Raw genomic sequence first — 576716 nt, 5'->3', positions numbered from 1 at the left:
TTAAAGGGCCTCTTTTATGCACTATTAAGAAGCAGAAAAAGGGGTAAGTGATCTTATACATGATTTGTCTGGGAATCCAGCAAGCCAGCAGCAGAGCAAGGATTAGAACCTAGGATTCTAGGTCTGTGTCCAAAGCTCTCAAACTAAACTGAATGAAAGTTACATTTCAAAAGTTCAAAAGCAGAGCTAGGGTTGCTCAGTTTTTTCTGGCTTCATCTGCCTTCTTCAGGGGGAAACAAAAACAAAGTTTTGTCTTGAACCAGTCCACAGGTTTTCATTCAGTTGTTTTAAACCTGTACTAAAAGTTGATAAGATGGAAAAGCTATACTATAGTGAAAAGCACAAAAATCAAATGGAATGTATGTTGAAAACTAAAATCTACAAATGACTTTTGCTATCTGATAAGTCTGAACATGCAGGTGTGAGCAGCCTAGGGCCTGGTTTGCCAAAGCTTTAAATTGCTTATGAGTGTGCACTGAAGCTTGTCTTTTCTACTTTTTGTGATGTCAGGCATTTCCTTATGTGGTGCGACCAATAAGAGTTTTCTTCTTAGAGAAATCAGACTGAAAGGTAAAACACCATTGTTGGGCAGAAAATCTGCCAAAGTTCATTAAATTACACCTGCAGGAATCTAGCAGCAGCAGCACAACTCTGTATAAATGAAAGTAAGACAGAAAGGTGAGTTTAAAACATTTTGTTCTGACTTTTAATCTTCAGTTGGCCACATATTTGTCTAAAAAACAAATGTGAAAGGAACTGATCATGTGAACAAAATACTGTACTCTTTTAGAGGAAAGGACAGTTTAAAGATCAATTAGTATCTCCGTCTTTATAATTATGAAATTACTTGCTACCATGGCCTCAGCAGTGACTTTTTATTACTTCATACGTTTAGTTCAATCTCTTCATAAATTAAAATGCTGATCAATTTCATAATCCATAGGAAAAGGCTTGTAACTTAATTGCAGTGTAACAGTGTTTCTTCCTAACTGATTTTAAAATACTCTTCTGGTTGGAAAGGATAGTATCAGCCTTAATCCACAAAATCTCTGTTTGCTAGTTGTGTTTTGTTTTGTATTTGTACATTTCTAAGTAAACTTTCATCTGTGGTAAAGTATGTTAACATCAAAATGATATCCCTTCAGATCAGAATGTTGAACTACCTTTGAAAAGATAAATTATTTAATTCAATTTGTGTTGGTTTGCTTTTGGCACATACAGTCTTCCACTGACTAACTTAATCTCACAGTCAAGTTTTAACTTAAAGCAACTAAAGTTTTTAATGATATAGCTGCAGACTGTGACCTGAATCCTTTACATAGTTACACTTGTGAATAATTTATGCATATATTAGCAGTCCCATTAACTTTTATAGGTCTTTTGACCTCTGCAAAAGTTCACAGGACTGGACCCTGTATTGGCACATACCTGCTAATGCCTCAATTTCAGCAAAGTATTTAAGCATGTATCTACATCCATCCCATTCCTGCAAAGTACTTCCAGAGATTTAGTCAAAGGGAGTTATCAGGTGCCTGGAGTGTTTTGCTGGGTTGGGAGGATGGACTGCTGAATTGAGGTCTTAGATGCATAGCTATCTCAGAAATATCATAGAGTATTCAGAACACAGCTGCAGTAATTCATGCTTTCCATTTATTGGCAAACATATTGGTAACAAATTGTTCTCCCAGCAATAAAAAGAGCAAGACTGACCTTAAAAGTTCTCACTGGGGAGCTACATCAGTTGATTGTTATTTTATTTTATTTTATTTTATTTTATTTTACACAGAACTGCGCTGTGGAATCCTATGTAAAGATTGAGGATCCGGTTTTTCCCTTGAATCTATTTGTATTTGCTCAGTCAAATTCCTACAGTACAACACCAATAGCTTGGCAGTTGTCCCAGTGAAATAAAACCTGTGCTTTATATTATCATCTATTGTTAAAACAAAAAATCACTGATCTATAAAATGGAAGGCTAGGATTCACCACTGGGTTATATAAGGCATTTGAAAGGATGCTTTCTTTGAGAAGTTCTACACTAAATGCTCTAATCTGCTTTTTTCCTGAGATAATATTGGAAAATTCTTCTCAAGGAAGTAATCTGTTAATAATTTATTATCATATACTCTTTCACCCCAAAACTCTGATTGTATATTTTCCAAAAATATAAATTGAAACAAGCTGTCTGTTAGCCTTCTCTTGCCACCTGAAAATATTCCTGCCTCCACTGTCAATTCCTTTCACTCACTTGGGACTCATCTTGTTCTCGGTTCCACAAACATTAGTGCTATTTAGAGGTTTGTTCTTTGCTTGTGCGTTTGGGCGTTAACTGCTGCAGTGCTTTATCGTAGCACTGCATTAGAAAAAGAGAAGGCCCTTGACTCAATATCGTGCTTATTTATCAGAGCTGAAAATTTAAATTTCCTGTGTGAGCATTCTGAAGAGTATCCAGTATCTCTCCTAGGATAACATTTTTGTACAAAATGCCAATAAAGTACGCTCACAGGATGAGATGGTAGATAAGCTTCATTGCATTGTAGAACATTGAATTACTTTGTTGAATGTAAGACTATCCAATAGCTCAACGTTTTTTTCAAGCAGGAAGACAAAGGGACAAATTCCAAAATGCAATATTTCAATATTACAGGCCCTCTACGGGAAGTGAGGGTGAGGGGTAAATAGGTCAGTTGCTCTGGGGCCTGGGGCTCAGTGACAGCAACCAGAGCCCCATGTCCTTTAAATCACTGCTGGAGCACCGTGCATGCACTCCAAGCAGCTCTAAGGGCTGGGAATGGCCAGCATGGTGTGCTCTGGGTGGCAGTCAGAGTCTTTAGTCAGTACAGGCAGTCCCCGAGTTACGCGGATCCGACTTACGTCGGATCCGCAGTTACGAACAGGGCACTTCCTCTCCCTGGTCTCGAGCAGACCAGGGAGAGGAAGCAAAGCGGCGGCGGAACGCGCGGCCAGCTGTTAGCTGGCCGCGCGCACCGCTCTGCTTCCCCCCCCTTCCTTCCGCCGCTCTGCTGTGCTCCACTCTGCTCCCCCTCCCCCTGATCTGCAGGGGGGGGCAGAGCAGAGCGGAGCACGCGGCCAGCTGACAGCCCAGATGCGTCTGGGCTGTCAGCTGGCCGCGCGTTCTGCCGCTCTGCTCTGCTCCGCTCTGCTCCCCCTCCCCCTGGTCTGCAAACCATGGGGGGGGGGGGAAGCAGAGCGGAGCACGCGGCCAGCTGACAGCCCAGACGCGTCTGGGCTGTCGTTCCGCCGCTCTGCTCTACTCTGCTCCCCCTCCCCCTGGTCTGCAGACCTGGGGGACGGGGAGCAGAGCAGAGCAAAGCCACGGAGCCCGAGGGCAGCAGGATAGCCACAGCGCGTCTGGGCTGTCCTGCTGCCCCCGTGCTCCGCGGCTTTGCTCCGGACGCCTGTGGTACAGCAGCTGGGGCGCTGCCGGTTGGTCCCGTAGCGCCGCTCTGGGTGCCACTGGACCAACCCAGCAGCACCCCAGCTGCTCTGCCCCAGGTGTCCCCTAGTCAGCAGCTGCTGAAAATGACCAGTGGCTGACTACAGGAAGCCCCTGCCCCGGGCTTCCTGGAATCAGCCGCTGATCAGTTTCAGCAGCAGCTGACTTGGGGATGCCTGGGGTTCTTAAGTTGAATCTGTATGTAAGTCAGAACTGGTGTCCAGATTCAGCCACTGTTGAAACTGATCAGTTTCAGCAGCGGCTGAATCTGGACGCCAGTTCCGACTTACATACAGATTCAACTTAAGAACAAACCTACAGTCCCTATCTTGTACATAACCCGGGGACTGCCTGTAGCCTGCTGAACATAGGGGCTTAGAATGGAAACATGTATGCAAAACTTACTCATTGCTTGCACTCCCACTATGACACTTGATGATTTTACAGGCAAAATGGGCAGTGTGCACTGTTACTGTGTTTTACAGCTGAGATAAACTGAACAAGAAAAAGTGTGTTGTGTGTCCAAGGTCCTGTAGGTATTAGAGGCGGTATTAGAACTGGAACCATGTTATTTGTGCCAATAGGCCTCACTTTTGTGTCTCACTTTATTCCCTTCTTTTAAGTTACATTTTACTTTGAACACAGCAGCATTAGGCCTGCCAGCAAGGTTCAGTTTTTAGAAATATATCCAAAGTTTCAGATGCTCATTAAAACTTTTTAAGCCATGCTTCCTCAAATCACCTGAAAGCAAAGTTGAGTGCAGACTGCTGCTTCTGTATAGTTCCTCCATGGGAATTATTTGCTGGTGGGAAATGAACTATCCATCTGTCCTCTGAAAATCCAAGTGTGGGGATGAGAAATAGACAAGCCAATCCCTTCCTGAAGTAGCAAGAGGTTTAAGCAGGAAACCACTCAGCCTTTTTCTACCACACTCACAGGAAATGGTTCATATGGAAAGGGGAACTCTTATGTAGGAATGTATACTGCACTCCTCACTTCAGTGTGTGAGCATTAGAACCTGTCAAGAGGAGGAGGATGTACCTGGGGAAAGGGCAGGGAGATGTTTAGGATTGGGAAAATGACCAGACATCCCTGCTCCCTCTCTGGAGGGAGATTGGGAGATGGGGTTACTCTGAGGAAATTTTGATTTCCTCCAGCTGGAAACAAGAAATGAAGAACTTCTACCCAAACATTTCAGAATCTCGTAAATTTCAGTTGACATTTTAAGAATTTGCCCATCACAACCTTTGTTAGATGCACCTGACTGCAATTTTGTTAGCTGCCCTCATAAATTCTTTCCTTGCACAAACAATCACTTATATGACCACCTCCTAATACTGAATTCAGCCAACCAGCCTTCAGCCTAACCACTGAAAACTTGTGTCCACTTTAAGTTGCATGAATAAAATCATTCTCTCCTTATTCAGTACCAACTCTGTCCAGTGTTGAGCAGCTAATGCAGTATACTTGAGAGACAATCCCTGTACTTGGTCTGGGAACAGAATAATAGCCTGATCAGCAGAATCAGAACTGCTCTCCAAGTAGTGTTCTTGGTCCCATTGAATTCATTCAGTTCTTCCATTGACATGAGTGGGGCCAAGATTTCACCCAAAATGCTTTCTCCTCAGTTCTGTCCCTGACGGCTAAGAATGAATTGTGGGTTGCTGGAATTCAGATAACCTCCCTGCAGCTCACCTGCGCAGTTTATGAAATTGGCATTAAAAAACCTAAAATCACATTGGGTGTTGTGAGAATGGATTAAATTGTATGTAAAGCATTTAAAAGTCTATAAAGGAAAGGAGTTATGTAAGTTAACAGTCCAATTAATGTAGCATACTCACTGTTACAGTATTAATGCAGCCACCAATTACATGTGCTCTGTTTTATAGTTAAGTCATTATTATAATGTGATGGGCATGCCATGGTACTATTAAACATCCTATTCGTTGTAACAAACATAATAATAGCTGACACAGGTGGTGTCTGTGAACATTTTACCCTTGAGCTCAGTCTCCTTTACAGAAGGGATGTGGACACCTCAGGGCCTGCATCCTTCAATGCATTTCAAGAATCTTAACTGTGCCTGTGTCGTTTTTTTAAAAAGAGAAACTTGAGGTTCCCCAGACACTTCAAATGTTATGCCGACTTGAAACAGCAGTTTCGAAAAAGTTGTACAGGGAGAATGGACGGGAACAGTATCCTTTAGAACCCTGAATAAGAGCCATAGGCTGAGCAGCCTTCGGTGGACAAGCTCATTCCAGGATGTAAATCTAATAAGAACATAAGAATGGCCGTACTGGGTCAGACCAAAGGTCCATCTAGCCCAGTATCCTGTCTGCTGACAGTGGCCAGCACCAGGTGCCCCAGAGAGGGTGGACCGAAGACAATGATCAAGCGATTTGTCTCCTGCCATCCCTCTCCAGCCTCTGACAAAGAGAGGCCAAGGACACCATTTTATAATACTGCCCAATATGGTCTGCTAACAAAGTTGGAGGCCCAAAAAGGGAATGTAAAGAGAGATTAAGACTGTTGGGTAAATCTGTATTAAGATTAAGATTTTCAAATTACCATACATTTTCATTTTTTTAAAATTTATTATTGCTTTCTAGTACATGGTTACAGTAAGTAGAGAATGGGAACACAGTTGTATAGTGCATATACAAAATACACAGCGATTGGGGAAATATTCCAGTGATGGCACCCATGGTTATTAGTGTTAGTGCTTTGTATGGCATGTGAATGTACAGTAAACCCTGGCTACCTGGGTTCCACTAACTGAACCTCTATTATCAGAAGGTCGGTTGTATATTCTGGGTGTTGCTGCAGTTTCCACAGCATTCGGGTTCCAGGAATCTGGAGCACAGTCAGAAGGAAGCCAGCTGGCTTCCCTATGGCCAATCAAATGAGGACCAAAGCAGAGCAAAGCTATCCACCCACCAGCTTCCTCTAGGCTTGCCAGCTGAATTTATTAAAACTTTCACTTATCCAAAGGTTTTAACATGTATACGTTTCTATAAAAAGGGACTACAATCCATATAAATATTAACATGTAGATATTCTTCATATTTTAGAATTATGTGATGGATATGTTGATTGATAAGTTATATCTATTGTAGTGTCACTCAGTCATCTGTAGCATTTTGTCTATATAGAGTATATATTTAGTAGAGCAGTGTTATTATTGGGACAACTTTGAGTTGGTGACATAACCCCCAAGTCACAAAACCATGAGTCAGGCAGGCATGCCATTCTAAACCAGTGCCAATACAAATATACTGTACAAACACAGAATACAGTTGTACCACATTTTGGAGTAAAGCTACTTAGATGTTTTTAGAGGATTATTTTGTTGCCTTTTCAGCTTTATTAATTCTTAGTGTTTCATGAATTGGACAGTCTGGTTACCTGAGTTACCCAGTAGCCTAGCTAAGGCTACCATAAGCTTCAGAGGGAATGAACAGAACAAAACAATTATAGAGTGTTCCCTCCTTTGTCATCTATTTCCAGCATCTGGATGTCAGAAGTTCAGATGCCAAGAATACGTGGTTGCATCCCAGGGCATCCTGATGAATAGCCATTGATGGACGTATCTTCCATACATATATCTAATTCATTTTTCAACCCAGTTATAGTGTTGGCCTTCACGTACCATGGCAATGAATTCCACAAGTTGGCTGTACATTGTGTAAAGAAGTACTTCCTTTCCTTTCCTTTAAACCTATGGCCTAATAAGACCTCAGGTTCTTGTGTTGTCTGAAGGAGTAAATACATTTTTTATGTACTTTGTCCACACCAGTCACAACTGTATAGAAGCTGAAAAATCCCCGTCTTATTAATCTCTTCTCGTATGGAAGCTGAGGAGATACCCATAATTATTTTTGTTGCCCTTTTATGTTCCTTTTGCAAATCCAGTTCATCTTTCTGAGATGGGGTGACCAGAATGTCACACAGTACTTGAGTGTGGGAATACTATGGATTTTATATAGTGGCATGATGATATTTCCTGTTTGATTATCTATTTCTTTCTAAATGATTCCTAACATTGTTAGCTTTTATTTTTAAAACTTCTGCTGCACATCAAGCAGATGTTTCCAGAGAGCTATCTACAGTGACGCCAAGATTTTTTTGACTGGTAACAGCTAATTTAGACCTCATCACTTTCTATGCAGTTTTGTTTTCCAGCGTGCATTACTTTGCATTTATCTACATTGACTTTCATCTGTAATTTTGTGACCCAAACACCCAGTTTCTCATGTAATTCCTTTATAACTTTTTACAGTAAGTTTTGGACTTAACTGTTGTAGTCTGCAAATGTTGTCACTTCACTGTTTGCCTCTTTTTTTCAAATCATTTATGAATTTATTGAACAACATCATTTCCAATACAGACACTATCTAGGGAGACCCAGCTATTTACCTCTATACACTGTGAAAACATTTTTTTTTAATAATTTATGAATGTTGAACAACTGTTATGTTGAACAGTGCCATTTCCAGTAGAGACACTATCTAGGGCGGGGTGGGGAACCTCAGGCCTGATGTGGCCCCCAGCATGCCTGGAACTGGTCCTTGAGGTTCAGGGTCCCCCACCAGCATTGGGGAACCCACGCTGGTGCTCCAAGACCCCCGCTGCTCCAGCGCTGGAGCCTACAAAATCTACTAGGCTGGCTCCCCCTATCCTCTGGTATGGAGGGTACACGTGTGCAGTGTCTTTCTCCTTCTCAGTTGGGGGCCATGTCAGTGAGGGGTTTTTGTTTGTTTAATTTTGTTTTGCTTCTCACTTGTGTGCTGCCCCCAACTGATTTTTCTGTGGGTCAGTGGCCCCCAACCCAAAAAAGGTTCCCCACCGCTGATCCAGGCGACCCAGCTATTTACATCTGTACACTCTGAAAACTGGCTATTTATTCCTATCCTTTGTTTCCTGTCTTTTAACCAGTTATCAGTCCAGGAGAGGACCTTTTCTCTCTCTCTTATTCCATGACAGCTTACTTTATTTAAGAGCTTTTGATGAGGGACCTTGTCAAAGGTTTTTTGAAAGTCCAAGCACATATCCATTGGATCACCCTTGTCCATGTTTGTTGACCCCTCAAAGAATTCTTATAATTTGGTGAGGTATGATTTCCTCTTGGAAAATATATCCCCACTATACAGTGTTCATCTGTGTGTCTGATTATTCTTTTCTTTACTATTGTTTCAACTAAGGATGTTAAGTTGTGGGTAATTCATTAATCGTGTAGTTGATAACATTTTTATCAACTACACCATTAGTTGATAAGGGAAGGATTGCTCAGTCCTGGCTCATGCTGGGTCCGGGAGCTAATCCTGCTGAGGCTCTACAGTTTAAATGTATCAAGAGCCGGAGATGCAAGCAGCCTGGCTCTTACTACATTTAAAATGCAGAGCCTCAGCAGGGGCAGCTCCTGGACCCGGTATAAGCCAGGACTGCGTCGGGCTTGCTCAATCCTGGCTCCTGCTGGCTCCAGCAGTTCCTGTCTGTGGGGGATCCCAGTAGGGAGCTGGGACCCTCTACAGACAGGAGCTGCTTCTGGAGCAGCTTCTGCCTGTGATGAGCCTGGGTCTGCTTTGCAACAGCCTCTCTTGTCCCATTTCCTGGGCTGCTGCTTCTAAGAAACAGCATCATGGGAGTGGGGAAGGTGGCACCACAGACTCGGTGCTGGGGGGAACAGGCTTTTAAGCTGGCTCCCCTCAGCACCGATTCCTGCTCGCCCCCTTGCTGCCTCTGATACAGAGGCAGCAAAGGGGTGGGGAAGCAAGTAATCAAGTAGTTGAATCAACTACTTAGTAGGTCTAGGCTTATTGGATAGTCGACTACTCACTTAAATCCCTAGTTTCAACTAGTTTGCCTGGTACTGAAATTAGTCATACTGGCCTCTAATTGCCAGCATTGCCTCTGGAGCCTTTTTTTAAAAATCAGCATTACATTAACTATTCTCCAGTCAGCCAGTACAGAGGCTGATTAAAATGATAGGTTACATACTACAGTTAGGAGTGCTGCAGTTTCATATTAGAGTTTCTTCAGAATTCTTGAATGAATACCATCTGGTCTTGGTGATTTATTACTATTGTCAGTTTGTTCCAAAACTTCCTCTAATGACAGTTCCTCAGATTTGTCACCTGCAAAGAATGGCTCAGGTGTGAAGAATCTCCCTTTCGTCCTCTGCAGTGAAGGCTGTGGGATGCAAAAATAGTTTAGTTAGAGCAAGCAAAACGTTTTCTAAATCAAAATGGGGTTAAGAACCTTCTGCTAGCTCTTTCCAATACCATTCTAGCTATATTTTTCCTCTTCCATCCCAGCTGCCTCTTTAATTTCATTCCCCTCACTCAGGGTATGTCTACACTACCACCCTAGTTCGAACTAGGGTGGTTAATGTAGTCAATAGAAGTTGCAAATGAAGCCCGGGATTTAAATATCCGGGCTTCATTTGCATCTTGCCGGGTGCCGCCATTTTTAAATCCCCGGTAGTTCGGACTCCGTGCCCCCGGCTACACGTGGCATGGAGTAGGTACAGTAAAACTCCATTAGTCCGGCATCCAATGCTCCGGGACTCCTGATGGTCCGGCACCATCAGGAACCCGAAAGTGCTGGGGCAGCCAGACAGACTTCCCCCATTCAGCTGCTGCTGAAACTGACCAGCAGCTGAATCGGGGAAGCCGGGAGCAGAGCAGCTGGAGTGCAACTGGGTTGGTCTCGTAGCGCTGCCCCTCGGCACTGTGGGACCAACCCGGCAGCACCCCAGCTGCTCTGCCCCAGGGGTCCCTGATTCAGCCGCTACTGAAACAGATCAGCGGCTGATTCCAGGAAACCCCGGGCAGAGCAGCTCTGCCCCGGGCTTCCTGGAATCAGCTGCTGATCTGTTTCAGCAGCGGCTGAATCGGGGACCCCTGGGGCAGAGCAGCTGGGGTCCTGCCGGTTTGGTCCCGCAGCGCCGTCCTTTGGCACTGCGGGACCAACCCGGCAGCACTCCAGCTGCTCTGCCCCAGGCGTCCCCAAGTGAAGCTGGAGTGCTGCTGGGTTGGTGCCGTAGCGCCACCCCTCGGCGCTGCGGGACCAACCCGGCAGCACCCCAGCTGCTCTATTGCAGGCATCCCCGATTCAGCTGCTGCTGAAACTGACCAGCAGCAGCTGAATCAGGGATGCCTGGGGCAGAGCCGGACTATCGTAAGGGGGGGCTATGAGGGGTCTGGGGTGGCATCCCCTCCCACCCCACTCCAGACCCCTCATAGCCCCCCCTTCTGATAGTCCGGCATATCTGATAATCCGGCACCCCCTGGGTCCTAAAGGTGCTGGATTATCGGAAGTTTACTGTAGTTTGAATTAGGCTTTCTAATTCAAACTACCGTTACTCCTCGTGGAACGAGGTGGTAGTGTAGACATACCTTCAGTCTCTTACTCCCCTCCCCCACCCCCATATAGCCACTGAAGGCAGTCTGGGAATATCCTATTTGACATGGAGGAGTGAGGGAGAAAATGGTAGAGCTCCTCTTTGCAACTAGATGAAAGGAGCAGAGAAGCAGCTTGAGGACCTGCTCTCCAGTGTGCAACCTGTTTCTTTGAAGAAGGACAGGGAACAGGACATTGAAATATAGAGCAAAGTAGATTTCATTCCTAATCATTGCTCGGAGTGGTGGCTGAGGAACAAATCCCTGCTCTAATGGGTTACTCATCAGGAAATATGGATATTTACCATAGATGGCCAGGTGGGGCAGGAAACAACATTGACTTTTAGAGTTGAAGTCCTGGGTGTAAAAATGCTCGAATCAAGCAGTCCCCATGACGATTAGTGAGATGAGTACATGTGAGAAATCCAGAGGTGTAAAAACAAATTCAGTTTATTCCAATCTTTTCATTTTGTATCTGCTAAAATACAGGCGTTTCTTTGATGGGTTCTTTTTACCACACACTGGGTATCCAAGGCAGCTAGCTATCAGTACTTTGTCAAGCCAAAATAACCATGGCTCTAAATCAGTGGGAGTTGGGTAAGACCATTGAGTCATACTGTCAAACCAACCAGTCTACCAGCAAAAGAAAAACATTGTTATTTGGTCATATGGTTTTAGATATGGTCATATTACTGAAGACGTTACTTCTTTGGGAAAAGTATGTTAGGGGTATTAGTAAAAGTATTTTAGGGGTATCATCCAAACTACACTGTAATGCAATTTCTATTACATAAAGCTTAATACTATTTATAAAGTGCAATTTAGTACATGAAATGTTGATGGCAGTTATTATGCAATTAGGTGGAGTACATATTTAGGAAGCTGTTCAGGAGCTAATCATCATTGCTCACATGATCTGACCTGAACCACATGATGGATTTCCTCCGTATAGGTAGAAGCATATGTTTGTGAAGCAGTTAGCCTCTGTCTCTTGGTTTTGCCACAACTCGTCCTCGTACTTGTAACCTTAGCTTGTGGTTTAGTCATGGGACTGTTTGTCAAATATTAATGTATTGAACCATACAAGAAATTGGAACTTTGAATTATTTCCTATAACAGAAGTGGAATATTTTCAAATTATTGACCATTTGAACTATGCAAGCAACAAAACTAAATCTCATCAGAAGTATTATGTATTGCCAAGGTAAGTCCATTTATACTGATATTCATTATAGTACAAGCAACAGCTATAGTTAAAGATGAACCGCAACTACTATTTTGTGTGCTTTGTGTTACTCTTTCCTCTGTACCCCTTCCTCCTTTTCCCCTCCCTCATCCTACATCTCTTGTTCAGTTGGTCCTAATGCTCTTAAAAAAATATTTTGGGGCTGAAATTTAGTATTTTTGAAAGTGTCCGTTAAAATCAGTACAGGCATGTTGAGAGGGGCATGTACACGCATGAAAGAGAGAGTATTTCAGTATATTCTGATCAGAAATTTTGTGTACAAAACTCAATGAGCCTCAGTTTCTCCAAGTTTGTTTGTTTTGTACATTTGTGGATATCACAGAGTAAGCCATGTTTCAAGGAAATTTTTTCTATACTTTTAAAATTACTCACAGGAGCTGTATGGATTTTGTCAGTTTCATAGCTTGATCAAAAGCATAATAACTTGCATGCATTAACTTACATTACAGCTCTATTAGATTTTTTGCTCAGTCTAAAGTAGCTTAAGACATCCATGTTTATTGATCTTCATGTTTGATTCCTGATGTAGAGTAAAAACAGAATTTCAAAATTCTCAGAGAAAAGGAAAATAACACTGGCTCCGGGTAGTACACCTGGTGGGTTGCCCTTTAGTCACAAACCCGGGAGCCCCTGGTGTCCCTAATTCAGAGGTAATCCAACAAGCAGGCAGCCAAGGAGCCTGTCAGGCAAGGTAGCAGAAAGCCAGGCAGGTTTCTGATTAATATCAAAGTTTCTTTGGATTCCAGCCAAGGGCCCATCAGAAAGTTGTCAAAATCCAACAGTCTTTACTGAATGCTTTCATTTTGATAAATGGGCAAAACTGACCAAAAAAATGATTGGAATTTTGCTGACCAGCCCTAGGATTCATAGTAGGAGTTGTGCTTTGAAGATCTGAAGGAGAGAATATCTTAGTGGTCTAAACATCAAGATTGAAATGCTTTGTAACCCTGGCAGCTAAGGTTCAGATGAGGGGTGTTAGCGTGTAGCCATTTACATGATTAACCAATAAACCTGTGCTCATTGGTTAATCCTAATGGTTACATGCACCCTCCCTTGCTGCCTCTGTATCACAGGCAGCAAGGGGACGGAGGCAGCCACGTAGGGGAGCAGACAAGAGCCTGTGCTGGGGGGAAGCCTGCAGAGCTGCCTCCCTCCCCCAGCCCCCATGATGCTGCCTCTGATAGATTCTGAATTAGGATGGCCAGGAAGCTGCTTAATTAGATAATGAATAATGTTTAATTAGGCCAATATTAGAATCAATAACTGGTGGCAGACAGCTATTCTGGTTTTCAACCAGATGTCCACCAAGTGTGAAATTTTTAGTTGTGGTGTTTTTATACATAAGTTACAAAATAATAATTAAATAATATGTTTCCTTGTGTATTTTTATCCCTGACCCTGTTTGAACTAATAGTGGGGTTTGAAACCTGGAACTTGAATGAAAAATGCATGAGTCATATACTTTGAGCTAAATGAGTAACTCTTCATTATTTCAAGTATCAGGGGGGTAGCCGTGTTAGTCATACATGCATCTGACGAAGTGGGTATTTGCCCACGAAAGCTTATGCTCCAATACATCTGTTAGCCTATAAGGTACTACATGTCTCCTCGTTGCTTCTTCTTTATTTGACATCTGTAATAAACTTGCACCTTATTATGGGGTCAGCCAGTAGGTGGGGACAAAGAACTACATTCCTTATTTTTATACTTGCTTAGTAAAGGGCAGCTGGGTTCAGGAGCCATTAAACCAACAGATTCTGAATTATAACATTTACAAACTCAAGTAGCTATTTATTACCTTCTTTTTGCCTTCATTTAATAAATCAAACATACAAAATACCAAATGACAACTACAAAAACAAGTTAAATCCAATCTAAAAAACCAGCCCAGTATTAGGAACATCTGAAATGACTGTTTTCATTCAGTGTTTTACAAAGAGCATTTTACAACTGTTTTAACTTACTGTGGCTGTTTCAACTTTAAAGCTCAGTGTGGCATAAAATTATATAAAACTTTAAAAACAGAAAAAAAAAACCTCTCCTTCTGCAAACATATCTAGTTTTAATCACCTGGATGATACTGTCCATTCTTCGTCTGCTGTTTGTCATTCTCCTCAGTGTCACTGATATGTAGTTACTGCTTACTTGTGTATTATTTTTTATATTGTTTATTATTTATCTCAGCCTATCAGGGGTTCTGTTGTGCTAGGCATTGTGCAGACACACTAAAGGGCAATCCATGACCTAAAAAGCTTATATGGGGAATGACTAGGCTTGATAGTCTGACTGCAGTCCAAGCCACAATACATACACAGCTATTTTTTACTATGCTTAAACCCCATTAGTGCAAATATGCCCGGGCTAGATGGTTCTCTTCCTGCTAGACTATAGATGCGCCCTATACAAACTTAGTTCTGCAAATGCTTTATCACATAACTAGTGCCAATCAATAGTTTTGGGAATAAGATCAGGCCATTAGTGGCCAGCTTCACTCCCATGAAGAAGACAATGTCAAAATTCCTTGAGGGGGGATCATAGCCCCATTGAAGTCAACAGGAGTTTCCCAGGAGTTTGTTCCTTGAGGAAGAAATCTTGGGCCTGATTATACTTGCATAAATGAGATCAGAATGACACTTTTAGCATGATTGTGAAGTACCATCTACATGTACAGTCCTTCTTCATTATGTATTGTTTACTAATTGTAAACAGGTAGGGTATGTCTAGACTACAGGGTTTTGTTGACAGAAGTTTTGTCGACAGATACTGTCGACAAAGCTTCTGTCGACAAAGAGCGTCTAGACTACATCCAGTTCTGTCGACAAAGCAAGCCACTTTGTCGACATAACAGTGTGGATGCAAAGGACAGTGTATATGCAATAATGCTTTCTATCGACAGAACTCTGTCAACAAAAGGTGTTATTCCTCGTAGAATGAGGTTTACATACGTTGACAAAACTGCTGAGTTTTGTCTACATTATGTCGACATAACTCAAAGGCAGTGTGGACGCAGGATTAGTTTTGTCGACAAAAGTCCACCCTGTAGTCTAGACACACCCGTACAGTCCTTCTTAATCATGTATTGCTTATTAATTGAACGTAATGGAAAATCACTCCATATGTGAGTCAGTTTCATAATTTCAAATGACTTTTTTTTTTAAAAAAAAGGTTAATTTTTACACACAAAGAGATCAGTGACACTAGTTTAACATCATGCCAGTAAAAAAAAGACATGACATGAATTATGGAGGTTGTTATGACAACACAGTAATATAAATTCTGTTGTAAACAGTACAGAATAATCCCTTTCTTTTAGAGAAGTATTTTCTATACTTTAAATACAAAATAGGTGTTAATGTAATCTTTTATTACAGGCCAAACTGTGATTGTTTTATTACATGGGCTGACACAATGATTTAACAAGATTGCTTGTGTATAAAAAGTGATCACAGTTACGCTGTAAAAGTTTGATTTAGTATTCTGATTTTTTGTATAACAGTAAGTACTTTACTTTTGACATTCAGGTATAATATCCACACACACACAATACTAACTGTAAATCAGATGAAGGAGTGTACTGCATAACCATAGATAATACATATGATGAGCCAAGTGGAATCTAGGGATGTGCAAGGTATAAATTAAAATAGGTTTTTAATTTTTTTGTTTTTGTTTTTTTACCATTTCTATGTTACCCATGCCACTATCTAATATCAAGAGATCAAGTCATTCTAGTCAGTACAAAATTGTGTACTGAATCTGCTTACACTAGAGAAATGCAGCCAATAGCATTTCCCCTACATTTGACATAGGCCATGTGATTTCCATGGCATACTGCTGCCTATAGTCTCTCCCACAAGAGTCTGCTTTCTAGACCCTGTCAGTGCATCTAACATGCTGCCACTCTAGAGGGCTGTGCCAAGTTATCAACTAGACTTGTTTGCAGTGGATCCCATTGATCTTTCTTACTGCACCAGGGTGTGATCTTAGGACAGGCCTGGATAAAATACGGCCTGCGGGCTGGATCCGGCCTGCCAAACCACCATATCTGGCCCATGGAGGCAGCAGGGAGCCCCAGGGAGGCTCCCCTGCTTGCCCTGCAGCTCCGTGCACCAGGCAGAAACACGGCTGCCAGGCTTCCTTTCTGTTTCAAAACTGGAAGAGGGGGGGAATTTCAGGAGCCATCTCACCTCGCAGCACAATCCCATTGGCTGGTTTCTAGTCAGAAACTAGCCAATGGGAGCTGCTTGTTTGAATAACAAGCAGCCAAGGAGAACCACACTCCCTCTCCTCGACTCAGTTCTTCACGCAAGCACATGATGGGAGAGGTAGGCTGGCTGGCTGGGAAATGTTTTAAGCTGTGCAAGCCTTAGCTCTACAGGGAGGCAGACTGGTTTGGCTGCTGGCTGGTAAATCTCCTGGTCACAGCCTGCCTCTGGCACCCCAGTTTCTCCCTGCCCCAATCCTCTCCCCCCCACCACCACACTCAACATACCCAAACCCTCTGTCCCCCTCTTACAACCATACCCCCTCCCAGACCTGGCCACCCCAGTTTCCTGCCCCAGATCACAATCCCTGCTATCTTAGGCCACATCCCAAACTCTTGCACTCCTGTCCCCTACTCCAGGTCACAACCACCTGCTTCATCCTGACTCCCTCCTGCACACTAAACCCTTACCCCAAGGTCCCCTCTGCACCCAGCCTCCATCCCAGACCCCACATCTCCTCCATTAATATCATGGAAGAGCACAGCCCTGAATCATTTTCTAAATTTTTGGAGTGGCCTCCGTCAAAAATTATTGCCCACCCCTGCCTCAGGGAAACAATGTCTTTCTCTCTCTATTGTCACTGTGAAAATATTGTCACCTAATAGGAAATGGGTAACTGTTTTGCACTGGAGAGAAAGGGAGCATGTTTTGCTCACTAGGGTGCTAAATACTGTTTCTTACACTTAACTTGCCGTGTGACTATCAAAAGGAGTGCTGGGGAAGTCACGGTGTAAAGCAGGGAGCTATGCAGCCAGTTCCCCACCCCACTCACAAGGGAATGGGACAATGGGCCTGCCCAGAGATAGGGTGATGGCTGGAGGAGGCCTGACTGGACACTCCTGTGGTGGAACGTGCAGGTGCAGTTATCCTGAAACAGTCAGCACTTCTGAAAATAGAGCCTGTTTTCTGAGGGACCTGCATATGAATTTTCATGCTGAAATTGAGGCACTCAAGTTTGAAAATCTTCCTCTCTGCACTCCCTTGGTCCTTGGATGTTGATTAAGTAAACTTCATGTATTCAGTTCTTTTAATCTTTCCTCATAGCCAATCCCTTCAGTTCCTAAATTCCCTCAAATATGTCTAATCTTTTTGGTAAAACAGTGTTCAGAAATAAGGCCCCTAGTCAGCACAGCACTTAAGCATGTTGATTTCAGTGGGACTTAAAAGCATACCCCTGAGCAGTGTTCCCTCTAAGATTTTCCAACCATGAGCGGAGGGAGTTTTGGCTTGTACAGCAATATTGAGGTCTTGTGCACTGGTTTGGATATGTGCCACCATGGCACCCACTAGTTATTAACGCATACGTTCCCAGCCACCATGCAGCAGGTCCCGTTCCTGGCTGCCAGAGCGGACACTCCCCCCACCCCTACCATGCAGCAGGTCCCATTCCTGGCCCAAGTGTCCAGAACAGACCCTGACCCCCACAGCCATGTGGAAACCTGCCCCGCCCACACGTGGCCACAGCAGGTTCCAGTCCCCTACCCCAGTGGCTCCCTCATCACACCATCTCATTCAGCCCCACCCACTGGAGCAGCCACCTGCCATGTGGCTCTCTAGAGAAGGTGGGAGAGGGAAAAAAATTTTGCGTGCAGCCATGCAGGCGTGCACCATAGTGGGAACTATGCCCATGGGTTGTTCTTAATAGGGGCCTATAGACTGTAGGCCATGGGAAAGTCTTACCAAAGTCTTAGACTGTTACCTCTGAGCTCCATGATATGATACATTAGAACCGTGGTCACCAACAGGTGTGGGCGCTGTGGGCGGGGGGAGAGTCGGGCCCAGAGGAGGCACGTGCTGGCTTCCCTCTGGGGAGAGGGGGGAATCCTGGGAGGAGGCAGATGCAGGGGACTATCTGCCTCCACTGGCACCCTGCCCCCAGACCCCACTCCTCAGCCACAGAACTGTGTCCCCACTCCCATCCCCACTGGCACTCTGTCCCCTGCTACAGAACCCTGTCCTCTGCCCTCCCAGCATCCTGTTCCCTCTCCCCTGCCCCCAGCCGCAGAACTCTGTCCCCACAAAATGTATAATTATAAATGCTTCATTTTAGATTTAAATAGCATGAATAAAAAACAGACCATTTATTTCATAACTATAAACACCTGATTTTAATTTTATATATTGCATAATTTAAAAATAAACTGTTTATCAGAGTGTGTAAGTAAGGGCTGGGGATAGCAAGTGATGGACAGGAGGAGACTAGAGAGTGCTGGGCTTCAGGAAGTGGTAGGGCTTCAATGAAGGGGCGGGGCAGTAGATCTTCACCTTTCTGAGATTTAAAAAGTGATCTTGGGTGTAAAAAGGTTGGAGACCACTGCATTAGAATATGGAACTAAAACAGCTTTGACTCTTTTGGAGGGATGATCAGAGGTGAAAGTAAGCAGGTGAGCCCTGGGGCACAGCTCTGGCAAGAGTTGGCTAAGCAGCAGCAAAAGCCAGCAAGGAACTATTTAAAGTGCTGCCAGGTACCCAGGTTGCAATAGGACAGTGCCTGTAAGGAATTTTAAGTTACTTTCACTGCTGGAGATGATTGATGGTGGGATGGAGGAATTCAAAAATGAAAACACAAAATTAAAAGTTACATTTAGGTTTCTGCTTAATCTGTCTTGCTGTAGCTAGCCAATGCAGCATTTAGGATAGATAAAACATACTTTTGTGTAGAGAGAAGTTATATATAATATATATATAATTAGAGAAGTTAAAGATTTAGTTTCACATTTGTTGGTTTTGATAAACAAGTAAAACCCCAATAGTGCTTGGCTGTAACATATTTATATGTGTGTTTCTCTGTAGCAGTGGTTCTCAAACTTTTTAGTCTGTGGACCACCTGGCTCAATTGTAAACCTTTCTGCAAATCACCAATTGCTCACCGTTAATTACATAATTATGCCTGAGCCATTTTGCTAGTGCTGCAGCTAGGGAGAATGGTTTAATTTAAATTATTAAACAGATTAAGCATTTTAACTTTCTCATGTTAGTTTATCAAACTTCGTTTTAAATAAAGTAAAATATTAATTTGTTTCCAACACAAAAAGTTTCAATGTTTTCTTTATTTATGGGAGGGGACCCACAGAAAATCAGTTGAGGACCACACAAGTGAGAAGCAAAAAAACTTCCCCCAAAACCTCCAATCTTCACTGATGTGGCCCCCAACTAAGACACCTCGGCTACATCTAGACTGGTATGATTTTCTGCAAATGCTTTTAACAGAAAAGTTTTCTGTTAAAAGCATTTGTGAAAAAGAGCGTCTAGATTGGCATGGATGCTTTTCCGCAAAAGCACTTTTTGCGGAAAAGCGTCCGTGCCAATCTAGACGCGGTTGTGCGCAAGAAAGCCCCGATCGCCATTTTCCCAATCGGGGCTTTTTTGCGCAAAACAATACCAAAAAGCAATACCAAAAATACAAAAGCATTTGCGCAAGAGGGCTTTTGACCGAATGGGAGCAGCATAGCATTTCCGCAAGAAGCACTGATTTCAGACAGTAGGAAGACAGTGTTCTTGTGGAAATTCAAGTGGTCAGTGTAGACAGCTGGCAAGTTTTTCCGCAAAAGCAGCTGCTTTTGCGGAAAAACTTGCCAGTCTAGATGCAGCCCTCACTTCTCTGGTGCTCCAGCCCCAGAAGGCAAAGAGAAGGGGCAGGGAAGACTGAGGTTCAGGGCTTTCCATAGGCCAGATTTACTTTTTTGGGGTTCTGGAGTTAGTGTATTTTATGGACCCCCTTAGGCTCTCAGGTAGGGACAAAAATGAGGGGTTCAGTGTACAAGACAGGGTTGCCAACTAGTGGAATAGGGATGGTAGTGCAGGATCTGGGAGGGAGGTGGGGTGCAGAAGAGGGAGAGGTTGCAAGGCCTGGGTGGGAGGTAGGGTGCAGAAACAGGCTGGGAGTAGGGTGTCTGGCCAGGGGAGGGTGCAGGAGCAAGGGAGTGTGTCAGAGCAAGCTGGGGGTGCAGGGTCTTGGCAAGGGGAGAGGAGTGAGGGGGACTGGGGTGTGGGGATCTGGGCATGAAGGGGGGCACTTACCTGGTTTCACACCCCCCTTGCAGTGAGGAAAGCTTCCAGACAGTGTGTCATTGCGCTGCCGTTCCCCCAGTAGTGTGGGGACAGAGGAGCTCAGTTCCTCCCCACGCACACACACGCAGCAGGGAACCTACACACTTGTGAGGCTGCAACACCAGCTCCTGGTTTCCAATGTGGGGTGGGGGCGATGAAGAAAGTCCTGACCTTCCCTGCCAGACCTAGCTCATGGAGAGGGGCAGAGCAAGTGGCTCCGGAGCATGTGGAGCCACTTGCTCTGCCTCTCTGCAAGCCAGGTCTGGAAGGGAAAGTTGGGGCTTTCCTCACCTCCTCCACACACCCTCCAAGTGGGAATCTGGGTCTGGCGCGGCAACCTCATGGCTGCAAGGCAACCACAAGGCTCAAGTGGCAGTGCTGGCTCCCCGCTGCATGGGGAGGAAATGGGGGCTGAACTTGAGCCGTGAACCACCTGGCAGGCAGCTGTGAATGACTAGTAGTCCACAGACTGCACTTTGAGAATCACTGCTCTATAGTATATAGTGTGATGGATGCTTCCCTCTGGACTAATATGATGTTTTGCATGTTTGTACAAGTAAATGTATAGTTTGTGAAAAAGCCTTAAGTACTGAAGACTGAAATTGTCTGGTTTGTTCACAAAACAGATGTAGTATGGGTGGTGGTGGCAGCATGCAGCCCGTCCTCAAACCACTTCAGCAATGTGCCTGAGTCAATGACGATTTAAAGGCTTAATTTCTAGGGGTTGGAGGGAACTTAATTCTTCATATGTATTTAATCACTATTGCTTCTGGGACTGCCTATAGGGTTCCAGATTTTAGTTATGACAAGTTTCCACTAGAAACTAGACTAGCTGCTATTAAATACAAATATATAGGCCCTGTTCTCATCTCACACTAGTATAGATCAGAAGTAATTCTTCTGAAGACAGTGGAAGAACACACAGGTTTTAAATCTAGTGAAAGCAAATCATAATTAATCCATACTAATATTTCCTCTCCCAAAAATCCAGCCTTATCCATCCTTCAGATCTCTATGCTCACTGGTTGTTTGAAGGATAATAGTATGTTTTATGGTTATTGTTCTTTTCTTCCACAGTTGAGGCAACATTTAGAAGAAAGGTCTTAAAAGTTTATTAGCGGCGAAAAGTGCAGCATGGGACATGGACATAGCACTAATTTAAAACATAACTCTTTGCCTTTACATCTACTTTACAAGTGGCTTCTCATTCTGTGCTGAACTGGTGGCATAGGAGGCAATCATTATTCTTAATGGTATTTCTACATGAAGTGTCATGCCACTTTCACCTTTACATGGTGCTGCTTTGTGACTGCAAAGTTTTCCTGTAGGGAAAAAATAATCAGCTGACTTGCATGCTTTAAACTCAGATCTCTTCTCCTCCTTCTCCCTCCCTTCAGAAATGCCCGGGGGGGGGGGGGGGGGGGGGGGGGGGGAGCAGAGAGGAACAGCAAGAAAAAAACATAAGTTATATGGTTAACTCATTTTCCTGCCCTAATGATGCATTCTTTCTGTAAAATTCACTGAGGCATTTTCTTACAGGACACAGCACAACCAGATAAACCATAAATTATGTTTAAAAACAACCATCCCAAAATGTAATTATTTGGTTTTTTTTCCCTACAGGTTTGTGGTCACAGTGAATTTGCTGATATTCTCCCAAATAGAGAGCAGTTTTATTTGCTCTGTTTTGTATCATATCATATCTCATCATGAGTCAAAGAGATTTGTCAGTAGAAGTTGAGGACAATCGTCATCCCTTATGTATCACCTGTGGCCAATCACACTTACCAGAAGAGAACCACCTGTACAGCTACACGGAAGAAATGGATGATGATCTAATATGCCACATCTGCCTGCAAGCTTTGATCCAGCCACTGGACACTCCCTGTGGTCATACCTACTGCACAGTCTGCCTTACAAACTTTCTAGTGGAAAAAGACTTCTGCCCTGTGGATCGCAAAATGGTGATTCTACAGTCTTGCAGAAAGTCCAGCATACTAGTAAACAAACTCCTGGATAAGCTAATGGTTAGCTGCCCCTTCACAGACCACTGCTCAGAGGTTTTGCAACGTTGTGACCTTGAACAGCATTTCCAAACTGGGTAAGTCTCACCTTTCTGTTTTTTGCTTGCTTGCTTATTTGTCTATCTGAGAAGGGATTGAAACCATCAATAACTGGACTGGAGTTGAATACACTCTGCTTGTTATGGACAGTTAATGTTAACACAGATTTTTCAAATTCAGCCCTGATTTAAATTCATTGTATTCAAAGAAGTTAAGGCTAAATTTTTACCATTCATTTGAATATATCTTATTCTCTTCTCTACAACAAACTCACTCAGCTATATCAGGTTCTCCTGGGCAGTATCCTAGGGCTGTGATCAGAGAGGATATCTCTATGGTAAATTACACACTTTAACTGTACAATTTCAGAATCCAAAGTGAGCTTAGAGATTTTTGGGACCTGGGATATCTTAAATATGTTGTAGTTGCTATCAGGGGTATAAATGGCTCTCTCTCTTCACAGAAACAGACACACACGAAAATGTATCAGATACAATTTTGAAAAGAACTGCAGGCCCAGTTTCAAAAGTGGCTTAATTATTTTGAAGCCTAAATCCCATTGAAAGTCAGTAGCACTGGCATTTTCGAAAATGCCAAAGTTATTTTTGAAAAAATGTCCCTTTTTCTGTGAAATGCAAATATGCTAATCTGCTCTATGTCACCCATGGATCTGGTCAATGTAGTATGATCAAAACTGAAAGACATCTTAAAACTTAGGCCCAGATTTTGAAAAATGTAGGCCCCCAACTTACAAGTGGTTGTTCCTTGTAGAGGCATAAAATCCTGGTTAAAAAGTTAACTGGTTAAGCAAAATGTTTAACATTCCAGTTAACCGATTAACTGGGATCCTGCGGGTAGAGGGTCTGGTCAGGCTGGAGCAGCTCCCCACCCAGAGGGCAGTGGACCTGGCTGGAGAAACCCCCCACCTGTGGCAGAGTCAGCGGGCTGCTCTAGCTTGGCCAGGTCCGCCACACCACAAGCTGCTTTGGCCAGGCTGGCCCCAGCCCACCACACTGCAGACAGAGGCTACTCCAGCTGAATTTCCTTGCCCCTACACCAGAATGACCTACCCTGGGAGTTCCAACCCTGTATTTATGTTTAAATACAAGCATTTGGTAATTATCACTACCATTTTTATGCTTTTGACGACTTCAGCCCCGAAACCCCACTTGCAGTCTGAATTCCAATTCATAATAGTACAGGAGACAAGAAGGGCTGCATGTTCTTCAAGTTAGGAATTTGTCCTGTCTAAGCACAATGCAGTTTGAAACGACTGTGTTCTGTTTAATACAAGCAAAACAATAGGGAAGGAGAAGGCATGTGACTCTGTTAATAAAATAGTCTGATGCTCCTGGAGGGAGCAGCTCAACTCAGGCTGAAATCTCAGCTAAATGTGACTAGTTCTCAGTGAATAAATCAAAGTGGATTCTATTAGAGTCATTGGTGTACCCGGCAACTGCTACATTCTTTCATAAATCAGTCTCCAGCCCCTTCTTTTTCTCTAGGAGAAAATGAAAGCTCCCCATTTACAGAGATGAGCTCACTGACGGGACAAGATGAATATCCTGTATATTTATGCTTGTGCTAAGAGAAATTTAATTGCTTATACCTGGAATTGGCACAAGCATGCACTGGAAACACTCTCACTTAAAATTAGTCATTTGCATTACTTCTAAAAGAGAGCAATATATCCTGGGTTCACATTTAAATCACCTTTGCACAAAAGCATCTAGCTGAATACTGAGCAATTAGACTGAACTGGAATCAATAGCCAATCAGATAAGCTTCTTTGTGGTGTTTTACTTTTAAAAGATGTAGTCATCCTCCATTGCATGCTTTGGCACTGCGGGAGTTGGGGGAGGGAGGGGGCTTCATTTGCCATGTTGAGCCTACTACACTCTTCTGTGATGCAGTTTAGTTCATAACCCATCTGCTTCTGGCCAGTGATGTAAATGTACCAGCTGCTTCTGAAGAGCCACTCTGGATACTGCAGGAGGCAGGTCTCTTTCCTGTGCATCAGCCTGCTATGCAGCATAAGTCACTGTCTTGCCAACCATGCTGTGCTGTCCCTAAACCCTCACATCTACCCATCTGAGAATCAGCTCAAGTAATCCTCTTACAGGTCAATGATTTTTCAGCATAGCTTCGTTTAAGGGATTTAAATTTGATTCATAACGTGCTACCAATTGCACTGAAATGGAAAGGCTTGCTTAGAAAGGGTTTGGCTGACATAAAAGCTCCAAGTTCTGTGTCCCATCAGCAGGCAGAGGAAAAAGTGGGAAGGAGGAAACCTAGCAGCAGTGCCAGCAGTGCCAGCTGAAAATGAAGGCTCTTCTGTTATTGGTCCTACCTTGGCTAAGTCCTGCAAACTACATAGACAATGTGGGCAATCTGCACTTCCTGTACTCAGAGCTGTGAGTACTCACAGTCATGCTGTTGTTGTGGTCTCTGTGTGTGTCTGTGTATTGTCTTTTTAATGGGGAATTCTCGGAATGCAATACCTGTATGTGTGTGTAAGCTACAAAGCATCTTGCCAATGTTTAAAACAGTTCCACATGCAGCCTGCATCTGATCGGAAGGACTAATAATAGCGAGACTTCTCTAATTCATTCCACTTCTGAAATGTGGAAGCAGCTGAGCAAAGCTGTCTTGGTGTCTCCCTGTCAATTTTGCCTTTCTGGGTTGGTGATTCTGATGGAAGTTTTTTTTTTTTTTTCATCCTTTTATATCTCCTTTTCTGTCCATAGACTCAGAGAATGAGAATAGAGCATGGGATCACAGATACACACCCTTTGTAGATCACCTTTTGTGTGTGCACATGTGTTCTCTTTGTAAATCTGCACACCTTTCGTGAGAACACTTTTACTATATATTCACTTTTGAGATGAAAAAATTCTCATGTTTGTGGGGGGGGTTGCCTATAGCAGAATATTATTTTTCTATAATACTGTCTATTTTAAATGTAGTGATTCATATTTACATCCTCTGGAGCATTAAAAATATAACTGACTTTTCCAAAGCTTACGATAAATACTCTGTCACTTCATGTATGGTCAGTAAATGATGCTAGTTGAATTAACACTTAGATGCAATGGTAATAGGTGCTTTAAAGTTTCAAATAAATACAGGAACATTATGAAATATGATCCAAAATAAAACAGGTTTTATTAATTTCAACATGTTGCTTGAGATGAATGAATGGAGTGGCTTTATTTTGCTCAGGAATTATAAGATTACCTTTTGAAGAGGAGAAGATCAGAACAGTTTTAATTCACAGGGTGTGTTTGTGTTGTATCGTCTCTGCTCTCATGCCAAACTAGTAGCATTTGAGATAACAAAAAGCCCCTTTTGAAATTCGTATTTGATGTGCACAGCAGCTATTAATAATTCAGTAATTATTTATAGTGCTACTCGGGATTACTATAGGCCACACAGGTTTTTTTAAATATGAAAGAGAATCTGGCTTAGAAGAAGATGATTCCCTGACTTTAATTTAGCATTTTGGCTAAGAACGTTCATTAAAAAAATAAATCACTTAAGCAAAACAAGCAGAAAATCAAGCAGAAACCAGAGCAGATGAACACATTTTTTATAATGGCAACAACGACATCTGGGCCATCCAGTTTCCAGGAAAGCAAATTGATGAGATTAATCAGAGCTTGTGCACGCGCGCACACACACATACCCCCCCCCCCCTCCACACACACACTCACATCCCTATTGCTTTGTTTTGAGGAATTCTGGTTCATTTGTTTTACAGGAATAAAAAGCTACTACATGCAGTAGTTATTCATCTCCAATTTACTTGAACCTTTTGTCCTCCCAAAATATTAGTCACTTTATATAGTTGTTCTTGTAAAGATGCACATTCCTTGCCCAGTGACTCTGGAGTTGGACGTGCATCTCCATCTGTGAGTAATGGGAGGTGCACATCTATTCTTTTGAGAACTTTAGTGAAACACAACCCAGCCACAAAAGAGTAATTTAAAGCACCGAGGACAGGATATGGATTGTATGACTGGAGACTGGCTTTTTTTATAATGTACAGGAGCATTAGTCAGTTATCTTCTCTTTCACGTAATTCAAAAGAACATTAGGCAGTTTATACTTGTTTAAGAATTGGCTTCTGTAATTCTTCTTTGTTTTTTCTGTGTTGGCTACTCATGGATACTGCACAGTCAGAGACATACTCTGTTAGCATATGGGTTGGATTCAAGGCCCTCCCTCTCTAATGGCAGCAGTTGAAAGAGAGGAATTCTGTTTTCAGTCTTGTTTAGTCACATTGCATAATTTTTTTAGTCTGACAGTTGCTTTTCGGGTTACTTGCACACATTGTCCAGTGCATGTTTGTGTATATTCTTAAAGATTTGTCTGTCTGACAAATACAGTATCAGTATCCTAAACAGTCTACAAGCTGTGTAGGCAAGTTTTTAACCCCTTATCCTTTAGTGAGTAGGGTAGGGACAGGTGTCATTTTTTTAATCCCTGAACCACACAGCAGAAAGTGTTAGTGCATCACTGCATGCAACAGATCGACTTGTGGGTGTCACAGGAAATTCGGTTGCAATAAGTTACACTTTTGGCTGGAGGCCAATATAAATACAGAACTTGGTTGGACCTCACTTTATTGACAGTCCTCAAAAAGACATCAACTCAGAGGACAGGACAGGAATGCTGCCAAGGGAAAAGACTGGTATATTCTGATCATGAGTTGCTATTGGTGTAAAACTAAATGAAGGTCCTGCAATGAACAATAGAATGAAGCAATCAGGAGATTCCCTATATCACCCTGTAATACCATAATTTACTAGGGACTAAGATGCAAGCAAGCCAGGAAAGGGGCATTGAAAGTAGGAATGCCAGGGTTTGTTCTACACAACAGCAGAATGTATGATATTTTGGGTGAGGACCATGATATAGCCCCAAATCTCTTCTAGCCGCTAGAGAAACATTTTCTTAAGCTATGGAGAAGTCATTGGTTGCCCCTTTCACCAGAGCAGAGGAAGAGTAAAGAGGGGGAGACAGCTGTTGTAGAGCACAGAAGCCTTCCTTTCTGTGACAGTAGAGGCATTAGTGGGAGGAGTATCAAAAGGGGTCAGGGCTCTCTATCTGGGACCAGGCAGGTGGGAATATAACGGTACGGGCATTGGGCAGTTCCATGAAGCCCAGGAGCAGCAACTTTAGGATTTCCCTGAGAAAGCGTGGGTGGGTGTGGAGTCGTTTTTAGCTTTCTACTTTTTTTTGCCATTTGTTCAAATTAGGGAAAAATATTTGATACTTACAAGTACTCTGTGAGCAAATGTCAATCTCTTGTTTGAGTTACCACTATTGAAACCACTTCCCCCACCTTTCTGCAGGGCGGCTGTTCCCTCCCCTTGGGGCACATAATGCATATTACTCTCATTTTTGTCCTGAATATTAGACAGTTGTTTATTATTATTTGACTAGATTGCTCCATCATGCAGAGAAACCCTTGGGATTGTGCTAAAATTTCCTTTGCCAAGCCTCTTTTCCATTGTTCAGTGGAGGGGAGTCCATTCCAGCAGTATGGGTAAGGTATTGAGAGACAAACCTAAACAGCCTCTGAGATCCAGATGTGGGGGTGCTATAGGAGACCTGGGCCAGGTGCATTATGCCTCAAACTCATTCCCCCTGGCAAAGCCACTCCAATGGATAATTTTTTGCGCTTCCATAAAACCTAGATAAATGGGCCAAGAAGCTCTTCGGAATGGGAATAGAGTTCTTATGAATTTGAAAATCAAACATGAAAATCAAAAATCAAATATGTAAATCGCAATGTTAGCATGAAACAATTTTTCAAGAACATTCCTTAAGCAGAAGGCAGAAAGTACTGGTGGAGTCAACGTAAAGGCATCAAAAAAATCAGGCACTAACTAAGCATACTAGAAATACAATGGTGAAGGAAAGGATGCTAGTCCAGCTAGTGGATGTTACAGTACTTGACTTCTACCTTTGAGAAAAAAGGCTTCAGCCATGCAAAGATTGTATCTATTGGTTTTAATCTAGGTGCACCCTTCACTGGTGTGACAATTCCCATTCAGTTGTGAAGGTTTGGCAGTTTGGGTGTTTAGTGGCAATCCAAGATTGAAATAACTGTTGCCAGGATTGAGTGCTGGGTAGTAAAGCATATACAGTGCCTAGGTATAGTCAGTGCCATTAACTGACCAACTTCAGAGCACCAGTAATTTGAACCCAAATTTTTTAAATCTGTATCTGAAGTCATGTTTTTAATCTGTTTCTTGTGTAGTGCAGAGAATTAATTTGCAGTCTTTTTTGCATTTGCATTAGTCAAGAATAGCCACACCAATTTAGCTGGATTGGGTTTCCCATTTAATTTGTATTGGATAATTCTCTTAAAACAATAGTCTGAACTTCATAGGTTCTCCAATAATAATTAGTCTGCAGAAGTTTCTCTTTCATGAAATTAAAAAACAAACACAGCTGTCTTCTAGTTTCCTTGGCTATATTTCAAGTACCATAAGCAAAGTTTGGGTCAAACTACTAGGAGGAGGACTTCCTTACACAATGAGAGATGGGGGTTACAATTCATTGCACAATTTGAATGATTGGTTTCAAGACAAATATGCCCAAAAGTCCACTTTTTCAATAAAAATCCCTTATTTGTGTATACACAACTTGCCAATGCAATGGTGTCCCTAGCCTCTGTTTCTCTGAAGGTGGGTGACAGGGGAGGGATCACATCAGGTGATCCCTCTGGGGCATCTGGTATTGGCCATCGTCAGCAAACAGGATACTGGGTTAGATGGTCCTTTGGTCTGACCCAGTATGGCCGTTCTTATGGATAGGCTCTGATTCTACAAAACTGTACATATGTGGATAACTGCATGTATGTGTAATTCCACAGTAAGTGAAGTTACTCCTCATCCTAAAGGCTTGTAGGTTTGAAGCCTGATTATTGCAGTGGTTAATTTCTACATTGTATATTTTCAACGTATTTGTAGGATTGTCATTTTGGGGCTCAGTTCTGCAAGATGCTGAGTACTCTGCCCCCAGTTCAGCATAGTACTTAAGCCACCCATTTAACCTTCAGAATGAGTAGTCCTGTCAAGCTGAGATTACTCACATGTTTAATTTTAAGTGCACGTGTGTTGTGCTTTGGATAGGGTTAAGGTGAGCCCATAGTGCATTTGTTATCATTTGACAGAATTTATAAACACGGGTCCCATATGCATGTAGGTGCTAGTGCATACCATTGATTGTGCACTTGGAAATGGCCTGCTTCAGGAAAATGTATCCCAAAAATTAAGATTTTTGGTTTTATAAGGAACTAAAACATTGTGCAGGTCCATTGTCAAGTGAAAGAAATTATTGTTCTTGAGCAGAAACCACTGAGGATATTTAAGTTAAATTGGTAGCACAAAACTAATCCTCTTTCCAGTGTACTAGAATTGGATGGGTCACAAGAAAAACAAAACTGAGGAGCAATAAAAGGAAATAGCTAATTTTTGACTGTTAGCCTCAGACCTACTTTACAGCATTACAAAAGAAACTGTGCAAAAAACACCACCTTCCATAAAAAGCTCGCCAGTCTGGGGTTCTGTAGCCTCTCTGCCCCTGATATCTCTTTGGGCCTCCCCTGATCTGGATATTATCTTCTGGTTCAAAGCCCTTCATTTAGTGTGAGCAGCTACTGCAGGATGGATGAGTAATAGGCACTGGAATTTTTCACCCTCCCTTTTTATTTCTCCCCAACCTCGTTCACTACAGCAGCAGATCCCCTCCCCCAAATAGTTACTGTTCCAAACTGCTGGGATTGATTACAGTTTCTAGCAGCTATTGTTGACACTTTCCTCAGCTTGAAGGTAATGACCCGTATCTGGTGTCTGGCCCTACTTTCACTCTCCCTTTCGTTCTCTGTGGTGTGACTTTCTGGTTTTGACCTCTGCTTAGTATCTGCTCCGGAACCTTCACTTGATTTACCCACTCCTTCCATCTCTATCACTTCCACTCAGTTGCTTTTCCTTTTTTTCGGTCTTGTTCCTTTCCTCTCATCAGTAGCTCTCTCCTGCTGTGAGTGGGGACCAGCAAGGCAAACGCAAAAGAAGAGCTGGACTGTGCATCCCTCACACACATTAGTAAGTGTTTGCTTACACAAGGAGGCCCACTGAAAGCGCTGGTACCACTTGCGTGAATAAAATGCTCACTAGCCTGAATAAAGTTTCTAAAAATCTATCCTGAAAGTTACATTCAAAATGTTGTAATCTGTTTAATTGGACTTAAATTAAAATTAAATTAACCAGGGGAGGCTCCAACTCACTCCACCAGTGTCCCAGAAGCCAAGTCGAGGCAGGAGGCAGCAGCCAGGCACTCTTCCAGGCAGCACCAGTGAGTGGCTCTGGGGCCTAGCTGCTAGGGAAAGCAGATAAACATGCTGTGAGGAGCTAGTGCAGCTGTAGGACAGAACTTCCCCCACCACCAGTAACATGGAGTGAGGAGGGTACCAGCTCATATTGCTGGTGCCATTTTCTGCATTTACACAACTGTGCCCTTTAAACATGTGATTATACAATGCTTTGAAAATACTGGGCTCTATGTAATGGCTCAGTATTGCTAGTAACACAGGCAGGGCCGGACTAAGGGGTGGGCAAGCCGGGCAGCTGCCCGGGGAGCTAACCGATGGGGGGGTGCCTGATGGCAGCTGTAAGGGGTGTGCGGCGCCCCTTATAACTGCAATCAGGCGCCACGCGCCCAGCTCCCACAGCGCCGGCCCCCTCCATCCCCACAGCACCGGCCAGCAACGCCCTGCCCCCCCCCCCCCCATAGCCATGGGGCCCTGCATGACCAGATGCGGCGGCCGGGCCGGGCAGTACATGGGCCGTGCCCGCACATGTGCCGTGCCCCCTAGAGGGGTGGGCCCGCACATGTGCCGTGTGCCCGGGCCCAGGGCGCCAAAATGGCTCGGACCGGCCTGAACACAGGGAAGGGCCATTTAAAAAAAAAACAGTGTATTGGGCCACATTGTCTATAGGAGATAGACCCATAGTCTCCTATAGACAACCACCTAACCTCAGGATGATTCTCACCAACAACCACAGGATATACCGCTCGAATACCAAACCTGGAACTTTCCCTTGCAACAAACCCCGTTGCCAGATTTGTCCACATATTTACTCTGCTGACATCATCATTGGACCTAACCAAGATCAAGAACACACATTCCTGTTCATCCAGAAATATAATTTATGCCATCGTGTGCCAACAGTGTCCGTCTATGTATATTAGACAAATGTCTCAGACACTTTGCCAAAGAATCAATGCACACATCAGACAGTTTCACAAAAAAGTTTCTTGTCATTTCAACCAGACTGGGCATTGTTTCAATGACCTAATGACATGTATCCTGCTTCAAAGACACTTTAACACCAGACTATGAAGGGAAACCTCAGAACTGTCATTCATGCTTAAATTTGACACTTTATGAATGGGCCTTAACAGAGATGCTAACTATCTTACCCATTACAAAGATAGCTTCCCCAATTATCATCCCTAATATCATTATCTCATAGACACTAACCTCCCCCCCTCACCCCTCCTCTGTTCTAAAATCTGATTTGTCAGTTTTATGTGTTCACTTTTTTTGATTGTATCCCTTTGGTATATATGGTCATGCCAGTTTTCTTCCACAATTTGATCTAAGGAAGTGGGTCTGGCCCATGAAAGCTCATCACCTAATAAACCATCTTGTTAGTCTTTAAAGTGCTAAATAGTCCTGTCTTTTGTTTCTTTTTTTTCTAGGGTTACACTAGGGCCAACAACACTTATTCTTTATAGATTCCTGTCGATCTCTACCAGGGAATTTTGCATAGGAGGCAGACTGGTGGATTGAGTAGTTTAAAATAAAATGATCAAACCACATTCTACCATCTGGGTCCTGTGTGAAACTCCTTATCTCATTGGTAGCTAGATGCATACTCCCCTCTGGAGGCAGAATCTGATCTGTAGTGATGCTGTGTATCTCCTCTCTAACAGTTTTAAGACAGGCTGATGTGAAGTAGTGTACTGTCAGCTGGTACACTCCTTTGCATCAGGGTGTGATACTGCGAGGGCCTCTTGTCTCTGGCAGCTCCTGAAGACTTGTGCCTCTCACAAGGTCTTCTGTATCTCAGTCCTCTGGCCAAATCACATCAAGATCCCCACCCCACCCCCCAAAAAGTAAAAAGAGGGTTTAAAGTGAAAGTTCACAAAATATCACAACATTAAAGAACTAGGGCTGTCAACTGATGTGCGTTAATGCCTGCGCTTAACTCAGGGCAGGATTAACACATTAATTTTTGTAACATGTTAATTGCAGGCATTAATGCTGTGCTGCCCCTTTGAAGTGCCACTCTGGCACCTCAAAGGGGCAGCGAATTAGGAGCCAGGTAAAAGCTGGAGTTCCCAACTGATCCTGGGCTCCCACAGTGCTGCTCCTTGGAATTGCCACCGCTGCATTTCAAAGGGGCAGTGCTAGCAGAGCCTGGGATCAGCTGAGGACTCCAGCTGATCCCGGGCTCCTGTGGTGCTGCCCCTTTGAAACACTGCTGCAGTGTTTCAAAGGGGCAGTGTGCGCAATTCATCATGATTATGGTTTTTTTTAATCATGCAATTAATCACAATTAATTTAAATCACTTGACAGCCCTAAAAAAAAAAACCTCTCAGCCTCCTCTAAGGTGATTCCTTTGCCTGCCCTTTGGGGTCAGTCTCAGCCCCATCCTGAGCTCAAAATTCTTTACATTGGGCTTGTACACCCCTTTCTTCAGGACTGGTAGAAAAATTTTGGCCCACTCTCCACTCTTGGCTCCAGTCCAGGGGCCCTGCATTAAGCATCTAGGTCAGCTTCTTCAGGTGTGTTGCTGTTTCCCAATCCCAAATTCCGTAGTGCTGCTTCCCTGCAGTCTGTTCTGAACGCAACTTCCCTTTGGTTGTCAGACTTCTGCCTTCACCCTAGATCTTCCCAGCCTCTCCTTTTTCTGCTGAACCCACCTTGCTTGGGTTTAGCTGCTCTCTATGGAACTCTCTCCTCAGGAGAGAACAGTTTCCCTGCTACTGAGGTCCCTCAACTTCCTTATAAATCCCAGATACCTAATGATTCTTAGCTCACCCTCAGCCTTACCCTACTCAGGCTAGGAGGCAATCAATCAGTCACAGGTGCACTGATTGGCTCTTAACCTCTGAAAAACAAACCCCTGTCTAGGCAACATCAATTAGGGTCAATACTTCTATACCCAAAAAGCCAAACCTGTGCTAGTTGCAAAAATTAAACCTCACCAAGCTGGAAAGGTAATCCCATAATTGCAGTTGGCAAAAAGCGCTCTTTTCATGAACTAGTTATGCCTCAATTATGTTGGATTTTTGTATGAGTTTCCTGAACCACACTGGATGCCTTTCTTACATAACCTGTTCCCAAACACAGCACAAGAACTGCCCCTCAGAGGCTAATTTGCAACAGGAGATGATGGGAGGGGCCTGGAGAAAGAGGTTGAGCATTGAAATGGGGCAGGAAATGAAGGGGAGAAGGTGCAGGCTGGGTATTACGATGCACCAGAGACAGATTCATAACCAGGGCTGCCCTAGGCACTTTGACAGAAAAAAGAAAAAGCTGCACAGCCCAACAAGCCAACCCCTACAGCTGGCCCTGTTCATTCCCAAAGCCTTCCTGCCGTTAATTTGTATTGCTACCATACGTAGGCAGGCCTAACTTGTGCTTCCTCACTTTACTACAATTAACCCAGTTTATCACTAAACTTGGCAGCATGCCGAGGATGATATTTTACCTTGAGCGCTTTTTCTGATGGATCAGGCAGAACTCTGCTTTCTTGCAACACCAGGGATCAACATTCTTCTCTCCCTCTCCTCCCCCCGTATTTCTGTGCTCAATATAAAGTAAATCCTACTCAATAAATATATAAGGTCCCTTACAGGAATGTCCTGCTTAAAATAGGGAAGCAGAGTGAGGAGGGATGGACTGCGTGTGTGTTGGGACACCCGTGACCTTTTTGTAGAATCTGCCTTCAAGCTTGTAGCATAGCAGAGCAGCTGGTTGTGTTTAGTGACCTTCTCTATAAGTAGTTGTATCTTTTAGGGCTTAGCATTGATTTTTGCATCTTGACATGTGACTGAGTATCCAAACTGTTCCCCTTGAGCTATAGACTGTATGTGCAAAGACACTTACAGCACCAGATACAGAGGCAGAGACTTATAGCAGCACAAGTAGTAACACTAGCATAATAAAGTAGAATGTATGGCTAAATGTTTAGGGTTTGGTTAGGGATTCACTTTTGTAAATGAAGGCATAATGCGGCCCCTTTTGCTGAATCAGCACAACAATGGAAATAGTCTCTCTAGACTTGGCAGAATTCAATTTTTAATTTTTACAATGTTGATGGATATCATATCATTGCTGTTTAAGTATTTTTAAAAGCTTCAGAGGGGTAGCTGAATTAATCTGTAACTGGAAATAATTAAACAATGAACAGTCTAGCAGTACCTTAAAAACTAACAAAACATGTAGATGATATCATGAGCCTTTGTGGGCACAACCCACTTCTTCAGATGAATGGAGTATCTAAAAAAGTGGGTTGTGGCCACAAAAGCTCATGATATCATCTACATGTTTTGTTAGTCTTTAAGGTGCTGCTAGGCTATTCGGAAGGGGAGGGAGTGTTTAAGTATTTTTAGATTTTTATCGATTTAAATTTTCACAGTTGTACAAAATTATGGTATTTAACCGTTTTCTTTATTTTGTATTGATTTAAACATTCACTGTTTAGAGAAATTATGGGACAATCAATATCATGTCAATATACAAAGTAAATATCCTTAAATCAAAATCTGAGTGTTCAAACAGTATTTTTTTACTTTGCTTATCTGTAAATTTCTATTATTGATGGAAATATTTTTCCAGTGGCTTGTTTATGTATGATGAAATTGATATTTATTGGAAAAAAAATCCTTCCACGCCTACATATTAATAAAGAAGGTGTACAGGCAGTCCCCGGGTTACGCGGATCCGACTTATGTCGGATCCGTACTTACGAACAGGGCTTTTCTCGCCCCGGAGGACGCGGGCGGCAGGACCGCCCAGACCCGCCGCCCGCGTCCCCCGGGGCGAGAAAAGCTGCTCCGCGTCTCCCTGGTCTGCTGGGGGGGGGCCCCCCAGCAGACCAGGGAAACGCGGAGCAAAGCCACGGAGGACGCGGGCGGCAGGACTGCGGCGCGTCTCGGTCCCGCCGCCCGTGTCTCCAGCGGCTGACTACAGGAAGCCCGAGGCGGAGTTGCTCTGCCCCGGGCTTCCTGTAGTCAGCCGCTGGTCAGTTTCAGCAGCGGCTGAATCTGGACACCAGTTCCGACTTACGTACAAATTCAACTTAAGAACAAACCTACAATCCCTATCTTGTACGTAACCTGGGGACTGCCTGTACTATGGTTAATCATGTATTTTAATCACAAAGGGATTTGAGTGCTGTAGCTACATTTTGTTGAATCCAGATGATAAATCAGAGAATGTGAAATCAGGTTTTTTGAATCACCGAGGAAAATTCATCCTTGGCATTACTTCAAGGATGAATTTGACTTTTCATAGAATTTACTTTGCACAGAATCATGGAAATGTAGGGTTAGAAGGGACCTCGGTAGGTCATCTAGCCCAGCCCCCTGCTGTGAGATTGTCTAGAAGCTGGCTTTTAAGCTGGCTCCCCACGCCTATCAGGAGCTTATGTGTAACCATGAAGGCTAACCGATGAGCCCAGGCTCCTCAATTAACCGTGTACATGATTACACTTTCACATCTCTAGGCAGGACAGTCTTGCTCTGCTGTGAAAGGAAAGCAGGATGTGTGCCCCTTAGTGCATGCAGTAAATTAGAGGAAAATAGCCCTGCTAGTGACCTAACTCTATCTAAACCAAACCACACATTTCGTAGATTATCTTCTGATTTACTGTATAGAACAGCTGAAAGCCCATGATTTTGGTAAGAGTGCAGAATCCAGTGGGGATTTAACCTGGTGAGACTGGGAACGAAAAGATCTCTCCTGACCCATGCTTGTAACTGATTCTATTGTTTCACATTATTTTAACCACTTAGTTAATGTCCGATGGGGAGCACTGGAGGCTCTCTCACTTGGAACTTTTTAAACTAGATTATGCAAATGCTAGAAACTATCATATTGAACAATCTTGTATGGAAAGGAGATGGCCTGGATGGTCCAATAGATCTTTTTAATTTGACTTCTGTGATTCACAAGCAGCCACCTGAAGGCAATGAGTACACTGGGAGTCTAGAGTAGGTGCTGGTAAATGTTTAGATTGAAATTTCTGAGTAAGAAGTAAGATTGTTCCTCTTATTATTCTTAATAGATTCTGGAGCTTGTAGTGATACATTAAATTACATGCAGAAAAGCATACAAACTGTGTGCAGCACGTGTTGTAATACAACAATTCACAGAACTGGTTCAGCAGTAGCGTTCTGTGAAACCAGAATCTCGAGGTAATTGTTACTTGTATTATCCAACACCCAGGAAAAATCACCAATAATTTTGGTTTAAACTTTTGGTAAGTATCTCATTGGTATATTAATATCCAATTAATAGTCACAATAACTGTCACTAAGGACATGTCTAGATTACATCCCTCTTTTGAAAGAGGAATGTAAATTAGACAGATTGAAATTGCAAATGAACCCGGGATTTGAATTTTCTGTGCTTCATTTGCATAATGTTGACTGCGTGCTCTTTCGAAAAAGTGCTTTTCAAAAGTGAAACCGCCATCTAGACGTGGTTCTTTTGGGGGAAGGGGGAACCTTTTTTGAAAGATCCTGTATTCCTCAGAACTCTTGTGCAAAAAGGAGTTATTCCTCATGAGGAGAGGAATAATTCTACAGCAAAAGCCCTCTGTCCTGTTGATTTACTGTATTTTTTTTTTTTTGGCGCAAAAACGCGCTTAGATGTGGATTTTTGTGCAAAAACTCTGTAATGGAGACATAGCCCTAGAGTCTTCATTGGGGGGGGGGAGAATAGAATTATTTTCCCCATCTGTGGTATGAATGTAGTCTTAATTGTCTTGCTATTGGTGCTACTGTGCTTATTTTGCCATGGTAATCCATTTGGGGAAGCAGGCAGATGAAACATGCTACCCACTTTATATTGTTTGCATAAATGCATGAGAGGTGACTATAATATTCATAGCAGATTCAAATGAGGAGAGGCAATTCTGGGTGCCTCAGGATTGCTGGTACACAGTAACATTCTGTCTATACTCTCTTCATGAAGGGCTATAGGAGATGGCCCTTCTCAATCTGGTGATCCCACTACACTAAGTAGTCTCCTGTTCTAGTTTTTCCGCCACTATACAGTGTTGTGAGCCAAGGATCTTTTTCTAGGAATGTATAAGTATTTTTTTTCATGCATTGTTTTAATTGTCTGCATCCCCCATTTGATGTACTTTGTACATTTTACTTATCTTGGTCATTTCCAGGGGCCTGAATGCACATAGTTGCTAAGTGATATTTTCTGCTTCCAATTTCTCCTCCTAGAAGAGATTGCATTCCAGTGCATTCTTATTTTATCCTTCCAAGGCATGAGTATAATGAGAGCGGACAGTAATGGTTGTTGCATTTCACATTTTTGTGCTGTGTCCCAATGGTCTAAGCATTTGTAGGTTTGAAGGCACTTATAGTCACAGTCTTTGAATTCAGAATAAATTAGATGAGAACAGAGCTAAACAGGACAGAACATTTAATAAGATAAATAGCGCCTATCTAAACATGCATTTAATACATAGAGCTGACAGAGCAAATAAACGTAACGCTTCACGGGTCTGTCTTTTTCAGATTTTAAGGTTGACTAATAGTAATGTGACCTGAATGAAGAAAAGAAGTTTGTAAAGGGAGATTTAGACCAAATGACCCTTTTGTACAGATGATGAACCATAATCCATACTACACACTTTTGGAGAGCTTCACTTACCCCACAATATGCTGTCTGTCAGCTGACACTGAGTTTCAGCCCTTGTGATAATTTACATCAGTATTATGGAGTGTTTATTCTTAAGCAGCTATTTAAAAAGGCTTTTTAAAGATTGGCGATAGTATCTTTGCTTGTTGTTAAAGTCAACTAATAGTTATGCAAATTTTGTTCTGTACTTGATGTCTCTTCAGTTATATCAATTTCTCAATAAATATGTCTTGACAAGCAGTTAATAAAATCCTAGCCTGATCTGGGCCTTTTGTGTTTTCAAGCCCCAGGATAGCTGGTAGTTAACAGACCAAACATTGCTGCTTTACTGATAAAGCCTGATTTGTAGTCATGCTGTTTAAGGACAACAAGGTTAAACAAATAATATTTAGCACTTTAATTAGGCCTCTATGTCTTCAAAATATGTTATAAACATTAACTAATCCTCTCAATCCCACTCTTAGGTAGGTAACTTTATCTAAATCTGGTATACATCTGTAGCAGCTTATACTTTATAGATATTGAGAGTTATGGAGAGCAACACACATGAAACAGAGAAATACTTCTTTTTGGTGTCCTAGGGTATGCCTTGTAATTTCCACTCCTTGTCCATTCCACAATCCGGTCTTGCCTTGATAACTTTAACCACGATCTGTCTGGCTCTCACTCCTTATCCTATCTGTCCAAAATGCTTCTGCCAAAATCTTCCTCTTGTTCTTGCTTCAATTCAGTTTGTGTCTCCTTGAAATCCTCATTTGTGTCCCTGTCTCTTATCTCACAGGGCTGCGAACAGAAATGCTGGGCCCCTGGAAAAGGGGATTTGGAAGGGGGAAAGTCTGGCTCTGGGCCCTCCCAGAAGAGGTGGGGCTTTGAGTGGAAGGAGTGGGCTGGAGGCTAGCCTCTCCCCGCCAGTGCTTTTTGCCTAGTGATTTAAAAGGGCCCCAGAGTTCAGGTTGCTACTGTGGATGTGGCGGTGGTGGGAACTGGGAGCCCTGAGCCCATTTAAATGGGCAGGTGCTGGGACAGCTGCTCTCTTTGCCTCCCTTGTCCCCCTCCCATGAGCAGCCCTGTTACTTCATCACATTCAATCTCCTTGCCCTTTCCTACAAAACTGCCAGTGACGGGTTTCCAAGCTGCTCACTACTAGTGGTAGGGTAGCTCATATTTCATGGGGAATTGCCCCAAAAGAGCATATGATACTTTGGCCATGTGATGGAAGAGAGAGATAAAGGGACCATGGACAAATAATAGGACTCTCTTAAAAATAAAAGACCAAATTCTGCTTTCACTGATGCTGGTGTAAATCTGGAATAATTCATTGTGGTCAGTACCAAAATCAGGAGTCAGGTGAGAATTTGGCCCTTGATTATATAGTAATTTATTTAGTATGATAGTTGATGATGGGTGAACTTGAAAGTTATGAGTTCAGAAGTCTGTCTTTGATGGGTTTGAGTTGGTTTCCCTTAGAAGAGACTATTTTTTAAAATGTGTATGTGGGGGAAGGAAATTGGAGCAGGGAGGGGAAGAAAGGCACATCAGTGGTCCTGATTCTTCTCTCACTTCTGCAGTATTGTACTGGTGTTACTTCAATTATTTTGGTGGGATTATCCTTGATTTACACCAGAGTAAATCAAAGGAGAACAGGCTTTGTAAATGTGGATACGTGTACATGTATTTACACACACACTCTCTCTCTCCCTCTACAGGGGAATGCAAGCTTTTTCTAAGAGCCTGGTTCTTCTGTTTCCCTTTCAGTTAGAACACAAAAGCAACTTTTAAAACACTCAATCTCCCTTGGAGGGGCAGGAATGAATGAGTTTAAATTACATAAATAATGTTTTATGAACTTCTATTTCTGCAAATCCTGAGACCCCAAAAATAATAGTTTGTTAGCTTCGTAGACCTTGTACTCATGAGCTTTTCCTTTTCCTCGGACAATGGCAGGATTTGAAGCCAGATTCTAAATAGCTGTGAGTTCTTGCATATTTCTGTTGATATTTATCTTCCAATGGTGGTGGAAACAAATGCCATATTTGTCTTCCTTCAAACAATTATCACACTTAAATAAAGTCCCTTTTAAGTGTAATATTCCTGATAAAACAGCACAGCTATTTTATGAGGCTTTCCAACACAGGGCCAAATTCTAAGCATCAGTTGAGAAGTACTCAGCACAGTGCAAGAAGAAGATGCTGCCTTCCAAGTTGTGCTTTTTTTAATTGGATTAGCTCCACACATACTTAAAGAAGTTTGAAAGTGGGTTAGATCAAGCTGCTCCTGTCTGTGCAAGTTGCACTAATGAAAGGTGAGTGTTGCTGAGGCCCAGGGTCAGGGCCAGGGCCAGCCCACAACATTTTGGCACCTGAGGCGGGGAGCTCAAATGACGCCCCGTTGTCACCTTTTCACCTGCCTACCTGTTATGTCTCTTGTACCCTCCTTCCTCCAGCACAGCACTCCACCATCTCTGTGCAGCTAGAACAGAGAGAATACATATGCACCAGCAGGAGACACAATTTTCTACACTCTGAGTCCTAGTGGCGCCCCCCCACAGTTTGGCACCTGAGGCAACTGCCTCAGTTCTCCTCATGGTAAGGCCAGCCCTGTTCTGGTCAACAAAGTAAATCTGGTCCTAATTGATTTGAGGACGAATGTTTCTAACTTACCATTGGAATCAGATTTGTTTTTATAACTCCCTTTCTTACGCATAAAGGTTGTCATAACCAAACCATCTTGAGATGCATTATAAAGGAAAGAATCTGAATATATAAAGCATCACCTTGAAAACATCTAGTGTGCTGACTGCTAATGACCTTCCATTGCAATTTATTTTTCTTTTAATGGTTCCAGAAAGAACAGCTGTTGCATCCAGTGTCTCTTGTGCCAGGGAAGCTCTTGTTCTCATCCTTGTCTCCTCTGGCACCATTCATGAAGAATACTATTTCCAGGCCTTTTAAAATATTCATATTGGAGAAAAATTATTATTTAATGTTTAACAGAACTTTCAAGCCAATGACACTGTTAATATTTTCAATGAGCAAATAAGTTTGGATGAGCAATAATCCTGAAATGGAATCCCAGATCAAGGGACCTTTAAATTTTGGTAACATTTGGATGTAGATCCAGATAACAGTTCAGGTCCCAGTTTCATGTAGCTTTCAAGTAAAATAAATAAACCAAAGCCTTGAACTAATTAAAAATAAAATCCAAGCCTTTTTGAATTACTAATCCCTTCTGTTGTTCCTGGTACAATGCTCAAATATCGTTAAATATGCTCTCTATATAGTTAAGTGAATGGGAGGGTCTTTTCCTAACTGTTAATATTTGTACTAGTGTAGTACATAAAACCCCCCATCCAGATCAGTGCAAGTCACTGTACAAACACATAGTAAGAAATAGTTTATGCCTCAAAGAGCTTTCTGTCATAACAGATCCTAAGGGGCTGCACCCTCTGCTCTCTACGCTTGCCCACCCTCCTGTCTCTGGCTGCTTTTGCCACACGGAGAGAACCTGTTGATGCTGATGATGTGATTCTGTCATCCATCAGGAAAATCTTTTTTGTGTATTAAGAGAGAAAATAGATGGGGTGAGGACAGAAAGCCACAGCTAGGTGAAATGACTTTCCCAAAGTAACACAGCGTGTGAGTGGAAGAGCCAGCAACATAATCTGTGTCTGCTGAGTTTGACACCATCTATTCATTGGACCAAACTACTTCTCTTGGGCCAAATTCTGTGTCTGGCTCTCTTGCTTGAGTGCAACCTTACACGTAAGGCATCGGATATTAGTTTCTGATCTTTTAACCATCTATCAATGGATTTAATGTCACATACACATGTAGTGCTATTAGTTTCAACAGGACTACTTGTGTACATACAGTTAAGCAGGTATTTGAGTGTTAGAAGGTTCAGAACTTGAGGCCAGTTCTGAAAAACAGAACCCCTTTTTCCTGAATCCCAATGCCTTGCTCTAACTGGGAGCCGAGATAGCCTGCTCATTGACATTGAATCACAGCTACAGTGGTGACTGGATTTATCTTTTGTTTAGGCTGTTAACTCACAGAAGTGTCTTGGGATTTTTTTTCCAAATCAAAGCACCTATGTTAGTGATATTTCTCAAGATTAATCAACTCAAGAGAAGATTGCCAAGGAAAGAAAGAATAACCTCAAATTGCCCCCTCAATATCAGAATGAGCTTCTGGTCATTGTATTGTGTTACTGGCATCCTGTTCATACTCAAATATACCTAAGCCTGGATAGGCCAGAGTAAGGGGCTAAGTACTTTCATTGCTTGTGATCTTTTATTTTTTAATCAAAGTTTTGAAAAGTTTCTGGTTTGAGATCATTGTGTTTAGGATCTTTCCTATGTGATGGAATGGAAACCAACAAGTCTGACATTTAAAAAAGCACATATTGGAGAAGACATTCTGATTCTTGCACAAAAGTAGGTCTCGGTCCAGATATGACAACTCGGGGGGGGAGGGGGGCCCAAGCCAATAGTAGGTTCTGCATTCAAAAGAATGTGTCCTATCCTCCATCTGGAACACTAGATACTCTTGCATTGAAGTCAATGCACTTAAGTTGGGGAGTATAATTTGGGGAGACTATGCCTTGGTGGGGTGTCTCAGTGTGTGAAACCATCTCAGTCAGTGGCATTCTCAGGGGGAGCTAGGGAGGACAGAGTAACCCACGTTTTTGTAGATGTATGGTCCCACCCAGCCTTACCCTATTGTGGGAATTTGTGGCTGCAGAACCTGGAACAGTAGCTGTGGAAGAGTCTAAGGAAGACTCCAAACCATCTTTCCTATGAAGATGTCCCCAGTTCCCTGTCAGTCTTGTGAGGGGTGGAACAATTTCCCCCTAACTGAGGCCTTGTTCCCACAGGGAAGTGATGCTGGAGTAAAGTAGAGTGTGAATTTAAAATGATGGTCACTAGTCTGGAAGAACAGTGCCTTTTTCTGGTTTAATTTAATCTACTCTGAGTAAGGTAAACTGAAGACAGATGCACTCTTATTTCCAGAGCAAGTGTATCCACACAGAGAGCTATTCTGGAACAGTTGTTGGAGAATATCTTATTCTGTAATAGAGAGAGAGTATAATTTACTGAACCTCTTGATGAAAGGGACACTTTTGAGCTACACAGAGCTCTTCTTCAGGACAGTGGAGCTCAACAGTGAGTCTCTTTCACCAATGAAAATTGGTCCAGTAAAAGATACTGCCTCATTGACCTTGTTTCTCTTCTCTCCTGGACCAACAAGACCACAACAACTCTACCAACAACAATGGAAATTATTCCATAACAGCTATTCTGGTCAGATTCCCCCTGTAGATGAGCCCTTAGTAAATAGTTCCATCTACTGAAAGTGGTCAACTGGAGTGGCAATTTGGTAGGACTCTTAGAGTTCCTTTTTGGAAGCTCTCCTGTAACACAAAAATCTAAGAATGCAGCTGTCATTAGGGATGGTGTTGTAACATATCCAGTAAACTTGTTTAAAAACAGAGCAGAAAATAGTTTGCCATGAGTCTTTGTTCTGTTTATCGCCAGTAAGATGTTAGGCATTTCTTCCCTTTTCTTCCTCCTACTTTGTATATCCGCCCTTGTAAACAAAAAGTGATGACTGCTGAAAATCCTCTCTCTGCCTTCCAGGAAGAGAATGCCTTCCATTAGAAATATAATGCTGCCAAACCACAAAAGGTACAATCAGGTAAAACTACGTAAAACAAGGACCAAATGTACAGGACATTGCAAACAGTCACAAAGTTAAAATCTGATGGCCAAGTCATTAATATAAATATTTGAATGCATCACCAGATTTGTTTAGTCTTTCTTTCCTGGTGAAAACCTTTCATGCACAGTATTCATATCCGGGATCTTTTTAATTGAAGAAAATTTTCAATATTATAGCTCTAAGAGTATTACATCCTGAAAAGCTGGTCAGTTTGGATGGATTAGCCATCTGCCTTGACTAGCTGTTATAGTAATATTTACCAAAAACAAACAACATTTGTTTCCAATATGTCTGGATTCAGTTTGTCAGCCCATCCAATACTCACCATGTGTTGCAGTCTGGTGTGTGTGCGTGTCCCCCTGGAGCTCTTAGAGGTTGCTGCTATTAGTGGCTTTGAGTCACCTTGTATTGACCTTACATGATATTGCTAGTTCCTCTAGTGTGTAAGTTTTAGCAGGAGGTGAGCCATGCAGTGAATATGCTGCAAGGATTTGTTTTCTGAGCTGCTTACTCACTTCTGAAGGAGTCAGGTCATCACAGTTTTAGGGAGGTAGAATGTCATTGCTCACCTTTGAGTCAGTACTGAGCCAGCAACATTTCCTACATCACCTTGGTTTCCTTGAGGGTCTGCCATTGCTGTTCACTAGATCCAAACCCGTTTAACTTGTGATGCTAATGAAATCACAGCCCTGATGTGTTGTGGCTGCCAGCTGAGTGACTGACAGACTCACCATGATGTCAGAACCTGTCAGAAACAATGTATATTTGGCATAATTTCAAATGTCTCACTGTTTTGGTTTTTTTTAATAACCCAGATCCATTTTATAGCAGCAACAAGGAAAAGCAGAGTATGTATTGGTAGGGAGTGTGACTATGAGGGACCAATGTACATCCAGAGTCTAATTTTGAAGCATTGATCTCTACATTTGGGTACCTAGTTCTGCCACTGGATATTTTGTTGCCCAATTACCCATTTTAATTTCATGTTTGAGTTTCCAGATTTGGAACAAAGAACCCAAAACAGGTACAAAAAACTAGACTCCCAATTTGGGCATATTGCTATATTTAAGAAAAACCTTAGAGAATATTTCCCTCTTCCAATTTTTGCTTTTTGATACACTGTATATTAATTGGAGGGAAAGTAAATGAGCTAATACTTTTTGTATTAGCTGATATGGTGTCAGTTTCTCACCTTGGTATCTTTGTTGGATATAATTTTTAAAAAAGATTGTAGTGAAAAAAGGGTTTTATTTTGATGATTGTTATTTATAATCGTACTTCAAGAGGCCAATTGTGTGAAGGACCTGAAATGACTGAAGCAAAGAGGTGTGAGAGAGACGTTCCCCGAAAATCCTGAGTATATGGAGATGAAGAGTGATTTCCAGGAATAACTTTGATAAAAGTACTTTAAAGACTAACAAAACATGTAGGTGGAGGAATGAGCTCTCATGGGCAAAACCCACTTCTTGCCCATGAAAGCTCATGATACCATCTACATGTTTTGTTAGTCTTTAAAGTGCTACTAGGCTATTTGTCTTTTAAGCTTTTCCTGTTAAGGTATGTCTACACTACAGTGTTATTTCAAAATATCTAATTTCGAAATAGTTATTTCAAAATAACGCGTCTACACACAAAATGCATTTCGAAATAGCACATCCACACTGATTGGATGCTGAATTGCGTTTAAGGCCAGCCGGAACTGGTTCCAGCAGGGCAGCAGACCAGATGATATCTTGTGGCCAGGGCAGCCTGCAGGGCACCTTGGGAAGGGTACACAGCACTTATTTTGCAATAGTAATTTCGAAATTGGTGTTATTCCTCGTGGAATGAGGTTTACCAATTTCAAAATAAGCCCTCCGTTATTTTGAATTAATTTCAAAATAGCAGTTGGCTTGTGTAGACACTAGGAAAATTTTTTCGAAATAACTTTTCTGTGTAGATATACCTTTACACGCTAACTCGGCTACCCCTCTGAAGCTTTTGATAAAAGTGTAATTGACATGGTGTTAAAGTTTTTTGTTTTTTGTTGTTGTTTTTTTAAATGATTGCTGTATAATATTTATATAACATCAGCACCAAGTGATCAGATCAGAAACTAGGCCCAGTTGCGGTTGGTGCTGTACAAAAGACAGTTCTAAAGAATATGTTTTTTATCCAGCTCTTAATTTACAATTTAACAGTAACTTTCACTCCAGAAGCATGCAAGAAAACATGCATTAGCAGCATTAGGTATATAAAGGGAATCTATGTGGGCAAGTTAGGCCCAAAATATAAAAATGTTGCAAAACCAAATGCTATGAAGCCTAATTTCAATAGAAATGTTCCCATGACTTTTTAATTTCAATAGTGAGAGATTTTTTGGGGGGGTTAAATTTTACTAGTGTGGTGCAGTGTGTTGGGAACTGGACTAGAAATCAGGAGACCTAGATTTTATTCCCAGTTCTGACCAGGGCCGGCCCGAAGTATTCTGGGGGCACGGGCACGCGGCGCCGCCCCCCAGGTGCACAGCGCCAACCCCGGGTGCACGGCGCATGCTTGGCCCGGCTACAGCTGCTGGCGCGCAGCCCAGGGCCCGCCCCCAGGGCGCACGGCGTATGTGCAGCCCGGCTATTGCTGCTGGCACACAGCTCGTGGCCCACCCCTATGGCGCATGGCGCAAGCGCAGCCCAGTCTAGCTTGGTTGTTGCTGCTGGTGCGCGTGCCAGGCCATGTAGGACCCCGCAGCAATGGGGGGAAGGACGCTGCTGGCGCGCAGCTGGGAGCCGGGCGCGCAGCGCCTGATGGCAGCTGTAAGGGATGCCACGCGCCCCTTACAGCTGCCATCAGGTGCCCTCCATCGGTTGGCGCCCTGGGCAGCTGCCTGGCACACCCATGCCTCTGTCCAGCCCTGGTTCTGACACAACTCTGTGACTCTAGAGAAAGTCAATTCATTGTCACATGCCTCAGTTTTCCCATCTATAAAAAAGGGATAATGATATCTACTATTCACTCTAAAGTACTTTATTCTATAGGTAAAAAGTAGGGCTGTCAAGCGTTAAAATATAATCTCAATTAATCGTGCAATTAAAAAATTTAATTGCGTGATTAATCATGTGCGCCTCCCCTTTGAAACGCCACGGCGGCGTTTCAATGGGGCAGTATTGCATGGAGCCCGGGATCAGCTGGAGTCTCCAACTGACCCCAGGCTCCATGGAGCGCTGCCCCTAGGAAGTGCTGTGGCTGCGTTTCCAAGGGGCAACGCATTAGGAGCCTGGGATCAGTTTGGGACTCCAGCTGATCCCTGGATCCTCTTGCACTGCCCCTTTGAAATGCCAGAGCTGCACTTCAAAGGGGCAGTGCAGCATTATCACCTGCGATTAATGCATTAAAAAAATTAACATGTTAATCCTGCCCTGCATTAATTGCAGGCGTTAACGCAGGTCAATTGACAGCCCTAGTAAAAAGTCAGACTTATGAGCTAAATCATCTCTGCTGTGATATTTCCCTCTGTTATGTATCTCATGCCCTCCCTTATGGCCTGATCTTAATTAAAATCAATGGCAATTTGATAGGATTATGCTTTGACTTCTTAGGTAAATAAATACTTTGTATTATCAACAATTCTGTTTGCATGAAAAAATGAGGAAGTGCATTTTGTAATTTTTACAAAGTTATCAGTGTTACATACTATGTAAACTTTCTCTGGAGTATAATCATGTACCTGTGATATTTGTACTATGGCTGACCAAAGACATCTCAAACCTTTGTATTTGATTTTGGCTTGTATGTATTTTAATAGTTTACCAGAGTACCTCCTCAAAATTCCAGGCAATTTCTTTGTTGTTGTTATCATCAGTTATTGTTTGTTTTAAGAATATTCCAGGGAATGTTTTTAATCCCATCAACCATAGAGATTTTGTCTACCCAACTGGCATGGGGAAAAAAGGAAAATTCTAATTAGTTCACAATTTCTCACTTAACCAAATCTCCTTCCAGTGATAATCATAGCAAGAGCATGGGGCAGTAGGTAGACTGGAAACCAGACTGGTGCTTTTCTACAGTTAGATGAGCAAGGTATGTTGTTCAGTATGTTACTTCCAAAGAGCCTCCAGTGAAATCAATCTAATCCACAATGTGACTTAAATGAGCATTGCCACTGGAATAAAAAGTAGATTATTTTGAACATCCTGAAACTGAAACTATAATAAACCAGGAAATGTTCCATTCCCTTTTACAAGGAGCCCCTGCTCAATCAGGGTTTTGTGCAAAATACTCTGATTCATTCATGTTTTGAACTGGTTTTTGCTCCTCATTAGAGGTCAGAACATGAAGATAATAGGTCAGGAAAATCACTTTTTAAAGTAAAAAAAATTATTTTAGCATTCTGTGATGCTCCTGTCCCTACCCCTTCCTGCACAACATTTACATGGACACTTGATTTACATCTTCATTTTTACTACCATTTTAGCACTGGCCATTTTCTGACCTTTGTTGGCATGAAGCAGATCCTCTTTCAGAATTCAGTCTCTACCAAGATATGCCCACAGTGGAAATCTGGATATTTATGTTGACCTAAAGGGGGCCTTGAGGGAATCTACAGATCCTTAAGGTCAGAGGCAAGTGTCATTAAATCCAGATTTCAAGGCAGCTATTGCACCTTTTTATGTGATGGAACATAGTGTTAAGACAGTGTTCATTGTTTGTCATAATATGCCTGGGGATGCTGTCAAAAATCTCCAAATACTTCAGGCAGCAGGTTAGTAAAAATAAGATCCTGATTGGAAGCTCCCTGAAATTGAATGGGATTCTTTTAAACTGGTTTAGATTTCAAATCTTGCCTTTTATAATCTTGTGGGGCTTGGGGGTTTGTTTTGTTTTTTATTTTTTCAACGGTAGGTTAAAACCAGATATTTTGAGCTCATGTAAGTTGGCGTGTTTAGTCTTGGTGGGTAGTCTTGGTGGGTATTTTACTTAGCTATAGCCAAGAAAATTGTATGTAGTGTGTTCATACTTAATGTTATAAAACAACAAATATTAATACAAAGGGTCAGAATAAAACTATTTTTGAGAGCTCCATTTCTGTCCTGCCTTTTCCCCCTCCCCCGCCCGACAATAACCATTGTCACAAAACTAAACATCAATATTCGTAAAGCAAAAATATTTCACTCCTCACTAATCTTCTTTAATATGAGATGTGTATTTTGTATGATTTAAAGACTTTGATTTTATAATCAAATGACACACAAATCCACAACTCATTAAAAAGACTCCTCCTAATTTATTATTTGGTAGGTTTATGAGTTGCATTAGTACTGGCAGTTCAGATATTGCTTTCTGCTGGTTATGCAATTGCCTTAGAGAACCAAAATCCCTTTCTCCCTCTTTTAGGCTTGTTCTGTATGTGGCACTAAAACACTTTTGAAGTTCAGTGGGAAGGGAAGATCATGCTGAGATACTCTTGAGCTTTCTGGGTAACTAGTTATACTTGTTTGAATGTAATCAGAGGATCAAACACTGAACAACAAACATGAAAAATACATCAAGCAATTAACAGATTTGTGGCTGCATTTTACCATTGTAGTTCAGAATGAAGAATCACAGTGTCACTGTAGCACATTGTATTAGTTATGAGGCACATAACTGCAGTATTATGGAAATTTCACTCTGTTTTCACTTCCTGTTTTTGCATCAAACAACTTGACTGAGCCACTATAAAAAAAAATAGCCATTATATAAAAGTACTGATTTAGATTAGGCCCTTTAGCAAGGAAAATGTTAAACTCTGAAAGCACTAGGTCTGCAGTCTCACTAAGTATGGTGTTCTTTTGCTATTGAAAGGATTATGTTTATTGTTTTCTTACTATATATTTTAGAAATGTGGTCTGTCTGCAAGTCTCTTCACAAACTCCTTCAAAACAGTAAGACCTAAGACCACCAAATTTGGTATGCAGCTTCCTCTTATAAACCTAAAGCAAGGTTAGGGTTGTGCCAGAATAATGGGACGCACGTAGAATTCAATTGTTTCTGATAAAATGGAAAGGGAGGGGAGTGACAGGAGAGAGTTATACTGCAGAATGAACACAGGATGTGGGGGGAGGGACAGCGAGGGGCCAGAGTTAGGTACTGGAACAGCTGTAACCCGACTGGGCCAGCAGTGAAGAAAGGGACAGCTCTCTACTATCCGTTTCAGAGAGTTTATCTGTGTGTGTCTGTTCCCCCAGCTAGGGGACATGCACCATGAACATGTAGCTGCAGTGGTCAGGTGCAGGTCTTTCTCATGTGGCCCCAACTTGCTGTGGTGAGAGAAAACTAGAGTAGTTCTCTCTCCCCCAGGTTAGCCTACATATTGAACCCTCATTCCCAGCCCACTCAAAGTAGTGATTTAAACAAAGGGAAAAAAACTTACTTTAGTCTGTTTAGTTTACTTTACCTGAGCAATGCTGGGTAAATCTTCTAGTATTATTGTAAAGCAAACCTAGTCCAGATTTCCTGCTATTCTTGTTCTCCAGAGGCTCTTGGAAGGATTCAGAAACCAGATGTGAAGTTGATAATCGGAATATTTAAGCACATGGAACAGTCCAAGTGAGATACTAACACCTTGTGGAGATGTACACATAGCTAATCTACCGTTCATAACTTCTATATTTAATCATTGATGGGATGAGAATGTTCTAGTATTGTGGGACCACTTACTTAATGAACAACATGGGCTTTCTACCATTGTCTTTTCAGGGTCAGATGTTTTAAATTAACATTTTCAGGCCTCCTTCTTGAAGGGGAGTATTCATCAGAAAAATCCTAGCTGAAAGCTAAAATGTGTCTTGTAGTAAATGGCCCAGTCCTGCGAGGTAAGTAGGGATATTAAATTGAGGTTATTTTAGTAATCAAGTAGTCAATAGAATTTCTATCGACTGCTCGATAGAGAAAGGCAGTCCAGCTCAGTCCCACAGCTAGCACCAGACCCAGACCCTGCTGTGGCTCTGCAATTTAAAAGGTAATAGGAGCTGGGCAGCCTGCTCCGCCCTCACCCTCACTTCCCCAGCTCCTACTGCATTTTAAATTGTAGAGCCACAGTGCCAGGTCCCCAACATGGTGCGAGCAGCAATTGAGCTGGGCTGCCTGCTCACACGGCTTCTAAATTTAATAGGACCCAGGCAGGCAGTCCAGCTCAGTCCCTGCTTGCATCAGGGTCCAGGACCAAACCCTGCTGTGGCATGTAAAATGTCCAGTATTTTCTGTTTCTCTCAGATGGAAGTCCAGCAGGGACGTTCTTCCTCTGCTGCATCTGGTAAGGGCGGGGGAAGTAAGGAGCGGGGGGATGTTTAAAATCGCAGACACACCTTTCTGGTCTTGGTCTCTCTTTTTTTTTTGCTCAACCAATTTTTTTTCCTGCCATGGGATTTTTTGTGATAGCATACTTTTAAGATTGGTGGGATAAAACAGTTTAAAGCCTGAATATATGAATAGCTACGTGCCCTCTAATCCTATTGACCATCAGTAGCAGATAAAGGCTCTCTACACCCCAAAGGTTTGAGCCCCCAGTACTGTATTTTTCTGTGACTTGTTCTGAATATCTGTCTGCCAACCTACATGCATGTGACACCCCTCATCGCATTAGTATTTGAGCTTCTCTCAAAAGTAAAAAAGTAATATCAAATCTCTGACTCTCTCCATCTTCCTTACCTGGGGTTTGAATAGATTGAATGTGAGTGTGTTTAAAATTGTTAGGTTTCTCTTAAAGCTATTAATTCCTCACTGCAAATGTTTACAGAAATAGTAGCTACCAGTTGTTGATGTTACAAGATCATCCTGATTATATACTTAAAGCCAATGATTTTCCTGTGATGAATAAAATCAATATCTAGCATTCTTAGTGCATATGATTATTAGTCTGGTTTCTAGTCTTCAACTCATTTTGCATCCTCATTTTTGTTGCTTCTATTCTACATCCATACAAGTACTATATTAAGAGTGATGTGTCTGAGGGAAGTAAAACAATTGCTGTGTTCTTAAGCTGAATTCTGAAATGTGCAATAAGAAAGGGTCATTAATACCATGCTGTGTCTCAAAGTATTAATGATTTGAGGAAAAAACAGAAGGTGAATCCATAAACTGAATTCTAAGCACTAGCTTTTCAAAGAAGTAACTCTGTTAGGCAAGTTAAATAAAGCAGTTCTGCTGTGCTCATCCATAAGAGAAGCTGACATTTTGCACCTAAGTTTTGACACATCCAACTAAGCAGTAGCTAGAAATTGAAAACTCCCCTTGCAGACTGATAATACAACCACAATCAATTTTTGTTTCCTTTAAACTCAGATGATAGGCCTAAAGAAAGCCATGTATGACTGTACCCTCAAAATCATCCCAGTAGAGATAAGATGACAGGGAAGTAGAGTTGGAGAAGAAATCCTCAAGAATAATGATTCTCTCTTATCTGTGTGTTATCTATGTTTGTACAGTATGCAACAATCCTATTACAGATTGAGGCCTTTAGGACATTCCATTTGTGAATGTTATATAATAAGAAAAAGCTAGTGATAAAATACCATATTTCATTTAACTATAGTTTAACTATAGTAAAGAGTCACATACTATATATTTTTTTAAATGTAGTTTATTCAAGTGTAGAATTTCAACCTTTGACCAAATTTTTGAATTCTCATGAAAGTGCTCTGAAAATTTTAGGTTTCATTCCATCTCCCATTAAAATCTGTAACACAAAAAAGAAGTGGATTGTACCCATGAAAGCTCATGGTACCATCTACATTTTTGTTAGTCTCTAAGGTGCTGCAGAACTATTTGTTGTGTTTTACTTTTTTTCCAAGTCTCCCAGTGTATCAGTGACCAAGCTGGGGATTAGACAAGTTCATATTTTCCAGTGGTGCATGCAGTACAACAGACCATGCCTCTTCTGGAGAACTGGAAAGTTTAGCAGTTTAGCTTGATCTCTCTGCGGCTCACCTTTTGGTTATATTGTGCCATGCTCACTAGTGGAATAGACAGTTATATTGGGGATGTAGGCATTCTGAGAGGGTAGGTGCCTGGAAATTGTGATGTGCATGTGCTAATGAAAGTGTTTTAAGTCTCTCTGATCACTGGCAGTGTAGCAAATGCAAATAGTTGCTTCACGTTTTATTGAGGTTTCTCCACTACCACAGCCATAATATAACTTGTTGGTTACTGCTTAAGACCTTGAATAGAGCCTGATTTCTCTTTGATAAGTGAATGCTATGGTGCTACTAGCAGAGCAAATACAATCTGCCAGCCCTTCAGATCTGCACATTCATTTAGTCTAGTACCAGAGAGCTGAATTGATTTTCTGAATCATCAACATGTGCTTCAAGGCTACACTATGTGCACATCATTGTCCAGGAAGAAAAACAAATAGCCCTGTGTTGGTGATGTTTCACAGAATTATATGTAACCCATAAAAAGCTACTTTTTAGGACAAAGTAGGGAAACACAGCCTGACTGTGCCAGGACATCTGATCAAACCCAGGTTGAGACAGCTCACAAGAGAAGGCTAATGGTAGTTGATTTATCATCTGTCCTTGCAGCTGGCCCTCATCCTCTGTAAATGACTGCCTACCTTGCCACAGGCTCAGTTCCCTGTGGGCTAATCCAGCACCTATCTGCCCACGTACTAGCCAACAGAATGGGAGGTAGAGAGAATAATCTGCATTCCTGAAAGTGAAGTTTTAGATTGTGAGATTTTGCTTCCTCCAGCATAGCCGAGGAAGGGGTGGGAGGCACATCTTCTAAAGCTTCCCTAGGATGTTGTGTCTTCACACTCCCCTTTCTATGGGTTATAGGTAAAGGGCACAATCTAGCCATAAGTTAGCACTTCAGTGCAGGGGAAATCCTAACTCCTGGCTCTGGACTTTCATTATAAAAGAGGCGGCAAGTATTAGAAGCCAGGTTTTGAAATTCCTGTATGCGCCTTCTGACACTGATTTAACGGTACTAATTCAATGATGCACAGTTTTGTAAAAGGACAGTTTGCGTTATCTTCTTTTTGTGGCTTTCTGTGTCCTGTCACAGCAAAGAACACAAATCCACAATTTACCTTGGCCATTGGTCAGTGTTCCAGAGCTAATCAGGGGTTCTACTTTCCTTTCCATCCTTCTTTTTCATCCATAAATCAGGGCGCTGCATATTAGTCGCAACAAGAGAGGAAATTAGTACCGGCATGTAGCTATTTCATTGTTCTCTTTCTGTTTGGAGACCCAAACATGGCCATACAGAAAGAAAAGAAACCATACAAATATGATTCCACTTAAGCAGTTGCCTCCATTCATGGCTAGAGAAACATATTTGCTTAGATCTGCTTTCTGTTATCTCATGTGTTATTTTAAGTGAAAAGAGGATATTTGAAAGTGAAGAGATGCAATTGCAAGATTGAGGTTTTTCCTTCTTCTAGGATGTTAATCTGAAATGTGATTGCTGAAGTCTTGATGATTTATGCCTGCCACAGTTATGTGGGGTAGAGATTTGGTGTTCATACTCAGATTCAAGGCTGTCTTTTAACTTCTTCTGGTAGAATTAGAAGAAGATGTTTTTCACCTTAGAACACAGCACCAGTCAGCCACATCTTAAACTTTGCTGTCCATCTATATGTTAGAATAAATTATTCTCTAAAATAAACCAGTTGGCTGCACCCTGCTGTCCATCTGTAACAGAATAAACATCAGTGATTTGGGATGCCCAGGGAATGTGAGATGTAGTTGAAGTAAAAGAAGCACTTTGTGAACCAGCAATTGGTGGGCCTATGGGCTTGTGCAGAGTCTCATTTTCTCCAATGGGGCGTCCTGCAAATGTAAGGCTCTAACTGTGCAGATCTATTTGCAGGACTGGGGCCTAGGCATGTAATTAACTGAACACTGGTCACAGTAAAAATACTCAGATTTCTAGTTTAGGGTTAGTCTGGTCTGTCGTTGCTCCTTGCTGTGAATCCCTTACATCATTAACTACCTAACATTGGTTTTAAAGTGTGAAGTCTGTAACCATTTGTGACTCTTCGCATCCCAGTGTTCACTCCCTACTTGCAATAATGTTGATGTAAAACATGCCTTCTGAGGTATCATTTGAAAACTGATTGTCAATATCAATGTAAAAGGCATGTATTAACATTAGTATGAAGTTATAAATGTCCCTTGTAGGATGTTACCAGAACATGTTTAAGACCCAACAGCCTAGGCTAGGAAAAGGTGATCAATAGGTCTGTCTAGACAAAGGATTTTGGGTTTACCTTAATTTACATATTAGCAATAAACAAAATCATTGAGCTGAAATGGCCAGTGTTATCCTGAGCCTGAACTTGAGAGAGACAGAAAATTAACATAGCTCATCCCAGAGAGACACAGGAGACTGAATCCCCAAGAGGCCTTCCTGACTTGTAAGACAGAAACATCCCTTTGAGCATATAAGGAACAAAGAGTGAGTCTATCGTTATCCATAGGAGACAAGGAAACCAAGTGATGTGATCTCTGTGATGGGATCCTGTCCAGTAAAAGCTGGAAAGAAGACTGGGGGTGCGAGAAACAGTCTTGAACAAAGACTGTATCTTGATAGTTTACATTTAGTCTTTTAGATGCTTATAACCATATCTACCTTTATCTCTTTTACTTAGTATCCCTTATCTACATCTATTTGTTAACAAACTTGCTTTATTTATACTATAAACCAACTCCAGGTTGTGTTTGAAAGGAAGGATGTATCTTTCCCAGTCAAGTTATTAAACTGTAGTGCACTTACAGTGAACTTAATATGTTTGGTGACTATACAGTGATACGGGCTGAGAGTTGCAGAGAAACATCTCTGAGAAGCTCAGGTGCCGGAGTCCACTGACTCTTTCTTACCAGGCCAGTTTGAGGCAGAGAGAGCTTGGTGGAGTTGACTGCTGAGGAAGACAGATGATGGTGGCAGGGATCTGATGCATAATCTGCTCTCCAGCAAAGCTCACTCTGTAATAATAAATACTTACATAGGAGCCTCTGATACTAATCCTGAATCCTTGCAACACGTCCATGAGGTAGGAAGATTGTAATCAGAGATGAGCAACTAACTCAGAATAAACATTTTGTTTTTGTTTGTTTGTGCAATGTTCACTGGGCAACTGCAGCATTTTGAAATTGGTTATTCCAGATTCTGCAGCTACGTTTTATTCCCTGCACAAATAAGTTGTGACTGGTTTGTGGGTGTGAGTGGAGTTGGTTTGGAATTTTTCATTGGAAATCTTTTCTGGCCAAAAAAATTCCTTGTCTACAAAATCAAAAATGTCATTAAAAAATTTGGTTTTGGGGAAAAGGAGAAGAATTCATTGGGATAAAATTGATGTGATCGCTCCCTAGCTTCTGACTGGAACACTCTTCTAAATGTCTGTCTGGCCAAAAATGAAATAGATGGTTGCTTTTCAGAAGAGCAGTTGACTGAGTGCTCTGACTGGCTCTCAGCCTGCTGTCTACTCCCAGGCCAGAGAGACAACGGTCCACTTAGTATGTGACATTTTCTTGGAGGAAAGGATTTCCATTCTCCAGCCAGCTATACTTGTGACACAAACCCTTCAGGACCCAAAAGGGTCCTGGTTTCATGGTCCTTGTTCTCCATTCATAGTTTCCCCTAACTAAAGAAGGCAACATTTGGGTGATGGGAAGCAAGAGCACAGGGGACTTCAATCAGAACCAGTAGGGCATAAAGCAGGATAGCGACAGCTTCCAGCACCTATAGGAAAAGGCCAGTCTGATAGAAGGAGCTGCTTTAGTGAGGAAAGCTCTCCACTCCCCCAGTGAGTCCTTACAAGCTTAGTTACTTTTTATTTTGCCAGTTTTGTTGTGAGCCTGGTTTTAAAATAAGCAGCAGATCAGAGGACCTTAGTGTGGACGCTTTTACTTTTTGCTGTCTCTTTATAATTCTTCACCAAGCCTTTGTCCCAGAGGAGTTTCCTTCTCCTACTGTTTGAAAGAGAGCTCTGGATACTGCCCCAGGCATCCAAACACTGAAATGTAGACATGCTAGTTAAATACTAAGTCATATGATATTGTGGGTTTTTTTCCCCCAACTGGAAGCCTTATGTCTCTAGCCAGCACCAAATATATTTCTAATATTACAATCAAATGTACAGCTTGCCTGAAATGTGTTTCTGGTGACTAGTCAAGAATTAAGACTTGCTTCTCTAGCATATTTATATTAGGACAGCTCGACCACTTGACAGTTCACAGCAAGCAAACAGTAACAGGTCACAAATACAGTCAAAAGGAAAATTGCTTGTCAATTCAAATAACTATTCACCAAAAAAAGTTGTCATTTGTTGCTAAGCTCTCATAAATATTTAAAAATGAATAAGCTGAGCCAGCTTTCTGCCCAAGAGGGAATTGATGTCAGAACCAGTATCACGAGAATGAAGATAAAACATGATTTAGTATTATAGGAGTTATTTTTAATTCTTCTCTTAAAAATACCACTGCTCTAATTAACAGTAAGCTGATTTAAAATACAGTTCTGAAATGTTCTGTGACTTGTCTGCCTCCCATCTACACCTCTCCTACATCCCTAAAAATACCCCCATAAGCCATTTTTATTTCATAGGCCTCTGATCCATGTATTACTGTTTTCCTGATGCATATTCCACCAGCATCATGTACTGTATGTATTATGCATTCCTCTATGCATGGGCCACATATTACAAAAGGCTTTGTGTCCCTAAGGGCTTCCGCAGCTATTTCTGTGATTTCATCCTACAGGGCATTTATATGAAAGTCATCAGTTAACCTTAGCCACAAGGAAGATACAATAGTAACAGTAAATAGGGCAAGTTCATTAGGAAATGATTAAAAGACAGAATTCATTACAATGAACATGTTTGTGATGGCTGAAGTGGTGGGGTAGAAATGACACTGGAGAGAGGTGACAAGCGCTGTTCCCTTGAACCCCCATGGTTTTGTGGTTATTGTGTGACTGATTAAATATGGACTCACTAGAAGCACAGAACCCTTCTTTCTTCAGGCAGACCTAGGAGTTTTAAAAGCAACTATGTGTGTGTGGTCTCTCTTCTGTCATACAGGATCAATCACGCGCAGGCTCCAAAAATAAGTATATTTAAAATTAGAAGATTTGTGTTTTTATCTCCTATGATGCCATATCTGTAGCCTTCCTACATGTTTTAAGAAGAAATGTGTCTGTTAACTGCCAATGGACTGACTTGGATTTGGTTGCTGCCAAGATTAAGATACAGGGTTTGCATTTTTATTTGTGAAACAGCTGGATCCCAGATCCAGCATTTAATCCCAAACAGTAGTATCCATTGACAGTGGCAGCCCGTCAATACAGGCGAATTAGGCGGTCGCCTAGGGCACCAAGATAAATGGCCATTGAGGGCTTTGGAGGCGGGGAGCAACGATTGCGCGCCGATCCCGCGTTTCGCCTGGGGCGCCAGTTGCCAGCAGCTCATCTAAGGCCGCTCCTGTCCATTGAACAGCTATTGCCAGCCTCTCCTGGGCCCTTGCTCACCACTGCTGTATTCCGGATGGACCCACAAACTTCCATCCTCTCCAGGGCTCAGATTCTTATGACAATGGTGGTAGATCACTCCCTATTGTCTCTTGGGCCTTCTTAGACTCAGGGAGCGAGGGAGGGGGAGATGAACTTTACAAATGATTTAGCCCAAGGGAGGTGGCCTAAATCATCTGAAAACCCCACACAAACACCACTGCAGATACCATTTAAATGAGTTTGATTTTTTTTTTAATCTAAAGGTGTTAACAGTGCCTGTGTTATCAGGAATGAGGTGTTCCGTCAAGCTAAGCAAGCTGGGTCTGAATCTGACATTACACTCTTGACTACACCCATATTCAGGGTTATTCATATCCAAAGTTGTGGCTCATTGATACTGTTAGCTCATTGATACTCAAAGTAGGTGCTGTCAAGGAAGAGGTTTTTTAAAAAGCGGGAAGGGGAGAGATCTTCTGCCAACACAGGGATGCTGCTATGCTAACAGAGAATATTTGTTATGGTGAGGCCTTCACAAAGGTACTGTGTATGTAGCTTTTTCTTTCACAAATGTAAGCTGACACAAACAAGCTTTCAAGCCTCACACTGGCCTCTTTCATTAACTGCAGACAAAGGACAGATTATAGATTCTGGTCTTTGATTTGATCAGTCACTTGCTATGCCTGTGTCTCCCATTTGCACCCAGTAGAATTACTGCTACAAACAGACTGAATCTCTCTAATTGTCTCTTGAAGTAGATTGCTCAAGTAAAATTATAATTTAGCTAATTATTCAGTGGTGTTTATTCTGTGAAACCTGGAGAGGGCAGGCTTTTTCCCACATTGCTTGGTCAAGAAGATTTAATTGCAATTGTTACCCTTGGTATTGTTAGTCATTTGTCAGTGCCAGACCCTTGTAAACATGTAATGTTTTAAATGCAACTTTTACTAATGTATCCTTTTCCTTCACTTTGCCTTAGATGTAAAGGAGCATCCCATTATGGCCTTACCAAGGAACGAAAGAGACGTTCACAAGATGACTCTCCGGATTGTAGTGCCACTTTAACTGTAGCAGCTCTTGGCCCAGAGCTGTCTGCAGCTGCAGCAATAGCCTTAATGACAGATGAACCAGGCCTAGTTAACCCAGCCTTCAGCTCTGCTTCAGAAGACAGCCAGTCAGGAAGCAGTTCTGGGGATCCCAGTAGAAGTAACCGAAACAGAAGTAAGAGCTAACTAGCATGATCTCCGAGGCTAGGGTGCCTCTTCTGAAAGTTTTACAAATGTCAGAGAGCAGAGAAACCTGTCTGCTTTCTGTAATAACCATTTTTAATTTGTCTTGTCAGCGTGTGCTCCCAGTAAAGCAATATATTCATTCAGCAATGTCTTGAAATGAACCAGTGTTTTGTGGGTATAACATTTTCCCAGGGAAACGAACCCATGACCTTGGGTGAGTGTTTGCCAACATTCCAAGATGATGAAGCTGAGAGGAACTGACATTGCAAAAATGAACCACAGTAATGAGCTAGCCACACCAATAAATCTTTCCCTATTTCTTCTTCTCCTATCCTGCCAAGCCCTACTGAGTGTAGCATATTGGAAAAATGCAGTGGGGCCAGAGGTAGCCATCAGTAAGTGAAAAGAAGAGTATAGTAGAGTTAGAACTATTATCTGCGGAGGTAAGGGAGCCAAACTGAGTTTATCTTGGGAGGATGGATGCAAGAAAAGCTTTGAAATGAGTTGAATCGGGAACCAAGACCAAAGCCATGGTCATTGAGAATCTGTGGTGGGAGGGCAGATGGAAAGGTGGATGGAAGCACCAGAATCAACGTCCTTCATCACAGAAGTGAACCCTTCTGTTTTGGGGGAGCTGTGAGATTTAAAACGTAATTATGAGAAGTTTTGTACCACTGGAGGACAGGACACTTATTGTACTGAAAGATACGGAATGATAAGTGTCATGCACTATCTTTGACCCTGTAGCAATCAGAAGAGTCTTGTTTAAATCATGCATTTGTACTGTCTTGCCAGGTCGGTTTGGCTCTTTTTGCCTCTCATTATTTTTGCTCCATTTTAGAAACCTTTTCACAGAATTTTTGTCTGCTTTGAAACTAGGGCCCCTTTTGATTTCTCACCTTCCTTATTATAGTTCCTAATCAAGCAGGTGGGCTGCCATATGGCTAGGCATTCCTGACAATTCTCAATGTAGCTATTAAAATATTAGGCACTCTTGGGGTAGGGCTGGAGAGGCCGTCCTGGTGGCTTTGTGGCATGAATATGTACTGCTTCCATAGCCGACCTAGCAGCAACAGCCTCCAATTTCTCTTCTGCAGGCTGCTGGAACATACTCTGCTCATTTGTTGAACTAGCCATTGCCCTTATAGGCATTTTCCACTAGCCAATCTATGGGATGGGTTTGGCTTTGAATAGTGTTGTTGACAGGCACTGCCCTTGGAAATCGATGCTAAGTTCGTTGCTGGCTAAACACATGCATGGCTGTGTCTAGACTGGAAAGTTTTTCCGCAAAAGCAGCTGCTTTTGTGGAAAATCTTGCCAGCTGTCTACACTGGCCACTTGAATTTCTGCAAGAACACTGACTTCCTACTGTCTGAAATCAGTGCTACTTGCGGAAATGCTATGCTGCTCCCGTTCAGGCAAAAGCCCGCTTGCGCAAATGCTTTTGCGCAAGAGGGCCAGTGTAGACAACCTGGAATTGTTTTGCGCAAAAAAGCCCTGATCGCGAAAATGGCAATAGGGGCTTTCTTGCGCAAAACCGCATCTAGATTGGCACGGACGCTTTTCCACAAAAAGTGCTTTTGCGGAAAAGCATCCATGCCAATCTAGACGCTCTTTTCCGCAAATGCTTTTAACAGAAAAGTTTTCCGTTAAAAGCATTTGCGGAAAATCATGCCAGTCTAGACATAGCCATGAAATTTAGAGCTCCTGGGATGTGGGGCAAAGGCAGGGTAGCAATTCTTAGAATTAAGGGTAAGAAATTCTCAGGCTGGCAACTCCTTTTGGGGATAGGTACAAGGTAAGGGAAGCCATATGCAGTAGGGAGAGGAGGTAGACACTACAGCAGCCTCTGCCTCCCCAATGCATAGCTGAGGTTACAGAAGTGACATGGTTCTGTAGGTTGTAGAGCCCAAAGCTGCTGCAGTCTACTTATTTTCTCTTGTCTGTTGCAGGTCGGCCCTTTGAACGTTCCACTATAAGAAGCAGATCTTTTAAAAAAATCAACCGTGCTTTCAGTGTCCTTCGAAGGACAAAAAGTGGCAGTGCTGTATCCAGCCAGGCTAACCGGGAAAGGGAGAGTGTTGAAAACTGTTTTGTCTCTGAGGAAGGTAACACTTTGTTCAGCGTATGTATTTTTCTATTTACTGTGAGAGGGTAGGAACCCCATTCACATGACTATTCAACACCCAAGACTTACAGTACTTGTCATATTTATATATTGTGTGACCATAATGTTTAGGAGCGCTGGTCATAGACTAGTTTGTGTTTTTAAAATGCTTCATTGTTTTATTCCCATGTTTGTGTGTAACCATGTTTGTGTGTGTCTACGAAAACAACAAGGAGTCCTTTGCCACCTTAGAGATTAACAGATGTTTAGGACATAAACTTTTGTAGGTAAAACCCACTTCATTACCCAATGAAAGCTTATCCCTAATAAATCTGTTGGTTTCTGCAGTGCCACAGGACTCCTCATTGTTGTTTTGTTGTTTTATTTTTTTTAAATGTACCAGCCCTCAAGGAGAGGGAGAACTTAGAGGCATTTGAGACCTAATTAAAACTATTCTGGAAACAGAAGACATGCTACAGAGACAGCGGAGGCCTAGTGTTTAAAACACAGATTGAAATTCAGAACACCTACATTCTGTTATTGGCTCTGCCCTGACACACTCTGATTTTGGACAAATTACTTATCCAGAGTGTCAGTTTCCCCCCTATAAACTTGTGCATTATCTACTATACATCTCAGGGGATGTGAGGGTTCATGAATGAGTTTAAGCATATGGAAATCTGCAGGTGGAAGGCATTATACAAATCATCCATGTCATCAGAGTTCTGGCACCTGTGTTTGATACTGGGTGGCAGATGCATGCTAACGTGGCTGGGCAGGTGACACTGCAAGAGAATTGTGCTCTGTCATAGGGAAATGAGACAGGTGTCAATGTCATGTGTCAATAATAAGAGAGAGGTGGAAACTAATACCTAGCACCTGATGTACTCACAGCACTACATAACTAATTGCTCTGAATCATATGCCAACACGGCAGCCATCAGCATGGAGAGAAGTGGCAGTATCTTTACCTAAATCAAGCTCTAAACTTTAGCCATAGGAATATGGCATAGAATCTCTTATCCCCAAATCAGATATCCATTTGCATCTTGCTCAGGTTGGTGTTTCCAGAAGACAAAGGGTCCAGTTGCCCCATTGCATTGCGATCATTAGCACCTTGTGAGGGGGCCAACTCACCACCGCAGCACCACCAGCCATCTGTCCTTGGAATTAGCTCTTTCTTGCTAGCTGGTTGCCTTCCCTCAGGTGGTGTCCCCTCTTTCTCCCGGTCATGGCGTCCTCTTCAGGACACTGCCCTCCGGCAGTGCCCACATCAGTCTCTGAGCCCCCCTTCCGGGGGTGGTTGTTTACTCAGCGTGCCATGTCTCAGGCCCTGCAGCCTGGGAGCTTACTCGGCCAGAGCTCCCCTAGCCCTGCCTTGCTTCCCCAGTACTGCTTTAGCTCCAGGGAGCCTCCTGCTTCCCTGGCAGCCAGGTCCTTACTGCTGTAGGTCCAGAGCAGTAACCCAACCTCCTCCTCCCTCCAGGAGTCCTTCCTTATATAGCTCCCAGCTGGGCCCTAATCAGTGAGGCCTGCCTCAGCTGGGGCTTTACTCCCAACCCTTGCTCAGGGCTGGGGTTTGCCCTTAAAGGGCCAGTGCAGGGCAAGCGCCCTGTCACACACCTGAATACAGCAAGGCTGTGTCTGCATTGGCACCCTTTTCCGGAATGACGTAGGGAAGGGTAGGAGAGATGTCCTGGAGGCCAAATTTAGGCTGCTAGGAAAGAGACTGAAATCCAGGACCTCTATAGTGGCATTCTCGGAAATGCTTCCAGTTCCACGCGCAGGGCCAGGTAGGCAGGCGGAGCTTCAGAGTCTCAATGAGTGGATGAGACAATGGTGTAGGGAAGAGGGGTTTAGATTTATTAGGAACTGGGGACACTTTTGGGAGAGGGGGAGCCTATACAGGAAGGATGGGCTCCACCTAAACCAGGGTGGAACCAGACTGCTGGCACTAAACATTAAAAAGGCCGTAGAGCAGTTTTTAAACTAAGAGATGGGGGAAAGCCGATTGGTGCGGAGATGCACATAAATCGGAGGGAGACTTCTCTTAGAGGCGAATCCATTGATAGAGATTCTCTAAGCTGTAGTCAGAAAGAGAAGAGGGGAGAGGGCAAACCATGGGCCAGAGCAGACACACAACCGCATACAAAGGAATCCAATGCACCAGGGAAGGGCAGACAAATAAGCAGTGGCAAATTTTTAAAGTGCTTCTACACAAATGCTAGGAGTCTGACTAATAAGATGGGTGAACTAGAGTACCTAGTATTAAATGAGGAGATTGACATAATAGGCATCACTGAAACCTGGTGAAATGAGGAAAATCTGTGGGACACAATCATACCGGGATATAAAATATATAGAAAGGATAGAGCAGGCCGGGTGGGTGGCGGAGTGGCACTGTACGTGAAAGATAATGTAGAATCAAACAAAATAAAAATAATAAGTGAATCAACATGTTCAATAGAATTGCTATGGATAGTAATTCCATGCTCCAATAATAAGAAATTAGCAGTAGGGATATATTACCGACCACCTGACCAGGACAACGATACTGACATTGAAATGCTAAGGGAGATTAGAGAGGCTACCAAAATAAAGAACTCTATAATAATGGGGGATTTTAATTACCCCCATATTGACTGGATACATGTCACCTAAGGAAGAGAAGCGGAGATAAAATTTCTCAATGGCTTAAATGACTGCTTCTTGGAGCAGCTGGTGCAGGAACCCACAAGGGGAGTGGCAATTCTCGATTTAGACCTGAGTGGAGCACAGGATCGGGTTCAGGAGGTAACTATTACAGGACCGCTTGGGAATAGTGACCATAATATAATAACATTCAACATTCCTGTGGTGGGAAGAACACCTCAGCAGTCCAGCACCCTGGCATTTAATTTCAAAAAGGGGAATTACACAAAAATGAGGAGGTTAGTTAAATAGAAATTAAAAGTCATAGTGACTAGAGCCAAATCCCTGAAAGCGGCATGGAAACTTTTTAAAGACACTATAATAGAGGCCCAACTTAAATGTATACCCCAAATTAAAAAACATAGCAAGAGACCTAAAAAAGAGTCACTGTGGCTTAACCACCATGTAAAAGAAGCAGTGAGGGACAAAAAGGTATCTTTTAAGAAGTGGAAGTCCAATCCTAGTGAGATAAATAGAAAGGAACATAAATACTGTCAAATCAAGTGTAAAAATGTAATAAGAAAAGCAAAAAAAGATTTTGAGGAACAGCTAGCCAAAAACTCAAAAAGAAATAACAAAATGTTTTTTAAGTACATTAGAAGCAGGAAGCCTGCTAAAAAACCTGTGGGTCCCCTAGATGATCGAGCTATAAAAGGAGCAATCAACGACGATAAAGCCATTGCGGAGAAACTAAATGATTTCTTTGCTTCAGTCTTCACGGCTGAGGACGTTGGGGAGATTCCTGAATCTGCACCGTCCTTTGTGGGTGATGATTCTGAGGAACTGTCCCGGATTGAAGTGTCATTAGAGGAGGTTTTGGAACAAATAGAAAAACTTAATGTTAACAAATCTCCGGGACCGGATGGCATTCATCCAAGGGTTCTAAAAGAACTCAAATGGGAAATTGCTGAGCTATTATCTGTGGTTTGTAACCTATCTTTTAAATCGGCTTCCGTACCTAATGACTGGAAGGTAGCCAACATGACACCAATATTTAAAAAGGGCTCTAGAGGCGATCCTGGCAATTACAGACTGGTAAGTCTAACTTCAGTACCGGGCAAATTAGTCGAAACAATAGTAAAGAATAAAATTGTGAAGCATGTAGAGGAACATAATTTGTTGGACAAAAGTCAACATGGTTTCTGTAAAGGGAAATCATGCCTTACTAATCTGTTAGAGTTCTTTGAAGGGGTTAACAAACATGCGGACAAGGGGGATCCAGTAGATATAGTATACTTGGATTTTCAGAAAGCCTTTGACAAGGTCCCTCACCAAAGGCTCTTGTGTAAATTACATGGCCACGGGATAAGAGGGAAGGTCCTTTCTTGGACTGAGAAATGGTTAAAAGACAGAAAACAAAGGGTAGGAATAAATGGTAAATTTTCAGATTGGAGAGGGGTAACTAGTGGTGTCCCCCAAGGGTCAGTCCTGGGACCAATCCTTTTCAACTTATTCATAAATGATCTGGAGAAAGGGGTAAGCAGTGAGGTAGTAAAGTTTGCAGATGATACAAAACTGTTTAGGATAGTCAAGACAGAAGCAGACTGTGAGGGACTCCAAGAAGATCTCACCAAACTGAGTGATTGGGCAACAAAATGGCAAATGAAATTTAATGTGGATAAATGTAAAGTAATGCACATCGGGAAAAATAACCCCAACTACACGTACAGTATGATGGGGGCAAATTTGGCTACGACAAATCAGGAAAGAGATCTTGGAGTTATCGTGGACAGTTCTCTGAAAACTTCCACACAGTGTGCAGCGGCAGTCAAAAAGGCAAATAGGAATTATTAGGAAAGGGATAGAAAACAAGACCCAGAATATCTTACTGCCTCTGTATAAAACTATGGTACGCCCACATCTTGAATACTGTGTACAGATGTGGTCTCTTCACCTCAAAAAAGATATTTTGGTCGTGGAAAGGGTTCAGAAAAGGGCAACTAAAATGATTAGGGGTTTGGAACGGGTCCCATATGAGGAGAGGTTAAAGCGACTGGGACTTTTCAGTTTAGAAAAGAGGAGACTGAGGGGGGATATGATAGAGGTCTATAAAATCATGAGTGGTGTGGAGAGGGCTGATAAAGAAAAGTTATGTATTAGTTCCCTAAATAGAAGAACTAGAGGACACCAAATGAAATTAATGGGTAGCAGGTTTAAAACTAATAAAAGAAAGTTCTTCACACAGCATGTAGTCAACCTGTGGAACTCCTTGCCAGAGGAGGCTGTGAAGGCTAGGACTATAATAGAGTTTAAAGAGAAGCTAGATCATTTCATGGAAGTTAGGTCCATAAAAGGCTATTAGCCAGGGGATAAAATGGTGTCCTTGGCCTCTGTCTGTCAGAGGCTGGAGAGGGATGGCAGGAGACAAATCGCTTGATCATTGTCTTCGGTCCACCCTCTCTGGGGCACCTGGTGCTGGCCACTGTCGGTAGACAGGATACAGGGCTAGATGGACCTTTGGTCTGACCGAGTACAGCTGTTCTTATGTTCTAATGAGACAAGTCAGAATTGCAAATGCTGCGGGGGATTTAAATGTCCGCCGTGGCATTTGCATAAACATGGCTGCCACTTTTTTCCGGCTCGGGGCTTTGCCGGAGAAAAGCGCCAGTCTAGACGGGATCTTTCGGAAAATAAAGCCTTTTCCGGAAGATCCCTTATTCCTCTTAAATTCAAATTCAAATTCAAAAAAAGGTAAGTAGTTCTTGGATGACAGTTCTGGGAATCTCTTTAAGTGCCCTCTCCATTTTGTAAACAAACATGTAAACAAATAACCTGCAAGAATTCAAATACACCCTTAATATGAATCTGTTATTTTGATACTTGACAGTTTTTTCTACAAGTGCTTTGTGTAGTAGAAACTCAAAGGTTCTTGCTCATCTCTTTTCTCTTGCCTGAGGAGAAACTGAATACAGTTCTTCCTGAACCAACTGTAATCAGCTTGACAGGCAGCAGAACGCTAATTATGTGGGTGGGTATAGGGGCTCCTTCAGTTCTACTCCATAGGCTACAATCTGACTTTGGTTAATTGTGTTGTCACTGGGTCACACTCTGGAAATGGCTGGTGTCTGCTAACCAAATAGGTGACTACTCTGCAAGCTGGATTTCAGCTTGCTACAGATTCATCTTGCTTTGCTGAATCTCTTATTCATTTTGGGGAGATGTTCCCTCTTGGAGAGTGTGGCACTGTGTTGGATGTGATGCCCTTCTTCCCTTAGTGGTCCACTAGCTTCCACGCATTGCCTTGTGCCTTCCAGGATCATCCTGACTGGTCAATATTCAGATGAATTGAATCCTGGTAGGAGTAAAAATCTGGCTGGTTTTACCAATAGAGCTTGAAATTCCCTTAACTGGGATTCTCTGATCCGGCAACATCCATGGTCCAGTACAGATGTTGCAGGACCACAATCCTGGTGGAGGGCCAGTGGCAAGGGTCCCTGTGGGACCGGTAGGGCAATGGGCTGCCCACAGCAAGCTGATGGCAGGGCCAGTCAATGTGTAGCAGCAGGGTTGTCCGGTGGGGCGGGGAGTCCTTGCATGCATGTGCCCAGAGGGACTGGAAGCTGCGGTAGCTCGGTGGAACAGGGAGCTGCAGCACACAGCTGCCCGTTGGGTCCTGGAGCGCCGGTGAATCGTGTGCAGCTGTCCTGGGGGGTCCCTGAGCCCTAGCGATGGCTGCCCAGCAGGGTCGGCAGGGCAGAGGGGCCAGCAGGAGGTGAAGAGCTGGCTGGGAGGTCAGCGACTGGGCCAGGGAGAGCTGGGGCGAGGGTCCAAAAATTACCTTTCCTGGGCTGTCAAAATCCCACATCCGGGGCGATTCAGGTCGTGAGGGTACCGGACCAGGGAGGTGCAACCTATATTAGACTTTATACCTCATGTTTTCATAAAGGGCAGCAGCAGTTTGGACAGTTTAGCTGCCACTATTATTTTAATGTTTTCTGTAGTTGTCAACTCTACTTCAAAGTATTTCTAGGCATATGTCCTGTGCCACTCAATGTCCAGTCAAAATGGGATTCAAAAGCCAGATATTGCCTTGTGCTGAGCAGTTCCCAGTGCAGGAGAGACCAGGACCATCAGAAAGCCAGTTATGTATGTTCCTTGATTCTCAAGATGCCCAGGCCTCAGCCCAAGTTAGAACAGCTTGGGGGCTTATGTGATTTATGACAGCTTGCCCTGGTTCCCAAGGTGCCATACACCTCTTGTGACTTGGTGTAGCAGAGCTGCCTTCTGCCCTGCCATCTCCCTGTTCCTTCCTGCCTGTGAAATGCCCTCTGTCTCCTACCACATGTCCCTTATGCCAGGATGGTTGATGCTGATGTCAAGGTGTCAGAGCTGATCTGCCAACTTTACGTTATCCCATACATCTCCCAAATTGCCCATCTTTCCCTTCCTACATTTCCACCCATACAACTGCACTGACAGCAGCAGAGAGATAACTGGTGTATGCCAGTGTGAGGGTAGAATCGGGTCCAAGTATTCATGTGTTTTCTTACCATAGCATCTGAATAGCAGAAATCAGGTTGCTATAAACATTTTTGATAGTGCTGTATTACTAATTAAAGGCAGACCTTTCTGTGAGGAGCTGCTATCCGGTTTACAAAAGCCCAGCTGAGCCTGAGTTATTAATGTCTGTTGTGATTGGTCTGCTGGTATGTCCAAATTCCCTCCCCTTGCCTGGGTTAGGGATCTATGACTGTTTTGTGTTTATCTCTACCTGAGGCACAAGATCTCCATAAATAAGGGGCAAGTAAGAAGATGCTTGCACTTCCTAGTGCTGCACAGCATGAACAGAATTTAGAATTACCTCCCTGCCATAGTCCATGTAGTTGGTATACTCCCCTTTATATAATTGGTCTGATATCATCGCTGTGGTACTGCTCTGATAATGTGAAACCAATAGACTAGCTGCTGTGTGCCTGAGGTGATGATCTATACTCCTCTTTGTCATGCTTTTTGTTAAGTTAAAAAGATCCACATCGAAGCAGTCTTACCCCTATTTAGCTTGTGGTCTTTATGGAATTGTCCTTGCGGAGTTCTTTCATTCACCATGGAGAGTGATACATTTGATAAATATTAAAAAATGCTGATTGTATTTTTCTACCCTACTAGCTATCTTTAGACTTTAGTGATCAGGTATAGATGAAGCTGGTAGTTCATTGTGCAAGATGAAGGAAATGCTTTAAAAAACACTAAACCATAAATACTGAGAAGTAAACTGAATTTTTAAGAAGTATTTCATTTTTAAGAATTTTAAATATTTTCTGGCAGTATGGCCAAGGAACTGTTTGTGTACAATATGGCATCCAAGTTGACAGCATTTAGATGGGAATGGTCTAACATGTAGCATTATAGGGTTTAAAAAATATAATTACCACTTCATCCCTGCAATGCTGAGAATCTAAAAATAAATGGCTTTTCATTTTGAGAAGTGAAACAAGGTGGTGAGCTATTGAAGTAGCTTCTCTGACTGTGTTGCATTTTAAATGTAATTTCTCATGACTAAATCTGTCATTGTGAGTTACTTCAAAAGTTGACGTAAATGATCAAGTACCTAGGAGCAACTTAGTAACAACTATAGCATACCACTTATGTAAGCATTCTCTGAGTTTCACGTCACCTACTCTGTCCAACAGAGGAAGATATACTCCTCACTGAACCCAGTCTCCAGTATTAATTTTAAATCACCTAGACTAAAGCCAAGTGTGGGAACAACATTTGCATCTTTCCCTGTAACAGGTATCCATGCTAATGGTTTTCAGTAATGTCCATTAATTCTTTTAGGATTCTATATCACTCTAAAATGAATGGAGATTGTGATGTTACTTGCTATTTTAGATGGAATGCGTTCTACAATGCATTATTTGAGTAATTATAGCATTATAATTATTTTATTCGTAGTATTGTGGTAGGCCCTAAGAACTGGGACTCCATTGTGGTAGGTGCTATACAAACATAGGGCAAATACATCCATACAGCAAATGTATTTTGTGGTCTTATTGTTGGCCCTTTAGAGGCCTCATGATGCTATCCCACTGAGGCAAAGCACATTAAAGGGAAACTGCAGAGTTCTATAAAAAGAAGGTGAGTGCATAGTGAGCAGTCAGACAAGAAGGTGCCATCTTGAAAATCTCACAAGGCAAATTTAGGCCTAAAACAATTCAGGTCTCATTGGAAACCACTAGAACTCAGACAACTTCAAAGCTATTTACAAGGAAAGATTAAATTGGAAAATGTAATTGTCAAACATCTTTTTTTAAACGGGCTATATGTTAAAATAAAATTTAAAATATCTGCTTATCTGAATTTTTCTCATGCCCATATGTCTCATGAGGCCTGGCTGCTTCCTTGGGACTGCAGTGGCATCAGTGGCATCCTGTAGTGAGGGCTGCAGCTTAACCCTTTCCTTCTCTGCTGAAGAGGGACGTAGAGCTGGTTTAGACACTGCTAGGATGTCTGCATCCTTGTACACCATAGAGTTCCTTTATGAGGTGGGGGGTCACTCTAAGTGAGTTGGTGGCAAGACTGTGGGCTGGCTGGGCTATACATGTTATAGGAGAGGAGCTCCTGTGCTCCATTACTCTCCAACCCTCACCTCGTGAAGAGCTTTTGCAGAGTCAGGGCTGCAAGAATGGCTGCTGAAGATTTTTTTCCTTCCCGTCCCTATGCTAAGCCTACTACTTGGGTTTTGTGGAAGAGACAGGAATTGATCCTGAGAAGATGAGAGTCCTATATACTGAATGGAGATACTGAAAAGATGAAAATAGGTATGACCTTATAGAATTAGCATCCCCTTTTCAGCTATGTGCTTGTGACCTTCTGGTAGAAAAGAGAGGGAAATGGTTTATATAGGCCAAAGAAAGAACACCAAAAATCAAATTGATTCCAGAGATGGCCCAAATCCCGACTGTGAAGTCTAACTCGCTTTCAGCTATTTTGTTTTTCCAATTTAAATCTACCACAGCACATTGGAATTTTTGGTTCTGTTTTTGCCACTTTCAGTTGCAACCAAAATCTCACGAAAGAGTTGGTGGAGATTTCATAAGCACTCCAATTCCATGGTGGTACACAAGGCATAAACACATAGGGAAAAAAAGTAATCCTCCAGGGTTCCCCCATTAGAGTAAATTCCTGTTTTAGCCTGTCTGTACCAGGCAAGAAAGGACTATAAAAGAGCAATGTGATTACTGATGAAATAAACCAAATGCAATTTTAGTGTGATACTATAGGATTTTAAACCATCACATCATCAGTCCTACCAACCCTCTTTGAGAAGATTGGTATACCACTGGAGGAAAATACAGAAGCAATAAGATGTTAAAAAGATGAAATCCCCAAAGTATAGATTACTTCACTGGAAAATGTAGGTAGGTAGATCATGTCTCCAAAGTGACTGAAAATCATTATGAAAGTCAAGTATTAAATCAGGTTGCAAAGGACAATATGCAAGGCTCTCGTATCCTGCATAGCCTTACTTAGGGGAGTAGTCCTTAGTCATGCAAATAAACCCATTAACTTCAGTGAGATACTCATGTGAATCAGGCCAACTAGCATGAATATAGATTTGCAGCACGGAGTGCAAATTGCATTAATTACTGAGTCTAATCAAGATGGACTAAAACCTAATAGCAGACCATTATCAGTACTCCTCGCGTCTGATGTCAGAAGTTAAGTAACAGGATATTTCACTAGCAGCATTATCAGTAGGTGAATAATAAGCATATGAGTTTGTTAAACTTGAGTATTGAACTTATGCTTACATTAAGTAACATATATTTGAGGGACATAAAGTCTCATATAAAAATCCTGTAGCTAAAGTGTTAATGTATCTGAGATCTTTTCAAGCAAACATTACCATCTTAAACAAGAATGGCCATTCTCTCCTGGGTTATTTAAAACTATACTGTTATACAGAAAGTTTACTGCTTCTAGATTCTGCCATTCAATGATATGTAAAGACTGGAACTGTAAATGGGGAAAAGAAAAGTATGAAATACTTAATGGCTTTGCTACTCTAGAAAACCTGCTAAAAGAAGATGGCGGGGGGTAACTAAGAATAATTGGACTCAATGGGGGGCACTCCGATTAAGGCTCAGACCCTACACTAGTGTATTGTGTGGTGTGCGACTCGCACCGTGCAGAGCTTTATTGAGATCAATAACCTAAAAGTACCTACTTTATCAAAATAGCAACCAGTTTTTAATCTGGTACAATTTAGACAAACGTATACCTGAAAACCCTGGCTCAAAGTAGAAATCGATAAACCATACAGAAGAACATCAAAGAAACCAGCAAAAATAAAATTAATCCAATTATTTCACCTGCTTGACCTTTATGGGCAGAAATGTATACTTTTTATATAGAACATACTATATTGTATAGGATGTTCTTTACAGGCATCAAATGCTCACAGTTGTATGTAAGAGGAAAACCTTTGTAATCATTGACTGGCAAGACAAAATTCTTGTGGAGATTTCTTTGTAGATTACATGTTTGTTTAGAGTTAAAAGCAAATTAGATATTAAAATTCTTCTTGGTATATCTACAACTAAGACTCTCTAAAAGTTTGTAGTGGACAGGAGCATGCCATTACAAGACTTAATAGGTTACAACCTAGTTAAAAGCATCATCTATACATGAATCAAGGAACCAAAGCTAAAACAATTGTTCCTGATTCACCATATTGACTGTTACTCCACTTTTGTGCTGACTGGAATAAAACTGGGATAACACAGTAGTGTATCAGGCCCACAATCAAGAGACTATCAGTACAATTCATTAGAAAAGGTTCTGAGAATAAGATGTAGAGACTGAAACTGATCAAATCAAATGGTACATTTTGTAGAAGCCATAAATAGTCACCATGGAATGTGAAATGCAATCAGTTTTTTGATTGGTTACATTGGTAAGACTACAAAGATTCCATTTGCACCTAGATAATACAGTAATGAGGGCTTGAAAAATGCCTAGGACAGACAGACAAGATGATTTACTGTGGTGTTTAGGTATAATAAATAATACTGGGATTCTGATTCTCATTTACACAATATCCCCCTTACAATCTCTCTTATATTTTCTGTCAGTTGTACATCCACTTATGCAAAATGAGAATAGGCCCTAAAAGTGTGGGTCCTTTATAAAAAATATTTAGGGCCAAATTCAGTGATGACTTAAAGTTGTTGAGTATCTTAGAAACTGGGCAAAATCTGGTTCCAGAAAAATTGGATGTACATGGCAAAGTAACATGACTTCTATCTATTTGGCATTTAGTGAGTGTGCAGAACAAACAGGAGTTGATATTGTAGCAGAAACAACTAAAAGGAGGGTGTAGGATAAATGGCACTCAGATGCTGCAGTGATGAGGCTGTATAATTACCTAGATCAGTAATAAACTATCTACTATATGTAAAAAACAAAGACCAAGTCCATGCCGCTGGTAGGTCCTTTTTACTGATGTGAAGGAGAGTTTCCTGTTCTGAAGAGTTTACTGTCAAAGGAATGATAAGGGATGCAACACCATGCTACTTTTCTTTTCAGCTTCTCTCCCACTCTTTCTCTGTCTCTGCTGTTTGACAAACTTACGCTTAGGAAATACTGTGCTCTCTGAAAATGTTCTGCGGTAACCCTAGTTAAGTGTTGGCTTTTTTTTAATAGAAACTTCTGCTCTTTGATGTAAAAATAGCTAATTACAGGTCTTTGAGAAGAATGATGACACATTATTTTTCTACCTGTGGCTTATTCATGGGAACTTGCTGTTACAATCAAAAGATCCCTTGTACCAAAAAATTCAAAATTTTGGTACAAGGGTAAAGCCTTCTGTCATGTGTGAAGGCTTTACCTCTGTAATAGATGGTTTGGGGCAGAGGAATACATTGAAAAATACTAAGGCATGTGTAAAATAATATTAAACCACATACCTCCTTAGTGTAAATCAATTGATTTTTATTTGGATTTAGACCAGGGATTAATCTGGACCAAAAGTTTTAATACTCCTGAAAGAGAATAAAATTACAGTAACATGCTGTATAGAGAATTACTGTGCCTTCTATAGTAAATTATAGTTTAAAAAGATAATACACCTACTCTCAGATCTTCTGGTACAGCAGAGCTCCACACAATGCAGCTGGGAGGACACCATAGTTCTGTGCCACCAAGGGAGAGGTAGGAGATTCTTTAGTGAGATGAAAAATATTCCAGCATTGAGGGGAAATAAGGTAATTGTTCCCATCAAGTACATTTCCTGTTATTAAAATCCAAACCTACTTAGTCTCTGTATAGAATAGCGCTGCCACAGCAAGGTACTAGTATATGCCACACTTTAAGAACATGAGCAATCCCCTGGTTTCAGTGGCCCTACTATGTGCTTAAAGTTCAGCATGTTCTTAAGTTCCTGGCTGAATGGGGGTCTTTTCCCCTGAATTTGGATTTTAGGAAATTTTCTGGACATGAGCATTTGAGGAAATACTTTTTCAGGTTTTGTAAGCCAAGCATCCCTTGGAATTTTCTGGTCTGGTGCTGATCCTGCGCTACTAAATTTATACTTGGCCATGTGTGGGGAGGGGGAAGACAGAGGCATCCACAACCAACCAACCAACCAGTTAAAAATGTCGATGACATCTCATATCTGAGTTCTTGCTGCTGCTCTGCAGGCTGTTGGCTTATCTGGTAGTTACACACGTCCCTTTGATATAATCCTTGGGCCAGTAAAGAGCTGCCTTAGTAGGGAGCGTATTTGAAAAGAAAAGTGTTTATTTAGCTCTTCTAAGATACTAGAACAAACACTGCAGATTTCCTTTAAATGTGTTTCACCTCCCTGGATCACTCTGAAGTCCCAGCTGTGTTCTATAGAATTGTACTTATGAGCAGGGAAGTCACAGTCCATCTAGGTATTGGCTTTCAGAGAAGAACTGATTTCAGAAAACATTAAACCTTGAACTGACTAATTAAAAACAATCTCGGGCAGGGGGTGGAGGAGGTAAAGAATACAGATCGTCCTCTCCTCATATCAGCTGCTAAAACCTGGTTGAGTCTGCTGCAGAGATCTGAAGTTATGTTAATTTTGCTTTTATTAAGAAAACCATCATATCAGATTTTTTTTATGTGCATTTCAGTCCTCCCCAGATTATATCACCTGATTCCAGATGGAGAAATTACGAGTATTAAGATCCATCGTACTAATCCCAAAGAAAGTCTTGCCATTAGAGTTGTGGGAGGTAGCGAGACGCCTTTGGGTCACATCATTATACAACATATCTATCGAGATGGAGTGATTGCCAGAGATGGAAGATTACTGCCAGGAGACATGATACTAAAGGTATGGTACTTGGAAATGCCAGGTAAAGGGTTATCATCTTAACAAAGAACAAGTCAATGTAAATACATAATGCAAGACAGGGAGGTAAGACTTACCTGTTGGTATATATGGAAGCATAATGCAAGACAAGATGTGTGATAAAACTGCAGACCCAACTGCTTAATATGGTTCCTTCTGTCTAGGCCTGTATTAAGTGCTGTCATGTCAAGACACGCTTTCCCAAACTGTGGCCTCAGTGAATAAGGATGGATGAACTGTGTTGCACAAATAAGAACTGATCATAACCATTGCTCAAAACCTGAACCAAACCGATTTTGAAGATTACTGATGGGTTTGCTCCTTTTCCCCGATGTTTCAGGTCAGGCCCCTCAGCTTTTGGGCCTGAGGTGGAAGGACCAAAATGCAATACAAGAAAGTACTCCTGTGCCATTTCTGACCCAGCCAGAATCAGGAAGTACTGTTCAACCTGTTCTATTGACATTTTGAGCCCCACTCTGGATGGAAGGGGCTTAAATTCTCCATTGTTCTGCTCCTTGTTTACTGAATGACTCTATTGCAAAGGGTGTGAAATACACCATTCTGGCTTGATATTTTTCTCAGCTGATAAACTTTAATAGAATTCCACCAGTAGAGAATTTGGCCCTGAAATGCCTGAGGGCCCAGACTAGTGGGTGGGTCGTGCCTTCAGTTCCCAGCAATACTGAGAGATTTCAGCACCTGGCAGGATGAGTCCCTAGTTCTGTCGGTGCTATTTGGTAAGCAGCTCCATCTGTAAACTTGAATAATTAGGTGACATTGGCTGTCAGCTGCTACTTCCACTCCTGTTTCCACAGAAATGGATGACAGGTGGGCAAAAAAAGAGGCCACCTACTCGGAAATAATCCGGTTTGTATATTTCATCTATGGCTTCAGAACAAAGGCTGCAAGTATCATTCCTCACATTGTGCCTGTGAGCTCAGAGGCCTCAGTGGCTAGTGAAATCAATGGCATTTCAGCTCTTAGAAGAGAAGAGTAATAGCACCTAGCAAAGACACTACCTTCTTCCATGGCCTAGAGGTGTGGTGTTGGTGGAGGCCCTGTATATTTATGCTACAGGAGTCCCACAAATCTAGAACTTCTGACAGCCATGCTAGTGCCTCCTTTTGCTATGTTGGGGCATGAAAAGCCAATAGTTAAGCTAATTTAACCCCCCCTAGACAGTGCTAGAACAATGGAAGAATTCTTCTGTCAACCTAGCTGTTGCCTTCGGTGACAGGAGAACCCCTCCTGCTGCTATAGTGAGTGTCTAGACTGAAGCACAATGGTAATGCAGTTGCAGCTGTGCTGCTGGAATGGTTTAAGTGTAGACATAGCCAAAGTCTATTTTTGTTTTGTTCTGGTCCCCAGCTCAGAGTAGTAGATTCGTCGCATCGATAACAGGTTAGCAGAGTCTGTATAAGTGGCCATGGAATTGGTTTACAAAGCCAAACCAAGCTGAGTTGTATTTGCCTTGGTTGGGATCTTTTTTGTTGCAGTACAGAAACATTTTGAACTACAGGCAGTCCCCGACTTACGTCGGATCCGCACTTACGAACGGGGCTTTCTCGCCCCGGAGCTCGCAGGCAGCGATCCGCCACCTCGACCTCCAGGGCGAGAAAAGCTGCTCCTGGTGTCCCTGGTCTGCTGGAGACCGTCCCCAGCAGACCAGAGACACCAGGAGCAAAGCCGTAGCAGCGGCGGGTTCCCGCGCTTCTGAGGCTTTGCTCGGGCAAAGCCTCAGAGGCGCGGGACCGCGCCGCGGCTGCGGCTTCGCTCCCAGTGTCTATGGTCTGCTGGGGACCGTCTCTAGCAGACCAGGGACACCGGGAGCAAAGCCGCAGGCACGGCACCCCGCTGCCGCTGCGGCTTTGCTCCCCGTGTCCCTGGTCTGCTGGGGGGGGGGGGCACAGCTAGTGTGGCCCCCCCCCCAGCAGACCAGGCTTTTGTTGTGGACCCTGGGGCAGAGCAGCTGGGGCGCTGCCGGTTGGTCCTGCAGCGCCGCTCTGGGCACTACTGGACCAACCCGGCAGCACCCCAGCTGCTCTGCCCCAGGCGTCCTGATTCAGCCGCTGCTGGTCAGTTTCAGCAGCGGCTGAATCAGGACGCCTGGGGCAGAGCAACTGGGGTGCTGCTGGGTTGGTCCAGTAGTGCTGAGAAGCGGTGCTACTGGAGCAACCCAGCAGCACCCCAGCTGCTCTGCCCCAGGCGTCCCCAAGTCAGCCGCTGCTGAAACTGACCAGCGCTGACTACAGGAAGCCCGAGGCAGAGTTGCTCTGCCCCAGGCTTCCTGGAATCCGCACTGATCAGTTTCAGCAGCAGCTGACTTGGGGACGCTTGGGGTTCTTAAGTTGAATCTGTATGTAAGTCAGAACTGGCGGTCAGTTTCAGCAGCGGCTGAATCTGGACGCCAGTTCTGACTTACATACAGATTCAACTTAAGAACAAACCTACAGTCCCTATCTTGTACGTAACCCGGGGACTGTCTGTATTTAAATGGCTTGGCTATTATAATGTAAAATACATAGAGGTTGTTGTCTAGTTTGGTTTTTTCCTCCAACAATTTAAAAACCTGCAAATATTTTTTTCATTTAGCAAGGGTAAAGTTCAATAGCCATTCAGTTTTACAAAACAAAAATTACACAGTTGAATTAAAGTTCTTTGTCTGAAGTCATTTGAAAGAAATATGAATGATTCTACCTAGGAAAAATAGGGAACTATGAAAGATTAATTCCTTGGCTGATGTAAATCAGCATTGTTTTAAGCTGAGATTCTGGACCACAGCGAACTAAAACTACTCAGGACTTTCTCCTCCCCATTTTAATTAGAAGTTTTTTTTTGTGAGGTAGGAAATTGGGGATACAGACTGTCTACTGTCTAACCACAATGGTAATGAAGTAATGAACAAGGACACTGCAGAAAAGGAGTGGGAGTAGGAGGAAGGGTAGCTGGGAAGATGGTTTGAAATCTGAAACCAGTGAAATAAATACACAAAAGGATCTTGGGGCTTGAGGGGGAGGGGCAATAATAAACTGAAAAATAACAGTTATGTCTGGAGACAATTAGAGAGAAGGGGGGAAAGACAGTAAGTGTCTGTATGCTGTGTCCTCTCCTTGGGGGAAGCATACTTAATAATAAAAGCTTGGCTCTTGTGTGACACCATTTCAAATACTGCACGTCAGTTAACATGGAAACATCTGTATAAATAGATCAGCTGTCTACAGTGCCAGTTCAGATTATCTGCTTCTTTACGTTGCTGATTTATGGTTCTCTTTTCCAGGTGAATGGCATGGACATCAATAATGTTCCTCACAACTATGCCCTGTCAGTTCTGAAGCAGCCGTGTCAGGTACTCCGACTGACTGTACTCAGAGAGCAGAGGTACCGATCCCGAAACAACGGACTTTCTCCTGATGCTCACTACAGCAGGGATGACAGTTTTCACGTGGTTCTAAACAAAGGTAGCCCAGATGAGTATCTGGGAATAAAACTGGTCCGCAAGGCAGATGAACCTGGGGTATTTATTTTCAACTTGCTGGAAGGAGGTGTGGCTGCCCGCGGTGGACAGCTTCAAGAAAATGACCGAGTGTTAGCTATTAATGGGCATGATCTTCGGTACGGCAGTCCAGAAAATGCAGCCCAGCTGATACAGGTTTGTCATGATGACTTGACCCCCATTTCTGAACTCCATTAACTAGAATGAAAAAGCCCAATTTCTCCATCCAATGCTATGACACTCTGAGCCATATCAAGTTATAGGGTAACTCCATGGGCCAGATTCTGCTGTCACTTAAACCTGTGCAACCCCACTGCCTTTAGGAAGGGTACATGGGTGAAAATGAAAGCAGAATTTTGCTCACATTGGTGAAGAACTCCATGAAAATAGCAGACATCATCCATGTATACAAGATTATTCAAGAGACCTAGTTATATTTTAAACTAGATTTAATCTCTTTGCGTATTCTGCATGTCAGCAATAGGATTGTTAACTCGTTGGATGCCAGACATGCTGATGTGCTCAGTACTACAACTCTTTGGACAGATAAGGGGCGATGGAAGCACTTAAGGGAAGATTTGTTTAGATTAGATCAATTGTTTACATACCGACTAAGAATTAAAAGAGGCATCTATCCAAGGAACTAGGCGCCCCATCAAAATTACCAAACCAAATAGACTTTCAGTTGCCTAAACTCATCTCCCCACTACCAACCTGATTTCTTTCCAAATCCTCTAGACCTTCCACACAGCCATTTGGATTGGTCTTTCTTTGAGACCCAGTCCTTTCCTTTTTCTTTTTGCAGTGTTACCAGCAAAACAACCGAGAGCGATTTACTGTTAAATCTTGCATTTATGATAGAAGCTTCAGAGGGGTAGCCGAGTTAGTCTGTAACAGGAAAAACTTAACAAACAACGAATAGTCTAGTAGCACTTTAAAGACTAACACCACATGTAGATGGTATCATGAGCTTTTCCTCCTTCCTTCCATTTTTTTCCTTCTTTAACCCCCCTCCACTCCCGGCCTTATTTATTATTGGATCTGAACTTCCAACACTCTGGTCATCGTTTATGATAGAGTCGCTGTGCTTATTCTGTGTGATGTGGTATAGCATATATGTAAATGGAAGCATTTTACATGTAGAAAGACAAAGACAACAGATCAGGCCAGATTCTCCCCTTTTTCCTTTGCATAAGCCTACTGACTTCAGTAAGGTAACATGGGCTTGGCTGAGAAAAGACTTCAGCTCTGCATATTGTGCATATTATTTTTAACAGGCTTATTTTTAGCATAGATTTATGGGGTCCAGTGATCAGTGTGTATTGAAAATCTCTAGCCGAGCTGGAAAATGTTCATTTACTCAGCTGTTTCTCACTGGATTCCATAGTCAGCCTTCTCTAAGTAGAGTACATTCTAGCTGGGGAATGAGATTCTACACCATCTTGCCTACTGTGAGTTGTTGGAATCCTGACTGAGTCATGCTCTGGTTTTCCTTGTGTAACTCACTAATACAAAAGGGGGGGGGGAGTGCTCTCTGGAGAAAGCAACGAATGAAATGGAACCCTCATGAAAATGTGGTGGTGTTGGAACATTTCTTTATGCTTAAAAAACAAAGCAACAATGCTTCATACGCAGAAAACACACACTGCATTTTGGAAAGAGATGGAAAAAATTACTAATGAGACCATTCATGCTAACGTTTAAAAACACAACTAAAGTGCCTACTAGTGCCACGGAATGGGTGTTATTTATATAAATACTTGAAACGTACAGCAGCCTCTGGAGATTTAAGCAACATGCCTATCAAAGACTTTGACTCATGTTTCCAAACAGGCCAGGATTACATTGCATTGATGTGAGCTCCATGAATCATGGTTGCCTAACACTGAATTCCCAGACTGTGTGTCCTTTTTGTCATGTTTTTCATAAATCTCCTTGCTTGTTTCCACATTATTTCAGAGGAGAACGATTATAGAGGCCACAAATGTTTTGCATCTGCTTTTTACACAGCACAATACTTCATCTGCTTTCTCAACCATGCTCCACCTGCCAAGACTCAAATGTAGGACATTTGTTAGATAAGGAACCAAAAAAAAAAAAATAGCACAGGAAGTTCAAAATATGGGATTAATTTTAAAATATAAATAACCTTAATTAACATTTGTAAAGAATTATATATCACAAGTGATGGGTGGTGATGATTATCCTTTTATTATCTTGTCCTATATCTTTACTTTCCTGACTCATTGCACTGAATAAAACTGAGAGAAAATCAGGTTTCTGTAGAGCCTGATTAGATTTGGCTCCTAAATGATGGATAATTGAGAGAGATCTGACTCATCAGCCCTAGCAGTTAGATATTAGCACATATTAAGTACTTGTTAATCAGTAGATTGGGTGTCTGGCTGTTATAAACTCATCAGTCACAAAAGCTGGAATGGAGAAAACAAGAAGGAAGTAATTAGGGATGTGCATGAATTACAGAACTTGGATTTAGGACTTTGCACATTTTCCCCAACACCCTATGATCAGGATGGATCATCTAGAGGCCTGCAGAAGGAGGATGTGGAGGTGGGAAGAGTAATTGCTCAAGGGCGTGGCAATACAAAAGGGCCCTGAGCTCCTAGCTGCTGCCACTACTGTAACAACTGTGGCAGCTGGAACCCCGGACCCTTTAAATTGCTGCCAGGGCACCCAATGTAGCCTCATCTCAACTGAGGCATCTAGGGGTGGAATATAAAAATAATAAGTTTGACTATTGCAGAGCAGTGCAGTGTAATTAGAGCAGCCCTTTGGCTCCTCTAGTGCAGTGCAGGAGGGAATACACTGTGCAAAGCAGGCCCAGAACGAGGCTAGTGTAACAGTGTTAAGACACCTTGATCCCTGTGTGTGTGTGTGTGTGTGTGTGTGTGTGCGCGCACATGTGCGTGCAGACATGCACCTTGGTTTGTCATTAGAAAGGATCTGACCGTAGTAGTTTCTTTATGCTACAGTTTATGCTCAATACAGAAACAAAGCTAAAAGTAAAATGCATGTATCTTTACATCTTGTCTGGTCGTGAATGGCTGTGGAGGAGCTGGGGAAAAACAAGTAACAGAGAGAGCTCAATTGAAACAACAATTTACATACTAATTGTGATAATTTTGTCTTAAATTAGGAAAAAGCACTTGTATACAAGGGTCCTACAAAATCTAATAGCCCAGGCCCATAGGAGAATTAGAATCATAGAATACTAGGACTGGAAGGGACCTTGAGAGGTCATCGAGTCCAGTCCTCTGCCCTCGTGGCAGGACCCAGTACTTTCTAGACCATCCATGATAGACGTGTATCTAACCTACTCTTAAATATCTCCAGAGATGGAGATTCCACAACCTCCCTGGGCAATTCTTTCTGTGGGAAATTGTGGGGCTTTAGTTCCTAGTGAACAAATGTCCACATCACAAAAAACAACCATGCCATTCATTTTCAGCCTTGTTAATGAGGCCAAGACTACACACACACACATCTGTTTGTCTTCTCCATGTTAAGGTTGGGATACTGGTGAAGCAACATGCACCACTGCCACATGCAGTGTACCCATTCCAACTGATCTATCTAGACTCTACACAGCATATGGGCATTGTGAATTAATCTTTCCCTGTCTGGTTCTCAGTTCTGTGTTTGGTCCATGCTGCCTCCTCATTACCCTAATCTGTTAAGATTATATTGTTCAAAATAGTAGCATGGCCCCTTTTCTAAGTAAAACTACATGAATGATGTTCGCCATACTACTGAATGAAATCCTGCCACTGGCCCCCTCAGATGAGCATTCCATCATAAGCAGCATTGCCTCCACAGTCTCCATTGACCAGTAATAGGCCTAGTTTTATACCTGTGAGGTAACCACGAGACACTACTTAGCTGTGCTAATGTACACCAGTGAATAGAATAAATGTCTAAAAGCAAGAACTGTGCAGGATTATCGTGTGGTCAGATTGTTAATTCAAGGGAAATTCTAAATGCATGAAAATAGTCTTTAGGGCATGTTTACACTAGGAAATTATTTTGAAATGAAATAACTCCCAAAATTACTATTTCAAAATAGTGTGTCCACACTAGACAGAAGCCTTGAAATTAGTCCAAGGCAGGTTCCCTTAATGTGTCAATTTAGAGCCCCAGGAAGCACTGGAGAGTAATTCCTTTGACTCTGGGGAGGAGTTATTTCAAAATAGCAGCAGTACAGTGTCTGTACTAACACTATTTTGATATAACTATTTCAAAATAAGTGTTGTTCCTCATGCAAAACAGGAGTTGTTATTCCGACATAACCAGTCCCTTATTTTGAAATAACAGGCTTGGTAGTGTGGACATTCCGCTTTGTTATTTCAAAATAAGGGCGGTTATTTCAAAATAACTCCTTAGTGTAGGCCAGGGCTTAGAGGATTAACTTAAATTGTGCACTCTTTGTTGTACTGAGTTGAACTTAAATTACTGTTTTCTCTTGTGACAAGCTGATAAGAAGGGTGGAGGCACAGGAAAGATTTGCCCTTCAATTCACCAAAATACCACAAAAGAAAATGAAAATAACAGCGAGCTTACCTAAGACCTGGACTTTGTGAATTTCTAGCACTGAAAAGATTGGCTTTGTAGCTGCCGAACAGCAGGATTTACATCTGTGTCTTGTCATATAGGCCAGTGAGAGGCGGGTTCACTTTATTGTGTCACGGCAGGCCAGACGGCAGACCCCTGACATCTTACAGGAGGCTGGGTGGAATTACAGCAGCAGCCATCAGCAGTGCCCATCGGAAAGAAACTATTCTGACAAGGTAAGGCCTAGATCTATTCTTATATTTACTGTTCTGTGGGAAAGAGAAGGTTGGCTAGCATTTTGTTGTCTCTAGACCCTGCCACCAGAAGAAGCACATCTTATTTTGCGGTATAAATGTGAAAATAGAGATCGTCTTTATTTAAAGCCTCATAAGTGCTTCTATCTTGACTCCATTTGGAAGGATGGGGAGAGAGAGAGGAAACTGTAGGATAATAATGAGATAAACGTTTTATACATGCACACTGTACCCTAGACAAACCTGCCTCCAGCCCTGAGCCAACAAAATATAATACATTCTAAAAAAGATAGGTTTATCTGCACTTACTGCATCTGGAACAAAGCATGAAGGCAAGAAGCATGCATAGACTGGCTGAGATATTCCCATCAGCTGGGTGTTGATTACTATTACTGGTACTCTATCATTTATTTTTTAGGATAGGTGTTGTTATGATTGGACCTTCAGTATTTTTGCCAAATTCAGAGCCAGCTTGCAAGCTTTACATGTTCATTGATAGCAGTAGATTTATTTCTCCACATCCTTGTGCCTTGGCATCATTTACAGCCAGGCCCACCAATGAGCCGGAGCCCTGGACACTTTAAATCACCTCTGGAGTGCTGTGCGCTCTGAAGAGGGCTGAGGGCTGCCTGGGGGGGATGACATGGCACACGCCAGGCTGGCTGCCCCAAGTCAGAACCACACCCCACCCCCGCGCACGCGCACACACACACTTTGCGTGGAGGAGATTGATGCCACCCGTTTACAGCTGCAGAAAGTAGCTGTATGATGCTACCGTTCCAATCTGGTATCATGTTGCATAAATACAAATTAGAGAGCAGAAAGGGCAGGCCATGAAATACCTGACCAAACGGGGCCTGCACAGTCTGTATGGCTGCACAGAATTTGGCCCTGATTCCTTTTATGATGTTGTTTACCCAGCACTCTTCCATCTTCCTCTTGTACCAGGGGGCTTGCCTCGTACACGACTCACAATGTAATAACAGTAAATGAGTGCAGTTAAACCCCCCTCCCTCAATATAATTCAAAAGCAATAAATAGAACCAATCTCAGAACTAGAAACAACAACAAAAATGTTTTAAAAAGCAAAAGGGAAAAGGAACTGAAAGCAGGATGAGAGTGGGGGGGAGGAGGAGAGGGGAGGAAGAATGGGTCTGCATATGATCCCAGCTAGGGTCACTGTACAAACAGCAATCAACCCAAACAGAGCCTTGTAAAAAGAGAATATTTTCAGGTATTATTAACATGAAACTGTTCGGTGCATACAGTGCACAGTATGCAATTCACGGCAGATGAGTTTATTTTAGATGAGATTCTGCTCACATTGTACTTGAGAAGGACTGGCTCAGCAGTTAGTGCACTGGGGCGGGATTCAGTAGATCTGGGTTCTAGTTTTGTTGCTGCTTTTGTATGGTGTAGGGAAAATCTATGCTTCTGCTTCACTGTCTTTAGAATCATTGCTTGGACTGTTGTAAGCCATTTGACTTGGGATAATATTTTGATTAACAAACTAGAACAGTATACATGAACATGACCCATTAAGTATACTAAAAACTGGCTAACTGATAGGTCACAGAATGTAATTGTAAATGGGAAATCCTCATCAAATGGGTGTGTTTCAATAGGGTCCCACAGGGATAGGTTCTTGGCCCTTTGCTATTTACATTTTTATTGGTGTCTTGGAAGAAGAAAACCATCACTGTTAAAGTTTGCAGATGCAGAAGTTGGGAGAGTGATAAAGTCTCTGATACAGGGTAATCTGCATTGCTTGGTAAACTGGGTTCAAGCAAGCAATATGCACTTCAAATATAAAAATATACACCTGGGAAATGTAAGACTGTGAGGCACACTTAAAGGATGGGGGACTCTATCTATCATGACTGCTCAGTCTCTTTCAGAGTCACTGCTTCCCAGAATAATCAGCCAAACACGAACTGCCAATGCAACAGCGTGCCCAAAAGAGCTATGTGATCCTGGGATGCATAAGCAGGAGAATATTGAGCAGGAATAGAGAGGTTATTTTACCTCTGTAATTGGTACTGGTGCAACCGCTGCTGGAATAGTGTGTCGGGTTCTGATGCCCAAAATTCAAGAAGGGTGTTGATTGGCAAGGATTCAGGAAGAGCCACAAAAATGAACAAACTATTAGAAATGTTGCCTTTTAGTGGTAGACTAAAAAACTCAATCTACTTAGCGTAACTAAGAGTAGGTTTAGGGTTGATTTGATCACAGTCTATAAGTATCTATGTGGACAACAAATCATTAATAATGGGCTCTTCAGTCTAGCAGATAAAGGTGTAATGCCATCCAATGTCAGGAAGATGAAGCCAGGGGGCAGACTGGCCCAGTGGGACGCCGGGAATTTCCTGGTGGGCTGTTCTCCGAAGGGCCGGCTGAAGGGCCGGCTGGAGGCTGCTAGAGGAGGAGGGGGATTGTGATAGGGCACCGCAGCCCTGCACTTTAAATTCCCCGGTGCCGCGCGCCAGCCATATACAGTGCCCGGTGGGGACGAGGGAGCGAATGCGCAGTGTGCTCAAATGCCACGCAACAGGTGAGAGTGGAGACGCCTACGCGTGGTGTGACGTCACGGCCCGGGACTTTAAAAGTGCTCGGCCCAGAGTTGCACTGTGCGGCCCAGCATGTGGTCTGGAGCCCCGGAAGCATCTGGGGCCTGATCACAGATTCTAGCCCCGCAAACTAGAAGGCAGAAGGTAGGTGGGTGGGGGGTGGGAGTGGAATAGGAGGAAGGGGTGGGAAAGGAAGAGGCTTGTGCTGAGTGGAAGGGGGCAGGACAGGAGAAGAAAGGGGAAGGCACCAAGGGACAGGGTGGAGGAGAGACAAATGCCAGGGGGCCAAGTGCAGACAATGAGGAAAAGGGCAGGAAGGGAGGTGTCAGTGGAACGGGGAACAGGGTGATGCTGGGAGAGGAGAGGGGAAGGGCATTGGGGAGGTACTGGGATAAGGCTTGAAAGAAGGGGTGGGCATGAGGAAGGCCAGGATGGAGCAAGTTGTGTGAGGGCACGGGGGTATAAGGGGAACTGGGAACAAAGAGTGGTGAGGGGGTGGGCATCAGGGAAAAAGAAGGCAAAGGGGGCGGGGCAATGAGGGAAGGAGGAGGCACTAGGAGGGTGCAGGGGTAAGGGAAGGTGCAGGTGCCAGGGGATTCCGGGGTGAAGCAGAAGGGCAGACACCTGCAGGGGAGGGATCAGGACCAGAGGAGAGAGGCAGGGAAGATGTGTAGAGGAAGGTGTTAGGAGAGAGGATGAGGCATAGCTCACATGATCAGAATGAGGCTACTGGAGGAGTGGGCACGGGGGGGAGAGAAGGGCTAGTAGAGGGGGGCATGTCTCAGGAGGACTGAGGGCAGTGAGAAGGGCAGGAGTCCAAGTCAGGACAGCAGAGGAGGGTGAGGAGTTGGGGGGGGCAGCAGGCACCAGGGAAGCAGATGGAGCAAGGGGAGGAGACATGGCAGCAGAGGAAAAGGATAGAGGTTTATAAGATATTTATTAATAACTTGGATGCCACAGTGGCACATCCAAACAAGCCACATGAACTCAGTACTGGTGCACAACACAAAATTCATTCTGCTCATGGGAGGAAACTCTTGGAGGGAACACTTCCCCCAGCCTCTCCACTCCCGAGTTAAAGTCACACACGTTGGGTTAATGCAATTGCAGGATAATTGCAGGAGGTGGGTTTGGTGGGGGCCAAACTAGTCCCTATTGGTATGAGGATAGTGGGAAAAATCCTTAGAGGGGTCACATGACACCTTTTACTTCTGGTCATGTGTTCATCTTGCCCCGAAAGTGTTACCTCCAGAGGCCTGGCTAATGGGGGTGTGGCTAATGGGGGTCAGGGGCATGGTTAATAGGGGTCAGGGTTGCGGCTAATGGGGGTCAAAGAGTAAAATTTAAAAAAAAATTTGATGTGAAAAAGTGGGCTGTTCTCAACCCATTTCCAGGGCCTATTTTGATTGCCAGTCCGCCCCTGGATGAAAGTAGACAAAGTCAGATTGGAAATAAGGCGTAAACATTTGTATGAGTACTTAACCATTGGAACAATTTACCAAGATCAGTGGTGGAGTCTCTATCATTGACAATTTTCCAGCCTGGCTGTGTTTCTAAAAGAGCTGCCCTAGGAATTATTGTGGGGAAGTTCTGTGACCTGTGTTATACAAGATGTCAGACTAGCTTTAGAGTCTAAGAATGTGTGAAAATGAGGCTAATGATCTCCTGCTGTGGGATCTATGTAGGAAAATGACAAAAGAACAAGCATACAGTTTCCATGAAGGGGACAGTAGTGTGTGCATTATTCAGCATATCCTCCACCTGGAAGCCAGGCAGACAGAATACTTCATTTTGAAAGTGCAGTACAGAGAAAGCAGAGTCCCATATACTGTACATACACCACTCAAATTAGGTGTGGGAAGACATGGGGAAAAGCAGATATCAAAGGAGAGCATGTTCCACAATCTGGGGTCCTCCACAGCCAAGGTGCAATTCCCTGCCAAACAACAGTGAACTGTATAGAATCACAGAGCTGGAAGAGACCTCAAGAGGTCATCAAACTGCCAGGCATGGCATTGTTCCTGGGCTGCCCCTAGGACAGGGCTCTGCGGCTGCCCTGCTGCTGCTGCTCTGGGACTAGGTCTGCGGGGACAGGGCTTTCCGGTCCCACTGCTGCCCCATTTGGCCGGGGCTCTCTGGTTTCCTGGCTGGCTCATACTCCCAGGTGCTGGAGCTCTCTGATCGTGAAACATCTGTGGTCCTGCCAGACCACGGATGTTGCCAGAACAGAGTTCTGGATTTAAGAGGCTCAGCCTGTTCAAGTTGATTTTGGGGAGCTACATTGACTTGCGAGATTTAGGGAGTTGTGTTTGCATTGTGTCTATTGCACGGAGCTGGCTATTTTGTTGCACAGGCTGTGGAGATAAGGGAATTCCTGATCCACTTTAGGAATCCCCAACAAGGTGTCTGGAGCATCCACAGAAAAAAAATCAGTAGGTACACCAGCAGCCATACTCCCACAATTCCTTCAGCTCCTCTTGCCCCGTGGTGGCCTCACTCATCAATTCCACCCCCACACTTCTGCAGCATGCAGAGGCATATGGTGCACATTAATTGATCATGCCAGACCCTGCTTGTGTGTACTTTAACATAGTACTGAAACAGGCACTGAGGCCACTGACAAGGAAGAGTGAAGTCTGCTCTACAGCCTTACCAGAGAGCCTCTGGGATGGATTTTGCAGTGGTGTACTCTGTCTTTAACTCGCTGTTGTATTGTTGTTTGACTTTTGTCAGGCACATGCGAGTGTTGTTCTGGATTTGTCTCAGTATTTGCCAGATACTTCTCACTAAATACCTTCTTTTTTTTCACTGTACTCTTTCATAGTTCACTCTCTTTCAAATTAGACTATGCAGACCATGCAGCCTTAGTTTTCTTTAAACCAGACCTTAATGCAGGGATTAAGCTTGCTAGCCCAGTGTTAGTGTAGTCTTGTAGTACAGTATGTACTCTTGCTAAGATCTAATGAACATCATCTTGGCCATCTTTCCAAGTGAAAGCAATTTCCTCTGGGTGTGTAGCTGAGTGAATCTTATATCTGGCTTCGTCAGTGAGATTGTTAAATTAAATATGGCTAATAGAGAAACTGCTAATTAACATAACCTGGTGTTATTAATTTGAAGTTTATGGAATAGATAATTCATCCTTGGGAAAAGTGGAATTTTTTAATATCACTGGTACCCTTTTTTAATTTTCTGAGAGAACCAATTCTGATTCTATAACATGGATGTAAATGTGTGCTGGAATTTGCTTTTGAGTTTCCAGTGTATTCAGTGCCAAGCATAAACTCCAGACTGCAGTTATTTGTTATTGTATAATGAGTCAGGAATCTCTTTTGGCCATGTCACTGCCCTCATGACATCCTGCCTCCATCTGGAAAGAGCAGAAAAGAGGTTTTCTTTCAAGCAGATGCCAATAGTAAACAGTACAGCCAGCGGAGCAGTGAAGAAGTAGCAAGACAATCTGTACTGAATACATCCTCTGTAGTGGTGGCGGGAGTGCATTTTACATGCAGTGTGGTGTACAATTGGTCATAGGCAAGGTTCTTAGTAAGCTATCCTTCCATGTATGAGGAACAAAGAAATGTAAAACAGGAGTTGCTGCTGCGGCTGAGACTTGAATAGAAAAGATGTCAGAAACACTCTCCTGAACTACAGAGGAATCTGTTGAACAGGATTTGTATTTATATAAATAGAGCCAGATCCTGCTCCTTTGAAGTCATTGGGAGTTTTGCCATTAACATCAATGGAGATGCAGTTCTAGGCACTAAAATAGCACTTGATAATTATTGCAACTATTTCTTCTACCTGTATTGATTGTTTATAACAAGTCGTCCAGTCCTTAGACTGACCCCATTGACCTTGATGCTCAGGCACATAATGTTGTGTAGCTGTATGAGTGGGTTAGCCTGTAGGTAATATATATTTTCCAAGCAGCTGCAGCTGTGTCCCTTGCCTCTGAGACACGCGTCATGACTTTGAGGTTGTGATAATTTGCTGTAAATATTTATTTTACAGTAAACTTTAAAAAAGGAACAAGCTATATGTTTTCCTGGTCATGGCCCACAAGGTCATCTCAAAGTGATGGAGAAGGGTAGTTGTTTAGAAAAGAATGTATTGAAATGCATTTGCTAATAAACATTGCCTTTTAACTGGTTTACTCATCAGCAATACCTCCAAGAGAGCACTCCATGTATTTATTAAAAAGGCTTTAATTTCCTTTTATCACTATCCTCCCCTCATTTGAGAATTCACAATTCCCATCCATCTATATGATCATTTTAAAAACAAGATGTTACAAGGAATCTTCAAAGGGAAGCTGATTGTTGGATTGTGCGTGCGCGCGTGTGTGCACATGCTCAGAAAAGCAGTGCTTCTGTCATTTTTCATTGAAAAGTAACATGATTTTTTGTTCCTGAGCATAACTATTAAATGCTGATAGTGTCTGCACGGTTTCCTCAGAAATATGGCTTAAACAGCCTACTTTTATCAGTAACATTCTTGATGTCTGAGACAGAACGGGCAACGAATAGCTAACAAGCATGCTCTGAATCAGAGGGTATAATTTTAAGTGGTTTTCATATTTTGTTACAAAATAAAAACTGCCCTTGAAAAGGGCTATCTCATTTAAATCAATCTGTTCTCAAGGTGGAAAAGGCCATTTTTTAATATGTAAATTGGTAAAACAAAGAAAAATTAGGTTTATTTTTTGAGTAAAGGTCGGATTACAACAATTTGACGCATTTGTGTAAAAATATTAATTTTGAAACAATAGACATTATTTTGCAGGAATGAAACTGCTTAAAACAGAATAATGACTATTTTTTGTGAAAAACCATATAGAAAAAATGTTGATTTCATGTAGTTGTGCTGTAGGATCTTTGGAAGTCTTCAGCTGTTCTCAAATGACAATAGCTAGTCTTCTTATAGCGGTTCTGACTCTGTGTTCTATCTCAGGTCAGCAGTTATGTGGTATGCTACCTTTGCAATTCATGACATAAGAAGGAACCCATTTAGATGGTGTTAATAACTTTATTCACTGAAGTGTTATGGAATGTCAGGATTTTGATATTTTCTGCTTATTTTCTACAATATCCAGAAGTCTTTTGCTGAACAGTGCCATTGTTCCCTCTTCTTACTTTCCCGCTTCTTTTTCCTTGAAGTTTACTGTAGCCATTGCCTGATTAGCCATACTTTTGAGTGTTCTTCTCACTGTGCTATTGAGCTAGAACTTGAAATGGGATTTCTTGGTTGAATCCTGGATTTCTAGGTTGGAATTAACACAGCCCCGAATGAGACTGATAGATTTTTTTTTTTTTTTTTTGCATATCTATCTCAGATGTGATACGACACTCATGAATGATGAGATCTTTTTTTCACGTTATAAAAAGCAGTTAACCTTGAAGCACATGTATTGTATTTTTATATTAAAACTTAACTGTTGTGTGTCAGTTCTGCTCCAGAAGCTGGAACCTTTAGAAAGTAATTGCATAACATAACATGAATTCTTTAGGGAAGTTAAGTTAAAAGTAAGGTTTAAATCCAGATTCATTTGGAGAAAAATCCATGTCCATGTTATAAGCACAAATTTTTAGCAGGGACTAAAGTACTTTGAACTATTCCCACGTTCAGATTACACACTGAGGAGAGAAATTCTATTGGACTACTAGAACGGCTTCTCCTGCCTGTATTACATTTTAGAACCTATATTACCTTTTGATCCTTCAGCATCTGTTGGTGTGTGTTGATTTGTCTGACCTTTATTCATAAATAGGGTGACAGTCCCTTATTTAAGACCTCCTCCCAGTGTCCTTTTTAAAAAAAGGCACATTATCCTGTATTTCTCCTGCAGCAGGGTTGGGAGTGGGGCATGGAGAGGAACCGCCAGTGCTCAGGGCTTCAGCTGCTGAAGCCCCAAGCACCAGCAGTTCCTTTTACTGTTGCAGGGCTGAAGCCCTGAGTGCCAGCCCTTCTCATCCCCACCCTGAATTTCAGCCCTGCAGAGGGGCAGGGTGGGTGGGGAGCTGCCGGCACTCAGAGCTTCAGCCACTGGAGCTCCCAGTGCTAGCGGCTCCTCTCTCGCTTCCCTCCCAATGTGGGTATGAAGCCCCGAGCACTAGCAGATTTCCCCCCTCACCCCCCTTTGGACTGAAGCCCTGAGCACAGGCAGGCCTCCCCCCTCCCCCCTCCCCCCCCCCCCCGCTTGGTATCCCATATTTGGCATAGGGAAATATGGTCATGCTATTCATAAAGTACAAACAAACTAACTACATTATTCGTGAAGGAAGTTCAGCTTTTCTTCTTTGTTAAATGTGTGTGACAGTTTTCAAATTTGGATGCCTGAAGTTAGGCACTCAAATCTAAATTGAGACATCTGAATAAGGGGCCTGATTTTCAGAGGTGCTGAACACCCAACATTTTTAGTAGTGTCTAATCCCTGGTTGCTTTCTAAATTAAAAATTAGGCCACTTATTTAGCTGTCTGAGTGCCCTGTTTCGGCTCCCATTAAGGTAAATGACACAGCCATCACTGACTTTAATGGGAGCAGTACTGGATTCCAAATATGGATTGTGTGACAGTCTTTACTCATCCAAGTTGAAGTGCTTTGCGGTAGTTGTTGTGACCATGCAGAAACCCATGTGGTAGAAGAATTATATTTACTATCCATACAAGTGTTGTGAGGCTCAGGGATTGTAAACTGCTTTGAGATCCTCTCCATGTTCATCCTACAACTGCATATTGATACCAATGCAATAACTTCAAGTGATGAAGTTATCAGAAGACTGGCTGTGTACCTGGCATTTATTCTTGCTATTTGGCTTCCACAGAACTCCCTCCATTCTGTCACCTGTCATGAGAAGGTGGTGGCTGTCCGAAAAGATCACACAGAGTCACTGGGAATGACGGTGGCAGGTGGAACGTGTCACAGGGAATGGGATTTACCCATTTATGTGATAAGTGTTGAGCCTGGAGGAGTCATCAGCAGAGATGGCAGAATGAAAACAGGTAAAGCTAAAGGGGTTTGGAGGCCTGCTTGAATTGAAAGCTCCCTTTTGACAAACTGAAAGATCACAAAAAGGGTGTCACCCTCTGCATGTTTCTGAGGTGAGAGAAACACTTACCTGGAAGAGGGTTTAAAAGAAGGCAAACTCCTTAGCTGAGATCTATGGCTGGAGGGACCCAGCTTCTCTCAGCTACTTCTGTAGCTCCATCCCTCTACCCTCCTCTCAGAGCCTGTGGTTGCTCTCTGTGGGGCCTGCCAGTGCACTGAGGCAATAGACGTGGGGAGCGCGGGGCTGAGTAGTAATATAATGTAAATCATTCCACCACCCCCACAGAGCTGCTGAAGTCAATACAAAAAATAGTGCAGCCTGAGGGTGTATAGTATAGCATAGCTCTTCTACTGAGCTTCCATTCCCAAAGTCCACGGGGAGAGACTCTTTCCTCAACCAGATGATGTGAGGGGACCTCAGCAAAGGGATCCTTGCAGAGATTTCCTATTTAGTATCAATTCCTAGGGCTTTTACCACGAGGGGAGGCTGACTGGACCTAAATTATTTATTACATACAAAAATATGTTTTATGAACATTAAGGTTGTAAAGTCAAGCACTCAGGACAACATTCAGATAGCTCATACCCACTTTATTTGGCCCCCTCGTCTGTATATATATTGTGACAGTCTTCAGTTACATGATCACATACTATTTTCCCACAGGACCCATTCAATGCACAGGATGGACAGTGCTCGCTTAATAAACAGCTTTTCAATATTTTGTTTTATCCTCATTTTCCAATCTGCAGCTCCCAGCCTTATTTATTCAAACCTTTCCTCAAAGGCTTTTCAGTTATGCTCTTCACAATAGTATTAATGTCAAAATTGTCCACTAATATTAAATGCCCAGTTGGTGACACCTAGGACCTGGCTTTTTCATGTTATCTAGCATTATATAGCATATCCTGTGTTCCAATCACAGACCTCATTCATTACATGCAATACTCAGTCCTGCCTCATTCATGACACACCTCCTGTCATCTGCAACAAGTGAGGCTTACATATATTATTAGCCTCCTTTACTGTACAATCTTCATTTATTTCCAGTGTACCAGCCATTCTATGCACTGAATGAGACGGGGGTCCTGTGGGAAAAAAGTATGTGATCCTGTAATTAAAGATTTCATCATAATAAATACATGCAAGGCAGACAAATTAAGAACACATGGGCAACCTTAATTCTGGCATTTCCCAACTTTTGAGTGCTTGACTTTGCAACTTTAACTTCCTTCTAGAGTTTTTGTATGTAACTTCCTAGATTTTCAAAAAAGAAAATTAGAAAAAAAAATTTTTTATAATGCAGACCCATTTACTCCATATGATTCATCTGCAGGGTTAAAACCTTTAGAGCCCCAGCGCTGCTTGGCTTTTGAGCAAATAGAGTAAGTAATAGCAGGTGTTGATTTTCATCCTCTATGTTGGCCAACCACTAAAGGGAGATGAGAGATTTTGCCTAGTGGGTTTGACAGCAGACAAATATTGAGACTATGGATTCTGTTCCAGGTTCTAAGTAAAATGTGTTGTAGTGATTACAGATCCATTTCCCTCAGCTCCCATCTTATCTTTGTCCTAATCCCAGACTTCATCTTGCTTCAGTCTCTCATTCTAGCACCCGTCTCTGCCTCCACACAGCTCCAAATCCCAGTGCTCCTCACCTGTTTTCATTTCAGTCTGGCTGCTTCCTTTTTTACTTTTTACTGTCTGGGTGCCAGTAGGAGGAGCACAGAGAGCCTGCTTTCTTCCTGGCAACAAAGGCATCCTCAGTCCCTGAAGCTATGGATTAGATCATGCACCATACAGACAGAATTTTAGGTATCCTTGTTACAATGTGTGGAGCTACTGGAGTTTCTCTGAAAAACAGATTAAGAATTGTATTATCTATTTTTATGCATTAAAACAACCTGTGTTTCCCTACCTTCATTCTGAGACATGGCTGAGTCATCTTAGCTTAAATTTTCCAAGTATTCAGCCCTTGACAGATGTTTCGCAAGGGAAATTTCAGCCCAAAGTGCTTAAAATTTGGCAAAGTTATAAATAACTGTAACCACAATTTTATAATGGAAAATGTTGGCCAACCTGAGCTATAGACATCACTACTTTGCCACTTAGAATTAAATGCTGATCAGGTGCTTAGCACTGCTCAGGGTGCCTGTCCATATAGTCCGTACCACAAGAAGTTTATGGTGTAAGGGTATGGATGTGCTGTAGCTATAGTAGTGTAGATATTTCCTACATCAGTGCAAGAGGTTTTTGGATGTAGTTAATCCATCTCTCCCAGAGATGATTGCTAAGTAGATGAAAGAGTTGTTCCGTCAACTTGGCTACATCTAAAGTGGGGGTTAAGTTGGCTTAAGTATGTTGTTCAGGGCCCAACATTTTTCACAGCCTTGAATGGAATAGCTAAGTCAAGCTATATTTAGGAGTAGACCCAGAATAAGAGACAGACACAGATAAGATAAAATGCACAGGAGGCAACCCAGGAAGCTTTTAGCTTGGAATTTGTTCCAAGTTGTAAGGTAGCAATTCCCATTCTGGTACTTGTGCTCTCGCTGATCATTATGGGATCATTTTTATTTTACAACTGTTATTTTTCATTTGTTGTATTGCATGAGGCAACCAGAGGCACTAGGCATATTTAAATACACATTAAATCTGCATTGGTACCAATTTCATAGAAAACCTGCTAAATTTGCTCTCCTCAGTTTAGGACAAGTAATAGCATCCGGGGAGAAATAAAAACAAAAACCCTTTCTCCCCCATATTTTAAATTGTTTGAAAACAAACCCTTGAATGTAAACAATAGCATTTGAAGTTCATTTCACAGACCTTAATTATCTCAGTGCCATGTACGAATATTATTCCTATAGTTTCTCTAGCTATACTGAGGCAGAAACATGGTGACCAGTCATGGGGGAAATCAACATTCCAGATGGGATTCAAATTTTAGAATTCAAATCCATGCTCTTTAGCCCTACTTTGTCCCATTTTTATTTCTGCATCATTTTAGAAAGGATATAAACTGCCCTACATGGTTAGCTGATGATTGCAACCATGTAAGGGACTTGTGATATTCCCTTCCAGTTCCTCACCTGCTGTACATAGTGTGCTGGGGTGAGGGAGGACATCAGTGGTCCCAATTTGCTGGAGAATCTCACCCAACATACCTTCCTTTTTACACCAGTTCTTTTTAGAGTAGCTCTGTTGTGATAATTGAGCCTGCAAATTTACCCTAATTTACTCTCAACAGTAAAAAATGAGTGAAAGGCTGTAAGATATTGCAACAACCTTTAATAACAAATGTTGAGAAAAGATGCAAAAGCAAGACTGAAAAGTTTGAATGTGCTCCCCACCCCCAAAAAAGGGCTGCTGATGTAACTGAAGGACTTTGAGAAGATCATGCTTGGTAAAACAGAAATCAGTAAAGCAAAAATTGGGGTGTCAACGTAGACCTAACTGGTGGATAAAATAATTACATGGGCTGTTTTGCCTGTTGTTGCCTTTTGGAACCCTTAGAGAAACTTTGGGAGGCACATTCAAAAAAGGAGGGAAATTGGCTACTGAACTTTACCACCATGATTGCCAACCCTAGCATCTTCTGGGATGCCAAAGAAGATCCAAAGAGAGAGCAGGGCAAAATTTTCACCTCTACTAGCTGAAATCCCACCTCTACCTAGGATAAGAAGCTTCCTGTCTCCTCTCCCTTTCTGGCACTCCCTGTGTCCTTTTCCTTCCCTGCCTTATTTTTCTGCTTTTCTTTTGCTCCTTTTGTTTAATAAGAGTCTAGCTTAGCCAGTCAAGACTGTGCATTGTAATGTAAGCCTGTGGCTAGAACGAGGCATCTAAAAGCAATGTCCTATACAGCCTTATTCTGACATGAGTCTGTCAGGTTCCCGAATGGCTGATAAGAAATCTTCCGCAAAAAGTTCTTGCGCAAGAGAGCATCCACTCTGCCATGGATGCTCTTACACAAGAAAGCTCTGATGGCCATTTGCAGAATGGCCATCAGAGCACCTGTGCTTTTTCCCATAGGGGTTTCTTGTGCAAGAAACCTGTTGCCCGTCTACACATACCTTTTTGCGCAAGAGCTTGTGTGCAAAAAGGTTTATTCCTTGTAGAAAGAGGAATAACTCTTGTGCAAAAAGCCCTGTGTTGTTACGATCTACTGTACTTTTACTTGCACAAAAACGCGTTTGTAGTATGGACTCTCCGAGTCTTTCCGCAAAACCAGCCATTTTTGCACCAAAACTCTGCAGTGTAGACATAGCCTCAGTGTCTATTTCATGTTTGTTTCATATGAAAATATTAACAAACACTTTTGATAGGCAACAAGTTTCCAGCCCTGGCCTATGCCTGAAATGCTTTTTGTTTGAAAGAAAAAAATTAAAGCCTTAAAACATTTTCTCCTTTTAAGATGGTTCTGCTTATTGTCCTTCAGGTGATATTTTACTGAACGTGAATGGAATTGACCTGACTGGTGTCAGCCGTAGTGAGGCAGTAGCCCTTTTGAAAAACACCACCTCGTCTGTAGTACTCAAAGCCTTGGAAATGAAAGAATGTAAGGCCCAGGAGGACATGAGCCATGTATCACTCCCTGACACCAATCAGAAGACATCTGATAACAGTGAATGGTCACCTTCCTGGGTTATGTGGCTTGAGCTGCCACGGTAAGTCCAAAAATTACATCCTTGTGTTGAAGGGGAGTGGGAGGAAAGATTTATGTTTCTTGAATGGCTCTTGCTTTTGGCCTGATTGATTACACTGACATCTTAATTAAATCCAGGCTCTGTCAAAAATCTTTATTGTAAATACCTCTTTGTAACTGTATATACATATATGGAAAATAGACAGGGCTGCTTTTAAGGGAGGAAAGAGAGATCCTGAACAGCCCTATAGTCAAAAATATGCTAGAGAATGAAGGGAAAAGTCTGAATGGATGCAGGAGCTCAGAGAACAGGGATCTGAGCCCTTTGGACCACCCTGCAAAGTCCACAACTACCCCTGCAGCACTCAAGCTTCACAGACTACTGTGTTAAATGCAGCTGAATTGTTTGACTTTACCCAGATGTTAAAACGTGCACATAGTTGGTGCATTTCTCAGAATTGCCTTCCCTGACTCCACCACCTGCCTGAGAGAAGTTCATTTGTAAGATACAGGAAGCAGCTGGTTTGTAGTTTTAGTAAAAATAAGCAGCCACATAGTATATAGTTTAATTGTCACACAACGTTCATCTTGCAATGCTTGTTTGAACCTGAGCTTTTAATGAACACTTGGCCTGCTTCAGGGAGTCCACTGAACTAATGCCACAGTGTGTGACATTCTAATGCTTAAATGGAACAAAACTGTCATTGGGGTTTCAAGGACAGTGGAATTTGACTGAACAGTTTATATAGGCTTTACTTCTTCACCTGAACTGTCAGAGATGCAGAGAATCAATAAGCAATAGCATACCGTTAAGATCAAGCAGTCAGATATCTTTGGCTTTCTGTGCTGGAAGGGACTTTACCCTTTTGAACAGCATCTGAGTTTGAGCCTCTCTGCTCCAGAAAATACACAAGTACAACCCTCACCCTTTTAACTAAAGGAAAATTACCACCATGTCAGCAGGTCTGAAAACAGGAAATTCATTGTAATCATATCCCCAGCTGCAACTCAACTCACAGAAAAGGGTCTCAGTGAGGATGAAGACTAGGGGAATTACTATGCTGAACTAGTACACTGGTCTTCTTAAATTTAAATGAAAGGAGGAAAAAAGATTATTAGAATTGACAGTAACAGAGGTGCACTTCACCCTTATTAGTACTTGCTTATTGGGTAGGCCCCAAACATTAGACCTGGATTTATTCTCTTCACAATAATGTTATCAGATACTTCAATCTCACCTAGTGCTAATACTAGTTACCCTTCTGTTCTCTCTACACATCTGGAAGTCCTTCAAGTTCTGTCACCAGGACATGTATCATTAATACACATTAACTCATTTCCCACCAGTCTGAGAATTTAACCTTTCACTATTAGACTTCCAGTATATTGTTGGCAAGAGCCACTCCCCACTGGCTTTAAAGGTTATTTTCAAAAGCCTTGCTACGCAGTCCCAGCTTGTCTTGGGGAAAAGATGATTCAATTCAAATACAGTTCTGCTTAGTCAGTGTTCATCTTGATTGCTTAATATGCAAGTGTGGTGCAATGGGAAGAAGTCTCAATGAACAAGAGCATGGTACATTTAGATACTATAATTAAAGTTCAACAGCAAGAGACAATGCCCCTGAGGAAGAGGAATGCAAGGAACAAGCAGGTCAGGTCATGCAGGATAGGAAGCTGGAGAAGGAAAAGCAGGCAGAAAGAGAAAGGAAAGAAAACGGAGGAGAACTATAGAACATGATATAGTTCTATATATGCCCTAAAGCAGGGCTACTCAACACGTGGCCTGTTTGCAGCCCATGGTGTGGTTTGGGTTTACACCGGGCTCAATATGGGGCCTGCGGGGGAGGGGATCCTTTGAATATGGCCTCTGCTGGGAACACATTCCACAACAGCAAGGTGTCTCCTGGGTGGGGTGAGCATTGAAAGATGCAAGTGGACAGGCTGGATGGAACAGATGGGTACAGGGTGTCCAGAGTTTCTAGCCCCCACGGAGGAGAGGCCGGGAATGCTGGGGTATTATGGAAAGTGCTTTGTATTCATGCCCGTCAGTGTGAGAAGCTATTTGCATATATATTTGCATGTATGTATGCAACCAGAGTTAAGTTGCAGCCCTCGGCATGTGCAGAGAGTATCACTGTGGCCCCCAGAGCTTCCAAAGTTGAGTAGACCTGTCCTACAAGCATAGGAAAAGGTAGGGCAAGAAGGAAGAAAAGACACTGGCCTAAGCAACATCTTGGAGTAAGTTTTGTTTCCTCTTAAATCATACATCTACAATCACGAATTAAGACTAGTGTTTCTCTGGGCATGCCTTTATGCTGATGCAAATCCTGTAAATGAGCAATATGTTCCCCTAATATAGCTCACCTCTCTTCCAAGGACTATATTGTGTGTGTGTGTATATATATATATATATATATATTACAAAGGCTGGCCCAGATGAGGAAATAAACCCTGAGGATTAGATAATTACTCAAGGGCCCACAGCAGTCAGTGGCGGAGTCAGAAATAGAAGCCAAATCTGACTGGTCAGACCCTGTGTCTCAGCACCAGATATCACTGCACCTTCCTACATTCTTCAGGTGTGTAAACACTTGCAGAACTCATAAGAAATGAGCAGAAATTTAATTTCCAATTATATTTTAAAACTGATCTTTGGTGAGTCATTTTTAGATGACTTGCTAGCATATAAATAACTACCCTCTGTTCACTCTGTAGTATGATGCACAGTGTGCTTCCAACAACTGTCTGAGCCAGATACCATGTATCACATGAGTGTGGAGTATATGGTTGTTGGTTATCACGGATCTATTGAAGTAAAAACTTATCCCTATCCAGCATAGATACTGCTTAAGATTTGCCTCTCTTTTTCCTCCCACTTCTCCCCTTTTTCTGCTTTATAATCAAACTCTATACCTCTTGCTCCATATTTGTCATCTGAAGAAGTGGGTTGTGCCCAGGAAAGCTCATGATACTATTTATATATTTTGGTTAGTCTCTAAGGTGCTATAGGACCATTGTTCTTTAATCTGTAATTTAAGGTCTTTTTAAACATGGCTACTCTTCTGAGACTGCTTCAGATTTGTTTTTCTACTCAGTTTGCTGTTGAATAATAATATAGGTCATTTATTGTTCAAGGAAAATTATACTCCCTAACATGAAATTACTGTACAGCAGCCGGATCAAAGATACTCCAGTGCTACCGTAATTTTTCTATCCTTGCTAATCTTGCCCTCCTTCCTTCGCTAGCCTCACATTTTCCCCCCAATGCTTCTATTAAAAATACATTATAAATCAACATATCGTAACTTATAAATACTTCCTATACTGTAAACAGCAGTGTCTTCACCCAGCTGTGAAGCGCAGAGACAGGTTATGAATTAGCCAAGGTCAAACACAGATGCAGTGGCTGAACCCGGTAGAAACAAGAAATTGGACAAGCACTGCCCTTTAATCATTAGATGCAGAATATGGTCATGATGTAAAAACTTTCAAACATAGCTCTAAGCTGTATGAAGTAGGGATATTAGATATCATGTAACTGTGTTAGAGGCAGCAGCATGGGGTAGCAGGTGGGAGCTGGTCTGCAAGGGGAGCCTGCCACCCCATGCTGCTGCCTCTGATATGGAGGCAGCAGCGCGGGGTGGCAGCAGCCCCCGTCTGCTGGGGGACCAAGCTCCCTACAGACAGAGACTACTATGCCTCTGACAGAAGTGCAAGGGAAGGGGGCAGATAGTACTGCAGAGCTAGTGCTTGTGGGAACCAGCTGCCCCCAGCACTGGCTCCTGCCTGCACACATCCACTACTTGTGTAGGAGGCAGCAAGTGGAGGCTGGGGAAGGGGAGAGAAGGCAGGTCTTCAAGAGCCAATATGTGCGGGGAGCTGGCTCCCCGTGCTTATTGACTCCAGACTGCCCTGACCCTCCACGAAGCTGCCTATTAGAGACAGCAGTGTAGGGGTGGGGAGCTGCCTCTTATACAGAAGCAGCAAGGGGGGAGGGAGGAATGTGTGTAGTCAACAAGATTAACTGATAAGCCCAGGCTTATCAATCAATCATGTAGTCTACACGAGCACATACCTAATATGAAGTACACAAGCTAACATCAGTTTTATAGACCCATTAGATTGAAAATTGTACTTATTCTATAACTTTATTAAAACAAGGACAAAACAGATGAAATTTGGTATGATAGGAAAATCAGTTTTGTCTGCTAACAATGGTTGCCATTTTGAAGTCTGAATGACAAACAGTTAAAAAAAATCTTTCAGTATTCATTATTGCAGAGACAAAGATGAAGCAACCAGGAGGGCATTATATATTTTACTATTTGAATCTAAGACTTAAAAGTAAAGAGAACTCAGTCAAATTGTATTTTAATCTTCTAATGTATGAGTGAAAGCTTTGTACTGGAGTAGTTTACCAATGTGTATCTACAGCTGTGGTCTGACAGGGTAGTATAGAAGTTACTTTATGTCAATTACATGGGCTATGTCTAGACTCCAGGATTTTTTTGAAAAAAAACTTCACCTGTGTCTAGACTGCCACCTGCATTCTTTTGAAATTAAATCGAAAGAACGCAGTGCTTTTTTCGACAGCAGTTAACCTCATTTTATGAGGAAGAACGCCTTTTTTTTTTTTCAAAAGAGCTCTTTCGAAAAAAGGTGTTCTTGACCATAAACGGTGCTTTTTTGAAAAAAGTTGTGGCTGTCTAGACCTTCTCTTTCGAAAGCTTTTTCTAAAGCTTCTTTTGAAAGAAGTATGTAGTCTAGACGTACCCATGATGAGTGTATGTATGCAGGGAGAACTCTCATAGGCATAAAAAAATACTTATCACTATCTTCTGTAGGGTGTTAATCTGTCAATTACTATGGTTCAAAGTAGGCATTGTCCCTTTTACTGAAGCAGTTTCAAAGGAACCATTGTGGTCCAAATAGATCAATACTCTACAGATTTAGAGTTTTTGGCTTGTTTTTGTTTTTATAAACCAAGAACCCCCCTACTCTACAAAATAAATACAGAGATGCAAATGTACCATTTTATTTTCTCTTGGTGATCCTATTAAGCCAATCTTTACTACTACAAGACTCAAAACTACCCCATTCTTATTCTTAAACTCTCCATTTGTAACCTCCATTACGTCTGGCAGTGCAGAGTAGGCTTTTCATTTCTTATATGCTGAAATATCCAGGCAAATGCATTACAGCCTTACTTGCTTCTGTGCAGATTTCAGGCCCTTAGCAGTCATTGCAATGTATTAATATATAGGTGGGGTGCACTATTGTAACTTATTGCCATGACTTTGGTAAAGTAATGACAAAATGTAACTGCATTTGCATGAATACGAATTCACCTATTGGTGTACTTCACTTTTAGTCTCCAAATTTGAACATTTTTAGCCTTGACTCCTTGTATTTCTGGCCAACCAATTAATTAAAGTGGCTATTAGAAAGTTAGACATTTGTATTTTTTTCTTCTTGAAGATGTTTGGGGTTTTTTTTGGGGGGGGGGGGGATTCTATTTTTTTGTAACACTGGGCAATTCCTTTTGGCCAGTGCCAAGATACTGCCACAGTTGGTTCAGACTTTCCAATCCAACCTGAAGATGTCACATTTTCTACTCTTCACCTACATGCACAGTTCTCAAAGACTGGATGTGCTCCTTCAGCTATCAATACCCAAAGCTAAGCATTTAACAGCAAGTGAACCACCAGATAGGAACAAGAGCAGTTCAGGCAAAATTTGTTCCTCTGAGGGTATTCACCATTGCTGTCTGATTAGTCTAGAGGGGCTGCCAAACAGCACTAGCTTCCTACTAGAGCTCAAATTGCTGTTCACTATGGCAGCAGCATCTTCAAAGTTTATGACTCTAGGGTTCTCTCAGATATTCTCTAGTTCATGAAAAATGCTTGATGTGCATTACTTTTTGTGGCACTCATGGTATTCCATGCACTTACAGAAAGGGACAATACTTGGCTCATGAAGCTCACTGTTTAAGAATATCTGAGTTTTAGCCAAAGTGTTGAAAGGAAAGGGACATGTAATTCATGCAGTATCCCAGTTACCCCATCACCTACTCTAGGCTCTGTCCAGAACTCTGCTTCTTCTCTCCATTGGGGGAGCCTGGCCATCAGGTTGAGCCTAAAGACTCCATCCCAGACCTTGTACCCCATCCTACACATGTCCCCCAGGTTAGAAGCCCAGTATCTACACCCCATCACAACACCTTCTCAAATCCCTTACCCAATGCGCCCAGCCTCCAACCTAGACCCTGCATCCCCTCCACAGAAAAGTGTGGCCCTTCACCACTTACCAAAACCTTGGAGTAGCCCCCCACCAAAAATTATTGCCCACCCATATGCTAGGCCCGTGGTCACCAACTGGTCGATCACAATCGACTGGTCGATTGCGAGGCCTTGACCAGTCGATCGCAAGGCGTCCTGTCTGCCCCGCCCCCATTTCTCTCCCACCCCCGAGAAGCCCCACTACCTACCTCCAGTGAAAATGGAGGTAGTATAGGCTTCCCGTGGATGGACAGAAGTCCTGCAGCTTAGCGCTACTTCTGGCAATTCCAGAAGTAGCACTAGCTGCTCTGCCAGGTGTACTGCAGGAGGGAGCATCAGCTCCCTGCACCGCACAGGAGGGGTGAGTCAGCCCCGGGGGAGGCATGCGGGGTCAGCCCTCAGGGCAGGCACGCGCGGGGTCTTCCTGCGGCAGGGGGTCAGCCCCCAAGGCAGGCGCGCACACCAGGGGGATTCCCTGTGCTGCAGGTGGGTCAGCCCCGGGGCAGGCATGCATTGGTTTCCCTCTGGGGGCGGGGGAATCCTGGGAGGAGGCAGATACAGGGGACTCTCTGCCTCCACTGGCACCCACTCCCCAGCTACAGAACTCTGTCCCTATTCCTGTCCCCACTGGCACACTGTCCCCTGCTGCAGAACCCTGTCCTCTGCCCTCCCAGCACCCTGGTCCCTCTCCCCTGCCCCCAGCCGCAGAACTCTGTCCCCACAAAATGTATAATTATAAATGCTTCATTTTAGATTTAAATAGCATGAATAAAAAAGACCATTTATTTCATAACTATAAACATCTGATTTTAATTTTATACATCGCATAATTTAAAAATAAACTGTTTATCAGAGTGTGTAAGTAAGGGCTGGGGATAGCAAATGATGGACAGGAGGAGAATAGAGAGGGCGGAGGCTTCAAGAAAGGGGCATGGCAGTAGATCTTTGTCTGTTCGGAAATTTAAAAAGTGATCTTGGGTCTAAAAAGGTTGGAGACCACTGTGCTAGGCCAATAGGGATACCAGATGGGTTTAAAAAATACTGGACACAGGTGATCTCAGAACAGCAGGGCTGACCCAGGTACATGCTGCACAGCCCAGGGATTCCATCCTGCCCCGACCCCCTCCTTTCTACTGCATAGTTGCATACTGCCTGGCTGACAGACACTCTCACGCAGTGTACATACTGATAGTCATGATGACAATAAAACTAACAATTAGAAAATACCAGACATGTATATCCCAATTTATTTCCCAGACAGAAAGCTCAAAAACCGGACTGTCCGGTTCAAAACTGGACACCGGGCAACTCTGTAGGCGAAGTATAAGAGCAGACTCACTTGAAAAAAAATCATAAAATGTTCACTATAAAATTGCCCTTATTCAAGGATCAAAAACTTCCTCCTTAAGGAAAAGTAATGTCCAAATACAGCAAGTTTACCCATTCTTCATATCAGTCACAAAAAAGGCTGAATTAATACTGATGACTACATTTTGGCAACACTTGGTCATGACCTTATTACCAAATCCTGTGAGCTTAGGGTGGCTGGGTTTTTTTCTCTCTCCATTTTCTTTAAAGTGATTTTGCATGCTCAAAACCTCACAGATGGGAAAGTAATAGAGCCTGCCTTTTGGGGAAAACTAAGAGTCACCTGCTTTTCCCATTAGCAGCCCATGAACGGTTGTGCAAATACTATACCTAACATCCTGGCAGCAGGTGAATATTTGTAGATCCTAGGGGACTAATCTAGTAATATTGTAAAATCCTGCTCTAAATTTTGCAAACACATTATTTTTACAAAAAACTCTTTTTCTGTAAAGGTACAATTTTTCCTTTTTCAGCAGAAGGGTCCACTCTCAATGAGAATTTTAAAATGTCAATACAGATTAAATTCAACTGTAATGGATTGTTTTAGAACATGTGCAGACTAAATGTCACAATACCAAATTTCAAACTTGGAATAACAAAGGGATTTCAGCTTTTTCTGACATCCTTAAGCTAGAAGGTAAGGTAGTCGGGGGCAAAATTTTGTATTACTACATCTCTAATGAAGATGCCAACATTATTTTCTCATTTCTAGCAAATATTTGACTGGCGCACTGAAATTTTAGGATGTTAGTTTCACAATCAACCCACAAATTAACAACAAACAGCCATTTAAACTAATGCAAGATTGAGATATTATAACAGAATACCACAAAATACAAGCTTAAAAATACAACTTAACACTCCCCACCCTTTTTTTCTTTGAATCAAGTAACAGTTCTGTCTAGTTGGGCAGTATACCTTATATTTTCAGGTAATATAACCAATGTATTATAACAAAGTAAACCAAACCAAAAGACAGACAGGGTTTTAAAATCATTCTTTACTATGTTAAAAAACCCAAAAAACGTGCACCAGTCTTGGACCCATAACAAGGTACTGTCTCTCTAACAGCATAGTTACTCTGTAACACTTCACCACTGGAGTTATGAAAGTATAATACTCCTCCTCACAATTCCCACTCATCACTTACCATGTTATATACCAAACAAAGTTATAAATCTCTTCCCTGTGATGCTATTTTTCCTAGTGTGATATCTTTGATTTTTGTGGTACAGTTTGTTTATGGACATCTGAATTATTCCGTCCTGTACCAGTCCAAGAGGCATAGCCATGTCAGTTTGTATCTGCAAAAACAATGAGGAATCCTGTGGCACCTTAGATTAGGGCATAAGCTTTTGTGGATAAAACCCACTTCATTAGATGAATAGGAGTAGAAATTACAGAAGCAGGGATATAAATACACTATTATAACAAAAGAAAGATGTTTCTTATCAAAGTGTAGGACCAGTGTTAAGAAGGCCAACTAAGTCAGGGTGGATGTGGCCCATTCAACTCTGTAGTGCACCAGAATTCATATCCAGTCTTGTTCTGAAAGCTTTGGGGTGTGTTTGTTTTTTAAAGCATGTCTATTACTGATGTAATAGATGATCAGATGTTGTTAACAAGGCTCTTCAGACCTGCAGGCAGCATCAGTGATGTTTTTAAATTTTGACTTACATGAAGTTTAACCTCATCTGAAATATTTCTTTCAATGGAACTTTGTTGCTTTTTAGCAGTCTCAAGAGTGTGTTACCAGTACCTAGAAAGGCAGATGCATTGACAAATAAACTTAACTTAGTCCTGAGACATTAATTAAACTGATTTGTTTCAGGTATTTGTACAGCTGCAAAGAAATTGTATTACGAAGAAATACAGCAGGAAGTCTTGGGTTTAGCATCGTGGGCGGTTATGAAGAACACAATGGGAACAAACCGTTTTTTATCAAATCCATTGTTGGGGGGACACCAGCATACAATGATGGAAGAATTAGGTAAAGATGACAACTAATGAAAATTTCAATAATACTCTTCATTCAAGGAACTCAAAAGGACTGTATAATTAAATATTAAATATGGGGAGACTGATCCAAATAGACCAAGTGTTACAAAGAGGGCTTAGTTGCATACCAGTTCAATGAAAACTTGCATTACATCCAGTCAAGTGTAAACCTTTGACAGAGCTGGAAATATAACCCGAAACAGAATCCTGTGCTTTAAACATGTGATAATATTCTGCCAGGAAAGCAAGTTTATATCTATCAACATTACAACTTCACAGATGTCTTTTATGCTATTTACAAAGTAACAGATTAGAACAATTCTATGTATTTCCACACTGACAGCTAAAACGTTCATTAAAATCCAATGTTGGGGGTGTGTGGGTGAGAAAATATAGGTGACTGAAGGACCTGTCAGTTCTTACACTGTTTTACCATATAGATCTGATTTGTAAAGAAATGCAAGGAAAAAACAAATACACATGAAGTAAAAACACAAGGATTCTTTTACCAGCTTACCTTCAGCGTCCTCAGTTTTTTCACCCGTCTCTTTGGGTCCTGCTTAGTAGCTGTCATCCTTCTGGCAAATGGTGACACAAGGTTATAGAAGCAGTGAAAGCAAGAAAGGTTTCTGAGGTCAGGCTCGCATCTTGGTTAAGGGAGTTTAATTAATCTTATCTACACTTTTATTTTTCCAGATGCGGTGATATCCTCCTTGCTGTCAATGGCAGGAATACATCGGGAATGATGCATTCCTGTTTGGCAAGGATGCTCAAAGAACTGAAAGGAAAAATTACTCTCACTCTTGTGTCCTGGCCTGGCACTTATTTATAAAACAAGTATTTATGGGAAAATGACAGATCATTTGATACAGAAAACAAATGGAGATGAGTTTTCCTACACTTTTTTTGGTCAACTGTATATTTGTAAAAAAAAACTTTGTGAAAATGTAAGTTTGTATGTCAAGATTGTTTTAAGAAATATGGCACCTGTCAGAAAACGTGCACTTCAGAAAGAAGCAAATCTACTGAAATTACAGATCAGGGTACAAGTCTGATTCATTATTATGGTCAAAGTTAAACATAAAATATAAAAATACAAAGACCATTAAGAAGCAGCAGTAATTCTGTTCATCACCACCTTCAATTTATAAAAAAAAAGTTATAGAAAAATACAATGATAAACTTGAAATATTTTTCTACTGACTGTTTCTATTGGTCAGTATGATGCTGATATTTTCAAGACTTTCAAATATTTTGTCTCTTAGAATGTAATACTGTGAATGAGATTTTATTTCAAAAATTATTAAAAATAAATGTAACTATTAAAAATGTATTTTATTTTAGATTTCTTGAAGAAAACAAATATAATTCGTCCCAAAATTTGACTAACTGCAGATAATCTAGAAAGATTAGGATTTCATATTTAACTTTTTTAAAATTCATGGATAAATTATTAAATGTATTTCCAGATTGACTGCTGATATTTAACTTTTTTAAAATTCATGGATAAATTATTAGATGTATTTCCAGATTGACTGCTGATTATCTATTTGGATAGTGGTAGTACATGTTTTACTAGACTCAAACCTTTTCTGAAGATAATATGTTCAAAAGAGTGTCTTTTCCGCTCCCCTCAAACAATTATAGGTGCTCTTCATTGAAATTACTAATATTTTGAAGTCAGAGCTTTCCATTAACTTTTTTTTAAAAGGTATTCTGGACAGTTGTCTCTAGAAAATATGCCAAGTCCAACTTTATTTTACAAGGGCCAGAGAAGCAGGACTAAAGGATAACTACTTTTGGTTTCCATTAAACTGGTTATCCAATCTTTAATCATTTTAACTATTTAAGTCATCCTCCTGCACTAATTTGTATATTTTAAAATGGTGTTAAACATTTTATATGTAATATAAATACTCTCCAATCACACAAATAATAAGGTGAATATTTTACGTTTTTCTAATATTTCTGCCATACCTTCCAGTATAAGTTTCTCAAACACCTCTCACTTCTCCTATGGCACAGAAAAGGATGAATTTATTTATGTAATGAATTAAAATGGCAAAGCTACACTTCAAAGATCCATTAGCACTGTTTTAGATGTATTGGCAGGTGTTAATATGCAGTAACATGAAAGCAATCCAACCTCAATACAGGAGAATAAACTTCCCCAGCTTCTACTGACTTTAGGAACAAGAGAAAGTTTTGGGGTAAGTTGGGTGTAAGTTTCCTACAATACTGCAGTAACATCACCCTTTAGTCCTTAGAGCCAGTGCTGCACTTTCCTTTAAATATCTTAAAAAGAAGATGAAGTCAATCCATGAATCTTAACTTAACATGAAAAATTCACTCTTTTATTTTCAAAAAACAAATTAACCTTATATTTTGTACTAACAGAACAAGATTAAGAGTAAATTTCTTTAATACCCAGAAAAATAACAAGATTTATAGTAATCTATTTCTGGCACTAATATATATGCAAGTAGGCAAATATCACTCATGACTATTCCACAGGCGCAGCTTCAGTATTTTCCTGTTCAGGGGCAGGTTCACCACTAGCTTCTTTTCCTTCTTTGCTTCTTTTGGACTTTTTGTGTTTGTGCCTCCTGTGGCTGTCCCCTTCTTCACTGTCGTGACGACGCCTGCTGTTACTAAGAGAAAAAAGAAAACGCTCAGTCACACAAACAAGCACTCTTCTATTATACACTTTTTGAGGGCCTACTTGAGAAATCTGCATCTTGCACATGCAACTTTCATGCCATGTGCAGTACTTGAAAATGTGGACAAATAAGATTAAGAAGCGATCAGAACAAAATGTGCATCACAATCAAGCTTCATATTTAATAAATAGCTTTTATGCATCCACACCATACTTTGAACCAAGAGTGACACATTCTGTCTCTAAAAGCGACGAGGAGTCCTGTGGCACCTTATAGACTAACTGAAGTGTAGGAGCATAAGGTTTCGTGGGCAAAGACCCACTTCGTCAGATGCATGTCCCTGACGAAGACATGCTCCTACACTTCAGTTAGTCTATAAGGTGCCACATGACTCCTCGTCGCTTTTGCAGATTCAGACTAACACGGCTACCCCTCTGATACTTGACATTCTGTCTCTAAATGTATCTCCTATTCTAACTGCAAAGTTTCATCCTTACAGCTTTAGAATGCCCCTACAGGTAATTCCTTTAATGTTTTTGTTATTCCCCAGCACTTATACTCCTTATACAAATTATATCATTAAGGTCCAAACAAAGGATTTTACACATTGCCTCAGGTAAAGCCAATGGAGACATTACACAGTAACCCTGGACCAATACCTCTTTTCAGCTACATATCTTTTATGTGACAGTTTTGCTGCAGGCAGCACATGGGAATCTTTGCAACCTTTCCATGATACACCAACTTTTTTTTAAATATCCAATTAAAGATCATACCTTCGAGATGATTTGTGTCTAGTCTCTTCTTTTTCTCTATGTCTCCTTTCTCTGTGTCGTTCCTCTTTCTCTCTGCTTGTTCTGTGACGTTCATAGCCTCTTTCCGCATATTCTCTATACCTATATCGCTCTTCATCACTTATGGGAAGAAAGAAAAAAATCTTTCAGCGAGCTAATGAAATGTTCAAGTGGCTGGGGACACACATTCTAACATTTACACAACAAATTGCACAACAGACTCAACATATGTCAGGATTCATAAATACCATCTACTGCATATGTTAAAAAGCTAACATTGTTTGGCTTAAGAGCTAGACCAAGGGTCAGCCACCTTTCAGAAGTGGCATGCCCCAGTGTACTCTTCTGCCCAGAAGGTGCTCTCTCCACACTGCACCCAGCTTGGTCTCCCTGCCCTGGACTCCCAGGCATGGGGAGGCAGCGCATCTCCCACATCCCGGGAACACGTGCTTTCCTGCAAGCTGGGTCTGGTGTGGAGCCTCGGGGCTCCCCCCCCCCCAGGAAGCTGGTTCCAATCTTGGGGTGTGTGTGTGCATGATACTGGATTGAGGATACTGGGGAGGAGCAAGGGGGAGCCTGTTCATTGCATGTGACACTGAAAATCATCTTGCATGCCACTTAAAGCATGCATGCCATACATTGCCAACCCCTGGGCTAGACTAAGTACTCGGAGTCTTGATATTTTGACCTAAGAAAGTACTGGGGCGAGGAAAAATAAATTAGCAGCATCTTATTAAATAAACACACAGCTTATTATGCAATAATTCAAATTTTGTAAGAAACTCACATGAAAATGTATTATATTTTAGTTTTTGAAAGAACACACTAGCTATTTCTTCTCAGTATCTCAAAGGTGTTAAAAAACATGCAGTAACATCCATGATGGAAAAATCTAGGCATATAGGAGGCCTTAAACTGTAAAAAGATACTGTAAAATATATAAGATCCTGTAAAATATTGTAGCTTAGGTATGACTCCATAACATCTCAGTTTAAATGTATACTGTAACATGTCCTGTCCTGCTAAAACACATGTCAACAAAGAGTTCCATAAAGTAAGAAGCTGACAGTAAATGCTTATTTGAATTTACCCGAACAGAAAACACAATAGATTTTAACATTTTTTTTTCTTATTCACCCCTGCGAACAACATGTATCCAATGTACTTTTGTTTTGAAACCTGTTTATGAAAATTGCTGTGTCAGAGTTGGGTATTATTTACGACTTGGTTAAAAAACAGATGCAGTGTCATAGGTAACATTTGACACCTATGCTGCTCAATGAAGATGAGTTGATAGAATAGTAACATTTAACAAATTCTTAGTTTCCATAGCTTCAAAAAAAAAAAAAAAAAAAAAAAAGGGATATCTCTGCAAGTTAAGAACCTGAAAGTTAAGTGCAGGCTAATGTGATCACACTATGAGTTAGTGACTAGCTAAAAGGAATAAGAACTTACTGGCTTCCAAGTTATAGCAAGAACTAAAGCTCCACATTTTCAGTGTAAGCCAACATTCAATATATCACTGTCTTTTCCTTCAAAGAACTGGGGACCTTGTGTGCAGAAGAATCCTTGTGGTTCCACTAATCAGGAGGAATTTGGGGAGGCTGTGCAAGATATACCTTCTACATGAATTAGAGCCAGGCTCCACAGAGATTCCCACACGTCAATGAAATGGAAATTTGGATGAGAGAAAATTGATCTGCCACTATATGGCGCCAGTGGCCATTTCTTAAGGGTATGTCTACACAGCAGTGTTTTTTCGCAATAACTGACATTACTCCTAAAAAACACAGTGTGTCTACACTACAAGCAGTTATTTTGACATAATGTCAAAATAATGTCAAGTTGGAGGACTTCTTACTCTGACTCCTGTAACTCTCCGTTTACAAGGAATAAGGGAAGTCAGAGGAAGAGTGCTCTTAGACTTCCTGCTGTGTAGATCGTGCCAAAAGCCGAAATAAGCTAGTTTGACTTAAGCTACCCAATTGATGTAACTCAAGTTACGTAGTTTATTTTGGCTTTAGCCCTGCTGTGTAGACATGCCCTAACAGAACTACTGCATTTCTGACTACTCCATGCCTGAGCATAAAACTTGCAATGGGGGTGAAGAAAAGGAAATAAACACCTGAATGAGTACAATCAAGTTTCACAACGGGTTTCTATATGTTGCTTTGAATGATTTTACTGTTGTGGACCAGTAAAATTAGGGACTGCTATGGCAGCTAAATCTTGGGTACATAATTGAAAAATTTCCTTGAAAATTACAGAATGCTAATTCCAAAAAAATTACACGGCACTTCAGCAAATGGATTAATGATAAAGGAAGCCAATGAATGTTATTTGTTTCTCCATAATATGTTAAAATATTTCATCCATTAAAATATGGGACAACAGCCACCACTGGTTAGCTCACAGTAATGATTCATTGCTAAGTAATACAACTGGATTGACTAATCCTGACTCCTGAACCCCTGACAGTTCCAGCTTCCTGCCCTCAGCCCCCTACATCTCCAAGCTCCTGCCCTGACTCCTGCACCCCCACAGACCTCAGGGACATAAGCAATGATGGGTAAAAAAAAAACCACACACACACAAGATGCTGTACTGGACCCACAATACACTCCTATTGTATTCTTCTTAGGTATCCAACACCAGAATACATAGTTCAAAACAAGTTGAAGTAGTTTCACTAGAAAAGGACACTTTACTGAATTCCAACTGTAGTAAGAGTAGGGCTGTCAATCAGTTAACTCAAAAAGTTAATCATGATTAATTGCACCAACTGAAGTATATTAAATATTTGAGAGTATTCTTCTACATTTTCAATATTAATTTCAATTGCAAAACAGAATACAAGCTTCAGAGGGGTAGCCAAGTTAGTCTTGAAAGTGCTGTTAGACTATTTGTTGTTTAAGTTTTTCCTGTTACAGACTAACAAAACATGTCATCTGAAAAAGTGAGTTGTACCCACGAAAGCTCATGATACCATCTACATGTTTTGAGAGTCTTTAAGGTACAGAATACAAGATGCACAGTGCCTCGCTTTATATTATTATTACAAATAATAATGTAAAATGATAAAAGAAATAGAATTTTTCAGTTCACCTCATACAAGTACTGAAGTGTAGTCTCTCAACTCTGAAAATGTAACTTACAAATGTAGATTTTTTTTGATTACCTAACTACACTCTCAAACAAAACAAACTTTAGAGCCCACAAATCTACCCAGTCCTACTGCTTGTTTTGCCAATCACTAAGACAAACAAATTTGTTTATCTTGATGAGAGATTCTGCTGCCTGCTTCTTATTTATGTCTCCAGAAAGAGAGACCAGATGGTCACATGGCACTTTTGTAGTCAGTTTTGCAAGATATTCACTGCCAGATATGTTAAACATTCATATGCCTCTTCATGCTTCGGGTCACCATTCCAGAGAGCATGCTTCCATACTGATGATGCTCTCTAGAAAAATAATGCATTAATTAAATTTGTGACTGAACTTATGCTGGTGCCATCTGACTCAGATGAGATGAAAATAAACATTCATCAGTCTGGATCATTATCTAGAAAAACCCATCATCAGTATAGATTAATGTACCCCTAGGATGGTGGTTGAAGCAAGAAAGGACATCTGAATCTTTAGTGAATCTGGCACATAAATATCTTACAACGCTCATTACAACAGTGCCAAATGAACCCCTGTTCTCACTTTCAAGTGATATTGAAAAGAAGAAGCAGGCCGCATTATCTCCAGTAAGTAGTAACTAAATTTGTCTGTCTGAGGCCAGGTCTACATTAAACCCAGACGGTCAGCTTAAGGTATGCAACTTCAGCTATGTAGACTATATAGCCGGAGTCGGCTTACCTTCTTCAGCTGAGCTTGGCACTATCCCCAGAGGTAGAAGCTGACAGGAGCAAATGCTCCCATTTACTTCTCTTACTCAAGAGCAGGAGTATGGGCCGCCAGTGGGGGGGCCCTGTGAGTTCAATTTTCTAAATCGAACTCTAGAAGATCAATCATGGCAGCGTCAATCTTCTGCAGAGTGAAGACAAGGCCTGAGTGTTTGGCTGAACAAGAAGTAGGACTTGTAATCAATTGTTTTATTTTTGAATGCAGAAGTTTTTGGTACAAAATTCTATATTTGTAAGTTCAACTTTCATGATAAAGAGACTGCACCAGAGTACTTGTATGGGATTCAATTAAAAATACAATTTTTGTTCACATTTTTGTGCAAATGTGCAATTTTTGTTCAAATGTTTTGTGCAAATATCTGTTGTAATTAAAACTAAATATAAAGTGAACACTGTACACTTTTGCATTCTGTGTTGTAATTGAAATCAATATATTTGAAACATAGAAAACCAAATATTTAAAATAAAATAAAACTCTAGGACAAATCTAAGAAACCATTTGTGTAAAGGGTCTATAGAAATATGGAAATATGCATCTTGGAGATCAAGGTCTGAGCCAGTCCTCCTATTGCAGAGCTCGGATTATAAATTATTAACACGACCACCCTGAAGCACTGCAGTTTGACAAATCAAGAACAGGTCTCCATCTGCTGTTCTTCTTTTGCATTATGAAGTAATTAGAATAATTTTTTTTCCCTCGGTGTTGGAATGCAACTGATTCTCTGGCTCCCAGTTGAAGAAGGTGGCTCATTTTCTCATAATTAAAAGGGTCCCTGAAAGTGGGGAAGGAGGAGGGAAAAGACAGTTACCTGTTTCTGTAACTGATGTTCTTTGAAATGTATTGCGCATGTTCATTCAACATAGGTGTGTATGCTTGCCACATGTACTGGTGCCGGAAGATTTTCTCTCAGCAGTATCTGTATTTACTATGAGGTAATTAGGGGTACAATAGGAAAATAAAAAACCTGTATTTTTTTGCAGGGTATGACAAGTGGCGATTGTATTCACTCTGTCATGTTGTGATTTCTACTGACTTGTGCTGCACTGTTGTAACAGTGTGTGTGTGCGCCTCAGTTTCCCTGGGCACTGCACCTAGCTGGGGATGGAAGCTTTGGGTGTGACTCACTGAGGGGGAGGCTGTCTGCAGGGCTGGACTGGTTGCTGAGGGTGGGAGTTGGTTTCAGTTGGCTTAGGATGCGGGGGGGGGGGGACTGAGGGTCCTGCTCGGGGCCCTCTTATACTCACGATGGATTGTATTGACTACTCCTGGTTCCTGTACTAACAAGTCTGTGTTATGCTGTATTCCTGTGAACCAATAAATCTTCTGAAGGGGGTGCAGGGCCTGGTTGCCCCCCCCCCCCCCCATCTCCGTGACACAGGGACATAAAAGTTTTTGTTTATCCACTTTCAGATTAATGATATGGACACATGGGTCTGCCAGATTACTTTTAGTTGGTTTAATAAGACTCACTCACAAGTGTGAGTCTTGCCAACGTGGAGGCTTGTATGATTAACAACGTATGTTGTTGTTCACAGACTTCTTCTAGAGGGATCTGTAGAGCGTCCACTACTCTACTAAAGAGTTCTTGGATGTGTCTTAGGTCATCTGCAACAATGGGAAGCAGTGCATGATTGCATCATCTGGAAAGGATGAGATGTTAGCCAGTGGTCTGCCTTCTTCCTCTACTTCCTCTTCCTGATTCCTCCAGAAATTCTAACTCTAGCTTTGGTGGCATGGAAACCAAGAAGATGGAGAGAGGCTATGTCTGTAAAGCCCTTCTGTGAGAGGATGGTTGAGGAAAGGATGCCTATACTCTGCCCATGGATCCCAATATGCCTACTTTGAGGGAATAAGCATATTAGGTGGCCTCCATGGGTGATCATACAAAAGACTTCATTCAGTTGTGCACTGGGTTGGCGTGCGTTTGATGCTGAGCCATGTTCTGTTATGATGGAAGATTGCACAGTGCAGCAGTGCCTTTTCTGCCTTTTCTTCTTCTCCATTAGAGAAGGGAGGCCAGTTCTAGGAGGTGAGGGAGAATGTTGGTGTGGGGAAGAGACATGGATTGTAGCAGATCAGTACAGAAGAGAGTCAACTCCAGGGTGTTAGAAACTGCCAGGTTCTTTCAGGAACCTAAACTCCTGAGATACTAGCATATGCATCCTTAGCCTCAAATGTTGAGATGTCATACAATGAGACATCAGTGAAAAGCTCGTTGGTACCATGTGGTACAACAGTCAAAATGTAGCATGCTGAATGGCCACCAAATGGCTATGCCAATAGAGAGGTCTTTTGGTGATTTTGCCGCTGCCGAGGCACTTGAGAGTCGTATGTTTCAGGATAGAGGGCAGAGCCAATTTGGAGCTTCTCTCATTACCTTTTCTTTTTTTCCCCCCCTACTCAAGCTCATCTGAAGAAGTAGGTTTTGACCACAAAAGCTTGTGATTCTATACATATTTTTATTGGTCTCTACGGTGCCATAGGACTACTCATTTTTAAAGTTACAGACTAACCTGGTTACCCCTCAGTCTCATTACCTTTGTCAGTCTCACACGGTGGAATCTTCTCATGAGATTTTACACTCTTAGGGTGTGTCTAGACTACTAAATTTTTCCAAAAAAGTGGCTTTTTGAGAAAAAAAAATTTCACCTGCATCTAGACTGCTGTCGTGCTCTTTCAACATTAAATCGAAAAAAATGCAGCAGTTTTTTCGATATTGGTAAACCTACTTTTAGCAGGAAGAATGCCTTTTTTCAAAAGAGCTCTTTTGAAAATAGGCGTTCCTGAACACAAACAGGGCTTTTTCAAAAGAGAGCATTCAGATTGCCTGGGTGTTCTCTTTCAGAAAAGCTGATTGCTTTTTCAAAACCCCTGGGGCTGTCTAGACAATCTCTTTCGAAAAAGCCTCTTTCAAAAAGAGCTCTTTCGAAAAAGCCTCTTTCGAAAGAGGCTTGTAGTCTAGATGTACCCTTAGGGTCTTTGGACCTGCCAAAGCATCAGTACAACAGGTAAGCAGACTGTCAGAACAGCTACATCTCAATGAAAACAACATGACAACCACAACTTTGCTGTGATGGTCTTTTTGGGGGGTGGCTTCTTGGAGGGTGAGGCCAGGATTTTCATCTTTTGGAAAGAAAACAGCAAACTTTCACTTCCCAGTGTACAAGGAGCGGCGTCAACATCGATGACGCCGAGGAGGATCAGTGCTGTGGAAGAGAGGTCTCAGGATCTGTATGTGGTCCATTATAATTAACTTGAGTTTGAGGCCAGTCTTTTCTGGTCTGTGCCTTTCAACTAAGGAAATAGGAGTCACCAGCGCCCCAGGCCACCAGAGCCTTGGGCAGCGCACTTTGGACAATGTTGGAGGAGTTATCTGGGCAGAAATGAGGGCTAGCTGCCCCACCCCATCAGCTTGAGGACTTATCCCTTTCGTGAGTGCTGAGCTGTGCTTCCCGCCCCACACACCTTGCCTAGGGGTCTGGAGAGACTGTTGGCTCGCCTGGGAGTGACTATCACTCATGGGAATACTCTCACAGTAAAAAAAGCACATCTTAAAGCTAGAGCTTCTGGGCACAAATGAGGAGAGAACATCCCAACCGGGAAGGACTGTGGAATCTCTGCTAGGAAATAATATAGAGGAGAGAGTGGAATTTTTTTTTTCAGGTAAAAATATGAGAGGGAGAAACAAGTATCTAAAGCAGAAACGTAATGAAGTGGTTTCCAACGTTTTTCATACCACGGACTGGCAAACACATTCACAAACGTTTGGTGGACTGGTAACATTTTATTTGCACGTTTTCATATTCATTACATAAATAATGAATATGCAAATAAAATATTACCGGACCGCCAAAAGCCCTGGCCCTCAGAGCTGCCACAAACAACTGGCTTCAGCTCTAGGAGTTGCCATGTGGTGAGCGGCTGCCATAACTGAAGCCAGCTGTTTTCAGCAGCTCTGGGGGCTGGAGTGTACCCTGGCCCCCTGAGCCCCACAGTGCCAGATCTAACCCCTAGAACTCCCCCGCCACTACCCTCCCAGTGTCAGCCAGTGACCCCAGAGTCACCTGCACCCAATCCCCCCATGTCTGCCTCCCGCCCTCAGAGCCTCCCAGTGCCAGCTCCCCACCCCTTAGAACCCCCACCAGACACTCAGTGCTAGCCTCGTGTTTCCAGAGTCCCACTGCACCCAATCCCCCCAGAGTCCTCCCAATATTAGCCTCACCCCCAGGTGCAGCCCTGCCCCTGTAGTCCCTCACTACTAGCCCCACCCCCAGAGCTCCCCAGTGGCAGCTCCCTGCCACAGATGCCCCAGTGCCAACCCCCACCTCTTAGAGCTCCCCAGCATTAGCCCTGCTCCCAGAGCCCCCCAGTATTAGCTTCGCTCCCAGAACCCTCTACCCCCAAATCATCCCAGCACTAGCCCTGCCCCCGGATCCTTCAGTGCCTGCCCCATCTCCCTCGCCTAGCTCTGCACTGCTTCCCAGGTCACAGCTGTTCTAAAGCTGCCGCGCCGGGGTCTGTACGGACCTCCCGCCACAAAACACTCTTCTTTGTTTGGGAGTAGATCCTACCCTGCAACAGCTGTGGCGGAAGGGGAGGTGCTGGGCAATGTACCCCAGCCCTAGCCCCCAGAGCCGCCACGGCCCAGCAGCCAACAGTTTGCAACCCAGCACTGGTCCATGAACCGGCGGTTGGAAACCGCTGACTTAATGCACCTAAAGCCAGGACAGTGAAAGAGAGAGAGAGAGAGAGAGAGAGAGAGAGAGAAAAAGGGAGTCAGTCTGTTAGAGGCCCAGTCCCAGAGTGGTTGAGAAAATACTGAGGGTGACTGGATAACTCAGTATATAAACACTGCTTAAAGTGCATGATGGGGTGAGCATAGGAGAAGCATGGCTACCGAAGACCTCCGATCCTAGTCATAGGTACGCCATCACACAAAGCGAAGAACCTCTAGGGACAACACTCAACGAAGAATCTAATATTTCATCAGTGCCCTTTCTGACAGAGAAATCCAAGTGGGATAGAATCCAGGAAAGCCTCCTTTCACTACCTCTTCTTAGAAGGTTGAAATTTACCTCCTCAAGACGGCATTTAAAAAATGAACTGTCACATACCCTTTCCAATCATTTAAAGCTGACTTTTTTGTCCTGCAGAGCTGAATAATATTGGCTTCCAATCCAATTACTGGTGCAGGACTGAACAAATATAGCCAAGTCTTGGGCAATGGCTCAAGTGAGTTTTCAGAGCAGAAATAGAGATTCTATGACTTTGGACAGAAGGAAACAACATTTCTCTGCCTGGCAGGTAGCTTAAAGTAATAATCTATGGGTATTTGAAGCAGCTCAGGTTCCGAATGTCAGAAATATTCTCAATGAGAGAAATAAAAATTTATCACGACTACAATATTTTACCATATAGATAGCACGTGCACACAATAATTGAACATATACACACAATCAATGTTTGTGTACACTCTACCACGTGCAAACATTTTATGCCCACAATTTTCAAACATGGGTGCTTAAAGGTCAATATCTGACTCCATATTTAGGCATCAAATCAGAAATTAGCACAATTTTAGAGGTTCTGAGAAAACTGCTGTTCACTTCAGTGATGGCCAAGAGTGTTCAGCATATTTGAAAATGCCACTCCCAACAAAGCATCCATATTTGAAAATTTTATCAGATATTTTACTAAAACCCTTCAAATTGATTTAAACAGCAAAATTCATTCTTTACAAGGTATCCTGCTGAAACTAAGGGTGGAAGTCAACCAAGTATTTGTATTTTAAGGTGTTCGTAATAACTAGCTTGAAAATTGTACCTTAGCACAAAGACTTGGTTCTTGCCCTGAAGAGACTACAAACCAAGAAAGAAAGCACCATTTTGAACAGCAGGGAGTGGGATTAAGCAAAATATGTATAAAATATGCACAATTTTCATATACAGAGAGAGGTAGTATGGGGAAGATGTAAAGATGGCTGTGGGATCATATTAAAACCACATTAACTTGCATATTTGCAGTAACATTCACTCTGGTTATCTTCCATTAGTAAAAAATGCAATAGAGCAGACACAGATTTTTTCATTTGTAGGACCACAACAGAAGTGCATATATAGCTTCATTTTACTTTTTCCTGCACAAAACATGATGTCTACTTTAAACCTCATGGAAACATTATTTCTGGGCATCTTAAACTGAGAGAAACAAAAAACACAGAGATAGTAAGTATTCGCTCCCTAAAATTTAATGTTCTTTGTTATGTGTAAAATTCCCATTCTCTTTTTCCTCCTCACAGTGTTTTTATTTTTGAAAAGCGAACTAAACCGTAAAAAAGCTTAAAAAACATTACCATATATGAATTATCTGTCCTTTTAAATCTTCTCCCACTTTCTTTGTTACTCCCAAATCTACTTTTTACTAGTTAAGGGCCTCTTGCTTCCTTACATAGCCATGTGGCAACAGCTTTGCTGCAGATGGTGGATAATTTAGACACATTTAAAAAAAAAAAAAAAAAAAAAAAGCTGAGGCCTCCTCTTCCCCCTCCTTTACTGATATCTCTGGCAGCAACACAGAGACTTCCCTGGGCCTGGAAGTCATTAAGGCACCCCTGAATGACCAGCCTTTTTTCTGGCCTTCAATCAACCTGCCTGAGAAACAGATGTTTAAATTGGACTTAAGTTTTTAAACACTAACCCTGTAATTTGCAACACAAAACTCTGACACAGTACAGGACCACATCACCACTATGTCTGTGTCTGCACAAAATAAGAACTAAGTTTTCTTGCACCTAATTTAGGTCTTTAACAATTCTTTCATGCCTTCAATGGTTGATAAAGATGACAAAAAAACCTCTTCTCTCTTACAAAGATAATACTAATTCTTGGCGTTCTGTTCACATTCTGTAACACAAAACAATTAAGGTGACAATCCCAAAATCAATGTAACAGCTAATGTGTATATAAAAAAGAAACAGATCAAAACAATTAACTGAAGAGTCAAGGCATTAATCCCAAAATATTTTGCAGACATTAGAAAAGCATGAAATAAACTCTGAGCAAAGTAATTTTCATCCCTCAACTCACTTATGTCACATCCAATTCAATATTAAATTCTCTGTTCTTGTGCACAAAAACATACTGAAGATAGCAGTAGTGTCTACATTTAATCACATAAAATTACTGAAGATGTGAAATGTCAATAAAGGAGTTATCTGTTTGAAAACAAAAAGTTATTGACCTTTGAATGAAACCTGCAGTTCATAAATGAATAGCTTGGACAGAACCTTATTCATTCCCCAACTACTCACAAAATCCATTAAACTAACCAACCATTTTGAGCCAGCAGGAATACCACTGTTTCAAATAAGAGACAACCATAGGTGGACACTGCTCTTGGAAAAAATGCAGAAAATCCAACTGTAAAATAATAAAGAGAACCCACAGATTCCACAGTTGTTTTTTGAATTAATGAGGTCAAAGAGCTGCTTCTTTCCCTCATAAACAAAGTTTAAATCATACTCTTAATGCCTGGAGCCCTATAAGCAGTATCTAAAACATATTTTACACTTCTGTTTTACATTGGGAAATTTTTGCTATAGTTTCCAAGAAAAAAAAAAGTGGAGAAGGACACCCACACCCTCTTGTCCCCAGAGAACATACAGCTGCGCACTACAAGTTTTAAGTGTTGAAACACACTACCTAACACGGACACTGCATTTAAATACAGCATTATAGTTAACTATTTTATTACTAACCTGTTGAAAACACTTGGAGTTGGGCTGTGATCACGTTCCCTCTCTCTCTCTCTGGTCCGTTCTCGTTCCCTATCACGATCTCGATCCCGATCCCTCTCTCGATCTCTATCTCTCTCTCGTTCTCTATCTTTCTCTCTTCGTGAATAATAATCCCATTGTTTGCTTGTGTCCACAAGACTAGGCCATGAAGGAGCAGAACCTGCAAGGTGCGGAAAAGTGACTAAAGAAAAAAATGCTGGTATTAGCAAGAAAAAAAAGATAGCAAAATGTAACATGATTCACTCTAGAAATTAGAGTTTTGTACATGCAATTTTTCCTTAATAAGTCTACATATTATTTAAAACTAGGTAAAGCATTTTACTATGATGGTAATCCAAGGTCTCCTCTGTTTCATTTTAATTCCAAAGATATATGGTTACTAGTGTACATGTTGTTTCTTCAGACACATATCATGCAGAATGCCTGAATTCTAGGTCACTACAAATAAAACAGTCATGTAAACACTTCTTAAGAAGTGTCAGACTTTTTATGTGAGTAACTTAGAGTAATTTTGTAAAACGAGAAAATAGGAAATAAAGAAGCCAGAACAAGCATAGATCCTTTTAAATGTTGTAGCTCTGAAAGTATAGTTAAAAGAGAGGTAGAAAAATGGTTTCCTACGCTGATCAGTTTAATTATTTTGAAGAAAAACATTATGGAAGTAAAAATATGCACAAAATAAAAACAGTTGCACCTAAATATACAATTTTTGACAGTTACGTTCCATACATTCTCTCAAGCGTTCATCTTCTACACTATATATTTTTAAAAAATATTTCCAATTATAGAACACAAACGAGTAATTATGGAAGTCTCTTCTGTAAGTTAGCCTTAGGAAAGCTGCTATAACTATCCAAAGGAATATTGTTTATTTTACACAAATATACCATTCTAATAAATGATCACCAGAATCATCGTTACTACTAAAACATTCATTTTCTCAAAATGTAGGGGTTTTTTTTTTTTGTAAAATACAATATACAGGTTGGATCTTCTTTGTCTGGCACCCTCAGGATCTGACTGGTCCCGAACAAGGGGATTTACTGAACAAGGGAAGGTCCCTCCTAACATGCTACCCCCAGCTAGGACTCCAGCTGAGCCCCCGTGCTGCCTGCCCAACCCTGGCTCCCCAGGCTGGAGCTCCGCAGCATTTAGTGCTCCCAGGGCTCTGTGGTGGCCACAGCTTCTGGGGCTGCAGGGACTTTGCAGCCATTGCCAGCCCCCTTGCCCAGCAGCAGGGGCCAGAACTCCCTGCTGCACCCTTCTCCCTCAACACTGGGCTCCTGGCTGAGTAGCACCGCCCTCCCGCCCACTCCTGCCCTGCAGCCCGACCTCCTTATACCTGGACTTTGTGGTCCAAAAACATCCGTGGTCCTGCCGGACTGTGGATGTTGCCAGACCAGAGAGTCCTGGTTAAGGGAGATACAACCTGTATTTGTTTAGAAGAGAAGAATTATAATTCTTTATATGTAATATAAATTATAAAGCAGGTTTAAAACAAAAGGAAGTTTTTCTTCACTCAGCACACAGTCAACCTGTGGAACTCCTTGCCAGAGGATTCGGTGAAGGCTAGAACTTTAACGGGGTTCAAAAAAGAGCAAGCTAGATTCATGGAGGTTAGGTCCATCAATGGCTACTAGCCAGGATGGGTAGGAATGGTGTCCCTAAATGCTGTTTCTCTGGAGGTTGGTGACAGGGGCGAGATCACGTGAGGATTACATTTATTGTTCCCTCCCTCTGGGATATCTGGTATTGGCCACTGTCGGCAGACAGGATCCTGGGGTGGATGGACCGTTGGTCTGACCCAGAATGGCTGTTCTTTTGTTCTTAATTAGACTTCCTGATAAGCAAACTGCCTCTGGCAATCAAGATTTTTTTTGCAACCAGCAGTGGGATAAGGAGACTCTCCAGTGCATTCTGTCACCAGGAAGAAATCAAAATGTCTTCGTATCTGGCTTAGTGACCAAAAGATAATGCTCAATGGGACAACTCGAATGCCTCATTCTGCCCAACAGTGATGTCTTTATTTTACTGAGACACAGCATTCTCTGCTGGACTTTGGGTCCCAAAGTCAGGAATTCCTGAGGGCTTTTGCAACCAACTCACTGTGTGGCCTTAAGTAAATCAATTTAACTGCAGTGAGTTACGAGTTTTCACCATCTGTAAAAGAGTAAAACACTTATCTAAATTGTGTTATGAAGGCAAGTTAACGAATGTACAGAGCTTTCAAAAATAAAGCATAAAGTGTATATTTTAAGTGCATAAAAAGCAGCACTAATGGGTTCGGATGAGAATCATGTTCACTTTTCTTTGTCTAAGATGCCTGTATGTGTCTGCAGCAGCGCGCTTGAGCAGAAGTGTAAAGCACCAGGTGGCAAAGGGCTCCATGAAATAATACAAATAATTCTTTGGGAGAAAGGGGGGGGACTATAATTAAAATACTATTGTCAATGACAACCCATATAATGTATGAGAGCAGGAGTTACACAATGCTTTACATCCACAAAATCCTGAATAAACATTACTTGATGTATGAATTAAGGAAAATGAGGAGTTAACAACAACAACAAAAATCCTAAAACAACAGTGTTTTATTTATTATGCTGCCAAAACTGAAATTCTTCTAAGGACAGCAGCCAGAAATAGCAAAAAACAAAAACGAAAAACAAAACAAAAAACATCTGGACTTAAGACTGCTAATTTCCTTAACTTGTCATGATTTCAACAAGGCACATATGGTTTTCAAGGGTTGAATAAAATGGATGATAGAAACTATTCTAATTTAAAAATATGTTATTCTATTTTCTAAACTCTACTGATTACATTAAATGTAAATTGCAAAACAGAAAATGTAATGATTTTTACTTATTATGGAATCTACATCCATGCTGATTTGGTCTGCTCCCTCCTATGCATTAACTACAGGTTGAACCTCTGAAAACCAGTACTCTCCAGTCTAGCAACATCTGTTGTCTGGCAGGATCACAAATGCTCCCGGACAAGAGAGCCCAGGAGTCTAACGAGAGGAGGGCCAGCAGTCCAGCTGAGGGCAGAGGGACCAGAGCCCCACAAAGTGCTGAAGACAGGCTGGAGAACCTCAGCAACCAGTGGCAGTATGGGGGACAGAGGAAGCATAAGCTTGCCCACCCACGGCAGCATGGAGATGGAGAACTCTGACAGCCAGCAGCAACACAGAGCTGGGGAAATCTAGCCTCTTATGGTAGCATGGGGACAGGGAAACGCAGCAGCTGAAGTCAAGGGCTTGAGAATCCCAGCAGCCCGTGGCAGCATGAGGCAGTGTAGAATCCCGTGGCAGGGTGGAGCTGGGGAAACCTGGCTGACTACAGCAGCACAGGGCCAGGGAACCATGGCAGTGTGGGGTCGGAGAACCCCAGATGACCATAAGGGCCTGAGTACGGGGGGCCAGCAGCAGCATGGCAGGAGAAAGGGGGGAGGGAGAAAGTGGGGGACAGAGGCAAAGGGCTGTCTGGCTTGGGGCTGGTGGCAGGGGACACCTCCCCTGGCTCAGAATCATCTCTTGTTCAGGACTATTCAGGTCCCAATGTTGCTGGACCAGGGACATCCAACCTGCACAGTAATCTCCATATCCTGCCAGTCAGATACACCAGAAAATTCATTTGACATAACCAAAGTATGTCATTTGTGTTGCAATGAACTAATGTGACCCTGTACTCTGGCTTTATACATCTCCAATTACAGCTACTGGGATTTTATCTATAGATGTTCTCAACATACAAGTTAAAAAATAGAATTGCTTTCTAACATAATCAAGGTTAATATTTTGTGTGTTCTACTGAACAAATTTCAGTATTTTGTTATTTCTTGATGGATTTATACTAAACTTCACACCAAAACAGCACCTAGAACAGAAAGAGTACCACCAAGTAATTTAGAGATTGTGATTTCCAGTACAGGAAACTTTTAGTTTATTCAATATATCTAAAGACATTAACTCTGCTCTAAAGAGCAGTTTCTTATAAATAAAACTATACTATGGACGTAAAACAGCAAAACATTAGCTGATCTTAGTTATGTTAAAGAAAAGGGGAGTCTTTTTCATGCATAGGGAATAGAACAGGAGAAAGCTGATTAAGTCCATATAGGGCAAGTAGACAACTAGGAAATTAAAAATTCTGATCATGACTACCTAATTTTTCTTTGAAGAATCTATGGACAACTAAAGAAATGATTCAGAAGGGTAGCCGTCTTAGTCTGTAATAGAAGAAACTTAAAAAACAATTAATGGTCCAGCAGCACCTTAGAGACTAATAAAAAATGTAAATGGTGGTATGAGCTTTCATGAGCACAACCCACTTTTTCAGATGAAATGATACCAATCTAGCAGAGAAATTTAAGAGATTCTAAACTGTTTAAACTGTTGTTAATACTTACAGAACTGCACCTTAAGAGAAGAGAAGTGTGTGTGTTAAGGATTCAAACTACTCTAGTTTTTTCAGTTAAAAATTGAACCCATATCTCAGGTTTCTAGTAATGTCTGAGGTGGTTAGACATTTGTGATAGTCTCAGATAAAACACCAGCAGGAAAACACCCCCCCCCCCCTCCTCCCAAGCCCTTTTGTAAAATTCATTTATAAAAGAACTAAGCAAGCATTTTATATATATTATGAAGGAAAAAAATAGACAAGTCGATGGTTTTCCTCTTTGAAGGTTACATTTAAATGTCTTCCTTTAAAATCTCCTTCATAAAATTCTAGCTAAAAAGTAGCACACTCAAGCCACATTAATGAAGTTGATTATAATAGGCCAACTTCTGCCATGCATTCACAAAAATGTTCTTAAGGAGTAAAAATGAATTGTTAGTAACTAAATATCTACGATAATCACCCTTCAAAACTATCAGAAAAGGCAAAATGCAGTAGGGGTCATGGTGAGAGAAGTCTGTTGATTTGCAGTGTGAGAAATGTGCAAAACAATGTAAAAACAAGAGGGCTCCTACTTTGTCAAATGTATACCACACAAAAGATAGCATTTTATATCCCTAATATATACTCAATGTAGTTGGAACTACTATGTAATCAAGAAAGCAAATATGCAAATATAATTACAGGCAGTCCCCGGGTTACGTACAAGATAGGGACTGTAGGTTTGTTCTTAAGTTGAATTTGTATGTAAGTCGGAACTGGTACATATTGTAGGGGAAACTCTAGCCAAACATTTCTCCAGAGCTCAGTTTTATTCTCCCACACCTCACTTCCCTCAGTCCTTTATTCTCAAGCTGAGGTGTCTGCTGAGAAAAGCCGCTCCGCGTCTCCCTGGTCTGCTGGGGGGGGGGGGGGGTGCTAGCTTCACGTCTCCCTGGTCTGCTGGGGGGAAGCAGCTAGTGCGGGGTTGCCTCACCCCGTTTGTAAGTAGGGATCCGATGTAAGTCGGATCCATGTAACCCGGGGACTACCTGTATATCAATTAACATATACTATATATTTGAGAGTCTGTTTGTGTGTTTGTTCAAGAACTCCTCCCAAACAGTAAGAGCTAGGACCATCAAATTCAGTATACAGCTTCTTATTATAACTTCATGCAACATAAGGGTTTGGTTGTGCCAGGAAAATGGGATGTGCCTGGAATGGGAATGCTTCACAGAAAACTACACAGAAGAGACTGAGAATCACCAGGCAGGTGAAATGGGATGGTTGGGGCCCCAAAAGCCCTGAGTCTCCCACTTCCTAGGCGTCCGTTAGGCAAGGCAGAGAGGAGGGGGCTGAAGCTCCCCCTTATTCATATGTGAACATTGCTGGCTATCCCCCTTTGTCAGGAAGCAAGGGGAAAGTAAAGTTGGCTGCATTCCTCACTCTTGCTGGGCAGTGCAGGCGGCAAACGAATATGGACCTGCTTCAGCCAGGGGACATGCACCCCTTCTCCAGCTGTGCCCACTGGACTTTCAGCAACCATGGAGAGGCACGTCTCACCTGGCCCCAAGCTGCTGTGGTGAGAGACAGCTGGGGCAGTCCTCCCTATCTGGGGCAGCCTGCATACTGAACCCTCATCCCCAACCCCACCCCAAAGCAATTATTCAAATGAAACACATACATTTTCATTTTATTTTCCAAAATCTAAAAACTGAGTTAAGGACCTGAGCAATGCTGAGTAAATCTTCTAGTTCTCCATAAAACATTTTACAAAGGATATGTCTATACATTATTTAAAATATGTAGGATATAGTAAAAATACATATTTTTTCTCATAAAGGGTTTTATATATTGGACATACTACTATGTTAAAATATTGTTCATGTTTTCAAAAGTATCTTTATAATATGCTTCCTCCTTGTGGGTCACTGAGCATGCCTGTCAATGTTAGGGCCTTTTCTCTATCAGGAGTAACAAAATGCATTAATATTTTTGTCCAAATTAATACTGAAGATGTCTGTATTCAACTGAGGGTTTCTTCTTATTGTTATTTTGTTTTTTCTCAAAGCATGGACAGGTTCTGTCTGGTTTCCTTTAATTCTGACCTTTGAAAAAGCAACTGGCATTCAGCATTACTGATGTTTCCATTCATCCGTCTATCAGCAACCTCAAACAATGTCTTGTGATTTTTTCTTCTTCCAGACAGTATCAGGTGAGCACCCTGATTAAGATGAGTGAGAAAATGAGTCCACACCTTCACCCTATGATCCATGAATGCATATCACACTAAATTTTGGGCTGGATTGGATAAGAGAATCTCTTTGGCAGTGTGCAGCCTCTCAAAGTCACTAATCTTTCTTTGGCTCCATCCAAAGAACTTTTAACCCAAGCCTTTGGAAATTATTTTTGATAAGGCCCAGTTAAAAGACAACCCTTTCTAATTAAGACTTTGCATCAGGCTTCAGAATCAAATGAGGATTAACAGCTCGCGCCTCAGAAGAATTTTTTAAAGAAGGTCTCCCAGTGTCATGCCACCAGAGCTTTTCACAGAAGTTAGTAAGGAATCGGTGTTAGTCATTCTAGAAGACTCTGAGATCCTCCATTGGTCCTGAAGTATTTTGGCACTTATATCAATACTGGGAATGCAGATACCATTTCAAATAACTGAAGTGACTGTAACACAGCTCTTCAAAACACAGCATGATTTCTGGCCTGCTGAGTGATGGCATAGTGAGATGTGTGGACTGATGACCACTTCACAGCTCTACAGATGCCTTGAATTGAACGTCCCAAGAAGATCACCAAGGATGCCTATGTCCTGGTCAAATGAGCCTGGACAATCGGTGGAGGTGGGACTGTTGCCAACTTGTAGCAGTTCCTTATAAAAGAGGCAATCCAGTTGGAAATCTTCTATGATGAAACTGGGAGGTCCTTTACCCTATCAACCATAGCAACAAAGAGTCGAGTCGACTTGTGAAAGGGATTAGTATGTTCCAGGTAAAAGGCTACAGTTCTCCAGAAGTCAAAGGTGAATAGATATCCCTTTTTTGCAGTCTTGTGGGGCTTGGAGCAGAACACAGGCAGAAATAAGTTCTGGTTCATATATAAGGAAGAAACCCCACTGCACTGCTGACCAGGAGCCACTCCAGGCAAGTACTCCCCAACCCCAGCCCCAATCCGTACGAAGCTAGAGCCATGCCCCAGAGCTTTCATCTTCAGCCCACTCCAGAGCCCACACCCTAGTCAAATTCTATTGGCAGAAATGACGGGTGAGTCTGCAGCTGCACCTCGTCTTTGTAGAAGACTGTGTAAGGTCAGAGCCTTGATCTCCAAGACTTGTCTCGCCAACATCATTGCCACTGAGAACACAACCTTTCAGGACAAGTAGGAAAGGGAGCAGGATCTCAGCAGCTCAAAGGGTGACCCAGTGAGTCTGTAGAAGACCAGGTTCAGGTACCACTGTGGGACCAGGTTTTGTACCTGGAGGTAACACCACTCAAGACCATTTAGGAATCAAGGCTCTTTAGGAATCATCATGTCATAGAAGAACAAGGTCTGCCCCGGACCAGTTTATAGAATGTGGAGATGACTGCAAGATGCACTCTGATGGAAGAATGTGACAGACCTTAGTTTCTGAGTTGTAGCAGGTAGTCCAGAATGGACTGCAACTGAGAGCTCGAGGGGGTAGATACCGTGATCTGATGCCCAACGGGGAGACCTCATCCACTTGGCCAGGTAAGTCAGGCTCATGGAAGGTTTCCTACTTCCCAGAAGGACCTGCTGGATCTCCTCTGAATAGATAGGTTCTTCCTGGGTCAATCATGGACCATCCATGCTGAGAGGAGCAGGGACTCAAAGTTGGGGTTCAGAAGCCAACTGTGGGCCTGAGACAGCAGGTGCAGTTGGGTTGGGAAGGGCACAGTGCCATGAGAAGGGCCAGGGAGGGCACAGGGCCATCGTCACAAGTATGCTGAAACAGTGCTAGGGAGGCCACATTGTGGTGATCATAACAATCCAAGATTTCTCTCTCAATCTTTACTAGTACCCAGCTGATGCGAGGGATCAGCAGAAACGTGTACATCAGACTCTTGGACCATGACAGGAGGAAGGCATTGGAGAAGGAGACCCCTATCCATCTGGGAGCAAACCAACAGCACTTTCTGTTGCGTCTGGTGGGAAACAGGCCCACGAGTGGAAAACCCCAATCCTGAATGATCACACAGGCCACCTACGGATGGATTACATCCGGTGAGAGGAGCACTGCTGAGATGTCATGGGATTTTTGGCTACAGTGAAGTGACCCACTTCCAGATGCCATGTTGTGACTGATGCAGAAGCCCAGACACTGAGGGTGTCTTGGCATAGAACTGAAAAGTATGCCTCACCTTGTCCTCTGATGTAGAACGTCGAGGCTGTGCTGTCTTTGAGGACTTGCACCAATATGCCTGACAGGAGGACACCCTGCAGGCCAACCAGACCACTCTGAATTCCTTGACATTTATGTGTAATGTTGCACGGGGTCCACATCCCTTGGGCGTGGTGATCTCTTGAGATGTGTCTCCCCAATCAAGGCTTCTGGCACCAGCTCGAGAGGGGGAGTGGGAATGATGAATCGGAGTACTTCTAGAATGTTCTCTGGATTGATTCATCACAACAGGAAAGTAAATACTGCCAGGGAGATGGGCACATTTTTATCCAGATTATCAAGAACGTACATACCGCCACATACCCCAATAAGAACAGGCAGACCCTGCTCATGATCAGAGGAAACACTGACATCTCTGTGTTGAGGCTCATCGGGGCCTGGAACTTGTTTATGAGCAAGAATGCTCTCATACAAGTTGAATAAAGCACCACTCTGAGCTTCCGCAGGTACCTAGTCAGGTCTTGCAGGTCCAGGATGAGTCAAAGACCTCCCTTGGCCTTTGTAATTCAGAAATAGAGCCTCCTGCTCCAATACTTGGGTGGAAGGTCCTCTAGCACCCTCAGCCACAACAGCTCCTGGACCTCCTGAATGAGGAAACTCTTGTGAGAAGGGTCCCTGAAAAGAGGGATGGGGAAGGTAGTGTAGGAGGAGTTTGTGGAAAGGAATTGGAGTTTGTGGAAAGGTATAATCCTTTAAGACTGTGCACCCTCAAAATGATTCTGAGTTTCTTGTTTGGAGTGAGGTGAGCCCAACTGGGCCAAGGATGTTGGTTGACTCTGCCAGGATTTGTAGCCCTGTTTTTCTTGGTAGGTTGCTCCTGACATAATTGGATACCCTGATACAGAGGGTGTTGAGGATGGAAACTTTTCTGGGCCAGGCTGGGGACATATAGCCGCAGGGTCTTTGGAAGAGTGGGGGGTCCTTAAGCCTGTGAAATTTGGTATCCGTTTGCTCAGCAAAGTGACTCCATCAAAATGAAGACCCTGCATCGATTACTCAGCCTGCGCTGATAGGTCAGAGAGAAGCAACCAGGATGCCCAATACATAGGATGTCGTCTGATTCCATCGTGTTACGTCACAGAGTCCGCTGTGTCTGAGGCCGCTTGGAAGGTTGCCTAGAAACCACTATGTCCTTCTCCAGGATCCTTCTCCAGGATCAACCTTAAACTCCTGCCTGGAGCCTTCAGGAAGGGATTCCTCAAAATTGGTTATGATCCGCCACATATTAAAATTGTAAAAAACAATGAGGGCTTGGTGATTCACCAGCTGAACTAGAGGCTGGAGGACAAATATATTTTTCACTAAAACAAATCTAGTCTTTTGGAGTCTTCATTCTTTGGCATCACCCCTGGTTGTCCCTACCTCTTCTGGTTGACTGCTTCTACCACCAACGACTCTGGGGTTGAGTGTATAGGAATTCTGAGCACGAGGGTGCAGTATACTTGGAAGAGGAGGAGGAGCCAGGAGTTGAGCACTGGAAAGGTGGCACCTATAGCTGCAGCCCCGGAGTTATTAACTTCAGAAGAGCTTCAGGTGGCTCCTGAGCCTCAGGCTGGCCACCCCTGAAATAGGGCCTCTGCTAGGTCCTTGAGCTTTTCCACATGCAGCTCCAGGTTAGATGAGACCCTTTTGAGGACCTTTTTGAGGATTTTCTGGTGCACCTTTGCATGGTCTTGTGGCACTGAGAGACAGGAACTTGTGATGGCCTCATCCAGGGTAGGGATATGAATATTAACCTTACTGGGTGATGAACAGCTCCTAACCAGCTGCAAGGCAGGTGCACTCCAGCCTGCCCCCATTTAACTGGTTAAGCGTAGTGTTTAACTGGCTAACAGATTTACTGAGATTTTACATCCCTAGTCTGGGGAGGATAATGATGCTGGTGCCCCACCCCTTCCTGCAGAGTGACCTGTTGAAGTGCTAGAACCTCCCGGGTCTGAGGGTTTTCCTCAGGAGCTTGAACCTGACTTGGGGGCTGGGACACTGAGGCCAATGGTCTCACACTTCCCTGAAACTCACCGGAAACCTGAAACAGTTGAGTAATCACCATGCGTTCCAGGGGTACCAGCTACTGTCCCTTCAATGATGTGGGGAGTTGCAGTAAGGGCCCTACCACTGACGTCAGTGCCTGACTTGGTGGAAGGGAACCCTACGCTGTGCCAACTTCTGAGTCTGCATGCTCACTGCCTGGAGACCAGGAGTGTCTCTTACCATCTTCCACATGATGGTGAGTATTGTGGTCCTGAGAGGATCTCTCTGACCAGGACAAACCTCTGCCATGGACTCCAGAGACTATTGAGGATATGCAGATTGGTGACAGGAGCCAGGCGACAGATGCTTCTCATCGCTTGCTTGGCATTAGCAACCTGATTGGGCCTGGGAGCTAGAGCAAGTCTGGTGGCCTGAGGACCATCAAGACCATGAAGATCTGTATGGGGGGGACCAACAATGCTGTTTTCCTTAATGGTCCTGGGAGTGGTGCCATAGTCTCAGAGATACAGGGGTCTTGTACCAGTGGCCATGCTGGGATCCACATACCTTGACTGGTCTACCTAATAGTTTCCATGACTGTTGCCCTCCGAGTCCTGCTTTTGGCACTCAGATACAGAAGGTCTAATGGGTGTTTTTTAAGCCAGTATCCTAATGTGAGGAAGAGTGCTGGTGGTATGATCCCTTAGACAGGGAATGGGCCTGCTGGGAAGATGATCAAAAAGAGCCCAATACGGTCTTGCCCTGGGATCTTGACACTGCTGGTGTCGGTGCCACTGGCACCGATAAGGACAATATATCCTGCACCACCCACAAGGCCTCCAGGGTCAATGGTACCTCTAGGTGCCAGAGGCATTCATTGCTTCCCAGCATAATTGGCCTGAGATGGGAAGGACTGAACTGTTCTACTTGAGCTGGAGCCCAACTCTCAGACACAGGTGACAAGCCACTCAACACGAGTCTTAGCTCTCTTCCAACTTCTCCTTTCCCTTACAGGATATCAGAGATCATTCCCTTGCTGATGCCTTCAGTTTCTTGTCCGGATCAGGGAATGGTGCTGGCTTTAAGATTGGGATGCTGCACACTGACACCATGGTTCTCAAGGCAAACTCTGACTTCTGCACTGGTGCCAGAGCTAGCACAGACTCCAGTAGGAGAGCCTAAGGTCACTAATGGTGCATCTACATAGCAGGGCTTTACTCGAAATAAGTTACGCAAATTGAGCTATGACAACAACATAGCTTATTTTGAAATAGGGAGTATCTACACAGCACTTATTTTGAAATAGAGCACTCTTCCTTCTAATTCCCTTACTCCTTGTACAATGAGGGTTACAGGAGTAGGAGTAAGAAATCCTCCAGCTTGACAGTATTTCAACATTATTTCGAAATAACTGCCTGCTGTGTAGATGTGGAGTAAGTAATTTCGAAATAACACTAGTTATTTCAAAATAATGTTGCTGCATAGACGTACCCTAATAGGCATAGGATTAAGGATGTTAAGAAGCGGGTTACTGACTAATCATATCAACTACATGATTAGTCAATAAGGGAAGGCTGCTTGAGCAGCCTCTGCCCGCAATGAGCCTAGGGCCTACCGCGGGCAGAGGGTCTGATAGAGGCAGCAGCGTGGGGGAGAGGGGCAGGTGGCACTGCCGAGATGGTGCTAGAGGGAACCAGCTTTTAAGCTGACTCCCCTCAGCACCAGCTCCCGTTCTCCCTCCTTTGCTGCCTCTGATACAGAGCCAATAATAAGGGGGAAGGGAGTGGAGAACTGAATAGATGACTAGTCAACTCAGCTACCCAATAAGCTCAACTTATCAGGATGCTTGCACTCTTCAAAAAGGCTTGAAGCCTCGGATTGAGGCATTCTGCATCCCTAAGGCTAAATCCTGTCTCGGACAACTACAGACTATTACAAAAAGAGAGTTATATCACTTTGTGCAGTAACGTCTGTTCTTCGAGATGTGTCCCCCCCAATGGGTGCTCCACTCAAGGTGTCAAGCTCGTCCTGATGCCACAATCCGGAGAATCTTCATTAGCAGTAGCCCCGCCAGACCGTACATGCGTGCCTGCTGTCTCACACAGTTTGCGCCTTTCTGCTGAGCACGGTCTGGCCCCATCAGTTCCTCCCATCCGGAAGCATCTGAAAAAGAGAAAACAGTAGCTCCGAAGCAGGGAGAAGGGAGGGACATGGAGCACCCATGGACACACATCTCGAAGAACAGACGTTACTGCACAAAGTGAGTAACTCTCTCCTTCATCGAGTAGTGTCCCCGGGGGCGCTCCGTTCAAGGTGAGTACATAGCAGTGGTCCAATGCTATACGTGTGCTTCGGACTTATGTTCTCGGCGCCGTGGACAGAACTGCTTGGGACATTGCAGAATCGCTCTTCAATATTTTCATGAAGGCATAATGTCTGGCAAAGGTAAGAGCAGATGACCAGGTTGTTGCACAGCATATGTCCTGTAATGATACACTCTTAAGATAAGCTGTTGATGTGGCCATGCCTCTGGTGGAGTGGGCATAAGGTTGCTTTGGTAAAGATTTATTACGAAAGGCGTAACATCAGGTGATGCAAGAAACTATCAAGTTAGAAAAGCGTTCTGCGGAGAGTTGCTGGCCTTTTGAACACTCGGCTGTAGATAGGAAAAGGCGCTGAGACTTCCTGAAACCACGTGTTCTCTCAAGGTAAAAGACTAGCGCTCTTCTGATGTCCAGCGTATGTAACCATGATTCTTCCACTGCGTAATGCGGTTTTGGATAGAATGTCAGCAGACTTATGGGATCATTTATATGAAAAAAGGAATACACCTTCAGTAGAAAGGGAGGATGACACGAAGCACTACTCCATGCTCAGTGAACAATGTGTATGGTGGATCGGTGGAGAGAGCCGCTAATTCGCTCACTCGCCACGCCGAAGTTATGGCAAGCAGGAACACCACCTTTATCGTGAGCATTTGGAGGTCGCACATCACAAGAGGTTCGAAGGGGGGGATGAGTCAGGGTGTCCAAGACTAGAGCCAGGTCTCACAGCTCTGGTGGAATTCTGTGAGCAGGATACAGATTCTTGAGCCCTTTTAAGAATCTTTTGGTTAGTGAGTGTGCGAACACCGAATGGTCGTCGATGGGAGGACAGAAGGCCAAGATTGCCACCAGGTGAACCCTGAGGGAAGAAATCGACAAGCCTGTTGTCTTTAGGTGCAGGATGTAATCGAGTACTTGCTGGATAGGTAAGGAAAGAGGATCAAAAGCTCTTGCTGAGCACCAGGACTGGAACTGGTACCATTTATGGAGGTAAGTCTTGCAAGTAGCGTGGCATCTGCTGTTTATAAGCACATGCTTCATAGCCTGAGAACAGCTCATTTCCAGCCCTTGGAGCCAACTAGGAACCACGCCGTGAGATGCAAGCGATCGACGTGAGGGTGAATCATAGTACTGTGTTGCTGAGATAGTAAGTTGTACAGCTTTGGTAGTCACTGTGGCTATGCCACCGACATTCGCAACAATTGCGTTAGCCACGTCTGTCAGGGCCAAAAGGGTGCTATCAAAATCACTGTTGCGCCATCCAATGCTATTTTCTCTAGTACCTTCAGAATGAGTGGGAGGGGGGGAAAGGCACAGAGCAAGTGGTGATGACTCTAGTCGAGCAGGAAGGCATCCCCTAAGGAAGCTGCACCAATGCCCGCTCATAAGCAATAATGATGGCACTTTCTGTTGTGGTGAGTGGCAAAGAGGTCTATACTGGGGAACCCCCAGCGTTGTAAAAGATTGCGGAGAACTTCGTTGTGCAACTCCCATTCATGCTGAGGAAGGAATTGTCTGCTGAGGGTATCAGCGAAGACGTTGTCCTTGCCTGGAAGGTATGATGCACTAAGGGTGATACTGTGCTGAATGGCCCAATTCCATAATCGTATGGCCTCCACGCAGAGGGGGCGTGAGTGTTCACCGCCTTGCCAATTAATATAATAAACCGTGCTTATGTTGTTGGTGAGGATCTGGACTGTAAAACCTCAGATCATGCAAAGGAAATGCTTGCAGGTGTTGAATACTGCTCATAACTCGAGGAAGTTTATGTGCTGCAGAGATTCTTGGGGTGTCCAGAGACCCTGAGACCAATGGCCCTGTAAACGGGCACCCCACCCGAGTAAGGACGGATCTGTTGTGATCTGTACTGTGGGTTTCTGCCTGTCAAAGGGGACACCTATTAACATGTTCTTGGGACTGTCCCACCACGCTAGTGAGCCCCTAACGTCTTTTGGAATGGAGACTGTACTGTGTGCGCTATGGACAGTTGGTGTGTATATCGTGAATAGCCAATGTTGAAGGCTTCACAGATGAAGTCTTGCGTGCGGCACCACATATGTGGTGGGAGCCATGTGCCATAACAGCCGTAGGCAGGTAAGAAGATGAGATTTGGGAGAAATTGATACAGTCTGAACTAAGTCCTGGATAATGTGAAACCTCTCTATGGATAAGTATGGTCTTGTGGTCGATGAATCGAGCCTTGCACCAATGAATTCTAGGCAGTGACTCAGCATTAGGAAAGACTTCGAGATTGATTATGAGCCCTAGAGCCTTGAACACTGTCGTGGTAGTGGTGATTGCCTGCGTAGCTTCGTCCAGGGTGAAAGCCTTCAATAGACAATCGTCTAAATACGGAAAGATCATGATATGGAGACGTCGAAGGTAGGCAGCCACTACCGCCAGAGTGTTGGAAAAAACTCCTGGCGCTGCTGAAAGTCCAAAAGGTAACATTCTGTATTGGTAGTGGTCCATGCCCTCTACGAACTGGAGAAATCGCCTGTGGGCCGGGTGTATTGTTACATGAAAATGGGCATCCTGTAAATCAAGGGACGTGAACCAATCCCCTTTGTCGAGAGCTAGGATGATAGAGGCTAACGTGACCATCTTGAATTTTTGTTTTCACAGGTGACGGTTGAGCTGGTGTAGGTCCAAAATAGGTCTCCAGCCCCCTGACTTCTTCTGAGTGAGGAAGTACCGGGAATAAAAACCCTTCCCACGAAACTGAGCTGGTACCCTCTCCACTGCTCCTATGGTAAGTAGGTGGGAGAACTTTTGCTGTAGAAGAGGCTCGTGAGAGGGGTCTGTGAAAAGGGATGGGGAAGGTGGGTGGGAGGAGGGATTGAGTTGAAAGGGATGACGTATCCTGAAGTGACTATGCCCTGGACCCAACAGTCAGTGGTTATGAAAGACCAACGCTGTTGATAAGGTCTCAACCCGTGATGAAATAATTTTTGTACCTCATGCAGAGCCTCTGTCAAAGGCGTGGTGCACAGTCCCTTGATCAACACGTCTAACTTGCTGCCAACCCTGCTGGCACCGTTTTTGCAGGCATTGTCTTGGCCATAGTATGGCCTAACACAGGGTGCAGCATAAGAGAAAGGCCTCTGTTTGTTTTAGGGCATATATCTTTTACATCTATGCGGAGGCATGTACATCCTCAAAGTGGTGCAGGAGTCTTTGCCTGAATGGAATACCTGATCTGTATTTTGAGCAAAGAGCAATTGGCGATCAAAAGATAAGTCTTCAACCTTGGCTTGTAGGTTTTTCAGGACGGCCGCCAGATGCAACCAAGATGCACAACGCATAACCACGGCTGTAGCTGTGGTTCATGCCGCCGCGTTGGCTATGTCAAGGGCGATCTGCAGTGCTCTTTGGGCCACTGTGTAGCCTTCCTGGATTACTGCCTTCAGAATTTGTCATTTGGAGTCCAGTAAGGGCTCCAAAAGAGGGACTAACTTTGAAAAGTTGTCAAAATCGTGATTTGTGAAAAGAGCCATGTAATTGGACATTCTTAAGGTTGAGGTGGCAGAATAATATACTTTTCTGCCTAAGATGTCCAGATGCTTAGCCTCGTCGTTAGCGGTGGTTTTGACCTCTGTTGTGCAGCATCCATGACGAGGGAATTGGGCTGGGGGTGTGTAAACAAAAATTCCATACCTTTCTGGGATACAAAATACTTCTTATCCGATCATCTGTTGGTTGGTAAAGTGGGTGCTGGAGTCTGCCAGATGTCATTGGCAATCTCCAATATGGCCTTGTCAAAAGGGAGCACTAAGCTTTGATTTTTGCAAGTTTTTTAGCAAACAATGTTGTTTTTGCTGCACATCTGTAGCTTGGACCTCCTGAGATTGGGCAGCTCTCTTAAAGAGCCCCTGAAATTGTTTATGGTCCTTTGTTGGAGAAGATTCCCCTGGGAAAACTGTGTTGTCAGGTGGTGATGATGACTGTCCGGTAGGGGAATCCAAGTGCTGTTGCTCCTGATGCAGAGTGTGGTTGTCACTCTGCTCCTCATGACTAGAGACTGAGATTGTGTCCTCCGTAGGAGTTGGCAGAGCTGCACAAAGAGCGGATCTTGAGGTGGTGAAGCCAGGGGCCTGCAACGCAGAGATCGTGATCGCGGGTATCATCTACTGAGCGAGCTTGGGCGGTCGTGATAATAACAGTCATAGCATCACCCATGATGGTATGAGCCCGGTGAACATCATGGAGAACACCTCCTTGTTGCCCCATAGTGGAGTGAGTAACCCAAGGGTCTTGAGGATCTTGGTGACATAGACCCCAAAGTGTAATGAGATGGGGAGTGGGAATAGTGAACTCGGTAATACCGTTGTGGAGGGGAGTCACGAGGTGAACTGTAAAAGTACTTTTCTGGTGGAGATATAATGTGAAGCGCACTGATGACTGCCAGAACAGGATGAGGCAGATGAAAGAGGTCTAGGAGGAAAAAATAGCCCAGTCCAGAGTAAGGGATGGCGTCCAAATGTGTCCTGACTTCCGCCATGCCTTAGTAGGCACCAAGGAGATGCATGGGGAAGACAGTGCCGTGTGCAGCAGACTGGCCAGCGCGGAAGCAGCATCATTGAAGTGGCTGCTGTTCTTTATGTACACTGGTGCCGCAGGCGCTATCAGCTGTATCGGCACCAGGAGAAGCAATGGCAGCGATGAGGGCTGTGTGGCGCTTGACTCTGCCTGCACCGCCGGTGCCACCGTGGATAGCGGGGCTGATGTTGCCATCACCACAAAGGTGCCGGTACCAGGTCCTTTGATAGGGCAGGGCGTGGAGCTGAAGTGCTACGGCCCTTGCCCATCTTTTCGGTGGGGTGCCTTGGCAGAATGCCTGAGGTGCCCGGTCTAACACCCACACTCACTCGTCCGGTGGGTTTTGAAGTCCTGCGGTTAGGCTCATTGGAGATCGGGTGAGCTTCATGCGTCCCTGAGATGCCTGAGGACGGCTCGTCCGCACCGGGCATTTGGATTTATTAAACAAAAGCATCCTCAGCCTCATTTCCCTATCGCACACACGCGGTCAGTTTAGTGCAATGTGCGCACTTTTGCGGAATGTACCCGTCTCCTGGATGGGCATAGCAACTCGGCACTGCGAACAATTTTTGAAGCCGGGTGACCCCAGCATAATGATCTTGCTTATTTAACTGTCTTAATCTTTTCTTCTTATTCTTTTTTTTTTTTGGGGGGGGGGGGGGCGGCGCTACTCAAACCAAATGTATAACTAGGACAGAAAGTTTTTAGTTTTTTTTTTTAAACTGTAGTATATACTATAATGGAGTAACAAAAAATAACAACAACTAACGAACAAGGAACTAACTATGATTCTATAACTAATTTCCTGTTTTCCTCAGATCAGAGGGGGAGCGCGTACTAACTCAGTCTGCAGCCACAGACGGTTGGAAAGGAACTGATGGGGCCGGACCATGCTCAGCAGAAAGGCGTGAACAGCACGAGACAGCAGGTGCGCATGCACGGTCCGGCAGGGCTACTGCTAATGAAGATTCTCCGGATTGCGGCATCGGGACAAGCCCGACACTTTGAGTGGTGCACCCATAGGGACACTACTCAACGAAGAACTATAACAATAAGGTAGAACTATATACAACAAAGGTACTACGTTTACAAGAATGAATGGCAAATAAGACTAGCTGATGCTATAGCAATTCTATTACACCTCTCTGGCAGCAAGAAGGAAGTGAAGGTTTGGGGAGCTTGCGGAACTCTTTATGCTATACCATCCCAAAGGTCACCAGAGCCATTCCTCTACAGATAGTGCTCAGGGAAAAAATTCTGGCACTGGTGCACATGACAAGTAAACACACCTAACGTGGAAGGGACATATGCAATCACTCAAAGAAGAAACTTGTTTTCCACATTTGCCTAACAAAATCCAAATCAACTGACCTTCAAATAATCATGTAAAAGCCATCTATTATCAAAATTTCATCTGAGAGAATTGGCTAATGAAATATATACTGTATCCAAGGCAAATATATTCATTATGAAAACAGCTTATTTTCTGAATATTGGATATCCCCAATGAAAAGTGAGAGTACATTTTAGCAATTTAATAAATAAAAAGTCATGTATACTAAAACCAACTACACCTAAAAAAATTAAAATGGACATGTGGAAAATAGCTTAATACATTATAAATGAATAGATAACCTTGAGTGCCTTTACTAAATGTGATCAAGAACGAAGATCCTCATTTTCTTCTGCATTACAGCTATTCTGACAGACAGAAATACAGAGAAGCCACTTATACAGACTGTTAAGTTGGCATTTAAAACTTGTATTGTATGTGACACACTATGTCAGCAGTGATGGCAACTGGAGCCCTTTGGAATCACTGGGCCCCAGGGCAGCTGTTCCCTTTGCTTCTTCCCTCCCCGTCGGCAGCCCTTTTTTCAGTTTTTCAGTGAGTTTGCATGAAGTTTGCAAGAAGTAAATCATCTGCTCAGGTTTACAAAATCTAGTAAATATTTGTTTTCCATTATTGAAGTGTTGAATTAATTAATAAACTTGCATTGCTCATCTTGAGAAGAACAATACTATTCCTGAGATGCAGTACTAGGAGCTGGGGGAATTTGGCTGGTGTCTTTGTGTGATTCATGAATGGCTTGGAGCTTTTGTGCAATCTAGCTGGGCTCTTCACATGGTTGGGCTAGGTGATAACAGTGCCTGGAAGTGTTTGCTACTTGTCACTAGCAAAGCATTGACACACACAACCCAGGCTGGCGAGGTATGGGGGCACACCTCTCAGTCTCAGGCTGCACCCTGAGGATCTTGTCATATTGTATTTTGACAACTGTAAAGTTTTTTTTTTATAAATGAATTTGAGAGGCTTGAAAAATCATGTTCTAGATTTGCATGTTTTAAGGAGTCAATACAGTACTAGTCTCTGAAATAAAGAGTGATGCTCCAAAGTCAGAGTTTCAAACTTGCTGCCTGCACCTGGAACCAGCTATATGTTCAGAGGGCGACAGGGAGACGAAGCACCACATGTTCCTCTCTAGTTAACTTATCCAACTGACCTAAAGAGCCCATTGATAAATTTGAAGAGGGGGCCATTTCCAGCTTGTCTTCATTGGAGAGAGATTCACCACAATGGATAATGTTAAAGAGAAGAAAAGAAGAGGGGCGGCGGGAATCTAGATAATATTTATTTAACTTATAAAAGGCAGTTTAAAAATAAATGCTTGCATACAGGTATTAATCAGATCACATCTGTCTTCTATTACAGAAGACAATTTGACCAACATCTGTGATGAGTTACCTGAAATAAAATCCTGCCCATTCACAACTAAATGTCCCTCTGACTTTCCATCCCCCACCCCCATTTGCTGCTTGGTCCTCACAACCACCTATACTTACCATTACTGCTTTTATATTGCCCGTCAGACAGGGAAATATTCATTGCAAGAATGATCACCCCATGTGAGCTTTTTTTTGGGTAGTCAATCTCAGTGTGATATTACTATAAACACCAAAGGGCAATCACAGTCTTCTAACGTAGAAGATGCTGTGTGGGTTCTGCCACTATCTACAGCAGCAATAAAACAGAGCTGGAAACAGCTTACCCTTTATAATCAAATAATTCTCAAAGTGAAATAAAGACTTCAATTGGGAGTACAACAAAAGATCAAACTATCGTGGGTGGGTGTTTTTAGTTTTGTTTGTTGTTATAGATAGCTTAGACTGTAAGGTAGGTGCTGCATGCCCCCTGCAGGGTGAGATCTGGGGGAGGGAGGGAAAGGCAGTATTAGGGGAAGAGGAAGACTTCATGTGCTCCCCCACTCCCAGGCCAATCAGATGGGGGAGCACGGGAAGTGTCCTGATCCTGTCACTTTCTCCCAAGGACATTCTGGGATGGTCCAGGGCCACTTCAAAAATTTGTGAAGTGGCCCCCCTTCTAAAATTATTGCCAACTCTTGCTCTAGTGGTTAGCCCACAACACATGACAACCTACTATTTTTGTCATTTACTCTTAGCTCAAGTGGAAGATGCTGTGCATCTCAAGTTTTTAATCCTGAAGATAAATCATTTGGGTATCAGTATGATTATACAGGATGGAATTGGTGGTTTTTCAGGTCACTTTTTTAAAAAGCTAGGAAATATAAAACCACAAACAAAAATGTCTGAAAAATGTCATTTGCAAACTCAAGCACTCCATAATTAGGAATGACAGAATTAAGGCTATCCATATAACATTAACAAGATTTAAATTCATTATTTGCAGGAGATAAAAGTATATTTTTAATTTAGTATATTAATTTAATTAAATATAGTTATTTTAAAATAATTTACTTTAAATTTAAACTTCAAATTGACAACTTATGTTGAGGCCTAACCTTATGATAATCACTTCAATAAGCATCAGAGTCTGCTGAAGGCTAGATCAGCTTTTGACAGCAGGTTTATCATGTTAAAAAAAAACTAATTTCATTTTATTTAATTAATTCAGTTAAATTACTCATTCATTCAAAGTTATTAAACCAATTCAAAGTTTAAAAAGTAAGAGAGCTTGTTTTCCTCTTCCAATCTGTGATTAAACATTAAGTCTGAGAATGTGAGATTTACTACAGAGTGGACTACCATGATCTGGTGCCCTTGGGCCCTGATCGGTCCCAAACCAGGGAGCTTGCTAATCAGGGGAGGTGCATACTCCCCGATGGCTGCCCTACTTCTATGCTCCTCTCCTTGGGGACCCCAAAGCTGGGGCTCCCACCCCGCTGCCCGCTCGCTGCCACCAGAGTTCCCTGGGGTTCTGACTGGCCTAGTCACTGGGGATTGCCTGGGGTTCCCCTGCCAAGCTGCCTGGCCATTGACAGTCCCACTCAGACACTACTGGCCCCGCTGCGGTTGCGGGTTCTCTAGGGTTCCCTGGCTAAGGATCCCCTGCTACAGCCTAGACCCACTATCGCTGGGGATTCCCTGATGGGGTTACCCAAACAGCTTGGTTTGGGGCTACCCGGCCGCTGCCACTGGGAGTTCCCCAGTGTTACTGGCTCCACTGCTGTCAGGGTTAGTCCTGCTCCTGGCAAGGGGTCCCCCAGCTGCCACCTGGCCCCACTGATGCCAGGGGTTCCCTAGTTGGGGTGGGGGCTCCCAGTTCACTGCCTGGCCCCAATGACGCTGGGAGTTTCCCCAGCCGCTGCTGGTCCAGCCAGAGCTCCCCAGCCCTGCATTATTCTGGCTGGCTCCCACCCCAGGCCTCTGGGACAATTTGGTCCAGCAACATTCATGGCCCAGCCGGACTACAGATGGTGCTGGACTAGATAGTCCTGGATTTGGGAAGTTCAACTGTAGTTCTAAAACCTTGAGGGACATGGGGCTGAAGAAACAAACTCTTAATTGTAGACAATAGTTCCTTTGTTTTATTAAAATCATTTAGCTATAAAAGCAAAATATTGTGATACATTTGATAATTTTTTTTGTTTCAGCACTTGCAGTAGTTTTATTTAATAAAGAATGTGCTTTTATTCTTTTTAATTGAATTTAAATTACCATCCAAACAGACTGACACAAATCACAAGTAAAAAATTAATCCTCATCTTATAAATAAGAAATGCATTATTCACAATTATTTAATGTGTAAAGAACTTAATAAATGTAAAGTAAGTTATATAAATGGCGTAAGTAAATGCGTAGCACTACAGTGTATACTACTTGTTAGCAAAAAGAATACCAAACTTAGTATTAAAGCTGTACTGAGTTTCAAGTCAACATGTTTCAATAGTTGCGAGACAATAAAAATCAACTTTTCTTTAGGAAAAGAATGAAAGTAAAAATGCAAAACAATTAAAACACATGACTCCTGCTTGCTGATTTAAAACATGGTTACAATCATCCACTTTCCTTTTTTTTTTAAAATAGTAAAATAAAAAAAATTCTCTAGAAAGTGAATGCATGCGCACGCACGCACACACACACACAGAGAATGTTGGAATGAAGAGGTTTCTCACCTTGCTGTAACTGATGTTCTTCGAGATGAGCGTCCCTGGGGATGCTCCACAGTAAGCGTAGGTGCATCCCAGCGTTGCAGAACAGATTCTTGATAGCAATGCATGGGGGGTTATGCATGCATGGCGCGCTGGTCCTCCAGCACCATCCAGCATGCGCAGCCACCCTCCTTTCAGGTACTTCTCTGTCCGAAACCCACCACAGGAGAAAGCCTTTTTTTTTTGCCCCCCCCCCCCCCCCGAAGTAGAGGGGAGAAAGGGAGGATAGTGGAGCACCCCCAGGGACACTCATCTTGAAAAGCGTCAGTTACAACAAGGTAACCTCCTCTTCGAGAGAGACAGACAGCTCCTTGGGGGTGCTCCACAGTAGGTAACTGCAAAGCAATTTGTGTTATGGAGGTAGGGACGTTGGATCTGGCAGGTAAGCTGTCTGCAGTACAGCCTTTGCTACTCTTGTGTAATGGAGAGGCCAGGAGGAAAGTGCATTGTGCTTAACAAATGTTTGTTCTGATGCCCATGTAGCAACAGAACATGTCAACGATGGGAACCTTCCTCAGATAAGTGACTGAGGTGGCGACTGCTCTAGTAGTGCGTGCCCAGATTGAGGTAGGTGGTGGTAGATGATTGAGCAAGTAGCACATGGTGATGCTGTCAGAATTCCAATGAGATATCCTCCCAAAGATTATGTGGCTCCCCTTCTTGCATTCTGCAATGGAGACGAAGAGTCATGGAGACAATCTGAAGGATTTTGTTCTGTGGGTGTAAAAGGAGAGTGCCCTTCAGACATGGAGGGTATGCATCTGTGCCTTGCAGGTGCTGGCGTGAGGCTTTGGGAAGAATGTAGGTAAGTATCATTTGGTTGAGGTGAAAGAGGGACCACACCTTTGGTAAAAACTTGGGGTACATCTGTAAAGAGACTTTGTCCTTAAGAAGGATGGTGAACAGTAAGTCCTCCATTAGGGTGTCCCTGTAACTTACTTTATTGCGACTAGAAATGCCGTTTTTTGGGTTAGCTGAAGAAGGGGACCACAGGGTTGCAAGACATCATGTGACCCAAAAGTTGTAGACAGTCGTGAACTGTGACAAGTGGCATTACACAGAGCGAATGAGCTAACTGGATGAACCTGAGGACCCTGTTGGGAGGTAGGGAGGCAACGGCTGTGGTGGAGTCGAGACGGGCTCCGATAAATTGGATGGACTGAGTGTGTGTGGGCACTGATTTGCTCTTGTTTATCATAAGTCCTAATGATTGGAAACACAATTGTACCAGATGGGTACAGTGGTAGGAATCGTGCCTGGTTCTTGCCTTGATGAGGCAATTGTTGAGATATGGATAAACGGGGACACCATGTTTCCTGAGATGGGCTGTGACCTCTGCTAACACCTGGAAGAAAACCCTTGGTGCTGTGGAGAGTCTGAAGGGTAGGACAATATATTGGTAATGTTGCAAACCTAGGGTAAAACCAAGAAAATGTCTATGAGCAGATTATATAGACACGTGAAAATATGCATCTTGTAGGACGAGAGATGAAAACCAGTCGCCAAGCTCCAGAGTAGGGATAACAATGGCTAGTGTTACCATTTTGAAAATTTTTGTCTAAACAAATTTGTTTAGGGCTCTCAAATCAAGAATTTGGCACCAGCCACCGTTTGTTTTCTGGATGAGGAAGTAATGGGAGTAAAAAAACAGTCCTCAAACTCCAGGGGAACGGGTTCTACGGCTCCAAATTATAGCAGGTGATCCACCTCTTGTTGCAATATAGTCTCGTGAAAGGGGTCCCTAAAGAGGGACGGGATGGGCGGGTGAGGTGGAAGAAGAGAGAGAAAGGGAAATGGTGTATCCGAAGGTAATTGTCTGTATCACCCATTTATTGGATGTGATGTTGCACCGTCAAGAAATGGCAAAAGATGGTAAGTGAAAAGTTTACTAGTATTTGGGAGCTCTGGAGGAGATAAGATTTTTTTTTAAATCTCTCAAAGGATGGCTCAAATTTGCTTATTAGGTTGGGGTGGATGGTTGGAAGTATTAGTCTGGGGCCACCGATGCTGTTGATTATCATGGCCATGTTGTAAGTATGGCAGGTGGTCTTGCCTTTGGTAATGACATGTGGGTATCTTGGCTTCTAGTACGGCTGTATCTGTATTGTCAATGCTGAGAGAGCAGAAGGTTGCCCTGGAGTCTTTCACTGAGTGGAGGACCTCATTGATTTTCAATGAGAAGAGTTTCTCTCCCTCAAATGGCAGGTCTTCCACTGATGACTGGATTTCTCGAGGGAAGGTTGACCAATTAAACCATAAGGCATGTCTCATGACAACTGCTCTGGCTGCTGTTCTCGTAGCCGTGTCAGCTGCATCTAAGGCAGCCTAAAGGCCTCTTTGTGATATTGCCTGACCCTCTGCGATGATTGCTCTAAATTGCACCTTTTTATTTTCTGATATATCACCTAAAGCTCTTCATAATTATTGAAATCATATTTACTGAGGAATGCGGCGTAGTTGGCCACTGATTTGCAGTGTGGCTGATGTGTATACTTTCTTACCAAGTATGTCAAGTCTCATTATGCTTGCCAGACAGTGCGGAGCAGTTTCGTTGTTTACTTCTTTGCTGAGCCACGTCCACTACTAGTGAGTTTGGTGGTGGATGAGTGAACAGAAATTTTGACCTCTTAGGTGGGACATAATACCTGCGGTCTGCCTTTTTACAGGTGGGAGGGACTGAGGCGGGGGTTTGCCACAGAGTTTTGGCTGGTTCAAGCATGGCTGAGTTAATTGCCAAGGCAATTTTTGAAGATGGCATCGCCTGAAGGATATTTGTGAGTTCGTGCTGTGTGTCCTGCACGGCAACGTTCAAATAGTTTGCAACTCGCTTAAGCAGATCCTGGAAAAAGGAGAAGTCCTCGATGGTTACTGAGGGCGGTGGCATGATAACCTCATCTATCACAGTTGCAGAGCTTAAGTCAAGTAATGCCTCTGGACCCGAGTTCAGAGAATAGTATTCGTCAATTTCATGTTGTGCTCGCCACACTGGAGGTGATTTGAGTTAGGGGAGAAAGTGCTTTCGCTGTATGCTTCATTTTATATGGTCTCTTCCTGTGGTGTTCAGGCCACAGCCTCCAAAATTGCCATTGGGGTGGGTAAGGCATTGGCGGTGGCATCCATGGATATGGGGTCCAAGGGGCCATGGCTGCTCCGCTGTAGTTGGGAGCATCAGAATGAAACTAGTGTCCCGATGCCTCTTTGCAGGGGATACTTGTGGTGAGAAAACCCTTGGGTTCTCATCGTCATCAACTGATAAAATGGTAGGCGATGATGTATAGTTAGACTGTGGTGAATAAGATGGTTTGTCATTACATAAAAATGGGAAGTTAAAGGTTGAGGAGACTGCAAGGTCTCTGTGATTCCGATAGGTAATGGTAGGAGTGTGAGGTGCCGAAGATGTCATTGTCATAAGAGGTGCTGGCGCCTACAGTACTGTCGAAGCAGAGCATGCAGCGTGAGGAGTTGTTACGGGCAGCGAAGGGGGGGGCGCTGAAGCTGGGGATGGTATGAAGGAACTGAAGGGAGGGTAGCTGCACATGCGCGGCCCCCAATGCACTGCTATCAAGAATCCGCACTGTGACACTGGGACACACCTACACCTACTGTGGAGCACCCTCAGGCATATATCTCAAAGAACTAGATTATCCTGTGCCTCAAAGTATACATTGATACCGAGAAAACACTGACCAACTCAGCCACTTTCTTTCTATTGCCATCTGCTACAAATTTACAGCATCCTGCAGAGAAAATAGATGCTTAAAAGTTTGCATCTTTCCAACCAGTTACAGATTTTGAAGGTACATGAAAGAAAATTATGTCTGTCCACCTGCTATTGATACACACTGAATTCTACAGATGTGCGTTTTTTGTTTTTTAAAAATCATGCAAACATTTGCACTGAAGACAAAAAAATTCATCATAGAAATTTTAATTTAGAGGACAGAAAAATAAATGACCAGGTAAAGCAGGTGCTGTTAACATGAAGTGCTAGGTATCCGGTAATGATAAAACTCACTTTGACCTTCTGCATCATCTTATTTTGATTAGTGAACAAATTCTTGCTTATATTTTACCTGAAACAATGTTGCTATAGCTATTCTAAACAATTTTTAACAAAGCTTAAGTAAAATCCCCAAAGCAGATAACCATACTCACACGGAAATGCACGAGCAGAGCGGCTGTCATAGCCAGAGGAATGTCCACTGTTGAAAGGTAAATATACAAGTCAGGTTCCTGCCCACACCTGCATGGATTTATATATATATCACCTGATTTTACTTTTCACCAGTGGTGGGCAACCTGAGACCCATCAGGGATCTGTGTGTGGCACATGAGATATTTTGTTTACCATTACCTATCAGCAGTGTTGCCAGATTTCACTGATTTCCATCGACGTATGCCTTTTTTCCTACCAGTATTACTAAAATGACACACATGTAAAGCAAAGGCACATGAAGTGAGATGCATATTGATTACACACAACTTTGACTGCCATGTGCTCCCCATGCATCCAATCAAAGCACTGCGATGATTCAATCAACACACCCCACAAATTCTATGTACGTAAATGCAGTTAGCAAAAATATCCTAATCTGGGAGACTGTCTTGTTTACAACAACCTTGCTGCCCACAGAGATGAATGAGGCCACTCATAAAATTGCCCACTTACTAGCCTAGGTTGCCCATCACTCTTCACAATTCTTAGAAGTTTGTGACTAAAACAGTGTTTTTAAAAGGATATATTTAAATAACATGCCTGCCATCATAACCATTCCTACTATAAAAAGCAATCTAATGATTAACTGAATTGAATACATACAGACATCTAATACTAATATATACATATTTTTATTTTAATACTAATGTAGACAGAAGAATTTGTATTCTTCGTTAACATTCTTAAATTTTTAAACATTTATTCCCAAAACTGTCTTAATATATTTCATAGTACATTTAAACTATTCTGTTTTGTTCTCACTGGATTTTCTATTTCAATATATTACTTATATCTGAGAAACAGTTGCAAATATTGGCAGAGAAAACATACTCCATGCCCAGTTGCTTCGCAAGAAGCAAATTTGTGAATGAAAGCTTCCTCATATCCTTTCTTTAAATAACTAGGTATAGAAGTGAATCCAATTTTTTCAAACACATATGTATATAAAACAGGTGTGCTTCAAATAGATTATTCTATAAATATTCTTCTAAATCAACTTCATATTTTCTAGAGCTACTTCTTTCAATGGTAGCCAACTTAAATAGGTAAAATATAGAGGTTGAAAAGGATGATATGCACACAGGGCTTAAATTCAATTTTCTATAACCTTTGATAAATTTTATCACTTCCTAGATAGCTTGAATTAATCTTCTATACTTTATTTAACACATTTACTTGAGTGCTACTTTTGTTCTTGAAGACAGCCTCACAGTATAAAAGGGCTTTTGGATCAGTATGGTTTTAAAAATAGAATAATGAAAGCCTTATGGAATGTTTCAACATGTCAGAACTAGAGATGCAAGTTTTAATATAAACTAGATAAAGAAGTTTACAAAGTTATACTATACTGAGAAACCTATTGAAATTATTCTCATAATTAATAAAAAAGAGCCATAAAACATAATGACCCAAAGAAACAAAGCCAAGCGTATACTTCAGTTTTCTGTATTGGCTATGACTTCTTTACTGGAAAAATCTTAAGAAAAGGAATTGGTATCTATTTTATTTCCTTCAGCAAGTTTTAATATTCTGCTCAGTGGGAATGTAAATCTTTTCATGGTACATGAGCTATGTTAAAAAAAAAATCTTTCAGCTTTTTCACTGAGAAGCATTATCACCTGCATATTGTGGTGCAAGGATTTGAAATCTGGGAAAGAGGCTACCCTGATGTCAAAAATGTACCTTTTACCTTCTCTGAAATTCCACTCAAATTTGGCCAAAATATAAATCAATGAAAATCTGTTTGCACGTGTCAAGAAGGCTTGTTAGAGGCTGAGAGTGGAAAATAGGCTACTGATGCTACCAGTTATCCCATAAATTCAAATGGAAAATGTCTGCATTATGAATCTAAAGATTCTGATAGTGCTGCTGACTGTGAAGATTAAATTGGTTCTGTATAATAGAATTTGTGGAAGTTTTACACCTTTTTTAAGAAAAATTTAGGATACTACATATAAAGACAACCATATTACTAGAATGTTAAGGTTACAAGTCATTCACTAAAAGGCAGGAAACACCAGAAATAAGGTTGTCTGTGCAACTTTAATTTGGCCCCATGAGCATATACATTATCAAATCAATAGGAGTTAGGTGCCTATGCACTTTTGAGAATCCCACCAAGTTCATCCCTGCATCTAGATAGCTTTAACTATCTGGCCCATAGTCTTTAATAACAATTATGTACTATTTTTTAATATTCCTTTGCCCTAGCTGCTGTACATTTTTCAACCCTACAAGCACCTGACCTATCTTAAGTGTAGACCAGGTTTGAAGTAGTGTATGTTCTGATTTAGGATGTTGCATGCAGGGTCTGATATTTTGAAAACCAGGAAGGTGTGTAGTAAATAAGGCTGGGAATTGGAGGAAAGGAAGAAATGATCTTCTGGTTTGGACAGTGGACAGGCCTCCCCAGACACCCTGATTCTATTCCTTTCTCTCCCACAAAGTTCCTGTGTGACAAAGGAAAGCAATTTAAACCAACTTTTTAGAAGTGGCCATTGTGAATGTTTTATTATCTAGGGACCCATCCTGAGACATCTGGGACCTGATTTCCAGAAGTGATAAATACAACTGCAACTAGAGTCGAATGGGGCCTGAGCTTTGAACAGTAATTGCTATAAAAATGTGAAGTATTTACAGAAATCAGACCCTAGGCATCTCAATTTAGGCTCCCAATACTCGTGGACATAATCTCTGTGTATCAGATCTTCATCTATAAACATGGGAATAATTTTGCATCTTACCTTATAAGGATGTTATGAACATTTCTGATTCTACACGGTTGAGTGTCAACAGTTGCACAGAAAACCTAATTTCTAGCATTTCCTAGTCTCTGAATGCTTGACTTGGCAACTTTAACTTTTTGGCATGTAACATGGATGCTGTTCCAGAGAAACGTGCTAATATTATGTTAGATAATCAACTGGATAACCTGAGAATCTCTGAATAATCAGCCCTAGGGATGTAAACGACTAGTCGGGTAGTCTAATCACTATTCAACTAGTCTCTTCTCTCCCCACTCCTTGGAAGGGGGGAAAAGAAGGAGCCAATACTGCGGGGAGCCAGCTTAAAAGCTTATTCCCCACAGCACCATCTCCGCGGGAGGACAGAGGAGACAGATCTGGGACCAGATGCTGTGGCTCTGCCTTTTTAAATGTAGTAAGAACATGGTGGCTCTTACTACTTTTAAAAAGCAGAGGTGCAGCGCCTGGGACCCGGAGCAAGCTGGGGACTCAGCTATCTTGGCTCATGCCCAGACCTCTATGCTCTACCTTTGAAAAGCATAGCTGCAGCAAACCCCCTTATCAACTAGTCAAGTAACGGATGGAAATTCCATCAACTACTCAATCAGCTTACTAACCGTTATTTAACATCCCTAATCAGGAGCCTAACAGAATAGCTCCTCTGTTCTTAAATCTTGCATCAGTATAATGGTATAGAGCTACATAATGACAAATAGCACAATGCTTTATAAACAAACATTGCTATCTGAATTAAAGCCTTCTGAAATTTTAGATCACAGTAACTGAGGAAAAACCAAAACAAAATGACAAAAGCAGAATTTTTTTTCTATAAAAGGAAAGTATTCTTTATGTAAGATTTTTTTTTTTTTTTTAAAAAAAAGCCCCGTGTTGCAAGGGATGAAAATGAATGATTTTGAACAAAGTTTACCTTTCTATTGTTGGTATAAGAGAAGGTGGTGGACCTCCAGGTGGGGGAGGAAAACCTGAAATATTTAATTGGAAAACATAAAAAATTGGGTTAGATTTACAATGGCATACTAATTTCAGAGAAGCTGAGCTGACAAAGAATAACCCAACTACACAGTTAGTGATTACGTAAAACTGGACAACACATAACTACTTAATGAAAGAGCAGGGTCAAGTCCTAAATATATACATGCTTTCAGTGTCTCAATTTCATTTGCCATCAGTCTTTAAAACATAAGTATTTTCTATTGTACTGAACTTTCAAGAAGTTATCAAGAATGCTTTGCACCAGCAGTTCAACAAGACTCTGAGGAGAGGGAGAAGTGTAGTTCTCAGGGAAGTGGCACATTGGTCCCACAATTAGGAACATGAAAATGGTTTCATCTCTACCTTTCTATGATAACGAGGCCTAGTTTTATGTTCATGACCTTTTATCTAGATATGAACAAGCAGATGTAGAAAACTGCATGTTGCACCTTCAAATTTAAGTTCCACATTACTTAACAACACTTCAGAAAATATATAAATAAGTTACCTGGTGGTGGCACTGTTATTGGTATACCTAAGAAATAAAAATATATGATGTATACTAAGTCAATTTTAGCAATAACTTGTGTTCATTATTAGCAGAGCTAATTAAAATTATGTCATCAAAACAAAGAACGAAAATATCTAAATTTTCCTGGTTTTAGAGTAAGAATCATGGCATACTCAGTGATACCAATTTGTCATTTTTCTCATTATATTTAGGGTCTAATTTAAAATTTCAGCTCCTGAGAATCGTTTTCAATTAATACAACAAAAAACAACCCTGGAAGTTCTAGGTTTCAAAGTTGCAAATAATACCTTGAAAATGTGAACCAAGCACACCCAAAACATTTAAAAAACAGAAGGCAAATAAAATATACCCAAGGCTGTTTTATTGTTGCTCTGTTATTGTTTTGTTTGGTTGCTTTTTAATGTGTCAAAAAAGGATCTGTAACCTTTTGGGAGCAAAATTAAATTACATAATTTATACCCCTCCTTAAAACTACAAACTAGCCTCACGTACAATTTGGTTTAATATACTAGGTATCATGATACTTCACCAAGAACACATGCCTACTTTAGGCTTTGATCCAAAGACCAAGGAAGTCAATGAAAAAGACTGATCAATCCTGCAAACATTTAGTTGCATCTCTAAAATCCAGGATTTTCTGGTTTGGCAACATCCGTGGTCCAGTATGACCATGGATATTTCAGGATCAGAGTCCTGACGCACTGCAGGCGGCTGGAGCCTGGGAGCAGGCACACGGCTCAGTTGGGCTGCGAAGGGGGAGCCAGAAGCTGGCACGTGGCTCTGCTGGGCTGCGAGGGGAGAGCCAGGAGCTGGCACGTGGCTCAGCTGGGCTATGAGGGGGGAGTCAAGAAGCCCGGGGGAGGGGAGACGGGGGCATACCAGGGGGCCTGAAATGACCTTCCCTAGTCTGGAAAAATCCCTCATATGGGACCAGTCAGATCTTGAGGGTGCTGGGCCTTCGAGGTCCAATCAGTATAACAAGAGTAATCCCACTGAGTTTTAAAAGACAAGTTTTTGCAGGATCAGTGGTTAAAGTATTAAGACCAAAATTTGCAAACTTGGGTGCCTAAAGATCAACACCTAAATGAGAGCACATACCCACTAATTAATTTCAATGCAAATCTTTTCACTAATTTGAATTGGAGTTATGGATACTCAGCACATCTCAGAGTAAAGATACTTTCCTTATACATCTAAATATGGATTTAAGTGTCTTACATTTTGGCATCCAAATTTGAAAACTTTTGCTTGAGGATCTGTGCAGATTGTATTTCTTTCTCAGTTCTATACACAGGTAAAAATATGTTTAAGGTTTTGTTTAAAATCAAAATTTCCTGTCTAAAATTGTAACTACAAATAATGTAACATTTTCTGTTTGAATGGTAACAATTTGTTAATTTACAGAAAGTTCCTTGAAAAGTTCAGCTCCAATAAGAAAGCATAACTAATAAATTATTTTTCACAAGACTCCAGGTATGCATTTTCTAGAACACTGTAATGGACATTTTTTAAATATAAAAACCTAAAGAAATTGTGGATAATTTGAAGAATGTTCCATTTAGACATATTTTAGTAACTACATCCAGAAATTATTTAAATAAGTCTAAAAGGGCATTCATGTTAATGCCAAAACAGGTCATGTGGGCAGGTGTGGCAGTCTTAACAAGCAATGTAAGGATCGTTATATACAACAGTGCTTCCACTAGGAAAATGAGCATCTGTACAATCTGATAAGACTCACATCTTTCCTTCATGTTATTAAAAAGAACGGCTGGAAAGGTGTGTTCATCAGCTTTTTTAGGACTATTTTAATATGCACACTGAAAAAAAGCACAATCACATTCATTGGCTCCATCCTCAGAATCTCTCTCGTAATAAAAAAAATTATACTACACTTCTCTAGGTAAGATACCTTCACCTTGCAGAAGCCAGCATTAAAGTTTATCTTTGGGCAAGACTGACAGACGCTAGATGCATGATGAGTGGTTCTATTCTAGAATTGAAAATGAATCTATTGTGGAGTTTGAGCATATTATGGCATAAAATGGAAGTATAGCTGTGTCAGCCATTCTGCTGGCACTACTGTTTTACCAAATTTCCCAATGACTTATGCATGAAAGCAGAGTGCTTAAGTATACAAGCTGAGATAGAGTACTGGATAAGACCCACTTTAACTGGTGATGTGCTTGGTTTTCAATGACTGAACGGACATATAAGTTTAATAACCTTAATTTAAGGCAATTAAATTGTTTATGTTATAAAATTGTTTGTTGTTCTATACCAAGAATTTTAAAGCTAATTTTACACCTGAAATAGGAATTAGGAAATGACACCATCCAAAAAAGTGGGTGGCTTTGCAGCCATAGGTAACTTCTGAATTCAAGTAAAATTCCTCAACAGTTAGACTAAGGGGATTACAGAACCCTGGCAATTCCAGGAATACTTACATGGTGTCTGCTACCTAGAACTAAAGTATTGCCCTGCATGGATACAAAATTTTTATCTGTATCTGCAAAAATGAGAGGTGGGTATCTGTATCCACAACTGCAAATGCGGATACCCGCAGATATAAAGCGGGTAACTATATTTGCAGGGTTCTAGATACAAAATTTGTATCTGCATCTGTATCCACAAATATAAGCTGTGGATATCCGCATCCACGGATGCAGATATCCATGGATATAAAGCTGATATTTGTGTATTGGAGGGGTCTAAAGATTTAGACATAATTATTAACTAAGTGCCAAAAAATGTGTAACATAATATCAGCAGAATCAGGTAATTAGCATGAGGGACACTCTAGTCCCTCATTTCTGATTAACACAGTGTTAAAAAAAGATACTCTTTGGACAAAATAGTTAGCCAATAATTTCTTTTGAGAGAGGACAGCACTGAAGTACAGATTCATTCTTGGCAATATCTGACTTGACCTGAAGACTAACCTGAAAAGACACGCTAATATAGTTCCAACACTTTATTTTGGGATCTTGCCGTTAGCCACCACACACTGTCCAAGTGTGTAAAGTCTTCACAAAATGTTACAGCTTCCACTAAAGGGGAGCAGGGCCACAATATGCTGTCACTAGGATTCAGTAACACCCATAAAATTACAAATGGTCTGGTAGCACTTTATAGACTAACAAAACATGTAGATGGTATCATGAGCTTTCGTGGGCACAGCCCACTTCTTCAGATAGTGGGCAGTGCCCATGAAAGCTCATGATACCAGCTACATGTTTTGTTAGTCTATAAAGTGCTACTAGACTATTTTTTTTTTCCTGTACAGACTAACTCGGCTTCTGTAGCTTGAAGCTTCTCAACCCGTAAAATTATGTGGCATGTTTGAATGCGTCTATAACGATGTAAAGCGGGGGGTGTACAATAATTTTTGTAAGGGGGGCACTTCACTAATGTTCGTAGTGGTCGGGGTTCCTGGCTGCAGTATTGGTCCCCCAACCCTGCAGTGGTCCCAGCCGTGCTGCCAGACCTCCCCGCCCTTGGGTCCTTTGGCCCAGGACCATCCTTGTCGGACACAGATGTTGCTGGACCAAGGAGACACGGTTTAGGGAGGTACAACCTGTACTTTTTTTCCTCAAAAAGCATTTGCATTGCAAGAGAATAAGTGAACACAGTACAGGAGACAGAACTTCAAAGCAGGATCCTTTTTCAAAGGGGCTTTTACAGGATGTTTTATATTTGGAGTACTTAAATTTTCTGGGAAGTAGTCCCAGTTAATATTAGGTAACAAGAGTGGATTTTTTTCCACTGAACCTAGGAGAGATGGCAGAGTCTATTTTAGTAACAGCTTTGAAGATAAAGAGCTGGCAGCAGCACTATTAATGCATGGGACTGGAGGCTGGAGGAGTCAAAGCCACAGGTCTTAATAGTTATTTTCAAATTACTTGAAACACAGAAGGATGTTGAGGGAGACTTTCTGAACAAGTGCATGTCATAAACCTGTCTGTAAAACATTAGACTAAAGCCAAACTGGTTTGACAGATCTGCAACATGTGTTTATTTCATTAAATGCCTATTCTTGACATGTGAAAGGTTTTATAAAAACACAGTACACCTACATATCATCATCTCACTTAGTAGTGGAAAAATGGGAGATCAGCCTAACTTTTATAGTTTGCAATTCTGATCCTTTCCACTATTATAAAGAAGATAATTATTTTCAAACCATTCCAATGAGTTGTACACATTGATTTAATGAAAAGTTTTCTTTAAAGTTGAAAGTCTGATTAACTCTGTTTTTAACAATAATATAACTTTTACAAAGCCTCCAGAGCAGCAAATTTGTATTTCTACATCTTATTTTTACCCATAATTTCTCTCTCACACACACACATACACACACAAAACACAGCTGAAGGATTACATTTTAAACTTCTCTCCCCCTCCCCCTCATCTGCCTTAGAATGTACCATTTCCTAGATGCAGGCCATTGAGAACGATTCTGTTTTCCAGGGATCGGGAACTGACAATTCTAAAGGTTGCAGCAGCAGCTGCAGAGAATTTTGCCTCCTCTTCCATGAGCAAGATCTAAAGCAGTGGTTCTCAAACTTTTTGGCCCATGCCCCACCTGGTTCAATGCAAACCTTTCCGTGGACCACCAGTTGCTAATGGAAACTCGCCATTAAGCAAAAAAAACCCCAAAATACAAAAACAAAACACACACACACACACACACACACACACCCTCCTCACTGATGTGGCCCCCAACTGAGACACTTCACTCCTCTGGCACTCCAGCCCTACTGGGGGAGTGGGAGGGACAAGTAGAACTCTGGTTCAGGACTTCCCATAGGCCAGATTAACTGTTCTGGGGTTCCAGGTTTAGTGGATTTTGTGGACCTCCCAGGCTCTGGGTTGGGACAAAAATGAGGGGCTCAGGGTGCAGGACAGGGCTGCCAGCAAGAGGAATGGGAGTGCGGGATCTGGGCAGGAGTGCAGGCGCAGGATGGAGTAAAGGTGCAAGGCCTGGATGGGAGGTAGGATGCAGGAGCAGGTGGGGAGTAGGGGTGTTTTGCCAGGATGAGAGGACAAGAGAAAGGGAAGGTGCAGTGTGTGGCCAAGAGGGAGGGTGCAGGAGCGGGCAGGGGTAGGGTTTCTGGCCAGAAAGGTGGGGGGCAGGAGCAGACTGGGGGTAGGTGTCCAACAGTGGGGAAGCCTCAGAAGTGGACTAGAGGGTTAGGGTCTGTGGCTAGGGGGAGGGGGCAGGAGAAGACTGGGAGTGCAGGGGTCTCAGCATGGGAGGGGGGATGCGTGATGGGGCTGTGAGTGTGAGGGTCTGGGCATGGATGGAGGGAGAGTGAATTTACTTGCCTTTGTGTCCCACACCTGTCCCAGGCACCTTCCCCCGCTGCTCCCATTGGCCAGATTCTGGCCTAGGGACGCAGCAGGAAAAGCTTCCAAGCAGCATGCCTACGCACTGCTGTTCCCCCAGCTGAGGGAGCAGGCAGCGAGGCTTGAGGCTTTCTCCCTCCCTCCTCTAGCAGGAAGCCAATGCCGGCATTCCAAATGCATGAGGGAGGGAAGGCGGGCGAGGCTGGAGTGTCAGCGTGGGCTTCCTGCTGCAGGTTGATGGGGGAGGTCCTGGGCTTGAGCTGCAGACCACCTGGGAGGCGGCCGCAGTTTGAGAATCACTGATCTACACCATGAAAGGCCATAAAAAAAAACCCACCGCAGAGAGGAATGGAGCTACCTCGATAGCAGGTATCCCCATCCAATTCATGTGCAGAGAAGATTAGAAGGGAGGATTCTAAAAGAGCATCAGACAGCAGAGGAAATGTTAGGCATAAGGAGAGGCTGAGAAGGATTTCTGCAAGGCCAAGGAAGGGAAGGAAAACTGCTCAGCCGGGGGACAGTGGAGTAAGTAAACAGAGCAATGGGGAAGCTAAGAAAGGAGGAGTGTGTTTCTCTAGCTCTACCTTGAACAAGTCTCTCTTCCTATGAATAGCATAACTCTTAATGAGCTCCCACACATCTGCTCCACTGTTCAAGAACCTCCTCACCAAGCCCCACTGCACTTTTAGTATTATCCCCTCCAATTCTTTTGCCATCCATAGCTCCTTTTTAAATGATAACACTGAAATATTAACAATAGCAAAATATTCCTAAGAAAAGCATTAGGCTGAAAAAAGCCCTTTCAAGGACGGTAGACTCAAAATTGTAGCTATTAGTATCTATATCTGTAGATTGTCAGTAGTGAGGATGTAAAAACAGACTTCACACTCAACCTTCTCAGTTTAATTCTGAATGGGAAAGAGGGGAGGCAGGAATGTTCTGAATAATTGATTTTAGGATTTCAAATATAAGCAATTTGGGTATATCTAAACTACATGGCACTGTTGACGGAGCCATGTAAAGTAGTTTACCCGACATAGTCAATTAAACGGGGATTTAAATAAACCCCGCTTCATTAAAATAAAAATGGCCGCTGCACTGTGCTGACAATCAGCTGATCCAACATAGCGCGGCAGTCTACACGTGGATCGGTCGACAAGGGAAGCCTTTGTCAACCGCTCCTCTAAACCTCGTTTCATGAGGCATAAGGGAGCGGTCGACAAAGGCGGGAGTGGTTGACAAAGGCTTCCCTTGTCGACCGATCTGCGTCTAGACTGCTGCGCTGTGCCGGATCAGCTGATTGTCGGCACAGTGCGGCGGCCATTTTTATGTCAATGAAGAGGGGTTTATTTAAATCCCTCTTTAGAACCCTTTAGGTTCTATTTTTTTTTTAAACCAAGCATTTCAAATATCACGTTCCTGTTTCAATGTTATACATCTGAGCAAGTTTTTTCTGTCTGTGCATGTGTCTTTTTGTTCAAGAATGCCTACTAAATGGTAAGATCTAGGACTACCAAATTCGATATGCATCTTTCTCTTATAACAACTTAAACCAAGGTAAGGGATTGATTGTGCCAGGAATGGGATTGCTTCTCATAAACCCATACAAAAAAGAGACAGAATCACCAGGCAGATAAAAGGGGATAGCTGGGGGTGCCTCCTCCCATCTCCAGGCTCCCTTTAGGATGGGCAGGGTTTGCTTCCTCACCCCCATTCATATGGGAACACTGTTGGCTGTTCCCATTTGTCAATGGGCAAGGGGAAAGTGCACTGTTTGCTGAATTCCTCACTCTGGCTGGGAAGCACAGGGGAAGACATGGGAGACATGCACCCCTTCCACTGCTGTGCCTGCTGGAGCTGCAGCAGCCATGGAGAGGCTCTTCTGACCTGGCTCCAAGCTGCTGCAGTGAAAGGGGGCTGTGTTAGTCCTCTCTCCTCAGGGCAGCCTTTATACTGTCCCCCTCATCCTCAACCCCACCCCAGAGCACTGATTTCAATGAGAAACAAAAATGGAGTTAAGGACCCGGGCAATGCGCGGCAGTCTACACGTGGATCGGTAACCTTCTAGTAATTCTATAAGACATACAGTATTTACCTGGTGGGGGAATTAGAGGAGGAGCAGTACTGACAGTTGGAGGGGGTGGAAGGAAAGGAGGCGGTGGCAGGTGGGTGGGCGGAGCTCCTGGAGGGAAAAATGGAGGTGGCTTGGTAAAACTGTCTACGTCAGCACTGGCTCTTTCTGAAAGAACCTGTAAGACATGAAATGTAGAGATACAGTTGTTACGTAGAGATAGACTAGAAAATATAGCTTTCTTCTCTTTCTAGTTCTTTCCTCAATATCTATGTAAGGAATATATATTTGCTTTCTATGAACCAAATGAAAAATTCAAAAGGATTCTTGTTTGTTTTTTTAATTTCTAGATAAAGTACATGACGCTGGAGTTAGGATTGACACTACATATCAGTAATTTATGAGTAAAAGCCATTACAAGAAAATTGCTATTATTACATTCAGAATAAAGGTTAAATTTAACGGAAATCCTAATATGTGAAAACATAAAAATATAGCTAGAACTCTCAAAACCTTAATTTTGACACACAGTGATGCTATGAGGGGGAAAATTAAGAATAAAAATCCTGATTACTTTAAAAAAATCAATTTAATTTAATCAGGGTCCACAAATGCTAAAATATCTTGTTACATAATGTGAGATAGGGGAATAAAGACCCAGAATTAAAATATCTCCCTTCATTACAAAACCATTTATTCTGTTAAGTGAGTTGTTTGGTTTTTTAAAAATTTGTAGTTCTTAAATTGTATATTAAGAAAATTTCCTCATTTCTTTTTAACCTCAGTGTCATTTATGGGGAGAAGAGATATACACAGCAGATAACTATTTTCAATATAATATCCTCCCTTGCTGTAAAATTGATGTTTATATTTATAATGTATGCACACTCAACCGTACAGGCCTGATGAAATCAATGCATCAGTTTGGAGTGCAAATCAGAAAAGAAGTTCGACAACTTCTCTCTCTTTTTCTCGCTCGCTCGCTCTCTCTATTTATTTATTTATTTCCCTGTGGTATGACAAAATGACATAATCACTTCACTCTTCATCCCGCCTTCCCCTCTGCCCTTACCCACTTTCCCTCCTCCCTCCCGCCTCTGGTGCAGCAGGGCGGGAGCCACACGCCCTCCCCGCTCCCGGGGGGTGGGAGCCATACAGACTCACACCCCTCCCTCCCAAGGGGGCTGGTGACCCAAGGCCTCCCACCTTTGCCAGGTGTTACGTGACTGCATGCCCTCCCCCCCCCCCGGGGGAGGCGGCCTGGGAGCCACACGCCAGCCCCCCCCTTGCACCCATAGCCCCTTTGGCTGAGATGCTGCACCTGCAGCCCACTCACTCGCCACCCTGCTGAGACCTCATACCCCCAAACCGTTTTACTCCCCACCCTGCTGAGAATGTGCGTCCCCAGCCTCCTCACTCACGCTTTCCACCGACCCTGCCTTCCCCTGCTCTTGCACCCTTCCCACCACCGCCAGACACCAACCACCAGAGAGAGGGGAGCTGGCGATCGTAGCAAGCAATGGGCTCAGCCCCCTAGTTTTAAGAACAAATTTTATTTTATTTTTCTTTTGAACTACATCTATTTAGATTTCACAGAGAAATATGCATTGGCATTAAATGCAACGTGCTAATTTTAAATGATATTTGTTCTTTTCCTTGGTTTTTCATATTACTATGGACAGGTGGCATATGTGTGCATTCGGTGCAAGGAGCTCCGGGCCCTCGGAGAGCACATAAAGGCTTTGGAGACCAGGGTGACTGAATTGATGGAGCTATCGGAGGCAGAGATACACGTAGAGGAGGCTTTCCGGGACACTGTATAACAGTCACACCTCCAGTTAGACAGCTCCTGTGCTGTTAAGGAGAGTGAAAGGCTCAGGGAAGGAGAACATTCAATTGGAGCAGAGGGAAACCATCCCATAGTTGGGACCCTCCTTCAAGAGGATGTTGTGGTATCCTCTTGCACTGAGGATATCTCTCTGGGAGAGGGAACTCCAGTCATTAGGAAAAGGCAGGTGTTAGTAATAGGGGGATTCAATTATTAGAAATACAGACAATCTGGGTTTGTGATGACTAGGAGAACCATATGGTGACATGCCTGCCTGGTGTGCAGGTTGCAAATCTCTCAAGACATCTAGACAGACTTATGTGTAGTGCTGGGAAGGAGCTGGTGGTCATGGTACATGTAGGTACCAATGATATAGGCAAAGGTAGGAGAGATTGAGGCCAAATTTAGGCTGCTAGGAAAGAGACTGAAATCCAGGACCTCTATGGTAGCATTCTCTGAAATTCTTCAAGTTCCACACGCAGGGCCAGGTAGGCAGGCAGAACTTCAGAGTGTCAATGCATGGATGAGACAATGGTGTAGAGAGGAGAGGTTTTAGATTTATTAGGAACTGAGGGAATTTTGGGAAAAGGTAGCCTATATAGGAAGGATGGGCTCCGCATAAACCAAAATGGAACCAGATTGCTGGCACTTAACATTAAAAGGGTCATAGAGCAGTTTTTACACTAAGGACTGAGAGAAAGCTGATGGGTGTGGAGGAGCACATGGATCAGACAGAAACATCTCTGAGGGGAGGGTCTCAGAGAGATTCTCTATGTTCAAGTCCGGAAGAGAGGATGGAAGATGATAAAGTATGGGTAAGATCAAATGAGAAATAGTCAAATATAAAAAGAGTCTAATACATCAAGAAATGACAGACAGATTAACAGAGACTAATTTTTCAAGTGCTTATACACAAACACTAGAAGTTTAAATAATAAGATAGGTGAACTAGAGTGCCTCATATTAAAGTAAAATATTGATATAATAAGCATCACAGAAACTTGGTGGAATGAGCAAAATCAATAGGACACAGTCATACTAGGGTACAAAATACATCGGAAGGACAGAGCAGGTTGTGCTGGTGGGCGAATGGCACTATACGTGAAAGAAAATGAACAATCAAATGAAGTAAAAATCTTAAATGAATCAAAATGTTCCATAGACTATCTATGGGTAGAAATTCCATGCTCTAGTAATAATAGATCAGTAGTGATATATTATCAACCACCTGATCAGGACAGTGATAGTGACTATGAAATGTTCAGGGAGATTCGAGAGGCTATCAAAATAAACTCAACAACAGTGGGGGATTTGAACTATCCCCATATTGACGGGGTACCCATCACCTCAGGATGGGATGCAGAAAATAAAATTACTTGATACCTTAAATGACAGCTTCTTGGAGCAGCTAGTTCTGGAATCCACAAGGGGAGAGGCAATTCTTGATTTAGTCCTAAGTGGAGCACAAGATCTGGTCCAAGGGATAAATATAACTGGATTGCTTGGAAACAGTGACCATAATGGAATACAATTTAACTTCCCTGTGGTGGGAAAAAAATCTCAGCAGCCCAACGCTGTGGCATTTAATTCCAGAAAGGAGGAGGTTATTAAACAGAAATCGAAAGGCACAGTGACAAAAGTAAAATCCCTGCAAGCTACATGGAAACTTTTCAAAGATGCCATAATAGAGGCCTAACTTGAAAAACACAGTAAGAAATCCAATAAGTGCCACTGTGGCTTAACAACCAAGGAAAAGAAGCAGTGATAGCTAAAAAAGCATCGTTTAAAAAGTGGAAGTTAAATTCTAGTGAGGAAAATATAAAGGAACATAAATTCTGTGAAATTAAGTGTAAAAATATAATAAGAAAAGCCAAAAAGAAGTTTGAAGAACAGCTAGCCAAAAACTAAAAAAGTAATAGCAAACTATTTTTAAGTGCATCAGAAGCAGGAAGCCTGCTGAACAACCAGTGGGGTCCTTGGACAATGGAGATGCCAAAAGAGCTCTCAAAGACGATAAGGTCATTCATTACACACAAACACTAGAAGAACACAAAATAAATTCTTTGCTTTGGTCTTCACAGCAGATGATGTTAGGGAGATTCCCAAACCTGAACCATTTTTTTAGGTAACAAATCTGAGGAACTGTCCCAGACTGAGGTGTCATTACAGGAGGTTTTGGAACAAACTGATAAACTTAACAGTAATAAGTCACCGGGACTAGATGGCATTCACCCAAGAATTCTGAAAGAACTCAGATATGAAATTGCGGAACTATTAACTGTGGCTTGTTACCTATCCTTTAAATCAGGGTCTGTACTTAATGACTGGAAGATATCTAATGAGACACCAATATTTTAAAAGGGTTCTAGAGGTGATCATGGCAATTACAGACGGGTTAGCCTAGCATCAGTACCGGGCAAATTAAATGAAACCATAGTAAAGAATAATATTGTCAGACACATAGATGAATTTGTTGGGGAGAAAGTCAATATGGTTTCTGTAAAGGGAAATCGTGCCGTACTAATCTAATAGAGTTTTTTGAGGGGGTCAACAAACATGCGGACAAAGGGGATCCAGTAGATATAGTGTACTTAGATTTCCAGAACAACTTTGACAAAGCCCCTTATCAAAGCCTGTTAAGTAAAGTAAGTAATCATGGGATAAAACGGAAGGTCCTCTCATAGACTGATAACTGGTTAAAAGACAGAAAACAAAGGGTAGAAATAAATGGTAAGTTTTCAGAGAGGAGAGAGGTAACTAGTGGGGTCCCCCAAGGGTCCATACTGGGACCAATCCTATTCAATGTATTTATAAATGATCTGAAGAAAGGGATAAATAGTGAGGTGGCAAAATTTGCAGATGATGCCAAACTGCTCTAGATAGTTAAGACCAAAGCAGACTACGAAGAGCTTCAAAAAGATCTCACCAAAATAAGTGGCAAATGAAATAAAGTAATGCACACTGGAAAAAATAATCCCAACTATATATACAATATGATGGGGACTAATTTAGCAATAACTATGCAAGAGAGATCTTAGAGTCACTGTGGATAGTTCTCTGAAAACATCCATTCAATGTGCAGCAGCAGTCTAAAAAGCAAACAATGTTAGGAATCATGAAAAAAGGGACAGAGAACATCTTATTAATAAGACAGAGAACATTTTATTGCTTCTATAGAAAACCATGGTATATCTACATCTTGAATACTGCATACAGATGTGGTTTTGCCTCATTTGAAAGAAGATATATTGGCATTGGAAAAGGTTCAGAAAACGGCAACTAAATTGATTAGTGGTTAGGAAAGGGTCCCATATGAAAAGAGATAAAAAAAGACGGGACTTTTCAGCTTAGAAAAGAGGAGACTAAGGGGGGGATATGATAGAGGTCTATTAAATCATGACCAGCGTGGAAAAAGTCAATAAGGAAAAGTTATTTACTTGTTCCCATAACATAAGAACTAGGGGTCACCAAATGAACTTAATGGGTAGCAAGCTTAACACAAACAAAAGGAAGTTTTTCTTCACAGAGTGCACAGTCGGCTTGTGAAACTCCTTGCCAAAGAAGGTTGCGAAGATCAGGACTTTATCAGGTTTGAAGAAAGAACTACAGAAATTCATGGAGGCTAGGACCACCAATGGCTATTTGCCAGGATGGGTTGGAATGGTGTCCCTAGTCTCTGTCAGAGGCTGGGAATAGGTGATGGGAGGGAGACTGCTTGATGAGTCCCTGTTCTGTTCACTCCCTCTGGGGCATCTGGTGTTGGCTGATGTCAGAGGACTGGATGCTGGGCTAGATGGACCTTTTGTCTGACCCAGTATGGCTGTTCTTATGCACTACTGCAGTGGTCCCCAACAATTTGGGGCTGCTGGGCGCAGCCACCCATACGCTGCGTGCCCAGTGCCGGTGCCACCCATACGCTGCACTACCGGGGCCGGCACTGCTCCTGTGCCGCACGCCCAGGAGCCGGCATCACCCACGCGCTGCGTGCCTGGGGCCAGCGCCGCTCCTGCGCTGCATGCCCAGGGGCGGGGATGCCCATACGCCATGTGCCCGGGGCTGGCACAGCTCATGCGTCACGCGCCTGAGGCCGCCCATGTGCTGCGCACCCGGGGCTGGCGCCGTCTCTGTGCCGCGTACCTGGTGCCGGCGCCGTGCACCCAGGGACCGGCACCATGCCTGTGCCACGCACCCGGGGGCAGGCATCACCCATATGCCGCGTGCCCGGTGCCGGCACAACTCTTGCTCTGTGCACCCGGGGACAGGGCCGCCCAAACGCTGCGCGCACAAGGGCTGGGACAGCCTATACGCCACATGCCCAGGGGCCGGGGCTGCCCATACGTCTTGTGCTCGGTGCCAGAGCCACCCATGGGGTGCGGCACGCCCAGGAGCCAGCAGCCCATGCTGCCCAGGGGTGGAGACGCTCATACGCCACGCGCCCGGGGCTGGCACAGACCATGTATCGTGCGCCCAGAGGCCGGCACAGCCCTTGCGCCGTGCACCCAGGGGCAGGGCCACCCATACGCTGCGCACCCAGGGGCCGGCACCGCCCATGCACCACGTGCCTGGGGCTGACCCCGATCACTCGGCGGGCGCACAGAAATGGCGTGGAGGGAGGAGCCATGGCGCCCACGGGTACCATGTTGGGGACCACTGCACTATTGTTTATCCATGCAGTTTAGAATTTATTCATTTGGATAAGGTGAAAACAAAAAAAGCCCCTCTTCAGTCATTGATAGAACATGTGTAAATCTGCAATACAAAACCTGTATGTTGCTATTTTCATTGGCACGCCGCCTTCCTTCCACTCTGCTGATAGTTATGGTCTGCCCAATCACATCTATTGTGCCAGACAATCTCCTGTAACACAGGACAAAATGGAATAACCAAAAAGTACTACTCAAGGACTTTTCCAAAACTTAGAGCAAGTCAATTAAACAGGCAAGGCAAATAATATGAATCAATTTAAGACTATAAGCTCCTTCTGCTGTACCACAGCAATGTACAAGACGTGTAAGGTTTCTGCAGAATCCTAGGTGTTAAAAAACACACTTTTTTTTCTTTACTGAATCTTACAACCTTAGCTTTTTTGTTTTTTTTAGAATTAAGGAAAGGAGCAGTATAGCATTCCCAAGATTCAAGAGTGAATGTTTCCACACTCAACTCCCACCTCCCTCAGTAAACTGCTATATGTTTCTGTAACTAGTAAAAGAAAGATCAGCAATATTGCAGTGAAAGAATACTAGTACCATGTAACAAGAAAAGAGCATTCTAAAAGAAATTCTACAAAACTTATCAAAAGCAATAAAATAAAACACAGAAATGATAGCTGTAACGGTCCATGGAAAGTGGAGAGAAAGACAAGGTAAATAATGAGGCACTGATAAAAACTGTTAGCCAGACCTACTGTGCATATTGTAGGTATTGCAGCACATATTACATTAAATCACCTATTAGCCTTGGGCTTCTGCAACATCTAGACCAGTGTTTCTTAAAGTGTGTTCCGCAGCACAGTCGGAGGTGTGTCGCAGAGAGAACAGAATTCAAAATGGCCATCCTTAAAGGGACAAGGCTCCCCCCTCCCCTTTTTCTTTGGTTCAACAACTGTTCCCTGGGGGCTTCCCCCCCCAACAAAAAAATCGTCAGTGTTCCCCATAAAAAAAAATTATCGTTTGGTGTTCCTCGGTCTTAAAATGTTTAAGAAACACTTATCTACACACAGCAACATGCCATCTACTGGGTATTGTCAAATGCAAAAGGGTACAAGAAGCCATGAGTCCTTGATTCTGTTCTTGGGAATGATTGGCTTCTGAGTTTCAGGCAGACCTCTTAGACAAGCCACTTCTCCTTTGGTACCCCAGTTTCCCAAAAAGTAGAAATGTGAAGAGCTGCCTTTCCCTAACTACTCTAAAAACAAAGTAGAGGCAAACACGTAGCTCCTTCCTGAGTTTGCCTTTATTAACAAAGTAATTAATAGTAGGATAAAGTTCAACTCAAGCCTGTCTCCAAACTTTAATTTTTGTGTTTGGTAGAAATAACAACAGTGTTTCTCAACCTTTTTCTCATCCACTATCCAAAATCCATTTGTAGTTTACTGCCCAAATGACAAACCTTTATTATTCAAAGGACTTATTCAGATCATAGATCCATAACTGGTTTTGTCTACAAGTGGTGGAAGAACAAGTGTAAGTACTGCTGAAAGGAAGACAAAGGTGTGGAATGGAATGGCAGTTTCCATAGAAAGAGTAGTTGGAGGAAACAGGAACAGTGTTTTTCCTACCATCAACTTCATTTACTCCTGATGGAGCCTAGTATCCAAGGGACTCTGCTTTTTCCACCCATTTCAATCTCAAAAGGTACGACCTAGTGGTCACCTCATAATCCACCAGCAGGTCTTAAACCACAAGTTCAGAAGTTCTATTCTACATATACTCGGGATAATTAAAGATTTTCTGATTATTTTTTTTGTCACTTCGTTACTGAAGACCTCTCACCCTACCACAATCATCCTCCTCCTTATTATGGAGGAATGGATCACAATCAGATATTTAAGTACAGACAAGGCAATAAATTTCAGAATGCCACTGACAAATTTTCTATGCGTATTAGATATCAGCACAAAGGTCATGTATAAATAAGTTTGAAAAACCATACTTTTTTTAAACGCAATGTAACAGGAAAAAAGAAGTGTTTGTTAAAGAATTTGTGGCATTTTTATTAGCGCAGGCGTTATTAAATCTTGGTACCCTAAGCAAATTCTAGCTCTAGTACTGCATCCTGACTACCTAACTCCTCCTGAAATTTCACTTGGCTTCACTTCCAGTTCTAAGCTGTCACGTGCTATTGTTCTGTGCCAGTAACAGTTTTCCCATGTCACTACAAAGGCTGCCATACTTCAAGTGTCCTACATATGTTCCCCAACTACTTAAAATACTTATAAAGATTCAGTCTTTATAATATTCTTTGATATCCTCACATGAAACTCAACCTATACATACAAATTATTAATAAAACATGCAAGTTGTGCCAGCAAAGACTTTTCTTCATCGTCTCATGAAGATAACTCATCAGTCTTCGGCAATGAACTAATACTCACCTCCCTTTGAACTCCTTCCTCAGATATATTTCACTATACTCTTTCAAATTTGAGACATTTAAAAATGTTCTCAAGTTATACTGCCCAGATAACATAGGAGAGGGGTAATGGCCCTCATGAAACTTGGACTACTCATTTTCATTAAGCTTCAAGTAATTCCCAAAGGTCTGCATTTTTGAGAGAACGTCTAAAACTAAAGGATACTAGTCCTGAGGTAGGAGAAAGACAAGATTTTCCATTAACACATTTAAAAGAGGTAAACTAACAGAACATAGCAATTCCAGTCCGTTGAAATGCTGACATTTTTTCATCTTAGAAGCAGGAGTCCAAAGGGTCTGGGTACCCATTTTTCTTCTCTTCCCTACTGTAGCAAGTGTCTTAGTCTCTCTCTCTCTCTCTCTTCCACTTCATGAAAGTGTGTAGAACAGCTTGATTCTTTTGTCTTCCAATATGTTTCTCTTATTTTACTCCAAACAAAATGTGCATGTATTCTATGAACTGGAAACAACAAGTAGATGAGGCGGTCTCTTTTCTCTGGTTTCTCATCTTTTGGTATTAAAATCTTTGATGACAGTAATAAGGGGAAAAAGCGTATCATAAGGAATCAAATCATGGAAATCAAATCTAAGTGTATACTACTGGACGCACCTCTAAAATCCAGGATTCTCTGGTCCGTCAAGACCACAGATGTTCCAGGATCAGAGAGTTCTGGCGCACTGCAAGAGGGAGAGGGGGCCCAGGAGCCGACACATGGCACAGCTGGGCTGCAGGGGGGGAGGGGAACGAGGGAAGGAGGGGCAGGGAGAAGGGGTGCAGAGAGAGTGTATGGAGCCAGCACGTGGCTCATCTGGCCTGCAGGGGGAGCCAGAAAGCACGAGAAGAGGGCAGCAGAGGGGGTCAGCAGAAGGAGGCCTGAAATGACCTGGGCCGGAAAAGTCCCTTATCTGAGACCAGTCAGGTCTTGAGGGTGCTGGATCAGGGAGGTCCAACCTGTATATGTAGACAATTCTCTGTAACTAGTTAAGGATCCAGCTACTAATAAAGTAGGGATGTTAGATATTGATTGAGTAAATCATGAAACCACATCAGAACTTTGTGGTTACACAATTATTCAATAGTCTCCCAGCCCCACCTCGCCAACCTGAGCAGCAGTATCTGATACAGAGGCAGCAGCGCAGGGCAGCAATAGCTGCTGTCCATGGCAGGTTGAAGCTCACTGCAGACAAAAACTACTCCATGGTGCCGCTGCTCAGGGGGAAGATGGCCCCCTCCTCATTGTCTCTGTGGGCTGCTGCAAGGGGAAGGGCAGGCCACTCTGCTGAGCCAGCTCTCCACACATATTGTCTTCCCCTCCTGGGAGAAGCAGCTCTGCATGAGACAATACACATGGGGAGCTGGCTTGAAAGGCAGCTTCCTGCACGTACTGACTTCTGAGTGTCCCCCTCCCCATATCATCCAGAGGCAGCAGCACAATGGTGGGGAAGCGGGCAGTTCCGCAGAGCTGGTGCTGGGGGGAACCAGCTTTTAAGCCAACTCCCCCCAGCACTGGCTACTGTTCCCCCCACCCTGCTGCCTCTGACACACAGGCAGTGAGGAGGAAGGGAATGCAAGTAGTTGAGAAGGTTAACTGATAAGTCTAGGCTTATTGGTTAATTGTCTACTTGACTACTCATTCACATCCCTACTCTTAAGGCCTATTAAGAAAAATGACTATTACTAAGATCTCAGCTTCACAGTTTGGGGATAAAGTTATTAACTATTACAGGATGGACCTCCTTGGTCCAGCACCCTCGGGACCTGACCAGCCCCTGGTTGGACCAATGGAGGTCATATCTGGCCCCCCTGCTACTGGCCACGCCCCAGTCCTGAAGCAGCTGCCAGCCAGCTCTCCCCACCCCCACCGTGCTGCAGGTGCCACCCCCCTGCCAATCCTTGCTCGCACCCATGCCTGCCCTGCTGTGGTGCTCCAGTATCCCGGAGCCACTGGGAGCACGAGGCTCCAGGTCCCAACCAGCAGCCTCGCTGGGCAACCTCGTTAAGGTGCGCCAGGCCCCGGATCCTGCCCGCAGTTTGCTGCCGGCAGCCTTCAGCCCTGCAAGCCCTTTATAGTCCTAAAACTTCCGTGCTCTTGCCGGACCATGGATGTTCCCAGATCAGGGAGTACCAGTTTACAGAGGTTCAACCTGTATTCCTTCTAGCCATCCCCAAAATTAACTTTTGGAACTAAGTAATTTGTTAAATTTTATATGGCAGAAAAATCACAGACTGAAAGAGGAAATTACATGCATTTACCAAAAGCTAAGCTTTTCATCTTACATAAATTAAATCAAATGGATGAGAACATACCATCATAGGTGAAAATCAAGCATTACATACATACAGCACACTGCAAGGTATGTCACAAAGCTACCAAACTACATAATAAAACATATCAACAGGATATGAATATTTTTAGTGACATTGGTCAAAGCAGGTACAGGAGATTGCAACAAAGGTAGTGTGAAAAGAATGGAGGACCTGGCTATTCAGGTCTGAAAATGCAGTCAACAGAGAAACTTCACGTCACATACAGAAGTTATCTGCTGATTTTCTAAGGCAAAAGAACAAATAATATATCACTTCAGTGTTACACACACAATTCCTAAAAAGGGGTAAAGAGCAAAATACAAATGGTGAATGCTGTATGAATATAAAGTATAGCTTACATATTGTGCCTAAACAAAAGCAGAGATCTATTTGTGCACTATGTACATGTGCACATAAGGAAAAAAGGAGGCGATCAAGAGAGAGACAGTAATATCTACCAGTATTCACAATTAAACTAGATAATCTGATGAAAGGTCTTGGACTACACCAATCCTTAAATCCAAAGAATGAAAATATGGATTAACAGCTAAAAACATTCAGAGGTTCTGACTATTTAAAGTATGCTCCTAGATTTTACAATTAAATCACCTATATGTTAAAAGCAAATTTGGGAAGCAGAGTTTGGAAGCAGATTGGCCCAATTAGTAGTCAATTGGCATACAGACACTATGCTGAAACTCACACAATTAAAATCTTTACATGTTATTCAAGACCCAGTAGTGAAAGGACAAAACAAGTCCATGATATAGCAGTTTACAATGAACATCTGGCAAGATTAGTGCTGGCAAATAATGCCACATTCTAGTAATGTTAATGCACAGGGTGTTTCTGGGACAGCGTCCTGACAAAAATAAATTAACCAGAGAGTGGATCTGCAGATCACCTCCTTTACACAGACAAACACAGTCTAAGTAATCTACTATAGACTCCCAGATACTGAAAGAGTGATATGAAGGTTCATGCACTTTGTTTACTTTCTATGCCTCTTCTCCATTGAGTTAACTTTGTCTGTTTTCTGTAGGAGTGAGGTGTAACTAATATAAAGGAAGCTGCAAGAAGTATTACTTGACAGAATTCTTTAATACAAATTGAACCGTTCAAAATCCTTCCTTTCTGAAACATTTTATTGTTTACTTCCTGAAAAACAAGCAGAGAATAGCTCTCTACCAATTACTTACTTTACAGTAACTGGAATTCTTTGAGATATATTATCTACATGAATTCCTTTTCTGGAAAGCATATTTCCTATGCATATAAAATTGGTTTATTGTACGCCAGCAGTGTGGAGGAGTGGGTGGTGCAGCAGCTAGCTCTGGTCCCTGCGGCTAGGTGGTAGTGAGGACCCAGCAGCAGCTGCCACGGAGCTCCGGGACCTCAGCCACTGCCGCAGAGCTCCAGTACAGTAGCGGCTGCCACGGAGCTCCGACAGTGGCAGCCAGAGCCACAGCCACAACCAGGCAGAAAGTAGCAGGGCTAAGCTGGAGCTCTAGCTGAGGGCAGCAGGAAAGCATGAGCCATGATGGGAAGGATCTTCCCTGGTCCAACAAATCCCCTCGTTTGGGACCAGTCAGGTCCCGAGGGTGCCAGACTACTAACTAGCTCAACAAGATCACACTATAATCAGATGCTCCATCTTGCTTCCATGGGCAGTAAGATAGAATTGAGGGACAGTTGTGCTTGCTGCACACTTTATGCTCCAAAGTCAATTAGGGCGTAGGCATTGCCCAAAAGGACTCTGGATGCCAAGAAGTATCTATTCTTGCGGACATGGGCACATGCACACCAGAAGTATTATCTACATGAACTTGAAAAAGAATGATGATCCAGAAATAATAAATGGCTTCATTTGAAGCACAGAAAGGTTATTTATAAACTATTCAAATCACACTATCACTTTTCTTCAAGGAAAACTAGTTCAAAGAGTCTCATGACACACTGAATTTGTTTAGTTTTATAAAAAGGAAGAAAAATATAAATGGAACTATTAAGAAATTCATAGCTGTTATAAACTGCTTCATAACTTCATCAGACATAAGACTACAAACAATGCAATGCGTTTTAACAGAAACTTAACTTTTTCCAAATGTATAAGCTCATAAAATCTGAAAGATACCAATTATTGACTAAGCTACTCAGTACTAACTTTACATTTATGTTTTGCTCTTCATCTTCAAAGTGTTTTAGAAACTATTAACTAATAAAGTAATACTTTCATTTGTCTCTTTTTATACAATCTCTATATATACGTTGTATCTCTTTACGAGGACTGGGGATTTGTTGAGTTTTATTTGCTATTAATTGTTGAGCAAAAGTAAGCAAACAAATGTAACCAAGTAATCCAGGTTCAATTCTGTACATTTACTGAACAGACATACTTCAGTATAATTAACTCTAGTTGATAATTCACTCGTTAATCTTGCTGATTCAGCGAGTTTGTGCTTTTTAACTTTTTATCTATGAACGATCACAGACTAATATTTTATAGTACTTCATTGCTTTTTTTCTTTAAACCACATGGAACTGAGAACATGAATGTCAAAGAAAGAAGTCATTTTTCTCCTTATTGAAATACCCATTAGAAACATAAAACAGTAAAATTTACAAAGCAGACAAGGGAAACAATATAAAAATACTACTAATAAAGTTACGGAGAGTTAGTTATACTATATATTGCTAAAAATGTGTTCTACCATTTGCTATTTAGATGCAAGAAATGTTGCACATCACTGTTCATGTTCACACCTAGCGTGTTTGAAAAATACCATTTTTATAAATGTATCATTATGATCTTAGAACAGAATAGTCTACTAAGACCTAAAGTTTTTGTGATCAGACTGTTAAGCTAGTCTGAAATAAACTTAATAAATGTTCAATCTGTTCACAATCTAACTACTAATATGTTCAAAGAGGGTCTTTCACATTGTTGTAAGTCTATATGAAAATAATTAGTGTGGAAAAACTGGGAAAATATAGGAAATGCAGAAAAATGGGAAATGTTTTTATTAATATAAGTAAAATAGTTTCCCCATTCAATTTTATATTGGTGCCCGACTGACTGCAGAAAGCTAAATCAAATGAGCCCGTAAAGCGGCTTCTACAGTACTGAGCAGGAAAAGTAAAACAATGTCAGATATAATTTAACTTCAGGTATACGCCTTCAAAGCAGCTAAGTGCACTGTGGCTGGGCTATCAATTGAGGGAGCACTTACTTAGCTGGCACCATCCAGACTAGAATGTTTCACTTTCTATCACTGAGATCAAGAGACTGACTTGAACTGGTTTTTGGGATGAACTAGCCTTGGGTGCTGAGAGTGGAAAAAAAATGCTAATAGGAGAATGTACTCAGAGACAAAGGAATAAGGCTATGAGCAGTGTAGGCTAGTTCTCCCAACTAAGAGATGGGAAATAAGCCAGGCCCACTTGAGCTATAGATAGAGATAAAACTTCTGCAAGAGAATATGTATTTAAGGTCTCTTATTTTATATCTACTAATCTAAACACTGTGTACACTTTGGACAAAATAAATCATGTTTTGTTTTGAAGAAGCTGATTCTTTGTCATTGCGATCATATGTTGTCACAGGTTCTAAAGAGAAACTCTTGAGGGATCATAGCTCATTAATTATGGTTGATACCCAAGGGATTGAAACTCAGGTCCTGGTGTGACAGTGGACAAACCGCAGAATTCCACCACAGGAATGGTAAAGACAAAGGCCTGACATCTCTGGTGTGGGACAATAATGCAGCCAGGCCAGTGACAGAAAGAGACTCACCCTATAATTATTTGTTTCTGTTAACATGTTCAAAGTTCTAAGTAAATGTTATTAATTAGACATTTACTAGATCAGTGGTCCCCAACGTTTTGGGGCTGTCGGGCACCTGGTGACGGGGCCGCTCACGCGCTGCGCGTACGGGGGCGGGGCCGCTCACAGGCCACGTGACTGGGGGCGGGGCCAAGCATGTGCCGCACGCCCGAGGTTGGCACCGGCATGTGCTGCTATACTGGGCAGGGGCTGCCCAGGTTCTGCGCGGCCGGGGCCGGTGCAGGCACGCGCGGCGCTCCCGGGGCTGGGGCCGGGGGTCAGGGTCGGCACCGGCACGTGCGGCGCCCCCGGGGGTGGGGCCAGGGCCGGCAAGGGCACGCGCGGCGCACCCGCGGGCGGGGGTCAGGGTCGGCACCGGTACGTGCGGCGCACCCAGGGCCGGGGCTGGCCATGCGCCCGGGGCTGGCATCTGCTGCACGCCCATGGGTGGAGCCAGCCCAGATTGCTCCGCGGGCGCACGTAAAAGGCCCAGCAGGCGTCATGGCGCCCGCGGACACCGGGTTGGGGACCACGGTACTAGATGATCTCTACTGATTTGTAGTTCTTTCAGCATTACATATCACTAGATTATTAAATAAAGTTTAATTTCTTTCATAATTATATTTATACTACAGTTTCTAAATAGAGCTAAGAACTGAGCTATAAATAGATGAGCTATTAGGGATGTAAGCAAGTAGTTGACTAACCAATAAGCCTAGGCTTAAAAGCCAGTTGCTCCCAGTGCCATCTCCGCTGTGCCACCTGCCCTCCCCCCCACGCCGTTGCCTCTTCTACTACATTTTAAATTGTAGAGCCGCAGCAGGATTTGATCCCAGACCTGGCATGAGCTGGACTACATTCCTCTATTGACTCAGAGTAGTCGATAAAAATTCTATCAACTACTCGATTAGTAAATTAACCGCATTTTAACACCCCTATGAGCTATCACTAAAGATAGGCGATCAAATGGAACTCTTCCATTATACAGCTTCCATGTTCATGGCTGCTGATGATTACTGATATATACACCAGAGGAAAAGCTATTTAGATATTAGAGTTTTCCAACTGATAAGTCGTTAAATGGAAGCAATTAATAGGCTCTAAATTCAAAAATTAGAGGAAAAATATTTTTAAAATAAAATGCTTTTCAATATTTGCTTCTCACACATATAATGTAGTAAAACCACCACCTGTTCTCAGATTCCCAAATAAGGGAAAATATGTGCTGCAATATCTAGGCATAAAAGTATATCCAGTAAACCAAATAACAGCCAAGACTAGATTTCCAAAAAACTGTCAAAGTGGGACAATGTCCCACCAATGACAAAAAATGGGGAGAATGGGGAAGAGAGCAATTAAAATGATTGTGCCCTAATTTTTTTTTCTTACCTTAGTTTAGGTGATTCGACCCTCCCATAGCGCTCCTGCCACTTCCCGATGCCTGAACTAGCTTTTCTGGAAGCAGTGCTTGTCTGTGACTGAGAAGAGGCGCTGTTTCTGGTGAGATAAATTTTCTAGGTCTTTCTTTTCTTGTGTCTCTATCTTCTCTGTTCTTTGAGCCCCTCTTCTTTTCCCTATTCCCATCTTCCCCCACCCCACATATCATCTACAGATAAAAGGTAGCAGGAATTATTATATAAGTTAAGAAGCTTAACTAGAAAATTTAACAACAACACTACTGCTAGAGCCTCATACTACATTGGGAATTTTTACCAAGTGACATCAAATTGGGATTGCAGTGCAATCCTACTACATGAAATGATCCATACCTAGCTAAAATTCTCTTATTCTAAGGTATAATAGCATTTAAAATAGTTAAAAAAAAACCTTTGGAAAAACTAATATACTAACTTGAAGTTAAAAAACCCCAACAATCAGAGTAACCTTCCTATGTAACAAGGCACAGGCAAGGGTGATGGTGCTGAGATATGTTCCACTGCTACTGCATTCTACCAAAAATGTTTTAAGGAGAAACATGCAAGTGATCCAAAACTAAGTAGTTTATAGTAATTTATAAAAAAAAAGTTGCTTTCAAAGTCTCATCTGACTAGTTATAAGAAATGGTGTTTCTGGCATGGCAATTTATGATTCAGTGTACCCTTAAACAGTAGACATCAAATACTAAAAAGTCAGCCTTGCCATTGGCAGGACATGCAACACAATGATTTAAGCAGTCTACATATAAACACAGACATACACAATGTATACACCTATTCTAAACATGTACTGCTGGGGAAATATAAATGTTGGCATGATGATTTGTGTTGCCATGCAAGAGAACCAGGTTTCATTTCTAGTCTCTACTCGGAAAGCTATCAAAAGTGGAAGACCTAGAAAGAGAGTAAACTCAACTCTTTTAAGAGGAGTGCACCTTCAATTGCTCAAGAATAACCTTCTCTAATAAATAAAAAAATGTTTACTGACTTTAGTACTAGTTAAAAAAAAATCAGACTATGGTAACTGCAAGCTGAAACTCAAAGATAAGGGATGTGAGGGGAAATGGAAGGAGGCAAAGGAATACCAGGAAAGGTAAGAGGCTTGGCATGATTTTTCCCCCCTATCTGCAGCATGCCACAGAGATTTTCCTTACAAAATAACAAATTAAATCTCAACACACACACACTCAGTGACACACACACACACACACACACACACACCGTGTTTAATAAACTAAAACTGCACACTCATATCAAACACATGCATAGAATATGCCATCCAATGTTTTTCACATATTTAAAGCTGAATGGATATTATTTAAAACCCTAATTTCATAGCAGTTCATTAGTTCTATTTAAAGTATTTAAAATACCAATGCAATAGTAGGCTGTGTTACACAAAGGTGTCATGGAACAACAATGGCACTCTACAGAGTACCAAAGCAATCACACATGAAATACTACGTTCCGTATGGAAATTTCATTACTAAAAGACAAACAAGAGGTAATTCAGGAGAGAAATAACATTTATCAGGGACTGGAAGGATATAAAAATGAGGGAAGTTTAAAAATTATACTGTTTTGTAGTACAAGTAAAGCAAGGGTAGGGAACTGGCCCCGGGTTCGTCTGGATTCAGACCCTGAGGGGGCTCCCCTCTCAGCATTGGGGAGCCTCTGCTGACACTCTAAGCCCTGCTCCACCCCACCCCCCACGGGGCTAGGACATACAAAATCTACTAGTCTGGGCCCCTTTGGGCTCTGGTGTGTATGAGAATGCAGAGAATGTCTTTCTCTCAGGCAGGGACCATGTCACTAAGGGGTTTTTTTGTTTGTTTGTTTTGGGGGGTTTTTTTGGTGTGTTTCTCACTTGTGTGCATCACCCACTGATTTTTCTGAGAGTCAGCAGCCTCCAACCCAAAAGGTTCCTAACCCCTGAAGGAAAGGATGGTGGAGGGGCTTGAAAATAACTTACCAACACCTCAACAGTATGGGCCCCAAGCACAGAGAACTATTTAATTTAGTACAATGGTGTATAATTCTGAGCAAGAGAAAGGGAACATTTCAGCTGAATATCAAACAGGTAATTCTCTAAAGAGAGATTTATTTGCCTGTTAAACACATTTTTCAAATAAGTGATAAAAACTCCTTTCTTTGGGATATTGAAAATTACTCCTGACATTGTACTAAAAATGAATAGAAAAAAACCTTAAACTGGGGAAAAGTGGGAAGGCATAGAAACACATTTCCCCTGCAATCATCTCTAATGTCTACAATATGGTGATAAAATGCCTTCAGGTTTTTTGAGTTGCCAGTAGAATTGCTCTTCAGGACTATTTGATAACTAGAACAAAGAAGAGGCATGAAATCCAAATAGAACCAAATTCATAATCACAAACACAGTAAAGCTCACAGCTGAAGAGAGCAGAACCCAAACTGTACGTATTAAAGCCTGGGAGGTGTGGAGTAATACTACAGTCATGAAGTTATTTCCTGCATTTTTAAGAAAAGTATGCTCACATGTAAACAAAATATAAGAAAGCAAGAGATACTTTACAGCGGATTTGATACCAGGAACCCTGAGTTGTAGTGCCCTGCAAGAACAGAAATGTCTATATGCGGATGTTGATATTCACAGATACACATCATGATCAACAGGGCTCTCTCTACTCCCAAGAGCCACGGTAGCCAATAGCCCTGCATCTGCAGCTCCTCCTGCAGTGTAGCTGCACTGGCCCAACAGGACTGTATGATCCTGGACAGGAGATGCCGTGGCTGGGGAGCGGTGCAGCCATGCTCCAGGAGCAGCAGCAGGTACAGGACACTGGCTCCAGGACACGATAGGGTAATGCTTTTTGAAAGATCCTATACTCTGAGCTTTTGAAAAGGCGCCGTTGTCGAAAAAAATCCAGGAGTACAGGATCTTTCAAAAAGGCGCCCCGTTGTCGGGAAAAAAAAAATAACACATCTAAACTGCGATTTCAGTTTCGAAATGGCATTTGTTCGAAACAGAGCCATGACGCGATTATGCAAAGGAATCATGAGATATTTAAATCCTCGCTTCGTTTGCACTTTCGAAGTGCTTCATTTATATCCCTCTGCTGACAGAGGGGTGTAGTTTAGACGGAGCCTACGTGATTGGGCAACAAAATGGTAAATTAAATTTAATGTTGATAAATATAAAGTAATGCACATTGGAAAAAATAATCTAAACTATGCATACAATATGATGGGGACTAATGTGGCTACAACTACTCAAGAAAGAGGCATCACTGTGGATAGTTCTCTGAAAACATCCACTCAGAATGCAGCGGCAGTCAAAAAAGCAAATAGAATGTCAGGAATCATTTAAAAACGGATAGAGAATAAGACAGAAAATATCTTATTGCCTCTATATAAAAACATGGTATGCCCACATCTTGAATACTGCGTTCAGATGTGGTCGCCTCATCTCAAAAAGATATACTGGTATTGGGAAAGGTTCAGAAAAAGGCAACAAAAATGATTAGGGGTTTGGAATGGGTCCCATATGAAAAGAGATTAAAAAGACTTGGACTTTTTAGCTTAGAAAAGAGGCGACTGGTGAGGGGGGTATGATAAGAGTTCTATAAAAGCATGACTGGTGTGGAAAAAGTCAATAAGGAAAAATTATTTACTTATTCTCACAATATAAGAATTAGGGATCACCAAATGAAACAAATGGAATTTTTTCTTCATTCAGTGCACAGTCAACCTCTGGAACTCCTTGCCAGAGGATGTGGTGAAGGCTAGGACTTTAACTGGGTTAAAACAAGAGCTAGATAGATTCATGGAGGTTAAGTCCATCATGGTTATTAGCCAGGATGGGAAGGAATGGTGTCCCTAGCCTCTATTTTTCTGAAAATGCGTGACAGAAGAGGGACCACATGAGGATTATATGTTGTGTTCCTCCCTCTAGGGCATCTGATATTGGCAACTTTTGGCAGACATGATACTAGGCTAGATGTACCATTGCTCTGACCCAGTATGACTGTTCTTATGTTACAAACTGAAACTAAGAAACATCATGCTTCCTCTCATATTTATAACTAGTAATTTATTTATTTATTTTGGTTCCCATAGAACAGAGGTCGAGGCAACCTTTCAGAAGTGGCATGCCAAGATTTAATTTATTCACTTCTATTTACGGATATGCATACTGGAGGATGGAGAGGATAGGGGTATGCTGGGGCAGGCTAGGTACAATGACCATATTTTCTGAACCAGCTGCAGCTAGGGAGAACGGTTTAATTTAAATTATTAAACAGAATAAGCGTTTTCACTTTATGCTACTTTATCAAACTTCACTTAAAATAAATATTAATTTATGTCCAACACAAAAGGTTTCAATGTTGTCTTTGTTTATGGCAGGGGCAGGGGCCACTGACCCACAGAAAAATCAGTTGGAGACCACACAAGTGAGAAGCAGAAAAAAACCCCAAACAAACAAACAACAACAAAAAAAACCACCTCCAAAAACCCCCAGCTGATGTGGCCCCCAACTGAGACACCTCATTCTTCTGGCTCTCCAGCCCCACGAGATGAGGGGAAGGGACAGGGAGGACTGAGGTTTAGGGCTTCCCATAGGCCAGATGTACTTTTTCTGGGGTTCCAGAATTAGTGAATTTTTGTGGACCTCCTTAGGCTCTGGAGTGGGGACAAAAATGAGGGGTTCAATGTACAGGACAAGGCTGACAGTGGGGTAGGGGTGCTGGATCTGGGCCAGAGGTGGTTAGGAAGGCAGGGTCTGGAAGAGAATTTGGCAGCAGGAGAGGGTTTGGGGCGGGGATACGAGAGAGAGTTTGGGGGCAGGAAGAGGTTGGGGGAGTAATGCAAAAAATGCGCGAGGGTGAGAATGCAGCCAAATAGCTAGTTGGGGAGGGAGGCAAAGAAGTGAGAAGTAAAGGAAAGTGCAGCTTCTGCAAAGTAAAATTGTAACCCCCCTCACATCTTTCCTCTACTCCAGCCTCGCTCCCCTCAGCCCCATGATCTCCCCCGCAGCTTGATCTCCTCCATCGCCCCATTCCCCTCAGTAAAACCCCTGACCCCTCTCATCCTACCCCCTATTACTACACATCCCCGTGTACCTAATGTGCACACCGGAAGGGCAGCAGTGCTGGGGCAAGGAGAAGCTAGAGGGGAGGGGGAAACAGAGTCACTTCCCTGCCTGGCCCAGCCCTCAGCCAGGGCTCGCCCCTCACCCGTAAGCTATGGCTCCAGGACTGGAGCAGGCAGAGTCCAGGGCTGCTTGGGGCTGGTTCCAGCCTGGCCAGGTGCAGCAGGGTGCTGAGGAAGGGGCTCTCTACTGCCACACACCCCCCGCGGGTAGCTGCATAGCACAGCCTGGGCTCTGGCACCCCATGAAGGCGGCAGCAGCGTGTGACCGGCCGTGCAGCTCTGGATCTGCAGAGCAGCTCCAGCCCCAGCCCCTCCCAGAATAAGGAGCAGAGCCTGTAGCGAGGAGAGGGGGTATTAAACCCTTAGCTCCTGGGAGCTGCACGCCCAGGCTAGGCAGAGGCAGCCCCAGGGACGCGGAGCCCCGTGCAGGGTCATGCCTCCTGCTTTGCTTCCTGGGCCACCCCGCCCCCTATGCTCCTGACCCACCCCACCCTTCCAGCAGGAAGCCGGAGCTGGTTCTCCAGCCTGCAGCTGTGCAGTGACCGCAAGGCTCTAGCCACTGCTGGGAGAGACGGGAACCGAGCTCCCACCATGCATGCCACTCAAAACTGGCTCGTGTGCCATAGGCTGCCAACCTCTGCTAGAGCAGATCAAAACCTTTATAAAGAAAAAACTTTTACCACAAATTCTGAAATTATGACTGTCCAACTGACCTGTTTGTCGGGATTCCTGATTTGAACAGGGGGGGAGGAGATGTAAACTCAGCTTTGGTTGATTGCACGGCCATCTCTTTCTCCATATTTCCAGTTCTGCCCTGCTGTACCTTCAAAACAATATTTTCCTCATTAGCTCAGTCTCAGAAGTTTAACAATACTATTACTTGACTTAACAATACACACTGGAAAGACCATATGATTCACAACTTCAGTAATATTAAAACTATTATTCTTGAACAGATAAAATGTGGGATTTTGTTAAAAAGAAGCTGTATTTGCCAGAAACTGTTTTTGACATTTAAAAGGAAGCTAAAGAACTCCACATTTATCAATAATAATCAAAATGCGTAACTTTTTCAAAGCACTTGCCCAACAATAAAAACTGGGTTTAGTGTTCTTGTAAAAGTCTTATTTTATAAAATAACATTTTGTCTTTGAAAATAACTTTGATATTTTAAAACAATTAAGTGAACTAATGAAATGTAAAATCTTCACATCAAAAACACACTACAAAACAAGGTGAAAACATGCTTCATTTAATGAGAGAGTAACTACAGCCCAACTAACTACTTCACGGTTGAAAGTTATTCCAAGAATATTCAATTCATATACTTTCACCATGCAGCTACTAGCATTTACAGTTTAGTAAGAAATACTAGAAATGTAGAAAAGTCTGTACAGTACTGGAAGATTTTGTAGGATTTCTATCTTATTAAATACTTTTGGTGCAAATACCTATAATACCTACTTTTCCCCCATACACTTTTCAGCTGACACCCAATATCCTAAAGATTTTGTTAAGAAAATATCTGAGAACTAGGAAAAAAAACCCCAAAGTAGTAGTGATTCAGAAGTGGAGTGATTCAGTAGTGGAGTATACATGTTAACTAGGGCTGGCAACACACACATATCACCTCCTCAGAGATTATATTTGGAAAAGTAGTAAGAAAAGTGGAATTAGGAGTCAGAAAAAAACCTAAGACTTTTTAAAAATATACTGTATGAGATATCTATTAGCCAATAAGATAGATCAAGAATCAGAATTTTAAATGCAGAATGCAAAATATAATAGAAAGTATTTTTTATTTTTTTAAACAATGCATTACTCAACTTTCCAGTCCTTAACATCTGTAAAACAATTTCCATTTATTTAACAATTTGTATTGAATATCTGCTTAGATACCTGTATCTCAAAATCTTATATGGGAGTTTAACTAAATCATAGTATAATTAATTCCACATAACTCTGATTTTGTAACTTTCTACATGAGAGTGAACTGTTGAGTCTTTCCACAGCCCCAATGCCTTAAAGCAAATGTTCCCAACCACTAGGCCACAGACCTATGGCTGCCAGGCTGTGGTGGATATAGGGGCCAGGACTAGGGTACACCACTCTCAGCGCGGCTGTTGGAAGAGTCGTGTCTTGCCAGGCCTCTCAGCCAACCAGTGCTGGGCAGGGTCTTCTTCCAGCCGCAAAAGAGTGCTTCCCTGTGCTGCAGGAAGGCCGCACACAGCCGCTCCGTGTGGCCCTCCCATTGCACAGGGAAGCGCTCTTCCACTGCTGGTAGGAGACCCCCGTGCCATGCAGCCCTCCTGCCTCATGGGGAAGCACTTTTCTGCAGCCGGAGGAAACCCCACCCCTGCCCGGTGTTGGCTGGCTGACAGACGGGGCAGGACACGCCTCTCCCAACAGCTGTGGTGGGAAGGGAGGCACTGGGCAGTTTACCCCAGCCCCGGCCCCCAAAGCCGCCATGACATGGGCAGCAGCGCAGGGCTAGATGAGCGCGGTGGGGCTAGTGCTCAGGGGCTTTGGAGGCTAAGCTAGCAGTGGGGGCTCTGGGGATGGGGCTAATATTGGGGACTGATATTGGGGAAGGCTCAGGGGGGTTGGGTGCAATAGGGCTCTGGAAACAGGGGACTGGTATTGGGAGGTCTGGTAGTGGGGGACTCTAAAGGGCAGGGGGCTGGCACAGGTGTTTGGGATGGGGAGCAGGTACTGGGGGAGCTCTGAGGGCAAAAGGCTGGCATTGGGAGGGGTTAGGGGCTGGTGCTGGGGGGTAGTGGAGAGGTGGAGGGCTCTAGAGGTTATGGCTGGCACTGAGGGCTCTGGGGACTAGGCTTTTGGCAGACCGGTAACGTTTTGTTTGCATATTTGAATATTCAACATTTGCATAGGGAATATGCAAATGTTCAAATAATTGTTACCAGGCCACCAAAAGTTTGTGAATGGGCTTGCTGGATCCCAGTAACGAACAGGTTGGGAACCACTGCCTTAAAGAGAGCTCCACACAGACACAGTAGTCTAACTGTGCACAAAAAATGCCTTAGATGGTAAGTTTACATTTACATATTTACATACAACACCTCATATGCTTTCAGTGCTTAAATAATTAATCATGATAATAAATCTTGCATTATTTAATCTCACAGGCTATCCAATTTAAAGAAAAATCTTTGTTCAAAGCAAAATTACTTTATGTGACAACAGCTCCACATTCTGTTGCCATGCTCATGCTGGGTTTTAAACAAATACTTTGATTAGAAATGTTCTAATTTAAGCAAACATGCAAAAGATTAGCATAACTGTACCAGTTCTCAGCCAGAATATGTATGTTGCAATAGCTCACTTCAAAAAGTACTATACTTTTTAATGACTTACCTTTTAACCAGTAAAAAAGTGTAATAGCTAGAAAAAGTCAATTAAAACTAATTACAGGTTCAATCTCTCTACACCAGGACACTCTGGTTCAGCAAAATCTGTGGTCAGTTCCAGGAACAGAGTATCCCAGTGGAGGGCTGGCAGCTGGGAGTCCTGCAGCAAGCTGGAGTCCAGTAGCAGGGCTGCCCTATGGCAGTGAAACCAGGAGGCAGCAGGGCTACCCAGCAGCGAGGTATGGAGGGGGGCTGCTGCCTGACAGCAAAGCCAGAAGCCCAGTAGCTGCCCAGAGGTGCAGCTGCCCAGTTGGGACTAGGAGGCAGTGGGACTGTCTGGCAGTGGGACCAGGAGCCCAGGAGTTAGGCTGCCACACTGTGGCACAACCAAGAGCCTGGCAGCCACGATGCTGCCTGGCACAGGTGCCCAGCAGGACCTGAGTTGCACTTTTGTATTTTAGACCACTGGTATCTAATCTTTTTGTGCCCAGGATCACTTTTTTGAATTTAAGGGAAACCCAGGATCTCCCCCATCCTTTCCGCAAGGCCTCACCCCTTCCTCAAAACCCCATCCCACTCTCTCCTCTGCTTGCTCTCCTCCACCCTCATTCCCTTTGATTGGGCTGAGGCAAGGGATTGGAGTTCAGGATGGTATGCAGGTTCTGTCTGGAGCATTCAGTGAAACTGGGGGTGAGCATACAAGCTCTGGGAGGGAATTTGGGTGCAGAAGGGATTCTGGGCTGGGCACAGTATTGGGGTGCAGCAGGAGGTGGTACAGGGTGCTGGTTCTAAGAGAGGGCAGGGATTTGGGGTACTTGCACTTGAGAAGAGGGTCTGGTCTGGGGCAGAGGTACAGGATGAAGGAGGGAGTATGAGGTGCTGGCTCTGGGAGGGGCAGTTCCTATTCCCAGCCATTAGGCATCATCAGTAGAAACAACAAATCAAAATATGATATAATTTTTTTAAAGTTACCATATGGTTAATTACTCCAGTCAGGACAGGTTAGACATTTTAGAACTCACTACTCAAAGAATTAAATTTAATGTAAGAGAAGTAAAAATTAAAATGAAATGCATACATATGTCAACAACCTTAAAATAACATATTCTGAAAGAATGAAATTGCAGAGAATATATAGGTATAGTCGATTAACTGCTTAATTGATAAGCAAAAGCATATAGGTTAATGCTATAGACTACACGCATTTTCCCCCCTCTCCCCTGCAAGTTAATTTTTTTGCAGGCTGGCCAGCAGCTTGGCTCAGTTCTGGCTTGTGCTGGGTCTAGGACCTACCCCCACTATAGCTCTGCATTTGAAGTGTATTAGGAACCGGGGCAGCCAGTCTGTGTGAGGAGCTGGTTTTTAAGCTGGCTTCCCTCGCATACCAGCTCCTGCCTGGCACCCCATACTGCTGCCTCTCATACAGAGGCAGCAGCACAGAGTTGCTGGAGGCTCCTTTAGAGTGGGGCCGGAGCACACTGCCTGCCAGACCCACCCCCAGGGACTATAGAATAGTCAAGTAACCGATAAGAATTCATGAGGTTAATCGACTATTCAATTAACTGATATTTAACATCCCTAGTGCAATGCAAGAAGTACAATACAAGTATGTGTTGGGAGGTGAACGTGACAGAGACTGTGTGTAACTCAAACAGTGAGAGTGTGAGAGAGAGAGAGAGAGAGAGAGAGAGAGAGAGAGAGAAAGTGTGTCTATTCACGCACGATAGACTGAGAGAGCTGGCTGCTGAAGAAATTGCAGAAATTTTCGAGGGCACTCTGTCTGCATTTCTTAGAGGATCTCATACACTTCGGAAGTGCACTGAAGCAGTCAGGCTGTCCTCCCTCTTATGGAGATGAGTTACAGGGGCAGGGAGAAACCCCAACATCAGTGCTCCCTCCCTGTTGTGCACAGCCACCTGCCCAGGAGCAGCTGCAAGAGGGAGAAGTATGGATTGAATAAATGGACTGTAAGGTGGACAGAAAGCTGGCTAGATCTTGGGGCTCAATGAACAGTGATCAATGGCTTGATGTCTGGGTGGCAACTGGCATTAAGTGGACTACCCCAAGGGTCAGCTCTGCAGCCATTTTTGTTCAACATCTTTATTAATGAATGACCCGGACGAGGTGATGGATTGTATCCTCAGCAAGCTTGCAGATGACATTAAGATAGGGGAAGAGGAGGGACCTCCGTTGGAAGGTAGGGACAGGGTCCAGAGTGACCTAGACAAACTGGAGGATTGAGCCAAAAAAAAATCTGACGAGGTTCAACAAGGACAAGTGCAGAGTCCTGCACTTGGGACAGGAAGAATCCCAAGCATTGCTAAAGGCTGGGAACTGACTGGTTAGAAGCAGTTTGACAGAAAAGGACCTGGGGATTACAGTGAATGAGAAGCTGGATATGAGTCAACAGCGTGTCATTGTAGCTAAAAAGGCTAACAGAATATTGGGGTGCATTAGTAAGAGCATTGCCAGCACATCTAGGAAAGTGATTATTGCCCTTTATTCAGCCCTGGTGAAGCCACATCTGGAGTACTGCATCAAACTCTGGGGCTCCCATTACAGAAAGGTGTTGGACACCATAGTTTCCTTTAAAGTACACACTTGTGGGGATGTGCACCAAGAATTTGCCACCCACCCACCTCAGCTGTTCCAGGGAGACGCTGCGTGGCGGGTGGCTGCCCCGCCCCAGGAGCAGCTGTGGAGCCACCATGCAGCCACCATGCAGACATGGCATTAGCTTCAGCCCTTCCCCAGGGCTGGAGCTGCGGCCAGGGTAGTCCGTGGGCTGGAGCTGCTGGAGATGGAACCTGGGCCTTGGTACTAAAACTAGCACCGCAGCAACAACTCCAGTCCCAGGACATGGGGTAGCTGCCTGTCATGTGGCCACGCCTCCATATGCTGGGACTGGAGCAAGGGCCCTGGTGCTATTTTAAGTACCATGGTCCTTGCCCCAGCCACGATATGGCCCCAGATGCTCCCGGGGCAGGATGGAGGAGACACAAATGCCAGGGGTCCAAGAGGAGACAATGAGGGAAAAGGACAGAAGGGGAGAAGAGGATGGGAAGGTGTCTGTGGGGGTGGAAGTAGGGAGGGGACAGGGTGATGCTGGAAGAAAACAGGGGAGGGAAAATGGGGGCAAGAGGAAGTAAGAGGAGCGGTGTCGTGAAGCGGGTGCCAGGAAAAGGAGGTTGAAAGAAGGAGTGTGAATGAAGAAGGCAGGGGATGGAGCAAGTCACATGTGAGGTTGCAGAGAGGTGTGAGGAGAACTAAGCAGAGGATGGGTACCAGGAAGGAAGAAAGGAAGGGAGGGGGGCAGGTGTTGGGAGGGCAGAAGTAGTGAAGGAAGGGGGAGGCACCAAGAGGGTACAGGAGGCAAGGGAAAATGCAGATGCCAGGGGTATTGCGAGGGTGAAGCAGAAGGGCAGACATGAGGAGGGGAGGGACGGGCACCAGAGGGCAGAGGAGGCAGGGCAGGAGAGTAGAGGGAGGCGTTAGCAGACAAGGTAGGGAGCGGCTCAGAGGAGTGAGAAGGGCAGAAGCATGGGTATCAGTTGAAAGGCCAGCTGGGAGAAGGCAAGCCCCAGCCCTGCCCCTTCTGCCTGAAGCCACGCCCACTCCCAGCCCTATCCTTCTGGTCCACATGGAGAGCCGGGGCTACCATGCTGCGGCCCCGGCATGGCCCTCCCTGGCGGCTGGAGAAAGCTGGACTGTTGCGTAGTGGCTCTATCCTTCCTCGGTATCCGGGGAAAGCCGGGCGGCTCTATTCCTTCCCAGGCGGCCAGGGAAAGTTGGGCTGCTGCACAGCAGCCCTATCCCTCCCTCATGGCTAGGGAAAGCTGGGATGCCGTGCAGTGGCTCTATCCTTCCCCTGCAGCCAGGCAGAACCGGGCTGCCAGGCCGAGGCTCATTCCTCCCTGGCGGCCAGGCTGCTGAGCTGAGCTGCCTTCCGCAGTAGCCTGATGGAGCCGGGCTGCTGCGCCTCCGCCCCAATCTTTTCAGCAGTCGGGCGTGCAGGAAGTTTTGGGAAGGCTGTGCCTTCCCTTGCCTACATTACCCATGGGCAGAAACCCGGACAACAGAGGATGGGGAGGGGTGGGGGCAGCAGCAGGGCAGCAGCAGGCACCAGAGCAGTAGGTGGGGTGAGGGGAAAAGGGAAAGGTTTATAAGGTATTTATAAAGATATCTGTTATTAACTTGGCTGCCATGGTGGCACATATCTGAACAAGCACACATGACCTCAATATTGGTGCACAAGACAAGAATCACTCCGCTCACGGATGGAAAAATCGTAAGAGCAAACACTGTTGGGCGCATTGGAAAAAGTCCAGCGGAGAGTAACAAAAATGTTTAGGGGATTGGAGCATATGACGTATGAGGTGAGGCTGAGGGATTTGGGCTCATTTAGTCTACATAAGAAGAAAGTGAGGGGGGATTTGATAGCAGCCTTGAACTACCTGAAGTGGGATTCCAAAGAGGATGGAAAGGCTGTTCTCGGTGGTGACAGGTAACAGTACGAAGAGTAATGGTCTCAAGTTACAGTAGGAGAGGTCTAGATTGGATATTAGGAAAAACTATTTCACTAGGAGGGTAGTGAAGCACTGGAATGGGTTACCTAGGGAGGTGATGAAATCTCCATCCCTAGAGGTTTTTTTAAGTCCCAGCTTGACAAAGTCCTGGCTGGGATGATTTAGCTCAGGTTGGCCTGCTTTTAGCAAGGGGCTGGACTCTATGACCTCCTGAGGTCTCTTCCAACTGTATGATTCTAAGAACATGGGGGAAAGGCACCTGAACACAGGTGCTGGCTGTGGAGCTCTGCATATCAGCAAGCCTGACTTCCTGCCAGAGACTGACATCGACTGGGAGAGTCTTCAGGATTGACCAGTCAATTACAATGGGTTGGGAACCACTGTTTTAGAGCTTTCTCTGGCTTATCATTTGAAAAGTATTTCAGTAACTAAAACCATACATTTACAAAATTATATTTTGTCACATTCTAATTGTAATCATAGCTCAAATATGATTCATGGAGTAGTTATGACCAATTTATATTCAAATAAAAGCTATTTTTCTTAAGTAATTCATTCATGGTTTCATTATGGGTAAATTAACAAGATTAATATTAAATGACAGAACTTGTTCTAACACAGACAGAAGTTATATTCTTCAATGAAAATGTGTCTTTCTTCAGACATCTATAGAAAACAGGTACATATCCTAGAAATAAATACTCTCACTATTCCCAGAAAGGGCACATAAACTGCAAGACACATATGCAAACAACCTATAATATTCAGACAATTAAATACTTACCTAAATAGTGACAGATCACTAGCTCTTGCCCCCAGACTGTCTTCCCATTACAGCTTCAAACCTCAATCCCCAGACTCAGGTGAGACATTCTCCAAGTCAGATCACTAACACTTAACACTTTATTAGAGCAAGTAGAAGGTCCAGAAGAGAGTTTGACCTTGTAATGGTTAGCTGCAATGGCAGACCACACTCCTTGCATTTCCTGAACTCTACTATGACGAACATTGAGGAAAGAAAAGCTACAGAAGCTACTGTAAAGGATGCCTTCACTGAAACAGAGAAGAAAACTAGTGGACAGCAATGTAAGCATGAGGATAAAATGGCACCAAAAAAACCAAAACTGGCTCTAATTGCTGTTTCTGCATTATGGATTAGAGGAACAGCAATCGTGTTATGAACTGGTTTTATGAAGTTCAAGAATGAAATACCATAAATTATAACTGAACAAACAAAATAAAATGACTTCAATATTGCAACTGAATTTACAGGCTTATATTAAAAGCAGTTTTAACAACTTAAAAGATTAAAGAGTAACGTTTAGAAAAGAGAAAATTGCTATCAATACTTTAGTCTACTGAAGATAAAAAAAAGGTAGCTAGGTTGTTTTTCTGTTCAAGTATTGCTATTTTCTTATGGCACTTTGTCCTCATGTAGACAAATATCAGATTTGTAAAGCAGAGTACCTGTAAACGCACATTAGACAACAGAAGAACTTAAAAGAAAAGACATCTTCATATCTCAGACTCATCAGAGATGAAGGGTACAAAAAGTCAAGTAACCACAAAGCTGTGGAGTAAAATATCATGCTATAATCTGCAAAGCCTCTCCAGCAATTCTTTAACCTGAACAAACAAATGCACTATAAACTAAAAAAAAATAAAAAAAATAAAACCACCACATAAAGCAAGTATAGTTTCACTCAGCAGTTGTTAGTGCACTAGGCCATTAACTCACATGCTTGCAGCAGTGATGTCAAAAAATATTTTTTTAATTCAGCAAGTATGTGAGATACACAGAAAGTCACTGATGTAAGATGAGAGCTAGGAAAAATAGCTATGTCCACTTCAATCTTGCCTCTATCACTTCGGAGTGATATGGGAAGCAATACTCAACAAAAATGAGAGCAACCAAGGAAAGTTTACTAAAATTCACCTTAAAAAGATTGTATCTGCCATCTTGAATCTCTGCACCTGGTGTAACTTCCATAGAATTGTCTTCGGCCTAAGTTAAATAACACATTGCCCATTAAGATACCACACAACTTTGAATCAATGGGCTACAACGTGACTAACACACAGTTACAACCTAGCGGTGCCACTATCCGCACAAATAGTCAATGAAACAATGGAGAAGATTCTGGGAGACAAGAAGGGAAAGGTAAGGTATGAACATACTAACAATGATATTATACCAGACAGAAGAGATTTCTAACACAAAAACAAACACAGCACTATATCAATTTTATGTGGGGGGGAAAAAAGTGTTTACATATTATGGAATATCACAAAAACGTTATTATTACCGTAATTTTATTTGTAGTTGAGGTAACTGGTAACATTTCAAGTCCCATTCGTATCCTCTTTTGTTTTTCACAGTAAGCTTTCCAGGTATCTTCATTAAACCCATAATTGAAATAATCTGAAAGATCAGCACCTTCAAACAGAAAAGCAAAATCTCTTAAGAATTAAGAATTATAACTAAACTTTCCTTTTCTACTTCTGCTTTGTTTATAGCAACAGAAAGCATCAGAAATCAGGGAAAAATCTTGATGTTAAGAATTACAACTATCTGACAACGAATAATATGCAACGTTCTATGGTTCAATGTATTTGATGTCTATTCAGGACATGCTATATATACACATTTAAATTGTGCTGAGATCAGTTTTGAAATAATCAAAGCAATATGCTTCTTACATCTTTATAAAGACATTGTTTCCTTCTTCAATGCAATTTACAAAACACTAATGAGAAGTTCAAAGTAGGGTTGTTAAATTTAGTTTAATCAATTAGTTGACGGATTTTCCATCAACTAGTCGATAAGTGGGGTAGCCCCAGGAGCTAACCCCGCTGCGGCTCTGCCTTTTAAACGTATTAAGAGACGGCAGCTTTTGCTTATTGGATAGTTGACTAGTCGCTTACATCCCTAGTTGAGAGAGATAAAAAGAATGCAAAATACTTGTCAAATCTGGCTCTACCATACGTCTGTGAAATTTAGACAGGGAAGCAGAACATAATGAATACATGCATGAATATATGTTTCAGCATCCCTGATCCTGTCAGCTTTTTCCTCAAATTCTGTGGGTACCCCTTCTATGAATATAATACATCGGAGAGTGGCCAGAGCCATGGGGCAACCATTCTATGTAGATTTTTTTTTCTGTTAGTACAGGATGAATCTCTCTAAATCGGGACTCTCTGGTCCAGCAATATCCATGATCCAGAAGGACGTTCCTGTACCAAAGAGCCCCCATGGCCAGGGAGTCGGGCGGCAGTAGGGCAAGCAGGAGGGAGTTGGCTGACCAATGCAAGGCCTGAGGTCAGCAGTCTGGCTGGGGCTGACAGCAGCAGGGCCACCAGCATGGCTACAGCCAGCAGCAGTGGAGCTGGCAGCCTGAGCCCAGCCGGGGCGGACAGCTTGAGCAGGGCCAATGGCCTGGAGTCTGGCTGGGGCCAGTGGCTGCGGGGCAGGCAACTCAGGTGGGGCCAGCAGCCCAAGCGGGACTGATGGCAGTGGGGCTCATCTGAGGGGTCCAGCAACCAAGGCCTGGTGATGGGGAGAAGGATGCAGCCAGGGAGTCTGCAGTGGAGCCAGAACTGACCTCCTCTGCTCTAGAAAACTTGCTCGTTTGAGACCAGTTAAATCTTGAGGGTGCCGGATCAGGGAAGTCCAACCTGTATCACTACTTTCTGCTTTATCTCCTATAGTGCATGGAGCCAATGTCAACAACCCCAAAGAATCTGGATTTGCCAATAATGGATCTCCCAGGATATCCATGAATTTAGCTGGGCATATGCTATGCCCCCTTCCCCGCTCCCCTACTTGCTGGCAGGTGTTCGCAGTGGATGCCCTAGAAACTCTATGTAATTTAATACATTCTCAGAATAATTTGTGTCCCTTTACAGGTTTTTCAAGTAAGACTGGATGATTCAGCTCATTAACTGTACAATTAAATATTTGTGAATATTACTTCCAGTTGTAGGTTGTTACCAATAAACTAATCTGCTATTGGTGAAAACTATCCGAAATAGTTTATTAAATACCTGTATTTAAACTCATGTGTACATTATTATGCAGTAAGATATCATACGGATATACTACCTGGTTTTCGCCAAGGTTTATCCTCAAAAGAATCTAAATCTACTTCAAGCAGTGGAACACCATTAATACTTCCTGGTGCATCAAGATCCACTCCTTTGATTTTTCCACCTATAAAAAAAAAATAATAATAATAATAATAATAATAATAACTTATCACTGTAAAAGGAATTTTAATATATGAAACACTTTTCATGTGACTTTTCTAAAATGAAAATTTTATTGAAACTTATACAGCATTAAAGTTCTAGACTTTTTTACAGACAAGTATGAAGAAAACATCCCTGCTCCAAAGAGCTTGTAATCTAAATGAAATAATTTTCTTTGCTACTTTAAATGCATTTTACCCTTCCACCTTTCCTATAGAGAAATAATAGCAACTAAGTGGTCTGCAAATAATTTTTTGTACACTCAACTAGTTGCTTCCTGCCCCACATTGCCTCTATCAGAGGGAAGCAGCAGGGGAGGGAGCAGGAACCAGTGCTGGGGAGAGCCAGCTTGGGTCCTCAACTTGTCCCATGCTTTGCCTTTGAAATGTACAAGAGTCCCCTGGGGCTCTTGTAAATTTCAAAAGCAGGGAGCATGGGGCCAGCAGAGGACTGCTTGAGTCCCCCGCTGGTCCCATGTTCCCCAAAGTGCTTCTACCTTTAAAACATAGCAAGAGCCAACGGGTTTTTGCTACATTTCAAAGGCAGAAGCACCCTTATCGACTAATTGAATATACAACACAAATTCCATCGACTATTAGGTGACTAAGCTCAATTTAACATTCCTATGCCATACCCCCTAACTGTTCCTTTGCACCTTCCTAAGGGGGCAGACCTCTGCACTATAAGCTAATTATAGAATCACAGAACTGCAAGGCACTTTGAGAGGTTGAGTGCAGTCCCCTGCCCTCACAGCAGGACCAAGAACTGTCTAGATCATCCCTGCTACATGTCTATCCAACTTTTAAATAAAATATTAAAGGCTTTATAATTGCCTAATTCACTACCACACTACTGCAGAATCTTTATGCAAGAATTATATTACTAAATACAGAGCATGTACTACTACAACAGACTACTGCATTTATTACATTTTCTATTAATATAAATGTGTAAACTTTTTTTACCAGAAGATCCATAAACTCGACCTCCTGTCTTGATGTTGAGATTCACAGGAGCTGTTCCATAGCTTCAAGAAATCAACAAAATTGATAGAAAATTAGGTAGAAAAAAAAACTGACGAAAGAGTGTATTCAGAAACAAAACAAAGAGGACATTGGTTCAACTATAATTCCAAATTTCTAGCTTTCCAAACTAGCAATGCAGAAGTAGAGAGAGCAATCTAGGAGCAAGAGCGTGCACGGCTCCAACACTTCATAACAAAGGGCACTGAACTCTCAATTACACTTTGGGTGCTGAAAGCATAACGACCATGCCAAAGTTTCAACAATACACAAGATAAAAAAGAAAACTAAAACAAAGGGGGGGCGGAGGTGCCTGCTTAGAGATATAGAGGATTCCAGGGAACAAGGATTGGAGAATGCTTTAGATAAAGATTCTTCATTGTTTCAGTATCATCATTTAATCTATATGGAAGCAGGAACAATAAGTATTTATCAAAAATGACTGAAAGGTTACTGTAGTTTCAATAAATATATATCCTTGAGTCTTTTTCTGAAATGCTATTTCTCAAATAATTCTCAGTACATTAAACAAATATCTCATACCTTTAAACTAACAATACTATTTAACAAAACCAGTAAACAAAAATTAGGCCTTATCAGATCTTAAACTTTCAGTGTATATAAAAACACATTAACTAAAAACAAGATGCTATGCTGATCTATTACTAGAGTCCAACACCTGAAAAGATCCAGAACCGTACTGTACCTCAGAACACTAAGGAACAAATTCTACCCCAGAATGTGTGCATGTGGGACAACCCCACAAGTAGCATTTGCCTCTAAACATGGTGAAGACATTTATATTATGTAATCTTGGTAAGTAAAAAGAAAGGTACAATTTACAGCATAACTACCCTGCAATATTTTGTATTCCAATTCTCTGCCTCAATAAAAGTAATATGCATTGCAATAATGCAAGACTCACAAATAGCACTTTTCTTCTGTTATGACATGCTATATTAGTATTCAACTTTGCTGAGAACATTTTGTAGTTCGTGTGTCAATGGCTGAACCTAAACGTATGAAGACATAATTTAAGCTTGTAAAAATTATTGCACCAGTTTATTTAAAGCTGAATTAATTTTAAAATCCTTTTGCTGTACATAAAACAAGAGTGGGTGACAAATTCATTGAATAATCTTGCTCTGAAAGGGCTTTTTAGAAAAAAAGTGGTCATTTTATTTAAAATTCCTAGTACTCAGTTTTATTAAACTTTAATGTAATCTGCTGATATCTCTATGTACTCATGAGGGGCACCCTGCCCGTTAGTAAAGCAATATTAATCTTCCTCCCTCTTCTTTTTTAGGTTCTCCTTATCCAAAGGTGACCAGCTCCGGAGCATGCAGTATGCTGTTGAAATGATAATCAATCACAAATACTCATGACAAATAGAGCTGGCATTTGTTAACACTGCACTGTTTGGCAAACTTAGTTTTTAATATATGAATTACCAAAGCCCTGGAACACTAAATACTTTGCAAAACTGAAGAATATGTCATTCTAAAGCGGACACTGTAATAGTATACATAACCTAGTAAATATACCACTGCAGTACATAGAGCATTAAACCCTACAAGCTCTATTTATATAAATAATCAATATGTCTATTCATGTGAGAAAAGCAAGCAGAATATGACTCAGTATCATCAGAGGCATCATTAACAAAATTTTATTCTATGCATGAGCAGCAACCCCAAAGCAGGCTTTCCATTCTTTAATGCTGCTTTTTCTTTGAAATCCTTGCAAACATGTAATTAACTTGAAAAATTATATTCCATAAATTTAAGTTAACATAGCGCTTTTTAAAGTTGTTGGGGTAGCAGAAAGTGAAAATGAAGTGCTCTATTCACAGGAAAAAAGATACAAGACAGTGATAACACAAGTTTTTCTACATAGCCCAACCATGTCTCTAACTTTCAAGAACCATGCCAGTTCAATACTCAAGTCCACTAAATACTCTGTGAACTAGGGATGTAAAAACATGTTTAAAATAACTGTGTATAACCTCTGTGATTTTCAGCAGAGTTGCTGCAGGTTTGCCGGAAGCAAGACTGGCATGAGCTGCTGCTGACCTTGCTCCTGGGAAGGAGACTTTGCTGACATAGCAAAGCTGCCTCTCTGGGAGTGGGGCCAGAGCTGCTGCCAGCCCTTCTCCTGGGGAGGCTTTGCTGCAGGATATGCAGCTGGCTCCCTGGAAGCCCCAGGGAGACAGTGTGTAACCTGTTGCAGGGAGGGGCAGAGGGGGCCACCATGGACAGGGCTACTTCGACAAGCCTCACAAGGCTGCAGTAGCCTCTTGCCCAGGACAGATTGGTAGCTACTCTAGCCCCTATCAGTTAACCACAACCAGTAAGCCTCACCCATTTTACATCCCTACTGTAAACAGCATAAAACGTCAACTATAATGGTGCTATAATATGCACTTATCCACTGGAAGTTGGCTGAGAACATATTTCAAGTTCTTTGTACACAATACTTTCCAGTTTGCAAAAAAAGGCCAAGATGTCATAAACACTAACCTAAAATTCTAATTCGGTTATATTTTCGCTTGATTAAATTAACGAGTCTCAGCCACCATGTTTCTGCAAGGCAACTGTTTTTCAGAAATTTAAAGTGAAAATGTACTTTATCTGCTGTTTCTTCCTTACAGAAATTTTATTTTAAAGTTTTCTGTTTTCAGATCATTTTGATCATTACATTTTATTTGGTTAACCAAATGAAAAGGCTATATAGACATGCACAGAATAACCCAGTTGCTGTTTATTTCAAACATTATACTTGCTGTAAGGTCTGAGTCAAACTCTTTAATATTCCAGGTCTGAAAATAACATACCCATACTGTGGACCACCTGTTTTAATATCTCCTATGGTGACATGAACATCATCCTCATCATCATCACTGTCACTGTCACTGTCATCCTCAGCCTCTGTTGTCTTCTTCAACAAAAACAGACAAAAGAGATACAATCAGGCATTTACTAAAAAATCAGACTTAAGCATCCATTCCAGAGATCTTTGGTGAAAAAAAACATTAACAAGTCAGTTTATACTTTTTGGCTTACAGCTGGCATCTACAGCTTAGCACGAAGGATCCTTATAGGACAACCAAACATATCAATTGAGTCTATATGAACACAGATGATATCTGGATGCAAAGGGGGTAAGAAAGCTTAAATAGCTTGAATGTCAACAGGCTATTTGTGAAGTTTAACATTCTGAAGAAAAAGTGGTTATGGTTAGGGTGATGCTTACTGGTTAACCAGCGACCAGGCTGGAACAGCCCCCAGCCTGGTGGACCCAGCCTGAACCGCCCACGGTGCAGCAGGTTTAGATAAGAGGCTCCATCCGCGGGATCCCGTTTAAGCAGTTAACTGGTTAAACTTAACATTTAACTGATTAAATAGGATTTTACATCACTAGTTTTAGATAGACAAATTTTACTTCCCTAGTTTTGGATATCTAGTTCATAGCAGTTCAGCTCTATTATCATGTACTCAACATGGAAAGAACATAAAAATAAGAGACTAAATTCTGTAAATACACCTTCACAGGGAATCAAAAACTAATATTTACGAATGCTGGTAAAAATAATGTTCAGGTACACATTCTTCAGCAAACATCACAAATTATTATTAAATAAATCACACAATTTCTTCTCCATAGCTGAATGAATACTATTCAGCAGATAACTTATTCAAGGACTATACTTGGTATACAATGAATAAGTTGTTTGTTTGTTTTTTGTTACTCAAGAATTTTTACAGTAAGGTATGCTTTTTTTAGACTCCTGTTGACTCTATATGTATATCCTTCCTATTCCCCATTTTCCTCTATCATTTTATTAAAGTGACAATATATTAATAAGTGAATTGCCTGGAGATGTAAGAGGGGGAAGGATCAGATGGTATTAGAAATAAATATTAACATGCATACACATTTAAAACATAGTACTAATTAGCTGCCTCCATGTCGCCAACATATTAAAAATACTATTAATTTAGTAATTTACAATTATCCCTTCTCTCCTCCCTTCCCCACCAAAAAACTAACCTTTGCAGCACTACTAGTAATTAGCATTTACATAGTGCTTTTAATTGGACAACCATAAAACATTTCTGAAACATTATATAAGCTTTGATATCCCTGTTAGGTCATTTTTAGGTCACTGGTTTAACCCATGAGATGTGCAAAAGGTTATACAAAAAGTATTGTTGCAGGCGCAAACTCTGCACAAAAAATGAGCTGAAAATAAGTCAAATCAAGTGACAGAGTTCTTCAGTCACTGAAATTATCATTGCCTCATGTGAAAACAAAAACAAAGCATATTAACAATATCTGTAATATATATTTAAAATTACCGTTTTCACAACACCATTTTCAGAAGCTTCCTCTTCATTTGAAGCAGGTGGCGGAGCACTTAAACAGAAAATGCAAGCTAGTTACTATGTTTACCTACATATTACAGTAAAAAAGCACTGATACATTATTTTGAACTATAGCCAAGGTCCCAGCACTCTTTTATATGACTGTTAAGCAATATTCTGAGAGATAATTTAATAGCAACTTTATGGTCTTAGGAGACACAAATTATGCTAATATTTTTAAAGTACTATATTTTCAATTCATCATCAGGCTTGGATCCTGCATCTTTGAAAGTCAAAGAGAGGTTTTCATTGGAATACAATGGGAACAGGATTTGATCCTTGATATACAAAAATGAAGACTGAGATTTTACAATGAGCAGATTAAGACTCATCTTCCATTAAAATGATGTGCCTAAACATACCATGTTTCAAAAAATCTCTATCAAAGTTTTGTTCTCTCTGGCACAAGAGTATAAGATATTTTAGAGACAACATTTGATCATCCTTTAAATTTGTTGTAACCTAATTTGTCCATAAGTATTGAAAACTATTTGTTTGTAAAGTAATTCTGCCACTCAAATTTATAAAAAACAAGTGAACCCAATAGCCAGTTTTTTGTGGCTTCTGAGACAGCAATTAATTTAATTTCTATAATTGTGTTGACATCCTTGTTTATGCTGCACGACAAAAAACATACAAGAACCACACTGACCAATGTTCCTTAACTGAAAAGGAGAATATTGATACTTAAAAAAATATTTCCTCAAGCCTGTATGTGGGATCTGCAGTTCCAAATTATTTTTGGGTGGGCAATCAGACCAAAAAAAACAATTTGGTACTAATTTAAGTTGGCAACACTTCCGGTACTTCAATGAGAGATGCACCTGCTAGTTATCAGGGCTGAATCTGGTTCTGGGATTCACTCCCAAGTGTTTCATGTCACTGTTCATTACAATGATACACTGGCTAATGTCAAGTTAAAAAACAATAATTTAATTTAATGTTTTGAATGGTGCTAGAATTACAAGAATGGAGACTGAAGCATTAGTAATAGTACAACCTTCATCACTCTGTCCCAACCTGTAAGACGACAGATTAGGGGTCAAGAACTAGTGATTGTCATTCAGCATATTGCCAATAGTGATGCCAATTATTGTCAATCAGGATGGCTTGTTTTGTGGTCAGATATGGCATTATTGACTAGAAACTGCAGAAATCAACTTATTTAACAACTGATCATTTTTACTGACACATAACAAATACTCTAAAAAGAAAACAGACTTTAATAATAAGATCACTATAAAGCCTTAAAAAGTAACCAATACATCAAAGAACTAGTCCAGCACATTTTAATTACTATGGCAAATACAATCTAAAGTTTATCTGCCACAGAGGCCAATCCAATAAAGATGAAAATACTTGTCTTTAAACATGTTCAAATGCAGTGAATCTCAGAGAGTGCAGGTACATTATTAACTTTCTCATGGCTATGTTCTTTCAGTATTTCTCTTCATTACAAATTATACCCATACTAGCAGGTGAAGCTCGTCTTTGAGACGCGGAGCAAAGCTGCGGAGGACCTGGGCGGCGGCACCGCGGCGCATCTCAGTCCCGCCCCTTCCCCCCTCAGCTAGTGCGCCCCTCCCCCCCAGCAGACCAGGCTTTTCTCGCGGACGCCTGTGGTAGAGCAGCTGGGGCACTGCCGGTTGGTCCCGCAGCGCCGCTCCACGGCGTTACTGGACCAACCTGGCAGCACCCCAGCTGCTCTGCAGCACGCATCCTGATTCAGCCGCTGCTGGTCAGTTTCAGCAGCGGCTGAATCAGGACGACTGGGGCACAGCAGCAGGGGTGCTGCTGGGTTGGTCCAGTAGCGCCTAGGAGCGGCGCTACTGGAGCAAGCCAGCAGCACCCCAGCTGCTCTGCCCCAGGCGTCCCCAAGTCAGCCGCTGCTGAAACCGACCAGCGGCTGACTACAGGAAGCCCCAGGCAGAGTTTCTCTGCCCCAGGCAGAGTTTCTCTGCCCCAGGCTTCCTGGAATCAGCCGCTGATCAGTTTCAGCAGCAGCTGACTTGGGGACACCTGGGGTAGAGCAGCTGGGGTGCTGCCGGGTTGGTCCCCGCAGCGCCGAGGTGAGGGCACTGCAGGGACCTACCTGGCAGCGCCCCAGCTGCTCTGTCCCAGGCATCCAGATTCAGCTGCTGTTGAAACTGATCAGCGGCTGATTCCAGGAAGCCTGGGGCAAAGAAACTCTGCCTCAGGCTTCCTGTAGTCAGCCGCTGGTCAGTTTCAGCAGCGGCTGAATCTGGACGCCAGTTCCGACTTAAGTACAAATTCAACTTAAGTACAAACCTACAGTCCCTATCTTGTATGTAACCTGGGGACTGCCTGTAAAAGAACAGTTTTAAATTTGTAGGATTTCTACTTTAAATATTATTCATTTAACTGAATAATCGCCTTACGTAATAAATTTGAATCAGAAACTCAGAAAGTTTCCATTACTGTTTCCATAACTAATTGTAATTATTTTTTGATTTGTGACAGTAAAAATTTTCTTTGCACTAAAATGACAATTGAATAGGTGATTCAATTTTAATTTTGTTAGTGAATATGATTAGAGTTCATAAAAAATAATGATCCTGACTTTTTTCCTGATAAAAAACAAAAATAATTATTTAAACCTTTCACCCAGCATATTCTGGTCTCAAAAGTATTGCATTTAGCTAATTTAAGTGACAGGACTGTTTAATACAAAATTTGGTATCTGTAGGTAATTGCAAAGTATGACTATTTTGCACAAAACCATAAACTCTTCAAAATAAATAAAACAAAGCACTTTTGCTGCAAACACCTAACTAAGCAAACTAGCATATTGTTCATTCATGCCATTTTGACTAGAGTTGTAAAATGGAGCAGGTGGAAGCAATACTGGAAAATCAAAAAACGACACTGAAGGTTAGGTTCACAAGAGGGACTTAACCCCCCCTGCTACCTAGTCGAATTCACAACCCCAAGTTTTCTCCCCACACAACACATAGGGAGAGTTAGGTGCCCGAAAAAGGGATTCACAGAAGTCAGCATATTTGGTGGACTGTAGGGATGTGAATGTATAATGGTGTAAACGGTTAACTGATAAGCCTGGCTTATGGGTTAACGTTCATAGTTTCATGCAGATTCCCACCCTGCTACTGGAAATTCGGCTGCTACCCTTGCACTGCTGCCTCTGTATCAAAGGCACTAGTGTGGGGCAGCAACCAAGGGGGCTGCAGGCAGGAGCAGGTACGCTACTGGTGTGCATCAGTTCCTGGGGAGTTCCTGCTGCTATCTCTGGTATGTCTACACTACAGTGTTATTTTGAAATAGTTATTTCGAAACAACGCGTCTACACACAAAATGCATTTCAAAATAGCACTTTGCTATTTCGAAATAGCGCGTCCACACTGAGTGGATGCTGAATCGCATTTAAGGCTGGCCGGAACCAGTTCCGCCAGGGCACCAGGTCAGGACTTACTGAGCCTCAGGCAGCAGCCCCACAATCTGAGATCTGTGCTTAAAGGGACTCCACCCTTCCCCCTCCCCTGGATAGCTAGTTCTCAGGTTTCCCTGCTTGCCTGTCTACCTAAATGAGGGACAGCAAAGCATTTTGTCTCTGCATGCTCTGGTCGGCCTCACTCGGGACACCACAGAACTCTGCAATATGGAGCTAGAGCTGCCCCTGGGCACTCTGCTGCTTCTCTTGGTTGTGTTGCTAAGAGCCTGGCTGCACTTTCTTCAGACTGCCATCCGGGAGGTCCATCGGGGGGCTGCCAGTATCCAGGAGGCCCTGCGGGAGAGCTTCCACCCTGAGGAGCACTAAGAGCCTCCCTGGTCTGCTCCACTGGGGGCTTGTGCCTCATTCCTCACTCACGTCCTTCCACTTACCCCTACCTAATCCACCTTCCTGATGTCAAATAAAATACACGTATTTTCATGAACACAAACTCTCTTTATTTAATGAAACTGGGAGGGAGGGAGTGAAACTCTGGTGAGACTGGGGAAAGGAGGCAGGAGAGGGGAAGAGAGAGGGTGGGAGAGGGGAGGGGGAAACCTGGGAGAAGGAAGCTGGAAGGGGGAAGGGAAGCTCAGAAGTGGGGGTCTTGCCGGACCAACTTGATTTTCATGCGAACCTGGGTTCGCATGTGGCCTTTGGTGGCCAGGCTGGCAGCTATCCTGCCACAGGCTGCATTCCTCCATCTAGGGCAGAGATCATGAACGTTGGGGGAATTCCCCCCAAACCTGAATAAGGTCCAGGATCTCCACCCTGGACCAGGAAGGTGCCCGATTTCTCTGGGCCCTAGCAGGCTCCTGGGAGCTGGCAGACTCCTTCTGGGGAGTGGTGAAGGGTTGGCTGCCAGGGGCTTGCTGGCTCATGTTTTGAGGCCACTGGGTCGGGGCAGTGACTGCTGGCTCTGGGCTAGCAGGCTTGGAGCTGGCACATCACTGTGGCCAGAGTCTACCCCTTTAAGGGCTCCGGGGAGGGGGTGAGGGAGTGGAGTGTTCTTGGTTGAGGCTGGAGTGGCCATCAGGGCTCCCTGGGAAGGCTGGAGGCCCCCTATTTCAAAATAAGTGTCTACACAGTACTTATTTTGAAATAACTATTTCAAATTTGGCGTTATTCCTCGTAGAATGAGGTTTACCAAATTCAAAATAAGCGCTCCGCTATTTCGAATTTATTTTGAAATAACTCTGCTGTGTAGACATACCCTCTGATACAAGTGGTAATGGAAGAGATATACTGAAATAACACAAAGCCATGAGATGATGAGAGGGCGAGCCTTAAAAATCACTCTTCAAAGGTGATTAGGCAACAGCTGAGCAGCAGTTTGGTGTATGCTAGTGACATATAAATATTGAACTTTGGTACATAAACCATTTTGTGAATCTATGAAAGAAATGATCAGCATAGCAATTAAATACTATGGGGAAGAAGAATCTGGACACTGTTTACAGAAGATACTAGAAAATCAGAGAACAACAAGGTAGTATAACTTCAAACATCAATATCAGAAGTGTCACCAATATGAAAGTAACATTAGAAAAGTCAGATTGATACAAAAGGGACCATTTCATTGCTTAAATTTTCATTGACTCATATACACAAATATGCCCGAGCTATTCAAACTGGATTTAAATTCTGATATGAGCTAGAAACAGTGTAACGTGATCATAATCAATCACATATAATGGTACTCCTGTATAGGAGTAGAATGCAAATCAAAAATGTCTTGTGCATTTTGGTGAACTTCCACTACTATTACAGTGAAGTTTCACTTCATTACAACTGAATCCACTGTGGAATACTGAATGTAAAGCATAAAATTTCAAAGGGATTGTCTCTACCTCGTTACTGCTTAGGGATAAAGTCCAGTCACTCCAGAGATTTTAGAAAATGCCAGTCTTGGAAAAGCATGAAAGCACTGACTACAGCTACTCCATACTGTGGCCTTCATCACACTGAGAATTGCTAGCAATTCTTTCTTCATTAGTTAAACACCAGTGTAGCTTTGGCACCAATGTGAACACAGGTGAAAAAGGCAGAGTATATTCATGTAAGCTTCTGAACAGGCTTACAAGGCTCTAATTTTTTAATTGGAGCATATGGTTTTACACACACACGCAAAATATACTTCCATAGATGATAACCAAAATGTACAGTAATAAAATGTTAATTAAGAACTTAAAGTCAATATCCAGTGATTTAGACTTTTTACAAATTCACTATGAACGAATAGTAGTAACAGGTATAATCTGTTGATGGTACGTGTATTTGAGTATTTGACGTGACATTGAAAAGTTGAGTTTTAATGGTATATAAAGCTTTAACTTTTTAATCTCAACACCTTTCATTAAATAATTGTCTGATCCCCATAATTTCCTGCAACTGTGCAAATGTTTAAGCTTTTATATTGATTAATTTACAGTGTTATCTACTAAAATTATAAAAGAATAAAAAATGAATTCTGTCAAGCCTATCTATAGATTATGAGAAAAGACACAGTAAAACAGCTTGTCTAGATGACATAGTGTAACAATGACAGACCTCAAATCTACGTTAGCGTTTCCATTAGCATCAGCAAAACTGCACTGTGCTAGACTAAACTGCTAAAAGGCCCAGATTTGTACAGGTATTTGGACAGTGCTGAACTCAGTGTCACAACACTTAACTGACTTAGGAACCTAAATATCATTTTCAAAAGCTATAGGCATTTTAGGACTCAAACAATTATTGTAACACAACACTGAGCATAGCAACACCTAAATATCTTGGCCAAAGTCTTCAGAGAAACTACAGCCTAGAAATGAAGATGCAGCCTTCCAGAGTTATATCTTGGTAAGATTTCAGTCTCCACACCCTGCAGTTGCAAAGGACACAGGGCACAACAAAAGGTGTAGGGACCTCTGGATGATCTCTGTCACCAAGTTAACTCAATGATTGGCTGAGATATGCTCTTGGATAAAGAAAAACTGGTTGTAAGACTGAAATTATACTATTAGGTAGAAGAAAATACCAAGAAGAATGTGTAGGCACTGTGCAGTTTAGGAAGCTTTCCTTGATTCCTAGCTGAAGCTAACCTCTCACAGCAGCACCTGCAAGTAACACGTTCTACCATCTCTCACTGACCAGAAGTAATGTCCTATCCTTACATAACATGGGTAATTCACAATTTTGTCTTCATTTCCCTGAACTACAAGAATGCAGGCCTGACAGCACTACTGCTGAGGGAATTAGAATGCAGCAGCTTATCTCCTCACTTACAAAAGATTCTGTGAACACATCACATCTGCCTTTTACTCACTAAAGAAAATCATTTCAAGTAAAAGATTTCAGTCCTTACTATTGATAACTAAAAGGCCTGGTCAAAGAATACCTAGAAAATATGTACTGCTCAGAAATCTCAGTCACTCTTGACAATAAAGCTCTATTTAAAAGGATTCAACTATAATCTAATATCATATGTATATCCCTGACAAGGCAATCTCCAAGAACATTCAGTATATGCTTCAGGCCTAGCTTCTAATTTTAGGAATACACTAAGCAAGTCAAATGAATGAAAACCAAGAACTAGCAAAAGTGAATGATTCCATGCTGTCATATTTATTGCTCTAGATGTCTTTAGTTGCTCAGTATCTATTTTGTCACCTGCCTCAAAAGAGAACATCAACAGCTTGAAAATAGAGTGAAATGTTCTTATTTCACTGTAGCATCTACACTGAAATGTTATTACACCTTCCTCACAAGTACAGGCAGTCCCCGGGTTACGTACAAGATAGGGACTATAGGTTTGTTCTTAAGTTGAATTTGTATGTAAGTCGGAACTGGCGTCCAGATTCAGCCGCTGTTGAAACTGACCAGCAGCGGCTGAATCGGACACGCCTGGGGCAGAGCAGCTGGAATGCTGCTGGGTTCGTCTGGTAGCGCCGACCCTTGGCGCGGCGGGACCAACCCGGCAGCACCCCAGCTGCTCTGCCCCAGGCGTTCCCAAGTCAGCCGCTGCTGAAACTGACCAGCAGCTGACTACAGGAATCCAGAGGCAGAGCTGCTCTGCCCCGGGCTTCCTGGAATCAGCCGCTGATCAGTTTCAACAGCGGCTGAATCTGGACGCCTGGGACAGAGCAGCTGCGGCGCTGCCAGGTAGGTCCAGTAGTGCCGAGGAGTGGCGCTGCGGGACCAACCCGGCAGCACCCCAGCTGCTCTACCCCAGGTGTCCCCAAGTCAGCTGCTGCTGAAACTGATCAGTGGCTGATTCCAGGAAGCCCAGGGCAGAGCAGCTCTGCCTCAAGCTTCCTGTAGTCAGCCACTGGTCAGATTCAGCAGTGGCAGAATCTGGATGCCTGGGACAGAGCAGCTGGGGCGCTGCCAGGTAGGTCCCCGCAGCGCCACACCTCGGCACTGCGGGGACCAACCCGGCAGCACCCCAGCTGCTCTACCCCAGGCGTCATGATTCAGTCGCTGCTGAAACTGACCAGCGGCGAGAAAAGCCTGGTCTGCTGAGGGGGGGAGGCACTAGCTGCGCCCCTCCCTCCCCCCAGCAGACCAGGGAGACGCGGAGCGGCTTTTCTCGCCGCGGAGGACATGGGCGGCGGGACCGCGGCGCGTCTCGGCGGTCCCACCGCCCACGTTCTCCGCGGCGAGAAAAGCCTGGTCTGCTGGGGGGAGGGGGCACACTAGCTGCGCCCCCCCCCCCCCCCAGCAGACCAGAGAGACACGGAGCGGCTTTTCTCGCCACGGAGGACGCGGGCAGCGGGACCGAGATGCGCCGCTGTCCCGCTGCCTGCGTCCTCCGCGGCGAGAAAAGCCGCTCCGCGTCTCCCTGGTCTGCTGGGGGGGGCACTAGCTCCACGTCTCACTGGTCTGCTGGGGGGAAGCGCCCCCTGTGCCGCCGGAGGCGGCGACAGTGGGGGAGGCACCCCGCACTAGCTGCGCCCCTTCCCCCCGTTTGTAACTAGGGGTCCGACTTAAGTCGGATTGACCTAACCCAGGGACTGCCTGTACTGCAAATTACAGCAGATATCCCTAAGTCCTATAATAATACATTTAAGTGAGAATGAAGTGGGCTCCCAATGTAACAAAAACTACATTAAAGAAATCTTAGTCCTTTTTTACAATGATATGGATAATGCTGCACTTTAATTAAAAATGGATTTTCATATTTAAGATTGAAAAGCCCCAATTCTAGAGAAAGCCATTTAAACAGTTGAACTGGCAGATCACACAAATGATATGAAGGAGATATTCAAAGGTAACCATTTAGGTGTCCAACTCCCAACGCTGTAACCGCAAGAAAAAGGTGTGAAATTATGTTTTAATACACTTTTTGCACAACTACATTACCAGATTCACAACTTATCAAGACACCCACCTAGCTTTTTGTTCCTCTGGTCTCTCTGGTTCATTTTCATCTGTCAAAAGAAAAACATTATTTAAATATTATGTATGAGAAACCCTAGAGTCAAAAATAGCAGTTTATTGCAAGCTTATCCTATACCAAATAACTTTATTTAAGCAATGATCCCTGAATAAATTTGTGGGCTCTCCAGTCCTGAGTTAGATATATGTGCTAAGACATCTGACCCAAGACAGCACCCCCTTAAGCCAACAGAGCTCTACAAATAGACCCTTACAGTATCAGTGTTTTAGTTTGCAGGCAACAGTAATGTGGTTAGGGTACAAAATTGGTATGTCTACACTGCAGCTGGCAACAATGGCCCACTCAGGGAAAACAAATTCATCCTAGTGAGGTGCAAGGTAGCACTCTTAAAACAGAAGTATTGATGGTGTAGCTTGGACTGCATCTTAGACTCACAAGACCAGTTCATATTCCTAATGTCAGCATGCTAGCTGAAGCCCCACTAATGAGAGTGTCTACCCAGGCTCGAAACTCACTCCCAGTGGCAGATTAGACATACCCACCGAAGTGAAGCTCCATAGTTTCAAACAAACAAAAGAGAAAGATTACAGTATTTCAAATGTGATTATGTATGTGAAAATTTAAGGGCCTAAGAATATTAAAATAATTTTAAGATAATTTATATGAAAGGCATAACAGAAAACAAGGTGTTGATCTTGCTATCTTTATTCATGAAAGCAATCATGGATTTTGGTGGAACTAATGAGATGAATGAGGGGCCAATCCTGCAGCCCTAAATGTAAACTCAGTATTCCGTATCAATCACATCTCAGAATTTTCTCAAAGTGTTGGAGACACTACTACCTGTCAGAAAATAAAATACCGTTTGATACACAAACATGCTTTTGATCAGTCATTATATTCTAACCTTCCAGTCCAAAACGAGTGGATTTGGTACAAATTATAGACTGAAGCACTATAGGAACCCAGTGTCCAATCAGCCTTTTCCTCCTAGTTCTAAGTAATTCTACAGAATGGGAAATTACACTTGGAAGTACACATTTTAAATCTTTGGTATGTCAAAGGAGTCTCTCAAATCTAGATCTAGGTAGGAGCTAAATAGGATGGTGATGGAAAATTTACAAGGCCAGAAAGAAAGACTCATGGACCTTTTAAAGGGGGCCGCATTTGTGGGAGCACATAACCAGCCAGGAGCTGCCTGAGGCTTATGGCGGAAGGGGGGTGGCCGGATAATGGAGAGCTGAAAACCCAGGAGGTCAAGCGAAAGGAGGGGACCAGGCAGAGATGGGGCGGGGAGCAGAGAGCCGCAGGCCTGGGGATCACTGCAGTCACACTGGAGCCCGGGGGTGCGCCGTGACCAGCCTCCAGCCCGGCCACACTAGCGCAGGTGGTTCCCGCACCAACAGGCCAGGCCGGCAGCCCCCGGCGCGGCTCCTGCGGGAGATGGGCACGCGGTCAGAGGCAGCAGGCCCGGCCCGGCCCGGCCCAGGGATCGGCCTAGGCGATGGGAGAGCGGCTGCTGCGCACGCTAGGGCCTAGCGCTCCCCTTCCGGCCTTTCCCCGTCCCGCGGCGCCAGGGAGCGCGAGGCGGCCGGGCCAGGCCGGGGCCTAGGAAGGTGCGTACCGCCATAGAGCCACTCCTCCTCCTCATCCCCGCCGGCCCCGCTCAGATCCGCCGCCAGCCGCTCCACCTCGCCGGCCGACATGGCCGCCTGCCCTGGACCGCGCCGGCCCTGCGCTGCACAGGCACAGACCGCGCGCGCAGCTCCCCGCGGCAGCCGAGCGGCGGAGGAGGAGGCGGCGGCCGGTGTGTGCAGCGCCCGCCCTCCCCCGCCGAGGAGCCGCCGCCGCCGCCGCTCGCTCAGCGCTTCCCCTCCCCCCGCTGAATGACTGACACACACACAGGAAAGGGCCGAGCCCCGCAGCCCGAGGAGCACTGGGACTGCGGGGAGGAGTAGGACACTGCTGGGGGTTGGGGCGGGGAAAGGGGGCCTGCCCCCTCTCCCAGCTGGGCACAGTGCGGGAAGGAGTAAGAGGTTCTGGGCCTTCGCCGTGCGGCACAGTGGGAAGAGGAGCCTCTCCGAGGGGCCACCCTGGGGGAGAAAGATACAAGCCGGCGTAATGTAGATTTTACACCGGCCTGTCTCAGGCCCACCCCCCGCGGGGCCCTTTCCTAACCCAGCCCTGCTAACTAGTGCCACAGAAATTGGGCTTCCCAAAGTCAGGGAAGGCGGGAAACGGACACTTGCCTGCCACCAAAGTTATAAAAATCCTCAGCCCAACAATAAAAAGTCGATTAAAACAAATCACTGGGAAGACTGCAAGGGGGCAGGTGTTTCAGTCTGCAGGGGAGTGAGCTCTTACCCAACAGGAGCATGCTCAATGCAGCTTGGACAATCCTCCAGCCAACAGGCCCACATTAAGGGAAGCCTTCCCCAGGCTACTGGCAAGAGGAGAAATTAGCCTCTCTTACTTTTGGAGGAGAGGGTAGGAGCTGCTGTTCTATCCCTTCCTACCCACTCACATAGCATTATTCTGCATCTCTCTGTACTGCAGCAAGGATCCATTCCTTACCTCCTTGTTTTTCACCTGCTCCTCTCCCATATTTTCCCTCCCCTACAGGCGTGGCATCCTAACCTTCTCCTTTTCTGTCAGTCTCCCTCCCCTATTCCCTTTAGCAGGGCTGGCCCGAGCCATTCCGGTTCCCCGGGCAGACAGTTTAATTGTGCCCCAGGTTGGGGGAGGGCACATGCACGGCCCTGCCCCCACCCAGCATGTGGGGGAGGGCACGCAGAGCTGGCGGCAACAGGACACACATGCCCAGCCCGGCTATCGCCATTGGCGCACCGCCAGGGGTGGGCCGAGTCTGGCCGTGTAGGGCCCCACAGCCGCAGGGGGAAAGGGCGCTGCTGGCCGGCGCTGCGGGGTTTAACGCGGCCCCCCGGCCCAGGTGACCGCTGCAGGGTGGCCGCTGGGAGCTGCTGCAGTCCAGGATCCAGGTGCGCGGCACCTGATGGCAGCTGTAAGGGGTGCTGCGTGCCCCTTTACAGCTGCCATCAGGTGCCTCCCCATAGGTTGGCGCCCTGGGCAGCAGCCTGGCCAGCCCTTGCCTTAATCCAGCCAGCCCATGCCTTAATCCTGCCCTGCCTTTAGGCATTTCTACTGCACCCTGTATTGCCATGCCTTCTGGCTGTCCAGTTAGCATGGAAAGTGAGATGATTTTTCTTAAAGACAACATTTCTTCAATCTCTTTTTCAAAAGTGAAAGTTACTTAAAAATTTCTTACAGGTACTGTCCTATTGCAACCTGGGATCTTGCCAGCTCTTTAAATAGTTTTTGCCACAGCTCAGTCAGCTCTTGCCAGAGCTTCACACCAGGGCATACACCCTTACTTTCCCCACTGCACATTTTAAAAACGATAGGCAATGGCTACCATCTTTGTTACGGAAAGACCCTCATAACTAAACCTACAAAAATTGACAGGACTCAAAGGTAATTGCAGAATGTGAAACTACTTTTGCATCATTTTTTAAAACTTAAAAGTTTTCAAGTTTAAAGCAAGTCTTCAGATGAATACTGATTATTTTAATTTCAGGAATGCTTAAATATTTACACAGGCAATAATTAAATCAGACTACAGAGAACTGCCAAGTAAATTATTAATTCTTCATTAATGTAATCATTCTGGATTTAAACTGGTTAATCTGATTTTGGCTAGTGGTCTTTCTTCCAAACTGGCCCATAAAGAGAAATAGTTGCACTTTGTGCTGTACAGTATATATAAAAACAAAACAAAACCCTCATGATTTCCTGACAGAACTTCCATTGCTTTGACTTTGCATAATCATGAAAACGGAAGTTAAAACATTAAAAAATAAAAACATAACACTGGAAAAGCAGAAGAAAACAAAAACAGTTTTTTCAGCCTTTATCTGTGATGTATCAAAGAAAAAACTTTAAGAATTATAGTCTCCAAGATCATTCAACCTGACAACAAATTAATTCTGTATGGCTGTGTCTACACTGGCCCCTTCTTCGGAAGAGGCATGCTAATTTCTAACTTTGGAATAGGGAAATCCGCGGGGGATTTAAATACCCCCCGCGGGATTTAAATAAACATGGCCGCCGCTTTTTTTCCGGCTCGGGGAAAAGCCGGAAAAGAGCATCCAGACTGGCGCAATCCTCCGGAATAAAGCCCTTTTCCAGAGGATCTCTTATTCCTACTTCAGGTTGGAATAGGGAAATCCGCGGGGGATTTAAATACCCCCCGTGGGATTTAAATAAACATGGCTGCCGCTTTTTTTCCGGCTCGGGGAAAAGCCGGAAAAGAGCGTCCAGACTGGCGCGATCCTCCGGAATAAAGCCCTCTTAGAATAAGAGATCCTCCGGAAAAGGGCTTTATTCCGGAGGATCGTGCCAGTCTGGACGCTCTTTTCCGGCTTTTCCCCGAGCCGGAAAAAAAGCGGCGGCCATGTTTATTTAAATCCCGCGGGGGGTATTTAAATCCCCCGCGGATTTCCCTATTCCAAAGTTAGAAATTAGCATTCCTCTTCCGAAGAAGGGGCCAGTCTAGACGTAGCCTATGGTTTTAAGCCCAGTAGCCTGGTGATCAACCATCACCAATTCTTTTGGCATTAATTGTTCACATCAAATATTTTCCAGACTAATTTTATTTTTCATATTGTTGAGTACTCTAAAAGTTTATACCACATTTAGTAGGTTAAAATAATAAATCAGAGCTGAGATTAAATAAAGGTACAAATCAGAGGCAAGAATTGAAAAAAAAATGGATGAGAGAGGGAGTTGGAGGGAGATGCACCAGAGCTGGAATTAAAAGAACATTTTCCTGCCATTTATCACCACAAAAGATGAGAAGTGCTTATTGTCAGGCCCATTACTACTTGTCCTATCTTCACCAGACAATGAGAACAATTAAACACAATCTTCTTTATACCGCCTTGCATATCTGAAACCTGTTATCAGGTCTCACCTCAGTCTTCTTCTCTCAAGACTAAACATGCACAGATATTTTAAGCTTTCTTCACAAGCCCGCTATTCCAAATCTTTCACTGTTTTTTGTTGCTCTTCTCTAGACTCTTTCCAATTTGTCCACATATTTTCTTAAAATGTGGCACACAGAACTGGATACAGTATTCCAGTTGTTGAGGCAAAACAGAGCAGGAAAATTATCTCTCATGTCTTACATATAACACTCTTGTTAATATACCTATTATAACCTGAGGGGAGGGCAAGAACCTAGAGCAGGGGTATTCTAGGCTGCCTATGCTTCCACATCACTATTGGAAGGGCCAGGTTGCCAGTAGAGAAGTCTGTGACGCTAAACCTTTTTAAACCGCGGACCGGCAAACACACTGACAAACTTTGTGTGGACCGGTAAAATTTTATTTGCATACATGCACACCCATTATGCAAATAATATATATGCAAATAAAATGTTATCAGCAGGTGGCTGCTGCAGCTGAAACTGGCTGTTCATGGAGGCTTGGGGGCCGGGGCTGGGGTATACCCCAACCCCTGAGCCCTCCAGTGCCAGCCCCAACCCCTAAAGCCCCCCCACTCCTCCAATACCCCCAAGCACTAGCCACTGATCCCAGAGTCCCCTGCACCCAACTTTCCCAGTGCCAGCCTCCCACCCTCAGAGCTCCCCAGTGCCAGCCCCCGCCCCTTAGAGCACCACCACCACCAGACCTCTCCAGTGCCAGCCTCCTGTTTCTAGAGCCCCACTGCACTCAACCCCTCAGAATACCCCCGTGCCAGCCCCCAGTCCCCAATGTCAGCCCTGTCCCCAGAGCTCCCCAGTGCCAGCCCTGCCCCTGTAGCTCCTCCACTACTATCCCTGCACTCAGAGCCCCCCAGTGCCAGCTCCCCACCTTGGATGCCCGAGAGCTGCCCAGTGCCAGCCTTCTGCCCCTTAGAGCCCCCAACACCAGCCCCGCCCCAGAGTTCCCACTGCCTGCTCCACCCTGCATGTCTCCCAGCTGAGCACTGCTGCCCAGGTCACCGCTGTTCTAAGGCTGCCATGCAGGGCTCTGCACAGTCCTCCTTCTGCGCAGCAAACCACTCATCTGCATCCAGGAGGAGCTCTCACCCCTGCCGGGTGTTGGCTGGCTGAAAGGCAGGGTAGGGTATTCCTTTCCCAACAGCCACGACAACAGAGGAGACGTTGGGCAGTGTACCTCAGCACTGGCCCCCTGAGCCACTGCGGCCCATCAGCCAGCAGTTTGTGGCCCAACACTGGGCTGTAGACTGGTGGCTGAAACTGCTGAGCTAAACAATGTAGGAAGTACCATCCAGCAGGACCTCAGTGATAACCCCCCATAGACTACTGACTGGCCTGCGCTGCTATAGAAAGCAGGAAACCATCATATGTAGTTGTCCATGCAATGACACAGACTATTTGCTTGCTTTTGCTCCAGACCTTTCCTCACTGTAAAACCTAGTCTCTGGCTTCTGACTCTGATTTCTGTTAGTGGCCTGCAATCTGTCACCTGGTGGCAGCCTGACCCTGACCTCCTCTTATCCTGACTCAGTCCCCAGTTTTAGGGACAAGAGGCTCCTCCTCCTCGCCATTATGGTCTATTCCTCAGACACTGTGATCTGCTCCTCACTTTGTGTTGCATCTACAGTATACTGATTCCTGACTGAAATGGACAGGTGCCTGGGTGCGGTGTGGAGCATTGTCTATTGTCCCAGGGGGCCAGCCATTCTCCTTCCTCTAGACAAGCCAGTTTTCCTTCCTCCTCTGGTACCACTGTAGTTGTGTAGTGAGCACGTTATTTCCCTCCCTTTGTCAGTTCTTACTTCTAGGGTACCTGAAAATTAAGGAAATTCAAAATTTTATGTCTCTGCTTTTCCTCTACTGGCAAACATCATTGGCTAACTCCCTAAGGCAGAGGTCCCCAGAGTGTGGGGTGCAACTGCTGGGGACCATGGAGAACTGTTTCGGGGGGAGCAGGGTCCTGCGCCAACCCCCAAGAAGGGTGAGGGAGGAGTGCCACACAACTCTACTCCCAGCTCTGGCTGCTGGTCCTGTACCTCAGGCCCCACTTCCAGCCGCTCACCTAGGGTCCCACCTCCAGGCTGGGGCCTCAGTTCCCAGTACTCTGCTTCCGGCTCTGTCCCCCAACTGTGGCCACAGTCTCAGTCCTCATATTCCTGTCCATGTCTCTCTGTCTCCTTCCTGCTGCCACAAACCTTATCAAGGTGTTCAGGGCTGTGAAAAATTTCATGTTCTAAGTACAGGCAGTCCCTGAGTTACGCGGATCCGACTTATGTCGGATCCGCAGTTACGAACGGGGTGTTCCTCTCCCTGGTCTCCAGCAGACCAGGGAGAGGAAGCAAAGCGGCGGAACACATGGGCAGCGGACAGGGCTGTCAGCTGGCCGGGCGCTCCGCGGCTTGGCTCTGCTTTGCCCCCCTCTCCCCGTCCCCCTGGTCTGCAGACCAGGGGGACGGGGGACGGGCAAAGCAGAGCCAAGCAGAGCCAAGCCGCGGAGCGCGCGGTCAGCTGACAGCCCAGACGCGTCCGGGCTGTCAGCTGGCAGCGCGCTCCGCGGCTTGGCTCTGCTTTGCCCCCCCCCCCACTGGTCTGCAGACCAGGGGGACGGGGGGGGGGGCAAAGCAGAGCCAAGCCGCGGAGCGTGCGGTCAGCTGACAGCTGTCAGCTGGCTGCGTCCTCCGCGGCTTGGCTCTGCTTTGCCCCCCCCCCATGCCCTTGGTCTGCAGACCAGGGGGACGGGGGGGCAAAGCAGAGCAAAGCCGCGGAGCACGCGGGCAGCGGACAGCCCAGACGCGTCTGGGCTGTCCGCTGCCCGCGTGTTCCGCCGCTTTGCTCCCCGTCCCCCTGGTCTGCAGACCAGGGGGACGGAGAACAAAGCAGAGCAAAGCCACAGAGCCCGAGGGCAGCAGGACAGCCACGGCGCGTCTGGGCTGTCCCGCTGCCCCCGTGCTCCATGGCTTTGCTCCGGACACCTGTGGTACAGCAGCTGGGGTGCTGCCAGTTGGTCCCGTAGCGCCGCTCTGGGCGCTACTGGACCAACCGGGCAGCACCCCAGCTGTTCTGCCCCAGGCGACCTGATTCAGCCACTGCTGGTCAGATTCAGCAGCGGCTGAATCAGGACGCCTGGGGCAGAGCAGCTTGGGTGCTGCTGGGTTGGTCCAGTAGCGCCGAGGAGCGGCGGCGCTACTGGACCAACCCAGCAGCACCCCAGCTGCTCTGCCTCAGGCGTCCCCAAGTCAGCCGCTGCTGAAACTGACCAGTGGCTGACTACAGGAAGCCCCTGCCCCGGGCTTCCTGGAATCAGCCGCTGATCAGTTTCAGCAGCAGCTGACTTGGGGATGCCTGGGGTTCTTAAGTTGAATCTGTATGTAAGTCAGAACTGGCGTCCAGATTCAGCCGCTGTTGAAACTGATCAGTTTCAGCAGCGGCTGAATCTGGACGCCAGTTCCGACTTACATACAGATTCAACGTAAGAACAAACCTACAGTCCCTATCTTGTACGTAACCCGGGGACTGCCTGTACCGTAGTTAAGTTGACCTAATCCCTAGTGTAGATGCAGCCCAACTGACAGAATTCTTCCACAAACTTAGCTTCCACCTCTTGGAGAGATGGATTAATTGCATGGACAGAAAAATCCCTTCCACTGATGCATTAAATCCAACACCTCAAGGGGAAGTAGCCAGGTCAAAAGAAAATTTATTTGGGGTCTACCATGGGACTTAGGTTGACTTAACTACATCTCTCAGGGTTGTGAGCATTTTATCCACTCAAATATTTTATCTCCCTGAGTGACACAGCTATGTCAACCTACGTTTTGGATGTAAATCAGGGCTGAGTCTTTCAGCTGCTTTCATCTTACAGAAACTGGGCATCTGCATGCCTTTAAAAGCCTGGGCCCACACACAGCTGCAATGGATTATTTCACCTCTCACACTCAGGCTACATCTACACTACAGCAGAGATCAATGGTGAGATCTATCCACCAGCAGTCAATTTAGCAAATCTAGTGAAGACATGCCAAATTGACTGCAGATCATTCTCTTGTTGACCCACTTTACCCTGGATGACAAGAGTAAGGGAAGCTGATTGGAGATTTTCTCTTGTTGACAATCATGGTGTAGCCCCTGTGGTAATAGGTACATCAACTCCAACTATGTTATTCTTATAGCTGGAGTTGCTCAGATTAGGTCAACTTTCTGAAGAAATATAGACACAGGCTTAACCTCCTCTATTAATTGACCTATTGAAACTAAAACTGCACTACTCACGCTTCAGATTTCCCTAGGCTTAGAAGGCTAGAACCCTTCAAAGAGCCATGCTGGAAAGCAGTTTCTAATGCACCTAACTGCAGGGCAATCAGCTATCAAGCCTAAATTTCAAAATACATCAGACACACAGTAACCAGACATATGTGTTTGTGTGTGTGGGGGTTACCAGGACAGCGATACTGACATTGAAATGCTGAGGGAGATTAGAGAGGCTACCAAACTAAAGAACTATATAATAATGGGGATTTTAATTATCACCATATTGACTGGATACATGTCACCTCAGGAAGAGAAGCAGAAATAAAATTTCTCAATGGCTTAAATGACCGCATCTTGGAGCAGCTAGTATAGGAATCCACAAGGGAAGAGGCAATTCTTCATTTAGTCCTGAGTGAAGCGCAGGATCAGGACCAGAAGATAACCATTACAGGACTGCTTGGGAATAGTGACCATAATATAATAACATTTAACATTCCTGTGGTGGGAAGAACACCTTAGCAGTCCAGAACTCTGGCATTTAATTTCAAAAAGGGGAATTACACAAAAATGAGGAGGTTAGTTAAACCGAAATTAAAAGGTACAGTGACTAGAGCCAAATCCCTGCAAGCTGCATGGAAACTTTTTAAAGACACCATAATAGAGGCCCAACTTAAATGTATACAGGCAGTCCCCGGGTTATGTTGGTCCAACTTACATCGGACCCCTAGTTACGAACCGGGGTGGGGGCCCACTAGTGCGGGGTATCTCCCCAACTGTCGCAGCCTCCGGCGGCGCGGGAAGCGCTTCCCCCCAGCAGACCAGGGAGACACGGAGCTAGCGCCCCCCCCTCAGCAGACCAGGGAGACGCGGAGAGGCTTTTCTCGCCGCGGAGGACGGGGCGGCGGAACCGCCGAGACGCGCCGCGGTCCCGCCGCCCGCGTCCTCTGCGGCGAGAAAAGCAGCTCCGCGTCTCCCTGGTCTGCTGGGGGGGGGGGGCGCAGCTCTGCCCCAGGCGTGTCCGATTCAGCCGCTGCTGGTCAGTTTCAACAGCGGCTGAATCTGGATGCCAGTTCTGACTTACATACAAGTTCAACTTAAGAACAAACCTACAGTCCCTATCTTGTACGTAACCCAGGAACTGCCTGTTCCCGAAATTAAAAAACAAAGCAAGAGACCTAAAAAAGAGTCACCGTGGCTTAACCACCATGTAAAAGAAGCAGTGAGGGACAAAATGGCATCTTTTAAGAAGTGGAAGTCCAATCCTAGTGCGATAAATAGAAAGGAATATAAAGACTGTCAAATCAAGAGTAAAAATGTAATAAGAAAAGCAAAACAAGATTTTGAGGAACAGCTAGCCAAAAACTCAAAGGCTGTGTCAACATTGGCATCCCTTTCCGGAAAAGGGGTGCTAATGAGACACTTCGGAATTGCAAATCCGCAAGGGATTTAAATGTCCCCCGCGGCATTTGCATTTACTTGGCTGCCGCTTTTTTCCGGCTTGGGGTTTTTGCCGGAGAAAAGCGCAGAGTAGACGCGATTCTCTGGAAAATAAGCCCTTTTCCGGAAGATCCCTTATTCCTACTTTCAAGGGCTTATTTTCCGGAGAATCGCGTCTACACTGGCGCTTTTCTCCAGCAAAAACCCAGAGCCGGAAAAAAACGGCAGCCATGTAAATGCAAATGCCGCGGGGGATATTTAAATCCCTTGCGGATTTGCAATTCCGAAGTGTCTCATTAGCACCCCTTTTCCGGAAAGGGATGCCAATGTAGACACAGCCAAAAAGAAATAACAAAATGGTTTTTTAAGTACATTAGAAGCAGGAAGCCTGCTAAAAAACCTGTGGGTCCCCTAGACGATCGAGATATAAAAGGAGCAATCATGGACAATAAAGCCATTGTGGAGAAACTAAATGATTTCTTTGCTTCATGGGTCCTTTATGGGTGATGAATCTGAGGAACTGTCCTGGACTGAAGTGTCATTAGAGGAGGTTTTGGAACAAATAGAAAAACGTAATGTCAACAAATCTCCGGGACCAGATGGCATTCATCCAAGGGTTCTAAAAGAACTCAAATGGGAAATTGCTGAAGTATTATCTTTTAAATCGGCTTCCGTACCTAATGACTGGAAGGTAACTAACGTGACACCAATATTTAAAAAGGGCTCTAGAGGTAATCCTGGCAATTACAGACTAGTAAGTCTAACTTTAGTACCGGGCAAATTAGTCGAAACAATAGTAAAGAATAAAATTGTGAGGCACGTAGAAGAACATAATTTGTTGGACAAAAGTCAACATGGTTTCTGTAAAGGGAAATCATGTCTTACTAATCTATTAGAGTTCTTTGAAGGGGTTAACAAACATGCAGAAAAGGGGGATCCAGTAGATATAATATACTTGGATTTTCAGAAAGCCTTTGACAAGGTCCCTCACCAAAGGCTCTTGTGTAAATTACATTGCCATGGAATAAGAGGTAAGGTCCTTTCATGGATTGAGAACTGGTTAAAAGACAGGAAACAAAGGGTAGGAATAAATGGTAAATTTTCAGAATGGAGAGGGATAACTAGTGGTGTCCCCCAAGGGTCAGTCCTGGGACCAATCCTGTTCAACTTATTCATAAATGATCTGGAGAAAGGGGTAAGCAGTAAGGTGGCAATGTATGCGGATGATACCAAACTGTTTAGGATAGTCAAGACAGAAGCAGACTGTGAGGGACTCCGAAAAGATCTCACCAAACTGAGTGATTGGGCAACAAAATGGCAAATGAAAATTAATGTGGATAAGTGTAAAGTAATGCGCATTGGGAAAAATAACCTCAACTATACGTACAGTATGATGGGGGCTAATTTGGCTATGACAAACAGGAAAGAGATCTTGGAGTTATCGTGGATAGTTCCCTGAAAACATCCACACAGAGTGCAGCAGCGATCAAAAAGGCAAATAGGATGCTAGGAGTTATTAAGAAAGGGATAGAAAATAAGACACAGAATATCTTACTGCCCCTGTATAAAACTATGGTACGCCCACATCTTGAATACTATGTACAGATGTGGTCTCCTCACCTCAAAAAAGATATTTTGGCCTTGGAAAGGGTTCAGAAAAGGGCAACTAAAATGATTAGGGGTTTGGAACGGGTCCCATATGAGGAGAGGTTAAAGCGACTGGGACTTTTCAGTTTAGAAAAGAGGAGACTGAGGGGGGATATGATAGAGGTATATAAAATCATGAGTGGTATGGAGAGGGCGAATAAAGAAAAATTATTTATTAGTTCCCATAATAGAAGAACTAGACACCAAATGAAATTAATGGGAAGCAGGTTTAAAACTCTAATAAAAGAAAGTTCTTCTTCACACAGGATGTAGTCAACCTGTGGAACTCCTTGCCAGAGGAGGCTGTGAAGGCTAGGACTATAACAGAGTTTAAAGAGAAGCTAGATAATTTCATGGAGGTTAGGTTCATAAAAGGCTATTAGGGGATTGAAATGGTGTCCCTGGCCTCTGTTTCTCAGAGGCTGGAGAAGGATGGCAGGAGACAAATCACTTGATCATTGTCTTCGGTCCATCCTCTCTGGGGCACCTGGTGCTGGCCACTGTTGGCAGACAGGCTACTGGGCTAGATGGACCTTTGGTCTGACCCAGTACGGCCGTTCTTGTGTTCTTATGTTCTACCAATATATCATGGCATCATGGTGAGATAGAACTGTAAGTATTATGAGCATACAGATGCTTGTAGAGCGCAATGTACTCAATCCTATTCTTCCCACGTAACTCATGAGAAAAGGGTATGGTCAGGGGGACTCAGACTTTTAGACCAGAATAAATTAGTCTGATCAACTACCTGAAGCACATGCACACATAGGCCATAACACTTCATCCAGAAACTGAATTAAAGCATCACTTTAAAAAAAGATATCTAACTATTGTAAAGACTCCAGCAGTGTTGAGTCCATTCCCTCCCTCAGTAAACTGTTCAAATATTGAAATGCCTGCACTGCTGAGAAATTACATCTTATTTCAGGGTTGAATTTGTTTAACTTCAGCTTCTACTAGTGGTTCCCAAACTTTTCGGTATCATGCCCCCTTTTTGATTTTTGAGAAACCCTCATGTTTCCTCGCTCTCCAAAAGCAGCAAAACTTGTTGAACATAAAAAAGAAAGGAACTGACGAGGGCTGAAAAACAAAAATAGCAGCAAAACTTTGGGGGGAAGGGGAAAAATTGACAGAGGAGGGCTGGGTCGCCTCGCACGCCCCTTGAAATTTCTTCACCCCCCCCCCCAGTTTGGGAACCCATGTTCTAGCCATTAGATCTTATTCTGACTTTCACCACAAGTCTCACACTATTTGGGTTATGCCTAAACTGAAGCTGGGAGGTATAATTTCCAGCTTTAATAGACAGACCGATGCTTGCTTTTATTAAGCTAGCACACTAAAACCAGAAGCGTAGTTGCGGCACTGTGAGTCACTACACTAGCCACTCCAAGCATCATTCCATCTGAGACGTCAGATACAGTTTCAGGCAGCACTACTGTGCCTATGCTTCTGTTTAGCACATTAACTCCATTACAGCTAGCATTGACACATCTACCAGAGCTGCAAATTACACACCTTCCAGCTCCGTTGCAGACTAACCCTCAAGCTGTTGACTGCAGCTACGCAGAAACGGCTCAAGGAGAGCTGATGGCAACTGGCACCCCTAGGCGGAATGTGCGATCGGTGCCCCAGCCTCCATAGCCCTCAAGGGCGAGACATCATCATTGGGCGCCACGTTAAACGCAGCGCCCTAGGCAACTGCCAAGGTTGCCTACATCCACGGGCCACCCCTGAAGCTACACCATAGAGTTATATTGGCATAGCAGCCATGTTGGCATAGTCTTCATAGAATCATAAAACACTAGAACTGGAAGGGACCTCAAGAAATCATTGAGTCTAGTCCCCTGCCCTCACGGTAGGACCCAGTACTGTCTAGACCATTCCAGATAGATGTCTATCTAACCTGCTCTTACATATCTCCAGAGATGGAGATTCCACAACCGGCCTAGACAATTTATTCCAGTGTTTAATCACCCTGACAGTTAGGAAGTTTTCCCTAATGTCCAACCTAAACTTCCCTTGCTGCAGTTTAAGCCCATTGCTTCTTGTCCTATCCTCAGAGGCCAAGGAGAACAATTTTTCTTCCTCCTCCTTGTGACACCCTTTTAGATACCTGAAAACTGCTATCATGTTTCCTCTCAATCTCTTCCTTTCCAAACTCAACAAGCCCAATTCTTTCAGTCTTCCTTCGTAGGTCATATTCTCTTGACCTTTAATCATTCTTGTTGCTCTTCTCTGGACCTTCTCCAATTATTCCACATCTTTCTTGAATTGCGGTGCCCAGAACTGGGCACAAAACTTCAACTGAGGCCTAATCAGCGCAGAGTAGAGCGGAAGAATGACTTCTTGGCTGTGTCTACATTGGCATCCCTTTTCCAGACACTTCGGAATTGCAAATCTGCGGGGGATTTAAATATCCCCCTTGGCATTTGCGTTTACATGGCTGCCGTTTTTTTTCCTGCACGGGGTTTTTGCCGGAGAAAAGCGCCAGTCTAGATGCGATTCTCCGGAAAATAAGCCCTTTTCCAGAGGATCCCGTAGGGCTGGTGGGCCCGAGGGGGTGGGGCTATATGAAAACCATGGGAAGGTGGGCTAAAACCCCACCCCAGCCTTACAGGAGGGACAACTGGACCCATGTCCAACTGACTACGGGGGACAAATGATGAGGAAAGGATCAGGGAGTGCGGGTCACAGGTTCAAAATAAGGGGTGGTGGTGGAGGAGGCGGCGGCTGGGCAACGCCTGAACCCTCCCATTGGCCGAACCTGGCCCCGGCCCAAGCGCGGTCCCAGCGTTTCCTTCCGAACCCGGCTCGCAGCCGCAGCCGCAGCCACCGAGGCGACAGCTGGCCAAGGCTACGCCGAATCCGGCTCTTCGCATTGCCCCGCCCCACTTTCAAGCAGCCAATGAGCGGCTTTCTTCGGCTTTGTACGTCACATTCCTGCGCCCTCCTTCCCCCCTGGCACGTGTGCTGCGTTGTGCCTGCCCCAGCCACCCGGCGGTACCTGTCGTGCCGCGGCTCTTCCGGGGTTTAGCTCGCTCTGCGGGGCGCGCCCTGCCCTTCCAGCCCAGCATGGCGGGGTGCTACGCCGCCGCCGCGCTCGGCGCCTGCCGCCAGGCCTGGGAGCAGGTGTCGGCCAAGGCCAAGCGGGCCGTGGTGTTCGTGGACGCGCCGTGCGCCGAGAGCCTGCATTGGGCTGCCGGGGGCGCGGGCAGGCTGTTGGAGGCCGGCGCCCTCAACGTCAAGGAGTTTTCCAGCTTCGAGGCGGGCGCGGCGGAGCAGCCCAAGGCGGTGTTCGTGGTGAGCAGCCTGCTGAAGGGCAGGGCGGTGGACATCATTCGGGACATCGTCAGCCTCAGCCGCTTCCAGTACTGCGTGGTGTTCACCGCTGTCAGCCACGCCGTGCACTTGTTGGCGCACGGGGCGCCTGGCGGCGCGGAGCCGGAGGGGGGCAGCCAGGTGGTGTTCGAGCAGTTCGAAGAGAAGCTGTGCCAGTGGATGGGCAACATGAACTACACCGCCGAGGTGCGGCATGCCCCCCTGCTTCTGGCGCCCATCTCGCCGCAGCTCTTCGTTACCCCAGCCTTTGCCTCGCTCTTCCCCTTGACGCCCCAGGACCTGGCTCGCATCAATGCTCCCAGGCCTGAGAAGAAAAAGTTGAGCAGTTTAAACGACCTGGACTTCTCCTCTCTACCTACTCAGCTGCAGCTTCAGATCAGGATCTTGGTGTCCGGCTTGAACTCCTTGTTTGAGTGCCTAAATGTGAGAGAGGAGTGCTTTGCAATTGGGACACTGAGCAGGATTATCGCAGGGGATTTGGCAAATTACTCACAGGCCAAAAACAGGAGGAAGACTGCACAAAACCGAGCCTCTGTCATCTTCATAGATAGGACATTGGATCTGACAGGTAAGAAGCTTATAGCATGGGTCGCTGATTACATCGTTGTGAGCCACACTTCATTTACCTTATTATGGTGATCACTGGACTTCCCAGTGTTTATGCAGATAGGTGTTTGCATACAAATGTAGCACTAGTTATAGTGGTCCATTGAGAGGGTGTAAGTAGGAGATGTGACTGCAAAGGCAGGGTCTTATGTTTTAAGCAGGAGACTGAATCATAAGTTTTGGATTTGGGTTCTGTAAGTTCTGTACCTGGTTCTGTCACTGATCTTTGTGCCACAGGTTCCCAGTCCTGGGGGAAGGAAAGGTGCAATATGTTGGAATGTATTTTATCATGATTAGGTACTTCCAAACCTTTGAATATAAAATGGTACATAAGGGCTAGGAATGTAAAGGGGATAACGTCGCCTTAATGGGTGATGTTTATCAGATAACTGATTAACTAGTTAAAGATAACATTAACTTTTGAAGTGGGATTTAAAATCCCTAATAAGGGTAACACTTTTTTTTTTAATTAATAGGATCAAACCTGAGTGATATATTTAATTTCTAGTTTTCAGAAGTTTAGCTTTCATGGTAGAAGCTATTTTAGCAAATTCAATAGAAAAACAAAACAAATCTCTGTTTGGGGAGAAAATAAAATAATATACATGCTGTATGTTAGGTATGTCACTTAATACACCGGCTCCCATGTAGTGGCCTGCCCAGCACAGCAGCAGTGGGGGAGCTGGAGGGAAGCGGGAAAGAGGAACTGCAGCCAACAGGAGCTTCAAATGGTTGTACCTCAGGGGGCAAACCGTGATGAACCCCATCCAGTCTATGGACTGGTTATTGCTCACCGCTTATTTAGTGCCTCTGCAATGGTGTTATCATTATCATCCTTAGTTTTCTTTTAGCATCTCAGTCATTCAGTGGCCCAACTGGTGGTTTAACAGGCTTCCTGCTTCTGATGTACTTCAAAAGCAACAGCACAATTTTTAGAGTCTTTGTCTATTGTTCAATTTTTTTGGCTTCCTAATTGTATTTTATACTTTATTTACCAGAGTTTATGCTCCTTTCTATTTTTCTAACTAGGATTTAAGTTCCACTTTTTTAAATGATGCCTTTTTGTCTCTTGCTGCTCCTTTTACTTTTAGTCACACAGCCACTTTTTTGGTTCTCTTACTATATATTTTAATTTGGGGTACACATTTAAACAGGGATATGAAAGTGTAACCTTGTACACAGTTAACCAAAGAGGCTGCTCCCTACCCCCACCTCCGGGGAGCCACCAGTCCCCTACCCCCCTGCTGCGCTGCTGCCTCTGTATAAGAGGCAGCAGCACAACAGGGGGAGATTGTCTGGAGCCAGTACAAGCGGACTGGCTCCCAGGGAGCCAATTGCCGCCCCCTGTGTAACCATGTAACCGCTGAAAATTAAACTCTGGGTACTTAAAAGCATTTTAACATCCCTATATTTAATTTGAAAGTCTATGATATCTTTTAAAAGTTTCCATGTAGGTTACAGGGATTTCACTTTTGACACAGTACCTTTTTAATTTCTGTTTCACTAACTTCCTCATTTTTGTGTAGTCCTCTTTTTGAAAATTAAATGCTACAGTGATGTGTTGTTATGGTGTTTTTCCTGGCACAGGGATGTTGAATTTAAATTTATTATGCTCACTATTACTAAGCAGTCCAGCTCATTTTATGGTTCTTTTATGCTGTGCATCTTATTTCTGTTATGCCAAAAATTAATTCAGCCTCCAAGGTGAGGATTTGCCATTGATATACATTATGATATTACAATACTTTCAGTACTCTTCTCTATTTGTGTAGTCTTGCTGTACTATGGTCAGTTTCATAGTTGTTCAGAGGGTGCTGAACAGCAGCTGTGATTTAGCATGATATTAATGTCAATGAGATCAGTGAATGTTTGGGAAATCTATTAGCAGTTCACTGGTTCACATTGTAGCCCTTATGGTTAAACATGTGGCCTACTCAACCTTAATACTCTTTAACAAAAGTTTAGATTCTACTGAAATTGATAGCTTAAGTCCCCTACTCTGCAGGGAAAATTTCCTACTTGCCACTGCGTTTTTCAAGTTCTGATGGATAACTAAAATGACACAAGTATCCAAATACTTCTTCTGTATTTTTACCATCTCTGAGAACTGCATGAGAACATACTCGGAGGAAAAAAGGAGCAATTGCTTATTACCACATTTTGAGACTGGTCAAGAAGAAAAAAGAACAAAGTTGTACCCCACACAATCTAACCATGTCCCCAGGCAACATCTCCTAATCAAAAGCAGTCAACATATTTAACAATATTGGCATGGGTACTTGATGTGCATCCGTTGGCAGGGGAAAAATCATCCACCAATGCAAACAGCTGTTTCTGTGCCAGTTTAGCATCTTGCCTACTAAAGATCAAGGAGATTTGAGGCAACAAAGTGCCAAAAGTTGTTTTGTCACCACCTTTCCAATAAGCTTAAATAAAAAGAGAGACGGAAAGAGTAGCATAGAGTTAGCCATATTGTGATTGCTAGTGCTTTTTTGAGAGAGAGGGATATTAGTGACTTCCACTTATTTAAAAAAAAAAAATTTGTTTCTGGAGCAGCAGCCACATACCTCCACTAGAGATGTAATAGTGTAACCATTTACGTGATTAGCCAATAAGCATGAACTTATAGCTTATACCAGCTCCCAGCCACATGCCCTGCATCTGAGGCAGCAGGGCAGGGTGGGAGCTGATGTGTGCCAGAAGCCGGCTTAAAAGCCAGCTTCTAGCACGCAGTGGCTCCCGGGGAGCTGCCCTACACTATGGGCTCTGTAGTATAAAGCTTATAATATAATACTGGATAGCTTCAATATTTAAAAATGTGTGTTTTCTTAGTTTTGAAAAGAGGCTAACAATATCCTCTCTCCAGAAATGTAATGGTTTTTTTACTTGTTTTTACCTCCCCTATTTGTATCTGAACTTTATTTCTTTATCTTTTTTTTCCCCAGGGGCGGTTGGACATCATGGTGACAGCCTAGCTGAGAGAATTTTCTCTGTGCTTCCCCGACTTCCTGGCCACACAAATGATGTGATGGTTAATATGGTGGAGCTCACTGCACTGCAGACTAAAGATGAAACTTGCAGTATTATAGCACCTGGCTGCTTGGCACAACCCAAGTAAACTGGCTTTCTTTTCTTTTTAAATTTATAGACTTTTTTGTGTGATACAGGAGGAGAGAACAGTAACATATGTCCAGAAAAATGGAAGATGATGGTTTTAGTGCTATTGTAATTCTGAAATAATAAACCATACATACAGCTGTGGTTGAAATAAGCTCCCGATAGAGGCAGGATTTCAGTTTTTTTTTCTTCAGATTAAGCGTATTTTTTTTTTTTTTAAACTAAAACAGTACAAAATAAACCAAAACAGATAAGACCGGTTCTGCTGCTTGGTCCTCCCTAAAGCCTCTACCTCACAAGACATCTGCTCCCACATATTGAGTATTTCTAGCCTGGTATTCCAGCTAGCTAGGGTGGAGAGGCTCCTTCCAGGTTCTGTCTTCTCTACAGAAACCTTCCTGAGCTGCTTGCTGGCCTCTCACCTGAGGCTGGAAATCACCTGATCCTGTCACCTCACTTGCAGAGGGAGTTAATTAGGCACAGGTGGGGCTAAATTCACCTTTCTTCAAAGGCCACCCCACTTTGCGATGACAAATAAAAACAATAACACTTAAAAGAAACAACTTTTGTTTTATTTGCCTGTGTTTAATTGAGAACTAATATTTTTATTTTTGCATATATAGTGTGCCTTACTTTATTTTAAATTTTTAGATGTGATTGTAGGTTTGTGAATTGCTGTTACTACAGCTACTGTTACGGTATGAAAGCAGTGCATAACATCTGTCTGCCTGTGTGTAAAAATAAAAGCTCTCTAGTTGTTTTTATCTTACAGAAAGATAGTTTTGCTCTGCAAGTCCTAGGGTGGGAATCAGTTCGCTAGGTCATTTCCCTTTTCCACCACATCCCCACTTGTCTTGGAAAATGATTTTTGAGGAGAGGTGTATTTTGTTCCTTCTGCACTGACAACTTTTGGCTTGTGTCTCTTCTTGCCTTCCCCCTGGATATTTTGCAGAGGACATCCCAATCTATTACATTTCATCCTATAACCTTCACTTTATAGGATTCCTATGTGCCTGCTACCCTCTCCCAGCTCCGACCTCAGTCTAGTTAGGTGCAGCTGAGTAATGCAAAGCTGTATGTTTCTTTAGTCTGCTCTTCAGAGGGTAGAGGGGGATACATTTGCTGAGCTAGGTGGTCTTTACCTTTACCTAGGCAGTTACTGCTCTGATGACCAGGGCTGTAGAATCCCGTTTTAAATGTTAACCAGTTCAACTATAGGTTGAACTGGTTAACCAGCCTGCTGAATTGCATTGTGGGCAGGGGTCTGGTGCAGCAGACCCTTGCCCGCTGCAAAGCACTGTGGGCCCAGCTGCACTGGATCAGCTACCACCCATGGTGTGGTGGGCTCAGCCAGGCTGGTGTGCCACTCTGCCTGTGGTGTGATGAGCCCTGCTGGGTGCTAGTTAATTGCTTATCTAGGTAGGCAATGCTTACCTTTACATCCCTACTGATGACTGAATTAGCAAAAAGAAACCATTTGTTGGATCTTCACCAAACATTTTCCATGGTGCTATCTGGTCTTTGAGTCACACTTTTAAGAATATGTTTCAAGGGGTAGCTGAGTTAGTCTATACAGGATAAACTTAAAAAACAACAAATGGTCTGGTAGTCTATAAAGTGCTAAAAACATGTAAATGGTATCATGAGCTTTCGTGGGCACGAAAACCACTTAAGGCTTCCTCACACTCTAGGAAACAGCTCGATTCTGCTGAGTTATTGTAAAGCAGATTCTAGGGAGGCTATTAGCATCTTTTATACTCTTTGTTCTGTTGCTAGCTGGAAATGTTTTTGTTACAGCCATGTTTATATTTCTACACATAACTCACAACTGGAGAAGTGTTACATGATCCAAAAAGTTCACTCCCCAAATCAGAATGCTATTCTGGAGCATGAAGACCTAGTTTAAAGAATGAAATATTTGGAAACAGTTTTCAATTACAGCTGGCATTTCTGACATAGTTCAAGATATTTTGCTGAAAGTAGCAAAATCTGTGACATCATTGGAATGGAAGTTTAACTATTTTAAACTAGTTTTATTCTTCCATACAATTCTTTTTAAAAATACAACATTACAAACATTGACCAGTGTGAAATGCCGATGTCCTGAAATACTGAAATTGATCAACAGTCCCTTACAATGAGCTTCCAAACTGGTGGTGCTGTTAGTGATCTCACTGTTCATCAAAATGGCTGTTACAAAGGCTAGCAAGCTCAAAAATGCTAGTTATACTTAAAAACAAGAGCATACAATTTATGCATAGCAAGCTTACGCATAGCAAGAAGTGTTTCTCTGCTTGTAAATTTTCTAGTTACTGCATAGAGGGAAGGTAGTGGCACTTCTGCCAGGGGAAAAGATCAGTAATTTCATTTGGCACAGTAGTGGATAGAGTGGGGGCTCTTTACACCAGGACTGGGCAAAACATGGCCTGGGGCCTTGATCTGGCCTATCATGCCACTAAATATGGCCTGCAGATCACCCTGCCAGGAACTTTAGGCACTCAGCTGCCAAAGTTTAAAGTGCAGTCCCTATGTTTCTGTGCTCTGCAGGGAGAAAGAAGTTTCATGTGATCTCCCTGCCCCCCAGCCCAATCCTCCGCTCCTATTGGCCCAACCAACCAATAAGAGCTGATCTCAGCCATTCTCTCTGCTCCTAGTGGCTGGAAACAGCCAGCCAATTGCAGCTGAGAGATTCCCCTGGGAGATGGGGGCAGTGCAAGCCTCTTCCCCTACCTGGAGTTGAGAGCCACATGGAAGGATTTTGAAGCGACCTGGAACTGCAGCAGTCAGGGAGCAGAGCCTGCCTTGGGGTGCTGCAGGGCTGCTGTCTGGGAGATGTGTAGATAAGTACCTCCCAGCCAGAGCCTGTGTCTGGCAACCCTGCCCCTCCTGCACCCCAACTCCCTCCCCCAGGTCACCATCCAAACCCTCTGCACTCCCCTGTCCCAGCTCACAACTCCCTCCCAGATGCCTTCCCCAGGCCAGAATCCTGTTTTTCACCCGAACACCCTCCCAGACCATGCACCCCATTCCTCTGTCCCAGGTTACAACTGTCTCCTTCACCCAAACACTCTTTCAGACTGCACACCATCTCCTGCACCCCAGTCTCTTACCCCGTGTGCCTTTCTGCACCCAACCTCCCCCGTAGATCCTCCACAGAAAATTGTGTCCCTTGACCGCTTACCAAAATCTTGGAGTGACCACTTACCAAAATCTTGGAGTGGCCCCCCACCAAAAATTATTGCCTACCTCTGCTTTACACAATGGCTTGAGGACAGCTGTGCCAAATCCAATGGCATTTAACAAATGCTGACTTTTAAATTCAGAATATTTTCAAATACTTAAGTGGGATTTTTTTTCTGAGTTAATACTCAAATATATTGTGGGGGGAAGAGGAGGAGAACAGTCTCTTCTGTCAATGCAGCCTGCAGTACTTAACATGTTTAAGGAATGTTTCTCCAACAGAAACATCTGGGCTCCGTTAAGGGGTTAGCAAACAGAATTGATGAATAATTTATAGCTGCTGTGGTGAAATAAAGCAGGGTTATTTTCTTAAACCTAAGGAAATAATGGGCTTCTTTAAAGATTTAAATGAAATTTTAAATACCATATGCTGCTTAAGTTATTATACTTTGAAGGTGATCTCTTGACACAGGTAGTTCAAGGATTGCTTTTTTAAATTTTCAATTTTTGTAGTATTAGTAATACAAAAAAAGAGGAAAACATTTGCATTATTACAATTATGGACACATTTGTGTTCCAGCATGTGTGGTTGCTAATCAAGAAATATTTGAAAGGATATTCCAAGACTCTTTTCTAAGTTAAAGAAAGAAACAGTTCATGGAATGAGAACAAAAGACCTCCATGTTGAATCCGTACTGTGTGATGCTTCATTTTTTTTAAAGCTGAAAAACCTTGCTTTTTCAGATAAATAATGTACAATATGAGTGAAATAAGAAACAGAGACACTTTTTAAAACAAAAAGTGTGATATTGCTGGCACCTTGGTCTTAGCATTGAGATGACTTGTGGAATACGTTTGGAATCAAGAAGCTTTAGGGGGTAGCCGAGTTAGTCTGTATAAGATAAACTTAAAAAAACAACAAATGGTCTGGTAGCATTTATAGACTAATAAAACATGTAGATGGTATCGTTCATGAGCTTTTGTGGGCACAGTCCACTTCTTCAGTAAAATGCTGGTCTTCTGAAGAAGTGGGCTGTGCCCACAAAAGCTCATGAATGATACCAGCTACATGTTTTGTTAGTCTATAAAGTGCTATCAGACCATTTAGTTGTTTGTTTTTTGGAATCAAGTTTGTATTTAAAACCATTTTACTTAAAGACAATGGCAATTCTTTGGGGGCACTTTGTGCCCTCTTTGGATGAATATTTGGGTGCTGTTGACTTTGTTTTGTCCACTTGAGGGCAGAATTTGGTCATTTACTTCAGGAAAAAAGTGCCAGGGTTTTTTTGGTTTTTACCTGTTTTCCCCATTACCATAGTATCTGATCATCTGAAAATTATTCATTCTGACAACATCCTGAGCTGTTGATGAGGCACAGAGGCTTAGTGATCTGTTCAAGGTCACATGGAGATAGTCTGTGAATATAGAGATTTGCACCCAGGGCTCACAAGTAAGGATGTTAAAATGCAGTTTATTTTACTAATGGAGTAGTCAATACAAATTCTTACTTGATTAGTCAACAGGGGAAGGCAGCTGGCTTAGTCCTGGCTTGTGCTGGGACCAAACCCCACCGTGGTTCTGCAATTTAAAATGCAGTAGTAGCAGGGGAGCCTTGCCAGCTCTCTTCTCTCCCTCCCCCCCCCCCTGTGGTTCCTACTGCTTTTTAAATTGCAGAGCCACAGTAGGGTTTGGTCCTGGACCCAGCACAAGCCAGGACTGAGCTGTCTCCCTACCCTGACTGGCTCCTACTGCCTTTTAAATGCAAAGCTGTCCAGGTTCTGCTTTTAAAATGTAGTAGAAGTTGGGCAGGCAGGCAGTCTGGCTCAGCCCTGACTTGTGTCAGGTCTGTGACCAAACCCTACTGTGGCTCTGCAATTTAAAACACAGTGGGAGCCGAGGGGCACACTGCCCAGCTCCTACTGCACTTTAAATTGTAGAGGTGCAGGGGGATTGGTCCCGGCGTGAGCTGGGGTGCCTGACCAGCCGGCAGCAGCCCCTGTCCACGGGCGGTCCCAATGGGGAGTTGGGATCCCCTGCAGATGGAGCTACTGCTGGAGCAACCTCCTCTGCTGTCCCCGCAGCAGTGGAGGGGTAAGGCAAACAGCACTGCAGAGACAGTGCTGGGGGAACCAGTTTTTAAGCTGGTTCCTCCCGGCACTGGTTCCTGCTTCTCCCCCTGCACCTTGCTGCCTCTGATATAGAGGCAGCAAGGGTGGGGGGAAATGCAAGTAGTTGACTTGACTTACATCCCTACTCACAAGTCCTAGTCTAATTTCCTAGCCACTGGACCATGATGAATGAGACCAAAGAATACAAACTAACATGATGTTGAAATGTGGGAAATTTTATTTAAAAAGTCTGTAAATGGTACCTTTTTATTATTCAACCATATCTTATGTTTTTAGTATCAAATGAGACAAAGTATAATGTTATAAATATATAAATGGCTTGCTGAATACAGCTCATGTTCCTTGCCATCCCCAAAACTCTTGGGGAGCTTCTAAATTTCTCTTATGTATACATTTTGGACCAGTTTGATGGTAAAATACAGCTCAGGAAAGGGCCAGACATTTATGAAGAAGATAAATAGTTTTTATAAATCATGAAATGGGCCATTAGCTACTTACTATAAACATTTTGTCCATGAAAATGCAAAAATGTACTGCAGTACATTTCACATTTGGACTACTATACCTAAAACAATTCAATAGGCAATAGTAGTAAGGTGTCTAGACATTTTTGACAAAGCAACTAGAGTCATTAAATCTTCTGGGTCTGCAGTGGTAAAAATAACAAGCTCTGAATGTGGTGATCTCGTTCATTTGGTGTGCGATTCAGTAAAGCTTGAAGTACAGACCAGATGTTTAAAATACAGTACACTAGAGAACTAGCTTTTGTTTTCTCCCCTCCCCACCATGTAACACATTGGCAGTAGAAACTTAATCATGCATTGAGAATCTTTCTGTCTTATTCAAGAATATGATGAAGCTGAAGGCAAGTCTCTTCCTCAGTCTGAAAAATAGTAATGCCTCTGTTTAACTTGAGGCTTTATTCTCTCTGGAAGGTGTGCCAGTGCACGTGTGCATGTTCATTTGGTCTGAAACCATTAACATGTTTGTTGGCATGTGTATTCTTACAATTTTTACACTTCAAAAAATCCTTGACTTGTTACAATTTAAAGTAGGAAGAAAAAAAATCCTTAATTCTTGTTCTTCCATTATATTTTCATTCTTTCAGATAAGATGGAAAAAATGTCATGCAGCATACACCTGGAACTCTGAGAGTGCAGATCTGGGGCAGTATATGGCTCCAAAATATCTTAGATGGCTTATGATCGGTGGTGGTGGTGGTGGTGGTTTTTTAAGCGTCTAGTTAAAAGCTTTGAGCGCACTAATGATAATAGTCCTTATGTGAATAGGATACTGCTCTGTGAGGTGACCTGAGAGCTAATTCCAGTTATGCTATCAACTTGCTGTGTGACCTTGGCCAAGTCAATCTCTCAGTGCCCTTTTCCCCTCACTATCTGTCTTGTCTACCTGGATGATAAGCTCTTTGGGACAGGGACTGTCTCTTTTTATGTGATCTTTTCAATCTGAGCATGGATTGAAAAGATTAGAGGAACATTGCTTACAACACTTTGTAATCTCCCATCACCTGTTTGTTCCACACAGATATTGGACAGACTCTTAATCCAGAGTCCCATTCTGTTCTAAAATCTTAGTATAGTCATTATTTAAACAGTATTTTTTAACTTGAAGAATTTTACCTTACTAACCTCCTCAGGACTCCCAACATCGAAATTTCAAACAGTGTAGCAAAATAAACCACCTCAGGACTTTGTTCATTCCATAAATCTTAATGTAGTCCCTCATTACCAGGACTACCTGTGTTTTGTAACTGAAGGGGATCACTTCCATTTTGTGCTGGTGCTTTTCAGCTTCTTGTTCCTTTGTAGAAAGATTTAATTTGATTTCAACATCTCAGAATATTTCTCAGAGCACTCTCACATGTCAGCTTGCCATCTTCTGAGGATCAGCATAGTAATAACATTGCCCATGGCAGACCCGGCCCTTGGGCAAGGCGTTCACCTTGGACCCTGTGCATTCAGGGCCCTGCGCTACCCAGCTCCCGGCCCCGCCCACCTGGCTGGGAGCCACATGGCCATGCGGTTCAGCGTGCTTCCTTGGGCCTTGCATACTCTTCGGTTGGGCCTGGCCTGTGGTCTTTGGTCTTTCTCACCAGTCATTTGCACTACCAGAAACAAATTACTTTCTCACTCTTCCTCCCTCTGTGCAGCTATCTTTTGTGTTATCCTTTAACTTCAAAGCTTATGCAGGGAAAGCCTCTGACCCATTCACCAACAATCACAATAACAAATGACACCATCTTACCAGGGTAGAGGTTGCAGAGAGGCTCATCTGTGGCTGTGGGCAAATTGTTATTCTGGAAATCTCAATGTAACATTAATTTTCTGGAGTTGAGAGTGGTAAAGAATGTAGTATTTAATCTGCTAAGAAATTTCCTCCAATAGAAAGTGACAGGAAAAATCATAATGATGTATTTGCACTTTCAGTATGTAGCAAAATCAAAATCCCAAGTCATGAAATGAGCTCTCCTACTGTGCTTAGAACAACAGGGTCTGTCAATCAAAGCCATGCATTTTCAAAGTAGAAGCAACAGACAGGCTAACAGTTATAGCTGCCGTGAGCTAGAAGCAGAAGAATGGAAACCAAATCAATCAGATTGAGAAATCATCTTCCTTCAGATGAACCTTTGTGGAAGTGGTCTGACATGAGATTTTATTTGTCACTGAAATCCAGAGCCTGGTGGTTTCTTTCTATTGGGCCAGAGAGATTTACACTATTCTCTAACTTCAAAGGTAGCCATCAGCGGTGAAAGTAACTTACAAATTTCTTACAGCTACTGTCTTATTACAACCCAGGCCCCTTCCAGCTCTTTAAGAACATAAAAATGGCCATAATGGGTCAGACCAAAGTTCCATCTAGCCCACAATCCTGTCTTCTGACAGCATGGGCTCCAGTCTATGCATAATGTTACTATCTTTGTAATTTTGGCTATTATTATAAAGTACTCTTCATTGTTTGGTTAAAATTTGTGTGCTGTCTCAGATTGACATGAAAGTTCGAAAAAGCAGTTGTACCTATTAGCCTTATTGCATACTGTGGAATTATTCCTAGGTACCAGAAGAGACCGTGTGTGTGTGGAAACATCATTCAGATGCCCTTACAATAGAATAAATCTGCTTTCTCACAAAAGAGTGATGTAATTAACTGATAGCAAGAACAAATGTGAGCTGCTTATTCTGATGAGGGAGCAACATTTGGGAAGAAAAACATGATCTGCCTTATTCTGGGCAAACTAATTTTGTTGCAGTTTTTTGAAGTATGGTTAAGAGTCCATCAAATTTTCTTATATACACTCAAGCTTCAGTGTCTGCTGGTTGCAAATTCTATGGGTTGAAGATAAGTTCAAGGCACAAAACCGTTATCTTAGTGGTTTGAAAACTAAGCCTGCTAGCCAGGGTGCAAAATACCGCACTACCACAACTCCTACATTTAATTCCAAGGTATTGGCAATCCCCTTACTGTTTAATACATAGTTTACTACTGCTCTCATGTTTCTGTTGGGTCTTCTTTCTCTGTCAATTTTTTTTCTTTTTATCTTCCTGTAATATATTAGTGATGTTTTCAATGTGACTCATCTTTTTTTCTTTTACCTTCTTTACTCCCCACATTTTTTTTTTTTTTTTGGCCTCTTCCTTTCTGTGTCTCCCCTCTTCTCCCTGAAATCAATCATCTCTCCCTACTTCTGGTTTTGAAATTGTAGGACCCTTGTAAGGGGCAGGCACTTGTCTCCTCTGAAGTGCTTAGTGCTCTGGTGGGTGCCATAAAATATGTAATAATTGTTTTTTCTCTCTTTCCCTGCCTTCTCTATATTCTGTGCCCTTTTTATTAGGTACCTAATTGAATTCTCTGTTTTATGACTGGTCTTTGTGTCCAGTGGTAAGTCAGGGCATTTTCTCATTCACACCCCATTCACATCCTCAGAAGGGAAAGTCATATTTTCTCTCTCTTTCCCTGTACTCGCATTCCAGATCTGTGAGTAATGGTGGCTGTGGCCCTTTATTCTGTCCTTCAGCCGTTAGCTCCAGTTCCTGCTGTAATGGTGCTCATTGCTTTTCCAAGAGATACCAGGATGATTTTTGTCGATTTCGTAGCTGCTCTGCCAGATCCCAGTAACAGTGCAAATTAACAAAATGGATCAGTTTTCATTTGCTTACAAAGCTCTGAGCAGCAGTAAAAATGTCAGACCTGTCCGTCTTTTTCTACTATTGGGTCCATGAAGAATAGAATTTGTCTCATAGATTTTTAAGACTAGACGAGGCCATCATGATAATCTAGTCTGACTTTCTGCACGACAGGTCCCAGAGTTTTACTGCAGTTGACCCATAACTTCTGGATGAGTTATGAAAGTCTTCCACTCTTGATTTAAAAATTTCAAGTTACAGAAACTTCAACATTTTCTCTAGTTCAAACAAGAAAGTGACCCCTGCTCCACTCTGTGTCTAGCCCAACATTTGCCAGTTTGACTTGGGGAAAACATTTTTCTTCACTTGTCTTCAAATAGGATAATCATTTAGTGTCTGATCACAAAGGGAGACCCACTAGTGAGATGCTGGGTAAAGAATTCTGTGTGGTAGCTCAGAGCCTTCCCCATCCAGTGTCCTATCTCTGATTATTGGAGATATTTGGTAATCTCTTTGGGTTTTTAAAGCATAGATGCTGGAGTAGTTTGGCACTCAACCAGGAAAGATTCCTGTTTGCTGTGGGAGAGTGGGTTTTTCAGGCCTTGCTTTAAGTTGTTCCCCGAATGTGTTAAGTCATTTTTAATTGTTAGTTAAACTTCAAATCCAAACTGTAGATATACAACTGAGCAGAAGAAGAATTGAAACTTAACAGTAAAACTTGCAGGTCATATTACTTACATGGACAGGAGGCCATAATCAGGTTTCCAAAACTTCTTACAAAAGCTAGAAAATACAAACATGCTGATTAAAAGAATCATAGAACCACAGAGCTGGAAGATACCTCAGAAGGTCATCAAGTCCAGCCCCCTGCTCTAGGCAGGACCAATCCCAACTAAATCAACCTGGTCAGGGCTTTGTCAAGGTGAGACTTAAACACCTCTAGGGATGGAGACTCCACTACTTCCCTAGGTAACCCATTCCAGTGCTTCACTACCCTCCTAGTGAAATAGTTTTTCCTAATATCCAACCTGGACCTTTCCCACCACTTGAGACCACTGCTCCTTTTCTGCCATCTGTCACTACTGAGAACAGCCTTTCTTCATCCTCTTTGGAACCTCCCTTCACGAAGTTGAAGGCTGCTATCAAATCCCCCCTCACTCTTCGCTTCTGCAGACTAAACAGACCCAACTCCCTCAGTCTCTCCTCATAGGTCATATGCTCCAGCCCCCTAATCGTTTTGGTAGCCCTCTGCTGGATCCTCTCCAATGCGCCCACATCCTTTTTGTAGTGGGGGCCCAGAACTGGACACACTAGTCCAGATGTGGCCTCACCAGAGCCGAATAAAGGGGAATAATGACATTTCTGGATCTGCTGGCAGTGCTCCTCTTAATGCAACCTAATATACCATTAGACTTCTTGGCTACAAGGGCACACTGTTGACTCATATCCAGCTTCTCATCGACTGTAACCCACAGGTCCTTTTTGCAGAACTACTACTTAGCTGGTTGGTCCCCATCCTGTAACAATGCTTGGGATTCTTCTGTCCCAAGTGCAGGACTCTACACTTGTCCTTGTTGAACTTCATCAGATTTCTTGTGGCCCAATCCTCCAATTTATCTAAGTCACTCTGGACCCTATTTCTGCCCTCAAGTGTATCTACCTCTCCCCCTAGTTTAGTGTCATCTGCAAACTTGCTGAGGGTACAATCCATCCCCTCATCCAGGTCATTAATAAAGATATTGAACAAAACCGGTCCTAGAACCAAACCTTGGGGAACTCCGCTAGAAGCCAACTGCCATCCTGACATCGAGCTGTTGATCACTATCCATTGGGCCCGGCCTTCTAGCTATCTTTCTATCCATCTTACTGACCATTTATGCTATGCTTTACTCATAGCAAGGAGGTAGTAGATATGAGACAAAGTGGTTATCTTTCTTGTGTGTACCTTTCCCTCTTCTTGTCTGCCTGTGCATGCATGCAAGCACGTCTGCATGTGGGTGTTGCCAGAAGGCAATTACTCACCTAGGTAATATCTCCTCCAAAAGAGATTGCCTGTGTTGAAGACCTGCATAAACCTACATAAAAATCCGGATATCTTTTTGTAGTCAAAATTTGTTCTCTTAGTCACTGTGGTAGTCATCTGGTCCTTTGTGATAGGCTCTCCAGAATAGTGAATGACCTTGTGCAGTGTAGGAATGGTTATCTGTGCTGTCTTGGCAGATCACTCTCAGTATGAAAACAGACAAAAGAGAGTCAGAAGTTAACGATTAAGCTTTATATGCATGACGTTCAGTTCAATCTAGATGTGTGCAATCAGCCAGATTGCGTGAAGTCTGCAAAAATAAGACTATAATGTGCAGTCCTAGTTTGTACCAAGATAATGACACACAACTTTAAAGGAAAGAGAGAAAATAAATATCAAACATTCTGTGTCCACAGAGCCAGTTCCTCAATTGGTGTAAATCAGAATAGCTCCATTGAAGTCTGTGCAAAGCTACACCAATACTTAACTATTTTAAAATAATAGAACTTTGTAATGAGGTGCTTGATTTACACTAATCTATTTATTTAATTTTGGGGGGCTATATGTGTCTATTACTAGAATAGCTGGATCATCAGAAAATGTTTTAACAGAACAGTATTATAAATACTGATGTAAAAATTACGGTTCATATGTCATTTAGTGAAAGGGTCTTTCTACCTTTTCTGATGAAAAAACTTCCCCTTGCAAAACACACAGAACAGCATCACAGACTACAGTGGAATGAATTCCCAGTTGGGAGGTTGCTTTAAGGCCCGAGAACTAGAGAAAGGTCAGAGGATCAGGTACCAAAAGGTGGCTTTGCAAATAGAAAACAGTCAGAGGCAGGGAATTCTTGGCATTCCATGGTATCAGAATTTCCATTTTTTGTTTTATACATGTAGAAAAAAGTAGAATTTTGACGTATTTGATGAACGCTTTCAGTCATATTCTCTATTTCTCCTGCAAAAAGTGATCCAAAATATTAATTTTACATGTATCAAGGACATATATTGGATAACTAGCTAGCGCATCTGCAAAAATGGACTTGGCACTCTGGATATAATCCCTGAACATAGATTCAGTTGTCAGCACCTCATTATTAACTGCTCTTTCATTGGAATTGTTTTTATTATGTGAGAGTGTTAAAACAGAAGAGGTTATTTTAAATTGTTAGTATGTTACATGTAGAATTCCCAAGTAATACATATGTTGTAAGGATCAGAATTTATTTTTAGCATAATTCATTTGCTTTGTCCAAAACCAAAGTTCAAATCCCTGACAAGTGTCTCTTTAATATCTAGTTTGTGAAGAGTTACTTGGCAACAGTTTTAATAACTTGTATTGTGCAGAATATCTGATTTGGAAGTTTTCCAATAACTAGATTCCTAGAATTATAATTCAATCTGCTGTTCTCTATAAAATTGTGTGTCAGTTTGTATGTATAAAATATTTAATAATAATGTCATTGGGATAAGAGGCAACTAGTTGAAACTTGGGCAAGTCTGAAGCAATACTTGTAGCTCATCCATGCTGGTTTTTAGGAAGTCTGTAACTGGATAAACAGGAGCTGCGTTTAGGAGTTATGCTGGTGCGATTTCTTGGTGTTAAGATCCATATTGTTATAGTGGGAAAGAGTTATGTTCTGCTTATCTAGAAAAGGTGACTATTTCTCTTGCATGTGGACTATATCATGCTTAGTCACATTTGGACTACAGGCAGTCCCCGACTTACGCGGATCCGACTTATGTCGGATCCGCACTTACGAACGGGGCTTTCTCGCCCCGGAGGTCGAGGTAGCGGATTGCTACCTGCGAGCTCCGGGGCGAGAGAGCCCCGTTCGTAAGCTGCTCTGGTGCCCCTGGTCTGCTGGAGACCGTCTCCAGCAGACCAGGGGCACCGGGCAGGTTCCCGCGCTTCTGTAGCTTTGCCAGAGCAAAGCCTCAGAGGCGCGGCACCCCGCTGCCTCTGCGGCTCTGCTCCCTGTGTCCCTGGTCTGCTGGGGGGGGGGGGGGCGTGGCTAGTGTGCCCCCCCCCCCCCCCCCAGCAGACCAGGCTTTTGTTTTGGACCCTGGAGCAGAGCAGCTGGGGCGCTGCCGATTGGTCCTGCAGCGCCGCTCTGGGCACTACTGGACCAACCCGGCAGCACCCCAGCTGCTCTGCCCCAGGTCCTGATTCAGCCGCTGCTGGTCAGTTTCAGCAGTGGCTGAATCAGGACGCCTGGGGCAGAGCACCCCAGCTGCTCTGCCCCAGGTGTCCCCAAGTCAGCCGCTGCTGAAACTGACCAGCGCTGACTACAGGAAGCCCGAGGCAGAGTTGCTCTGCCCCAGGCTTCCTGGAATCAGCGCTGATCAGTTTCAGCAGCAGCTGACTTGGGGAAGCCTGGGGTTCTTAAGTTGAATCTGTATGTAAGTCAGAACTGGCGGTCAGTTTCAGCAGCGTCTGAATCTGGACACCAGTTCCGACTTACATACAGATTCAACTTAAGAACAAACCTACAGTCCCTATCTTGTACGTAACCCGGGGACTGCCTGTACATTGCTTAATGTTTTCAGATTGCAGCCTCCACTTCAGCCCAACTGTTGTAGAAAAAAATCTGCTCACTTGTTCCTCAGAATAGGAGGAAGGGAATTTGCTATAACTACATTTCCAATATCACATAGGAAAAGAAATCGGGTATGGCCAGTCTGTAGTCCTCCAGTTTGGGGTTTCTTGCATTATTTCCTGAAGTATCTGATACAGTCCATTGTTGAGACTACAGGCAGTCCCCGACTTACGCGGATCCGACTTATGTCAGATCCGCAGTTACGAACGTGGCTTTTCTCGCCCCAGAGGACACGGACGGCGGGACCTCGTGGTCCCGCCGCCCGTGTACTCCGGGGCGAGAAAAGCTGCTCCGCGTCTCCCTGGTTTGCAGACCAGGAAGACGCGGAGCAAAGCCGCGGAGGGGCTCGGGCAGCCAGGCAGCCCAGGCGCGCCTGGGCTGTCCTGCCGCTGGCTTCCCCCGCGGCTTTTGCCCCGCAGCCCCAGCCCCTCCGCGGCTTTGCAAAGCCGCGGGGGAAGCCGGCGGCGGGACAGCCCAGGCGCGCCTGGGCTGTCCCACTGCAGGCGTGCTCCAAGGCTTTGCTCCCCGTCTCCCTGCAGGGGACAGCTCAAGCAGATCAGGGGAGATGGGGAGCAAAGCCTCGGAGCACACCAACAGTGGGACAGCGCGGCATGCCTGGACTGTCCCGCTGCCCGCGTGCTCTGCGGCTTTGCTCCGTGTCTCCCAGGTCAGCAGACCAGGCAGACGGAGCAAAGACGTGGAGGACTTGGGCGTCCCCACCCCCGTCTCCCTGGTCTGCTGGGGGGGGTGCAGCTAGTGCCTCCCCCCCTCTCCCAGCAGACCAGGCTTTTCTTGCCTACCCCTGGGGTAGAGCAGCTGGGGGCCTGCCGGGTTGGTCCCGCAGCGCTGCTTCGGACCAACCCGGCAGCACCCCAGCTGCTCTGCCCCAGGCGTCCCCAAGTCAGCCGCTGCTGAAACTGACCAGCGGCTGACTACGGGAAGCCCGAGGCAGAGTTTCTCTGCCCCAGGCTTCCTGGAATCAGCCGCTGATCAGTTTCAGCAGCAGCTGACTTGGGGACGCCTGGGTTTCTTAAGTTGAATCTGTATGTAAGTCAGAACTGGCGTCCAGATTCAGCCGCGGTTGAAACTGATCAGTTTCAGCAGCGGCTGACGCCAGTTCCGACTTACATACACATTCAACTTAAGAACAAACCACAGTCCCTATCTTGTACGTAACCCAGGGACTGCCTGTACTGATTTGATGTGGGAATGTTATGTTTTTAACTAATTTTAAAGGTGAACTACAGTGCTTAAACAATGATAATGATCTGTACCCTTGTCTCCGCCCTCCCTATGTGTCACCGTGAATAAAATGGGCTGTTTGAATATTAGAGTATCGATTTCTGAGTTCCATTCCCAGAGAGGAGTCCTGTTTACGGGCAGGGACCCCGGTTCCACTCCCTTCTGACTGGAGTCTTTATGGCTGCATAGCATTCTGGCTTGCACTGTGATGTCTTCAGCAAGTCAGCCTACCTAATAATGGCCAATGCTCTGCTTTGCTTTCTCCTCAAGGGATAAGAACAGTATTGCCGGCAGTTACAAGTTAGCACGCAGACCTTTTTCGAAGCAAGTATTGTAGAAAAAATGTAGTACAAACAGTAAACAGTTTTAAAACTATACAAAACATATCTGTGATCGCCCATCAGTCTTACGGAGCCAAGCAGGTCATAATCAAACTTTTCCTCAAGGCTTGGGGCCCTCCCTTGGACAGAGGGTCTTACCCATATGCTGGATCAGAAAGAAGCCCTGAGTAAGTTCAGGCTTAAATGTTTTAAAAAATAAATCAAAAGCCCTTTCTTTGTTCTTGATCTTTGGAAAAGTATATAAAAGCATCTGTAGGAGGTGGTACCTCTTTAAGGGGGGAGGGGCGTGTTGCTTAGGTTGTAAGTAATCTTAATCTTCCCTTCCTCCCTGTTGTTTTTGGAGGCACTATGGCAGCCCTTCCTCATGGAGTTGCATGTAGTCACTGTCCCACAGCGATAGAGAAACTCCCGGGGGCGGGGGGAGGAGGAGGGAAGCTGGCTTAGAAGCCTGGCAGCTCTTAATGCATTTAAAAGACAGAGCTGCAGTGGAGTAAGCACCTGTGTGTGTTGAATAATGTCTACCCTTTTTCTTTCCAGTCCTCTCCTCTAGTCTTTTTTATGCTGCCTTTTCTCTTTGTCTTTAGAACAGTGACTTCACCAGCTCCTCTGCCATGCTTGGCCCAGGACCACCACTACATAAGCACAGAATAAAAACAATCTTTTTCAGCTTGTGTCTGTCTTTGCACATGTCACTTCATCTGCTGAGAAACAGAAATTGAAAGCCAAGAACTTTCAAGAAACAAGAGCTGATAGGCTGAACAGACTAGAGACTGTAAGTGTAGGTGTAGCATGTTTGTGATTAGATTTAATTGTAACTTATTTATAATAAGAATTTAGTATTTTATTGATTAAAACTTTTTTTAAAAAAGTTTTAACCACTCTGTTAGTAAGAACTATTTCTAACTGGTACAGGTGGTCCCCGACTTGCGAAGCGATCGGTTCCTGGGGAAGCACTGCAAGTCAGCGTTGTAAATGCGGGTTTGAGTTACTATAGGCACAATGCACTGTTGTAAATGCAGGCCAAGAACGCAAGTTGGGGGTTTTCACCCCCTTCCGTGCTTACAAAAACTGTTGTAAGTGTGGGGGGTCGCAACTCAGGCCATCTTAAGGCGAGGGTTTCCTGTAGTACATTGGTCATTGTTTGCTTGATAGATGAGTTTCACTGATGATTGATATATTTAGAGATGGAGATAATGTTTTGCATGCAAAATTAAGAATTCCAACCCCATTATACATATTTTCATTGTTTCTATATTTCTGCCTATAAAATATGGTTCTCCCTTACAGGGATGAGAAGTGAAAGAGCAAGCAGCACTGCTACCAGTCTTGAGTGGGAGTGCTTCGGTTCCTTCCACACTCGCATGCGCGCACACACATGCACTCCCAGTCCCCTGCCCTGAGCCTCTCTTCAAGGACCTGAGAAATGCCAGATAAATATACTAGTATATAAATAAGTTTGGATACCCTTAAGTGTTTCAAATGGCATTCAGGGTGTGTAATAAATTTATACTCCCCCCCCCCCCCAACATTTGTGGGATAGATTTGAACAATGAAGTGTTTTTCCTGAACATGAATGCTTTATTTATCTATCCAAATAAACAGATTTATAATAACCTAGAATTTAGTTATAAATCTGTGTTCTTTTGTGCCAGCTCTTGCTTTCTTAAGAATAATATGCATGTTTGACTTCTCTTAGAATGTATTATATGGTTCCCAAGATTTTTTTTCTACAATTCTTGGTTATTGTTTCTCATTGTGGGTTAGCACCGATCAAATACATTGAGTCATACTAGTTTTATTGAAATTGGGTGGAGGGGGAGAGCACAGTGAGCTGAGTTGAAAATGTTATTCCCTAGACAGCTGGATTATATCTTGTCCATACAATGAATAACATGTAAAGTTGTTCCATGTCACAGAGACTAAAATACTTTTTAAACTTAGACATTGGAAAGCCTAGGAACTGTGTGTGTGAGAGAGAGAGCACACTCTTCTAGATCAGCATTAAGTAGAACTGTGGTTAAGATGCTAGTCCTTGCAAATTTACAAAATTTACAGGAAACCTTTGATACTGGTTTTGTTGGTGGTTTGGCAAGTTACGAACTTGCTTAGAATGTTGGTTGACCTCATGTGCATGTATCTGTAATTCAGATTTGGGAGGCAATTAGTTTTCTAAGAGCTTAGTAAAGTTTACCAAGTTATGTGACATTTTTCCCTTTATCCTACCTAATCTTTTTGTATATTTTCAGTTTTTATTTGATTACATTACAGTTTATTCCATATGACACATTTTTGTCCAGAAAGTAAACTTATTAATGGTTATCTATTAAGCAATACTTAAGTAAAATATTGGTGTTCTGCACTAGGGTTTGAGTTAATCAGTGATGTTTCTAGGGCATCTCAGGATTTCTAGTTCTGTTGTGCTTGAAAGCATCTTTTGAATTCTGTTCGTTTTTAAGTTCTCCCACGCTCCCCAGATGACAGGGAATACATCTTTTTGGAATGCAGTGGTTAGTTTTATTGGAACACAATATTTTACATAAAACAGAACAATCTTGTAACTTAACATTATCTCAAAGTAACATTAAAACCACACCATAACTCTTTGTATAGTCCTTATCTGGCCAAAATACAATTGTGATTTTATACGTTCTCGGCATCACTTAAGCGCCTTTGAGAATACTTCTGTGGACAAGGTATTGCCTCCGTTAGCATGAGTGGACTCTGGCTATTCTGTTTATAAAAAATTGGACCTAAGTCTTCTGGAGAGGATCCTCAACAAATTGAGATTTGTTTTTTCTTTTACTTAAAAAAAAAAAAAATCGCAGATGTGGGATCCCCTTCTCCAGTGATATTCAACTGCCTGTGTGATTTTTTTTTTTTTAATTGTAACTGTAGAGATGATTTGGGGAAAATACTGAGTTATTGCATCAGTCCCCTTTGAGATGCGAGACTAAATGTGCCAATATAATTAACTTATCTAAGTCTAGGGATGCATAGATTCTTTGAACATGCAGCTGAAGGCAGTGAAAGCAGACAAGGAAAAGATGATGTTCTTTAATCAGATGATGAAAGCCTGTCTACCTGCATTACCATACTTTTGGTATATGGAGACCAAGATTCTTACAGCAGATTACCACTTCTAGGCTATGTCTACACTCACGGCTTCTTGCGCAAGTATGGCCATTATTGCACAAGAATCCGCAGAGCGTCTACACTGCCTGTCCGCTCTTGCGTAAGGAAATTTACAGTACGGCGTGGTAAGAGAAGGCTTCTTGCGCAAGAGCTACGCTCTTTTTTTTTAACAGGTGTAAGCCCTCTTGCGCAGGAGCTCTTGCGCAAGAGGTCAGTGTGGACGCTCGGCAGGGATTTCTTGCACAAGAAAGCCCTATGGCTAAAATGGCTGTCGGTGCTTTCTTGTGCAAGAGAGCGTCCACGCTGCCATGGGAGCTCTTGCACAAAAGCACAGCACGCACATGGCAGTGTGGACGTTTTCTTGCACAAGACTTCTTGCGCATATCCCTAGTCAGCTTGAAAATACTTTATCCTTAACCAGCATACACTTGTAAATACCCTATTTCATTTGGGAAGAGTTGCAGTGCAGACCTAATTGCAAGCTCATGTTTGATCATAAAACAGAACTTTTTTGCTAAAAAGCTTCCTTATTCCTTCAGATACCCATAACTTTAGAGGTATCCCACAAAAGCCATGAGAAGCCGTGCCATCTATTATAATTTTTTTGTATTTTAGCTGCTGAATGCTATGAATAAATTTTAAAGCAAATGAACTGTACTGGATCTTCAAGAATTTACTGTTTCAGGTATCAGATTCTGGTCTGGCATTTCAGTGCTTTCTTGACAAAGCTTTACTATTAGCTGGATCTTTTGCCTCATTAAAGAATATTTGGAATCGTTTCTATTCATAAAGTTTGCTTTGCCATACCTTTTTGTTTGCGGAAGATTGTAACTGTTCTTTTTGTAATTAAAAATGTATAGGTACTATTTACTCGTTGCAGCCTTAAGTTTCTAACCCTTGTTAATCAGATGAGAATGAATATGAATATCTTGGAGGTTAGATCCATCAGTACTTATTAGCTAGGATGGGTAGGAATGGTGTCCCTAACATCTGTCTGTCAGAAGCTGGAAATAGATGACAGGAGAGGGGTCACTTGTTGATTACTTGTTCTGTTCACTCCCTGGGCACTGGGCATCTGGCATCAGAAGATGGGTTACAGGGCTAGATGGACCTTTGGTCTGACCCGGTATGACCATTCTTATGTTCTTATTAATGGAACTGGCACTGCTAAATATGATGGTTGAGAGGAAGTAGTAGGTCTTCAGTGAAATTCCTGTTTGCTTTAAGAATTTGATGTTCTGAGAAATATCATAGCACAAAATATTTTGTGAATTTCATAACACATTTTTATGGACAGATTGTTCCCCCCCCCCCCCCAAAGTCTTCAATCAATTAATTGAATAAAACAATACTCTTATTAGTTGCTCTCAAACCTCCAAACCCAGGGTCTCCACTAGAATTTGGAAGAACTCCAGGAATGTAATAGCCTTGGGTTATTCACAGTTGTTTCCAATTTAAAAGCCACTGTCTCTACACACCATGCCGCTAGAAATATATGTCTAAACCAGTTAATCCATTTGTACCAAACCTCCCTATTCCCTTAAAAAAACCTATATATTTCTTCCTTGGCTACACTTCTGCATTACTGTTTTGCTGAAGGAAGAGGTACTAAAATATAGGTCCTCCAAGTCCTTTATCAAACTCATGCACAGGTGTGACTCCGCTTACTACATATCTGTTAGTTGTTACCTTAATAGAAGTAAGATTTATTGCATTTTTCTCAGTATAAGTTCTGTTTGTTACACAAGGGTTTTTAAGCTGGAATTGACTGCACAAACCAGTACAGCTTGCATGTTAGTTTAATTTTCAAATGACAGTCTTGTTTGACATATAGCATAATGAATGTAACTGAATCAAATAAAAACTTAACATTTATATATTGCCTTTATAAAATGTTTTGATAGTATTTTGTATTAAAGTAGTACTGCATAAGGACCATTTATCCAACAACTAAAGGCAACTGGGTCTATGAGATCATCTGCACTAACTTATTCCCTGTTATTTTATTGTATATTTACTGAAGTACTGTACCATTCATTTTTAAATTTCAAATTCTTTGAAAAAACTTCCACTGTTTTTTCTTAAGAGACATTCAACAGTCTAATATATCTCACTCAGGAAATTTTCTGGATGTTTAGCCTAAATTTTCTTTTTCTTTAACTAGGGGCTGTGCCCACTGCTCACTATGCTCTCCTGTCCCCCTCTTGGCCGGGGTGGCAGCCCAGGGCCAAGGCCACACGCAGGGCTGGCCTTACCATGAGGTGAACTGAGGTGGCCACCTCAGGTGCCAGACTGTTGGGAGTTGGGGGTGCCACTAGGACCCAGAGTGTAGAAAATTGTGTCTGCTGCTGGTGCATATGTATTCTCTCTGCTCTAGATGCAGAGATGGTGGAGTGCCATTAGAGGAGTAAAACAGGAAGGGAGAATTGAAACCTTTCAAAGTTTTGGCCCAAGTGAGGGGGCATTGGCGCGTCATTTGAGCTCCCTGCCTCAGCTGCCAAAATGTTGTGGGCCGGGCCTGGCTGCCCCAGACCTGGCTCTTCCCCCATCCCACCCCCAGTTGCTGGGGAGGGCCTGGCCCCAAGGCTGCCCTGGCTCTTGCCACGCTTGCCGCCTCCAGCTCTTGGAGCCCTCCCCCCGGCAACTGAGATGGGGGGCCATGGCAAGGTTATGCGTGGCTCTCCCCCCTCCACTGGACTCTGGGAGGGGCCGGGCTGAAGCTGCGGCTGCTATAGGTCTCTCCCCAGCTGTTCAGAAGGGGAGAGGGGAGAGCCAGGCTGTAGGTAGCCCCAGCTCTCCATGATGTCATCTGTCCTTCCACAGGAATTTTTTTTTTATATATATAGAGAGAGATTGCATTCATTCAGAACTATCAGACTGATTTTAATCAAACACATCTTATAAAAGGCTCCTAATGCATTGGCTTATGCTAAATCATTTTACAATTTTCATGCTATACCTGTTAGTTTTGTTCCTATTTCACTCTGATAAAAAATAAACTTGTGATTTTTTTTCTCCTGACTTTTTCCTTCAGTTTTCTACCATGTGATTATTGCTTAACATTGCTTTTCACTGTGTAGAAAAATGCAAATTAAAAAAAAAGCTACACATGGTTCAGACCCAAAAAAGTTATGTTTTTAACAGAGGCAAGAGCAATCTCAGTTACTTTCCCTGAAGTGATAGCATAACTTGATTGATAAGTCTAACAATAGGTTAATTGGATAACTTGATCTTGATGTGACACAGTATTCCGTGATTAAATGCAGAAAGTGGGTGAGGGGCAAGTCTGCCCAAACAGCCCATGTACAGGTTGAACATAACAGCCAGTCACTAGACTAGACCTTTATCTGTAGACTCTTGGCACATAAATCCAACAATAACCTCAGAATTTTGAGTCTGTGCCAAAATACACAGGCACAGTTGAGTCTAGAAGAGATTACACCAGCCAAGTGGCTTGAGGGTTTGGAATGAATTGTAAATAAGCTTTATGCACTCAAGAAAACATCTATTGTTTATCAGATTTTTTTTAAATATCCATTTGCATGTGGTGATTTTAGAAAAATCCATGCACTGAGGGCATTTAAACACAATAAATCCAAATGAGCATAAAGTCCAGTGTAATCTAAGATTGTGAGACAGCTGCTGTTAATAAAATAGTATTTCATGTTGTTAGTAGCTCAACTGAGTATCTAGCTATTAATTTTTCCTATAATCTACTAGATGAATCAGCATGAACTCAGGATTTGCCACTCATGTTAAAAGTTCAGCCAATTAATCTGAGCCATTTTAATGGTTTAAAAAAGTTGTCTGATTTTTTTGGGGGGGGGGGCAAATCAAGTTAGTATTGCAAACCCTGGATTAGCCACCACCTTAGTTCTGGAATTAAATGTTCTGTTTTTATTTTTAGTTTCTTTAGGAGAAATCACTGCCATGCACTCAGTTACATTAATTCTACAGGTTGAACCTCCCTGGTCCAGCACCCTCAGGATCTGATCAGTCCTGGCTGAAGGATTTTGCTGGACCCGGGGAGGTCCTAGCTGGTTCCCCTGTTTATCAGACTCCCCAGCGTTGGACTGGCTGCCGTCCAGCTCCACTCTCCGGTGGTCCCCACCATCCTTGCCATGCTGGGCGGCCCAGCTCCCAGCACACTGGGCTCCTGCCCCACAAGGCAGCCATGATGCAACATGCGAGGCTCCCGGCAGCAGCCCAGCTGGGTTGCATCAGATTTTGCTGGACCAAAGTATCCTGGTTTACACAGATTCAATCTGTAGTTAATTGTATGTAGGAAATGTATAGTGTGTCCTCTTGGCGCACATACAGTAATGCCAAGGACTTAGTTTTGAAAAACAAAATCCAAAAATATTAACACTTGTCCATCTGAAAGTCAGTTTTGCTATATATCAGAGCCACATTGTCACTTTAATAAAAAGTGAAATCAGAGTGCTGCTAAGGCAGGGCCAAATTGTGACTTGGATATTGCTGTGACTCAGGCTTCCCATTACACTCCTGTGCCAGCTACCAGCATCATGACTGTCAGCATAATAAGGAAAGTGGGTTCAGCAGAGCTGATATGTTCCCACAGCATGCACATAGTGGCATCAGAACCTTACATATGTGCTAGCCAGTATAATGGGAATATATACTACACCGTGTTAGACTCAGCACAGATAATGCTCCCTGAAGCAATAAGGGAACTAAGAGCGAGATTGTGACTCCCCATGCACTGCCCCTTGGTCAGGACTTGAAGTCAAATTGTATAGCTCCTGTTGCAGACTTCTTGGATTTATCAGAGTTTAAATGACATGCTATTGAGAACCGAAGATAGTTCGATTTTTCTTGCTGTAACTATTGTATTACTTTTGAATGATTTAGCAACTAATGTGGAAGTTGCTTCCTCCTTTTTAAAATAAATGTGGGAGTTAATGGTTCTCTTCTATGAAAAGAAAGAAAGATAATGTGCCAATATTTAAAAAAAGATAAATTGACCTGGACATTTATAGACCTGTCAGCCTACCATTGATACTAGGCAAAATGATGGATTGATAAAGAATTAAAGAAGGGTAATATAATTACCAGTTAGCATGGGTTTATGCAGAATAGATTTCATCAAACTAACTTATTAACTATTTTTGATGAGACCACAAGTTGTGGTTGATAAAGAATGAGGTGATGTAATATATTGTGCTTTATATTAAGCATATGTCTTGGAACCACATGACACTTTGATTATGAAACTAGAAGTATAGAGCCAGAATGAACATAACACACAGTTGATGTATTAAAAAACTGGCTAAAAGACAGGTCTCAAAATATAGTTGTAAATGGACAATAATCATTGAGCAGGTGTGTTTATTGTGGGATCACACAGGACATTGGTTCTTGGCCATATGCTAGTCAACATTTTATTGACTTTAAGAAAACAAAATCATAAATGACAAACTTGGCATCTGACAAAGATAGAGGGGACTAATAAATATTTATAGGAAAGGTTACTATATCATGGAAAGTAGTGACTCTTAAAAGAATATAGGTGTCATGGTGTATATATATGTAGAGAACATTGAGGAGTAGAAGAAAGAGTACATTACCACTGTGTTTGACACTAGTGACCTGTGGCTGGAATACTGTGTCCAGTTCTGGTGTCCACACTTGAAGGATGTTGATAATTTGGAGAGTGTTGAGAGAGGTGCAAGGATGATTGAAGGATTGGAAAACATGTAATGGGGCAGACTCCACTTCCTGTTTAACAGCTCTGAGTTTTATTTATATTACCACCATAATTACCCTTTGCAGTAACTTTGTCCACAGTTTTCTTTGTTCTGCCATTTTTCAAGGAAGGGAAAGATCTTGCTAGTAAATTCCAGAAGTAGTATCTCTTTTCCCCCACCCAGTGCTTTTTTAATTATCCTCTCTGGTAATGGATAATTAGCTCTGGAGTTCATAAAACCCCAGTCCAATAGGTAATTAAGTACTCCACTTCCCTATCAGACCTTTTCTGGGGGTACTGATTAATGTTGAAGTGACCAGAGTGCTGGGCCAGCTACTGGCTCTTACACTCAGGCTGTGCCTAGACTGGCAAAAACTTGCCAGCTGTCTACACTGGCCGCTTGAATTTGCGCAAGAACACTGACGATCTAATGTAAGATTGTCAGTGCTCTTGAGCAAATACTATGATGCTCCCGCTCAGGGATAAGCCCTCTTGTGCAAATGTTTTTGTGTAAGAGGGCCAGTGTAGACAGGGAAGAACTGTTTTGCGCAAAAAAGCCCCGATGGCTAAAATGGCAATGGGGGCTTTCTTGTGCAAAATCGCGTCTAGACTGGCCACGGATGCTTTTGCGCAAAAGCATCCATGCCAATCTAGACGCTCTTTTGCGCAACTGCTTTTAATGGAAAAACTTTTCCGTTAAAAGCATTTGCGCAAAATCATGCCAGTCTAGACGTAGTCTCGGTGTAAAGCCTGTGTCCTAAAGTGCAAAAGGAGCTCTATTTAGTTTATGATAAAGAATCTTTCTTACTTGGATCACAGTCTGTAAGTGTCTGTATGGTGCTAAAAAGCTCTTCAGTCTTGTTTACAAAGGTATAAGATCTAATTGCTGACAGTGGTACTAGAGAAATTCAGGCTAGAAGGTGCAACTTTTTAACTGGGGACAATAAACCATTGAAACAATTTACCAAGGATTGTGATGAATTCACCATCAATGGAAATTTTAATATTAAGAGTGGATGGTTTTTCTATAAAGCACACTATAGTTTGAACAGGAATTGATTTAGGGAACAAATATGTTTGTGTTGTGCAGGAGAGGAAACCAGAGTCACTAGATGATCACTGTAGCCCTTCATAATATGTAAAAATGGGAAAATGCTCTTTCAAAGAGGAAAGGAATGTTTTAAAATACGTATGTAAGAGGACATATAGACTAGTCCTTTCTAAGCAGGAGTGATTGAAATGGCAAGTGTTTCAGTACAATACCTCCGTATCTGAACTCTGTTGTATTGATAAGTTTCTCAGTCTAATTAAATATCCGCTTCTGAGTTCGTTTTGCTACTTCAGTCATGAGGCATCCCCAAATTAGAGGTGAACATTAGCATCTTCTGGCATGAAGTATAAAACTTAACAGCTTAACTTCTGTTACAACCCACCATGTTTTCATGGATATAGTGTCATATCCAAGAGTTTTCTGCTTTAAAAAACACCTTGTTTACATGTAAAATAAGCTGGATAGGCAATTCAAATGTAATATAAAAAATGATGATTTTCACCTCTCATTTCTATTAAATGTGTGAAGCTCTTTAAGAAATAGGAATTTGCAATAACTTGGGTTTTAGTAAAAAATCGTATTCTACAAGGATCAAATGACATTGCTTTTTCTGAGAACTCTTGTTATATATGGCTATCTTTTTTAACCTGGTGAATGTGATGTTACATATTCGTTTTGCAGGATTTATGATCGACCACCATATAACTCCATGGGAACTTTTAAAACAAGCACAAATGTGGAATTGTAGCATAGCAGTGATAACTCATATATTAGGTAGCAAGACCACATGATAAAAGTAAGAGACAAACCTTAAATCTCTTGGGTAAAATCCTTGGCAAACATAAATAGATGTCACGGGGGCCAACATTTAAATCTAGGTTTCTCTTCCTTGCTTTTGTCAATCTCTCTCTTTGGCCTTCATCAGTTGCTTAACATCTGTGCCTGTCCTTTTTCTCTCTGTAAAAAGGGTTGTTGTGAGAGTTAATATTTTTAAAGTGATTTATGGTTCCTTGAATGTAAGGTTCTAGATATGTAAAGAATTGATTAATTTTAAGAATATTAAAATATAAGTTATATTTTGGTTGCTTTTGTAACCAAATCCATTATAGTCAGGTAAGTACATTATGAACATTGTGGTTGACAAATTGCTTCCGATAACATATGCAGCTATGTAAAGTGTCAGAAAATAGGGAAGGAGGAGCTAGAGCAGGGGTGGGTAAGAGAGCCTCCACAGGCCAGATCTGGCCCGCTAAGCAGGTTGATCCAGCCTGCGGACGTCCTGTCACTTCCCTAACCCCAGGCCACTTAGCACCTGGGGACAGGGGAATGTGCAAAATCTTCTCCCACCCTGCAAGGGGCACACAGCACTTAGAGCGAACCGCCAGCTGTTCAGAACAGCAGATTGCTCACTATTTAAGTTCCACGCACTCCTTGCAAGGCAGGGACAGCGGGCAACAGACTTCATGTCCTTCCCCAGGCCCTGATGACCTGTCTGCTCACATTAAAATCCAATCACGCCACAAGGAACCAAAGATAGAAAAAGGAGAAGAGAACTACGGTATGGCAGAGAAAAGGAGGATAGTGAGAGGAGAGGGACTTGCTTTTCCATTTTTTGCTTTGACTAATTGTGTCATTTAGTGTGGGATTCTAAAACACAATGTGGTAACTTTGTCTGAGTTACAAAGGGAGCAAACAGGAAAGAAAGACCCTTTCCCATGCCGTTTACTATTGTAATAATTACATATATACTCACTAGAGAAATTATGGAGCTAATTTTTTTTTAAGTTGAAATGGTTCCCTAAAGCTGCAATAAAAAGGGAGGAAAAGTAAGTACAGGAAGGTACATCTGAACATTTTTGTGCTACTCTTTCAACCAGTCAGTGACTAGCACTTGCTGAAATATGATGGATAATGCAAAACCAATGATTTTGGCTACTGAGACTCAGAGCTGTTCTCTGTTAAAATTATTTTAATAAGTAGTTTGTCCTAACTCTAGCACACTAGGTCACACTAACAAGAAGTGATGTGACCTACTAAAATGTATGTAAGTAAATTGGTCTTGTGTCATGAATAAACAATATATATTAGCAGTTTAATTTTGAAAGATTGGGTATTGGTGATCCATGGGATATGTTTTGTTTGTTGTCTTTGCACTCAGTTTTTTTACCTTGCACTTCATTGAGTCAGTCCCATGTTTCACTCCTTAACAACCTTCTTTATAAATTAAAACACTCACTTTTTATCTTATGATGAGCATTTCCTATTAGTTTCAAGCAAACTCCAGTTGATATTTATTGCATGCCATACATTTTTCAAATGCTTTATCCGGATTGAAGTAGCACAGGTGAAAGACAGGAATTACTCTTTGGTGCTAAGCTGTTCACTGATAGAACATCCTTATTGTATAAAAGAATAGTTTAAAATCTTGAGGAGACATTTGATAGAGATTGGTAAAACTGTGCATTCTGGGTGGAGTCCTCTTTCCCAGGAAGATGCTAGTTTACTGGTATATCTATGGGCTTTACAGCGATAAGCTAACATAGTAAAAATGAAGACTTTCATTTTATTTAAAATTGCCACTTATAGTTTTATGCATGGCCGAAGGCATGGTGTTTCAAGATAGAGAAAATTCTTTGGCTGGTTATATAATTTGTTAAAACTGGTACATTTTTGCTGTATGTGTACTTTGCCTTGGCTAGCTTTCCTGGTTATCTGCTTCATACGTTTTTCATTCATAAAGCACAGAACATAACTAATCATCAGGAAAGCAGCACAGCACACTCGTTTGCTTTTTTACATACATTACAGTTGTTTTTGTCCTCCTCCCTAAAATTATATAATCGCAAAAAATCAGATACTAAAAGTTATATAGGCTTCTAACTTCTGTTGATTTCACTGCAAGCAAGGAGCCTAATTAATTACCTTTGGTATCTAGGCCTAAATTTCTGAAATGTGCCCAGTTTCTCCTCCATCCCGTAAAAATTTAAAAAATTGGAGGGTGATGTTCCTCTTTTTTCCCCCTCTTAGTTTGGAAATCAAGTTGATTAATTTTATTTAATATTTTAATCTCTCTTTAAGGGGGGGTGGGAGAGCAGAGAGTACAATGCTCACTCTTAAAAATTTGCCAGTTTTATTGTAAATAACTACATTATTGTACCTCAGTATTCACAGTAATCTCACTATATAGGGAAATACATGGCCTTCTGTATATACTTGGGATAACTGTATTTGAAGCAATGTTGCAAATTTTTTATTTAGCATTTCTAGACATGTAAACTGAATCATGCTATTGGCTGTCCAAAGGTTTTTAGTGAAACCAGGAGATTGGGCTCACCAGCCTATTTCAGTCCAGAGAACTGAAATGGAAAAGACTCTGCATTCCTGATTTTGCTTTCCATTTTGCACATTTTGAGACCAAGGGTGATCTGTCTTTGAGGCTAGACTGCTTTATCGTACTATGCATAAAGATGAACCTTAACATCATTTGGAAATGTTAAGTCATGCCATATACATTTGCCTCCTTGTTAACCCCAGAGGAATACATTGGCAATCCAAAATCCTCATCAGATCCTGGATAGCTTCCAAGTGAAATTTAAGATGTTGCTTTTAATTTAGAAAGCCCTAAATAATTGGGAGCCCTAGTTATCTGAAACATAGCCACTCATCATTAGGGATGTTAAAATGTGTATAATAGGGTAATTGTGTGACTGTAGAAAATCTCAGCAGTTTATACGCTGTGGGCTCTGTAGTATAAAGCTTTAGCTTTAGCTTTATTCTGCCGAGTAGCCTCCCTGGAAGCGGGGCTGCTGGCTCCGCTCTTCAGCCGGGGCCAGGGATGATGGGTTTGAGGTGGGCTAAGGTAGAGGCTCTGAGTGAGAAAAGGCTCTGGCCAGGCAGCAATTAAATCAAGCAGCTTCTTGAAGTGGCTGGCATGTCCAGCTCCTGGGCCCAGTGGCCAGTGAGTTTTGCACTGCCTGCATCCACAGGTGTCGCTCCCATAGCTCCCATTGACTAGGGGCGGCATGCAGAGCCTCTGACTGCCCCTGTGTTTAGAAGCCAGACAGACCATCTTCTTCTAGGAGCTGTGTGGAACAAGGGCAGACAGGAAGCCTACTTTAACCCTGCTACATTGCTGACCAGACTTTTATCAGCTCAGTGAGTGGTGCTGACTGGAGCTGCAAGGTTCCCTTTTGAAACCGGCATGCCAATCAAAAGCTGGTGCCTGGCAGCCAAAGCAGTGGTACCTGAGCTACTTGCTGTTTGGTTAGAACGGAAGGGGGCACCTAGCTGAGTTTTCTTTGCAGAAATCCTAGTTGCTGGAGCTGACTTTCCCTTGTACCTTTGATCTGATAGGCTATGTTGACACAGCATTGCAAGCCCAGAACAAAGTGGGAACCAAGCTTAGCACAGCAGAGCACAGCAGAGGGATGACCCCCGCTATCCTCACCTGGGAATCTCCTTCTTCCTGTTAGCTTTGTGTCCATGCTCTGGGCAAGCTTCACACAGCTGGGAGGAGGAGGAGCATGCTCTGCTAGGAAGGTAATGGCACTTCTGGCCACTGCACTGGCTGCCTGCGGCACTGCTCCTTTGCCACGAGGAACTCTAGGATATATTGTAGGACTTCCAGGATCCAAATCAAACTGGGGCTGCTTGCACACAGAAAGGTCCCAGCTTACCAAGCCGGGACCCGGGACTCTGGGTGTGAGCCCTAGGTTAGCACATTTGCAGCGTGGATGCAAGTGGGGTTTGGCTTGAGCCTGGACTCAGACCCAGGCTTTACACTACTATGTAGATATATCCCTAGTGTCCATGTTTGTTCACGGTCAGGGCATACTTATTTGCTTTCTCAGGCTTTTCAAGATGGGATGATGTGAAGAATTGGGGATGTTTGGTTGAGGAATATTTTTGATGGGGCATTCTGAATCGTTAAGTGGATTATTTTTGAGCGCATAGTCCTTGAGCAATGAAGTATTTTGCATTATGGATTCTTATTTCATTTTTTGTATTTTAAAATATTTGCACACAGAGACCTAGAGCTTGGGTACTTTTTTGGTACATCAGCAGAAAAAAGAAATAATACCTATGGTATCCCTTTTTATTTACCCTCTTTTTCTTTTTCCTGCTCAACCAGAGTTTTGTCTGGAAATACTCATTGTAATTTGTAGAAAATTCCAGGCACATGGGAATATGAGGCGCCCTGGTCATCAATAAGACTTCACCACACTTGTGGGTTTTCTTTTTTCTGTTTTAGCACATTAAAACAATCCTCAGCCCCACAACTTATACCAGCAAGAGTAAATAATATATATAAATAATCTCACTGGGTTGAACACTATGAGAAATAGCTGAAAAAACAGAGGTCTGTGTTTGTTTTGTAGTACCCAAGTCTGGCTCAGCCATAAGTCTGGGCATGTTTTTTATTTTTTTAAATCGGTTATCTAAATAATATCTAGTTCTTACACAGCACTTCTCAACAGTAGAGCTCAAAGTGTTTTACAACAGGAGGTCAGTATAATTATCCCCATTTTTCAAGTGAGGAAACTGAGACACAGAGGGGTTGTGTTTGCCTAAGATCATGCAGCAGGATAGGACCCAGGTCACTTGAATGCCAGTCCGGCACTCTGCCTACTAGATCACTCTGCTTAGACAAACCAGGCAGAGAGTGAGGGGAAAAATATGCAACAAAGAAGAGAACAAAGCAATGTGGAAGTTCCATGTGTACTGTTTTAATAGATATGCTTTTTGGGTGGGTTTTCTAAATTTCATATGTTATGTTTAAATATGCACTATAGTGAAGGGGTGGGAGAGAAGGAGAGACAGCACTTCTGCCAAGTTTCACAATTTTATTGCTAAATTGATTAAAGCCCAAGCTCCTGGAGGCATGTGATAGTGTGAAAACATTAGCTTACTTTTTTTTTTTTTAATGAACATTTCTAGCCTCATGGTTGTGGAGAAAAGCCCATGACAATCTGAACTCTGAAGTTTCAAAAACCAGAAGGCAAAAAAAGACCGTCAAAATGTATTATCTTTTAAAAAATCCATGATCTTAATGCAATTTCCTGGTATTTTGAGTCTGGTTTATGACATTTGTATGGTTGGGGTTGGTAATACAGAGTCTGAAAGGAATTAGCTAAAAAAATCAGTCAGAGGGAGGAACGAAGATGGGGGACAAAGAATGGAAGAGACTGTGAGGATGAAGATTATTGGATCAAATAGTCAATCAGCACAGGGGAAACAATGTTTTCAGTAAAATGATGTAAAAACCTCTCATGATGTATACTGTAGATGGGCCCATAGAACAACTGAGGCACAAAGGAGAAATAGATGTGAAAAGTAGTGGTAAGGAGGAATATGAGGGACAATGGGTAAAACAAGCAGAGCAGTGGAGGAAGGGAGATGAGTGCCAACCTTCACCTCATAAGCACCACTGTAAATGATTACTTGCAGAAGGGTTCCCATAAAGTTACATGTTGGGGACCCAGTTACAGCATGATTTCATTTTATAATGTGATGAGAATACAGCAAAGTTGCAGAAAAAGTCTTGAGAAAATCATGTCCAACCAAGGCTGCTTTACCATGGTTTGGCAAGAGGCTTAGGAACCCCTGTATGTTGCAGAGTACAAGTGTTGTAACTAGATCAAAGGATAACTTGTACTAACCTAACCCTCAGAAACAGTTTAGAACAGGGGTCAGCAACCTTTCAGAAATGGTCTGCTGAGGTTTAACTTATTCATCTCTTTGTACAGGTCAGAGTGCTGGTGATACTTTTAAAAGTAAATACTAATTCTACTTACAGCAGCTTCATAAATAAATAAAGAAGCAGATCTTACTGTTTAGTGTGATTCTTGGCCTTGTTTTGCCTTGCTGAGTTCTCCCATCTTGGGCTCAGTTTGATACTTTAAGCAGCACACAGGCCTCTGAGTGTTCCGTCAGACACCCCAAATAAACTGTCCCCTACTTCCACCTCACCACACAGATGCCAGCACCCACCCCATGGAACCTGTTCCCCCCAGCCCATGTGGGGGCTGGGATAAAATCCTGCTTCTCGAAGTAGCAGGCACCAGCCATCTGTCCTGTCCGAACTCCCAGCTAAAGCACAAACTAATTATCCCCACCTTCCTGATCTCACAGCACAAACTACCTCCCTGCCTCCACCTTCACCCCATGCCAGCACCCACCCACCAACTCTTTTCCCCCACCCACCTCATGCAGTCACACACGGGCTGCCACTATCCCCTGCTGGCTTGCCTGGCTGCCTCTGCCCCACTACCACGGCTCCGGAGCAGCGACATAGCCCAAGCCCCTGCCACCAGAGTTTGCCCAGCTGAGCTCCCCCGCACCCAGCAGCAGCACACATGATTTCACCAGCTCACTGCTGCTTCCACCGGCTCACTTCTATAATGGAGTTGGGCAGGCGGAGAAGCATAAGAACACCGACTGCTGGCTGGCGCACAGCCCCATCTGCAGCCTTTTGCCCTCCCCCCAGAGCTGGTGCTGTGGCTGCACACTGGCCACTCCTACAGCCCAATCAGCAGCCTCTCCGCCTGCCCCCTGGAGCTGGTTCTGTGGCTGCGCACCAACCACCAGACTCAAGCGGCAGCACAAGCTCTTGCTGTGTGGGGGAGGAGGAATAGGCTTGAGCTCACACCCCATGTACCAGTAAAAAATTGGCTCGTGCCACCAGTGGCACACATGCCGAGGGTTGCTGACCCCTGGTTTAGAATGATAGACATGAATGATAGATATGCTCTATGAGTGGTCTGAACAGAGTCAGTTACATTTTTGCATGATAATTATTAGAAGGAAGGAATTTCAGCAGTAAAACCCAAGCAATCCAGTATTCATAAATGTAAAGCAACACAGCATTGCATTAGTTCAAGGAAACTGTGTTTGAAGAATACAGTTAGTTACTTTCGGAACCTTTGATTTATTTTGAATTCCAGTCTTTGTATCAAAAAGTATTCCATTTTGTGTGACGAGATCAAAATCTGGTGCTGGGCTGGCTAGCGAAATAAGGCACTCAGATTGCCGTTGCAAGTGGAGTGTCTGGTGCTACAACTGTAAGTGACACAAGAGAGTTGGGTGGTCTCTGGAAGAAGCCGTCCCCCAAGCCTCGTTGGCCTGAGAGAGATGCAATAGTGTCCTTGAAATTTGAAAATGAAGAGACTCATTAGATCATCTAATCAATTTCTCTGCTGGTAGAGGATTGTGCTGTACATATATTTTTCTAATGCTTTATCAAGGCCACTTTCTACATGTGATGGGTCTTCTGCTATTTCCCTGGCGAGACTATTTCCTAATTTACTCCAGTCTTTCTCTGCTCTTTAGTTTGGATAGTCTTTCTCAGGCATATTCATGGGATGAAATGCTTGCACTCTCATTCAGTCCAGGTCTACGCCTACCCCAAGATAGATGTTTCAGAGAGCAATCTTCCAGAGTTCGATTTAGTAGGTCTAGGAAGGATCTGCAAAATTGACCACTGATGATGCCCCCATCGATTTCATTACTCCACAGGATCATGAGGAGTAAAGGAAATTGACTGGAGAGTTTCTCTATTAACCTCTCATAGTGGGGACGCTACAGAAATTAAATTTACGATATGCAACTCTAGCTATAAGAACAGAGTAGCTGGAGTTGACGTACCTTAGGTTGATTTTCTTGCATAGTATAGACCTGGCCTCATACAGAATACATTCCCTTGCCCTACCCTGGTTAGCTGAGGGAGAGATTTAAATTCCTTCTCATCTGCCACTTATCCCAATCTTCCCTGCCATATCCAAATAGAGGTTTTGGGCTGCCAATAGAGGGGCTTGGAAACACTCACCTGCAGTGGGGGATGTTATGCTGGATTTAACATAACTGTTGTTTCTGGCATGTGGAAAATTTGTGGTAAGGGACTCTAGAGGAAATTTAGGAGGGGAAAAAAATCTGCTGAGAGAATACAGAACGAAGCTTTTTGAAATAAACAAACAAACAAAAACCAACCCAATGAATCAAATGTGCATGGACATAGCCTAAGGCAAATTTTTCCAGAGAAAACACTAGAGCCATTCGCCCAATACAATAACTTGGGTGAGGGAGAATACTGATGAGAAAATGAACGCAGATGAGCAAAATAAAATATTAGGTGTCTTTTATGAAAATCCAACTGCAAATAATTTTAGCATTCTGTACATTTACTTAAAACGTTTAAGCCTTATAGCAGATTGTTCTTTTTTATATGTAAATATAAGGCCAATAAATAAAGCCCTAAGAGACAATACCGAATGTACCAAACATGACTCCTCCCAAATTTTAGGAATGTTTGCATCAAGCTCCACATGCCAACTTTAGAGTTGGAACCTATCTGTACTTCAGTTGCAGTGTTTGAAAAACCTCAAAGCATTTTTGATATTGCCGAAGTGCACAATAAGGGTTCCATCTGGGCTGTCCTGTTAGTTTTAGCTTATGTTGATTATCTATGAAAATATGGATGTCTCTTGTAATGCAAGTTTGTAGCAAGAAAATATATGCTTTTCATATGGAATCACAGTAACTATTTTTAAAAGTTAATCTTGAGTCTACTGACTATCCATCTCATACAAGTTACTACCTATGAACACACATTTTAAAATGTAAATGTTGCCTTCAACTTATTTCATTATGCAACAGATGTTTAGTGTAAACCCTCTTGTGGTTTTGTTTTTACAGTGATCCAGCTGCCAAAGCGCTCTGGGAGTCCTTAATGAATCTTAGACAAAAGGAAGCTGTGATGGAAGTTAGGAGACACCTGGTGGAGGCTGCAAGCCGAGAAAACTTGCCCATTAAGATGAGTATGGGTAAGCATTATGATAGACCCTTTATCACATAGCTATAATGCGGAATATTTCAGCATCCATACTTCCTTCAGTCTCAAGCATTTAAAGCAGTGGGGCCCAAACTTTTTTTCTCATATCCCCCCTTATCAATGGAATGTGTCCACACTTTCCTGGGTTGGGAATGGAACCCAAGGATTGTGGGGCTGGGAGCTGGGGACTGGTGGTCTTAAGGCCAGGAGTGAAGCCTGGGCTACAAGTGTGGCCGGGGCTGGAACTGAGGTGGGGGCAGAGCAGGGCTGAATGGTTCTCCATCCCTGCCCCCCCTTCCTGTGAGGATTGGCCTGGACCCCACTGCACCCTCCCAGACAGTTCTCCTTGCTCCCTCCTGCACCAGAAGTCATGCCCTGTGGTTTGAAGGTCACTGATTTAAAGGATTAATATTGTTCTTAAAATTGTTATCCTGCTGTATGAGAACGATTGATGCTTAAGCACGATGTAGTGGTGAAAAAAATTAGTTGCTTTGGGGTTTTTGTTTTGTTTTGTTTGTTTTTTTAAGATTCAAAAACCGATATATTGAGAGAGTTACGTGGAAAATGATAAATACACTGATGCAAATGCTTAATCTTACCTCTTGCCTTTCTACTATGAAGCATGACAATTTGGGGCATGTTTACAGAGAGTAGTCTGCTGAGATCCTGTTCTCAATACGCAAACAGCTAGCAGGAGAACTATTGGAATCTATGCTAATCTCTCTCTTTCTTTTAACTGAATGTTCTGTGTAGCAAGGCCACATCACAAAAATTGAAAACAATATTTAATAAGTCTTTAGAGTTGTAATCCTTAGAAATATGCTAGCTACAGGACATAGAGTTTTTGCAGCTTTTTTTAGTACATAATTCTCATTGGATCAAAACAAAAAAATGGAAATGAAAGAAGTTAATAGTTGGCCTACATACTTAAACAAGTTATGAAATACAAAAACGGAAGATTTTTGTGTTAGTATTAACTTACCCCTCTTATATATTCATTATGCACCTGATATACTTAAAGTATACATTAATAGACTATTAATCATTTATATTGAGAGGAAATGTTAATATGCAAATAGTAATGTTTTCTTTTAATGTGTAATTTCTGTTTAAATAACAGCCATAGCATTTTACTAACATACTTAGCTGTGTTTTATATTTCTTGTTTTCTTTTGTTCAAAAGAAACAAAAAAGAGGTTAGGGAAAAATAGAACAGGTGAAGATAGCAAGTGGAGAAGACTGACAAAGTCCTTTTCCAGTTCTTGGAGAAGCTAGGAAGCAATTAGAAAGGTTTTACATAAACCCCATCAATACTGAACCCAGGGATATATTTTAGGGAGGTTAAAGAAGACCTTCATGTCTTGAGGATTTCCTTAAAGATCTTGAAGATACGTAGGAGAAGCACCATTGGTAGCATTCTGAACCCTCCATAGGATTGGGGGTAGAAAGGGGGAATGGAAGGAAGGGCACTAAAATCTTCAGCCTATTTGCCCACCAGCCTAGGTGGGGAGCATTTGGAACCTAGATGGGGGTTTTGGGGAACAGCTTCAGTGCAGAGGACCAGAGAAAATATCAGATCCTAGATCAAGGAGGTGAAGAACTGTGATGGTCCCCAAATTTTCCCTGAGGCTGAAGAGAGAGTGGAATGAATGAAATATCTCCGGGCATCTCATCACTATATTAGACCCTAGTGATAAGACTATGAACAGACGTGTGTCTTTGCATGACTTCATGTTGTTGCTGGATGTTTCAGTTATGAGAGAGGACTCACCTGCTTTACCTTTTAAACAGATGTCAGAGGGGTAGTCGTGTTAGGCTGAATCTGCATAAACAACGAGAAGTCCTGTGGCACTTTACAGACTTAACAGATTTATTGGAGCATAAGCTTTCATGGGCAAAGACCCACTTCGTCAGATGTTACTCTTCTGTCAAAACAGTACATTGCAATTTGGGATGTTTTGAAAGTGGGAAGATGGCAAGTATGGTAGGGCTGTTGTAAGAAATCTACTTAGAAAAAAGGGCACAGTAAATTGAGAATATTTTCTTAAATAACCTCAGATGATGAGAGAGAGCCAGGATGACTTGTTCATTTTTGTGTGATACAAGGTATTGATTTTTATAACTGATCTAATTTTTGTTTTTCAAAGTGGTTTCTTTTGCATTTGAAACTCCATGATCCATTAGCAATCTTTGACACTTCGTATTGCTAATAAACCAATAACTTTGCCTTCATTCTGTGCTCCCTTCTCAATTCCCATTTTCTCAGATTAAATGTCTAGTGTCAGGTGAGCAGGAATTTCAGTGAGACTCTTGGCAAGGAAAAGCATTTTCTGGATTTAGGCCAAAGTAGTGCCACAACAGCTTTTCCTCCTGTAAGGGCTGGTATTAAGTGGGTTCTGTTGAGTTAATCTGTTGAGTCCATTTGCTTTTATTGCTTAGGGTTTTGTTTTTTGTTTTGGCAATGAGCGTGCATGAAATGCTATTCGTAATTGAAATGCTGTTTGAAGTACAGATATAAATTACTATTTGTATAAGTCTCATTTATTGTTTTAAACAGTGGATTCATCAGCTCACAACTGGAAGAGCAACAAAGAAAAGCTTTGGGCAGCTTTGCAAATGGAAAGAAAAGAGAAACAAGTAAAAGCTAGGCATGAAGGCAGAAGTGTATGTATGTGGGCATGGTTTTGTAGAAACCCTAGCTTTTCATTGGAAAGTGAAGGAAACAGTTCCAAATGTCAGGGACTAAAATTGTTCAATGAAGCATAACTATTGAAAGAAACTTTGAAACTGTACTATATCCTTAGAGTGTACAAAGCCAAATGTATCTATAGAATATTTTAAAACCCTTAAGGCAGTGAGAAATTAAGGTGCATGTAGCAAATCAGTTGCTTCCTTTACCTGGGACAAAACAATTCTCTTTTCTGCCAGATGCCTTTATTTAGTCGAAAGGCCACCTACTTTCAATATGACTGAAATGTGGGGAAATGGAGGCCGAAGAGAAGATAGAGGGGCTTTAAGTCTTCATCCTCTTTGTCAAAGTTGGACTCTGCAGATATTGGTATTTTCCAATGGATTCTGCACTGCCATCTGCTGTTTAGGAGTAGCACCTCAGTCTTGTCAATATTTAGTGGCATATCTTGAGAATTTTTATGCTCTGCCTCGTGAAATATCATAGATATCCTTTTCCAGCATGAAGATAATCTCTAACACTTTTACCTAAGTCAGTTGTCATAAGATGAAAACTTTTTATGCTTGACATAAGGAGTGAATACATTTGGAATCAAAGCTTTAAATTCCAGTTGGTAATTCTGAGACCTCCATGTTTGACATGGGCAGCATAGAAGGCCTGTATCAGATTATAAGCAGTTCTGTCATTCTTTAATATGGGTAGAGAAAATATCCTTAATCACTCACTGCAATGAATCAAATCACTTTCATGCCATTGTGTGTACATGGTTCATGTTTTCTTAGACCACCTTTTTTCCTTTCTTTGATTGGTCTTATGTAATGGCAGCAGAGCACCTGTCTTAGGAGCACTGCTTGTTCTGTGTTATACCGGGTATCCTGCAGAGTGATCAGCACCATTGTGGGGTTGCTGAAGAACCCATCAGCAATCCTGCCCTGGGGTAGGAGGCAAGTGAGAATTCTTATGAAACCAGTGGAAGAAAGTTGTCATTGTAACTGTGCTTGCGCCTGCTGACAGTGTCATTTCCTTTACTCTTCAAGCTTCAAGGATGAACAGAGGGAAAGATTTCTGCATCACTGCCAGGAGAGAGAGAGGAGGGGGAACAGGAGCTCCTTACTCTTCAGCAGCCAAGAAGGGGTGTGTGAATGTGAGAGATGTCTGATCTCACAATTTGGGCACTGCCTTTGAATCTCACTGGTGCTGGCATCCATGACTGTGGTCAGCCTTCAATACTACGAAACTCCGAATTTAATTTTAATAGTTAAACCCCAGTGAAGTTTTAAGCATTAATAATGTCAATGAACAATAAAGATGAAGATTGGTTAGGAGAATCCCAGGAACCAACAGCACCATTTTCAGGCTATATATACATTACTATTCATAAACAAATGTAGAATTGTACTCATGCCTTATTAACCCCTACATATCCTCCTATTAAATGTCAGGTAAGCCCTTTCTTGTTAAACTTTCTTTGATGTTCAAAGCAAAGTTGAAGCCAAACTAATGTATTGGCTAGAATTACCTGTAATATATTTCTGCACCTCACCCAGGGATAAAGTGAAACCTTAGGTTTACTCCAGATATGACCCTGCACATCTACTGCTTATCAATTCCTTGGCATGGTAGAGACTTGGGCATTGGCAGACCTCAGTGCCTGCTATTCTCTACAGTGCCTGCTAACCTCCTGTGGGCTGTACTGCTTTGGTCTAGTTTCAGTTGTTTGCTTTATTGTGTGAGTGGTAGGTGGTGTTGGTGTCTGGTAATATTTGGGAGCTCAGACGAGATCCAGTAGCCCTCTTTGGCCCTAAACTTTGTTACTTTAAGTATTGGAGAACTTTGGAAGCTACTTTTCAGTTGCATGCATAATGTTCCAGTGCCCCCATATGATGTCATTTTCCAGCAAAAGCTCCACCGCTTACAGGGGACTCGCTACTGTCTCTCCAAGCTTTCATTTAAAAATTCATCATAACTTTTACCTTCTGAACTCTCAAGACTGGACTGGACAGCTAGTGCCTTCCTATTAATGACTCAACCTTGGTTCCTTTACAAATCCCTAATGGTGGGGAATAATGACTCTCCTATACAAACTGCCCCCAGGCTACAAATGAATGAATTACAGCAGTTTGTTAGTTGAAAGGAGTGGAAGGATAGGTTAAATTATCCTCTGAACTCTACCACTTTAACAGGTTTTTAGGGACTAATGCTTTAGAGAAGTGGTGAGAAACCACTTTGAGGGCATAATGCTGAGCTGACTAGGCAAAGTATGGAGTGTTGCTTTAAGGTTTGTTTTAGCTATATAACATTATTGCTGGCAAAAGTATCATCAAATGTGAGGAGAGTGCCTTTGGAACATCTGGAGACTGTTGTAAGAGGCCAGGACATCAGGGAAGGTGCAGCGAGATGGGAAGAGCATTGCTAAACATTTTCTGGAAGCTCAGAAAGAAATATAGTTGCAAGGGGGCAAGATCTTCCTGATGTCTACTGAGGAGGAATTTTACTGAGAGTCTGCTGTTTTCTCCTCTGAATGTTTCAGTCACCTTATGCTGTGGCTTCCAGGTGTGAATAAGAGATCTTTGGAGAGTGTGCCATTTTTGGGTGAGTTTAGCCACATGGTCAAAGATAAATGTGGTGCCATAATTTTACAATCTCAGGGCAAGTCTACACTACGAAGAAGAGCAGCCCTCCGGAAGTCTTCTAGCATTCAATTTAGTGGGTTTAATGTAGACCTATGAATCAAATGCTGAGGGCAGCTCCCACTGGCATCCGGTATTCCTTGTTTTGCGAGGAGTAAGGGAAGCCAACGGGAACTCCTGTCAGCCTCCTGCTGTGTGGACGCTGCCACAGCTCAGTTTAAGGTAAGCCAACTCCAGCTACACATTTTGTGTAACTCGAGTTGCATACCTTAAATCAACCTGCCTGGTCTCAATGTCCAGCTCAACATCCAGCTGACTTGCTAGAAATACTTCAGAAATGTTTGCCCAAAGAACTGATGCTTCAAAGGAACATCTGGATGAACTTCAGATAACTTTGTCTAAGGAAAACTTGAGGACCTGATGAACCATCTCACAGAACTAGACAAAGAGCAAAGAGCGGGTCCTTGAAGGCCTGATATACACTAAAAGTATGAGTTGGCCTTGTTTCTCCATAGTGGAGCCAAGTGTGGTTTTTAGGAAATGCTAGAATAGGGAAATGGGATTTCCTTTTATCCACATGACTTTGTATCTCAAAGAGCATATTTGAATTCCTAAGATTAAATCTGAGATGAGACTTGAAGGAGGTAGACTGATTTCTTAGGTACTATTTTACATTGGGACTGTTGTTTTAATTTTGAATATTTTTTGCTATATTTGGATTATTTGCGAATGTTTTTAGAGTTGATGGGTGAGGTATTCTCTTATATTTGACCAACTTAGTTAATGAAAGAGACAAACTTTCAAATGTATACAGAACAATGGTTTGGCAGTTAATACTAACAATCTTAAAGTATTTTACAATCCACGTGTAAAAAATAGTTATTTAGTATTTGAAGATTTAATATGCTGTGGTATTCTGTAATTTTTTTTTCTATTTGTATTTTTCATTGTGAATTATTTATTCATTGTGATTGCTAGTTATTGTAACACTGAATATTGAGTGTGTTTCAAAGGGTGGAACTAAAACCTTGGGGACGAGATTATTATTGTGGCAACAGATCAGAAGATTGGTGGAGTTGCTCTAGTTAGTTCCTTCTGGTTGGATGTATTTTCTGGAGCAGTTCCAGCTAATCTGTAATATCCAGGTGCAAGACTGAACTTGTTGTTTTGGTTGGTCTGTTTTTATTAGAGTTCCATAAAATATTTGAGGGCCGTGCATATTGAAATCTTTGGAATACTATGATACTTATTTTATAAAAAGGAAAGGAAAATGAAATGCCTTCATGCTGCCTTTCAAACAACTGTGTGTGTATATTAGGTAAGCACCGTTAGTCTGTCTACTACACTACAGATTACTTTGATATAACTTACTTTGCTCTAGGGTGTGTATAATCCATGCTCCTGAGCAATGGAAGTTATACTAACTAAAGCACTGGTGTGAATGGTGCTATGTCAGCACGATAGCTTGTCCCACTGACATAGCTACTGGCTCTTGTTTAGATCAGCGTTATTAAATCACTGAGGGCTCTCTCCTGTCAAATTTTAGCATCTTCACTTGGTGCAGCTGTAGTACTTCTGTGTAGCTGTGCTGCTGTAGCTGCTGTAGAGTAGAAATAGTCTTAAATGCCAAAAGAAGTTGACTATTTTACAGTGCAATTTTGATTGGCCAGCGTGCAGATGACAGCCATTATTTCTGTAGTTTGGTGCAACAGACACATTGTAGCTTCTATAAAAAATCATAAATATAAATTAAGCAGTTTAAAAATATTCTGTTTTAAAAAAACCTTTGCTGAGACCATTTTGGAGGTACTGTATTTAAAGATCTTTATGTTATGTAAGGAGAATGCAGTCATTTAGGAATTGATGTTTCATGCGACTGGCTTCTGCTCAATTTAAGTTAAAAACAAGTTAACGGACTTTGAGTATTATTCATGATCAGTAACAGGTGCAGATATATTTTATGAGTTCCATTCTGGAGTTAGGAACCCACTTAAACCAGAGGAGAAATATTGCTGCTTTTTCAACTTCAATAGAAGTTCTTCTCTGATTCCATTGCTAATCTTGTGTATATCTTAGTGATCCTCTGACTGTGACTGACCTTGATTCTGTTTTTGAAAGCTGTGGTATTAATATGTAAAAGAAACCTTGCTACAAATATCTTCCTATTGTCTCAAAAACAGACTTGTTTGGCAGTTTTAAAAGAAGATAGGAAATCCAGGTTGACTCTGAATCCCTTTATTATGTTCCTTTATTGACAGAGTGAATGATTAAAGTTGAAACACCAGTACAGTAACAGAAACCAAGTACTTTCTGCCGTTACTTTAACCTTCATTAATGGGAAGAAAGCCTTCTCGGTGTCTTGCTATTAAAGTATGCATAATGCATTTTGAAAGTCTTAGTCTTAACATTTTTAAAGAGCCCAGGAGAGACCTACACTAACTATGTAGCCAAGCAATCAGGTTTTGTAAAAGATGTGGGGGGAAGGGGGAGGAGGAAATATTGTAATGCCCTGAACCAGTGTGGTAACTCCCTGTGTAAGGTTTGAATTGAAGTTACAAACTTTAGGTAGGAGTGGAGAGTGCATGGAGATTTGTCCTGGCCTTTGGGAACATGAAAGAATAGCCTCTGAGGTAATTTAGAGAAAGTTGGGGATGAGTATTGGCCTGGTTTTATTTTATTTTTTCCCTGTCAAAAATTGATCTGGAACTCTATTTGGAAAGTAGACCATCAACTTTTCTCTGTGTTGGAGAAATGAAGTATTTGAAATCTGAAGCAGATATAGAATAGGAAGCAGATGTTTTAAACAGTTCCTTGCATTACATTATAAATAACAATATGTTTATTAATATGCTATTTCTTGTGATTTTAAAAAGTGGGATTAGAAAATGGTCTTAAATTTTTGCATTGATAATACGAACTTTGATCAGAACAGATGTGATGAAGTGAGGATTGTATTCACTTGGTTTACTTTGTTATGCTATGTGTGATTCCTACTGTCCTTTTATAACTCTGCATGTGTGCCTCAGTTTCTCTGGGCACTACACCGGTGTCTGGTTAGGGGTGGCTCTCACTGTGGGGGAGGCTGCTCCAGTTGCCCCATCTTAGCACATACACAACAATAGCTCAGGCTGTCTTGTAACCTGGGCCTAGGTGGGGAGAGCAATCAGGTGACACCTTTTTGCCTGGGAGGCTGGACAAAGGAGGAGGCAGGGCTTCCCGTAAGGCTGGGACTGGTTGCTAAGAATGTGAGTCTGGGCTAGCTGTGGATGTAGGGAGGGGACCCAGCGCACTGGCTTTGGATCCCCCTCACCCTAGGTTGCATTGTACTGACTGGTCCCTGTGTTAACAAGACTGTGCTACACTGTATCCCTGTTAATGAATAAAATCTTCTGTCCTACTTGCTGGATCAGAGTCACACCTGTCTACGGAGGGGGGTGTGGCACCCGGTGGCTCCCCACACACTGTAGCAACATAGCGCTCAGTTTTATACTAATGTTACTTAGCCAATATGCTGCTTCCTTCTACAAAGTTCATAGGTTGAGCACAGAACAAGAAGAGCCTGCCACATGATTATTGGAACAGGATTCTAAGGTCCTTCCTCATCTACAGGCATTTAAATAGGAAATTCTATTTTCTGCTCTAAAGCTGTTTGTGAAGAAGATCTGCATCTGACAAAGTAGGTCTTTTCCCATGAAAGCTTATGCCCAATTACATCTGTTAGCCTTTAAGGTGCCATGGGACTCCTCGTTGTTTTGTGGATACAGACTAACAAGGCTTACCACTCTTACGCTTGTGAAGGAGATTGTATCTTAGTTCTCTGCAACAAAAATGGTGGGAAGTTTGTGGTAGTAAATTTATTAATGAAAGAGTTGAAGTCAAATTCTGACTAGCTAGCTATCCCTCAATCCAGGCTTTAGCACATTTTAATTGGCTTGATTAAAACTTGGTAATTGTCTTTATTTTAAAGAAGCAAATCTGGATGGAGGGCTTAAAGGTTGATAGATTTACTAAATTAAGGTATTTTAGGGGGAAAAATCTTTAAATGGTTGTTCACTAGATTTTGTTCTTTTTCAGATCAGGGGAAAAATACAGTAACCTCAAATCTTGGAAGTTTTTTTGTAGGTGGAATAGCAATTTTGGTCCATGCATAGTTGACCTTCCTCATTTAAAAATTCTTGATGAAGTCTGACATATCTGGTTAAAGTCTGGTCTATTGAGACAGTTAATGTTGATCTATCAACCTGTGTCATTACTTGCCTGTCCAAAAAGGGCATTGAAATAGTTACCTTCCACCTATGTTGTCCTCAGAACATGGTGGACCATCTCCACTGTGCTCTAGAAGCCACCTAGCAAGGAATACAGAGTGAGTACATGGGGGTTATAGGAGTCTCTTGAGTCTGGCATGCACATTCTTACTCACCAAATATCATATGAGGTCTCAAAAAGTGGTATCACAATTGCCATCAGTATTATTGCAACATGCATGTACAAATGCTATGTAAAGAGCTACATATTTGTGTATGTGTGTATATGTTCTTAAAGTCTGCACCTAGATACTGGTGACCAGCAAAACTGAAAAATGGAGAAAATGTTCCTTTGAGGACAGAAGATCTGGTCATTTGTAATTGTTTGGTGGATAAGGGACCAGGTCATTTCAGGAAGCTCTCCAAGAACTTGGAGATTAGTGTAAAGACCATTGCTACTTGTATAGAGAAGTCGGTAGTTGTATGGAGAAAGCAAAGCTTGGAAGGTGGCAATTCTATTCTGTGGTTTCAGAGAGTGTTCCACGTTAAGCACAGAAAAGACCCCTTCTCACTAATGGCAGGTGATGGTGAGGTGCCTCACAACACTGGGTACCTTAGGAGATCATCATAATTGTTATGTTCTGTTAACAGGACAACAGATATAAGTCATATGGGAGGTGGTGGAAAGGTTCTCAGTAATTAAAAATAATATTAACTACAGAGCAGAGGGTATTGAAGGAAATTTGCTCCATTTAGTAGGGAGGCTGAAATGAGTAATGGAAAAATACATTCAAAATTTAATCAAATTATGTTAACCAGTGCAGGTTAGCAGCAACATTTTAGAAAAGGTGGTGATGAACCAGAGAGGGAATCAGTTCTTCCTGTTCAGAAAAATACGTATCTTGAACATTAAAGGTTTTATAAATATTCATAGGCTAAATGTAATTGAAGATGTGTAAGTGAGAGTGGAATTTCGTCCCTAATATTTTAGTATACTACTCTACCAGGTAAATATTGGAATTGCCTTTTTTCTTCATCTTATGTAACAGCTGAATAATTTATTTTCTAAGTATATTTAACTGCTTAACGATATTCATTTACCCTGGAAGGGGAGATATTAAGGTTCATTATAATTTATAAGAAAATAAGACAAAAGATTCCATTTACAATGAAATTCCAGTTCTGTGCTTTTATTACAAAAAGTGCATACTATAGCCTATATAATTTATTATGCTGCTTCATCTCTTTTGCAGAAGTCACAGGTTAATCTATATTTCAGTGTTTCAAATAAGCTATTTTAGTCATATCTTTACTCAATGAATAACCTAGAGCATCTAAAATCACAGTGATGTAAGTTGGATAACAATTCACGCACTAAAAAATTATAAGGCATATCATACTTGTGCCTCATAGCTCACTTACTCTGCCCTTTATTACTGTAAAACCATTAGCAGATGGAATTGAGACTTTATTGGAATACAGTGCTATGATGCGAAACAGCAGTATACTGGTAGTATGTTATTTTTGATTAAATTATGGTTGGCACATAGAAACTGTACTGTTTGGCTAACCTTACTGTTGTTCCTTTTAACAAGGGAGTTTGTTGACAATAGCCTCTTTGTAAACCTGGAGTCTTTGGATTAAGCTCTTATATTTTTAGTCTCCATTTTTGTTGTAGACAGAAAACTCAAACACTTAATTTGAATTCATAGGCAGGTCTCTTTATATGACTGGTTGTTATTATAGCTTAAAGATAATTCAAAAAAGTTAAAAGAAACAGAAGTGTGTTGATCTTGTAAGAATGCTACAATTAAATCCAATTTTATTATGTTATTGTTGTAAAATTGCAAATAGCGAATATCAACATCATCAGAGGCTCAGATTTTAAGGCCAGAAGTCTGTCTGTTAATAAAATAAAATTGTATTAGTTCATTATTATTTCGCTCCTACTTAACATAATTTGTGGCCTGTTTTCTTATAATTAGTCATGGTAAATATTCATGCGCTGATCTGTATCCATCACATTTTAGCTGCAGGAAGTCCAAGGGTTTAAACTAAACATGCATTGTCTTCCATGTATTCTAATTCTTGTCATGTAGTTCCTTTGAATTTTGGATTGTCTTTAAAAATAGCAAAAGTGACAAAATAGTGTTTTATACTGCCTACTAAAAATACCAAAATAGTTGGTACTGGATTATCAGAAATACATAGCTTCAACCCACTACAATTAGGATGACAAATTCTAATGTTTATGAAGGGAGTAATACATGCCATTATCTACAAGAAACTTTTGAACCCCAGGTCATCATATAACATGTTGAGGCTATTTTAGGTATATATCTTGAGGTCTAAGACAGACAAGATGTGTCCAAAAGTACCTCCAACAGTGATTACAGATTATCCACTAAGCAACGGTAGACACATGAAAGCCAATTGGCTACAATAGGCACCACTGTGACTACAAAAAGGAAATCAGTGCATAGCCATTTTTTTGGTCTCTGCTGCATGTGGCACAATATCATTTCAGGTACACTTCTGTGTTCCTTTAATTCATTGGATCAAGAGAAGTATGCTACATCTTTTTAGTAATTTATTTTTATTGTACATTTTCTTACAAAAAGAAAAATCTCATTGTTCAGCAAAAAAGGACAAGGAACTAAATTAGTACCTCCACATAATTATTATGTGGCATCAGTGGCTTGAAAATGTTGAATGTTACATAGTCACTGACAATACTAATGATAAGAGAAAGAAGAGTTTACTAATTTTAAAAAGCATAGTACTAAAACTACATGAGGTAAACAGTCTGTAAGAAGATGCAGAGCAATCAAACCATACTCAATGTAGAAAAGATTTGCAAAAAAATCTGCACCAAAATGTAATTTATGAAACAGAAATTATGTCTTCGGATTTACAGAGCAACACAATAGAGAAATGTTAACCTTCTGATAGTTGTGAATATCAAGATATGCATGAAGAAACAGAAATGTCCCCCAAATGGTACTCTTTGGAACATGAGAAGACTGATGATAGGACAAGAAGCAATGAACTTACATTTCAGCAAGGGAAGTTTAGGTTGGACATTAGGAAAAACTTCCTTACTGTCAGGGTAGTTAAACACTGGAATAAATTGCCTAGGGAGGTTGTGGAATCTCCATCATTGGAGATTTTTAAGAGAAGGTTAGACAAGCACCTGTAAGCGATGGTCTAGGTCAGGGCCACTGACCCACAGAAAAATCAGTCGGGGGCTACACACCAGTGAGAAAACCCACCCCTCCCAAAAACCCCCCACATAAACCAAACCCTCATTGATATGGCTCCCTACAGAGAAGGAGAAAGACACTCTCCACATTCCTCTCTCACTCCAGAGCCTAATGGGGTCCAGGCTAGTAGATTTTGTTTGCCCCATGGAGGGACAACAGAGGGCTGGAGTGCCAGTGTGGGCTCCACAGTGCTGGCGGAGGGAGCCCAAAGGGTCAGATCCAGGCAAGCGGTGGGCTGCATCCAGCCCCCGAGCCTAAGTTCCCCACCACTGCTCTAGATGATGCTTGATCCTGCCATGAGTGCAGGGGACTGAACATGATGACTTTTGAGGTTCCTTCCAATGCTGGGAGAGGCAAGGGTAAGGGCATTGGAGATTAGAGGAGGGGAAGGGGGAGGAGCTGGGATAAGGCTTGCAAGTAGGGGTGGGCATGAGGGAGGCGGGGATGGAGCAAGGCATGTGTGAGGGCGCAGGGGCATGTGGGGAACGGGGACAGAGCGTGGTGAGAGGGTGGGCATTAGGGAAAAAGAGGGCAAAGGGGCAGGGGCAGTGAGGGAAGAGGGAGGCACTAGGAGGGTGCAGAGGTAAGGGAAGGTGCAGGTTCCATGGGGATTCTGGGGGCGAAGCAGGAGGGCAGACACCTGCAGGGGAGGGACCAGCACCAGAGGAGAGAGGCAGGGTAGATGTGTAGAGGGAGGTGTTAGGAGAGTGGATGAGGAGGGGTAGCTCACAGGATCAGAGTGGGGCTACTGGAGGAGTGGGCACAGGGGGGAGAGAAGGGCTGGTGGAAGGGGGCAGGTCTCAGGAAGGCTGAGGGCAGTGAGAAGGATAGGAGTCAGGACAGCAGAGGAGGGTGAGGGTTTGGGGGACAGCAGGCACCAGGGAAGCTGATGGAGCAAGGGGAGGGGACATGGCAGCAGAGGGAAAAGGTAGAGGTTTATAAGATATTTATGAATATATTAGTAATATTGGGTGATATTTATTAACATATTCGTAATTACTGTTCTTACTCTTATTAGGAATTTATGCCATTAAAAACACTTTTTGGGGGGGGTGGCGAGTCCCTTTTTTGTCTGGCAAGTAGGGTTTTGCATAATTTGTCAAGCCTTGCTTATCAGGTAATCACTACTCCACTAGTCGTTTACATCCCTAGTAAGTACATAGCCATTTTTCGTAACTTGGGGATAAAGTAAAGGACTTCCAGATTTAGGTGAGAGCCGCACTAGCAGCCCAAGCACCCAGACAAATTATCTTTTCTATGAGAGGACTGATCTGAAAGAAACAAGAAAAGTACAAGAGCAAGACATAGTTGAGAGAGATCTATTCTGATGAGTCCTAAAGCTGTAGATGTCGTCAAAGCACTGAATGAAGATGCAATACATATTTGTGAGGTCATGTAGTCTCCAAATGTCACATTCAAAGTGGACCATCATATGACAATCTGGATGAACTGTACATTGTTTTTAATTGACATGGAATCAAGACCTTATTGCAAAAAGCATTTACAGCAATACAAATTATCTTCCTAATCCATATACGTCATCATGGTTTCCACTTATATTGGATTGCAACATCCCCAAAGTGATTCTTTTAGTATTCTCAGTTGTGCAAATTGTCCAAAGCATCATCAGACAGATAATCAGTCCTGTGAATAATGTACTGACCTACTGCGGTGATCTGCTTGTCTTTGGAACTACTTGCCAAGAACGTGATGAGGCACTCAAGAATGTCTGAAAACACATGACTTAATGTTAAATGAGGATGTGTAAATTTTAAAAAGCCACCTGAAATTCTCCCGGCACACATTTTTTCATTCAACTCATCTCTCTAAGACCAATCTAGGAGATGGTTCAACCAAGCTATGTTGTAGATTTTCAGTCATTTTAGACATAAATTAATACTTATATTACACTTTAAATTTTGCAACTCTAGCTTTTACACTTCAGTCGGTTTTAAAACTGTGATTAAAAAGCACATGCAGAGGAAAATGTATAATTTTATTAACGTAAATGTAATAGTACAGTCTTCTTCCAAATATCTCCACCTTAGCAGAGAGAGCTCTGCAGCACTGAGAGTTCTTTTTCCCCTGTTGGTACCTCAACAATTTGGGGGGGGGGAAAGCATTTCACAAGTCTATTTACAGCCTTAGGATCTACTTTTATTAACATAAAGTTCAAAAACTAAAAAGGATCATCCACCCTGTCTTAAAATGGGCACAGCCTCTCCTCCCTGAGGTGTACTGTCTCTAACTATTCTCTAAGTCATTGAGGAACAGCTAGCCAAAAACTCAAAAAGAAATTACAAAATGTTTTTAAAGTACATTAGAAGCAGGAAGCCTGCTAAAAAACTTGTGGGTCCCCTAGACGATAAAGGCAATCAAAGACGATAAAGCCATTGCAGAGAAACTAAATGAGGACGTTGGGGAGATTCCTGAATCTGCACCGTCCTTTGTGGGTGATGAATCTGAGGAACTGTCCCGGATTGAAGTGTCATTAGAGGAGGTTTTGGAACAAATAGAAAAACTTAATGTTAACAAATCTCCGGGACCGGATGGCATTCATCCAAGGGTTCTAAAAGAACTAAAATGGGAAATTGCTGAGCTATTATCTGTGGTTTGTAACCTATCCTTTAAATCGGCTTCCGTACCTAATGACTGGAAGGTAGCCAACGTGACACCAATATTTAAAAAGGGCTGTAGAGGCGATCCTGGCAATTACAGACCGGTAAGTCTAACTTCAGTACTGGGCAAATTAGTCGAAACAATAGTAAAGAATAAAATTGTGAAGCATGTAGAAGAACATAATTTGTTGGACAAAAGTCAACATGGTTTCTGTAAAGGGAAATCCTGTCTTACTAATCTGTTAGAGTTCTTTGAAGGGGTTAACAAACTTGCGGACAAGGGGGATCCAGTAGATATAGTATACTTGGTTTTTCAGAAAGCCTTTGACAAGGTCCCTCACCAAAGGTTCTTGTGTAAATTACATGGCCATGGGATAGGAGGGAAGGTCCTTTCTAGGATTGAGAACTGGTTAAAAGACAGGAAACAAAGAGTAGGAATAAATGGTACATTTTCAGAGTGGAGAGGGGTAACTAGTGGTGTACCCCAAGGGTCAGTCCTGGGACCAATCCTGTTCAACTTATTCATAAATGATCTGGAGAAAGGGGTAAGCAGTGAGGTAGTAAAGTTTGCAGATGATACCAAACTGTTTAGGATAGTCAAGACAGAAGCAGACTGTGAGGGACTCCAAAAAGATCTCACCAAACTGAGTGATTGGGCAACAAAATGGCAAATGAAATTTAATGTGGATAAGTGTAAAGTAATGCACATCGGGAAAAATAACCCCAACTATACGTACAGTATGATGGGGGCTAATTTGGCTACGACAAATCAGGAAAGAGATCTTGGAGTTATCGTGGACAGTTCTCTGAAAACTTCCACATGGTGTGCAGCGGTGGTCAAAAAGGCAAATAGGATGCTAGGAATTATTAGGAAAGGGATAGAAAATAAGACCCAGGATATCTTACTGCCCCTGTATAAAACTATGGTACGCCCACATCTTGAATACTGTGTGCAGATGTGGTCTCCTCACTTCAAAAAAGATATTTTGGCCTTGGAAAGGGTTCAGAAAAGGGCAACTAAAATGATTAGGGGTTTGGAACGGGTCCCATATGAGGAGAGGTTAAAGCGACTGGGACTTTTCAGTTTAGAAAAGAGGAGACTGAGGGGGGATATGATAGAGGCTTATAAAATCATGAGTGGTGTGGAGAGGGTGGATAAAGAAAAGTTATTTATTAGTTCCCTAAATAGAAGAACTAGAGGGCACCAAATGAAATTAATGGGTAGCAGGTTTAAAACTAATAAAAGAAAGTTCTTCCTCATACAGCGTGTAGTCAACCTGTGGAACTCCTTGCCAGAGGAGGCTGTGAAGGCTAGGACTATAATAGAGTTTAAAGAGAAGCTAGATAATTTCATGGAGGTTAGGTCCATAAAAGGCTATTAGCCAGGGGATAAAATGGTGTCTTTGGCCTCTGTCTGTCAGAGGCTGGAGAGGAATGGCAGGAGACAAATCGCTTGATCATTGTCTTCAGTCCACCCTCTCTGGGGCACCTGGTGCTGGCCACTGTCGGTAGACAGAATACAGGGCTAGATGGACCTTTGGTCTGACCCAGTACGGCCGTTCTTATGTTCTAATGAAGATTCAAGATCTGGTCTGCCTTTTTTGCCTTCTTTTCTTTAGGAAAACAAAACTTCTTACTGGGTCTTTCTACCTAGCTACAGTTCCCTTCCTCAGGGACTACTGTGGGAGACTCACATTGTAATCACCCTTTGGCTGTCCACATGCCTGTTTTTCTACATAGATGTGTAAATCTAAAATATGGGTAGAGTAGCACTCACTTAAAAAATGTCTCAGTTCTGTATAATGGGGTAGCTAAGCTACTAACTTCAGCTTACAAGTAAAGAAACTGAAGCCCAGTGGAAGTAGATAATGTCATTGACATCACAACCTTGAAGTAGTATAGTTCTCTCTTTTACTAGAAGTAAATCTGCAGTCTCTGTAGCCAAACTGTTATAGTCTGTTCAGATCCGGAAGCATACTTTCATATAGTTCAAGGTTTTGGTGAGAGTCCAATTCTAACAGCCACCTTCTTTTCAAAATAATTAATGATCACTTTGCATTCCTCTCTTTTTCATAAGAGGTCTTTGAAATTAAATAATAAAAATAATAGATTTTAGTGGAACTTGTTGGCAAATAATATTTATTGAAGCTTCCTAAGATGTATGAAAGCGTTTCATATTTACGTGTGCTTCAGCTTTATATCTCAAAATTTAAAGCTGAGTACATATTGTCCACTAATGCATGCCCCTTTTTATTTTGTAAGTCTCTCTCTACTCTGAATGGAGCAGCATAACTTGATTTTTTTTTTTTAATTTGTAAAGTTGAGTTGTAAGAAAGAGGAGTACAATCTGCCCTGTCTCCTCTTGGTCTTTCTGCTGAGATGCCAGAAGAGATGTCTGTTGTGGTGATGGTAATGTTTGATATGCATGCCTACTATTGGGAATCCTGCTGCAATCTACCACACCAACTCAGATCAACCCAGTGTCCCATAGATTTTGTCGCTGTTGTGCCCATTGCTGCAGATAGTCATTTTGTATCATAGTTGTGGTGTATAGTGCTTCTTTTGATGTGACAAAAAGTGGACAACAACTTGTGGATGTACCTTTCTCATGGGACCTTGCCAATGGGTCATGTGTTCATAACCTCAAGGCTAAATTACTGCATTGCACTTTTAAAGGCAGTCCTTGAAGAGGATTCAGAATTGCCAGTCACTTCAGATTGAGTAAGGTGTTCTGAGCATGGAACCTTAGTGTTCCATTCTCTGTGCAGATTGAACTTCTTTAGTACGGAACCCTCAGGACCTGACCGGTACCAAACCAGAGAATTTGCTAAACCACAGGAGGTCAATGCTGTGTAGCAGCATTACCAACACTTCCACTGATTACTGGGCTCTTAGAAGGCATGGGGTAAATTAGACCTAAAGAACAGCACAGAACAGAGAGCCAGGACTGGTGGTGGTAAACGTACTTTATGGGACCACAGAAAAGTTGCCCACATTCATGATAAGAGGACCTCTGGCTAACTAAAATCGTGCCAGACAAGGACAATGGGTAGTATAGGTAGGCAAGGGAATGCACTGCCTTCCCTAAACTGCATATACTACCTAGCAGCCAGGGAGAGCTGCAGCTGTGGCACAGCTGGGCAGGCAGTAAGGATGAGGCTTGAGAGTGGGAATGGGTAGGACTTGGCTGGGAGGAAGAGGAGAGAGGTTGTTCAAGGGGTGTGGTCTCAGGTGGAAAGGGGTGTGGCTTTGATTGGAAGGGACAGGGCTTGGGCTTGCCTTCCATAGCTTGGCCTTCACCCACTGCTCCTGATGTCAGACCATGGATATTGCTGGACCAGAGAGTGCCAAACTACAGAAATTCAACCTGTATTGGATTTCTGCTAGCATGTGAGGAAACTTTGTGGTCCCCAATTTTGTATGGGTACATGTTATTTGAGGCATTGTTTCCCTTCCTGTATTCCTTTTCTGATGGAGCATTGCTGTTGTGGGGGAAGAGAGATTTTTTTTGTCAGCAGTCAAGGAAGCATCTCGAGCCTGCTCCCTCCCTGGTTCTAGAAGAGCCAGAGTTTGAGGGCCCTGAAAGAACTACTTGTATATTTTTAAGTTAAGTTTTTGAGTAATTTCGAAGTGGAAGCCTTTCTGTTCAGTTATGAGTTTCCTGAATCGTGTTACCCTTCCACTAGTCATTCTTCATCATAAACTTTAGTCTAAGCCTCCAATATTGTCATTACTTTATTTGTACTGCCTAAGAGTTTTTTCACAAATATGTGTAATATTAAGTTTTTAAAAAATTGAACAAGGGTTTATTCCTGGAAGACAGATCACTTCCCCCTTTTGATTCCACTTCAGGTTAATACAAGGCATTATTTGTGCATTTAATATTCTTATCTCTACTGTGTATTCTTGCATCTGTTGATTTAAAAGCTGTTGTAAAGTTATTTTAACACAACTCTGATGAAAGAAAATAAATAATCTCTTTCAACAGAAGTTATGTTTGTCTGTGAGGCTGAAATTGCATAAATTGTAGTTTTGGGATCTTCATTTGATGCCAAGTAATTTCCAGGTGGAATTCAAGGTTTTAGTTTTAGCCTACATGGTCCTAAAAATTTTGAAGCCCAGAGTGGTGGGAAAAGCGTCGTTTCTTGGACATACAGCCAAAGCTAGCATCAGCAGAAGCTCTTGAGATTATTTTCCTTCACTCCAGACAATACAGTTGCTGCTAAGATGTGCTTTGAGAGGTGTCCTCACAGTGGAATTCATTCCCCCTTCATTGTTCTGCCAGAGCTTGGATCTATTAACATTTCAGACTTATTGCAAAATACTTTTTTTCCTTCCCAGGCATTTGGGAAGTTGGTGGGCCAAGGTTTGGAAATATTATCTTCGTTATTTTGCCGTCTACAGAGACTTTTTTAATTATCATATTTCCTAGGCCATGTTTGATTATTTATTGTTGGAGTGGGATTTTAATCCGGTCTATTAATTTTCATAATAAATATCTTAATATAGCTGTGACCAGAATCTGAGATGAGCATTTTTTTGTTTTATAAATATAAATAAATGGTTGCCTCCTGCAGTATCCCTTGTCAAAGTTCACTTCCTAATCTCTACTTAGATTTTTCACTTTTGCTCAAAAATGGATATTCTTAACTTATTTGTATCCCCTAAAAAGACAGCGTGGCCTCTATCTCCATTGTCTAGAATGACCTTAAAAATAGGTAACTACTTTGCTAGCCTAATATAGGCCTTTGTCCTGCAATTTGTTCCTTGTGGTCAGAATGCTGTGTCAATATAGAGCCTCATCAAAAAGCAGTGAGGTTTTGCATAGGTCCAGTGCTCTGGAACTCACTAGGGACAAGGAGGAGCATAAAGAGACACATGGCGGGACACAGGGTGATACACTCACTTTAGGCAGATATAGAGAGGAAATATAAGGAAACTGTAAATATTACAGATTAAATCCTCATTCCTTTGAATCCTATGGAATGCTTATCATGGACTTAACGAGGCTGGGATTTCACCCTATGATTTCATGTGCTGCGGAACTTTCCCTTTTCACTATTCAAAGTAATGTTGCAAAGTGTTATGGGGTAACATTTTCCAATCACCATCTAAATCTGCCTGACACAGCTTTAAAAGAAATAAAACATAACTACAATTTCCAGTGTTTAGACTAAAAACACATATGGCTGAGGTTACTGTTTTAGGCTATGTGAACCAACTATAAATGTCTTTTGTCAGCTCTTTGTCCCACTAAAGCCTTGTCAGCATGAGTAATGTGTTAATTTACTGACTTTTTGCCTTAACACTTTTAAGTTTTCTATAGTTTGTATCTCTTTTGTTTTAATGGCTTTCCATATTTTAAAGATGTATTTGGAGGGCTTCATCTTCAATGTTTGCTCTTTAAATCGTGTGAGTGTGAGTGAGAGAGGAAAGTCGGGGAAGAGGGGGAGTATATCCTCATGTTGTCTCTTCAGATTCAGACAGCAGCTGGCAACAAGCAGTCCCGAGGCAGACATGTGGGGGGAATGGGGGAATCAAACATCAGCCCCCATCTCCATCCCTAGTTAATTAGTCCTACCAGGAGTGCAGGGGACTGAACTAGACCTTTCAAGGTCCCTTCCAGTTCTGATTCTATGAATTTGCATAGCACAGCAACCTCTCTCTCTCTCACACTCACACTCACACTCTCACACTCACACTCACACTCACACACACACACTTACTTCCTCTGCCAGCCTGCTGCCACCATGTGCCTAAGGATGGCGAGAGCAGGATTCCCCATTAATGATTTCCTGGTTCCTGTCACAGCAGAGTGGCATGTTGAGGTGTCAGAACTGCCCAAAGCTGTGAAAAGGGAGAAGCACATGTCTGTGTAGCTGGAATTTAGGGCTGCCAAGTTCAAAACAGTGAACAGAGTGGTCAGCGGGTATTGTGGGATACTGGGGGAAGTCCGTTATGGTGACATAATGAATAGCAGCTTCTACTCCAACACTTTGTCATTTTAACTTTGCCACAAGAAACCTTGTTTCCCATCAAGATGGTTTCATTTGACAAAAGTACCAGTGTACTGTGTACATCTGTATTGTTTTGTGGGCAAAGCTGCCATTTGCAACAAAACTGGGTAGTGCAGATAAGGCCTTAGAAGCAAAGTGATCAGGGGAACTGTCAACTGATTAAGTGGCCAAACGGGGGTGAGAAGAGATACAGTTGCTGCCAGCAGATTCATAATTTTCCTTAAGGAAAATTATAAATGATAAAGAAACCAGCATAAGATAAATAATAACAACAGGAAAAAGCCCTTGTCTTCAGTACTACTGACTGCCATGATCCGGGGTGTGGAGCCTTCCTATTACTATTACTATACAGGCACTCCCTGAATTACAGACATCCAACTTACAAACATCTGCAAATACAAGCAAGCTCACCAGCAGCTACTCTCAGGGAGCAGACAAGATGCACAGGTGGTGGCCAACAGCACAAGTGCCGGCCAGAGGACTGCAGAGGAGCAGGGGATTGTCACACAGCCAGCAGCTGGAGAGAAGCAGTACTTTGAAGGGGAAACTACCACTTTTCTCCAGTTGCTGGTTGCACACCTGCTCTTCCAGCTCCTCCAGAGTCCTTTGACCCGTGCTTGTGCACTTGATGCCACCTGATGAATGAGGGCTGAATGCAACCTGCATTGGGGTGGGGAGAGCTGGCGATGGGGCTGACCAAAGGACCTGGGGGGAGCATACCCAGAAGTCCTCTTCAGATTCTCCATCTACCTGCTTATCTACTTCTAATTAAACCTGCCTTGCCTCAAGCACTAGCATTCAAGGTTAAATAAAAAACTATTTCTACTATTTTTAATTGCAAATATTCATTGCAAGTATTTCAGCTACATTATGGGTTAAATAGGTTTTTGTGGGCTTGCATGGGAATCTAGCTACCATTTATAGCATTGTTTCTATGGGAAAATGCTTTATGAGTTCCCAACAATGGACTTAAAAATGAACTTCGGAACAGCTCCTAGTTTGTAAGTTGGGGATTTCCTGTATTGCCATTACTATACCAAAGTAGTCTCCCAATTTTATCCTCAAACCGCTCTGAGACCTGGTCTGTACTAAGAAAATTACTCATTGAGAACAATATGATCTCGATGGTGCTTGGTCTTGCCATGAGCACAGGGGACTGGAATTGATGACATCTCAAGGTCCCTTCCAGTTCTAGTGTTCTATGAGTCTGTGAATATGCCATGAAATGGTACAAGCATAGTATCCTGTTCTATACATTACAGTGGTCTATGTTCACTATGATTAAGCTGTGCACACTAATGATCCCTGCTATTAGTAAGGGGAGTTCTCTTAAAGTAGAAAAGGTCTGATCGTTCTCACCTTGATCACTTGTACAAGAAGAGGGAGGAAGCTTAGAGTTCAAATTTTGTTCCCTGAGGATCTGGTACCATAGTGCCCTCGACTCTTGGTCACCTGGCAAAATATTGGGGAGGATATTTTAGATTTACCAAATAATATAGTTTACATTTTAATATCTTGCAAAATGTTTATTTCAGGATTAACTATATGATAAAAAAAATCTTAATATAGGTTGCACCTCCCTGGTCTGGCACCCTTGGGACCGGAATGGTCCCAGATGACTGATTTTGCCGATCCAGTTGAGGTCATACCTGCCACTGTCCTCCCGCCAGCCCTGGATCAGCCCTGCTTCCTGGCTGGCTCCCTTGCCACCAGCCCCCCTGTTAAGCCAGGCAGCCCAGTTCTAACCCAGCTCCCTGCATTCAGGGCTCCTGGCCACACTGAGGCAGCCCCACTGTGTTGTACCTAGTAGGCTACCTGTGGCACGCTGGTCAGCCCAGCAGCAAGGGAGCCAGCTGCCCAGATACAGGGATCCCAGCTGCCAACCTTCCACCAGAACACTCTAGTCGTGGAACATCCATGGTCCATTAGGACCATGGATGTAGGTGGACCAGGGAGTCCCGGTTAACAGAGATTCAACCTGTATATATATATATATAGCAAAGGATAACTCAAGTTGATTTCAGTGGACCAGGAACAGGCTCATAGTTTGTAAAGCTTATTTTCTGAGTGAAAAGCATGGTGTAAATACAATCCATCATCTTATAAACGTTTATTCAGATATTTATGATTATTCACAGTTGTGAAATGCTGGCAATATTCCCTGTTTTTCTTTTAACAGGTAGAGTCACCCCAGAGCAACTCAGTTCATACATCAAGCTTTTCAAAAACAATTTCAGTGCTCTCAAAAACCACTGTGGACTTCTACAGCTTGTGCTGGCCACAATCCAGACTTTGAAACACCCCCAGAATGCCAAATGGGACAACTTCTTAGCCTTTGAAAGGCTACTTTTGCAGGTACAGTATTATATAAACTTACTTAACTTTATACCAAGTAAACAATATTGTTTTTAAGTAATTAATTTAGTTTAAAATATTTTTGTGAAATTGTATTTGTTCATAATTTGTTTGAGCTACCTGTTATAAAAAAGCTACCTCCTGAGCGTCCATTTTTCATACATTGCAACCTATTTAAAAGAATGGGAAACTACACAGTTAATATTTTTGTAGTTTTGAATCTGATGATAATTTTACATACGCAAAATTAAATTTTTTAGGTGGAAGTACAAAAAGCAACGTGAATTGGGGTTGGAACATTTGTAGAGCCTGTGTGAATATAAAATTTGTATCCATATCCTCATCTGTAGCTGTAAAAATGAGCCATAGGTATTCTCATCCATATCTGGGAATGCGGATTTACACAAATATAAAGTGGATATTCACAGATTTGCAGGGATCTAAACATTTGCATATTAAATTGCAAGAAGACAGTATAGATTTGTCACTGGTTAGAATCACTATTAAGCTTCAAAATAATAATGATAAATAATGGCAAGACGTAGACAAATTCAGAGATGACTTAGCGGTAAATTACATATCTTTATGTGAGTGTAAGCTTGTGTAATTTACATGTTGAATGGGTGAGATTTAATAGGGAAAGCCATGCTCAGGAGAATGTGATATTAATTTGTTCCCTCACACATTCATATTCTCACTGATAATTTCCTACAACTTCCTATTGGTAGTGACATTCTAACGGACATGTAATTTCTATTTCTATTTATGCTATTGCTGAACGTTAAGAGTAGATGGTATAGTGAACAGACTGTATTTAGCTTTGCTTAGATGCAGCAAGGGTTTTTAAAAAGAGTGTAAGGGCATTGCAGTGGGCGCTGGGCACTTACTCCTTTAGCTTACACTTATTTTGGCAGTGAGGACAGCCTACCTTAAAGAAGATAAGTTAGTTGTCTCACTGTAAAATCCTAGTTGAGACAAGGCTCTGTAACTTTTATCTTAAAGTAGTTAGGCAATATCAACCCTGGGTAGGGGAGGAAGTGTACTGCGACTTCAGCTACCTGCATCAAAGTGAGAACTAACTGTGGCTTGTCTCCACTTACCTTGCTATAAAAAAAAAACAATCCAAATAAAACTTCATCTTTGTTGGGTGAGGAAGATCTAGCCCTTGACTCATCTGAAAATTCAAGCCTATACAGATTGCTGAGACTCACACCAATAAATGTTTCCTGGAAGATAAACAGACAAAACTTTAAAAAAGTAGGAAAGTGTGTGCTAACAGTTAACGGAACTATTTTCTCAACATTGAATTATTTTTTGCTAATTCCCATTGCCTGAAGTATTTAGTATTATATCTTCTTCCATTAAGTAACATGACTTAGGTAAAACAGCTGTGGCTATAATGGATCTTGATTGCTCTAGAAATAAAACTCATGCTCAGCACAGTTTATACAGATAGGTGATATGTATAAAAAGTATTTTTGTAACCACATTCAACTATGGAGTGTATTAAGGGTGTTCAGTTCATCATAAGTAGATCATTTTAGTCAAATCAAACTGTTTAGCCCAGTGTTATATCTGACCAGGACAGTGATAGTGACTATGAAATACTAAGGGAGATGAGAGAAGGCTATCAACATAAACACTCAATAATAGTGGGGGATTTTAACTATCCTCATGTTGACTGGGTACATGTCACCTCAGGATGGGATGCAAAGATAACATTTTTCATACCTTAAATGACTACTTCTTGAAGCAGCTGGTTCTGGAACCTGCAAGAGGAGAGGTAGTTCTTGATTTAGTCCTAAGTGGAGTACAGGATCTGGTCTAAGAGGTAAATATAACTGGACCACTTGGAAATAGTGACCCATAATGTAATAAAATTTAACATCCCTGTGATGGGAAAAACACCTCAGCAGCCCAACACTGTGGCATTTAATTTCAGAAAGGGTAACTACACAAAAATGAGGAGGTTAGTTAAACAGAAATTAAAACAAAAGTAAAATCCCTGCAAGCTGTGTGGAAACTTTTCAAAGACATTGAAATAGAGGCACAACTAAAATGTATGCCCCAAATTAAAAAACACAGTAAGAAAACCAAAAAAGTGCCACCATGGCCTAACAACCAAGAAAAAGAAGCAGTGCAAAATAAAAAGACATCATTTAAAAAGGAGAAGTTAAATCCTAGTGAGAAAAATTGACAGAGTTTATGCTCCTTTCTAATTAAGTGCAAAAATATAATAAGAAATGCCAGAAAAGAGTTTGAACAACAGCTAGCCAAAAAATAATAGTAGTAATAGCCAAAAAGTACATCAGAAGCAGGAAGCCTGCTAAACAACCAGTTGGCCCCTGGACAATCGAGATGCAAAAGGAACACTCAAAGACAAGAAAGCCATGGTGGAGAAACTGGGGGCATGTCTAGACTTGCTTTCACTTTCGAAAAAAGATATGCAAATTCTGTGCAAATTTGCGTATCTTCTTTTGATCACTTTTTCGAAAGAGCTTCTTTCGGAAAAGAAAGTAGTCTAGACGTGGTTCTTTTGAGGGAGGGAAACCCTTTTTCGAAAGAACCTGTTCTTCCTAAAAAAAGAGGTTGACATGGTTCTTTTGAAAAATGGTTCTTTCTCGGAAGAACAGCATCTAGATTTTCTTTTTCGAAAGAACCTCTTTCAAAAAAGTGATCAGAAGAAGATATGCAAATTTGCGTCAAATTTGCATATCTTATTTTGAAAGTGAACGTAAGTCTAGACATGCCCTAAATGAATTCTTTACTTCCGTCTATTTGTATTTGAAGGCTTCAATATCTGAGATATAGGTGAGAGGATTATTCTAGGAGGGGTGGGTGAGATTCTGTGGCCTGTACTGTGCAGGGGGTCAGACTAGATGATCATAATGGTCCCTTCTGACCTTAAAGTCTGAGTCTTCCCGCAGCTCCCTTTGGCTGCAAGTGGTGTTCCTGAGCCAATGGAATCTGCAAGGCTCCATGGCCACGGCACTGCTAAATAAACACATTGGAGCAGCCAATTAGCAGGTTTCTCAAAGTGGTTTTGTGGACCACTTTGAGAAACACTGCTATACACTAAAGATACACTTTAAAACCAAGGGGGGGGGAAAAACCCCAGAGCATGCAATTAGAGAATCAGGGAGGGAAACGTAAAATGCTGGTCCTAAAATGTTGCAGTTTAATACTACTTAATTTCTTAAAATTCAGAACCTTACCACAGCTGCTCTTTAAGGCACAGAGGCACAATTCACCCCATCTCTCTTTAGCTGACTCTTTGCAGACTGATTGCTGATAGGCCCTGATTCCAGGCTTCCCTACAGATCCATCCCATTAACCTGAAATTAGGATCACAGAATCTCTACAGAATTTAAAGTAGTAAATTGTAATTTTAACAGTTAAATACCACGTCAGGCTCCATAGTTTTCTAGAAGGAATAATTTACGCTGTACTGAAATCTTTTAGTTGACTCTCCATGGCCAGTCTCACTGTTTTTCTATTCAGTCAGCTCATGCCTTTCTAAAAACTACTTAATTGACATTCTGTCTTTAATCTAAACTTTTTAAAATCATCCATTGTATTTCTTATTCTGTTTCTTAAAATGCTCATACTGTTCTGGGGTGTAGTTGTCCCAGTCTGTTTGGCCCCGCTGAGACCTCAGTTGAAGTAGTGTGTCCAGTTTCTGGGTGCTATACATTAGGAAAGACATGGATAAATTGGAAAGAGTCCAGAGCAGTCACAAAAATGATAAAAGGTTTAGAAAATCTATCCTATGAAGAATAGTAGGTCTTGAGAAAAGGAGTGGGAACCTCATAACAGTCTTAAAATATGTTAAGGGCTGTTATAAAGAAAATGGTTATCAGTTCTCTATGTCCACTGAAGGTAAGACAAGGAGTCAGGGACTTAATCTGCAGGAAGGGACATTTAGGTTAGAAATTAGGAAAAAAGTTCTAAGTATGGAATAGGCTTCCAAGAGAGGTTGGGGAATCTCCATCATTGCAGGTTTTTAAGAATAGGTTGGATAACCATCTGTCAGGGATGGTCTAGAGCAGGGGTCTCCAAACTTTTCAGCCCGAGGGCCGCATTAACTATCAAACAGCAGTTCGGGGGCCGACTACACACTTGAGGTCCAAATAAAAAACAATCAAAACATGGATGTTGTTTTTAATTATTTATTTAATATTATTTTATTCAGTTATTATTTAATAACACATTGATACACTACACATGAACACCTGTATTAGTGTGAATGGTGAAATTGTTTCCTGGATGCCAAAATAGCAGACATTTCTGGCTTTAGATTTGTTGTCCCTAACATCAACAGTGACCTGAGATTATCATCGGACAAGTTTGTTCTCAAATTGTTCTTCACATATTTCAGATGTGGGGAACTCAGCTGTTGCTTCAGCCATGAAGACCTTGCACTGCTGAAAGTGCGTCAAGTTGTTGGCCTGTACTTGTTCCAAAAACAAATTAGCAGCATGCCAGGCACATGCTATGGGGCACTGCATTAATGCACTGGGGAAAACTCACCCTTCAGGCCAGCGAGAAGAAATCCAGAGAGTGGGAAAAATACTTAAAAGGAGCAAGGGACAAATGAAGCATTAAAAATTAACATTTTTCCTCACCTAGAAGCTGATTTTAGGCACTAGATCTGGTGTTTTAGGAGAGATCTGAAAGAATTTAATATCGATTTAAATCAGGGGTCACCTTTTTAAAGTTCCCGTGGGGGTTCACGTTCCCCCGCACGTCGCCGGGCGGGCGTTACCACCACCGCCCATCCTGCCCCCGATTGGCCGGCTGCCCTGTCAGTCTGGGAGGGGGAACGCCGCCCGTGCTAACCCCCGCCCCCTGCGCCGTTTGCCGCCGCGCGGCCGCTTGTCAGCGGAGCGGCCCGCTTCTCCTGCCCCGGCGCGGCGTGAGTACACGCCGCACACCCCTGACAGGGCCCCCCCCACCGCGGCAAGAAGGGCCCGTTCGGCGGCGCCCCAGGGACGGTCTCCATGGGCCGGATGAGAGGGCCTCGCGGGCCGCATCCGGCCCGCGGGCCGTAGTTTGGAGACCCCTGGTCTAGAGTTTACTTGGTCCTGCCTCAGTGCAGGGGGCTAAACTTGATCACTACTTGATATCACTTTCAGATCTACATTTCTTAGATTCTGTGAATTCTTTCTCTGGGATGCCCCTGGGGCAGCAGAACACAGCACCATCCTTTACTGTGGATTGTGGTCCTCTGGAATAGTGTAGCCCAAAAGATTCTACAGTATATATGAGCGACAAGGATTTTCCACTCTTATTCACAGTGACTAGAAGTTTGTTCCATGAGTAGTCCCATCTGTTTCAGTGAAACTGTTGCAAGGTAACAATTGTTCACATTGAGTGAACAAAATATATAAAATATATAACATTATAAAATATCATGGATGGATAAATACATTTAGATGGCTTTAAAATATCTAGTTTTTTACTCCAAAGCAGGGATAGTCCTACTAGCATTTAAAATTTTACTACTGGATTTCAGATTTATAACAAAGTGTAAAAAAAAAAAAAAAAAAAGGAAGATATAGTTTTACCACAAATTAATATAGATTGGCTTGACATAAAAATAATTTTATTCTTATTGGCATAATTTCTGTCTGGCAAAGTTAAATGTGTTTAATCTACTAACATCGTATGACATACAGTTATCCACACTTTTCTCTGAGCCAAAAGTATCCAGTGCAGATTTTATTATGTAGATATGTCTAGTAAATGAAGTGGATTTAAATTGCTGTCTATCTCACTGCTGGTGGTTTCTCCAGATTTTGACTCATACAGTGGAAAAGACAGACTGTTATCTGTGGTGTTTAAAAATATAATGCTCGGAAACTAATTTAAATTGGAAAAGCAAAACTTCTTGTTTCTGTGCTATATCAATTTTGTTCACACACACCCCTCTGCGTCCCCCTTCTGCTCTGAAATGTGATTTGTCCTTTTCATATGTGTTCCTTTTTTTAAATTGTATCCTTTGGTATATATGGTTGTGACTATTTTCTTCCACTATTTGATCTGAGGAAGTGGGTCTGGCCCACGAAAGCTCATCATCTAATAAACCATCTTGTTAGTCTTTAACGTGCTACATAGTCCTGTATTTTATATCATTTTTGTGGTACTCTTCAGAAGGAAACGTTTTATTAGCTGGAGTTTATATTGATTTTTTTTCCCCCCCAAACATTGCAGGCTATAGCTGCTGAAACCAAACAGCCGTTTTCACTTTTTTTTTTTTTTTAAGTGAGAACCCTCTTTAGTAGGATGATCTTCTTTGTTACAACACCTTTCAGATAAATGCATGCTAAGAAGTGTAAAATTCAGCATAACAAAATTTTTAAACTAAAATAATATTACATTTAAGTTGTCTACATTGGCATGATCTTGCACAAATACTCTTTAACGCAAGAGTTCTTGTGTTAAAGTATTTGTGCAAGAGAGCGTCTACACTGGCACGTGCCTTTGCGCAAGAGATGTGCTTTTGTGCAAGAGCATCCTTGCCAGTGTAGACGCTCTCTTGCGCAAGAAATTTATGGACAAGAACAGTTGCGCAAGAGGGCTTGTTCTGAGCAGGAGCATCATAGTTCTTTCGCAAGAAGCATTGATTTCACACATTAGAATGTTAGTGTTCTTGCTCAAGAACTCGTAGCCAGTGTAGACAGGCAGCATGTTTTTGCACAAACGCGGCCGCTTTGGCGCAAGATCATGCCAATGTAGACACAGCCTTAGAGCTAAACTGCCCAAAACAAGGAAAGGAAGTTTCCTTAACCCACACACTCTTTTTATCTAAGAATCACTACACAGTACTAGGCCTTGTTGTATGCTGAACTTTATTGTAAAATGGGGAACAAAATAGTTACAAGTACAATAACATTGTTTTTCAAAGAGTTAGTTAACATGAATTAGTAGACTGAACCATGGACTACGGGTCTTATCCCAGATCTGTCAGAGGTTTTGTTGTGTACTACTGAATAAGGCATGTAACTAAGGATTTGTCTAAACTTAAAGTAACAATCATGTTTTAATATGTTAAAAACTGTTATTCATTCATGACATTAAAGATTCTAGCATAGCCAAGGACACAACTAATTTTGTTCATTTGGTTAATCTTGGGATCTGTGACTAATTAAAACTCCCTCAGCTTTTGTCTATCAGCTAACTTAGGCTATAAACTCTTTGGGCTGAGGTTGTGTCTTGCTGTATATGGAAATGACATGATGCTTTGTGAATCTACCATTATTCAATCAGAATAAATAATAATAGATGGCTGGGTGCCAGATATAATGGCTTCTCCCTATCTCCCATTCACTGCTGAAAGTGACATCAGGGAGCTTGAAAGCTCCCTTTTCGTCAAAATACATCAATGCCCATTATGTAGGTTGCAAGAGTGGATCATCGGAGAAGTTAAAGGTACCTCCAGCCTCTGATAGATCAGGAACAGAGGCCCAAGACAAACTTCCAGGCCACTCAGGAATTAGGTTATTTTAGTAGAGCATTCCAGGTTTTTATGACTCCTGTTAATGTGAATAGATCAAATACTGTGATGATGGAAACTAGGAAAGTAGTTAAACAGATAAATATTGGCAGAATTCAGTATTTTCATGGTCTCGATAGCCACAACGTAATTTGTTGTTTTAACGTTTGTTTTATTTACTTTGTTCTTTGTCTCACAACATTTTTGAAAGGCAGAATAGTAGGTTTTTTTATTATGCTAAGCTTATAGGAAAAATTAAATTATATGCATATATTTGAAAAAGAGAAAACAAACTTAATGCCAGCTGGTCATTCCAGTATTTTTATTCCTCTCATAGTGGAAAGTTATGAGGTTAATAAAATCACATCACTTCTCTCACTTATGAATGCTATAGTGCAAGCTAAGGGAAAAGGAGTGGAAAAATACCATAGAGCATCATAGAATACTAGGACTGGAAGGGACCTTGAGAGGTCATCGAGTCCAGTCCCCTGCTCTCATGGCAGGACGAAATACTGTCTAGACCATTCCTGATAGACATTTATCTAACCTACTCTTAAATATCTCCAGAGATGGGGATTCCACAACCTCCCTGGGCAATTTATTCCAGTGTTTGACCACCCTGACAGTTAGGAACTTTTTCCTAATGTCCAACCTAAACCTCCCTTGCTGCAGTTTAAGCCCATTGCTTCTTGTTCTATCCTCACAGGCCAAGATGAACAAGTTTTCTCCCTCCTCCTTATGACACCCTTTTAGATATCTGAAAACTGCTATCATGTCCCCCTCCCTCAATCTTCTCTTTTCTAAACTAAACAGACCCAATTCCTTCAGCCTTCCCTCATAGGTCATGTTCTCTAGACCTTTAATCATTCTCGTTGCTCTTCTCTGGATCCTCTCCAATTTCTCCACATCTTTCTTGAAATGCGGTGCCCAGAACTGGACACAATACTCCAGTTGAGGCCTAACCAGCGCAGAGTAGAGCAGAAGAATGACTTCTCGTGTCTTGCTCACAACATACCTGTTAATACATCCCAGAATCATGTTTGCTTTCTTTGCAACAGCATCACACTGCTGACTCATATTTAACTTGTGGTCCACTATAACCCCTAGATCCCTTTCTGCTGTACTCCTTCCCAGACTGTCGCTTCCCATTCTGTATGTGTGAAACTGATTGTTCCTTCCTAAGTGGAGCACTTTGCATTTGTCTTTATTAAACTTCATCCTATTTATCTCAAACCATTTCTCCAATTTGTTCAGGTCATTTTGAATTATGACCCTATCCTCCAGATTAGTCGCAACTCCTCCCAGCTTGGTATCATCTGCAAACTTAATAAGCGTACTTTCTATACCAATATCTAAATCGTTGATGAAGATATTGAACAGAACCGGTCCCAAAAAACAGACCCCTGCGGAACCCCACTTGTTATGCCTTTCCAGCAGGATTGTGAACCATTAATAACTGCTCTCTGAGTACGGTTATCCAGCCAGTTATGCACCCACCGTATAGTAGCCCCATCTAAGTTGTATTTACCTAGTTTATTGATAAGAATATCATGCGAGACCATATCAAACACCTTACTAAAGTCTAGGTATACCACATCCACCGCTTCTCCCTTATCCAGAAGACTCGTTATCCTATTAAAGAAAGCTATCAGATTGGTTTGACATAATTTGTTATTTACAAATCCATGCTGGCTGTTCCCTATTACCTGCTACTTTCCAAGTGTTTACAGATGATTTCCTTAATTACTTGCTCCATTATCTTCCCTGGCACAGAAGTTAAACTAACTGGTCTGTAGTTTCCTGGGTTGTTCTTATTTCCCTTTTATAGATGGACACTATATTTGCCCTTTTCTAGTCCTCTGGAATCTCTCCTGTCTCCCATGATTTTCCAAAGATGATAGCTAGAGACTCAGATACCTCCTCTATCAGCTCCTTGAGTATTCTAGGATGCATTTCATCAGGCCCTGGTGACTTGCAGGCATCTAACTTTTCTAGGTGATTTTTAACTTGTTCTTTTTTTATTTTACCTTCTAAAATTACCCCCTTTCCACTAGCATTCACTATGTTAGGCATTCCTACAGACTTCTCGGTAAAGACCAAAACAAAGAAGTCATTGAGCATCTCTGCCATTTCCAAGTTTCCTGTTCCTGTTTCTCCCTCTTCACTGACCAGTGGGCCTACCCTCTCCTTGGTCTTCCTCTTGCTTCTAATGTATTTATAAAACGTCTTCTTGTTTCCCTTTATTCCCGTAGCTAGTTTGAGCTCATTCTGTGCCTTTACCTTTCTAATCTTGCCCCTCCATTCCTGTGCTGTTTGCCTACATTCATCCTTTGTAATTTGTCCTAATTTGCATTTTTTTATATGACTCCTTTTTTATTTTTAGATAATTCAAGATCTCATGGTTAAGCCAAGGCGGTCTTTTGCCATATTTTCTATCTTTCTGACACATTGGAATAGCTTGCTTTTGGGCCCTTAACAATGTCCCTTTGAAAAACTGCCAACTCTCCTCAGTTGTTTTTCCTCTGTCTCGATTCCCATGGGACATTACCTATCAGCTCTCTGAGCTTACCAAAATCCTCTTTCCTGAAATCCATTGTCTCTATTTTGCTATTCTCCCTTCTACCCTTCCTTAGAATTGTGAACTCTATGATTTCATGATCACTTTCACCCAACCTGCCTTCCATTTTCCAATTCTCAACGAGTTCCTCCCTATTTGTTAGGATCAAATCAAGAACAGCTTTCTCCCTGGTAGCTTTTTCAACCTTCTGAAATAAAAAGTTGTCTCCAATGCAGTCCAAGAACTTATTGGATAGTCTGTGCCCTGCAGTGTTATTTTCCCAACATATATACAGGCAGTCCCCGGGTTACATACAAGATAGGGACTGTAGGTTTGCTCTTAAGTCTAAATTGTATGTAAGTCGGAACTGGCGTCCAGATTCAGCCCTGCTGAAACTGACCAGCGGCTGACTACAGGAAGCCCGAGGCAGAGTTGCTCTGCCCCGGGCTTCCTTGAATCAGCCGCTGATCAGTTCCAGCAGCGGCTGAATCTGGACGCCTGGGACAGAGCAACTGGGGCGATGCCAGGTTGGTCCCCGCAGCGCCGCACCTCGGCACTGCGGGGACCAACCCGGCAGCACCCCAGCTGCTCTGCCCCAGGTGTCCCCAAGTCAGCCGCTGCTGAAACTGACCAGCGGCTGATTCCGGGAAGCCCGGGGCAGAGCAACTCTGCCTCGGGCTTCCTGTAGTCAGCCGCTGGTCAGTTTCAGCAGCGGCTGACTTGGGGACACCTGGGGCAGAGTAGCTGGGGTGCTGCCGGGTTGGTCCAGTAGCGCCGCTCCTCTGCGCCGCTACTCTGCCCCAGGCGTCCTGATTCAGCCGCTGCTGAAACTGACCAGTGGTGGCTGAATTAGGACGCCTGGGGCAGAGCAGCTGGGGTGCTGCCGGGTTGGTCCAGTAGCGCCGAGGAGCTGTGCTGTGGGACCAACCCGGCAGCGCCCCAGCTGCTCTACCCCAGGCGTCAGCAGTGAGAAAAGCCTGGTCTGCTGGGGGGGGCACTAGCTGAAAATACCGTGTTGTCCGGTGAATACCGGACACTTGGCAACCCTATTCCAGGGTACGTGTTTGTAGTCCTCTGCAGAAAATTCTAGTACACTGGTCGTGACCCTCATTTAAAAGAATATATTTTAAAAGGAAAATTGTTGTGCATCTAAATAAAATTCCTACAAAGCTTTTAAAGTGAACACCTAGTAAAGAAACAACTTTGTTAAATGAACAAAGGTCTACAGCAATAAAATATAAAAACCGGTGGAAAAAGAATATTGAATGCAATAAATGAATTGGACATTTTAAATAAAATTCCTGTATACCAAAACAAAACATGTGCTCTAAAATATTAGAATCTTATTAAATAAATGACTGTTTGGGGCGTGAACTATCAAGAACACATACATTATTTTATTATTAATGTTTAAGTATTTAACAGATTTTTCTTGTCACTATTCCCTTGAAAAACATGCTGAAATCTAATTGCAATTGATATGGCTTACTTTCTAAGAAAGAGAATTCAGTTTTATAAGAATATTAGCATAAGATTCTATTTTATATGCGCATTGGTCATTTGAGATTTGTTGAAACCATCAGCTTCCTGGGAATGTTAAGAAGTAAAGGTCTATGTACTGCTGTCAATCATATGTCACTTGTATTAAATATTTCACTAATAGGGATCAGATGCTTAGTACTATGGCTATGTGAGGTGAAGGGGTAAGGAATATGGTAATATTAGTGATACAATTGCCATGCACCATTTAAATACATTTGTTTTCTGAGTATATAAAATAATCTGTTAATAATATTTATTATCATAAAGGCACAGATAATGCCACCTTTACGCAGCGTCTGTAGTCTCTTACTCTGTGAATAGTCCCACTGAAGGCTCTGTTTAATTAATAAGGTGTTACTCAGTGGGAGTAAAGGGAAAATTAGTCCAGCGTACTACCCACGGTTTTTGGCTTACCAAATGTACAGAAAAAGGCTTTGGACATATTTCAGAACTAACAAAGTGATGGATTCCAAAATCGTGGGCAGCTACATTTTGTAAATATATAATATGGAAAAGGAATGGTGTCTTTAGATGTGGCCTTTGTGGTCCTATAAAAACAAACACAACTATAAAGTATTCTCTGTTGTTCCTTTTGCCTCTTAGTAACAGAATGCCTACAGGAAGACACCCATTCTAATCTACATTTTGAGTTTGATTTGTAAGACAAGCTATTTTGGAAAGTTTTTCCTGGTATTCAGTTTTTTAAAAAAAGGTTGTGTTGCTAGTCAGTCTTTTTGTACTGTTTGATTCTTGTTAGAAAGGGGCAAGAGAGGCAGCATGGGGGCTAAAGAGGCAACACAGTGGAGTGAGTAGTGCTCTGGATTGGGAGACCAGTGCTCATTTGCAAGCTCTGTTACTGAGCTGGTGTGCAATGTTGGGCAAGTCACTTGACTACTTCTTATGCTGCTGCTGTATTAGGAAAAATAACGACACCACAATGCAGATGTCAGCATTTAATCTTGTCATTAAAGGTTAGTCTATGAAGCTGTACATCAGTGGTTCTCAATTGGGGGTCTGTAGCTGAAGCTGACTGGGGTCTGCACTCCATTTCTGGGGGGTCCACTAATTAAGGCTGCTTGGAGCCCTGAGTCCTGGCAACCTGCAAGGCAGAAACCACAGCAGAAGCGGTTCTGCAGGGATGAGTCCCCAAGCCCTGCCCTACCCCAGCAAAACCCACCCACACAGCCTAGCTGAAGCCTGGACCCCCTCTTGGGATGTGGCATTTCTATAATATTTGGGGAGGGGACTCTGAAAGAAAAAGGTTGACGTATATCATAGCAGAGCTCACCTATAGGCAGTAAAGAACTGTAAGCCCCTTTGTGTACAAATCTATTGGATTTATTTGGTACCAGTACTCAATTTACTAACATTTTTTTAACTAATTAGGTTACTAAACCTGACAATTCAGGATTCCATTGTTGCTTATAATCTTCGGCGATTGTGTTTGAATGGCTCCCTTTTTCATCTCTTACTGGTGCCCATGGGATTGGTATATGTGAAGTGACAAAACAAAAACAGCATGAGGTCATGAGGGAGATGTTTATAGTTGTAGCTGCAGCCCAGAATTAGGACTGGAGCTGCTAACTAGACCAATTGCTTTTTCTCTTGAAAAATCCTGACCTTCCCTCTCTCTGAATATCATTTTGTATCTCCCAAAAAGGATCAACCAACAAACCAATTTTGGTATCTTCCCTCTTTCTCAATAAATACATTTCTGTCCCTCAGTAGCTCTCTCCTGTAACTTCACCATTGTTCCCCTGCTTCTGAAGCAAAAAGACAGTCCCCTTTCTCTCTCAGCTGCCCTCATCTCCCAGCAAGGGCACCAGCTTTCCTTCTTTGTCCCCTTCCAGCCTCACCCATTTTGAGTTTCAGATTACTGCCTGCTTCCACTTCAACTGTCTTGCCCTCTTTCCTGGATACGCCTCAGCCTACTGCACCCTCAAAACCAGAGCCTGACCAACTCTTCTGTTATTCTTTCTCAGCTGTCCTCCACTTGGGCCTCTGCTGCTGCTCCTGTGGTAGGGTTGGAACTCTACACTGGGGCTTTGCCTGTCCTCAGGGTCTTTGGCGCCAGTCTCCTGTAGCCCATAAAGGCATGGTTTTCACCTCAGAAAAAGGTTATGCTCTTAACTTGAGGTTAGCTAACTCATGGTAAAATCCTAGAGAAGGCGGCAGTTTGTGATTTTCAGGCGAATTACCAAGTCAGGATAAATCATAGGCTCTCCCATAGTCTTTAATTCAGCTTGCAGTAGGAGAGCCTTCAGTTTACCTTGACCTGCTAACTTGTATGCAAACAACACACTGCTTTGTCTTCTCTATAATTTGCTATGTTCAGGTTATCTCAGGTTTGGAACACACCTATTTTCCTAGTGAAGACTTGTCAGTGTGCTCTGGTCTTCCCTTCTTTTGGAATGAGTTCTCTGGGAAGAAAGAATCTTCACAAAGTAAAGGAAACAAAGATAAAATTCATGTTATGCCCACGTTTTGAATACTGCATGCAGATATGGTCACCTTATCTCAAAAAAAAATCTTGACATTGGAAAAAGTTCAGAAAAGGGCAACAAAAATAATTAGGTGGCTGGAACAGTTGCCATAAGACAGACTTTTCAGCTTGGAAAATAGACGGTTAAGCGAGAGGGGAGATGCATATGATAAAGGTCTATAAAATCAAGACTGGTTTTGGATGAAGTGAATAAAGAAGTGTTATTTACTCCTTTCCAGAACACAAGAATTAGGGGGTCACCAAATGAAATTATAATAGGTACCAGGCTTAAAACAATCACAAGGAAGTAGTTCTTCACACAACACACAGTCAACCTGTGGAACTCCTTGCTAGAGGATGTTGTGAAGGCCAGGACTATAAAAAGGTTCAAAATAAGAGCTGCTCGATAAATTCATGGAGGATACGTCCATCAATGGCTACTAGCCAGGATGGTCAGGGATGGTGTCCCTAGCCTCTGTTTGTTAGAAGCTGGGACGGAGTAACAAGGAACGGATCACTTATGATAGAATACTGGACTAGATGGACCTTTGGTCTGACCCTGTAAGGCGTTCTTATGTTTTTAGATATAAAGATAGTGTGACTGGGTTTCAGTGCTACTGTGTCAGACTTTCATTTTCTGCTGTATCTTTCTTTGTGAACATTACAAAAGATCCCCCCCAAAAGATCCATCATTTATGCTTATGTAGTATGTCTCTAAAGGGCAAATTCAGTCGCTGCTTAAACAAAAGAAAACACTCTAGCTCAGCAAGGGATAACATCTGAGGATTTAGTTAATCTGAAAACAATGGTGCACCTCTTGCTAGTACACAAATAATTGGCACACACGCACCAACCAACATTCATTGTTACGGATTGATTCCTAGATCTGTCTAAGTAGAGAATTTCTGAATTTCCTGGGAAAATGGAAAAAGGTTGTTCTGTTCTGTTCTTTCACTCTTTCTTAACTCTTCTGTCCTTTCAGCTTCCTGTATTATAGTGAGTCAAACACTATAAAGCATACAGATTTTCTCTGAACTTTCCTGAGCTGTGCAAAGGAATCCCTTCAGCCCTCCTGTATCTGACTTCCTTTTTGAGATGTATGGGTATGTCTACACTACAAAGTTAGTTCGAACTAATGGATGTTAGTTCGAACTAACTTTCGTAGGCGCTACACTAGCGCTCCGTTACTTCGAATTTAATTCGAACTAACAGAGTGCTTAGTTCGAACTAGGTAATCCTCATTCCACGAGGATTAAGCCTAGTTCGAACTAGCTAGTTCGAATTAAGGGGTGTGTAGCCCCTTAATTCGAACTAGTGGGAGGCTAGCCCTCCCCAGGTTTCCCTGGTGGCCACACTGGCCAACACCAGGGAAACTCGTCTGCCCCCTCCCGGCCCCGGACTCCTTAAAGGGGCACGGGCTGGCTACAGTGCCCGTGCCAGGTGCAAGCCTGCCAGCACCCAGCCAGCAGACCCTGCACCTGGCACGGATCAAGCCACCCACCCGATGCCCCCCAGCCCTCCCCCTCTTCCCGGGACCAGGCTGGCGGCTCCCGGGAACTTGCCAGGGACCGCAAGAGGCAGGCACCCGCCTGGGCTAGTGAGGACATGGTGGACCTCGTCCACGATCTCCGCACTAGGCACAGGAAAGTGGCCGGCTTGGGCAGGATAGCTGCCAGCCTGGCCACCCAGGAGCAGGTGTGCAAGAGAATCAAGGGGGTCCACTGAGACCCCGAGCCCTGAGCTTACAATGGCCGTCCTGGGTCAGACCAAAGGTCCATCTAGCCCAGTAGCCTGTCTGCCGACAGCGGCCAACCCTAGGGACCCTGGAGGGGATGGACCGAAGACAGTGAGCAAGCCATTTGTCTCGTGCCATCCCTCTCCAGCCTTCCACAAACCTTGGGCAGGGACACCACTCCTACCCCCTGGCTAATACCACTCCATGGACCCAACCTCTATGACTTGATCTCACTTCCCTTTAAACTCTGTTCCAGTTCTAGCCTTCACAGCCTCCTGCTGCAAGGAGTTCCACAGGTTGACTCTTTGCTTTGTGAAGAACAACTTTCTTACTAGTTTGAAGCCTGCTACCCATTCCTTTCCTTTGGTGTCCTCTAGTCCTTCTATTATGGGAACTAATGAAGAACTTTTCTTGATGCACCCTCTCCACCCCACTCATGCTTTTATAGACCTCTATCATATCCCCCCTCCGTCTCCTCTTTTCTAAGCTGAGAAGTCCCAGTCTCTTTAGCCTCTCTTCATATGGGACCTGTTCCAAACCTCTGATCATTTTAGTTGCCTTCCCCTCTCCCACCCTCTCTCTTCCCCTTTCCCACCTCCTTTTCCCAGTCTCCCCGAGTTTTGTTCAATAAAGAGAGATTCTATTTTTGACCACATGTTTTCTTTATTTTGTACATCAGGAAGGGGGGCTAGGGAGGGGTAAGTGGAAGGAGGTGAGGGAGGAATGGGGTACGAGCCCCCAATGGGGAGGACTGGGCTGGCTCTGCGGGCTTCTGGGGGTGGAAGCTCTCCTGCAGCCCCCCAATTGCTCCCTCTCCCCAGATGGCAGCCTGCGGCAAGTGCAGCCAGTCTGATGGCCGAGTGCTGTGATGTGCCCAGTGTGGGCACTCGGGGCACTCCAAGCCAGGACTGCTTTGCAAGCGGGGCACCCCTGAGAACTGTCTGTCCGGGGTGGGGGTCGGGACCCTTTAAGCACAGCCCTCGGCTAGCCTGAGGCAGCAGCTCCACGCTCTAAGTCCTCATCTGATTCCCTGCCGGCACTGCTTCCGGCCATCCTTAACCCCGGTTCAGGGTCCACTTAATGTGGACATGCTAGTTCGAATTAGCAAAACGCTAATTCGAACTAGTTTTTTAGTCTGGATCCGTTAGTTCGAATTAGCGCTGTAGTGTAGACATACCCTATGAGAACTACATTAAGTATACTCTAACATTCTAGGGGGGGAGGCAAAGGTGATTCTGTGTCTAAGGCTGTCTCGGAGGAAGTGGGGTCCCAGTGCACTTACTCCCTGGGCTGATCTAACCTACTTGATAATAGCCTCATAGGGCACAAGAGGGAAGACTTAATCTTGGCTTGGATATGAGCTCCAAAATTTAGGCCAGTGGGCAATGTGGTTCATTAGGGTTAGCCCCTGGCGGGCCGCTGCTGCTGTATTTCCCTGCTGTTGCAGGTAAGTGTGCTTGCAGTTCCTGTTAGCCATGGATTGCTGTTCCTGGTCAATGGGAGCTGCAGAAAGCAGTGTCCCAGTCCAGGCTTCTTCCCGTAGCTCCCATTGGCCACGGGTGGGGAGCTACTCCAGCAGAGCCTGGCCCAACCTGCTGTGAGCCCAGCCCAGCCTGAGCAGCCCTTGCCCACAGCGTGGCGAGCTCGGCCTAGCCTGGCTGGAGCACTCTGTGATGTGGCAGGCTTGGTTGGATTGGAACGCCCCCCATCCCTGGCTGCAGGATCCCGGTTAACATAGCATTTAACTGGTTAACTTAAGCTACATGTGTTCTCTGGCAATTTGGGCAGAGATGCTAAGGACAGGTTGAGCATGGAAACTGAACTGCCTTTTCACTTAAGCTATTTCTACACTGCAGGGAAAAGTCAGAAAAAGATACGCAAACTGTGAACTGCAATTTGCATATCTTTTTCCACTTTTTTTCTGAAGGAGGCTTTCCAACTTTTGGCCCGTCTACATAGGGCCAAATGTCAGGAAAAAACCCTCTTTTGAAACATCCTTTCTTCCTCCTAGAACGAGGTTTATAGGGATGCCGAAAAAACACATCTGCTTTTCCGAATTTTTTTCCAAAAAAGCAGATACATTCCTTGGATTCAGCAGAGTTTTTCTGGGATACCGGAGATATCCCGGAAAAGTTCTGCAGTGTAGATGTAGCCTTACTGATTGGGACACACAGATGGAACGATGTGGGAAAGCTTGTAGTGCTGCTTCCCAGGATGTACTTGTCAGTAAATCCAAGGAGAACTAAAATCTCCTGATTTGTTAGTCCATCATTCTTCTTAAATAGTTGAGGTGCCTCACTTTTTCTTCACTGTTATCAGTACGTGCAGAAGAAAAAAAGATTCCACTTCTATAGGAGGTGTTGAGGGAGATGATTTTCTTTGAGTCTTTTTTCTGCTGTACATAATGAGGAAGGAATTCAGTATTTTGTAAAAGAGGTACATCACCATAAACAGCTATCTCACTGAGGGAAATATATTTCATGTGGATGGGTTCTATAAGAAGGGTAGAAACATGAACTGATGTATGACCTGTTTTTCTGGCCTGAAGAACTATAAAACAAGGTACATATTTTTGGTGTTTTTAAAACACTTGCATGTCATGTTTGTGCAATTACTGTTAAATATTGAATTGATTAGATTAAACTTCATTGTCACATTATTCTCTTGTGTCCAAGTGCCATATGGGCTTCACATCTGGTGAACATTCAGGGGTCTTCTGAAAAGCAGCACCATATTTTGTGCTTGGAAATGTGTATTACAAATTCCGTGCTTTTTAATCTGCCTCTTCTGTTGGCTGCAAGCACGCTGAAGTCTAAAGCAGCTATTATGCAATAACAGTACCACCAAAAATAACTAAGAAGTTCAAGAGATTAGCTGCTTCCCTATGGGCTCTCTGCTTTCGTGCATCTGTGGATGATAATACTTCTTTGATGTTCCATTGAAATCACAACAGATTGTAGAGTCTACACTAGTATTTCAGGCAGCCCTGGAGAGGTGGCCACGTCTAGCAGGTTAGGCACGAGTTAAGTGGCTAAGAATGGAGAAAAAAATCCTGCTATGTTTATAGCAATGGGTGTGCTTCCCCCCCTTCATTCCTGTTTTGTTTTATTTGTTGTAATTCCTCTGTAACTGATGCTTAATGGATTCTGGTGGGGTATTTCATTAAAATTGCTAGCACAGTATTAAATATTAAAAAAGAAAGAGGGATAAGGAAACTAAATGAAATGCAACTATTAACTGTAAAATTTCAGTAACCTGGAAAAATAGGAACACTTAATAATCAGTATGTCAACTATCAACGTTAGTGCTACATGGAGTTAGAAATGAAGAAAGGTTTCCAAATGGAAAGGTTCTCTTCCATATCTGTGTGGTACTATTTAATGCATTTTTATAATGTGGTTACATAAACACTTATCATATTGCAAGAAGGTGACATTCAATTTATTGTGAACTACTTATGTCTGTAAAATATTTCCAGAGTGAGTATCATCTGTTTAGAATATTTGGTCCCCAATACCAAAGCCATTGCATGTAAGTGGGATTGCACTGTACTTTTTACAGATTATTTATTGTATAGGGCAGAGTTCAGACTTGTGATCAGTATCATTTTACATTTCACCCGTAGGTGCCTATAAAATAAAATCTCATTTGGAGATGCACAATGCCAAACCAAAACCTAAAACATGTTTAGTTGGGCTTAGAATGAAGGAGGAGAAAAAATGCTCCTGGCTTAATAATGAACTTCATTTCTCTTTTGAGACTTGACTTTTGACACAGAAAGAAGGCCAAAATAAAAACCAGAGTGAGTGAGGGCCCTGACACAAACCTGCTTTTAATTAGGCTTTGTAAAGGAGCTTTTCTGCTAAAACTCTCAGGTTGAAGAGTTCATGCACAAAACCTCACTGTGGCGTATAAGGAGCCAAGCTTGGGACATTCAAGCAAACATTTCTGTATAGTGAAAAGGTCTATGTTTTTTGCTAACAAAGACATTCCTCTTTCCGGTTATCATCCCCACTTAAAATGTAATGCCAATTCAGAATGCTTTGATATTAATAAACATGAAAAAAATGTAATTACTTTGGTTTCCTTTTTTCTTATCTTTCATAATTGTATGTGAATCTGACCTATTTCAGCCGGACACAGTTAACATGTACCAGACATGTATGCACATAGCTTTATACCTTCCTGGCAAAGGCCAAAGTACTTTTCTTGGGACAAAAAGTGACTAAATAAATGTAATTTTACCGCATAAAAAAGTGATTATGCCAGTTGCAAAATCTGTACCTAAGTCTATATTGTGGGAGTGTTGGGCTTGTTTCAGAAGTGAAGTACACACGCTGTATCTGAAGTGACTTGTTCAGAGCCCTCTACTGGATGATTCACAGTGACAACAGCATCAATTTCAGAAAAAGGTTTTCACTTATGCAAAATAAAGCTGTGGCTTTAGTGTCAAGATATAAACAGAGAGGGGAAGGATAAAGCTAAAATACAGCAAAATAGTGCTAAGCATGGATAAATAGCTCCCCTTCCTCTGCAATTAACAAATGCCCAGATCCTAAAACTTCCTTAATGAGCCTACATAACTAAATGAGATCATAAATAGAGTAAGAAAAATAAACTTTTTAGTTTAACTTGTGGTTGTCACAGTAAAAATCAACTTCCAGCTAAAATGTTGTCCACAACCTATGTCATTTTCTTAAATAAAGTTTCTATTTTTCTCTTTCCACCTTCATTCCAGAATCTCTTAAGAGCTGCTCTGTAATAATAAATATGGGTATGTCTACACTACCACCCTAGTTCGAACTACGGTGGTAATGTAGGCAACCTGAGTTGCAAATGAATCCCGGGATTTGAATTTCCCGGGCTTCATTTGCATCTTGCTGGGCGCCGCCATTTTTAAATGTCCGCGCCACGCGGCTACACGCGGCACTGACTAGGTAGTGCAAACTAGGGTGGTAGTGTAGACATACCCTATGTTCCTTAACCTAAAAACATAAGATGAGGAAGAGTATTCAGATGAGGAATCAGATGTTGACAGATTTTGTTGATAAGTTAATTGCTTGAGACTTTCCCCAAAACTTTGTTTAGATGTACAGACTTTGTATTTTAAACACCAAGCATACCTGGTATTCAGCCTTTCAACTTCCCCGGTCATCAACTGGACAATGTAGCAGGCTTGCCCAGACTGTGAGAAGCATGTTACATTTAGGCTATGACCCAGGAAAACCATTCTAAAAGAGAGATGTATTAGACAGCGGAATAGACTCAAAATATGTACTTTAAGAATTAATCTTATATTGACAGAAAAATTGACTAGAAATTCTAATTTCTGAAGTTATTTAATTTGTATTATGGTGATTCATCATCCATTAGATGACAACTTTATATTTAGAAGACAGATTCTTGGGGCATTTAACATCAGAAAGCTTGGCATTGAAAAATCAGCTTAAGAGATGGCAAACCTTGCCTTTCTGTTTTCATCTTCGTAGACCATTCTAAGAGATAAAGCTGCAGATCTTGAGTAGGCAGTTCTGCTAACTGCTGGCATTGTCTAAGAAACACAGGTTGTAATGGGTGAACAAGTAGCAGTCAAAAATTTGGGCTGCTCACAAAAGCACCAGAAATGTGCAGAGGTGTTAAAACTTTTAAATATTCCAAGATCTGCAGAACACCTAATTCCACCCAGGTTGTTGACTGAAAGTCATTGCCATATCCCAATTGTGCAGTGGCCTATGTGAAACAAATTGAAGATATCAGTCCATTTCTTAGAGGTCTAATTGGTGGCAAATTGGCAGAGACCAAAAATAGAATGGGCAGAGAGTTTGAAGTACCGTCTAACACTTAGTACTTTGGCATGCTTGCTTTATCAGTTCTATATACTGCAGCTAGTTTGGCACCTTTCATAAGCACTAAATATTGACTTCAAATACAGAAACTGGAGTGACAGTGAGAGCAGATCTTCCTAGATCCATTTCTCACCACTTTTCCATAGTCTGTTTGCTGCAAAGTAGGTGGTCCCTTTAAATCTGGGGTCAGAAACCCCAGATGGGGGTTCAATAGGGAGTCAACTATGGCTCTTTTGCAGCTTGAGCTCAGCCCCTCCTTCCCCACCTCATTCCTCCCACAGCAGGGAGCCCATGCTTGCATTCTAGCCTCATGGCCCCCTACAAGATTGGAGCACCTGCTCCAGCATCCTGTAGGAAGAGAGGGAGGAGAAAGCAATAAGCCTCCCGCCGGATCCGGTGTGCAGGGAAGAAGCAGAGCCAGAAGTGGCTGCATGTGCTGCCGCTGCCACTTCCCTTCCCTGGCTGGGAGAATAGCAGCACATGGACATGCTTGCTGAAGGCTTTCCCTACTGCTCCCATGAGCTGGAATCTGGCCAGTGGGAGGCCTGGGACACAGTGCTGGGAGCCACGTGAAAGCAAATAAGTGCCCCCCCCCCCTCATTCCCAGACCTCACATCCCTACCCTCTCACTTTCCCCTTCACTGAGACTCTGCACCCCCCAGCTCACTCCTGTTCTCTCTCCCTTGGCCAGACACCCTACCCTCTGCCTGTTCCTGCATCCTCCCGTGCTCCTGCCCCCTCTCTCCAGTCAGACATCCTACCCCCAGCCTGTTCCTGCCCCCTCCCCTGCTTCTGCCTCCTCATCCCTGGCCAAAACACCCTATCCCCAGCCGGCTCCTGCATCTAGGGTTGCCAGGTGTCCAGTATTCACCCGGACAGTCTGGTATTTGTGGGCTCCATCCAGTAAAATAAAACAGGAAATACTAGACATGTGAAATGTCCAGTTTTTCCTGTTTCCCTTGGAGGGAAGCCTGGCAGGGACAATTTTTCCCTGATGCATCTGGCGGGGGTAGGGGAGTAAGGAGCGCGTCAGAGTCGTAGTGAAGGGGGGAAGGAGAGGGAACTTGCCGGGCACCATGCTAGGGGGGTGCTAGGCTGAAGTGGGCACGGAGCACACGCTGCTCTGGCCCATGTGATCAGCAGAGATCTGGGAGCTGGCCACGTGATGCCTCCCTCTATATCAGCCATGGCCAGCCCGTGGCTTGTGAGCCACATGTGGCTCTTGCTCCCCAAAAGTACAACTCACAAAGCCGCTCCTGCCCCCTGCTGGTTCCCTCTGGCCCCCGGTTTCCCTGTGCTTATCGGGTTAGAGCGGCGGGGTTTTAAAAATGGTGCCCAAGATGGAGGCCATCTTAAAGCGGCAGCCTCCTTTAAAAAAATGTTTTTTTAATTGAAAATTCTGTTCTAGGGCTTTTTTTCCTTCCTCTTAACTTTGGTCTCCTCCTTTTTTTCCCCCTCAACAGAATTTTTTCCCTTTTTTTGGGGGGGAGGAGATTAGTATTTTTTGTTTAACCATCTGGTAACCCTACCTGCATCCTCCCTCCTGGCCAGATAACGTATTCCCAGCCTGCTCCTGCACCCTACCTCCCACCCAGATCCTGCACTCTCATCCCTATTTCACTCACTAGCAGCCCTGTTCTACACACTGAACCTCTTGTTTCTGGCCCCACCCCAGAGCTTGGGGGAGGGGGGATAATATCCACTAATCCTGGGACTCCAGGAGAGTGAATCTGGCCTGAGGGCTTAGACCTCAGGTCTCCCTGCCACTCCCCCACCATGGGCTGGAGTATGAGGGGAGTGAGATGTTTCACTTGGGGGAGACATCAGTGATGTTTGGGGGATTTTGGAGAGGTTTTTTTTGCTTCTCACTTGTGTGGTCCCTGACTGATTTTTCTGTTGGACAGTGGTTCCTGACCCAAAAAAAGGTTTCTCACTCCTGCTATGAATAAAGACAATGTAAAACCTTTTCTGTTAGACGTGTTTTACTTTATATAAAATTTAGCCTGGCCACCAAGGCACCTCTCCCAAGCTGGGATGAGACAACCTTTACTTCATGGTGAAAGGTCTTAAGAGGATGAGAGTTTTATTTTTGAATGAGTGGGTGTTTTGTTTTTGTTTTTGTTTTTGTTTTGGAAGGCTCACTGTTGACAACAACTTCAGGTAATGCAAGGAGACATTAGATTTCTCTTCTCCGTGTAAACCTGTATACCTCCCTGTTCATTGGAGAGCAGGATTATATTTAAAAATACAAATCAATGGAAGATGAAAGCCACATAAGGTTGAGAGGTCTCTTGGGATAGGTAAGGAGTGATATTTGTTCCCCTAGATATGATCATATTCACATCTCATCCATGTAGTCAGAGAGGTTGGATTGGCATTGGACATGCACTCTTCTCACCTGGGAAGAGGTGACATGACTGAGGATTTGTCCATTTCAGGCCATGCTCATTATGATGGAGAGAGGAATCAAAAGGGCTGAATGGGTATGGAGAATGGGAAGCTGGGGGTAGGTAATCATGTGAGATCCTAATTTGTGGGATGTAAATTATGAGGATTCTCAGAGGCTTTTTGAGGGGTTATAGGTAATAGGGGTTGAGGTGTAAGAAATAACTGTCATTATTTCAGGTGCTCAAGTGCAACCACTTCAGTGCTTGGATGGACACTACCTGATTATCAGGAGGATAAAATGATTCTATCATATGCTGGGGATATGGAGGTCTGGAGGTGTCAGAGTTGGCTGTGATGGTTTGGGTTCTTTGCTTCTTGTGATAGTGGGCAGCGGGATAACACAGATAAGAGTGAAGGTTAGCCTTCAGCCAAAATGTCTAGTGTCAATTTTATTGCTACTGTTCTGGCTTTTCAAAAGGACAGGGCACTGAGATTTGTTTTTTTGTAATCCAGATTTTGGCCAGTAAAATTTATGATTTAAATGTAAGCCAGGAGTCTGAAGGACTGCTTCCAATGCAGCCAGCTGAAGTTGTTTAGCTATGCAAGATAATTAACTGTTGATATGTAAATACAGTTCATGCTGGGATGAGGAAGGAATCCAGGGTGTAATTATGTAAATCGAATTCGGCCAGGGCTGATGGAGGGTGGGTTGTTAGAATGGAATGTGATGTATTGTAATAATTTGGGCTGTTGTGGGGTCACAAACCATGCTACTCCTAAATGTAGGAACTGTAAAATATGACACCAGTGCTTGCAGGAGAGATACCATTATTGTAAGTGGTCTCAGAAAGACAAGCCTCCCCCTTCTAGAGTTGAGTGTACTGAGTTGGGGGAAAAGGGTTTGAGCCAGCCTGCTCCATGCCTGCCAGATGTGAGCTGTAAGACTGGTTCATCCTGTTTTTCTCCCTCTCCCCTACCCCCGCCTCTTCCCACCCCCCCCCCCCCCCCTTCTAAGGATAGACATAAAGCAGATTCCATCAGGAGTCTTTTTGCTATTCCAGTGGAAGCTGGAATCTTTTGCCAGCCTAGAGGATGACTAAAGGGTTGAAATCACTAAGAACTGAAGTCACTGGTTTGGCCTGGAGCCAGACCCATTGCGGCCAGCAGAGTGGCTAGTGGGAATGACTGGTGAGCGGCTGGTAGGGGCAGCGGCAGGTGGCCAGCAGAAGAGCAGCGATGGGCGGCCCCCAGAGTGGCTGGCGGGAATGACCGGTGGGCAGCCAGTAGGAGCAGCGATGGGCAGCCCGCAGAGCGGCGGGCGGGAACGACCAGTGGCCAGTAGGAGCAGTGGCTGGTGGAGCAAGCGGACGACAGGAGCAGCACAAAGGTGGCATGGCCTCAGCTCAATGAGTGATGTCATCAGGGTGATGCATCAGGGTCTGCACTGACTGGACAAGAGCTATAAGTGGGGCGTTTGAAGTGGGGTATGGAGAAAGTTTGGGTAAGTGAATGGAACCCTTGCATTGTTGGACTAGTGAGCATGAGAGGCAAAGGACATGGCTCAATCCATTTGAGCTGGGACAGTTACTCATGGGGGGGTTATGAACTCATATTTTCCCAAGTTAATGCCATGTGACTTCTCTCTCTTTCATTAAAAGTTTCTTTTCTACACTCAGACTCCGTGCTTGCAAGTGGGGAAGCATTGCCTCTCAGAGGCGCCCAGAGGTGTGTGAATTTCCCAGGCTCTGGGGTCTCGAGCCAGTTATCTGTGAGATGGATGAAAAGGGACCCCTGGATATTGAACCTGGCTCTGGCTGCTGCTGGCACTACCCAGCCAAAGGGTTACATAAATAAGGATGAGGCCTTACATCTATACTATGCATGTATCACACAGAGTTGGCTGGGTGATACAGGGTTCAGTTTGACTCAGTTTATTCAAGCCAGGACCTCACTGCAACATAAACCAAAAAGGACAGTTGAGAAAGTGGTGGTGCTGTATTGTTATATATGACATAAAGACTCCAACACAAGCTTGATTTAATGCAGCATCTGACATTTGAGACCCAGTTAAAATTACACAGGCTAGTTTTGCCATCCCAGTTGTCTCCCAACGTCACGTCATGATCTGATGACAGACATTTGTAACGGCTACATTTTTGGAGGCATAGTTTGTAGTCCCCTTACTACAGATGCCTCTGCTTATTCTCTGGGAAGATCCTGTGTGCTGCAATCTAGCACCAGAGACTACAATTCCCATGAGCCCTGGAGGAAACCAGGAAGGAAGTGACGCTTTGTTTGGGTGCTGGGTCTCTCCACGTGCATGGAGAGACTCTCAGCAGTCTGTGGACTCTTCTCTTTGTTTTTGGAAAAGAGGAGCCAGGCTGCTGTGGAGGAGTTTTAGCCAGTCCAGAAGCTGTCAGGTTGCAACTACAGACTTGGATTCAGAGCCTTTGGGACTGGAATCTAGCAGGCTGCTTCTGTTTGCCCTTTGGCAGTACATGTGGCTAGAAGTACTACTCTGCACCCAGCACACAGAAGGAGATGAGAATCATCCACTCCAGCTGCAAAATCTTCAAGCATGCCCACGCAAGCAAGTGTATGGTACTGTGAGTCCTGAGGAGTGCATACTCTGGGGCGTGATATACAGGGGCAGTGCAAATGCCAGATAGATAGTTCCTATTATTTCTGTGTACTTTGTTAATGTTATTCACTGTTAATCTGTTAAACTCTGTTTCTTTAAGTTAAGTAAAGGTTGTTGTTTCTACTGTAATCTATCAGATGTATTCTATTTATGATTTGTAATTGTTCTGGAGCTAGATCCAGATTATTGCTGGAATAATTTTATTCCTGGAGGCTCTCAAGGTACACCATTAAGTGTGTACAGGGCCAGCCAGGTAGAGGCACCGCCATTAAATGTTTTTTATGAGCAAGGGACAGCAGCAAGGGGGTGAATAGGGTTTCCCCAACTAAACAACATCACCGCTGGGGTACTCAGGATCTCCTTTTATGTTAAAACCATCTGGCGCCCAGGCACACCTGTGACTGTGACTTGTTCCCGAGTAACCCGGGGAGGAAAAAGGGGGTTACAGTTGATTTTGCTGTTGCTTCTGATTCTGCTCAGGATTTCATGGCTATCATCATAACCATGGCACATTCTGGGGTTGGGGTAATTTCAACTCAACCTAGCTAAGCCAGGCTCTTGCTGTAGTGTTTCAGTTAAGGGTTGAAAGCCTGGAAGTTTTGCTCTTGTCATGATCTGATTGTTGCTTCCTGCATTTTTAAGTCAGGACCCCTCTCTATTTTTCTGATTTTTGAAATTCGACCTCAGTGGTTAATGAAACATGAGAGTTTTCAGACAGGCCTTATGGAAAATGTAATCCTTCAAGTAAAAGAGATAATCTTTTAGGCCTGGCCATCATGTACATGAGTTATGGGCATACTTTTACATGAGATCATCTTCACAGCTTACAGATCACTAACAACAAATAAAGCAAGACTGAAGATGCTAACAGTGGAAGTAGTCTTAGGATGAATTTAATCAATTGTATCAAAATCTTTTAAAAATCGTATGTAAATAGCCATAAAAGAGACAAAAGGCCATTTGCCCCCATTTGAACATCCATAAAATCAGCTGGTCTAGAGTGTGAAAGTAAATTGTTGATTTTTGTGTTTCATAGTACTGAAGTAATTTGGTCATGAGCATTCCCTAGTAAATAGCTAAAAACTAAGATCAATTAATAGCCAAAAAAATCCATGAAGGCTGTTTATCATTCCTTCTGTTGTTGTTGTTGATCTGTTCCCGTGTCCTTTTAGCCTGTTCACATGTTCAAATAGTTTGTGAATTTAAGATTGTTACTTAATAGTTAAATCATTACTCTTCCTGCTTCTTTAGTGAGCTTCAGGGAATCAAAAGTGACAAAAAGATTCTATCAGCCAGTTACCCCTGTAGAAATGCAGAAGACTAAAAAGACTGTTCTCCGTGTAACATATACTCTTTGTCCATTATAAAGGCTCCTCAGTGCACTGATTTGAGTGTCAAGACCTGGCAAAGAATTTTATTTGGCTTACCCAAAGGGAATGAAAGCCATTGAACACAGAGCATCCCATAGAAGCAGTTTCAGTTTCCTTTCTTAACATTCCTGCCAAAAGTCTTCTAAAACAAAGAAAAAGGTTCAGCTAAATAGAAGAAAACTGCTGCACTTGTCACAAACATTTGCCTGTCCTAAGTATTTGAAAACACAACTCTGCGTATCAGGTCACCTTTTCAGATATGAAGTATGCAGGTTGTTTTTTAAAAGAAGAATTATATTTCTAATAAGAAACAGCTGGATTGTTGTATAATCCACGGGTAAATTCTGCATTTCAGAACAATAATTTCTGAATATTATCCATCAGCTCTGTTTTAATCATTCAGACATATGTAATATGAAAATTAAAATTATATTTTTAATTTGAATTTTGTAAAAATGCCTTCTTTTCTGTGTTGAGTTTAAAGAGTTAATTGACATTTTCTTTCCATAAATTTAAAAAGAACAAAATTAGTAAGCTCATACGGGTAATTCAGCAATTTTTGTTGTGTGTGGATAATTACTAGGACACGGCTGAAATTTAATGTTGAAGCTGTTACATCATTTTCTTTGGGCGAAGGCATTTTATGGTTTGTGTCATAAAACCACCAGTATAGTGCAATGCTGCCACCTACTGTAACTCTGTGTGATTGGAAGATCTCACTTCCTGCCGTATGTGTCTGTGCACAACAACATACATACACTAAGTGCACTTCTTATGAGTGCAAGAAGTTAATAATAGCTAGTAATTATTATAACCATTATTTGGGGGTTTTATAAATGCCATGAATAATGTTTTTTTAATTCATAGAAATACTATAAGATGCTCTGGCATCAGTTTTGATCTTTTTTTCTGTAGACTTTCAAATTGAACAGTATTATTTGGGAAAATAATACAAGATGTCATTTTGGGCTGGGAAAAAAATATACTTTTGTGTCTCTCCTGTGCTTCTTTGATTGGTTTAACAGTCTGCATGAGTTCCATGTTACCTTCCTTCCAGACCACATGTAGCAGTCAACAAACAACTCTCTGTCCTTAAGGCTAAGAAAACTAGATATTAATTTGGACAAATTCATTGGCCTGATAATTGTATGGGAGTGGTTTTCATGTGAACATTAATTTTTTTTTCTTTGAAACAGTTTTGTTATATTAAAATGAAGTTGGTGGCAATTCTTACGCATTTTTCTGATGTGGAAAAACAAATCAGAACCCACTTATCGGATGAATCATTGTTAAAGTCAGCAGTAATCCTCTGTGTAAAATCTACCCATAAAAGCTGGGAGGATGGGGGATTAAACCTGGAGCACATTAAATTAGTTCTAGTCTATCCAGAGCAGGTTGTGTATTGCTTGCTTAGGCAAGCTCAACGGAAATAGGCACTTTATAACAAGCAGTCTGGTTTAAAAACTGTGGGGTTCATTGGAAAAAGATTTATATCTCCCACTTATATAAACATTGCAAATGTGGGCTGTGAGCAGCAGCAAATCTTTATCGAAATCTCTTTAAAAGCTTTTTCATTGTGAATAAAATGCATTTTGTGTTTGAAGATTCGCCAGTAGTTGTACAATATTTTTTTTCAGTGTTCTGACTAATTAAAGAACATCTTTGTGTGGAACAGCCAGACCACCAGCCAAAAATGTATTTGGATGCTGAAAATATTGGCATTGATCAATGTGAAGGAAAACATAGCAAGAAGAGGGAAACTATTTCTGGTCTGAGAAGTTTAGCTAATCACTTTTCTGTAGAGATAACTGTAAAAAGTTCAATATACATTTTTACAAAGAAATAATGGATTAAAGATGTATCATTTCTTAGCTTTTACATATCAATATTTTTAAAAGGATATTATGGAAATCCTGTTGCTGTGAACTGTAGAAGAGCATAGATCGGAGCCTGATATCTAGCTCTGAAATTTTGTTTCACTAGAATTAAATATGTAGGTGGGGATCTGATATCACAATTTTAACTTGAGTAGCTACTCCGATAAGACATTGTCATGTCAATATCTAATATGTGCTGATGTTGGTTTATAAGTTTATTTTAGATGCATACAATAATACATTAATCTAGCAGGACTTAATTTATGTTCTTGTTTGTTTAATAATAGCTAATATGGAGTCCTCTTTAGTAATGTCTAGTTGCCATTAAGTCATTTTTTTGTTTGTTTAATATATTGATTGCACATGTCCTGGTTTTAATTTTTTTTTAAATATTTTGTGTTAAAAAATATATCAATATTACCATCTTGCTTTCCTGAATAGCAGTGCTAAGCATATATCAAATAAAAGCCTCAAAATAGATTGTGTATTATAACATATAACTAGATTATTTGGATTTTCCCAGCCACCATATTGTGTTCCTTTCCTCTTCCTTACTGATGGTAATTACTCTCCATAAGGAGCACAGCTTACCCAAAATATTTTGTTGTATCCTTGCATGGCACTAAATTAAAAATCTGATTCAGAAGTCAAAAACTCACCAGTGTGAGGCGAGATATGAGCTTACTAAAGATTTCCAAGCAGAAATAAATATTTAGGCAACGTCTACACTACAGTTTGTCGTCGTCATTTATGCTGGTCGGAGTGTGAGTAAATCACTTCCCTGAGGGTATGTCTACACTTGCTCCCTAGTTCGAACTAGGGAGGCAAATGAAGCATACCCTGAGTGACATAAGTTACACCACTAGAAGCACCAGTGTGGACAGTGCTATATTGGTGGGAAAGCTTCTACTGCAAGTGTAGCTACCAGTGCACATGGGGGTTGGAGAACTTAAACTGATCGGAGAGCTCTCTCCTGTCAGCTTAGAGGGGCTATATAAAGAACTGAGCGTGGTGCAACTGTACCCCTGTTAACTCTTAGTGTACCATGCTCTTATACACTCTTACAATTCTGTGGAGTCAGAGATGGAAATTACTGCACTAGCTACAGATCAGATTCATCTGGTCTCCATTTGCAAAATATGTGGGTACCTCACTATTCTTGATTAATTTATCATCACATAATCTCTGCGAGCTAAGGAAGCAATAGTATTCATCTTTCGCAGGTGAGGGGACTGAGGGACAGAAAGATTTACGTGAGTTGCCCTATGTCATTATATTTGCAACCCACCTGGAAATCACACCTGGGTCTCTTGAGTTCTAGGCTAGCACCCCAAACCATGGCATCATTCTTCATCTTTTTCCCACCAGAAATATGGAAGACTTACTCTGGAATGTGAGTCCAGCATGTGGAAATGGAGGGTGAAGGCTGACTTTTTAACTTGAAGCAGACTATATATGTGTGTTCACAAATGTTTGGTTATTGTTAATAGTCTGAATATGTAATTGAGCACTCTGTGGCATAGAAACAGTCTTGAGAGCATTTTAGTACCACACAAAAATAATGAATAAAAATAAAATAAGCTGGGGCCATATACAGTTTGATTCTCTAGCATAGTTTTAACTCTTATCATCCCTTTTTCTGCTTATTGGAGATATGGACAGAGGAGTGTGGCTAGAGCACTGCTGTATTAGCAATCCCTGTCAGCTAGTATGACCTTTGACAGGGCTGTTGCAGTTGGACACAGTTTAAAGAGGCCCCGAGGCTGCTCTGAGTGAATCTGGGAGTAGGGATGTTAAGTTTTGATTAATCAGCTAAATGAGTAGTGAATGGAATTTCCATCAAAGGAGGCGAGTTGGGGAACCTGGAATCTCGCGCTAGGTTCTCCACTGTTCCTCTATTTCCCTTCCCTCAGTCCCCTTTCTCCCCCTCGCGCCGCGAAGACTGTGCTGGCGGGAACCTGCTCCCCCCAAAACCGGTACTGCTTCCTCACCTTGCTGCCTCTGATATAGAAGCAGCAAGGTGGGGGGAGAGGAGAATGCAAGTAGTGGACTTGACTACCCAATAAGCTTAGGCTCTGGATCAGCCGTCTCCATTGTTGCAAACACCCAGTGTAGCTTGGCCAGGCCAAAGAATCATGTCCCACATCTGTGAGAACACAACTACTCAGAAAAGAAAGTTAATGACTTTTCCCCATTTTAGCAGATGTCGGTGAAATCAAAGTATTAAAATGTGGGGCACTATTCGGTCTTAATCTCGACTCCCACCCCTCTTTCTATCTCTTCTCTATGGCTTTGCTTCCGCTGGTGAGGAACTAGTTAACATAAAAGTGAAAAAGCCTGCCAGACCTGTGAAAGAGCCAAGAGTGGTAACGAATTCATTTAACAGGCATTTCCCACCCCCAGGTATATACTGTCAGTTTCTGAATTTACTGCATTAGTCTCCAAGGCATTAGTTTAAAATTTGCTTTAAAATATTTAATTAGTGTGTTGCAGAAGATTATAAAATTGCATCGCTAAAAAATTGCCATGGCCCACCTGCCATCATGCATAGAGGCACCAGTTTAATAGTATAGCATAGGAGCCAGACGAATACCTAGAAACCATCTACTTCAAGACAGACCCAAGAAAACCAACAATAGAACACCACTTGTCATCACCTACAACCCCCAACTTAAACCTGTCCAACACATTATCAATAAACTACAGCCTATACTGGAACAGGATACCATACTCCAAGAGGCTCTGGGAGACAGACCCATAGTGTCCTATAGACAACCACCTAACCTTAAGATAATTCTTACCAACAACCACAGGACATACCACACTAATACCAACCCTGGTACCTTCCCTTACAACAAACCCCGTTGCCAGCTTTGTCCACATATTCATTCTGCTGATACCATTATTGGACCTAACCAAGTGAGTTATAAGATCAAGAACACATATTCCTGCGCATCCAGAAATATAATTTATGCTATCATGTGCTGAAAGTGTCCGTCTGCTATGTACATTGGACAAACGTCTCAGACACTTCACCAAAGAATTAATGCCCACAAAACAGATATCAGACAGGATCACAAAGAAAAAACAATTTCTTGCCATTTCAGCCAGAAAGGACACTGTTTCAATGACTTAACTACCTGCACTCTGCTACAAAGACCTTTTACATCTGCACTTGAAAGGGAATCCTCTGAACTGTCATTCATGCTAAAATTCGACACTATCCGGGGGGATTGAACAAAGACCCCAACTACCTTACCCATTACAAAGATAGCTTCCCCAATTATCACCTCTAATACCATTAGCTCACAGACACTTACCTTCCGCCCCCCCCCTCTCCCCCCCCTCCCCGCATCTCCCTTTTGTTCTGAAATGTGATTTGTCCTTTTCATATGTGTTCATTTTTTTAAATTGTGTCCGTTGGTATATATGGTTGTGACTATTTTCTTCCACTATTTGATCTGAGGAAGTGGGTCTGGCCCACGAAAGCTCATCATCTAATAAACCATCTTGTTAGTCTTTAAAGTGCTACATAGTCCTGCATTTTGCTTCATAAATCCTAAGGACAGCCCTGGCACAAAGAAACTGACAAACTCCCCTCTCCAGATCTAACCCCTCTTCAAACCTTTGTTCTCTCAGCAGCCTGCACAAATAGAGGCTTTAATAAACCTGAAGACCCAAGGAACTCAAGCCTTATTTTGTTTGAAGCCTGCCTGGAAAAGATACATTTTTCCATTCTTTTCTGTTCTAGTCAGCATCATTTTCTTGCTTGTTATGCTCATAGCTACGGCACCAATGACTGTCACATTGCCAAAAGTCTGGAGGTAGTCTTGAGAGTTTGAGAAATCTCCCAGAAGTCAGAGGTTAGACAGGTGCAGAGGTGAGAGACCATAGAAAGGGGGAATTGGTGAGGGACACCGCAGTAGAGGTGGCTGAGAAAGAAAGGAGAGAGGAGACAGTGGGAGACAACACAGGGTGACTGGAGAAGAAATACAATGTGGGGCCATTTGTATTTATGAACAGTCTCACTTAAAATTTATTAATGCATGACAGCTCTAAGAGTAATTTCTAGTATTTCAGAAGTGGCCTCCCTGGTTCTTTGTGTAGTTCCTAAGTGATTTCCTTTGAGCAGTCAAAATTTTTGTTTTATTTTTTCTATTAAGAAGTCTGCCAAAGGGTTTAGAATTTTATTCATTAGGTGCTTCTCTAGTTTAGTGTAGTATTGAATGTATTATTGAGGTTATGCTTTCTGAAGTCTCTTCCACTACCTTCCTGTATCATAGAAATTGGAAAACATTAACTGAGTACGTGAGAGAAGCCTATATCACTACAGGGGTACGTCTAGACTACAGGCTTTGTCGACAGATACTGTCGACAAAGTGTGTCTAGACTACATCCAGTTCTGTCGACAAAGCAAGCTGCTTTGTCAACATGAGAGTGTAGACGGAAAGGACAGTGTAGATGCAATAACGCCTTCTGTCAACAGAACTCTGTCGACAAAAGGCATTATTCCTTGTAGAATGAGGTTTACCGCCGTTGACAAAACTGCCGAGTTCTGTCGATGTTATGTGGACAGAACTCGGTGGTAGGTAGACGTAGGTATAGTTTTGTCGACAAAATTCCACTTTTGTCGACAAAACCCTGTAGTCTAGACGCACCGCAGGAGTTTGCCTGAAGAAGATTTCAACTAACTCTAAATGGCAAATAGCCCAAAACAGAGTCCCATCCATATAAAATAAATGAGAATTAAGGACAAAGCAAAATTACAGTTCACCTTAATAAACTGGGGAAACTGTAGTGGATTCAAACTCTATCTTACTATATATTTTAGAAATGTACGTCTGTCTGTCCATCTGCCTGTGAGTCTGTTTATTCAAGAAATCCTCCTAAATGGTAAAAGTGAGGACCACCAAATTTAATATGTATCTTCCTCTCATAACTTAAAGCAAGGTCAGGGTTTGGATGTGCCTAGAATTCAATTGTTTCTCATAAAATGAAAAGGGAGGGGTCTGGCAGGAGGGAGTTATACTGTAGAATGACCCTGGAGGGCAGCAAGGGGCCAGAGATGGGGACTGGGACACCTGTAAACCTAATGGGACAGCAGGGGGCAGGGTGGAGAAAGGGACAGCTATCTAAAAAGCCAGGTGCTTTTTACCTGGCCCGAAGTTGCTGCCATGAGAGAGGGCTGTGGTTGTCCTCTCTCCCCAGGGCAGCCTTCATACTGAACCCCTCATCAACAAAACTTAAGGACTCAAGCAACACTGGGTAAATCTTCTAGTCCTAAATAAAAATATATGCAAAAATTCAGGGTCAATTATGCAAACTCACAAAAGTTGTTTTAAAATCCTGCTTGCAGCATTATATTTTTTCTATTTATATATTTAATACTTATTTCTAGAGCATTTATTATTGTAGTTTCATAGCTCTGGAGGCCAAACAGGATCATTAGATTGTCCAGTCTGATGTGTGTATTATAGAATCTTAGGGCTAATGTCCAACCTAAAGCTCTCCTTAGTGAAATTTAGCTCATTGCTTGTTGTCCTATCCTCAAAGGTTAACAAACATTTTTTCCTCTTCCGTGTAATAACCTTTTATGTACTCAAAAATAGTTGTCATGTCCTCTCTCTGCCTTCTCTTCTTCAAACTAAACAAACCCATTTTTTTCAGTCTTCCTTCATAGATTGTGTTTTCTAGGCCTTTAATAATTTTTCTAGATCTCCTATGGACTTTCACCAATTTGTCCACATCGTTCCTGAAATGTGATGTCTGAGACTAGAGATAATATTTCAGTTGAGTCTTAATCAGGTGGTCCCAAATGAATCTGTGACTTCTGCGACCTCTGTGACAGACATAGAACATTACCCATAACATTGGTTTGTCTCTCATGGTCTCTACTGATGCAATGTCAAAGGCTTTCTGAAAGCCAAAATATATTACCTTCATTGTATCACCATTATCCATGTTTGTTGACCGCCTTAAAGAATGCTGGTAGATTAGTGAGGCATGATTTCACTTTACAAAAAATATGTTGCCTGTACCTTAACACATTGTGTTAATCTAGGTCTCTGATAACTGTGTTTTTTACTGTAGTTTCACTTAATTGCCATTCAACCAGTTGCTGGTTAAATTTGCGGATGACAAAAGATTGGCAGAGTTTCATGAAGATGACAATCACGAGAATAGGCTTGCATGGCAAATTGGTCAGTTTTAAACAAACTGTGTTTTAATACAGCCAAATGCAAAGTTATCTCTCAAGGAACAAGCAATGCAGGCAGTATTTAAGGAATGAGGGAATATATTTTGGATTGCAGTGACTCTCAAAAAGATTTGTGTGTCAAAATGTACATGTAACCGATATTGCTGGGGAAATTCTATGCCAAAAATAATAATTCTGTGCACAATTACTTTAACATTCTGTTTATTTTATTTGTCAAAATAACACTATATAATTACACCACTTTCAATTTTTTTTGGTAATTTATATAAAAATGCCTGTCAGTAAAGATGTCTGTAACAATCAATATGCAAAAAAAATTCCCTCAGGAGTAGAGCATTAAACCAACACCTCAGTTCCTATTTTTCTACTCCCTCCCCCAAAGAACAGCTCTATTGAAGGTGATCTACAGCCAGCCACTTCTGGAGCTGCCCCAGGGCCAGGCACATTGGCTGCTGCTTGGGCAGCCCTAGTCATTTGGCCCCAGGGTCTGCACAAGCAACAGTCCTGGCGACAGCAAGAACAGCTGGGGGTACGGAGAGATACAGTCCTAGGGGCACTTGGGGCACTCACTAATCTGCAATCCCTGACAGCTGGTGCTTTGCTGCCCACATTTCCTCCAGAGCAGTGCACTATCCCAGGTCTTCCACTGAGTAGCAGTCCCTTTGGTGCTCCCCAGCTCTCTCTCTGGCTCCCCTGAGCAGTGGTCCCTAGCTAAGATTTAGCTAGGGGTATTTATAGTGCAAGTTACGGACAGGTCAGGGATCATGAAGTTTTGTTTATTGCTCATGACCTGCCCATGACTTTTCTTAAAAATACACTTCACTAAATCAGAGACTTAGTTGTCAGATAAGAGGGAAGGTCCTCTTATAGATCAGTAACTGGTTAAAAGACAGGAAACAAAAGGTAAAAATAAATGGTAAGTTATTAGAATGCAGACGGATAAATAGGATGTCCTAGAGATCTGTGTGGGGACTAGTTGTTGTTCAACATATTCATAAATAATCTTGAAAAAATGATAAATAGTGAGGCATGATCACTTTCACCCACTCTGCCTTTCATTTTCAAATTACCAACTAGTTCCTCCCTATTTGTTAAAATCAGATCAAGAACAGCTTCTCCCATAGCAGCTTTTTCAACCTTCTGAAATAAAAAATTGTCTTCAATGCAGTCCAAGAACTTTTTGGATAGTCTGTGCCCAGCTGTATTAGTTTCCTAACATATGTCTGGATAGTTGAAGTCCCCCATCACCACCAAATCCTGCGCTTTGGATGATTTTGTTAGTTGTTTAAAAAAAGCCTCATCCACCTCTTCCATCTGGGTAGGTGGTCTATAGTAGTCCCTAGCATGACATCACCCTTGTTTTTACCTCTTTTAACCTAACACAGAGACTCTCAAAATATCTCTCTCCTACGTCCATCTCCACCTCAGTCTAAGTGTGTATATATTTAATATATAAGGCAACACCTCCTCCCTTTTTTCCCCGCCTATCCTTCCTGAGTCTGCTGTACTCTTCTATGCCAATATTCCAATCATGTGTATTATCCCACCAAGTTTCTGTGATACCAACAATGTCATAGTTGTGTTAATTTATTAACACTTCAAGTTCTTCCTGCTTATTACCCATACTTCCTGCATTTGTATATAGGCATCTAGGATACTGATTTGATCTTGCCTCCCAGTCTGCCTTGTCCCTCCTTTTTCTCTGCTATTATAGCCTACACTCCCTCCCATTTCTGAGTCTTCTCCCAGGTCTCCATGTTCTTCAGTTTGTGGGCTTTGGTCACCTGCCCCAGTCATAATAATGCTGTGACCTGGATGAAGGGGGTGCAAAGAGTTTGGGTGGTGACCTGAGTCAGGGGAATGGGGTTCAGTGTTAGGGAGGGGGCATGGATGCGGGAGAGGATTCTGGCCTATGGGAGGTGTGCAGGATCTGGGAGGGAGTTGTGACCTGCGAGAAGAAGGAAGAGGGGCACAGAGAGTTTGTGTGGTGGCCTGGGACAGGTGGTCAGAGGAGAGAGAGGGGATGTGTACCAGAGGCAGACTCTGGCTGGGAAGAACTTACCTGCGGAAAGTTGAGTCTGACTGTCTGCTGCAGGCTGCTCGCTGCTCGACATGGCTCTGCTCCAGGCGTGAGGCGGGAAGAGAGAAGGCTTCCCACACTGCCCCTGCTCCCAGCAAAAATCTCAGCTCCTATTGGCCAGAAACTGCGAGATTAGGCAATGGGAGCTGAGATATTTTGTTAGCAGGTGGGGGCAGAAACAGCATGAGAAGTCTCCCATCTCCCTGTCTGGCCATCCAGAGCAGAGAGCAGCTGGTTTTTAAGTGAGCTGTTCTCTGCCCAAGGGTTCTGGCGAGGTGACCACAGGCCAGATCTGGTGGCTTGATGAGCCAGATTTGGTCCACTGGAAGCTTCTTCCCCACCAGTGATGTAGCTCCTTACAGCCAGTAGTTCACATGTTGCTTCCTCCCATATTTCTGACAGATTTGATCAATTTGCTGAGTCATCGTTACTCCAAGCATGCCCTGCGGAAAACAATCCTGGCTAAAGGCTTTTGACCTAGCAGGGTTGGACTTAAACCTTCATTAACTCTTTCCTGGTAGATGATTCTCTTCTGTTGAACATTCAGGATATGTCTGTGCTTCAATAAAACATCCATGGCTGGTCTCTGTCTACTGACTTGGGTCATGGGGCTCATGCTGCATGGCTAGAAAATTATAGTGTAGATGTCCAGGTTTGGGCTGGAACCTTGGTTCTGGGATTTTCTCCCCTCATGGTATCCCAGATCTCTGGCTCCAGCCTGCCCTGAGCTGTCTCCACTGCAGTTTTATAGCTTCACTGTATGAGCCTCACAAGCCCAAGTCAGCTGACATGGGCCAGCCGCGGGTGTTTTATTGCTGTGTAGACATACCCTCAGGGTTTTGCTTAAAATTGTTCTTATGCTTGCAGAGATTTGCCTAATAAAATCCAGACTTATTTTATCTCTCTTTTTTTAACATCCTGTTGCTATTGGGCCCCCATGAACTCATTAAACTATCTTAACACAGCTGCAAACTTGTATTGTTTCCAAAGAGAGTCCAAGAGAAACTGGACGTTATGATACAGTGATACATTGCCAGACAGCATAACTCGTTGAGAGAGATTGCTTCTTATACTGTGTCCACTAGCAGGTTAGTTAGTTGTAAGTTTATTAAAAACCTTTGTGTTGGATAACTAAGGGTATTTCATTTTTTATTAGAACACATGTTTAAGCCTTTCAGGTATGGTATAACAATTAACAACTGAATCTGACAGGTATGTAACTAAAGAAACAAGAAATGATTGAAGATTATGTGACTTTAATGAAAGCAGGAAATTGCCACTTAAACAATTGGGGAGTTCTGGAGAGTCAGGGAGAGCGAGGTGGAAGAGCGAGGAACTAAAGGGCAATATTAATTATACTGTTAAAAAAGTGTTTGGTATGGCCTCTGGAAACTAGGTAAAAAATATAATGAAATACACTTCCATACTGGTTATACAGTATAACCAAATCTGCAAATACTCTTTTTCAGGCATGAAGATGAGCTAGATCTGTCTTTAACTCAAAGTACTGTTCCATCATTTTGTAACAAAATGTTGTAGCTTGAGCATCTTGTTTCAAACATTTTCATTGTTTTTGTGTTTTAACTATTATTTATGTGACTGGAATTGTACTAGACACAAGAAAATTGCTGCCAGAAGTTTTTAAGTTTAATACTTGTAGCTTTGTGAAGTGAGTTTCCATTTCCCTTTGAAAGGTCACTGTTATACAGTAAACACAAGTAACATTAATGGTCCAGTATTCTTTTCTATATTTTTTTTCTTTATCAGGCTTTAAATAGCTACAAGAGGCAGGATCTTCAGATGATGTAAATTGATGTAGCTCTATAGAAGTCAATAGAATTCCACTCATTTATCACGACTATGTCAGGTGGCAAACTTGGATGAGACAAGACCGGTTAAGAACAGTTTATTAATAAAGCTCATTTGTTAAAAAATCTTTTGTTGTTTAAATTAGACTCTGTTGCACAGAGTAGGACTGTCTAAACATTTTTCATCTAAACAATATTTTGGTAGAAAATTGGATCTTTGACTATATGGAAGTTTTTGCTAAAACTTTCTGCTCACCACAATTTTTTTAAACTAAACACTAGAAAACAGAAATATTTCATCAGAAAACAAAATATTTGGATTTAGTTGTGCTACTTTGGTGCCTTATGGGAATTAAATTCAGTCTCCTCATATCCTCGTTCTCCTCTGGGGTGTCCCAGCCTGACTGCATTTTGCATCATTCACTAAGGGCATGTCTAGACTACGTTTTACTTTCGAAAGAGGATATGCAAATTCTGTAGGATATTTGCATATCTTCTTTCAATTGCATTTTCAAAAGATGATCTTTTGAAAATGAAAGTAGTCTGGATGCAGTTTTTTTCGGGGGGAAAAGCCTTTTTTTGAAAGAAAGGAAAAAAAAAAAAACCCCGCTCTTCCTTTTTAAAAAAAAGGGGGAGGTTTACGCAGTTTTTTGAAAAAGGGATTTTTTCCGAAAAAACTGCATCCAGACTACTTTCACTTTCAAAAGATCCTCTTTCAAAAATGTGATCGGAAGAAGATATGCAGATTCCTGCTGAATTTGCATATCCTCTTTTGAAATTAAAATGTAGTCTAGATGTTCCCTAAGACTGTGGCCTCCCATGATGCAACCACCTCTTCTCACCATGAAACGTGACCATGGTGTATAACAGAAGTCATTCATGCAAGGAGCCTAGCTTAGAGTGGAGAATGGGTGCGTGAGGTTCCTTAACTAGAATTACAATGTTGTACTATAGCAGCATTTCTTAATTGAAATTCTTTGAAGTTTTGCCTAAATTTTTCACTATTTTTAATTTTCAAGGACATTTGAAATTACATTTTTTTCCAGTTTGGTCTGTGAATTCCAAGGCATTTTTCATTTTCCACTAATTAAGACTGTAAAGCATTTTCATTATGACATCAGGCTTGTAAGGTTACCGCAGGCAATTTTCTTATTTCATGTGGCATCTGCACCATATGGGGCCAGATTTTTAAATGTTCTCGGCTCCCATTTAAACAAGTAAAGAAGTAGTTGGATTTTCAGAAGTGTTCGTTAGGAGCCACTAGGTGCTGACTCTTCTGAAAATTCTGGCTGAACTAGTTTATTGACATTCTCAATTTAATATACTGTGATTTAGTGTCAGAGCTGGGAATAGAGATCACGAGTTACTGGTTCAGCACTAAAGCCTCGTTATTAAAGTGTGTCAGCACTTTCTTTGTGCCCCAATCAACATTTTTCCTTCTTCAATTAAATCTCCAGTCTGAGTGATTGTGTTTGTATTTTAAATGTCATGTACCAGTTTAATTTGAAATTGTATGTACCATTATCAGGGACGGTGATGCTTGTAAGAGGAAACAGGAGGGCAGACAGGAACCAGCATTCCCTGACAGGTTAGCCTTTATCTATGCCATAATATGGGTTTCCAGCAAAGTTTCACTGGAGAGGAAATGAGAGTGGGGAACCTGAATCTCAAGTTTTCAGTGTTTGGTTCTTAGTGCCAGCATTTAAAGGGCTATATGGAAAGTAAGCACCCAGCGTTAGGAGAGAAGGCAGGATTGACAACTTAAGGTGCTGCCTCCAGAAGGCAATAAGAGTAAAGATAGAGGGGTCAGCCTCAGCTTGAGGATCATCATGCCACAAGCTTTGCCTTTCACCAGAGGCATCATTCTATCTTTACGGGCTGCAAGAGCATCATGCGTATCAGTTATGACCTCAGTCATCTATATACTATATAATACATCAGTATCTATATAATACATCATCACTGCCTTCACGCTTAGATATGTGTGTCTTTCTACCTGGAAATGGCCTTCTTCAGTAGAACCTACCACTTCTATGCCTTCAAGCCACTGCAAGGTTGCTGGATTCCTCATCTGCTTCCCTTCTATTTCCTCAACTGCTGGGATTGGGCTTTTTCTCTATTCGATTTAAAAAGTAGGAGCATGTCAGTTTTACCCTAGTGTAAACCTGGGGTTGAAAAAAGGAAGTTAATTGTCCTGCGTTTGTGATCGTTTCCCTACTCAGTACTTAGGGCCCTGACTGATCTCTTGTATTCAATCTCAGACATTAAGGGTATGTCTACACTACCCTCCTAATTCGAAATAGGAGGGTAATGTAGTCATACCGCAATTGCAAATGAAGCCCGGGATTTGAATTTCCCGGGCTTCATTTGCATAAAGCCGGCCGGCGCCATTTTTAAATGCCGGCAGTTCGAACCCCGTGCCGCGTGTAGCAAATTAGAAGCCTAATCCGAACTAGCTACTCCGTGCCGCGTGTAGCTGCGCGGCACGGGGTTCGAACTGCCGGCATTTAAAAATGGCGCCGGCCGGCTTTATGCAAATGAAGCCCGGGAAATTCAAATCCCGGGCTTCATTTGCAATTGCGGTATGACTACATTACCCTCCTATTTCGAATTAGGAGGGTAATGTAGACATACCCTAAGAGAAGTGAGGGCATGGTCAGAATGTCCTTAATATTTTACCAGATTAAACAGGGAAACTGAATTTGGGAAAAGACCCTGCAGTTTAGGGTATAATGGAAAGGCTTCTGAAATTAAAAAAAAAAATGTTAGAGGTGGGAGCGAGTACCTACCTCTCACAGTTCCTCGCTATAAGCACGTTATCAGATTAGACCCAAATTTAACTACGTTCCACTGAAATTTGGTAATATTTGCTGAAAATTATTAATATCAGAGAGGCACAAGCCAAATATATTTTAACTAAAGAGGAGAATTCATCCTCATTTTGAATTTCCTGTGTGAATAATTTTGTCTCACATTTAGACCCTTTTAGGTTGAGTCACCAGATGGTAAAGAACTATATTTTTAAAGACTTTTTACGTGTGCGTCTGTATAAAGTTTTTGACTTCCCGTTTCTTTTTTGCTCCCTTCCATCCTGCCCTTCTTCAAGCATTTTAAAATTCAAAGATATAAAGAAGATAATTTTATTTATAGAAGAGTGCATAAATAATTAACTTCAGTGGCTTGTGTTTATCGTGAGAAGCATAATTTACTTGATAAGATCTTATTTTGAATGTTTTGTTAGTGTAAGTCACACTAGATGTAGCTCATTGCAGTCACTCTTTTAAGGGGTAAATCCTGATTTGTTTAATGAGAGTAGGAGGCTCATGGGGAGCTACATTCTAATAAGCCAAATCTCCATGTGTTGCATAGATCTGGAGCATCTCTGGAGTTATGGCTGCCTGAGCAGCTGAAGGGAGTGAGTTCCTGCTTATACTAACTTGCTCTCTGTTCTTACTGAGGCTACCACTGCAGTAGCTTCCATGGAACTGCCATAGGCATAGTAGAAGAGGAGTGAAAAGGTGTTCCTTGTGGATGAAGGGGTCTTGATGCTCTCTAAGGAGGACAGTGCCATTCCATCCCAAACCTACATGGTTCCCTCTAATGATCACTGAGACACATTCTCAGTCAACTTTGAAGATCTGCCCACTCTTGGGGGTTTGTGGGACTCTGTATATGCATGTCCTAGGAGTTCTGCAATGTAGCCATCATTTTTAATATGGTGACTTCTTTGGAGTGTATACTGAACTCTCTTCATTTGATCTAAATGCTTGGATGAAGATGGAGATGGGAAGAACTGTAGCCTTCATGAACCACACTGACATGTTACAAATAAGTGGTATTCCTTTTCACAAATTGAAAATATGGTCTTTAGGTATATGGCAGGATGATAATGCAGTCCTCTTTAAAGTATGTGCTTGTGTTCTGGTTTGGTTTTGGGGTATTGTTGTTTTGTTTTTTTTGGTGGCGGGGGCAGGGAAGGGAGCGGGAAAGGGTTGTAAAGCTATCTGTTCTGAAAATAAGCAAAAGAAGACCAAGCAGTAGCAACAGAAAACTTGAAGACCACAGAGTATCACAAACTTGAGTTGCTTATGACAGAGTTGTCATTGACTAGTTCTTCTGAAAAAATCCATTCTACATACATGGGACACGGACAAAAGCTATTTGTATCAGTTTACACAGGCGAGCCTTGCACTTAGGACCTAATTGGTTCCTGGAGAACCGTCTAAGTCAAGCCGTCGTAAGTCGAACCCTTATTTCCGGTAGGTGCAATGTTATAAATGACAGTTTCATTCCTGGAAACCCCTTTCATACCCTAAAAATACCAAAATTGACTATGGAAATGGAGGAAAACTAAACAGTTCAAATAATGCACAAAAAGAACGAAAAAGTGAAGACCAATGTGGTGGATACGCATGCAGTTCAAGTGGCAGCTGCATACTGGCGATTCTGACTGACCTTGTGCATTTCTTGTTTTAGGATGATGCATGGAGTTTGCATTGTATGCCATCATAAATACGAGCTGCGGACGTAAACTGGAGGTTTTTAGGAGCTATCTCACATGAAAATAATGGTCGTAAATGTGGGGGGGTTGTAAATTGGGCAGTCATAAATCGGAGGCCGCCTGCACTTACAAAGTCTGTTGACATAAGCTACAAAGAGATAATAAATTAAACATCAGTCAAAATTAAAACTGCAAAAATATGAACTATGCCAGGCCTACACAACTCGGAAAGCGGCGAGGGCCATATTACTCCAAAGAACACAGCTGCGGGCCGCAAGTAGGGTTGCCAGATGCTCTCCCCAAAAATACCGAACATGCGGGCTAAAATTTTTTGTCAAGCACAAAAAAACCCCAAAACACCCACGTGTGTCGGGCATACAAAAAAAAAAAAAACCTTGCACCACCTAGCTTCAGCACGCAGCCATAGATTTTGTTGAATAAATTCACACACAAGGGAAACACTCACAGTAAATAAATTCACACACAAAGAGAAGAAATATCTCACGGTGCAAAACTTGTTCCCTCTGATACAAGTTATAATATCAATGGGGCGTAGATTTTACCAGCTGGCGAGCTGTGACGGGGTGGGGCCGCTTCCCGGCGGTGAAGAGAACCCGCCACACGGGGAGCGTGGCTTTCTGATGGCGGTCTGCGCCACACAAGCGGCCACCCAGCCGAGCGGTGTGCAAGGGCGCTGAGTCCTGGGACGGGAGCCGGAAGCGGGGGCGGGGCTGCATGCGGGCGTAGGGTTGGGCCAGAGCGTGCGTGCATCCTTGATGTCAGGGGAAGAGGTGCCAGCACATGAAAGTGCCGCATTCAAAAGGGGAGTAGAGGAAAGCAGAAGAGAGGAGGGAGGAAATATTATTTCTGAAAGTCGTTGCGAGCCACACTGTGAGCCCCTTCAAGCCGCATGCAGCCCTCAAGCCGTATGTTGTGCAGACCTGAACTATGCCAATTTTAAACTTGAATCTGTAGGTGATATTGTTGAGTTCTATTATTCAACTGCATCTTAAATTTCCCATCTAAAACTTTTTATAAAAACCAGCTGAAAAGTGGGTGGGACATTATAAATCATGTATTGCAACTTAAGGAAACTGAACACATCAGTTGTTCATCTGATTATATTGCACTGAACGTTATGGTACTTTAGAGCTCATATCAAAAGAGAAATATATACTTTTGCCTTTGGAGAATACTTATTATAAATTATTTTGACTGTCTTAATTTGGGGGCGTGGAAAGGTTCACTTCTTGACAATTTTTTACTGCCAAAGAGGAAACAGAAAAAACTATCTCAGCTTCTAGTCATCCCACCACTCGCTAATCTTTCCTGTCCACCTTTGTTATTAACACAAACAAACCTCTGTTAAATATACAAAATATACACAGGCCATCTAATGCTATGGATTTGTGAGGGATTGGGTGGCCTAGTATTTTCCTGCTCTAGCTTCTGTGATCCGATTTACTTTGTACATATTGAAAAGGTCTTCTATAAGATCTTATATTGCAAAGATCTTATATAATAACTCCATGCCCCAACGGTCCTGCACTTCTGGTGGACAGTATCTGCCCCAGAGACTCACTGTGACTTTCCACACAGCCTCTTTTCTAGAGGCAAGGGTCACAGCTTACTGAGCCATACTGATCATAGGCTAGTCCACAGTTTGGAGTGAAAACCCCTCCATAGTCCTGGTCTCTCTTTTCAGGGGGAGACTCTTTATTGGCACGATGAGGATTGTGGGGAACGTGGGCACACCCATTACTCCTGGTTGCAGCCCAGGGATCCTAAGGCAGTTGCAACTGACATGGTTTATTCTGCTCCAAGTTAGGCAGCTTTTTCCCTTGGCCACTTCTCTAAACAATCCCTCCCAGTACCTTTCCTCTGGAACCTGAGCAAGTTTGTTTTGCTCCTCCACAGCACTCTACCTTATTCGCAGTCCTCAGCTCTCACTCAGAACTCCTCTCACTCTCAGATCTTAGACTTCTGCCTCCCTACAGGGAGGCTTTATAAACAAGCCCCAGCAGGTCTTAATGGGCTGCAGGTGTCCTGATTAGCCTGCTGCTTCCCGTAAGCTCTTAATTGGCCCCAGTGCCTTGCCTGATTATGATCCACTAGGCTCAGCCCTGTTTACTCGGGAAAGAGGAAACTATGCACCCAGAGCCCAACATACTTTCCCTCCATTAGATTGCAGCAGCCAGCTCGTCTGGGTATGTCACAATGTAAATCGCCATTCTTTTTTTGTGGTGTTGAGTGTGTGACAATAAATGAATGGAGACTCAAGCATTTACACTTTTTCTGCTGGTCTTAGATATAATTCTTTTAATTAGCTACTTGCAGTTATGAGTCTATATTTTATATTCCAAAGTAACCCTTTAAGTAGCATTAAAAGAATAAAACATTCTTTACATTTTAAATTAAAAACCACTTGAGTAGTGGCATAATAAAGTAGTTTATCTACATAGTGTTATCTGTTACAGAAAATAGATGAAATGCTTGTCTCTGTGTTCACCCCTCCTAAGCAATTTTAATTCTGTAGTGTAATCTGTGGGTTAGCCATGGCCTTGAGTTCTCGCCTTAATTTTGTGATCTAAGTCACTACAACCCCTCTGCACTTCAGTTTCCCAAACTATAAAAGGTATATACCGATGCCTACTGGACAAGAAGTGCATGGGTTTCATTAATATTTTCAGTAATTGTCCTTGGTTGAAAGGTTCTACAGGAGTACAAAATATTATTCATTTTATTATTATACTCCCTCGTCAATGGTGTAGATTCTTGAAGTTGGATTTAGTGTTGTTTTTGAAGAACGATATCATGTTCACACTTTGGAAACTGAAAACTGTATTTTTACTTTTTCCTATATTTTCCGGTCTTCCAAAAACAGACCCTTAGTAGAAGTCAGCAAAGTGACATCAGTTCATTTGCCTTTAGGGACAGTAAATTATTGCTCATCTCAAGTTTTAAAATAGAAAGACAGACAGAAAGAGGTGAGAGGAAAGAGGGGAAAAATCTATTACTAATAAACTCTCTGGAGTCTGAAAGTGTTCAATCAGAGTTAAAAAATATCCAAGCTGTGCAACTAAGGAGAGAGTGGTAAGTCTGATTCTAAGATGGTGCCGACTTGAACATTGTGAATGTTCTTTATGGAGCCTTTGGCAAATTTAGGATTGACCTGTTTTTATTGGCTCCCTTGGGAATCGACAAACAGGGCTAACTTGAGGCCAACATTACCAGCAGGAAATTTGGGTCATGGGCAGTTGCATTTTTAAAACTTTTGTTTTAGGGGCTATTCAGTCAGTGTAATTGATTGATTGTAAAAAGGCACAGAGAGCTCCTTAATCATTAGAGGTGGTTAGATAATGACAAACTGCTAGGATTTTGTTTGAGACAGATTTTCCAACTCCCTGCAGTATTTTGCTTGGAAAAGAGGTGACTTGGCCCTTATTTCATGCAGGTTACAGTCCAACTGGCCTGTTTACACAAAATAGTCTCTTAAATTTGGCATTTAAATTTGAAATCCACTATAAGGTCATTTCTCCAGAGATTAAAAAAAAAATCAAAATAGATCATAACACAAAAATCTAAATGCATATTTTGAACTTAGCAGTTGATTGTAGCTGCTTAAATTATTATTTATTTCCTTTTTCCTTGGAGATGTTTAGTTTGTCCTCCTTTCTTTAGTAAATGTGTAAAAATAGGTGGAAAGGCCTCTGTTTTTAAAGATATTTAAAGACTCCTAAGTGCCTAAATCACATTTGACAATGAGACATAGATTTCTACATCAGTTAGGTTTTGCAATATGGTGCATCACAATGCCTAAATATCTTTAAAAGTCTGGACCAAAATTTAAATCTAGTTTGTGTGCAATTTTACACACAGTTATTTTTAATTCCTGTGTGTGCTCTCAACTAGGAGGTGAGCATGCTCTGTTTTGTATGTCCCCAGGCAACACCTCTGTTTTGGAGGACTTGTATACCTGAACAGGGTGCGTGCAAAAAAGAACATATCCTATTTAAAATTTTTTGTCTCTTTTTTTTTTTATTGGTGGTTGTGAGACCAATAAAAGATTGCTGTTGTGCACAACAGATGGCTTCCTCCATGAAGCTCTTTACAACTGTTTTTCTTCAGTTGTTTTTTCTTCCATTTTAGGATGAATGGTAACAATGGATACATGCATGTGAAATAATTTGTAACACCAAAAAGATACTGCTTTCCAAACACAGTGAATTTTAGCGAATTAAAGCTAAGCTAATAATAAAAAAAATCACCAAGAACTGGATTATTTCTAGTTTTTTTGCTGTGCCTGACTAGAATGAGGCAGATCCAGGTTCATATTTTTCCCAAGTTGTAAGTCTTTGAAAAATTTTAGTTTGCACATGCTTAGTAGAGACTTCTTGAGCATTTGAAGCTTTGTCCTCATGGAGTATGCTTCAGTCCCTCCCAGTTCATAGTGCTGACTAGATAGCACATGTGCCGTCCTCACGGAGTGACTGACCGTGCTCAGCGGAGGGGCGGAAAACTATCCTTACACATATGCAACTGGAAGTTAAATTGAAGCAGCACAGGCAACTTTAATTCTGGCATTTCCTGTCTTTAGAATATTGAACTTTTTCAGTTGAAAAATGCTTCTTTAAGATATTGTGTGTGTGTGTGCATGTGTGTTACGTAGTAATTGTTTCTGAAATAAACTCTAACAGGAAAATATTCAGTGCGTAGACAGAATCTTTTTTTCGGCTTGAGTCGTCACGTTACTTACGTTGAGGAATGTGTTACTCTGCAAGTACTCCCAAGAGTGTACTCAAGGTCCAAGAATGATTTTTTTCAGGCTAGGGATGTGAACGACTAGTTAACTATTCGATAAGCAAATCATATAGAGGAAGTGGGGGGCTCCTTGTGGCATTTCAAAGCGGCAGCACCACACATAACCCAGGGTCAGCGTGGAAATCCAGCTGACCCCGGGCTTTGGCACTTTCTTCTTTGAAGTGTAGCAACCCTAGGGCTGTTGCTACACTTCAAAGAGGGAGGTGCTCTATCAACTAATCGAATAGTCCAGTGTTTCCCAATTTTATTTGGCCACTGAACCCTTTTAAACTTGAAAGAATTTTACGAAACCCCTAATAACAGTCTAATATATGGAGCTGAAAAAGTAGACCACAAAAAAGTAAGGATAATAATAAACAAATGCTAAACAAGGTCATGAGATCAACATTTAGTTTAATTGCACATATTTAAAAACAAAAATCACATTTTTTTTAAATTGTAAAATGTTGTTGTAATGAAATTTCTCGCAGTACCCTTATTTTCACTTCACAGAACTCCGGGGTTCGGCGAAACACCATTTGGGAAACACTGGAATAGTCAGTGCAAAAATGCATCAGCTATTTGATTAGTCATTTACCTGATACTTAACATCCTTATTTCAGGCCTGTACAAACATGTAACATGGGCTCCTTCCCCCACACATACCAGAATTTGCCAGTTGGGCAAGACCCATGGGAAAGTGTACCCTTCCCCTCCCCTATGTTTGGCCCCTGACTGTGCTAGGCTCAGGTGAGCGGACACAATCCTTGCCCCAAGGAACTTACAAACTTGGTGCAATGACGGGAATAACAGAAAGAGAGGGGCAAGATTATGCAATTGCTCCATAAAGATTAGTTCATGGAGTAATGAAGGAGATGGTGCTTGGATTTGTTTAAAACAATGATGCGGCAGTGTGGAAGCAGCAGTCTTCAAGAACAACCTGAGAATACATGGGCAGCCGTGCAGAAGAACTATTCCCACGTGTAGACAGCAGCATCTGTCTGATGGTGACAAAAATTACCTGTTTGTATTAGGGAAACCAAGACCTTCTCTTCTCTATTTTCAGAATATCGGTGAATCTGAGATACCCAATGTTTTGAACCAGTTGTTGCCTATGATCAAGTCTCATAATGAAAGGACAGCTAATGACTATACCTCTGAAGACTTCCTTGTGTTGCTGGTGTACATTTACTCTGTGGTTGGGGAAATCAAAGCTGGAAAAGAACTGGATAAAGCTGAAGAAGAAGTGAAAATGGCACTAGTGCAGGCTTTTTGTGATGAACCAGAACTATCTATCTTGCTGCAGAAAATAACAGGTGAGTTTATATTTTATTGCAATGAGAAAACAGTAGGTTTGAAATTAAAATCTAAAGAAAGAATATGAATCGCTTGAATTGTCTGTGGTGGTTAGGGATGTGAGTAAGCATGAGGATTTCCTATGGATTATTCCATCACTGATGTGCACAAAAGCCAAATGCTGACAAGTTATCCTGAATAGTGCTGAATCTGGTGAAAGCTCTGTAGTTTGTTCTTTTTGTTAAAGAGCGGTTAAGTTTATATGTTTTCATAAAGTAATCTTTTCCACAATTTTCTTACATTGATCAGTGTAAAGTTGACCTTGGAAAGTCAAAATTAATCCTGGAAACATGCTCAGTGAACCACAGGATTGTAAATGCTAGGAATTGCCCTGTTTGTTATATATAAAAAAGAATTGTGTCTAAAACTAACATTGAATTTTTTACTAAAATAATAAATGTAGGGAGACCTTTTTGGCAAACACTATAACTTTGTAGTGCTTTCTGAAAAATATCCAAGTACTAACTTGCAGTTGTCCTTGCCACATACTTAAAAAAATGATCAAAAATATTGTAAAAACTAAAACTGTAGCAGAAGAGTAGTATTTCTGAATGGAAAGGGGCTGTGTTGCCCACCTATCATTGGTTCATCTGCCTGATCACAGGTATAATTATTATTTATACAGCATAAGCACTCAGGAAACTCAGTCCTAGACCACTGCGCTAGGTGACATACAGTACAAAAAGCCAGTCCATGCCTCAAAGTACTAACAGTCTAAGGTTCTGTGTCTAAGGATTTGTCTTCACAGAGATATTTACTGGCATAATGATACCGCTGTAGTTATACCAGTGTAGCTCCCCATGTTTAGCTTACCTCACTCTAAAAACATTATGAAAAAACCATAAGATGACACTCTTATTCTGTACTAAGCATGTCCACATGGGGATTTATATTGCTATGACTATAGCAATATAATAATACCAATAGTATTATGCCAGTACATTTCCACACTTATAGAAACTTCCAATTACTTTTGTGAGTTCAGGAATGCAAGTTTTGTGTTCCACCTTAAATATACATCACAAGAATCATGCATTTACACGCTGCTTCAAAGTCCAGTGAAGATGGCTGGAGCCTTTCCATTGATTTCAGTGGGACTTGGGTTAGCCATGAAATTACTGTTAGTGGGGAACTGCATGTAGTTTTCCCATTGTGCTCTTTAGTTTCTAAGGGGGAGGGGAAGGAGGTAAGAGTGTATATGTGTGTTGTGTGACAGAGAATGTTCTGTATTGCTTGCATTCCATTTTGCTGACCCTTCTTTCAGTGTGTGCTGATTGTCTTGTGTTCCATATGATGTTTCCAAATGACTTCAGTGGTATTCGCTGTTGGATATTGTTCAGTATGAACCCTGCTGTGCAGAACTCCATCTTCATGGTTAGGTTTTTCTTCTTTGTTGGTCGATGTTTTTTAATTACTGTTATACATTCCTTAATTGTGACAAAGAAAGAAAGACAAATGTGAGGTTTTGAATTATTTAACTTTAAATTTCATTAAGAATCAACAGGGTAACTTCTTTCTGACTTGCAGAGAAACTTTGCTCATTGTCCTCTACAGTCTCACAGACCAGCAGAGTTGCATAAATACAGAGTGGATTACATAGCTCACTAGACTGGAGTAATCTCTTCACAGAATTCACCATATTATGTTAAGTTCTAATTTAGGTACATTTCAATTTTTATACATAGATTTCCTTACTTTTTTCCAGTGTTGTGCATCAGTAGATTTGTTAAGTAGAAGCAAATATCAGGATTTCAAGGAAACAAACAAATAAAAAATAGTAAATGAAAGAAAAGGTATATATGGGTTAAGTTTTGAAAAAAAAAATTCATTGCTTACACACTGCAGATATAATCTTAGAACAGTGAGAGTGCTGAAATAGAGCACTCACATGTGCTCCTAATCATCTAAATACTTTTTGTACTAATATGGAGCTGGATCTCAGAATTTAGGCACATATGAAAACTGAGCTCTCTGCATAATATATCTTGATTAGCACGGAGGGCGTTAGCTGTTGACCAAAAGTTTTGAAAAGTTCATGTTGCGGTGTTATAAAGACTTTTGTTTCGGGTAAAGGGTTTCATTTAAAGTCAAATTAATAGTGGATTACAAAGGCCAGTTGCCTGTGCAACCTGCTGATATTTACACAATATCACGAACACATTTTTAAAAAACAAACTATGAGTGTAAAACACTATTTTTAAAAGAGGTGGCTCAAATGTTTCTTAGTACAGGTTGAGGCTCCCAAATCCAGGACTCTCTGCTCCAGCAACATCCATGGTCCAGCAGGGCCACAGATGTTGCTTGACTAAAGAGCACTGGAGGCAGCAATGAGAGAAAACGTGATCTGGGGAGCTCAGGCTGGACCAGCAGTGGCTACAGCAGCAGCTGGGGAGCTGTTGACCTGACCAAGGAACCCTCAACATCAGTGGGGCTAGGCGTGGCTGAGGAGCCCCCACCTGGCAGGGGAATCCTTGGCGTCAGCTGGGCACAGCTGAGGAACCTCTGCAGAGGGGTTTCCAGCAGTGAGAGGCCCAGCCAGGGAACCTCCAGCAGCAGCAGAGCTAGCGACAGCCCCTACCAGAACCCCGGGAATCCCCCAGTGGCAGTGGGGTATGAGTGACTAGGCAGCACCAGCCATGAGTGTGCCAGATAAAGTGGGGCTGGCAGAGGCAGGCAGCCCTGTTGGGGAACCCCAGGGAATCAGCAGGGATGATCTTAGTAGAGGGGCAGGGTAATTGGGCGGCCCCTTCTGGGAAGCCTGGGGAGCACCCTGCGGAAGAGGGAGCCCCAGGGGACGCTGAGGCAGACTGCAGGCAGCAGCATGAGGGGACCCTGCTGGGCCAGAATTAGAGAGGCCAGGGCAGGGCAGGGAGCCCCAGGGAGAGGATCCCAGGAGTGGGCAGCCAGCAGGGGAGCACTAACCTCTTCTGGTCTAGCAAACTCCCTGGTGTGGGACAGCTCAAGTCCTGAGGTTGCTGGACCAAGGTGGTCCAACCTGTACATGCATCAGTTATATTATTCTCTTCCCGTTCTTTAGTACCTGAAGAAATTTGGATGATACGCTCGTCACTCTGTGTGTGACTCTCTCTGTCTCTTTCTGTGATTTACTGTGTGGTCAGTTGTTTGCTTGCTGGTGTGTTTTTTGACCTCTTGCAATTTAGTGGTTTGTAGCTTAAGTGTCAGTTTAGCTGGCCCAATTAAAAAGAAAAAAATGCCAAATAAACTGTTGGTGACATTTTATTGGACTAACTAAAAAGAACAAAAATTGGCCCACACACATAGGATCTTGTGAAAGAGAATATTGGGCTAGATTCTTAACTGTGTAAATTGACATCTCTCCTTGAAGTCAGTGTAACTGTGCTGATTTACACCAAATGAGGATCTGGAATATTCCATTTATAATGCCTCATAATTTTCTTTTAAATTAAAAAGTATGTTTTGCTTTTGAATGAATGCAAAACTTAATTAAACTGAAACCATTTTTAATACACTTGTTTTCATTAGTAGAACAAAGAAAAAAACTCTTTTTATCTCTTATTCGAGAATTTCCATAAAACTCAATTGTTGGCAGAACATTATAATTGTACAGTCAAACATTCAAATCAGGAAAAGCCTAAATTAAGGTTGCATGTGCCTTATGCATGCGCACACATAGACTTAACACATTGTGTCATTTATCCTCATTGGGTGCAGCACAAGGGGCCGGAGCTTATGCAGCTCCCAAGATGGGAAGATGCAACCAGAACAGATTTCCCCCAACTGTCCTTTGGACCTACTCCACCATCCACCCCTATTCTGGAATAAATCTTCTGTTCCTCCTAGCTACCAAAGTTAGTCCTGAAGTTCAAGTAGTAGCAGGGATGCATAAAACTATACAGAAAAGAGATGGAATCACCAGGCAGGTAAAAGGAGCTGGCTGGAGGCCCCCCAGCAATGTGGGACTGCCCCAGTTCCAAGCCTAACATCCCCCCAGGTGCCTTTAGGGGAAGCCAGGAGGGGCTGCAGATCCCCCTTTCCCCCATTCTTTTGGGAACATTGCTAGCTGTTCTCCTTTGTCAGGAAGTGAGAGGAAAGTGTCCAGTTTGGCTCTGGCTGGAGAGTGTAGGGGATAGATGAACCTGGATCTGTCCCATCTGGGGGACATGTACCTTCCCATGGTTGTGTCTGCTGGAGCTGTAGTGGCCATGGAGAGACACTTCTCATCTGTCCCCAAACTGCTGGGGTAAGAGAGGGCTGGGGTAAGTTCTCTCTCCCTGGGGCAGCCTGCATACTGAACCCCTCATCGCCAGCCCTACCACAGAGCAATGATTTTAATGAAGAAAAACAAAAATCACTTGTGTTAAGGACCCAAGCAACACTGAATACATCTTCAAGTAAATGAACAGTGGTAAAATTAGGCCACTTCAGTTTGAAGCACAGTTAGTTATGTAGTTAAAGACTCATATAAATAAAACAGGGCCAAAATGACATACTAGAAGAGAGGCAGTGTATTCCAATGGAGACATCATGGCACTAGAGGTCAGGACTTCTGTTCTCTTCCTAATTCAGTAACAGATTCACTGTGTTATCTTTGGCAAGTAATTTGCACTTTTCTTTGCATCTTAATTTCCAGTTTGTAACATAAATTCTTTTGTGAGCCACTGTGGGGGCTATAGATGAAAAGCTCTTTATAAAGGCTAAATGTTGTATATCGTGTAATACAGCCTCTGTACCAGTTATTGAAGGATAGCTAATGTAATGCTGATTTTTTAAAAAAAGGCTCCAGTGGTGATCCTGGTAATTATAGGTCAGTAAGCCTAACTTCGGTATGAGGTCAACTAGTTGAAAGTGGTAAAGAACAAAGTGATGAGACAAAAAATAAACATGAGATATTGTGGAAACACAGCTTTTATAAAAAAAATCATACCATACCAACCTATTAGAATTCCTGAGGCAGTAAGCAAGTGTGATCCTGTTGATATTGTGTACACTGACCTTGAGAGAGCTTTTGGCAGGGTCCCACCAAAGGCTCTTAAGCAAAGCAGGGAGTCTTGAGATGAGAAGTTTCTCATCGATCAGTGACTGGTTAAAGACAGGATACATGTGATTAGGGATGTTAAATATTGGTTAATTGAATAATCGATTAAACTCATGAATTCTTATTGGTTACTCGACTACGCTATAGCCCCTGAGGTAGAGCTGGCAGCCAGTGCGCTCCAGCCCCACACCCAAGGAGCCCCTCCCACTCCGCACCGCTGATTCTGTATCAGAGACAGAAGCGTGGGGTGCCCGGCGGGAGCCGGTCCACAAGGAGAGCCAGTTTAAAAACCAGTTCCTCTTGCAGACTGGCTGCCTGTTGCACTGCTGCCTCTTATACAGAGAGGCAGAACACAGGCTGGCAGCAATCCCTGTCGGGGGGAAGAGGGGCCAGGGCTCCTGGACCCAGTGTGAGCCAGAACTGAGCCGGGCTGCCTGCCCACCTGGTTCTCCTAATACACTTTAAATGCAGAGCTATATCGGGGTTAGATCCCAGACTCCGCGCAAGCCCGGACTGAGCCAGGCAGCTGCCCAGCCGCCTAAAAAAATGTACTGTTAATCAACTATATTATTACTTCCCTACATGTGATAGGAATAAATGGTTGATTTTCACAGTGGAGAAAGATAAATAGTTATGTCCCCCAAGGATCTCTCCTAGCACATGTACTGTTCAACATATTTTTATATGCTCTGGAAAAGGGAGGGAACAGAGAGTTGGCAAAAATTGTAGATGATACAAAAATATTCAAGATTAAGTCTAAAGTTGTGAAGAGTTATTAAGGGATCTCACTAAGCTGGGTGACTGGACACCAAAATGGCAGATGACATTCAGTGTTGATAAGTGCAAAGTAATGCATATTGGATAACATAATCTCAACTATATATACAAATTGATGGGGGGTCTCAATTAGCTGTCACCATTCAAGAAAGAGATCTTGGATTCATTGTGGATAGTTCTCTGAGCACATCTGTTCAATGTACAGCTGCAGTTATAAAAAAAGCAAACAGACTGTTAGGAACCAATAGGAAAGGGATACATAATAAAACATAAAATATAATCACCATGATTGATCAGTTCTCCAGTCTTCACAGAGAAAGCACCAATCACATGTCATTTGTGGTGTTCTAGCTAATCTCTCAGCCATCAGCTGACCAGGCTCTCTCTGGCCAGAAAATATAGTAACACCACTATATAAATTTGTGTTATGCCCACACCTTGAATACTGCATAAAGTTCTGATCCCCCCCTCCCCCCCAAAAAAAAGATGAATTAGAATTAGAAAAGGTACAGAGAAGGGCCACAAAAATAAGAGGTATGGAACAACTTCCATATGAGAAGAGATTAAAAAGACTGGGAGTATGCCTCTTACAAAAGTGATGACTAAGGGGAATGTGACATAGGTCTATAAAATCATGAATGGTGTGGAGAGAGTGAATAGAGGAGTGTTATTTACCCCTTCACATAACACAAGAGTACAAAAAGTTAATAGGCATCATGTTTAAAACAAAAGGAAGCAGTTCTTGACACAATGTTCTGTTATCCTGTGGAACTTGTTTCCAGGGGATACTGTGAAGGCCAAAAGTATAAATGGCTTCAAAAAAGAATTGGGTAAGTTCACAGAGGATAGATCCCACCATGGCTATTAGCCAAGATGGTCAGGAACACAACCCCATAGTCTGAGTGTTCCTATACTTCTGACTGTTGGGACTAGATGACAAGGGTTGGCTCACTCCAATAATTGCCATGTTCTGTTCATCCCCTTTGAAGCATTTGGCAGATGCTACTGTAAGAAAACCGGATTCAGGGCTAGATGGACCATTGGTCTGACCTAATATGGCCATTCCGATGTTCTTATTATTATTGAAAACCAAAGAGTTCTGAAGGACATTGTATTGTACTCCCTCGACACAAACCTTTAACAAGCTTATTTTCTGGCTCTGGTTTGAATGAGGCTGAAATAAAAAATGCAAATTATAACTGTAATTCTGCACTCTCCTGGGCTCACCCCTTCACTTGCAAAGTTTGTAATATATACAGTCTGAACACACCCACATTTTCCTTTTTCTGCCTTCTCCCTGTCCTTCAACTGGGATCTGGTGGAGGGGCGGGTGTCTGTGCTGGGGGGGCTGCGTCTGGGCTCTGAGAGGCAGAGAGTGTAAGTGTCTGCTCTGAGTGGTAATGGGACAAGTCCCAGCCCATGCCTGGGTTCTGGGGGTAGGGAGTGCAGGTGTCTGGGCTTGTGTGTGCCTAGCAGCTGGACCTCTGGAAGGAGGTAAAGAAACAGGAATTGGGTTGTCATAGGGGTTTTCTTAACTCTACTCCTGGGGAGCACTTTTTTGTGTGTGTCTGTATTTTTACATACGTAGTTCCTAACATGTATTTTGAAATTACCAAAATAGACTGGTGACTGATGTGATTGTATAGTGTTATTTTGATAAAATAAAATTGTCAAAGCTGTTTCCTACTCTGGCACTCTGAGTGCAAAAGGTGGGGACCCGCAAGACACTTTAAAAATATCTTGCCTCTATAGGCTTCTGATTAAAAGCTTCCCAAGATCACAGATTTCCCGGTCCTAGGAGATAGGCTGCTACCACCAAGGCTATGTCTAGACTGCAAGCCTCTTTCGAAAGAGGCTCTTTTGAAAGATACTTTCGAAAGAGGCTCTTTCGAAAGAGAGCGTCTAGACTGCACGTTGAACTTTCGAAAAAGCGGCTTGCTTTTTCGAAAGAAAGCATCCAGTGAGTCTGGATGCTCTCTTTCGAAGAAGCCCTATTTACATTGAAGAACGCCTTCTTTCGAAAGAGGAACTTTCGAAAGAAGGTGTTCTTCCTCGTGAAATGAGGTTTACCGCCATCGAAAGAAAAGCCGCGTTCTTTCGATTTAATTTCGAAAGAACGCGGCTGCAGTCTAGACGCAGGTGAGGTTTTTTCGAAAAAAGGCTACTTTTTTCGAAAAAAACCCTGAGTCTGGACACAGCCCAAGTGAAAAATCCCTTTCTTCTTGAACCCAGGAAGAAGCACTTGGAACTTCTTCCTAAGGGGTACCCCAGCCTCTTGTAACACAAGAAAGCTTGAATAAAAGGATAAAATAAACTTTAATCTCTGATAGCTGACCTCTCAGTGTTAGGCATGCATACACAGACCTCCTGTTAATTCCCGGGACACAAGAATCAAATCATCATCTTACAAAAGATGATTTTATTAAACAAAACAGAAAGATATACTTGTTACAGAGTACTTGGTTGCTAGGTGTTTTAAAGCATCTGAGAAAAGAACAATTTAAAAACACAGAGAAAATTCCATCCTTGGATACGGCTTAAGATACTTGGATATAGTGTATGGTGGGGGCCACATGGACTTAGGACAGAGAAGTTTAACCAAACAGCCAAACAAAGAAAATAATCTGATTGTGTCTAAATAGACATTTCCCTATCTACTTACGGTCTGTGCTTTAAGGTTCAATCTATTTCCATGCCCACTATTCTTTGTAGTCATGGTAGTTCTGCCTGGTTCAATTCATCTTGTGTCCCCCAACACTTGGCTTTAAAAACTCATACAAAGAAGAAGAGCAGACAACACCTTCTCCCACTGGCTCTCCTGGCTCCCTGCCAACACCCCCTAGCTATCTGAGTTTAATCCTTTAGTCACCGAATGCTGGGATGTTCAGAAAAGACTAGCACTCCTCCTAGCCATCACATAAATACACAGAGTTTTGCAAAAATTTAAAATATTGTGTGCAGATTTTTTTGAGGGGTGCAGAAATAGTATTACATTTCATTGGTATAAGCCTTTCTTTGCTGTTGTGCAGCACGTACATGCACAATAGACATTTGCAAGGATATAACTGCATCTATGTAGGTACATTGCAGTGAATTTCCTTTGTGTGGATTGGTCCTGAGTTATTAATGCATCCTGTAAAGTACATTAGGATGCACCATTTGGCTAAATTTATATTGTGAAAGAAACGTTAGCATTTGGAATTTCTCAGAGGGGTAGCCATGTTAGTACATATCTAAATAAACAATGAGGAGTCCAGTGGCACATTAACAATGTAACAGATTTATTTGGGCATAAGCTTTCATGGGTAAAAATGCATCTGACGAAGTGGTTTTTACCCACAAAAGCTTATGCTCAAATAATCTGTTAGTCATTAAGATGCCACAGGACTCCTCATTTTATCTGGAATTTCCTTAACTTTTGAGTGCTTAATTTTTCCACTCTTAACGTTGCATGAACACAACATTTTTCATGTAAAAATGCAAGGTAGTAATATATTGTATTTATATAACCTCTTATAAAAGCAAAGCTCAAAACATCCTGGAATCATTAATTAAACTGAAAGCCTAATGGGATAATTGCTTTCCTAAATTGAATGGCAAATCTGATATGTGTTGTACATGATATCCATTTTAAAATGTGATACAAATGTAGCTTCTTTTAATGTATCTATTCAATAATGTGCATTGTGGTGGACTATTTTAATACTTTGGATAAAAAAACTGAATGTTACAGTTCCAAGATTTTTCAAGAGTGTAATTTACAACAGGCATATGTTCTTCATTACTATTTCCTGCAGAAATCTTGGAAATCAGGGAGAAAATTACTAGACCAAAACAGTGATTTAAACTGTAATAGAAAATGATGCTTTTCAACAAACAGATTTTCTTTGGAAGACGTAGAAAAATGGAATATAACATACACCATCTTTATTTATTTATTTAGATTTTTAGCACCCCTTCAGACCTTTGCACAATAAAAACATGCAACTCCCCTCCCCGCAAAAAAACAACAACAACTCCTCGAAAGTACATCTTACTGTTTCCACGAAGAACTTTTCCATCCCCCATTTAACAGTGCAGTCCGGAAAGGGAAAGTCTTGGAGAACAGATCCAACTTTATGGTGTGCTTGGAAGACCAAAAGGCAGTAAGGTCTATTGGACTGAAGGGCAAGCCAACTGAGCTATACTAATATAGTAATTCTAACTTATGAGATATGGCCTGTCCTTAAGTTACCTGGGGCACCTCATGCATCTTCCTCCAGCAGTCACATCAGCAGCTCTAGCCCACAGCACCTAAACCTTCCCATTGTGTCTTTATTTGACCCAGCTCCACAATTTTTTATAGCCACAAAGGCCTGGAATTTGGTGGAATGCAGGGCTGTTTTCTGTTTTGTTGACTTGTGCATCGTGTAACATAGGACTTACCACCTGACACTAGGTTTAGTATCCATGTCTAGTAGTGGCCAATATTGGAAGTTTTCGATTAAGGTATAAGAAACTGCAAAGTAAACAGGTATAGGATAATCTGCTCTAGAAAGGCATTGTCCTAACCACTTGTAATTAGAAATTGTCATAAACTATGAACCCATTAGCTTTTTACTATTAACTGTTTTATTCGTTTTAGCCATATAACCATCTGAATCATCTTTGAATCTTGCTGAATTCTTGGCAGTACCACCCTGCTGTAGCAGTGAGTTCCAGTGCTTGCTTGTGTTGTCCCAGAAGGCATTTGCTTTTATCAGTTTTGAATTTGCTACCATTCAATTTCATTGAATGTTCCTTTGTCCTTGTGTTATGAGACGTAGATACCCAACACAAAAAGTTTGGGAGCTTCTCCTCTAGTGGATTAAACTTTTGTTGCTGTGCGTTAAGCGAAGTTTAATAACCCCATCTATATGCAGTCTCATGAAAAAACTAAACCATTTGGCAATCAATCTGGTTAGACGTGAAGTATGGGTTTATTTGTTTTTTTCAAGTTTTCACATTATACAGAAAGGAATTTGGGCCTGTAGAACAAATGCATGTTGAAATAATAAGTATTTAAGATTGTAAGTAAACATGAATCAGGAAATTCGAAGCTCTGATCCTCAGACTATTCATTTGTATATCATGAAATGTCTTAACTAGGTCTTCTGCCCTCCAGTCCCTCCTCAAATTCTTCCACTTTGTCTACTGCTGGGGGATTGGCTGTCCCCATTCATATTCTCTGCTTGGAAAAGTGAATATAAAAATAACACATTGGACTCTTGTCAGGGTAATTTGGAGTGGCTGGGATGTAAGAGCCTGGCTTTGAGGATTGCTTCTTGATTTCAGCCATGTGTGGGCGACGGCATATAGATGGGGTTATTAGATACAGGTCAATTCCAGGCCAGAGCTAAGATTTATAAACAAAACTGTTTATTTTAAAGTTCATAACATGGTTATAGGGGGTAGGGTAATGTCTCAAAGCATTAAGCAACAAAACATTTTGAACTGTTCTCTCAAATACAGATTAGATAGTCTCTGTTAGAGTAAAAAATACTTTCCTGTCTCATGCAGTCGTGTAGCTTACACATCAGCTTATATCACTAAGAAGATGTCATTCCACTGGGTTATTCTACAAACTTGCTCAGTTGCAGGCAGTATTGTTGTATGAATCTACTCTGCTGCACGAACCTCTTGCTATAAATGTTTCTCTGCAACGACAGCTAATGGCTGATGACTCCATTGGGTTTGTATAGAACACCCTGGTGTGATTTGAATGGAAGCAAGCCATTGTCATGGAGCGATGATGTCTCTGAATGTCATAATGATTTTATTAAAATAGTAGAAAATGTTGGTTAGTGGCAGACTGGCCACAATCAAATTGTAAACAGGAGTCCTTCACAGATTATAACAGGGTTTTTTTTCAATAGGTAAGAGATTGATCATGGGTCAGCATAGAGCCTGCTGATGTCTTATAGAGATAACTGAGTTTATTGGCGTGATTTCTCTTTTTATAGTTTGTCAAAATAGAGCCTTTTCTGATCTTGCAAACTAGTTATTCTGCCACAGTGATGAAATTGTTACAACAGGACCAAATAAAACCAGATCACTTATTTCAAAGGTGCATTGAAATGCTTTTCAGGTGCCAAAAACCCTGTTGAGGATGCTGTTTTTCGCCTGCAACACCAGCTGATGTTACCAAAACTTAAATTGTTCATTTCTCTGCCTTGAAATGTGTGCCTATAAAACTAACATAAAAATGATCTTCTGGTACCTTTCATTTACCGGATATATTTTGGACAAAATCCAGCTGAAAATATTTGTGATCAAGATGCCTTAGAAGTTGTTGAAACTGACATAAACCAAAGCAGCTGCATAGCCAAGTTATGTTGCTACACAAGAGGTAGAGAACTCATGCAAATTAGCTTGCTGCCATTTTCAGCAACTGGGTGTTTCAGTCCATCTTCTCATGGCCGTGAAGCAACTGGGGGATCATACTACTCTTAAGTACAACATACTTGACAAATTTTAATTTTCCTGAGCATACTTAGTAGTGAACCCAGACAGCGTTCCCCAGTTCTACATGATAATCAGGAAATAACCATTGAAAACGAGAAGTGTGGAATGTCTGATTCTGATTTCTCTTGCTTCACAATGGGAGCGTTCCTCTGAAGATTAAGAATTGACCTCTGTTGCTGCATCCCTCCAGAGAGACAGATTTATCTGTATTTTTGTTTAGTCTAATGCTAAATTGACAAATAAATAATACAGTATTTGTTTACAAACATTTTGTTGGATGTCTTATAACAAAAGACTTACTTGAAAAGCTGTTCAGTATCAACACTAAAAGAATTCGACTTCTTTGTGCAGGGCAGCGATATTTTAGTTCAGATTTCAAACTGACATTTTAAATGTAGCATAGAACATAATCCCTATAGAAGCCCAACTTTGATTCTGCTTTCATATGTTACCTATTTATTTTGTCTTCAGCACCTGGTTGGGGCTGGCTCCAAACTGGATGGTAATTTTCATTGAAGTGTTTATAACATGAGACTTTTTAACATGAGACATATGCCTGCAGCTCTGCAGGCCCCTGAATTGCTGCCAATATAACAAGACAGCCAACTGGAACAGGAAACTGATATGGTGCAATATTCATTAACCATTTGTATTATTTTTCAGCACACAGATGCAATAGCATTTAGAGGACATTCTGACATCAAGTATTCCTGTTTAAGTAAGCTATGAAATGGAAACTTAAGCTCCTTTTTAAAAATTAGGTGACAGTTTTTGAAAGGTACTTGTACAAATATATTTGGTGAAGTTAAATCTTGCATTTTTTCTCTCTTTTTCCATACAAGTCACATAATCTCAAAGGTTCCAAGTTTTGGTAGGCTATAATTTACTAATTTTTAAAATATGAGTCAATTCTTTCTAGGTTGCAGTACACACCCAGCTTGGGAAAGCAAAAATAGTGAGGTGATAGGTAATGCATTTAAAAATTATTTTAGTGGTCATCATCCATAAAAAATAAATCTGTTTTTTTTTCTCTTTCACACATCAGAACAAATGTCAGGATACTTGCATTTGATTATAGAACTTCATCTTTTTGTTCAGTTTTAGTAACCTTTCTAGAATTTCAAGATACTAAACTATTCAGCAAATATCTGCTTATTCTTTTAGCATTCTTCTAAATTGAATATGTTTTAGGAGTCAGGAACCAGGACTACCAGTATGTACTTACCTGCCTTATAGATGATGAATCTGAACAACTATACACTGTGCTCTTGATTGTTTCAACTTATTCTCAGTGAAAATGCACAAGTGTAGACAACAATGCATCATCTGGGGCAAGCAGGAATAATTATTTTCAGACCTGGACATTTATAATTACGTGGTCAAATTTATTTTGGTGTAATTCCAGTGCACTGAGTAGAGTAATACCAAGGATTTATTTGATCCTTTAAATTTAGGACAGTTACAGCAAGGTAGCAGTTTGTACAGATTTTGCCATGTATATTGAAGTACAGTACAGGTAGAACCTCTAAAATTCAGGACTCTCTGGTTTGGCAACATCAGTGCTCCAGCAGGACCACCAATGTTCCTGCACTAGTGAGCCCCTGTGTGGGGACTTGGGCAGCAGGAGGGTGTGGCTGGGAGCCTTGCCACAGAGCAGTGGGTCCAGTGGTGGTAGCCACAAAGCAGTCATGGGTCTGGTGGCAGCTTGAGGCTGTTGCAGGTGGCAGCCACAGAGTAGCCGTGGGATTGGTGGCCGCCCAGCTGAGGCTGACAGCAACTGTGGAACCAGCAGACCGAGTGGGCCAGGCAGCAGCAGCCAGTCTGACTGCCTGGGTGGGGGAGAGGTCAGCAGCTGGGGCTGGGAGCAGAGTCCAGTGGAGGGGCCAGAATCAACCTCCCCTGGTCTACCAAAACCCCTCAGTCAAGACCAGTCAGGTCTCGAGGGTGCTGGACCAGGGAGATTCAACCTGTAATTCAATGTACAGCTTGCACAGATATAAAAAAGAGTCACAAGGGTCCAAAATCACAGGGTATGTGCAAAGCCAAATAAGTGTCCTGAATTATTGATTATAACCATTTTCATTGCATAAGTCCATTGGTGCCTTTAAAGTCTAATAGTATGTGTGGAATTAAAATGTGAAAACCTGAAAGGACACAAGAAAATTTCTTAAAGCTGGTATATATTTTACTTATCAGTAATGTCATATCTCCTGATTTTTATTAAAATTATGGGACTTAAATAAGTGTAGTTTTGCAGATGCGGCTAGTGTTATGTGTTTCCCTTTGGACCCTATCCACAGAGGGTGTGAATCTGCTATAAATCTTTATGACAAAGCCCATGACTCTTTAGCTCAGGCTATAGTGTATTTTTAGCTATGGAACACTCAAGTTTAGTTCCCAGTGTTGGCTAAGATGGATTCTGTCCCTCATAAAGTAATTAAGGGCCTGTTTCAAATACATCCCTATAAAAATACACATTTGATGAGGTTCCTCTTTATTTCAAAAAAGGTTAAGATCAAATGTGACCATTGGGATATGGCCTGTAAACCCATTCAGGCTTATAAGCATAAGTCATCAGACTGGTATCAGTTGATCTCAGAAACTTGCTGGTGCAGCTCTGAACTGTTCTAAAAATGTAATAATTAACAACTATCCCATACTTATAATGGCATATGGGACATGTCTATACTGCTGGGAAGAGCAGTGCTGCCACAGTTGATCTTCCAGGGTTCAATTTAGTAGGTCTAATGAAGACCTGCTAAATCAAACTCAGAGGGTGTCCCTGTTGGCACCAGTACTTCAGCACCTTGTGAAGAGTAAGAGAAGCTGATGGCATACATCAGCTCCAGCTATGCAATTAGATGAAGTTGCATATCTTAAATTGACCTTCTGATCCAGTGTAGACCAGGCTATGGTGTTGGTGTTGTTTTTTTTAGCACCATTTAAAATGCTACTATCCATTTTCTAATCTGTTACAAATTATCACATAAACAGTTCTTCTTTGGATTTAAGCAAATACTGTTCTGTAGAAATCTTCATATGCCCTGTTTTGTACTCCATAATAAGAAATGTCTCTGCATAATAAGAAATGTCTCTGCAGTATCCTTTGAGAGCAATACTAAATTGTCTTGTATTTTTAGTTCAATATGGACTAGGTGGTTCCTGCATTCCCCCCTTCCCTATTTGTTCTGTTTAGTTTTTACTGTTGCATAAGTATCACCTCTGGTAGTTAAAGTTCAGGTCAAGATGTGTCTTGCTTTGACCCTTTTACTCTGGTTTATGGCATATGGGCTGGTGTCTGTCAAGATGTAAAAGTTCACAGACCACAGTACAGGATTTCTTTCTTGGATTTGCTTTCAGCATGCATAGTAAATGACAGTGCTACGCAGTTAGACAGAAGTAGTTCTATTATGTAAGTGTTTCATGTGAATAACAGAGTACAGTGTTCATACACTACATAAGTTTAGAAAGCAACATGCTTTTATAAGCAAATATGTAAGTTTTGCTTTTAAAATTAGTTTCCTTTTTCATGATAGTAACATTGTTTTAGAAATGCTTATCTGATGATCAGTGGCGGCAGCCAGTCATAACCAATTAGGTATGTTTATATAATGAAAAACAATACACGGGTGTGATTGACTAATGTGGAATTCTTATCAAGTGAGAAAAAAAGGGGTAAAGATCACATAGACTCCTTGTTTTGTACAATTTCAGGGCATGCATAATTTCTGTGATCAGGAACAGTCAGCCTGGATTCACCAAGAGTATGTCATGCCTGACCAACTTCATTGCCTTCTTTGGTGAAATAACTGTGGCTCTATGGATATGGAGAAAGTGGTGGATGTGTTGTATGAAAGTGTTGTGTTCCCTCCCTCTGGGGCATCTAGTATTGGCCACTGTCAGCAGAAGGATTCTGGGCTAGATGGACCTTTGGTCTGACCCAGTATGACCACTCTTATGTCTACATACCTTAACTTTAGCAAAGTTTTTGATATAGTTTCCCAAGGTATTCTTTCCAGCAAATTAAAGAAGTATGGCTTGGATTAATGGAGTGTAAAGTGAATAGAAAGCTGGCTAGTTTGTCAGACTGAACAGATAGTGATCAATGGCTTGATGTCTAGCTGGTCACCAGTATCAAGCAGAGTACCCCAGAGGTTGGTCCTAGGCTTGCTTTGTTCAACATCTTCATTAATGATCTGGATGAGGGGATGGATTGCACCCTCTGCAAGTTCGTGGGTGATACTAAGCTGAAAGGAGAGGCAGTGATATGCTGGAGGATAGGGGTACAGTCTGGAGTGACCTAGACAAATTGGAGGCTTGGGCCAAAAGAAATCTGATGAGGTTCAACAAGAACAGCTTAAGATTCCTACACTGAAGATGGAAGAATCCCATGCACTGCTACAGGCTGGGGGCAGAGTGGTAAGAGGCAGTTCTAAAGAAAAGTACCTGGGGATTACAGTTGACAAGAAGCTGGATATTAATCAACAATGTGCCCTTGTTGCCAAGGAGTCTAACGACATATTGGGCTCTATTAGTAGGAACATTGCCCACAGATCGATGGAAGTGATTATTCCCTTCGTTTTGGCACTGGTGAGGCTGTATCTGGAGTATTGTGTCCAGTTTGGGGTTTCCCACTAGAGAAACTATGTGGACAAATTGGCGAGAATCCAGCGGAGGCAACACAAACGATTAGGGAGTTGGGCTGCATTACTTATGAGGAGAAGCTGAGGAAACAGGACTTATTTAGTCTGCAGAAAAATGAAAGGAGATTTGATAGCAGCCTTCAACTATCTGAAGGAGACTTCCAAAGAATTGGAGCTAAGCTAGTCTCACCACTGTGCCAGTAGTAGTACATGACAAAACAAGAAGCAGTGGTCTCAAGCTGCAGTGGGGGAGGTCTAGGTTGGATATTAGGAAAAAGTATTTCACTAGGAGGCTGGTGAAGCACTGGAATGGGTTACATAGGGAGGTGGTGGAATCTCCATCCCTAGATGTTTTTAAGTTCTGGCTTGACATAGCCTTGAATGGGATGTTATAGTTGGGGTTGATCCTGCTTTGAGCAGGGGGTTGGACTAGATAACCTCCTGAGGTCTCTTCAATCCCTAATCTTCTATGATTCTAAGAGCATCTCCTGTGAGAGAAGGTAATCCAACTCCCCAAAAGCAAGTAATTATGTCATTGGAAGAATTTTTCCATCAGTCTAGCACTGTAAACACCAGGACTTAGGCCATCTTAACTACATCACACAAGGTAATAAGTGCAGAGCTGGAAAAGATTTGGCTCACCTGTGTGCTAGTGTGGTTAAAATAGATGTTCAAGGTATAAGAATGTATTTACTGTTTAGAATTTATGAAATGCTTGTAGGATGCTACACGTATTAATCTTATTTACAATACCTGTATTCCATGTTATGAGGTGATAGCAAGTGTTTGTATTTGAATCCTCTGTAATTGTATAAGTCATCAAACAAGAAAGTCACATTAACATAGAAATGCTGTTTTCCTGCAGAAGTGTTACGTCCTGCCCACCAAGACCCATGAAAACCAAATAAGCCACTGTGAAACATCACAGAGCAAAGACTTTGTGATTGTTTTCCCTCCCCACTCCCAAATTTGCTGGGCCCTTAGGCAAGAGGGGCATGACCTCAAGTGGAAGGCATGGGGCTGGAGCAGCCAGCCCTCCTCAACACTGCCCAAAGTGTGCCATGCCACAGTCCTCCCTCCCCCGGCAGCCCTTAGAGCTGCCCAGCATGCACTGCCCAACACTCTGGTGGCAGTAGCACCAATCACAGCTGAGAGCCCCGGGCCCTTTTCACTTGCTGGATCCCAGGATAACTGCCTGGGAAAAGGTTGCCTGCCCCCCTTGGTAGGCCTGTCCTCCACGTCCATAAAGAAGAATCATGCAGGTAGACTTATCCCATCAGTATGAGCTCCAGGGCAAGTGAATAAAAATCCTTGACAAGAAGGAATTGTGTCTTCATGCTGTTTGAACTGTGAGGGGCAAAGATTTCTAAGCATAAGCAAGGGATCTCCAACTTGGCCCGGGTTAAAAGATTAATAGAGCTTGCATATTAGAGCTTGCAGCTTCTGTTACCTTTTGGAATCTAAGGCTGTAATTCATTTGTGTGCACATGTTTACCTGCTCATTTCTTTTTCTTAATTAAAAGTTTTAGTTAATGGGTAGGACTGGCCACAAGCCTTATCTTTCATATAGGATCCAGGGTGCTGCTGACTTGGAGTAAATCAGTGTTTCTTTAAGACTGGCAGTAATCTGAATAGTGTTGTGATTTTTGGTGGAACAAGGACTATATTAACAAAGACAAGCTTGCCGGGGTGGCAAGATAGACTATGATATGCTGGGGGATTGTCTGTGATTTCATATTAATGCTGTTACAGCACTTAAACAGTTCATACAAGACACTTGGTTGGTGAACTCTAAGTATAGAACTCACAACCTGTTTGGGATTTATCTGCTTTTTCAGAGTCTGTCCTGAGATTGGCACTCACACTTGTAAGACACTTCAGACAGCTTGACAATGAGCTTTGACATTAAAGACTCTTAAATCATTTCTAAAAGAAGGAACTTCCTTATAGTCAATTTTACAAGGCTGAATATCTCCAGAAGCCTCACTATATAAAAAAAGATTTTCTGTTACTTTTTAATTTATCTAAGATGAGTAAAAATCTGCATCCTTTTTAATTGTTCCCACTTGCGGCCAGGGGGCTCCGCTGGGGCCAGAACTCCGTCATGCCACCTACCCTACCCTACCAGCTGAGTTGCTGGTGCCCCTTATGATGCTTCTGCCCTCGCTGCCAGACCTCCCTCTTCCTGGGCTCTGAGGTCCAGGAACATCCATGGTCCATGCTGGACCACAGATGCTGCTGGACCAGGGAGTCCCATACAGCCTGTACACAAATTAGGCTTCTCTCATTTATTAGAAGTTGCTTGTCAGTGCCTATAGTTTTTTTCCACCTGTCCTATAAACTTTGTGGTTTGTAAAGTTGTAGAAAATCTTAATGTTATTTAAGGATTGTGACAAACCTAATTTGCATCAATTCATACATAAACCTAGATCCTTCCTTTTATCAAAGAAAAAACATATCTTAATATGACAATTTTCCATAGGATCCTTAATGCCATCCATTTGACAATTTATCACATACACACTATTCTGTCCCTTAGACTCCCATCTCTGTTCTCCTTTGGTATACAGGAAGTCCCCAGGTTACATGGATCCGACATACATCGGATCCCTACTTACAAATGGGGTGAGGCAACCCCGCACTAGCTGCTTCCCCCCAGCAGACCAGGAAGACGCGAAGCTAGCGCCCCCCCAGCAGACCAGGGAGACGCGAAGCTAGCGCCCCCCCCCCCCCCCCAGCAGACCATGGAGACGTGGAGCGGCTTTTCTCAGCAGACACCTCAGCTTGAGAATAAAGGACTGAGGGAAGTGAGGTGTGGGAGAATAAAACTGAGCTCTGGAGAAATGTTTGGCTAGAGTTTCCCCTACAATATGTACCAGTTCTGACTTACATACAAATTCAACTTAAGAACAAACCTACAGTCCCTATCTTGTACGTAACCCGGGGACTGCCTGTATACTGTCTCAATTTCAGCATAATATGACTGTACTGCTACCTCTCCCCTTCCCCTCCATGGTCACACTAACTTGACACACTAACAATTCTGAATCATTTATGAGAAATTTCAAGAGCCTGAACAGAAGGATGACCCAAATAAGAATGGAAAGATCTTTAAAAGAAAATTGGACAATGTGATTATATATAAAGACCAACCAACCAAAAACCCCTGCTCATTTGTGTTGTATGGCAGCACGATGCCAAGGCTTGTAGAAGATGGTAATGTGTTTCTATTTGTTTACTGCTGCATTGTAGCCATGCAGCTGGGAGTAGAACAAGCTGCTCATCGAACATTTTTAATTGGTGGAATCTGAGCAGTTTTGTTGCATTGGCCTAAGAAAAATCTGAAATAGAAGTGGGAAACTGGAAGTTGTTAACTGCAGCTGTGTCTATTTTCCAGTTTTGTTTTTATAATATGATAGAACTATTTCCTTGACAAACATGGCATAGTTTGTTATTTCTACATCAAACATTTTGCAGTTCTTCAGCTCTCATGTTTGAGTTTCAATTAATAAAAACAGAGCTGCTGTTGAAAAGAACAAATGATCCTTGCTTTCAAGTATACAAAGACTCCCATCTCTGCCACAACGGTTCTCCTTTGGTATATACTGTCTCAATTTCAGCGTAACTATGACTGTACTGCTACCTCTCCCCTTCCCCTCCATCATCTACTGCAGTGTTGTCTTCAAGTCGTCATTGTCAAATCCAAGTCGAGTCTCAAGTCACTACAGTTCAAGACTCAAGTTGAGTCTCGAGTCCCTAAAGTCACTTTCGAGTCAAGTCCCAAGTTGAGTTTCATGTCTTAATTTTAAAAATGTCAAGTCACTTTTGTAGAAGCCATCAATATTGACGTTTTCGGACAATTTTTTTACCAAGTCAATTTAACAAAATTAGCAAGTCTGAAATCGAGTCTCAAGTCACAGACAATGAACCCAAGTCAAGTCTCAAGTCGAGTCACCTAGGCAACTTAAATCGGACTCGAATTCAAGTCGTGGGACTCGAGTCAACAACTCTGGTCTACTTTGAGAGAGTCCCCAAATCCAATCTCAGACCTCCAGCCATCACCTGTCTTTGGACAGGATCCCATGTCCCACTCCCTTCTGAGTATGGTTTTTTAATTCTGCACAGCTCCCCACTTTATAGTGTGATAATCCCCAGCAAGCCACTCTGTCTAATGGTCACTTTCTTTTCAAGGGCTTTTAGCAATGTATAGCCAGCAGTTAATGTTACCACATAGCTCCTCCTAAGCAATCGCATTTATACCTGAGGTAAAAGCCTTACACAGAAAGCACATAAAAACAATAAAAGTCTGTATATACATGCTAAAGGCTTATCATAGGTCACCCATCAGTGTTCTGGGGCCCTACTGGACCAAAGTCTTTCCACTGCTTCCTCAAGGGTTGGAGTCTCCTCTTGGATAGAAAGTCCTGTCTGTTTGCAGGATCAGAAAAAAATATGCTGCAGGTCAATTTAAACCCAGTCTTTTCTATTAAAAACCTTTTCTTTGTCTCTTGATGGCTAGAAGACCCAGTTTGAACCCGTTTGCATGAGCCTCCCCAGAGGTGCTCTCTTTGGAGCTATCTACAGCCTGGGTGATTCACCTTAATCACCCCACTGTTTGGGTTCCCAAAGAAGCTATTCCAAAAGAAGCTATAGCAACCTTACACCCTATAGTTGCATACAGTCCCTGCCCCTCAGTGATATATAAACCATTCATAACCCTGAAACAATGTTTCCTCCAAAGATACAGCATGGGGTTGCAATATCTTGCTTTGAAGTGTACAAAGGCTCCCACCTCTATTACATCAATTTTCCTTTGGAGTATACTAAACACCATAAATCACAGCAGGAATAACAGTATGAAACAGCATTTATGATTGATGTGAAGTGTTTGTCAATGTGCTGTTTAAATTAACTCCTTTAGCTTCCATCATATAGTGCAATGACAAAGACATTTCTAGGTTAAATCACAGCTTGATGGGTGAGGTGTGCAAGATTTTAGCCTTTTAGAATTGAATGTTCAAAAGCATTCTGCTTATACCATTGCACTCAGCATAGAAGGAGAGTTATGCCAAAGTTGGCCACTTTAAAAGTCCAGGTTTTTAAATCAGTGTTATGGTTTGGACTAGGGATGTAATTAGGGTTGCCATATGATTTAACAAAAAATACCGAACATTCCCCTTCCCCCCCCCCCTCCCAAAAAAAATACAGGAATAAATTTTGTTAAGGGGGAAAAAAAAGGTGCTGGGCTTCCATCCGAGGGAAACAAGGAATACCAGACATTTCACATGTCCCGTATTTTCTGTTTTGTTGTTGTTGTTGTTGTTGTTGTTTTTTTTTACCAGTGGGGGACCTGAATAATGGATAGTCTGGGCGAAAACGGGACAACTGGCAACCCTAGATGTAATAGTGTAGTCGATTAACAGATTAACCAGTAAGCAAAAGCTTATAGGATAATGTTGTAGACTACGCGCATTCCTCCCCCCCTTGCCAATACATTTTTTAGCAGGCTGGCCAGCAGTCCAGCTTAGTCCTTGCTTGCGCTGGGTCTGGGACCTACCCCCACTGTGGCTCTGCATTTAAAGTGTATTAAAAACCAGGCGGGCAGGCAGCCTGCTCAGTTTCAGCTCATGCTGAGTCCAGGAGCTCAGCCAGTCCTCCCTCCTCCCCCCACACACGGATAAGGTCTACTGCCACCCAGCACTGCTACCTCTGTATCAGAGACAGCTGCATGGGACGACAGGCAGCTGGGCTGTGAGGGGAGCTGGTTTTTAAATTGTCTCCCCTTGCGGATCAGCTCCTGCCTGGCACCCCCTCCTTCTGCCTCTGATACAGAGGCAGCAGCACACAGTGGCAGGGGGCTCCTCAGGAGTGGGGCTAGAGCACACTGACTGGTGGCCCCACCCCCAGGGATTATAGAATAGTTGACTAATAGTCGACTATTCAATTAACTGATATTTAACATCCCTAGTTTGGACCAGAGTCTCCCAAACTTTTTTTCCCCTTGAGGCCCATCTGTGAAGCTGCAGCAGGCCTTTTGGCCCACTATTAACACGTCTTGAGGAAAATTATTACTAATTTTAATTATTATAAATGAACTGTGACACTGTAAATAAGCAATGTACATGTTTCCTTCTCATGTAATATAGACAGTTGTAAGGATAGAAATCCCTAGCATTAGGAACCCAAAGAAATGCTTCAAGATCTTTGAAAACAAACAGTTTAACTTGGGAATTCAGTTGTACCAGCGTACCACCCGGGGCTATGTTGTGGCCCACCGTTTAGAAGCTCCTGGTTTAGATAATGAAACTATTCCTCAGAAAGCTGAATGTGATAAATTTGATACCAACAAAAATAATTTAAAATTGAGAGCATTTAAAATTTAATACAATGTGTAGTCCAAGTCCATTGTGTGGAAAATCCTTGCATACAATCACAGTGTCACTAGAAATTACTGCTGTGAGATTTTCCATAAACATCAGCAGAACACTTTAAATCAAGTTTCCAACTGCTTCTTATAATCACTTATAAGCAGCTCTGCCAGCCCTACTCCTCTGGCTCCCAGCCTCACTCCCAGGGAGCCAGCTGCCACCCCGCACTGTGGTCACTGCAGTATAAAAGCCCAAAGCACAGGATGGCAGCTGATGCACGCCGGGTACCGGATAATACTATAAGCCAGCCCCCAGCATGCACCAGCTCCTGCTGCTGGCCCCACTCCCATGATGCAGTCTCTTATACTGTAGTAGAGCCTGCAGTGCAGGGCAGCCAGCTCCCTCCTGGGAGCTAGGCCAGCTCTCCAGGAGTGGGGCTAACAGAGTGCTAAGATCCCCAAAAGTGGTTAACCATGTAACCTCTAGGATGTTTAATGGTTACCCAGTTACTATTTTACAATCTTTTAATTTTTTACATCCTAGTTCACAAGCTGTGCTGTGTCTCACCTGGGGTTGCTGTTTTCAGGTACTGAAGGTGAGACAGCAATATCCAAGAAAGAGTTGATAAGTCAGCCAGAAAAATGTAATTGCAGTAAATCATCTGAAATATATAGCACTCATCCAAGATTTCTGACAGGTCTTAAGAATAAAATAGTTGAATTACTAACAATAATAGTAACTTATTAAAAATATCCACTACAGCACAGAAATGGAGCATGGTCAATGACCCATACCCAGCTTTAAAACATGGATGGAATTGTAAATGTTACTTTTGCTACCAGAAAGATTAGTATAGGCAAGTATTGAAGACAGAAATTAAAACACTGATCTATGTGAAAATACTATGATAGGGGAAATCTATCACAACTTTCATAAAGGTTGATCATCTTCTCAAGCTTTATTAGAATTTTTTGAAAGGTTTAATAGCATAGAAGAAAAGAGAGAATTGTTGGATGTTGTGAGCTGCTTCATTGTGGCCTTTAAGCCTGGCCTCATGTTGGAGGGATGCAGAGAAATTGAGCTAGCCCAGCTATGGGGAGTCAGGCTCTAGGCCCTGCTGGCAACTTGGTGACAGCAGTCCGCAGCCCTGATAGCCTGCACAGCTCCTAGCCACCAGTCCTCCACCGGGACACTCTGGTCCTGGAGCATCAGGACCACAGATGTTGCCAGACCAGAGAGTCCCAGTTTACAAAGGTTCAAGCTCTACTGTCTTTACCTAAAGCATTGAATTCAGTGTTGGTCACATTGTCTGTTGAAATCACATTGGAATAGAAAAAATCAAGAGAAGTAGTGAAAGTGGTTGGAGGGATAGGAGTAGATTTGGAAACCATTTGAAGAAATCAGACCTATTCACCATAGCATGGAAAGGAAAAAGTAGAAGAAATATAAATTATATGGAGAAACCTAGTTAAGTGTCTTATTTGTCCATGGTATGGAGATGCTCTGTGAAATTAATATGCAACACATTTAAAATGGGCTCTAATTAGGGATGTAATAGTGTAGCAAAAGCTAATAGTTTAATGCTATAGACTACACACATTTCCCTCCCTTCCCCCTTGCCAGTACATTTTTTCAGCAGGCTGGCCAGCAGCCCAGCTCATTCCTGACTTGCGCTGGGTACGGAACCTACCCCCACAGTGGTTCTGCATTTAAAGTGTGTTAGGAGCTGGGTGGGCAGGCAGCCCAGCTCTGTATTTGAGGCAGCAGCATGGGGCAACAGGCAGCCAGTCCATGAGGAGAGCTGGCTTTTAAACTGGCTTCCCTCGGAGACCAGCCCCCACCTGGCACCCCACGCTGCTGCTTCTGGGGGGCTCCTCAGGAGTGAAGCCAGAGCACACTGGCTGCAAGTCCCACCCCCGGGGACTATAGAGTAGTCCACTAACTGACAAAAATTCATGAAGTTACTCAACTATTCAGTTAACTGATATTTAACATTTCTAGTTCTAATGTGGTGTGTCACTGAAATATCTTTTTCATCAATTTTCTGACAGCAGGCCAGACTATGTATTTATTTGTTTAGGATATACTCAGATGTGCTGTCTACACTGGCCCTTTTCCGGAACAGTTTTTCCGGAAAAGGACTTTTGCCCGAACGGGAGCAGCATAGTTTTTCCGGAAAAACACTGACAATTTTACAGTAGATCGTCATTGCTTTTCCGGAAAAGCAAGCGGCCAGTGTAGACAGCTGGCAAGTTATTCCGGAAAAGCGGCTGCTTTTCCGGAATAAGTGGCCCAGTGTAGACACAGCCAGAAAGTATAGGCATGTTTCCCTTACAATCTATCAGAACAAGAATCTGTTTGCCATAGAGGCATGAAATAAAGTTAAACTCCTTTCTTAAGCTTTTGTCTGAGGAAATTCTGAATGATTGGTGCCCAAATACTCAAGGTTGAAGTGCATATGAAGCTTGTACATATTAACTGTCCAGTCTCTCCCATTTTTTAAAGGGAGAGTTAAAATCAAAAGCATCACTCGAGCTGAAAATTGTGAGTAATAGTAATTGGATAAGTGTGAGAAATTATTATCTATTAGTAGTGATGACGTGGTCGTGATAAGCTGGAAATAAAATGCCATATTTTACAATCAGACACTTCAAAGGATATCACTCTTGTAGTAATCCCCCAGCTCTGTTTTGAGTCACAAGTCACCTTAACAGTGTTTACAAATTTCACTGAGGCACTTATTTAAGATTTAAGGTGTTGTAATTTTCAGGTGTCACAAGTTAAAATGCATTGACATTTTACAGAACAGTGTGTCATAATTAACTTCTGTTTAGATTCGTTTTTATAAATATGCTCTTTGAAAATAATTTAAAATTTCATAGGATGTTCTCTGGTGACTGACCGCATTTTTGTTTACAGTGTGGTATGATTCATGGTGTTCATTGTAGTTAATGGCATGCTACTTTGAACATGGTCCAGTGAATAGGGACCAAGACTGTGTGTCAAGGACTTGGTTTTATTCCTGGGTCTGCCACTGACCTGCTGTGTTACCTTGAGCCAAACACTTCACCTCTCTGTCTGTTTCTCCAGCTATAAAATGGAGCTCATATTCTATTAACACCCCCCTTAGGAAACACTTTGAGATCAATGGATGAAAAAGTTCTGTTTAAAAAAAAAAAAGCCAAGTATTTGCGCTTATTTAGCTGAAACAAATATACAAATCCTGTTCTTAATTTCTGTTCCTTATGCAGAAGAGTGATATGGACAGTACTGAGATTTCCTATCTTCTTGCTGTCCCAAGAATGTGAGATAAGTGAGTGGAGATTCCACCCTCCCCCCAGCTCAGCCTTATAAAAGGGGAGAAGAGAATAGAGCCATCCAGATCCCTTGGCACTTACGATTGGAAGGAATTGGGAGTGAAACTTCTCCGTGACTTACTAGCAGCCAGGAGGGAGTGATGTAGATGTTAGAGGCATTTTCTCTCTCCTAAAAGGGGTGGGAATAAAGTTGCCAAATCCTTATTCCAGATGTTACTAGCCAAAAGACTAAACCTATGGTGTTCATCCAAGTAAATTTTGACCACTGAGCCCTGTTAGGCTCGTACTGGGTATCATTCTGTAGGTAGCTACATTTTTTCCAGTGTTCTATTAATAAAAAATAGATATGCAAACTCTTAAGTTAGCCAGTCCAACCTCTTGCTTTAAATAAGATGGGCATGTACTACTTTGGTCTTTCCAGAAATCTTTCTTACCTATCTGAGAGAACAATAGTTTTAACTGCTTCTCGTCCGCTTACAGTTTCCTGCAAACCTTTGTCATAGCAGAGCCACTTTGCACAGTCTGAAAACTGGGCATATTGTGGGCACTATAGGAAATAATAAATGACATGCTAAAAATTCTACATACATTTGTTTTGGAGCTGTGTCAGTTGTAGGATACCAGAGAGAGAAAGTGGGTGAGAGAATATCTTTTATTGGACCAACTTCTGGTGGAGAGAGAGAAGCTTGTCTCCCTCCCCATCAGAAGTTGGTCCGTAGAAGATATCACGTCACCCACCTTGTCTTTAAACATTCTACACTCAGGATGAAAGGGCCAAATTGAAATAAATCTTCTGCTTGGAAACCAGAAGTACTCAGGTCTTTATTTCAGACACACTGTGAAGTGGGAATAATATAAGTTCCATTGCCCTTATATATCTAATTGAATTGAATAAGCTTATGCTGTAATGTAACAGAACTCATATGATGTTTATCATCAACAACTGTCGTCTTGTCTCTTATTTTTATTTACTTTATGATAACAAGATATCTTCTTTTTCCTTGCTAGAGAACTGCTAGTCTGTATCAGTTTCCAGAAATGTACATTTCTTTCTGTTTATTTTTACCATCCAGTGAACTGTTGATTCTTTGCTATGGAAAAATGCTTAGCAGATCTATTTGAGGACAGTTACTTCAAATCGCAGACTTGACTTATTTGACACTTTAACCTCCCTGAACGTTCAGTAATGGATTTGAAAGTAGCCATCCTTCTACAAAATAAAGTTAACCCCAATTACAAAGGGAAACAGCTAAACTGGAGTTGATTTGCAAATTCAATACAATCAATTTAGGATTGACTAAGGACCTCAACTGGTTAACTCACTACAAAGGCAGTTTCCCTCTTTTGATATACACATCTCCATACCAAATGCTGTAAATGAGCCACTTCCACACTGATTTGATTAGCCTCATTAACACAATATATGTACCCCTGCCTCTCAAACTTCCACTTCAGTTCATCTTATAAAGCAGTTTTTATTCACAAAAGCTTATGCCCTAATGAATCTGCCAGTCTCTAAGGTGCCACAGGACTCCTTGTTGTTTTGATTTATTTATGTATGGTTTCTGTTACACGACAGGCAAGTCAGAGGAAGTAGGTTTCTTTACATGGTGTCTGAAAAAGAAAATATGGTTTTGTAGAAAGCAGGTGTGGTTTTAAAATACATTCATTGCAACAGCATATTTTGAAGAGTTATAGTCTAAGATACATTTTATCACTTTATTTTAAGAGTTGCAATTGGGAAAATGTGGCTTGTTTTTTGCAGCTAATGACATTCGATTTTTGGGAGTCTCTGAAGTAAGTAGGTGCCTGGTTCCCATTTAACTTCAGTGAGAGATGAGGAGCTAACTTCTAACCCCTGGTCTACACTAGGGGCTAAGTTCAAATTAAGATATGCAACTTCAGCTATATTAATTGCGTAGCGTAAATTGAAGTATCTTAATTTGAATTTTGGCGCCGTCCACACTGCGGGAAGTTGAAGGGAGCACACTCTCCCTTCCACTTCCCCAACTCCTTGTAGAAGCAGGATTACCAGCATCGATGGGAGCACCCTCTCAGTTCAAATTAGCATGTCATCTCTAGACCTGCTAATTTGAACCCTGGAAGATCTACTGCAGCTGATTCAATCTTATGGCCTTAGTGCTTGTCTACATACAGACACGCTGTAAAGTTAATAAGAATTAGTTTTTAAGCATATTAAACTACATTAAACCCCTTTGTAGGTGCTCTTATTCATAATTAAAGTGACCTTAATGCAGTATAGCTTAATTCACTTTCAAGCTGAATTCTGAATAAGCAGCTTTAAAAATTGCAGACTTTGATGTCTGAGGTGATTAAAGCCCAAGCCTAGGCTATAAGGTATTCTGATGTGGGCCTCTCCATTTCTCTTGTGGAAGCCATTCCACTTAGTATTGAAATATACCATATTAATTGGGCTGGAAAGAGTGAGAATGAGTCTCTAGTTCAGTTGTAGGACACTCTCCTGAGAGGTGGGTGTTGAATTTCTTCTTCTCATTAGACAAAGAAGGGAATTGAACCCATTTCTCCTATGTGCTGAGTGGATTTATCCTATCCTCCTTTTCCCCACCCCAGCTCTGGCCTTGTTGGTTGTTTTATCTGGAGTTAGGCACCACCTAAACCATTCTCTCAAGAAACAACTGAAGTGCCTGATTTCAGGAGGGGATTCCCTGCTGTGGATTACAAGCCAAAATCAGCACTTCCATGTAGCCCATACTTAGGCTTCTGGAATAGGGACAGGGCTTAAACATACCCCTCTCCTTGTCATATGCATTTGGCTAGCTTAGGTCTTTCCTTGCCTTTAGTGGATCCCATTATCAGGTACATGGTACTTCCAATACCTTGTATATGGAGCATGGGTGCCTACCTCAGTGATTTTCTAGGCACCTAAAAGTCAGATGTGCCAATACTTCACATCAAAATGTGTAAAACCTTTTTTGAATATAGACCTTGACCTTCCTTTGACTCATTTCCCCATCTCTAAAATGGGGATAATAGTATTTCCTTATCTTCCAGAGACATTTTAAGGACCAATAAATGAAAGACCGTGGTGTGTTCAACTATTACCATCAAAGAACCTTACAAGTACCTAAAATAGATGGCATACATTAGAAATGAGGTATAGCTTTGGCAATAAATGCTTAGTTGCTTTTTTGTTGTTGTTCAGCACTAGTTACCCTGACTAAATGAAGAAATTGTCAACAGACACTATAGAGAGGCATGGTTTCATGTGTTTTATTACTGGCAGCTTAAAGATATATAAGGAAATTTGTAACTGCTGAGAGTATCTGACTACAAAAACATTGGCTTGTATAAAACTTCACGTTTGCTGAATATAAAAGCAAATCAGAATATTCAGGTATCATTTGTGGCAATCCGTTTGACAAAAAAAGACGTGTTCTCCTGTATGCTTTTCAGATAAAGATAATAAAAAAGATACTTAATGTCAAATTGTTTGTCAGAGAATTTTCGTTATGTGCTGTTGTATGTATGTGGTGGTTCTTATTATTTTAAGTTTGGTCATGAGTACTCATCTACTGGTCTCTTGTCTTTCAGAATAACAGCATGAAAGCATTTGGGGAAGGGAGAGTACAGATAAAGAATTACTTGAAATTTGCAGTCACATAGGACAAAAGAGGTAGCCTTGCAAGCCGTTTATGTGCCTTTGTAAGTTTGCATCAATGTAAACTATGATAAGAAATAATTACAAAATGCACAATAAAATAAGTTTTATGGAAATGACAGGAGTAGTATAAATAAGTTCCGTGATAGATCTATTTGATTTTTTCCCCACTGAGTGCATACACATTCCTAATGAATTCCCAAGTGCCCATGGTGTTGAAGATTTCTACCACTTGAAAAGTGTTAGAATTTGAAGTATATCATTTTTTGTGCTCCAGAAAACAGATGAAAACCCCTTGCCATCTCCTTATGGATGTTTTCAGAGAACTTTCTGATTGGTTTTCTGTTACTAAACCATATTTGTCATTGAAAAAATACGATTTTGCCATACCAGCCCAAGTTTTGAAAGTGGCCTTGGCAACATGTTACTTCAACAGAAGGGATTCCCTGTTGGTGTCTACAAATTAATCAGAGATGATTTAGGAAACCATGCATCCATATTTACACAGTGACTCCATTGCATGTACATAGACGTTCTAACAGCCTGAGGCAAAAGACAGGACTATGCAGCACTTTAAAGCAAAATAGCAGAAGAAATTTTAAATCCAGAAATCTCCAGCTGATTAGGCCATTACTATATAAATAAGCTCACTGCTTTAAGATAAATAGCAATTTGAACAACCTGAGGGTGAAACTTAACATAGATTATAAAATTCTAAAAGGTGGGATTGCTTTAGTACAAAAACACTGAAAAATTAATCACAAAAATACTTTTTTTTTCCTTTGGGCTAGTAAAAAAGATGAGAATACACGATTATATGAATTTCTGGTGATGACAAGAATCTGTACTACAAAATAGCAGAAGAAATTTTAAATCCAGAAATCTCCAGCTGATTAGGCCATTACTATATAAATAAGCTCACTGCTTTAAGATAAATAGCAATTTGAAACATTTCAAGTGCAGATTTAGTGGCGGGTATAATTTCTGCTTCAGAGGAGATTAAGTGGTCATAGTCTTGCATCCATTGTGTATCAAAGCTTTCTGATTAGTTCAGTGACAGATAGCATTTAATCAATGGACATGAAAGAATATTGCCGTAGGTATTTCCTTCAGTTACAAATATAGCTAACTCATTCATCAGGGAAGGGAAAAGGCTTTCCCAGGTTTCTTGCTTGACACAAGGCCAGCTTTAATATACCCAGGAGAAACGTTTGCATTAAAAGATCATTGCCTAGATATGCCTAATGTAAGTTTATGCAGAATGTTTGAAAACTGGACATTGATATATCTACTGACATCATCAAAAATAATTTCAGACATTTAAACTAGAGCTTCCCACATCCCTTTCCTGTTTTCTGAACATTCAATGACAGTTCCATTCTTTTTGCCTCAAGGGAAAAAGTAAGGACCATTGGGGTCCTATGTCTTATGATTTTACACTGTTAAATAAGTCTCTTTTTCCTAGCCCATCCTTACCTAGTTTCAGTTTGGGCAGTGAGAAATGCTAGGCAACTAAAGTTGATTATAGTCTAAAGGGTCCCATCTAAATAAATGCTCCAAAGAAATGTTGCTTTCTGAGAAATGGGTAGAAGCAATGTCTGGAATGACTAGGGTCCCTTCGTGTTTTCTCTCTAACTGCCATAAGAATGTCTCTGTGTAAGAACAGAACAACCAAGGGGAATATTTTGTACTTTCAGAGCAAAGAGAGAGTGATTTCCAGATAAGTGGCAAACTAAGTAATCTCATTGTTGGAACTCTTAGGGCATGAAATTGTCGTCTTGCAAGGCTAGATCCTCATCAGTATAAACATACAACATAATGCTGCCATTTACAGTGGCCATATCAATGTCGTGATTGAGTATGGAAAAATATCTCCTCTGTCACTGCTAGAGATGCACATATATTTTGTGATCCTATCGAGTAGGGGTTCCCAAATTTTTTGATACTGGGGACCAGTAAATCTATTCACAAGCTTTTGGAGGACTGGTAACATTTATTTGCATATTTGCATATTCATTAAGCAAATGATGAATATGCAAATAAATTGTTTCTGGTCCTCCCAAAGCCCCCAGTGCCAACAGAAAAGTCAGTCAGGGCCACACAAGTGAGATACAAAAACACAACCCCTCCAGACTCCTCAAAACTCACTAATGTGGCCCCAGTTGTGCTTGTGGGTGCTGGGACAGAGTTCTGGGGAAGGGTGCCAGTGAGTGCTGGGGCAGGGGACAGAGTGCTTGTGGGTGCTGGGACAGGGTGCTTGTGGGGGTCGGGGGCAGGGGAGGGGACAGGGACTGATACCTGGGGATCCTGTAGCTGCCAAGGTCCAGGAAGTGCGTGGGCTGCTCCCCTGTCCCCCAAACCGCGGCGCGGTACCTGACACGCTGCTCCGTTGTATGCCCAATGCCTTCCTGCGCAGGGGGAGCGCCAACCCCAACCACTTGGGCAGCGCGCGCCTTGCTCCTCTGCTCCCCACGGCAGCCCGTGCCATCCAAGCAGCTGGAGCCGGCAGAGTCCCAGATTCCCACCCGCTCCCCTGAGCGCAGGAAGGCAGCAGGGGAACAAAGTCCCCAGCAAGTGATGGACCGGCGTTTTAGGTATTGCACCGGCTGTTGGGGCAGAGGAAAGAGCTGCCCGTGCACTTCCGCGACCTGGCGCATAGCTGCAGAACTGCCCCCTGACCGCAGAGGAAGCCCGCGCTACCTGTGTTGACACTGGGAGTTCAGCATGGCGTTTATCATGGGGGTTGCGGGCAGCGAGGCAGGCTCTCTCAATAATTGTTCTGAGGCCCAGTATTTTTTTTCTAAGGACCGGTACCGGGCCACGGACCAGTTTGGGAAACTCTGCTACAGAGAATTTGTAAACGTGCTCCATGGCTATCTTAAATTCTAAGTCTCAGATGAGTATCCGTGTTAGTCTGTGACTAACAAAATAAATAAATATATAGTTTCATGAGCTTTCTTGGGCAAAACCACATGATTCTCTGTATATTTTTGTTAATCTCTAAAGGTACATCTACACAGTAGCACTATTTCAAAATAAGTAGCATTATTTTGAAATAACTTAGTCCATGTCTACACAGAAGGCAGTTACTTCAAAATGTCGAAATACAGTCAAGCCAGAGGACTTCTTGCTCTGAGTCCTGACTCTCATTGTATGAGGAGTAAAGGAAGTCGGAAGAAGAGTGCTCTATTTCGAAATAAGTGTAGTGTAGACGCTCCCAATTTTGAAATAAGCTACGCAATTGACGTAGCTCAGTTTGCGTAGCTTATTGCGAGATAAGCCCTGCTGTGTAGATGCACCCTAAGGTGCCGCAGTACTACTCGTTTTTAAATTCTAAGGGTATGTCTAGACTACGTTCCTCTGTCGCCAGAGGGATGTAAATTAGACATACCAACGGTGCAAATGAAGCGGGGATTTAAATCTCCCGCACTTCAGTTGAATAAAAATGACCACTGCGTTTTGCCTAGTCAGCAGTTTGTCCGCAAAAAGCAGCTGTCAAGACGGGGATCGGGTGATAAAGAAAGCCTTTGTGGCCAATCCCTTATGCCTCGTAAAATGAGGATCAACTGACAAAGGCTTTCTTTGTCGCCCGATCCCTGTCTTGACAGCTGCTTTTTGCCGACAAACTGCTGACTCCGCAAAACGCAGCGGCCATTTTTATTCAAATGAAGCGTGGGAAATTTAAATCCTGCTTCATTTGCACTGTTGGTATGTCTAATTTACATTCCTCTGGCGACAGAGGAACGTAGTCTAGACATACCCTAAGGTGACATAATGAAGCAAAATGCAGGACAATGTAGCACTTTAAAGACTAACAAGATGGTTTATTAGATGATGAGCTTTCGTGGGCCAGACCCACTTCCTCAGATCAAATAGTGGAAGAAAATAGTCACAACCATATATACCAAAGGATACAATTAAAAAAATGAACACATATGAAAAGGACAAATCACATTTCAGAATAGGAGAGGGATGCGGGGGCGGGGAGGAAGGAAGGAAGGTAAGTGTCTGTGAATTGATGATATTAGAGGTGGGGAGAGTGGGATGTCTGTGAGCTAATGGTATTAGAGGTGATAATTGGGGAAGCTATCTTGGTAATGGGTAAGATAGTTTGAGTATTTGTTCATTCCTTCTCGGACAGTGTCGAATTTTAACATGAATGACAGTTCAGAGGATTCCCTTTCAAGTGCAGATGTAAAAGGTGACATAATGGGGATTATTATATTCACTGTTTGCTTTGTGGTGTTGTATGTGATTCTGCTCTCCTGTACTGTTCTGTAGTAACTCTGTGTGTGTTACTCAGTTTCCCTGGGCTTTGCAACACTATCTGGATGAGGAGGGGAAGGCTGGGCATGACTTACTGTGGAAGTATGCTCAGTCTCTCACGTCTTGAGGACCAGGTGACAGCAGAAAACACCTTGCCCAGGAGTCTGAACAAAGGAGAGGGTAGGGCTGACTGGTTGGCTGGGTGTGTGAGTTTTAGTTTTATTGGCTGGCTTAGGGAGAAGGGAATCTAGCTGGCTTGGGGGGCTGGGCAGGGCCCAGAGCCTGGGCTCTGGGACCTTTACCCCCAAGATGGATTGCACTGACTGCTCCTGGTTCCTGTAACAATTTTGTGCTACGCTGTGTTCCTGTGAACCAATACACTTTCTGTTCTACTTGCTGGCTGAGAGTCACGTCTGACTGCAGATGGGGGTGCAGGACCCGGTGACTGCCTTACACTCTGTGACATAAGGAGATTGAGTACGAGCTGCCTGTGACCTGGGCAGCAACTTCAGTGGGCTGCTGCTCCACTTCTTGCACAGGTGAGCAGTGTTTAGCCACAACCCCCTCTCCCGTGCACTGATCACTGCAGCTTGAGAAGACATTGAGTGAGGTGGTTAAGCTACACTTACCTGGCTTCTTCTCCCTCTAGAAGAGGGGAAAAGCAAGGACTGAATTGTGCTCCTGGGGCATTGCGTTATTCACTTCCCCTTACTTTAGGGTTTATGGTAATTCAATTACCTACCCTGGAAAGTGAGAAACTCAGCACTTTCTTCTGGAACTCTCACTGAGGGTATTAAATCCCAAATAGAGCTTTCCTGAAAGGTGCAAGGAAATGAATGTCCCTCTTTAATGCCAGAATCTCAAGGATATTTTTGGTATGTCTGAGCATCTTCATTTTTCAGAAAGTCATAGATTTGAAGTCAGTGAGCTTGTGTGCCAGTGCAGATCTGTCCTCTGCCTTTGTGACAGACTGCAGGTTGCCAACTGTCAGTGTAAATGGCTTCAGAAAGCCATTTTCAGTTATGGCCCTGAAGCAAATAAATCTTTAAGTATTAGTGCTTTATAAGTTTATCCTTCCTTCGTCCTTTGGGAAACTCTTTAGCCATATAGTAGACAGGACAGATATTTCCACATCCTTTTGATCGACATGCATAAAAAGTCCATTTGCCAAAACAAAGTTGGGTTTTCATACAGATTTCTATTATTTGGGCCACAAATATATTTTGTGGAGGCCTTAAACTGCATTATAAAAAGTTCTTTGTGCTTCGTGCCTTGCAGTTCACTGTAGATCACAAGATAGTAATTGAAAAAACTGGAGAGGAAAAGTTTTTTCAAACTAAAATTCCGAGGCAAATTGGCTACATGTAAGAGATATGTGGGGAGCATATTGTTTTTAATTTTAAATATAGAATTACCTCTGCACCGCACAAACTTAATTGTATCTAATTTTTATCTAATAGCCTCCTTTCAGGACTATTGTCTGTTCCATTAGGAAACCCCTGAATTAGATGCTTATGGCTTACTCAAAAGCTCTACTTTTGGATTGAAAATTTCCTTGCTGGATCTCAGTCTTAAAGTAATTTTCATTCTGAATCCCCCAGTTGTTTGAGAGGAGACACCCAGTAATGAAGACCCTCATCCAATTTTTGAAACAAATCCACTAATTGGTGTAAGTTTATGAATGTTAGCACATTTCTCAGTCAGACAAGTTTCACACTATTTCAGGTTCTATTGTGAAATCTTGTACACCCCCTGTCGTTCCTCCTCCCCTCCCCCCTTTGCAATTCATTAGGACCTTACAAGTGAAAGTGGCAATTTTTTTTCAAATCATGATGAACTGGTGATTCAAGTTTGTATCTTTTTTTGCAAATATTTATTAACATCATTACAAGAATGCTAAGGTTACAGAATGAAACACTCCAAAGTCAGGAAGGATACTCTCTTGTTTCACTATCAAACCATACAGATTCCCCTCTCCTTCAATGTACCTGTAAGACTACAAGGCAAAACTACTTCTTTTCATGGCATCATTATTTGCTGAGAATACATGGATCCAGCCAACCACTAACGCTCCTTCCCAAATGATTGAAAGCCATGACTGGATTACCCCAAATATGTTGCTTTATGAGACTGCAAAATAGTCAGACAGAAGATCTGCAAGACAGATAAACTGTCCTCCTGCAGCACTAACTCTCTAGTAGTAGCTGTGTGGCTCAAACTTCAGTCACTAATGGATACTTAGAGGCGGTCAAAATCTAGATCACTAGGACTTCCCTTGTAAATTTGACAGACAAGAATGTGCAAGTGTATGCTCACACCATAGATCAGGGCTCAACAACATAAGCTTCTGGATCCAGTCTGTGGATGCAGCGGAAGCCTCAGTCTCGCCTGCTTGCCCCGTGTTTTCCCCCCACTCCCACATACCACTCAGAAAAGCAGCTGCAGGGCCCTATTTGTCTTTGAACAGCTGCTAGCCCAGGAGTGGTGGGTACTTCACGCTCTGCCTCTACCCGCAGCACAATCCTATTGGTCGATTTCCAGCCAACGGATGCTGCCTGTTTAAAGAATAGGCAGTGCATGAAGTACACACCACTCCCCTCAGATGCGCAGCTATTCACAGACCCACATTGCCCCTGCTGCTGGAACGGGGGCGAGGCAGGCAGGGAGCCTGCCTAAGAAACCTGGTAGGTTGCTGGCTGGGGCGTTGCCAAGGTAAGTCTTGTAGCCAGAGCCTGCCTCTGGCACCTCAGATGCTCCCTCCCTCCAACCCTCTGCCCCTCTATCCCACATATCCCAAACCCTTTGCCCTCCCTCCTGCACCCATACTCCCTCCCAGACCCAGCACCCCAATCCCCTGCCTGATGCCTTCCTGCGAAGAGGGAGGGGGAGTCCTGGACTGCGCCAGCCCCAACCACTTGGACAGCGCGTGCTTTGCTCCTCTGCTCCCCACGGCAGCCCGTGCCACCCAAGCAGCTGGAGCCGGCAGAGTCCCAGATTCCCACCCGCTCCCCTGAGCACAGGAAGGCAGCAGGGGAACAAAGTCCCCAGCAAGTGATGGACCGGCGTTTTAGGTATTGCACCGGCTATTGGGGCAGGGGAAAGAGCAGCCTGTGCACTTCCGTGACCTGGCCCACAGCTGCAGAACTGCCCCCCGACCACAGAGGAAGCCCGCGCTACCTCCGTTGACACTAGGAGTTCAGCACGGTGTTTATCTTGGGGGTTGCGGGCAGCGAGGCAGGCTCTCTCAATAATTGTTCTGAGGCCCAGTATTTTTTTCCTAAAGACCGATACCAGGCCACGGACCACAGTTTGGGAAACTCTGCTATAGACAATTTGTAAACGTGCTCCATGGCTATCTTAAATTCTAAGTCTCAGATGAGTAGTCGTGTTAGTCCGTGACTTTAAAAACAAAGAGTAGTTCTGTAACTTAAAGACAAACAAAATAAATAAATAAATATATAGTTTCATGAGCTTTCTTGGGCAAAACCCACTTTTGCCCACAAAAGCTCATGATTCTCTGTATATTTTTGTTAATCTCTAAAGGTACATCTACACAGTAGCACTATTTCAAAATAAGTAGCGTTATTTTGAAATAATTTAGTCCATGTCTACACAGAAGGCAGTTACTTCAAAATGTCGAAATACAGTCAAGCCAGAGGACTTCTTGCTCGAAGTCTCTGCTGTAGATCCCTGAGCCTGTACCCTGGTATCTTTCCCATTTCTGATTGGCCTGTCCCTCAGTGTAAGACCCATTACTTGCATCTGCACAAAAAGCCCTCTCCAGAGAGGATTCCAAGAAGTTATTTTCTAGTTCCTCTGTCTTCTGTCCCCTTGGCATGCGCCTGGAAATCCCATGGTGCATATTCTGTCAAATAGGCTTTGTATGTATGAAGGGAGAGGTTTGCCATGTCAACATTTCTCTTCCCCATTATGAGCATAGACATCTTTGGTCCCTTATTTCCAGTCTGTTCTCCTTGCACCGCAGAGCAGAGACAAACATGGAAGTTTGTAAACTAGAAATATATATTTCTAATTTTCTTTTTTCAGTTTTAATCTATCCTAATCCTCACATGTAATTTTAAATTTTCATACGCAACAGAAATTGCAAATGCAAAACTTTGCACTCTGTTTTAAGGAACAACTTCACGGAAAGTCCTGATGTTATCAGTTTCCCAAGGATATACGGATGCAAAAAAATTCTAAGAGAGCCTCTAAAATGCACATACAGAGTTATGAGCGTTTGTGCATGCAGAATGGATGACTGCTTGGCCAAATGTACATACATCAGTAGTTGCATGTTGATGTACTCATAAATATTGCAGGAGCATTGTTAGAGACTGCTTTGGAAATTGGGCCCAGAAAAAGTAAAAGGCAGAAGGAACCAGTACATATCTGAATGACTTTGTCTGTAGGAATTGTAGGTGTAGGTGGTTGAAAATGCATTTATAAGAGCAAGTGTTGAAAATCATAAAAATGCAGTTGAACAGCAAAACATATTTTTAATATGTATGAAATACAGACCTAATAAAAACTGATTTTATAAGACCTAACTGTTGTCAATTAAAACTAATATCAAAGTTAAAACTTTCACTTAGAGTTCTGTATTTTTATTTATTTTTCTTAGTGTTTTAATGTGCAAAAATATTCAGCCCATTTTCCTTCTGGCCAAACTAAAAAAATATCAGGCTTATAAAGTAGGTGTTCTCTGCAGAATCAATGTTGATGAGAACCATACCACTGAACAGGAAGCTCTAAAGACAGAGAATGGCAGACGAGAGCTGCTCCATCTGCTCTGGAAACATATTACTGTATAGTGGAGGCCAAAACAACTGACAAGACTAAGTCATTATTTATGGAAAGACTCTGAACTCTGGCCATTTGTCAAGCTGACTCAAGTAGTCTATTGCTGGACCTGATGAGCCAGCAAGTATCCAACATAGATTTGTGCTCTAATAACTGTCACATGCAGAGGTGTTACTGAAACAAATTGCTGAAGTATTAGGCAAAAAGGGGGAACATACGTCCATCAGCCGGTGACCCTGTTGGCTCACTTCACTAATAAAGATTCAAAAGAATTTTTAAAAAAGCAATTAAAAAAACCCAGAAATACTGGGTAAAATTCTGGTAGTATTTCAGTCAATGGCAAAACTCCCATTGACTTTAATAGAGCCAAGATTTCATCCGCGCTATACAACATTTCAGTGCAGTACTACTGCATGATTTTATTTCATGTTATAGGAACTGTCTTGGTTTGTATGTTAATGAAATACTGTCTTTGTTTGCCACTAGTAAAAGTTCCAGTCCTCGAGCTGATTGGTGAAAGCACTCCTTGTTCTCTTCAAACATGTGCATCTTTTGGACCGATGAAACCTGATAAGGATGTCTCTGCTTCTTTCTCATGTTAACCACTGTTGAAATCTGGGAGGCTAAAGAATCAGCTAAAACATACATAAATGCCATTGTAGCCAAGACCGGGTTTGTGTGGTTTTTTCCAGTGTTTGAGGGAGTGAAATAGTGTCATCATTCTGAAATTTGTGAATCATTGCGTGGTAGAAGGTTTTTCAAAAGCACTGATCTTTTCTCTCTCTCCCTACAGAGGGTTGCTATGTAGGCTGAGTTTCCAGAAATTCATATATATTGCAGCTGTTGTTCTCTCAGTGCTAATCTACTATCTGGCTTTTAATAACATTGAGCAATGTGCTGCCATCTTTACAAATTGTTGTGGTATTCTTCTTGTTGCTGGAGGAATATCCCCGATTCAGAAATATACTCAAAATCTTTTATTTTCTGATAATCTTTCCTGTTACATATGTGACACTTTTATGTGCACATTTTAAGACAATTTTGAATTTATCTCATTCATTCTGTTGTTCATTTAATTTATCTGATATCTTTCATATTGTCTAAAACACAAGTACCAAGGCAGCAAAGAGTAGTTGCTAAAATCATACAAAGGTTCAAACTTACAGAGGTTCCAACTTAGTCATGCCCTTTAGTAAAACATGCCTACGAGGTCAGCCTACAGGTCCTCAGCTAATATGGTGAATATAGAGAATGAGGTGATCTTTTATATAACAGGATCCTAGACCATGTTGAATTTTAAATTGAGAATAACACCTTAGTTTGTAAGTGACTGAATAGATAGCCAGTGTAATGAAAATTGTACAGGTAGAGCTTATTGAAATGTTTACGAAAAAAGACTTTTCTATCAAAAAATTCCATTTTGTCAAAATCAGAATATTTCTCAGAAACATCAGGTCAAACGAGAGAGAGCCTAGATTTTCACTTCCTTGCCAAAACGGCTGCAGCCTGAGGATGTAGAACTGGGAGAGGTACTGTTCTTCCAATGAGTTCTGTGGATGTAATGGTGGAAGAATCATTATTGACTGTTTGGCATCTTATGTAAAAATTACTTTGCATAGGCTAGTAGGTTGTGTGGCACTAATAGCTGATACAGGCAGTCCCCGACTTACGCGGATCCGACTTATGTCGGATCTGCACTTACGAACGGGGCTTTTCTCGCCCCGGAGCTCGCGGGCGGCAGGACCGCCCAGAGCACAGCGGTCCCGCCACCACATCCTCCGGGGCGAGAAAAGCTGCTCCGGGTCTCCCTGGTGTGCTGGGGGGGACTCCCCAGCACAGCAGGGAGATCCGAGCAAAGCTGCACAGGTGGCCGGGTCCCCCGCCTCTGCGACTTTGCTCCTGTCTCCCTGCTGTGCAAAGGAGCAAAGCCGCACGGGCAGCGGGGTCCCACCGCCTGTGCGGCTTTGCTCGGGTCTCCCTGCTGTGCTGGGGAGTCCCCCCCAGCACACCAGGGAAACCCGGAGCAGCTTTTCTCGCCCCGGAGGATGTGGTGGCGGGACCGCTGTGCTCTGGGCGGTCCTGCCGCCCGCGAGCTCCGGGGCGAGAAAAGCCCCGTTCGTAAGTGCAGATCCGACGTAAGTCAAATCCGCGTAAGTCGGGGACTGCCTGTATCAGCTATTAGTGCCACACAACCTACTAGCCTATGCAAAGTAATTTTTACATAAGATGCCAAACAGTCAATAATGATTCTTCCACCATTACATCCACAGAACTCATTGGAAGAACAGTACCTCTCCCAGTTCTACATCCTCAGGCTGCAGCCGTTTTGGCAAGGAAGTGAAAATCTGCACAGCAGGGAGACAGGAGCAAAGCCGCAGAGGCGGCGGGACCTCTGCGCCTCCGCGGCTTTGCTCGGGTCTCCCTGGTCTGCTGGGGGGGAGGAGAGGGGAGGGGACACAGCTAGTGCGCCCCCCCCCCCAGCAGACCAGGCTTTTGTTGCGGGACACCTGGGGTAGAGCAGCTGGGGTGCTGCCGGGTTGGTCCTGCGGGGACCTACCCGGCAGCGCCCCAGCTGTTCTGTCCCAGGAGTCCAGATTCAGCCGCTGTTGAAACTGATCAGCAGCTGATTCCAGGAAGCCAGGGGCAGAGCAACTCTGCGTAGGGCTTCCTGTAGTCAGCCGCTAATCAGTTTCAGCAGCGGCTGAATCTGGAGCCAGTTCTGACTTACATACAAATTCAACTTAAGAACAAACCTATAGTCCCTATCTTGTACGTAACCCGGAGACTGCCTGTATTATGAGCCTTGTTCCTCTGGTATCTACAGGTTTCTATTCCCATGTCAAATGTATCCCAAATGGGGAGACTTGCCTGGGAACTGTGGTGAGAGGAGGCACAGGTCAGAGGGATAGATTGTGACTGACATTACTGTGGGTATCCCAGGAAGCTACTTGCTTGCTTACCTATAGTTCTACTGAGTGCTACCTGTTGGGTGAAGAAATGTGTGCACTATGGGTCTTATGCCCAGCAAACTAAGGATAACAAGGATTCCACTAGCGCAACATGTATGGGAGAAACATGGACATGTTTATAAATAGTACCCAGAGGCATAGCACCATGGGGAAATATTTCATCCTATTCATTCAAAGATTTCTTCTCCTCTGCGTCGGGGTAAGAGGGTTCTGACAAGCCCAACAAAGTGATGAAGGCCCCGTTTTGAGTGCCGTGGACTCTCTACTTTTGGGAGAAGGACTAATTTCTGTCCTTCCCTGATACAGGATTGGCAAGGGGTAAGAGAGAGTAAATGAGAGGCAACTAGAGGAAATGAAATTTCATTCAGATGTCTAGTCTTCCTTGGGGCTGGTGGATTGACAGTGGGGAGGTGGGGTAGGCCTTGCATGTAACCGTGAAGGCTAACCAGTGAGCCTAGGCTTATCAGTTAACAGTTTAAACATCTACGCTGTGACATGCAAATTTCTATAATTTCACAAATTTCTATAATTTGTCCATATTCTCTTCCATGAGCTCATATTCTCAGCAGGAGTCTGCCTCAGGGCCCAGCCCCTAATTTCAGTCCTCTCAGAAACAAAAAGAAAATCTCAATTAACAGTAATAAAGAGCAGTTCCAGCTACTCTGGCTAGGGTTGCCAGGTATCCGGTATTCACCTGGACAGTCCAGTATTTTCGGCTCCTGTCTGGTAAAAAAAATTCAGAGATGTCCAGTATTTTCTGAATTTTTCCCCAGCCAGGAGGCAAAAATGCCGGGCACCTGGCAACCCTACAAACACTCAGCACCCGCCCCCCCCCGATCCCTCCCCAGCCCCCCACACCCCCAGGTCCCCAACCCCCATGCTTACCTGGTTCTGCAAGGCTGCTGGCATAAAATGGCATTGCTTCTCCTGGGTCTTAGTGCTCAACTTCTCCCCTGTTCCTATCCCTGCACTAAAGGGGACATGCTGTTTTATTAAAAAAAAATTTTTTTTTGCTTAATAAGTCTTTGCTTAACAACTTTGGTCTCCCCCCCTCCCATGGTTTTTTTCCCCTTCAACAGAATTTTTTCCTGGTGGCTTTTTTGGGGGGAAGGAAAGGAGGCGTGTTTGATATTTTTGTTTCAACCATCTGGCAACCCTAACTCTGGCTACCTGGGTCTTCCAGCTGTCTGTCTATCACTTTGGGCTCACAGCTAACCTAAAATAGCTTTGTTCTCTGCTATGCTCCTTTCTGGGAGCTGAGGATGAGAGGTCAGTCCACCATCCCAAGCTTGGTCTTTCTGAAATGAGATTCTCCCATTTCAAAGGTCTTCTCCCCGCTGCCTCCTTGGTGTAGCGGGGAGGACTGCCTGGACCCAAAGCCATTTCTTAATCCCTTCTTGCTTAGTATAAGGTTTGTAATCCCAGCACAGAGATGCAGCTGGCATGAAAGATATATACCCATAAGGCCCTAAATGCTTCATTCTCTATCAACTTGCTTTAAGATGCATCTCCCATTGGCAAATTCAGCCAGCCTGGTGGCTCACAGTTGAGGGCAGCGTTATACCAGAGATGTCTTAAGGAAAGTTTTCAAAACATCAGATGACAGTATTGAATTGTCCAAAAGATCGTTGTTATGTCTTTGAAATAAGAGTTCAAGTATTGGATATATGGTGACAGGTATTCAGGGAAGCACATAACAGAGGCTGCATGAGGAAGCTGCTCTGGATCAGAGGAGGTTATGGAAAACTTTTTACTATACTGCTCCTTTAATGTCTGTATTGGGGATGTGCTGCCCTCAAAGCTGAGAGTTTCCCTGTTGCATGGTGTGGTGGGGCGGCCCTGCCCTGCACTCAAGCCCAGGGAAACCACCTGGTGCCAGGGGCGGAGAGGGCCCCACCCACGCAGCCCTACTGGGCATGCTCCCCGGGGAGCCAAGGCATAAAAGGCTCCCGGCCTGCTCAGAGGGGGCAGATCGCGGCCAGAGCTGGAGCTGACGCCCAACCGCCCACGGCACAGACCTCCCGCCAGAGAGGGAGTCGCCAGGCCCAAGGCGGGCTCGACCCCAACGACGGAGCTGCCGGCCGCTCCCCCTGGGACCCACGCACCAGACCTGCCGACGCCGATGTGGGAAGTGCAGCTACAGCCACCCGACTCATGCTGACAGGTGGGACCGCTCCTGGCTGGGGGAAGAGGGCAGGAAGTGACCCAGCGCAGGGAGCTGGAGAAGCCCCTGAGGGCTCGGTGCGTTGTGGGGAGGAACCCCCGCCAAGCCAGTGGTGGGAACCGCCCGCCACTGATAGAGCCCTGGGTCGGGGCCCCCTACCCTCCTGCCCTGAACCCCGGCGAGCGGGGTCTCGGCTGAAGGACTAGGCCTCAGAGCCTGGACACTTTCGGACTAGGCTAGAGGGCCATAGTTCCCCTAATACAGGGGCAGTGGACCTTTGAAATGAGGCCGGGGAAGAGTGAACTATGCCCCGGAGGCGGGCAACCTGCCCCAAGGAAGGGGCAGCCCCCCAACACATGGCCAGACATATGGACAATTTGCTTTTGGGTTTTTTTTTCAAAATATTCTGCCTCTATCTGGCTAAGAAAGGATAGACTTCTGCTGAGTATTTTCTTTGAGACCTTTGCCGTTCTTAACACAGCAGTTTTATATATACCTATGGCAGAACTGCTGCTTGGCCAGTTTTCAGGCATAGGTGACTCACCTGGAACTTTAGTTTGAACTATTCATACAGGCATTTAGTGGCTAGTAATAACTGGAAAAAATTGCTGCATCAAGCAAAATGCCAGTTGGTGTGGGGGTCTATCATGTCAAATTGACTTTTGTGGAGGATTGAGATGGTTTTTATATTTGCATACTGTCCTGCTTGTAATTTCTGGTTATTTTTTTTTAAGTTGTCATTTCATAAACATGAACAGAGCAAGTTATTCTGACAACTCTCTGTAACCCAGGATTGACCAGAAAGAGTGTCATACATAGTCTACATTTTTTAAAATGTCAACATATCCTGTTCTATTCAACCCAGTTTACTCTACTTTTCCTTTCTGATGGTAAGCATAATCAGTGACTGTTGACCTGATTTCCCCCTCTGCCCCTCCATTTTGTGAAACTTTTGAAAGATCTTGTTTTCTTCACGCATTGGAACAAAAACAAAATATTTCATGGAACAGTACTGCTGTTTTCTAGCAAGCTTTAGTTATCGGCTTATCTTGACCTGCCCCATTCAGAAACCAGGCTGCTGTGCTCTCCCCACATGAAGCCTCTGAACTGGCCCAAAAGTTCATTCAGTAAACCAGTAGGTTAAGATAGAATTGATAACTGTGGTAAAGTTTGCATGCCAGAGAAGTTACTATCTGCATATCCAGAAACTACAGAGGCTCTAAAACCATGGTGTCCAACCAGTTCTGAAGCGGTAGCCACTAGAGTGGCTACTGCTGTAGCAAACTAGGCACACTCAACCAGCCAAATAACCACATTGTTAAGCCAACTGACCACACTTAACTGATCAAATAGCCACATGTGGCTAGTGCTAGTGTGTTAGACACCACGGATTTAAAAGGATCCTAAAGCCAGTGAAATATTACACTGGGGAAGAATAGGAACTGTCTCTCAAACTAAAAATGCAGACTCAATTTCTCATCATTCCTATGCATCTGAGATTCCCAGACCTTTCCCTGTCATGACCTTCTTTTTGGGTATCTAAATATCACCCCTTTATGGGCACATATAACAATACATTTCAAAATGCTATCCCAAATTCAGCAAGCCTGTTATAGAGAGGAATAAAGTACATAAGTGCTATACAATACATTATATAAAAGTGTATGTGTTAATGAATTCACTTAATGTTTACATATTTCTTCCTTAATTTTGATAGGAATTAAAATTTATTTTAATGTCAGAAACATTAAAATACTTCTCCTGTGCTTCTACTCAAAGTTAAACTTATTTTGAAGCACAGGATGTATCTGAAAGTAAGCCATTCATAATATATTGTGCTCTTTTCTTGGAAAAAAAAAAAGAACAAGCTCATTAATTTCTAATAAATAAATTGGTGCATTTTTAATTGCTGCAATTTATATTTCTTACATTTTATATTCATTATACTGTAGTGTACAGGCAGTCCCCGGGTTACGTACAAGATAGGGACTGTAGGTTTGTTCTTAAGTTGAATCTGTATGTAAGTCGGAACTGGCGTCCAGATTCAGCCGCTGCTGAAACTGATCAGTTTCAACAGCGGCTGAATCTGGACGCCAGTTCTGACTTACATACAGATTCAACTTAAGAACCCCAGGCATCCCCAAGTCAGCTGCTGCTGAAACTGATCAGCGGCTGATTCCAGGAAGCCCGGGGCAGGGGCTTCCTGTAGTCAGCCACTGGTCAGTTTCAGCAGCGGCTGACTTGGGGACGCCTGGGGCAGAGCAGCTGGGGTGCTGCTGGGTTGGTCCAGTAGCGCCGCCGCTCCTCGGCGCTACTGGTCCAACCCAGCAGCACCCAAGCTGCTCTGCCCCAGGCGTCCTGATTCAGCCGCTGCTGAATCTGACCAGCAGTGGCTGAATCAGGACGCCTGGGGCAGAACAGCTGGGGTGCTGCCCGGTTGGTCCCGTAGCGCCCAGAGCGGCGCTATGGGACCAACTGGCAGTGCCCCAGCTGCTGTACCACAGGTGTCTGGAGCAAAGCCATGGAGCACGGGGGCAGCGGGACAGCCCAGACGCGCCGTGGCTGTCCGCTGCCCGCGTGCTCCGCGGCTTTGCTCTGCTTTGCCCCCCCCCCCCGGTCTGCAGACCAGGGAGACGGGGGGGAGGGGGGAGGCAAAGCAGAGCCAAGCCGCGGAGCGCGCTGCCAGCTGACAGACCAGACGCATCTGGGCTGTCAGCTGGCCGGGCGCTCCGGGGCTTGGCTCTGCTTTGCCCCCCCGTCTCCCTGGTGTGCAGATCAGGGAGACGGGGGGGGGGGGGGCAAAGCAGAGCCAAGCCTCGGAGCGCGTGGGCAGCGGACAGCCCTGTCCGCTGCCCACGTGTTCCGCCGCTTTGCTTCCTCTCCCTGGTCTGCTGGAGACCAGGGAGAGGAACCCCGTTCGTAACTGCGGATCCGACATAAGTCGGATCCGCGTAACTCGGGGACTGCCTGTATATAATTTATTCTCCCCACAAAAAATCCTGCAGCTGTAAATGCTTATGGCATTGTTTGGATTAAATATAAATAAAGTGTCAAGAAATTTAGCACCTTTTTTATTTTTAAATCAAATGACAAGCATTAAACACACAAAGCCAAATGAATTCCTGGAGCCTTTCCATTAATTTAAGTAGAGTTAGGTTGGGGTGAATTTGGCCCATAGTGTTAGTTTCAAACCATTTTTTCTAACTTCCCAAATTAATTATCTGATCTAAAACCAAAGATGTAGGACAGTATGTTGAGTGGGCTCTACTTCTACTTCTAGAATTATTCTCAAAATAATTTGCTAAAATTTGTATTTTGTTGATTGCTGGGAATTTTGAAATCTGGTATAGGATTAATTAAAAACCAGGCATTTTATGACTCATATATTTCATCAACAAAAGAGATTATTGAGGGCTGATTCTGCAATCCTTAGTTGAGTACAGCATATTTAAATTGTTCCATTGCATCCAGTAACCCAGTTTGCAGGAGTAAGTAATGAGAGTGAATGAGAATAGGGCCCTTAGATGACACACAGCATTATCAAAGAAAGCACTATAAATAGCAGTTAGATAAAACATTTGTTAAAATGTTTTATCTATGATTTGGTTTGAAAAACAGCCATTTGATCCTCCTTTGTGTTAGAGTGGTAAATAATGTTAATTTGTATGTGTGTCTAGCATTTCCAAGGTGCAAAATTAGCAAATGACTTGTGGAGTGAATCAGTAAAGCTATTGTGCTCAGTGAAAAAGTGAATAAACTAGCCATTTTAACTCAAGCCTAGGCTTCCCCTTCTCTGAGTTCCCTAGCAGATCTTTTGAACTGAATCGACTCCTAAAATAAAGCCACTTTTTATGTTTTTTTAGTCCATACTGAGTATTTGCCAAAGAATTCTATGAAGTATCTGTGAATTTACACTGAGACAACACCACACTACTTCCCCTGTTTCCTGTACTGAATGGCGAACACCAATGATAAACTGTAATACTACTCAAGGTAGGAAGAATGTGCTGCCAGAACCTATTTATCATTTCACTGGCTTTGTATCATGCACATCCGTCTGAAGTTAAACGGAGCTATAAGAAGAGTTTTCTTTTCTTCAGCTTTGCCAATGATAGTATCTTGTATAAAGATTAACATAGAAGTTCAGTGTTTACCCATTAGATTTTCCCAGCCCTCTAAAAAGAAAGTGGAAGGGATATAATTTGGACTCAGATGCTTGCAACTCCTGAGATAATTAATATCAATCTATCTTTCAAAAGAAAAAGTGGCTTTTAGCTAGTTAATTTTGACTTAAATCTTTTTATGGCAGCTTTTAAGATGATTGTATGATATTATCCATTTAAACTCATTTAAGATTCATGTACAATTTTGACCATTTTCATACATTTTCAAGGTTTATTTTAAATATCTGAAGAGCCTGATTTAGTCAACCTAATTTAATTTACTTACCCTTTCTGACAGCACAAATAAGCAGTGGCTTTCCCTCTGTGGAATCTCATTTTAAGTTTTGGAAAATAAAGTGAAAATTTAAAAAATGGTGGGAGATATACTTGATCATAGAGCTCTGGGCAATGCTTACAAGCTAAGCCCTTTGGAACTCCGTTAACATGGAGCAGGATACTCTTGAAGATATTTACTAGTAGGGATGTTAAATATCGGTTAATTGAATAGTCGATTAACCTCATATCGGTTACTCGACTATTCTGTAATACCTGGGGTGGGGCCAGCAGCCAGTGTGCTCTGACCCCACTCCTGGGGAGCTCTCTGCCACTCTGAACTGTATGGGGTGCCAGGCAGGAGCTGGTCCATGAGGGGAGCCAGTCCAGGTGCCTGCTGCCTCATGCAGCTGTCTCTGGTACAGAAGCAGCAGTACAAGGTGGCAGCTGCCCCTGTCCAGGGGAGGTCGAAGCTCCTGGACCCAGTGAGATTTGGGACTGAGCCAGGCTGCCTGCCTGCCTGGCTCCTAATACACTTTAAATGTAGAGCCGCGGCAGGGGCTGGTCCTGGACCCATCGCAAGCCAGGACTGAGTCAGGCTGCTGGTCAGCCTGCTAAAAAATATATTGGTGTGGGGGAGGGAGGAAATGCATGTAGTCTATAGCATTAACTGATAAGCTTTTGCTTATCGGGTAATTGGTCAATCAACTACATTTATTACATCCCTGTTTCCTACAATAAAATGGGAATTTGCCCTTTCTAGTGTTTATTCACTGCACAAAACTAGGCATTTCACTTTTGCATTCTGCTACTTGTGATCAATGGATTATTAAACAGAACAATCAGAATTAGAAGGCAACATCTACATCTCACAACCCTAGGATCTCTCACATTGCCACAGAAAAAGTAGATGTGCACCTCCTCACAGTTATGCATTATGATTCTTGTTTGTTTTGTGGGAGCACCCAGAGGTCACTGCTGGCTGGAAAATAAGAATCTGTTTAGTGAAAAATGTAAGTTTTCAGCACGTTTTCTGTTCTGTTCCAGTGCACAACGAAAGCAAGAACTTTCTAAATATTTTATGGGAGGATGGGATAAGAAAGAGAGTGTGTATGTTTCAGTACACACTCTCTCTGGGGTAGGAGCCTAAGATGTGGGAGACCGAAATCTTTCATCATGTAGGTTTGTCAGAACCAAGATGGAATTTATGGTGAAAGTCAGGAAAAGAGAAGGACCCCGTCCCTGAATAGGCAATAGCCCTAACCACCAGGCTATTGGCTGTTCTGAGCTATTTCCCTGGTTTCAACCCAAAATCCTGTCCTAAGCCTAAGAAACCTTCCAGCTGAAGGTTTAGTCAAAACTGGTGGGTTTCCAAAAAAGTTACGATTTTCTCAAATCATTATTTTCCAACAAAAAAATATTTCATCAGAACGTTCCCAGCCAGATTAGTCACCACTCTGTTGTGCTAGGTAATGCACTGACATATTTTAAAAAATGACAGCCCCCTTGTTACATGGAACTTGCATTGTAATTATAAGGCAGCACTTACGATATAACATGCCTCGGTAACCATAAGGTTGGCTTACCTTAAAACAATTCATCTAGCACAAAATGCAACTTTGTGCCTATTAATTGATATTTCCCACAAGTAGCATATGACACCAGCTTTATTATCTGCCTTCCCACACACAAGTTTCAGGTTTGCTTTTTGGCCTATCAAATCAAAATGGTTTGGTTATTAGCTGCTTCTTTTCTACTCTGATCAAGCCACTTGAATTGACAACTCCCTTGTATAATAAAGTAGAGGAGCCTGGGTGCAAGGCATTGTGTTCAGGAATAATCTTCCCCTCACCATTTTACTGTTTCTTTGCAAGAGTACATATTTTGTGAAATTCCAATCACTCTACAAATTGTATCTGTTTTCCCAGGCCTTTCCAGGAGTTGGCAATGGTGAAGGGTTTTATGGAGGCAAGGGAGTGATGAAAGAATCTGAATATTGGATGGGGGGAGGGAGTTGTAGGGAGGATTGCTATGTGTGTTGGAAGGAATTTGTATTAATATTTTGCACATGGGCCTGGAGCTGTAAATAAATGTATGTCTAAATCCAAATAAATAAATATATGTATGCAAACTCATATGTATGAGCAAAAAGCCATCACGCAATTGACATTGGAAATGCAAATTGTGTGTTACAAGTTATGGCAACAACACATTTATATTTACGTTTATGACCTTTTGTACTTGTTAAATACATTTAATGTATTGCTTAGAGAAAAAGTTTAGCAATATAGCTGTTTTACTTTGTATCAGAATATGAAAATATATAACAGAATTGCCATGGGGAGGGAAAAAAATCTATTGCCAATTCTTACCAGAATGACTGAATAACTAGGCAGTATCCTAAAGTTATTAAATTTCTTTAACAACTGTAACAGATAACTAGGGCATGTTGGTACAATTAACATTATTTCACCCTGGTGCCGGCAACAACCCCAAAGATCTATCATTTAATCTATCATTTAATTTCACCTAACTTAGTTTTGCTAAAAGTAAAAACAAAGGAACAGTGTGTCAGAAGCACACCATAGTTTCTCTCTCTTTTTTTAATGAAAATGAAAATGTTATTTTTACATCATTGTTTTAATGCTTGCACTTAATGAACTTCAGGACTTAAGGGTTAGTCCTGATTAGTGCTTTGATGTGAGGTGGGCTTCTTTTTTTAATGAAGAAATTGTGGGATTAAATCTATTCGCGTTAAAGGAAATATTTTTAGATAAAAATCCAGTTCTCTTGATTTGCTTCCTGGTCTTGCCATACAATCTCTTTTACTTTGAATTTTACCCGTACAAGAGTAGCTAAATAAATACAGTAGCAGGAAAGCAAATGAAAAACATATGTTTGTTCTTAGGAATACAGTGAATCAAGTTGTTTGAGGATCTGAATTCATCAGTTTTACTCATTTATAGTATTATCTTAGTAAGAAAAACATTCAAATAAAAAGAATGTAGCAGGATCTTACAAAAGTAAGCAGAGTCATCTTTATTGATGCAAAGGTTGATACTGGAACAAAAACCGTTAATGTTTTTATGTACATTCTAAGAAGATAAATTAATCAGAATTTTGCAAGGAGTATAGCAGTGTAAGGTAGGTAGACTGTTTTGCAGGCTATGCTGGAGAGGGCTAAAGATAATCTGATACCGACGAAGGAGATTAGACTTCGTGAGAAGACAGTGCATGAGCTGGGAAAATATTGTAATGTGACTTAATGAATCGGTCATTGTAATATAAAAAACTTTAAAGATACAATGTCATAATAGAGAACAATGATTCTATTAGGAATGTTTTACTGTATGATATAGGAGATTTTCAAACATACCATTTTTCTTTCTAGTATGGCATACTCTATTATAATGGTGACATTATTTAGGTTCTACTATGATCCCTTTTTCTCATATTAAAGCTTGTATGTGCTGTCTTTTTATATTTTTCTCCATGTTACATCAACTCAGACTCCATTCAGAACTTTATTCTGTTTAAATTTAGTTAATCGATAAATGTGGGCATAGGTGCCATGTAAAATTAGCATAACTAGTTATAAGTTATTTTTTGTGAAACCCAGTTTCCTATTCCTATACTCTCTCTTGATGAGAATTCTTACATACTGCCCTGATTCAGTGACTTATCTCTTTACCATCTCTGTTTTTAGAACCCTAAGGAGTGGAGAGGTTCCCTCCTGTTTCCCCCTGATAGCAATGGGAAAGAAGAATTCATTTACCTTAACTTTGCACTTCTTACAGTTAATTTAAATCCTCTTTAGTTAATGTCAAGCAGCTTTTTCCCCACCAAAGAACACTGACATTGCATTTCCTTCTTGGCCTAAGAGAAGTTCTGAGACATAACTACAATTTGAATAGTTTGACTTCCGCTTCCTTTTGGGGCACCATTTAAGATACTCAGTTTATTATCCATGCTTTAGTTATCAGAAACTCCTGGTAATCCACTGCAGGGTCGTGACATCCAGAACTCATGACACTTACAATTCCTTCATTGTCTAAATAAGGTGTCCGTTCCTTCTCATGTCTTTATGTTTCTCTGGGTTGCACTAACTAGTGTGTATTGATTTAGAATACCCTCTATAGTTTCGATGTGGCTTTGAACATTGCAAAATAAGTATTTTCAGTATCTCAAAAACAGAGTGGAAAACAATAACAGTTTCTTCTTTAGTTTATAAACGTGTGCTGTTTTGTTGGGCTCAGTTCTGAAGCTGTTCCATACAAACAGCTTCCACAGATTTCAACAAGGGGACATGTGTCTAGTGTTCATTGAATCAGGTCCACCCACAAATAGAAAACAGAATAGTTCCATAAATCATCCATCGTCCTGTTTGCATGTGCTAATTATTAGCTTAGACGTGTGTTTCTCTTTTTTTTTTCTAGAAACAAATGTGGAAAAGTAAAAGGAAGTAATTTTGTACTAAAAATAAACAACAGGAAGGGGGCAAAGGAGAGAGGGAGTCACAGGTTATGTGTATATGCTAATATGTTTAGTCACTTCATGCAACCAAAAGTCTTGGTGGTTAAAAAAAAATTAAGTGTAAAAGTCACTAATATAAATAATGCTGACAAAATGGGTCTTTTAGGAGTGATTTGAATGTGATGAGGGTGGAGGCATGGCAAATAGGTTTTGGAAGGGCATTCCAGGCATAAAGGGAAGTATGAAACAAGTGTGAAGTTGTTTGTGAGAGAAATACATATAAAGGGGCACTGTGGAAAGCATCACTGATACAGTGCAGAGGCTAAGAGAAAAGTCAAAGAGAAGAGGCTATATAGGCATAAGTTTCTTACCCCTGGGTTCTGTTTTCGCCTCCTAATTTATTTCTTGGTCAAACAAAACTTTTAGTAGGTACTAGTGTTAATATTGTCTGTGAAAGGTCTTCGCAGTCTAGTCCACAGTGAATTAGGAGGCACCTGCTTTAGTATGCTACGTTTAATTCAGAACGAATGAAATTCGCAAATCAGCTGTTACCTAGACAGGAGAAGGCAGCCAGGAAAGCTACAATAAATGTTTCATGATATCTTAGGATATTCTGTAATAACTTGACAATTTGAAATGGTCAAAGAATTGGTTTATCTCATATCTGACCACCTGACCTTCTCAACCTGTTTGTTTATTGTAATTAGCATATTTTGAAAGGTTATTAACTCCAGCAATATTCCTTTCTCCTCCCACACACAAACGGATTGTACAGTAGTTGTGGCATAAAATCTCTTGGCATTCTTATTGCAGATAGTACACTATATTTAGAAATATGTGCTATTTAATGTGAAATGTATTTTGGTACATTTATGCTTTTAGAACATCAGAGGAGTCTCAGATGAAAGACCTTTATTTTGTGTAAAGTAAAGATTCTTCAAATCACCAGGGCTTCAGTAAAAACAGGATAAATTGAACATTTTAAACAATATTTGTGGATAAGTTATAAGCTTGTTATTTCCATTTTTCCTTGGAGGGGTGGAGGGAGCAAAATATTAAGGCAAATTAATTTTGTTTTGTATAGATACATAAATACATATGTTCCCTCACACTACTGTTTTGCTGATACAATTTGAACAGTTTCAGATTGTCTTTTTTTTCTATCCTAGTATCACTATCTTGAGTAACTCTTTAGATACCGATTCTGCAAGCTTCTCTACCACCTCAGGCCCCATTGACATTGAAGTCAGAGGGCCTGGATGCAGATGCAGTGCATCCACACAGAATAAGATGCATGATTCGGATCTAAGTTAGTGTCAGCTGATGGTCAGGGCAGTGAGTGGTGTGTGTGTGTGTGTGCTATACACCCGAGACTTCAACTGCTGAGACCGGGGTCCCTTGCAGCGGGCAACCTGGAGGAGGTTGACGAGTGCCCCAATTCTGCCAACCGATGGTCAGGGCAGTAAGTGGTGTGTGTGTGTGTACTATACACCCGAGACTTTAACTGCTGAGACCGGGATCCCTTGCAGTGGGCAACCTGGAGGAGGTTGACGGGCGCCCCAATAAGTTTTATAGAGAGAGCTTATAACACCTCAGATTTTAGCTGCTAGAATCTAGAAATTCCTTCGCAGCGGGCAGCCTGGGGAGGCTGAGAGATGCCCCATGGATCTGTCACCTGGGAGTGACACACATCCAAACGCCCAAGCTCTCTCTATACCTGTCCCTTATGACCGGCTGAAGTTCTTTTGTTTGTGTTTAGTTCGGGTACAGCAGCACGGGTTCAAGTTAGAAGCTTGACACTGACTGGCTTATTATAGGAGAAAGAAAGAGAAAAAAAAATAAAATGAAAGAAACTTGGTTCAGTGTATATATATATTTTATAAGTGAATGAGGCCACTTATTCCCAAAGTTTATAGCTAAATCACCTTACCAAAGGCAGTTTACAATAGAAATGAAGCAGTTTGACTTAAGAAAACTATAATAAAAGTAACTAAACTTACAACAGAGAGACAATTAGAGTGTACACATAAAGAAAACACATTGCAGGTACAATTCTCACCCCTGCGTTCCAGACTTGGCGTGGCCAGCGTCTTTCTCTCAATCCCTCGGGAAGAAGTAGGGCGAGGTTGGGCGTCCCACGGACCTCGGGAGACAATCAATACCTGCCAGCAGGTGTAGGTGATTGGAGCTCAAATGGGGTGGGCAACTAAACCCTCTTTATACCCGTTGGGTCACATGGGCTTCTTCCTGGTCTCATGTGGCCAATTGGGAAAAATGGCTTTGAATGCCAAGTTTCCCACGAAGGGTGCAAAGCATAATTCACACCTGGGAAGATGCAGACAATGGGCACCTCTGGTATGTGATGGGCGAAGATTCCTCTTCTGAGACAGTGCAGGCGTGTCAATTACTGATACTAGCCATCACGGCAACGGGAGGACTCCTAGTCGTCAGCTAGCCCATTTACTGTCTGGTTTCTGTTTATGGTAGAGTCAGGGACAGGCAGCACACCTGCGTTCCCAGGGCATCAAAGGCTGACTGCCTTTCTCTTGCTCTCGGGGGGGGGAGGGGGGGACAAGATGGGGTTTGTGTCTGGCTACAGTTAGGTAGTGTGGTTCTCCTCCATGACACAGAGTACATGTTAAAGCTAGGAACATTATGTGGCTCTTTCCAGTTTAGAATATTACTGTTCTGCATTTCCAGCTCAAATGGAAAGAAGACATTGTGTATCTTAATCTGTGATTCTTTGCAATTCGTGGCAAAAAAAAGATGCAATTCAGCCGCATTGAGCAGCAGTGAATTTGGCCAAGCTCCTCTGCTTTTCTATAGTGTATTCACCTGTTGCTCCATTTCCAGGGGTGCATTGTTACAGTGCTGGCCATCTCAGAGTACCCCCTCGTGATCAGGCATGGTGCCATGGGTACAACTTGCCTTGATTTCCCTTCATCCAGGATATGGAAGACTTCCAGGTAGAAGTTCTCTTTTTAGTAGCTGGGGGGAAAAAAACACATAGCTTCACTAGAATCACTCTAAGGCCATGTCTTCAGAACAGGGAAGATTGAAGCTGCTGCGATCGATCTTCTGGAGTTTGATTTAGCAGATCTAGTAAAGCCCGACTAAACTGAACTCAGAGGGAGCTCCTGTCGGCACCAGTACGCCTGCTCCTTGCGAGGAGTAAGGGAAGCCAACAGGAGTGTTTACTGCCATCAGCCTTCCACTTTGGAGATTGCATGGAGACTCATATAAAGGTATGTCAACTCCAGCGATGTAATTAACATAACTGCAGTTGCATATCTTAATTTGACCTTCCCCTTTAGTATAGACTTGGCCTTAGTTGATGTATCCAGAGGCCACTGCTCACTTCTGTCCAGGCTGTCTATTAGCAAGATTCTCTTGATTCAGGTCCCTTTCCTGGGGGTCTCTTGCTGCTATCTGGGAAGAATTCTTCCCCAGAGCCAAGAAGAGACTTGCCAATGGTAGCTCTTTTCCAGAACAGCCCCATAGCTCCTGACAGGCTCAGTTTGCTACCACTTTTGAGAGATCCCTTCACTGGGTCCTTCCTTGTGACCTACAGATTGTAGTTCTCCACTTGGGGATCTCCTTCTAGTCTCTTTCCCCAATGAGATCTCTTGATTGAAAGCTCCCTGTCCCTAGGAGCAAACCTTCTCTGTGAAAGATTTTGCTTTAAAATCACCTTTAACCTCCGAGTATCTATCCTAAACTCAGATAAACGTTTTGTTAGGTCCACGTACTTGAATACCAATTAGCCTTTAATGTGCCCCCAAGTAGACATTCAGCTGGCATTCACAGGCAGATTAGGCCTCTATTTCCCTTAAAGGAACCTGTCATTCAGAGACATACACCTACATTCTCTTCTGCTGCTGCTTTTTCTTTTCACTTCCATATGTGGGTTTTTTTTTCCTATTTCTGCACCCTTTATTGATGATACATTTTCCTCTTGACCTTCCCTCCACATTTCTCTTAATTTCTCACATTTTTCTTCCCCAGCTTCTCCCACCTCTTCATTCATTGATTTTTCTTTTATTCTCTCTATTGCTGTCTTTCCAAAACCCTCAATTTTACTTATGAATTTTGCAGTAAAATGAAGCAGTCCCCTTCCTGTGATACTAGATGGGAATATAAAGAGTGAGTGGATGTGTGACTAATATTACAATATACTTTTCTACAATAGTTAATTATTATTGAAAGGTACTCATCCTTCTGAAAACCTGTGCATGTAGAATGAGTTCTGGGAAATTAGGAAGATTTAGGGGGAGTATAAAAAAAATAAAGAAAACTGTAATAATTTAATAAAATAATTATGAATTAATCTCTGAAATAAAGGTTCTTTTTATAAATTAGACCCTGGCCCAACAGGTTATTCTTTGTATGTAACCTCTCTTCATATTCAGAATTATTTTAGAATTAGTTCCTTATTTTACATTTAAAGTGATGTTGTCAATTCTGTAATTATTTGCAAAAACAAAAAACAGTGGAAAGTGCTATGTTGTACTTGTTCACCTCCCCTGCCATTTTTGTGATTTTTACAGTTATGTTTCTTTCCTATTTTTAAAATGTCCCTCCTCTTCCCCCCTCCCCCAACCACACACACATTGCTGTGTGAAAGATCTACAATCAATAGGGAAACTGTACAGGGGAAGCAGTAAAGATTATTATTCTCCAAGTGCTAAAAAATCCATCAAGTACACAAACTGAAGCAGCAGAGAAAATATTTTTTCAATATTTCATACAGTTATAGAGACAATGTCACTTTTGAGAATAGATAAAACATTTCAAATATTGTGTTTTTTTTAATTTTTAAATTGACAATGTCCTATTAAGTTGATATGGTATTAAAATATAAGCTGCATTTAGAACTGTGATTTGCCAACCAACCTATTATCATCTGATGAAAATTTATGTATTACAGGCTTTCTGTATGTAGCCCTAATAATAGTTTCATCCTTGATTTGGAGGAGCTGTCTTCTCTATGAGTGGCAGTTAATTCAGATGATATGTTTCGCTTCTGAGTGAAGATGAGGTCCAGATGCTTTAAATTGTGCCTAAGACAAACTCCTTGTGATATGTGGATTGAATTCCCTTTGGGACTTGCCCTAAATCACTAAATTGATTTAATCTAGATCCATTGGTTATGTCTGAATGCAAAGGAACAGCAAAAGCATAAGGCTTTATTGTGTTTTGCACATTTTATGTTGTTGTTTTCATAGTCCAGTCAGCTTTAAATTTTTTCCTTTTGGCTTTCCATGCTAGAGAGTTAGCTGTTTTTAAGAGTAGTGGAACACCCTGAAAATGTTGTTTTTGGATGGTGCTTTTTGTCAAAATCTGGCAAAAAAAATTTGGTGAGTATGCCAGGCTTAGTGGACCATAGATGGTAACGTCTTACATTCTTCTTGCCATTAGTTGTTCCCATTAGTTAAGTGCCAGGTCTGAGAATTGAACGCAGAAAGAGCTTCCAAAAAAGTAGTGGTTCTTTTGATGGTGGTCAGTTTTCCGCAAAGTAGTCATTACCATTGCAATCTGTCTAAAAACAGTCTAAACAGATAGGTACACTTTAATAAATGGAATCCTTGGCAGCTACCGAAAATACATAGCTCCCTAGTCTTACCAAAAATAAACAGGATACATTTCCACTCACCAACATACCTAAAGTTAACCATTGTTTCTATCTGTGGTGGTTCCTATAAGAACCATATTACAGGCAGTCCCCGGGTTACGTACAAGATAGGGACTGTAGGTTTGTTCTTAAGTTGAATCTGTATGTAAGTCGGAACTGGCGTCCAGATTCAGACACTGCTGAAACTGACCGCCAGTTCTGACTTACATACAGAATCAACTTAAGAACCCCAGGCATCCCCAAGTCAGCTGCTGCTGAAACTGATCAGCAGCTGATTCCAGGAAGCCCGGGGCAGAGCAACTCTGCCTGGGGCTTCCTGTAGTCAGCGCTGGTCAGTTTCAGCAGAAGCTGACTTGGGGACGCCTGGGGCAGAGCAGCTGGGGTGCTGCTGGGTTGCTCCAGTAGCGCCGCTCCTCAGCACTACTGGAGCAACCCAGCAGCACCCCATCTGCTCTGCCCCAGGTGTCCTGATTCAGCCGCTGCTGAAACTGACCAGCAGCGGCTGAATCAGGACCTGGGGCAGAGCAGCTGGGGTGCTGCCGGGTTGGTCCAGTAGTGCCCAGAGCGGGCGCTGCAGGACCAATCGGCAGCGCCCCAGCTGCTCTGCCCCAGAGTCCAAAACAAAAGCCTGGTCTGCTGGGGGGGGGGGGGGGAGCACACTAGCTGCCCCCCCCCTCCCCAGCAGACCAGGGACACGGGGAGCAGAGCCGCAGCGGCAGCGGGGTGCCGCGCCTCTGAGGCTTTGCTCTGGCAAAGCCTCAGAGGCGAGGGACCCCGTCGCAGCCGCGGGGGGGTCCCGCGCCTCTGAGGCTTAGCCAGAGCAAAGCCTCAGAGGCACGGGGAACCGCCGCTGCTGCCGCTTCAATCTGGGTGTCTGTGGTCTGCTGGGGACCGTCCCCAGCAGACCACAGGCTCCCGGACTGAAGCCGCAGCCGCGGGGGGGTCCCGCGCCTCTGAGGCTTTGCCAGAGCAAAGCCTCAGAGGCGCGGGGAACCGCCGCTGCTGCCGCTTCAATCTGGGTGCCTGTGGTCTGCTGGGGACGGTCCCCAGCAGACCACAGGCACCCAGATTGAAGCGGCAGCAGCGGCGGTTCCCCGCGCCTCTGAGGCTTTGCTCTGGCAAAGCCTCAGAAGCGCGGGAACCCGCCCGGTGCCCCTGGTCTGCTGGAGACGGTCTCCAGCAGACCAGGGGCACCGGAGCAGCTTACGAACGGGGCTTTCTCGCCCGACTTCCGGGGTGAGAAAGCCCCGTTCGTAAGTGCGGATCCGACGTAAGTCGGGGACTGCCTGTATTTCTAATTAGGACTTACTGTACCCAGCTAGCTCTCTTTCTATGAATAAAGCAGATATTAACTCATCTGTATTTTTCTTGTGTGCTGTCTTCACTGCTAGGCTGTTGGGTCCGATGTTAGGATCCTATAAAGAACACAGGGCCTTTTTTAGGGGTAAAGGCACTATGCTGTGTTTATAAAGAATACAATATTAAAGCGACTAGCATACGCTCACACACACTGTCCGGCTATAATTGTTATCAGTCCAGTGTCCGAATCCTTCTGGTGGCCAGGCACCAGATTACAGGTAAAGAGGAGCCAGGTTAGTCCTACTAAAACTTCCCCTGGAGCATCATGTCGCAACGAGCAGAACTTGGCTCCTCCCTATCTATGATCAATCTGGCTGGCCACCAGAGCAATCCATACTCTGGACTGGTACTAACAATGACTGATGGGACTGTGTGTGTGTCTATGTGAACATATGCTAGCTGCTTGACTATTGTATTAATAAACACAACATATTGCCTTTTCCTCTAAAAGATCCTGTGTGCTTCTTATAAGCAAAAGACTTACAGGTATTGGAAATGCTTGTTCCCTTCAGGATGCAACTAACATTTGCAACTATGTGTGTCTTTAGTTGTTGTATTACATACATTGGTAATACAGAAAATTGGGCCACACAGCATTAAAGGTGGCACACTCCTACCTTGTTCTGCTGTGTAGGTTAATTAAACACAAACCTTGGAAATAGAAAAAAATAACAAATGGTCTGGTAGCACTTTATAGACTAACAAAACATGTACATGGTATCATGAGCTTTCGTGGGCACAGCCTACTTCTTCAGATGACCGGAGTTACCTACTCATAACTCCGGTCATCTGAAGAAGTGGGCTGTGCCCACTAAAGCTCATGATACCATCTACGTGTTTTGTTAGTCTATAAAGTGCTACCAGACCATTTGTTGTTTTTTTCTGTAACAGACTAACTCGGCTACCCCCTGAAGCTCTTGGAAATAGAAGCTAAACATATAGATAAAGCTGTAGTCTCTCTGAGTGAAGATGAGGTTTACCATTAAACCATCTCTAACTTGAGACCTGCCCCAAAGCCCATTCACCTCACTGAGTTTTTTTCCATTTACTTAAATGGGTCAGGCCCATAAAGAAGACCAGTGATGCTACATAAGTAATAATGTTGATAATCTTTCAGGTGAATTGCACTCCTTCCTTAGCTAAATTCTTACAAGAAACAAAGACCATGGGATCTAGATGTCTTAGTATTCTTGGCCTCAATATTAGATAGACCTGTCAGTCTGGGAACAGTGACCAGATTCTCAGAGGGTATGAATCGTAGTTCCATGGATGTCAAAGGAGGTATTTTGATTTACCTCATCTGATAATCTGGCTCTTTATATCTATCTGCTTTTTCAGATACCTATGTAAAGCTGGGCAGAAGTTTTCAAGCAAAATAATGCTATTTATCATCCAACCTAGCCTAGACCACTTCCCAACGTTCCCATTCTTGTTTCCTGGTCTGTGCCATAGGCCTCTCATGTGTAGCATGTGTATCCTCTAAATCCTTTTTTAGCTGGTCTTTTTCCAGAAGCACCTCCTGTAACTCCCATTGGGATCTGTCTGCTACAGAAATCGGGCCTTTCATAGGTGTGCCCCCTCAGTACTGCATAGGTTCCTATCTCTGCCATAACTGCAGAGTCTGTACTTTCTACTGTCTCTGTGTTCAGCCTTTTAACAGCAGCAAATCAGCACAATTTTTCACTGTGTTCACGCATCGCCACATTTTGCCCAAAGCCCTTATATGCCAGTAGAAGGAAGAAATCTTGCTCTCCAGAACCCTTTGTCTCTCAGGTCAGTTACTCTTTTAGGTGGTTCCTCTCTGCTTCCCTCTACCTCAGTTGGGTTCAAAGACTCTGATTCATAGAATCATAGAGCTGGAAGAGACCTCAGGAGGTCATCAAGTCCAGTCCCCTGCCCAAGGCAGGACCAATCCCAACTAAGTCAACTCAGCCAGGGCTTTGTCAAACCAAGACTTAAAAACCTCTAGGGATGGAGATTCCATCACCTCCCTAGGTAACCCATTCCAGTGCTTCACCACCCTCCTAGTGAAATAGTTTTTTCCTAATATCCAACCTAGTAGACCTCTCCCACTGTAACTTGAGACCATTGCTCCTTGTTCTGCCATCTGTCACTACTGTGAACAGCCTTTCTCCATCCTCTTTGGAACCTCCCTTCAGGAAGTTGAAGGCTGCTATCAAATCCCCCCTCACTCTTCGCTTCTGCAGACTAAACAAACCCAAATCCTTCAGTCTCTCCTCATAGGTCATGCACTCCAGCTGCCTAATCATGTTGGTCGCCCTCCACTGTACCCTCTCCAATGCGTCCACATCCTTATATAGTGGGGGCCCAGAACTGGACACGATATTCTAGGTGTGGCCTCACTAAAGCCAAATAAAGGGGAATAATCACTTCTCTGGATCTGCTAGCAATGGTCCTCCTAATGCACCCCAATATGCCATTAGCCTTCTTGGCTACAAGGGCACACTGTTGACTCATATCCAGCTTCTCATCCACTGTAATCTCCAGGTCCTTTTCTGCAGAACTACTACTTAGCCATTCAGTCCCCATCCTGTAACAATGCTTGGGATTCTTCCGTCCCAAGTGAAGGACTCTACACTTGTCCTTGTTGAACCTCATCAGATTTCTTAGGGCCTCTGACTGGCCCCCAGCTACAGTTTTTGGACATAAAGTTTGAGCTCTTAATGGAACAGATCCTTTTAATATATCCTGTCTTCCAAAACAAGAAATTCCATCCAAAGGAACTTGCCATCTCTCCTCCACAGGGGCAGACCCTCCCTCTGTACTCCGCCTTCACCTAAAGCACAGAATTTCTCCCTGGCCTGGCCTTGGCCATGCTTTGTTAATGCTGCTTTTGTGGGCCTTCCAACAACTTCAAGAAGATTGGCTGTGTCTGCTTTTCTTGTGCCACCAGCATACTGAAAATGTGTTCTGCTCTTTTCCCTTTTGCTAGGAGTTCACTAGAACAATCTTGTCCCTACATATACTAGCCTGAGAAGGTAGAGATTTCCCAGCCAAAGGATGCATCTGTACCTCTCTCCCCCATAATCCCTTCTGGATGGAAGCAATTGCATTTCTAGTATCCACTTGTCGTATGGATATAGCTGTCCCTTAGTGAAGCTGGCATACCCAGCCAGTGTCCCTCTTCAATGTTGGTCTCATTGTCTTCCTAGACACCAGTGCCTGCTGGAAACTCATTAAGTCACAACAAACATAACCCCTTCTAGGGTACCAACGGCCCAAACTAAGAAGTCTCAACTAAACAAAAAGGTCCCTCTGCCATTGGGACTTTCTTTAGTCCATCCTCTGGGCCCTGTTCTCAGCCCCTTTCTATGTGTCTTGTGTCTTTCCCTGGTCTGAACAAGACCCCCGCCCCCAGTTCCCTTGGCTGGAGTAGTACGTACCTCCTTTCTTTGAAGAGCCTGGCTCAGGGCTTTCTGCAGGAGCCTGCCTGTTCCCGTTTCAACTCCAGATTGATCTCACTCAGTTGTTTTGTATGGCCCAAGTATCCATTAATCTGTCACCTCACCTTCCTTAGTCCTGCTCCTTAAAGGGGCCAGTCACCCTGTGACATTTAGACACACATGTCTCCCTGCGCCCCGCAGCTTCATCTGTGGGCAGTGAAGATGGATTTTATAAGATCTTTCCAGCACTAATTTCTTTGTTTCTGGGTCTGGTGGCAATTCCTTTTCACTTAGAAAATCAGGACCATCTTTTCCCATGCCAAAGTTTTCTGCCTCTATAGTGAGGTGCAGGGCAGGTTGGACCTCCCTGGTCCAGCACCCTGGGGACCTGACCGCTCCCGGATGATGGATTTTGCTGGACCAAGGGTCATATCTGGCCCCCCGGCTGGCAGCCCCCTCCAGCTCTTGCCCCACCTCCAGCCTCTAAGCCGGCTCCCCCATCTCACTGGCCGTTGCTGCCCTATCCACCTCTTCTGCCTCTAACTCAGTGCTCTTTCCCAGGGAGCCCCACCTCCTCTGCACACACTGAGGTGCTGCTGCAGTGCCTGGCAGCACTATCACCTCTGTGCACACTGGGTTCCAGGTGCAGTGCCCGAAAGCCCTGTCATCTCCACGCCCCTATTCCTGTTGCCATGCAGGCAGCCCTGCTGCCTCTGCACACTGGGCTCCATCTGTAACCTACTGAGCAACCCCACTGCAGAGTGTCAGGCTCCTATTGGGGCTCCCAGGCACTAGCTCTCCACTGAGACTCTCTGGTCTGGAACATTCGTGACCCAGCTGCACCAGAGTCCCAATTAAGAGCGTTTCAACCTGTACAAAACTTGCAGGATGGTGGTGGGCAGCTTATATGGTTTCAAGCTGCCATGTCACCATCCTAATCCTGGGCTGCTGGGACAGAAGGGTCTCCCTTGTATAATTTAGACTAGGGTTGCCAGGTGTCCGGTATTGACCCGGACAGTCCGGTATTTTCGCCTCCTGTACGGTAAAAAAAATCCAGAAAATACCGGACACCTAAAATGTCCGTTTTTTCTGGTTTTTTTCCCTGCCAGGAGTTGAAAATACGGGACACCTGGCGACCCTACGACACACTCAGCAACTGGGCTCAGTCCCTGGACCCTCCCTGACCCCCCAGTCTCCCGCTCCCTTCTGGCTCAACCAAGAAAACAAGATGGTCACCTGCAAAAAACCTAAAGACCTGAGCAAGGGGAGGCAATGCCTTCCCTGGGTCTTAGTGCTCAACCTCTCCCCTCTTCCTATCCCTATTCTGACTCTGCACGTGCTTAAAGGGGCCAGGCTATTTTAATGTTTTATTTATTTATTTATTTGCTTAATAACTCTTGGGGTCCTTTTTTATTTTTATTTTTATTTTTATTTTGTTCAACAGCTTTGGTCTCTCCCCTTCCCCTCCTTTTTTTCCCCTCAACAGAATTTTTTCCCCAGTTGCCTTTTTTGTGTGTGTGTGTGGGCGGGGGGAGTGTTACATGATGAACTCGCAAGGTATGCGTTTCACTGGGTTTATTGCCTTTCTCCCCGCTGGTGAGCCCAATATGCCCTCCACCTGAATAAGCCAGCATTTGCCCCAGTCTGAACTGAACTGCCGTTAGTCCCTTTTACTTGTCCATGTTACAGGACTACCATTAGCCGCCCGCATTGTATGGGCCGTGGTTCCGGTTTACATCCAACACTGCCTGGGCAGGATTAGCCGAGGGTGGCGAGGTAGGGGGACCCAGGCCCACCTTCACTCCCTGGTCCTAGCCCAAAGCCCTAAGGTGGGGATCAAATCTTCCCTCCCTGGCTGATGGGGGAGACGCCCCTAAACACGCCAGCCACGGACTTCACGACCCCGCCCTGGGCCACTTCCTACCCACCTCCTATGGCCCCTGTACCTCCGTCCTCTTTGTCTCCGGATTGCTCTGGCTCTGCCGCACCTGCAGTCTTCTCCCAGGATTGTGCTCTGTCTCCCCCTTCCTCTCTGCTGTCCTCCACCTTTTAAACTCCCTGCTGTCCAGCTTTTCCTGGCGGCAGAGTTCCGGCAGATCAGCTGTTCTGCTGCCGCCGGGCCAGCGGGTGACATTATCCACCCGTGCCAGTGCCGAACAGGCGCCACACCTCCGCCACTTTTTCTGCGGCCGCGGCTCCCCCCCCACAGTGACAGCACCGTGACAGCCGGAGTGTGGGGCGCAACAGCCCCATCACAGGGGGGTGTTCAATATTTTTGGTTAAACCATCTGGCAACCCTAATTTAGACAAGTCTGAGGACTGCACCATGAACTGCTGTACTGCCCAAAATCTCTGCATCGCGCTCTAATTTGGCCCTGCCCCTTCCAGCCCAACTTCTAGAATGCCCCATAAACCAGAAATGGTGATGGGTTCTCAGGGCAGCCATACACCCCCATTATACAGGTAAGGACACAATCTAATCATAGAATTGTGCTTTCCCGCTTTCACAGATTCCAAACTTAGTCTTGCTGTTCTCCTCTCCTATCTCAGGCACACATAGTCGCAGAACAGTTTAATCTAATCCTTTAATCATTTTCCGAATATGAGTTTAAAATATTCTTTTCAGCCTGGGGCAACTGGACACCGTCCAGGTGGGAAAATCTCCTATGTTCTATTTCCTTGTTCATCTAGACATGTCAGGCCAGGCCCAGAACACCTTAGAAAAATTATAAAACTGCAAGACCCTAACTCAGATTATAGCCTCAGTGATTTTTAAACAGTTTTTTACCACCCAGCGCACTGGGAGCACATCTGGATCTGGTAGGTTTCTCTGTGTATGAGTGTGTTCCATTCCAATTTAGTGCAGTTTGGCCAGCTCTCTGACTCAAATCCCAGCTGCAGACTGTGGCTTCTTGAAAGTGCTGGGTTTTTCCACCCATAGTGTAAAGGAATGACTTGAAATTCCTTCTCTTCCAATGCCTGCTAGGGAGAGAACACCAGTAAATGCTAATGAGCTGGATTAAAAAGTCTGAGGGTGGTATGCAATATAAATAGTCTTTTTATTTCTTGATTCATATATTGATCAGTGTGTTGGTTTAAAGTATCCTCTCAGAGGGTAATACTTCTTCATGTTTCAGGGAATAAGGCAAACTCAGACTGCCTGGAATTAGGAAGCAGCTTCCCTATCAGGCAGGTGATGGCATAGTCATCCATCACGGATGCTGCATCTTGCACTTTCCTCTAATGCAGTGGTTCCCAAACTTTTTGGCATCTTGCCCCCTTTTTGATTTTTGAGAAATCCTCATGGCCCCCCTGGAATTTCTTCATGCCCCTAAAGGGGCACACCCCCCAGTTTGGGAACACATGCTCTAATGCATCTGATACCGATTAAGGGGACCATGCTGGGATTTTCAGACATTTATTGATGCTTCAGGTGCTGAACTTTGAAAATCCAGTTGTCTCATTCAGTTCCAGTGTGCTGCGATCCAAGTGTGTATCTGAAGCTTTTTCCAGCTTCTGAAACTAGCAAAACAAAGGCTACCAAAATGTCTGGTACTGTTACTTGGCAAGCGCAGACGTGCAGGTATGCACTAGTTATGTCTCAATTAAAAAAGAAGTGGATACTATTATTGGTGGGAGTATCCTTTATACTGTTAGCTTAAAGCAAAATTTAGATAGATTTGTCTGTTTTACTCACTCTTAATTTTGTGTCTCTTGTCATGCTGTCCTTATGCTTGAGACAGTCACTCCATTAATATATGCAAACTCCAGCACTCTCTTGCTTCATATAACCCACCCCCTCCATCAGTGATGCAGTCCTATTAAAACGACTCTTTGTTATTACATCATTCTATATTACTTTGTATTGTTCTCACTTATTCTCCTAAGGCTGTTTGAGGATTTAGCATGACCCTCTTACATAAATGGTGCTATGCTCTATAAATGGATTAATAATGGTACTCCCTCTGCATGCACAAAGAAAAGCATGACATTGTTTCACATATATTTGCATGTAACTAAATATAATTTTGACTCCATATTGTGACCTATGAACTGCTTCTTTGGCAATCTTTGAAAAATAAGATAATGCTGACTGTGTCTTTGGCATCTGAATGTTGGGGCCATCATCAACTGAGACCTTCCCCAAAACAAATCCACAACAAAGCTAGTTTAAGAAAGTTTTTTTTTTTAATCGCTGTGGTATGTATCTTTCAGAGATGACAGAGGGCTATAAACTGATTTCTTACTTGTTTGACCAGACACAGCAACAGTTTTTCTCACCACAAAAAGAGTGTTTTGGATTCTGGAATCCACTCAGTTTTAGAAGGAATGACACTTCAGCTAGTTGTGGTTGTAAAAATCTGTACAGCTAAGAGCCAGAAAAATCTGTAGCTGAGAGCAAATGTGGTGCAATAATACTAAAATGTTCCTTTCAGTTCAAGGAAGGTTAAATAATTCTTGTTCCCATTCTTCTAAAAAAGAAATGAATTAGCAAAAACCAGGTTTGCAAATATAGGGGAAGAGTCATTGTGGGTTTTCTTTGGATTCAAATCTGACACTATGAAGGTGTGTAAATACAAGAAGAAAAGTTTAATGTGTGGCATTTTAGCATGGTGGCCTTTTCCTGCACTTTGAAAGAAGAAAGAAAGAATTTTAATTGGCAGGAGAGCAAAACTGATGCAGGCAGAGAGTGCGTTGTAAGAAATATGTGGTAAAGGATGGAGCTGCATTTAGAGGTGGCAGATGGTGCTTTTTATCATATTGTAGCAAGGCAATGGAAATGTTTTGGAGTTAGGGAATGAAGAGGCCAGACGTAGTTCTCAAATGCATGATGATTTATTTATGAAATATTCAGAAAGATAGAGAAGAAAAGTATTGAACAGCCCCAGGAGACTTGCATGAAAATGATACATTATTTACATGAAGTTTATACTGCACCTCTAGTGAATCACTTGGAATCTTCTACTACACAGTCTTAGTTTGTCTGACAACAGCATCCTGGGCCCATTAGCTCTACCATCAGTGCTTTCCTCACTGTGTCATCTATTCTGCTAAGGATTGTTTGCCATGATGTGTACAGTACCTTTTCTCAGCACTCTCCAACATCCATTTTCCATTGGTGGCAGTAAAGTTGACTTACTTCCCAGAAGCATTAAAGGTCTATTTAAAGGAGGGGCGGAGAACCACTGATACACAAAAAAATCAGTCGGGGGCTGCACACATGTGAGAAGCAAAAAATACCAAACAAAACCCCAAAGCAAACCCTCACTGATGTGGCCCCTGACAAAGACAAGACACTCCCACATTCTCCTTGCACATTAGAGCTAGGCAGGGGGCCTCAGGCTAGTAGATTTTATGTCCTCCAGCCCTGCAATGGGCTATTGGGGGAGGGAGGCCAGATCCAGCCCCCTGGGCCTTAGGTTCCCCACCCCTGTTTTAAAGTCTCACTGATGCCTATGCACCCATGAGAGAAGAATTCTCCTAGACAAGCCATAATTCTGTCACTGCTGCAACAGGCCCCAGTCTCCAGAGGACACAGGTATTTGGACATTCCATTTTACTTCTGGACAGTGTTTCTTCTTCAGGAAGAACACTGCTGTTTGTTCATATGTGACCCAGAGAATCTCCTTGTGCACATTTTTAAAGAAATCAAGGCTGTGTAAGACTCTGAGTCAGTTATTTTCTGTAACTTAGTATTTTTAAAATGACTTAAACCGTAAGAGACTCTCGTCTACTGGCTGAGATGATAATACATAGCTGGAAACAAATTTTGAAGAATTGTACACCAAGGAAGTAATCCAATCTTTAATTAAGAATTGTAGTATATATTTGCATTGAGTAGCTACTAGGAAACTGATTTTTTTATTGGTTAATTGCAAGGATTTGAACACTGAGGACAGATCTTATACTATGGGGACAAGTTAATTTGAGTTATGTAAGTAACATAACTCAAATTGACATAGCTTAGATCTACTTACTGCAGGGTCCACACCACATTGGGCTGACAGAAGAAACTCTCCCGTTGATTCCCCTTATTCATCTCATTCTGATGGAGTACCAGAGTTGACAGGAAAGTGATTGGTGGTTGTTTTAGCACAGGGGTTGGCAGCTTATGGCTTGCGCCTCAAGTTTAGCCCCTTACTCAGATCCTCCCATAATGGGGAGCCTGTGCTGGTGATCCAGCATCCCTCCCTCCTCCTGCCCCCCCCCCCCCCCCGGATTTGAGCTAGCGCTGGCTTCTTGCAGGGGCAGCGGGTAAAAGCCCTGAGGTTCTGCACTGGATCTGGATTGCGGGGATGCATGCATGCGTGCTGCTCCTCCCCTCCCCATTGCAACGCACACTTCCTTATCTACCCTCCCCATGCTCTGGGAAGGCGGGACACGGGAGTTGCGTTGCCTTCCGCTGCCTGGTGATTAGCAGAGAGAGTGCACTGGGCTGCGCCAGATGTGGTGGTGATGCACATTGAACGCGCAGGATCTGGGTGCAGAGGGTGACTAAGATGGCAGTGGAGGATCCAGGCTTTGGGGACTAGGAGCAGCACGTGTGCTTCTTCTAGTGCTGCCAGCAGATCCTACCCAAGAAATACTTGTCCCTGAAGACCAGCAGGTACCGGCCAAGCTGGGGAGGCAATGGGAGCGGGATGCTGCTGCTGGGTGGTGTGTGCGAGGCTGAGGGAGCCCGTTGGAGCTGTCTCTGGGCCTGTCCCATCAAGGCACTTCAAGGTCAAGTTCTGCTCTTGGTTGTCTCCTAGGCTGGGGATCCTGCCGCTACTCCATTGGCCAGAATCTAGCCAATGGAGTAGTGGGAAGCCATGCCTGGGACAGTGAGCCTGAGAGCAGGGTGGGTGCAAAAAGCAGGTAGGTGCTGCTAGACCCTACCCTTCGTCCCCTCCACCTTGTGCCCTGAGCCCCTCATATAGCCCAACCCAAACTCCTATACCCCCATATCCCCAACCCCTGTGTAAGATTGACAGAAGACAGTCTGAATGCATGCATGAGGTTGCATTTGACCAGTTATGATGTAAACTTCAAAGAAATGTGTGAAAAGATGCAACAGGAAAAGTCCCATTAAATAAAGTCTGTGGGTACAATGTTTCATTTATGCTATTATTAATCATTATGTCAATTATCAATAATATTAAATTGTATATTTTCAGTCATGCACGTGGGCATTCTTATACAGCTCTTTGTTGACTACTTGTTCTGAATTTTGATGTAGTTTGGCTCTTTGGTTTGAAAAGGTTGCCGACCCCTGTTTTAGCGGGTCTTTATTAGACCCACTAAATCAACCTTCAGTGATCGATCGCTGCAGCATCTATCCACCCATCGTGGAGACATACCCTCAGTCTTAAACTCATCCAACCATTGGGCATTTGAATACACAGAGCCAAATTTGCATGGTGATGCATAGAAGTTATGTGCAGACCCTGTGTTTTGGTAAGATATTTTTGTGGCTCTCTCAAACCTGATGAAAACAAAGCAACCTTGTAGTATTGTCATGAAAATTGAGCAGCTTACTCTCAAATTCCAGTTGTCTTTACTTACATCTATGATGTTGATGATAAAACTAGAACTCCATTCTCAACATTCTTATCCTTGTATAAACAAACAGCGTGTTTCATGAATACATTAAAAAACACTTGTTTCAGCTGAGTGGGCAAGTAGAATTTTGCAATGTTGTGATAAGAAATGCAATGTATGAACCTTCCAGACTTGGAATTATAAACACAATGCTTTATGGAAAGATATGGATATTTAAAATCTTACTGAAAGTCTGCAAGGAAAAAAGGATGCTCAATATGTTTCACCCCACAATACTATAACAATTAACCTTTGAAATATTAAATTTATAACTAATCTCAGAAAGGGGAATGTTTGTTTATACACAGATAAGAATGTTGAGAATGGAGTTCTAATTAGGGATGTTAAAATGCATTTATTTGTGTAAACGTGTAACCATAAATTTCCAACAGTTACACATTTACACATGGAGGGAGATGGCTCCACGGGACTTTTAAGGTGGCTCCCCATGTGCACTGATACAGAGGCTGCAGCATGAGCATGTAACCATGAGGGTACATGTTCACATCCCTAGTTCTAATGATAAAACAATTTTCAAGTGTTCCCCAAATAATGTCGTCCTTTCAAACTGTATGTTCTGATGTGTGTGTGTGTGATGCTCCCCTCCAATAGGTGGTATTCTTCTTTCATTGCAGATTTGTGTTAGAGTAATCTTTATTACATTCTTTTGGGCACCCCTAAGAATCTTCCAATGGAGAATTTCCCAGTAACCATAAATTCTTTGAACAGAATGTTTCTGTAATGTAAAATCATTGGCCTCCCTCCAAGATGTGACATGTTAGAAAAAGGATATTTGAAGTAGAGGTAGTGTTTGATGGTGCACATACATTTGTAATTATGGAGATGGTTTTCTCCCCTGTAAATAGGACAACTTTACATCTTCTCTAGAATTTCTAGTGTGATCAGCTCTTTTTGAGTCCCTGATTAAGATGTGGGCACAGCCTTGGCTTGGAATTGGCTTCAGTAAGGCTATGGTGATTTAAATCAGTGAGAATCTGGCCATGTGTTTTCACATTTAAAAAATTCCTATCCAGATTTCTCATAAAAACCATGACAGCAAATGTTTTCAAATATAGTTTTGAATAACACAGTTTCTAATGTAGTGTGGACAAGCCCCCATTTTATGAAGTGTGTATAAACCCCAACAGTTTTTGTGGTTCGTTTCCGATAAGTGCCTCCAGTAATTTAATTTAATTTTCTAAATAAATCTGAGCCTTTGTAAGGTCTTGTCTCCCTTCTCTGCTTCCCATACATCTCATTCCCTCCTACCTAGCCAAACAGACAGTTTTACAGAGTATATTTCTCCTTTGTAATACAATTAGTCCTCTGGCTTCTTTCCTCATCTGTCTTTCTCAAAGCCTGGGCTACAGTTCTCTTGCTCCTGATCCAGTCCAAGGTCTGTTCTACTTCTCTTTCCACACACACAAGTTTTCTGATATTTGGTATACATCATGGATGCTTAGCAGTTCTGACAGTGTGTTTGTCAGGATGCTGCATTAAAATCAGAGGCTTTCCTGCACCAGAGGCTTCCCTGGTGTTATCCATCTTTGACTCCTGGGGCTGAAGTTTCTGGGAGTTTTGCCTGATTGCAGCAGCATCAGGCCCTAATTTGTAGATTCTTGACCCAAAAATATCTTTTAATGTATCCTTCTAAATTGTGAATTTTATTTTTGTGTCAGCACAGCTGGTGTCCATGTGTTATTCTAGATCCACATGTTAAACTCCTCATGAAACATTAGAAAATGTTCAGCACATGCTGATTAGCTCATCAGTAAGGCTCAATATCTTTTTTCTTCCACCAAATATAGTCCATCACAGCACAGATTAATGATAACGCAGCTTTTTTTTTTTTAAATCAATACAGTTTTGAGTTATGCAAGTTGAAAACCAGATTTTAAATTCAGTGAACTACTATTTTTATCCTTGTAATGTTTAAAACAACAAAGATATACAATTAGGGGGTTTTAGAATACCTAAAAACTGGAGAGAAATCCTGACTGGGTTTGAAGTCAGTGGCAAAACTCCTATTGAATTCAACAGGACCAAGATTTCACATACTGCATTCATTCCTGGGCTGTGTTGTACACCAGTCGTTACCCCAGAGTGAATTGTTACAATCACATTATAAACCCCTAAAAACCAGGGTTCACAATGACAACACTGGCAGACATTTACCTACAGCAGCAGTATAATTTTAGGTCACGTAGACTGTAACGCTCTTAGGAGTTACATAAATTGAGTTATTAAATACATACATGATTATAAGCAATGAACCTTGGAAGCTATAAAGCTTAAGCACTGCAAATATAAATCAATGTAGCAATTATTTTTCCCAAATTACTTTCAGTTAAATTCTTTGTTATGAAGTCCTATATGGTGAAATTGTCCACATGGCTTCTGCTGTTGTTAGTATTAAACAAAGAGGACAAATTTTTGCAGTGTGACATGCCAGCTGAGAAGTGCATTATTTCAAGTACTTCTGAACATTATCCGGTGACAGAATAGGTTGTCATTCTGGGTGATTCCAGACTCCCACTTTCTTAAAGTCTTATTCAAGAAAGGTGCATTTCCTTAGCTGCAGAGCTGGCCCAAGCTACGGGCTGACAGGGCTACCACCCAGGGCGCCCAGACCGGGTAGGGGCAGGGCTGCACATGCGCCGGTGCCCCAGGGGTGGAGCTGTGCATGCATCAGGCGCCCAGGAGCGGGGCCGTGCATGCACCAATGGCCCGGGGGCACCATGCACCCAGGGGCGGGGCCGCGCCTGCACCACACTCCCAGGGGCGGCACCATGCTCCCGGAGCCCGGGACACACGAATGGCTTGGGCCGGCCCTGCTTAGCTGTCATCGGTACATTATAGTGCAGTGTAAAATCAGGTCTCCTGCCCTATATTGGAGAACCCAGTGCTTGAGTATCTACATTGATTTTGAATCATAGGTTAAGAATTTTTTAACTTGGGCTCACATCTGGGGCTCTCTGTTATGCACACTGCAGCTCACACACTCGAGTCAAATCAACCCTATCTCAGATTCCCTAGCACACTCCTGAAACATGATCACTATAGCCCTCTAACTGTGGTGTGCTGTGGGAAAACTTTACTTCCCATCCTGTGTGTTACAGGAAATTTAAACAGCCCCAGGTAAAGCCTGCTAAACAACAAGGAACAAAATTGGCCATCAGCAAGTTTAGGGTCGGAAAATTAGGCAAAGGTTTCTAACCATCAGAAGTGTAAAGTTCTGGAACAGCCTTCCTAGTCAAACATCAGGCAAAAACTTAATTAGCTTATAGACTGAGTTTGATAAGTTTATGGATGGGATGGTTTGATGGGACTGCCTACAATGGCATGTGGCCCATCAGTGACTGCCAGTAACAAAATTACCCAATGGAGATGGGACACTAGCTGGGGAGGGCTCTGAGTCACTACTACTGAGAATTTTTTCCCAGGTATCTGCCTGGTGAGTCTTTCCCATAAGCTCAGGGTCTAACTGATTGTGATTTGTGGTTGTGAAGGCATTTCCCCCCATGTTAAATTCTCAGATATCTGGGGCGGGGAGGGGGCCTTCTTCTGCAGCCTCAGTTATGGATGACTTGCGGTTTTAAACTAATGTATATGTTGGTCTCTTTGTAACTTGACGTCTTTAAACCATGATTTAAGGATTTCAGTAACTGAGCTAGAGTCTGTGATGTGCAAGAGGTCAGACTGGCTATGATGAGCCTTCTGACCTGCAAGTCTACTAGTCTATGAGAATGGATTCATGTAAGGAAGTGATTGAATAGTAGACTGTTGTAACTGATTGTAGAGAAGAGTAGTGCTTGCTTACTAATTCCTAACTGTTTCTGATGATATGTTTAGCTTTATTATTTCACCCACTGATTTCATGAGATGCAGTGATAGCAATAAACTTTCTTAGTGACCTAAAAAACTGTATTTGTAACCCTGTTAAAACAGTACCACAATAACCTATTGCAAGGCAGAAAAGCTGTCAATACAGCACTCAAATACCAGTTACAAAAGAACATTTCTAAAGCAATGTCCATTAAAAAGTGCAAACAGGACAGAAATCTCTACTGCTGCACTTCTCCTCCTCATCCCCTTTCTGCCTTCTTCTTTCCCTTTCCCTTCTCCCCACTTTCTGTGCACTTGGCCCTGGGGGAGAGTTATCTGTGGTGGGGGAGGCAGATCAAGACAAGTAACTCCAGAGGGTTTATTGCTCATGACAACACTGTTGGGGGAACTAAGTCAGAGTCACAGGGGATCCTTTAAAGCACAGATACACTGGCATCGACTATATCCATGAAATGTGAGATCTGATTGCTACAGATGCATTGAGACCTAGGGACTGGGCTCTCCCTACCTCCTCCATTACTTTAGTTCCAACCTCTCTAATATCGCTTTTGAAACCAATAAGTTGTCTGCAAATTAAGGGCCAGAGTCACCTGTACTGGTGATACAAAGAAGCTGTAAACACAGCTGAAGTAGCCAATGCAGTCTGGCTGCTTTATGGTGCTTTACCAGTGAATCTGCCCTTACTACTTAATTTTAAGCAAACAATTTTAGATTGTTAATATATATCACGTTCAGTGCTTGTGTGTGAACTTTTTAATAATTTTAAAGACCAAGGGAATTCCCAAGTTAAAACTATGGCAAAATGGACTTGAGATGGAGTGTTCATATCAGTAATTTAAGGAGAAAATGGATGGTGTAATTAATTCAAAATGAAGCACTATAAACCCAAAAATTCAGAATTAAATTTATGCCTTAAAGAAGTAAAGACATGTTAAGGTAAGATACAGAGATGAGGCACTCAAACAATCTTAACTCTGTGAGGTAGTGACACAGTGAGAGGTGATGTTGGAGAGGACAAAAATATTTTCAAAAGAGTTTAAACTAATTTGGGATCACAAATACTAAAATACTTTAACTCTAACCACATAGTTATCACATGATAATCATGCAGGACAGAATTGAGATTGTTGGAGTGCCTTGCCTGTGCACTTTGGGTCTTAACATGTTTGAATTTCTTTAAATGGTAACCTTAACTCTGACTACTTATTCCTACTGTAAATCTGCTTTCTTTACCCAGGTTTATAACTTGTCTGTTACCTTTGTGTTTGACAAAAAGCAAAGCACAACAGTTCTCAAGCAGAGATAGTGATTTTGAATATATAGTTGGTATGGGAGAAGGAAGTATCTTTTTAAAAATGTAGGGGAAATATTAGAATTAAGTAACCTAACTTTCAGAAGTGTTGAGCACCAATGAACTTCTGTTATTTATTTAGGTGCCTAAATAAGGACTTAGAAGCCAACTACATTGGCCACTATATGTACTGTACATGTACAGAATAGAGAAACTGAATTCCCAAAGTTTTGCGATGTTTCTCATTTTGGTACCACTGCAGTACAGAGATTTTTTTAAAAAATCTTTGAATATAATATCTGGAAGATCCTCATGAACAATGTGGATGTGATGAGTACAGTAAAATAAATATTTTTTCACAAAGAAGTAAAATATTTTCAGATTTTAGCTATAGGTTTATTTTAAAGAAGATATTGTGTGATTTCATATTTTCCAGAAACTCTCTACTATAAGAACTCCACAAAAACTTCAGAGCAATCAAATAAAATACTCTTATTTGAAAACACTATTTTATGAGGTGTCTTTGACATCCCCTGTGTAAACTGATCAGGCATTGACCATATCCATGAAATGTGAGACCTGATTGCAACAGTCCTTGACACAAACACAAGCAAACATTCCCAGCACTTCTTCCCTAATTTAATTTTGCTTCACAGTTGGATCATCACCTCCACCAGGGAATATAGCTCCCCACTTGTTACAAAATAAAATGTGTGCCAAAATATGTGCCAAAATAAAACAATAGTGGCTGCATAATCATTGTTTAAAATGTATAGTACTGAAGATTGTAAATACCTCCATTTCCAAAGTCTAAAATATGCTATAAATTAAAGACAATTGGTTACTTTGTGTCACAGTGCAGCCAAAGGGAAGTGTGAATTGTGAAAGTATTAAAAAAAAAAAAAAAGTAATAAGTCCACAGAGTAAAGAGCTTGTTATTTCTTACCAAAAATTTGCCCTATTGGCAAATAGCCTATTTTACACCGTAACTTTCATGGAAATTCCACTACAATGATAAAACAGAAAACAAAATTAAGTTGGAGAGAGAATTCATCCACTTCAAACAATTTAAACTATTTTTATGATGAACATTAATTCAGTGGGAATTCTTTCCTCTTGCTTTTGTAGAAGCAGGATTGGTCCCTAAAATCCTGTTAGCTTAGCACCCAAGTAATCATCACATTTCATAGCTGCTGAAGACCAGGCCTTCTGATATAAATGACAAAAGAAGAGCTGTTGATACCATTTTATTGCCTTTCTTCCATCCAGGTTTTCCACTCGCTCCCTTATATATCCTTGTGACCAGGTACCATCCCAGTCTTCCCTCAAACACAGTCCACACACGAGGGAAAGCCAAACTAGTCCTTCCTAAGTTTTAACTTTTTTATTCAACAATAGGAGATTCTGCGTACAGCTCAAAAATACTAGATGAATGAGATTTTTGTCTCCTGTTATTGGAGTCCCTTGGTCCTTTGTGGCCATAGCTAGTGCCCAGACATTGCAGTCCCCTTGACTTCTCATTCTGCATGTAGCTTTCTGTGTGTCATAGACAACTGCTGCTCATATATTCATATCTGCCCTCCTAGACAGAGTGTCTAGAAACAGCTCTAGCTTGCCTAAATCGCTCAGTTCTCTCACTGTCTGAGATTCAGACTTGAGACAGAGTTGTCCATTCAGTCAGCCTCTGGGCAGAAATGTCCAGTCATAGGCCCAAGGGGAATGGATACCTCTGTAACTGCTACCTGTACTTTTCTCTTCAGATTTCTAACCAGTCCCTAATGGCAGTTTTGATGGCCCTGTAATTGGTGGCAGTGCCTCTGCCCACAGCCCAATATGCAACCTGGGCCTTTCCTGTTAATGAAAAGATGATAAATAAATGGCTCAAGGCTCTTTCTTGCATTCAATGGCCTTGGCTACCCACTGAAAGGAGATATGGAAGGGGTCAGGGACATCGTTTAGTCCCTGTGTAGAGTATGTCTACACCACAAATGAAGGTGTATCCATAGTTTGTGGCATGGGCATACCCATACACCTCTCTGATCACTAACCTAGGTGGTATCCCTGGACTAATAAGCTCTGAAGCCTCAGCCCCAGCAGTTCTGCCCGCTCTTCCTATCGAGCTGTGGCTCCTTCTTGAATTGAAGCAAGGTCTGCTGCTGATGTTTGGCCTGCTGTTCCATCAACCACCTCAGATCTCTGCCACTTACCCCTCTCATACCTCTGTTGCATAAATTGCTAGTTTCGTCCCCTGGAGGCTAGTTCAATTTGCCTCAAGAAGAGAGTCACACTTCAGGCTGGGTCCAACTCCATTTTATTGTTTGCAAACAAGGTCGACAAAGGAGCTCTATACTCAAAGCAAGGTTGACCTTGAGCATCACATGAGCTGAAACTTTTATAGATTTCATATTCCTTCTGGTCAGCGTGTCGCAACGTGATTGGTCACTGCGAGTTTACTCAGTTCCCTGGCAGAAAGTTTAGCAGCTTCTAAGACATGCGCAATCAGCTAAATGATACGTGCTGTTTTGAGCTTAAGCAATAGAGGGGAAGAAGCACACTTAGTTTTTTACTACACCTCCTTTGCAGAATGGTCTTTAAAGATTCTACCACATGTGAACTGGTGCCGTTTTGAAACTGCTCAGAGTCCACATGCTAGTCCAAACTCTCCCCTTTCTTTGATTTGATTTTACTGACATCTATGTTGCCAGCAAGCTAATGTAAAGCATAGCTCAGATCTTCTCGGGCCTGGAAATTTTGTAGAATCCCTTCTTCAGGATTTCTCAGTCCACACATTATATCCTCTGTCTCATAAGAACATCTCCTACCTCCCTTATATACAGGTAGGGTATTGAGGAATCTGAATCATTGGCATGTTTTATATTCTCCAACAGGATTAACACCAGCACTTAGGACTGGGTATTTCAAACAACACTGCGAGCCTATTACAGTCTTTCCACAATTAAAAAGTTATCATTATTTTAGGCTTTTAAAATATGTTCCATATGGGACTGCTATGCTATTGGCTGGACTTATAGCTTCTCATTTTTAGTCACTTGCATTGCTTAGATCAGCAGTTCTCAACTTTTCCAGACTACTGAACCCCTTTTAGAAGTCTGATTTGTCTTCTGTAGCTCCCAAGTTTTGCCTCACATTAAAATACAAAAGTGCCACAGCACATTATTACTGAAAAGTTGCTGACCTTTTCATTTTTACCATATAATTATAAAATAAATAAACTGGTATATAAATATTGGTCTTACATTTCAGTGTATAGTATAGAACAGCATAAACAAGTCATGGTATGAAAATGTAGTTTGTACGGATTTTAGTAGTGCATTTTATGTAGCCTTTTGTTAAAACTAGGCAAATACTTAGATCAGTGGCTCTCAACCAGGGGTACATGTATCTTCCAGGGGAACATCAACTTATCTAGACATTTGGTTAATAAGAATGGGGAAAAACATTCTTTTTCTTTTTTGTTGAATGGTCTAACTTCAAAACTTAGGTTCATTACAGTAATACCACATATATCTAGTAGACCGAAAAATCTGTGGGCTTCATGGAGATTTGGGGAAATTGCCATTAGGATTGGTTTGTTTTTGGTGAGCCCTGAAAACAGAAGGTTTCCATTGCTCTAATTGTTTTTTATTATATACTTGTATAAAGTAGCTGGCAATATCTGTCTATTTAGATAATACCATAGAGAGTACACTTATAAAATTTGCAGATGATACCAAGCTGGGAGTGATTGTAAGTACTTTGGGGGAGAAGGTTATAATTAAAAATGATCTGGACAAAGTTGAAAAATGATCTGAGGTAAATAAGATGAAATTCAACAAGGTCAAATTCAAAGTGCTTCACTTAGGAAGGAACAATCAATTTCTCGCACTTAGGAATGAACAGTTTGAAAATAGTAATGTGGAAAGAAATTTAAGGGTCGTTGTGAACCATAAGCTAAATATGAGTCAACTCAACAGTGTGACACTGTTGGCTCCCCCACTCTTCCCCCCAAAAAAGTGCCAGACATCTTTCTGGGATGTATTAACAGGAGTGTTGTAAGCAAGACATGAGGAGTAATTCTTTGGCTCTGCTCTTCTTTGTTTAGGCTTCAACTTGAGTATTGTCTCCTGTTCTGGGCACTACAATTTAGGAAAGATGTGGATAAACTGGAGAAGATCCAGAAAAGAGCAACAAAAATTATTCAGTCTAAAAAAATGTGACTTATAGGGAAAACTGATAAAATTGGGTTTTTTAGTATCTAAAAGGTTGTTACAAGGAGGAGGGAGAAAAATTATTCTCCTTAAGCTCTGATCATAGGACACAAAGCAATGGGTTTAAAATTACAGCAAAGAAGGTTGGACATTGGGAAAATTTTCTTGTCAGGGTGGATAAGCACTGGAAAGTTGTGGAATTGCCATCACTGGGATTTTTAAGAGCAGGTTAGACAAACACCTGTCAGAGATAGTGCTTGGTCCTGCCATGAGTACAGGGGACTGAACTTGATGACCTTTCTAGGTTCCTTCCAGTTCTGTTATTCTGTCTTGGTGGGCATTTGTATAGGTATTTCTAATTGCCTGATAGAACTTACATAAAGTATTAAAAAGCTACAACACAGCTATAAAGTATTAGGATTTCAGTGAGTAAGCTTTATGTTCTTTATGGTGTCTTAGTTTTGCCTTTAGAAGATATCAAAGTTGAAAAGCTGGCTTTTGCATTTCATCCTTACTAGGGGAAAATCTCTGGTGATAATCATCCCTGAAATCCTGCAGCCAAGGTGGAGCTGTAGAGGCTGTCCTGTAGCCTGCAGTGTGAGCTTCACCCTAGGAACAGCCAGTTCCACCATTTTCATGGTAATGCCTGAGCTCAGGGGGAGATGCAACTCTTGGAAAGAGCCCAGGCCCAGCACACAGAAGGATGTGCAGATGAAGAGCAGAACCCTGGATCAGGCAAACTGCTGCCTTCTGAACCAGCTGGAGCATTTCCAGAGACACTGTTTTCATTCCCATTGACTAATGAAGCGGCTTATATTCCTAACCAGCCTCAGAGTAGTTTTGTATTGCTTTACTTTGAGAACATTGCAAACATTAACGAATCATCTAAAAACTTCCCATTTTTAAGCTTTTCATAATGTTTGGTAAAAGACCTTCTTTAGAATGACTAATTTCAACTGCGGTAAGATATTTTATCACTAATCATTACAGAAGTTAAAATCTAAATGATTGTTAATTAAAAATGAACTGAAAACCGCCAGGTGAGGAAGCTGCAGCAGCAGCGTTTCCTCTAAGCCATGGGTTCCCAAACTGGGAAGAAATTCCAGGGGGGATGCGAGGCAACCCAGCCCTCCCCACCCCCATACCCCCATTAATCCCTCTCCCCCCCCCCCCCCAGTTTTTGTTTTTCAGTTCCTTTTTTTTGGTTTTTTTTGTTTGCTTAACAAGTTTTGCTGCTGTTGGGCGGGGGGGGAGGGAGCACGTGAGGGTTTCTTAAAAATCAGAAAGGGGGCATGATGCTGAAAAATTTGGGAACCACTGCAAGTCTAAGCTCTACAGGAGCACAGCTTCACGGGTGATTAATCAGCCCCTCCCAGACGGTCAGCTCCATGCACAGAGCCCTGAGCCTTTCTGGTGGGGCTGATTAATCACCTGGGAAGCTGTGTTGCCCCACGGCTTAGAGGGAACACTGAGCAGCCTGTGGGCTTCACTCTGGGGACCCTCAGACATGCACTTTCCTATACAGTGTCAAGGATAGAGCTGTGCCCATAAAGACTTTTTGGTTTTCATGCAAAATTTAAAAAAAAAATCAGGTCAAACCAAAAGTATTGGTTTGATATTTTTGTTACATTTTCAGTGAATTGAAAAGTCAAAAAAATTGTTTAGGGTCCAACATAACAATTCTCTTTCACAAAACCAAAATGTCCTCTTTTGATTTTGACCATTTTCAGCATTTTTTATTGTTTTTTAATAATATTAAAGATGATTTTGAACAAATTATTTTGACCCAAACAATCAAAATGTTTTGTTTACAAAATGTTGAAATGAAACACCCTTTTCCCCTGAATTTTTTTAGATTTTTGTGTTTGGCTGAACCATTATGGTTCACATAAATTTCAGTGTCACCATATCTGCCTCTCACATAAAACCGTTTCAGCTAGAAAATGTTGTCCAGCACTGATCAGGAGATTTTAACTAGCTTTAGGAGGAAAGTGGCTCTGGCTACATTACTCCTGGGGGGTGAAACTCACTGTTCCACCCTTCCTGCCTCAGTTATGGAGCTGTGCAATTTGCTGGATTTTACGTACTACTCCCATTCAGATCAGTTACTGCAAAGAGACTATGGGGGATTAAATTAAATTTGAAACAATCAGAGAAATAGGATATTTGGAAACCTTAACTATTCCTGTTGGACTGATTGGGAAGTTAAAGCAGAGAGAGGCCATCTTTTAATGTCTGAGGCTCCCCAACAAAAAGTGAAAATAAATCTACCCTCCGCACACACATACCCTGTAGGATCTGATCTTGGAGCTGAATATCCTCATTTACCATTCAAATCCAGAGGATTAGGGAATGCTCACTGCACTGGGCCCATTGATTAAACATTATCATGTTAGATTACTCTTTTCTACTTCACTTTCTTTGTGAAACATCTTAGTCTCCATCATTATCTTTTTCTGCAGTCCCTCTGACTTCTGACATCCTTTGGAATTACCAGTGGACAGCACTTTTCATATTTGTATCAAAAGAGTTAAGAACAAGGAGGGATTCCGACAGTCACCAAAATCGCTTTGAAGTGAAAAACTCAACAGCATCTCTAGTTGCATTAGCATTCATGTTTTCAAATGCATAGTCCTTTAGCCTCTCTCTATTTTTTATCCTGGGATCCTGGCATTCAATTGTTTAGACAGAATTGTCCCAGTTCTGTAATGCATTCCATCTGCTGACTTGGCATCATTATCCAAAAGGTGTCACTTGGTTCCTATCTAATTGTGCACTGTGCCAAGACTGGAGGCCTTGCAGAAGAACAGACTATCCATTTCATCTCCTGGCAATGTTTATTTTATTTTAGCAAAACAAGATTGTGCTGATTTATGTGAAAGGAGAGAGATTGCAGTTTTGAAGGAATAAGAAGACTATTGAAAGTGAGTTCTTCTTTTACTGAAGGAACAAATGATTATACTTCAAAAATGTTTTATGTTATTTTTCATCAGAATCTGAAACAATTATCCATGTGTTCTGAGTTGTGTCATACAGTACGTGAGCATGAATTTAACTATGATATTTGAGTCCAACTTTGCATTCTTTTAAGCTCTACAACACAGCTGTCTTCCTCAAAACAAATCATTGTAGATTTAGCCTCACAAGTCTGCACTGAGAATGTGTGTGTGCGTGGCTGTGTGTTTCTGAAACAGCACCAAATGCGAGGTTACAATCACATTCTTATCTTTACATTCAAGCAGTAAGGCATTGTTTTGAAAAGAAAAATCCCCTATTTCTTACCCCCAACATATTTTACTACACACAAAATATGATTTGGAAGAGAAGAACAAAGTGTTATTTACCTTCTGTTTTAAATATTTTAAAGTTAAATGCTACACTGTACTTGGGTATGTTGAAACAAAACTTTTGTGGTACTACATGACAGTACCTATTTAAAATAATTGCTAAAATATGTTGAATATTTAGCACATATTTAGCCTGACCTTAACATTTGCTAACAAAATGGCACTTATTTTGCAAAAAAAAATGCAAACTCTACTTGTGCAGTAATTTTTAAATCACCAATATATTTTGAATAATATCTAGTCGTTGAACAGCAGTTGTCATCAATACATTTCAAAGCACTTTACAAAGGAGGTGTCATTTCTAATTTTACCGATGGGGAAAACTGAGGCAGAGGCCGTTACGTGACTTGCCCCAAGTCACCCAACAGGCCATTGCAGAGCCAGGAATAGAACCTAGTGAGTTCTTGTGAGTTCCAATCCCAGTCCAACACAAACATCAATGTCCATGAATGCACATGAAGTTAATAATACACATATTTTGTTACATACACAGGCCTGCTATCTGAGAGAAGTTTGGGGACCTGGTGCATCATGTTCCCTAGACCTCCACCCTCACCCATGCTGATTTCACTTTATTTGCACTGATTCTATGAACATTTTGTGGACCCCGTGAACCCAAGACACTTGTCCTCTCCCCTTTATGAGCATTATACATATATTTTGAGGGTCACAATTTGCACAGTTATCCTTATGCGGTCTCACTGAAATCAATAAAAGTGTAACTGAGAACAGAATCTGACTATTTTTCCACAGAAATATCTGGACATCTTATTCCGGCATTATTGTAAGTGGGGCAGACTTTTTTAAAATTGAGTGTCCTAACTTAGGAAGCTGTAAAAGCACACTAGACATATTGGTCCAAATCCTGAGGTTATTTAAAAGACAGTGTAAGATACACACCAATAAGTGTATCTATAAGTGTACATAACCCCCCAAGATCAAAAGGGTGAAGTTGAACTGGGGTTGGAAAAGGGAATGCTAGCATTCAGTGGAGATCAGAAGCCATAAAATGAAATAGCCTCTTACTCTGACACACTGGGTGGTTTTCAGGCCATTCCCTTCTGCATTTACTTTGTATCAGTTTACTGGTGTATGAATTACATCACCAGTTAAGTATCAGAGGGGTAGTCATGCATCTGACGAAGCGAGTCTTTGGCTTATACTCCAATATATATGTTAGTCTATAAGGTGCCACAGGACTCCTTGTTGCTTTTGCATCACCAGTTAAATCACCCAGGATCTGACCCAGTATGTCTAGCACACTTTTAGTGCACCAAATTAAAGTTCAGTCTCAGCTACAAACTAAACAGAACTAAAATTAAACTGACAGAATCTTTGAAGGAGACATCAGCGATGGTAAGTCTTAGGTTTTTCTGTGGCACAGAGGCCTTTGCTGGTGCAGAGAAGTATAATTTACGTCTCCCTGCTCCAGCACTAGGGAACCTAGCCCTAACTTTGCAAGTGTTATGAATGATTGTTTCTTACCATCACCCAAGGCCACTTGAATATTTTTTCAGAATATGTTTTGTTTTAGGTATATCTGTTGAAAGCCTTTATAGTGTCATTAAAGTAAGTACTTCTGGAAAAATGAGACTAGTACGTAGACTTTGTGTTTTAAGACATGTACACCGCACTTAGGAACTCCTGTTTAAAAAATGAGACATCTGGTTCAAAATAATAGGTTGCAGCCTAGAATTAGACACGTTATAGGTGACCACATATAGGAGGGGAATTGCATGCTAATTTCGTACATTGATGATTAGGTTCAGAAGGACAGTAGCCGATGCGTGTTTTGTGTGTTTAGAATATTCATATTAACTCACCGAACCAAGGGGTGATACTCCTATTTGGTAAAAAAAAGACAATAAAAATTAGAGGGAGGCTTCTGAGACTGAACTTTTAACCTTTGAGCTGTACATCCCATTCAAATAATAACTAGCAGGGGTGTGGAACAAGCTGCAGAGATGTGGGGAGTGATGATGCTACAGCTCAGCCACTAAAGATCTATTGCATTACTCTAAATTAAATCAAAGACTGGGGGAAGGTGCCCAGTTCCTCTCTCCTTCTCTCCTTCCCCCTTGTTTTCTTGGGCCACTTCTTAGAAAAAACTGGAAAAGATGAACAGTTACTTCAATGTAAACACGAAAGAATTTAATCATATTTCTGTTAAGTATCCAAGAATGTTGACCTAGATTTAGTGGAAGTTGAAGAATTCAACTCTGTTATCAGCCTACTTTATTTTACAAGACAGGATTTCTGTCGTAGCAGCAGCACAAAGCAGAGCACATTAGGGATGTTAAATTTAGTTTAATCAACTAATTGACTAGTTAGTTGATGTCTCAATTAGTCAATAATTGAAGGAGTTGCAGTGGGATTAGCTCCCAGCCCTGGCAGGCTCTTAATACATTTAAAAGGCTGAAGCGCAGCAAGGGAGGGCCCAGTACGAGGTAGGACATCTGATTCCCAACTCGTGCTGAGTACCCCCACTGCGCTTTAGCCTTTTAAATGTATTAAGAGACTGCTGGCTCTTAATTCATTTTAAAGGCTGGAGCAAGTGGGCGGCGGGGGAGGGGGGGACCCAGCGCAAGTGGGACCAGCTGATTCCCAGCTCACGTTGGGTCCCCTCCACTGCACACCATTCTTAAATGTAAAAGAGCTGGAGTGCAGTTGAGGGGACCCAGTGTGAGCCAATAATTATAACTGGGACACTGATTATAATCAGCTGTCCCACCTGCTGTGCTTCTGATTTTTAAATGTATCAAGAGCCAACAGGCTCTTAGTACATTTAAGAAGCAGAGGCGCAGATTCTGGGACTGGGCATGAGCTGGGAATCAGATGCCTCTCCTGCCCCCTGCAGAAACGGTGCTAGGGGAAACCAGCTTTTAAGTGAATAGGTGATATCACACTGGCTTCTTGAGTTCACTTGGAGGCCACTGTCCTCTTTGATGTTTGGATATTGAACAGGTACAGGTGTGCTGGGTTTGGTTCCTAAATTCATGATTTCTCTGGACTGAAACTCTGAAGACAAGTGCAGTTCCTGACTCTGGTAACTGCATACTAGGGGACCTTAAGCAAGTGATTTCACTGAGCCTCAGTTTCCCCATATTTGATAAGAGGATAATCACATTGACCTTCTTTGTAGAGTACTTTTGAGCTTTATGGAAGAAATGTAGTATATAGGAGCTAGGGATTATGTTTATTTTAATATTCATGTTAACTAACTAAAGACTAACTCTTAACAGAGTTGAAAATAGTGGAAACGGCTGATTAAAAACCTCCAAAAAAGACATATGGGAAAATATTCTGTATAATGTCCATTTCCTTATCAATTCTGAGTAGAGGGGGCTGTGCTCACATTTGTGGCACAGCACAGACTGGATTAAACTCTGACAGTAGTGTTCAAATAGGCTTGCAAATCATGGAAGAAAGGAAGCAGAGCTACACCCTCCTCTCTGTCTGAGCCAATGGAAACCATTTAACAGAGCAGGGAGAAACTGGAGCTGTTGAAAACATTGGAGTGGCAAAGGGATTAAAGACTGGAAGAGGGAGGGCAGCTCTCTGCAGTTCTCTCTGCACATCATTTGGTTGTCTGAAGCCTGTCTGGCAATGCCACAATCGGAATGGGTGTCTGGTGCTATCTATCATACTGCTCATGAGGCTATGACAGCAGTTTCTCCTGTCCTTTAGCAGCTTAGATACATTTGCTGGCTCTGCCTTTTCCAATCCACTACACCATCAACCCCAGCTGCAAATCTTGCAAGGCTGTCCTGTCTCCATATGTACTGTTTCTCCATGCCATCCATTTGCCATGTCCCCCATGGGAATTTCAAACTGTCACGCACCTTCCAAAAACTTGAGATGTGCAAATGTCAGAGAGGATGGGACCACCTCTTCATAGCCATATTTTTACATTGCTTCTCTTTCCCTTCAATGCTTATTTATGGGAAAACATGAAATATGGCCCAAGGCAAATATCATTGCCACTGTCCACATTGTCTGTTTAGAACTCCTTGCTCATCTCTGCCAGCAAATAAATCATTGCACTAGTGGGAAGGATACTTTCAATCTCACTTCCTTGGTCAACAAGTTCAAGTCTGAATAAAAAGGGTTGAGATGCTTTCAGAAAAAATAAAATACGTAGGATTTAAAGAGAAAAGAATTTTCAGACTTATAACTCAATTTATTTTTCATATATTCTAATAATTTTATATGACATTTCAGAATATGTATCTCTGATCTCTTCAGTAGTTAAGAAGATATTTTTTAAACAACCAACCTATTCTATTCTATTCTGGTCCTGTATTGGTCATAATAGTAAATCTGTGACATCGCATTTATTTCCATGACAACCAACTGTGATGTTGCAAACAAGGGATTATAGTCTTGTTGTGGGATCAAGCAAAAGGAGAACTTGGATTACAAGGGAAGAAAGTGTCTTTTCAAACACTCATGTGATATATTTGCAAAGGGAATATAGAAAAGGAATAGCCAAATACATTTCTCTAACTAAATGTTCTCATTTTTCAATTTTGTATTAGTGTGAAAGTACCTCTTTGAGATCCACAACAGCAACAGTGAAGCTTTTTAGCCTTGTACAAGGACTTATCTCAAACATCTAAGCTTGAACTGGCCAAACATCTGCATACCAACAAAGGCAGCTGTCCTTCATGATGTTAGATAAGCACATACTTCTTTTGGCCAGCGCTTACCAGAAGTAAGCAAGAATGCAAAAACTGGCAATAAACTCAGAAAACGTGTTGCCACATCTTTTATTTCTTAATACATAGTGCCGCCTTGTGGACAAAATATATTACTGCTTCGTATAAATACTCTTCCCTTTCTTTCCTTTCTCAGGAAAAATGGCTAAAAGAGCAAGCAGTGGCAAGCACACTCAGAGATGTACCAAGATGTCTTTCAGACATTACAAATTAATAAAATTACTGTTTTGGAGTCTATTTAATATCTGTTTTAAAGCTCATGCAGTGTGTGATTTTTCAAAGGTGCCTAGCACCTCCTTTCCTGTTATTTCAAGAGGAAAGATTATATTTTATTCCTCAAAAGTGGTTGTCAAAATAGCTCTTCAGATACTCTCTTTTTTCCTCAATAAAATGTGTTTTACATCTAAAATTAAGGTAAAACATACATAAATACTAACAAATGCCAGACACCTCTCATTTTTACGCATGTGCCTGTGGTGCTAGGTATATGGGGCAGTTGTTTGTGGGGGACTTTTTACTCCTCTGTTTAAAAAGTGTACTGAGTAGGGTATATGCCTTGTAAGACTAACAAAATCAATTGTATTTTACAAATTAAGGCCCCAGTCTTGCAACATGTTGTTCAAAGCTGGACCACAAACTGATTGTCCTGACTTACAGAGTCAGTCATAGATTCATGTCCCTTTCTCCCCTAATCTAAAAATAAATAAAATTGTAAAATAAGTTGACTCCAAAGAGGGTGCAATGCAGTAATGAAAGTTGGGTATTCTAGCAATGCCCAGCAATGCTACTTAACTGAATACTAATGACCAATTGATAATGAGGAAGCTTGCCTGTCAACATAGGTATTTGTCATTGTTAATAGTGACATAATAAACCTATGAAACACAGAGAAGCTTATGTTAAAGTGGGGGAAGGAAGTCAAATAGGCATGACTACATTATTACCAGTTCATTATTCTGTTTTGCTCGTGTGTGCATATTTTAGCAAATTTGCTTACCGTTTATAACATCTTTTAAGAATTTTGAATGTTTTCAAAAGTAAACTGCAAATATGTTTATTGCTATGATGAGGGTTCTTTCAGACTGTTAGTATCAGTCCAAGTGTGGTGGAGTTCAGTCTAGTGAAGGCCTCTTCCTGTCATAAATAAGATTACTTTCATTTAGCTTGTGGAGTGTGTTATTCCTCAGAGTAATGAATTTCCTCTGTGCCTTTGAGCACATAAACATGGTTTTCATTAGGTTTCTCTTTTAAAAAAAAACTGAGTAAAATTAATAAAATGACAATTAACTCCATAAATGCAGATGTGTTTTAACTGTATAACTGAAATAGGCTCATGATCTATACTGGGAAGAGAGTGCTTCAATGTAAAAAATAAAATATCAACAAAATTAAATAATTCTGTAGGAGAAGTTGGATTCTGTTTCATGAGCATTACAGAAATAGGTGGAAAATCTGACTTAAAAATTGTTTCTTAGGGGAAAAAAAAGAAAAAAAAAGAACATTAGATTAATTGTAGACCAGACAAATAGCCTCAAGCTTTCTACTTAATATATAACACGTGTGATAATACTAGATTCTACCCATATATTTAGCATTAGTATTGCAACTAACCGTTTTAATATTGCTTCTTTCTTCACCAGATATTTCTCTGACATTTTATAATGAGGTATGCTGACAATTGCTAATATTTCACTGATAAACATATCCCTTGATAGTTAGACCCTGCAATTCATAAAGTCTTCATGTACAGTTTGTATTTGTGGCTTGGAATCTCTGTCAAGTGGTGAATAACTACAGCATCATTGTGGTTTTCTCATAACTAACAGCATTTCTATTTTTAATCACCATGCATGAATACATAAGTGAGAAGGTTTTGTATTCTTAAGGCTTCTGCAATTTTTCCACTTCTCCAATCAAATTAAAGTGGTAGAACTCTGTAATACCAATGTTAAAATATATAATGCATGTTCTTTTTGTATTTTGAAAAAGACAACTGAGATCACAGAATGCAAATGTATGTAATTAGGCAGCTATTCAAAAAACCAAATAGATTGGGAACACATCAAAATTAAGATGCTAAAAATTTACCAGATACCAAAAGTTGAAAGCAATATTATTGTAGTAAATTAAACTGTTTACACGTTGCTATTCTTGAGTATGTACTTGTAGTCTAAACCATTCTAAAATTTGTATTTCTAGAAAATCAGATTTTGGTACCTAGCTTGCCCTTCTTTAGGCAAATCTAATGCAAACAACTGAAAGGAATTAATAGAAGAATTGATGCTGTTAGTATTGACAGAAAAGAATAGCCTACAAAGATAATCTGCATGCATGCAGAAATGTGAAATGTCATCTTCATACCAAATCGATGCTTTCAACATAAATCTTTTGCTTTTCTTATTGCTCCCTTTATTAGTTAATCCCCAGGAATTCAGTCAGGAAAATTCTGCCAGTTCTACCTTAAGAGACAATTTTAGTCTAATGCCGACCTTATAGATAATGTTCCTTGTTGCAGTCTAAGTATTGCAATGCCTTTGGTGTAAAAGTGCAGATGGTTTCTATTTAAAATTATAAGTCTAAAGTTGTTTAAGGAGCCGATCTCAGTTATGGATGAAAGTTGCTGGTTGAAACCTCAAAAGTAGTGGGGAAAAAAAGCCTTAAATACAAATTTTCATTTCCCTTAGCTTTTGGGCAGGAAATTGTTTTTGGCTTGTTTTGCAGTGAAGATAGAAAGCACTGCACATTAAAAATTTTCTATACTTGCTTAATATTTGCTCACTAGTGTACTATTCCCTAATCAAACCCCTCTAGACTGTAAATCATGTCCACTATGTCACTGTTTTGATTGGAAGCATGAGTTGTACCATTGCAGATCTCTAGGGAGAGTAAACTTTTGCAGCTGCAGAAAGCTGGAACTATTTTCTTATATTATTAAAGGAACCTGAGGATTTTTTTATGTAAAGATGTAGTGAAATTCATAAAGTGCACAGAGATTTAGTATGAAGGTTTTATTACAAGCAAGGCCCATAACAATACAGCGCTGGTAATAGAAACTGAATTGTTCTAATTGTCAAACCAGCAAACATGTAAAATTATAGCCCCTCTCTCCTCCCCTTTCCTCCATCTTGGGAGAAATGAAATGCAGAGTCACAAATTATTTCAAAATGTTAAAAATTCGGTCTGACTTAAGGTCCTGTGTTCCTGCTGAATTACAGCATGAATGTTTCATCATGACATGTTGTGGAAATCTTTACACATAGTTTCGTTTTCCTGAAGATATTTATGTGTATTGCTTTGATATCTGAAATTCAGTTATTAGACATGGAACCAAAAGGGTAAAATATTGACTTCACTGGAACAGTAATGTAAGGACTTGAGTTGACTTAATATTTTTGCCTATTAAAGAATTTCTAGAGATAGATAACTTTCTCTTCTAATGGTGTTCTAACCTTATTCTTGTGATTAGATATAATGATTGTTAAGAGAAATTCATCCATGATTCATGTAATTCTGCTGTCTGAATAGACAGATCCCATGGTTGGACTACTGCAGTATTTATTCTCATCTGCTTTAATAATGTTTTAGGGCTTGACTAATTAAAGTAGTTCTATAATCATTCTGCGACTTTGCTGTCAACAAATCTGAGTATATGGTATACCCAGTTTAAAACAGGGGAGAGTGGAATTATACGAATATTAAGGCATGTATAATATTGAAATATGGACAAATAAAAATCATTCCTGTTTGATTGCCAGAAGATTTGATAATGTTTTGACATTTAAAACGAGTCTTTATGTGTAGTGAAACAGTATCAGCTTTTACTGCTTCCTCATAACAATATCTAATGGCCATGGTGTCCAATCATTAGCTAAATTTCACAGCACCGTTTCTTCAAATGTAACTACTTCTCTGTATGACTTCAACCTCAGAATCTTACTACATGTATCTTTTCTCTTTCCTTCTACTGCTACAAACTATGTAAGAAAGTGTGTCAGATAGGATAGAATCATAGAAATGTAAGTCTGAAAGGGACTTCAAGAAATCATCAAACCCCCTGCACTGTGAGGCATGACCATCTCTGAGAGGTGATTCTCCAACCTCATCTTACAAACCTCTATTGAGGGGATTCCCCAAATTTCCTTGAAAGTCTATTCCAGATTTGAACTATCATTATGATTAGAAAGTTTTTTTCCTTAATATCTTGCCTAAATTGTGTTTGCTGTAGATTGTCAGTTATTTTCCCCTAACTTTAGAGGACATGGAAAACACTGGATTGCCATCCTCTGTGTAACAGTCCTTCACATATTTGAAGATTGTTATCAGTTCCCATTTCAGTCTTCTTTTCCAAGATTAAACATGCCCAGTTTTTAAAACCTTTCCTCACAGGTTTGGTTTTCTAAACCTTTGATCATTTTTGTTGCTCTCCTCAGAACTCTGTTCCAATTTGTCCAGGTCATTTTGAATTCTCATCCTGTTCTGCAAAGTGCTTGCAACCCCTCCCAGCTTAATGTCAGCAGGAAGTTTTATAAGCATACGCTGTACTCCATTATCTAAGTCCGTGGTCCCCAACACGGTGCCCGCGGGTGCTCGGGGCTGGCCTGGCCCCGGGCACATGGCGCGGCGCTTACGGGGAGCGTCGGCCCCGGGCGCGCGGCGCTTGCGGGGGGGGGGGGAGGTGGGAGTGCCGGCCCCGGGCGCACGGCGCTTGCGAGAGGGGAGCGCCGGCCCTGGGGGGGGACGGGGAAGCGCCAGCCCCGGGCGCGCGGCACTTGCGGGGGGGGGGGAGTGCCGGCCCCGGGTGCACGGCGCTTGCGAGGGGGGAGCGCCGGCCCTGGGCGCGCGGCGCTTGCAGGGGGGAGGGGGAAGCGCTGTGCGCGTGGCTATGGGGGGGCCCCGGCCCCCTGGGCAAGTGGCTATGGGGGGGCCGCCCCCGGGCGCGCAAGTGTCCCCGCCCCCTGGCGCCCGGCGGGCGAACAGCCACGCCCCCTGGCACCCGACAACCTCAAAAGGTTGGGGACCACTGATCTAAGTTATTAATAAATATATTGAATGGCACCAGACTCAGGATTGACCCCCAATGGAATGTCACTAGTCTGCCAATTTGACAGTGAATCATTGATAACTCCTCTTTGAATACAGGCTTTCAGCCAGTTTTGCAGTATATTAACTTCATCTAGACCACATTTCCCAAGTTTGTTTGAGACTGTTGTGTCAAAAGCCTTACCAAAATCAAGATATATCTTGGCTATCTTTCCCCCTATCTACTAGGCCAATAACCTTGTCAAAGAGGGAAAATAGCTTGGTTTGGCATGATTTGTTCTTGACAAATCCATCCTGGATAGCTTTGTAAGTACTTACAAATGGATTGTTTATTTGTTCCAGTATCTTTCCAGACATTGAAGATAGGCTGGTTGATCTGTAATTTCCTGAGTCCTCTTTGTTCTCCTTCTTAAAGACAGGTACTATATTTGCCTTTTTCCAGTCCTCTGAGACCTCACTTGCTCTGCAGGAGTTCTCAAAAGATAATTGCTAACGGTTCCAAAATTACTTCAGCTACTTCCTTAAGTATCTTAGAATGATGTATCTTACATCAGGCTCTGCCAACAGAAATACATTGTACTTATCTAAATATTCCTTTACCTATTCTTTCCCTATTTTGGCTTATATTCCTTCCCCCTTGGTGTTAATATTAATTGTGTTGAGTATCCGGTTACCATTATCCTTTTTAGTGAAGACTGAAGCAAAATAGGTATTAAAAGCCTCAGCCTTCTTAATGTCATCTGTTATTAGTTCTCTTTCCCCACTAAAGAATCATAGAATTATAGGATTGGAAGGGAACTCAAGAAGTCATGTATTCCAGTCCCCTGCACTCCTCAGGACTAAGTATTATCAAGACCATGCCTGATAGATGTTTGTATAATCTGCTCCTAAAAATCTCCAGTGATCTTCCACAACCTCCCTAGGCAGTTTATTCTAGACTACCCTGACAGGGAGCTTTTCACATTTTTCATTATCTTCTAACCATTTGCAAATCAATTGCTTAATTCAATTGCTTAAGGATTGGAAGGGACCTCGAGAGGTCATCAAGTCCAGTCCTCTGCCCTCATGGCAGGACTAAATACTGTCTAGACCATCCCTGATAGACATTTATCTAACCTACTCTTAAATATCTCCAGAGATGGAGATTCCACAGCCTCACTGGGCAATTTATTCCAGTGTTTAACTACCCTGACAGTTAGGAACTTTTTCCTAATGTCCAACCTAAACCTCCCTTGCTGCAGTTTAAGCCCGTTACTTCTTTTTCTATCCTCAGAGGCCAAGATGAACAAGTTTTCTTCCTCCTCCTTATGACACCCTTTTAGAGACCTGAAAACTGCTATCATGTCCCCCCTCAGTCTTCTCTTTTCCAAACTAAACAAACCCAGTTCTTTCAGCCTTCCTTCATAGGTCATGTTCGCTAGACCTTTAATTATTCTTGTTGCTCTTTTCTGGACCTCCTCCAATTTCTCCACATCTTTCTTGAAATGCGGTACCCAGAACTGGACACAATACTCCAACTGAGGCCTAACCAGCTCAGAGTAGAGCGGAAGAATGACTTCTCGTATCTTGCTCACAACACACCTGTTAATTATTTGCTCCATTATCTTTCCAGATACTGAAGTAGAGGATTACCTTTTCCAACATCTTTCTCTTGCTCCTAATACATATGGATAGAGCCCTGCATGGATATAAAACTTGCATATGCATCTGATCTACGATTCACAAGCATGGTCCATGTATATCCACAGATATAAAGCAGACAGCCGCCACCCGCGTCCTCCGGGACGAAAAAAGCTGCTCCGCATCTCCCTGGTCTGCTGGGGGGGAGACGCGCCGCGGTCCCGCCGCCCGGGTCCTCCGCGGCTTTGCTCCACGTCTCCCTGGTCTGCGGGGGGGGGCGGGACCGAGACGCGGAGCAAAGCTGTGGAGGACCCAGGCGGCGGGATCACGGCGCGTCTTGGTCCCGCCGCCCGCGTCTCCCTGGTCTGCTGGGGGGGGGGGGGCAGCTAGTGCGCCCCTCCCAGCAGACAGGCTTTTCTCGTGGACGCCTGTGGTAGAGCAGCTAGGACGCTGCCGGTTGGTCCCGCAGCGCCGCTCCTCGGCACTACTGGACCAACCTGGCAGCACCCCAGCTGCTCTGCCCCAGGCGTCCCCAAGTCAGCCGCTGCTGAAACTGACCAGCGGCTGACTACAGGAAGCCCGAGGCAGAGTTTCTCTGCCCCGGGCTTCCTGGATTCAGCCGCTGATCAGTTTCAGCAGCAGCTGACTTGGGGACACCTGGGGTAGAGCAGCTGGGGTGCTGCCGGGTTGGTCCCTGCAGCGCCGAGGTGCGGCGCTGCGGGGACCAACCCGGCAGTGCCCCAGGAGCTCTGTCCCAGGCGTCCAGATTCAGCTGCTATTCAAACTGATCAGCAGCTGATTCCAGGAAGCCCGGGGCAGAGAAACTCTGCCTCGCGCTTCCTGTAGTCAGCCACTGGTCAGTTTCAGCAGCGGCTGAATCTGGACGCCAGTTCCTACTTAAGTACAAATTCAACTTAAGAACAAACCTACAGTTCCTATCTTGTACGTAACCCGGGGACTGCCTGTATTATTAATAATAATAATAATTATTATTATTATTAACAACAACAACAACAACAATAATAATAATAATAATAATAATAAATAAACCCACACATTATTCCTAAGCCTTTCTTGGGAAACACCTCTCTAATATTAATGATTAACACACAGTGGATCTGATTCTCATTTGCAGTAAGGCCCCTTTAAACTGTTCCAATTAGAATAAAGGCGTGTCAGCATAAAGAGAGTCAAACCTGTAATATTTTACATCTTCAAGGTGCAGTACAAACTTTAGCTTCTTTATGGTTCTAACATCTCTGTGAGGTAGGCAAATACTATCTTCACTTTACAGATGGAGACACTGAAAGACAGAGAGGTTAATTGACTTGCCCAAAGCCACACCGCAAGTTAATTGCACAGCTGGGATCAGAGCTCAAGAGTTGATTTCTTGCACTCTTATGGCTAATTCACTACATTAGGGGATCCACTGAATTAAAAACATACATGCACCTATTCTGATTATTCTGGGTGTGTTCAGAGTATGCCATGAGGATTGTGGGAGTAAATTCACCCCTCCAGATTTTATAATGACCATGAAGCTGCAAAATAGCCCTCCAGAACCACTGTTCCAGCCTGAGGTCCATAATGTTGGCACAGATTCTGGGATTCTCCCCCAGTCCACCTCAGACAGCCTTTCCTATGCTGTCCTTCATTACTGTCGAGAGAATCCCCATCTGCAGTTGCATACAGTAATTCTACGCATGCAGCCTCCCAGCAATCCTTAGGCTGAGGCAGTGGACCTTAGTCTTTCTGTGCTTGAGTGAATTTGAACCAGAAGAAAAGGCTTTATAAAATCGAGTTGACAAATGCAACAGAATTTGCTGTTATTGAAAAGGTGTGTGTTTGTAGGGCAGCAAGGTAAATGCTGAACAGAAATACTCAGAATTCAACTCATGGCTGCTATTGTACAGCCCCCAAACATCTTTGTTCAGAAAATATTCTTTACTCCCACAGTTGCTTTCCAACACTGGAGTCCACCAGTGTTGTTCCTGAAACTTTCCCTAATCATCCAGAGTTAAATTGCAATCTGATCCCCATATGTAGTACACCCCTCTCCTGCCAAACTGTTTCTCTGTTTCGAACATTCAGTTGTGTTTTGCCTGTTGGTCATTGCGACTGCATCTCTTATTTTATTGGAATATGTTATGAAATGTCAGGCACCACAAACATCCCTAGAGTGTCAGTAACACCTATATTTAATAAGGTTTGCATGCTATTCTGTTAGTAAAATATTTTAGCATTTTGCATACAAATTTTACTATGATATGGTAGTTCAGTAATGCACCATGAGCAAAACTACTTAAAGAAGCCATTGGGACTCAAAGACATCATTGTTGTTTGTTTAACTGCCTTGTAAACCATCTCGAGAAGCATATAGTAGAAGACTGAGGAAACTTGATATACTGTAGCTTGTTACATTAGAGCCATTTTAATTTTTCCAGAAGCACTTCTAGCATTTGGTGCATAATTTATATTTATTTATTTTATTTGTTTAAAATATTGCACCCTCCTCTCTTTTTAAAATATTCGAGGTGTCTTGTAAAATTTTAAAACACAACATATCAAAAAATAGAATAAAAGACCCCAAGAGGGGGAGCCTACTAAGATATACCGACAGGAAGGGTGCTCTCTCTCTCTCTCACACACACACAGCCCACCCCATCCCACCCCTACCAATAAAAGCATGGGTAAAAAGGGTGGCTTTAGCCTGATGATGAATCAATGCCAGTGTTGGCACCACACACATGTTCCAGGGGAGGGAATTCTGTAGCCTGGGAGCAAAAGCTGAGAACGCCCTGCTCCGCGTAGATGTCAGCCTTATCTCTATAAGTGGAGGAACACGGAGCAGTCTCCCTACTGATCTTATTCCCTGGGCAGCTTCATATAGGAGGAGATAATCCTTCAAGTACTCCGGTCCCAAACTGTTTAGGGCTTTATAGGTCATAACCTATAACGAGTTAGGGAGCTATTGTGCCCGGAAACATATGGAAGCCAGTGCAGCTGCCGAAGCACCGGCATAGTGTGCTCCGTATAGTGAGTATAAGTTAGAACTAGAGCAGCTGCATTCTGGACCAGTTGAAGTTTCTGAAGACTCTTCAAAGGCAGCCCCACATAGAGCGCATTGCAGTAGTCCAGTTGGGAGGTGTCAAGAGCATGAATCACTGTGGCCAAGTCATTCTTACTCAAGAAGTCACAGCTGGTGGATCAGCCAAAGCTGCCCAAAAGCACTCTTGGCCAACAAGGAAATCTGAGTTTCAAATGCTAGAAAGAGGTCCAGGAGGACTCCCAAGCTGCGCACCTGTTTCTTCAGGAGGAGCGTGACCCCATCAGTACAGGTAATACACTACATTCCTGTTAAGATGGCTTCCTGATCCACAGGACTTCAGTCTTATGTGGATTCAGCTTATTCAACTTCATCCAGTCTATCACTGCCTCCAGACACTGGTTCAGATAAGTCACCACCACACCTAGCTCCGATATCACAGAGAAATAGAGTTGGGTGTCATCCTCATATAGATGGGACTGTCCTCCAAATCTCCTTACGACCTCTCCCAACAGTTTCATGTAAATGTTAAACAGTATAGGGGACAAGATGGAACCTTGCAGGACCCCATAGCACAGTTGCCATGGTGTCGAGCAGCAGCTACCTAACTCCACTTCTGAAAGCATCCCGACAGGTAAAATTGGAACCACTGCAAAACAGTGCCTCCAGTACCCAACTCCTACTAGATGCTTTACCCAACATTGCTCAGGTCTTTAACACTGTTTTTTTGGGGGGAAAAAATGAAAATGTACATGCTTAATTTGAATTATTGGTCTAGGGTGGGAGTGGGGCTAAAGGGTTCAATATGCAGGCTAACCTGGGGAGAGAGGACTAACCCAGCCCTCTCTCACCACAGCAGCTTGGGGCCAGAGGAGAAGTGCCTCTCTGTGGTCACTGCACCTCCAGAAGGTCCAGGTTCATCTACCCTCTGCGCTCCCCAGCCAGAGGAAGGAATGCAGCAAATTGTGCATTTTCCTCTTGCTCCCTAATTAAGGGGAACAACCAGCAATGTTCCTCTATGAATTGGGGGTGGGAGAGTGTCAGCCCCCCATGCCCTTCCTAAAGGGCATCTGCAAGGTGGGAGGCTCAGGGCTGGGGCAGTCCCAGATGGGAGGGGGTGCCCCCAGTCAGTCCCTTTCATCCACATGGTGATTTTTTTCTCTTCTCTTTGGTTTTATGAGAAGCAATCCCATTCCTGGCACATCTCATTTTCCTGGCACCACCAAACTGTTATCTTGCTTTAAGTTTTGATAGGATGAAGCTGTATAGTAAATTTGATGGTCCTAGCTCTTACTGTTTAGGAGGAGTTCTTGAACAGACAGACAAACTCAAATATATAGTAGATTTTGTGGGGGGGAAAGAATACATTTAAGTAGCACTTCCTGCTCAGCACTGCTTCCTGTTGTGTCTAACCATTTCTAAGGCTCTCCACCCCTGAGTATAATTGTCAAGCTGCCTAAGATGTATATGAGTTTTGTAAAGTCAGAATGGCAATCTGTTCTAACTCATGTGTAAGATGAATGACGCTCATCTATATTACATGAAAATCTGAAAAATGTGCTACTTAATATAATGCCTGTCAGTTAATATTTTATAGGTTGAATTGCTATTCACTTTATGTTTTTATAAGTGTATTTTCTTTCATGCCAAACTCTCAATCACAAGGGCTTTATTTATAGGAGGTGGTTGGACGGCATCTGTTTTGCAGTTTTGAATCAGCCTCATTGTCTCTTAGAGCCATTTCATCATTTACCAAATGCCATATGCAAGTCCTGATTATGTATGTTGTTGCTGAATTTCATTCTGTGCTTAAAAACTAAATGTCTAAGTATGGCTTCTCTTTACACTGTAACTATCCAATTCTCTAATTAAAAGGGAACCAAAGTATTCATTTGGAAGTCCAGAATAATTCTTAAGAATCAATCAAGATTATTTTTGACTTCTTGAATTATGTATTTATTAAAATAAATAGGATCCTCCTTCCTCTCATATACTTTCTTCTTAGGAGAAACTTCTTACAGATTTGAAAAATATTGCTATGTTTGCCAATCTATCTTATATCAAATTCCAGTCCAGTAAAACCAATCAACATTGTGCCAGTATCCTAGTGAGTTTTTCCCTCAGAAGCTAAACTAATGGTGTTTCTAATTTTCATATATTAGAGAATTATCTTTGACTGTTATTTCTCTTAGTTTTTTTTTTAAACTTGTGTTCTCTTCTTTAATTTTTCCTTTTTACTCCCAAAGGAATTAGTAACAAATTATACTCACAAAGAAGAGTAATTTTCATGATTAATGGCCTTCCGTTCAAACACTTCCTGTCCACACTATACAGTCCATAGATTCTGGAAATCAATAGGAGAGGGTAAGAAGATCATTAAAACCTCTCAGGCTTGTCACCTTAGTAAATAAGTATTATTTGGAAGTGACATAAGGGGAATATTGTGGCTCACATTTTGGCCCTGATCGAGCTACCACTGAAGGAGTGGCAAAACTCCTGTTAGTTACAGAAGGAACAAGATTGGGTCCCTTAGCTACTGATCACAAGTATATGAAAAGACAGTGTGAAAGATCAGGTGGGTGAGGTCATATCTTTTACTGGACCAACTTCTATAGGTGAGAGAGAAAAGCTTTTGAGCTAAAAGTGTAGCTCCAAAGCTTCTCTCTCACCAACAGAACTTGGTCCAATAAGAAGATATTATCTCATCCACCTTGTTGCACTAATATCCTGGGACTGACATGTCTCCAACAGCATTGTACACAGTAGTGTGAAAAGCAGGCAACTAGGCAGATGAGGATGGAGAAGTGATTATAGATTCCTTACTTTGTGGAGAGAAAGCATTCACCAAGAAACATAAGTAAACTCTTTGAGGTAGGGGCTTTTCATCATATGTGTCTATGCAGTGCCTACCAATCGAGCTGCAAAACTTAATTGGGATCTTGAGGCAAATAATAGGAACAACAGATGGTGTGAACTCTGCTCCTGACAGTAATTTTGTTGTTTCCTGTGGACAATTGTAAATAAACTAATGAACAAGAAATTATATGGATAGAGAAAGCTAAGTGATTTGGGATCCATCATGTGCTCACTGAATCTTTGGGAGTACATCTGCAGACAGTTCTTTGAGAGACATTTGCCTTTCCTCCCTGTTTCTCCTGTCACCCTTATGTAGCCATCTGGGGGTGCACAACACATGTGTTGATCAGCAGAGTTAGCCAGCAGCCAGACATTCCATGTTTCTCTTTTCTGCTCTTTGGCGTTCAGCAGAGTTGCAAGGGCAGTCCAGTTCCACAGAGCTACCATTGGATGCTCTAATCTGAATGAGGCCGCTGGTCAAATGAGCTTTGTGGCTGAAGTCTTCTCCCAACTGCTTCTTATTCAGCACAGTTGCAGTCTTTGGAATGGAATTGTGAGCTTCTGCGGAAATGCTCCCTTCCAGAAGAGGAGACAACAGCAAAGTCAGAGCAAAAATTAAGGAAGAGCAAAAATAATAAAAACAAAAGAAAAATAAAGCAGAAGAGAGAGAGTGTGAGAGAAATTTCTAAAAGGAGAGAACGAGAGAGAGAAAACAGAAAAGAAAGAAAATTGACAGGAAAAAAAAGAGCTATGATGACAAGCGTGCAGGGGCCCGGAATGAAGGGACACAGAGGGAGACTGCCATCTGCTAATCTGTGTCAAGTGAGGGACTGTTTGGGGGGGGTATAGAGGGGGAGAGTTAATATCTGTTATGGAAATGTTCCAATTAATGAACAGGTCTGAGGTTCACAAGCTAAGCTGTCACAGTGCAGAGATTTAAAAGATCTGGTGCTTGGTGATCCTAAGCTGCCGCCTGTAACAGCTCTGCTTTTCCTTACTGGTGGTCATATGGTTCCTATTTATGGAGTGCAAGTGAATAGCTGCAGGTTTACCACTCGCAGAGGAAAGAGATCATCTTACTGTAAAAGTCTGAAAAGTTTCTTTTCTACACAAAGAGGACAATGTCACGAAGCCTTGCAGAATGCTCAGTGGGGTGTGCAAGGTAATTGGGCTCCAGCGCACATGTGAGGGTGATGAGGCATGGGTGCAAGTGAAGTTCAGCACTGAGCATAATCCTCCTCATTGAGCAGAAACAATTCGTTAACCCATGGGACAATCACTTTCCGGTCTCTATATAGTGCAGGGGTGGGAAACCTCAGGCCCGGGGGCTGCATGCGGCCCCCAGCTTGCCTGGATTTGGCCCTCGAGGCTCAGCATATGGGAGCCCATGCTAGCACTCCTGCCTGCCAGCCACCCAACCACAGAGCTGGAGCACACAAAATCTATTAGCCTAGGCCCCTCTGGGCTCTGGTGTGCAAGGGGAATGTGGGGAGTGTCATTTTTCTTCTCAGTCAGGGGCTTCTCACTTTGCTTCTTACTTGTGTGCAGCCCCCAACTGATTTTTCTGTGAGTCAGCGGCCCCTGACCTAAAAAAGATTCCCCACTTCTGATATAGTGCATGGTAAAAAAACCAAAACAGGAGGAAAGAGAATGGGGATGGCTAAGAAAATGTGAACTGAAGAGTGATCCTCAGCATGCAAATGAGACACTTAGCTACCTGTTCCCCCTGCTGCTAGGCTGAAGTAAATTGGTGGCTATTAGCACAATCATTAATACAGGATCAGGTCCCCTCCCTGCCCTATTCATCACCATTCAGCTTACATTTATACCTGTAATATTGCCAGCTCTCGCAGTTTTACCTGAAGACTCATAATGTTTGGGGGTTGTCTTAGAATGAAGTTGTTGGATTCAAGTTACTGCCTGCATTTGGGCGGGTGGGATTTTTTAAAGTAAATTTCTATTTCTCATTGCTGTGGAGAGCTTGAAATGTTAATCCTAAATATTCCAACACCACAAAATCCCATGATTTTCAAGCCACTCATGATGCTTTCGAGCCTAGCTCATAATTTTTGAATGCTTGGTGTAGGCATTTCCATAGCAACACTCCACACCTGAACTGAGCAAAATCAGACCTTTAACGTTACTTGTTTATACACAGAATGCATACAAAGAAACCACTAATTAAGCAAAAGGTGTCATTTAGCTGTAGTCCATGACTAGTTGTCAGCACTGAAATGGAAGGTTTAGGAAAGATTCATCCTTTGTATCACAGGTAGTATTAAGCCCCTACCTGAATAATTTTTCATTATGCTAAATAATGTCTTAGAGATTTTTGAGGTAGATTTGTGTATCCAACAAACTAACTAGAACTTTCTTGGCATCATAGATTGGCCTAGAACTGAGAGCTCAAAGATATAAAAGATTTTTTTTCTTAATAAACTTAGTTTTATATACTGTTTCCCCAAAGTGCCCTAGGTTCCTAATGGACAAATGAAAGACAAAATGCCATATTTTTAGTCTTAAATAATTATTATTCCATGGGCATAAATTCTTCAAAATGTTCTTTCAATTTGTGTAAAAAAGCTCTAAACACAATAGGTCCTGAATGTTTCTAAATATTCATGTCCAACCCAGACCCATTTTGCGTTTTAGTCCTGGGACACATCCTTTGAAAATCATGAGGCTATCTGGAAAATTAATCTTTTGTTTCACATTTATTTTTAAAAAGAATAGAAATGTATAGAAGTTAATAGCTTATCATGTGCCCTTTGAGGCTATTATGTCATGTGGCTCCAGTTTTAGAATTTTGAACTGGTTTCCTCTCTGTTGAAGAGACACATAATAAGACAAATTCACAAAAATGTAGTTTATCTCCCAATTATTCTTTTTATATTCAGTTTTCTGCTGTTCTTTCTGTAATTCTTATGCAATCATATCCTCATTTTTCTTATCCTCATCTGGATTTTCTTATATTGATAACCATATTATAGGCTGTTTTCTTAGGGTATGTCTACACTTGCTCTCTATCTTGAGATAGGGATTCAAATGTAGCGTACCGAAATTGCTAATGAAGCACGGGATTTAAATATCCTGTGCTTAATTAGCATAATCGCGTCTGGCCGCCATTTTGAAATTGCATTATTGCAAAATAAAACGCCCCGTGTAGCAGTGTTACTTCGAGAGAAAACCCTTCTCTCGAAGTAACTATTATTCCTCATACATTGAGGTTTAACAGTTATATCGAGAGAAGGGTTTTCTCTCGAAATAACGCTGCTATACGGGGTGTTTTATTTCGCAATAACGCAATTTCAAAATGACGGCCGGACACGATTATGCTAATTAAGTGTGGGATATTTAAATCCCGCTCTTCATTAGCAATTTTGGTACGCTACATTTGCATCCCTATCTCGAGATAGAGAGCAAGCGTAGACATACCCTTATTCGCTATGTGAGAAGCAAAAGGAAAGCCAGTCATCCTGAAATAGAGTACACCTCTAGAAATGTATACCTCTGGATTGCAATATTAGTCTCATAGACGGACAGAACCCAGTATTGCTGGATAATGGATGTCATTATTTTTTTCCATCTTCATGTTTTGTTAGTCTTTAAAGTGCTACCAGACTATTTGTAGTTTTTTAAGTTTATCCTGTACAGACTAACTCGGCTACCCCCTGAAGAATTATTTTTATCATGACTCTTGTGGTATTTGGTGCTTTTTCCCTAAAGCTCCAACTGCCGGGAGTCAAAAGACACCTGCTTTTAAAAAATTAGGCCACCATTTGGCTAATACAGGTAGTCCCCGGGTTACATGGATCCGACTTACATCGGATCCCTACTTACAAACGGGGTGAGGCAACCCCGCACTAGCTGCTTCCACCTAGCAGACCAGGGAGACGCGAAGCTAGTCCCCCTCCCCGCCCCCCCCCCCCCCCGGGAGACGTGGAGCGGCTTTTCTCAGCAGACACCTCAGCTTGAGAATAAAGGACTGAGGGAAGTGAGGTGTGGGAGAATAAAACTGAGTTCTGGATAAATGTTTGGCTAGAGTTTCCCCTACAATATGTACCAGTTCCGACTTACATACAAATTCAACTTAAGAACAAACCTACAGTCCCTATCTTGTACGTAACCCGGGGACTGCCTGTAGTGGCTTAATTTTTTAAAAGTGGGTGTTACTTATTAGGTCAATAGCCTTCAGGAGAAAGGGAGTTATGACTAGTTTATTTCAGTTTTCTAGAATAGTTTTGTGAGAAACCTTTGACCTGTTTCAATCTATTAATATGCCAGACTTTTGTGGTGGTTTTGTAAAGAAGGGAAGCATCCCAGAGACTCTGCCCTATTGTAGCTTATTCCTGTATAGAGTGACAGCCAATTATACATAGAAGCAGTATTGGGAGGATAGCACAGTGTTTGGGATTATATTTGGGCTGTTAACTTCCTTCAGAGCCCAAGAGGTCCCCACTAGGACAACAGATGGGAGCTCTCCTCAGACCATGGCACTGAAGAACCACCAGGAGGCAACTGTTTGACCAAAGCTATTGGAATTCAAAGCTTTGCCTTCTCAGAGGAAAATTAATGCCTTGTTTTTTGTAGATTTTTAATTATTTTTAAAATTATTTGGTCATATCGTCTATCTTTAAAATCCTAAAACTCTCCAAATGAGATTTTGAAAAGGAAATCTTTATCTTTATTTTTTGTTGTTCTCTAGCATTGGAACAGCATCTTGTTTATTCCATTTTGAAGGAATGTTTTTTCCTGGAGAGGAGTAACAAATGCAGACAACCTAATTTGTTCTTGGCAAGTCCCGGAATCTGCAATGCTGGGAGGGTCGGAAATGTAATAATTTATAAATCTCTCCTTGCTTGAGCTGGGCTCAATTAATCGGAGTCTGACTTTTGTGCTATTTTTTTCTTTTGGATGGGCAACAAGTTCCCTGAAAATGAGCATGAAACATGCTGTACTGATATGTAAAAACCACAGTGGAGTTATGTATATCAGGATAACTTGAGAGAACAAATGTAATAAAATGTTTATAATACTTTTATCCATGGATGGAAGTGAATCATGGTAAAAAGTTCTAGCAAAAGTTTTTTTATTTTCTCCAGCCCTTTGGGTGGTGCAGGTTGAAAGGTGTAGATTACACTGTCCACACTAGTAGAGACTACATTTCATACTGCTCTCTCCACTGTGGGAGAGTGTTTGGTGTTAAAATAAACCTGAAGCATGCTCTTTAACCCCTTAAACTCTAGAATTAAGGAATTAAAATAAAACTGTTAGTGTTAAGTATAAGTGACCAATGTGTCATGTTTGGAATGAAAACAGAAAAAGGCCCCAATGAAATGAGACTCAAATTAGCAATTTTGTGTACGTATAATGCTCTGTGGTGGACAGCCTGTTCTTGTGGTTAAAGTTAGGATCTGACAGCCAACAAAGCTAGGTTCTTTCTCAGTGCTTTCCTTGACTCATCATATGTCATTTTGTCTTTCTGTGCCTCAGTTTGCCAATCTGGAAAACAAAAAGTATAGCCTCACATTAGAGCTGTGATTTACATTCCCTAATTAATGTTTTAATGCACTCTGAAATTCTTGGATAAAAGCTGCTATAGATGTTCAAGTTATTAATATTATTTTATTAAATAACTCTAGACTTAAAATTTTACAGTCAAAATTCGATATTAAAATGTATTTTGACCAGACCACTGTAAGGTTTAAATTTTCTAGCTGCTATAACCCCAAGGTACTACAGGAACTATTCAAAAACCTGCTGCAAAAAAATTAGCAAAAATATATTCTTGGTACTACAATCTGCATTCCCAGAAGTGGCTGATCTATTTTTAGTCCTACCTTCCAAAAACATTCACCCTTTGAGAAGAAATCAAATGTATAAAATGTCAGTCCCAAACGCTAACATTTAACAGTTATGAGCACCAGATAAAAGGGCCTTTTAGAATGGAAGCAGGCTGCCTCCTTAACTGTAGCTGACACTGACTGCTGTTGCTGCATTGACATGTTCCATTCAAATAACGGAGAAACCAATTTTCCTTGCATTCGGATTCATAGTTTGATGTGTTCAGAAGGCTGGGCAAAATTCAGACCTGATATTAGTGGGTATCACATCATTGACTTCTGGAGGAGTGCAACTCACATGCAGCATATCTTAAATCGGTCCCCAGTTTGGAAATGTGATCTTATGGGTAGACTCAGGAACCATATAGACCCTCTATGAAGACAACTGGTATAGTGCTAACTCAAATCAGCCAGCTCGAGTCTTGGACAATGGTCTATAAATTTTGTAAATAAAATTTTACTTGTAAAGAAATTAGAGTAAATAATATATAAATAAAAAACTCACTATTACAATATGTGTTGTGTGAGAGCTTACCAGCACCTCTCCGTTAATACCAGTAATGGCAAAACTCTTCTGACATGAACTGCATTTTTAAATCAAATTGCCAGCATTTTAGAGCATCAATTTATATAAAATTAAAGAAGCCTTTAAGGTTTACAATAACAATTCATATTTATGTTAACATTTCCCCTATATTTCATGTGTGTCTGTGAATTTGAGTTCGGAAAATGTATTTGTTTAAGGTCAGTTGAGATGAAAATTCCACATCCATGAGCCACAGAGCAACCCAGATTTTCAAGGAAGTATCTCACATTTTGTCCCTTTTCCAGCTTCAACACTGCTGCTGCATTTAACTGCTGTACTTGTGTCATGTTCAAGAACTTTCCTGTGGTACTTGACTGAATGCTGAATTGTTGGATCAGCAAGGAGGAAATGGGGGCAGGAAAATGAGAGAGAAGCTGAGAAAAAGAAAAGAAAGGAGAGATTAAGAAAGGCAAAGGCACAAAATGAGATCAAACTAGCTACAGGCATAAAGGGAAACAAGACGACCTTTTATAAATACATTAGAAGCAAGAGGAAGACCAAGGACAGGGTAGGCCCACTGCTCAGTGAGGAGGGAGAAGCAGTAACAGGAAACTTGGAAATGGCGAAGATGCTCAATGACTTCTTTGTTTCGGTCTTCACTGAGAAGTCTGGAGGTGTGTCTAATGTAGTGAATGCAAGCAGAGAGAGGGTAAGTTTAGAAGATAGGATACACAAAGAACAAGTTAAAAATCACTTAGGAAAGTTAGATGTCAGCAAGTCACCAGGTCCTGATGAAATGCATCCCAGGATACTCAAGGAGCTGATAGAGGAGGTATCTGAGCCTTTAGCTATGATCTTTGAAAAATCGTGGAAGACAGGGGAGATTCCAGAAGACTGGAAAAGGGCAAATAAAGTGCCCATCTATGAAAAGGGGAATAAGAACAACCCAGGAAACTACAGACCGGTCAGTTTAACGTCTGTCCCAGGGAAGATAATGGAGCAGGTAATTAAGGAAATCATATGCAAACACTTGGAAGGTAATAAAGTGATAGGGAATAGCCAGCATGGGTTTGTGAAGAACAAGTCATGCCAAACTAATCTGATAGCTTTCTTTGATAGGATAACGAGCCTTGTGGATAAGGGAGAAGCGGTGGATGTCATATACCTAGACTTTAGTAAGGCATTTGATACGGTCTCGCATGATATTCTTATTGATAAACTAGGCAAATATAACTTAGATAGGGCCACGATAAGGTGGGTGCAAAATTGGCTGGATAACCGTAGTCAGAGAGTTGTTGTTAATGGTTCTAAATCCTGCTGGAAAGGGATAACAAGTGGAGTTCCTCAAGGGTCTGTTTTGGGACCCGTACTGTTCAATATCTTCATCAATGATGTAGATATTGGGATAGAGAGTACGCTTATTAAGTTTGCAGATGATACCAAACTGGGTGGGGTTGCAACTTCTTTGGAGGATAGGGACATAATTCAAAATGACCTTAGCAAGTTAGAGAAATGGTCAGAGGTAAACAGGATGAGGTTTAATAAAGAGAAATGCAAAGTGCTCCACTTAGGAAGTAACAATCAGTTCCATACATACAAGATGGGAAGCGACTGTCTAGGAAGGAGCATGGCGGAAAGGGATCTAGGGGTCATAGTGGACCACAAGTTGAATATGAGTCAACAGTGTGATGCTGCTGCAAAAAAAGCAAATATGATTCTAGGTTGTATCAACAGGTGTGTTGTAAGCAAAACTCGTGAAGTCATTCTGCCACTCTACTCTGCACTAGTTAGGCCTCAGCTGGAGTACTGTGTCCAGTTCTGGGCACCACATTTCAAGAAAGATGTGGAGAAATTGGAAAGGGTACAGAGAAGAGCGACAAGAATGATTAAAGGTCTAGAGAACATGACCTATGAAGCCAGGCTTCATGAACTGGGCTTGTTTAGTTTGGTAAAAAGAAGATTAAGGGGGGACATGATAGTGGTTTTCAAATATCTAAAAGGGTGTCACAAGGAGGAAGGAGAAAATTTGTTCCTCTTGGTTTCTGAGGACAGGACAAGGAGTAATGGGCTTAAAGTGCAGCAGGGGAGGTTTAGATTGGACATTAGGAAAAAATTCCTAACTGTCAGGGTGGTCAAATATTGGAATAAATTGCCAAGGAAGGTGGTGGAATCGCCCTCTTTGGAGATATTTAAGAACAGGTTAGATAGACATCTGTCAGGGATAGTGTAGACAGAGCTTGGTCCTGCCTTGAGGGCGGGGGGCTGGACTCGATGACCTCTTGAGATCCCTTCCAGTCCTATGATTCTAAGTGGGAAGGGAAATAAGGATGAAAATGTAAACAGGAATGGACAGAGGAAAACCAGGGAGGGAAACATTAAAAAGAAACCTGGGGAAGGATGAAGAAAACAAACAAACATAAAATGTGAAGAGGGGAGAGGAACAGAGGGAGGAAAGAGAATGAGAGGGAGATAAGGAAAGAGGGAACAAATGTTTAATATTATGGAGAACTTAAGTCAAAACAGAATACTGACCAAGATTCAGGAAAGCTACTGCAAGATACACTAGAAAAGGAAAGAAAACAAAGAATAAAAGGGGGGGGGGAGAAAAAAATGAAGGGAAATATAGCAATTCACACTCTAATTGTTTTTGGAAATGTGATGCCAAAATATGCAAAAAATAATCGTTTTATTCAAACTAAGGATGTTAACTAACAAGTAATTAACTAGTCAAGTAGTCAATGGAATTTCTATTGACTAGTCGATAGGCACTTCTGCATTCCTCCTGCAGGGGCTCTTGTACATTTCAAAGGAGGAATGCGGAACAGGAAGTCCTGCTGACTCCGGGCTCCACAAGGGACTTCCTGCTGGCCCCAGGCTTCATGGGGCATGCCAGCTTTGAAATGTACAAGAGTCCCCAGCAGGGGCTCTTGTGTATTTCAAAGTGGAAGCGCTCTCATGGAGCCTGTGGTAAGCAGAATCCCCCGCTGACCCCGGGCTCCATGCTGCGCTGCTGCTTTGAAATGCCATGCGGAGCCCGGGGTCACCTGGGGACTCCCCAACTGACCTCTCGCTCCGCACAGCATTCCCAGGAACCTGGGGTCAAACTCCCCGGCTGACCCCAGGCCCTGCCCACTTTGAAATGTCGTGCTGAAATAGCCGATTTCCTCCTACTTGCTGCCTCTATCAGATAGAGGCAGCAAAGGCGGGGGGAAGAGAGGGTACTTCAAAGGGACAGCACTGCACAACTGATCCTGGACTGTGTGCAGCGCTGCCCCTTTGAAACGTCCCCTCAGCATTTCAAAGCGGCAGTGCCGCACAGAGCTGACCCCGGGCCCCATACAGCATGCCTTTTGAAACACCTCCACGGTGTTCAAAGTGGCAGTGCCACGTGGAGCCTGGGTTGAGCTGGGGACTCCCTAACTGACCCCGAACTCCACGTGGCAATTCCGAGTGGCAGCAGCACAAGTAGCCCAGGATCAGCTGTGTGGCTCTGCCCCTTTAAATACCCTCTCTTCCTCTCCCCTCCCCCCCCCCCCATGCTGCCTCTATCTGACAAAGGCAGCAAGGGGAAGGGATCAAATAGTCGACTCAACTATGCGATACACATTTGCTTATCAGGTAGTCAACTAGTCCTTAACATCCTTAGTACAAACTGATGGTTTGGGTCAAATGATGGACGTTGCACTGTCCTGATTTTTTTTTTTTTTTTGAGTCACTCAAAAGGTATTTGCCATATTGTTGGCTATTTGTTAGTGGATAGGAAACAAATTGAAATTCAACAATGAGGTAAGTAAGCTTTTCCTGATTTGGAATATAGTTGAAAAGAAGAGCCATGTTGTTCTTACCATGCTAAAGTTTAGAAAAACAGGATTTAAGGAGACTGCAAAGGAAGAAATTAGAGCAGTCAGGGTGAGATGACTGAAAGCATAAATATGTTTTGGCAGAGGAGTTGTCTGATGCAAGTGAGCAGATAGTTAGCAGACTAATTGACTGACTGACACACCAAAATAATTGAAAGTTGCTACAGAATCATGGTTGTGTTAGTTTCCCATTTATTTAGGATCTTGGCAGACGCAACAATTAGCAATCATTTCAAATTGTTTCTGATTAGTTCAGCACTTCTCTGCCATAGTGTGCATCCTATTGATTGCAAAAGCTCAGTGGAGAAGGACTAATCAACTGTGAACTCCCCTGTGGTTGTGACCTCTGTCAACAAGATTTTTATGATTCCCAGAGTGGATTTAAATTAAGGACCAGATCTCCCTCTGCTGTGAGATGTGGCAGGCTTGCAGTCCATGAAATCATTAAATGATGGGAAGAAATAAGTGCATCTTCTTTTTATTTGGGTTCTCAGATCATCACCTTATTGCTTTAACAGAAACATATGCAGTTCATAACAGAATCATCTCACTAGGATCCAACCACAGTAAAATTGCCAGATCTCACACCTAAAAATATATATGACTATTTGGAATAAACATTCTCTTATTTCATTTTTTTTTACAGAAAGTGCATTCGTGTAAAATTATGCTGATTTTTTTTACCAAGCAAGGGATAAAGGGAAATAGTTTCTAAGTTGTGCTTATTGCTTTTCTAAACAATATATCTTGCACAAAACAGCAGAGGTCACTGTTCTCATTATGAAAAGGTGTTGAAGGCCGTCTGACATACTAACGGTTCTGCAGTCCCTGATTTCTTAATAACAGAATATAATTAGTACACCCTAGCCATAATCATTTTCCTCCCTGTAGAGTTCTGGGTGAAGTCATAATCGTTTAAAGCCAGATGTTTTCACCAAATGGTTATCCTAAAGGAGATACACTGTACAATTATAAATTGAAGACTGCCTAAAACAGAAGTAATGACTGGCATCATTTTAACTGGTCTTTTTTTCCATTCCTTCTCCTTTCCTACTCTCATGGGAATTCATGTTAGAGATGCAGTTTCTTAAAACTCATAAAAGCTCTTTAAGAAGTAATATCTTTCTTTGAAGTAAGATACAAGTGAGTACTTACTTATCTAGCTTACTAGTAAAAGATGTCTTATTTTCTCTCTGCCTTGCAAATTTGGTACCAGAACATCAAGCTTAGCTCTGTCTGACTTGTGTATCGTCACTGATGACTGACTTGAAAAGATACTTTAGGTCCATTGCTGCTTTAATTTACCTCTGTACATATCTGTCATCCCCAAACTGTGCATGACTTTCACCTGTGCTGTCTACTAGCAATAACAGAGTTGCACTTGCGTAACAGAGAACAGAACTGGAAGGCAGGGATTTGCAGTTGGAACTTAGGGAACAATTCAGTTGATAATGTACTAGTCCGATAAGAACTCAGTTATATGATCTGGAGGACCTGACAGTAGTAAAAACATATTTTTTGTCACTAAAGTGAACAGATAAAAGTGGATCCATACATGAAGCAGACTGACAAAGTAAGAAGAACCTATTTTTATATTGTCTCTTTTCAAAATGAACCACCCTTTAAATCATGCTGAGTTCCCAGTTTTAAAAGGTATTTAGGGCACAAATTAACATATTACATATGCACTGCACACTACTGGCAGCAGCATGTGGTGTATGTGTAGCAACACACCACTGTGGAAAAACAGGCTGAAACCACACTGTGGTGTGTAGCTACTTGTGGCAGGGAAAGGCTTTCACAGAGATGAGTCATAAGGAAAGGCTTCATAGCTCCCCACTGCCGGAGGCTTTCACTGAGTCAAGAAAGGCTCTGCCAAGGAAGAGGCTGAGGGAAAAGGCTGCCTCCTAACTGCCAGGCCCTTTTCCCAGTGCCAGAAGCATTCCCTGCAACTGGGCAAGGGTTGCAGCAGTGGGGAGTTGCCAGAGTCTTTCCTTGTGGTGGGGGAAGATCTCCAATGGTAGAGAACTGACAATGCCATTCTCTCTCCCCCCCCATAGCCTTCCGCATGGAAGGGAAATGCTTCAGCAGTGGGCAGCTCACAGAGCCTTTTCCACGGACCAGTCTTTTCCTGTGGCAGGACAGGGAGCCTTTTTCTGTGGGGGAGTCCTTTCCTGCAGAGGAGAGGCTTTGGCAGCAGGACACTGCACTGCTAACAATAGCAATGTAAACAGGGAGGCCTGACATGGGCAGATAGAAGATACATGCTCACATATTTACCCACACTTTTCAGGCTATGGATGTTAAATTTAGATTAATTAACTAATTGAATAATCATTGGGATTTCCGTTGTCTATTTGATTAGTCTATAAGGGCGCCTCCACCTTTGAACTGTAGCAAGAGCCCAAGCTTTTGCTACAGTTCAAAAGCGGAAGCCCAGCAGGGAGCGTGGGACCAGAGGGGGACTGCCCCACTGGCTCCGTGTTCCCTGCAGTGCCTAAGCCTTTGAAATGTAGAAGAGCCCCAGTAGGACTCTTGTACATTTCAAAAGAAAGCCCCACAGGGAACACAGGACCAGCATGGGGCTCCCTGCAGCGCCTCAGCCACTTCAAAAGCAGAATCGCAGCAGAAGCGGTGTGAGTGGAGACTGCTTCAGTCCCTCGCTTGCGCCGTTTCCACTGTGCCTATACCTCTCCTGCACCCCACAGAGATGGTGCTGTGGGAAACCAGCTTTTAAGCCGGCTCCCCCAAGCATTGGCTCCTGCTCCCCCTCGCCTGTCCCCTCCATGCTGCCTCTGTCTGATACAGGCAACAAGGGGAGGGAGGAAGTGACTAGTCACATCACTAGTCGGACTAGTCTCTGACGTGCCTACTTCAGGCATATCTTACTTGTCCATGCCAGAACCCAACAGCTGTAGTACTATTTATATTCATGCCGGGGGCACTCTGCAGGTGCATACTCTACTCACCACCAAGAGAGGCATGCACTGTGGGCTAAGCCTTCACTGCAGAAAAGGTGGGGCTTTTACAGTGAGATAACTAACCACCAAGTAGGTTATTGACATCAAATTATATCCCTGCCATCACCATGTTCACCTCACTGTGAAACAATAGTGCCTTGTGTCCGGTGTTCTCTCTAAGCTACGCACAGCTTCGCAGGTGATTAATCAGCTCTGCCCAGTCAGTCAACTTCCTGCATGGAGCCCTGAGCCTCTGACTGGGCGGGGCTGATTAATCACCAGCTTAGAGGGAACACTGCTTATCATAGAATCATAGAATCATAGGACTGGAAGGGACCTCGAGAGGTCATCGAGTCCAGCCCCCCGCCCTCAACACAGGACCAAGCTCCATCTACACCATCCCTGACAGATGTCTATCTAACCTGTTCTTAAATATCTCCAGAGAGGGAGATTCCACCACCTCCCTTGGCAGTTTATTCCAATATTTGACCACCCTGACAGTTAGTTATATCCACTAGAATTTTTCAGAGGGATCACTAATTATTCCACAGTAAAGTTATCCTAGTAAACTTAGTTATTGAGGCATCCTGATGGCAGTGTAGGTACTTAGGCTCAAACTGTCCCTTGTGTAGTCAGCATTAATAGCACCAAATGAAATGGAGAACCTTAAAAATAGAGAGATGGAAAGGGTGGGAAATGCAGACGGAAAATATTATCAAAATATATGGAATATGTGATATTTATTAGATTTTCAAGGATTTTTAACCACACTTGTTATATGGGTAGCACAGTTTTACAGCATGTACTTTAGCATTTCAGCATATGTTTTTATGTAAGTAGAAATGCTTATATTAAACAGATCTGAGCGAGTTTAAAAGCGTACTTTAAGTGCCATTTTTTCATGTTTAAATACTCTCCAGCTAATTTTTAGCTTAACTATAGCAAGTTTAGAATTGAACAGCAGAGGGCAGAATTGTTCTGAATACCAAAACTGGATACAGGAGCTTCTGGGGGTAGCTAAGTTAGTCTGTTACAGAAAAGAACAAATGGTCTGGTAGCACTTTATAGACTAACAAAACATGTAGATGGTATCATGAGCTTTCGTGGGCACAGCCCACTTCTTCAGATGACTGGAGTTATGAGTAGGGGATTTGAAAACTCGAAATAAATAGAAGGGAAGGGAGGGAGGAGAGAATGGTGTCCAAAACTGGATGCAATCTTTAAAACAAGCTACTTTGGGATAAAATACAGGCAGTCACAGAACTATGTTTTGTTTCCATCAGAAAAGTGATAGAAGCTTTTAAAACACTATTTTGTATCATTAAGTAGAGATCTCTGTTTTATAGAAATGCTTGTAATTTAAATCCAAAATTGTTTAATGGGCTAAAAGTCAAGAATGCCATTACTTACGTTGATATCTTGGTTTTATTTATTTTAATTAGTGACGTTCTGTTGACTTTGGGGATTGTGAAAAATGTGGTAGCAACTTCTGTTTAAATTTAGAATAAGTCAGGATAATAAAATTACTTACCACAGCTATCCAGAGTAACAGTGTTATATAATACCTCAAAGAAATAACAAAGCAAAAATGTGTTCTTCTGTGAAGATATATGTCTATGTCCAGTAAACACTGGGCTGTATAAATATGCCAAGCAGCTGCTCTGAGGCTCATTAGTGAGAATACTCTGAACATACTTTAGTTCAGAGACAAATTTAAAGGTGGCTGGAACCATAGCACTGTACCTGAAATGGGTCCTGCGCAGTTTTGACCTCAGACACTGGGAGATAGTTGAAACTTTTAATATGGTTCCCCCTAATTACAATGGCGCTATAATGGTTCCATAATCATATACTGTTGTGTGTTCCCAGAGACGAGGATCTAGGATTTTTGTGTGACTTCCCATCCTAATTAAAAGTCACGTCCTTGTAGGAGGGTGTATAGGAGACACAGTGCCACAAAGAAAGGGGGTTCTGCTCCTGCTGCACGCTATGTCTCACCTCCCAGCCAATGGAAGCTCTTCCATGTTGACTCTCCAGAGATGGCTGGAGTAAGCAGAAAGAAGTTCCTCCAAATTCTTGCCTTCAAAATCATGTCAGCCAAGACCAACAAGCCAAAGGCCAGTTTACCTGCTTTCAGTGGGATTGTGGCAGGAGCCACAGTAGATAAATTCTGTAAGCTTGGTTCCTGCAGGAGATATGGTGACCAGTAACCAGTAGAACTGGACAGCGCGGCAGAAGCATCCACACTTAAGCTTCTTGATCTTAGAGGATCTAATAGCTAAGAGAAGAGCAGAAACTCTACAGTTTGTTACAGGGTTACATCCAAGAGATTTTTGTGTCACAGGAGTCTTCAGTTAAGGGATAGCCAAATGACAATAAAGCATCAAAGCACAGAGAATTATTTGTTCATCATCTCTTTCTTCTCCTGGATAAGGTGTGAAATCTCAGGGGCCATCTGTAGTTGCAAAATTTAAGAACCAAATGGCACAATGTGGGTAAAGCTTAGGGAAGGAAATTAAACAATTTAGTTTAATTAACATGTTCAATATTTGGGTATAAAATGATGTACATTACAGGGGAAAAAAATCTATAGAAATTGTTGCTAAACTAGAAAGTTCTGTGGGCAGCCTCTTTTGAAATAGTTATAATTGTTTAATCTCAGTCTCTTTCCATGGATAGAATTGTTCTGCAGTCTGTTGTTATGATTGTGTTACGTGTTGCTTATGCACACTCAGGATGTTAAATATTGAGTAATTTAGTAGTTGAATAGTCAATGAAATTTCCCCATTCCTCCTTTGAAATGTACAAGAGTCCCCAGTGGGACTGTGGAACTCCGCGTGCAGCCCGGGGCCAGTGGTAAGTCCCGCTGACTCCAGGCTGCATATGGGTGCCAGCTTTGAAATGTACAAGAGTTCCCTACGGGGGCTGTTGTTCATTTCAAAGTGGAAGCACCTGCATGGAGCCTGGGGTCACGCTGATCCTGGGCTCCATGCTGTACTGCCGTTTTGAAATGCCACGCAAAGACCATGGTCAGCTGGGGACTGTCCCCAGGCTCTGTGCGGCATTTCCCCAGAACCCGGGGTCAACTGGGGACTCCAGGCTCTGCAAGGTTTGAAATGCCGTGCTAGAACCCGGGATCCATGTGGCTGCCACTTTGAAATGCTGTGGCATTTCATGTTTCTAGGTTTCAGAAAGCCTGCTGTATTTTGAAACACCATAGGCCAGGAACTCTGCTCTGGAAAAACGTATGTATGCGTATGGTGGGAAGGAGAGAAGATATAATAATGGGCTGTGTCACCTCTTGCCCTGTGACCCTGGATGCCTTTTAGTCCTTTGCTGATATAGCTCCCAGTCTGGGGTGCTCAGTGTCCGCTTTCAAGCAGGTACGTTACATCTTGAGCATCTGCGTGCTAGACAGCCCTGGCTCAGCAGCTCAGGCTCCTACAATCTGTCTGTAGCTCCATTCTGGATTTTGCCACCCTTGATCACAAACAGGACAGTGACCGGTCAGTCCTGAATTTCCCCAAAACAGTGTGTCCTGAAGTATCCAGCCCTCACCTGGACAGCTGAGAAATAATAAGGTTTGTTTCTCATTAAAGTGACAAAAGCATAGCATGGTTTATTAAGTTAACTTGGGTAAATATACCCTTCCTTTCGAACACAGAACTAAGTTGGTTCATAGTAAAAATAAAACAGTTTTACTAGCAATAGGACATAGGTTAACTGATACCAAGTAAAAGTACAAAAGAAATAAAAGTAGAGGTGACTACAAGCAAATAAAAGTGAAAACATGCATATTAAAGTCCAAAACTTAATCTACCAAGGTACAGGCTTAATAGGTAGCAGGTTTAAAAACAAACAAAAAGAACCTGTGGAACTCCTTGCTAGAGGATGTTGTGAAGGCCAAGAATTTAACAGGGTTAAAAAAACTAGATAAATTCATGGAGGATAAGTCCATAAATGGCTATTAGCTAGGATGGATAGGAATGGTGCCTGTAGACTCTGTTTGTTAGAGGCTAGGAATGGGTGACAAGGGAGAAATCAGTTGATTCCCTCTGAAGCATCTATCATTGGCCACTGTTGAAAGACAGGATACTGAGCTAGATGGACCTTTGGGATATGTTTACACAGCAGGGCAAAACTCAAATTAAACTATGCAACTTCAGCTATGTCAATTGCATAGCTTAAGTTGAAATAGCTTAATTTGGCTTTTGGCGCTTTCTACACAGCAGGAAGTCGAAGAAAAAACACTCCTCCTTCAACTTCCCTTACTCCTCATGAAATGAGAGATACAGGAGTCAGAGTAAGAAGTCCTCCAACTTGCCATTATTTCAAAATAATGGCTTTCAGTGTAGGCGCGCTGCTGTGTAGACATATCTTTGGTCTGTCCTAGTATGGCTGTTCTTATGTCATGTTCTTTGTTCAAGATGATTTCTCTCACCAGTTTTCCTTCTTCCCAGCCATTGCCAGTTTTCCTCAGTCAGGATCTTGCAAGGATTACAAGGTTCTCGTTTTCCTGTATTAGGTGAAAGATCTTTGCATAAGCAGGTTTCTTGCCTATATTCAGTTTCAGAGACTTCACCCCACCATCACTCCATCTTTCTCAGCTTGCAAACCTCTTTGCTTGTGTCTTCCAAAGCTGTCTGAACTTGTTTCAAGAGGCAGGATAACTTAATGCTTTCTCTCCTCTCCCTCCCCCCCCCCCCCCCCCTTGTGGGCTTCCCCATCCCGATCCCCATCCCCTTGTGTGTAAATAAGCCTTCTATTGTTTCTTATCACACCTTGCTTGGAGACACAAGTCAACAGCTGTCCTGTCTGGAAAAGACCATTTGATTCTCCATTTTGGTTCTCCGTTTGATTTTTCACAGACTATTAAGCATAATGATAATGAGTAACCATAATTCCTTATGTGAAGTTAATACCTACACATCACAGTAATGTTAATCACAGTATGTTGTTAGCTTTCAGAAGAGACCTCACTCTATACAGTTTTATAATACAGTAATGTTGTACACAACCTGTCAGTTCAGTTACTTATCGCTTGAGGTTTAGCCTCCATGGCTTTATCGACCAATAAACCTTTGCAATGTATTGTTTGAAACATAAAACTCAGTCCCTACTCCACTTCTGTGCTGGTGCAGATTCCAAGCTGTTTTCTCCCCGACTTGTTAGCATGATAGCTTTGTTTATCTAATTTTTAAATGGTCCTTATTTTTTTTCTTCCAGATGACCCAGTTGATCAGAGAAAAACACATTCTTTTATCTAGGACAGACCTGTTTATTAACTCCCCTGACATGCCTGATTTAAATACATTTTAGTCATAGTCCCAGCATCTGTCCATTAGCTCTTTGCACATACCTTGGCATACATACATTATGTAAAAACATTAATGATCAGCGAGTTATTAGTCTTCCAGTGACATGTTACATGACACCCTTTAAATAAAAATTATAACCATAATGATCTGGGGTTCCCTGAATTGGCCAGGCCAGCTGAAAGTCATTGCCTGATACCAGTGAGTCCCTTGCTCTCTGGCATTGGGATGCGCTTCAGGCCACACCTCCCCCCTTACAGAGCTGCAGCAGGGTTAGCCACTGGCTTACCCACAGGGTAAGGGTATGTCTACACTACAAAGTTAATTCGAACTAACAGCTAATTCGAATTAACGTTAATAGGCGCTACACATGCAAACTGCTAGTTCGAACTTAATTCAAACTAGCGGAGCACTTATTCAAACTAGGTAAACCTCATTCTACGAGGACTAACGCCTAGTTTGAATTAAGTAGTTCGAATTAAGGGCTGTGTAGCCACTTAATTCGAACTAGTTGGAGGCTAGCCCTTTCCAGGTTGCCCTGGTGGCCACTCTGGGCCAAACCAGGGAAACTCTTCTGCCCCCTTCCCGGCCCCGGAATCCTTAAAGGGGCACGGGCTGGCTACAGTGCCCATGCCAGGTGCAAGCCTGCCAGCACCCAGCCAGCAGACCCTGCACCTAGCACAGCACGAGCCAGCCGCCCGCTGCCACCCAGCCGTCCGCCTCTTCCCGGGACTAGGCTGGCGGCTCCCAGGAGCCTGCCCGGGGCCGCAAGAGGTGGGCACCCTCCTGGCCACCAAAGGCCACATGCGAACCCAGGAGCAGGTTTGCATGAAAATCAAGGTGGTCCAGTGAGACCCCCAGCCCTGAGCTTAGAACATAAAAACATAAGAATGGCTATACTGGATCAGACCAAAAGTCCATCTAGCCCGGTGGCCTGTCTGCCGACAGCGGCCAACACCAGCTACCCCGGAGGAGATGGACCGAAGACAATGACCAAGCCATTTGTCTCGTGCCATCTATTTCCAGCCTTCCACAAACAGAGGCCAGGGACACACCGTTCCTACCCCATGGCTAATAGCACTCCATGGACCCAACCTCCATGACTTTATCTAACTTCTCTTTAAACTCTGTTATAGTTCTAGCCTTCACAGCCTCCTGTGGCAAGGAGTTCCACAGGTTGACTATTTGCTTTGTGAAGAAGAATTTTCTGTTATTAGTTTGAAGCCTGCTACCCATTCATTTCACTTGGTGTCCTCTAGTCCTTCTATTATGGGAACTAATGAAGAACTTTTCTTTATGCACCCTCTCCATACCACTCATGATTTTATAGACTTCTATCATATCCCCCTTCAGTCTCCTCTTTTCCAATCTGAAAAGTCCCAGTCACTTTAGCCTCTCCTCATGTGGGACCTGTTCCAAACCCCTGATCATTTTAGTTGCCCTTTTCGGAATCCTTTCCAAGGCCAAAATATCTTTTCTGGGGTGAGGAGATCACATCTGTACACAGTACTGAAGATGTGGGCGTACCATAGTTTTATACTTCCCCTCCTCCTCCTTCCTCTGGCTTCTCCCTTCCAGCTCCCTCCTCCCAGGTTTCCCCCTCCCCTCTCCCACCTCCTTTTCCCAGTCTCCACAGAGGTTAATTCCTCCCTCCACCCCCAGTTTTGTTAAATAGAGTTTCTATTTTTGAACACACGTGTCCTTTATTTTTTACATCAAGAAAGGGGACTAGGGAGGGGTAAGTGGAAGGAGGTGAGGGAGGAATGGGGTACGAGCCCCCGATGGGGAGGACTGGGGTGGCTCTGCGGGCTACTCGGGGTGGAAGCTCTCCTGCAGCCCCCCGATTGACCCCCCCGGATGGCAGCCTGCGGCAAGTGCAGCCGGGCTGACGGCCGAGTGTTGTGATGTGCCGAGTGTGGGCACTCAGGGCACTCCAAGCCAGGACTGCTTTGCTGTCCCTCATCGAGGTAGACAGGCAAGCTGGGAACCCTGAGAACTGTCTGTCCGGGGTGGGGGTCTGGTCCCTTTAAGCACAGCCCTCGGCTAGCCTGAGGCAGCAGCTCCACACTCTAAGTCCTAACCTGATGCCCTGCCGGCACTGCTTCCGGCCAGCCTTAACTTCGGTTCAGGGTCCACTCAATGTGGACATGCTAGTTTGAATTAGCAAAACACTAATTCGAACTAGTTTTTAGGTCTAGATGCACTAGTTCGAATTAGCTTAGTTCAAATTAGTGCTGTCGTGTAGACATACCCTCAGAGCCCTTTTTCCTGGATGGGGCATCTGCCACTGTATTTTTCTTCTTTTTATATAGAAGAAACTTGTTTTGTCACCTACTGCTTAAGTTGATGTAACATACTTTGCTCTGGGTGTCTGTAGGAACCAGCTTAGGCTCTGTGCCCCTTCAGTCTTTGGCTTTTGTATTGAGCATACTGGTTGTGATGAAGACATCAGTGCACCAAGAGCTGAACAGAGTTCATGACCAATGACCAACTCCTTTCACATAAGGCACTATACAATAGTTAGGGAGGACTTTCAGTGTTCCCTGTAAGCTGGGCAATTGTGCAGCCACTCAGAAGAGATTCCAGTGCTGCCCAGATGATTAGCAGAGCGCCCATAGCTAGGTTTTGTTTCTGCTGGTGGTGCATATTTGCACATTAGAAATTATTCTGCACATTGATGGAAAAGATTAGAGGGGACATTAGTGATTTTTGGTCACTAATGAGCAGGACCAGATTTAGAGCAGTACTCAAAGGTGAAAGGTGTTGTGTTGTTACCAGCACCCCAAAAATATCTATTCCTCATAAATCAAGACACTTTGTTTCTTCCCATTCTCTGCAGAGAAAACTACTCCTGAGCCAGATTTATGTCTGTACTTGTTAAGCAGATATATTCAGTTCTTTGACTTTAATTAACTTGAATAAATGCTTTGGCCTTAACATCCTGAAGGCTTTCGATTCTTAAAACTGCTGCCCAAGTTTACTGTTAAATCCCTTGGTATAGAAACATCCAATATGTTGTCATTTTTTTAAAAAAAAATCAATGCCAGCTTTGTGTGGGTTTTTCTTATAAAGATAAAAAAAAATAACATAGTAATTTACAAGCTAATACAAATTAACACTAGCCAGTGAGGGCATGAATTCATGATATGCAATAAGTATTCCCTTCTTGGCCCTCAGAGCCTGTTTTATAGCATTTAATGTGTTTTGTCTCTTTGATATGTGTATTTCCATTGCATTGGACACCTGACAGGCGATCTGCTGAAGTATTGCATTGAGTTCAGTAGGAGTTGAAGACTCACTGTACCTTAGTCTCAGGCTCTCTGTCCTGTTTGGATTGTTTAGATCTCAAACAGTGCCCTTGATTGTGAGTAGGGACAGTCCCATATTTAAGCCCTCCTGCATGTTTCCTGACTTTTTCTTTAAAAAAAGAATTTTTTCTTTAAAAAAATTGTCCCATATTTTCAGTCTCCTCCCAATCAGGACTGGCAGGTCTTTTGTCTGACCTGATCCCTCCTTACCAACAATTTACCCACCAGCAGTGAGTGGGGGGAAGGTCCAGTGGTCAGTGATTGGGGGGGGGGGGGTCCCAGGTTGGTAGCAGGGAAAAGCTACAGCATGTAGTTCCAGGCATTCCCCCTGATGATCTTTCAGCTGTGTGCTGGCTCTTGGCCAGCAGGACTCCCCTCTCCCATCCCATTTCTGGCTTGCACTGTGATGACTGGTGAGTGCAGGCAGGTGCCAACCCAGTTACGTGTCGTCTCTGCTTCCTCTCTTACTTTATCTCTTTACCCTCCCCCTAGTGGGGCATGTCCCACTCCCAGTGCTGTGCAGGAAATCAGCTACTGGTTGGAGCACTCAGTTTCCCAAGAGCTTGACTGATAGGCTGCTTCCTTCCTCCAGAGCCTGCGATGGGCTGGCACTCCAGGAAAGCATGCAATCCTCTGTCCCGGGGGGGCTGGCTTGGAGAAGCCATGCTCTGCACATGCCAATGCCTCCCCCTCCGCCCCCCAGCATTGGCACAGAGAAACCTCTCTGCCCCTCAGCTAAGCTCTGGAGTGATGTGGGGAGGGACGCAATTTCCAGCTTGTTCATGCCACAACCCTACATTCTCCACAGAAGCCCTTCAAACAGGGGCTTAGCACGTGCGTAAGCACGCGCATACACACAATTCCTGCCCCGGGGAGTGTGAGGTGGCTCCATCCCCTAGGCACCTTCCCCTGCTGAGCCACTTCTCTGATTGGGTTGGCTGAAGCATCTGCAGTCAGGTTCCCTGGACCATGGTGCACAATGCGTCCTTAGGGCTTAATCTTTCCCGCTCATGCTGTAGCCAGAAGACAGGAGAGGCTGGGTTATGTCAGTGGCCACCAGCAGCCTGGAGGTTTTAGCTGCTTTTCAATGCTGTGGGGGCAGGAAGGGAGCAGCTGTTTCCAGCCTTGGAGGCAGTGGGGAGGGGAGAAGAAAAGAAGAGCATTGCAAAGATATGGACCTGCTCTCCCTACCCCTCTCCCCAGAAGCTGGAAACTGCTCTTATACCTTCCCTCCTTCCAAGTGCCAAAAGGCGGTTGCTGATGGTCACAGAAATTGTGGAGGGGGATGCCACCTTGCATATCCCCCTGAATATTGCCTCCACACAACATCAGGAGAGGTTTGTCCATCCTGAGGGCCCAGCCAAGCATAGAGGGCAGAGAGTGCCAAGCTGTGAGGATCAAGTCAGGGAAATATAGTTACCCCAATTATGGACTTTTTAGGTATCTGTACCTCAGTATTTTCGGCAACAGAGTGAGCAGGAAAGCCTGCCAGGGAATATCCCCCAATGTGAGAGCTCTATGTTGACCCCTTTCCTGAAATTTGGCACGAGGGCATGCTGGGGGATGTTGAAGTATATATTCTGCTATTCTGGCCTTACAGACAGCTCTTTAGGGATTCATCTTAAACCAGGGGTGAGCAAAAGGGCCTCCTCAGGCCAGATCTGGCCCACCAAGCGGGTTGATCTGGCCCACAAAGGTCCTGCCACTCCCCTGCCACAAAGCCAATCAGGGCCTAGGAACGGGGGAGCAAGTGGCGCTTAGAGTCAACCCTGGCGATTGACTCTAAGTGCCGTGTGTCGGAGAGCAGGAAGGAAGAGACTTTACGCTCTCCCCACCCCTAGGCTGTGTACTCCTTGCAGGGCAAGGGCAGGGCAGGAAGAGACTTTGCATGCTCCGCTCATCCCCAATCCCTGATTGGCCTGAGCAGGGGGTAGAGCACATGAAATCTCGCACCCTGCAAGGGGCTCGGCACTTAGAGCCAACTACCAACTGCTGCGTGGCGCTCCCTTGCAAGGTGAGGGCAGGTTTTGCTTGCTTCCCCTGCACCCTAGGCCCTGATTGACCAGGGAAGAATGGGGAGGAGTTTGTGAAGTCTCCCACTGCCAGGGGCACAGGTGCCTAGGGGGAGCCAGCAGATGTTCAGAACAACTGGCAGTTCTCTCTGGAGGAGGACAGGGGCAAAGACTTCACACGCTCCCCCACCCACGGACCAATCAGGGTGGGGAAGCATGGAGGTGTCCTGGCCCTGCCCCTTCCACCTGAGGCCCTGCCTCTTCCGGGGTGGCCCTGGGCCACTTCAAATATTTCTGAAATGGCCCCCAGTCAAAAATGATTGCCCACCCCATTTTAAACAATAGAGTGTAGACCAGTGACTTAGACCTGCTCTAACTCACACTGGGGACTTACCTCAGTGAAACTATACCTGCACTATACCTAATGGTAAATTTTGGAAGAATCAGATGGGAGAGTATTTTGCAACTAAATGAGTAATTGAATGCATTTTGTATGTCTGTGATTTTTGCCCTTTACACTGCTGAGGGCTAGGGTTACCAGATGGTTTCAACAAAAATACCGGACACACTTGACATTACATCACCATCTATATTACATCTTATTTAGAAAATACCGGACATTTCTATTTTCTCAATTTGTTTCCCGAACAGAAAGCTCAAATACTGGACTGTCCAGTTCAAAACCGGACACCTGGCAACCCTACTGTGGGACCAGTGTTACCCAAAGCTGAATGCATGAGTTGCCACCCAGCTGATTAGCAGAGTGCCCACAGCGAGCACCATGTGTTCCTACTGGTGGTGCATATGTGCACATGCCTCAGTGCACATAACAAAATTTATTCCATGAATGGATGGAAAAAATTAGAGGGAACATTGACTGAGGCTTGGACTTTTCATATAAAGTAGGCCCCGAGAAAATCACTGGCTTTGCATATATCATATAAATGACTGTTTTTCATAATATGATATGCATTCTCACAGTGGCTGCCCTTAAAACCCTGGCAAGAGCATAAAAATATGTGCCTGCAGGAAAAGGTGCATTCTTCATGTGTGTGTCATTTTGCTACATTTACCTTTTTTCCCCTCCTTCTGCTATAATTTATTTTAAACACATCTATTTCTCTTGTGAGCTAGTTCATTCTCTTGGCTCCACTGACCCCCGTTCTGTAATTCTTTCCATATGTTTATTGTCCTTTGTTTGTGAAACAGTCAAGCCAGTTTTCTGCTAAGGTCATGTCATTTTGTTTGCATTCCTTGTAAATGCGAAGAGTTTGATTGGAGCCATTTAGACATTTCAAGTATGAAGAGTTCGCTTGAGCCTTGTATGAAAACAAGATGTTTATATTTTGTGATGCTAACCTGGTGAGAAAGAGGTTTAATAAGGTAGACAGCTTAGTTGTAAGCATGGATTGTTCATTGACATCAGTGTAAACTTGTTCATTTTAAAAAAGAATTCCTCTATATACTATATATTTGAGATAGTTTGTCTGTCTGTGTATCCGTCCGTCTGTTCAAGAACTACTCCTAAACAGTAAGAACTAGGGATGTAATAGTGTAGTCCAGGGGTTCTCAAACCTGTGTTACTGCAACCCCCCACTCAGTTGCTCGTGACCCCCCTCTCCATTGCTGCAACCAGCCTCTCATTTGCTCGTGACCCCCCTCTAATTTGTTTGTGATCCCCCTTTAAGTTACTCGCGACCCCCCGGGAGGTTGGGACCCACAGTTTGAGAAATGCTGGTGTAGTCGATTAACTGATAAGCAAAAGCTTTTAGGTTAATGTTATAGACTACAGGTATCCCCTCTCCCCCGCAGTAAATTTTTTAGCAGGCTGCCCATCAGCCCAGCTCAGTACTGCAACAGATCTGGGACCTGCCCTTGCTATGGCTCTGCATTTAAAGTGTATTTGGAGCCGGGCAGGCAGGCAGCCTATCTCAGTTCTGGCTTGCGCTGGGTCTGGGAACTCAAGTCCTCCTCCTCTTCACTCCTCCCCCTGACAGGGGCTGCTGCCACCCCACATTGTTGCCTTTATCAGATAGCTGGTTTTTAAACTGGCTCCCCTCCCCAGACCAGCTCCGATCTGACACCCCTCTGATACAGAGGGCAGCAGTGTGGAGTGGCAGGAGGCTCCTCAGAAATGAGGCTGCTGACCCTGAGGACTATAGAATAGTCGACTAACAGATAAGAATTCATGAGGTTAATCGACTATTCAATTAACCGATATTTAACATCCCTAGAAAGAACTAGGATCACCAAATTTGGTATACAGCTTCTTCTTACCATAACTTAAAACAAGGTAAGGGTTTCGTTGTTCCATAAAAGTGCTTGGGATTGCTTCTCAGAAAACCATTAAAAAAAAAAGACAAAATCACCAGGCACGTGAAAGGGGCTGGCTGGGGGCATCCTATCTCATCCGGGACTGCTGCAGCCCCAAGCCTCCCACCCCCAGGCACCCTTTGGGGGGGCTTAAGCCCCAGCCCCCAATTCGAATGGAAACATTGCTGGCTGTTCCCCATTGTCAGGGAGCAAGGGGAAAGTGCACAGTTTGTTGCATTCCTCATTCTGGCTGGGGGATATAGGGGCAGATGAACCTGGACCTGCCTGATCCAGAGGACATGCTCCCCTCTTCTGGCTGTGCCTGCAGGAGCTGCAGGGGCCCTAGAGAGGCACTTCTCACCTGATCACAAGCTGCTGCGGTGAGAAAGGGCTGGGATAGTTCTCTCTTCCCGGGGAAGCCTGCATATTGAACCCCTCATCCCCAGCCTCTCCCCAGAGCAATGATTTAAATTAAGCATGTATACTTTCATTTTATTTTCTAAAAACAAAAATTAATTGATTTAGGGACCCAATCAATGCCGGGTGAATCTTCTAATATTTTAATAAATCACTGCACATTAAAAAAAGTAATACTTTTCTGCTACTCATTTTATATAAGGACCTTATCTCTTCAAATGATTTCTTACTAGCCTACGCATACTGGGGTGAGTACGGAAATGAGTCAATCCCATGATCAGATCAGAGATGCTTTCTGGAAGATTTAATCCTAGGATGCAACATTAACAAAAATCAAGAATATGGCATTGGGTGAACAGTATCAAGACACACAGCAAAGCATGTCTTAGTGTTCCATTTTATATACATCATGTAAAAGCTAGGGTAAAAACACTGATGAGATTGTATAATTAAATATTCAAAAACAGGAAATGACAGAATGAAGGTTCTTGTACAATCTTAGTTCAGCCTCCTTGTGTGTTTGTTATGATGCAGTTTTTAATTATACTACCATACACATTCTTTTCCAGTCCCCTGCCTCATTCAATTCTAGATTCTTAAAAAAACAAACCAAAAGAACAGAAGCACTATGTTGACACCCGCATAGGTCATCAGCAGTGTTGGAAGTTTTCAGTCTTCTGAGCTAACAGAGAGACTCGTAGCAATAGTAGGTTATCATTCACTGTGTGAACCAATCTTTCAGGGGACAAGCCATATTTTCCCAGTGGTTTTCACAGATATTTGCAGTCAGCAGAGAAATGGTAGTACTCCAGAACTGGGTTCCATTTGGAGTTTTGAAGATGAGTGTGATCTAATGATCATACCCTTTTCTGTCCATTTCACCCTGCACTTGACCACTTCTGTGCTGTATCCTTCCTTCTTGCTCCTGTGCCAGTCCTATCTTATCCTCAGTCACATTCTCCTTGTCTACCTAGCCCCAGTTTCTGCTCCACAATATTCCTAGCTAGTTGGGTTAGCAGTGAATTACAGCATTCAAGTCTTGACCCTCAAATTCTTATAGTTTGTTCAGGATGTATCACTGCCAATGTATCAGAACAGCTTGATTTATTTTTTCCTCTTCAGTCTAAATTTTTGAATGCTCTGAACTGATCATGCATTTGCTCTCTTATGCTGTATGAGACTATCTAATGAGTATATTGCAGGTCAAACAACATCACATACAGGCAGTCCCCGGGTTACGTGCAAGATAGGGTCTGTAGGTTTGTTCTTAAGTTGAATTTGTATGTAAGTCGGAACTGGTACATATTGTAGGGGAAACTCTAGCCAAACATTTCTCCAGAGCTCAGTTTTATTCTCCCACACCTCACTTCCCTCAGTCCTTTATTCTCAAGCCAAGGTGTCTGCTGAGAAAAGCCGCTCCGCGTCTCCCTGGTCTGCTGGGGGGGGCACTAGCTTTGCGTCTCCCTGGTCTGCTGGGGGGAAGCAGCTAGTGCGGGGTTGCCTCACCCCGTTTGTAAGTAGGGATCCGATGTAAGTCGGATCCATGTAACCCGGGGACTGCCTGTATTTGCCACATATTCAAACAAGGAAGCTTCCCGTTTCCCTTTATCTACTAGTAATAGAATGCGTGTTAGGTTTAAAGCCTTATGCTTTCCTTTAAGTCTAGACTTTTTCATTACATTGCTTATTTGGTGCCCTTTTTCATGCTTCTTTATGTGTGAAGTAGTGCAGCATATTAAGAAATAAAAAAGCTATATATCTGTGCTGTCTGATCGGCTTTACTGTTATTCCCAGTCTTTGCAAATTACTAGACAAGTTACCCCAGAGATTATTTTTATATCTTGAGAGAAGGAAAGAGACTTGAAATAACTTTCCAAGGGGAAAACATCATTTCCATTAGAGATCAGTTTCCAACATTTGGTGCTTTGTCACTTATGGATTGTAAAACTTTCAGATTGTATTATCCCATGCCTGTCCGTGGAATCATTTGTCAAAATAGAAAAATGCCCTTGACAAAACTGGTCAGAAACAGCCTACAGCTAGTTTGAACTGGAATTTAACAAATGCTAATAATCAAAATGCTGCATTCACCCTTTATGAAAATGTTATATAAACTGAGAAAGCTCAAGTTATTAGTACTTCAATAAACTTTTTGTTTTTCAGTAACTTAATTTCAGGTGGCTATACTCAGAAAAGTGACATACAGATGATACACTGCAGGATTCCAAGTGTATTGCCTCTCTAATTCATATCAAATGTGCTTAGCATACAATAGCGGATATTTTTTTCTAGCTGCTACACCTCTAAACATCTCTGGGGATTTGCAAGTCAAACTTTCCCTTTTGGCTCTCACAACAGAAATTCAGATCATGTTGTGAGGCTTCTTTGTTCAGTCAGGCTTTTGGCTGAACATTATTTCATTTTGTTGTTATTGTGGTTCTTTCTCTCTGGAAGCCTTATGTGCACAGCTCAATATATAGGTGCTGCTGCTAGAGGGACTGTGCAAAACAGTAAATAAAATAAAATATTACAAGTAATAAAGATTCCATAAATATTTGTTACGTTTTCTGTTAATGATACATGAGGCAGAACATAAGCCCGTTAAGTTCCTTTTAGCTCTGTTGCTTCTGCAATGCAGACATGAGCAAAAAAACAGGACAGTTTATTTGTCTGTAAAGTAAGTGGTTTTCAACATATGCAGGGAGCAGAAGATGCTGTTTGTCCTAATGACTTTTCTTTTCACTGACTTTAGGCAAGTACTTCACTTTTTACTTTTACTATGTTGTATTTTCGTGCCCAGTAGATTGTTTTCATTATAACAGAGCTGTGTTTTGCTAACTAATCCACAGACCTTGTTTCACTTGTGAACTCTAAACAGCCAATACAGGAGAACCCCTTAATTTACAATCTATTGGGGGATTGAGAAGTTCATAAAATTGAACACCTCAAAATTACACAAGGTGCAATTCATAATTTATAGTGTGGTGCACTGCATTGCTGTCATTTTGACCTTCAGACTACTTCAGAGTGATTTCCAATGTTTTGAAGACCTCAGACGTCACATCAACTTCTTCTTCATCAGCGTCATTTTCATTATGTGATTTTATTACATTTGTTCCCCATCAGGAAAATTGTTTTGTACATTCATATTTTAAATACTGAGTGCAAATGTGATCGCCTCATCTAAAAAAAAAACATCTTGGCATTGGAAAAGGTTTAGAAAAGAGCAATAAAAATGATTAGGGGTTTGGAACTACTTCCATCTGAGGAGAGATTAATAAAACTGGGACTTTTCAGTTTAGAAAAGCGGAGACTATGGATACGTCTAGACTACAGGCTTTTGTCGACAGAAGTTTTGTCGACAGATACTGTCGACAAAGGTTCTGTCGACAAAGAGCGTCTAGACTACATTCAGTTCTGTCGACAAAGCAAGCTGCTTTGTCGACAAAACTCTGTAGTCTAGGCACAACCCTAGATGCAATAACACCTTCTGTCGACAGAACTCTGTCGACAAAAGACGTTATGCCTCGTAAAATGAGGTTTACCAGCGTCGACAAAACTGCTGAGTTCTGTCGACGTTATGTCGACAGAACTCAGTGGTAGTGTAGACGCAGGTATAGTTTTGTCGACAAAAGTCCACTTTTGTCGACAAAACCCTGTAGTCTAGACACACCCTAAGGGAAGATACAATAGAGGTTTATAAAATCATGACAGGTATGGAGAAATTGGATAAGGAACAGTTTACTTGCTCCCATAACACAAGAACTAGGAGTCATCAAATGAAATTAATAAGTAACAGATTTAAAACAAACAGAAGGAAGTATTTCTGCACATAACATACAGACAAGCTGTGGAACTCCTTTCCAGAGGAGATTGTGAAGACCAGGACTTTAACAGGGTTAAAAAAAATAGATACATTCATGGAGAATAGGTCCATCAATGGCTATTAGCCACGATGGGTAGGAATGGTGCCTTTAGCCTCTGTTTGTCAGGAGCTGGAAATGGATGACAGGAGAGGGATCACATGATGATTACCTGTTCTGTTCATTCCTTCTGGCATTGGCCACTGTCAGAAGACAGAGTACTGGGCTAGATGGACATTTGATCTGACCCAGTATGGCCATTTTTATGTTAAAATTGGTTCTGCTGTAATTAAAATAAGCCAAAATGCATCTCTGCTCTCTACCACAAAAAATAAAAATGAGCATGCTGTAGATATTAATCTAATTAACTCTCAGGTAGCACAGAAAGGGCACTGAATTGTGTCATGATGCTTAACATCTAGGTGACACAACTTAAGTTTTATGATATCATGCCTCAGTTTAGTGGCCATCAGCTGCTATTTACTACATCTTGCAAATTAGGGAAAAAGATACAAACCTCATGGGCCTGATCCAAATCCAGTGAAGTCTGTGGGGAAAGTTCCATAGAATGGGCTTTAGATCAGGCGGCATGGGTGAGACCTTTGCAGTTTGTAAAGCCCTTTTATGCAGGGTGAAAAGGCCATGGTGGTGTAAAGGGGTATGAAATGACATAGTTCAAGCTGAGGGAGAATTCCTCCAGCACAGGCACTGTGGAGACAGCAGTAAGGCTGCCTTTCAAAGACCCCCTCTCAAGCCATGGCACTGTGGGAGGGTGCTATGAACAGGTGGGGCACATCAATGGGAGGCCATGGAGAGGCCACATCACACAGTGCTGTGGAGATTCCTGGCAGCACTAACACCCCTAAGCCAGCTCTTCGAGACTGCAGAAAAGTCAACAGGCCACCAAGATTGAAGCCTTAGCCTTTGTCTTAGCTGTCTTCAAGATTAGGATCTCATTTAGCTGCAAGGTGCTATGGTAATCATTGCCAGCACCTCGTGCCCTACACTGCAGTTTGTTTAAAGACTAGCCAGGAGCTGCTGCAACAAGGAAGAATGTGAGGAGGCCATGAACACAGACATGTATGAAACACTTGAGTGGAGCCATGGGCAGATGCTGGTAGCAGTCAATCCTTTTAACACAGTTGTATGCCAGTTCTGGTGCCATCAGACAAGCACAAACTAGTGCTTAGTTATGCAGGTATGGGTGATTAGCCGTGACTGCAAAGCTTTCCCATGCGTAAGTCCACTTTCATGAAACTGTGCAAATTGCTTTCCCCCACCCTGAAGCGCAGCAATACCAGTGCTTGAGCGTCTGATCTCAAGCATCCTCTTCCTTGCAAAGAATAATTTGGCTTTCTAGGGCTTGCCAAATGACTTGTTCACTGAACATAACTGTAATTTCCTCAGTTTGGTAGAGCTCCTTCGGAAATACTATGATGTCCTGCATGAGCACCTGTGTTAAGTAGTCTATGTAAAGAAGCTATGCACCATTACTGCAGCAAAACCATTTCAAACAAATTGGTTTAGTTTGGCAAAGCAAAGTACTATACCACAATAATGGACTGCACTCCCCCCAAAACCATTTCAAACAAACTAACATTAGATACGGTAGAAAGATGTCATTTACAGTAAGATTTGTTAATAATGTGGATGGCTGTACCCAAGTAAAGGAACATTTTATCTTTTTCTGGTCTGTGGATGACTCTACGGGGGAAAGCCCAACTGAGCTGCTTATAAAAGTTTTAAATGAGAATAAAATTAAGCTTCAGCACTGCTGTGGCCAAGGCTATGACAGTGGTACAAACATAAAGGAAGGAAGCAGTGGCATGCAGGCAAGGATCCTTGCACTAAATTTAGTAATTTTCTTTGTGTCTTCTGGCTGCCATTATGAGGCTGTGCATGTGGGAGGTCCATGGATCTTAGATACTTCTGGTTGTATCAGATGCAGTGTCATCTTTACATTTAGTATCTCTCTTTAGAATTTTGCAAAGAATATGTACTCTATCAGGTGGAAGATCCTCATGAGCAATATTACAAATCTGACCATGAAGCTGCTAAGTGATACTTGCTGGAAGAGCCACATTGATGGCATAAGTCCAGTGAGGTACCAAATGATTGAGGTTTATGATACCCTGATGGAACTGGCTCAGTCAAATAAAACCAAGGCCAGAATCCAACACAAGGCACAAAGCCTGGCAGACTGTCACTAATATTAAATTTCTGGTCTTAGTGTTGGCTTGGCATTATATCTTTTTCCAAGTAAATATTATAAGCAAGAAATTACAAACTCAATCGATGGACATCATGCCTGCTACTTACTTGATAAGATGCTGCTTTGGTTTCGTTGTACTCTACAGAGACAATGGATTTGAAGATGCCATTACAGCTGCCAAAGAAACAGTGGAAAACTAATAGAGTTGAGCCTGTCTTCAAGGAAATTCATACTCATTGGAAGAATAGATATTTGAGTGATGAGAGCAGAGGTGAACTGATAGGAAGCTTGTAAGAAAAAAAAATGGAGAAAGTGTTTTTGCTCACTTGTTGACACTACTTGGAGATTGATAAGCAAATGAAGCACCGTGAAAAGAGCTGGATGATTTTCTATGTTTTTAATAAGCTTCTGGCAGACAGAAAAGCACTCCAGCAATTGTAAAGACCTTCACCAGATGCTGACTTCTGGGCAGTGTTCTGATGTCAGTGATAATAGCTTCTCTCTATATCAAACTGGACAACGTCGGTCACAGTTTGTCACATGGGAAGCACTCTAAACTCCAGTTTCCCCAATTCGTTCATGATGCAGAGCTGAAGGGCTCTTCTCCCAATTAGTGAGTAACTTTGAGCATTCTGCTCATGCTGCCAGTCACAGTTGTGAGTGGTGAGCACAGCTTTTTGAAGCTCAGGCTCATTAAAACATATCTTCAATTGACGATAGCCATCGAGAGACTGATATTGCTTGTTAATTCATCACTTGAAAATGCCATTGGCCAGTTTTTGGATCTCCCTTACACCATGATTCAGTTTGCAAGGTCAAAGGCAAGACAAGTGACTTTTGAACTAAAGCAATGGTTCTCAACTGCGGTAGACAAAGGTCTTCCATAGGATGCCTCAACTCGTCTGGCTACCTCCCTAGTTTTACAATAGGCTATATAAAAAGCAGAAACTAAGTCAGTATAAACTAAAATTTCATACAGTGACTTGTTTACTTTGCTGTATATACTATACACAGAAATGTAAGTACAGTATTTATATTCTAATTGTTTTATTTTATACTCATATGGTAAAAATGAGAGAATCAGCAATTTTTCAGTAATAGTGTGCTGTGACACTTCGATATTTTTCTTTCTGATTAAGCAATTAGATTTTTATGTTTTGGAAATGTGATGGTATGCAAGATAAATCAGACACCTGGAAGGGGTACAGTAGTCTGAAAAGGCTAATACTCACTGAACTTTAGAACGAGGGATAACATTCTAAATCTGTCATCTACTGTAACACACTTTAATATTGGTTCACCCGGTGCCGGTGCACAGTTCTATTTCTTGATGTTAGTACATTTCAGTTATTCGTAAAAGGTAAAAGTTTCTCTAAGCTTAGAAGAACAATTTTTTCATTTGCTTGTATATGAAGTGCATAAATACAGATTTACAGATCCAAGTGCCTTATATGATAGAGTTAGACCATGCATGCAAATCGTGCATCAAAGTCATGAACTACAAATGCGATTAAAAAAATAACATATTCCAAAATTTAACAAATGGGGAGGAGCATTAAAAACACTTCTTACTTGGTGCACCATTTGTTCTAGGGCTAGCTATGTGTCCATCAATAACTTCTGAAATCTGTTCATTAAGATTTTATTGTTATTATTGTTAATTTATTATATGCTAGGCACTATACAAACATATTTAGCAAATGATAATCCCTGCCCCAAAAGACCTTATAATCTAGGACCAAGTTTTTCCTCCAAGCTTCACTCTTGCTGTCCCATTGAAGGCATTATGATTATACATGTCCAAGTCAATAGAATTTGGCCATAGAAGACCATAGCCAGTACTTCAGTCCCTGTTATTGTTGCTTGTTTATATTAGCTTTTTCACACATAATCAGAGAAAATCCATTTTAACATTGAAACTGCATTAGCCTTTTGGAATTATGAAAGCACAATTTGATGAAAAAAGCCTTATGCTATTGTAATATGCTTGAAACATAAATCATTTTTATTCATTACGCTTTCTGGCAGAACAAACAAGCAGGTGTTAAAATGTGGTTGCAACATTATGAGTAGTTTTCATTATTACTTTTTCCTGGAAATATTAGCAATGTATAGTAAATTATTACTGAGACTGGAAATCATGTACTTTTTATTCTATTTGCACATATTTGAAAAAGAGTAGTCCCACTGAGGTGCACTTTATTCTGTAGCTGTATTTGATTATTTTAGCCAGAAAATATGAATTCATAGACCTCTCAAGAGACAATAAAATATTATAAATTGATTTCACAGCCATCTCAGACATTAGCAAATAAAAACAGTATTATTCTGACATCATACGGGATGTTTTGGCTCTGATTCATGAAGATACTGAAGCCTGGACCAAACTCAAATTCACATTGACTATTTGCATATTTTAACTTAAGTTTGTGCTGAAGTACCTTGGTGAATTTGGCCCTTTTTATGTCTTTTGTACACATTCCATTCTTTTATGACCATTGAAACTTTTGGACGCTTTCTTCCCCTGAATATGTGTCTACAGTACTTGCTGAAGTTTCATTTTCTTCATTAACTGACGTTTTGCCTGCTATGAAAAACTGATGTGAAATCTATACTAAAATGACTTCTTCAGTAACTTACAGGAAAAAGTAAAGTTTTAAAATGCATCCATGCTTTTCTTTGTTCTTCTGTGTAGACCAATTTTCTCCGTGTGGAAAAACAATTGCTATGTATATACAGGGTGCTATGTTAACTGATTGACAAGTAAAGAATACAGACTTAAGAAGTGGTTAGCACACATCTAGAATGGCTGTAACAATCTGTTAACATGCAACATAGCCTGGTGATGTTTGAGACTGAAAAAGACCATGTGGCCCATTTTCCAATGTACCAAATGTTGTTCTTCTCCAAATCTCTCCTCCTCCTTTCTTCTAACTTTTTACTATTGCCCTGCACATCCGTGTCTTACTCTCCATTTAAAATCAACACCAAACTTAGATTCATTAACAATACAGCACAGCACACATGATTTTTTTGTTTTAACTATGGTCCCTCACTTCCATTTAACTTGTTTTCATTTTCTGATTGTTTGTAGATTGTTAGCTATTTGGGGACACGGACCAATTACCATTTTATTCTCTGTAAAGTGCCACACAAAGCTATAGTTATAAATACAATTCATTAATACAGAAAGGTTAATTTGTGTCAGATAGCTGTTTCAGTTATGTGAATATTTTTAATGACAGTTATTTTATATATAACAACCTTTTCCATAAATGTAATTTTTCATAGATTTTTTTTTCCGGTTGATCATCTGAAGAATTTACCAAAACGAAGTAACTTGTACAAAGCTCTAAATATTGTGTGAGAGGAAAAAATCCAGTTATTCCAAAGTGATGAATTCAAATGAAGTATCTGCATAGAAAGTAATCTAAGAGTATAGATGTATAAACAAAGGGTCATCCGGGAGGCTCATAAAACTCTTCTTTTGTATTTCTCTGTCAAATTGTAATAAGTTTCTCAAATGGATATTTTATGAGATTCATGATGTACAGGTTGAAACTCTCTCAACCAGGATTCTCTGTTCCAGCAACATCCATAGTCCAGCATGGATGTTACAAGACCAGAAAGTGCCAATGGAGGGCCAGCAGTAAGGATCCCTGTGGGGCTGGCAGGGTAGTGGGCTGCCCTCAGGGAGCTGACAGTGGGGCTGCCCAGTGTGTCACTACCCAGTGGGGAGATCTGGTGTGTGACTACCCAGTGGGGCTGGGAGTCCCGATGGAGCCACAGTGTGTGCGGCTGCTCAGGGAGCCCCGGCTCGTGTGACTGTCCGGAGCCCCAAAATGCAGTGCGTGCGACTGCCTGGAGCCCCAGAGCTGGGCTGCCCAGAAGGTTGGCAGGGCAGTGGGGACTGCAAGCGGTGGGGAGGCTCGCTGGGGGGCCTCTGGCCGGGCAGCAAGGCCAGTGGCAGGGATACAAAAAATGACCTTCCCTGGTTGGGCAAAATCCCTCATCTGGGACTGGTCCAACCTGTATTTAAAGAAAAATAAATACTCCTGCAAAAATGTTTTTTTGTAATCTAATCAAGGTACAGTGTTTACTCCAATTCACATAATCAGACATATACTAGGCACATGTGACATCTACCCATTTTATCTGTTCATAAAGCTCTTGAATATCAAACTCTCCTTGAATGTTAGTTCAGCTTTCCACCACAATGGAAGCTCATTTCTCATGACTCAGAGCTTTAAAAAGTGACTCACACATCCGGAATTCATATGTACAGTTTTTTGCTTTTTAGGCAGGCAGTTAGTTGTAAAAATGATGACTAGTTTCCTATGTGTATTGTGCATAGAAAGGCATGACAAACCACATGTATTGAAATTAATCAGATCAGATCAATATATTGTCTCACTGCAGACAAAATTTTGTCTCCTGAGTGTGTGTTATGCAGTAGATAAAGTAGATTTGATCTATCAGTAACAATTCCATGTTGCTAATACATTAGAAATGTATGTTAGATTTGCTTTAGCCAGCAGTCTTTCTGCTATGTGACAATGATGTGACTTTTCAAGCTGAACAGACAAAAAATTGTTTTTCTTAAAGACTGACTAATAAAAGGTTTAAGATGCAAAGGCTCAAAAAAGCTGTGCACTGCTGTTCGTGATCTCCATTCAGAATTCATGAGATGCACTATGCCAAATTCTGCCCACACTTATACTCATGCAGCATTGTTGAAGCTAGAGGATGCAGCTGTGGGCTTTGAGTTATCATGGGGTAGATTCTAAGATGTGTACTACTTAAGTTCTTGCTCCAACACAGGTACCGTGCTCTTTGACATGTGTTATGTGACTTATTTTGTAGTAGATGATAATCACGCTGAAGTTAAAGTCTTTCATCTGAAAAATTGTGACTATTGACTTTATTGCTATACTGGGGACTGCATTAGATACAGTCTTCATTTTTCACAATGTGATCTAGGGATGTGAACCCCTATACCCAAGTACATTCTTACCTTCTCAGTTACATGCAGCCCCTTTCCAAAACTCCCAGCACTGTGGAGGGGGGAAGGCAGGAGCCAGTGCATGAGGGGAGCCAGCTTTTCAGTTAGCTCCCCACGTGTGCTAGCTCCTATGGAGCTGCTTCTGCCTCCTCTCCCCTTCCCCCCCGCCCCCTGTACTCCCTGCCTCCCACAGAGGCAGCAGCGAGGAGGGGGACAGGTGAGAGCCAGTGCTTGCAGAAATCCACCTGCCCCCTGTGCAGCTGTCTCTCATACAGAGGCAGCAGGGTGTGAGGGAGACGCAAGCTGCTATTCGTGGGAAGCCCCCTGCGAGCACTAGCTCCCGCTCCCTGCCACCCCATGTAAACGTGTAACCACTGAAAAAATTCAGTGGTTTATACAAAATTTATACAAATAAACACTTTTTAACATCCCTAATGCAATCCCCTACCATACATTTTCCAATACCTTTTCCCAAGAATTACTGTTTTGTTTAGGGTGATTTTAATTTGCAGGTAATTAGGTGCAATGTATCATTTTTTTCTTTGACTTGGCTACTGTAATACTTTTATCAGTTTCTCAACATTTGTGTGTGTGTGTGTGTGTTCTCCAACATTTTTGGTTTTGTGTGTGTGTGTATATAAAATAATATTTAGCACTTGAAAATTTAGTTGAGGCTCTGATAGAAGTTTAGTAGGAAATAGGCCAATTTTTGAATAGACATATCTAGACCATTGGCCAATACCTGATCATTCAGAACGAACAAACAAATCCTTCCTCTTCCCTTTATATGGCACTTAGCCATTGCACAGTGCAGTATGTCACACAAAAAAACTTCTTCTAGCATTCAGTTTATGCCTGCTAGGCCTCATTCTCTTTCCTGTTGTTTCGTTAGGCTTTGTCCACATAACCAAACTAGAGGGCTGTGAATTGCAATGCATACTAGCGTGGTCTTCAACTGTCCCATGTGGGCACTGCTGATGTGAACTAAAAGATACTTAGTTTGTATTAACATTGTCTTATTTCAAACAGGGCTATGTTAGCCAGAGATGAAAGTAAGGGGGAGCGCCCTCGTGCGCAGCTCCAGGAAGAGCTTGCTGAGCTGCAGCAAAAGCCTGCAGGGAGCTATTTAAAGAGCTGACAGGGACCTGGGTTGCAATAGGACAGTACCTGTAAGGAATTTTAAGTTACCTTCACCCTTGATATTAACATAAACTAGGTACCTTTTAACAAGACAGAACTATGTAGCACTTTAAAGACTAACAAGATGGTTTATTAGGTGATGAGCTTTCGTGGGCCAGACCCACTTCCTCAGATCAATATGTGGAAGAAAATCGGCACAACCATATATACCAAAGTGATACAATCAAAAAAATGAACGTATGTGAAATTGACAAATCAAATTTTAGAACAGAGTGGGGGTGAGGGAGAAGGTTAGTGTCTGTGAGGTAATGACATTGGGGTGATAATTGGGGGAGCTATCTTTGTAATGGGTGAGATAATTAGAGTCTTTGTTTAAACCCATACATATTATCACCCCTGTGTCATCACCTCACAGACATCTTACTGTATGTAGATGAGATGCAATAAATCTCAGAGAGAACCTTGGCACTATACCATAAGTGTTGTCACTGGCAGGTTTGCCCGCGGTGTAGAAAGACTAGCCTAACCATATCAAACATGCACCGAACAGCAAAAAGGCCAAAGCTTTCAGCAAAATTAGGAATCTGACTCAAGATCATCTAATCTGAAGTGGGTTTTGCCTTTGAAAGCTCGTGATACTATATATATATATATATATATATATATATATATATATATATATATATATTTGTTAGTCTCAGAGGGTATGTCTACACTATTGGATAAGGTCGAATTAAGATACGCAACTTCAGCTACATTAATTGCGTAGTTGAAGTTAAAGTACCTTAACTCAACTTATGGTGCTTTCCACACTGCAGGAAGTTGAAGGGAAAACGCTCTTCCTTTGATTTCCCTTACTTCTTATGGAAGCAGGACTACCAGTATTGACCAGAGTACCCCTCTCAATTTGAATTAGTGTGTCTTCACTAAACCCACTAATTCAAACCCAGGAAGATCGATAGTGGCAGCTTCGATCTTCTCTGTAGTGTAGACGTACCCTAAGGTGTCACAGGACTACTAGTTGTTTTTTACACTGTAGTAGGCTGAGACCAGCCAATTAATTGTCCAGGATCTAGAGTGCAACATGGTCTTTGGGATTTATAACCCTTTGTAGTATATGGAATTTTACTGATTTCCTGCAAGAACCTTGTTAAGAAATGTTATTTAGATGCATAAAGCATGTGCCATAGCTGTTTTTATTTATGTTCTAAAAATATGTGCTTTTTAAATTAAGATATAGCCTACTTGAGGAAACAACTCCATTGTTCCCTAAGGCTATGTCTACACTGCACAATTATTTCAGAATAAGCTATTCCTGAAGAAATACTCCGAAATAGCTTATTTTGAAGTAGTGCATCTAGACTACAGGGAAGCCTGGAAATTAGTCCAAGCAGGCTCCCCTAATATGAACATGCTACCCGATTTAGAGCCCCAGGAAGCACTGGGGAGTAATTACTTTGAATGGCCGGGGGAAGGAGCTATTTTGAAATAGCAGCAGTGGAGCATCCTCACTACTGCTATTCCAAATTAGCTATTTTGGAGGAAGCATTATTCCTTGTGGAATGAAGTTTACAAATGCTGAAATAAACTTCCCATTATTTCAAAATAACGGACTAGCTGTGTAGACGTTCCAATAGTTATTCCAAAATAACACTGCTGTGTAGATGTATCCTAATAGACGTACTGCGTTAATTTTCTTTAGAAATCCCATTTGGGTATAACTTAATTCCTTCTACACTGAGTTTGTGTAATTTATTCTAATATGTATGGTAGTCTTTTCTATAATTGTTCATGAAATGGACATCTTTAAACTCATGCAACATAAAAGCCTCCAGAATAGAACTTATCAGTACTACATAAAAGTTAATCTTGCATGGTATGTTAGACTAAAATACAGTGAGTTTTGGGAAGGGGAAGAAACTTTGCTGTAATAAAACATTGTGTTAGAAATAAACACCAAGATCAAGATTATAAAAAAAGAGACCCAAAAGTCAGGTTGCTAAAACCATATTTAAGTACCTAAATAAAAAAAGTGCTGAGTACTCAGCAATTCTCATTGAATGTGAAGTTCCTAGACCAACAAAGTACTTAGGCACATGCATACATTTAAGCATACACGTAAATCCACTGAGGCAAATTGGACTACTCACAATCTGAAAGTTACTCATGTTGTATTGTTCAGTGGAGGCCAAATAGAGCCTCTCAGTGCCCAGAATTTCTGAAAATTAGGCTACCTATTTAGATGCCTAAATGCAGACTTGGAAACTTTAGTTACCTATTTTATAAAATCTCAAATGGGAGGTGTTTGTTGTGATATAAAATAAACCACATATTGCATCTTTGCTGCTCATACTGCTCGTTCAAAAAGTTTCAGTGTTTGTTTTGGCAAGGTTTCAACTCTGCCTTGTGTTTCCTCCTCCAAACTCAGGAACCATATTCATTCCTTAATTTGAATCACTTGATACTGATGATTGCTCCAAAGCGTTTCTGCACACTACTTGCTTTACGTTCTCTATATGTCAATCAGCCTAGAAACTGACATTTTTAGAAAAAGGGAGTTGACCATCTCCATTTTGTGGCTTTTCAAGTGATCCCATTTGATTTCTTCTAAAATTGTAATGCAGCTGGAGTTTTATGAATAAAACTCTATACAGACTTCAGTTTCCAAACGTGTTTATATCAAATGTTCATTTGTAATCCAGAGCAGAAAGAAGAACTGTTTCTCCTCTTTCATATCGACATCAAAACTATTGCTATTCTGTTTCTCTTTTCTGATACTTTTCCTCCATTCTTCTCAGCTTTCCTTTCCTTTCCCACTCTGTTTACAGTGTCTTTTTTGTTTCCTAGACTTCATGGTAGTTATTATTTTCTATGTGCTTAAGAAAGAAATTAGGGATGAAAATCCTGTTTACTTGGTTAACTGGTTAAACATTATGTTTAGCTGGTTAACCAATTAAAGGGGGCACAGGCAGAGGGGCCACTCCAGCCACACTGGTTTGGATCAGCCCCTCCACCACCTGACAAGGCTGGGATGGAGCAGCCCCTGCTGTAGGCAGGAGCTATTCCAGCCTAGCTGGAGCATCCCCTGCCTGTGGAGTGCCTGGACCTGCCACGGATCAAGCCCCTTGCAGGACTGGAACAGCCGTCTGCCCACAGCAATCCCATGGGTTAACAGTTAACCTGTTAACCTTTAACATCCCTAAAAGAAATTGCCAGAGTATAGAACTCAGAGCCAGGAGCTCCTGCACTATAATTCTGTGATGCTGGGCCCTTCCATACCCTGGGGTAGTTTCTGCCTCACTTTCTCCATCTGTAAATTGTAAATAATCTACCTCCTGCAAAGCAGTGTTGTGAGGATTGAGGCTTATAAAATAGAAAATGTTATATACCAGCAAATTATTTGTGATTTTTAACTCCTTAGAATTCTTTTCTTACTAATACTAATTAATTACAAGAAGAAAATTTGGAGTTAGGCAGAGTGAAATCCTCTATTGATGTCAATGGCAAAACTCCCATTGACTTCAGTAGGATTAGGATTTTATCCCCAGCTCTTAGTATTGGATATCAAAGCAGCATTGATCTGTGTGATATCATAACTCTGATTCTCATTTACTAAACTGCTCTGTTCACACTTGACAGCTAACTCCAGTTTTACAAAAACTTACCCTTTTCCTCCACTTCTTTGGGTTTTTTTTTACCTTCTAGCTACTCTTGGTTGCTGTAGTATCAGAGTAAATTGCTGATGAGATGAGCAAGGCCAGTCTGAATCCAGCTGGTCCTAGCAGCAACTTTTCATCTTATGGTTGGCTATTCAGTGGCCTACGTGCAATAAGTTAGCGGACCTCAGTTTAATTCCTAAGGGAAAGCTGTCAGGAGCACAAAAATTACTTCCACACCTGGCACGAAATGGCACCTTTGTGGATAATTTCAGCAGAGAAGCCCAAGGGCTCAGTGAACTTTGAGAATGAACATTCATCTCTAGAAGCAGGACTGAAGTCTGTTGGTGAGCATAGTGCAAACACTTACACTTGCAGTGTCTATGTGCTCTGAAGGTAAATGGATGACTTCATTCTCCCAGGCTGTCAAGCTGATCCTTTCCAAGCATTTAATTCAATAAGTTATAATTTGTGTAACTAAATTCTGACTATATTTCTTCTGTAATTCAGTGGCCATATAGTACTGTTCTTCACTCCCTGCCCTCTCCTAAACTGTCCTGTAGTATCATTGTACAGTGTTAAACAGCTTTGAGCACAAGCAAGAGTGAATTAATTGTTATGTGTAATAATGATTGCAAAGCATGGTGGGATTTGCCAAGGCCAAAGATAATATCCTATAAATACCAATTTAGTTCTGATTGTTATGCCTCTTTTTTTTTCTGGCTTATAGATATAAAGACCTATATACAAGTAGTAAGGATACCTAAATACACATTCCCTACATTTTTCATAATAGCTTTTATGTTTTAATAAACTTACGAAACTTAAGAGGATGGAGATGTTTTGTATTAATCTGCTAGAAAAAGAGAGGGATAATATTCCTCTAAAATAGAGCTGAAGAACAAATGTGAGATTTTCATTAATTTTTAAAATGGTGTGATGTTCAGTTTTTTGACATTCCCCTCCCCTGGCACTCCATCCCTCTGTTCTTTCTTTGTCTTTTCCCAAAGTATAAACAGTCCAAATGAGCTAACTTTTCTCACATACAAAAAAAGCAACATTAATAATGAGATCATGGTGCTCTGGGATTTATTGTTAACAACTTTTATTTCAACTCAGCATTTTGCTTATGCTTATAGAACAGCTCCCACCAACTCAGTAGCATGGGGAGGTTTGTTCGCTGTTTTTTGCAGTTACTTGTACAAGTTCACGTGTCACGGTGCTGATCATGGCTGCACTATGCATCAGTTCTTCCAAACAATGGCCCTACACCATGAACCTTAGTGAACTTATGAGCTTTAAAGGAGTGTTTGATCTTTCCCTGACTTTGCAACCTTGCAAGCTGCGTTATCTTTATTAAGGACATCTCTCAGAAAGAACATCTTCATCTTAAATGGCAACAATTGTGTATTATTTTACAAGAAAACAAAAGCTTACTTATAATGCCTGTTCTATAGCTTAACAGACACAAAGTATAGTAAAAACGTATGAAGGTGATTTTCTGATACATGATGAGTTTTCCCTAAAGTCTCAGTTGTGGTGTATTCCTGCAGAGAAAAATAAAGAAGATTGATAGGCTGACAGCGCAAATTTATCTTGTGTCCTCCTTTCAAGCAGGCTTTTAGTGATTTTTTTCAGTTGTTTTAGAAATTTGTCAAATAACAAATATGTTACAGTTTGGTTTCTATAATTACTGTAGGTTAAAGACAAAAAGTCTCAGTTTTTTCTCCTGTTCTAAACTTTGTGTGGAAATCAGTTGGTTCTAGTTCTCATAGTTCTGCTCCTCCCAAAAGAAAAGCCATGGTATGACTCAGAAGGACATCTGTAGCTCTGAGTGGGGAAATCAAAAGTAGGCAAACACATGGCCTGCCAACCAGTGCCTGAATCCTATTAGAGCTGAATACAGACGTTGTAGTTCTAAACTCCCTCGGCTCCTGCTGAAGTCAGTGGAAGTTGAGCAGTTTCAGATTAGAACAAAGTCTGAATATTTTCTTTTTACTTCCTAAAGCTCTCCAATCCCACAAGCCATTAATAGAGATTTTCCCATTTTTACAAGTGTTATTTTATATTTGCCAATCATAAGGCAATGTGCAGAAATTTCTCAGGTCCTGCTGTCTTCTCCAGTATTGGCACAGAGTTGGGGTCGCAGCCTACAAGAGAGTAATACACACCACACTGAGATCAGATCCACTCTGGGTAGACTCAGTCACAGGAACTTGCCACAGCACTTGGGTGCGCAGCCCCAATGGAACCAGAACCCCGGATAAATCTATAACGTTTTATACAGATCAAGCTCATAAAGTGTTTTCCCCCTTTATCAATGAAAGAGAGAGATGCATAGCTGTTTCCTCCCCAGTAAACATTAAGTATAAAAGGTAGGAGTTAAATTGAGTATTGCAAGTATAGGATAAAACTCCCTGGTCCAGCACCCTCAGGTTCTGACTGGTTCCGAACCACCAGGGAATTTTCCAGACCATGGGAAGTCAATGCACCAAGAGCTCAGCTTTTCCTCCTGGCTACCACACTGCCAGCAGGGATACTTCTCTCCCCATAGCAAAGGGTGGGCTCTGCTCACTGTCCCCTGTGGCTCTGTGCTCTCCCTACAGATGAGGGGGCTCTGCTTTTCCCCTTTGGCTCTGCTTTTCTGCCGAGGGGGGAGGGAGCGGTGCTGCTGCCCAGAGCCTGGGGCTCTCCCTGGCGATTCTCATGCTCCTGGGTGGAGCTTGGGGCTCTTCCTGGTGTCTCCCACTGCTGCCAGGAGCTTGGGGGTCTTCCCAGGTGCTCCTGGTCTGTCGCCTGAAATTCAGGGCTCTCCCCAACAGCTCCTGCTGCTGCTCCAAGCTTGGGATTCTCCCCAGCAGCTCTGCTGCTGCTCAGGGAGCCCCGCTGCCCCCAGCCCTCTGCGTTCTGCCTGGCTGCTTTGATGGCTGCCAACCTAATCCCAGGGACTTCATGCTCTGCCCAGCAACTCTGTTGCCACCTGGGACTCCACTCACTCAGCTCCCTAGTCTGGAAACGCTCTTGATCCTGGCCAGTGGGTTTATTCTTGTGAGTGCTGCCATGGGGTCACCCTGACAATGCAGGACCAGGGGTGTTGCCACACTAGGGATTTCCAGATTGTGGAGTCTCAACCTATAATAGCAGACAGTTCAAAGTAAGCTATTAAGCAAAATAAAACAAAACATGCCAGGTAAGCCTAATTTACTAAGAAACTTGTTACGTGCAATTTCTTACCCCACAGTAGTTTGAATAATCTTTTCTCACAAGCTGGAAAGCCTTCCAGCTTGGGCCTGATCCTTCCCCTTCCCCTTGTTCAATCTTAGATGTTTCCAGCAGGTATCTTGGGGCATGAGCAGGGATGTCCTGCTGTCTGTCAGCAGCCCCTCTTCTTTGTTTAAAGGTTCGTCAAAAGACGGGAACCCTTTGTGTTGAGTTTAAATTTCCTTCTACCTTTTCCTGGAAAAGTACATGGTTTCTGATGGATTCCAGTATCAGCAGACATGGTCACATGCTTAGCAGGACCCCTTACAGCCCCTCCTCACAAGCTTAAAAAAAACCAAGTCTGTTCATAGATCATTGTTCTGAGTACTGGGCCATTGAGTTCCTTGAGTATTATTAATGGCATGTTTACAGTAGTAACACAGGTTTATACTTCACATTTTTAACTTCAAATACAGAAATGATACATGTATACAAATAGGATATAAATTTTCAGCAGATTAATACCTTCCTAATCAAATGTCACACAGAGTATCTTGCATAAAGTATATTCCAGTTGTGTGTTCATTTTCTTAAAGCCTATGGAATGCCTGTAACTGATATGCTGTCTTAGTTACATTCATTTTTAGTGAAAAAATCAGTAACAGCTACAGTTATTTTAAATAACACATGAGTTATACTCCAGCTAATATATTCTACCTCTGCATTATTATAAAAAAAAGGAACACATTTCCTGATAATGTCAGCAAGCTAGAGTATAAAGGTTCTGTTCTTCTCTCCACATGCACACACAACTCCCACTGACATGAAAGGTGTGAACAGGGTGTGATGTGTAGGATCATGTCATTTGTACAACACAGTTTCCTTTCTTTTCCTGATTTTGGCAACAGATCAGGGCAAAGTTGCTCTATTTTACAGACATATTATGGTATGGTGAATACATACCGTGCTTCAAAGAATCTGAGATTTTTTTTATATTAATACCTAGTATAAGGGAATGAAAAACTGAAAATACATTTAAAAGGAGAATAGTGTAACTGTCATGCTGCCAAACAGAGAAAAGACTTGATTTCCCTAGGTGTTTGAGCTTTATGGATCAACAAAGTCCCAAAACAGCCGCTTTTTCTAATGGACAAAGATGGCTTAAAAGGAGCTGTCTTCTTTACCTCTGTGTGGGCAATTGAGAGAGGATGACAGAGAAAGGTATGACAAGCAAGTGTTTTCTGTACGCTCTGCCACAGAACAGTAGAACAAAATACCAAATACTTCTTGTAGATAGAGTGTAAATGAGCATTCATTGTTCAGCGGAGGCCTGCACCTCCTCTTATCCCTGTAGTGCTTCCTATTACTCCATAATGTAGTGGCATACACAATTTTTATCTAGAAGACTATGGTCTACTGGTGCCCAAGCCACTAACAAGGACAGAAGGCAAACTTTGATTCCAAAGAAAGAGCTATATGAAAAAAGTGCAACTTGACTGGAGTGCACAGTTGTCTTATTTGCTACCATGTGAAAGGTGCTGTTTCCAGATGGCACAGAAGGAATAGACATAATTGAGGAAAGAGATTAGAAATGGCCCAGAACTGGAACTCTGGATCCAAGAGCCCTCAGACTCCAAACTGGATCCAAAACCTGTGAAATGCCAGCTTCCACTTCTGGGCATGTAAGCAGAAAATAGGCACCTCCATCAGTACCCATCCTCCCCAGGACACACTTTCCATCACCGCTGTCTTCCCACGGGCTTTTACGTAGCCCCACTTCTTCAATGGTGCCAACTGTCCATTTCCTCCCACTTCAAAGAGCTATGAGATGAGACTACTACACTTCCTAGTCACTTCATGTATCAGTTTTCACATTGTTTCTACATCTCTGTCTAATTTGTATGGGACACTTCAACTCTCCAACATGCTAATGAAAAATGTGCCCTAGAGCTTTGGATGCCTATGGTTTACAGGAGAAGCTTTTGATGCTGTTACATTGAGCACTAGGAATCTAATATGGAGTCTGCAGGACTCTAAAGGTTGCCGTGGTGGGATCTGAAAAACCATCATTGTAATAGTTTAAAGAATGTCGGGAGGATGGTTTTCATAACTGTGTGCCATAGTCGTTTTAATCCAATTAGAATAATTGTTAGAATTGACTGTATTCTATCTAAGGGGAGTTTACAATGGTTTATAATCTAAACCCAGCTGTGCAGTATACCAATGATTTCTAAACATGAAAACAGTATAGCTCTAAAATGGAAAAGGTCAGAGGACGAAAATGATTTGCCTGAAACTGAAGTACTCACTAAATATTTGTAACCAATCTGACTCAATGAAACTCTGAGCAGAATATTTATTAGCACATTTCTCTGTTTGCACTCCGCAATATAAATTTTTCTTATGTAAAGTATTTCCATAATACGAGGTTCTCTTGGTGTCTCAGACTGCATGTATAATAAATCACAGTAAATTGTCTTAAAGATTCTTGGCTGAATTTTTGGAATATGTTTCTAGAGCAGAAGAATTCCTTACTTCCTTTCCTGGAAACAGAAGTTCAAAAATTAATGCATCCTTTTTTAAATTTTAAAGCCAATGAATCCTAGAAAGTACACAGAAATTTACACTAACCAGATTATGAATATTTCATAGAACAAGGTCTTTTTAAAACTCCATGTTTATAATGGGTAGAAGTTAAAGCTAATATATAAAATTAGAAATATGGCATACTTTTTTAATAGTGAGGATGATTAACTAATGGAAGCAGTGGATGCTGCATCTCTTAAAGACTTTAAATTAAGACTAGATACCTTTCTGGAAAGCATGCATTTGTTTTTTTTTAAAAGTTACTGGACTCCATACACAAGTAACTAAATGAAATGATATGGCTTGTGTTATATCGGACATCAAACCAGGTAATCTAAGGGTTCCTTCGATTATGGCCTTAGAATCTCTGAGTCTGTTAACATAAACTGTAAAAATAATGGGCACACGTAAAATCAGTCTTTCTGTACAAATAAGATGGATAGTAAATCTAAGTAGTTAAAGGTCATAAACTTAATAAAAAAATGCATTAATAATGGGTTGGCCTCAACAAAGACATCAGAACAAGATGTGTTGTTATTATGTGGCTAAATGCAGAAAGAACAACCACCAAAGAAATCGCTAGGCTCCAAAATAAAACAAATAAAAATAAAGATAACTGTAGCTAAACAATCAAAAATAAAAGAGCCAATAGAAGCAAAAGAGCACAAAAGGATAATTGCTAGTGTTTGCGATTGTCATAGTGTGTCTACGTAGAGTCCTTAACCAATGGCATCGTACACTTCTAGGGCCTGATTCTTATTGTCTTGCTCTCAGCGCAGTCATTCACACTCATGTAACATGCTGGCAAATGAGGACTCTCCACTTACAGACACTTTTGGTAGCATTTCTTGTCCACTTTGCACAGGCTTAAAAGACTGCACAGGTGCAAGGCAGTGGACCTAAGTGACCGATTATTACATTTTAGAAGAAGTGGAGGGTGGAAAGTTTAAAAATTCTAATTTGAAAGCTGCTTTTTGAAGTAAAAAAGCTGTCAGTGGAAGAAGGAAGAAACTGTATACAGAAAAATAACTGTAAGAACAAGACAATGAGCATTGAAATAACAAAAAATAAACTCTAAGAATAAAATAGGAAAATGTCGAAAGCAAAAGCAACAAAGTTTGTCTCGTGTGGTTTTGCTTCATCTGAACTTGTCTAACAAAGAGTTCTGAGGGCCACTAGCAAAAAAGGGAAAAAAACCATTCCAGATGTGTTCTGACCAAAAGCAATGGCTTTCTTATCATAAAGTGTTGCTGTCAGGGCTGTTTCTCTCTCTGGCACTCTGACTGCAGAAGGTGGGGGCCTGCAGAAGACCTTAAATTCCCTGCCTCTATAGGCTTTGCTTACCAAAAAAAAAAAAAAAAAAAACCAAACAAACAAACCTCCTAAGATCAGAGGGATATCTGTGTTAGTCTGGATCTGCAAAAGCAACAAGGAGTCCTGTAGCACCTTATAGACTAACAGATGTATTGGAGCATAAGCTTTCATGGGCAAAGACCCACTTCGTCAGATGCATGACGAAGTGGGTCTTTGCCCATGAAAGCTTACGCTCCAATACATCTGTTAGTCTATAAGGTGCTACAGGACTCCGTGTCACTTTTGCAAACCTCCTAAGAGGTACAGATGCACTGTCTCTGGAAGATAGGCTGCCATCATCAAGTGATTTTAAAGAACCCTGACAAATCAGGAAGAATCACTTGGATTCCTTCCCCCGGGGTACCCCAAGCACTTCTACCACAAGAAAGCTTGAAAAAAGAAACAAAAGGAAACAGAAAAACTCTCTTTTATAGCTGACCTCTTAGGCTAGGCAAAAACACACACACTGACCTGTTAACTTCGAGGACATAAAAATCAAATCATCATCTTAGAAGATACCATTAATAAAGCATACTTGGTTGCTAGGTGTTATAGAGCAACTGAGAAAAACAAATTAAAACACAGAGAATATAGTATCTCTGTGTACAACTTAAATATAGTGAATAGGAGTCAGGGAGAGCACATGGATTTTACTTAACCAAAAAAACGAAACAAAGAAAAATATCCTGATGGCAACTAAACATACATTCCTCTCTCCACTCACAATCCATGCGGGTCCATACTTCAGGGTCCAGTTTACTCCCATGCCCAAAAATCTTTGTAGGCATGGTAATTCTGATTACTACATGTTGCTCCCGCCAGCCCTTAACTTAGAACTCACACAAAAGAAGAAGCAGCTAGGTATCTATATACAAATAAAATTTCAACAGTCTTTCCCATTGGCTTTTCTGGCTTTCCTGCCAACACCTCTGTTGGCTACTTGCGTTAAACCCTTTAGTCACTGGGTGGTGGCCAGCACTCCTATCCATCACAGAAAGCATTCTATACCAAGGGGAGAAATGCTTACTCTAGTGTTTACATACCAGGAGAAAGCTTTGCTCTTAATTAATGTAATGTAGCATAGAGATGGGAAGCAACCGCACAACCCCGCCTGAAGACAGATACGATTTAGGGTTGGTCCTGCTTTGGGCAGGGGGGTTGGACTCGATGACCTCTTGAGGTCTCTTCCAGTGCTAGATTCTATGATTCTAAGAGTTGCATACTCCATTGAAGTATTAGTATTAGGGAAAGCAAAACCAAGTTTAAAAGAACACTGTCAATTTAATATCTATCTGAATTTTTTTAGCTACTGTTGTTATAAATAACATTTACTACAGCTGCCAACTATTAGAGAAAAATCATTTTTTCAGTGTATTTACTTTATGCATTCCATTGCACAAATGTGTGTATTTGACAGTTTCACTATAGAATTGGCTCCAATCCTTCAATTGCATACATGGGCCAACTTTGCCCATGTGAAAACAAGGAGTCCTGTAACACCTTAGGGTGTGTCTACACAGCAAAATTATTTCAGAATAATGGCTGTTATTCCAAAATAAATATGCGAGCATCTACACAGCAATTCCGTTATTTTGAAATAATTTTGAAATAAAAGATGGCTTATTCCGACTTCTGTAAACCTCATTCTACAAAGAATAATGCCTATTCCAAAATAGCTATTTTAAAATAAGGCATGGATAGATGCTCCACTGTTGCTTTTTCGAAATAGCCCCTCACCAGGGCCATTCTAAGTTACTTCTCCTGGGAATCTACATTGAGATAGCACATTTACATTAGGGAAGCCTGCCTCGGACTAATTTTGAGGGTTCCCTGCAGTGTAGACATGCTATTTTGAAATAAGCTATTTCAGAATAACTATTCTGGAATACCTTATTCCAAAATAACTGTTTAGTGTAGACATAGCCTAAGAAACTAATAGGGATATAAGTTTTGTGGATAAAATCCACTTCATCGGGCCCTAATAAATCTGTTGGTCTCTAAGGTGCCACAGGACTCCTACTTGGTTTTGCAGACACAGACTAACATGTTTACCACCCTGAGAATTTGCCCATGTGAATAGACTGATATCTGTAGAACTACTCATGTGAGTAAAAATGTGGACATATTTAACTGTCTGAAGAATTGGGGCCACAGTCCTGTCATTGGTAGGAAGCAGATGCCAGTGGCAACTGCAGAATTGAGAAACAAGAGAAAGCAACAAGGGAAAGATAAGCTTGTTTTAAAAACAGAAAATGATTATTGTACAGTCACAGCAGTTTGCAGGGGGACTTGAACAAACACAGTATCTGAAATGCTTTTATCTCGCTTTTTAAAAATTGACTAGATTTCACGTGTCTTGCCCAAAGACTCATAGACTTCAAGGTCAGAAGGGACCATTATGATCATCTAGTCTGACCCCCTGCACAGTGCAGGCCACAGAATCTCACCCACCCCTCCCAGAATAATCCTCTCACTTATTTCTCAGATTTTGAAGCCTTCAAATACTTTGAAGACCCCAAGATGTAGAGAATCCTCTAGCTGTGATCTGTACCCCATGCTACAGAGGAAGGCGAAAACTGAGCGAGTGTCAGTTTGAGGGTTTGAATGAAGGAATTGCTTTGCAGAATACAGAGATCACTGTCTCACTGATGGTTTGACAGGCAGTCAAATGTTCATGTTAGGCATTGCTTTGAATTTCCACAGTTTTGCTTTTCTTGTTTGTGTTCATTGCATAGAAACATTTGACCACTAGTCCCTTCATGGTATTTATGAAGCATTGTTACAAGATACCATCTGAAGGAGTTTACAGTCTGAGAAGGGCCCATTCCTTGCAGCCTTTCATTCCTAGAGGGAGTCTCACTTATGGTAGTAGGATTGCAGGCAGATGCCAAGGGCCTGCCCATGTGAATCATATTGCAGAACCAGGATGTAAAACAGAATGCACCCTGTCCCCCCAGTGGTAAATTGTTTGTGGAGCTGAGAGTGGGGATTTGTTTAACACTCTCTTTATCCTTTAGAGCAGAGTTTCCCAAACTGTGGTCCGTGGCCCGGTATCGGTCCTTAGGAAAAAAATATTGGGCCTCAGAACAATTTTTGAAAGAGCCTGCCTCGCTGCCCGCAACCCCCAAGATAAATGCTGTGCTGAACTCCCACTGTCAACGGAGGTAGCGCGGGCTTCCTCTGCGGTCAGGGGGCAGTTCTGCAGCTGTGTGCCAGGCCCCGAAAGTGCACAGGCTGCTCTTCCCCCTTCCCCAACAGCCGGTGTAATACCATCACTTGCTGGGGGCTTTGTTCCCCTGCTGCCTTCCTGCGATTGGGGGAGTGGGTGGGAATCCGGGACTCCGCCGGCTCCAGCTGCTCAGGTGGCACGGGCTGCCGTGGGGAGCAGAAGAGCAAGGTGCGCGCTGCCCAAGTGGTTGGGGCTGGCGCAGTCTGGGACTCCCTCTCCCCCTGCGCAGGAAAGCATCAGGCATGCAACGGACCAGCGTGTCAGGTACCGCGCCGTTGTTTGGGAGACAGGGGAGCAGCCCACACACTTCCTGGGCCTTGGCAGCTACAGGATCCCCAGGTATCAGTCCCTGTCCCCTCCCCTGCCCCCAAGCACCCTGCCCTAGCACCCACAAGCACCCTGTCCCGTGCCCCAGCACTCACTGGCACCCTTCCCCAGAACTCTGTCCCAGCACCCACAAGCACAGTTGGGGTCACATTAGTGAGGTTTGAGGGGTCTGGAAGGGTTGTGTTTTTGTGTATCACTTGTGTGGCCCCGACTGCCTTTTCTGTTGGCACTGAGGGCTTTGGGAGGACCAGAAACAATTTATTTGCATATTCATCATTTGCTTAATGAGTATGCAAATATGGAAATAAATGTTACCAGTCCTCCAAAAGCTCGTGAATGGATTTACTGGTCCCCAGTATCAAAAAGTTTGGGAACCCCTGCTTTAGAGAGTTAGAAGTCTTAGAGGTGGTGGTGAGAATGATGAGAAATAAGAGCAGAAAAGTAGACAGAGTTACAGTTGTGTGGCTATTTGGCAAGAACGACAAGCATCTCAATATAAATAATGAATTGTCCAATAATTCTTTAGCTTGAACCATTTAAGTGTAGAAAGCACTGTTTCCATTCCTTTTTGTGATATAAGCCAGATGGTGTGATGATTAGAGACAAGGACTAAAATCCTTCCATAGTGAGCCATTGTCTTTGCAACTGGTTATTGCTTGGGGGAATCGTTTAACCATCCACTTATTTGAGCTTCCATCTAATGGAGAACCAGAGAGAACTGGGTTAAAAAGTAAGGCCTCAATGAAAATTAATACTCACATCTTAACTTGAACTTTTTTTAAGCAAATAAATTTAAAAAATATTATAGTAATTATGGATTAGTGAGTAACATACATAGTTCCTTTTGGATAATACTGAATCTTCCTTGACAATGCACAATACTTGTCACTAAGCCATCCAATTAGTTCTTCACAGATAAGAAATGCCTTCTCAGTCACTGGACTGCCAGCAGAGGTTCAGGAACTATGTTGTGAGTAAACTTCCTTGCATGATTGTGTCACAGTTAGCTGACTTAAAAGTGAAGGTGATCATTTTAGTAGGTTTCTATCCCTTAAAGATCCGGTGACATAACCAATGTTCCCTCTAATCTTTTCTCTCCATGTGTGGATTTTTTGCATACATGTGTGGAATATTTATGTGCCCCAAGGTATGTGTGAATGTGCTGCACCAGTAGAAACAAAAACCTAGGTGTGGGCTCACTGCTAATCAGCTGTGTGTCCGTTGAATCTCTCCTGAGCAACTGCACAAGTGCCCAGCTTACAGGGAACATTCTACATAATTACCTCTTCTGCCTGCTGTACCAACCAGATTGATTGCATTGGTTTTAAGTTGTTTCGTTATCCAAGATGCACATTAAATCATCTACTGTTGGCTTTGTTTACCGTCTAGATTTTATGGCTGCTTTACTGAGCTATTCTATAAGGTGAGCATGCTGTATATACAATACATGCTGGTTTCTAAAGTGTAAAAATATTAAACTAATTTAAAATTTCCTCCTCATCATTCTTTTCCTGCTGTTTATTATCAAAAAAATGGAAAGATCTTTGCTCACACAGACATGTGTTTCTATATTGTTTCAGGCTGTGAATCGTCTCTTCACCTGACATTTGAGAAGGCCACGGTTGCAGTGGACAGTATCTTTAAGTCTCTCAGGGATATTACAAGTGCTCGAATGCACATGAAACAGTTTAATTCTGTACATGTCCTAGGAAGCAATACCTGCCAGGTAAGTAGATCATCCTTTTCATCTGTGGGATATTTGTCTAGCATATGGTCAAAATTATAGCTTCACAGATGTAACTAATTTACTTGTGTATAACCATAAAACTTATTCTACAACTCCATGGGGAAGGCTTCTGGAAACAGGACTTAGCAGCAGCCTCCTGAAATCCGTAGTCAGTCCCAACTCAAGCAAACTCCTCTTGGCTTCACTGGATTTAAGTAGGAATTTGCCTGAGTAAAGACTTCAGGAACTGGTTAACAGTGTTGGGATACTGTATACTTTTCATGTGAGTTTCAGAGCTCGATCAAAACTACACAGGGCCAGAATCCATTGCTGCATAATGAAATGATGTCTAGGTGCCTACATGTGACTATGTTTCAAAGTATTTTTTCTCCGATTTCCACAATTTCAAGAGTTTTGCTGCAGAAACTGGCTGATAATACTGCTTCAGTTTATTGAAAGTAGCATGATTTTCCTTTGGCACAAGTCATCCTGACTGAAACTAGTTTCCCCCACCCACCCTCTAAATTACATAACTTCTTCTGGAGGAAATGGACATTTGCCACATGGAAAGCACACATCGTAATTTAAGATTTTAAAAGACCATTAAACTTGTTCTTGGTCTTCCGTCAGAAAGATTCCTTTGAAACTTCAGTGTGCTGCAAGCCAACAAATGGATAAAATTATTCTAGTGGTAAGTCAGACTGTGCTGGGTAGCAATGGATATTACATATAATTGCTGAAGAGGCTGTGCAGTTGGAAAACTGTACAAGAGTCAGGTGAAAGAGTGACTGGGATCAAGCAACAATTACAATGGTTGTCAAAATAGAAAACCTAAACCCAACATCAGCTGGCATATATGATCAGAATGATGGCCAATGTGGCTAATAGCATCAAAATACTTATTAGGGAGCTCTGTGCAGAGTTCACAGCATGATAAGAAAAGTACTTCTGAAAATCTCCTAGATGTCCAGGTAGCATCAGTATTTTCTTTGATTTTAACCCACTTCTACTCATTTAGGCTAAGTCCTGGAAAGTTTTTTGTGGAGGTAAAGGATCCGGTAATTCCTTACAACTTCCTGGCCTGGTTCTGTACTGGGCTAGCTGATCATGAGGAAAGAGAGTAGCAAGATTCACTGTAGACAGGAGTTGGGGTGGAGGGATGTATGGGGAATACACAAACAAGCTCTCCTTTTCTCTCAAGCTATTCTTTGTGGATGGATCCTAAGTCCTTTCTCCCCCTGTTTAGTTGGTTTACTGGCAAGCTACAACTGCTACAGAGAGAGAGAGAGAGGGTATGTCTACACTACCCCGCTAGTTCGAACTAGCGGGGTAATGTAGGCATACCGCACTTGCAAATGAAGCCCGGGATTTGAATTTCCCAGGCTTCATTTGCATAAGCCGGGCGCCGCCATTTTTAAATCCCGGCTAGTTCGAACCCCGTGCCGCGCGGCTACATGCGGCATGGAGTAGCTAGTTCGGATTAGGCTTCCTAATCCGAACTAGCTGTACTCCTCATTCCACGAGGAGTCTGGACGTGGGGCAGACTGGACGTGCTGCGGTCGACAAGGGAAGCCTTTGTTGACCGCTCTGGTCTGCCTCGTGAAATGAGGTTTACTGGAGCGGTCGACAAACGCTTCCCTTGTCAACCACGGTGCGTCCAGACTGCCCCACTGTGCCGCCAAACAGCTGATCGGCACAGCGCAGCGGCCATTTTGATGTAAATGAAGCAGCGATTATTTAAATCGCCGCTTCATTTTCCTTCATCTATTAAACTCATCTACATGGCTCTGTCGACGGAGCCATGTAGTCTAGACATACTCTCTAAGAGGAGCCACCCATTGGAGGGAATCAGAAGGTACTGCATTTCCAAATGGGACAAAAATATGAGCGGATGTGAGGATTTTGGTGGCTACTACAGCACTATTCCTGACATTCCTCATCCTCATACAGTTTTGGGTAATCTGATCTGTCTATCTGGGACCAGTCAACTTGTTAGCATCTTCCTAGCAAGAACTATATTTAAACAGTTACGTTAGCTAAACAAATACGTTAGCAATGTCAAATCTTCGAACCGTGTCTTAGTATAGACATTGGGGTCTTTGTTTTTGTCAATCTAATGTAGCAATTAAAAGAGATTGGTTTTTTTGTTTTGTTTTTTTAAATATTGTGGCCAAGATGTTCAAAAATTAACTAGTGGTTTTTTTGGCTCTCAAGTTTGGGGAGGCCAGCCTGAGACACTGGAAGGTCTTTGATTTTCAGAGCATGGGTTATCCAGACACCCCAAATTAGGGTTGGCCAGAAAACAAGAATTCTGTTTTGCAAAAATAAATAAGTAAATAATATTGAGGTTTGGACATCTGTTTTTGTTCTGAACAAAAATGTGACCTTCTGAAATTTTTCGCAAAATAACATGAGAGAAGGAAAGAAAACCTGACCCAGGAATAGTCCATGTCCTGGTAGCTAGTGCAGTCACCTGGGAAGAGGGAGACTCTGTGTGACGAGTTCAGTCACAGAGATCCCCTTGGGACTGTCATGTGATGTGCTGTTCACACCACATCTGAACCTGCCTACCTGTCCTCTTGGACACCCCGCCACCTGTCCTGCTGAGCTAGAACATCTGGTCTACCCTAGAAATGGTGCAGAGTTGGGGTCGCAGTCCACAGCAGAGCAATACAGACACTGAGATATACTCAGCTCTGGGAAGACTCAGTCAAAGGGACTTGACACAGCACCCAGGTGCACAGTTCCAATGTGACCAGAACTAAAGTTCCCTCTACGGGGTGTGCTTGCACATGAACAGAGGAAATTTTTACCTCACCCACCTCCTAAGCAGAGTCATGCAGCAGAGTGGCGGGAGGCAGGCAGCTGCTCGGGTGGCCAGGGTGAAGGAGCCACGTAGGAGATGGGGCTGCTCCTGCCGGCTGACTGGGACTGAGACCATGGCTGCAAGGCAGGTGGGCAGGTGCCTGCTCTGGCTTGGACTAGGACCAGGGCCAGGGCTGCATCGTGGGCAGGCAGGCAGTTGCTCAGGCTGGGATCGGGACCATGGCCACAAGGCGGGCAGGTGCTGTTACTAGATGTTAAGGTCAAAAATATTTTTTCTCGGTTTAAAAAAAAAGTATATTTAAGAATAATGCTGACCATATTAGTGCCAAATATAGTAATGAAGATCTACTACAGAAAACGTCTTATGTAGTAGAAACTCACTAACTAACATTGGTGATTGGGAGAGTCATAGTAAATCAGCAAACTTTACAAATAAGCAAGTAAGCAGAAAAACACAAACTCAAAACTACTGCAGCACAAAAAGGATTTTGGTGTTTTTACATGTATAGTTGGTTGAATTATAAATAATATGCATCATAATGTATTTTATAAATAATAAGTATTAATCTTATCAGATTTCACTACAATACTTGGCTGTTAAATCGTCACAAAGAAGTGGACAGAGTAAGACTACAAGGGTGTTAATGAGGATTTGGATTTGAGATGAGCAAACTGATGATTCTCAAGGTTTTACTGTGAATGTATAGTAAGGTAAAAACAACGAATAGTCTAGCATACGGCTACTCAACTTTGGAAACTCTGGGAGCCAAATGATACTCATAGCACATGCTGAGGGCCATAACTTAAGTGTGGTTCATATACATGCAAATATATGAAAATATCTTCTTTCACACTGACAGGCATGAATACAAAGCACTTCCCACAATGCCCCAGTGCTCCCAGCACCTTCTCCATGGGGGCTAGAAACGCTGTCACACTGTACCCGTCTGTTCAGCCAAGTCCGTCCACTTGCGTCTTTCAATGTTCACCCTGCCTGTGAGATGCCTTGCCATTGTGGAGCCTGTTCCCGGTGGTGGCCATGTTCAAAGGATCCCACCTGCAGGCCACATGTTGAGTCCCGCGTAAACCCAAACCGGTTTGTTTGTGGGCCACAAACAAACAGGCCGCGGGCCACATGTTGAGTAGCCCTGGTCTAGCAGCACTTTAAAGACTAACGACAGATTACTCTTTAAGATGCTGCTCGACTATTCATTGTTTTTTAAGTTTTTCCAATTACAGACTAACATGGCTACCCCTCTGAAGCTTATAACAAGGTGACATTTGATTTCAGGATAGATACAAATCTGTTATTTACAAAACAAATTGAATTTGTTTTTGTGCTTTCTTCAGCAGCATCCCCTGGGAGTCTTCGGGCCAGTAATCAGGAATTACTACTATTAGAAGTACCTTCATACCAATTTTGGCTACTGTTGTGTGGCCTCTAAGAGCTTAAGTCAGTGGTAGAACAGCTCAGTAGGACCGTGCAAGTAGGTGGAACCGGAGCCAGATCTCCAGTGCAACAGAGGGAGGAGTCCAGGGTATGTGCAAGGCTCCTGGCAAAGTGGCTGCTGTTTACATAGCTTCCCAGTATGGCCTCCAACTCGGGGCTTAAATATTGAGTGTGGTTGAAGGCCACATCACTCGTGCATTTCAGCCTTAATGCATAGTACTGACTGGAAACACTATTGCATATGTAATACGAAGAGAACCAAAAGATAAATTGGCAAATTAAACAAAAACAAAGAATATGGAGAGCAAATGATGAACCTTTAGCTCTAATAAAAGATTCCAAGAACTAATGGAAATAAAGTGAGAATTAAAGTCACAATAGGCCAAACAGAGTTCTGATTTCAGTCATCCAGAACCAAATGTTATGATCCAAGTGATAGGATCTTGAAAGCTTTTAGTTGTATTTTGAAAAAGTAGGCAACTTTCCAAGTGCATTTCATTCCTCACATCCTAAATGGTGTAGTGCCAACAGTCCCAAGGGACAGAAAGGGAGATCATCTACTACAGCTGGTCGAGGGTCTGGGACAGGGCTATAAACAGGAAGTTGTCTACTGAAAATTTTGCAGTATTAATTTATTTTTATTTGACTTCATATTAAATAAACATTTAAAGTCATGTACCTTGTTAATTATCCCTTGTTTTTGTATTCTTCCTTCCACAGTATTTTACAAAATATATATACGATATTTGTTAATAACTTGGGTGCCACAATGGCGTACAGCAGAACAAGTGCATAAGACTTCAATATTAGCGCACAAGACAAAACTCACTCCATTCGTGGATAGAAAATCTTAGAGGGAACACTGACCAGAACCCCAGATAAATCCATGTCACTATGCATAAAGTTTATACACAGTGAGATCATAAGTTGTTTGCCCCCTTTATCAATGAAAGAGAGAGATGCACAGCAGTTGTCTCCCCCAGTAACAAGTATTTACACTGGGTTTATTAATAAACAAAAGTTATTTTATTAAGTATAAAAAGTAGGATCTAAGTCAGCAGCGGACAATAATTTTTGATGGGGGGCAACTCCAAGAATTTGGAAAGTGGTCAAGGGCTGCACTTTTCCATCATATTCATGGAGAAAGTGCAGGGTCTGGGATAGAGGTTGAGTGCAAAAGGGAGCTTGGGGTAAGGGAGGTTGTTTGGGTGAAGGAGGCATTTGTGAGTTGGGGCACTGGACTGGGGTGAAGGGAGTTGGATTGTGACCTATGGCAGGGAATTGGGGTAGAGGAGAGTGGTGCAGGGATTTGAGTTGTGAGCTAGGGCAGAAGGGGACTGTGATCTGGGGCAGTGGATTGGGGTTCTGGATCTGGGAAGGGATATGGGTACAGGAGGGGGGCAGAGGATTTTGGTATGTGGAGTAGGGGGCAGGAGTGGGGGGCAGAAGGTTGGGGAATGGAAGGACTGGGGTGCCAGAGGTAGGCTCTGCCAGGAGCCTTACCAGCCAACAGTGGTTCCTGGATCAGCCTCCCTGCCTGCCCCGCCCCTGCACAGGCTGCCGCCATGTGCTCTGGAGCCCCTTGTGTTTCATGGCTGCCTGTTATTGAAACAGGCAGCTCCCACTGCCATGGGATTGTGCTGGGGGCAGGAGCAGCTCTTAAAGCTTCCCCCTCCCCTCTGGACTCACAGTTCTAAAAGAAAAACTACCCCATGCCACATTTCTGAGCAGTGTGCGAATGGGATGAGGCAAGCAGAGAGCCTGCCTTGGGCTCCTCACAGTGCCGCAGGCCAGATGCAGGGGCTTGGCAGGCCAGATTCGGCCCATGGGCCATATTTTGCCCAGGCCTGATCATAAGAAACTCAACAAAATAAAACAAAACATGCTAGCTAAGCGTAATACACTAAGCAAACTTGTTTCATTCCCTAAAAGTAGTTTTAATCACCTTCTCTCACAAGGTAGGCAGCTTCCCAGCTTGGGCTTGATTCTTAGAACATAAAAATGGTCATATTGGGTCACACCAAAGGTCCATCTAGCCCAGTATCCTCTCTGCTAACAGTGGCCAATACCATATGCCCCAGAGGGAGGGAACACAAAAAGTAATCCTCACGTGCTCCCTCCCCTGTCACCCACCTCCAGAGAAACAGAGGCTAGGGACACCATTCCTACCCATCCTGGCTAATAGCCCTTGATAGACCTAACCTCCATGAATTTATCTAGCTCTTTTTTGAACCCTATTAAAGTTCTAGTCTTCACAGCATCCTCTGGCAAGGAGTTCCACAGGTTGACTGTGGGCTGAGTGAAGAAAAACTTCCTTTTGTTTGTTTTAAACCTGCTGCCTATTAATTTCATTTGCTGATCCCTAGTTCTTTTATTGTGGGAGTAAGTAAATAACTTTCCTTATTCACTTTTTTCACACCAGTCATGATTTTATAGACCTCTATCATATTCCCCTTTAGTCTCCTCTTTTCTAAGCTGAAAGTCCAAGTCTTTTTAATCTCTCTTCATATGGGACCTGTTCCAAACCTCTAATGATTTTTGTTCCCCTTTTCTGAACTTTTTCCAATGCCCGTATATCTTTTTTGAGATGAGGTGACCATATCTGTATACAGTATTCAAGATGTGTGCCTACCATGGTTTTGTATAGAGGCAATAAGATATTTTCTGTCTTATTCTCTATCCCTTTTTTAATGACTCCTAACATTCTATTTGCTTTTTTGATTGCCGCTGCACACTGAGTGGATGTTTTCAGAGAACTATCCACAATGACTCCAAGATCTTTCTCTTGATTGTAGCCAAATTAGTCCCTATCGTATTGTGTATATATAGTTGGGATTATTTTTTTCAATGTGTATTACTTTACATTTATCAACATTAAATTTCATTTGCCATTTTGTTGCCCAATCACTTAGTTTGGTGAGATCTTTTTGAAGCTCTTCACAGTCTACTTTGGTTTTAACTATCTTGAGTAGCTTGGTATCATCTGCACATTTTGCCACCTCACTATTTTTCCCTTTTTCTAGATCATTTATAAATAATGTGAATAGGATGACTCCCAGAACAGACCCTTGGGGGACCCCACTAGTTACCTCTCTCCACTCGGAAAACTTACCATTTATTCCTACCCTTTGTTTCCTGTCTTTTAACCAGTTATCAATCCACAAAAGGACCTTCCCTCTTATCTCATGACAACTAATTTTACTTAAGAGCCTTTGGTGAGGAACCTCGTCAAAGGCTTCCTGGAAATCTAAGTACACTATATCCACTGGATCCCCTTGTCCATATGTTTATTGACCCCCTCAAAGACTTCTAGCAGATTAGTAAGGCATGATTTCCCTTTACAGAAACCATGTTGACTTTCCTCCAACAAATTATATTCATCCATGTGCCTGACAATTTCATTCTTCACTATAGTTTCAATTAATTTGCCCGGTACTGACGTTAGACTTACCCGTCTGTAATTGCCAGGATCACCTCTAGAGCCCTTTTTAAATATTCATGTCACATTAGCTATCTTCCAATCATTAGGTACAGGAGCTGATTTAAGGGATAGGTTACAAACCACAGATAATAGTTCTGCAATTTCCCATTTGAGTTCTTTCAGAACTCTTGCATGAATGCCATCTGGTCTTGGTGACTTGTTACTGTTAAGTTTATCAATTTGTTCCAAAACCTCTTGTTCAGTCTTAGATGTTTTCAGCAGTCATCTTAGGTACAAACCATGGGTTTCTTGACATCTGGCAGCAACCCCTTTTGCCTTTATATGTATTTTGCCCAAGATGGGAATCCTTTGTATTCAATTCAAACTTTTCTCCACTAGAGTGGAAAAGTACAGCATTGAACATGGTTTCCAGCATCAGGTGGCCTGGTCACATGTCTTTGTAGGACCAACCATAGTCCAGGCTCATAGGAGAAGCAAGACTGTTCACAGCACATTGTTCGAGTTAGACATATTCATATTCAAAAGCATATTTCCATAAAGAATACGGGGGTGCAACATCACACTGAGGTTCACATCCTTGCACTAAATCAGGCGGTGTGGGAACTTGCACCTGTATATCACCAATATGGTAATTCTGGGTAGACCTGAAAAAACATAGTAGGGAAATTTTTCCTATAAGCTTTTATGTTCTATGAAACATATTAGTTCCCTTAAAATGACATTTTTTGATTAAAAGAAATCATAAATATTTTGACCAGCCCTTCCCCAACTCATTGGTCACTTTTGAAAAATCTTAACCGGTAAGTATTCATCTATGATGACATTTAAATTATATCTGCCTTCTGTTTCATATTATAGATTTCTGGTAACCTTTCATCTCTGCTCCAAATGTTTCATTTTAATGCACTTCTATTGTTCATATGTTGTTTTAAGTGGGTATTATATAGTTTTACACTGGATTTCAAGCTTTTGAGTGGTATTTCGGGCACTCATTCATTGCATAACTTGCTTTGACGCAGGTCTGGAATGTCCTACTACAGAAACAATACGGCTAATGTCTGTTATGGTCTTGCCTTATTGGCTTAACTTAAAAGAGTGCTCATATATTGTAGAAGAACTAAGAAGTACATAAATCTTCTTTGACGTGAAGTGTAAGATTTGTTTCCCTCTTTGTAAACTGCTGGACAAAAATATCTCTTTAATTACAGTGATGACTTGAAAAGTTCCAAGTTGCATAATAAGTGCCTAATTTTTCAATGTTTTCTTTATTGTAAATGTCATAAGAGATGCTTCTTACAAAGCATGAGTGAAATTGCACATGAATCTTTTAAGAAAGCTAGAGATGTGACATCCTGGAATAGCTCAGTAGGGAAATATTGTGTACTTGATTTGGAACCAGATAATTTTCTAAGATTGTTACACTCATTCCTGAAACTATTACAGCTACTTTTTAAAGTTTTAATCTTATAGCTTGCCACGAACTAAATGGTCATGTAGACAAATCTCTAGAACTCCTGTTTAGGGTAACTAGGTAGCTCAAGCCACTAGTAATAGAATATGGACCCTTTCATCTCTACATCACTAGTTCAAATTAAGCCCAGGTTGATAGACACTGATAGTCATCACCTGGTAGCTATCTGATATATTATGAAAAGAATTTGTGGTCTCGGTCCATTCACTGTTGGACAGGTGTCCATGTCACCAAAAATACCACTTGTCTCACCTATGCTAGTGTAGGTGTAAGGAAAATCAGACCCACTGTCTCAAAGTGGTTGAGAGCATGTTCACAGATCACAGATGGTATTTGTGTTTAGTGCAGGCCCACCAACAGGGAACAAAGGGGATAGTTTACTTAGGGCCTAGCAATTCAAAGGGGCCTGGGGCTCCTGACTACCGCCACTGCTACTGCAGTGGCGGCTGGAGCCCTAGGTCCTTTATACCGCCACCAGAGCACTACATCACACACTCTCTACGGTTCTCCCTCCTTTTCTGGGAGCATAGAACCAAGCCTCCCCCTCACCTTGCACAGGGGCCTGCAGTAGCTGTCAGCTCCTTTGCTTTGGTGTTTTAACGTCTGCATCATATGCATATTCAGAGGGCTCTGATACTCTCAAACTCAGACCTCTAAATATCAAACCTGAGTCTGAGAGCTTCTCCCACTACCTCTGCTGAAGAGCTCTTCTCCTCTTCCTTTTAGGGGAGCATCCTTCTACTCTCAGATCATCAGGGTATTTTGCTGCCCTTTTCCTGGGTCTTCAAGGGCAGCTGTCAACTCCTTCCTCTTTCTGTCCTTTTCAAGAGAAGACCAATAGGCTCAGTGCACCCTAAATCTAAATAAGTATCTTTGGGGGAAACAGGAAATGATCTACATCTTTCAATACTCCACCAGTACTGACTCTTTAACACTCGAAAGCCCAGACCATCCCAGAGTGTACTCAAGATTCAGCCATCAAACAAGGTTACTCATTGGTCCAATTTCACCTTGTGTGATCTAGGCTATAGAAGTTAAAAGTGTAGCTTTTAGCAGGAGCAAGAGGGGTGCTTGGATGTGCAGTTGCTGTCAGGAGTGGGGGTAGAAACAGGCAGAGCTGACCAGCTTTCAGTAGAGGATGGGCCACTCAGCTAACCCTGAAGTTCTGGGAGGGGACCATCTGGCCATGCCCTGAAGACAATGGAGCTGAAGGGGCCTTTTCCTCCATCTTCTCATGTGGGAGACTACATCAGAATCTGAGCTTTCGTTTAGAAAAACAAAACTAGGTTTTTAGTTGTCGTGGTTGTGAAGAAAACATGAGACACATGTTCACCAATACAGTGACATCTGCATGAGTTTGCCAGCAATCTAAAATAATAGCTCTGAGGGATGAGTTCATTCCAAGACTCACTAACTCTGGTGGGGCTCTGCCAAGACCTCACAAACAGCAGACTCATGGTATGTCTGTACTAAAAACACTGCAGCAACACAGCCTCATTCCATGAGGAGTAACGGTAGTTCGAACTAGGAAGCCTAGTTCGAACTACCTAGTTCGTGCCGCATGTAGCCGCGCGGCACGGGGTTCGAATGAGCGGGGATTTAAAAATGGCGGCTCCCCGCTTATGCAAATGAAGCCCGGGAAATTCAAATCCCGGGCTTCATTTGCAAGTGCGGTATGCCTACATTACCCTCCTAGTTCGAACTAGGAGGGTAGTGTAGACATACCCTAACTGACTGCTGGGTAAGTGCAGGGATTCCCACTAGTGGCCCCTGACTGTGTGGGACAGGTAACCCCTGTTGTTGCCCCTGCTGTGTCCAAAATGATGGAGGCCCTGATTGCCACACCTGCAGGGGAAAGAGGCCTCTGCCCCTTCCACTATCACTTCAGATGGAGGGTTGAGCTGGAAGGAAAGACTGGCAGGCGGCTGCATATGATTAGGTTATTATGGGCCTAGGGGCCCATATTGTCTTAATCTGTCCCTGTTCTCCTGTGAAGGTAAGAGGCAAGAGTGGCTGGCAGGGAGAGCTAGAGGTGCATTATCATTTCTCCTACAGCTCTCCCTCACCGAAGCATAGGGGCTGAATTGTCATTTCACACATTATGTGACATGCCCTTCTCTAGCAGCCAGGACAGCCTGTTTCAAATGCTCTTAAAAATAATTAGTCAGAATACTCATTTCGATTTGTGTGTTCAACAAAGCCGCATGAAATTCTGCCTTCTGGATTTGAGCTAACCTGCAGATTTGGTGACAGTGCTCTGCCCTCTCTGTATGACCCTAAAGGAGCTTTGGGTTTCAGAGAAACCTAAGCCCATGCACTCTACTTTGCTAACAATAACAGCCTTGACTAGCCACTTGACCTCTTCTCCCACAATAATCTTCACACTTTTTTCCTTGCCTCCCTTTTCACGTACAGTACACACAGCACCCGGATAAAAATAGCTTGTATCTGTCTTTTCAATTACATGGGAATTCTGTGCATATCCTTGGTATGTAGTGTTGCAAATGCAGTTGCTGCTTCAACCTTGTAAATGTATCCATGACAAAAGTTTTTGTTTCCTTTAATACAAATTAAATTCTAAGAAAAACAACTAGCCACAAGCATAGGCAATCTTATTTTCAGCTCACGTTCTACTTTTGCAGGCCACGTACAAGCCATTGCTGAAGCAAGTGGTAGAGGAGATATTCAATTCTGATCGACCTGACCCTGTTGATATTGAACACATATCTGCAGGCCTCACTGATCTTCTGAAAACTGGATTCAGTATGTTCATGAAGGTAAAGTGATCATTCCAAGTTCATATATAAAATCTGCACCTCTCCATAATTAAACAGCTCAGCTGCTGATATTCTATATGGTTGTCTTCTACCAGCTACCCAGGAAGTGGTACACAACTGTGTTTGCCTTTGTCCTTGTCAGGAGCTCCATGTGTTTCTATTTTCCCTCATTCAGTTTTCCAATGTTCCCAAAAGCAAGAGGTTCTGCCTTGCCTAGAACATTCACTGAAATTTTGCAATCAAATGTGCCATTCAAAAGTTATTGTGTTAAATACAGACAGGCAAATACAATTGTCAGAGTTGAGTATAAGGCCCCCCAACCTGTGCCGAAAATGCTTTGTACTTGCTATCAGTTTATAAGAGGGATTCTTGTTGTGTTAGTATAGAGTAAGTTGTTATCAATCCCAAAGTGTAACATACCTGTGCCTGATGTTCGTTTCTCTGCCCCCCAATTGCATCTGCATTTTCAAAAGAGCCAGCTGCCAATTTAGGTGCCAAAATGAAGTAGCCAGAGCTAGCACCCAGCAGCTTCCACTATACTCAGAACCCTGATGGTAAAGTTACTGTCTATAAAAATACACGATGTGAGGGTTGACAGACCTGAAAACTGACCCACAGTTCTTTGTTTCTGGAAGATCTTTCCATACCTGTGTGATTTCTAAAAAACAATCCATTGCTGCAACTCCAAAAAAGAAAGAACAAGAACAGATATTCCGCTATCAACATGTATAAATGAACTGGTGCACACACAATATTTGAAATGACTGGTTTTATATCCTGAAGGTTTCCCTGTAATTCAGGTCTGCATGTATTTGATTTGTATTTCCTTGGAGTTTTATTTGGGGGGAGGGGTTGTTTTTTTATTTTTGAAGCAGGAACATAATTTTTTTTCTAAAAACACGTGTAGTCTCCAGCATGGTTCTCTCTAAGGTGCGTGTCTCTGTGGGTACACACAAAATATTTTACTCCTGCTTACCTCATCAACAGAGCCACACTGCAGCACTCTGCTTCCACGATGTGGAAGGTAAGCTGGTGGCAGTGGCCAGAAGAGTAGGGGCCAGGGTTGCATGGTGGCTGCTAGAACTGCGGCTGGAGCCACAGGCTGCGTGGTGGTAGACGGAGCCCGTCCCAGCCAGAGTTAGGGTTGCGTAGCAGTGGATGGGGCTGGCCCCAGAGCTAGGGCTGCGTGGCAGCAGACGTGGCCAGTCCTGGAGCTAGGGCTGCATAGCAGCAAATGAGGCTGGTCCTAGAGCTAGGGCCATGTGGCAACAGCCAGAGCTGGAGTCTTTGCCGGTCTCGGAGCTAGGGCCACATGGCTGTGGCCAGAACCGGTCCCAGAGCTAGGGGCTACATAATGGCAAATGAACCCATTCCTGGAGCAAGGGACGCATGGTGGTGGCACGAGCTGGAATTAGGTCCGCATGGCAGTGGACAGAGCCGGTGCCAGGGCCAAGAGTGGGTGCAGCAGCAGTATTTGATCAGTAAAGAAAGGATTAACTCCGGGTGAGTGCTCCCTGCCCCTATGCACGAGTTCTTCAAGTAAGAGCTGTATAAATAGCTGCAACAGCTGCTTGGGAGACTGGATGGGAGAATGCTGTTGGGAAGATTGGTCTCCATGCATCAACCCCCAACTTCTTCTAATTACTTTCTTATTTTATTAATTAACTTTTTCTTGTTTAAAATACTAATCCTGGAGAAATGCCTCCTCCCCCCCCCTCCCCCACTGACTGAGGCACAAACATCACTGTAGTAGGGCACTTTATGATGTAACTTGGCCTTGGAAAAAAGGCCTAAATGGCAGCATCTGTGCTTGGGTTCCAAACTTTGCCATTCCTGTTGGTGCTGTGTGCTGTGCTACTCCAGGATACAGTCATTCTTCCAAAAAAGTGAGCTGACTCGTCAGAGATGGATTCCTGTGTTCAGCTTCCCCTTTGGCCAGTGACTAGGGTGGTGTGGGGGAGAGGAGGTGTTACTGCAATGCAGCAACTCACAGTCAGAGAGCAAAAACCAGAGGGGATCACTGATGGGGTTAATTTCCCCAGCACAAGATAGATGATCTGAAAGCAAAACTGTACTTCAAAGCACAGCAAAGAAGAACACACACTAAAAATGCCATTATTAGCTTGGCAAGATATTATCCCCTTTTCCATTTGCAACAATTAATACAGAGATATGTAATCTGAGTGAAAGCTTTTCTCTTCTCATGACCTGGTTTCTCTCCTGGCAGATCCTACTCTGCCAGCACCATCCTGTACCAACAGCATCACTTTTTTCATTTCTTGCTACAGAAATATTTGAGTGATGGAGAGGCAAAGAAATAAGGGGAGATTAAAGAGGGACACCACATGAATTCTCTTCTTTTGAAGAAAAGGAGAAAGGGGAGTGTTGGGAAACAAATTCATTATTTCAGCATAGTATTTCTTTTCTCTGTAAAATTTAACCTAGGTGAAAGATGTAGGACTGAAAGGCCTGGAGACTGTGCTCTCTATTTAGCCATAGAACAGCACAGGCAGTGCAGAGCTCCTCACATATGCTCACCCATGCCCCTGCCCACTTCCTTTTCCCCACTTGTCCTGGGGGCTCTCTGCCCCGTCTGGAGGTGTCCTTTCCATGGCTGAGAAGACAGTTCAGTCTGCCCATCAGTTCTCTCCTGACATTGCCAAGAGAGCTACTGAGGGGCTGCTGTTTTGGTAGGCGCTGTGTGAGATGTGCTCAAGTTTTATCTGAAACTTCCTCACAGGCCCTTCTTTGGTGAACAGATGCTCTCCCTTGCCTTTGCAATGCCCTGGAGACATGTGTGCAAGCAGAGGAGTGCTCCCTTTCCGTTTCAGTGAACAGCAAGAGTCCCTGCGTGTGCAGCTTCACATTATTCAGCTGCAGAATCCCTCCCAGACTCCTCCGCACAAACTCAGTGCCTACAAAGGGGCATGCATTCATGAGATGTCATGAGGGTGATTTTAACACACATACACCAGAACCTCAGGAAGGCTGCACAAGATTTAGTTGCCTTGCTCAGCCACTCATGAGTCCTGAATGTACAGGCCACCCTGACACAGAGCTGTCCTGCTAGACTGCCTGTGCACTCTGGAAGCAAAGAGCACTATTTGTCACCTTTCTTATACAGTATTTGTATGAATAGACATTTAAGATTTGAAGAATGCCTATGAGGTGATCAAATCAGACAAGGGCAATCTGCACTTAATTCATCAGAGAGCTTTAGCTCTGATTTATGTCTTTGTGCAGAACAAGCATTCCAGGTATCTGCATTTCCTAAGTTGGCTATTTATCTGTAATAAATAAACAGAGTGAAGGGCAGTGGTGAAGAGACACGGGATTGACTTCACCTCTGATCCAGAATAAATATAGCCCTGAGACACAATGTGAATGGAGAGAAATATTCAGTAAGCTGTTGTCTAGGTGTATAATGGAGAGTGTATCCTATGGTGACAGACCAACACCAGCTTGGGTGAACAGCTTTCTCTTTCCTGAGTATTAAAAAAAAAAAAGGCCAAACCTAAGTCCAGCATAATCAGGCAAGCACCTGGAGTCAATTAGAACTTTCTAGAAGCCACAGGCTAATTAGACACCTGCAGCCATAAAAGGTCTCCCCTAAGCAAGGAAGGGGGTGAAGGAAAAGAGTGAAGGACAGGAAGTGTTGTGTGCAGAAGATGTGTGGGTGTGGGTGTGGGTGTGAGCTGAGGACTGAGGAGCAGGCACCAAAGGAAACATACTGGGAGGGATCGTTTGGGGAGGTGGCCCAGGAAAAGGCTGCCAGATTGTGGGTGGCAGTGACCCTGCCTGTTGTTGCTGCATTGAGGTACCTGAGCTGGAGCCCAGAGTAGTGGTTGGGTCTGGGTTCCCCACAACATCTCAACCTCTTCCTCGAGCAGGTAGATGAGGACTCCAGAGGAGATTTTACCCCAAATTTATGGACAAGCATGTAATGAGTATGGCTCAGTAGGCTGTGTCTCCTGCCTCTAGTAAAGAGAAAGAGGCCATGTGGAGGGCCACAGCGAGCCTCTGAGGCCAACACTGTCCATCAATAGTGCAAGGCCCACAGGGCATAGCTGGAGCTTTGCCACACTGACACAAGCTCAGAAATGTTAGTCTGAAAGGCCAATTAACATAGTTCTCTGAAAGGAGAGCCTGATTTAATTGAGGAGGAAGCTCAACTGAGGGAGGCTCTAGTAGAGGGCTATAAACAGAGGAAGTTGGCTACTGAAAATGTTGCATGTTTACATTTTTTAATTTAACTTCATATTAAATAAACATTTTTAAGTCACGCACCTTTGTCTGTGAGAGAGGCAACTTTTAAAATCTTGTATATTTTCACTTGTCCTTGTAGTAATGTAATAAATAAACTTGCTATGTTTGAGTCATTCTAGGCTTTTAAGTTTATGGTCTTTCAGCAACATACACTTACCACCTTAAATGCCTGTAAATCTGCTAGTAATATAAAGCAAATATAAATGCATAACAGATGTGCATGTATGAATATTTCATGGACACAAAACTGTCATTGCATCCCTCCATTTTCTCCTGTGCATGTTGCTTACACCTGTGGCTGGTTGGCAAGGTGCTTCATTACTATGTGAGAGATTCTGAATGAAACAGTTAGCCAGATTCATCATATAGGAGACGTTTCACAGTTTACCCCCCTTTTTTTCCATGACTGTCATGTTCCATGATTATTTCACAAGAAGCCTTAAATTCGTTGTCCTTATGTGATGTGTCAAACAAGTGGCATTTGATGAGTTACGGGTTAAGATTCCAGCCAAAAAACAGTCCCTGCTCTTCCGTGTCTCGTAGCATGCCATCCTACTGGACTATACTGCCACGTGCAAAAGGACTTGCTCTTCATTCAGTTCACACCTGCCTAGGACAGTTACTTTCCACAGAACAGTGGTTCCCAACCTTTTTTTAATACCACAGACTGGCAAACCCATTCACAAAATGTTGGTGGCCATTTCACTTGCATATTCATTATACAAATAATGAATATTCAAATATGCAAATATTACAAGTTCACCAAAAGTTTGTCAGTGGTTTGCCAATAGGCGGTAAAAAAGCCCTGGCCCCTAGAGCCCCCCAGTGCTAGCCTGAACCCCTGTAGCCCTCCTCTACTCCTAGAGCCAGCCACTGATCTCAGAGTCCCAGCACCCAACAGCCTCTCACCCTCAGAGCCCCCCAGTGCCAACTCCCCATCCCAAATGCCCCAGTGCCAGCCCTCCACTGTCAGACCCCCCAGTGCCAGCCTCCTGTTTTCAGAGCCCACTGCACCCAACCCCTCAGATCTCCCTGTGCCAGCCCCCCATCCTCAATATTAGCCCCATCCCCAGTGTGCCCCAGTGCCAGCCCTGTTCTCATTGCCCTCTCACTACTAGCCCTGCCCCAGAGCCCCCCAGTGCCAGCTCCCCACCCCAGATGCCCCCCTCACTACTAGCCCCACTTAGAGCCCCACATCTTCAGTATTAGCTTCATCCTTAGAGTCCCCCAGTGCCAGCCACCCAGCCCTTAGAGCTCCCCTACCCCCCCCACCTCACCCTGTGCTGCCTCCCAGCCATCATCTGAGCGTTGCTGCCTGAGTCACAGCAGCCATGCTGGGCTCCACGCAGACCTTCTGCCGTGCACGCTCTTCCACGTCCGAGAGGAGACCCCCACCCCTGCCCACCGCTGGTTGGCTGAGAGGCTGGGTAGGACACACCTCTCCCAACAGCTGCAGCAGGAGGGGAGGTGCTATGTAGAGTACCCCAGCCCTAGCCTCCAGAACCACTGTGCTCAGCAGCCAGCGGTTCGCGGACTGGCACCAGTCTGCGGACCGGCAGTTGGGAACTGCTGTGCTGCCATACTACATCAATAATGCCCGTAATCGTAAGCGTCATGCTTGCACTATAATCTCTTTTCTCGTCCTTTATCTGCCCACATTTGTGATGACAAGTTATACATCTTGTCCATGGTGTTTGCAAGACCTGGGCCTGGTATGTATTTCTATCATACCAGGCTACCTCTGGAGGTTGAGTCAAAGTGCGTGTGTCCCTGGCAACTTTTATAACCATCTTACCAAGCATGCATCTCTGCATGTGCCTCTGAGAGGAGACTTTCTGAGTGCTGCCTTGTCGTCTTTGTCTTCTCTTCACCAACCAAAATTACCAACGGTGGTTGCCATCTTGAGCTCTAATTATTTTTCTATTGCAAAATTTCTAAATCTGGATGTTTTGAAGTGTATTTCTGTAGGTGATTTGCAAAATTTTTGGGGGGTCATTGACATTTCATATTAAAAAACAAGTTTTTGAAGACTTGAAAACCTCATGAAATAAACTGGTGAAGAGCGTGTGCTATATTGAGAGAGTTAAAAAAACCCTCCAATCTTAACTAAGCATAGTTTGTAGCAGCATGACAGAATGTATGTTGCTTTTTGTTATGGTTCATTTTTATTCTTCTGTAACACAGAATTGGGTTGTGTTTAGCCACATGGAGCTAGTCTCATCAAAAGAGAGAGCCTTGGGTGGTGGTATTATCAAATGGAAAAATGTTGGCAGAAACCCACATTCCTAACACAAATATTTTGTACTCAAAGTATTGTCCTCCTCCAAAGCACTTGTGAATAGTATAATAAAATTACAGGTTCCAAGCCCTTTTCATGACAACTTTAATTTAATTTAGAGCTTGCATGTCTAATAGTTGGTATTTTTTAATATGCATTTCTGGAATTTGTGGTTTAAATTTTAGTTTTCTGAAAAATAATACATTTTAGATATGAACCATGTGTTTGGATAGAAGCTTATTTTGACTGATGGAAATGATTTGTCAAATTTTTTCTCCTTTTCTATATCTGTGAAAGGTTACATTTAGTAACCTTTTAATAAGTTGTAGGTTTTGTACATACATGTTTACAATGAGTTTCTTAGTCCCCAGATGAATTTCTTAAGGAGGACATTCTGAGGTGAATATCTGAAGCATAAATTATTCGAATCTTACTTTTTGATCATCATCTTTATTCTGTGTGTCAGCTAAAATAACACTAGGAAGTAAGAAGCAGCCATGTAAAGTTTATTCATTGCTAGCCTTTCGGCTGACAACTAATAGTTCTTGTACTGCATAGGAGTACCCTAGCACAGCCGGTTGGCCAGTCTTCATGTTTACCAGCTTTATGAACAGTTTGTTCTTCAGCGTTGTGGCAGTTGCCCATGCAGTTCACTGTAAACTCCTTGTAATTCTCCAGCACTTAAGCTAATTTTATGATCCTATTGGGCCAATTTTTATTCAACTGTTTACACTTTACTTGAACTCCTTACACTATTTGTAATAAGAATGGATTTGGTATTTTATTATGGATAGCAATGCATTTTATGAAGCCATTGTGCTGCCCTGGGAAATTAGGGAAAACCTGTGTGTAGGGAAAAATGAGTTATATTGACCTACTGGTGGATTGTGGGTTTCACTGGAAAGGAGCTGCATGAAGTTCTTGAATTGGGGGGTAGACATGATTATGTGACAATTGCATTTGCTTCTGCTGCCCGCAGAATAAAGATGAATGAGGGAAGGCTAGGAGACTAAACATCACACACAGACACCCTGTTCAGGCACTGGCAGTATGTAAATTATCTGCCCTAATTTCAAACCCCTGATGAGCCCAACAGCTCTGCACCTGGGAGCAGCACTTGATTGAACCCACCGGTTTATCAAAGGCACTTTGCTTGGAGAGCTTGGAAACCTCCTGCTAGTTTCAAAGGGAAAAACCTCAGAGGGAGCCTCCCCTTCTGCAGACTGCCAGTCAGATCCAGAAGGGAAATCATGAATTGGATTGCTGGCAAAGAAACAGCCCAAGGACTAAATATAAGAGAGGCACAATAGAAAATAGAGGAGGAGCTGTACTCCGGGGAGCTGGAGCCATCAGGATCAGAGAGAAGCTGTGGGTGGTGAAAGGAAATGGAACCATGCTCCGCCTACACATAGATTGCTACTTTCATTATATAGACTGAAGGTTGGCAAAAACAACGAAAAAAACAAATTAAGCTCTTCTCAGTCCTCAGAACCAAATGTCTGGAGCCGCATGCATAGGGATGTGATGTTACAAGAAGAGGGATTGCTGAGTCTGCCCCAGGATGATCTCAATGAACGACTCCTATCAAAACATAACTGTAGAAAACAGCAAAATAAGCAAGCTAATTGCACCAGTAGAATGTGCTAAATGTAAACAATGAAGATAAAGATGAATACTTACTTTGTTTTGTTTATTTTTAAATGAAAACAGTATTTTGTTTGCTCTTAAATGTCCTAACCAGTGGTTGCAACCCAAACACTGCAGTGTTGTTCTACTGCAGGAGAAAACTAAACTAAAACTGTCTGAAGTCTGATTTTTAAATTAAAGTAGATGGACTAATGTGTTTATGCTGGAGGAATTGCAAAGGGTAATTCATCTAAATGATACAAAGCACATTAGACACTTGTAATTCAGATTCCACAATATAAGGTAATGTATGTAAGCACATTTGATCTATTGAAAGTCATTGGCTTGATTCTAAGGTCTGCTAAGCACACACACTCCCTTTGACCTCAGTGAGACCTGTGAATATGCCACATCTACATATTGTTCCAGTGACTTTTAACTTGCCAGCATCTCTTTAATTTTCTATCCAACTTCCAGAGAAAACAGCATTTAAAAAAATCACTTCAGAGTTTCCTTTTGATCCTTCAGTACTCCATCTCTATCAGTCATAAATAGCCATTGCATTATGTTGTTTATCATATGCCACGTGCAGCTTTGTAGTCAAGAACACTTGTATTTCAAAATAAATGGATGCAATGTGAATAATGCTTTCTGTTGTTTTATAGGTGAGTCGTCCTCACCCCAAGGATCATCCTCTCCTGATTTTGTATATGGTTGGTGGTGTGACAGTGTCTGAGGTCAGAATGGTGAGGGACCTAATATCAGCACACAAACCTGGTATCCAGGTACGAAACCTTAAATGCTGGGATTCCTGTCTAAAGTAATGAAGGACAAATGAAGAATAACAAAGAAAATGCTTTTTATAGCACTGAATACTGCCCTGGTACAGAACACACACACAGAAATTTGGAAAATAATGGTGTCAGGTGTCTGTTGTGAAACATCTGCAGGCAAGCAACTTTCAGGTGGAAGTTACTTAAAATTTGTTACGTGAGGCTCAGAACATTCCATAGGACTTCAGAATTTGCACATGCAATTTTCTGTGAATAAAGATTTGCTTGGGAATCTACATGCACAAATTCAACTGCAAGTAGCAGTCCTACCAAATGCAGCAGAAATGACTGCCTTTCCAAAATATTCAGTTCTCCTCAGCCAGAAAGAAAATGGCTGGGATTAGGGGTCTCACAGTTTGTATTAGAGACCTTCCTATCAAAGTGATTCTGACCCTTTTTACGCGAGAGAAGGCCAGCACACCAATAATTGCTCACTGGGGCTTAAAACAGGGCATGTGGGCTCTATGGGAGAGAGACCTAGTAAGACAGAGCAACCTGATAGAAGCAGAGAGGGGCAGATGAGAGCTGCTTGAGCAGGAAAAGAGAGTTCCTGACAGTGGCAGCAGTGAGCTGTTACAGAGAGCTATATGAGTAGAGCAAAAGGTTGTTGGAGAAGACTGGCCAAAACTGGGGAACTCCTGATGAGTTGGAAGAGAGCCTGTGCAGAGGTCAAGGTTTCATCTAAACTGCACTGCAGCACAGCCCACAGCTGCTTAATCAGCCCTGCCTAGTAGGGTTGTCAGATGTTCAGTATTAACCCGGACAGTCTGGTATTTTCTCCTCCTGTCCAGTAAAAAAAAATTCAGAAAATACTGGACACCTAAAATGTCCGTTATTTTCTGATTTTTTTTTTCCTGGCCAGGAGGCGAAAATCCCGGGTGCTTACCTGGTTCTGCAGATAGGGTTGCCAGGTGTCCTGTATTCAATGGGACAGTCCGGTTTTTGGGCCCTCTGTCCGGTAAAAAAAACAGAAAATACTGGACATGTGCAATGTCTGGTATTTCCTGGTTTTCCAGCTGGGCGCCCGACAGAAGCCTGGCGGGGGCGAGGGGAGTGGCTGGGAGGAGGGGCACGATTGGTGCTGGGAGTGTCTGACGTAGGAGTGACAGCTTGGGAGGAGGAGAAGCCCTGTCCATGCTCCTGCGCACTGTTCAAGTGCATTATGGAGCGGTAGCCGGACTCGCTCGTGCTTCGCCAGGACCGTGCATGGGACAGGCAGCACCCTCGGATCTGCATGTGCCCAGGTCAGTCCTGCTCCCCGCACAGCCAGCCCCACTCCCCCTGACCCCTCCCAACCAGCCCCACTCCTCCCGGCCAGCCCTGCTTCCTGCCAGCTGGTTCTCCTCCCAATCTCCCCCGGGTAGCCCCACTCCCCCTGACCCCCCCACCCCCCGATTTTCCCCAGCCAGCCCCGCTGCCCCTGACCTCCCCACCCGACCAGCCCTGCTTCCTGTCTGCCGCCTCCAATCTCCCGCGGCCAGCCCCGCTGCCCCCAACCCCAGCAAGCCCTGCTGCCTGTCCCCCCTCCCTTCCCCCCCCCCCATGGGCCAGCCCCGCTCCACTCCCCCCGATCAAGTGTGTCCGGTATTTTTTCTGAAGATACCCGGTAACCCTATCCGCAGGGGAGCTATCTGGCCCGGAGCAGGAAGACAAGATGGCGGATGGGCCAAAAAGCCTCAAAAGCATTTCTGAAAGGGGCCATGCTGGGTTTTTTAAATTTTTTTTGTTTAACAACTCTTGGGGTTTTTTTCTCAACAACTTTGGTCTCCCCCTTTTTTTCCCAACAGAATTTTTTTTTGCAGAGGGGCGGGGGGATGTTCGGTATATTTGGTTAAACCATCTGGCAACCCTACCACTTCGCCAGGGGCTCAGGGCTCTGCGCATGGAGCTGCCTGACTAAGTCTTCAGCAGGGAGCTGCTGCTGTAGCTGAGGGAGAAGTATCCCTCCTTCAGCCAGGCAGCTCCGTGTGCGGAGCCCTGAGCCCCAAGCCCCTGGCTGGATTAGGCCAATTAAGTAGGGCCGTTCTGTGGCACAGCTTAGAGGGAACCTTGGCAGAGACCTGTTGGAAGAAGGGAAAGTTAGGAGAAGGTACGCGCAAAAGGAGAGTGAAGAGTGTGATCCTGGAGTGTGGATCCCAGGAGCATGGGCAGGACTTCCAGGCAGAGTCTGGCTGAATGTAAACACTGTGGCAAGCGGGCCTGACTGAGAGGCTGCAAGAACTTGAGCCCAGAACAAGGGGCTGGTCATGTGGAGGGACATTTCCTGAGCAGTGGTAGGAGTGTCAAGCAGGGAGGCCTGGTTGAATGGAACCCTGAACAGAATTCTGTGGGCTACAGGAGAGAAAATTCATGCTAGAGAAGTGGATTCAGGAACTATTGGGTAGAAGGTCTGTAGAAGGGGTGTGTGCTGTAACGGGCTAAATGAACTGGGCAAAGCGGGTGGGTGACCTGAGAGTGATGACCCTTGAACGGGATTGAAGGCTAGCCTTGTTTTACTTCGGGGTTTTGAGAAGAACTGTCTTTAGGAGGGAGCTAAGGACTGCGGCATTTTATATGAATAAAAAGGGTTTGAATTTGCTGCTAAGAGAAACAGTTTGCCTTTGCAACTCGGAAACTGAGGCAGACACACTTGTCACGCCATGACCTGCCACACGAGGGTGCCCCAAGCAGAGCCATCTTCTCATAGTCAGGTTTGAGTTGACTCTCTACACAGCAACAGGGTTGAGTTATTGCAGGGCTGGCTTAGCCTCTCATCTTTCTATACAGGCTAAATGGTTTCTTTGTTGTTTAATGAAAGTCAGGATGAGACCTTAAAAATCAAGTTCCTATCTGCTTTGCATGGACCTCAGATCCCAAAACATTTTCTGTAAGAGTTTGTTCCAACTTTACAGTTTACAATTTCCCCTTTGCCACCTGCAATTCAGCATGCTGTGCTTAAGTTGACAACCTGGCTGCCATCCCATCCCTCATAGTAAAAGACGCCCATCTCAAAGAATTTACAGCTGAATAAACAAGATGGACAAAGTCCATAAACAACCACATAGGCAGCCTTTCAAATATTCCTTCCATTCCCTGTAGCATTCTGTCTCCAAACCAGCCTCCTCCCCTGACCCATCCTCTCTCATCTGTCCACATGCCCCTGGCACAAAGGTGCCGTTCATTGACCCTGCCCACACTTGGAAAGAGCTTTGGGCTCAGTCAGTAAAGGAGAAGGGAAAACTGTTGGAAAGCATCTTGAAGGTCTGCTGCTCCACACACTGTCTGCTTCTGAGAGAGTTTAGCTCCATGTGGCGTGGGTTTCCTGAGTGAGAGGACAAAAAGTCTATCTGACTAGTCCTCACTACAGTCACATCCTAGTGGAGTGGAAAGGGCAGAAGTTGCTTCTGGCAAGGTCTAAGATACTGATAATTTTTCATTTGGAAGAAGGTGTATGGGAACAGCTGGATTTCTCCTGGGAGTGGGGAGGCAGGCACAGAAGGTGATCCTTTTAGCTGCAAGAGGGATGCAGAGAAACACTCCATAAATAGGAATGTTAAATATTGGTTAATTGAATAGTCAATTAACATCATGAATTCTTCTTGGTTAGTCGGCTATTCTATAGTCCCCGAGGGTGGGCCCAGCAGCCAGTGCACTCTGGCCCCACTCCTGAGGAGCCCCCTGCCACTCCACGCTGACAGAGGCAAGGCGGGAACTGGTCTGTGAGGGGAGCCAGTTAAACATCCAGCTCCCCTCATGGATCGGCTGATACAGAGGCAGCAGTGTGGGGTGGCAGCAGCCCCTGTCTAGGGCGGGGTTGAGCTCCCAGACTTGGCACAAGCTGGAACTGAGCTGGGCTGCCTGCCCTCCTGGCTCCTAAAACACTTCAAATGCAGAGCCACAGCATGGGTAGGTCCCAGACCCGGCGCTATCCAAGACTGAACTAGGCTGCTGGCCAGCCTGCTTAAAAATTTACTGGGAAGGGGGAAATGTGTGTAGTCTATAACATTAACCAATAAGCTTTTACTTATCTGTTTATTGGTTAATCTACTACACTATTACATCCCTACTCCATAACAAGCTGCCTGTGTCATTAAACATAAGTCCTGTTCCAAAGGCTGACTATCCACTCTCTTGTTTTAATTCCTGCATTTCTGACTAATGAAAAGTCTTCAGCAAAATGGAGCCAACTAAGGCAGACCTGCCTCTGGCTTAATAGCATGATTTCCACACTTTAACAGCATCCTTGAGTTGAGAACTCAATATTTTTATAAGATTAAATGCCCATTCCAAGAACACTTTTTTCTATCTGATAGCATGTTTCTCCCCAATTAGCTTCTCACTTATCTCCTTAACACAGTGAGTCAAATTCTGTGCTGTCCAGAGCAGGGACTGAGCTGTGACGTACTGATGGACAAGTTAAGCCAGACTCTAAATGTATTAAAATAGCTTGATAAATAAGCACACAGTTAATGAGAGAGATGGTGTAAAACTATGCAAGAAGGCTTTTGGCTAAAAGGGATTGAGATTTGACAGTGGTGACATGGAATCTGGTGCTGCTTTGCTTTGGTTGACCCTCACGGCAGGTCACCCTTTGAGGCAGATTCCCAAAGAATTTAGAGTTGCCACAGCTTTTTCTGCTGCTTGCCTTTGTATAAAATTGTTACATTAGGGGCTAAAGAGCTTTAGAGGAGCGTTCTGAGAGGAGGAGGGGAGGAAGAAAAGAAATGACTGAGTCTCTTGCATATAAAAGTGTCTGAGTTAGTTGGATTTACCTGGATTTCTAGAGTTCAGCTGTAAATACATGCCACCTGTTTGGGATTATTCTCTATTCAAAGAGCCAGGCATTCATCTACCACAAGCCAGTGTTTAACAGAGCTGTTTTTGTGACGTTCAGACGATCAATTTCAGACAGCAGGGCAAGATGAAAACATTGGCCTCGCCATTCCATTTTACTTAAACAAAAACCTGACATTTGCACTAATTATTGGCACTTCTTTTAAACCAGAGTTGCGGAGGGAATGTGAAAGTAAAGCGTTTTATAAAACAATAGTCAACCTGTCAGCAGGTCAATTTTCCACCAGTTGTTCCAGCAGTTATTTGCAGTTTAGATAAATGAGAATTAAGTCTGACTAATTTGAAACATATCTTTTATCTGTATGAGCAAATTATATATTTTAGTGTAGTTACAGGAACATTTGGTTAATCTCTTTTCATTGTGAGACACAAAAGAGAATAGTGTATTTCAGGCCTCATTTGGTTTTGGGTGAAGCTGAATAGCTCTGCATACCACTTCACTAGAGATACCACCCATAATTGTAATGAACTGGTACCTTTAACACCCTCTAAATATGGAATAAACAGAAACAACAGAACTAACAAGAATGGCTTTTAAAAATATAAGAAACGAAAGAGGAAACATGGATGTTTTAGCCCCTTCTTGTGTGCCACATCACTACCAACCCACAAATGTTTGACCAGATGCCAACATGTCTATACATGCATGCATACAAACTTCAGAGATCCAATCTACAGCAGAGTATGGTGGCATGTGGCAATCTATGTACCTGCACCTTGTTTACCGTAGTCCCAGCATATTGATGGAACAATGACAGACGAGAGCTGAAATATAAAAACATGCCCAATTTATTCAAATTCATTTTAAATTATTTATTTCAGTGAGGTCTCAAACATGCCTTACATAGAATCATAGGACTGGAAGGGACCTCGAGAGGTCATCGAGTCCAGCCCCCCGCCCTCAAGGCAGGACCAAGCTCCGTCTACACCATCCCTGACAGATGTCTATCTAATCTGTTCTTAAATATCTCCAGAGAGGGAGATTCCACCACCTCCCTTGGCAATTTATTCCAATATTTGACCACCCTGACAGTTAGGAATTTTTTCCTAATGTCCAATCTAAACCTCCCTTGCTGCACTTTAAGCCCATTACTTCTTGTCCTGTCCTCAGAAACCAAGAGGAACAAATTTTCTCCTTCCTCATTGTGACATCCTTTTAGATATTTGAAAACCGCTATCATGTCCCCCCTTAATCTTCTTTTTTCCAAACTAAACAAGCCCAGTTCATGAAGCCTGGCTTCACAGGTCATGTTCTCTAGACCTTTAATCATTCTTGTCGCTCTTCTCTGTACCCTTTCCAATTTCTCCACATCTTTCTTGAAATGTGGCGCCCAGAACTGGACACAGTACTCCAGCTGAGGCCTAACTAGTACAGAGTAGAGCGGCAGAATGACTTCACGAGTTTTGCTTACAACACACCTGTTGATACAACCTAGAATCATATTTGCTTTTTTTGCAGCAGCATCACACTGTTGACTCATATTCAACTTGTGGTCCACTATGACCCCTAGATCCCTTTCCGCCATGCTCCTTCCTAGATAGTCGCTTCCCATCTTGTATGTATGGAACTGATTGTTCCTTCCTAAGTGGAGCACTTTGCATTTCTCTTTATTAAACTTCATCCTGTTTACCTCTGTCCATTTCTCTAACTTGCTAAGGTCATTTTGAATTATGTCCCTATCCTCCAAAGAAGTTGCAACCCCACCCAGTTTGGTATCATCTGCAAACTTAATAAGCGTACTCTCTATCCCAATATCTACATCATTGATGAAGATATTGAACAGTACGGGTCCCAAAACAGACCCTTGTGGAACTCCACTTGTTATCCCTTTCCAGCAGGATTTAGCACCATTAACAACAACTCTCTGACTACGGTTATCCAGCCAATTTTGCACCCACCTTATCGTGGCCCTATCTAAGTTATATTTGCCTAGTTTATCAATAAGAATATCATGTGAGACCGTATCAAATGCCTTACTAAAGTCTAGGTATATGACATCCACCGCTTCTCCCTTATCCACAAGGCTCGTTATCCTATCAAAGAAAGCTATCAGATTAGTTTGGCATGACTTGTTCTTCACAAACCCATGCTGGCTATTCCCTATCACTTTATTACCTTCCAAGTGTTTGCATATGATTTCCTTAATTACCTGCTCCATTATCTTCCCTGGGACAGACGTTAAACTGACCAGTTGTAACACAGCATGGTTATTTATGAAATACAGTTCTGACCCCTGATTATCATTTGGGGGTGATTGATTTGTGTTCTTTTTCTACCTGGAAATATTGTGTGAAATCCTGGTCCCGCTGAAGTCAAAGGAAGCATTGCCCAGGGGATTTCACCCAGGCTACGTCTAGATTACGTCCCTCTGTCGGCAGAGGGATGTAAATGAGGCACTTCGAAAGTGCAAATGAAGCTGGGATTTAAATATCCCGTGCTTCATTTGCATAATTGCATCATGGTGCTCTTTTGAACAAGCGCCATTTTGAAAGTATGACCGTGGTCTAGATGCGGTTCTTTTGAAAACGGCAGGCTTTTTCGAAAGATCCTGTACTGTGCTGCATTTTCATTAGTATTGCTGCTTGCATCATACTGTCTGAGCAGTGTAGTCTGAAACTTCAGTGCTTGTGAATTCATTTTCCTTGTGTCTTCTTGCAAGCCATATCTGGTGATATCCAGAATTACCAACTACCATCTGATGGAAGGTTTGCCTTATGGGATGATTAATTTGCCAAATGAATTGGTTTCTGTTTCATAATTCTCTTAAACAAATCTTCTATTACCTTCCTGTTTTTTATGGGGCACTCCTCATTACAGTGTAGTGAATCATGGGGGTGATCCTCCAGCCACTTTGTGGTGACTCTCATGACAAAATGTAGCAGTGCCACAGACAAGGCCACACATGTTAAATTGGGGGAGAATCTGCAAATGAATTGTATCTTCTTAAAGAGACTTGCCTGCGCATTTATATTATGGGTAGTTCTACAAAAGACTGGATTGTCTGCTCTCCATAGAAACAGAGGGTCATATGCTGTCCTTTATTCACAGGTGAAACCCCCGTTGATATCAGTGTACATGAATAGATTGCAGCAAGACTATCTTAATGTCAGAATAAATCATCACTCTCATTTGTTTATGCAGTCTCATTTTATCAGTTGAACATCTGATATGAAAAAGATGAAATTGCTTTTATCTGTGAGAGGTGGTGGTTTGGCCCGTTGATACATAGACAAAAAAATTAGTAATATATCATCTTGTATTAGAATTAAGCGGAGCACATAAGAGGAGTGAACAAACTGTACTGTACTCTGGTTCCTCTACAGCATAAATAGAAAAGTGGCAGCCTTTGGCACAATGGCACCTGCAAATTACAGAGCTGGTCTTAAGCAATGGGAAATAGAAGAGATAATCAGTGTCATTTTGATGTAGTTTATGTGGAAGCGCACAGGAGGTTGTTATCTCAAAAGAAAGTGTAGTAATTTATCTCCAGATTCTTTTCATTATTTAAAAAGAGATGAAAGAAAAGACAGGAATATGGAGCAGAGGAGGCTTAAATGTAGTACTACGGAGATCTGGAGGATCTGATCTTTTTTTTTTCTACTCACCTGTAATATTTGAATATCAGATAGCAACATATGTATGCATGTTTTTTTACAGCAAATGAAGATCAACTACTAAAAGAAAATAGGTGCATGCACACTCACTGTTGGTATTTAAATTAGAATTGACATAATTTATACTTCTTTATTTGGGATTTTTCTAAACTAAATACCCTTAATCTTACATTGAGAAAACAAATTCATTTTTAAAGTGAGTCTAGTAGAACCCTCTTCTCCAGTTTGCCCTGATCTTTGGGCCTGATCTTACAAACACTGCTAAGCAGAGGGCTTTTTATACTCAATAATCACATTGACTCTCTTGGAAGTAAGCCCTACACACGCCATAAAATCAGCAGGATTGGGAATTTAGTTGCTAATCAAATCATGTTAGGGATATGCAAACCTGCTATCATTTGGGGAAGAAAAAAAATATGCATTGTGTACAAATATCAGTTTATGATATTCTGCTGCTTAAAGGATGAAAAGAGTAGGCCGGCTGAAAAACATTTATGTGTTGTGAACAACTTTAGTTTTCAAAATTTGTTTTTGTTCCAGTGCTGGATGTTGGCACTGTTCTGTGAAAAGAATTAAATATTCATTGGGCCAGACGGTGGGAGTAGGATTGGGAAGCTAACTCTAAAGCTTTGTGCATTGGTTATCTGTCTGGGATTGGAGAGAATTCAGGTTGAAATCCCTGCTCCGAATCGGAAATACAGCTTCAATCTGGGATTCCTATATTCTGTTTCTAACTAGACATTCAACCCTGACCTGAGAAACCTTCCCAGTAAGTATTGTGTCAGAACCAAGATGTTTCTGGGAAATACTTTGGGTTCTGACAAAACAGTATCTTTGTGGCAAAAGATTTTATCAAAACTGTTTTGACCAACTCTGGTTAATGGGGTGATGCTGCCTTTCATTCGGGGCATACTTTCTCCTTATAAAGAGAGTAACAAAGATCATCCGTACTGTGGCCTTGGTTGAACTGTGATCCTGCTGGTTGGAACCCCATGTTCCTTGTCTCAAGTGGCAAGTTTCTGACAGTTGACTGAATTTCATTGACTAGCCACAGCAGGAAGGCAGAGCATTCTGTAATTTCCCCCTCAGCATAAACAAAGAAGAAACAGCTGCAATTTGGAGTCACTTGTTGACAAAATTCAGTGCTGTGGCAGGGGAAATTGCAGGTTGATCAACTAATATGTCAAAAGTAAACACAATGGGAGTCATAACAACTCACTGTGCTACCTTGGTAGTGGAACTGTGTGGGGTGAATGAGTCAAACTACAAATGCATTAGGAGTAGGATAGTAATGGTTGTTTTGCTCCCACTGAAGGTAATCGTTAGCTGAGCAGGTGGTAGCATTGGACCAGTAGTTGCCACCCTCAATGAGCATAAGACGCCAATAACTCCTCTGCTGTTCTGTAAATGAATGGAACGTGGTTAGAGATCTTGCTCTGATTGCAGACAAGATTAGTCTCCTGAATTGTATTTTTTTATTCTGTCTTCAGGTAATTATGCTCTCCTCAACACTCCTGACACCACTTAACATTCCTGAGTTGTTGTTTGCAACAGACCATCTACAACCAGACATAGGCATCTGAAGAGTGCAGATCTGCAGAGAAGATAAGTGGTTTGCCTTCCCTGGAAATACCACCCTCTGGCCTGTCATGCTTTCCAATAGTCTTCCAAAAATGAATTCATCTAAAACTAATTGTGGCTGTAATTGCAAACTGAGTTGAGCAATTTGATAGCTGCCTGCAAGAGGGTGGATTGAATGGGTTCTTAGAGCACTTAAAAAGCATTCATTTTTTCCATGATGTCAAGCTGGCACTCAGCTCCTCCCTGTTGAATGATATCGCTAAGGAGTGCTAGCATGGGCCCTCCCCACTGCATTGCCCAGAAAACAATGGCTGCCTGTAGTAATTCCCCAGATAAGGGGGTAATTCTGGAACAACTGCCAAGGGCCAGATTCAGTCATTTACCTTCACTGAATGGGACTTTCCACATAGTAGTCCCATTGATTTCAGTGGGGTTCCTTGTAATGTAAAATAGAAGTAAAGGTAGCAGAACCTAGGCCTGACCTGTTTTGTTCCTTGCAAAACATATGTGCCTTAGTGTTTAACTCCTGTGAAGTCTGTGACCCTATCTCCAGAGAGAAGCCAGGAAGCACAGCAGTGAAACTGCGTTGTCCCGTCAGTAGTAAAATAGCTACCAGCCTGCTGATGGCTTTAGTGCTGACTGGGGAGAGGCAGAGAGAAGCCCACCATAATAAAGCTGGTGAGTCATGTACTGACTCTCTCACAGGTCCTTGGTTTCCTCTCCTGTTTGCCCCAGTCATTGTCCCATGAGAAGAGTCACTATGATGGCATTCCCCTGTGCATCAATATTCACAGGAGAACATGTGGTCTGTGATGATTAGATGTTTCACTTTATTAATCCTAGAGGAATGCGTCTCTGAGGCACAGCAAATAAATAACATATTCCCATTTGCAAATACATTGTGGAGTCCAAAAACAGAATAGTCTTTTAAATGGTACTTTGAATCACAAGGGTAGGAAAAGCTTTTGATTTTAATTTATAATTAGGCAACAGCCTTTACCAAGGCAAGCTGTCTGAGTTATGTAACTTTGCTTTTTTAAATTTTGCTTTAATCTTCGGAGGAGAAAAACACAAGTGGCTGAGGATTCCAACTGTATTCAGCATTGAGATTCATAAAAATGTAGCAGAATACACTGGTGCCACAAAGATGCAGTGTATTGTCTCACTTTATTCAACCCAGGGATGTTAAGACTACATTCTACCCTAAGGTTATGTCTATACTCGCAGCTTCTTGTGCAAGAAATATGCAAATGAGGCTGTGTGGAATATCACTGAGCCTCATTTGAATGCCTAATGAGCTGCCATTTTTGCAGGAGAGGCTCTTGCGCCAGAAGGAGCTGTCTACACTGCCCCTTCTTGCGCACTCCTGCTACGCCAATTATTTTCAGGAATAATGGCATTGTGCAAGAGGGGTTTTCTTGCGCAAGAAGGGGCAGTGTAGACAGCTCTTTCTAGTGCAAGAGCCTCTCCTGCAAAAGTGGTGGCTCATTAGGTATGCAAATGAGGCTTGGCAATATTCCATGCTTAGCCTCATTTGCATATTTCTCACGCAAGAAGCCGCGAGTGTAGACATAGCCTAAGAGATTATTTGAAGTTACATTTTAGGGGCACATTTTTAAGCCCTCTATCTACAGCAAAGCTCCCCTACTTTAGCATTCTTTTTATGCCCAGAGGAGACTAGATTAAATAGAAACTAGTTATTTAACCTTTGCTCACTAGCTGATGTAAGTTCTGTTAAATCAGTGGTCCCCAACACGGTGCCCACAGGCGCCATGGCGCCCGCGGGGCCATTTGTGTGCGCCCGCCAAATGCTCGGGGCTGGCCTGGCCCCGGGCACGTGGAGCATGCATGGAGCCGGAGCCAGACACCGGCCCCAGGAGCGCCGCGAATTGGCCGCTCACGCCCCAGGCGCGTGCGCTTGCAGGGGGGAGGCGCCGGGTGCGCAGCGCTTGCAGGGGAGGGCACCAGGCGCGCGGTGCTTGCAGGGGAGGGCGCCAGCCCTGGGCGCGCGGCGCTTGCAGGGGAGGGTGCTAGTCCCGGGCGCGCGGCGCTTGCAGTGGGGGGCACCGGCCCCGGGCGCGCGGCGCTTGCAGGGGGGGGGGCGCCAGCCCCAGGCGCGCGGCGCTTGCGGGGGGGGGATGCCGGTCCCGGGCGCTTGGGGGGAGGGCCCCGGGCATGCGGCGCTTGCAGGGGTGTGCCGGCCCTGGGAGCATGGCGCTTGTGGGGGGGGCCCCGCTCCGAGCACGCGGCTGTGGGGGGGGCCGCCCCCGGGTGTGCATGTGTCCCCACTCTCTGGCGCCTGGCAGGCGAACGGCCACGCCCCCCTGGCGCCCGGCAGCCTCTAAAGGTTGGGGACCACTGTGTTAAATGTAACCTTTTCCTGAAAAGCCTTAATTGTGTTTTAAGAGTGCACGGCCATGGCCAGAAGGGAACAAAAGATTACACTGAACCATGAACAAAGTGGCCTTTATGGAAACAGATTTAAATGATGAATATAGAAACATTAGATTACACTGTATTTGATGGGCAAGTAACATATCAAACAAAACACATATGTTTTGCTAAAAGCTTACTGTCTCGTTGATTGAGTTAGAGAAATAACAGCAAACAGCCTGTCTCTGTGGTGACATTTCTTCTTTTTCTGTTCACCTTATCCAAATATCGATGTTTTTGAAATTACATAACAATAAAGCAAAGAATGCAAACCTACTCATCATCTTGGCTTTTTCATGCACACCAACCCCTCATCTTTGTTGTATACATTCTATTGCAGTCAAGCAGCCAGGGCTGAAAGGAGAGAGATGATTGGCTACTGTTCAAGGACAAGAAGGCAGACCTTGAGCCTTTGGGGATGAAAGGAGACTGGTGGTTGTGTCCCCTAGTTTGAGAGAAGGCAGGGCAGGGTAAATGTGATTTTGGTGGTTGTTAGCAACAGAGGTTTTGAGGGAGGATGAGGTAGAGCACAAGTTAAGGCCAGGAACCAGATCTTATGGGGGAGGGGGGGATTCAGCCTGGGTACTGCATGCTGTTCCAAAGGAGGTCAGGGGTAGCACCCCAAAGTGCTTTAGAGGTCAAGTGGATAGCAAGGTGTCTGTTGCTCATCCTTCTCTTCTGCCAGCCACATAGACACAACCGAATTCGAGAGCCTTTGCGTTCCCTCCCGTTTTTTACAAGCAGGAACAGCTCAGAAGATGCCTCTGCTTCATCAGGCAAACTTCATCTCCGAGATACAGGATGTAGCAGTTCACCACTGCAGTAGAAGTTTGAATTTTGCATGTGGCGAGGTGTAGGATGCTGCCAAGGAAGCAGGGAGGTCAAAGGCTACTATGAGAGACCTGCTGCTTTTGGAAGGCTTCCCCTATCTTAGTTGTAGCAAAATAGGTGGTGGGGAGAGGGTCTTTGAGAATAAGAAAAAGGGGGTCTAGTTGGTCATGCATATTGACCAGCAGCTCTCAAATCTTTTCCATCCCCCCCGGAATTCCTCCTCCCTCCCCCACTTTTGGCATGCCCGCACCAGAACAGGAACCGGCTCTCATTTAGCATCAGGAGAAAGGTGAAATGTTTGCAACCCTGACACCTGCCCTGGTTTTGGCTTGTACACGGCACTTTGGCCAGTCTGCCTGGGTCCTTAGTCACTTAGTGTCATGTCTGCATTAATGCAACTAGTGAAGCTGAAATGAGACTACAGTATGAGCACCTTCTGGCTAGACTGGTATAATTGCACATTGCTTCCCTGCCACACCTGCTGCAGCGATGCCCCTGTTGCAGTTAATGGATGGAAAATGCTTAGCTTGGTATTGGGAAGGGGGTACCCTAGGTCGGGATGGGGGATTGGAAACATGCCTGCCAGGGTCGGCCTTTCACCTGTTGATTACAAGAACGTTCCTTCTGCAGGCAAACAATTTGTCCAGGTGACAGCCACACAATGACTAGTAGCATCCTGGAGCAGGGCTAGTCTTGGTGACATTTTGTAAGCAGTTGGAAATTAATTTGGATAAATGGTTACAGTCTCCTAGTTGGGTGATGAAGAGAATGTAGATCTCTCAGGACAATTGGATTCAATGCTAGAGGTTCTGGGGAGTTGGCCTAGGTCAACTGTAGCCCCTTTTTAAGAACGCAGAATGGTTATGGATGGGTGTCACCTCTTTTCATCTGTTTTGTTTCCCCATGATTATTGTAGTATGATAATACAATCCTTATGTCCCAGTCAGTCAGTCTGGCTCAGCAGTCTAGATTTGTGTGAATGGAATAAAGTCAGAGGTTTGTGCCAATTTACTATATCCCATAATACCTTGATCACATTCACTTTAATTCTTAAAGGCATTGTATTTATCTCTAAGGCAAACTAGTGCAGGTTGTGCTAATACTTCCAGTTTCTAACAGCAGAGTTGAAAGTGGAAGAAGCTGGTGTTTAGCTCATGAATAAGTTCATATCCAAGCAACATTATCCCCACTGCCCTACTATTAGGGTTACATGCCAGAAGGATGGATCCTGACTCCTAGCTTGTAAGGCCTTGATTTTTTTCCTGCTTGATTGCATCAAGGACAGTGTATGTTCAGTAAAAGATTCTGACTCCTTCCTACCCTAAGCACCAACTCCACGGGTGCTCTGGAATACCAGCAGGCCTCCTGCCCCTGCCCAGCTCCTTCCTCCCATTCCACCACCTCCTGCCTACTATGGATTAACTGTTTAGCAGCACACAGGAAGGGCTGAGGGGGGAAGGAGTGAGGGTAGAAGCACTTGGGCTAGGGGATAGTGTGGGGTAGGAAGAGGCAGGGCTTGGTGGAAAGGGTGATGTGGGGTACGGATTTGGGGCAGAGCAAGGGTCAAGCACCCCCTTCACTTTTGGCAACTAAGAAAGATGGTACATTTGCTTCCCACAATACCCAAGACACTTGTGCCTGTAAAAAAAAAAAAAAAAAATAAGGATTAATCAATATTTCTTCCCGTTGATTTTTAAAAAGTGGTTAGTATACAGGAAATTGAGAGAAAGAGATACTTACAAAGCAATGCTTTGTCCCCACAGTTCACTCATTGTTCCTAACTCTTTTCATAACAAAAAACACTGAGAAAATATACAGTTCCAAAAAATTTTAATGCTCAAACAGACTGCAAGTGTAAAAAGTCTGCTTCACAGAAAGAGTTATTGTACACAAAATAAATAAGTTACAGTTTAAGCAAAAGCACAAGTGGCTTTTTAAAGTGCATTTGTATAAAGGCCGTTAGCCTATATTCTCACACTCCATTGGCTCAATGTAAAAATGCACACATCTGCTATGTGTGGTTAAAATGAATATCCCACTGAACTTGGAGAGGAATGGCTCAGTTAAGAATGATCCAACCAGTTTCACTACCTAGAGCCAACTGTATGTCATGCAATACTCAACTGACAAAGTGAGCTGCTTCCATACCTACTACAAAGAATGGGATGGAAGGGGAGAAATGGAAAGGGTTTTGCACTACACAAGTACTAAGGACTTTCATTTCAACTCAGGACTTGCATCTGAAAAGCAGCAATAGTGTAACGAGCATATTTTAAAATTAGATTTTTTCAGGCAGTAAAAAAGTTATTTGTGGTGATAAAATACACTTTGACCAGAATTTTTGTACCCAAAAATATTGTGCACAGGGTCTAACTCTCAGTAATAATGTAGCTAGTAAAAATATTGTAGCATTGTTTTTACAGTCATGAAACTCAGTCATGGACTCATTTTACACTGACTTTTCAAAACAAGCTCAATTGTGCTTCTGAATATATGGGTTAAAACCAAGCTTTAACGGCCATTAAAATACAGACATGCTGTCCTTCATTCAATACTGAAAACAAGCATACAACTGTAAGACTCAAATAGTTATTTCCAATGAGTAAGCTGCAGTCAGCGTATTTTTTTTGTCACCAAACTTAGTTAAGTGATGTGGTTGTACATCAAGCCAACTGTGTCCCATCCTAGGAAAACAAGACTAAAGTTTTGTGGGTTTTCTTTTCGATTATTTAAAAGTTTGGTTTTCAAAAGAAGATTGATGTTCCATTCGCTTTCTATAACCACTTATGGAGCTCATTCAAGCTGCACTGTTTCTCCTTTAAGCAACTGTTTATTTCTAAAGCACTTCAAAAGAACCTCTGAACCATCCTTCTTTCACGCTGCCTTGTACTCCACAGTGCCACTGTTTAACATTCCAAGGTTGGAACTTTTTGACAAGTTGAGAAGAAAAACCGCCACTTAACTTTGCTTTCAGACAGAAGTGACAGTTCTAACTTTAGCAGACAAAGCTTGCTTAAACCTTCTCTTCAGATCCTGCATGTTCGGTGATTTTGGCCTTGGGATAAGAGAGGTTCTTCTCTTCTCAGGGGTGCTAGTTATCTGTTGTTTACTAACTTCTTTACACAGGACATGAAAGGCATTAAAGACGTCATTGTAGTTCTCACTGACAGACACTTCATAAAAAGTACAACCCAGCATGTTTGCTAGTTGAAGTCCATGCTGTGGCTCCACTTCTTTAATATGCAAGAGATCAGCTTTATTTGCTACAACAACAACAGGGACTCTGTTTCCTGGATGTAACTGTCGAACTTGCTGGTGAAGGTGACTAAGTAGTTCATAGCTCTTATAATCTGTGATGGAGAAAACAATCACAACAGCATCTGCCCATCGAATGCATCTGTTCAACTGTTCATTACAGTCCAGATTGTGTTCATGGATCTGAGAAAGAGGAATTGTTTTAAATTAGATGGTTGTCAGAAAAAAAATAAAGTTATCCGACTTAAAGCCTGTAATGCTAAATACAAATGTATTGTAACATAAAATGTATTTTGTAAATAGAGCTATATTTTGTTTGCACCTTCAGAAAGTATCTTGATCCAGCTGCAGAAATCTGGAGTAAATAACACTGGAGTTTGCCATACTCCAATGGAAAACTGACCTGAGTGGTTCTGCATGCAGAAAAAAAGCTTTGTATTTCCACAGAATGGGAAATTAACTGGCTAGACAGTAAGTCTGGGGAAGCAAATATATGAGCTGGAAGCATTTAAACCTGGAAAATTGCCCAGTTCAAAAAGGCAAAATCCAGCACTGCTCTTGTCTACACACTCAAACTTTCCATAATACAAGTGTAAGTCATAACAAATCCTAATGAATGCAGCCACAACACTATGGGGTTTTAGTTTCTATTGTGCATGTTTGTGAAACTTTGAAGTTTATTAGGCTGTAGTAATGACATTTTTCCTTCCAAGTTTTTCTAATGCATTTCTTGTTGGCACAAAAATAGTAAGTTCCTTCTTCACAGTCAGTGTTCCTAACAGATTAGAATGTGAATCCATATTGGATAAATCAGCCTTTCCATACAAGACTCCTTGTATCTTCAAGAGTACAAAGATTAATTGAAGTAGCGGGTTGTTTATTTTTGCTGTCAATGCACTATACACATACAGTACATCAAGGTTTCACTGTTTATAAATGAGGTTACCAGTTTTGCCATTCAAAACACTTGATATTAAAATGGTAGTAAACCATTTTCTAGAAAGACTGATAAGTAGTTAAACAGCTCTTTGAGCAAAAGAAGATACAAAGATTAAAGTTTGTTTTACCATTTTAAGAGATGTGTAGCTTACCTGAACACCTGGTGTATCCTGTACTTGAATAGCAAGCATCTCTCCATCTATTTGGATCTGTCTGCTATAAAGGTTACCTAACAATAAGAACATTTTGTTACAAATAAGCTCCTAGTCATATGAGCAGACACAAAAATTGCCTGTGGTGGGGTGACATAAATGCAGAAGAGCACAGGACAATATAAGTGTTTTATTAGTAGCCAAACAATTTATAAAGGGTTAGCAACTGCAATCAGAGACTAACAACTTTAACATTAAGACAGAGGAAAGGCTGTAGTGGTCTGTGATTATCATCAGAACCCACAGAAGTTAGTTTTGTATTGGCTTGCTTGCAAGTTTTCAGTATTTTAAATTTTATAAAAGACTTGGAGCGGATTGGGTCTTTCAAGAGAACTGGACAATTTTAATGATCAAAGACAAACCAACTTTTATTATAGAAAATCAGTGCCTTGGACAACTAGGAATTCTGCACTTGAGCAAATATTTTCTCTTTGAAGTGTTTCAGGATTGGATGCATTTCCAGTCAATATGGTCTTGAAATGTCTACAGTCATATGTCCCTACAATAATAGCCATATCTTGATTGGTTTAGGATGGCACTAGAAACACTCTTTTCTTGAATATATTTGTTGCTGTATTTCTGTAGGATAGCCAATTCCTAGTCAGATTACCTGGATCTAGGCTCATTTTTTTTTAAACTTTCTGTCACTCATACCTCTTGTCTAAGCTCATTTGCTAGTCTGTCTTCCCTAGATCATTAACTACTTTTAGAAGTGGAAGGAAGAGAACAGGTCCAGTGGTACTGGAACAGTTGTTACAGTAGGGATGCTGAGAGCCATTAAACAAAACTGTAAATTCTACATAAAGATGGAAATTATTTCAAGCCAGAAGTGTGGCAGCAACTCTGGTTCCAGCACACCCGAAAAGGGAAAGCTGGGTTACCCCAAGATCACTCAGCTAGAACCACAAGTCTGAACAAGATAAGCCAGGGGAAGAGGGGGTTCTTGTGGGTTTAACAAGTCAAAGTGCAGCTCAAACACTGTGATAATCTCGCTATCGTTATCCCCATCAAAATAGCTGGAGGATGCGCCTAGTCCGCTTTTAGCCTGGCTTCGGTACACTACGGTGCAAGGCTGCTTTTTGCTTTGCTGCTACGTGGCCCCTGCACGTTACAGTGAGCCAGGCCCAGGGAGGGGGTGGGGTGGGGGGAGAACCGGGGGATTAGATGTTCACTGTTCAAGGCACAAAGTACCCCAGCCACTTGCCGTACCTGCGTTTCTCTCATAGTCCCCGATGAAGCGCTTTGTGAGGAATCTCACCACCAGGGCTGCAAGAGACCCAAGAAAAAGCCGTTTTTTTATATATATACACACACACATATACACACACACACACACATATGCACACACACACCCTCTATACCCCCTGGGATGCGGTTGCAGCAGCCCCGGGGGCGAGCAGCAGCCCAGTTTGGAGGAAGGGCGGCATGGGAGAGGGGACAAGCGAAGCGCCCGCCCCGCTGATCGCCCGGGCGGGAGGCACTCACCGGTTTTGCCCACGCCACTGGCTCCCACCACCGCGATCTTGATGAGGCGGGGGCGGCCGGAGGAGCCCCCGCTGCAGCCGTCTCCGCTGGCGCTGCCGGCCTGGGGGTACTCGGCGATGGTGCACATGTTCTGGACAAGGCGCATCGCAGCTGCCCGCGAGCAGAGCAGCCGGCGCCGGGGAGCGGGCGCTGCAGGGAGGGAGGCTGGCGGGGCCGTGGGCAGGAGCCGCTGTCTCCGCGCGAGGAGCTGCCCGGCGCGTCCTTCCGCCTCCGGCTCTGTGTCGCTATCCCGCTGCCCCCGCGCTTTTCTCTCCCGAGCTACAAGCCCCGCCCCGCTCCCGCGCGGCGCCCGGCCCCGCCCCGCTCCGCCGCCGCCAGCCCGCCCAGGGCGGCTCCGGCTCCAGCCGCTCCGGCTCGGCAGTGCAGCTCGAAGGGGCAAAGGGGCACGGCGGGCTGGGGGGCGGCTCTGCTGGAACAGACACGGACCGGCTGGCCCCAGTGGCAGGAGCGGCCCCTTCCCCTGAGTCACAGGCACACGCTTCCCCTGACGTACACCGTCTGCCACAGAGCTGAAAGGGCCAAGGGGGAGCCCCAAAGGGCGGCAAGTCCCCTTCAGGTGCCAGACCTCGGGGTTATGACTGATGGGCCAGCTCTTCTGCTGCCGTCCTGGCTCCAGCAGTGGGCTATGCCAGATGCTGGCCTGGAGGGCTACACCTGCCTCATTAAACAGCTCACGCTCGGGTGGCAACTCCCACAATGTAACTATAAGCCCCTTATTGCAAAACTAGTGGAGCATCCACACGACCAGCCCACACGAGCTGGTCATTTCGAAATAATAACGTCTGTTTGCCACTAAGAATAACGCGTATTTCAAATGTTAGTATTTTGAAATAATGTCCTAGTGTAGACATGCCCTAACTCTGGAATAGGAGCCAGTTGGGAGGTAGGGGGTGCAGAAGATGTGAGAGAAGAAATAAAGAAAGATGCAGGAGAATAAAAGGGATCTAGATGGGGAGGAGGGCCTTACATCATGGGCTGTGTTCAAGATGAACTTCACACTGTTCCAGAAAATGGGGTTGCAAAAGTGGCTTTAAACCACTTTTATGCCTCTCCTCTTCTTTGGCTGCCTAGAATGAATGCTGAACCCTGGTGTAAAAATAGTTTTAGGGATCTTCTAAGCCCAACTGTTTGTGTTCCCAGCAGGCCATTATCATAGAACACTAGAACTGGAATGGACCGTGAGAGGTCCATCAAGTCCAGACAGTACCATCTAGACCATGGATCCCCAAACTGGGGGGGGGGGGGGAGGCATGAAGAAATTCCGGGGAGAGGTGCACGAGGCGACCCAGCCACACACACACACCGTCACTCCCACCCCAAGTTTTGCTGCTATTTTTTTAGGGGAAGGGGAGAGGGTTTTTCAAAAATTAAAAAGGGAGGTGTGATACCGAAAAGTTTGGGCACCACTGGTCTAGACCATCCCTGAGAGATGTCTATCTAACCTGCTCTTAAATATCTCCAGAGCTGGAGATTCCACAACCTCCCTAGGCAACTTATTCCAGTGTTCAACCACTCCGACAGAAAGTTTTTCCTAATGTCCAACCTAAACCTCCCTTGCTGCAGTTTAAGCCCATTGTTGTTTGTCCTATCCTCAGAGGCCAAGGAGAACAATTTTTCTCCCTCCTCCTTGTGTCACCCTTTTAGATACCTTTATGTCAGCTCTGTCCCTATGGAATATATAGAAACCTTCCTGGCTGACTCATGCCTCAGGCCCAGGGAACAAGTGAATCAAGGTCCCTCCTCCCCCTTTACCCTAGCCCCTATACCAATGGTCCCCAACCTTTTGGGGCTGCCAGGTGCCTGGGGGTAGGGCTGCGCATGCGCCACACGCCTGGGGTCCAGACACAAGAACGGCTTGGGATGGCCCTGGTCACTCGGCAGGCTCACATAAATGCCCTGGCAGGCACCATGGCACCGCATTAGGGACCACTGCCCTATACTATAGAAGACTTCTTGTACTTAACTTTTGCTTTGGCCCAATAGTTAAAGTGGAACAGCTTCAACAGGCAGCAAGGAAGACAGTGCTCCCTTCCAACCCTTGTGTTCCAGTTGGGAGACAGGGGAATTGAACCAGAGTATCTAACAGCCCAGATGAGTATCCCAGATAATACCAGAGAGGGCTTCACACACTCAAATTTGCTTTGCCCAGTTAAAAAAATTAAAGTGGAACAGTTTCAACATGCAAGTCTCAATGTTGTCACTGTTCAAATCCTAGGGAGGAACTGAACCAATGTTTCTATTATTGCAGGTGCTTACTATAGCTACTGTACTCTCAGACTACGTCTACATTGCGCTCTCTTGCACAAGAACATATACAAAAGAGGCATAGCGATGACTATCACCGTGCCCCATTTGCATACTTAATGAGCCACCATTTTTGCGCAAGAGGCTTTTGCACAAGAAGGAGCAGTCTACACTGCTCCTTCGTGCACAAAAACTCCCTCTTACGCAAGAGCCATGCTGCCGCTTTGTTAGCAGTGTAGACTGCTCCTTGTGCAAAAATGGCGGCTCATTAAGTATGCAAACGAGGCGCAGCATTATTCCTTGTTGCACCTCATTTGCATATGTTCTTGCACAAGAGAGCACAATGTAGACGTAGCCTCAAGTTTTCCAGACAACTGTATCTCCCTCAGGAGTCTGATTTGACTTTTGTACTCCCAAGTTTCACTTCTCTTTAAAATTTGCAAAATCAGACATAAAAATACAAATGTGTCACCGCACACTGGTACTAAAAAAATTGTTGACGCTCATTTTTAACCATAGAATTATGAATGAAAATGACGAATATAAATATTGTACTTACATTTCAGGGGGATACTTGAGCTTGTCTTTTTACTTGCAAGCTTTTTCTGAAGCCCTATCCCAACCACCTGGGGATGAAGCCTCTACCTTATCTTTGTGCAGCCCCTGGTGGTGTGGGAGTCCTGGGCAATTGCCACCCTGTACAGTCGGGTCTGCACTTGCAAACCTCCTAAACTCATCCACTGATCCACACCCCCAGAGCTGAGAAATACTAGTTTAAAGGAGCTGAGTACCTTCTGGAAGACCTTTGCTACCTCCAGAGGTATATGTTTTCCTGGTTGAGAACCACTGCTAGAGGGCACCAACTTTGTGGCCACACCCATTGCTCCCCGGGAACATACAGATTCTTCTCCCTAGCGCCAGAGCCAACTCCCACTGAAGTCAACAGCTTTTGCTTTGCTGCCTTTTTGAAAATGCCGTGATTACATCAAGTTCCCCTTCCACATGGGTTAGGTGCAAACCTCCATATTTACACATCTACTCCCCAATCTTGGAAATCCTGGTTCCACTGTCTTCAAATGGTGCAAGAGCAGGCTCAGGGCTTGTACAAGACATTGAGGCTGTTTTCTAGACTACATCCCTCTTTTGACAGAGAGATGTAAATTAGACACTTCAAAATTGCAAATGAAGTGGAGATTTAAATATCCCACGCTTCATTTGCATAATTGTGTCATGGTGTTCTTTCAAAAAAGCGCCATTTCTAAAGATAAATCGCAATTTAGACACAGTTCTTTCTAAAACAGATTTTTTGCGAAAGATCCTGTACTCCTAAAAAAATGAGGTTCACAGGATCTTTTGAAAAAGCCTGCCATTTTCAAAAGAACCGTGTCTAGACCGTGGTTTTACCTTCGAAATGGCACTTTTTCGAAAGAGCGCCATGATGCCATTATGCAAATGAAGCACGGGATATTTAAATCCCTGCTTCATTTGCAATTTCAAAGTGTCTAATTTATATCCCTCTGTTGAAAGAGGGATGTAGTCTAGCCACAGCCTGAGGAAAAAAGTATGCATTGTATTGCTGCTCTGTAGCTACTATGCCTCTGCTATCTGACCCATCTTACAGGGTTCTGTATAAGCTCAGAAAAGGGATATACCTAGTACTGCATCAGCTCAGGAAAAGGAACCTTGACATCATCATGGCCAGCTAACTTAGGACTTCTACTGTATGAAGCAGTAGTTTTTTAAAAAAGAGAAATAACATTTTAGCATGCATATGGAATAGGATGGAGAGTAGTATAATGCCAGTACATGAACCAATCAGTGGGTTACCTCCTTTAGAGTAACATGCAGTACTGGTGACCCCTTCTCAGAAAGGATATTGTAGACTCAGGCTTTGTCTACATGCTAAAATTAGAGCTCAGGCGTGTCAGCGCTTTAAAGTGAATGTGTTTTTCTACGGCAAAGAACTCTCCCAACACTGTACATAAGCCACCTCCATGAGGGGAGTGTCCATCAGTGCTGGGAATCTGTTTATACTGGCATTTTACAGCACTGCAACTTGCTGTGTGTATTTTCAGCACAGTAAAGTGGCATTGTAGCCTCAGCCTCAGAGATGGTTCGGAGAAAAGTGCTGAGACTGAGAACAGAGCTGGGAAAACTCATAAGAAGTGAAAGTGAAAGGCACCCCACCTCCCAAGAGATTGGGATTGTTTACCTTTGGGAAAGGGATAATTAAAATAGCATGAGTCCATGGGTGCTGGAACTAGAGGGGCCGGGAATGTAGCAACACCTCCTGGCTTGGTTTCCATCAATACTGGGTTTATTATTTTAGTCAATGGCTCACAGCACCTAGCCCCTGTCCCCCCTCTCCCCCCCACACACACTATACAAATTGTTTCAGTGCCACTGGATGTGACAACAGTCTATAAAATACTGTTCAGTCTACAGAAGGCAGATCAGGAGTGTTATTCTCCGTGGCTCCAGGGGACAGTCAATGAAATTGAACTGTAGAAAAGTCAAACCTGGTGAAAGGAAATATTTTGTCACAGAACATAATTCCATTCTGGAACTTGTTGCTACAGAGAGTCAGCAGACTGGAGAGGGATTAGACATGTATCTGGGTAACAAGCATCCCCATTTTATAATAGTTAATGCTAATATAAGTTTTGGAAGCAATATGAAACCTCATGCTTCAAGATTTTTTAAACCAATCTCTGAGTATTAGGGGAGGCAAATTAACCAGACTAGTGTGAGGTTTCTTTCACCTTCCTCTGCAGCACCTGATATGGGCTACTGTTAGAGCCAGGATACTGGACTAGATAGTGTGACAACTCCTACATTCCAGTGAACTCTTCTCATAATAGGGTCTTTTTTATCCATTTCTTTTGTGCTGTTGTTCAGAAAGAAACCATTCATGCACAATTCTCTGAAGCTTCATAAGGAAGATAATTTATTGGCAGCTCCAACAATGAGGCAGAGTTTAATTTCATAACTCTGATTCCATCTATTTTCTTTTTTTAATGTGTGTGGCATTTAATATCTAATGTGTCTTTTTTGAAAAAAAAGCTGTGTACACACAGTGTTCAGAAACACGGACAATGTGTGCTCCTTCCAGGTCAGTGTTTATTTTCCAAAGCATCCTTGGTCACGTGTATAGTTAGGTATAGTACAAGTAACCACAGTCTGAAGGTCCCAGTACCTCCCCATGTTCCAAGTTCTTATGTAAATCAGTATAGATCAGTCACTGGGGAAGGCAGTTAAACCTCACAGCCTAGTTTAACTGCTCTTTTGGCACAGAGATGCATCACTCAACAACAGAAAGAAAGGGGACGAGCTGAGGTTAAGAGAAATGAAATAAATAGGAAACAACTTTTCTTTGTATTAGGAACGATCATCCAAACAACAAAGCACAAGGCCTATTGATTAAGAATAGATAAGATCTTCATTCCAAGAAAGCAGGAGGCGGGAAGACACACATGTACACACACACACAATCCTTCATCCACCCACACACCTTACTTGGTTTCTATAGCAGCATAATAGTAGACATTTTTCTCTTTCCATAAGGAAGACTGACTAATGTTCTGCAGTTATGTTAGTCTGCATTTTAATCAGATTTTATCTTCTCTTAGGCTTTTGGGTCCCATCCCCCCCACCCATTTCCCGCTTTCTCATTCTCCTTCTTATGTAACATGCAAATTCTGGGCCAAGAAGTGAACAGGGAGGATTTTTTTCCCCATCCAGAACAGCACATGTGCCTTTCTTATTTCATTACATTTGTTTGTGTTTCCATAGTACAAGTAGTCTCTGAGCATGGAACGCTTGTTTAAGAAGGAACCTGATGACAGTCTCTTAAATAAACCCAGGCTCTCACCCTCATATAAAAAATTTACTAGTGAGCAGTAAGCAGGATTTTTTTTCAGAAATAAGGACATGTTATTGTCCTTTTTTAAAATGCCTTGGAGTCTACATGAAACTCTCTGTGAGCTGGCATTACTATGATATTAGAGTGCCAACCTTTGCCTGTTTTCATCTCTTTTGTGACAAGTAGGCCAGGCTCCTTTAATAATCCCAGGGTCTAATCTACTTTGGAAAAGATTTGCTTGTATAGCTATAAAGGTAGGAATACTGGCAAACCCTCCTGCTCAAGGCTAGCTAGGGAGGTGGTGGACTCTCCATTCCTAGAGATTTTCAAGTTTCGGTTTGACAAAGCCCTGGCTGGGATGATTTAGTTGTGGTTGGTCCTCCTTTGGGCCGGGCGCTGGACTTGATAAGGTGCACGGCCTTGGGCAGAAGGGGTGGAGCTGGGAGCAGCCAGCCCTCAGGGCCACCCAAGGCAAACTGTGCGGCACTCCAGCAGCAATTTAAAGGGCCCAGGACACCAGCTGCCACTGCTCCTGCAATAGTGGCAACAGTGGCTGGGAACTCATGTCTGGGTACTATTCTGGCTCTGTCAATCTGCTTTTTCACTTCTCCAGGTGGGTATTTCAAGTTTTAAGAATGCTCTATATAGATCCTGTAGGTGTTGTCTGTGACTGTGGGATTGGAGCAAATCCAGTTGTATCTTAGGGCTTGACTCAATAGACCGAGAGAGGTGTTTTGGGATGGAAGCTAGAGGTATGAAGGTAAGTGTAGCAGTAGGTAGGTTTCCAGTAGACGGTGGTGGAAATGTGTCAACAGATTGACAGAGCCAGAAGAGTACCCAGACATGAACTACTCCAAGACAGGCCAAGAAGCGAAAACAACAGAATTCCACTTGTCATCTCTTACTGCCCACAACTTAAACCCCTCCAACTCATTATCAACAATCTACAACCTATCCTGGAAAATGACTCCTCACTCCCACAGGCCTTGGGGGAAAAGCCATTCCTCGCCTACAGACAACCCCCAACTTCAAACAAATGCTTTCCAGTAACCATGCAGCACATCTTCACCATAATCAAACAGGAACTCACCCCTGCAATCAGCCCCGGCGCCAACTCTGTCCACACATCTACACTAGCGATTTCATTACTGGACCCAATTACATCAGCCACCAAATCAGAGGCTCATTTAACTGCACATCCACTAATGTGATCTATGCCATCAAATGCCAGCAATGCCCCACTGCCATGTATATTGGCTAAATTAAACAGTCCCTACGGAAAAGAATTAATGGACACAAATCAGATATCCGAAAAGGCAACACACAGAATCCTGTTGGAGAACACTTTAACCTGCCCGTGCACTCATTAATGGATCTCCAAGTCACTGTGATGTTTCAGGCCAATTCCACAAGCCAAATACACAAGAAAGCCTTGGAACTTAACTTCATTTACAGTTTGGGACCCATCACAAAGGTCTGAATAAAGACATTACCTGGCTAGCAAACTACCTTCCACATCCTAATGACTTTAAAAAAAACAAACAATGGATATCTAAGAAAAATTTGTACCTTCTTTATCAGATTCATGTAACCTGAACACTCTAATTGCCTCCCCCCATATTTTTCCCTTCCTTCTCCCCTCCCCGCATTTAATTTAATTTGGAAATAGACCTTTAATAACTCCATTCATCTGAAGAAGTGGGTTGTGCCCATGAAAACTCATGATACCATCCCCATTTTTGTTAGTCTTTAAGGCTGTGTCCAGATTCAGGGGTTTTTTCGGGAAAAGTAGCCTTTTTCCGAAAAAACTTCCCCTGCGTCCAGACTCAAGCCGCGTTCTTTCGAAATTAAATCGAAAGAACGCGGCTTTTCTTTCGATGGCGGTAAACCTCATTTCACGAGGAAGAACGCCTTCTTTCGAAAGTTCCTCTTTCGAAAGAAGGCGTTCTTCAATGTAAATAGGGCTTCTTCAAAAGAGAGCATCCAGACTCACTGGATGCTTTCTTTGGAAAAAGCAAGCCGCTTTTTCGAAAGTTCAACGTGCAGTCTAGACGCTCTCTTTCGAAAGAGGCTTGCAGTCTAGACATAGCCTAAGGTGCCGCTAGACCAAGGGTGGGCAATAATTTTTAAAAGGGGGCCACTTCAGAAATTTCTGAATTGGCCCAAGCCACCCAGGAAGGGGCAGGGCCAGACCACCTTGTATTTCCCCCTATCCTGATTGGCCAGGGGCAAGGAGCTCAAGAAGTCTTCTCCTTCCCTCCCTCACCCATCCCCTAGAGAGAAACACCAGCTGGAGAAGGAGAGCTCATGTGCTCCCCCTGCTCCCAAGCCAATCAGTGCCTGTGGGCAGGGGAGCACGCTAAGTCTCCTTGCCCCCACAAAAGTGCACGGCAGCTAAAGAGACATGGCAGCAGCTTTAAAACAGCTGGCATGTATCTCTAGCCCAAGGGTGGGCAAAGGGCCCTCTGTGGGCCAGATCCGGCCTGCCAAGCTGGTGGATCCAGCTCATGGCTACCCTGCTGCTCCCTCGCCTCCAGGCCAATCAGAGCCTGGGGGCAGGGGAGCACGCAGTGGCTAGAGAGACACAGCGGCTGTTTAAAAACAGCCAACATCTCTCTCTAGCCACTGCGTGCCCCTGGCTGGGCGAGGACAGGATGCAAGAGACTTCATGTGTTCCCCACCTGATTGGCCTGGGGGCAGGGAGCTCGCAAAGGCCCCCCCCCCCCCCCAGCCAAAGGCTTGCAGCAGCTAGAGATAAATGCCAGCTGTTTTAAAACAGCCCGTGTGTCTCTGTAGCCACCCACGCTCTTGCAGGGGTGAGGAGACTTCACGCACTCCCTTACCCCCAAACCCTGATTGGCCTGGGGATGGGGGAGCAGCAGGGTAGCCACAGGCTAGATCCACTGGCTTGGCGGGCCAGATCCGGCCCACAGAGGGCCCTTTGCCTACCCCTGTGCTAGACTATTTGTTGGTTCTTAAGTTTTTCCAGTTACAGACTAACTTGGCTACCCCTCTGAAGCTTTTAATTTTATCCTCATTGCTCAAGGTCAGTGTTTCCTGTAAGCTGCGTGCTGGTGCGGCCTCTCAGGAGCAATTCCAGTGCCACCCAGCTGATTAGAAGACCACCCTCTGGCTAGGTTTCTTGTTTCTCCTGGTGGTGCACATAAACACATGCCTCAGTGCACATAAAATTTATTCTTACATGGATGGAAAAAAATCGACACATGGATGGAAAAGATTAGAGAAAACATTGATCAAGGTGTGTTCTGGTTCATTATTTACTACACACCATCCAAAGCTGAACTGAATATAGAATTATTAATTTTCTCATGGATTTTTTGATGGCGTTTTCACTGAATTATCTTAGTTCTTCACAAACATTAATTAATATACTTTCACAGCAACCCCTGAGGTGATATTGTTATCCCAATGTTATCCTCTTCTGTGAGGCCTGTAAGTATTGTGGGAAGGGGCTGATTTTTTTAACTCTGCAAGGAAGAAGCTGGCATTAAACAGCTCAGACCAAAACGTTTAGAAATCTTGACCCCACAACTTCAGCAATTACAATATTCGCAGCAGGTATAGTGATGGAAAATACAAACCTGGATGTTAATGCTCAAGGAGAAATGAGCTGCTACCCACTCAGATATGGGAAGCTCACTAATGTCAGGAAAGACTTCACGTGGGAGGCAGGGTTTGCAGAGTTGAACTCATGGGCTGCATCTAGACTGGCATGATTTTGCAGAAATACTTTTAATGGAAAAGTTTTTCCGTTAAAAGTATTTCCGCAAAAGAGCGTCTAGATTGGCAAGGATGCTTTTGCGCAAAAAGTGCTTTTGCGCAAAAGCATCCATGGCCAGTCTAGACGCGATTTTGTGCAAGAAAGCCCCGATCGCCATTTTAGCCATCGGGGCTTTTTTGCGCAAAACAGTTCTTCCCTGTCTACACTGGCCCTCTTGCGCAAGTATTCTTGCTCAAGAGGGCTTTTTCCCGAGTGGGAGCGTGAAAGTATTTGTGTAAGGAGCACTTATTTTGTACATTACAAAGTCAGTGCTCTTGCGCAAATTCAAGCGGACAGTGTAGACAGCTAGCAAGTTTTTGCACAAAAGCGCCTGCTTTTGCGCAAAATCTTGCCAGTCTAGATGCACTCATGGATTGTGTCCTCTTTAGAGCAGGGTTGTGTCCTTTGATTGTAAGGTACATCAATGGCTCTGTGACTGAGACTTTTGAAAGCAAATCAGCAGTTAAATGCTTGATTTCCATTCAGTTTCAGTGGGACCTGGATACCTACGCTCACCTCTATAGGAACCTTTGAAAATCTCACCTTGTCTCAAAAATAAATATCAGTAAAATTATCAGTAATTGGCTCTAAATAAGGGCTGGAAATGTCCACTGATTATACTTTCAGAAATTAGATCACATAAAGCGTTTCAAGGATAATCCAAAACCGATAAACAGGAATTAAGCCAATCCGGGAAGTAGCTTGGTAAATAGTTCCTACTGGGGAGACATAACTATACTTCAGATAACACTAAATGAGGCTGGATAAACATGTCGGTGCTTTGTGTGAATACTAGCATACTTACTCAGTGTTGTCTGGATGCTTCAGGGCAGTGGGCTGGTGATGTGGGAGGTGTAAGACTCAGGGCAGGACCTCGGGGATGTGGTGTGGGGGGAGCAGGAGGCTACAGAGGGGTACAAGGGTGAATGTTGGGGGCTGAGGAGGGGCTCAGGATGGGCCTTTTCTCTCCTCCCAGCATACTCCCAGGCCACCAGGGGCCTTCCCTCTCCCCTCCCCCCCCAGTCCCTTCCTGCCCCCAGCACTGCAGCCAAGAGCCAAGATGGGGGAAAGAGTCTGAGGCAGGAGAGTACTTATGTAGTATGCTGGCAGGCAAGATGGTGGAGCCCAATGCTGCTGACCACTCCCTTGGTGGTAAGGCTGCCCCCACTGGATACTCTGAAGGATAGCACTCCCCGTGGGCTCGCTTCTAAAAGTGGCCCCTCTCATATCACATCCCTCCAAACAGCAACCATTGTATGGAAAACATTTCTTTGCCCAGGGCTTCTGGTTGTCCTGGCACAACTAAACCCTGTCCTTGCTTTAAGTTAGGAGAAGAGGAAGCTGCATTCCAAATTTGGTTGACCTAGAACTTACTGTATAGGAGTTTTTGAACAAACAGACTCACAGACAAATACACAACAGACAGATGCTCTCTAAAATATATATCATCCCCTTTCATCTAAGGCAAGAGCCTGATCATTATAATTTGTAAAGGATGTGTTTAAGGTATGTAAATGAGCCAGAACTGCTGCCTAAAAGGTTGTATAACAGCCTAAAATAATTTCTATTCATAAAAGATAGTCATTAGCATTCATACAATTATTATTCAGGCAGTTAACTACAGATATGCAGCCAAAAGCTGACAAAAAGCCACTAAATTTTATTAGCAAAAATGAGAAATTGGAGCTACTGCAGAATCCAGCCCACTCTGACAACCCACTTTTGAACAACATACTGTGAAGATGGTTAAACATGAACAGGAATTAAAACACAGGAGGCTTGAGACTGGACTCTGTCAAAAATGTTGGCATTCCATAAATCCTCCTGTGATAATGATGAAGTGTATCATATGAGGGAAGGGTAATTCAGTGCTATTGTATAGAGACATAGCTCAAATAATCTGATATGTTCCAACAAGAGCACTGCTTTTTCTGTATAAAGCATGGAGTCAGTCCAAAAATAGAAGTAACACTTAGAAGAATGCAGCTCCTGGATAAAATACAAATTCCAAGAATAAAAAAACACAAAGGTTGGTATGCTAGGGCATCTCTGCTGAGAATATTGTGTGAACGCCATTAATATTTCATCTGGAATGTAAAGCTATCAAATCCCACTTGGAATCTAAGTGTTTCAATGTATAACTTCAGTTGTTTGCTAGAACCAGTTGTAACTAGTTCTGCCACTTTCAGGACCAATATTATCTTCATTTTCTTGTTCAGAACGCAAACTTTTTTGCCCCATGATAGCTGCAGTATATTACATTCCAGATGTTTAAAGATGTAGGAGTTGAAATAAAATAAAACCACCTTAGGAGCATTTAAAGAGATGAGAGAGACAAGGTGAGTACGGCCCTAACTCTGTGTAAATTCAAAAGCTTGTCCTTTACTCCAACAAATTGGTTCACTAAAAGATTTTGCCTCACCTACCTTGTCTCTCTAATATCCTGGGACCAACACAGCTACACCATCACATTTAAAAAGATTAGGTCTTTTCTTAAGAAGATGCTCTTTATCTTTTAGGATGTAGGAAATAATACCTCAAAGGGACAATCAATTGGTGGACATTTTCCCATCTGCTCCATTGACAGTATGTAGTATATAGGATAATGTTTCTCAAAGTGATCTGTGGATCCACTCTAAGAAATCTGCTAACTTGCTGCTCCCGTTTATTTATTTACTGGGTCTGCAGCCATGGAGCCTCGCCGCTCCCATTAGCTGCGGTTCACCGTTTGCAACCAAGGAGAGCCACAGGAAGCAGCAGCCTGGTGTACGCTGCTTCCCACTGTTCCCCTTGGCTGAAAATGACAAACTGGAGCCAATGGGAGCCACGAGGCTCCGTGGCTGTGGAGCTGGTAAATAAACAAACTGCAGTTGCTAGTTAGCAGTGTGACCAGAAACACTGAGCAACACTGATATAGGACAAAGGAAAAAGGATAAGATGTCATAATTTAATTTCCATGTAGTTGTCTGTTCCTTGTCTTCTTCTCTCAAATACTCAGCATCTTTGAAAACAAAATGTTCCCCTTTCCCCATATTTCTAAAATGGGATTCATTGGAGGATCAAAGCAAAAAATACCAGTGCTTGATAAGGGTGGCTTAATTATGCTAGCAGTACCAGAAGAACTCTTTGCCACTGGCATAGAGCAGCTATGCGGGGGACCTGACAGCAGCAGAGCTGTGCCACTATTAGGTTATATCTGCACTATAGACCATACAGTTATACAAAACAAACAAACAAACAAACAAACAAACAAACAAACGACCACTAGCCATTCACAAACCCAAATCGTATTTTCATAAATGATACTGAACACCCTAGTTACGTCAACTGTATTTGATTTTGATCTCACTTACACCAATGTAAATTAGGACTAGCCTCTCCTAAAATCACTGCATTTACAGCATTGTAAAACTGGTGAGAATGGAATCCTATTAAGGCTGGTTGTGTCCATATACATTATCTCTTTTCCACATAGGTAGCTCCCACTAAAAATTCTTCCCTTTTCAACCTACTCTCAAGCAATCATTCATCTAAGTTACTCCTGCCCCCAGAGGTCTGAGTACAAGACAGTACAGAATTAGAGAGGTTAGATATCGGGTAATTGAATAGTTGTGTAACTGCATGAAATCTTAGTGGTTACACAATTCTTTGATAGTTCTTGGGGGTGGGGCCAGCAGCCAGTGCACTCTGGCCCCACTCCTGGGGAGCCCCCTGATACCTCACACTACTGCCTCTGTATCAGAGGCAGCAGTGCAGGGTGCCAGGCAGGAACCAGTCCACGATGGAAACCGGTTTAAAAACCAGCACCCTGCAAAGATCAGCTCCGTGCCGCCCCACGCTCCTGCCTCTGCTACAATGAAGCAACCTCTGACCCGGGCTGTGGACAAACACTGGACCCCAGCAACAGCCTCTTTCTGCAGGGTGGCCGAGGTCCTCGCGGACAGAGGCTGCTCCCTTGGAGGCAGAGCAGCCTCTGTCTGTGGGGAGCTCAGACCCTCCGTGGAGAGGCTGCTTCGCGGCAGTCTCCGCAGCCCTCTCTCGCCCCACTGCTGCCTTTCATATAAGCAGCAGTGCAGGGTGGGGGACAGATGGCACCATGGAGTTGATGCTGAGGAAAACTAGCTTTCAAGCCAGTTCTCCCTAGCATCGGCTCCTGTTCCCCGCCCCCTTACTGCTTATGATACTGACCCAGCAAAGGGGTGAAAATGCATGTAGTCAACAAGATTAACCGATAAACCTAGGCTTATTGGTTAATTGTATAATTGACTACATGTTGACATCCCTATACAGAATAACTCTCCCAACCCCCCCCCCTCCAGCTGCTTACCCCAACACCTCTGCCCTTCTTCCCTATGACTGGAGCGGTGCTAATGGCCACTTCACCTTGAATGGTCAATTTATGCTAAACAATCTCTTCCACCTTGTGGTTAAGCTGTGATTATGTTCACCATGGAGTGACACGCTGGTTAAGTTCTCTAGATCTCTAAATTTGAAAGTTTGCCTCTCTCAGCAACAGAAGTTGGTCCAATAAAACACATCACCTACCTTGTTTCTTTAGTATTTATCCTAGTTTATTATTCAGTTCCATGGTTTACTAGCACTCAAGTCCCACAGCTCACTTTTCATCCATGTACCTCAATGAACTTTGCCAAAGAAAGTATCATTACCCCGGTTGGCAAAGGGAAATCTGAAGCATAGAGCCTTGAAGTAACATATCACAGGTCTCAGTGCAGATCAATGAAAGGTCAGGTGTTGAGTAAGAGATGTATTAACTTTTTCAGAGGCCAACAACAATAGACCAACATTTATCATTAAAATTCCACATATAAGTGTATTCACTATCATTGGCTGTAACTGAATTCAATGAAAACTATTATTCACCTAGAGCCAAGAAGCTATATATGTACATTTGTGTGCTTCCTGAATGGCTCAGAGTTAAAGATTTTTTCCTGCCCTTTTGACTTCATTATCTCCTTAGAATGTTATTTTAAACCAAAACCAAACCCCAAAAATGCTTATATTTAATATGCTGAATAGACATATTAAAATATTCAGCATATAAATACTATTGCTATACTGACTTTGGCTGTGTCTACACTGGCATGAATTTCCGGAACTGCTTAAAACGGAATACTATTCTGTTTTCAGTTTTTCCGGAAAAGGAGCGTCTACATTGGCAGGCTGCTTTTCTGGAAAAGCCCTTTTTCCGGAAAAGCGTCTGTGGCCAATGTAGACGTGCTTTTCCGGAAAAGAGCCCCGATCGCCATTTTCGTGATCGGGGCTTTTTTCCGGAAAAGACTACTGGGCTGTCTACACTGGCCCTTTTCCAGAACAGTGTTCCGGAATAAGGACTTATGCCCGTGCGGGAGCAGAATAGTTTTTCCAGAATAGTGGCTGATTTTGTACAGTAGAGCGTCATTGCTTTTCCGGAAAGTCAAGGGCCAGTGTAGACAGCTCGCAGCTTATTCCGGAAAAGCGGCTGATTTTCTGGAATAAGTGGCCCAATATAGACACAGCCTGTATGTTTCAATGAGAGTCAAAAGACGTTATGTCAGGTAATATTTACCTCCAGGTTAATATAAACTTCTCTTTACTATTCCTTGATTATCTGCCAAGTGGAATATTTTAGCCAATCATAACCCAGAAATTTAAATACATTCATTACCAACAATCAAGACTAAAACTTTTATTATCTCTGTGTATCCAATCAGATTATATATTTACAGTACAGGCCACTCTTTCAGACAATCATTCACTTGATTGTCCCAGACACAAACAAGTTATTCATCCTATTCCCAATGTAACATTGCTAGAAAAACCAACATACCACTTTAAAACCTAGATGAGGGATTTAAGATGTATTTGTTTTAAATTGTTTAGTGTTTGATTGTAGCTCCTTCACCTTGCTGTGTAATAAAAATAATCAAGGCCCCGGAGCATAATCAGAATGATCAAGTGAGCAAAAGTTACAGCTTCATTTCAGTATCTACTGATCCATGCAAGAAAATTACTACTTTGTGTGCGCTGTCATCAAGATTATTGTGTATGTTGGAGTAGTTAGAGCAGACTGTAACAGGTCTGTGGGAGTCAGAACTCCTACATTCTAATCATGACTTTGTTATTAACTCACTATTTGTCCATGGGCAAATCACTTAACTTCTGGGTCTCTTTTTAGTCCTCTGTAAAATGGGGATGCATACTTTACAGTAGAGTTGTGATCTTAATTAAATGTAATTGTAAAATATAAAGAGCATTGCGTTCAAGATGAAAGGTCTACAGAAGCGCAAAGTACAATCATTACTACATTAAAATATTATGTAGTAAAATACATTATGTATTGCTATTTCAATACAGCATATATTTCTTTACAAGTTTGATCCTGCTCCCACTGAAGTCTGTAACAAAAGTTTCAGGAATGTTTAGTATTTAACACATGTACATTTAAACTGGATTAATATATTTTTCATTAAAATAATTCTTATCCAGACTGACTTGTATCTCAAGTTTGAACCTGCTATAGTTGTAAATGGTTCAAATATTAGCTATTGAAAATCAAGGTCATAATAAGGGCACTATAAAAGAAAAGATTTATGAGATTATGTAGCAGGAATTTGTCAGTTATAAGAGCAATTCCAACAACTCCTCTCAGGTAACAATACTTGCAAAACAGACGATATTGGAATTCAACAAATATAACCATCCCTTTACTGTCTCTTGTATTTTGCTAGCTAGCTAAAGAGCCACCAACCGGAGACTCCTCTACCAATACAAAATAATCAGTTCAGTTCTTCTCAGTTGCTTTGTTGAATGGTTTTAGGAGCAAATGAGAACATATTTTGCATTAAAATAATTAGATGATCAATGGAATGAGATGTCTATTCCACACTGCTCAGCTAGAGAACCTAGAGAACAGCTGGCTCACTATTTAAAAATCACACAGCCTCTCGATCCAGGGAAACTATTTCTAAAATAGATGAACCATTAACTGATAATTGGCTTTCTAAATGAAAAGTAAAATAATTGTGTATTAATATTGCACACAGTCAAATAAAACATTAAAAAGTTGCTAGAATGTCTTTTCAACGTATACAGGTTGGACCTCGCTGGTCTGGCACCCTTGAGGGATTTTGCCAGATCACTTCTGGCCCCCTGTCCGCCAGCCCCCTCCAGTGCTGGCCCAACTGCTGCCCTCCAAGGTGGCTCCCCCCTCTCACTGGCCCTGCTGCCCTACCAAGTAGCCCCACTTCCTGTGTGCACACTGGGTTGCTGCTGCAGTGTCCCACAGCCCCGCTGTTTCTATGTGCCAGATTCCTGCGGCAGAGCCTGGCTCTTGCTGCTGCTCTGGGCAGCTCCACAGCCTCTGTACCAGCCCCTGCTGTGCGTGGGGCTCCAACAGCCCTGCCAGGAAGTCCTGCTGCCCTGCTAGCCTGCAGGGCTCCTGGATGCTCACCCTACAGTGAGACTCTTTGGTACCGGAACATCCATGGATGCTGCCAGATCAGACAGTTCCAGTTAATAGAGTTTCAACCTGTATTTAAACAGTAAGTGCTATCTCAGTGACTTCAAAAGATGTACTTTTCAAAATACCAGATGATACCAAATATATAAAAGACCCAGTCTCTTGTGGTGTATGACAGACTCAGAAAAGAGTCCATCCAAGTTACACCTCATTCCCTAGCCTGCTCATGAGACAGTGCAGCTGCCTGCTGCCCCATGGTGGGGGCAGATTATAAGGTTAAAATTATAGCTCTAAAATAAAAACCTATGCAATATCAGAGCCCAGCATGAAAGTACTCATAGAAGTATTGGGTGCAATTATAAAAAGGTATAAAGCTTTTAATGCCTATGTAGTATATTCTAAATTAACATTTGAATTGTTTATAGTCATTGTCCTCTGTTCTGGGGTTAGTGTATTATTCAGTTAGCCAGATGGAAAAATTTGTTGTGAGTTATATAAAGCAACTCTGGGGTTTTAACAAGAACTCCTGGCAAATACTCAGCAAAGTTATGATGTCATCTCTTATGAACTTTCCTTACACAGGAACAGACTGTCCTGTAGTTAGCAAGGAAGCTTAAACATTAAGCAAGATTTTTTTATTGTGTTTTAAATCATATACAAACTCAAAAAGTACATCAAGAAGATCCAACCCTTGGTTTGTTTTGGGGCTTGTAGCCCCAGTGCATTTGAAAGAGTGCTTGAAAATACTTTCAAGGATAAGCTTTTCAAACACTGGGGAAGAGAAAGCCCATAAATCTAATTTGGGAATGGAAAGAAAGCTCCGCAGTAAAAACAAACCTAGATCAGCATGGTCTTGGATTAACAATCTCCTGTGTGTAGTAGCACATGAGAAAACCCATTTTTTCCCTACCACTTTCTGTCCAAAGCAAAATGTTCAATTCCTTCATATGTTGTCTGCATGATGGAGACCTTTTCAATTATTCTATTGACAGGTCAATCTTTGTCCTCCACACTTTCTCCTCTACCATATGGAATCCAGTCTATCATATGTGCTTCTGCCATGGGTAACCTGAAGGCATGCAGTCTCTCTCTAATTATTGAGTCTGCAGTTTGCTGACCTGTGTACTGCAATACTCCCATTTTGTTGCCCAGTCTTTCCCATGAATTTCCAAGAAACTTCTTAAACTACATTGGTGCATTCAGCTTCCTGTTATGTACTTCCACCAAATACCACATGCCAAAGTATACAGTCATACTGAGAGGACAATAGCATTATACAGGTTGAACCTCTGTGGTCTGCACCTTCAGGACCTGAGCAGTGCTGAACCAGAGAATTTTCAGAACCATAGGAGGTCAATATTGTCTAGCAGCATTACCAACACTTCCACTGCTTACTGGGCTTTTGAAAGACATTTAGGGATAAATTAGAGCTAAATAACAGCACAAGACACAGAGTCAGGACTGGTGGCTGAAAACAAACTTTATGGAACTGTGGGAAACTTGGCCACACCCATGATCTGTGGATATCCAGCTAACTAAAATCATGCCAAACCACAGATGTTGCTGAACCAGAGTAACGATGTTAAATATTGGTTAATTTACTAGTCGAGTAGTCGATGGAAATTCCATCGACTACTCGAGTAGTCGATAGGCACTTCTGCATTCCGCTCAGGGCCACCGGGAAGTCCTGCTGACACCAGGCTGCATGTGGGCGTGCCAACTTTGAAATGTACAAGAGTCCCCAGCTGGGGCTCTTGTGCATTTCAAAGGGAAAGCACCCTCATAAAGCCCGGGGTCAGCCTGGGACTCAGAGACACCACCATGGTGTTTCGAAGTGACAGTGCTGCACAGAGCCCCAGTACAGGCTCTGTGCAGTGCTGGCACTTTGAAGTACCCCCTCTTTCCTCTGATACAAGCAGCGAGGGGGGTGGAGATTGACTAGTCCTTAACATACTTAAACCAGAGAGTGATGAACCTCTCTAGTCCAACCTGCAATGTGTAGAAGTATCTTCCTTCACTTCCCAATGCTTGACAAATGGAAAAAATGATCCACTTGCTTTAACAATTTGATGGGGGAGGGGAAGAGATCATAGAATACTAGGACTGGAAGGGACCTCAAGAGGTCATCAAGTCCAGTCCCCTGCCCTCATGGCAGGACCTAATACTGTCTAGACCATCCCTGAGAGACATTTATCTAACCTATTCTTCAATATTTACAGAGATGGAGATTCCACAAGCTCCTTAGCAATTTATTCCAGTGTTTAACCACCCTGACTGTTAGGAACTTTTTCCTAATGTCCAGCCTAAATCTCCCTTGCTGCAGTTTAAGACCACTGCTTCTTGTTCTATCCTCAGAGGCCAGGAAGAACAAGTTTTCTCCTTCCTCCTTGTGACACTCTTTTAGATACCTGAAAACCGCTATCGTGTCCCCTCTCCATTTTCTCTTTTTCAAACTAAACAAGCCCAATTTTTTCTGTCTTTCTTCATAGGTCATGTTCTCTAGACTTTTAATCATTCTTGTTGCTCTTCTCGGGACCTTCTCCAATTTCTCCATGTCTTTCTTGAAATGTGGTGTCCAGAATTGGACGCAATACTCCAATTGACGCCTAATCAGCGCAGAGTAGAGCGGAAGAATAACTTCTCATGTCTTGCTCACAACACACCTGTTAATGCATCCTAGAATCATGTTTTCTTTTTTTGCAACAGCATCACACTGTTGACTCATATTTAGCTTGTGGTCCACTATAACGCCTAGATCCCATTCTGCCGTACTCCTTACTAGACAGTCGCTTCCCATTCTGTATGTGTGAAACTGATTGTTCCTTCCTAATTGGAGCACTTTGCATTTGTCCTTGTTAAACTTCATCCTGTTTACTTCAGACCATTTCTCCAATTTGTCCAGATCATTTTGAATTATGACCCTATCCTCTAAAACAGTTGCAACCCCTCCCAGCTTGGTATCAGCTGCAAACTTAATAAGTGTACTCTCTATGCTGATATCTACATAGTTCATGACAATATTGAACAGAACTGGTCCCAAAACAGACCCCAGCGGAACCCCACTTGTTATACCTTTTGAGCAGGATTGTGAACCATTAATAACTACTCTCTGGGAATGGTTATCCAGCAAGTTACGCACCCACCTTATAGTAGCCCAATCTAAGTTGTATTTACCTACTTTATTGATAAGAATATCATGCAAGACTGTATCAAATGCCTTACTAAAGTCTAGATATACCATGTCCACCACTTCTCCCTTATCCGCAAGACTCGTTATCCTGTCAAAGAAAGCTATCAGATTGGTCTGACATGATTTGTTCTTTATAAATCCATGCTGGCTGTTCCCTATCACCTTATTATCTTCCAAGTGTTTGCAGATGATTTCCTTAATTACTTGCTCCATTATCTTCCCTGGCACAGAAGTTAAACTGACTGGTCTGTAGTTTCCTGGGTTATTTTTATTTCCTTTGTATTGATGGGCACTATATTTGCCCTTTTCCAATCTTCTGGAATCTCTCCTGTCTTCCATGATTTTCCAAAGATGATAGCTAAAGGCTCAGATACCTCCTCTATCAGCTCACAGTAGAGCGGAAGAATAACTCTAGGGTGCATTTCATCAGGCCCTGGTGACTTGCAGACATCTAACTTTCCTAAGTGATTTTTAACTTGTTCTTTTTTTATTGTATCTTCTAAACCTACCCGCTTCCCACTAGCATTCACTATATTAGGCATTCCTTCATCAGACTTCTTGGTGAAGACCAAAACAAAGAAGTCATTAAGCATCTCTGCCATTTCCCTTTATGCCTGTAGCTAGTTTGAACTTGTTTAGTGCCTTTGCCTTTCTAATCTTGCTCCTGCATTTCTGTATTGTTTGCCTATATTCATCCTTTGTAATTTGTCCTAGTTTCAATTTTTTATATGACTCCTTTTTTTTTTAGATCATGCAAGATCTCCTGGTTGATCTAAGGCGGTCTTTTGCCATATTTTCTCTCTTTCCTACACAGTGCAATAGCTTGCCTTTGGGCCCTTAATAATGACCCTTTGAAAAAATTCCAACTCTCTTCAGTTGTTTTTCCCCTCAGTCTTGCTTTCCATGGGACCTTACCTAGCAGCTCTATGAACTTACCAAAATCTGCCTCCCTGAAATCCATTGTCTTTAATTTCACAATGAAGTATCCTAATTAAATAGCATACAGAGAACTAAAGGATTCCCAAAAGGACAGTTCCAATCTTTAGTTGTTTCCATTTTATAATTTGTAGATTTCTTATACAGATTAACATACTATGAAGATAATAAATAATGTTTGCTCTAGGCATTACATCGTCAAAGAACTACCAATCAATTGCTGTGACATCATTGAGGTTCATAAGTATAATTTTCATACTGCATTGTTTTTAAGATACGGTGATATTATCTCAGCAAAGGACATAATCCAAAATCCACTGAACTCATTAGAAGTAGAGCTGGGCAATAAATGCTTTCCCTGCACCACAAAAGTTTTCACAGCTGCATCAGGATGAAACCAAGACTGTTTTTCCATTAAAAAAAAAAAAAAACAGACAGAACTCCCTTGTTCCCAGAACAGCCAACAGCCCACTGATTGGATGTTCGTCTGTAAGGTGAGAGACTTTGGTTTAAACCTAGATACATATGTAGGACTGGAGCCAAGGTCTCTGGCCTTCCAGATGAATATCCTAATCAGTGGGCTATTAGCTATTCTAAGAGGGCTTTGTTTCTCACCTTTTTATTGAAATTCTGTTCTGGACTTCAGAAATCCTTCCCAGCTCAGAGGTAAGTCAAAACTGACATACTCCTGAAAAAAGTTTCCGTTTGGAAGAAGAGGCATTTTCCAATGAAAAACTATTTCATCAAAAAATTCTCCAACCGTCTCTAATTAGACATTTTCCCACTAATTTCAATGTGTTTTGGATCAGATCCACAGGGAGGTTATATGACCTGCTAAAAGCTACACAGCAAATCAGTGGTAGAATCTTTATATGAACTCAAGAACACCTAATTCCCAGCACTATGTCTTAACTGAAGGTTCTCAACTTCTTCCCTCTTGAGACACAAAAGCCATGTCTGATCTCTTGACACCCAGGATCAGGGAATACTGCAAGAAATTGCAAATAGTTTGTGGATACTAGGACTGGATTTAAGTGTGGCTGTTGCTAAGAGATGGGGTTGTGCTGGAAAATTGCAGGGGTGTAGGGCTGGTGGCTCCTGCCTAGAGATGCTACTAGGTTGCTTCATATCAGAGGGTGTCCAATTTCAATAAAAAATATATTGTACAAATTACATTTGTTCACAAATGGCTTGAGGCTGAACACTTCATTTTTAGAAAAATCACTCTGTTGCCATATTCAAATCCACATACTGTAAGATTTATTTTTGGCTTCAACATTAGATTTTTATCTCAGAAGAAGAGAGCTGTTGTGAAATTGTAAGGGACATGTACCGAATCACAGTGTGCACTTCAGAAAGAACTTTTGAGCTGTGTATCAGTTGTATTCTTATAGCTTCCAAATAGCTTTTGTTTGAGGGCCAATTCAGCAGAGCTGTCCTGCTTTGCGATTCTTTGGAAAGAAAGAACAGATTTTAAAGAATATGTAAAAAGACAAGACAAATTACAGATAAAGATATACAAGTGTCTTTATGTAGGCAAATAAAAACAGCATGTGCTGAATCACTAAGTTCCCGTGTACAGGCTTTTTTTTCCCCTCCTCATGATACATTTGTTTTTCAAGAAAACCGCAATGAACTTAGTAAGACAATGAAAGGAATTCCACACAAGACCAATGATACAAGAACCATATGAATGCCTGGATCCGTTTCAGTACCCTGGAATATTCTTTATACACACCACTAGTGTCTTTCCTAGACACTTGACTTTTTGTGAGGATTGAATACCAAATTCTCAGTCAGCTCTACCTAGAGTAAACTCTCTAAACAGAACCATAAAATTAGAAATATAGGATTTGGAACAACCAAGGCATTTCCTAGTCTCACAAATATCAGAAACACTATATTCACTGCTCCATAGACTCATTCTCCCTATCTCTTATAATTTTGCAATTGGATTTAAAAAAGTACATGTGGATTGTAGCCATAGTTGATTGTGCATTTCAAATACTCCATCTCTTTGACATTTAGCATTAAAACATTTTTGTGACTTCTTCATCTGCTCTGAAGTATTAAACCATTCGTATTGTTTTATTTCATAACCCCAGAGTATTTCCAATAATCAGTTATAATAAAAGCAACTTAACTGCTTGTGGACTCAATCTCTTCATGTGCAGACTGAAGATACTAATCTTACTCCATCTTTGCAAAGTGGGAGACTGCACTATTAAGTATGATGTATTGTTATGATGAAATGGTGGATTTTTTAAAGATATTAAGTGTTTTTAGTGTAGCTTTGGATCAGATCATTCTGTCCAAGGATAAAGATTTTTTTTTTTTTTTTAGGAGATGATTTGCAAGGAAAATCCCTGGATTTCCTTACTGAAATTCCCCTGCTTTATCCCACTGGAGAGATAGGATTTCCTCCCTACAGAAAAGCTGGAGCTCACATCTCCTGTGCCCAAGGGATCCATAGGAGGACAAAACTATCTTCACAGACTAAATGTGAACTCTTGTGCCCAACAGCATCATCCTCCAAATGAGTCACCTTCTTGCTGCAATGAAATAAAAAAACTGGAGGCACTCTTGACTGAAATAGCCAATATCTCATTCAGGGAAAGTTCCTCCTGATTCTCTATGTTTCTGAAGAATGAAGATTCAGAACTAAAGAAACCTATCCTGAATACATTGTTTCTAATGCCCAGCATCCAACCTTTTGTTCCTGAGCAATTTCATAGAAAAATGACCCAAAGGCCAACTACTAGCTCCTTTATTTGAGGCTTCTATCTCAGATCTGGCAAAATGTAGACTTAGGTTAAGACATGGAACAGAAACTCTGATGGGAAATAATCTGCTGTCAATGGTTAGTAACTGGACATCCATTTTCATCCTCCTGGGCCTTTCTGCAGCTTTCAGCACTGTCTATTATGAGATGCTTGTCTTGCCTGAAAGAGTGGCAGGTGTGCTATTAAAATTCACTAAAATGGGATAAGTTCTTTTGGAAGGGACAAACCCAAAAAGTAAAGACTGGAAATTGCACCTTCACCATATATTCTACTGATTCTTTATCACCTACATCCATATCATTACCATCAAGATAGCCCAGTGGACAGAGAACAACTGACTAAAGCTAACTCCCCACCTCCTGGCCCTCATCCTGTCCCCCCTGCAAAAGAGGTAATGCAAATGGGCAGAAGAAAGCACTTTGGGTACGTCTAGACTACAGGCTTTTTTCGACAGAGGCTTTGTCGACAGATACTGTCGACAAAGAGCGTCTAGACTACATCCAGTTCTGTCGATAAAAATTGTTGACATGAGAGTGTAGACGCAAAGGACAGTGTAGATACCATAACACCTTCTGTCGACAGAAGGTGTTATTCCTCGTAGAATGAGGTTTACCGCCATCGACAAAACTGCCGAGTTCTGTTGACGTTATGTCGACAGAACTCAGTGGTAGTGTAGACGCAGGTATAGTTTTGTCGACGAAAGTCCACTTTTGTCGACAAAACCCTGGAGTCTAGACATACGCTTTGAAAGTTTGGATCCCTCACCCAGTCGTCTTTGGTTGAAACTACACACCCAACACTGGGCAGTTCAGTCTATAGTTTCACAGTGATTCTGGATTTGTCACAGCTCTTACATAGCAGCATCAACAAGTAATGCCTTCTACCATGTATGGCTAAGAGACTTCAAATCAACATGATGGACAATGACATCCTGGGCAGGAAAGTCATCAGCTCTTAGGCTATTCCATCTAATACAGAATGCTGTAGCATGTCCCCTCAGGAACACAAGCTATCAAGAGCATATCAAACCTCCACTCTCTACACTGGCTTCCTGCACATGTAATCAAGTTAAAAGTCTTGGTCCGTATCTTCAAAGTGTTCAAAGGCTTGGGCTCAGGGCACCTAAAAGATCACCTAAAACTCTGAAATATAATGACAGCAGTTGACAACTTCAATCTCCTGGCACAAAGAAATGGTAAGCTGGTGGACCTAATCACAAGCCTGGGACAATCAATCAATGCTAATTTTAAGGGAGCAGGTGTTTGATTACTGCAAGCTCTCATCCCAGCAGAATTCTGCCTTGCTGAAAAATACAAGATTTTCTCTAACTATAACAATTCTGTAAATACTGCTACAGGTTGAACCTCTGTGGTCCAGCACCCTTGGGACCTAGTTAGTCCGAAACAAGGGAATTTGCCGGACTGGGGGAGGTCCCCTGTTACTGGTCTCCCAGGCACCCGCCACTCTTCTTCTGGCCCCAGCCAGCCCCCACTGCTGTCAGCCATATGTACAGTAATTACTCATTTAACGCGTGCCCACTTTACACGTTTTCGCAATAGCACGATTTTTTTTTAGGGAACATTTTTCAAATAACACGACCATCCCCAAAATAACCCGAAAAGAATCATGTGGCGGACTACTTCACGTGGCAGTATAAGTTGGTGAAAACAGTGGTAATACTTGTAAGTGGATGAATTCACATGGTCACAGCGCTCCTCCACTCACGTGTTTATCTTTGTGTTTTAACAAACCACGGCGACTTGTGTTGCTAGATATCTAATGTTGACACTGACAACCCAGCACCAACAAAAAATTTACTTTGCCACCACCACCACCTGAAACGCAACCCCCGCCTTTTCCATTATTTTTAATGGGAAAATTAACCCCACATAGCACGTTTTTGCTTAGCATGAACATTTTCAGAAATGCATTTATAGTGTTAAATGAGGAATTACTGTACTTCTGGCCCTGGCTGGACCCCTCAGTTATGTCACCTGAGCCCCCTGCTGCAGGATTTCCAGCCACACCACGGAGCTCCCTGCACTGGCCCAGTCCCCTGCTGTGGGCTCTTTATGCTGCCAGAGCCCCCTGCCGCAAGGCTCCTGGCCAAATTTCAGAATTCTCCACACCGCTTGAGCCCTCTGGCATTGTACTCCCATGCTGCCTAACCTTCTTCCCACCACTGGCCTCCCTGCCCCTGGGCTCTCTGATCCAGGAACATCTGTGGTCCTGCTGGACCATGGATGTCCTGGTTTAGGGAGGTACAACCTGTAATCTGAAAACCAGTTTAAACAGAAACAAACCAATCACACATTTAATTTCATAACTTGACAGATAACAGCCTTGTATGCTACTGCTGAATTCAGCCTCTTATCTCTTTGATTCTACAGTTAAGGCTGAGTCCGCTTTTATCATTCTAACATTATGATTTATTTGTACAGCTGAGGTGTGCGGACCAGAGCCCTAATGGATACCATACAAACATAGAAAGATATAGTTCCTGACCTAAGGAAGTTATAGGACAGAGAATCCCAGATCATAAATTGGGCATCCAACAATAACCCATCCAGGGAAACAAATATACCAGGGTTCTGGGCCATATAGATGCATTTTGCAGCATTCATTTTCTCTCCCCCACTTGCTCCATTGTCAAGGTCCAGAATGGGCTTGAAAGTGGCAATGCTATGGACCTTTGAATTCTTGGAGAGTAGAATTAAGGTCAAGGACAATTCCCTTCCCAGTGATGACAATGGAGCCAAAAGGGAGTATTAGGAGATGGCAACATGCTTAATATGTATCCCTGACCGTGTATTTGTCATTGTGGATGCTGGCTTGCCAAACTAAGGAGCTTGACTTTTAATGCTGTTGTAGACCTTAGTCTGAAGGCTGATCATTTTTTTTTACTATCAGAGTTCTTGCTAAAGCAAAGCATCAAATTCTACTCTGATATGTACATTCGGAGCTCCCAGAGAAGTCTACAGAGTTTACTAATCTCATATAAATCACGACACTTATCTTGGAACATTACACTATTATTTATTCAACAGATGATAATGCATACACCTTAAAATATGCTTCAGTGACATGGGTTGTATACACACATCTTTATAAACACACATACTCATATGTACACTTCATAATTAAAGATACTGCACATGAAGGAGTGTAACATCTGTTCTGAAAGAGAAATAAAAGTCAATGAATTGTATCTAATGGAGGGGAACATTAATACAAAACTGGATATTATTTTCCATGTAGTTTTGTGGGAAAGCGATGGGTTGGGAGCTGCTATTTAATAGCAGGGGAAAAAAAAAAAACAAGACCCACTGCCCATTGCTGTGAGACGACATATGGGAAATGAAACCACTGAAGATAGAAAATCAACAGAGCTACGTCTAGACTACATCCCTTTTTCGTAAAAGGGATGTAAATTAGATGTATCGCAATTGCTAATGAAGCAGGGATTTAAATCTCCCACGCTTCATTAGCATAAAAATGGCTGCCGCTTTTTTTCCCCCGCACGGAGCTTTGTCGGAAAAAAGCGCCAGTCTAGATGCTGATCTTGCGGAAAATAAAGACTTTTCTGAAAGATCCCTTATCCCGATTATGAAATAAGGGATCTTTTGGAAAAGGCTTTATTTTCTGCAAGATCAGCATCTACACTGGCGCTTTTTTCTGACAAAGCTCTGTGTGCGGAAAAAAAGCGGCAGCCATTTTTATGCTAATGAAGAGGGGGAGATTTAAATCCCCGCTTCCTTAGCAATTGTGATACGTCTAATTTACATCCCTTTTACGAAAAAGGGATGTAGTCTAGACGTAGCCCAGAAGATTTACCATTGACCTCAGTGAGAGCAGAATTAGGTCAATACTGAGTGCTTTTGAAAAATCTCACCCACTTTATTGGAACTTTCAGGTATGTTAGAAATAAAGTCAGTGAATACCTCAACAAACTCATGACAGAAATAGGCAGGATAGTTATGGATTCTGTTGCTCCTGAGAGGTATGGAGCAGTGCCAGTTCCCATAGACTTCACCATTTCTCAAGGTCAAGCCCATTATCAGTGGCAAGGCATAGCTCTGTTGTATGATAAAGACTCTCCATTGTATTTATAAATAGGATAATCATTCCCAGACAAGTATAATGCCCAGAAGTACTAGAAGGTCAAGGAACTTAAAAGATGAATTCTTGGCTGACTCATAATGAATTTTGAACCATGCAAGAAGCAAAACTACAGAATGAGGTCAGATCATCTATAGCCTAAATATACTAGTTTGAGGTGGGAGGAAAGGGAAGGCAACTGGTGATGTGTTTGGGATAAGAATAGGAAGACTTAGAACTGGTTATTAAAACGTTCCACATCTTCATCTATATGAGAAAGTATATCTGAGAAACAATGAAATCTTTGATGCAATACCAGAGGGAAAGAATTTCTAGTGACATGTAACCCTTGAACTCTCAAAAATTGCTCCCACCTAAAAAAATGAGGTAAAACAGCCAAGTAACTATGTAACTAGCTATCAAATGGAAGGAAAAAAATTATAGGCAATCTTTTCCCCCATCAATATTTTCTTTACAATTATAAGGAAATTCATTAGATTATCTGCATTACAGTGGAGTGCTATGAAAATGATCCTCTTTTAAAAGTCACTATGTCATTGAAAAGTGTAATGTCTAAATATAGGAATTGCTCAAACAATGTTTAGAAATAAATCACTTAGTTACCTTATTAACTGAGGTTCCCTCTATACAAGTGAAATCTGAGCAGAGACATTTCAGTGCACGATACAGGCAGCACAGATTTCTTTCAAGATGTACTATCATTTCAACCACTTAGTTGTCAATATTCCTCTTTGCGAACAGAAAGCTTTTTAACAGTGTTGCCAAAAGAATGGAACCTGTCAAGGACAATTTGCAAAAATAGAAATGTAAACTCTGTTCTATACACCTGATCAACAGATAGTGTAGGATCAGCGTCAGTTTGAGTGTTTATGATCGACATCTCCCAGGAAATCAAAGCCCTTACAGAACAGACTTAATGGAAGAGAGGAACAGTAATGGTAAATGGAACTGTTCACCTATAGCCACCTAATTCCAATCTGGTTCAAGTCAGTTTTGACGAAAAGGTGTTACTATCTAATGGCTGCTGTGTAGCTTAATACTTATATGATTATTATTTGCATTATTCTCATGTGCTTAGGAATCCCAGTCACAGACCATAACCCCTCTGTGTAGCTGCTGTGCAAACACAGAACAAAAAGATAGTGCCTGCTTCAAAGAGCTTACATGAGAGAGAACGTGACCACCACAAGTTTTCACTAATTGGCATCCCTACAGACAGTCTCAGCAAAGAAACCAAGGCTTGGAAGTGAATGGAGATTGAAGAGCCTTATTATTCACAGAACGGTACAGAAGCACATAAGAAGGGAAATCTCACACTCTTCTCCCTCTTTGAGGCATGCCTGTTCAGAGGACTATCAGGCTTGTCATAAAATTCTATGTTTATACAAAAGCTATTTAACAGAACATTCTTTACATCCCCCCTATCACAAGCTACACCACCATATTCCCATCCACATTACTCAGACAGCCTTAGCTCTGTTACAGAATTTTCCTTTTGGAAGCCAACAGTCTAAGCAGAGCTGGTAAGAAAATAGTTTCCCCAGTACCCCAATAGAAAATGTCAACTTTCCACTGAAAAAAACCAAGCCCATTTTTTTTCTAGTTTCAAGTGTTTTCCTGCTTGTCCATTTGGAAAACCAAAAATAACATTGATCAGCCAATGTGGCATAAATGCATTTTATCATCATAACCCGTCTTTGCAATCCTTTGCTATAAGGGTTGCATGATGCTACAAAAGGGCTGAATCTGAAATCCTAGAATAAATCTTAATTAATTAATTTAATCATTTTCTTATGTTTCACGGGAACCAGAATGAAACAAATTTCTGCCCATTTTCAGTTTGCAGACCCCTGTGCAGGGCATGGATGGTAAACACTTAATAAAAAGAGGTGGGGGAGGAAGTCTCCTGCCTATTTTCTCTTCGTATTAAACTAATTACTCTAGTTTAACAAGGGGGACTTTGTTCTCATAATTTCCAAATTTCATTCCAAGCCCTGCAGCTAATCATGACCATGGTCACTGATAATGAGTAGTAAATTGTTATAGCCCTTAGAGTCTGATAGGTACATTCCAGTCTGCATCACGCAGCCGTACTTTTCTATACATTATTGTTCACAGATGGTAGCTGTCAAATGCTGTCAGCTTCTTATACACATTGAGAAAGTCACATCCGCATTCCTGGAATTTATCTCTGCACAGACCTCACCTTCTAGGGCCCTCAATTCACTAACATGTCATGTCCCTTCAGTCTCACCCTGCTCTAAAATACTTTCACCCACTTATGGGCTTCCCATTTAGAAAAAAAAAACTCTTCACTGAGTTATTACAAAGTAAATATTTTAATAGAATAGAAAAAAAAGTCTATCTGGCTTAAAACAGCTTCCACTAATACACCAAGATTAATAGGCAGGAGCTAATGGAGCATTTGTTTTTAAAAGTTTATTTAACTTTACGGGACAGGAAAGTGGATATATATTGGGTGTCATATCACCAGGTCCCTGGGTAACAGTACGTAATGTACAGGACATGTGCTGTAGTTTGATCTTTTACAGGAATGTTATCAACTCAACTTTGGCCCAAGATTTAGAACCTAAGCCCAACAGAAACATTTTTATGATTGGTTTAAAATTACATTTTAAAGGCATTTGTTTAAAACAAATATTCCCCTGCAGCATTTGAAGTCCCTAAATTGCATCACTAAGAACATGAAAGAGAAACAGATTACAAATAAAATGGAAACTGCCTCCCTTAAATGCTCATTGTTCAGACTGAAAGTACTGTGACAACTGAAGAGCATGATCAGTGACAAGTACATTTTAAATGGTACATTTTGTAACCGTGTAGGCTGTAGGCAGGAGAGTCCCAGCCAGAGGAGGCTGACCCCTGGACCCGTGGTATGGGGCTGGCAGCAGGGAAGCCCAGGCTCCGGGGAACACCGCATTCCAGAGAGGAGCCTGACCTCCCCTGTTCCAGCAAATTCCCTGGTTCGGGACTGCTCAGGTCCCAAGGGTGCTGAACCCAGGTGGTTCAATGTGTATCACCCTCCTCATGCCCCCAGCACACCTCAAAATCAGAGTATCTGGGGTTAGGAGCATTCAGTACCAGCTTTAGTCCATCCAGAGAAGTCCCCCTGAGAGAGCTGTTCCTTGATGAGATCAAATACTTTACAGTCCCTTTAAATTGCCAGAGGGGTGTCAAAGAGAATTGATCTCCTAGTGTGTAAATGGACAGTTTCCCTTGAAGCATTTATAATCTCTCAGGCTGTCAGACACTAGTGCATGAGAGCCCGTGAAAATTTCTGACATGTAATCCCTTTCACCCAAGCTTTCTCCAGCTCACAGTTAGGGAAGCAATCTGCCCTGCAGGGATACAGATGGCACTCTCTGCTTCACTAGGAGCAGCAGCCACTTAGGCTGCACCTCAACTAGGGATGTTATATTTAGATTAATTGGTTAATTGAATAGTCAATGCAATTCTGAGTCCCCAGCTGACCCCGGGCTCCACGTGATGCTGCCGCTTTGAAATGCCCTGGGCTACATACAGTGTTTCAAAGCAGCAGACCCCAGGCAGCTGCTGCTTTGAAGCACCTTCTCCTCATCCCCCCCCCCCCCCCCCCCCCCCCCCCCCCCCCCCCGGCCTCTTTCTGATAGAGGCAACAAGGGGGAAAGCGACTAGTCAATTAGTGTGTCAACTATCCAATAAGCATTTGCTTATCAGATAGTCAACTAGCCGTTCACATCCCTAACCTCAATATTCAGTTAGGACAACTTCATGCCACAAGCTTAGTGGATCCAGTTCTTATGTCAGGGGGTTAACTCTAATTTGCTTTAGTGGAGCAAACCTCGATCTGCTTCTATTAACTCTCTGCTTCAGTGGAGCTATTCCTGAATTTCACCAATTTAGCTGGACACACTGGAACATATCTGGTCTGTAAGAAACACTATAGCCATACCACTATAAGGGTGTGTCTAAACTACATGGCTCCGTTGATGGAGCCATGTAGATTAGGCTGATCAGCAGAGGGAAATGAAGCCGCGATTTAAATAACCGCAGCTTCGTTTAAATTTAAATGGCTGCCGCGCTCTGCCGACCAGCTGATGATCAGCTGTTTGTCGGCAGATCGGGGCAGTCTGGACACGCCGTTGTCGATGAGGAAGCCTCGTGAAACAAGCAGGTATGCCTCGTGAAACAAGAGGTTTGTGGGTGCTGGATTGATCCAATTCAGTGTTACTCATTTTGAGGCCACGAAGGTTGTGAGCCAGAGAACATTTAACAGCAGGACTCCTTTAAAGTCACTTTCAAACAAGAGTCCATCTTGCCCCTTTAAAAAACTTAGCATAGAGCAGAGGCTTGGGGTTGCATAATGTGGGGAACAACATTCTATAAAACAATGTGTTCTATTGTTTTGCATCACCTCTCATTTCTTATGACTCATGTTACTTAAAAGAGTTAATAACATATCTTGCAAAAGCCTGACTAAAAATAACTGGAAATGTTGCTGTTTTTGTTTTAAGTATGTGTACTAAATAATTTCATAATTTTGCTGCTGGATTGCTGACACTCATTTTGAGAGAGAGGGAAACGGACTCAGTCCATTATGAGTTTTAATAATTAGGCTAGGAAATACATACTTAGCCATACTGCAACAAACCATTATAAATAACTACAATACATATAAACATTTCACACTTGTTCTTTCTAAATGACAGTTTTCTAATTCCTTGGTGGCTCAAATTAAATCACAACTCTTTTCTAACCTGCCCTGTTCTCTGTTATAAACCCAAAATATACACCACCCTTTCCCACTTTTTTTCAAAGATCTTTTTAAAGATTAACTTGTATTGTGAAAGTTGTTTGGTTTTGTTTGGAGAGACAGAAGGATATTGTTTCCAAAAGGAAAGCAAGAAATACACACATACACAATTTTATATAGATAGAAGTAGTAAGAGAGTCAAATAAATCCATTTGACTATAAACCATTTCAAGTGAATTAAGTGCTTGCGAAAGGTGACAAATTGACAGCTCTGGAAATGAAGAGCTCTCTATTTATAGAGCATAGACAAAAAACAATGCCTCCCACATAACCCTCCTGACCCCTGGCTACAATGCTTAGGAGTTAAGCCTTAAGGATGCATGGAGCACCAAGGCTCAGGAAATCTGGCTTCAGGGGCTTCAGCAAACACTGCTGAAAGGTGGCTCAGCATAAGATGGTGCCTAGCAGCCACAGCAGTCCCACCATTCCCTGGGAGCAGGATCTATAGAGAATCAGTGAGCGGGGGGTGGTGAATGGGCACAGCAAGAAGAGGACAGTGAAGGGAAGCATATAAAGGGCCAATGGGTGGGCATCAGAGGTAATACATAACCAGCCACTGCCTGCTCACACTCATCAGTCACCACAGAAAGCAGCCAGAGCTTGCTGGAAACAAGGGGTGGGGTGAGAGCCTGCTGGCCAAAAGCTGGCATTCAGCAGGGAATCACCGACAGACCAGTAGGGAGGAGCAGCCAGCCACACACTGGAGTTTTTCCCAACCACCAACCTTGCACACTCCCTACCCGATCAACAGCCACTGGACCCTCCCCCCACTCATCACTGGTGGGTGGGCAAATGGCAAGCAAGGATCTGGCCAGCAGTAGGACCCACTAGCAATAATGGGAGGGAACAGCCAGAAAATACAGGACAATTTGCCCATTTTTAAGAAAATGGAGTTAGTATTACACTACAGGAGGGCCTAAATACTGACTGACCCTTTAAAAACAGGACATCTGGTCACCCTAGTTACAGATAGTCTACAGGAAGATAAAACTGACTCTCAAACACTGATTCCCCTATCTCCCAGTGGAAAGGTTCAGCAGTCCAAGATGGAGTCTAGTATCAGGTAATGAGACCATCTAACTCTCTATTATCACAGCCTCCATGAATCAGTGACAATATGGATAGGGTGACCATAAAGGCCACAATCCATTGTCCTCATTTGATGGACCATCAGCCATGCCTGGCTTTATCTCTGTAGTGCCAGAAGTGTTTACTACTCTGGGTGACATCTAGTGCTTGGTTGAAACACAGATACATAATCAATATTACTAGCTTCAGACACAAAATGATACATGCATACAAGTAAGATAATGAGTTTATTTGCTTAAAGCATCTTAGTTATGCCTTATGACTATCATAAGCATATTTTCATAAAGAATATAGAGTGTAATGTCAACAATATGGTTTAGCCCAGAAGAGCAGATATCCTATAGCAAGTTTATTGGTAGTCTTTAAAACCCTCCACAGACATCTAAATAAATTCTCTCTCCCCCTTCCCCCTCCCCCCCCCACTAATCAGTCACTTAACTAGCTGCACTAGGGTCTCACCTAAGCCCTCTTTAATTTCATCCTCAGTCATGCCTAGCGGAAGCCCATACAATCTGGCTTTGTCATAAGTGTAGGGATCTGACAAGCTACTTTTATTTCCCCCATGTTGTAGTTTTAAAAGGTTTCTCAACCAATTCCTTACATACATGTTTTATTAATAGAGCTCCACCTTGTATTTTTATGTCTTTTAATAGATCTCTGATACTTTGCCTAATCCATTCTGCTGTTTCCAAGGGATTAATACCACTTATCTTTACATCTTCAGCCAGGGAGTTGATAATTATAAAACATTAATCCTTTCCTTCATTCTTCCCCTCCTCCTATTTACTCCCTCTTCATCAGCTCCAGATACTTCAATTTTTTTCCCTTCTTCCTAATCTGAAGCAATTCCTCACTTCTCCCTCATTTTCCATCATCACTTCCAGCCTGTCTCTATCTGAATTTACAACTCTGTTCAACCAGCCAGCCACCAGTCCAAACTGCCTCCTGAGTGCCATAGCCAGTCTGACCAGCAACTACCCTAGTCCAACCAGTCAGCCCACCACTTTCTGCAGGGGCTTTCCCCTTTTAAGCTTCCTCCCTCCAGGCCGAACAAGCCTTTCAGGTGTGTCTGGTTAGTGCTGCCTGAGCCCAAATGAGCTTGTTAACATCCTTCCAATTAGGGCAACGGCAGGCACAGTCACACGGCTGCAGAGAGAAAGGATGCTACTCAGGAAACCTGAGCACAATTCCAGCTCTGTCATGGGCTGTCTGTATGAACTTCAACATGCCACTTTACTCTTAACTAGGGCAAAGGAGATTAACAACTAGGAGTTCTGTGGCACTTCAGAGACTAACAGATTTATTAGGGCATAAGCTTTCGTGAGTTTTACCGATGAAAGAGTATGCACTAATAAATCTGTTAGTCTCAAAAGTGTCATGGGACTCCTTATTGCTTTTGCAGATACAGATGAACACAGCTCCCCCACTGAGACTAGTTAAACATGTGAGAATCCCATTAATGTGACAGAGCTACTCCTGTGCTTAAAGTTACACATGTGCTCAAGTACTTTATAGAATCAGGGTCTCCGTGGCTCAGTTCTCCAATTGTAAGATGAGGATAACAACACTGTTCCTACCTTTGGAATGTCGGTTCTATTTAAAATTGTAAATTTCTCAAGCTGGAGGCTGTGTCAGACGGCAAGTAGGTACAGAATCTAGCACCGTAGGGCCCTGATCTCAATCAATGCTAGTGTATTACAAATTTCTAGTGTGCATAACAAATGTGATAAAACTTTAGAATACTGGTTTCAATGTTTCCTAAATGGAAACACTGGGCATCCTCCCTATCGTTCTGAGTCATATGAAAATTCAGTATGGTATTTTCACGGCATGAAGAGGCAAAGAATATAAAGACTAAGACTCTGAGTTGAAAAAATTGAAATGGCTTTTTATAGAAAAGGCAAAATTTTGTTATGTCTTAATCACATAAAAATGTTTTGTTTATATCTTTAATAGCTTTAATGATTACAGATATTATGAACTGCGAAGATAAAACTTCTAAAATAATTATTAGAATTGGGCCTCCACTGGAACCCCGACCTAAACAACAATGAACGTTAAGGGTGCTCAAATTCTGGACCCAGATGTGTATCAAAATTGTGCCAATGATTCCCATTATTATAAGGTCTGACCCAAACTCCAGGATCTGAACACTCCTGAAATTTGGGGGGGTGTCAAAATCTACATCCAGACTTTTCCACCTGTGTGCATCTCTAAACTGGATTATTTCACCCTAAATATGCATTGATCGTGCCAGTTACAAACAGAAAAAGAAAAGCAGTTTTTCCTGTTTATATTCTGGTTGCAGCTTAATTAGTGCTACAGTGGAACCATTGTGCTGCAGATTTCATGCTGACAACATGCACATTCCTTCAGGTGCGATAGGGTAAAGGAATTAAAACCAGCCTTATCAAGAAGAATTGTGCAGGTGCACAACAGAACACGTTGCTCCTACAGGGATGACAGGCAGCATTCTTCTTCCATAGCATGGCCCATTTATACAGTAATTGCTGAGAAATACACACAGAGTCTATTTTCTGATCCAAAGTCAACAAATAAAAGCATTTTCTAAGGTGACCAGAAAATTTTTTCAACTCAGATGGCATCTCTTCACTCTGCCAAAATACTTGAATAGGAACATTCCACTGCTGAACCATCCAGGCAAAAAAGGATTTATAATTAGATGCAAAAGTATTAGAGTAAAACAAAATTTAAAATTTACTCACAAAAACTGCCAAAGATTAGTTTTGAAAAACATCTATTAATGAGAGAAGACAACTCATGCCAATCGCTTAGGACCGACAGAAAGTAGGTGGACAGTATGAGGTTACTGACCTGCTCAGAGGGAACATGTGCTGGTAAGGTTTCCTAGTAGCAAAGAGGCCCAACAAACTGGGCACTTAATAGAGGTAGATAAAGAGTAGGACTGGATTCAAGTCCTGGATTCATTTCCAGTCCCTCGTTAAAACACATACAAGTTATGTCTAGACTTCCCCCTCTTGCGCAAAAAAAATTCAAATGAGGTGAAGTGTGGAATATTGCTGTGCCTCATTTGCATAATGAATTAGGCTCCGTTTTTGCGCAAGAGACTTTTGAGCAAAAACCTCTTACACAAGAGTCGTTCTTCCTGAAAAAAAGAGGAAGAATGGCTCTTGCGCAATATGGGGTTTAGGAGCTGTGTAGATGGCTCCTTTTTATGCAAAAGCCTCTTGCACAAAAACAGAGCCTAATTCATTATGCAAATGAGGCACAGCGATATGCCACACTTCACCTCATTTGCATTTTTTTTGTGCAAGAGGGGGTAGTCTAGACATAGCCCCAGTGTTCTAATTGCTTGTCTAAACTAGGTAAATGATCTCAGTAACACGGATACCAAACTATTGAACAGAGTTTGGCCTGGTCTATATTATTATCCAGTTAAGAGTTATTTTCACCTGCTATGTCCAAAAGCATACAAGAGCCCTCAAAGAATGTGGTGTCCAAGATGGTTCCTGGGAAGACACTGAAAACATCTACCTTAGCAGTCAAACCTTTCTGGACACCATCTGAGGGTAGTACGGCAAGAATCACTATTGGCAATGGCTTATTATCAACCAGTCATTTTCTGTGTTGACAGATTAGGTGTTCAGGAAGATGTAGTTAAGGAGGCAGGTGAAACTATCCTTATAAGCCTCTAATGCAATTTAAAAATTAGGGATTTTGTATGTTCCAGTGTTCACTGACACTACGGGTGGACACAAACAATCACATTTAAAAATTAAGAGGTGTCCACAACTGCACAGAGCCTAGTTCTCTTGCCACATCCTACGAACAGTTGCTTGGAAATCCCAAGGGACTCTGTATAGGAAAACCTGTCCACATGAGGAACTTCCATAGTGCCATTACTCCTCTGATTTTCTCGTAAACCTTTGTAGACAAAACAAGTAGCAAATAAAAAGACCTTATTTTACAAATGTAGAGATCTAAATCTTAATTGTTTTAAAATTAACTTTGTTCTCCCATCATATCTCATTGCTACTTCTGACAGACACTTGAATTTGGAGTTTGTATTATATCCAACATTTAAGTCATTTTTAAAGACCCACTTGTACTGTTTTCAGAGAATCATATTAACTTGTACATAAATTGCTTACTATTGTTCCTCTATCCTTAACATTTGACTACTTGTTTGGCTATCCATCCAGCTTTAGACTGTAAGATTTTCAGAGAAGGTTTCATCCTTCTTAAATGTTTGGAAGGTCATAACACATTCCAGGAAACAATACACTATATTAGTGCTATAATTAATATTATCATTAAGCATATCATACTGTGCATCAATCTGATATTTTGTAACAAAGTTGGATATGATTTACATAGTCATGCTGTTGCTTTTTGTGCTTAATTCCTTCCCTAGCCCAAAAAGTTAATTTTGTTCTTTCTTTAACATCAAATGTGTATCTATTCCCTTCCAGCTAACTATTAGCATTAGGGATGTCAGCATGCAAAGACCCTCTTCAACTTGGGTGTATGATTTATCAGCACTCTGCAGTCAGTTCTTACTTTCATTGTTCAATACTTCAAGTAAACTGAAAATTAATCTTAAATTTTACAGTGTGGTGGGATTGAGGTCCCTGTCTTCATGCTGCAGGAGGAAGGAAAGCCTCTGAATTATTTTTTCCCCATCTGTTAGTGAGATACATGGCAGATGGGAAAAATAGTTCTCAAAGTGGCTCAGAGTAGACCCTTGAATTCAAGCAGTGAAAGGTCAGGGCCTAGTGATCTTGTAGCCTCTAAGAGACTCTGAGAATGAAGATGTAACTGGTTTCCCCTGGTTATTTTAAGGGTTTGCAGGATACAGTAAGTGGAAAACAGCACCTGTGTATACAGCCAGCCTGTCCACAAAGATTGCCTAATTAACCACAAAGCTCAGTCTCTAGGGTAAATCCATGCTGGTTCTAAAATAGGGTTAATAAGATTGCTTTCAGTGGTTATTTAACATGCTGACCAAGTACATCAGCCACCAATCTCTTATAATTATGAGCTATAAACAAAGGCAAAGGAGGTAAAAGTCAGCCCTGGTGAAAGCAGATGCAAGAGCAAAATTTATATTTAATCAGAGGTGGCACCAGACCCCATGCCTCCCAGATACGCTTTTAAGTTAAAGCCAGCTGTCTTAGTAGGGGAAGCATTAGGAGTCCTCCCCATAAATATTTGTAGTAGCAGTAATGCTCACCTAGAGGAACCAGACTTTAGTAAAGAGGAGATGTCAGCATGCAACAAGGCCCACATTGAAGCATGTGAGAACAGTTCCAATCCAGATGACAGAATATATAAAACAAGATTCTAGGAACTACATTTCATAAGGAAAAAGCAGAGGTCAATCTCCATTTGTGTTCTTGGAGCTAGATTCATAAAGGGACTTATGCACTGCAATGCAGAGTATTGCAGTTTCCACCCTGTTTAAGTGCCCTCATGTTCACAAACCTGAGTTATACATAGAAATTAGATATGGATGTGACTGTTTGAGCCAATTATAAATTTAATTTAATCACGTGCAATTCCATTAACTTTACTGACACAGCATCTGTTTAGAAGAGGTGTGAATTAGTCCTTTCCTTCCTGAGTTTTCTACAGGTTGAACCTCCCTGGTCAAGCACTGTTGGGACCCAAACCATAGAGTTTGCCAGAACAGGGGAGGTCAAGGCTCCACTCTGAGCTGTTGGTGTCCCTGGCACCTGGGCCATCCCCATGCCAGGGCTCTTGGGGTCAGCCTCCTCAGGCTGGGACTCTCCAGCCTCGGCCACCCCACTGCTGCCAGGATTCCCAGCTAGGGGGGATCTCCCCCTGCTGCCACTGTGGATCCTCCCCCCAACCAATGCCACCCCAGCTACTAGTGGGCTTCCTGGATGGGGCTGAGGATTCCTCCTAGCTGCTGCTGGGCCTCCCCAGGCTGGGGCTGGCCTAGCTAGGTCTCCCCAGCACCCACGGGACTTCCAGCTGGTTCATGCTCCTCACCTCTGGGGCTCTCTGGTCTAGCAATATCTGTGGTCCTTCTGGTCCATGGATATTGCCGGACCAGAGAATCCCAGATTTCAGAGGATCAACCTATAGTACTCAATCTAGAATAATTGTAGACAAAGCTTCTACTATTTCCCTTAGGAGGCTGTTCTCTGTATTCCTTCCTATTTAGCTGTGTTTTTCAGTGCTGAGGGATCTAAACCTTAACACAGTTACATGCAGCCCTACCAAAGTTAGGGTGAAGGGCCATCTATCTCCTCTCAACTTCTTGCATTCACACTCATACA

The 576716-nt window shown here is 42.5% G+C and overlaps 4 protein-coding genes across 22 annotated transcripts; 2 read left to right on the top strand and 2 right to left on the bottom strand.

Moving 5' to 3' along the window:
* The first annotated feature begins 538 nt into the window (after positions 1-538).
* Positions 539-109341, top strand: LNX1 (ligand of numb-protein X 1). Of its 4 annotated transcripts, none has more exons than XM_075930416.2 (11): positions 539-678; positions 22042-22519; positions 59615-59856; positions 61820-61975; positions 75771-75973; positions 79269-79640; positions 84194-84289; positions 93699-93876; positions 98359-98587; positions 108043-108201; positions 108906-109341. In XM_075930416.2, the coding sequence occupies exons 2-11, from the start codon at positions 22128-22130 to the stop codon at positions 109039-109041; spliced, it is 2163 nt and encodes a 720-aa protein (XP_075786531.2). In that variant the 5' UTR covers positions 539-678; positions 22042-22127; the 3' UTR covers positions 109042-109341. The 4 variants fall into 4 exon arrangements, with proteins under 4 accessions (XP_075786531.2, XP_006113540.3, XP_075786530.2 ...); XM_006113478.3 differs by having other exon boundaries at positions 84155-84289; XM_075930415.2 differs by lacking the exon at positions 539-678 and adding an exon at positions 11728-12061 and having other exon boundaries at positions 84155-84289.
* A 1195-nt stretch (positions 109342-110536) lies between these two features.
* FIP1L1 (factor interacting with PAPOLA and CPSF1) lies at positions 110537-212378 on the bottom strand. Of its 15 annotated transcripts, none has more exons than XM_075930419.2 (19): positions 212115-212378; positions 210482-210521; positions 201579-201636; positions 200054-200157; positions 197164-197225; positions 196053-196160; positions 194254-194384; positions 193884-193952; positions 184767-184876; positions 178874-178981; positions 168986-169079; positions 162419-162572; positions 156193-156258; positions 154951-154977; positions 154378-154432; positions 150645-150691; positions 123332-123530; positions 111646-111783; positions 110537-110860 (listed from the first exon to the last, which is right to left on the bottom strand). In XM_075930419.2, the coding sequence occupies exons 1-19, from the start codon at positions 212194-212196 to the stop codon at positions 110713-110715; spliced, it is 1800 nt and encodes a 599-aa protein (XP_075786534.1). In that variant the 5' UTR covers positions 212197-212378; the 3' UTR covers positions 110537-110712. The 15 variants fall into 15 exon arrangements, with proteins under 15 accessions (XP_075786534.1, XP_075786533.1, XP_075786532.1 ...); XM_075930418.2 differs by having other exon boundaries at positions 123332-123551; positions 200054-200154; XM_075930417.2 differs by having other exon boundaries at positions 123332-123551; positions 212115-212377.
* A 13407-nt stretch (positions 212379-225785) lies between these two features.
* SCFD2 (sec1 family domain containing 2) lies at positions 225786-529647 on the top strand. 2 transcript variants are annotated; one of them, XM_006113517.5, is made up of 9 exons: positions 225787-226749; positions 229733-229901; positions 265141-265268; positions 288917-289092; positions 339498-339747; positions 495795-495940; positions 507772-507906; positions 516742-516861; positions 526848-529647. In XM_006113517.5, exons 1-9 carry the CDS (start codon positions 225915-225917, stop codon positions 526938-526940), a joined length of 2052 nt encoding a protein of 683 aa, XP_006113579.3. In that variant the 5' UTR covers positions 225787-225914; the 3' UTR covers positions 526941-529647. The 2 variants fall into 2 exon arrangements, with proteins under 2 accessions (XP_075786549.2, XP_006113579.3); XM_075930434.2 differs by lacking the exons at positions 495795-495940; positions 507772-507906; positions 516742-516861; positions 526848-529647 and adding an exon at positions 379588-379961 and having other exon boundaries at positions 225786-226749.
* A 2368-nt stretch (positions 529648-532015) lies between these two features.
* Positions 532016-536408, bottom strand: RASL11B (RAS like family 11 member B). Its single transcript, XM_075930436.2, has 4 exons — positions 536094-536408; positions 535818-535874; positions 534549-534625; positions 532016-533640 (listed from the first exon to the last, which is right to left on the bottom strand). The coding sequence occupies exons 1-4, from the start codon at positions 536236-536238 to the stop codon at positions 533173-533175; spliced, it is 747 nt and encodes a 248-aa protein (XP_075786551.1). The 5' UTR covers positions 536239-536408; the 3' UTR covers positions 532016-533172.
* Between the last annotated feature and the right edge of the window lie 40308 nt (positions 536409-576716).

Source organism: Pelodiscus sinensis, chromosome 4 (genome assembly GCF_052426305.1).
Source record: "Pelodiscus sinensis isolate ZL-2025 chromosome 4, ASM5242630v1, whole genome shotgun sequence".
NCBI lineage: Eukaryota > Metazoa > Chordata > Testudines > Trionychidae > Pelodiscus > Pelodiscus sinensis.
The sequence above is the reverse complement of the archived record's forward strand: the minus strand, read 5'-3'. Positions and strand labels throughout refer to the sequence as shown.

Bases quoted from the DNA above. Each gene is read 5' to 3' on its own strand.
- LNX1 (XM_006113478.3), top strand. From the start codon at position 22,128: ATGAGTCAAAGAGATTTGTCAGTAGAAGTTGAGGACAATCGTCATCCC. The intron at 75,974-79,268 runs GTATGGTACTTG...TCTCTTTTCCAG, and splicing joins CAGGAGACATGATACTAAAG to GTGAATGGCATGGACATCAA. The intron at 93,877-98,358 runs GTAAAGCTAAAG...ATTGTCCTTCAG, and splicing joins AGATGGCAGAATGAAAACAG to GTGATATTTTACTGAACGTG.
- RASL11B (XM_075930436.2), bottom strand. From the start codon at position 536,238: ATGCGCCTTGTCCAGAACATGTGCACCATCGCCGAGTACCCCCAGGCC. The intron at 534,626-535,817 runs GTACGGCAAGTG...TCTTATTGTTAG, and splicing joins GGACTATGAGAGAAACGCAG to GTAACCTTTATAGCAGACAG. The intron at 533,641-534,548 runs GTAAGCTACACA...CCTCTTTCTCAG, and splicing joins AGGATACACCAGGTGTTCAG to ATCCATGAACACAATCTGGA.
- SCFD2 (XM_006113517.5), top strand. From the start codon at position 225,915: ATGGCGGGGTGCTACGCCGCCGCCGCGCTCGGCGCCTGCCGCCAGGCC. The intron at 229,902-265,140 runs GTAAACTGGCTT...TTGTTTTTACAG, and splicing joins GGCTGCTTGGCACAACCCAA to TGATCCAGCTGCCAAAGCGC. The intron at 339,748-495,794 runs GTGAGTTTATAT...ATATTGTTTCAG, and splicing joins CTTGCTGCAGAAAATAACAG to GCTGTGAATCGTCTCTTCAC.
- FIP1L1 (XM_075930417.2), bottom strand. From the start codon at position 212,196: ATGTCGGCCGGCGAGGTGGAGCGGCTGGCGGCGGATCTGAGCGGGGCC. The intron at 194,385-196,052 runs GTAGTATATCCG...TTCTGTTTGAAG, and splicing joins TAAACCTTGGCGAAAACCAG to GTGCTGATCTTTCAGATTAT. The intron at 154,433-154,950 runs GTAACTTATTTA...TAAATATTTCAG, and splicing joins AATAACAGTGCCACCACCAG to GTTTTCCTCCCCCACCTGGA.